General features: G+C 41.3%; 3 protein-coding genes and 2 long non-coding RNA genes across 14 annotated transcripts; 3 read left to right on the plus strand and 2 right to left on the minus strand.

Moving 5' to 3' along the window:
• Positions 1 to 36,577: 36,577 nt before the first annotated feature.
• On the minus strand, positions 36,578 to 56,898 carry LOC140710476 (uncharacterized). Its single transcript, XR_012091508.1, has 3 exons — positions 43,471 to 56,898; positions 39,777 to 42,979; positions 36,578 to 39,012 (listed from the first exon to the last, which is right to left on the minus strand). It is a non-coding gene; the product is annotated as an uncharacterized lncRNA (long non-coding RNA).
• Positions 56,899 to 57,074: 176 nt separating this feature from the next.
• USP3 (ubiquitin specific peptidase 3) lies at positions 57,075 to 144,520 on the plus strand. 8 transcript variants are annotated; one of them, XR_012091505.1, is made up of 17 exons: positions 57,075 to 57,369; positions 84,738 to 84,798; positions 89,137 to 89,268; positions 105,534 to 105,617; positions 108,646 to 108,727; positions 110,141 to 110,223; positions 111,880 to 111,993; positions 114,903 to 115,016; positions 120,413 to 120,559; positions 124,088 to 124,194; positions 124,367 to 124,447; positions 138,219 to 138,337; positions 138,610 to 138,723; positions 138,852 to 138,919; positions 140,630 to 141,342; positions 143,670 to 143,805; positions 144,316 to 144,520. XR_012091505.1 is itself a non-coding variant. In XM_038010049.2 (16 exons), the coding sequence occupies exons 2-16, from the start codon at positions 81,265 to 81,267 to the stop codon at positions 140,793 to 140,795; spliced, it is 1,497 nt and encodes a 498-aa protein (XP_037865977.1). In that variant the 5' UTR covers positions 57,260 to 57,369; positions 81,137 to 81,264; the 3' UTR covers positions 140,796 to 144,520. The 8 variants fall into 8 exon arrangements, 6 of the variants coding, with proteins under 6 accessions (XP_037865976.1, XP_037865977.1, XP_037865978.1 ...); XR_012091504.1 differs by having other exon boundaries at positions 143,670 to 144,520; XM_038010049.2 differs by adding an exon at positions 81,137 to 81,289 and having other exon boundaries at positions 57,260 to 57,369; positions 140,630 to 144,520.
• Positions 144,521 to 146,572: 2,052 nt separating this feature from the next.
• On the plus strand, positions 146,573 to 151,817 carry FBXL22 (F-box and leucine rich repeat protein 22). The gene is made up of 2 exons (XM_038010054.2): positions 146,573 to 147,770; positions 150,716 to 151,817. Exons 1-2 carry the CDS (start codon positions 147,418 to 147,420, stop codon positions 151,056 to 151,058), a joined length of 696 nt encoding a protein of 231 aa, XP_037865982.1. The 5' UTR covers positions 146,573 to 147,417; the 3' UTR covers positions 151,059 to 151,817.
• Positions 151,818 to 158,455: 6,638 nt separating this feature from the next.
• HERC1 (HECT and RLD domain containing E3 ubiquitin protein ligase family member 1) lies at positions 158,456 to 377,535 on the minus strand. 2 transcript variants are annotated; one of them, XM_073012219.1, is made up of 78 exons: positions 377,414 to 377,535; positions 322,756 to 323,711; positions 309,783 to 309,878; positions 299,193 to 299,387; positions 297,451 to 297,762; positions 296,238 to 296,334; positions 295,509 to 295,652; positions 293,990 to 294,117; positions 290,754 to 290,898; positions 290,475 to 290,646; positions 288,842 to 288,976; positions 288,052 to 288,217; positions 281,947 to 282,072; positions 280,135 to 280,356; positions 276,251 to 276,403; positions 275,991 to 276,123; positions 274,422 to 274,613; positions 272,077 to 272,298; positions 269,975 to 270,148; positions 265,519 to 265,633; positions 265,310 to 265,430; positions 262,983 to 263,154; positions 259,718 to 260,030; positions 259,147 to 259,267; positions 252,834 to 252,885; positions 245,061 to 245,329; positions 242,445 to 242,660; positions 241,101 to 241,221; positions 240,638 to 240,875; positions 240,290 to 240,483; positions 238,738 to 238,893; positions 236,880 to 236,986; positions 235,933 to 236,043; positions 232,669 to 232,845; positions 226,883 to 227,122; positions 226,424 to 226,507; positions 224,074 to 224,594; positions 220,526 to 221,301; positions 218,678 to 218,876; positions 215,448 to 215,608; positions 212,273 to 212,389; positions 211,510 to 211,741; positions 210,055 to 210,179; positions 208,560 to 208,780; positions 207,323 to 207,595; positions 206,547 to 206,595; positions 205,324 to 205,524; positions 204,116 to 204,290; positions 201,670 to 201,940; positions 201,324 to 201,537; positions 199,719 to 199,975; positions 197,992 to 198,119; positions 196,831 to 196,958; positions 195,284 to 195,484; positions 193,623 to 193,753; positions 191,005 to 191,204; positions 190,210 to 190,315; positions 188,614 to 188,760; positions 188,167 to 188,268; positions 186,681 to 186,854; positions 185,190 to 185,483; positions 183,762 to 183,827; positions 183,462 to 183,587; positions 182,534 to 182,672; positions 180,985 to 181,166; positions 179,750 to 179,905; positions 178,866 to 178,988; positions 177,406 to 177,508; positions 175,175 to 175,344; positions 173,390 to 173,528; positions 170,714 to 170,883; positions 168,943 to 169,112; positions 168,511 to 168,676; positions 167,592 to 167,668; positions 166,261 to 166,513; positions 165,602 to 165,754; positions 162,085 to 162,390; positions 158,456 to 159,104 (listed from the first exon to the last, which is right to left on the minus strand). In XM_073012219.1, exons 2-78 carry the CDS (start codon positions 323,683 to 323,685, stop codon positions 158,919 to 158,921), a joined length of 14,637 nt encoding a protein of 4,878 aa, XP_072868320.1. In that variant the 5' UTR covers positions 323,686 to 323,711; positions 377,414 to 377,535; the 3' UTR covers positions 158,456 to 158,918. The 2 variants fall into 2 exon arrangements, with proteins under 2 accessions (XP_072868320.1, XP_008014524.2); XM_008016333.3 differs by having other exon boundaries at positions 199,719 to 199,924; positions 206,547 to 206,599; positions 207,327 to 207,595; positions 377,414 to 377,534.
• A 21-nt stretch (positions 377,536 to 377,556) lies between these two features.
• LOC140710475 (uncharacterized) lies at positions 377,557 to 382,560 on the plus strand. 2 transcript variants are annotated; one of them, XR_012091506.1, is made up of 4 exons: positions 377,557 to 377,678; positions 381,472 to 381,558; positions 381,643 to 381,868; positions 382,123 to 382,560. It is a non-coding gene; the product is annotated as an uncharacterized lncRNA (long non-coding RNA). The 2 variants fall into 2 exon arrangements; XR_012091507.1 differs by lacking the exon at positions 381,472 to 381,558 and having other exon boundaries at positions 377,591 to 377,678.
• The last annotated feature ends 63,820 nt before the right edge of the window (positions 382,561 to 446,380 follow it).

Raw genomic sequence — 446,380 nt, forward strand, 5'->3', positions numbered from 1 at the left:
ACTGACCGCTGTAGTATCCTTTTTAAAAATAAACTGATCTTTAAAGGAAGATTTCTTACCCTCGAAAAGATTCAAAGGAAAGTGCCACGGACATTAAAGGCATTTCTGAAAGGAGAGTTCCCCAAAGACTTGGAGCAGTGATTTTTCAACCCTCTACACATTAAGATCATCTGCTGAGATTTGAAACATCCCCACCTCTGTCCTTACCTTTGAGTCTTTTGTATGATAATGAAGGGCCTGGCAAATTGGTGAATACAAACATCAGCTACTGTTCAGTGAGTGCCTCTCCCCATGGGCAACCACTAGGACAGGTGTTTGATCAACAGAATTTCATCTGCTCCTTTCTTAAGTGCTAAGAGGTTAGTAGTATTCCCATTTTACAGATGAAGAAACTGAAGCCCACAGACACTAGGTAACTTATCCAAGATCGCCCGCAGACTCCTGGGTTTCTCCAGCAGCAAGGATGAAGAGGCAAAGAGAGTTAGGCTTGAGACCAACCAACAGAACGACAGGAAGACCACGCTTTTGTGAACTGTTGCTTTCCTCCTTCCCAGCTCAGGGTGCGTAACAGGCTGGAGCCACCTATAAAGTTACCATCCAGAACCGCTGAACCGTGGTGCTAGGTTTGACTGCACCTGAATCCAATCAGAGCAATGAAATGAATCCGGGCGTGACCCACGGTGTGTGTGTTGGGGGGAGAGGATGGAAAACGAAAATGACAACAAGGCAGTTAAATGGGGGGTTTTGAGCAATCACATGGGAACTACGGTCTCCAAACCATGGCTGCCCTTTTCACCCTGGGAGACTCCACTGATTCCATCAGTGGGGCTAAACCTTGGCACATTGGAATCACCTGCCGAAGGACTTTAAAATACTGATATCCAGTGGTCCTACCTCCCAGAGATTTTGACTGAATTAGGCAGGTGGGGTCAGGGCTTGGGGGCTTTTCAGATCTTACCAGGTGATTCTAACACGCAGAGGGTTGAAAAATCACTGCGCCAAGGCTTTGGGGGAGCTCTTCTTGTAGAAATACTTTCAATGTCTGTGGCACTTTCCTTTGAAGCTTTTCAATGGTAAGAAATCTTCCTTTAAAGATCAGTGGGATGTTTGAAGAGCAGCTAAAAGTCATTCAGCACTGAATCTGCTGATTAAAAGTGAGCTATCCTTCTTTGTCCAAAACAAAGTGAGATGCCCGAAGACATGTGTCTGGGTTCCTTGTGAGGCTCAGAGGTAGTTTCAATGGCAGTAATTCACTAAGTGTTTGCTACACACCAGAAGCTCTCTGGAGCTCACGGCTGGTTCTCGGGATCAGTGGGGACCAGGATCCAGGCCTCCTTGAATTTCCTGCCACTGGGGCTTCCTCAGGCTGGCGTCCATTTGAGAAACTTCGCCTGTGTCTCTATCTCCATGTGGAGTCATGGCCTCAGGACGTTTGCTTCTGAGGCAAAGATGCTCTGGGGCCAGCCTCTCACCAGGCTGCATTTGATCCCAAGATGCAGCCTGGGGTTGAGGGTGAGTGACTGCCCCGTTCTGTCCTCTGTGCCCACAGGTCCTGCTCGGCTTGTTTTACCTCTCGATGGAGGAGTCCCAGAAGCAGGTTAGAAAAAGAATCAAGTGTGAGAGAGGAACAAAGCTCTGAGACAAAGAGAAAAGGAGTCCATGATCCAGCAGCCTTTTGTGGGAATACTGTGCCCTCACCACTAACCACATGATGTAGCCTTAGCAAGTGCTGAGCAGCTCTAGACCTCAGTTTCCTCAGCTGTAAATAAAGGAGATTAAAATGAGGTGGGCGCAGTGGCCTGTAATCCCAGCACTTTGGGAATCTGAGGTGGGAGGATGGCTTGAGCTCAGGAGTTCAATAACAACCTGGGCAATAGAGACAGACCCCATCTCTACTAAAAATTTTCAAATTAGCCAAGCATGGTGGCACATGCCTGTGATCCCAACTACTCAGGAGGCCGAAGTTGGAGGATTGTTTGGGCCCAGGAGGTTGAGGCTGCAGTGAGCTGCAATCACACCACTGCACTCTAGCCTGGGTAACAGAGTAAGACCCTGTCTCAAAATAAAATGGATGAGTTTCAAGTTCCTTCTCAGCTTTACAATGCTGTGATTGTGAGGCGCTATAGACCTGAATTTTAAAAATCAAGACTAGATGTTAAGATACATGTATTACAACTCTGGCTTCTGCTACCCAGGGGGAACAGCAATGGGTGGGCACAAAAAGTGGCACAAAAACATTGAGCATGAAAGAGATGAGTCTTGACAGTCTGTGTTGTGTTCTAGATGTGCCCACGTGAGACCTTTCCAGAAAAGACTGGGGACATTCCCATGATACCAGCGTGAAAGAAATGTCTTTCTTTGACGCCTTTCATGTAATTATCGTCATGTCTGTGGTAGTGGTTGTGGAGGTAAGAGGAAATCATTCTGGGTGGGGAGGACTTTTGCAGGTACCACCTCTCAGTTCGATTGTTTCAGGTGGAGACAAGACTTGCTCATTAATCCTCCTGCTTCTGAGGAGGCCTCACCGCCAGAGGAGGTGGCAGGGCTGATAACTCAGGCCTCATGAAACAGTGTAGCTTCATGCTGAGAGTGGAGTCCATCAGCTCTATGTTTCCGGTCTTGGACTTGCCATCTACTAGCTGTGTAATTTTGGGCAACTATTACCTCTCTGAGCCTTTGTTTCATCACTGGAAAATAAGTGGGGATAGATCCACCTTGCATAACGTACAGCAGTTTAGATACCACAATGTCCATCAAGCACGTGGCACATAGTAAGTGATCAATGCACAGTAGCTGAAAAAGCACCACAACCTCCAGGTGTTCGGTCACCTAGACAATTTGAATCACCTGCACTATTTATTGCAGCATCTACCCGGCAAACCTCATGCCAGGTGAAACTAGCCATTTACCTGGGAAAGGAAAGCTCTCCAAAAAGCAAAGGCAACTGCTCGTGGAAGGAGAGAGGGATCCTCAGAGCCAAGACTTCTGGGTCTACTTCCTGCTTGTCCTGCCACCCTTTTGACAAAGCAGAAGGACTCTGCTCCCCATCTTTGGGGGCAGAGGCACTCAATTATAGCCTTCCCCAAAACATGCTAGCAAGAACATAATATAGATGCAAAGCTTCATTGTAATTCCTAAACTCAAATTATTCAAATGCGGGCCAGGGAACAGCCCAGCATAGGAGGACCTGGCTGGAGGGTGCCCACATGGTCTCCTGGAAGCCTCTGGCTGACAGCACAGCTTGTTGGCAGGCCGACAATTCTAAACCCAGGCTAAATGCATAATGTGCTTATTATACATTTAAGTATATCACTGATGTTTTGAACAGGTAGCTTCAACAACATTTCAGTACATAGCTATCATTAAGGAGAGTTTTTAAAAATAAGATCCTTTGTACTTGGGGGGGTGTGGTGGTAAGGGAGAAGGGATATCAACATGATGCTGTAGTCTGATCTTTTTAGCTTTCAAATGATGTCACTTAATGACTTGGACCTAAATACACTCAGGAAGCTTAGGCAGCCCCAGCGTGCAGCTGCCTGTGTTGGAGAGGATCTGAACGTCCTGCCTACCCTGGACTGCCTTCTTCACCACTTTGCGCCAGGCCTAGGGTTGCCCCCATTAGTTACTCTTTGGGGTCATGGTCCCAAAGGGAGAGAAGAGAAGGGACAGCAGAAGTTAGCTTTGTTAGTTCACTTGACATTGGAATCACCTGGGAGCTTTAACAAATACTGATGCCTGACCTCACCCACCTGGAGAGTCTCATAATTTGTCCCAGGTGCAACCTGAGCATTGGGATTTTTTTTTTTAAGTTCCCACATAATTTCAATGTGCATCCAAGGTTGAGAATCATTGCCCCTGTGCCCTCTCACCCCAACACTCAACCCTCACCTCTCTCCCTTCTTCTACTGCAGCCCTGGTCAGTCCAGCAAGCCCTGGGGCTGAGCAAACATAAATAACTCCATTGTGAGGTAGGGATCGTGATCTCCCTTTTGTAGATGAAGAAATTAAGACCCCAGAGAGTCTGTTACACAACGTTGCCCAAGGTCACACAAGTAATTAAAGGCAGACAGATCTCTCAGGCTTCAAAGTGGTTCCCAGTTCATCGGGCTGCCTTGATAACTTGGGAGCATGAACTCATTAAGCTGTTAATACATCAGAGGATTTCATTTATGGTAATAACGGCCCCTTACATGTTTATGGAGCCATTAGGGTTCACAAAGCACTTTCATATACATTGACTTTTTTGAAGCATTATTCCTCCATTTTATTTTTAAAATGTATTTTAGGTTCTGGGATACACGTGCAGAACGTGCAGATTTGTTACATACGTAAACATGTGCCATGGTGGTTTGCTGCACCTATCAACCCATCACCTAGGTATTAAGCCCCCCATGCATTACCTGTTTGTCCTGGTGCTCTCCCTTCCCCCCACCCCCTTCCCCCACATATTTTTCCATTTTAAAAATGAGGAAACTGGAGCCCAGAAACTGTCTTCCTCATGGTCACAAGGTAGAGGAACCAGAATTTGAGCTCAAATCTTCTTACTCCTCATTTCAAAGAATGAAGTACAATGAGAAACTGGGAGGCTGGTGGGTGTCAATTTTTTGGATGGAGGGAAGATTGAAAAGTTTCAGAGCAGGGCAAGATCTCAGGTTCTCCAAAGGTGGGAACCAAAGAGACAGCAACACCCAGGAGGTGCAGAGAGAGACTGTGGTCCAATGTCAACAACTGGGGAATCTCATCGAAGAGTATACAGGCGCTTATTGTATGGTCTTTGCAACTTTTCTGTATGTTTTGAAATTTTTTAAATAAAAGTACAAGTAGTTTTAGAAATACCCAAATAGGGCCGGGCGCAGTGGCTCACGTCTGTAATCCCAGCACTTTGGGAGGCCAAGGCGGGGGATCACGAGGTCAAGAGATCAAGACCATCCTGGCTAACACAGGGAAACCCCATCTCTATTAAAAATACAAAAAATTAGCCGGGCATGGTGGCAGGCATTTGCAGTGCCAGCTACTCGGGAGGCTGAGGCAAGAGAATTGCTTCAACTGGAAAGGTGGAAGTTGCAGTGAGCCGAGATTGCGCCACTGCACTCCAGCCTGGGTAACAGAGTGAGACTCCATCTCAAAAAAAAAAAAAAAAAAAAAAAAACCCCAAGTAATATTCAAGGTGAGCTGTGAAGAACCAGAGAAAATACTTTTTTTTCTGAAACTCGGCTGTTGTTTCTAAAAGCACAAAAGTTACTGAATTATTTGCCTATGTTACTGCAGAAGTGAGAAAATATTCTGTGTCAAGTAAGCACCGGTACATGTCAGGAGTCACTGGGTGAGGTTTTTTTTTTTAAGTTAATCTTTTAATTGAAAATGCAAATAAAACTAGTAACTTGTGTTGACCTTGGCAATATTCTTCTATAAACGTAGATTTATTCAGACTTTACAATTACTTAGTACCCCTTATAATTTAATAGAAATAAAAACGTATATACAGCAGACTACTATATTAAAATAGCTCCACAAAGAATGTATCTCCTCTTAATTGTTTTATAAAATCCCCTGGAAATTTTTGTTCTGGAATGTTGCACACCCAATTTTTTTTTTTTTTTTTTTTTGAGATGGAGTCTCGCTCTGTCGCCAAGGCTGGAGTGCAGTGGCCGGATCTCAGCTCACTGCAAGCTCCGCCTCCTGGGTTTATGCCATTCTCCTGCCTCAGCCTCCCGAGTAGCTGGGACTACAGGCGCCCGCCACCTCGCCCGGCTAATTTTTTGTATTTTTTAGTAGAGACGGGGTTTCACTGGGTTAGCCAGGATGGTCTCGATCTCCTGATCCACCCGTCTCGGCCTCCCAAAGTGCTGGGATTACAGGCTTGAGCCACGGCACCTGCCACACCTTATAATTTTAAAAACAAGTGTTAGAAATGTAAAATGTTTAAACACACAGGCCATTGTAATACCCTTTATCATAAAGAGATAATATGCAAAAAAATTTGAAATAACGCACATTTTATTGTTACTCTCCTACCTAAAGACTGAGTGCCCCATTAAGTCAACAAAAGGCCGTGCCCCTTACTTGGGCAGGCATAACCGTCACAAGTGTCTGCAACCCACTTTCCAGAAGCATCTCCCTCCTCTGCCCCCAGGCACTCTACCAGCCAGGCAGGCCAGAATTCCTGACTCTTCCCTGTCCTTCCTGCCAGGTCTTTGCAAATACTCTTCTCTGGCTGGAAGGCCCCTCCCCTCTCTGAGCAGGTGCCTGGCTTCTTCAAGTCACTGTCCAACCTCAGCTGTGCCCTGCCCCACCTCACCTCACCTCATTCCACCTCACCCCTGCCAAGCAGAGGTGGCCCTGCCCCTGTCCTGTTGGTAAACGTCCTTGGTGTAGTACCTGCCTCCTTGTATTTTAAGGACATGATAGTGGGATTTTCCTCATTTCCAGAATTGCCCAAGAGCTACCAGCTGGAAACGTTTAACATTTTTAGAGCACCTCCAGCTGTGGGACCAGCTAGCCCTGTATAAACTTTCCGAAAGGCACAGTGCTATTTCCGCGGCACCGGTACCTCATTTCTCCCCCAAAACCCCACCACTCCACCTCCAATCTCTGCAAGATGCATTGGGATGGGGTTGATGATTAACTTTGTAGGGAGTACAGTTGATGTAAAGTGAGACCATTCTTTGCTATCTCCTCCCATGGGTGGGGGGAAGGCAGGGTTACTGGATTAATCCCTGCTGTGCCAAACCCCTATCGACTCCATTGGGGAATGGCACCAGGCTCAAAAGGCCAAAGAAGAGACCCAGAGCCAGCAAAGGACACATGGGGTTTTATTAAGGGCTTACATACAGGTGAAAGGGTCCAGTGGTGGCAGACTGGACGGGAGAAACAAAACTGTTTGCAAAAGGAATGTAGTTTACATAGTATTTTCACTTAGTACCCTCCCCCTAAACAATCTCCACCTGGCAACCTTCATGTACGCCAAAATGAAGGGCCTCAATTTCCTGTACGTGTTCCACAGGAAGGGCCAGGGGCTCAGATGTTCCTCCTAAATAAGGAATGACTCCGGGTTGGCCACTCCTGGATTCCTTAGCTCAGAACTGCATTCAGGTGCGTCTGCCATACAGGGTCATTCTCAGGGTAGACTCGGGGTATGCATCGCTGTCAGGTGCGTCCACCATACAGTCCCATGTTAACGCCAACAATGTGCGTACCAAGCTAATTGCCCCAAGACAGTCTTTCACAGAGCCACAGAGATTTCTGCCCTGACCAGAGCTGCGGGCATTACAGATAGAAGGGGCCAAGGCCACCACTCAAGTCCCCTTCTTGAAAGGTACTGTTGGGCCTTCAGACCTAGGGGCACCCTTCCCCGTCATCTCTGCCTTTCTCCCTCCCTCTCTCTCTCTCTCTTTTTTTTTTTTTTTTTTTTTTTTTTTTTTGAGACGGAGTTTCGCTCTGTCGTCCGGACTGGAGTGCAGTGGCGGGATCTCGGCTCACTGCAAGCTCCGCCTCCCAGGTTTACCATTCTCCTGCCTCAGCCTCCCGAGTAGCTGAGACTACAGGCGCCCGCCACCGCACCCGGCTAATTTTTTGTATTTTTAATAGAGATGGGGTTTCACCTTTTTAGCCAGCATGGTCTTGATCTCTTGACCTCGTGATCCGTCCGCCTCGGCCTCCCAAAGTATTGGGATTACAGGCATGAGCCACCGCACCCAGCCTCTCCCTTCCTCTTTTCCTTCCTTTCTACCTTCCACAAATAGTACCAGGAACTATGCTAAGTAATTTTAAAAAAGAAATATTAATTGCATACATGTCTCCTACTTGCTCCCAGTCTGCAGGGAAACAGTTATAATTTGTCTTACAATCCAAGCGCTATAATGTGGGAAAGAAAAAGCCCCAGAGGCACAGAGCCAACTCTTCCCCAGCGGTGATATCAGGGTAGGTTTGCCAGATAAAGTACATTTTGCTGAAATTGGAATTTTTATTTTAAAAGATCTCAAATTCAAATTTGAACATGTTTGTACTACAATAATTGCTCAATGCTTCCCTAAAATTCAAATTTCACTGGGCATCTTGTATCTTGTTGTGGTAGTGGTTGTTAAATCTGGCAACTCTACGAGTAGAGGGATATAGAATAATTGAACTGAATGAAATTCAGTTGCTTTGACCAGTTAGGAAAGCTGCCAGGGCTGGGCGGGATGGGGAGTGAAATGGAATGGAGGGATGGAATCGGGTTGCAGACGTGAGTTTAAATAGGAAGAAATGCAATTTAATTTGATTGGGTGGAATAATATATAGAGTTGGTCGGCAGATTTAGGAGACGGGTGCTGGACCCCACTCCTGCCACCAGTCAACATCTATTTTATTTTGTCGTTACTGTTGTTTTGAGACAGGGTCTTGCTGTGTTGCCCAGGCTGTAGTGCAGTGGTGCGATCTCGGCTCACTGCAGCCTCAACTTCCTGGACTCAAGCTATTCTCCCACCTCAGCCTCCCAAGTATCTAGGACCATGGGCGCCACCATGCCCAACTAATTTTTGTACTTTTTGTAGAGACAGAGTTTGCCATGTTGCCCAGTCTGGTCCCAAACTCCTGACCTCAAGAAATCCTCCTGTCTCAGCCTCCTAAAGTGCTGGGATTACAGGCATGAGCCAATGCGCCTGGCCTAGTCAACTCCTGCATCCTCTTAGAACAGTGACCAGAGTGGGGAAAGTGAGGTATTGAGGTTGGAAAATGTAAAGAGACACTTATGCTCAGGTCATGCAGTTGTGCTCTCTTCCCAGCCCATCATCCCTTCAACAACCCACAGCCCCATTTCCCAGATCAGGAAACTGAGGCTTAGAAAGGCTTAGCAATGTGTCTAGAGTCGTTAAATTAGTTATCAGTGGAGTCAGGATGCGGGCCCAGAAGGCCTGTGCCTGTAACTCCCTCCCTGTACAGCCTTGCTAATAGCAAGTGGTGAAGCCGAGAGATGAACCAATCTCCTTTCCAGCCCATGCTTCACACACATGACCCCATTTGTGAGGAGTGGAATTTATACATTTCAATTCAGGGTGAGCACAATTTCTGTATGTGGGACAGAGTGGATAGAAGTAACCCACCTGTAGGGCAGGGTAGTAGGTGGGATCTATGCAAATTCTTGACCATGGTTCAGCAGTTTGCCACCCTGGTTATATGTTAGAATGCCTGGGAAGCTTTTCAAAATCCCAGATTTCTGGGGGTGGGGCCCACACTTCATTTTTAAACCTCCCCAGGTTGAAACCTACGATGCTGAAAGTCACACTCTTAGACTCATGAATGTCCAATTGAGTTAGCAGAGAGAAACTCCAACTCTGAAGAGAGGTTGTTTCTGCCTCTACTCCCCCTGCAAAGGCCTGCGAGTTTTCTGGAGCCTGCATCAGCTAAGCTGTGGTGTGCCATCTGAAAGGAAGGCTGGAGACCTGCAGCCTTCCTGCTTTCCTGTAAACAGCAAGGGCGAGAAGATAGCGAGATGGGTGTTTGGATCCCAAACATGCTTGTTTTAGTGTAGGTAAGACTGTGACATTTTTAAATTCTGAATTGTGGGGTGGGGGCCAAAGAGAGGAAGGGCAGAAATATTACTAGCTCTATTATCTTGCACATCCGAGGATACCCTTTGCTGGGGGTCCTCTGTCTTGCTTTTTTCTTTTTTTACAGATGGGGTCTCACTATGTTGCCCAGGCTGGTGCCAAACTCCTAGCCTCAAGGATCCTCCTGCCTTAGCCTCTCAAAACATTGGGATTACAGGCATGAGCCACCGTGCCTGGCCTCTCTTGCCTCTTTATCCCCAGAGTTGCCTTATTTATAGACCCAGGACCAGGGGGAAGATCTGAAGTTACACAAAATCCTGTGACATGCCATTATAAGGGGGGTGGGCCCAGGACACAGGTACAGGGAGGAGTGGTCTTCCATGTGCCTCGGCTCAGCCACAATCTAAGTGGCCTTAACAGACCACTTAACCTACCTGGACCTCAGTGTTTGTCATCTACAAAATGGAGATAATCACTCATACTCTGCCTTCCTCCCAGACCTGGTCTAAGTGGAATAAAGGAGATACAAGATGCAAGTTACACTTGAAAAATGTTGACACTTCATACGAGTATATGTGTTGCTATTAATTTTTGTGGTTCAAATTAGAATTTTGTATGTTAACTCTGTACCCTCAGAGAAGGTTGCAGAGATTTCTGTGAAGATCTAAAAGGAATTTTTTTTTTTTTCCTTGAGACAGAGTCTCACTCTGTCACCCAGGCTGAAGTGCAGTGGCGCAATCTCAGCTCACTGCAACCTCCGCCTCCCGTCTCAGCCTCTGGAGTAGCTAGGATCACAGGCGTGCGCTGTGATCAAGCGATTCTCCTGTCTCAGCCTCTGGAGTAGCTAGGATCACAGGCGTGCGCCACCATACCCGGCTAGTTTTTGTAATTTTAGTAGAGACAGGGTTTCACCATGTTGGTCGGGCTGGTCTTGAACTCCTGACCTCAGGTGATCCGCCTGCTTGGCCTCCCAAAGTTCTGGGATTACAGGCGTGAGCCACCGCGCCCAGCCCCTAAAAGGAATTTTTAAAAAAATTTTTGACACTATTTTGGACCATATTTTTGTAAAGTATTTTAGTTATAAAACCCAGTTAATTTTGCTACTCAAGGAAGATTCTATAAATCATTCTAGCTTCACAGTTCCGGTGACTTAGAACCATGCTAGTCAGGTGTTTCCAAGGACCAGAAACAATAGCATTGCCTGGGAGATTTTTAGAAATGCAGGATCTCAGACTCCATCCCAGACCTGTGAATCAGATTCTGTATTTTTAACAAGATTCCCAAGTGATTCTATGCACATTTTTGTTTGAGAAGCTTTGTACTAGTCACTAAACCTATAGAGTTTGAGAAAAGCTAAGGGGAAAGAAAGAACTCCTATGCATGTTACAGTTTAAGAAGCACTCAGAAGAGTTTCCAAACACTGAGAGCGAAAGTACCCCCAACACTGCAGTCTCAGGGTGACTGCTGAGAAAGGCAACTAAATGTGAATTCAAGACACAATACATGCCATTACTTGTAAGAGAGACTTTATTATCCCATTTAATGGATGAAGAAACTGAGGTTGATGAAGGGTAGGTAACTTGACCAAGGTCATGCAACCACTTAGTAGAGGAACTGAGATCTAATTCACATCTGAGTAGCTACTTTATAAGGCAGGACACGTTCCACCATTCCACTCCATTTTTCAGAGTAGGAAACCTACTGATAAATACTCTTTTTAGACATGTATAAGTCTAGCTGAAGCATAGATCTTCATACTATAACACTTTTCTCATTGTGGATTTCCTCCAATTTCATTTTCCTTGGGTTTTAATCAGAGACCTCTTTTTTTAAATGTAATTTAGATCCGATAAAATTCATCCTTGTTTTTTTTTTTCTTTTTGTTTCTTTTCTCACTCTTGTCGCCCAGACTGGAATGCAGTGGCGCCATCTCAGCTCACCACAACATCTGCCTCCCAGGCTCAAGCGATTCTCCTGCCTCAGCCTCCCAAGTAGGTGGGATTACAGGTGTGTGCCACTACAACCCAGCTAATTTTTGTATTTTTAGTAGAAATGGCATTTCACCATAATGGCCAGGCTGGTCTTGAATTCCTGACCTTAAATGATCCACCTGCCTGGGCTTCCCAAAAGGCTGGAATTACAGGCATGAGCCACCACGCCCGGCCAAAATTCATCCTTTTAAAGTGTTTATACACACACACACACACACACACACACACACATATATATATATTTTTACAGAGTTATGTAATGATCACCACTATCTAATTTTCATCAGCCAGTAAGGAAACTCCACATCCATTAGCAGTCACTTCCCATTGCCCCACCCCCAGCCCCTGAAAACCACTAAACCACTAATCTACTTTTTGTCTCTATGGATTTGCCTATTCTGGATATTTTATGTAAATGGAATATGATCTGTGGTCTTTAGTGGCTGCCTTCTTTCACTCAGCATAATGTTTTCAAGGTTCATCTGTATTGTAGCATGGATCAATACTTCGTTCCTTTCTATTGCCACATAATATCTCGTGATATGGACATAGCACATTTTCTTTATCCACTCATCAGTTGATTGACATTTAGAGTGCCTCCACTTCTTGACTATTATGGATAATGCTGCTGAATATATGAGTGCATATTTTGTGTGAACATGTTTTTGGTTCTCTTGAGTATATGCTTAGGAGGAGAACTGCTGGGTCATATGGTACCTCTACGTTTAACTTTTTGAGGAAGTGCCAGACTGTTTGCAGATAATATTTTCACCATGTATTGATACCATATTGGATTTAACAAGAACAGAAGTTCTCAAAGTTAGTCAAAGAGACCCAGGGAGCCACAAAACTGAACAGATGAGACATAGACATGATTCCATGAACTTTAACCCAAATCACATCTGACTGTGTAGATGCGGCAGAGTAGGCAAAAAATGAATTTGATCAGAACCCAGGAAAGCCAATTGCCTAACAGCTTGCGACTAGTAGAGCACAGAACCCTGGAGACCTGGGCTCAAGTCTCACTAACTCACTGTGTGGCCATGGGCAAGTGCCTTCCTCTTTCTGGGCCTCGGGTCTCTCATCTACAAAATGAGAAGTTGTATCTGGCTGTGATCCACTGTCTATAGTTCTATGGTCAATCCTTGGCGCTCCCACATCTTATGCTCATGGTGGTTATGTGCTTTTCTGGTGTAGATATTCACTCCGAGAATTCCTGGAATTACAGGCACACCTGAAGACCTTTCAGGAATGATGACAGCAAGTGGGAGGGGTTTTCTAGTCCTCTGCTCTGTGGCAGGCAGAGTCTGAGATCCCAGAGGCAGAAGGTGCTCAGCCACTGTGGACTGCATCATGTAGGCACCCAGCTCTCAGACACTGCAAAAATGAGAATGGGATTCACCTGCAAGAAAGAATAAAACAATGGCAATGGCAGCCACCGTACCAAACTCCACATGTTTATACTTTACTTTTGAGGAATAACATTTATTATATATTTTCACTATAAAAGTAATGTTTTCATTACAGAAAAAGTCAAAACATAAAAAAAAACTTGATGAAAAGAAACATCAATGATAGTACTACCATTCAAAAATAACCACTAATTATACATATTTCAAAACAACGTGTTACTGATACACACAATTTTTATTTGTCAATTTAAAAAATAATCACTATTTCCAGTTAGATGTTTATTCTTTTAGTTTTGATATTTTTATTTCTTCTTTACTAAATTGATCTTATACTCTATAGTTTTGTGTTTTCGCTTATTCTGTCATTAAAAGTCTTCAGAAGTTGGATTTTAATGATTACAGAGTATCCTATCATAGGAATGCACTATCATTTATTTCTATGTAACCATTTGTTTATTATTGGTTATTATTGGGAGGAGGTGTCTCTAAGCTTTGTGAAAATAAATGATGTTCATCTCTGTTTTGGAAATCTCAAACATGCGGGCACTCACAGTCTATCACAATTTAGTTCCAACCTTTCTTTCCATCCTCAGCCACCGTAAGTCTTTAACACAGGGTAGATGTTCAGCCTATATGCACTGATGAAGCCATCTGGTTGTTAAAACACTGAATACTTCAGCACAGGGAAGGGAGGCAAATTGCTAGGAAGCCTCTCTGACTCTTGTCCAACCCTCCCTTACTCCACCCCAGTCCCTCCATAGGAACCTCCTCCCTGGCCAGCAATCAAGAGGATTCCTTAGTGCCTGCACTTAACCAGGATTAACTCTTTCCTGCCTTCTCCAGTGTGACCATTGGTTTATGCTTCTTCCCCCACCTGCAGAATAGTTCCTATTCTGTGGCTAAATCTTGCCAGTCCTTCAAAACCCAATTCGAGTTCCACCTTCTCCATAAACCCTCATCCAACCATTCTGATTCACTCTTGGTTATGTGAACTCTTACAGTATTTTGGGGGGGAGAGGGGGAGGGACGGAGTCTCACTCTGTCGCCCAAGCTGGAGTGCAACGGCGCAATCTCAGCTCACTGCAACCTCTGCCTCCTGGGTTCAAGCAATTCTCCTGCCTCAGCTTCCGGAGTATCTGGGATTACAGGCACCTGCTGTCATGCCCGGCTAATTTTTGTATTTTTGTAGAGATGGGATTTCACCATGTTGTCCAGACTGGCCTCGAACTTCTGGACTCAAGAAATCCTCCCACCTCAGCCTCCTAAAGTGCTGAGACTACGGGCATGAGCCACTGTGCCCAGCCTGTTTATTATTATTATTATTGCTATTTTCAGAATACTGTTGACAAAGCATTTGCAATCATGTTTTGTTATTCAACTTTTCCTTCGAGTTGCTCTTTCTCCCCAGCTAGATCCTGAGGTCCTCTGAGACAGAGGTCATACCTTAACTTCTCTCTATTCTGTGGTAGAAACAATGCTGTGTTTTCCTATGATGTTTCCTCCTCCTAGACACAAAGGAAAACTTTTCCTGGACTCCTTTGCTGTTAGATTGGGTTTGAACTTGAATTCTAACAAAGACAGTGTAGGCAGAAGTGATGTGGCCCTTAAAAGCTCTCATGATAGCCATCAATCCTCTCTGCCCCTTTCAAAGTGACTGGGATGGTATAGATGATGGTTTCAGAAGATGAAGGCAGCCGGGATTCCCGAGTCACCACATGGAGGAGAGCCACTCAGGAGAACAACTGGCCCGCACTGGACAATGATATGAGCAAAAACACCCCAACCTTCTGAAACACAGTATTTGTTTAGTGCATGAAACCATAGACTGCATGCCTGCTTCGTTCATCTCTGTACCCCTATTGGTATTTGATGATTGTGAATGTTCCTGATGTTAGATGTCCTGCGAAGAAGAGCTTGCAAGAACACAAGAAAAGTGACAGGCGTGCCAAATGCAGTCTACTCACGCCACAGGTCCACGCGGCTCACTTGCCTTTCCCAGCCTGCATCTGGGCCCCTCACCCTGCTTCTTGGCCAGAGTGGTCCTATTGGTAACTCACGCTGTTCCTAAGGTCATGGATTCCTAACAGCCACCACCATCACTGCATCTGCTAATGCCACTGGTTGCCTCGGGTTCCCCTAAGGACAAGGGTCAGGGTGTGGTGCGGCTCCCATCCCTCGCCCTGCAACAGGAGCTGCGGTAGCTCAGGCACCCAGACCTGAGGCAGGTCTGGCTTCCCGAGAAGTCCTCCAGAGGGCTCCGAGGGAAACAGCCTAGAATACAGGGGACTCAACCTCCCACAAGGCGAACTTTGACTAACGAAAGATAGGAAGTGGGCAGGTAGCGTGCTCTCCTCTCCTCCAGGTTCTCCATGCAGCCTCTCCAGGGAAACCCCGCATGGCCCCTGACCTGCTCCGGCCCCTCCACACCACCCTGAATCTGCTTCCTGCCTGACTGCCTCATTTCTCTTTTTCCTCCACTCTTGCTTCCCTGAGATATGAAGCCAACCAAAAAGGCATATGTGCCTAAGCTCGGCCTCTGGATGTCTATTTTGGGGTCTCAAACTAAGATAAAGGGAAACTAATATTTGTGGATCCCTATTATGTGCCAGGTACCGCGAGCCTTACCCAAGTTATCTTACTTCATTCTTACAAAAACGGGAAGGTAGTGATTATTAACTCAGTTTTCCAGATAAGGAAACTGAGGAAAGAGGAAACCGTGGAGCCAACTCTTAACCGGTGGAGCGGAAAAGGTCAGGCAAAATCAAACATTGAAACATGCGGTGCCCCCTTCGGTTTTGTACCTTTTGTGGCTCCCTAGTGTCTGATCCTTTGGGGAGCCTGCAGTTTCGTCAGTTATATGCTGCAACAGTTTGGGGTAGGTTGAACCCTCAGCAGCATCTGACCCATAAAATAATGTTACTGCGGGGCTTCCCTTAAAGACAAGAAGGGAGGAATCAAGAGTATTCCAAGAAAGGCGTCTGAGCAGGAGGTGAGAGAGTAGGTTTGAAAGCAGGACTGAGGGAGCAGGAATGGGAAGAGAGGCCCAGCCCCAGCGGGTCAGGGGCAGGACGAGGCTAGCGAGGCCCAAGGGCGGTGGCCCCATGCAGAGATCCTGGCTCCCCGCAGAGGAGATGCCGACCCCGCCGTCTGCAGGAAGGAAGGGTCCCCGGGGCAGGAGCCAGGTGCAAGAGGAGCCCCGGGAGGGAGCTCCAGGCCTGGAGCAAAGGCGCCTCCTAGGGGCCCGCGGCCGGCAGAGAGCGCGGGACACACGTGGCCACGGAGAGCAGCCTGCCCTGTGAATGGAGCCTTTCTCTGGACACTTGGCAGAACTCGGGGGCCCTCTGTGCAGAGAGGAGGCCCACTGGAATGGAAATAACCTCCGGCTTGCAGAAGCATGTTGTGGAAAGATTCAGGAGCTCAGTAGGCAGAGCAGTCCCAAGAAAGATAGTTGGAATGTTGAAACTTTCAGAAGAAAATCCAGACTGTCTTTAGGGCCTCTGGTAAAAAAATCACTTAAGACACCAAAAGTGCAAGGAAAACAGGAAGGGCGACTGCACTAAAATTAAGAACTTCTAGTCATAAAAAACATGATACAGAGAGGGAGAAGACAAGCCAGGAGACTGGACTGGATCACTGTAACACATATAACAGGCAAAGAACTCCTGTCCAGAATCTGTTTTTAAAACTTCGACAAATCAATAAGAATGAACAATTTAATTTTTTCAATGGGGAAAAGACATGAACAGGCATTTCAGGGATGAGGAAATACAAAAAGACCACCAACATATGAAAAAATGCTCAGCCTTCTTAGTAATAAGGGAAATGCAAACTAAAATAAAAATTAGATACAATTCCACAGCCACCAGGCTGGCAGAAATTTAAAACACAGGCAATATCAAGCAGGGGCAGGGATGTAGAATGATGAGAATTCTCATACACGGTTGGTGGGAGAGTGGATTGGTACAACCACTTGGAACAGTTTGGCCTTATCTGATAAAATGTAAGACATGCATACCTTAGGACTCAGTAATCCCACTTCTAGATAAATATTAATTCTCATGTATAGGCAATAGGAGACATAAACAAGCATGGTTTAAAATAGTCCCAAATTGGAAACAAGTCAAATGTCCATTTGCTGTAGGAGGAATAAATTCTAACACATTCCCATAGTGGAAACTATATAGCTGTGAAATGAATAAACCACAGCTGTATGCATCAACATACAGAGATCACAGATGCAAAAAGCAAGTTATAAAAGAATACTTAGAGTATGATCCCCTTGATCAAAGTTCAGAGGCAAGAAAAACTAAGGATAATATATAGGAGGGAAAGCTCTTTCTAAAAGTAAGAGAGGCTGAACGCAGTGGCTCATGCCTGTAATCCCAGCACTTTGGGAGGCTGAGGCAGGATTGCCTGACCCCAGGAGTTTGGGACCTCCCTGGGTAACATAGTGAAATTGCATCTCTAAAAACAAAAAGTAAAAAGTAAACAGGTGTGGTGGTACGTGCCTGTGGTCCCAGCCACCTGGGAGGCTGAAGTGGGAGGATCAATTGAGCCCAGGAGATTGAGGGTGCAATGAGCCATGATCACAGCACTGCACTCCAGCCTGTGTGACAGAGTGAGACCCTATCTCAAAATAAAAAGCAAGAGAAAGATGAATCCAAAATCGAGGATAGGAGAGTGAAGAGAATGCATCAGGGAAGGACAATAGGAGCTTTGCAGGCACTGGTAGTTATTTTTTCTAAAGTTTAGTGTGTGTTTTGTTTTATTATTCCTTAAACTGTACTTACACATTTTTAATATATATATATATACACATACACACACACACACATACACATATACACATATATACACACACACACATATATATATTCTTGTATGAATGAAGTTTTCACCAAAAGCTTTTTTTAAGAATGAGTGAGAGTTAGGCTTTTTTCAAGGGCAGTCAGACCACTATCAGAGATTTTTCTGTGTAGCTGAGATCCATCCTAGTTGGACTGAGGGTGTACGAACATCAGGACAAATGGGCTGGGGTGGGGAGGGCTGCTAACACGGAGGCCTCACTCTGTGCCAGGCTTTAATGAGCAGAATCTCAATGGGCATCAGATGCTGCCTTGTCAATAAAACACAGCCAAGAACAAGCCGAGTTGCTGCAATTCTGAATAATAATGAGTTAGAACTTACTGCTGTATCTAATAATCCTTCTGTGACATTTGTATAGTGTTTCACAGTTTATGAAACACTTTTATATGAGTTAACTCAGTCAGTTCCCATAATCCCACTGAGAGGCAGGCAGAGAAGATTATTTTTATGCCTATTTTTAATGAGAAAGAAAGCAAGTCACAGCTAATGCGACTTTCCTGAGGCTACACAGCCAGAACTGCATCTTAAACCTCCTGGTCAAGTGCTCCTCCTAGCACAGCTGCTGCCTGCCTGTTCCAAGTATGGTAGACAGAGATTCTGCCCAGGTGCCTCCTCCCTGTCCCGAGCCCTGCCACATCCTCCCACCCGCAGCATCCTTCCTGGGAACAGGTCAGCCTGTCCTGGGCCCTGCCGCCTTGCACCCTCCCACCCACCAAGCCTCCCCCTTCTCTGGCCTTGAGTTATGCTCCCCTTGTCCCGGTCTTTAGGATTTTTCTATTTTTTCTTCCCGAAGGAACTTTTCCAGATGCTATTTTCTTTGGCTTTGCCACAAACCCTCTATATGGATTTCTAGCTCCTGCTATACCTCATCAGTTTGTTGACATTTGTCCAGACCAGGACGTCTGGGGGGTGGTGTCCTGGCACACAAATCCTACCTTGAGCACCATAGGGTGCAGCTGTTCTCACTGGGAAACATATGTGAGCACCAGTCTGAAACTCCCCCCACCCCTAGTGATTCTGATCAGCCTTTCCAGAAGCAGTGGATTAGTAACACCATAGCTGTGGGAGCCGATCAAGTTCCCTAATCTCTCTGAACCTCCACTTCCAAATCTCTGACTTCATAGGTGTTTTTAGGAAATTAAGGGAGGTAGTGCCTACCACATGGTTAGTGTTAATCAAATGTTCTTTTCTCCATCTAATTATCCCAGAAAATAGTAGTGAAGCGTTTGCTGGGTTTTGTTTTTTTTTTTTTTTTTTTTTTTTGGACATAGTTTCGCTTTTGTTGCCCGGGCTGGAGTGCAGTGGCATGATCTCAGCTCACTGCAACCTCCACCTCCCAGGTTCAAGTGATTCTCCTGCCTCAGCCTCCCAAGTAACTGGGATTACAGGCATGCGCCACCATGCCTGGCTAATTTTGTAATTTTAGTAGAGACAGGGTTTCACCATGTTGGTCAGGCTGGTCTCGAACTCCTGACCTCAGGGGTTTACAGGCATGAGTCACCTTGCCCAGCGAGGTTTTAAACCAAAAGCCTTCCTGACAAAGTCAAGATCTCCCACCCTCACACAGGCCCAGCTTCTAACATCCACAGTCTTCTTTGAGGAGAAGATCTTGTGCTCTGGCAAAATATTTTAGCTACTGCACAGAACATTGTGTGGCACAGTACTTTGAATTCCCAGAGAGAAGGGCCCAGAGGTCTTGTTGGAGGGTATGTAGGAAAAGGAAACCTACTCCCAAGGCAGAAGGCACTCCCAGAGCGTGCTTTGATAATTATGCAGGCTGGGAGGAGGCAGGCCATGGGTGGGAGAAGAAGGAATGGAGAGGAGAGGAAGCCTGGAAGGAGAGAATCACAGGTTCATTTAAAATGACACCAGCTAGGGGTTTAGTCCTCCTCTGGCTTGCTGTGTGAGCTTCCGCAAGTCACTTCACTTCTCTGGGTTGGGCCGTATCTGAAGAGGCCTTCTTCCAACTGAGACACTCAAGGATGCCATGCATTTTTCCAAGTCACTAGGAAACAACCCTCCAATTGCATACTTTCCATTTGCATTATTGTAACCTAGGCTGGTGTCCAACTCTTTTTCATAAACACTGAGAAATAATGTCATTTCCATGACTGAATCAAGCACACCAAGGGTGTTAGAGAATCACTTTTCTCGCTTAGCAGTTATGGGCAGCAGAAGAGACTTGCACTCTAGATCCTGGAACAGCTGAGTTTTCTTGGGAAGATTCCAGACAGAGTTATTAACCCAATGAGTAACACGCTATGTGCCATTCTGACCCTCTGGGCTACAATAATGCAATCTTCTATTGCTTTTCTCTCTTAAGAAAAGCCATCAAACAAGGGACTCATTCAACTCATTCAACTGTTTATATTTTTAACCACAATATAAACAGACATTCACACAAGAGCAATTATAAATAGCACATGTGGGGACAAAAAAAAGAACCTGCCTACTGGCATCCAAAGATATGCTGCAGAAAGCAAATTTGGGACTCTATTTAAAAATATTTTCAAAAATGCCTTAAAGCAATGATATTCAATGTGCCTGATATTGCAGCAAATTTGATTTACTGATACAATATTGGTGGCATTGGAAATTAGTAATAGTTCCTTGGGGAACTAATATGGAAACAAATAGGAAGAACTATATCCATGATTATTCAGAAGCAATGGAATAAAAATCTGCATAAAGAGGCCAACACAGTGGCTCATGCCTATAATCTCAGCACTCTGGGAGGCCAAAGCGAGAAGATCACCTGAGGTCAGGAGTTCGAGACCAGCCTAGCCAACGTGATGAAACCTGATCTCTACTAAAAATACAAAAATTAGCCAGGGGTGATGGCAGGCTCCTGTTGTCCCAGCTACTCAGGAGGCTGAGGCAGGATAATAGCTTGAACCGGGAGGCGGAGGTTGCAGTGAGCCGAGATCGCACCACTGCACTCCAGCCTGGGCAATAGAGCGAGACTCCATCTCAAAAAAAAAAAAAAGGTCTAAACTTGAGGGAATTGCTATATAGATTTTGATACAGCCACACATTTGCCTCTTATACAGCGATAAGGATAATTATGAAGATTGATAGCAATGTAGAGATGTTTATTATCAGTCAAATACAAACTTCAGGATCACATATGCATTATGATCATAGCTCTGCTAAAAGTGTGCATGTATTATATACATCTGCGAGGGCTGGAAGGTATTGAAATAAAAGCGGCTGTAGTGTTTGAGAGGCAAAATATTATGGTTTAAATTACTTTTAATTTTCTGTTTATCTCCAACTAAATAAAAGAAAGCATATCAGTTAAAAAAGAATGAACCTTATCACCAAAGTTTCCCACTGGACAATGAGAGCAGGAACCCTGCCTGTCTCGTTCAACAGTGTTTGCCAGAGCATGTGTCTGCCACATGGCAGGCGCTCTGTAAATACTTGTGGACTGATCGACCACTGCTGTCAGCCTCTCTGAACCCATTTAATAAATCGCTGATATAGACCTCCTGTTTTCGCGAAGATACCTTCTGCCATCACCTCCACAGTCTCCAAAAGCACCTTCATTTACAAGCAGCCTTTCAAAACCCAGCATCTTCCTCTCTCTCAGGCAGAAGGAGGACATCACCTTAAAGTACCAGACTCTAGGACCAGCCTGTGTTGGGAGAACCTCCCTCTCCTTCTCTTGCAGCTTCCCCCGTGGGGGCAGATCTTCACGGGGACACAAGGGGGAGTAGCTTGATCCCTAAATCATCTGGACACTAACACTTTGCACCAGAAGATGGCAGTCTACACCCCTCCTTATGGTGCAGAACCCACACCTTCCTTGACACTTTGACAGTTACTTGTTCAAGTTACTCAGCCTACCCTCCACAAAGGCGGGCCAGGGTAAGGGTATGACAAGGATGGCCAGGGTCTCAGGTCAAGATCAGGAACAGATGTAGGCAACTGATGCCTGCTGTGCCTGATGCTGGGAAAGATGGCACCTCCCCCGTTTCACATTTCACAGTTGGGGAAACCAAGTTTCACAGAGGTTAAGACACTGCCAAGTTCCCAACTCCTAGTAGAGAAACACTGCCCAGACCCGAGCCCAGCTCTCCTTACTCCAACACCCACCCTCCTTCCACCATACCGTACTGCCTGCCAGCTCTCCAGCAACAGGAGTCTGTGAAAACATGGGCAAGGATGTTTCTGAACCCACGGTTAAATGCTTTTAAAATCACCATGTCAAATTATAAAATTGATCAGACCTTCTGACCTTGGAATACCACTTTGGGAAATATGTTCCAAGGAAACAATATGAAATACATATTTATAAATAAGTTTATAAAATATAAAAATGAAACAAAAGCACATATAGAGTTGTGCAGAACTGAGCTTGATATTGCAGTTAAAACTGAAGACAGCCCAGATGCCCGACCGTGGGGCAGAAGCTGGGAAAATTGTGCCGTGGTCATTATACTCACACTGGAAATGGCCATTATGCAGATTAGCACCGACGTCCAGACTGTCACGTGGGGACTGTTATACTAGTTGTTAAAACAAATACTTTCATATCAGCTGGTAAATAGTATGGCCGGAGTGTCCTCCAAGCCTCCTTTGCCCCTCCACTGGGATCCTCCTGAACTTCCCCTGATCCAGCCATTAAATAGTAAATGCCTGGCCCAGCAGCCTCCAGGATCCCACATGAAGCAGTGGTCAATGAACATCTTAGTACTAGCTATTAAATACTTTTAAACCTCCCCTGGCTAAGATTCTGTATGCTTATGGAAAAGCAACCTTATTTTGGAATGGGACAAGATATAGGAATATATAGAGAAAGACATGATGTGACTTAACGGTGAGTAAAAAAAGCAGAACTTAATACAAGGAATAGCAGCAGTGAGGCAAATTTATATTTGTATAAACAAGAGTTTCTGAGAAGCCACAGAGTCTAAATATTTGGTAAACTAGGAGAGGGGAGATTTGAAAAATTTTGTCAGTAGGCTATTTAACAATCTTTCCCCCCTTTCCTTCCTAAAAGAAAGTTGCAGGTCGGGCGCGGTGGCTCACGCCTGTAATCCCAGCACTTTGGGAGGCCGAGGCGGGCGGATCACAAGGTCAGGAGATCGAGACCATCCTGGCTAACACGGTAAAACCCTATCTCTACTAAAAATACAAAAAATTAGCCAGGCATGGTGGCACCTGCCTGTAGTCCCAGCTACTCGAGAGGCTGAGGCAGGAGAATAGCGTGAACCCAGGAGGCGGAGCTTGCAGTGAGCCGAGATTGCGCCACTGCACTCCAGCCTGGGCGACAGAGTGAGACTCTGTCTCAAAAAAAAAAAAAAAAGTTGCAATTTTGTTCACTTGCCTACTCTTCTGATGACCAAATGCTTTGGGGAAGGTTGAGCTCAGAGGGGGTCTGGAGTGGGGTGGGGGTGTGAGTGCAGAGGGCCTAAGCCAGGCATGTGGCTCAATCCTCGTGCCAGGTATGGATTTAGGCATGGGCTGATGACATAGTTCTGGCAATGGAGTGGAAGGGAAGTCAGCCAGGAGGATTCTAACAAGACTTTCTTTGCTAATATAAAGGGACGACAGGAACATCCCCTGTGTTTCCTTTGAGGATGTCTTGCTTAAAACGAAAGCAAACACCTTGTTGCCTGAGAAGACTGAAAGAGTCTCAGAGAACCCAAACCTTAGCCACGACACCTTTGAGTCACTAAATTAACCAACCTTGAAGCTACTCTAATGCTAGCCTTTTTCTTTTTGAAATGACCTTAGTTGGGTTTTCTAGTACTTAGAATGTAAGCTGTTTATTCACTATTATATCCCTATTATCTGTAACACCATCTGGTAGGTACATAGTAAGCCCACCATAAATATTTGTTGGAGGGATAAATGAATAAAAAGGAAGGAAAAAATGAATCCTTGCTGATATAGAAAGGTGTTAAGTTTCTTGGTCATCTTGGTGTTAGATTTTTCTGTTTAATATTTTAAAAACATTCATTCAAAGCATTGCATGATGTTGACTAGGTGTATCAGTTCCAGGGAATTAGTGTTATGGGAAGTGGCGGAGAGACCTGGATTTGAGTCTGGATCTGCTACTTACCAGTCAAGGGCTTTTAGGCAAATAATATACCTTCATTGAGCACACCTGTAAAATGAGGCTAAATTATAGGGTCTCTGTGAGTCTTAACTGAGAAGTGACCACAGAGCTAGGCATGTGGGAGGGGCTCTGTAGGTGTTTATTCTTCACCTCCCAACATTCCAAGTACTCAGCTACCATGATGCCAGGATGAATCAGACGGAGTCTCTCTTTGACCTTGAGAAGGGTTTCATGGGCCAGGGGAGGACTCAGACATATCAACAAATCAGCCACGTGACCCATGTTAACATCACGGGAAATGAAACAAATTGACATCACATACCTCCTGACATGACACACTGAGATGAACAGAGCGTTACCTCTGGGATAGTTCTGCCAAATTAGTACAACAAGAACTCATCACAAGGAAACATCAAACAAACCCAAAATGAGGTACTTTCTACAAAATAACTGGCCTAGACACTTCAGAAATGTTGTCATGAAAAACAAAAAGGAGGTTGGGCGCAGTGGCTCACGCCTGTAATCCCAGCACTTTGGGAGGCCAAGGCGGGAGGATCATGAGGTCAGGAGATCGAGACCATCCTGGCTAACACGGTGAAACCCCGTCTCTACTAAAAATACAAAAAAAATTAGCCGGGTATGGTGGCGGGTGCCTGTAGTCCCAGCTTCTCGGGAGGCTGAGGCAGGAGAATGGCGTGAACCTGGGAGGCGGAGCTTGCAGTGAGCCGAGATCGCACCACTGCACTCCAGCCTGAGCGACAGAGCAAGACTCTGTCTCAAAAAAAGAAAGAAAAGAGAAGAGAAGAGAAGAGAAGAGAAGAGAAGAGAAGAGAAGAGAAAAAGAAGCTGTTCTAGATTAAAGGATACTAGAGACATGACAACTAAATGTGGTGTCTAATCTTGGACTTTCTTTTGCTTTAAAGAACTTTACTGGGGCCAGGCACAGTGGCCCACACCTGTAAACCCAGCACTTTGGGAGGCTGAGGCTGGAGGATCACTTGAGGCCAGGAGCTTGAGGCTGCTGTGAGCTATGATTGTACCACTGCACTCCAGCCTGGACAACACAGCAAGATCTTGTCTCTGAAAAGAAAAAATAAAACTTTATTGGGACAATTTGTGAAATCAGAATAAGATCTATGGATTAGATTAAATAGTTGGTACCAAAGTTAATTTCCTAATTTTGATGATTATCTATACTTAGCTAAGAGAATGTCCTTGGTTTTACAAAGCATATACACTAAAGGAGCAGAGGGGAGTAATGTCTGTAAAGTAACTCACAAGCAGTTCAGAAAAAGTAAAATTATGATTCTAGATACAGTATATAGAAGGATAGGTAGGGGCGGCCAGGCATGGTGGCTCACACCTATAATCCCAGCACTTTGGTAGGCCAAGGCAGGTGGATCACAAGGTCAGGAGTTCAAGACCAGCCTGGCCAAGATGGTGAAGCCCTGTCGCTACTAAAGATACAAAAAAATTAGCTGGGCATGGTGGCAGGCACCTGTAACCCCAGCTACTCTGGAGGCTGAGGCAGAGAACTGCTTGAACCCAGGAGGCGGAGGTTGTAGTGAGCCGAGATCACGCCACTGCACTCCAGCCTGGGCAACAGAGTGAGACTCCGTCAAAGAAAAAAGAAAAAGAAAAAAAGAGAAAGAAAGAAAGAGAGAGAAGGAAAGAAAAGGAAGGAAGGAAAGGAAGGAAGGGAGGGGAGGGGAGGGGGAGGGGGAAGGGGGAGGGAGAAGGGGAAGGGGGAGGGAAGGGGAAGGGGAGGGAAAGGGAAGGGGAATGGGAGGGGAGGGGAAGGACAAGGGGAGGGGAGGGGAAGGGGAAGGGGAGGGGAGGGGAAGGGGAAGGGGAGGGGAGGGGAAGGGGAAGGGGAGGGGAGGGGACGGGAAGGGGAAGTGGGGGAAGGGAAGGGGAAGGGAAGGAAGGGAAGCAGCGTGGTGGCTCATGCTTGTAATCCCAGCACTTTGGGAGGCTGAGGTAGGCAGATCACCTGAGGTCAAGAGTTTGAGACCAGCCTGGCCAACATGGCAGAACCCCATCTCTACTAAAAATACAAAAATTAGCCAGGCGTGGTGGCACATGCCTGTAATCCCAGCTACCTGGGAGGCTGAGACAGGAGAATTGCTTGAACCCAGGATGCTGAGGTTGCATGAGCTGAGATAGTGCCACTGCACTCCAGCCTCGACAACAGAGTGAGACCCTGTCTCCAAAAAAAGAAAAGAAAAAAAAAAAGGTAGGTAGTTGAGTGGGTGGAAAGTTAAGGTTAATGTCGCAAACAATATTTAGGGTACTGGGGTGAAAGATATACAAGAATTCTTTGTGCTATTCTTGTAACTTTCTTGCAAGTCGGAAATTAAGTCAAAAATAATTTTTAAACAATTTAAAGGTGATAGTAGAGCCAAGTGCTGAAGGAGACTGGGAATTTGTGGGTGGGATAAGGGGGGGAAAGGGAATTAATTGCAGGCTGAGTAGACTTAAGAAAGCATTCAGCTGACTAGCACCTGAAGTCCCAGATACTCAGAAGGCTGAGGCAGGAGGATTACTTGCAATTAGAAATTCTAGGCTTGCAGTGAGCTATGATCACACCTGTGAATAGCCACTGTATTCCAGCCTAACCAACACACTAAGGCCCTGTCTCTAAGCCACCAGGGGATGGTGGCCCATTTCGCAGAAAGCTGCATTTGGGCAGGTTCTGGAAGGGTGCCACAATCCTCCAGGCAGACAACAGGAGGAAGGGCCTTTCAGTCAGTGGCCAGTAAGTATGAGTGAGTAGGGCGCTAACAGGCAGGAGGCAGGTGTGGCTGAGGCACTGCATATGGGCAGTAAAGATGGATATGTAGGCTGTGGCAAAATTGCAAAGGACCTTGAATGCCCTGCCAAGGCATTGGGGCTTCATCCTGTGAGCAGGGATGGGCATGATGGGCTAGATGTTGTGGAAAGTGAGGAGGATGAGTAGAGATGAGCAGGATAGGAGTCGGGGAGGCCCAGGAGACCATCGAGATATCTGGAGGTAAAAGAAGATGCTGAGGGCTTGAATTAATTAAGCCCATCGGGCCAGAACTGGAAGGGCAGTATGTACATTCACACCCCTAGAAGGCAAACTGACAGGACATTTTTGGTGCTCTGGTTCCAGTTTGCTCTGCATTGCAGAGGCCATGGGACCAAGTGACTGGTCAGCAACGGCAAACCCCCAGCTGGTGTGGAAGGTGGGGAAGTGGGCTGGGCGCAGTGGCTCACGCCTATAATCCCAGCACTTCGGGAGGCCAAGGCGGGTGGATCACCTGAGGTCAGGAGTTCGAGACCAGCCTGGCCAGCATGGCGAAACCCTGTCTCTACTAAAAATACAAAAATTAGCCAGGCGTGGTGGCACATGCCTGTAGTCCCAGCTACTCGGGAGGCTGAGGTAGGAGAATCGCTTGAACCCAGGAGGCAGAGCTTGCAGTGAGCCGAGGTCACACCACTGCACTCCAACCTGGGTGACAGAGCGAGACTCCGTCTCAAATGATAATAATAATAAAAAGAAGATGGGGAAGTGGACGTGTGTCCAATGTCCACTTCTTTTGAACTTTATTGGAGCGTGGGCCTTTATCAGGGACTAAGGGCCATAGCTATCTCATTGTAAATTCAGACCATCACCTACATGACCTGTGCTGGCCAACTTGGTCTCATACAGCCCCCTCAGTGTCTGATTCCCCGAGATTTTTATGTGTTACCCACGTGGCTGCTGTGGTCAGTCCCATCATGTGTCCAGCTTAGGAGGCTAAAGGCCTGATCATGAATTTGGTTCTTCGTATTGCACAACAGCAGGGCATTTTAAAGTCAAATTGAGCCAATCCACTCATTCGACACTCAACAAATATTTGCCCATTGCTACTGTGTACTTAAGAGATTTACCCAAAAGGAACAGGGAAAGGGGTAGGGTGAGAAAACACTGAGGTCATATTATAATGAGAGTGGTTTTTCTCACTGGGGTTTCACTTGGTAGGTCCAAATTAGATAGAGATGTGTTTCTCATCATGTTTGAAAAGGAAATATTATCTTTAAGTCTTTAGGTTCCTAGCTTCATGAAAATGGAGCCAGGTGATATATGGCATCAAATACCATTCTGAGCAACATGTTAAACACTCAGAAAGCAAGATGGGTCCCATGTGGCCTGGCAATTTTCCCTAAATGCATGCAGCTCTTACTCACCCGGGGGCTTGTCCACAGCTATCGTGGTTATGATAACGGTGGTGATGGAGAGCACCCACTTCGTGCCAGGCACTCTGAAAAGTGCTTCCCTTACATTCTCTCTAAACCTAACCACACCCTGCAAGGTAGACATCTTACACGTGAGGAAATCAGGGTGCAGGGAGGTGGATGGATTTATCCAAGATCATACTGCCAGGTAGGAGCAGAGCCAGGATCTGAATTCACATCTTGTCTCTAAAGATTATGACCATTCCATTGTCGTGCCATCTCCCACCGCTTCAAAATAGGAAGGAAGTTTCCCATTTTTGAATAAAAGCATCTGGCCAATGGATCTCAAACTTTGTGCATCAGAGTCTGTGTTAATAGAATGCAGGTTGCGGGGTCTGAGTCCCAGAGTTTCTGATTCATTAGGTCTAAGGCAGGGCCTGCTAATCTGCATTTCTGGCAACCCCAGATTTGCTGGTGTTGCAGCTAGCCCTGGGACCTTGCTCTGAGAACCACTGCTCTTAACAGAAGATGACACTACTGCCTCCTGCTCCTCCTCTTTCTGTTCATTTTGACATCTCCAAAATCGACCCATTTCACCTGCCTGAAGCAGAGGGCCGGGGCGAATGCTGCCCTCACTTCTGCCTATCTGTTTCCATGGGAGTCTGTGTGGGAGGCTGCAGGCTCCTCCCTGACCCAGCACAGAGGATTCCTGGCTAAGCCATTTGCTCCCAGTTGTTTACAGACACATCTACTCTCAGGTCACTGCTCTCTCTCTGAACCCCAGGGGGCATTCCCAGGCCTCTCTGGGCTTTCTGTTCACTCACAGCTTCTCTGCAGACTGAACCTGCTTTCATCTGCTTAGTCAAGTGTGGTTTATGAACTCTGATTGCCTACAACACCCTCTCTTCATTAGTCGGACTTTGGACAAGGAATGAGAGGTCTTTTCCAGGGTAATATGGGACACACAGGCTGCTTCTGTCACCTGGGATCCTTGCTGCTCTGGGAAAGATAAACTTTCTAGCAGCTTGTTGACCTTTCCAAGTTATAGTTTGACAAGGGAACATATGTTTCAAAGGCTCGTGGACTTTTAGACTTGGAAGAGATCTTGGTGGAAAAAAGGAAGGGAAAAGAACAAACACTTATTGAGAATCTGCCAAGTGTCGGGCACAAGGCCAGAGACTTAATATGTGCCATAGTATTTACTCTTCACAGTAACCTTACGAGATAGGGTTTGGGTTTTTTCATTTTAATCCCCATATACAGATGAGAAGACTGAGATTCGAAGTTCAGCCACTGGTAAGGGTCACACAACTAGCTAGTGGCAGAACCAGGATTTGAACCCAGATATCCCCATATTCTCTCTTCTACCGCTCGCCCAGCAGTCCATAGCATTGATGGTCTCCATAATGTGATATCCATTGATTGTCCTGGCTTGCTAAGACATCGTGTGTCAGTCATACAGCGATCAGTGCTGGGGAAGCGAGGACTAGTACAGTCAGAGAAGCCGGTAGGGGGTGGTAGGAGGAACTGAGGAAACAGGTCATGCTTGAATGCTGGGTGAACAGGTGGAAGGTGCCAGGAGTCTGTAGAGTTGGTAGCAAGAGCTGCTGGGAGCAGGTCAAAGCAAGCAGGACGACAGTCATCTACAAGGGAAGATGAGCAGCCAGCCAGGGGCCTTGACTCCAGCAAAGCTAGCCAAGGCTGCTCTAAAGAGCCAGGTGCCAGCCCTCCTGCCCAGGTGTGGGTCTGCGTGAAGAGAGTCCCCCCGCCCTCTGCGTCCGTCAGTGTGTGCTTTGTGCCCAGCATTGTGCTAGGTGTTGACACTCCTTTCATTTTTTTGAGACAGAGTTTTGCTCGTCACCCAGGCTGGAGTGCAGTGGCACGATCTTGGCTCACTGCAACCTCTGCCTCCCGGGTTTAAGTGATTCTCCTGCCTCAGCCTCCCGGGTAGCGAGTACCACCACGCCTGGCTAATTTTTGTATTTTTAGTAGAGATGAGGTTTCACCATGTTGGCCAGGATGGTCTCGATCTTCTGTCCTTGTGATCCGCCTGCCTCGGACTCCCAAAGTATTAGGATTACAGGTGTGAGCCACTGCGCCCAGCCTCCTTTTTAAAAAAAAAATAAATAAACAAATATTCTTGTTTTCAAAGAGTTCACAGCTCAGGTATAGGTACAAGCAACTGACTACACACAGCCAGATGAGTATTATTTTTAACACGGTGTTTCATAGCTTAGACTGTCAATTCACATACCCACACGATGTCCAGCGACCCTCAGGGAAACATTTCCACAGGGGAGAGACGGAGGGCCCTGTGCGAAGCATTCTGCTCTTCCACACCTGACGTCGCATGGAGCCTTGGCACAACCCCTTGAGGAGCACAAAGGAGGGAGTCCTAACATCTCCTTGTGGGGGATGGGCAAAGCTTCCCAGAAGTATGGGTAGAAGCTCTTCATGCTGAAACAAGGAAGGCAAGGTCACTGCCATTTCTTCTGCTGTGCCATTTCAGCGTGATGGGCACTTTTAGCTTTAGGAGGAAGGCAGGGGCTTGAGACTGGCCTCTTGGCCTTTTCCTTTTCCACTGCAGTCTGAAAAGCCCTAACTTTTTTACATCTGTCTTCCTGCAATAGCTCCCTCCAGAAAAGCCAGATGTCTAAAGTGCTGGCAAGCAAAGGGCTACTGGGTGTGCTTTTAGCTGACATGGTCTGGCTTGGGAACAAATGTTAAGAAGGTCTCTTTTTCCTCGTTCTCTGCCATCCATTTTTCCTCAATGACTATTTTCCTAGAGTTCATATGTGATAACCATGACAGACCAGGGATAGATGAGGGAGGAACCATCAATGACAGATGTCATCTGTCCTCACTGAGTCAGTGAAAGAAAATGTTAGCCTGGAATCAATGACATATTGAGCATGAGGTCGGGGGGAGGAGATTTGCATGCATCTCTTAACTAGTGGTGAGTGAGAAAGCAAGTTCTGGATTGGAATTCAGCAGAACGTCTTCTCCCTAAGAGCTGGAAGACCAGGAGCAGGGAGGACATGGGGAGGGGGCCTCAAAAGAAAGCATTAGCTGGGTACTGGGGATCTGGGGAGGCAAGAACCTTCAGGCAGCCTGGGTGGTCACTCGGCTGAGCCAGCACTGAAGGAGCTCTGGAAGGAGGGATTCTAGTCCTCCCGCCCACACCGACACCAGCACAGATGTGGCTTCCCCCTCTGGTGTCCTCCATGGTGGGAGCCAGGTTGAATGCTGCTCTAGGACACATTGTACAGCACCCATGGGGATACTGTCTCTTCAGTGGACTCCTGACTGAAGCAGGTGGAGACCCTCCCTCTTCTCACCAGCACTGGGATGAGGCTGTGGCCAGGAGCCAGATGGAAAGGCAGTTTCACATTTGCTCACATAAGAGTGACTATTCGGGGCCAGGCACGGTGGCTCACACCTGTAATCCCAGCACTTTGGGAGGCTGAGGTGAGTGAATCACGAGGTCAGGAGTTCGAGACCAGCCTGGCCAACATGGTGAAAACCTGTCTGTACTAAAAATACAAAAAATCAGCTGGGCGTGGTGGCAGGCACCTGTAATCCCAGCTACTCGGGAGGCGGAAGCAGGAGAATTGCTTGAACCTGAGAGGTGAAGGTTGCAGTGAGCCAAGAAGGCGCCATTGCACTGCAGCCCGGGCAACAGAGTGAGACTCTGTCAAAAAAAAAAAAAAAAAAGAGTGATTATTCAGGCTAATTGCAGTGACTCATGCCTGTAATCCCAGCACTTTGGGAGGCCAAGGTGGACTGGTCACTTGAGGTCAGGAATTAGAGGCCAACCTCGCCAACAAGGTGAAACCCCATTTCTACTAAAAATACCAAAATTGGCATGCATCTGTAATCCTAGTTATTTGGGAGGGTGAGGCAGGAGAATCACTAGAACCCAGGAGGCGGAGGTTGCTGTGAGCCTAGATCACACCACTGCACTCCAGCCTGGGCAACACAGCCAGACCCTATCTCAAAAAAAAAAAAAAAAAAAAAGGCCAGTCGCGGTGGCTCACACCTGTGATCCCAGCACTTTGGGAGGCTGCAGCTGGTGGATCACTTGAGGTTAGGAGTTCAAGACCAGCCTGGCCAACATGGTGAAACCCTGTCTCTACTAAAAATACAAAATTAGCCAGGTGTGGTGGCAGGCACCTGTAATCCCAGCTACTTGGGAGGCTGAGGCAGGAGAAGCGCTTGAACCAGGGAGGTGGAGGTTGCAGTGAGCCAAGATTACGCCACTGCACTCCAGCCTGGACAGCAAGAGTGAAACTCTGTCTCAAAAAAAAAAAAGAAAAGAAGAAGAGTGACTATTCAAACAAACCCACCAGATTCACTTAATCCTCACAACAACCCTACAGACTATTCTGTTTTTTAACTGAGGAGAAATTCACATAACATAGAATTAACCATTTTAAAGTATAAAATCCAGTGGCATTTAGTACATTCATAATATTGTACAACCACCACTTCTATCAAGTTGTGAAACATGTTCATACCTCATTGAGGTTGTTTTTATGCCCATGTTACAGGTGAGCTATTAAGGCTCAGGAAGGTGAAGTGACTGATTCAAGTTCATCAGTGGGAGAAGTGGGACTTGAGCCCAGATTCTGTAACTCCTGTGGAAGGAGGAAATGTCTCTCTTCAGACTTTGATAACAGCCTCTGAACTGATTTCCTGCTCTCCTGTCTTCATCCTTCCAGGTGTCTTACACACAGTGACATTCATTTCCTACCGCCAGGCTCTAAGAGAACTATCAACCTCCTCAGCCTCCCAATGGATGCTCATTAGTAACAAAATAAAGTGCAAGCTCCGTTCTGCTGTAGCCTTTATGTTGATCACCAAGCAACCTGTTTCTCTGGGCCTGTGGTCCTTGGGAAATGCTTGCAAATCCTGGGCTCTGGCAACCCTGGGAGTAGTGGCTGATCCCAGGACAGCTTCTGCCCTTTATCCTGTCCATCAGCTACCAGCCAGACTGCATGCCCTTGAGATTTCTTAAGCGGGATTCGACACCAGCGCGGGCTCTGCGCACCACAATGTGTGTTGCTGTCGGAACCCCGTCACTCGACTTGAGGGAAAGGACAGCAACCTCCCATCTCTCCACCTTGGTTGGCTAAGTTATTTCAAGGTCAAATAATGGAAGCAGTGCAGATATTAAATATGTCGGCGCCAGTTGTATATGTGTGTTCCTTGAAAATATACTTATGGTATATTTTTAGATGCCAAAAGGTAAAATGCCATATATAATATAATCTTGTTTCAGAAAAAATATGTTTATATAGATAGAACAAATATATATTTGAACATATGCATCTATTTGCATAAGAAAACATTTGAAAAGATATACATTTAATGGTAATATTAACATGTTAATGGTGGTTCTCTCTGGCTGATGCGATTTGGAGTGATTTTCATTTTTTCCGTTTGCTTATTTTCATCCTTGCTAAGTTTCTTTCCATAAAAACATGACCTATATAAGAAAAAGAAGGCCGGGCACGATGGTTGTCTGTAATCCCCGCACTTTGTGGGGCTGAGGCGGGCAGATCACTTGAGGTCAAGAGTTCAAGACCAGCCTGGCCAACATGGTGAAACCAAGTCTCTACTAAAAATACAAAAATCAGCCGGATGTGGTAGTGCACACCTGTAATCCCAGCTACTCAGGAGGCTGAGGCAGTAGAATCATTTGAATGTAGGAGGTGGAGGTTGTAGTGAGCCGAGATCGCGTCACTGCACTCCAGCCTGGGCGACAGAGTGAGACTCCGTCTCAATATTATAATAATAATAATAACAACAACAACAACAACAACAATGAAGAGGAAAAGAGTTTCTGTAGGACTCTGTTTGCCCTCTCAACTCGGCCTTCTATCACAACTAATTGTATACATGCACCTCTACTCTCTCTGCCCCTCAAGGACAGGGATCTCATCTTACTCATTTTACCTTCTCCATGACATGCTCAAGAATTAATTAGCTAGCCAAGAAGCGGACCCCTGTCTACTGTCCTGGTTCTACTGTCTCTGACCCCTCCTGAGTGCAGGTCTCTAAGGCCAAGCCCCTTGAGCAGGCCTCCAGGAGGTGAAGCTCCTGAGACCTCCCAGGCCTGGGTTCCTGGGGTTTCCCGCTAGGTTCCTTGTCAGTGAGTAAAGCAGTGGTGGCTGTAGGCAGATGCAACACCAACAGCAAGTCTGCGGGCAAAGACGCTCTCTTGGGCGTGTGGGTTTCTTCTCAATATGATTTCATTACTGTAAGGCAGATGTTTCATTGCCAGGGCAACCAGGGGGTGGAATATGCACAGAGCAGCCTCCACTTTGAACTTTATTTTGTTAAACTCCCACTGGGCTCTGAGCTCACTTCCCATTTGTGGTTGCAAGAATGTAAACCTTCAGATCTGCTGGGTTTTTTGTCTTGATCTTGTTTTGTCTCTTTAGAGGTCTGGCTGACATGTACAGTGTCTCCTGCAATTTACTAGTTAGTGTAACTTGTTTCATTCTCACCCACTCACTTTGATCCCTCTTCCTACTGTCTTGTGATCAGACTTGCTCCCTCAAAATAGATGGAAATTTTTTCAATGTATTAGAAATGTACCGGAGGCCGGGCAAGAGGTGACTCAAGCCTGTACTCCCAGTACTTTGGGAGGTCGAGGAGGGTGGATCACCTGATCTCAGGAGTTCGAGACCAGCCTGACCAACATGGTGAGACCTCGTCTCTACTAAAAATACAAAAATTAGCTGGGTGTGGTGGCACATGCCAGTAATCCCAGCTACTTGGGAGGCTGAGGCAGGAAAATCACTTGAACTGGGGAGGCAGTGGTTGCAGTGAGCCGAGATCGCGCCATTGCACACTCCAGCCTGGGCAACAAGAGCGAAACTCTGTCTCAAAAAAAAAAAAAAAAAAAAAAAAAAAAGAAGAAGAAGAAGAAGAAGAACTGGAATGTCAGAATTGGAATCTTCCAATAGGGAGGATACCAAACGGGACAGCTTTAACTGTCTCTTCCCTCATGATGTGCTCTTTTTCCCTTGGTTTTCCTGCTCCCGCTCCACAGCACACACAGGTTTCCAAGCTACACCGAGGGGCGACCAGCCCTCTGTGGCCTTGGCCTGTTTGATGTGAATCCCCCATCTTCCTGGTGAGGCTTGGAGGCCTCAGTGGGAGGAGCAGAGAACTCGCTTCGTCAATCATGACAAAACCTACGTAGCCTGCAGTTCCCTCTCCTTCCATTCCTTGTCCCAGTTAAAATACCTTTGCATTAGACTCCACTTCTGGAATTGTCACTGACAAAGTTGTTTTCTGGGGAGGTGAGCCTCAGAGGTTTAAACACACTGGCCTTGCCCAGCACCTGACACTTCATTGTTGAAAGGAATTAAATCTAATTGAATAGAATCAAAACCAAATTGAATGGGCAGGTTCTAAACCAGGCTTGCAGATCAGGGCCATCAGCCTCTTAAATGCAGCCCAGCTGAGCCTACCTTTGTCTGGTGTCTGAGAGGAGGAGGGCACAGTGCGAGGGCCCATTCTGTTGGTTTGGGAGTGTTTCTCTTAGCTCGTTGCTTGGAGCGTCCACCTGGTTTCTCATAGCTGCTGCCTGGGGTAAATGACTGGCTTTGAATCAAGTCCCAGAGTGTGAGTCTCTGCGGGGAGCCTGAGAGTGACCCAGCATAAATGGAGGAAGGAAGGAGAGGGAGGGAGGGGAGTTCCCCTACAGTTTCCCAGTGAGGAGATAAGATGTAAGCACTGGGAAACATGGGAGAATGAATGATGTGGAATGAGCTGTGTCGCTTGTGACATGAGTCATAGTATTGCCCTCTCTGGATAGATCTCTTCCCTGAAAGTGACTGAGAACAGTCAAACCCAGAGAGGTGGGTACAGTCATCCTAGGGGTGTAGCCTGAGCTTGCGTTTGAAGGGAAGGAGGAAAGCCAACCCCTGTGCTAAGATATGCAATTAGTGCTCATGACACATCTGTAATATGTGATTCCCTTTTTACAGAAGGGAAACGGAGGCCCAGAAGGGTGAGCCAAAGCCATCACCCTTGGAGGAGGATAGATCTGGGTTCTAATATCACAGGTGCCATCCCCTAATGCCTGCATAACTTTGGGTCTCCTCCTCCACTAGACAGATCCTGCCACCTGGGGAGAGGTCAGCAGGGGACTCCCTGGTTTGCACAGGACCAACTGGATCAGGTAGGCAAGGAGGAGAAAACCACTGGCCTCCACATTATCTAATCCAGCTTTGCAGATAATAGAGCCTGGACTTTCAGCTTATCTGATTCCTGGTCAGTTTCTCAATGAGCTGAAACTCAGAGGGAAGAGGAATGTGATTTCCACTCACAATCACCAGACAGGGAACCTCTTGTGGGCAGAAACTGTTTCTTTCTTATTTTTAGTAAATAAAAAAGTATGTAGTATTGAACACATATGAAAGAAAATGCAGCATATCTGTAAGTTATAAAACACAGTACTAAACACTGTACCTAAGAATCAGTCCAATCTGCCCCTTCTCCCTCCATCCCCCTGCCTCTCCATGAAAGGTAACCACTATCCTACATTGTGAGCTTAACCTTGCCTTCTATTTTTTTTTTTCAGTTTTAGTAAATATGCATGCATTTCTGAGCTGTATAAAGTTTAGTTGTGCTGTTTTGGGGGCTCTATATAAATGATATCAAACTGAACTTAATCATCAGTGGTTATCAGAGTTACCATTTAAAGATGAATATGCCCCTACGTCACACAACTCCTGGGTATATACCCTAGGGCACTACTTCTCATATTTTTTGGTTTTAGGACTCTTATGCCCTTAAAAATTATCAGGATGGGCACAGTGGCTCATGCCTGCAATCCTAGCACTTTGGGAGGATTGCTTGATTCCAGGAGGTGGAGACTGCAGTGAGCTGTGATCGTGCCACTGCACTAATAATAATTATCAAGGACCCCAAAAAGCTTTTGTTCATGTGGGCTATATTTATTTATATTTACAGTATTAGAAATTCAAACTGAAAAAAGTTAAAATATTATTAATCACCTTTAAAATAAAAATAAATTCAATGGATGTTAACACATTTTATGAAAAAAAAACTATGTTAAAATTTAGGGAGATGAGAGGCATTGTTTCATATTTTACAGTCTCTTTGTTGTCTGGCTTACTAGAAGATAGCTAGAATCTCTATTTGTATTCAAGTGTTGCAATATGTTGTTTTGGTTGAAGTATATGAGAAAATTCCAGCCTCACCCAGATATGTAATTAGAAGAGGTAGGAGTATTTTAATAGCTTTTTCAGATAATTGTGGATGTGTCATGCAGCCTCCAGAAAACTCCACAGCATACCCCTGACAGGATGAGAGTGAAAAGTATTATGAAAATAGTTTTGTGGCTGGGAGCGGTAGCTCGCACCTGTGATCCTAGCACTTTGGAAGGCCACGGCAGGTAGATCACCTGAGGTCAGGAGCTTGAGACCTGCTTGGCAAACATGGTGAAACACAGTCTCTACTAAAAATACAAAAATTAGCCGGGCATAGTGGCATGTGCCTGTAATCCCAGCTACTCGGGAGGCTGAGGCAGGAGAATCGCTTGAACCCAGGAGCTTGCAGTGAGTCCAGATTGTGCCACTGCACTCCAGCCTGGGCGATAGTAAGACTATGTCTCAAAAAAAAAAAAGAAAAAGAAAAAAGAAAATAGTTTTGCTCATGTGGACCCTCTGAAAGGGCCTTGGGGACCCTTGAGGGTCCCTGGATCACACTTTGAGGACTGCTGCCTTAGTGAAACTCTTGTACATGTGCACCATGTGGTTGTGCAAGATTGCTCACTGCAGCATTGTCTGCAATAGAAAAGAACTGGAAACAACCCAAAATGTTGTCTATCATCAGGAGAATGAATACATGAATTATGGTTCATTCACACATCAGAATATTTGTATAGCAGTGAAAATAATGCCTCTTTTCCCCACCTTTGTACATGAGGAGACTGTGTATTAACAGAGTCCTTGCAGTTTGACTGAGTAGCTCATTTGACTGGTGTACACTACAGTGTTAGATGAGGCTGAGCATAAAGTAGGTATTTAAGAGACGGGCAAAATGAATGAACATGCCCAAAAGCTGTGAATGGAGAGGCCACGCCAGAGTCACCTAATTTCCTGTTGTGACTTTTGTCATGTTAAATTCTCCTCTGGCTGAAGCCTTTTCATTTCTTCTGAAACACTTGATTTCAGACTAATGACTAAAAGCTAACTTCCTGTTTTAAAATGATGTTTATGCCACCACAAAATACTTTGCAAATGGTGGGAATTAATAAACACAAACCCACAGAGAATTCAGCAAATTTATAAAAGATCTTCCCTTTGGAAGTTTGGGAGCACAGAGCTAAAACAAGTACATTTTGTGTTTAAAATTGTGCCTTCTTGCTGGAATAAAAACATTTCAAGGCAAAAGCATTCCACACTTCCGATCCCTGGTTAGAAAGAACAATGGAGAGCTTTGGCCGGGCATGGTGGCCCATGCCTGTAATCCCAGCACTTCTGGAGGCCGAGGCAGATCACCTGAGGTCGGGAGTTTGAGACCAGCCTGACCAACATGGAGAAACCCCATCTCTACTAAAAATACAAATTAGCCAGGCGTGGTGGCACACGCCTGTAATCCCAGCTACTCAGGAGGCTGAGGTAGAAGAATTGCATGAACCCGGGAGGAGGAGGTTGCGATGAGCCAAGACTGCGCCATCGCACTCCAGCCCGGGCAATAAGCGCGAAACTCCGTCTCAAAAAAAAACCAAAAAACCAAAAAAACAAAAAGAAGAAAGCAAAATATATTCAAGTTTCTATTGAGATAATCACTGATAAGACTGAAAGCCCTGAGCATTAGTATCCTAGCAGCTGCTAACCTTGTGTGAGGAAGACGCTGCATACCTAGAGAGAGTCCCTCAGGGTTGCAAGTTCCCGGTCTTGATAGTTTTGTAAATACATGACCTGTGAGAAATATAAGAAAATAAACAAGTTGAACATAAAGTCATAGTTTCAAACTTTGATGTTTTCATCAGCCAAAAATCAACAGAACTAATGGTTAAAATCAGACATTTAATGTTTATTTGCCTTACAAACAAAAAATATTCAGGAAGCCTTGGTTTAAAAAATCAATTTTTTGATATTTCCTCCTGAATTAACATCTAGTTTCTCAGACATGAAGGGACTCTACCCTCCCTTTCCTGTGTTCTAACTTTCAAGAGTTACCTATGTCAAATTTAGTAGTATTTATATTGAAGACCCTATAAAATTGAATGCTGACTTCTGGTTAACAAAGCATTGTAGACTGAGAAATAGACAGATAAACCAATAGAAAAAAAAATCCAGATATAGACCCAAGTATATGTGAATCAATACTTTTAAAGTTGGCATTTCAAATCAAAGAAGAAAAAAGCGCTGTTCAGTAAATAGTATCAAGACAACGGGCTACACATCATTTTCCATTTGGGAAAACCATTTATATTATACTGCTACCTCACTCCTTATTCCAAAATCAGCCCCAGATGAATAGAAACCTAAATGTCAAACATGAAACCATAAAAGTAAAGGGGACAGCACAGTGGCTCACACCTGTAATCCCAATACTTTGGGAGGCCAAGGCGGGAGAATAGCCCAGGCCCAGGAGTTCAAGACCAACCCAGGCAACTTAGTGAGACCTCTTCTCCACTAAAAAAAAAATAAATTAATTAACTGGGTGTGGTGCTGTGTACCTGTAGTCTCAGCTACTTAGGAGGCTAAGGTGGGAGAATCTTGGCCCAGGAGAGGCTGCAGCGAGCTATGGTCACACAACTGCACTCCAGCCTATGCAACAGAAAAAGACCCTGTCTCAAAAACAAAAAAAGGTACAAGAAGAAAATATAGTTGAATATATTTATAATCTTGGAATGAAGAAGCTCTGTCTAAGTATGCCATGTAATACAGAAACCATAAAGGCAAACATTACCAAATTTGAGTATATAAAACTTTAGTCAGGCACGGTGGCTCATGCCTATAATCCCAGCACTTTGGGAGGCCGAGGCAGGTGGATTACCTGAGGTCAGGAGTTCGAGACCAGCCTGGCCAACATGGCAGAACCCCATCTCTACTAAAAATACAAAAACCTAGCCAGGACGTAGTAGAGGGTGCCTGTAATCCTAGCCTCTTGGGAGGCTGAGTCAGAATTGCTTGAACCCAGGATAGGGAGGTTGCAGTGAACTGAGATTGTGCCATTGCACTCCAGCCTGGGTGACAAGAGCAAAACTCCATCTCAAAAAACAACAACAACAAAAAACTTTAAAATTTTCTGAAGAATAAACCTATAAACAAACAAAGGCAAAAAAACAACTAATAAAAATCATTACAGTCCAGGTGCGGTGGCTCATGTCAGTAATCCCAATACTTTGGGAGGTCAAGGCAAGCGGATCTCATGAGGCCAAGAGTTCAAGACCAGCCTGGGCAACGTGGCAAAATCCCATCTCTACTAAAAAGACAAAATATTAGCTGGGCGTGATGGCAGGCACTTGTAATCCCAGCTACTTGGAAGGCTGAGGCAGGAGAATTGCTTGAACCCAGGAGGCGGAGGTTGCAGTGAGCCGAGATCGTGCCATTGCACTCCAGCCTGGGTGAGAAGAGTGAGACTTTGTCTAAAAAACAAACAAACAAACAAACCTAACCAGGTTGCAGTGAACTGAGATTGTGCCATTGCACTCCAGCCTGGGCGACAAGAGCAAAACTCCGTCTCAAACAACAACAACAACAAAAAACTTTAAAATTTTCTGAAGAATAAACATATAAACAAAGGCAAAAAACAAACTAATAAAAATTATTACAGTCCAGGTGTGGTGGCTCACGCCTATAATCCTAGCACTTTGGGAGGCCAAGGCTGATGGATCACCTGAGGTCGGGAGTTCGAGATCAGTTTGACCAACATGGAGAAACCCTGTCTCTACTAAATATACAAAATTAGCCAGGCATGGTGGCACATGCCTGTAATCCCAGCTACTGGGGAGGCTGCGGCAGGAGAATCGCTTGGACCCAGGAGGCGGAGGTTGCAGTGAGCCGAGATCACACCATTGCACTCCAGCCTGGGCAACAAGAGCGAAACTCTGTCTCAAAATAACAATCATTATCATCATCATTTCTGGAAAGATAGAGATTACTAGTTGTTTTACTGTGGTATATACACATAACATAAAATGTATTATTTTAACTATTTTAAGGTGTATGATTCAGTACATTAATAATGTCATGCAACCACCACCAGCATCCAGTTTCAGAACATTTCATCACCCAAAAGAAGACTCAGTGCTCATTAGCACTTCCTATTCCTTCCTACCTCCGGCCCCAGCAACTACTCATGTGCTTTCTGTCTCTTCGGATTTGCCTATTCAAGATATTTCATACAAATGAAATGATATGTGGCCTTTTATGTCTTTTTTCAGTTAGCAAAATGCTTTCAAGGTCCATCCATATTGTAGAACGTATCAGTACTTCTTTCCCTTTTATGGCTGAGTAATATTCCATTATATAGAGAAACCACATTTTGTTTATTTATCAGTCGATGACATGTGGGTTGTTTCTGCCTTTTGGGTATCATGCAAAGTGCTGCTGTGAACATTTGTATACAAGTTTTTGTTTGAACACCTGTTTTTCAGTTCTTTTGGGTATATCCCCAGGAGTGGAATTGCCGGGTCATATGATAATTACTGAAAACCTCTTAGCGATTTTTGGATATTGTGCCACATGCACATATTACCTAACAAAAATTCATTATTTTAATAAAAATAACCAAATAGAGACAAATATATTGTTTTATAATCACATTTTGGCATCCCTGAAAAATCTGCATTGGATCAATCAGTAGTCTCACAGAACCTAAAAGAAACTGAGGTGTAGGAAGTAAACATATAATCCCGTTTTTAAATATGACTCATAGAACCAGTAGGTCTTCAGGCTACAAATACTCCCCATCATTAAATGTTTCAGCAGCATTGCCCTGGTGAATGTGGGAAGGGCTGGATATTTTCTAGATCCATGTTTTTTTTTAAAGGTAAAGCAGCAATCGAAGCTGAATTCAAACCCGTGATTATATTGACTTGGTCTGACAATTGCAGGGACTCTCACTGGGAGCCCGTGCTCCCGCAGCACCACCTGTGTCCCCTAGGGGGCGAGCTGGGGAGAAACCTGAGTCCCCAGGGGAGCTCTGCACTGGCGGCAGAGAATTGGTCTGGCAGAGTTTTTACAGAGGCAAGAGGATCACCGAAAAGGGATCACAGTGGGGAAAAAGACAAGAGGAGGAAACACTGTGACAAAGAACCCAGCGCTGGGACACTTGGGAAACGTATTTTCTCAAGCACTTTATTATTTTATTATTATTATTTTTTTAGATGGAGTCTCGATCTGTCGCCCAGGCTGAAGTGCAGTGGTGCAATCTCCGCTCACTGCCACCTCTGCCTCCCGGGTTCAAGCGATTCTCCTGCCTTGGCCTCCCAAGTAGCTGGGATTACAGGTGCCCGCCACCACACCTGGCCAATTTTTGTATTTTTAGTAGAGAGGGGGTTTCGCCATGTTGGCCAAGCTGGTCTCGAACTCCTGACCTCAAGTGATCTGCCCGCCTTGGCCTCCCAAAGTGCTGGGACTACATGTGTGAGCCACTCAAGCACTTTATTTTTATAAACGAGGAGATCGAGACCCGGAGTAGCTGCTGATGGTCACAAAGGCTGTAAGCATGAAGTCTGGATGCCTCGCTGTGGTGCAGTGCACAGTGTGGGAACACAGGCGTTCCACCGCTGAGAGGGCTGTGTCCGAGTCCCTCCTCCCTCCTTTTCCACTCAGTCCCCTCGCCTTGCGGTGCTTTGCACCACCTGCGGACTCTTCAGATAGTCCCCGCCAGCAAAAAGGCCCTCACAAGATGTGGACTTTACAGCCTCCAGAACTGTAAGAAATAAATTTCTTTTCTTTATAAATTACCCAATCTGTGGTATATGTTACAGCAACAGAAAATGACCTAAGACAATGGTGCTACTGAGTAGGGGGAAGCCCTCAAAAAAAAAGGGGAACTCTGGATGGGCGTGGTGGCTCACATTTGTAATCCTAGCATTTTGGGAGGCCAAGGTGGGAGGATGGCTTGAGCCCAGGAGATAGTGGTCTCCTGGGCACATAGTGAGACCCCACCTATACCAAAAAAGAAAAAAAAAAATAGCCTGGCATGGTGGTGCAGGCCTGTAGTCCCAGCTACTGGGGGGGCTGAAGTGGGAGAATCGCTTGAGTCCAGGAGTTCAAGGTTACAATGAGCTATGATAGTGCCCCTGTAGATTAAAGGCAAAGTAGGGAAGCATGCCTGGTGAGGACAAGGAACAGCAGGGAGACTAGTGTGGCCAGAGAAACACAGGTGCTCAGATAGTGCTTGCTGAGTGATTGAATTACCCCAGCATGTGGTGCAAACACTTTAGTTTAGTCCTCAGAGTGCCACAGTAGCTCTCAAATTGTGTCTCCCTCTGACTCCGTTCTCCCAGGTTTTTAAAAAATATCATCTGTGCAGACGTTATCATCCCGAAATTGCTGATGGATTTTTCCAGATCTCATTCTTCCCACTGTCCTCCTTTAACTCTGATTTCCATTTAAATGGGAGTCTGCCCATGACTGAGTTTTCCTCTTCCCGGGTTACTTGCAATGGGTCTCTGCAGCCTTCTTGGTGTGATTTCTCCAGTACTGACAACTGAACCTGGTACAGAGTAAGTTTCAGTTAAAGAGCTCTTGACTGAGTGAATGAATTTCCCCTGAGAGTTTCATCAATCCTTTCTACATCCCCATTCTCTGAGCCTTTCCATTGGTCATACCCATGCCAGCTTTGCTTACTTCTGCTTTTTTTTTTTTTTTTTTTTTTTAACTCATGTGAGTTACCATCATCAGTTTTTCACTCTGTTCCTTTTCCTGGATGGGTGCTGGGCGCCACCTCTCAGTGGCATTCCCATTGCACACCAGCCTCCTCTGATCCTAAAGAGGCTACAGATCTTTTAGGGAAGGAGGAATGGAATGCCTGCTTACCTGCCCAGCACTCAAAAGAGCAGACTCATCAAGTCAAAACCCTCACACCTCACCTTGGACCTTTCCAACTCCACCCCAGGAGTCTATCAGAGAGGAAATCTAGACACTGTTTGCACCAGTCCTCCCTCTGCCCACCCCTCCCCACACCACAGGATGAGAAGCTACAAGTTAGGCGAGGAGCAAGTTGTGGCTCCAATGTGAGATTGAGCAAGCAGGACTCACACTTTCTAGTTAAATCCAGATTTGTCCTTTTCAACCTTGTGACACCTGCATCATGTCACAGCAAAATTTCTTTATGGGACTGTCATAGAGAAACAGGACAAAAACCCTGGACTGGGGTGAGATTTAGGTTTTCCTCTTGGCTTGGGCTCTTTAGGTCCCAGTTTCCTCATCTGTAAAAGGGTAGATTGTAGTCCAAAAGTCATTCATGTGCCAACAGCCTAGCCCAGGATCTTGTCTCCAAGGGAAAGGCTGCCACACAGGACTCAAATCTTCCACAGCAACTGCTCTGTCCCCAGCCTCAATCCCCCACCCCTCCTCCAATCCCACACCACCACTCCATCGCAGGAACCTAGATGGTGGACAGGCCAGTGGGGATGGTGTGGAGAAGTATGTCGACTTATTCAAGGGAGCTTGACCCTGAGAAAAGCTGGTGGTCTGCCAACATTCTCAGAGGCTGAAATACATCAAAACACCCATGTAAGAATGTACGCTGAGAACCACAGTGGCCAGAGGGAGGATACTGCTCTGCTCCCACCCACCCTTCCCTCCCCACCATACCTCACCCTCCACTGCCCCTGTCCAAGACTGCTGCTCCTGGAATCCAAGGAAAAGGCAGAAGTCCGTTTGGCCGGAGTGTGTGTCTCAATGACAGGAGGGGCTCCCTGGCTTTCTAGAGTGCTACCCTCCTGGCCTCTGTTCCCCTCAACCTCAGTGCCAGAGACACAATGGCCAGGTTCCTTTGAAAATTCCCTTTCTCCATGCTCCAGATTGCCTTTCCTGTACTCCAATTATTCAGGCTCACATTAAAGTATGAAGATGGCTTTGGGGGGGGGGGGGACTCTGGTAGGTGTTAATCTTTAGCGTAAGGAGATTAAAGGAGCTGGTTTTCTAGGTAGTGCCTGATTTCTTTAGTTGGGAAGAGAGAAGCCCTACCTTTTATAAGGGCCTGGGGCTGCCAGCTTTGTGCCCTTGATTTCTTTAGAATCCATTCAGACTTAACCATCCTTTCTGTAGCTAGGACCAGGCTGCATCGAGGTCATCTTTGTCTTTCAACATGAATATCCTAGTAACTTTCTCCCCAGTACCGACTCCAGAGGATCCAGGGCAAAAGTAAATCTCTGAAAGTGTGTGTAGGATGAAGCTGGTGACTCATGCCTAGTTTATGAGTGGTAAGTGTGCATTACATGTTCTGCACATTATCTCGTTTATCCCTCACCACTCTATGGAGTAGGCACTATTTTAAGCCCCATTTTATAGGTTTTGGACCTAAGGGGTTTGGAGCGGGTAAGTCACTTGTCCGAGGTCACACATTAGGAGGTGTGCTGTCCATTGCTAAAGCCAAGGCTCACTCTGTCCCTCGAGCCACTGTACCAAGTGCCAAACATTTATTAGGAACCTATTCCAGGTGCAAAACCCTGGATGTGGCCAGCAGATGATCAATATGCACATGAATGAAGAATGGGTAGCTCTTGAATTCCAGGAGCACAATTTCTAACCTGGGAGGTGGTGTGAACATGAAGAACTCTACTCCAAAGCAGCCTGAAGTAAGTGCTGTCTCAGAGGTAGAAGGGGAGTCCCATAGGAATGTGGCTGAGGAGGGAGATCAATACACACTCAGAGAGAGAGAGAGAGAGAAACAGAGAGAGAGAGAGCTTGACAGAAAGAAGGGAGGAAGAGAGGAGGGAAGGAAAGGAGACAGAACATGAATAAGTGCTGAAGTTTTCTAGAAATGGGCTTCGTGCTAGGCCCTGGTAGATGGGTCAACTTCCCCAGGCTGGAGAGAAACAGGCAGAGGAAACAGCTCGAGCCAGGAGCCAGGGTGACAGCATTCAGGATCTGCTAAGCAGTCAGGTCCGTGTCGGGGAGGGGAGAGAGGCAAGCCTGGCAGGTCAGTCAGAATCGAATGGAGGAGAGTCCAGATGCCTGGGGAAAAGTCTGGGCTTGCTTCTGGGGGGAGTGAGGAGCTGCTGAAAGCTGCTTATCGATAAAGCATCACAGGCAGGAAGAGATGATGCAAGCTTGCAAAGAAAACTGGTGGTGGGAGGCAGGGATGAGGTCTTCACATGGTTCATCTCTTCTTTGGCCAAGGTCCACTGCCAGGCTGGACACTTGAGGGGGCAGGAAGAGGAGGGATGGTCCAGCGTTGGGAGTGCTCTGAGCATAGGCTGAGCCTAAAGCCCCTCCAAGGCCTGCGGAGGGGCTCAGAAGGGCGAGTGGCCTAATTCTGAGGGGCAAGGAAAGACCTAAAGGAAACACTGAAGGTCCTAGAGTAGGAGGGGTAGTGAGGATGCACAAGGGAAATTGGAAGGAAATGAACCATTCTGGGACATGGGGAGGAAGAATCTTCAATTCAGCCTAAGGAAAAAAAGTGTCCTTACCCCTTGTCCATTCAGGCTCATTTCTTTGAAACTCTTTTAAAGAAATGCAGGAAAAAAAAAAACCCTTTTTTTTCCAAGTGTTGTAAAAAGTCAATGAAATTGAGAAACCAACTGCCTGGAACATTCAAGTCACTGGGAATTTTTTTTTTTTTTTTTTTTTGAGACAACATCTTGCTCTGTTGCCCAGGCTGGAGTGCCTCAAACTTCTGGGCTCCAGAGATTCTCCTGCTTCAGCCTCGCAAGTAACTGGGACTGCTACATACATGCATCACCATGCCCAGCTAATTTTTAGACATTTTTTGTAGAGACAGGAACTCACTATATTGCCTAGGCTCATCTCAAATTCTTGGGCTCAAGTAATCCTCCCGCCCTGATCTCCCAAAATGCTGGGGTTACAGGCGTGAGCCACAGCGCCTGGCCCTGTGATTGTTTTTTGATTCAATCTTAGAAGTAGAGTAGGTAAATGACCACAGACAAGTTAGTATCAGGATGTCAACTACAAAAAGACCTACTATGGGTGACCACAGAGTCAGCAATATAAGCAGAAGGTGACTCAGCCCAGGACCCATTTGACGGGGGTCAAGGAGGCAACCCTGACTAAAAGTTTGCTCCACCCTTTAATGTTTTTGGAGGCCCTAAGTCCTGAAGACCTTATGGAATCCTCCTCTAATATATAATTAAACATTTTAAAATAAAAATAGGCTGGTGCAGTGGCTCACACCTGTAATCCTAGCACTTTGGGAAGCCAAGACAGGGGGATCACTTGAGCCCAGGAGTTTGTGACCATCCTGGGCAAAATAGCAAAAAAAAAAAAAAAAAAAAAAAATTGTTTAAAAAATTAGGCGGGTGTAGTAGCATATATCTGTAGTCCCAGCTACTTGGGAGGCTGAGGCAAGAGGGCTGCTTGAGCCCAGAAGCTGAAGGTTATAGCAAGCTATGATTGTGCTATGCTACAATTAAATTACATTTTCTGATTGCAAAATTCTTACCTTCATTAGAGTTGAACTACTCTCTCTCTCTCACCTGCTTTGCTAATTCCCCAACCAGCACTGCCCTCACTAGCCTGTGACCATATCCAACAGCCCATTATGAGAAAGACATTTCTTTGGATCTTGAAAATGTCTGCATTTTTAAGAATTCCTAATTGAAAGGAAGAGGATGCTAACAGTTCAAGGCAGCAGTGTAGAGGTAGGAAGAGCTGGGCTTGGGAGGTAAACAGCCCGCCTAAAGAACTAAAGGACTAAAGCAAGTTCTTTAGTCTCCCTATGGCTCAGTTTCCTCATATGTAAAATGGGGAGGAAGAAAAGAAAAATACCCCTCTTGTAGTGTCCTAATGATGAAATGAATCCACACACAGCCAGAAAGCATTCAGAAGAGTGCCTGGCACATAGTGAATCTCGTAAGTGTTGCTGTTATCACTTTCACCTACATCACAATGCAGCGGAGGCTCATTCTCCCCATTATAGTTAAGTAGCATGAGGCTCTGAAAAGGTAAGTAACTTGTTTTCAGACACACAGCTAGGAAGTAGTAGGATTAGCTGGGAGTCAAAATCCAAGTTAGTTTGACTCTAAAAACCCACTTTCTCCCTCCCATTGTCCTGCAAATTTCCCTGATTGGGGAATAACATTAGGCTTAAAATTTTAAAAATATTGCTTACTTTTTTGATAACCAATGGTACAAAATTCATATATGGTATATAGTGAAAAAGTAATTTCCCCCTCCCTCTCTTCTCCCAGCTTCCCAACCCCCAGGCCAACAGCTGTTCCCAGTTCCTTGCAGAACCAGCTTTAGAGTAAGCTTTTCACTGCTAATGCACATTTATTTTCCAGATTAATGTAATTCCCTGAGTGCCTCATCTGTGCCAGGCACTCTATTCCTGGTGCTACCACTGCCTTCAGAGGGCTCCTGGGCATGAGTGTGGAGGTTGTTGATGGTGGGAACTACTATATTGACTGCTGCATTTGGTGTTTTTCCCTCTGCAGTCATCTTTTCCCCCAGTAAAATCAGCTTGCACCGTTTGCACACTGGAAAAAGGCCAATTCAGAGCCCCAAAACCTCTTCTGTAGCTTGCTTTGCACAGAACCTGGCAAGCAAGGAGCATTGTGGTATCAGAAGCTGACCAGAGGACTCTGTGATGCTGGATCTGGGATCAGCTTCCTCCTCTATGAAACTCCTGACCCTTCCAGTTCTCTAATTGCTCTGCCCCAGGGGCTTTTAGGAAGCATAATTTTCCATGAAGCCTTGCTGCTTTTGGGCTCCATTTCTAGCCGGAAGACCCCAGCTGTCCCACAGGTAACTGAGAAAGGCCAAAGAGCTCTAAGCCCCTTTCCTTACTTTCTCACCATTGTTCTTTGGACAGTAGTAATGTTAACTATACATGTATTTTTCCCCCTGCTATTGCTGCCAGAAAATATTTATAACGGGGTCAGCACAGAGCTTTCTTAATGACTTCATTATAAAATATGCTTATAACCTGTGGTATGATTACACAAATGCACAAAAGCAACTTCAGAAAATGGTGCTGATCATAACATAGAAATCCTTGCTGTCTCTTTCCAAACATGAAATATCTGGCTGAGGGAGATAAAGTAGGGATGGCACCATTTTGGAAGCAGCTAATTCTCATTTCAGAGATGGAGGCTCAGGAGAGGTCAGGCTCCTGGTCCAAGATCAGTAGAAGCAGGACTCCAGCCTGCTTGATATTTGACTTTTGGCCCCGCTTTTTTCCAATGCATCAAGCACCTCATGGAAAGGTCTGGGACTATGAAAATCTATGTTCTGTATGTTTGGGAAATTCATTTTCTGGTCAGCTGAATATTCTGAATAGAAGAATGGAGACTTCAGATTAGGGTTAGGAAGGAAGAGGGGAAGACAGAGGTGGAGGTTCCCTCAGCCTTGGATTCTTCTCCCCATCACAATTCACTTCTTAAAGTCTATAAGTCTCTCCTTCTCAGTGGGCTGTAAACTCCTCAGGGACGCAGTCTGGGAGAGATCTGGTAATGAATGATAAGGTATGCGTGAGACTGAGAGTCACATCTCCATTCTAACCCCTGCCTATTTGTTTCTAGCTAGGTAGGCACTGTGGTTCTTACCTGCATTTCTCAGATGACTAATACCATCAAACTTTTTTTTTTTTTTAAGACAGGGTCTCACGCTGTCACCCAGGCTGCAGTGCAAGAGTACGATCACAGCTCACTGCAGCCTTGGCTTCCTGGGCTCAAGCGATCCCCCCATCTCAGCCACCCAAGTAGCTGGGACTACAGGTGTACACCACCACACCTGATGACTTTTTGTATTCTTTGTAGAGATGGGTTTTGCCATGTTGCCCAGGCTATGAACATCTTATAGATTTTTAGTAATTGTTAGTTTGTTTCTTTACTCTGTCTCCCCTTTCTTTATCTTTGTCCCCTTATCCCCTCTCCCAGGACCTCGCAAAATGCCACCCTGAAAGATGCCAGGGTCCTGGGATCCAGAATCCTCTACTCACAGTTCTGTGACAACCCTTCAGCAGCCCTTCATCATCTTACCTTGCCAGCCTCATCTCTCAGCCTTCCATCCCCTTGTACATGACTCTTCAGCCAGACTATCAGTTTCAATCTTCTCTGAGCCTTTGAGCTTTTGTAGAAACTGTTCCGTATGCCTGGGACACTATGCACCCTTCCCCACTCCTTCCCCATACTTCATCTTCCTAATGTCTAGGTCTCCGTCAAGTCTCAGGTCATATGCTATTTCCTCCAGGAAGCCTTGCTTGATGCTTCCCCCACCCCCACTCACCAGCCTGGGTTAGTTGCCCCTTGTTTGTGGCTAAGAAACATCCTGTACTTCCCCTCCTAGCACTTATCACACTGTGTTGCAATTGCCTATTTGCTAGTCTGTTTGTCTTATACTTTGCCTCATCCCTTTGAGGCTTAATCTGTGTGTTTCACACTCTTCTATCTCAAAGCCTAGTGCAACAGTGATATTTGTTGAATGAATGATCTAGCTCAGATCTCTCTAAAAGGACAAAAATCTAACCTTCTGTGCCACCTCCCACATCAATCCTCCTCTTTGTCAAGGTCTCAAGAAAACATTTATGGAAGGTCTACTGTGTGCCAAGCACCAGGCCAGGCCCTTTACGGTGATGTCATTTTCACAATTAAAAGGCTTAAAGCTCAGAATCTAGACAGCCCTTTGACTGAAACTCAGAGGTTCTGATGTCTAATCAGGCAACTAACGAGCAAGGGGAAATAAGTGATACCACAACTTTTTCCATCCTGATAGTGGCAAAGAGATGTCGACAGAATGAAAGACTGATGTAGCACTGAGCTGCTGAATCTTAAGTGCCTGGCACGTGGTAGGAGCATAGACAAGATGTGCCAAATAAATGAATATTTGAAGAGGGAACACAAAAAGGGCAGACTACAAGCCTAGAAGGCCCATGTTTCGTTCTAGGCCTGGCCTAATGTATTTCTCCCATTTCCTTCATGTGTTATTGATAAACAAAACTGGACATGGAAGTATTTTTGTCATGGGCAGCTATTCACAGCCCCAGCCAAGCTTTATTTATTTATTTATTTATTTTGAGATGGAGTCTCACTCTGTCACCCAGGCTGGAGTGCAGTAGTGTGATCTCAGTTCACTGCCACCTCCACCTCCTGGGTTCAAGTCATTCTCCTGCCTCAGCCTACCGAGTAGCTGGGATTACAGGCACACACTACCACACTCAGATAATTTTTATATTTGTAGTAGAGACAGGGTTTCACCATGTTTTGGCAAGGATGGTCTCGATCTCCTGACTTTGTGATCCGCCTGCCTCGGCCTCCCAAAGTGCTGAGATTACAAATGTGAGCCACCGTACCCAGCCCCAGCCAAGGCTTTCTTGTGATTTCAGCTCAGACATCGTTGGCTAAAATGGCCACACCTAGCTACAAGCGAAGCTGAGAAATTACGAGTTGTGAAACCAAGGGGAAAAGAAAGCAGATTTGGTGTAAACAGCAGTCTCTCCCACAGCATACAAAGGCTGTCTTGCCTCTGCTGGTGTCACTGGACGACTGTGAACTATCACCGGATTGCTGGATTCTCTCTCTGGAAAGGTCCTCAATGGTCATTTAGTTCAATCCCCTGATTTTACAGATGGAAAGAAAGATTGGGGCCCAGAGAGAAGTGACTTATTCACTATCAAAGAGTTGTTTGGGGCCGGGCAAGGTGGCTCATGCTTGTAATCCCAGCAACTCAGGGGCCTGAGGCAGGCGCCGCTGGAGACCAGACTGGGCAACATAGTGAGACCCTATCTCTACAAAATTTTTTTTAAAAATTAGCCAGGTGTGGCGGCACATGTCTGTGGTTCCAGCTGCTTGGGAGGCTGAGGCAGGAGGATAGCTTGAGCCCAGGAGTTCAAGGCTGCAGTGAGCTGTGATTGCACTCCAGCCTGGGCAAAAGAGGTCCTGTCTCAAATAAATAAATAAACAAACAAACAAACAAATAAATAAATAAGTTGTTTGGTGCTAGAGCCACACTGTTTTGCTTAATCTGTCAGTGCTTTATCTGCAAAGTGGGTCTTTAAACAAGAAAATCTCCTCATCTCCTTCATAAAAGGAGACTTCAATGATAAAGAGGAAAGCATTAAAAGCCGTTTATAATTATGACAATGGCACCGAACACAAATCTTTCTTCAGTTACTCAGAGGCTTGTCTGTGTCCTGTGGTCACGAAGCATCTCCATTATTCGAACTTTGGCTTCTCCTGTGTAACACTGCAAAATCATATACATGACCATGTGCATGAGGGGTGAAACTTTACCTTTTTTGATAAAAGACCAGTTATTGATTGTGTAAATTTGTGCAATTATTTAACATTCTTTGAGCTTTAGTTCTCTCACCAGTAAAATGGAGATGATAATATCTACCTCCCAGGTTTTTTTGGGGGGGGTAGGGGTGGCAGAAAGATTTAAAAAGAAATAAAAATCATAGTATTTATTGGGTCCCAACTAGGTGCCACAGTATCAGGCACCTAGTTGGGACCCAATAAAATATAGGTTTCTCTTCTCAAACACTTGAGATCATTTCTCTGAATACTTAGGTGACCATATCGTACAATTATTGCTGTAATCGCTTTAAAAAGGAGCACTTCCAACGACATTCAGTGGACAAATCGTTTTTTTTTAAGATCTGCTTTTGCTGAACTAGGTGCTGAGAATTCTCAGATGGAAAAAAACACACACACACACAAACACCTATTCCCAAGACAGACTGAAATGTGAACAGAAAATAACAGCACCATGTGAGAAGTGTGCTTGGGTGAGTGATGGAGGGCTTCCCGGAAGAGGCTACGTGCTTCATGGGGAAGGACTAGGAGCAGACCAAGAAGAAAGGGACGAGACAGGGGAGGACACGGAGGTATGAGGAAGCACATTTTCTATGTGGGGACTATTTGAAGCACTTCTGTAACAGTGAAAAAGAAGAAGCTATAATAAAAGGGAGGGGCCTAGTACCTGTGAGAGCAGTGGGTTTTGGATTTTATCCAAAAGATGGGGAACCACTGAAGAATTCCAGCAGGGAGACGATGGGAAAGGGCTGAATGGGTAGTGGGGAGAATGACACCACCAGTATTCCTGAGTGGGGAAGGGAGAACTGGGTGGTTGGAGGCCACACCCACCCCTTTCCATTTATTTAGTCATTCAACAAATAGTTACTGAGGGCCTGCCAGGCTGTATTCCAGGGGCTGGAAATCAGACAACCAACAGGACTAGCAAGATCTTTGTTCTCATGGAGACTGACAATAGATAAGCAAGTAAACATGCAAGGAAATATCAGATAGGTGCCACTAGGAAAATTAAACCAGGCAACAAAAGAGTCTGAGTGGCAGCGGCCCATTCCCTGCCCCCAACACTTACCAAGACTCCTCTTGATATAACTTTGGCTTCCCAAGGAGGCGTTGCTCCTAGAAAAATCTCTACGGTAAATATTAATAATTAAGCCACCTCTCGGAGTGTTTCCAATCAGCCTTCCCTGGGTGGGGATAGTCAGAGCTAGTTTTCCCCAGGGCCTGGTCTGCCTTGTAATGGTCGGTTAAGGACCATCAATTCCACCAAAAGTCCTAAGTTTAAGGTATTAGGAAAATCGCGGCAACCTTGAGAGCTTTCCTGAAGTGGTTCCCCTGCAACATATGACCTCGCCCTCCCCTCATTACCCACGCCACTTCCATGTATATATACAATTATCCTTTAAGAGAGAAACATTTGATAGTACGGTTGCAATTTTGCATTCCTCCCCTTTGAAAAATGCAAACTTTTAAAACAGGCCCGCCGCTTCGGGCAGGTTTTGCCGCGGAAACCACCCTCCCTCCCCGCCCCCGGATGTCCAGAGGGCTGGGTGGGGAATCCCGGGAGCCGCGCACTCAAGAGCACGGGAGCTGGAGGCTGGAGGCTGGCTCTTCACCATCAGGGCTCCCTGGGATGTAAGTCAGAGCTCCTCAGTGCCAGAGGGATGCGGGCCAAGAATAAAAACGCGAATGCTGTATTAAATGCAGCTGAAGAAACTAGGGACTGAAAAGGCAGATTTCCCAGTGTGCATCATGGTCTTCCCCCATTTGACTCATTTACTCACTGCGGGTTTCTTTTTCTCCACTATTTTCTTATTACGAAAACTTTCAAAGACGCAGGAAAGTTCGCTATTTTAGGGAAATCTAGCAAAAGCCCCAGGAGGGCCTCTCTGATTCTGCCCAACTTCTCTGGACTGCCTGATAGAGCTTGCCCTCCGGGGACTATCACAATTGGGACTAAATTAGAGCCCCTGCTCCCAAGGGTTTTTAATTCTAGCTGGGGAGACCAGTCACTAATACAAACTTTTTTTCCTTAAAATAGTTTACACCTTACACAAAGCACTTTCACATTCCTGATCCCGTTAAAATTATAAAGCTAGAACTGAAAGGAAATTTAGAGATCATCTCTAGGGGTCAAATATTGGCAAATATTGGGCCACTTGCTAAGCTCCTGCCCATGGCAGACATGGCTAACACACCGCACACTCACTCGTTCATGTATTCCCTTATTTACTGGACATCCTCCATGTTCTACATAGCATGTTAGAAATAAAGCAGAAAAGCAGACAGACTTGTTTGCTACCTTATTGACCTGCAAGGGGAAGAGAGACATTAAACAAATAATTACATGCATTAAGAGTGTTTTTAGGCCGGGCACGGTGACTCATGCCTGTAATCCTAGCACTTTGGGAGGCCTAGGTGGGAGGATCACTTGAGCCCAGGATTTTGAGACCAGCCTGGGCAATAAAGGAGACACTGTCTCTGGTTTTTGTTGTTGTTGTTGTTTGTTTGTTTGTGTGTGTGTGTTTTAAAGTGTTTTTAAAAGCCGGTGTTGGGGCAGACAAGGGCATCACGAACTGGGAGGTACCCTGGGGGTGGGACAGGGTCAGGAAAGTGATGTTTAAACTGAAGTCTAGGGGATTAGGAAATGGAGTCTCTGAGAGGGTGAAGAAATATTACATACCAGTATGAAGCATGGCCTCAGTGAGGTCATGCTCCAGGGCTGAACAAGGGGCTATGGATGCTAAGTGGGGGTGGGTGTCCAGAGGAAACAGAAGGTTGGTGGAGCAAGGTCTTAAAGACAAATAGGTTGACATGGAGAGATGGGTGGAAGAACTTGAGCCAAGGGCAGATATTATTGTTTCTCCTCCTCCCACTTCCCAGGAAAGGAGTTCTCATCTAGTGTCAGTAAAAACAACTACAAAGTTATAAGTTATTGGCCACCTAGTATGGGTTGGCAATTGTCATGAATTCCCATGTTCCTTGCAAGACAAGTATTCTTCTTCCAGTTTTACAGATCTAGAAAAGGCTTGGAACGGCTAGAGACACTTGCTAAGCCTGGCCGTCAAGTAGGCAGCAGAGCTAAGATTTGAACCCGTGCCGGCCTGCCTTCCTAGGCAGACGCACTTTCCACAATGCCTCACTGCCATAAAAATCCTAGGCCGAGGCTTGCTCTAACAGCAATCAAATACCACCTGGAAAAGGGCAGATCTTTGAGGAATCAGAAATACTTCTCGGGAAAGGATGAGCAGAGGTGCCGCACCCCCGTGGGTGGATACCATTAGGCAGAGGTCTATGTGGAAAAGGCCGACTTGTGGCGTGGGAGGTAGGGAGGAGTGAGAAGTGACTGACGGGGCGTCCCTGGCTGCTCTAGGACTGCACTGCGGGGAGGTGCCCGGCTCTAACCACTGCCCTGCCCGGTTAATCATTTCCTGACCTTCCTTCCTCCTCTCGCCGTGGCCGCAGGATTGCCACATCAGTCTTCCCCCTCCCCCTGCTCGCCTTCTGGCCCCGAGGCTCCTTCGCCGGGTTTTACAAGGAGCCCCAACTTGGAAGCAATATTTGTAATAGCCCCGGACGTCCTCAAGTGCCCCAGTGAGATCGCAGGCTCCATCCAGGGTATGCCAGCCCAAGCGGCCCCTTGAGGCTTGCCCTCTTCCCTAATCCCTTACTAAAAAGAGGTCAGAGGGTCAGGGATCCAATCTCCATACAGATTAACAAGTTACAGACTCGGTTTCCCCCGCGGGAAAAAGGGAATGGTAACAGCTGGTTGGCTGTTACGAGGCTTAAATGCGGTATGTGAAGTGCCTGGCTGGGAGACCTTAGGTGTCTAACAAATGCTAGATCCCTTCCCTTCTTAGTCTGGTAATGGGGAGTTTAGCTTGCCCAGCAATCCCAGGCTACGTTAATCTCACTTGAACTTCCAGGCTTGTAAGTCCTACGACGTGCTGGAGGTAACGCAGATGGTGAGTCACAGTGACAGGGTTTGAACGCGGGTTTGTGGGCGCCCCTGTGGGCCCAGCCACGCAGCATGTAGGTGGCTGGCTAACACCACGTGTTCAGAACCTAGAAAGGGCTACGGATCGCACCTGCCGCAAGGAGCCGAACGCTAAGTCTGGACTGCCCTGGCACCCATGAAACCCGCTGCCCGCCTCCCCCGGGGCCAGGCCCTTGGCCTCCCCAGCTTGTTTCTTCGTGTACAAAATGAGGGCCGTAGCGCCTGTCTGCCCGAGAGGTTTTAATGTTCTTGGAGCGGCCGGATTTTTACCACGAAGCCACGGAGTGGTCCGCACCACGTAGGTTCAGTCTTCTCCGCCCACCGCAGGAAACGCCGCGGACGGCCCGGGGTGCCCTGCTCGGCGCCCCACCCTTCCCGGGGCCGGGGAAGCGGCGTGACTAGGGAAGTCACAGCCGGACTCTGCGCCACCAGCTGGAACGCCCCGGGACCCCACCCCGCAGGGTGGACGGGGCGGGCCCTGGGGCGGGGCTTGCCCGGGGGCGGGGCGGGGAGGGGCCGGCCTGGGAAGGCGGAAGCCTCCAGTCTAGGGGTGGCTGCAGAACCCGGATCTCGGAGTTACACGTTCTACGGAGCGGGGCGCCGGGAGACGGCAGGCGAGAAAACACGGCGCCCGGAAGCCCGTGCTTTCTTTGACGCAAGGGCTCGAGACGCAGCCGCCGTCGGCCGAACGCCCGGCTAGGAGCGACCCCAGACGGAGCCTCCGGAGTTCCTCCGCCCCCACCTCGCCGGGTCCTGGAGCCGCGGTCCTCCCAGCCGCCCTCCTCGTGGCCATGGAGTGTCCACACCTGAGCTCCAGCGTCTGCATCGCTCCGGACGCAGCCAAGTTCCCCAACGGCTCCCCGTCGTCCTGGTGCTGCAGCGGTGAGTGCGGCCACGGGCCGGCCCCGCCGCGCACCCGAGGCCCCGGCTCTGCCGGGCCTGCCGTCTAGGGGCCGCAGGCGGCCGGCGCGCAGACCTGGAGAGGGGCGAGGGCGAGCCGGGCCCGGCGGGCTGGGGAGGGTATGCGATGAGGCGGGCGCGGGCGGGAGCGGCGGCGGCTCCTTTGTTTCCCGAGGCCCGACGGCCGGGCCAGTGAAGGAGAGGGCCGCGAGGGGCGGGAGTCCGCGGAGGCCTCGAGCGCGTGGGGGCAGCGGCGGGCGGGGACCCTGGCCCGCTGCGCGCGCCCTTGCCCCGCCCTGCCGTGGCCGGGGGCTGTGCCCGTCCGTGTCGCGGGGTCGCCTGTGGGGCGGGTGTCCGGCCCCCGAGGGGCGGCCGCACGTGTGGCGGGGCCCGCACCGCGCTCCTCCGCGGACAGGACGGGAAGAGCGCCGCTCTCCGGGCGCAGCTTTGTCTGGGCTGCGGGGCGCGCGGGGCCCCTCTCTGCCGCCGACCCTAGCCCGGGTTTGCTTTCCCTTCTCCGCAGGCTCGGGCACCTCGAAACCCCGAGAGGCGCTCGGAGCTCGGGCGGCGGAGGTCGGGGTCTTTCATCTGTCAGGAAGGGTGAAGTTTGAAAACAGGCTGCGGGCTGAGAAGCTCGGAGGCTGAGCCAACAGCTGCTTTGGAGGGGACGGCTCGAGTTTGTTTTTCAGACCTTTTGGATTGTCCGAAATTGCGTTGGGATTCCCGAGTTCCTGTGTTGTGAAACAGTTATTAGGTTTATATAAGGCTTTTGAGTACTTAAGCGTTTTAACTCCTCCTGCTGGCCCCCTTGGAAGCCCCAGTGCCCTCTCATTGTCTGCTGTAAGCGACTTCTTAGGATCGCACCGGCCACACGGCTTTGATTACTTCCTGGTAGGGCCCTGGTGCCACCGCTAGTCTTTGTTTATTAGCTTTGAGATGATTACTGCTATCTGGGGTTATATTAATAGTGTACAATTCGAACTGTGCACTTCAAAAATCTTAAGTTCATTTGAAGAAATACAGAAAAACGGCAATGGTATGATTTAGCTGTGACATGTTCCATTGTGGGCCGGAGCTGGGAAGATAGTTTAGAGAATGCCTTAGCACTTTTGACAGCTTACTACTTAAATAGTGATTATGTCCTTGGAAAAAACATCGGTAGGTCCACAGAGAAGTATATACTCTGGGATAAGGAATAGAAATAACTGCGGTTTCCTGGCGTGCTCAGACGTCTGATGCTTTGCTTGCCTTATGTAAAGTCAGATTTATTTTTCTGTATGAAGCCTTTAAAAATTAACGGTTAATTGGTTTCACAGAGCAATATTACAGTTCTTTTGTGAGGATGCAGAAACTTATGCAAATTAGCTTTTACTTGTAAATCTGTCGGAATGTTGAGTATGGAACAACAAATAAGATGTATGGCACTGCTTTACAGATTGGTTGTGGTGGTACATTAGCTATAACTGTAGCTATTGCTGTGGTGCTATAATTATAACTTATTTTTTTTCCCAAAAGAAATTTGAAGAAGAAAAAAAAAAAGACCAAAGTAAACACTAGGAAAAGCCTACCTCACAGGGAAAGGTGGGATTACTCTCGCTCATCTGTAGTAAACTACAGGAAGACAAAATGGACAATTAGCACACTTCGGCATTTTCTAGGTAAAATCTCATCAAACTTAAAAATGGCTTCACTGAGCACATACATCTAAAAAAAGGAAAAGAACTGTGCAAGTGGCAGATACCCTCTTGTGAGTCAGTCTTGCCTCTCTCAGTCAGGGAGTCCACTTGACTGTGAAAAAGAGATGCAGGAAATTGAGCATCTCTTGAGGAACTTAATAAGTTAAAATGGAGCATAACGAGATGTGCTGATAACAAGAATAAACTAGTGTGGGGTGATTTCTCTCCAACGGTTAGAATGGCGTCTTTGCATCTTGCAACAAAGTGTGTCTGACATATAGCTTTGCAAGCCTGGTTCTAGTCACTTGCTTGAATTTATAGAACCAATAAAGCGAGTTTCGCAACTTTGTGTGAGTCCACATTCTGAATTGAACCCATTTTATGTAGGCCTCCCGTCTTAACCTGTTGGCATCCATTTGTTGATATAATCTAGCGTTATTGTATTAAGCTTGATCTTGTTCCTGCGTGCCTGTTGTTTCAGTGATTAAATGATTAATCTGTGAGTCCTTAACTAACTCATTATCTTGGAGTGTTATATAGTCGTATTTTTTTTCTCCCACACTCTTGATTTTATTTTATTTTTGGTTTTTTGGTAGGGGACCAAAAGGGTAGCCAATGTGTTGAATAATACTGTGACTGGGTATTGAGTCTGATTACGTTCTTATTCAGGAGGGGAAAATCCCTGTTTTGGCACTGGGACAATAAAAGTAATGCCCTTGCCTTATTTTCTTTGCGAGTTTGCAATTATACCACAGCAAGACAGCCAAGCAAATTGCAAAATGCTACAACATTAGGTTCTACAGTACCTAATTGGACAAATAGTTCTATTTTCTTTGAGTATCAGTTTCCTTATATAATCTGTAAAAAACAAAAGGGGGTAATACTTTGTATTTACTTCACAGGTTGCTATTAGGATGAACAAGGTAATTTTTGTGTGTGAAAACGCTGAGAAACTTGTATACACTGTTCAAGAGGTCAGAACATCTTTATAAACAGGACTCTGAATAATTAAATATCCAAAGTCCATTAAATGGGGACTAGAACAGACTGGCTTTATGCTGAATGATGCTTTACAGGGAGATACAGAACTCAACAAGATTACAAGAAGTAAGAAGTAATTAAAAATCAGAATTAACATGAGCTTCTTATCCATGGAAGGCACTGTGTGTTAGGTTATATAATTGTGTATTACAGCAGTTCTTACACTTTTTGTGCTAAGGACCCCTTTACACTCTTAAAAATCATTGAGCACCCAAAGAGCCTTTGTGTAGCTTATATCTGTTGATGATATTTATTAGAAATTAAAACTGAGAAAAACTTAAAATATGTATTTATTAATATGCTCACAAATAATAGTAGACCCACTACCCGTAACATAAATTGAGAGTTTATATAAATGTTTTTCAAAACAAAAATTTAGTGGGAAGAGTGGCATCATTTTACATTTTTGTAACTCTTTGTTCAGCTTTATAGAAGACAGCTGGATTCTTATATTGCTTCTGCGTTCAGTCTCTTGAGATGTCACATCAGGTAGCCTCAGGAGCACCTCCACTGCATGCTTGTGAGAGAATGACTGTAGACAAAAGTAACATCTTAAATATTATGTATGAAAATTGTTTTGACCTTCTGGACCCCTTGAATGGGTCCTGGAAACTTTCAAAGGTCCAGGACCACACTTTGAGAACCCACTTGTGTAAGCTATAGTTAACAGTTAGACACCTGCTCATATCACAATAACTTTAAAAAGTTAGCGAAATCCTTAAGGCTAGTAACATGTATGTTTCTGTAGAGACCTGAGGTTTTTGAAATGTATTAGCTGGGAAATAAACCATGGGATCTAGTAGTCCTTTGCTCTCAAAAAAGGTAACAGTCTAATGTAGCTAGGGGAGAGACAGGAAGCTAACTAGTTAGAAGATAGGTCCATGTGGTTTAAGGTAAATGTTGAAAATAGCAATCTCCTAATAACGTAAAGGCTGATTTTTGTCTAATTGTTGCTTAAAGGATTCTAGTTTTAAATGAAAAAGTTTTAAATAAAAGCTAGGGCATTCTCTCAAGCTTTTTGTTATGTGCACATACCAGATTAGTTATTTTCAGAAGCTGGAGGCTTGGGCATTCCTTATTTTTGTGGAAAGAGTTTAACCAGTGGGAAAAAACACAAATTGTTTAAAAAGATGCCCTGAATACAAGTGTTTTCATAACTAAGGAAAGCCAAAGACCAAGCATTTGAACTTGAGGGTTTGGGTTAAACAGCCAGTTAAATTAGAGATATTTAGTAGGATAGGCATGCTAATTTTTCCCTGATTAATTCTTCAACGGGTTGAGAGTCCCTCTTTAAGTTTTCAGTACACACTTGCCCTCATAGTACTCTGCCCAAGAAAAGTAAGTGTAGATCAAGTAAATGTTCTGCAGTTTTGCACCCAAAATTGCAGATAATTCCACCCAAAATACTGGAGATAAACCCTTTTTTAAGAGATCCATTCAGTAGGATGAGGTGTTGATTATTGGTTGTCAGTGGTAATAAATTTGTAATGGACGGATCAGGTTGTGATAAAGGTAAGACATCAACCTTGATGGAGTGATGGGTTATTTTGTATCGTATTTCTCCACAACCTACATTTAACACTCTTGTTTGCCCAGTGGACTAAATTTTCTAAATACAGTCATTGCTGGTCATTAGGTCAAATGCATTTACTGCTTTTTAGTAACATTCTGTGATGAATTTATTAAGTGCCTAACACTTAATAGAGCAATTAGTAAATATTTGCCTAATAAGTAAAGGAACTTTAACTTAGATGTGTCTGGCAGGGTCTTTATGTTGAAAATAAATGCAGAGTGAGCTTTCCCCCAGAATGCTTTCACTAGCCCGCACTCCCAGTATTTTAGTCAATAAATTTTGGCTGGATTGTGAGCAAGTGACCATCTGCAGTGTTGTTATCACAATGAATTTGTGTTCTTTTGGTAGTCTGTATTTATAGATGGGCAGGTGGACAATTTAGTTGTAAATGTGGATGGGGTAGTTAAAAATCAGTGGACAGGTGATAATTTTTTTTTAACATTAATTCTAAAAACTAGTATTTGAGTTTTATGTATCCTTCTGAAGAATTTAAGCTTTTTTGGTAATATTTATAAAGCTTAAGTCAAATGTCTTTCTAGTCTTTCTGCAGTATTCCTCCCCCACCCCATCCGCCAGAATCTTAAAGCAGTCTCAGCTTATTTCCAGAATCTCTAAATGATTGGTCATGGATGTGAAATGTGTGAAATTTAGAATGTGCTCCATGTATGTGTTTTGTTTAAAGAGGCTGCAGTATAGAGATTGAGCTTAACATTTCCTTGTTGTGAAAAAGTTTTGACACATTGATCAGAAGTTATTTCCCTAGTAATATGCTTAATAGTGTATAAAGAACATCCTTCATGGTCTAAGCAGAAGAAATGATGGAGTTGGGGGAAGAATTCAAACTCTTTGGTGTGGTTTCCTGTTATTTATCCTCAGAATAATTTCTTCTCCTCATTCTTTGCTTGTACACCGTTAGCCTTAGACTCGTGTAACAGCCTACTTTGTCCTCATTGAAATTTATGTAATTTCCTTCTCCACTGGAATATAAAAGATTGATTTTGGATCCTTCAAGCTAGATTTAGAAATACTTATGTTTTTATAGTGTTTGCAGCTCAGTGAATAGACCAATGAGTAATTTAGTGTGTAGCTTAGTGAGTAATTTAAATTCCTGTTTTAAAATTTGAGTCCCTCTTCCATCAGGGACTAATTAACTTGTACATTTCCCCTAACCTAACCTGCTCTTTTTTTTCCCTTTTGAGCTTTTTCTGCTTCTTGAGCTTGTTTGTTTTTAATATTTTTCCTTCTTTGAAAACAAAACGTTAGTCTCCTTTGATTAAGCTGCAGTCTCTGACCTATATACATAGAGGTTTGTGTTCAACCAAGGCATTAAAATAAATAGATTTAGTTGGTAGATTATCAGTGTTTGAAGTGGAAAAGATATGCTGTTTAACATGTTTTTATATTTTATGTTTATGCATTGCCTCTTTAGACAGGAGAGCAATTGCATTCTAGGTGTGTTAATAGAGCTTTCCTGGACAGATGGCTTGGAAGGAAGTACTTTGATGGGTTCTCAGTAGGGGCTAGTACTTTTTGGAGGGTGTATTTGTGATTAAGCTTACCTTGATTGACAGTTTAGAATGCTGAGAATAGCATTAACAACAGTAACAGCTTGTTCATCTTACCTAGAATTGTCTTGTGCCAAGACCCCTCAAGATGCTCTGAGATTCCTGTGTAGTGGTTTGTTTTGAGAATGTAGGTAAGAATAGGTATCCTTGAGACTGAAAAGAAATTCACCTAAAATTATTCATTGCAGTTGTATCTTAAAATCTTTGGGGTTGTTGAATGAACTTTGGCTTAGAAATGTGTAGAGATCATCTTTTTAACTGCTGTGAGTCTGCAGATGTGATTACCTGTAGTAATTCCAGATGTTTTCCCATCTATTGGTTTTACTGAGTAGGAGAACTGAGAACAACATAAAGTAACTTCAAAGCAGTTTGCTGGCATTTAATGCTGACTAATTTAATTAATTATGCATTCTTATAGTTTTTTTTGTTTTATTGATTATGAAACTGAGACAAAGCTTACGAGTTGCTTAAGATGCTTGGGGGTGTTAAAGATAGCCCAAAGCTTAAACTCTAATATTGTTCAGACTTTTAGCTTGCTTTTTTTTTTTTTTTTTTTTTAAAAAAAGGAGTCTTCATTTTGTCATTCAATATCTTAATGCTTGACAATTTAATGAATATAAAATGTTTGGAGCACATACTTTAATTCCTTTGAAGATTTTTGATATGAAAATATATTTTAAATTCCACATCTCAAAAATTACTTATTTTAAAATTAGGTATTTTATTACCACCCTCACCCAATTTAATATTGAAAGTACTGGCAAGTTAGAGCAAGGAATTGGTGATATAGTTGGGAAGAAACAACTATTTTAAATGTCAACCTTGTTATACTCAGATGTAATATTTTTGTAAGCCGAAATTCATATTGCATTAGTTCAGACATAAGAAATCAGCTTCCTCACTATAGCTATGGATAAAATGCAATTAGTTTTTGGTTATTTTAAAAATGGGTTTCAGTTATTGAAGTCTCTCCACCCCCCTTGTTTTTTCATTTTGTTTCTGTTAGAGAAGATTCTTCTTGGAGATGGTTTGTTGTAGGGTGGAGGAAGGAGAGAATTCTTAAGGTATAGGATTTTGCATTTGCTTCCAGTAGCTCAGAGGTTATTTGAAATCTTTGCTTTAATCAGTGTACTTTGTTGATTCCATTTAGTTATTCTAAGATTTTCCAATTGTATTTCCTGTAAAAGTTAGTTATAGTATTTAGACCATAAAAACTAATAACTGCAGATCTTTTTTTTTTTTTTTTTTTTTGAGTTGGAGTCTCGCCCTGTTGCCCAGGCTGTAGTGCAGTGGCACCATCTCAGCTCACTGTAATCTCTGCCTCTCGGGTTCAAGCAATTCTCTACCTCAGCCTCCTGAGTGGCTGGGATTACAGGCACACACCACCATGCCCGGCTAATTTTTTTGTATCTTTAGTAGAGATGGGGTTTCAGTTGAACTCCTGACTTCGTGATCCTCCTGCCTTGGCCTCCCAGAGTGCTGGGATTACAGGTGTGAGCCACTGCTCCTGGCCAATAACTGCAGATCTTAAAATAGATTTCCCTTCTTCTTCTTCTTTCTTCTTTCTTATTTTTTCTTCTTCTTTTGAGATGGCATCTCACTCTGTCACCAGGCTGGAGTACAGTGGCATAGTATCAGCTCACTGAAACCTCTACCTCCGAGGTTCTAGCGATTCTCCTGCTTCAGCTTCCTGATTAGTTGGAATTACAGGTGCCCACCATCATGCCTGGCTAATTTTTGTGTTTTTAGTAGAGATGGGGTTTTACTATGTTGGCCAGGCTGGTCTTGAACTCCTGACCTCGTGATCCACCCACCTCGGCCTCCCAAAGTACTGGGATCCCAAGTGTGAGCCACCGCACCTGGCCTCCCCCTTTCTTAAGATACAAGGAAAAGTGTATCTTTTCAATGTGCTCTTTATGCTATATACAACGCAGATGAATTTAGGAAGGCAATTTCAGATTTTGAAAAACTGTTTAAATTAAACTTGGACATTGAAAAATCAAATTTGCAGTTGTCTTAAGTGTTTGTGTTAGCTAGATGCTTAAAAATTAATAAATGCTAGCTAATATAATTTTATAAGACATTTTGAAGAGGGAATTGAGAGTTTATTTTTAAGATAAGCCAGGTTATATCAAAGATATTGTAACCAACTAGATTTTATTTGGAGACTTTGTACTCTGCTTTAGAATCCAGTAGCTCTATCGGTGTGAGCTGTTTCCATTTTTGAGTAGAAGTTTTCTCCTGTTATTTTTTCTTTGTTCTAGCTGGGTTTAAGACAGCCTTTGTAGAAATTGCTTGCCTGTTTATCCTTCACCCACCCTGAAGACTCTTAATTTTATAAACTGTTCTTGTACTGCCTCATCACCAGAAAAAGCAGGGTGGAAATTAACCGTCATATTCCTGCAGGTTTAATTTAACTGATTATAAGAAAGTACAGTTATTGTTTTAGCTTCTTTAAATCTTTGTCCTTGATGACCAAGCTCAGGTTTTTATTTTTGCTTACTTATTTATTTTTTGGAAATGGAGTCTCACTCTGTCACCCAGGCTGGAGTGCAGTGGTACAGTCATAGCTCATTACAGCCTGGAACTCCTGGGCTTCAGTGATCCTTCCACTTCAGCCTCCCAAGTAGCTGGGACTACAGGCACGTGCCATCATGCCCAGTTAATTTCTAAATTTTTTGTAGAGATGGAGTCTCGATGTTGCCCAGGTCTTGAACTTCTGACTCTGAGTGATCTTTCCACCTCAGCCTCCCAAAGTGCTGGGATTACAGATGTAAGCCACCAGGCCGGGTGGGTTTTCTTTTTTAAATAATAGATTTTAAATTGTTCATTACTTTGTTTTGAACATTTGTTGCACAATGCTGGGGTACTATTTTGATTAAAGTTTTTGAAGATGAAGTTGAAATTTCTAGAAAACAAATTTCTGACTTGGAATGTTTCCCTGAGATAATTGATAGACAACATGTTAGAAAAATGTTCTACTATGATATTAGGCATTTAAAAAATAACTGTGCAATATAGAGACTGTGAGACCAACAATTGTAAAAATTGCTGATTGAGCACATTTTAATTTTAGTTGCACACAATAAAATGTTCTTTGGTTTAATTGAGATTAACTCTTATTTCCATAGGAATTATTTTGGATATTAACAGTGAGATACTTTAGCATTGGAGAAGTTGCTTTCTAACAACTGAAGGATCAAACTTCACCTTAAGTGTATGAAGTAGCTGCTAGACCTCAACATTGGTGCTCTGAGAATTTAATTCTGAGAGCTTAAATGCATTAGTTTCATTTTATTCACTTTGAATGTTTTGTTTATATATAGTTTTTTTAGAGCCTCATTTAAAAATATATGTATTTCTAGTTTTTTCCTTTGAATATATAATACAGATTTTTGGGAAAATGTGGGTCATGTTTGAAAATTCTATCTATTGATTGTAAAAAAAATTCTGACTCTTGGTTTTGGTTAAATAATTAGAACAGCTATTTAAAAAAACTGAAATAGTGAATGGTTTTGGAGTTTGCAAGTGCCTGTTTTCTGAAATATTGATTATCTAACCCTCGGGCAGAGTATAAGTGTTTGCCAAGTTTGTATTTCTTTTTTCTATTTCTTCAAAATAAGTCCCATTGATTTTAAAAGAATAAAGAGTTTCCCAGTGAGTACAAGTGCCGTACTTTTTCCCCCTCCACTTTGCACTTTAGTGTTAACCTTTATTACATAACCACAGAGAATGAGGAAGAGAATTGTACAATGCAGGTATTAAGGCTACTGTTCTCCAAGGAAAGTATTTGATGTTAAGAGGTCCCTAAACCTCTCAATTATTTTATTTACTTGTGAGAGGGGGTGCTTCCTTAAATATATATGAGTCTTTTCTTATATTGCTTACACTTGCAACTATTATTTTGAAATAATAGTTGAGTGGTGTTTACATTTATGACCTGATTCATGTCTTTTGAAGTGCCACTACTGTTTCACCATGGACGTGCTTACTCAGGTTGTTGGCAACAGCATGGAATTGCATCAGATCTTGCTGTATTAAATAAATGAAGATATTAGATGTCAAAATTTTTAAATAGTTCATGGCTTTTGTTTTTATTTTCTTTATGATCAGCTTCATAGGGAAAGTTATTTTTGAAACAATTTGAGCTCCTAATAATTTTTTATAGATATTTGTGTCTAGTCTTCCAAAGGCAAAAATGGCCCATTTTGACTCTGATTTAGTAATCTGCTTTGACTTTAGTGGTTTTCAATCCTTCCTCCCACTGTCCTTTCCCCTCATTTAGAAGTAGGAGGAGCACAGTTCCAGTATTTAAAATGAAGATCAAGAGTAGCATAATAGCTTCATTAGGTGTTTTTCACCAAAATAGGTCTGAATAAGTCTGAATTTGTGGTAGAAGGAATCATAACAAATTTGTTTGCTGCATTACAGTTTTTGAGAATATGTTTCACACACATTGTTTCTATATGTTGTTTCCATTCATGGTGAAAGCATAAGGAATCCATTTAAAAATAGAGTAAAATGCTAGAGCCAGTTGGGGGTTGGGGGCAGCCCCTTGGACAGAATTTGCCTCTGTGTGGGAAGTCAGCAGGACCAGATGCCCCTCTCTTCTTTGGCTCTGTAGGTGTCTGAATCTCTTAACATATAGATGACAAATTTTGGCCAGCTTTGAAATTACATTTGCTAGTGGAGGACACATATCATTAACTCTGCAGTGGCAATAAGGAATTCAGTAGGTGCCTGACCCCCAATGATAAACTGCTATTCTAATTTTTATGCTGTGTAATATATTTTAGACTATTTTATAAAAAAGATAAAAATTGAGCAATTTCATGAATTGATATGAGTGTTACATCAATTTACTATTTGAAGATTAATTCATGTTTTCAGAACAGTAATACACATTTCTGAAATATAAAGAGACAGGTAATAGTATCAAAGGGCTTAAAATAGAATTGTAGTCTTCCTCGCCTCCACTCTCAGTCCTGCTGTCCACAGACAATCTCTGTAAGCTCTATTTAGCTTTCTGTCTCATATTTACCTGCATAATTCTAACCAATGCTCTGTTATTTCTTAATTTGCCATTTTTAGGTATTATTCCTTGATATCTTGCTGTGGTAAATGAAGACTTCAGTGTTTGCACCGCTTGCCCTTCTGTCTCTCCACTGCCCAATACAATTAGATTACACATTTTGGTTACTATAGTGATTAATTATTTCTTGTCCAACATTTCATTTTTTCATGAGTTAATAATTGCGTCTTTTAAAAATTGCTTAGTTTACCTTATACACATTTTCTCTTAAATGTTCCTTTAAACCTGTCAGAGGTCTATGAATATAATTTCCAACCCGTACAACGGATTAGATAATCTCCAAGCACTAACTCTTTTCTAAACATCTTTCCAGAGCCCTCTGACCTCTGCTCTCATTTGAAATAGTTGTTCTCCAGGCCTACTACTGGATGGTTTTTATCCTGTTTTTCCCTCTGTCGTTCTCTTATAATATTAGATCGCTTATTTCTTGGATCCCATGTCGTCTTTTTCTTGGTTTGTTTCATTGTTTTGCTGGAGTACATCAAGCTCCCTTCTCACAGGAGGTAAATTTTTTTTTCTCTAATTCCATGGCACATTAAGGGAGGTAAATTTTTGACCCCTTGCAAGTCTGACATTTTTATTTTACTTTTATACTTGATTGCTTGGCTGAATAGAGAATATTAGTAAGAAAATGATTTTCCTTTAGAGTTTTAAAGGCATTGTTGGTTTGTTTCTAGGCTTCCAGTGTTACTGTTGAGAAACCTGGTGCCTTCCTGATTTCCTCCTTCATATACGTCCTTTTATTCTTTTTCCTAGAATTCTTTAGGGTATTCTTTTTATCCTCAGTATTCTGAAATTTCAAAATATGTCTGGGCATGGGTAGTTTTTCTTTTATTTTCTTTTATTTTTAATGGGAACTGAAGGGACTTTTTATGTAGAGGTTCACATCCTTGAGTTAAAAGACATTTTTTTGCATTATAAATTTGATAGTGTGCTCCTCCCCACATGCATTTATATCCCCCAATTTGTTCTTTTTTTCTTTCTGGAACTCTTATTAGTTGGATGTTGGGTATCCTGGGTGGAGTCTCTGATTTTCTTATTTCTTTGCCTTTTGTTTCTAGTTTCTGGTATATTTCCTTGATACTTTTTCTTACCTCCCTTCTGTTGAATTTTGATCATTGTAATTAAAATTTTTAAGAGCTCTTTCTTGTTTCCCGGTCATTTCACATATCCTCTTGCTATTGTTTTGTATTATCTTCTCACCACTCCAGCAGTTCAGAGTGGGTTGGTTTTGAAGTTTTGATGTGCTCCCTGTGTGGTTTCTATTTCTCCTGAGTTCATCTTTTTCTTTTTAAAGTGATTGTTTCAGATTGGAGATTTTCTGTAAAGATCTGTTTTGTCTTTGTCTTTTCATATAACAGTGAACTTTTTCATATAAAAAGCTTTGTAACTGGGTGGAGCTTGTCCACAGTCGGCTTCACTGTGAGGTGGGGAGCAAGTCACTTTCTTCTTTGGAGGAAGACACTCATATCTGTGCTGAGAATTTTTTCTGGTACCATGAGTTTTTTGGTCTTCTCTCTGGGAGGTGTGCACCTGGCCACTCATGTTCTGAGATCAGATTGCAGAAGTTCCATGACTCAGTTGTCCTTAGAGCCCCTAATCTCATGTTCAGTCCTGTCCTTACCTGCTGCCTGCTGTGTCCCTGTACCTAGAGCTCCTCCCATCTGCATTCTTCCTGGCTGACACAGGCTGTAGCTTCCTCTGCACTACTAAGATTGTTACTGCTCCCCTAACTTCTTTCTCACTTCCAAAAACTTGTTGAAATCTTTTGTCTGCTTTGGTTACCTCACATGTTCTTTTTATCTTTGTGGGTTTGTATCTGTTTTTTTCCTTTATTGTCATTTAAGTGAGTCTTAGGTGGGAGAGGAGCTAAGTGAGAATTTGTCTGCCACGTTTAGTTTGGTGTCCATTTTTAAATGTATGTCATTTGTAATCCAGTTTTTAGGGCAAAATGTTTTGCCCTGTCAGAAATGGATCTTATTAGTTACTCAGAGTTAAATCATGGAACTGAAATTTTACATTATTTGAATAAAAAGTTATATTCAGATTTACCTTCTCTGATAAACAGAACAAAATATTGTTGCTATTATCAGAGTTAGCAGAGAAAATAGGCAAGCCAGGGGGTTCGACCTTGCTTGGAAAGCCAGATCACAGGCCAGACTTTGGATAGATGTATGCCTGTGAAAGAAAGTTGTAAGGTCATTGGGACTACTGTAGTTAATGCGTTGTAATACTTTTATTGGACTAGTTCATCGTTCGTTAATGAAGGGAAGTTAGTGCCAGGTTTGTAAGATTTTTGGCTCTGTACATTGGTAATTTAACCTTCTCCCTTGTGTTTTAGTTTTTAAAAACTGTTAATTGGAAGAACACAGATTTTTAATCTCAAAATTTAAAAAGACTTTTGATTTTGATATAACTTTACACTCAGAGAAGCACTGCTAAGAATAGTACGTAAAAAGAACTTCCGTATACTTAGATTTGCCAGTCGTTCACATTTTGCCTCATTTGTTTTATCATGTATATGTGTACTCTCTGTTTATATATTTCCCCTAATTAATTTACAGATATAACACTCCTTTATCCATAGTTTTGTTTTTTCTCAAGAACAGGTCTTTCTTTTCTTTTCTTTTCTTTTTTTTTTTTGAGAGGGTGTCTCACTCTGTCGCCCAGGCTGGACTGCAGTGGCGCGACTTCAGCCCACTGCAAGCTCCACCTCCCAGGTTCATGCCATTCTCCTGCCTCAGCCTCTCGAGTAGCTGACACTACAGGCGCCCACCACCACGCCCCGCTGATTTTTTGTATTTTTGGTGGAGATGGGGTTTCACCTGTTAACCAGGATGGTCTCGATCTCCTGACCTCGTGATCTGCCCACCTCAGCCTCCCAAAGTGTTGGGATTACAGGCGTGAGCCACCGAGCCTGGCCAGGTTTTTCTTTTCAATCAGCACAGAATATTGGTCAAATCCGGACATTTGATACTGATAGAGTGCTGTTACCTAATGCACATTCGATCTAATCAAGGATCATGTGTTATATTTAGTTGTCATAACTCTTTAGTTTTCTTTCATCTCCAATAGTTCCTCAGCCTTAGTTTTTCATGTCTTGGCTTTTGGCTTTTTTTTTTTTTTTTTCCTTAGTCTAAACCCACAGCCAACATCATAATGTCTTGGTATTTTTGAAGAGTTCATTTCAGTTATTTCATAAATCATGTTCTTCAGTTTGAGTTTTCAGAGGTTTCTTCATGATTAGATTCTGTTAATGCATTTTTGGTAGGAATACCACAGAAGTAATATTGTGTCTTCTCAGACATCATATCAAGAATTGGTCTGTCTTGTTTTTGGTGATACTAACTTTGATTACTTTATTAAGGTAATATTTGGTAGGTTAATTGGCTATAAAGTTACTGTTTTCTCCTTTGTTATTAAGAAGTAATTTGTGGGAAATGTTTTTAGATTATGTATATACACTGTTTCTTACCAAAGTTTTATCCAATAGTTTCACATCCATTGATGGTTCTTGCCTGAATCAATTATTAGTAGGATGATTGCAAGGTGATGATTTTCTGACTCATAATTCTTCTACAGTTAGTTAGTTTGCATTCTACTATAAGAAAGAACTTTCTCTACTCACTATTAATTTGCTTACTTAATAAGGACTCATTGTTTTTTTTTTTTTATTCTAAGGTACTCTTATTATTTATTTTGAGGCTCAAATTAGCTTATATTTGGCTGGTGGGAGCACACTTAAGCTGTAATTTGTACACACGCTATCATTCTTTGAGTCCTTTCTTACTTTCTGGCATAAGATGTTCCAGGCTCATCTTGTACTTAGCCTGTTCCAGCCTTGGAATTAGCCATTTCTCCAAGTAGCCCTTATTCTTTTTGGCTGGGAATAACATTTATAAACTAAAATCTCTCAGCACAGTAGAGCTAAGAAATATAAGTAAATAAACAAACAAACATATCTACATCTGTTTATGTCTGTGTGTATTTGTGTGTTTATCACCATGATTTTATATTGATACCAAAAATTTCATTCAACACCACAGGCCTAGTCTTGCCCCCTTCCATATTTGTAACACCTTTCTCCAACAGTAAGAACCTGGTTCCCATTATCTATGAGTATGTACTCATTTGCTCAATTCTATAATCAGAGAATATAGTTCCAGAATTGTAAGAACCATACCATTGTAAAGAAAACCCCTTATAACTAGAGTTCAAACTTGTTTACAGTTCTTTTTGTCTGTATACAGACAACATAAAAAGTACTATGTTAAAAAGTTACTTGGTTTAGTTTTAGTCTCCCTTTTAATACACTTATTTGACATAAAATTTGTTCATTTGTTTGTGTTTGATTTCTATTTTAGATTTTTTTTTTTGAGATGGAGTTTTGCTCTTGTACCCAGGCTGGAGTGCAGTGGCACAGTCGCGACTCACTACTCCGCCTCCCGGGTTCAATCGATTCTCCTGCCTCAGCCTCCTGAGTGGCTGGGATTACAAGCGTGGGCCACCATGCCTGGCTAATTTTTGTGTTTTTAGTAGAGATGGGGTTTCACCATGTTGCCAGGCTGGTCTAGAACTCCTGACCTCAAGTGATCTGCTCACTTTGGCCTCCCAAAGTGCTAGGATTACAGGTGTGAGCCACTGTGCCCGGCCCCATTTTAGATTTTTAAAATCTCATCCTTACTGATTTTATTTTGCTTTTTGAGTATATAAAACATTATCATGGTTCCAAAAGTTAAAACTATACAAAAAGCTGTACTAAACAGTGTCACTACTAATGCCTGCCACTTATTCCTATCCACCCCCTGTAGATAACCAATTTCATTAATTTCTGATTGATCTTTCCTGTGTTTCTTTTTGTAAAGAAAAGCAGATGGGTATTTTCTTTTTTTCCTCCCACAAAAGATAGCAAACTAAATACATTCTTTTGGACTTCGTTTTTTTCATTTGGCTGTATATCCTGGATGTCACTCCATGTTTGTAGGAATTTTCCTTATTCTCTTTTTTAAAACAGCTTCTAGTACTTCATTTGCGGATGTGCCACAGTGAATTCAACCCATCTCCTGTGTGTGGGCATTTAGGTTGTTTCCAATATTTGTAGTTACAAATAATGCAGCAGTTAATACCCTTGTACAAAGATATTTTTGTATTATCAGGTATCTTCAGGGAAGAACATACAAAAAAATTAACTTTTTAATTGTGTGAGCAGTAATATGTAAGATAATACTTCAAGCTATTTGTCTGCCTACTCCAAACTTCCCTTCCTCTGCGGTCTTACAAATGTATCCAAGGCTGTTGAAGTGAAATACTTATCTATCGTAATTATTTTTCTGTTGGGAAACCTTGAAATTAGAGAGCTGGAAGTAGCCTTGGGGACGTTTTTCGTCAAGTAGTAGCTGATCATAGACCCTGGGTCAGGATTCGTTTTAAGCAGTTAACTGTTCCTTGTACACACTCATCAGTGCTCTTCTGCCACCTCAGCTCAGACCAGCTGTTTCGGATACTTCTCGCTTACATTTAATTTAATTCACAATAAGTTCCTTCATGCTGAACTGTTGACTGGTCACTCCCTGGAGTTATAGAATGGCAGTAGGACAAGACAGTTCTACATGGGGTAGAAATAAGGATTTCAGCATCTGTTTTCTCTAATAGGCCTCAGAGGATTGATGGTTATGAACTGTAGATCGTCAGAGGAATGGCATCTTGGATTCCCAGATGATGCTGCTAGTCCCCTTCGGTGATTTGTTTGTTTGAGACAGGATCTTGTTTTGTTGCCCAGACTGGAGTGCATTGGCACTATCTCAGCTCACAGCAACCCTTACCTTCCATGCTCAAGTTATTTTCCCGTTGTAGAGACGAGGTCTCACTATGTTACCCAGGCCGATCTAGAACTCCTGGTCTCAAGCAATCCTCCTGCCTTGGCCTCCAAAGTGTTGGGATTACAGGCATGAGCCACTGTGCCCAGCCCTCTCAGCGATTAATGGCGTCTAGTCTTTTGTTCCAGCTAGTGAACATTGGAGTAGACGGGAGACGTCCTCCTGCATTGCTAGATAACCATGTAAAAGGTTGGCTAGCATAGCTTCCCATCAGAGGGGCCACAAATGGATTACATATGTGTTGAAATAAATGATCCCCTCAGCCTAGAGGTGGCTGTGCTCCCAGACAAATCATTTCTGGCTGTGAGAAGCCTCTTCAGTTAATGTGCATATGTCATACAGATATTATTTTCTGTGTGTGCCCTGACATGGGAAAGGTTGGGAAGGTAGGGTAGAGCACAGTCCCAAAATTAGCCTCTAAGAACCAAAGATCTTGCTCCTTAAATAGAACCAGGTAATAGAGTGAAGAGGAATTGAATTATTTAGGGTAGAGGTTAAAACCTACTTGTCCATAAAAATAAACTGATAACCATATATTTAATCTGGTGTGATATGAAATTCTTACTCACCTCTTTGCTAAAACAAAAGTTAGAAATTAAAATATATTTTTAAGTGACCTGGCTTGTAACCCCATTTTATTGGATATTGGAATATGGAACAGTTCACATTAATGAACTTAGCATCTTTGTTCATTTGAATTTTGACATTTTATTCATTGCTATGCTGATAATGTACTGGCAGTGAACTAAATGAAGTAGATACCCAGGGTATATTTTGGTTGATTAGATTAGTGAACCAGGATTTAATGTCTCTTCTGAATACTTCTGAGTTTGATGTATTCTAATAAAGTTTTGACACTTGAGTTGCTTCTGTACTTAAATGCCATTCTGTTATCTAAACCTTATCTCTTAAAATATGCTTCTCAAATGCATTTTTCCTGAAGTATTTTACACTGGATACATAAAATTCAGTGATTCTGACATTTAAGGTGGTTATAACAGTTATATCAATTTTGAAATAAGCTTATTAAAATTGAGTATTTGATGTTTTGAATACAATTTAATTTTAGGTCTGGTATAGGAGGAGTTTGAGGGAGTGGAACTGACATTTACTGAGTGCTTTGCATTGATTAGGCCCTGTGCTGTGTGCACTTTATGTAGTTTGTCTCATGAAATCCTTACCATAGCCATGTGAGGTAGAAGGTGGGATTTGACCCATTTTACAAAGAGGACGCAGGCTCTGAAACGAACTTAGCGTAAGGTCATAGACTAAAATGGTAGAGCTACAACTTTAAGACAGTTGGTTCTGAAGCCCGTGCTTGGTTCATTATGTCACATGACCTGTATCATATTTATTTTGAGTCTACGGAGGAACAAATTCCTACAAAGGCAACTCATTCTGTTTGGTACATTTTTGTGTAAAAGAGGGAAGGAATTCCTCTGGAAGGGTTCAAGGGCAGGTGATAAAGGAATTTGCCTGGTTCAACCAAAACAATGTGGAGCAGAGTTTCCTGGTCACTGTGCCCCTTCCTTTTTAGGTCAGTTGTGGAACAATTTGTTAGGAATTTTGTGAGAAAATTGTTAGTGGTTCCAGCTACAAAGGCCTGGGATCAGGCATTGCTGGGCATAATGGGGATCAAGTCATGCTGGCTGAGGAATATGTCAGAACTCTTGTAGTAAAGAGAAATATAAACAGAATTAGTAATGTTCTCAGCTCTTATAATTGTTTAGAAGCATTTTTTCAAGTTCAACCTTCAGTAAAACCTGGGGTTTCCTAGAATGCTCATTAAGTAACATAATCCAAAGAAGCAAAAGGAATGAAAGATAAGGCTTTGTGCCTTTTAATGAAGAGAAAAGGGATTTCTGACACTGTTTATGGCACTTTCTTAAGGATCTTTACCTAGAGTTTGGGATTTCTTTGGAAATAGTGCCTCTGACAATTTGAAGGTTTTAAACTTGTTACTGAGTTATTGTTAGGAATGATGTTTGTGCTCGAGAATTAGGTTGTCCTGAGGTAGAGGTGGCACACCTAGATTTGAGTTATTAAAATATTGATGTGATACAGAAAGATTTAGTCCAAAGGACAATTACAGCTTAGTTGAAGATAAATATCGAGTCTTTACTGTCACTACTTCTGTTGTAGAGAGAATAGTATAGTCGTTGGATAGCTTTGAATCCTACTGGACAAAACCTTTTGAAGTTTCTTTTCCATCCTCACTTTTCCTAAACAACAGATCAGTCATTCCAGTGAGTTGTTTGGTGGTTGTGGATGGTGCTGCGTCACTGATACTGCTCCCTCTGTAAGTGGTGGTCTGGTTATGTGTTGCTGCATAACGAATAGCCATACATCCTAGAAACCTAAAGCAACCATTTTATTTTGCTTATAATTTTGTGGGCCAAGAATTCAGGAAGAACTTGGCTGGGATTGCATCAGGTGGAGAACATGGGCTCACAGAGTTAACAGACTCTGTGCGTTAAGAAGACACTTTGGAAGAGGATGTTCCAGAGTCTTCTTAACTCACCTGTCTGGTACCTCTATGCTCTGTGGTGTCTCTCTGTCCCCCAGTGGTGTCATAATCTCCCCAGTCTCCCTGCACATGGTTTGGTCTTCTCTCAGCATGTTGGTCTCTGGGTAATTAGACTTCTTACATGGCTACTGGCTTTCCCAAGAGCAAGCATTTCAAGCGATAGCAACAGGGAGCTGTGCATTTCATAAGGCCCGGAGTTGCAGGTTGACATAGAACCACTTCTGCCATAATCAGTGTGTCGGGGCAGTCACAGAGCCTGCCCAGATTCAGAGAATGAGGACATAAACCTGTCTCTCCATGGGAAGAATGTCAAAGAATTTGTGGCCATCTTTAATCTACCATTAGCCATTAAGCAAAAAGGAGAGGATTGTTATGACAAATGCTGAACTGACTTTACCAGCAAATGTAAGTCTGCTTATCTAATGATTCAGAAGAGACTGGTTGTCAGAAATAAGACAGGGATAGAGGCAAAAGAGGAAAGTGGGAAAATTTTTTGTGGGAAAGTAGAAAGGCAACCAAGATAAGCTTTGCCTCATAATTTTATCCTTCCTGCCTTGGACCTGAAGTCTTGGTACTGTGATCTTGGCCTTGAGTCCCAGGCTGCCACTTCTGACCACTTTGGATTTGGTGGTCATGCCTTGTCTCCTCCCCAGTATTGGGACCTCTGGTTGGCTTCCTGAGCTCTGCATTGGTCACCGCTTTGGCCCTGAGTACCTCCCGTTGCCCTTTATGAGAACTCTCCTGTTGCCCTGTTCCCTGGGAACCCTAACCATCCTCTCTCAGAATGAGCAGCGTTGTCGGGGCTGGGGAGACATCAGACACTGATTTTGGCTGCACTCGGGCTGCCTGGGCACCTTGGCAGTTGCTTCATGTAGCTTGATTCCTTCTTTTCTGGATTACATTACGGCTCAGTTCTTGCTCTCTTTTTGTGACTTCACCAACTCCTCCCCCTAATAATTTCAAGGGATTCAAGTTATAGATAGAAGAGACTTCTCAACTTTTAGCATAGAATAGACTTGTGAACATGCAGTTCAGAGAGAATTTACAGTGTACAGAAGATTTTGTCTTGCTCTTAAGTATCTAAAAGTGTTTCATTTGGAAGGTAAGTTAGGTCTGTCTGGAATATATTTTTACTTACATGTACTGGAATATTTATAGAATTTTTATGATGATGCTGGCCTATCCTCCAGTTTTAAGAGGAATAACACTTTTACTATTGATACTTTCACGGTGTGTTTGTGTGTTTTAATAACTGCTGCAAAATTTCAAAATTTTTGTTGATTGTAGTTTTATAGATCCATAGAGTTATAATCTTGGATTTTGATTTAACTTTCCACTCACTCTTGAAAATTCAGAATAAGTTCATTTTATTAGGACGACTTTATAATACCAGTATATTTAAATTAAAAACACTTTAAATTTAATTATTATTATAAAAGAAATGATGCTGTTTGAAAAACTTTAAACAGTATAGTGGCTTCTATCCCCATCTCATTCCTTTTACATAACTGATAACAGCTATTTCCAGTCTTTAAAAAATTTATATGCAGGTATGTAATACATACATAGACTCAGAAACACATAGCATGTTATCTTTTTAAAACAAAAGTTTTAGTCTCCTGGACGACTGCTTTGTAACAGTCAGTTCGTTGAAACACTCTATGAGTTTAATTTCCAGCCCTATCACTTAGTAATTTAGCAAATTACATTACTTCTCTGTGCCTCAGTTTCCTCATCTGTAAAACAGGCCAAATAATGGTCTGTACCTCATTGGATTGTAGAGGATTAAATAGCACCTGTTTATAGCACACAGGATGTACTATATAAATGTTAACTAAATGAAAATGAACCTGCTTAAAAAACATACCCTAGATGTTTCCTTATGGGTTGCTAATATTTTTAGAGTGTTGCACTTTAAAAATTGTGTAGGGGGGTGGTTTCTGAGTTTCACTGTTGTAGCAGCATGCTTGTCTGTAATGATCCTGAACGGTAATTCCACGCACTTCCCACGCCCTTGTTGCAGTGAGTTGCTATTACTGATGGGCAATGTGGTAGGAATGTGTTTGTGTCTCAGGGATGATGGCAGGCAAGAAAAACTTGAAAACCATTGGTTTAGGAAATTATACTACATTAGCAGTTAATATTTTTGTTAAGCCTTTTAAGAGACTTAGGTAGAAAGTAGAGTTGGAAGAATTTTATTTATGGAGGAGGATGATATGATTGTTTCATCTAACTTTTGCCAATCCTTATGTTCTTTAAATTATTTTATTTTGAGACAGGGTCTTGCTTTGTCACCCAGGCTGGAGTGCAGTGGTGTGATCTCAGCTCACTGGAGCCTTGACTTCCTGGGCTCACGGGATTCTCCCGCCTCAGCCTCTGGAGTAGCTGAGACCACAGGTGTGCACCACCATGCCCGCCTAATCTTTTTTTTTTTTTTTTTTTAGTAGATATGGGGTTTCCCTGTGTTGCCCAGGCTGGTCTCGAACTCCTGGGCTCAAGCAGTCCTCCCACCTTGACCTCCCAAAGTGCTGTGATTACAGGTGTGAGCCACTGTGCCCAGCATGTTCTTTGAATAATTTTGTAATTTAGAGGGAACATGATCATCAACTACTCTTCATTTTACACTAAGGAAATAGACCCAGAATGGTAGTGATGTTCTCTCTTCTGTAGCTAGTAATGGTAGAGCCAGTACTAGAATCCCAGTCATCTGATCCTCCTCTTCTTTCTGAATTCTCGAGAAGATAAAGAGCCATCTCTCCCAATTGAAATAGCTGGTGAATAATGGATACACTATATATGGCTTACCTGTCCGTGCTGTGTGCTTAAACTATTCTGTGTAGAGACAGTGATGAAGTTGTGTCATAAGCAGTCACGTATGACCTTTTGTCCAAAAATTTAGAATTCCAGACTTGTTGGTAGGCCTCAAATATCAAATATCCTCTATTATGAGATTCTCTATATGCATACTAAGAGGATGTTGAAGATCAGTGGCTATGTAAAAATAACATATTCAGTGTGGATGTGCTTTTGTTCTAAGAACTTTTCTTGTGAACACAACCTGAAAAGATTCATGTGTAACTAGGCCTCTATAGGCTCAGAACTCCCCGGTTTCTGCTCCGGTCTCTCTTGATAAAGGGCCATCCTGCCCTTCCATTTGGAAGTATAGCATGGACTAAACCACTTTTGGCCTCTAGGTCACTTAGATGCCTTTGTGCACCTTCAGTTATCTGGTTTTCAGGAGAGTTAAATGTTCAGGTGGTTTTAGGAGGAAGACTTGAGTCTGAGGCATGTTTTAGAGGCTGGGGCTCTTCCCACCCTCCCCATGGCCCAGCATATGTGATAGCTCCTACCTTCTGGAGAATGGCTCTAGCTCAGGAGAGGATAGAGCTTCTTCATCTCCTCCATACAAAGGGGCCCTCCTGCCAACTTGAAGAACTTGAGGCTGAGGTGAGAACAGGGATGGAGGAAGATTCTGAAGCTGTAGCTGAAAAAAGGAGGCAGTGAAAGGAGCCTAGTTAGTGCCAGCCTCTGGGCCAAGAGGTGAGACACTGCGGTCAGGGTTGGAAGAATCCAAGCAAACCGAAGAAATTTGCTAGAGGACAGGGTATCTTGGTTTGAGGACATTTTACAATCTGAGTAAAAGATAAGTTTCATTTATGAGACTCCCAATCACGCTGCTATGGCCAAGTGTAACAGTATGAGAAATAAATTGCATGGCTTCCTTTTCCCTGACATCACCTTGAAGTGTAATTGGGTGTATTAAAGAGCCCTTATAAATTCCCAGATTTCACTTTTTGAGCCTTCACAAGTGTCTGTCCTTATCACCCTTTCTCTCAAGTACTAGCATTTAAGATTAAAAAAATAAACATTTTGGTTTAATATTTTTGTGTTTTGCTGAATAGATACTATATTCAGAGCCTAAAATATTTTTATTACTGTGTGGTTTTATTGCGTGGGGATATGTATAAGTATGTGCGTGTATATGAGTATTTCAGCTATATTATGTTTCACTTAGGGCTTTACAGACGACCCTGGAAACCTTTAATACTGTTTCCATGGGAGATGTGTTTATCCTGCAGGTAAACTTTTGAATCTCATCTATCTGTAAATTGAAACTACCTTTTATAATAAGATAGTCCCCCTAAATGTGATTAAAATAAATGGTTTTAAGATTATCTGTAGTATTGTTTGATTTGTACAATTACCTGTTCTATTCTTAACAATAATTGAGAGTTTAATTGAAAGCAATGTTTTTCATTCTATTTTATATTTGCCCTGGGTACATTAAAGGTTCTTGATTTGGATGAAGTGTGTATAAACAGAGTGAATATTCCCCAAAGCAATGCCATCTATTGGCTTCAGAATCCCTCATAATACCCTATCCTCTGTATCTTTCTAGCCTTCAAATGTTTATCTGGTGTGACTGTATTATGCCCTCAGAGAGTACTGTATGTTGCCCAGGCTGTCCTCGAACTCTAGGCTCAAGTGATTCTTCTGCCTCAGCCTCCCAAGTAGCTGGGACTACAGATGCAATCACCACCACACTTGGCAGGTAGTAAAGTGGTTTTTTTTGTTTTGTTTTGTTTTGTTTTTGAGATATATTAAAAGGCACAGTCCACAATAACTTGTTTCCAATGATTTTGGAAGTCAATACTTTATTCCCTTTTACTTTCTCTCCTTAAGTATCTGTCTGTCTAATTGACGCACAATTCACATAACATAAAATTAACCATCTTAAAGTGAACAATTCAGTGGCATTTAGTATATCCACAATTGTTTTTACAACTACCATCTCTGTCTAGTTCCGAAACATTTTCACAACCCCAGAATAAACTATATACCAATTTAACAGTTACTTCCCATTCTCTTGACCTCCTCAGTCTTAGAGTTTTTTGGTTTTTTAAAATGTGTAATTGAATTGAGAAATTAAAAAAAAAAAATAAAGCCTTGTGAGATAGTTGATATTATAAGACTAGCTTTATAACACCCTGTTATAAATGCAGTAACATGAAGAAATGTGTTCATGCACGTTAAGTGGGGAAAAGGAGATCATCAAATTGTGTGTACTGTGTGTAGGTTTACAATCCTAGAGTGAGGAAAAAAGGAACACTTGGTAGGAAACATATGCAAAACAAAGTCACGGGGATTCTGCTCTAGATTTCTTTTTCCTTGTACAAAGGAGGGACAAAATCCTCCATAATTAAAAAAATATCTCTGGGTAGTTAAAAACTTGGGCCTAGGCCAGGTACAGAGGCTCACACCTATCATCTGGGCACTTTGGGAGGCTAAGGCATGGAGGATTGCTTGAGCTAAGGGATTCAAAACCAGTCTAGGCAACATAGTGAGACCCCGTCTCTACCCAAAAAGAAAAACAGAAAATTAGCCAGGCGTGGTGGCAGATCCCTGCTACTCCGGAGGCTGAGGTGGGAGGATCAGTTGAGCCTGGGAGGCAGAGTTTGTAGTGACCTGTGATCATGCCACTGCACTCCAGCCTCTGCAACAGAGTGAGACCCTTTCTCAAAACAAAACAAAAACACAACCTTGTAATGTAATTATTTCAGGATATTAACCTATAGGAGTTTTTTTCTCCTAGATTTGAGTTACAGTCGTCCTTCCTTCCCTCCCTCCCTCCCTCCCTGCTCCCTTCTTTCCTTCCTTCCATCCATTTTTTTTTTTTTTTTTTTTTTTTTTTTTTGAGGCATGGTTTGCTCTTTCACCCAAACTAGAGTGCAGTAGTGCAGTGATGGCTCACTGCAGCCTCACCTTCCTGGGCTCAATTGATCCTCCCATGTGGCTGAGACTGCAGGCACGCGCCACCACACCGGCTAATTTTTGTATTTTTCGTAGAGATGGGGTTTCACCATTTTACCAAAGCTGGTCTCGAACTCCTGGAATCAAGCAATCTGCCTGCCCCAGCCTCCCTAAGTGTTGGGACTACAGGCATGTACCAGTGCACCTGGCCCCAAAGTTCTTAATATTTACTAAGAGAAAAAAGCTTTGCTGGAGAAACAAAATATTAATGTTCATAATATCTCAGTCCTCCAAATCATACCTTAAACCATGAATAGCTGTTCAAGTGAGCTGTTTACTAGTTTACTTTTTATTTTGTAAAATACATTTTATTGGGCTTTCTCTTCAAACTGTAAAAACATCATATTCTCATTGCTATAAGGCAAACATCATGGGGGGAGTACAAATAAAAAGCCAGCAGTCTCCCTCACAGTAGTCTTCCCAAGTACCTGCCTAACAGAGTTGTTTTAGCAGTTTGGTAGGTATTCTTCCACACCTTTCTGTCATGTGGTTTACATGCACATGTAACAAAATTAGACCCAGTTGAGTAAAAAATGCCTTCAGTGCCTTCAAGGATGGCCCTGATAGTGAATATAAATGTATGAATGCACTAAGAAAAGGGAAGGCCTTTGGCAAGTAGAAGGGGATTTCACCACTCAAAGATTTCATGTTCAAAACTAAAGTTCTGCGCTGGCCAAACTGTGGAGTCCCTCAGGCAGTAATCACTGTGCTCTTCTGTTCTCACCTCCTGTCCCGTCCTCTCATACAAATATGGGATGAACATAGTCAAAGGTTTATTTAACTCATTAATGAGGGCACCAGTAGTAAGATGGTAAAGCTGGCTCCACGAGTATTTGGGAACTGAATGTGTATAGACAGTGAAGATAAAAGCGTTGAAATAAAATTGCTAGGTTAGATACAAAATCGGTTAATATCCTACAGGGTAGTATAACTATAACCTTTGGAGTCTGCTGGACAGAAATTATTTAAAAACTACATTACCTGTAACTTTGTGGAATTTGGGTCCTAGTCAAGTAAACAGGTCAGTGGTACTATAATTAACTATCTTTGGGAGGAGCTATTAAACAGTGTTTCAGTATACATTGAAGGGGCTTACAGTTCTCCATTCACCTTATTTCCAGTTTTGGTTAATTTTTTTTTTTTTAACAGTGAGAAAGGCCTGTTGTGATATAGAATTGGGCAAGAGAAATGTAGGTAGAGACCAGATCTTGGAAGAGATGGGTATCCTAAACTAAGAAATTTAAACTTTCTCTTCCACAAATATTTATTGAGCGTCTACAACGTGCTAGTTGGTTACTGTGATCCTGTGTGGTTGTGCTGCAGTGCTCCTCCTGTGCCTCTAGGAGGCTGACTAGTGGTTCCCAAGGGGTTGTATTAGGAAGTCGCCTGGGAAGCTACTTTGCACAAAATATTCTTTGTACTTCTTTCCCCACCCCAATGTAGATATACTTGAGTAGAACATAGGTGTTTTCAAAAAGCTTTCCAGGTGATTTTGCTATCCCTCCCTTTTGAATATCATTGTTACTTACATAGGACTTATTAAAAAATGAATGAGTAAACAGCAAGCAAAATTTTAATCAATATTTCGTTTCCATACCTTCTTGCCTTCCCCACCGCTATAATACATCAACTAAAATAATTAATGCCTTGATTATACCATCAGCAAGAATTATGTGCAGTTGTCATATATTTTATGCAACTAAGAATTACTTTAGGAAAACTAGGCTTAGATTTCCTAATTGTAACCTTACATTGTGCCTCTTAGTAAATAACCGAAAGAGTTATCATTTATAGTGGTATATGACCTACATGGCAGAGACATGTGATTAAATGACTAGACTTAAAAAAATGTTTTTTAATAGGAAAATAGACTGTCGTTGACTGGTCAGAGACTGTGGCAAAAGGGAATAAGTAATAAAGGAGACAAGTGTATATGTGTTTAACGTGGTTAAGCTATTTGAGTTGTGTCAGCAATTAAAATGAGCCGCTGTTGTGGACATGCATTTAAATTCTTTTCAATATAACTTAATTAGGCAGCCATTTTGTGTAAATGCATTCAAAAAGCACGGATTTGCAACTTCAGCATTCCTATGTAGCCATGGAATTTATAACTTAATCACAGGAAAATGGGGAGAAATTGGGAAGTAACATGATACAATTGGTATATTGTGTATTTTTCTTTTTATTAGTGTGCCGGTCCAACAAAAGCCCTTGGGTCTGTTTGACTTGTTCAAGTGTCCACTGTGGAAGGTAGGTGAAATACTTATTACTTCACTGCCCTATTTGTTTTTTAAAATTTGTCTTTAAGCTTTATGTCAGAGTTTTATTGATTTGGGTTTAGTACCATTGTTAATCATAATGCATAATTCTCTGTTGGGCTTCCTTCTCCAGTTGAATCCCTTTGTTCTGTGATACAACCGGGGAAAACATCTGGGAGAGAAAATATTGATTTTCTCATTGATACTCAGAAGAATTATTGATATTGATACTCAGAAGAATTAGTTTGATGACCAAGACAATTTGTTAGTAATATTTGAGTGGAAAGCTGAGCTAAGGGAATTCTTGAAGTACAAGTTTACCTAATGATTGTTTTTTAAACCTTTTATTAGGGTAAAATTTAAGCACACACAAACAGAGATGGTATAATTGAACCCCCTGTTCCGTTCACCCAGCAATGATCAACACGGGGCAATCTTTTTTCACCTATTACCTACCCCATCCCCACCTCTACTGACTTTTGAATCAAATCCCAGGTATGATATCATTCTTCTGGGAAAGAAAAAAAAAACTTAAAATATTTACGGATAAAGGAATTCCTTTTGAAAATGATCTCATTGTGGAGTTCATTATTAATTCCTAAGATATGTCAAATGTTTCATTGTTCCATTAAAACACTACTTTCTATGGACAACATCTTCTACCTCACCCCACCCCAGTTTAAACCTGAGCATTTCTTCCCAGTTCTTGGCCTCAAAATAATAATATTTAAATAGTAACTCTTCTAGCACAAACTCAAGTAAATATTGTCTATGGTTTTTCGCCTGGTAGCAGCACATTTATTTCCACTGCTCTTCTAGCTTAGAAAATCTACTTTGAATTTACTGTAGAAGTTAATAGCTTAGCAGTAAGGAAATGAGAAATCATACTGAGTTACATAGGCTGAAATATATATTGTATTTATCTGGAATATTTCCCCCTTGTTATTTTTAAATCCTCATTGCATGAAGAGAGCATCTTTGTTTGTTCGGTGAAGTTTTGATTTTTCACATTTTGAGTCCTGGAATTATTTTTTCCATGTGCACTTAAGAGTACCTTTGGAATGTTAACTGCATTTCTTAATTGTGGCTGTTGTGGTTTTGAAATCTCTAGGATTTGGGGAACCTGAAAATACTTTGTACAGATAACTTTTTTTAAAAAAAGAAGAAAAGTAGAAGCACTTAAATTCTGCACTTGAAGAGACAGATTCCTCTCCTAGATTTTGAGAGGTGAGAATTATAATGCAATAAAATTTATGTAGTTCTGTTCTCCAGAAGTCTCATAGTGCTCTACAACCTAAATCTTGATGGTCGCGTGCCAATCAAAAGACCTGACAAACTCAAAAATTAGAGATTAATGTTCCTAAACAATAAACTAAAATAGGTTTTGGAAAAATAAATGGAAAAATTTCTAGACTCTGCAGTTGGACTGTTGCCAATTGCAAGCAAGCTTAAATTTAGAAATTTGACATAGTTTTGGAGAAATGTGATGAAGTAGATTAAACAGAAAATTCAGAGTAGCCTGAATTTGGATCTCTATTTTACATAGCTGATTGGTTAATATTCTTTTATCATGCAATCCCAGGTATTCATTGCCAAATTTATTGATTTTTTTGGTAATTTTAGACCGCTTGTCTTTAGGGAAATCATAAAGTGAATATTCTTCCCATTAGGAAACATAGTTTATCAATAGCATACATGGGTTATAAATTCTGCTGGTCTTCATGACCCCATCCCGTTTAAGTTATTTTTCAAATTTTTGTGATTGTTATTGGAAATTTGTGACGTATGTAGTGAAATTTTTCCTCTTGTGCTGTAGACCAAAATGTCTAGTTAAAATTCAAAACTAGATGAGGGAAATATTTAATTTCCTGTTAGCTAGTTTATACAAAACTGTTAACCTCTTTGACTAATGTATTTAGGTATTAGGCAAAACATTGCTAATCTTAATATCAGTAATCATACTTCTTACTTTATCTCTGATATGTACCAGAACTATTTATATATCTAGTACATTTAGAAACTACAGTGTTGTAGTTAAACGAACTATATGGACTATGTAAAGATGATGAGTTCTCAAAAATTTGCAAGTGGTAATGTGCTTATTCAGTATTATTACTGTGGCAATGAATTACTGTTGTTTTTCATGGTTGAGTACTATAAATATATGATAAGAATAGGCAATTAAGATGATTAAGTATTGAACCCATGTGATACCTTAGAGTTTATCGTTTATTTTTATTTATTTATTTATTGGACAGAGTCTCACTCTGTCACCCAGGCTGGAGTGGAGTGGGATGATCTCGGCTCACTGCAACCTCTGCCTCCTGGGTTCAAGTGAGTCTCATGCCTCAGCCTCCCGAGTAGTGGGATTACAGGCATGTGCCACCAACCGTGGCTAATTTTTGTATTTTTAGTAGAGATGGGGTTTCACCGTGTTGGCCAGGCAAGTTTCAAACTCCTGACCTCAAGTGATCTGCCTGCCTTAGCCTCTCAAAGTGCTGAGATTACAGGCGTGAGCCACTGTGCCCAGCCTTACCTTTTATTAAATAGTGTTTCTTGACCTATACAGTTACATGTTATCTTGATATATGTTGTAAATGAGCCTGCCTTCTAAGCAATTGTTGTTTGGATTCTGAATACGTAGTAGTTAAGCATAGAAAGAAGAATGCTAATAAAATAATTGCTAACATTCATTTGTTATGAACTATGGATCATCTAATCACCTAAAAACTCATGACACACAAACTACTATTACGTTGATTTTACAAATGAGAAAACAAGTACAGAGAAGTTAAATAATTCATCCAAGCTCTCATGCCCAGGATGTGATAAAGCCTACTTTTGGACCCAGGCAGTCTAGTTTTCGAGCTTATCCTCCTAATCATTATTTGACTCTGAAATTCACTTTAGTACAGTTTTATAAACAGAGGACTCAGGTATATGCAAAAGTGTAAAGTACAGGGAAAAAATGGAGAAAGAACATGATCACATTCTGAGTTGGGGTTAATAGTGCCTTGAATGTGCCCAGTTTTCCTGGGTAGAGGGGCTAGATTTGAAGTTGATCCTTCCCAGTTACCATAACTCTCCTACTTTCCTCAAGGTAAGTGTTCCTGGTGCAGTTAAGATGCCTCATGATGAAAATGTCATCTAAGTCTCTGCATCTGTTTATTTTGGTACCATTTAACCAACATTTGTTTGGACTGAGTTTTCGAGTGGGCCTTCCACACATTGGCTGCTTTCTAGGAGCTGGGAAACGTTGCCTCTTAAGGGTCTTCATGCTGGTAGTCAGTGACAGAATTGTGCAGTCTCTAGATGAAGGCATAGATGAATTTGGATGTACACCATGTGCAGAGGGAGCCTTATTTCAGTTTCATTATGCTTGCTATAATATTAAATCTGAGTTGGAATGTGTTACACAATTTTTATGAACATAATCAACTTTTGATTATGTTTGTCCATGTAGAGAAATAGCAGTTTTTGTAAGCTTAAGGTGATTTGTGTTTTGTTTGGGTTATTTCTAAACAAACATGTTTCCATATGAGAGGAGCTGATTATTCAGGCATTTAAATAAAAGACTGGAAGCTATATTGGTAAGAGTTGGAACATTGTCCTGTTTCTCTGACTCTCACACTTTATGTTAAGCAGCAACTTGAGCAGAGTCTGTGGCCCTGTGGGAAGTGGCTGAGTAATTTACTTAACAGAGCTTGTCTTTGATAATAGCGCAAGTTGGGGGTTAGTGGTCTGAGAGGAAAAAAAAGCTATAGTGAAAGCAGCAGCAAAGGAGTTTATAAATAATATCTATGGTGTTGAAACCGATTTGCATAGATTATGCCTTTCCTTGCCTGTGCCTACTCTTATATATAATTAAAAGTTGACTACAGTATTTGGTTGCAAAAAAAGGAGCATAGGCAGGTGGATCACAAGGTCAGGAGATCGAGACAATCCTGGCTAACGTGGTGAAATCCCATCTCTACTAAAAATACAAAAAAAAAAAAAAAATCAGCTGGGCGTGGTGGCGGGCGCCTGTAGTCCCAGCTACTTGGGAGGCTGAGGCAGGAGAATGGCATGAACCTGGGAGGCAGAGCTTGCAGTAAGCCAAGATTGTGCCGCTGCACTCCTCCAGCTTGGGGGACAGAGTGAGACTCCGTCTCAAAAAAAAAAAAAAAAAGAGCATATTTTAAGTATTCAATATAATAAATCACTACATAATTGACTACTGTTACAGGATTTCTTTCTTATTTTGATGTGATTAATGTTTAATTTTATCATTTCTTACTCCTTTAATTTCCAAAGCAATATTTAAAGTAAATTTTCATTTGGTCTTTGTAAGGTATGTGAATGGCCATGCAAAAAAACATTATGAAGATGCACAAGTACCCTTAACCAACCATAAGAAATCAGAAAAGCAAGATAAAGCTCAGCACACAGTATGCATGGATTGCAGTAGCTACAGTACATACTGGTAAGTTAACATTTTCTGGAAATGGTATTTCTTACTATGTGTGTGCAAGTGTGCTCCCCTCCCCTCCCTTCCCTCAGTCTTTAAGCCAGCTATTACTGCCGTTACCTCCTTTTAGAACTATTAGGATTCACAAAGGACTGGAGCCATCCAGAATGCCTGTCTTTATTCATTCAGATTTTACTTTGCACTGTTCCTTTCAACTTCTAGGCCTCCTCTTCTCTCCCACCTCCTGTTCCTCATCCATCCTAGCTTCAGGGAAATAGATCTACTTCTTTGTTGTTATTGTAATTTCTTTTTCTTGTGTTATTTTAAATTGAAGGATAATGTGATAACCCATGTTCAAAAGAACTCAACAAACCATGTTCCTCCTGTCCCGTCAACATTTTTGTCATATAATCTTACAAATTTTAACTGCTTTGTTTAAAAAAAAAGATTGTTCTGACAGTCTCCCTTTTCCCAGTGCAGTTCCACGCTCCTCTTCTACTCCCCCAAAGGTGAATGTCAAGAATTTGGTACGTAGCTTTCCAGGCTATTTTTTCTTTTTTTTTGAGACGGAGTTTTGCTCTTGCTCCCCAGGCTGGAGTGCCATGGCGCAATATCGGCTCACCGCAATCTCTGCCTCCCAGGTTCAAGCAATTCTCCTGCCTCAGCCTCCTGAGTGGCTGGGATTACAGGCATGTGCCACCACGCCCAGCTAATTTTGTATTTTTAGTAAAGACAGGGTTTCACCATGTTGGTCAGACTGGTCTCGAACTCCTGAATTCAGGTGATCTGCCTGCCTTGGCCTCCCAAAGTGCTGGGATTACAGGCATGAGCCACCACACCTGGCGCTATTTTTTTTTTTTTTTTTTTTTTAGTATCCTTTAAAAAGAGGTTGGCAACAGGTTCTGTTCTCTCTTTGTAATGTAATATTCATGTTTATTTCATATAAATTAGGAAGTAGGTATCTATTTTTGTGACTACTTAGAACTAGGTTATTTAGGTTGTGAGTGATGCTTAATGATCCATATCAATTTGGTTATGCTCAGAAAGTATATTTTGCAGTTTTAACTTTGGTGTGAAGCAAATTTCTTTCTGTGACTGGTAAATTATGATGAACAATTCTTGTTTTAATCAGTTTTCCCTGGATTCAAAAGGTTGTTGACATTAAAGGGGGGGGGGGGAAATAAGCCATTTAAAGGTTCGCTTTAGATATATTTTTTATTGCCAGACAGCCCTTGAATGTTACATGAAGGCATTATTGGGTAGAGATGGGGATTTCAGATAAGTCCAGATAACACTTTTAATTCACTTTCTACTGAAATGATGTGAGAATCCTTTCCACATTGTCCTTAGTCGATAATTGTATCATAGGAAGGTACCCATCAAAAGGAAGAAGAAAGGGTCAGTGGTTTGCCAGATCTTTTACTTTTTTTTTTCCTTTTCTTTTCTTTTCTTTTTTTTTTTTTTGAGACAGAGTCTTGCTCTGTTGCCCAGGCTGGAGTGCAGTGACATGATCTCGGCTCACTGCACGCTCCACCTCCCGGGTTCACGCCATTCTCCTGCCTCAGCCTCTTGAGTAGCTGGGACTACAGGCGCCCACCACCACACCCAGTTAATTTTTTTGTATTTTTAGTAGAGACAGGGTTTCACCATGTTAGCCGGGATGGTCTCAATCTCTTGACCTCGTGACCCGCCTGCCTCGGCCTCCCAAAGGGTCTTTTACATTTTTAGAAGTTCAACACCATTAAATTTTGGCTATTCAAATAGACATCTTAAGGGTTATTCATTCAGATCACTACTGTTTTTAGTGATCATTTGTGTGGAAGATGTCCAGATCTGGAGAGAGAGAAGCTAGAGGTAGGTGAAGATTTCAGTAAAAATGAAAATCCTCCCAAGATTTTCACACAAAAGTTAGTGCTCAGTTTATTGTTATTTGCTGTTGTGAAACACTCCTACCAAAGTTAAGCATTAGCCAGGCAGTTAAAGCAAACATTTGCATTCCCCTTTCCCTTAGGAAACTTCCGTACTAGAGTGATGTGGCTACCTAATTCGCAGAACTGTGTGTTTCTGTGTACTTGTATTTCTGCTTTAGACAACAGAAATTAATATCATTCTTGAAGTGTCTGTCTTACATTGTCATGGGCCACATCATCCTATAATACCAGATACTGAGAACATTCATTCTTGATTTTCAGTTAGCAATGTGAATGAATTGCTTCATAGGGGACTTTGGAAGTACAATTAAATTGCTGTGTGCTATAACAAGTTTGTCGTCGTTTTCTTGCTGTTGGTAAGATTCTGAGGAAACTAACTCTTTAAGAAAATTATCTTGATGGAGTGAAATTATATTCAAGGCCCTTTAAAAATGTAGATCATATATTTTAGTATCTTTATCCATTGCATTTTAGGGGCATATTTTATTAACTAGAAATGGGAATTGAATTGGTTTTATATCGCTATAGTCTGCTAAAGTATACGTTGTTTCATGGTGGAATTGGAATTAAATGGAAAATCTTGAACCTTGGGGAGCGTATACTGTGATGGAGTCTTCTTGGCCGACTGCCAGGCTTTTGTGTGAAGTTGTACAGAGCTGCAAGTGTGTGGACACCCAGAGCTGCTGAATTCAGGAAGGGAGCTGCAGCTGGTCGCATTATCGGCTCATTTGTGGGTTTTAGAACAAAATGCCAGGGAATCACCCTGTAGCATTATACTGAAGGCCTAAAAGGAATCCGTGATAGTTGTAAATTGATGAAGATGTAGTTTAACATTCCTCCCACACCTCACTGTGATGAAGAAACAAACAGATTTCCTAATTCTGTGTGGAGTGTGTACATGTGTTGTTTTCTAGTGCCCGTTAGTAATTTTACTTCAATTTATTAATTTTCCTTGTACACTAATTTCTTGTGGTTAGACTGAACAATTGATATCAGAGGTAAAATATTGGTGCATTAGGTTTAAGGTGTTTGATTATAAATATCTTAAGTCAAAGCCTTTTTTGCAGTATGCTCTGTCCCTAGAGAAGTTACAACATATTCTGAGGCTTTCAGTCCTTCTTTCCCTACTTTCCCCACTTTCCCCTTGCCAAGACTCCCTGCCCTGTCGTATGTTTGCAATCCTTTATGAAGTTATCACTGAACTCTTCTCTTCCCCTAGTTCCAGTTGTAGCTGAATGTAATCTTTCCTGAACTCACAGCTCTTGGAATCCTTATAATTTCCTGCTGCACGTTAGTTAGTTGTAAATATCCTTGGAGACTGCAGACACCGTATCTCAGATCTTTGTATTCTTCCCAAGTATGCAGTGTCTGGTGCAGAGTAGGCAACATATGTTTGAAAGACTGAATTTTGTTAACTGTCTTTCAGAAACGGGGAAGGTTATATCAGAGCTGTAATACTATGTCCCCTGATCAGCTTGAGGGACTAAAGAGCCATATAACATTTTTCCTGCAGAAGACTTAAATCATGATGTAGGTGAACTACTTCATTTCCCTCCCAAGATGGACACCCTTGTAGAGCAGTGCCCCTCCACCTTGATGTAAACAGGGGCCCAGAGAGGAAGCATGCATTAACCAGGCAGAACCATATAAATCGGGTTACTGTTTCATAAGAGAGAAAGCAGTGCCAAAAGGAACGATTCTGATTTGACACAAACCCACTTCTTAAGGAGATAAGCAGATTAACTTGAAAGGTAAATTAAGATTTCGATGAAAATAAAAATCTTCCTAAGATTTCACACAAGAGCTAGTGTTTAGTTTACTGTTTGTTAGGTAGTATTTCATTTGCTCCCATCCCGATTTCCCTCCCCTAACCAATACATATGGAATTTTATGTGGTGTACATTATTGTGACTGAGAAGAAACAAAGATTAAAATTAGGAACTTTGATTTTTTTTGTGGAGGTAGACTTTTGGAGTTAATAGATTTAAAATACTGAACCAGTAAGTTTTGACATCTGACATAGGCTTGTCAACTTTAATACCCTTATCAGTAATAGCTGAATTTTTGAGAATGAAGAATTATGAAAGGAATATTAAAAGTATATTCCTTTAGGGCAGGTAATGTTTTAAAGCATCCTTTCAAATGAAGAAATATTGTGAAATGTGAATCATTTGTCTAGAAAAGAGGCTTGAATTTCAGATTTTAAACACTTGTAATAACAATTTTAATTAAAATGAACATAAAGCTTTATTTGTGAGTTTAAATAGATAATGAATCATTTCCTACAGCAGTTGTGATTAAAAATTTTTAAAAAGGAAAATATTTTGTTGACCGTTCTGATAAACTATTTGGATGCAAATTTTCAATGTAAAAAGTTAGACAACAGGGAGAGTTTTGTTTATTTAAAAACAATATTTTGAAGTTTAAGAAGAAACTTTCTAATAGAGGTAATCTAAAAACATAAAAGGCTCTTCCTTAAGATATGCTGGTACTTGTTCGCTTTTAACAAAGGATATGGGTTTGCTCTGCAGGTATTCTTCTAATTTTCCATAACTGGCTTCTTTGGTGGCAATACATCAGAGTTTAGTAAGAGAATTTAAAAATACTCTTGCTTCCTAAACAAATTATTTTAGATTTTAACCTTTCTCAGTTTGAAATAGATGAAATCACTAGAATATCAGCTTCCTTTTTTTTTTTTTTCCCAGTATTACTGTCATTTATAATAAAACCAGAGGTCAAATTTGCCTGTAAATATCAAAATGTCATAGAAGTGAATGAAAAGGAGCCTGAAACTTAAGGATCTGTCATGTTTCAGGGGTTTTTGTTGCATAAGAGGTTTTATTTATTTATTTATTTATTGTTATTAGTATTATGCATGGCTTACTGTATAAAGATAGCTTTGTAGCCAGTAAATTAAAAGACTTGTTTCTTTACTATTGCATAAAGAAGGTTTTATTTGTATGATTATTCCTTCTTGTTTCAGATGAGTGAAGAATGGTTTGCTTTGGGAATATTTTCTTAGTTCTTCAAGGACAGGATGTGGAAATCTTGAGTCTGGCCCTGTCGCTCAGGCTGGAGTACAGTCGTGCCATCTTGGCTCACTACAAGCTCCACCTCCCGGGTTCACGCCATTCTCCTGCCTCAGCCTCCCGAGTAGCTGGGACTACAGGCGCCCGCCACCTCGCCTGGCTAATTTTTTGTATTTTTAGTAGAGACGGGGTTTCACCATGTTAGCCAGGATGGTCTTGATCTCCTGACCTCGTGATCCGCCCTCCTTGGCCTCCCAAAGTGCTGGGATTACAGGCGTGAGCCACCGCGCCTGGCCAATGTGGAAATCTTGACTTGGGTAACTTCAATAGCACTAACAACAGGAATTGAAAAAAACTTAGAATTTTAAAGCTGAGAAAGAGGTAGAGATTTTTCTCTGTCTTGGGTATGACATATATGTTATTCAGGATGGTAGCAATTGAGCAATTAAATGTGGCTAGTGTGAAGAATTAAGTGTTTTTTATTTTAATATTTAAATAGCCCCATGTAGCTACTAGCTACTATTGGACAGTGCAGCCTCAAACTGTTAAAATGTAACATTAAGTATATTAATGTTATAAACTTTGAAAAGCTTAAGATAGAAATCTAACAGAAACTCCAAAAAGAAAATAAACCAGTTTTACTAAATAAAATACTGTAGTTGCAAATAACTATGACTTAAAGCAAATCTAACCCAGTAAGCTATCAGAAAGAAAAATATATAATTACCAAGTAGAGTTAATTTCACCTGAGTTCTATGAACATATTCATTATTAAAAGAAACCTCAGATTATTGTCCCATTGGAAGCAAAATATACTTTATATCCAAGAGCCATTTCTTGTTTTAAACAACTGATAACATTGAAATAAAAGGAAACTTAAGCCCTTATAGTTTGCCAAAAACCAGAAAGCAAATATCGTATACTAAATGATGAAATGCTGAAGCCATTTCCATTATATCAGAAGCAAGACTAATACTTCCTGAAATCATTCACATGATTGTCACTATTATTGAGCATTGTTTTGGTAGTTTTAACCATTGCAGTAAGACAGTAGACTAAGTCAAATAATTTGCATAAATATTGGAAGCAAAAAATTGTTTCTACTTTCAAATGATATGATAGAATAGCTGGAAAGCCCAGGGGGACTCTAGTAGAAAACAGCAATGAGGATTAAATATAAGACACTTTGGAAAGCTGATGTATGAGAAATATAAACAAACTAATGGCTTTCTCCTTATTAGTAGTCATCAGTTGAAAATGGAAATGACCAAGCAAAAGTATTCAACAGAATGACAAAACTATCAGTTACACCTAGGAATAAATGTGTTAAAGAAAGGTACAAAGTGAAGGTAATGCCCCTTATGAAGAAAACTTGATATTATAATAAGTAGTCCTTTTCTCCCTCAGTTTTTGTCTTCCAAATGTTTACTTGGGACAGATCCTGGTTTACATGATGGTCCTTAAACATATTGTGAACATTAAAAAACAAAACAAAACACACCTTTTTACTCAATAAATAACATTTGTTGAGAAGCTGCTATGTGCTAGGGACCTAGTTTCTAGTGCAGTGGTCTCCAAAATAATGCACTGGCAGTATGGGAAGAGCATTTAGAACTACTGCACTGTTTTATTTGGAAGGAGAGAAAAACCTTTGTCAAATATTTGACACCTGCTGCCAGAGGTCTGTAGATTTGATGATTGTGTGCCATGGGTTACACACAGTCTCCTAAATCAGTTTCACCTGTGATGTCCTCTGTTTCCTTTGAGCATTTTACATTATATATCTGCTTAGTTATATGGATTTATTCCTTCCATATAACATGTTTAGCCAAATGGACACATGTTTTAAAAGGTCTTAAATTCTGCAAGGTAATGACGATGATGTAAACACAAGAAAAGGGCAAATGGACACATTTTACTACTCCGTGCTCATCAGACACATTACAGGATAAAATTGGCTATCTAATAAAAACACAGACTAATAAGACCTAATAAGTTGGACAAAATGTTTAAAAATTAACATGAAGATGATAGGAAGTATGAATCTATATTCATTCTCATTAATGTCAAACCTTTACCTTATAGTATATTACACTTTGAGAAATTATGGCCAGGCATGATGGCTCACACCTATAATCCTAGCACTTTGGGAGACTGAGACAGGAGGATCCCTTGAGCCCAGGAGTTCGAGACTAGCCCGGGCAACATAGGGAGACACTGTCTTTAAAAAAAAAAAAAAAAAAGGAAATTAGTTTAATAATAGTATGAAGATATTGTGAATAGCAAGACATTTAAAATAGTTTCATTTCTAGCTCACTTTAAAAATTACTTTTTTGTAATATATAATTTAGATTTACTTATATAATTTATTAATACAAATGCATATGTATATACATATATATAGAATATAGTGGATACTCAGTTTTGTGGTTTCTTTTTTAACTTGATTAGAAAGCTGATGAAAATAGCTTGAAGGCTTCTTTTGTAACTGAATGCAGGTCTGGATGCTCACTGCTTGTAAAGTCCAGTTAATACAAGTGAGGTCTGGTAGAAAGAAAGTACCTTTATTAACCAAAACTAGTAAAAGGGGAAGTAGCCGGATTTCTATCCAAAGTTATTGTTTTGACTTTAGTAGACTAGTGTTTTTTTCTTTTAGAATTAGAGGGGGCATATAGTGCAGGGCAAAAACAGGAAGGAAACGAGTGTTTCTAAAGTTAGAATTTTTTAAAGGAAGTAAACCTACATTAAATGTTAGGCCGAGAAAACGATTGAGCCATGCTGCGTGTTTTCATTTTTGGAGAAGGGGAGAAGAATGTGAAGATGGGAGACGACCGAATGAAGAATATTGTTTTGCCATTAAATAAGTGAATGGTGCGAAATGGAAAATATTGAGGGGTAAGAGAGTTTGTGGTATATGGGATGAAAGTTTAACTCTAAAACTAGAGCAGGTAACACTGAAGTGAAAGGGAAGATTGGGAGGGAAGGGGTGGGAGATAAGAATATCTAAGCAAGGCTGACATTATGGAGACCATCAAATACTATACTTAGTTCAGTTACAGATAGCTATGGATTTGAATGTTTCTGAGGGAAAAGGGAAAAATATGTACCAAAGGAAATAACCAAAGTAGAGAAAAGAATGTTGTTTGAAATGAAGAGAAAAAAGATGAGTTTTTGAGAGTTTATAGAAAGAAAAGTAGCAAGGTTTAGGCAAGGTTAAATACTATACATTAGAAATAAATCAAAATCTAAAAAGGCACATATAAAGTATAAGTGTGATGAGAAAATTGAACAGTGTCATTTTTGTTGTTTATTAGTGTCAACGGTATTTGAAATAACTTTCAAGCTCTGATTTTATTCATTGTTTACCTCCCTAATTATGTAATATAATAAATAGCTTGTGTTTGTTATGAAAATTTACCTGCTACTTGATGTATCTTTTTTCAGTGCACAGTAGTAAAATCAGTTGTATATATCCTGTCTAACAGCAGTATGCATATTATACTATACTGTACATTTAATTAGGAGTTTATTAGCTGTTGGCTTAAATAAGTTTAAAACTACTTTATGATCATATTTGGCTCAATGAATTTGGATTTGAGACTAATCTTTACATAGCCAAGATGATAATGTTACTTGTCTCAGTCTTAGAAGGAAAGAAAGATACCAATCTCCTTCTTACCTTCCTTTTTTATATCCTATTTCCTTATCTAACATCTGTAATATATACCCGACTACAATTTTCAAGTATTTTTTTTTTAATGTTCAGTGTACTCACTTTTTCTTAAATACTTCTTTCTTTCTATTAAATACAGTCCTTATCTGACAAAAAGTCCATCAGAAGTAGAGCTTATCTTTAGGCCAGGCACGGTAGCTCCCAGCACATTGGGAAACTAAGGCGGGTGGATGGCTTTGAGCCCAGGAGTTCGAGACCAGCCTGGACAACATGGCAAAAACCCATCTCTACTAAAAGTAAAAAAACTAGCTGGGCATGGTGGCAATTGTCTGTAGTCTCAGCTACTCGAGAGGCTGAGGTAGGAGGATGGCTTGAGCCCAGGAGGTGGAGGTTGCAGTGAGCCGAGATCACACCGATTGCATTCTAGCCTGGGTGACAGAGCCAGACCTTGTCTCAAAAAAAAAAAAGTAGAACTCATCTTTTCTTGAAGAGTAATTTAAAATCAGTAAGTCAAAACTTGCTTAGGTATAAATTTTATAGCCTAAAAGTTGGTCATATAATGTAGGCAGTTCCTGACTTCTGTTTATCACATGAAGTCCCATGTATATGAAGATGCTGAGCCCGGCCTCCTCTCCTAGAGGCCAGTCAGGTTATCTGAATCCTGCCTAGGCCTCTCCTGTCAGTTTCTCAGCACCAGTAGTATATAAAGAAGAAAGGAGAAATCGAGTTTTTTCAAATACTATGGATTTCAGCTACATTTTGGGACACATTTATTTCCACCTAGAACGTTTAACCGCATTTCATAGCATTTATTTCAAAGTGGGATATGCATTCCAGGCTTCAGAGGACCAATCTACACGTTTTTGAAACACAACCTATGAGTTACGTACTTTTTTGTACCACTTATTCTGACATAATCTTCTTGAAGGGAAAATTAAGAAGAGTGGCTAAATTTTTTTCCTGGTGTCAGAGGTATGCATAATTCTGACCAAAAAGCTTCGGTACAATTGTAGTGAATCAGGAAAAGATTTTTAGAACTTTCAAATCCGTCTGTTTGCCTTTTTAAACACCACTATTAGTGGGACAATTTCTCATCTGAAGACTAAAGCAACCCGGCAACATTTACATTTTCATTTATTTCCCACCTTTGCTACTTATTTTCTTTTGACCTCTGACCACAGAGGAAAAAGAAATCAAACCAGGGGAATGTAGGCAGCTAGAGAGGAATGTGCTGTGAGGCTAGCAGTTACACAGAGGAAGGAAACTAACATTTACTAATCCTCTACCACGTGACAGGCACTCTCACCTTACAAGTTTGGACCTGTGGAAGCAGCTGTTTTCCTTAAAGAATAGCGGTAACAACAATCATAGTAATATATACAACTTGTATAATATGAAATTCAAACAGTAGAAAAGTTATATTCTTAAAATAAATGTCCCTCTTAGTGACTTACTATAGGAACACCTAGAATTGGGTCTTAAGAAATAGAGATAGTTGTAAAAACCTAAAAAAAAAAATTTTTAACCAGTGAAAAACAAATCCAGCCAAAATAAAGTTGAGTTACGGCCGGGCATAGTGGCTTAGTCTTGTAATCCCAGCATTTTGGAAGGCTGAGGTGGGAGGATTGCTTGAGCTCAGGAATTTGAGACCAGCCAGGGCAACACAGTGAGACCCTGCCACTACAAAAGTGAAAGAATTAGCCAGGCATGGTTACTCATGCCTGTAGTCACAGCTACTCGGTGGGCTGAAGCAGGAAGATCGCTTGAGTCCAGGAGGTCAAGGCTGCTGTGAGCTGTGATAGCATTGCTGCAAAGCAAGACCCTGTCTCAATAGAGAGAGAGTGCGTGAGCGAGAGAGCCAGGCATGTAGTGGCTCATGCCTGTAGGCCCAGCACTTTGGGAAGCAGAATTAAACAATTGGCCAGGCATGGTAGGGTGCCTGCAGTCCCAACTACTTGGCAGGCTGAGGTGGAAGGATCACTTGAGCCCTGGCGATGGAGGTTGCAGTGAGCTGAGATGGGGCCATTGCAATCCAGCCTGGGTGACAGAATGAGACCCTGCCTCAAAAAAATAAAGAGTTACAAAAAACTAAAAAAAAAAAAAAAATTTAGAGAGTCACCCAGCTGGAGCGTAGTGACGTGATCATAGCTCACTGCAGCCTCCAACTCCTGAGTTCAAGTGATCTTCCCACCTCAGCCTCCCGAGTAGCTGGGAGGGACTACAGGTGCACACCATCATGCTTGGCTATTTATTTATTTATTATTTTATTTTGGCTTTGTTTTGCTTTTTTGGAACAGAGTCTCACTCTGTTGCCCAGGCTGGAGTGCAGTGGCACAATCTCGACTCACCGCAACCTCTGCCTCCTGGGTTCAAGCAATTCTCCTGCCTCAGCTTCCTGAGTAGGTGGGATTACAGGCACACACTACAACTCCTGGCTAATTTTTGTATTTTTTAGTAGAAACAGGGTTTCACCATGTTGGCCAGGCTGGTCTTGAACTCCTGACCTCAGGTGATCCACCCACCTTGGCCTCCCAAAGTGCTGGGATTACAGGTGTGAGCCACCTTGCCCAGTGAATTTTTTATTTTTTAATTTTCACAGGGATGGAGTCTTGCTTTGTTGCCCCGACTGGCCTAAAATTTAGTTCTTTTTTCTTCCTTTCCTTTTTTGAGACGAGTCTGACGTCTGACTCTGTTGTCCAGTGTGGTAGCATGATCTCTGCTCACTGCAACCTCTGTCTCCCGGGTTCAGGCAATTCTCATGCCTCAACCTCCTGAGTAGCTGGGATTACAGGCACATGCCACCATGCCCGACTATAAAATTGAGTTCTTATAGTTCAATAAAGTTAATTTCTTATCTTTATGCTAGTATTGTAGAATTTTGGGGCAGGTAGTATCTTAGATTCCCTACATTAGCAGTGCTATATAAAAGAGAACTAATGCAAGTCACATATGTAATTTTGAATTTTTTAGTAACCATATTAAAAAAGCAAAAAGAAACAGGTGAAATTATTTTTGATTGTATGTTTTTTAACCTAGTATATCAGAAATACTGTGTCAACATGTAATCAATATAAAATTATTAGAGATAGTTTGCACTTTTTTATATGAAATCCTTGAAATCCATTGTGTATTTTACATTTTAAGTACATCTCAACTCGTGAAATTTTCATTAAAAAATTTGATCTGTATTTAGATTCATAAAAATTGCAGTTAAAAAAGTAGATTCACACTGTTTCAAACATTGTTTTCCAATAAATCGAGTACCAAACAAATCATTTTTCTCCAATATTTGTATCTGTATTGACAAAAATTACTCTTCAGAATAATTGATTTGACTCAGAAGTTCAGCACTGTCAAAATACCCATGCAGGTTAAGTAAGTCCACTAACACTTGTAAAAACTTATTATTATCAACATGAAATTCAAAGGGGCATCATATAAATTGAAAATCAACTAAGTTTATCCATATCAACAAAGCATTTGTTGTATTTTTTTTTCATAGGTTTTGCAGCCACTTTACACAGTGCTGTGCTGCTGCATGTTAATTCATGTTGAAAAATGTGTACAATCATTGATTTGTATTATAAAAAGCTTCAGTTTTAACATAAATTCTTGTACTTGTCTAGCTAGGTCATAAATAAGCTTTTTCTCTCCTCGGGTCTTCAAATCTAGCTAATTGATACGCATTGTGATATAGGGGTAACAGTGTAAATCACGCTGAGATTTCTAAAAATCTATTTCTGGTTTACTCTTTGATTGTTGAATATTGGCAAGCATTTCTTTTGTTTCAAGAAAATCTGAATTAGAGTTACCAGAATTGTAAATCTTTGCAAAACTCTTCCTTGACTCAAGCAACCAACAGTAGCTAATAATGTGGTCATTAAATTCATTGTCTTCTATTTATTTTAACAGTTCTATAAACTGGTGATGATTTAGAGCATTTGTGCATATGTACTGAACAATTTTGGGGTCTTTTTGAGGCAGAGTCTAGCCCTTTCGCCAGACTGGAGTGCACTGGAGTGCAGTGGCGCGATCTCAGCTCACTGCAACCTCCGCCTCCCGGGTTCAAGCCATTCTCCTGCCTCAGACTCCTGAGTAGCTGGAACTACAGGCATGTGCCACCATGCCTAGCTAATTTTTGTATTTTTAGAAGAGATGGGGTTTCACCATATTGGCCAGAATGGTCTTGATCTCTTGACCTTGTGATCCACCCGGCTCGGCCTCCCAAAGTGTTGGGATTACAGGCATAAGCCACCATGCCCAGTCTGAACAATTTTAATAGCTGCCTCCATGATACAGTCTGCCTCAGGGCACAAATATTTGCATTGTGTTTCACACAGCAGAACAAAGTAATCAGAGAAATAAATCCAGCAAATACAGATGTTTGAACATTGTGTTGCTGGAAACTGACTTTTTAATATCTAGCTGAAAGTTACACATGTAGAGAATTCAAAAATATTTACAACATAAGATCAGTTTTTAAATTTAAGATTGCAAATAGATGAAGACATTTCTCTGTAAATTTGTAGGTCATTTGAGACAGATATACCTATAGTATTAATTGGGCATTATCTCTTCTAAAATTCATCTAAAGCTAAAAATACTTGTAACTTTTCAAATGCTGACTTAATTGATCTTTAGTATTGTTAGAAGGGCCTTTTTATTCACTGATAGTTGCTTGATGTCTCAAAGATTTTTCACTTTCTGTAAAATATCTTTTTAGTTTTTTTCCTCATAATTTAAAAATACAATTTCCTTAACTGAAATAATTTAATTTTTCATCTCACCATCTTAAAATTGTTTTCTACATTGAACAAGAATCTGAACTAGTCAGGCGCGGTGGCTCACACCTGTAATCCCAACACTGTGGGAGGCTGAGGTGGGAGGATCACTTGAGGCCAGGAGTTTGAGACCAGCCTGGGAAACAGGATACCCCAGCTGTATTTTTAAAAAATAAAGAAAAAAGAACCCAAGCTGTTTTATAGCTAGCCGCTTACAAGCTCAAGTTCTGTAAAATCTTCAGGAATTTTTTTGTTTTACATTTAATTCTGATTTCACTGATTGTGACTAATTTTGTTGATTATTTTTTAACTGAAGCCATTTTGTATCAAATTGAAATGCATTTGCTGAAAATGTCTCTTAACTGTTCTGTTATCTTAAAACTTTTTTTTACACAGCAGCTTTTTAATTTTGCTCTGCTGCAGCAAATTGCAATTGCCATTCTTTGTAAAATTTGTGACATACCTTGTTGAGTCTGTTTTCTTTTCATTTGATTCTACCTCAGTAGTATACCTTCACTTGAAAGTAAAAATTTTTCTATTTTTAAGCTAGAAAAATAATTTAATTATAAAATAATTAAAATAAGTATTTTAATTTAATTGCCAATTATGATTTACATAAGTGTCACTGTAACTTATGGTATCTGCATAAAATGTTCAAATAAACCCATTACAGTGCTACATTGTTGCATAGAAAAATCATTTGAACTGACTCATTCTATCAGTTCTGGATTGGTGATATGCTTTTGTGTAATGCTAGAAATGACACATTTACCCAATTGTGCACTGCCATGTATCTTGCACAATTTAATAATAAAAGCAGAATACAGTTCTACCAAACTATAACATTGTGCTTAATTGTAAAAGATTTTACACTGCTTCAGTTAAGACTTTATATTAATTAAAAGTTTTAAAACTTAAAATTGTATTCCTCAGTTGCCATAGCCACATTTGCACAGCTCTAGAGTATAGATCAGCTTACTTTGGTGATGAAAGGGTAGAGAGGCAAAGCAACTGGACCCAGTTGTCCTGGAGGAACAGAGCAAGTCCGTAAATGAGTCTGTACTTTAACAAATGTAATTTTATATCCAAGGCTGACTTCATGTTATACCAAAAAGGATTACTTTAATTTAAAGAAATAAATCAGTTATTTAATTTACTTTGAAATAATTTATTTGTTTAAACAACCACTTATTTGTGGCAGTTAGAGGTTCAGTTTTCAATTAGATATTAATGGCATCCTATAAATACATAAAAAGCGATCTGAGTTTGCTCTTAGACTTCACTTTCCAGATAAATGCTAGCATTTCGAGTTTTGAACACTGAGTATTGTTTTATTCAAACTACATGCATAAATTTATACAAACATAAAATGAAAATGTAAGCAGAAATTCGAGTAGAGTAACGATACAATTTCATTCTTCAGTGAATGCTTAAAGGTTTATAGAGGTACCAAATGCCTTAAGCCCAAATTTACAGACAAAGTAGATCTTATCCTCTTAATATTTGTGCTGAGAGGGAGCAAAAAATTAAAACTTTGCACTAATTTAATTTCTTTATGTGGTGGTTATAAGACCAGTGAAGAATTTTTTCTCCTGCTGGTAGTACTTTGATAATAGAAAATGGTCCAGGATATAAAAGACTGCTTTTGCTGTTTGTGGAATTGTTGGGAACTGACTTTACACACTCAGAATATGTTAGAGAAATCTTGATTGACTGCCTGGGTGGTCAGTTAATGAGAGTATGTGTTAAATAATTACATATATAACATTGTAGTGACAGTTTTCAAAGCATCCACTTAAAATTTTCATTTCTCTGAGTAAAAGACACAAGCCTGCTTTTTTGTGTAATCTTTTAAAATTACTTTTTCCCACCTCTTTCTCTCTGTTTCTTTCTGTCTCTTTTTAATAAAATGGTTTTCAGATATAAGATGTTTTTGGGATTCTGCTAGAGATGACCTAATTTTTACTAATTGCTGTGCTTTCAAAGTTTTGTTTGCTGAGAATGGCAGGGTTATTTTTATTATTCTTTGGTAGTAATAACAAGTGGTTTCATACAAAGCTGCATATTCAAAAGAATATCTTAGTGCCAGCTTGTCAGTTGTTTTTGTTAAAATTGGCCTTATCCCAGGAAAAAATTAAATGCTAATGTGTACAAGTTAAAGTTTATATTATGTGTGATTTGTTACATTATTTGCTTATTGTCTTGTAAAACACACAGAGTGTTGGTTTTTAAAAATAGCTTAAATATTTTTCTTCAAAGCACTTATCAATTGCCTGAATGATATAGCCACTGTTTTATACTTTTGTAGTGCCTCAGAATGAAAGATCATTCTTCTCAACTCATCTGAATTCAATCTCTTTTAATTAAATTCTGTTTAAAATGTGCAGCTTTAACTTTAGTTTTTCTATTCAGATATCCCTACAGGCTAATTACCTTTTCCCTGCTTTTCACTTAAATCTCTCCTCCCCCAATTCCCCATTAATTTGGGTTGGGAAGTGTTACCTTAAAGCTTTAGCCTTAATGCTACATGAAAAGACTCGGTCCTTTTTATTTCATTTTCCATGTATTAGGCACCACTAAAAAGAATGTAACACGTGTAGCAGCTTATTTCATTTTCAAAGGAGGAATTGAAGAGCTTTTGAGTAAAAAACGTGAAAAGAAGCTCATGTTCATTGCCTACGTGGCTTTTAAAAAGACTCTTGAAAAACATTCCATTGTGAATTCCAGGTCCTCTTTAAACTTACCACCAGCAGTAACTGCCTGCAGAGCCATGTGATCATCTTGGCAGCAGCCAGGCCTTTTAGTGATTTCATTACTGTGGTTTCCTCAAGCTCTTTACACACATTGATTAATATTTTCCTTGCAGTTATCGCTGTGATGATTTTGTGGTCAATGACACCAAGCTGGGACTGGTACAGAAAGTCAGAGAACACTTACAGAACTTGGAAAAGTAAGTAATAGGCCTTTGGAAAAAGAAGGGTCTAAGAATGGGGTTGAAGTATTTTTTAGAATTTTTGAGTGGGGTTTTTGTCAATGAGTTTTATAACTTCATGTTTATAATATGATTGAAATGTTGATAAAATAAACCTTGGCTTTGGATATCTAAAACTTGGCCCATAGTTAGTGGTCATAGCTCTGCATTTATTTTATTTAATATTTGTCATAAAACATCTAAGGTCCTAAGAACTGGTTTTAAAATTATTACCCAACAATTTATAAGCTACTCAATTTATTTGCAAGGGGAATTTTGAGGGTACAAGGAAAGGGCAGAAAAAGGTGTGAAATCATCATAGAGTTACTTTTGATAATAGAAAACCCTTGTCAAATATATTGTGAGGTCTACTAGGAAGCACTATGATTTATGCGTCATTTTTAAGGGAAATTAGGTTTAATGAACATATTGTCCACTTTGCATCTATGCAATAGCACAGGATCCTAGTTTCTTTTCTTTGCTTGTTAGGGGCAGTTAAATATCACTTGACATTAACAAGGAGCTATGAATACTTTGTCATCATAAAGAAATGAAACTATTTATGTGTGAACAGACTTTTCTTGGTATAGTCAAATAGCTTAGTTAGGGAAAACTCACTGGACCCAAGATTGAAGCAATAAACAGAAACCCAGCTAGCCATGCCTTTGAAGCTACAGTGCATAGAAGCATGGCTGTGGAATGACTGCTGACTCAAGTGAAATCTGTGTACATCACACCAAATCATTAAGTGCCATCTAATTTATTTTGGCAGTTGGTGTGTAGAAGTTATTGTGAAAACATGCACAAAGCAGGAATGCCTTAGCAAACTTAAGTGTAAAGCCCATAGAATGTTTCAAAATTGCATACTGAAAGGAAATAACCTAACTTCTTTGAGGGCAATACTTCGTAGTGTTTGTTAAAACCAGACATGTATGTCTCATTGACTAACTAGATTATAAAGCCGATACTGGAAGAATAATGATTTCTTTAAACCAATTAAAGTACTTCAGGTTTAAGTACTTTTTGGTTTGTCGTCTTTTGGCTCTTTTTCAGAGTGCTTCTCTTCTAATTTGATGAGCCCTATCTAGGATTAGAGACAGATACACACAGATCCAAAATATTTAATTTTCTCTGAAATTGTTCACAATAAACATGAAGTCTGAGATTCCTGAAGGAATGTATGTATAGTATCACTCTTTGGTGTGGTGATGTCATTGTAAAGGTCTTAGTAACTTGATTATTTGTTATAGAAGTGGGTGGCTACCAGAATATTTTTTACGGTTTTCTCTAGGTAAAGACTACCCTCTCAGTCTGAAATAAATTAATCAGAACTAAATCAAAGGGAAAAGAGGGCATTTGGGAACCTGCATGCATTTATATAGTTAGGAAATCTTTTATTTCCATTGACCACTTCATCAGATGAAAGGTGGCACAGACCACCTGTCTACACGTCTGCTTGGCCCCAGTGAAAAGTCTACCTTACAGTCCATTTCCTATGTTGAAAAACATTACCTAGATTCATTTTAGTGTTTTGCAAACATTGGTTTAATCTGTAGTGGAATTTAGAAACTACGATCATATTTGTGTTTTACTTAACTTTTGACTATTCCACATGCCCCATGGAGCAGCACTGTCCAGCAGAACTTTCTGCAGCCACAGAAGTGTTCTCTATCCACTCTAATATGGTAATACTAGCCATACGTGGAAAGTGGCTAGTGCAACTCAGACACTGAATTTTAAACTTCAAGTTTAATTAATTTAAATAGCCACCTGGAGTGAGTGGCTGCTATATTAGATAGCATGGATCTAGAAGATTCTGCATTTTGAGAGTCATTGAGGATAAAATATAGTAACTTACATTTTTAAAAGGTGAAATGCCTTATTGATATAGGTTACAACTGAAAATGAACTCTTAGGCATTGTCATAAAGAGCATATATACTATGCTTGTGGTTTACCTTCCCCACTTCACAGAATTTGTGAAGGAATAATTGAACACTATAGCATATGGAATTGGTCTCTTCATCTTGCAGTTATCAGTACTGTGAGAGAGAGACATACAGTTCTGAAGAATATTTTGAGGTTTGAAGCAACTGTCACTAGTTCTCATGTTTCAAAGACATAATTCATGTGGAAGTTCTGTAAGAAAAAATAATTATGTATTTACTTTGGATTAACTTGGTACTTTTAGAAGGTGGGAAAGAATTGGCGGCCTTAAAAGTCTGTTGTTTAACCATAATTTTTACTTCCTTTAGATTAATTTGCCTGAGATACAAAAATTTTAAAGTGACCTTTTGAAAATAGAAATAACTTTCTGATAAATTTTAAGCAAAATATTTCTTACATCAAGAAAAATTTTGAGTGATTTTAATTCAGAATTTCTGCACTGATAAGGATGTGTTTTGGAATGTCCTTTGGCGCGTAGCTGCATCTAATGAATGTACATGTGCCTATATTCCTGTAACTTATTTATCATTCCTCAAACTCAGATCATATCCTCATCTATTAAGACAAATGAGCAAAACATGACATCTTTATATCGAAATTAAGAAAGAAATAGCATGTGGAGACTTACTGTTAAATTTCAGAACAGTCGTGTCAGACCAGGGTTTTCCTTTTGTTGTGAGGAATGAGCCTTCTGCTCTGTGAAGCTTCGCAGTGGGTCAGACAGTGAGAGTGGTGGTGGGGAGTGTCCCACGGGCTGCATCTTCTGGCCAGCTTTGCCAGGAGCAGCGTCCAACCCACCTCTGCTGGAGGAGCGGTGTCTGGCCCACCTCTGCTGGAGGAGCGGTGTCTGGCCCACCTCTGCTGGAGGAGCAGTGGGGATTTCCAAGGAAGTAGAGTTCCTCAGTTAACTTCAAGTACGTGTGGGCCCCAGTGGGCCTGACGAAGCAGTCAAGGAGGTCTCCCTGCCCTAGGTCTTGAGGGCAGCTGGAGTTTATTCTTTGACCTGTGGTGTAGCATGCATATATTAATAACTTTTTCACTATCTGTTTGTGTTTTAATAGCTCAGCTTTCACAGCTGATAGGCATAGGAAAAGAAAACTTTTGGAAAACTCAACACTAAACAGCAAGTTATTAAAAGTAAATGTAAGTAATTAAAATTTATTTAAATATAAGAGTTAGTTGAGATTTAATCACTGTTTTGTTACAACTCTAACATGTAAAGTTACCTGTTACAGACTTTCTTATAAATGTGTGTCTTGGATTTGGAGTATTTTACACAATGTTTGCCACTTGTACTGTCGATTATTGCTGTGACCCCAGTGAGTCCATCTGTCAGCACCTTCTTCCCATCAGCATTACTGCTGTGCTCCTCTGCCCTAGAAAACAGTTCATTCTTAATATCTGCTCACACTCCTTACTCATCAGGAAACCCAGCCTTCATTTTTAAGACTAAGTCTTTAGGTTCAGGCAGCTTTTCCTTTTTTTGAGATGGAATCCTGCTCTTTAGCCCAGGCTGGAGTACAGTGGCGCATTCTGGGCTCACCGGAACCTCCGCCTCCCAGGTTCAAGTGATTCTCCTGCCACAGCCTCCGCCTCCCAAGTAGGTGGGAATACAGGTGCACACCACCGCGCCTGGCTAATTTTTGTATTTTTATTTTTATATATTCTTTTTTGAGACAGAGTCTCACTCTTGTCACCCAGGCTGGAGTGCAGTGGCATGATCTTGGCTCATTGCAACCTCAGCCTCCTGGGTTCAAGCAATTCTCCTGCCTCAACCATCCGAGTAGCTGGGATTATGGGTGCATGCCACGCCCGTCTAATTTTTTCTGTTTTAGTAGAGACAGAGTTTCACCGTGTTGCCCAGGCTGGTCTTGAACTCCTGAGCTCAGGCAGACCACCCACCTCAGCCTCCCACAGTGCTAGGATTACAGGCATGAGCCACCACACCCGGCCTTTTTGTATTTTTAGTAGAGACAGAGTTTCCCCATGTTGGCCAGGCCGGTCTTGAACTTCTGACCTCAGGTGATCCGCCCACCTCAGCCTCCCAAAGTGATGGGATCACAGGGGTGAGGTGCCTGGCCTTAGGCAGCTTTTTAAGATTAATATCCCATTGTTAGGAAAATGCATATTGGTCATTTATATATGGCTTAGAGTTAAAAGTTTGGCGACAAAAATACTTGGGGCATATGTATTTATATTTTTCCATTTTTCTTAGTTTTTATAGAATCTTAAAAAGGCACTAAGTCTTAAGTGTTATTTTAAGGATTTCCTGTTTTTTGCATTGTGTGCTCCATGGTACTCATTAATGGTGATTTCCTCATAAGCTTTCAATAAAATACTTCCATTTAGAGCAACCCCAGGATCAGAAACAGCCTTCTAAAAATATCCAGACATTTATACAGAGACTAGTTTGTTTCAAATATTCATTGGACAGAAGAGGACCAATTCCAAATTGGCTTGGTGCTAGAGTTTCAGAGGCCTTGACTTAGCTTTGATGTTTGAAACAGTTGGCCTTTCCTTGGCATTACTGATGGCCTCTTCTTGCACCACTTACAGGGAAGCACCACTGCCATTTGTGCCACAGGCCTTCGGAATTTGGGGAACACGTGTTTCATGAACGCCATCCTTCAGTCACTCAGGTAACGCTGCAGTCAGAGCTTAAGCGTCTGACATTAAAGGTTAAGAGCAACGGCTCTGGCTTCCTATCTTGTCTACCACTAACTCTAGTCATATGGTTTGGAGCAAGATACCTTAATTTCCTGTGCCTTCGTTTCCTCATCAGTAAAAGTGGGGACAGTAGTTCTTACCTCATGGAGTAGTTGGGAAGATTAAATAATGTAATTTGTCTAACGTACTTACAGCAGTGTCCGGCAGTGAATAGTTGTTTGCGGTTATTTCCGGTTGCTTCTTGAATAGGCTGGAACTGAGGTCAGCAAACTTTTTCTGTGAAAGGCCTGATAATAAACATTTTAGTATTTCAGGCTACAGTCTCTCTCACATATTCCCCCACCACCCTGCCCTTTATTAAAACAACACTTTAGGGCCGGATGCAGTGGCTCATGCCTGTAATCCCAGCACTTTTGGAGGCTGAGGCGGGCAGATCACCTGAAGTCAGGAGTTCTAGACCAGCCTGGCCTACATAGTGAAACCCCGTCTCTACTGAAAATACAAAAATTAGCTGGGCGTGGTGGCGTGTGCCTCTAGGCCCAGCTACTTGGGAGGCTGAGGCAGGAGAATCGATTGAACCCAGGAGGTGGAGGTTGCAGTGAGCCAAGATGGTGCCACTACACTCTAGCCTGGGTGACAAAGTGAGACTCTGCCTCCAAAATAAATAAATAAATTAATTAATTAAATAAAACAACACTTTAAAAATGTAAAACTCGCTTTAAGAGCTGCGTGGTGGAGGGCTAGATTTGGCCTGTGGGCCACAGTTTGCAGACCTGGATTACAGAGAACCTTGTTCAAAGAGCTTATTTCAGTCATTAGTTGAGTCTTAACCCATTTATGCCAGAGGTTGCAATTTTTTTTGTATGAAAAACCAGACCTTGGCGATGACCTTGAGCAGTAAGATATAAATAACTCCCAGAAACTTAGCATTCCAATAATGGAACACTAGGCATAAATGGGTTAATCAAGGTCATAAGATGAGATGTCTTCAAAATATGAAACAAGTAGTAAAAATAAAATAGTCAACAAGGCTGATCTAAGTTTTGTAAAATAAATTATTTTGAAAGTTGCATACTTTTAGATTTTAATGAGACATCAAAGGCCAGAATAAATGACCTTCCCAAGGTGACACTGCTGATAAGAAGCAGAAGGCATGTTTGATCTCTCCTGGAAGGCACTGCCTCTCAGCTTACCTCTTCTTGCTCAAAGAGGAAATTATAGTTACTACCGAATTCTCCTTATGATTCTGTACAGTGTATCAAAATAATATGGTCAGTTTCATGGTTTGTTTTTATTTGAGGAAATTACTGAATACCTGGAAACAAGCAACTGTAAAGAAAGAAATGGTGACTACCTATAACTGGAGGGAAAATTGGGGATTTTTTTGAAAAGGGATTTTGTTTTCAGTTCTTTTTTGTTTTTGTTTTTTACAAAGTCATCTGTCTATACTATTTTCTTAGAAGGAAGAATCATAATGAAGAAACTGAATGCAAGAGATTGCATTGAATACAATTTAAATGAGACAATTGAAAAATTGCAGTTTCAAAATGTATATGTAGGCTTCATCAACTTTCTTTACAATCCTATTCTTTTCTTTTTACAATATTTTTCCCTTCCTTTTAAAATAGTAACATTGAGCAGTTTTGCTGTTATTTCAAAGAACTGCCCGCTGTGGAGTTAAGGAATGGGAAAACAGCAGGAAGGCGGACATACCACACCAGGAGCCAAGGGGATAACAATGTGTGAGTTGCAAGAATATGTCCTTTTGGCTTTGAGTTACAAAACAAATTACTCTCACTGGTGGTTTCCATTATATTATGTGAGCTAACAGGCACATGCCTTAAAAAAAAATCTTCTGAAAATTGTGTTTAAGTAGCTGGCAATCTTAATAATTGTTGGAATTCTGGCTGGGCATGGTGGCTCACACCTGTAATCCCAGCACTTTGGGAGGCTGAGGTGGGTGGATCACTTGAGGTCAGTCAAGACCAGCCTGGTCAACATGGTGAAACCCCATCTCTACTAAATATACAAAAATTAGCTGGGCGTGGTGGCGGGTGCCTGTAGTCCCAGCTACTCAGGAGGCTGAGGCGGGAGAATTGCTTTAACCCAAGAGGCGGAGCTTGCAGTAAGCCGAGATCACGCCACTGCACTCCAGCCTGGGTGACAGAGCGAGACGCCATCTCAAAAAAAAAAAAAAAAAAAAAACACGAAACCTTGTTGGGATTCTTTTATTTACCGTAACAGGAGGGATAAATTTAGCATTCTGCTTATTGACTGCAGATTTGGGCATTGGAGAATTGGCATCTAGATGTGAAATGCAGTTCTACGTGTAGGCAACGATGAATCTTATTAGTCCCTGTGAACTGATTTGTCTCATGGTATTAGGTAATCCTGTCTTGGATACTGAAATTAATTTGTAGTCAACAAATTAGTTGTGGGGGAATAAAGTCAATTTTTGGTTGATATAGAGAGGGGGAAAAAACAGACAAGTGCTCATTAAGAACCAATCCTGTATCCTCATTTGGTGTAGACCTCCGTTATTTGTGGTTCAGAAGATCTATCATTATGACAATTGTAGGGGGTACATTTTTCGTGTCTTAATTTTACAGCTCTTTTTTCAGAAGGACTGTGGCTCATACTCCTTATGTATTTAATGTTTTCTCTGTCTGCTCCTCCACTTCCACACACTCCCATTCTCACTCATTCTGAAGGACCATCCTGTGATTTGACACTGTCCTGCCTTGGTGGCTGAGGTCAGAATGATGGGCAGCAGGGCCAGAGTCACAGTGCAGGGAAACTGGAAAGCCAGGCATGGAGCAGGGCTGGAATGACATCACTACAAGTGGTGTTTGAAGGGAGTTTCCCTCACAGCAACATGTGGGATGAGTTGAGCAGCATCTAGGATGAGTTGAAAGTGCCTACTTTCAAGGAGGCTTTGCACTCTACAGTAATCAGGTCAGAGGGGACAGCAGTGAAACAGCAGAAAAAATACATGTGTATGAGTTAAGAGAAGAATTAGTAGTACTTGATGTATTCGTGTCATGCAGGGTTGAGTTTCAGACTGCAGAAATTGCCTTTGGCTGATTTAGGCAGAAAAGGAATTTACTGCAGGGATATTGGTGAGCTAATCATAATGGGTGAGTGAAAAATCAGGTCTGGAGTCCGAGGCAGCAGCACTGCAGTCACAGTCACCCCACAGAACTGTCCTGTAAGGCTGCCACTGCCTCTGGTGCCCAGCGCAGCAGCAGAGTTCCTGTTGCCAGCACTGCTGGAGATGGGTGCTGGTGGACGCGGCCCTGCTGCTGCCCTGCACTCCGGATGGTGCTCTTTGTCCCCACTGCTACCAGAGAGGATTTGGTGCCGTCCCTTCTTCTTTGTGTTACTATGTGTCACTTCTTTGTGTCACAGGCTATGTACCTGTGTTCTGACTGCAAGGGAGCCTGAGAAGGCAAGTGTCTGGCTGTTTAGCTTTAGAAGTGGGAGGCAAACTCTTAAAGTGGGGATTCTCAAACATAGGAAGAGGGTTCAAGTATTAGGAAGTCAAAAATATGATTTGTATTCCAGGGTCCCACGTGATCATGAGGGTTGAGAAAGAAGATACTGAGATTCTCTGGGATGTCAATCAAGTATCCAAAAATATGGTGCTTATATTGACAGCTATGGAAGTTGAAGTTGAGTTGGATCAGTTTAGCCACAGGTGTAGAAAACCAGAGTTAAGTGACTTAAACATCCATGGTTTGTTTCCTCACATAAAAGTCAGAGGCTGTCTGTCCAGGGTAGTTTGACAAAGCCATCTGGCTCCTCCTGGCTTTCTGTTCCACCAGCCTCCAGAGGCCCTAACCATCCACATAGTCCACCATGGTGCCGGGGCTCCCCAACTCCGTCCCCATTCCTAGCAGGAAGAAGGAAAGGATTAATATAGGACTACTCTTCTTTTTAAGACATTTCCCAGAATTTGGACACAGTTTTTTATTTTGAGAGTTTATATGCCCAGGAAAAATTGAGAGTTCTATTCCTATGCGAGAAGAAGAGTGTGGATACTGGGTGATAGGAGGGTGTACAGAGAGCAGTAGATGCTGGAGCAGGTCAGTGCACACAGAGGTGAAAGTGACAGGATCTCCAGCAGAAAATTCCTGCTGGAAACTGGAGAAGTTTACATAAAAATAGTCATGAGAAAATCTGACTTTTGGAGTTGAGGGTCACTGGTGGAGAGCCGAGTGGTGAAGGTTTGTGACACAGGCTGGGGTCTGAGGGTGCTAGTGAGTGGCAAGAAGGACAAGGCAGGAGGGGGAGAAAGAGAGCTGAATGCTTGTTTTGCATTTTGAAAACGTACATTCTTAAGTAATTTGGCCTATAACTCACCCAGTGCTGTATTGTTTGCTTGCATGGTTTAACTCAGAGTGTAGAAATATGGCGGTGCATTGGCACACTCAGAGTTAACCATATGGTTACAAATTAGCTTTGTCAGAATTACTGCTACTCATATGGGTTTTTGAGATGCTCTTATTTATCTTTCAGACTTTCTTCAGAAAAGACCAAATCCTTTTTAAGTGTTCATTTTGTATGTATGATGCGTTTTAGACGAGTGGACGCTGTGTTGGAATTGTAGCCTCTCACTAAGCTGAGGGCACTGTCCTTTCCTCTTTTGCAGGTCTTTGGTAGAAGAGTTTAGAAAGACACTCTGTGCTTTATGGCAAGGCAGCCAGACTGCATTTAGCCCAGAGTCCTTATTTTATGTTGTTTGGAAGATTATGCCAAACTTTAGGTAAGTATTATTTAAAGAAAGGTATTTTAAAACGTTAATATTAGTGTCTGTACTGTTCCTGAAATAATTCCTAATGAAGTGGTTGTATTCTAAATACTTAACACTAGTTTGGTGTTTTTTCTTTTTAAGAAGAAGAGTAGAAATCGAATACATCTGACTAAACACATGTGTTTATTTAAATAATAGACTGTAGAAATGTCTTTAACAAGAGGTGGGGTATTTTGTTGCTATAAACATAAAGCCCTTATAAATAACTTATGTGCACTAGGAAAAGATACTGGACAAAATTTCCTTAATCCTTTCACAACGTAGAATAATTACAATCACACACTGTCTTGTTATTCCAGCTAAAAAAATTAGTATGATCAGTAGAAGTGCATGGTATTATATGAACTGTTTGGAACTGAGTTTGGAAGCTCTGGGAAGGCTGTTGTCAAGGGCCTGGGACGCACTCTCTAGAAGGCGGCTGTGCCACATCCCGGTGTGGCCAGAGAGCTGCTGTGGTGCCCATGCTTTCTGTCTCGCCTCGCTTGAGCAAAATACACCTCTGCTGTACACCTAGCTATTAGAGGAGTCTCCTGCCTCTTCTCGTAGGCCTGTCATCCCTGTAGGGATTCGGGTGATGGCAGCTTTGAGGCACTGCAGGTGTTTGACAGCAGCCTTGGCCACCTTCTGCCCGTTTTACCCTTCTGAAGCAAGTCATGGTTCTTACTAGTTACAATTTTGGCACCTAATGTACATCCCTTCTCCTTTTTAAAAAACAAAACAAAACAAAAAAACACCATGCTGTAGTAAACTTAGCGATCTTTCTTGCCCTATTGCCTAAAAAGATGTATTGTTAATATAGAGATATATTTAAAAGGTAATTAACTTCAAAGGACTTTAAATTGTTGCCTTGCTAAAGAGTCTAGCCTTAAGGGTCTGACGTGAGTAACTAGAGTTAACCATAGTCTTTGTTTTGAAAGAAACTCCTTTTATGTATCATACCATTTAGATCTCCTCTCAGGAAAGACATAAGAATTTGAGAATGTCTTGACTCTAAGTATGAAAGGTAGGAATGACAGTTAAGTTACCACTAGTCAGGTCTGGACCTAATAAAAAAAAATTCGAACATAATCACCTGGTAGACTCTTGATAGAGGTTTAGTCTTTGTGTTTTATTATTACATAATAATAGTTTCCATTTATTGAATTCCTGCTGTGTGCCACCCACTGGTATTTTATATCTGGTCTTCATTAAAAAACAAGCAAGAACACAATTCCAGTCAAGGTAGGAAATATTGCCCCCATTTTAGAGGAGACAAAACTGAGACAGAAAGGAGAAGCAACTTGTTTAAGCTTATGCGTCTAGTAGGGTAATGACCAAAATTAGAGTCCAGGTGTTTGTGGAGTTGGCAAATAATAGACGTATTGACAATGATTTGCCCACATACCTTGAACAAGGCCCATTAACAAATTTGATACTGTTTTCTTGATCCCCATGGTGACCAAGGTCCTTCATTCTTGAAAGCTTAGAAACATTATCATATTTTATACAGTAGAAATCTGCTTTTCCTGTACATCTTTCCACATCTCTGTCCTTTCTAGCTTCTGTAGCCCAACTGTGAGCATGATTTAGTTTTTAGCTGTTTAATTTTCATATTGGAATATTCCTACTGATGAAGGAATAAGGAACCAGGCTGAGGAATTTAGCATGTGGAGTGTCTGGGGAAGATATCAGATATCATGAACTCTTAAATTTCTTTAATGGCTGATGAGAATAGGGTGCTTTTGTACTCTTAGCTGGGCTTGCTCTTAGTTCTGCAATAATTGAGATTGTTCCCCATTTTTATATAATCAAAGAACAATTTTTCTCTTGGTCAGATCTGGATCTTGAGATTATAACATGGATAAAGCTTTAGTGCAGGGTCACTGCACAATGCCCAGGTGTGAGGCAGGGAGGTGGGGCTTGCTTTTTACAGCTCTTACTCTACGAGGTATGCAGGTCAGATTCTTATAGCATGCCTGTGTATAAGTGCATGATTCTTGATTTATGTTTATTTATAATCCCAAAGGAATGTTTTTTAGGTTTAAAAAGCCCATTTTCCTTGGTTAACACATGACAGTGTCTAGCGAACTTGATCCTTTGGGATGAAATATGAGGACTCTGAAATACAAACATGCATGTAGAAGTAGAAACAACTTTCATCTATTAAATACACAAATATATATACATACACACACCCCCAAAACACACACCCTCAATGTAATCAGCAGCTTTGGAAAGAGAAATCATTAAGCCTATTCTTTTTTCCCCACTGAAACTAAAAGCCAGTTACCTAGCAGGGAAAATTTTCTTAAAGTTTTGACCTTTTCCAACATACATGTGTACTTACCACACTTCTTTTGATTTCTCAGTATATTCAGCTCTTTCTATCGTTTTGCTTTTCATAAAAATACTTTAAAGTGTATTTTTTTAAATAGGCAAAAACATGTGGTTCAGAATTCAAAAGGTAACAAAAGAATATGCAGTGAATGTTTTATTCTGTTCTCTAGCCATTCATTCTGTTTTCTGGAAGCAACCATAGTTACTAGAGTTTTCTGTATCCTTTCAGATATTGTGTGTACATATCCAAGCAAGTGTGTGTGTGTGTGTGTGTGTGTGTGTGTGTGTGTTTATGGAATTTTTAACGTAATTGGTGATGTATCATGTTTTTCCCTCCTTTGAGATGATTCATACTAGTATACAAACAGCTTCCTCAGACCATTTTCTAGTTCTATCATCATTTGTGTCCAAGTCCCTCCCAGTGGCTCTATGGACTGTTTCTAGTCTTTGCTGTTCTAAACAGTGCTACAGTGAGTAGTCTTTTACATACACGTGCAGGTATCTAAGAGAGAAAGTGCTAGGCTCAAGGAAATGTGCTCCTGTAATTTTGATAGTCTTTTTTGCTTGACTTTGTCACTCCTTGCTTTTCTTAACACAGCCCTGTCTTGCTGCTTTGCTGTCTCTCTCTGTCACGTGCTTCTGCCCACAGCATTTGCTTGTGGTCCCTATCTCTTTGTCTAGGGTCCTGGTTAAAGCTAACACGCTTCAGGAAACTCTCTTGATGATTCAAATCAGGTCTTTCTGTACAGTCTGATTTAATATATTTGCCTTGACTTCCCAAGATGGAACTTTATTTTTTTAATCAGTTATTGTTATAATTACTGTTTTAAAATGATGCATAAGCATTGAAACATAATTCTTATGTTTGCTTGCTCTTCTCAGGTTTATAGACAATGTAAAGGATTTTTGTAGACAAAACATAGATCTTTGCATGTGATGCATGTTTGTTTTGAGTCCCTCTTTGTAGCCCAGACTGGAGTCAGTGGCATGATGTGGGCTCACTGCAACCTCTGCCTCCTGGGTTCAAGTGATTCTCCTGCCTCAGCCTCCCAAGTAGCTGGGATTACAGGCACGTGCCACCATGCCTAGCTAATTTTTTTGTATTTTTAATAGAGATGGGGTTTCACTATGTCAGCCAGGCTGGTCTCGAACTCCCCACCTTGTGATCCACCTACCTTGGCCTCCCAAAGTGCTGGGATTACTGTCGTGACCCACCATGCCTGGCCACGTGTGATACTTTAAAGTTTTATTTGACAATAGTCTTTTTGGGATATTTGTAAAAATATTTTAAAATACTATGCTGTTGATATTTTATATCTAAACCATTTTCATTCTTGTAGCCAAGAATTTTGCTATTGTATTAGTGTGTGTGTTTGTAAACACAAGTTCATTTGTGTTCATTTTTGTCATTTTGTTTTCTGGTGTTTTTGTTTTGAGGAAATTCAGTCATGATTGCTGCCAAATACTGAGTAGGAATACATTTAACTTATTTGCAGATATTTTGGCCAAAACAACAACTTTAGAATTCTTTTTTTAATGTCAAGGATATTTTAAATATGAGCAGAACCTAAAATTCTAATGTATCTTAGGTATTTTAGATGATACATATGTATGTCTGTTTCTACATACAATATATACAGATTATATACTGGCACTGCCAAGACACAGAGTAGTCAGTAATGTGCAGGCACGTCACAGTTAAGTATGTGGTGGGATCACATGAGTCCTTTTATGTGTCTATATTCTGAGATGTTACTTTCTTTATTTGGAACGTCTGCTTTTCATACTCAAGCAGGTGCAAAGTAACATTTTTATTGATGAGCCTTAGAAGAAGTACTTGAACATACATATTGAAATTTAGTTGCCAGATAGTTTAGAAAAAGCTATAGTGAAATGCGAGAGTAACTTCTGACTTTAAGTTCCACAGTTCCATTTATTAGGGAGATTGTTTTCATAATTTAGAATTTCCAGGAAAGGGGGAAAATATATATTGACAGAAACTCTGGTTGGGAGAAATTTTGTTTGTGGAACCACTGCCTGGAAGAGTAGTGGGAGTTTTGAATCTTAAGACCAGACCAGAAAAACTTAATGATTTAGATTAAAGAGAACCTTCCATGCTGGCAAAATGTAGACAGAAGTCTTTTTTATTTTAGTTTTATAAAAGTACTTTATGTAACAATGCTTGCTTTATTTTATCCAAGTAACTTCCAAGACCTTCCACCTGTACCAGTTTCATTTTGTCTGCCTTCATTCCTGTTCTGTCATTGATCTGTATTCGTATAAGAATTTCATATAGTTTCCTGTCTGACTATACTGTAAGAAGTAACCTAAGAATATGTTGTTATATAAATTCAAGTTTTAGGATAGAGCATAACTGTACGTGAGCCAATGCATTTTTTAAAAGTATTTATTTATTTAAAAGATGTCTTAAGTCAGAAGTTAGGATGCAGGTAGAGAAGGTTAGACATCTTTAACTCTTTCAGTGAAGTTTTTCTTCCTTTCAGCCAGTGTTTAAAAATTAGTATCTTTCAATCTAAGGAGTCATTAATAATTTTAAATTCTCCTTTCTTATAGTAGTGGTTCACACCTGATTTTCTAGTGAGGGTAAGAGGTGAAGCTGTGACATTGGAGCATCTTCTAGAGAGGTTATGTGGGCAGGGAGAAGAGTCAGAGTCCACCAGGAAACACAGGTGTAGTCCCATCTCTGTTACTCTCTTGCTGTAGGACTTCGGGGAAGTCACATACCGCCCCCCCCACCTCCATAATTTCCTCACCTCTGAAGTGAGGAGATCATTGCAAGTCCAATTAGCTCTAATATTTTTTGGTTTTCAAACCTATCTTTAAGCAGAATTCATTCTTGAAGAGAAATTCTGTTACCTGTAGAGCTTGCGGGCGTGAAGGTGAGGAAACCTCGCTGTGCTTGTGAGCATGGGGCTGCCGTCCTTTCCCACGCCTTGGCCTCTTGCTGGTGTGGCTGGGCACACAGGGCCCTTCCCCCCAGCCTTATAAGTGACCCTTTCTGTTTGCTTTAGGGGCTATCAACAGCAAGACGCCCATGAATTCATGCGCTACCTTTTGGACCACCTACACTTGGAACTCCAGGGCGGTTTCAATGGTGTTTCCCGCTCAGCAATTCTGCAGGAGAATTCTACTCTGTCTGCAAGTAACAAGTGTTGCATGTAAGATTTCGTTTCCTTCTGTTTTTTAGGAGGGCCTCAGACATTTCTGTTAGTGTTAACTGTGTGTTGGATTTATAACAGAAGGTGGAGGGGTTTCCTAGACATTTGCTGGAACTTTTCGTGCTCTTGAACTTTCTGACCCAGTGAACTAGCACCTGCCTCTTGCTTCCAGACCAGAGGCATCTTGTATTTGCATCCTGATTTAGTTCTGACTGTGATTACTTGGTATAGATTATTTTAAATCTTGAAAAAATAGAAAATATTTGTACAATATTTGTACAGTTTAGCATTTAAAAGATTTCCTCCAAATATATTGAATGATGGGCAGGAGACTTAATTTTCATATACAAAAATAATATTTGTTCACTAAAAACAAAAGCTTAAAACATTTCGAATGTGAACTTTCCTAAAGCTTCATTATGGACTTGAACTTTCCTAAAGTTTATCTGTTCTTTAATGAAGTCGAGGCATTTTAAGTTCTCAGAAGTTTTTCTTGCTTCTCAATATGAATAAAACAAAGTTTTTTGGATTGCTTTCCCATGTACTAGTAGCCCACAAATATACACTGAGATCAGAACACTTATTTTGCTTGAAGAAGGGAAGATTTACTGTTATTTTAGCCTGGATTTTGGTCAGTTGTAGCCTCCTTTGTTCAAATGTTTTGAAAAGTTTCACCACTATTGAGCTACATGGGAGAGATTTACAAGAAGACAAACTCCCCCCAAAAAGAAAGAAAAGAGTAAGTAACATGTAGGTGTCATTGTAGTATTGCCTGGCAGTCCATAAATCGGATGTAGTAGGACTACTTCTTTTTAATGGCAAAGCAGGCTTATAGCTAACCAAGCAGTGTTAGAAAAGGGCAACCAATGTGAATTGCCATACTTCTCAAAATGATGTCCCTCTAGGTCCTCGTAGCTGTGATTCCAGTTAGAATACAAGATACAAAGGGAAGGACCTGTGACCTGGGAGAATTGTTCTTCCTGCTAGCACCAAATTAAAAAGTATTAAATGAAAAATTGTTTTGTATTTTATCATGGCATATTCATCCACAAAGGATATTGAACTGGGCTGTATCATGGATAGGCTGTGTGAGGTGAGAGAGGGTATATGTCTTTATGATTTTACATGATGCCCAGGGCACCCTGTGGAATCACACTGTGTAATACTCATAGAATGTTCTTTTAGTGCCTCATGAGTTTTCAGTATTAATCTATCCCTTTTCATGACATTTTAAAGATTAGGAATTGCAAGTTTCATTACTGAGTTACGGACAGAAACCAAACATTATCAAATATTAAAAATTCAGATTTCGTTCAGTGCATTGGAGAAGCCATTTCAGGATCTAAGAATATTTGCTACAACTAGAAAAAGGTTCTCTTGTGTAATGTCTTTGTTGACTTGTGCACACACACACCTACCCCTACTGAAGGTGAAGGTGAGAATGGTGGCATGGAAGAAGTAAGTGGCAGATGTGATTTTTATGGTACATAGAAAATCATTCGTGCCAGTTAAAGGACCCTAGAATTATAAGAGCCTATCCAAGTATTCAATATTTAAACATTTGTGGTTATACTAAATGAAACTGATTTTGAATATTAAGTCATGGTATGTATGAAACTTAATGTCAAACAGGTCAGGCAGCTAAAAACTTGATTAGTATCCATTTCTCAGAGGAAGCGATTATAAGGAAGAACTACATTGAGTCTAAATGTAATTCTTAATGAAGCAGTTTCTATTTTAATTAAAGGCAACCTTGTAAGTGAACATCAGCATGAAAGGGTCGGTTAGAGTCCCTTCATTTTCAGCAGGATTTTTTTTTTTTTTTTGCTATGTACTTTTTTAGTGACACAGATATTAAACCTAAACCTGAAATGGCCACTAGATCCTACAGCTCCCAATGCTTCTTCCCCAATGCCATCTTAAAAAAAAAAAAAAAAAAAAAAAAAACTTATTAAGACAGTATGTCTTACAAACAATACTTTAAAAAGTAATAATAAAGTTACAGCCTATTTATTTTGCCAGTAAAAGAATGAAGCCTTTTCCTAGAAAAGGAATCAGACTTTTCAAATAGAATTGTTTGAGTAGGTTTTGTCATCATTGCAGTAGGTTTAACTTAAAGTGGCCTAGAAAATACAGTTCAGTGTTTTAGGAGTAATTGATTCAAGTGACAGAAACCACATTATATTGCTGTTAGCAAAAAAGAGTGTGTATTGGCTCAAGTAACTCCATAAGTGCACGAAGGCTAATAGACATGTAGTACTATTAATGATAGCAAACAATTGAAACTACCTCAATACCCACTAATACTATATTGGTTAAATTAAGAGAAAGAGCCGTGTTAGAGCAGATATTCAGGCCAGGCCAGCTGTATGACCTTGGGCCAACTTAACCTCAGCGTCCTCATCTACAACATGGGGCTAACAGTAGCTACCTTTCTGATGTGTTGTGAAGATTAATTGATTGAATAGATGGAAAGAACGTGCTTGGAATGGAGCCTGCATGTAGTAAGTGCTATAATAAGTACCTGCAACTCCAGCTCTCACTGGTACACTTCCTCGGTGGTTCTTGCTTCCGTGGTATGTCCATACCCCGACACACCATGTAGCTGTCAGGAAGAATGAGGTACCTGTTTAACATACACACTCAGGGAAAAACATAAAAGCAAGAAGCAGGTGTAATCTGACTTCATACGAATAAAATAGTGGCAAACACTTTAAGTGCTTTATTTTTGGTAAGTACTCTTCTAAAAGCACTTCACATATACAACTCTCTCGTCTCCACACTGGGCCTCTGTGGTGGGTGCTCTTCTGTATTCCTGTTTTATATTTGATGGAGCAGAGGCATGAAAAGGTTAAGTAACATTAGGGCAGATGGTTTTGAAAATTGTTCTTAAAACAGTATATTCTTCATCTTCTTGTACAAGGAAATTATTTGCAGTATTGAGCTTTTTAAAAAGTGTTTTTGACAGTAATATCCAGCACTTTCAATTGTGAAGTCCTGCTTACAGCAGTAATTACTAAATCTGTATTAAATTCCTTTACTTCCTTTTCCCCAAATCTGACAGATGGCTGTATAAAAACTCTAAAACTATCTCAGATCAAGGATGTTCAAAGTCAAGTAATTGTGAGAGTTCCCTGTTAAATATGAAAGGCCTTGCAAAGATTCCAATACAAGGCAGTTTCTTCCTTTTGAGGCCTAACCTGGGGAGGGAATGGAAGGAGTCATGTCGCCCTGTGCAGAGTCATGCGTGTGATCTGTTATGATAGCAAATGGCCAGTGTTAGTTACTCTTGGGGAAAGTAGTGGGATTGGATGAAGGCATTGGGGGAGGTCAGTGGCTTAAACCTTTTATTTAGTATGTGTCTATGGTTTTGAAATTTTTATATTATTTTTTAACTTAGAAATAAATGATTTAAATATTCCCTCAAAGGGAGTCATCTGTAGGGCTTTAACAAATATTTGTAGTTTTTTAAGTGTCAAAGAGATGGCTTCTTACTGAGAGATTTTCCTGTATGGTGATTTTGTTTAGAAATGGAGCATCTACTGTTGTCACGGCTATATTCGGAGGCATTCTCCAAAATGAGGTTAACTGCCTCATATGTGGGACAGAATCTAGAAAGTTTGATCCATTCCTAGGTAAGATATTATGTGGCATGTGGATATATAATATTTTATTAAAATAATTTTAATGTTTCCTTCAAAAAATAAGTGTAAAGAGAAATCTAGAAATACATCAGTTTGTGAAATTATTTTTGAGTAGACATATATGCCTTTAACAGCTCTCTATTTACTTATCTCTCCTTTTAAGACCTTTCATTAGATATTCCAAGTCAGTTCAGAAGTAAGCGCTCTAAGAATCAAGAAAATGGACCAGTTTGTTCATTACGAGGTACAGATACTTGAATGTTCTAAAATATTTTTTCTTTAAATAATGGAATAGATTGATAAGCTTCATCTATATGTGCTATGTGGTTAATATCCTTAATAAATCTGTGTTGTAACTTAAAAGTCAAACTTGAATGTCTTTTCCTGCCCTCCAAAATGTTACTGAATAAGAATGTCTGCCATAAGATATTGTGTGAAGCATAAAATATTTCTCATTTTTTTCTTCTTTTTAATACTGACTTTAAAATAGAAGGTCTGTAGCAGAAGTTTTTCTGACCAAATGAAACAGAAGTTATTCTGTGGTTATCCCACTAGCATCTATAGGAAGAAAATACTCAGCAGAGTCTTATAAATTATGGTATTATGTATTGTTGTCAAATAGTTTGAGAAATCTCTGGATGATATAACTGCTGCTTAAGCCTGAGGCCCTGCTTTTAAGACTGTTAAAATTCACATTTATTTAGGAAGATTTGAACATAAGTCCTTGATGAGTACTAGCTACTGTAATCAAGGCAGAAGACCTTACTTAAAATTTTATCGTAGACCATAAGTGTACACACAGGTCACAATTAAAATGGCTAATTGTTCTTGCTAGTTATATAAAGAAGAAGCTAGGATAGACAAAAGAAGGCCGAGTCTGTATTTTATCAGAAACTCTACACTGAAGCTAACAGTTTCTACTCTGACTTGTATGTTCACTAAAAGTAATTCTCTTTTCTCTATTTTAGGGAGTATTGTCATGATGGTTTTTTTATTGCAAAACTGCACTGTCCAATATGATAACCATGAGTCATGTAGCTATTAAATTAATTAAAATTTAAAATTCTGTTGCTTAATCACACTTGAACCACATGTGCTCAGAAACCACAGGGGCTAGTAGGGGGCTCCTGCGTTAGACAGCACTACTCTAGAATCAGATTATCCTAGTGGAAATAAAACTTTCTGTTGGAGAAGGGCTAGGCTTCTCTGCATTACTGGCATTCTGTGTAATGTGAGGCATTTGGCTTGTTAGAAGCAGCAGAGGTCTCAGACACTTGTAGCACTGTTGCTCAGGTAGTTTCTAGAAATCCATCAGATGATACGTGGGATGACTAGACTACACTCCAGTAAGGAACCGGAGCAACTCTGTATATGAAACATTTTGTGGATGCTCTTAGTTTGTTCCTTACCTACACGACCAGTGTTGATTGTCTCCTTAACAGGAATACAGAAGAAAAAGCCCCACTCCACTTCTCTGCAAAATATATGGCTATAGTATGTGGCTCCAAAACTGTTTTTGACCTATTTGAGATTAAGAAAATTCACAGTATGCTTGATATTGTCAAATGTCACACATTTTCTCTTTATATCTAGGGCATGTGAATACAAGCTAACTTAATCATAAATACCTGGTTATTTACAGTGGAAGTCAGTGAGAATTAAAGGAATTAGCCTCAAACTATATCATTTTATAAACTCTTCAGTAAGAACAGTACTAATCACATTAGTTTAAAAACTGTTCCTCACTATATATACATGGATATATATCTGAACAATACTTTTTGTTTGTTTGTGGGTTTTCTTTTGAGACTGAGTCTTGCTGTGTCGCCCAGGCTGGAGTGCAGTGGTGCGATCTTGGCTCACTGCAACCTCCACCTCCCACATTCAAACGATTCTCCTGGCTCAGCCTCCTGAGTAGCTGGGACTACAGGTGCGTGCCACCACGCCTGGCTAGTTTTTGTATTTTTAGTAGAGACGAGGTTTTGCCATGTTGGCTAGGCTGGTCTTCAACTCCTAACCTCAAGTGATTCGCCCACCTTGGCTTCCTAAAGTGCTGGGATTACAGGCATGAGCCACCACACCCAGCCTGAACAGTACTTTCTGATATTTAACAAAACTTAGTAAATCCAGATGATCTTTGGCTAGAAGACTCAGAGACACTAGTTTGTTTAGGCTTCTTTCCTTCCTTCCTTCTGTGTTGTTTCCCTCATTCTGAGTTGGTTCTATATGTGGTTCTTACTGACTTTCATAACATTTCAGTTATGACTTATCCCAGAATACTTGAATACCAAGCAGAGTCTCACTTCCTGAGCCCATCCAGGAGGAGAGTGCATGACACAGCTTATAGATGGCCGATTATTCTCCAAACAAGAAAAGTGGCAAGTGGCATCCGCCTTGCATCCCAGGGAGTATTGTCCTTGGCACAGAATCCTTGAACTCTGATGTGATTGGTGTTAGCTTCAGGGGGCCCAGACCATCCTAAGTAGTTTAGGGTTTGGCCGGAAAAGCGTTTCCTGTATTCTCAGCTGGCTTTTGTTTGAATCCTCAGGCTTGATTTTTATTTAAGAGCTTACTGTTGGCTTTAAAAAGTCCATGACAGGGTCTGGTACCTCCTCGTTGTGTTTTTGTTCACCACCCTTATCGATTAAGGGCACTTCTCTTGGACATCCAGAATGTCATGGACTTCACTTGACTGATAGACCTTTCTTTATTTACTGGAAATAAGGACTTGTGATTACCTAGTAAGTCTTCTACATGTTTTGAGGCCACTTGACAAGAACTACTTGTGTACTTTTTGGATTTGTAATTGTTAAGGTTAGTTTTCTTTTAAAAAGGAAAAGTGATGGTGAGAAAGACCCATCTTAAATAACTTAAATAACTTGAAGTTAACTAAAAATATGCATATTGCAAAAGGCATTAAATAACCCCAGTTCTGAAACCTGACAAAGATACCATGAAAAAGAAAATATAGCTTGATCTCACTTATATTATAGATCGAAAAATCCTAATTAAAGTATTAGCAAATACAACTCAGTAGTGTACTAAAACAATAATATACAGAGATCAAATAGGACTGATTTAATACTAGAAATATAATTAGGTGAAAACAAACGAAAATGCTCTAATAGGCCAAATGCCTGGGCATAGTAGCTTATGCCTGTAATCTCAGCACTTTGGAAGGCTAAGATGGGAGCATTGCTTGACCCCAGGAGTTTGAGACCAGCCTGGGCAACATAGTGAGACCCTGTCTGTACAAAACAAAAATAAGAAGGCCAGGCATGGTGGCTCACGCCTGTAATCCCCGCACTTTGGGAGGCCGAGGCAGGCAGATCACGAGGTCAGGAGATCGAGACCATCCTGGCCAACATGGTGAAACCCTGTCTCTACTAAAAGTACAAAAATTAGCTGGGCGTGGTGGCAAGTGCCTGTAATCCCAGCTACTCCTTCAGGAGGCTGACACAGCAGAATAGCTTGAACCAGGGAGTCAGAGCTTGCAGTGAGCCGAGATTGTGCCACCGCACTCCAGCCTGGTGACAGAGCGAGACTCCGTCTCTAAATATATAAATAAATAATATAATAATAAGAAAAATTAATTGGGCATGGTGGTATATGCCTATAATCCCAGCTTCTTGAGAGGCTTACGCAAGGAGGATCACTTGAGCCCAGGAGTTGGAGGCTGCATTGGGCCTTCACTGCTGCTGTACTTTAGGCCTGGGTGAGAGAGTGAGACCCTGTCTCCAAAAAAAAAAAACCAAAAATGTCCAAATAAGATACCGATAAAATCCCAAATCTATTACTGATTAAAAGGAGAATAAAGGGGTGGGCGCAGTGTAGTCCCAGCACTTTGGGAGGCCAAGGCGGGTGGATCACTTGAGGCTAGGAGTTCGAGACCAGCCCTGACCAATGTGGAGAAACCCCATCTCTACTAAAAATACAAAAATTAGCCACGTATGGTGGCATGTGCCTGTAGTCCCAGCACCTTGGGAGGCTGAGGCAGAATAATGGCTTGAACCCGGGAGGCAGAGGTTGCAGAGAGCCGAGATCGTGCCACCTCACTCCAGCCTCGACAACACAGTGAGACTGTCTCAAAAACAAAGAGAAGAAAAAACTTTTATTAGGAATAGAAATGTTAACTTGATGACAACTATTAACAGCTATCAGTGATCATCACAGTTAATGGTGAAGCACTGATGATTTTCCATTAAGGCCGGAAATAAGCCAAGAGACCTACTGAAATACTGCTCAGACGTCTTCTGGAAAAACAAGGCAATAAACTAGGAAAAGAAATAAATTATAGAAGAAGAATGACCAAATTATTAACATTTACAGACAGATTGATTATATACCTAGAATATTTCAGGAGAATCAGTTGGAAAATTACAAGAAATATTAACTATTGTCATGGAGAGTTGAGACTGGGCAGGAGGACACCTGCTTTTCTAGAAGCCCTCAATTTAAAAAAAAATCAAACACAAGTAATACTTTGATAAATATGTTATAAACATGGAGCTAAAAAGTTTAGGCAAAAAGGCAGCTGATTTTCTGTACATAGCAGAATAATCTATTCACAGTAGCAATAAAAACTCAAAAGTACTTAATTTAATAAGGAATATGGAATACTTCAGTAAAACATTATAAAAAGACAGATAAAGCCTGAATAAAAAGAGCCACATCGTATTCTCGGATGGGAAGATCCAATATTGTAGAAATGTCCATTTTCTCCCAAATTACTCCCTACATTTATTCTAATTTATTAAAAAATTCCTCTGTAAGTAGAAATTCTCAAGAGGAGTGAAAGAAGTTTTTAAAATGAAAGTAAGGTAGAAACATAGCAATGGGATAGGAAATGTCCTAGAACTACGAATATAGAGCAGGCGCTAATGTAAAATATTTATGGAAATTTACAATATGCCAAAGAATGTCAAATCAGTGGGACGAATAAGAAATTAGGCAATAAATGGTGTTAGTGTTAATGAAAATTAATTTGGGAAAACATTAATTTCCTCCCTGCCTCATATCCTTTCCCTAATTTGAGGTTTCAGTATTTAAATATGAAACATAAAACCACAGGACACTATAGGAAAGCATCTTTATGATCTTGTCGTAGGGGAAATCTTTCTAAGCCAGAACCTATAATGGGAAACGTTTCATAAATTTAATTGAGCAATGGTAAAAGACCATAGACAAAGTGGAAAAGAGATGATAAACTTGAGACAAATATTTGGACGTATATGAAAAAGTGACTTGGGCAGAGTACATGAGTAAGATATAAATGATCATTATAACATCTAAAAAGTGTTAATCCTCATATTCAAGAAAATGTAAGTAAAACAAGATTGATGAAAAGGATAAAGATGGATGTCAGTGGAAGAGGACACTCGTGTTGGTGTTAGAAGTATAAATTGGCATGATTGTTTTTGGAGGGTAGTGATCACCATTTTTAATAAGCATTTCCTTAGACATACTAATTTCACTTACAAGGGTGGACAATAATATGTGTAAGAGATTTTAATTGAAACACTCTTTGTTATTGAAAAAAATCAAACAATTTAAATGTTCACCAATAGGGCACTGGTTTAATAAATTGTATTATGTGACAATTAAGAAAGATAAAGTTGACCAATAACTATGCCATAGAAACATAGCTACAAAATATTGTGTAGTAAAAAACTGTCCATGGAAGTATGTGTGTGGAATAATTCCATTTGTGTAAGATAAAAAACATTTATATGGGTGCTAAAATTCTTAAACAGCATACACTGTGCTGTTCACAGTGATTATCTCAGGGAAGTGAGATTCAGGAGGGAAATGGAACTGAATTATTTTTTCATTTGTTTTAACCAGTGTGTATCACCTTTATAATACCTACTTGGGGGAGAGTAAAAAATGCATATTAACTTAATGTATAATTCCAAACTACTGCTTTGCTAAATTAAATTTATATAGTATATAAAGTTGATCTAATAACTTCAACAAACTAGCTTTATTTCCTGCTTTCCATAGAGATGCTATTTTAACAGTTTATATCATGTGGAAGACTGACAGTTGTGAAATATATGCCCTGAAATCTTTGAGAATCTTAAGAGTTTCAGAAACTGGTACGCATATATATATATATGAATATATTATAAACATATATACTTATATATTATTTTAATATTTATATAAGTATATATTTATTCTTTTAGGAAATGCAGTAAAGTACAAATGAAACATTAAGCAGCTTCCTCAGATCCTTACTGAAATGTGAACACTGGATAGCTAGTAGATTCTTTTATTTACTAGCTAGTAGATTCTTTTATTTATTTATGTTTTTGAGATGGAGTCTTGTTCTGTCATGCAGGCTAGAGTGCAGTGGCACGATCTTGGCTCACTGCAACCTCCAGGTTTAAGCGATTCTGTCTCAGCCTCCTGAGTAGCTGGGATTGCAGGCACGTGCCACCATGCCCAGCTAATTTTTGTACTTAGTGGAGATGGGGTTCATCATGTTGGCCAGGCTGGTCTTGGACTCCTGACCTCAAGTGATCTGCCTGCCTCGGCCTCCCAAAGTGCTGGGATGACAGGTGTAAGCCACCATGCCTGGTTGCTAATAGACTCTTTACCGGCCATATGATTCACTTCCACATGTGAGCTCTGAGGTGAAATTCCCACTCATGCTGCTGCAAAATATTGAACTGAAGTACATTTCAGGGTCATTCAGGCTTTTCAAATAGTTAAAATAGTTGCCAAATCTGTGAATGTTTAAGGGTATGTTATATCAGATAGTCTTCCTCTTAAAGAAATATGTGTTCATGCGTTTGTATGTTTGTGTTGGTTTTGTGTGTGTGTGTGTGGTTTTTTTTTTTAAGATGGAGTCTTGCTCTGTTGCCCAGGCTGGAGTGCAGTGGTGCAATCTCTGCTCACTGCAACCTCCACCTCTGGGTTCAAGCGATTCTTCTTCCTCAGCCTCCTGAGTAGCTGGGACTACGGGTGCACGCCACTACACCCAGCTAATTTTTTTTTTTTTTTTTTTTTTTGTATTTTTAGTAGAGACAGGGTTTCACCATATTGGTTTGGTCTCAAACCCCTGAACTCATGATCCGCCTGCCTCGGTCTCCCAAAGTGCTAGGATTACAGGTGTGAGCCACTGTGCCTGGCCCATGTTTTTTTTTTTTTAAAGACAGGGTCTCACTCTATTGCCCAGGCTAGAGTGCAGTGGTGGGATCATGGCTCACTGCAGCTTTAACCTCTGAAGTGATCCTCCCACCTCAGTCTCCTGAGTAGCTGGGACTACAGGCACATGCCACCATGCTTGCCAGTTTTTTGTATGTTTTATAGACACAGTGTTTCACCCTTTTGCCCAGGCTGGTCTTGAACTCCTAGGTTCAAATGGTCCCCCACCTCAGCCTCCCAAAATGCTGGGATTACAGGCGTGAGCCACTACGCCTGGCCTATATGTTTTAATAATGGTTTTCTTTATGCATATATTCATTTAGGAATTTGGAGAAAACTCAAAAAAGTAAAAAGAGGAGCATACACATCCCTTATAAGCTTATCATCCAGACATACTGTAGTTCAGAAATTTTCTGTTTAAAAACTGTGATTTAAAAGTTGTTTTTTAGAGCTGGGAATGGTGGCTCATGTCTGTAATCCCAGCACTGTGGGAGGCTGAGGATTACAAATAGGCATAGGTTTCCAGGGATGCTCAAGAAACTTTTTTAAACCCATGAAGAGATGACAGTGGTAGTGCAGATTGTTCTCTACTAATCCAACTAGGGTTTACTATAATAGCACTTCCTTATGGAACTCCCCAGGAGGCCCCCCTGGGCACAACAGTCTCCTTACCTTCTGCTTCAGCTGGGATCCTGAGGATGTCCCCACCTCTTGGCAGGCTGTAACAGCACGGAGAACAGAGAGGGGCTCTCAAGGCAGTTAGGTGGCGCCACCATTTTTTAAACTGAGGGTTTGAAAAACCAGGCTCAGCTTGTATTGTCTCTTTATGAATCATCTTATGGGCCTGACCTGACTGTGTCTATTCCTTTTTGGTATCTCACATGACCTTAGATGAAAAGGACTAACTCTGCATTATCTCGTGCATCAATCAGCAGGGAGACCACTACATGGTCACCTTGTAAGTTTAAGCGGCTCAAAAAGGCAGGGAGGAAGAAAATGTTGGAAAGCAAGAAGATGCTGGGAGAAGGCATAAAGAACCTCCTTTGCGTTGGAGAGAAGATGAGGACAGGAAGGGAGGCTGTGAGAGGCGCTTTGGTTTCAGAAAAGGAGCAGGGTGATGGCAGGGGCTTTGCCTGGCAGGGAGAAGGAACAAGAGAGCAGTCTAGTATTTATGTGCATTTCACATAAATGCAGATGAGTTACTGTGAAATGTTGATACATTCTTTCAGTAATCTCAGTGCTCCTGAGGGTATCAAATTCCTGAAATTAAAGGTTCTAAATAGTTACTAAAGGAGATTTAGAATACCACCCGCCAACTCAGTAGTAGCCCTCTCTCAATGACCCCATGCTTCCACACACGGGGAGACCCCTTCAGAAAGTGGGTCTGTACAGGTTAAATATAGGGGAAAAAGGCTTCTCTGCTGTTGAGGCGTTTCTACTTCTCAGTGTTGTGCGGCTAGGTAGCATGGGCAACAATGTCTTGCTGGTGAATCTTACAACCATGTGGCTAATGGGATGGAGAGGCTGGGGTGACAGTATCTTGGAGTCATCATATTCTCCCTGCCCTCTTATTTGCCTGTGAAAGTTTCAAGCAGATATTGTCAATTATTAAAAAAATAAATAAAGCCAGGCACAGTGGCTCATGCCTGTAATCTCAGCTACTGGGGAGGATTGCTTGAGCCTAGGAATTTGAGGCTGCAGTGAGCTATTTTACGCTCCAGCTGGGTGACAGAGGAAGACCTTGTCTCTTAAAACAATTTTTTAAAAAATTGTCGTAAAATATACATAGAATAAAATGTAACATTTTAACTGTTTTAAGTGTGTAATTCAGTGGCATTAAGCATACCCAGAATATTATACAACCATTACTACTTCTAAAAATTTCTGTCATCCTAAACAGAAACTCTGTACCCATTAAACAGTAACTCATTATTTTTCCTCTCTTACTCTCAGTAACTGTTATTCTACACTCTATGAATTTGTCTATTCTAGGCACCTCATATAAGCGGAATCATACTGTATTTATCCCTTTGTGTTTGACTTAGCATATTTTCAGGGTTCATCCATGTTGTAGCATATCTCAGAATTTACTTCCTTTTTGAGGCTTAATATTCTCCTGTATGTATAGACTGCATTCTGTTCATCCATTCATCTGTTGACACTTGGGTTGTTCCCACCTTTTGGCTATTATAAATAATGCTGCTATGAACACTGGTGTACATGTATCTAAGTTCCTGCTTCCAGTTCTTTTGGGTATATACCTAAGAGTGGAATTGCTGGATCATAATTCTGTTTAACTTGTTGAGTTACTGTCAAATTTTTCCACAGTGGCTATACCATTTTACATTCCCACCAGCAAGGTACAACGGTTTTTTTTTTTTGTTTTTTCGAGATGAAGTCTTGCTCTGTCGCCCAGGCTGGAGTGCAGTTGTGTGATCTCAGCTCACTGCAACCACCGCCTCCCAGGTTCATCATGCCATCCTCCTGCCTCAGCCTCCCAAGTTGCTGGGATACAGGCACCTACCACCACGCCCGGCTAATTTTTTGTATTTTTAGTAGAGACGGAGTTTCACCATGTTAGCAAGGATGGTCTCGATCTCCTGACCTCGTGATCTACCTGCCTCAGCCTCCCAAAGTGCTGCGACTACAGGCATGAGCCACCGTACCTGGCTGGTACAGTGGTTTTAATTTCTCCACTTTCTAGCTAACACGTTATTTTCTGCTTTTGTTTTTGTCTTTTAAATAACAGCCATCCTAGTAACTGTGAAGTAGTATGTCACTATGGTTTTGATTTGCATTTCCCTAGTAATTAGTGATGTCGAACATCTTTTTGTGTGTCTGTTGGTCATTTGTGCCTCTTTGTAGAAAAGTCTATTAAAGTCCTTTCCCCATTTTTGAATCAGTTTGTTGTTGTCGTTGAGTTTAGTAATTAGTGATGTTGAGCATCTTTTTATGTGTTTATTGGTCATTTGTGCTTCTTTGGAGAGATGTCTATTATTGTCCTTTGCCCATTTTTGAATCAGTTTGTTGTTTTTAGGAGTTCTTCATATATTGTGGCCATTAATCCCTTATCCAGATACATGATTTGCAAATATTTTTCTCCCACTCTGTGGTTTCTCTTTATAGTGTCCCTCAATACACAATTTTTTAATTTTGATAAAGTTCACCTTATCTATTTTTTCTTTTGTTGCCTGTGCTTTGGGCGTCATATCAAAATCATTGCCAAATCTACTGTCATGGAGCTTTTTCCCTATGTTTTCTTCTAAGAGTTTTATAGTTTTAAGACTTATGTTTCAGACCTTTGATCTATTTTAATTTTTGTATATGTTGTAACTGTCCAACTTAATTCTTTTGCATGTTGATATCCAGTTTCCCCAGCACCAGTTGTTGAAAAGATGGTCCTTTCCCCATTGAGTAGTCTTGTCATTCTTGTCAAAAATCAGTTGACTGTATATGTAAGAGTTCATTTCATTAGTCTGTATGTCTGTTCTTATGTCAGTGCCATACTGTTTGATTACTGTACCTTTGTAGTAAGTTTTAAAATCAAAAGTGTGAGTCCTATAACTTTTTTGTTCTTCTTCAAAATTGTTTTGGCTATTCAGGATTCCTTAAGAGTCCATGTGAGTTTTAGGATGGGTTTTCCATTTCTGCAAAAATTTCTATTGGAATTTTGATAAGAATTGCACTGAATCTGTGGATTGCTTTGGGTAGTAATAATCATGTTAACAACATCAAGTCTTCCAATCTATGAATGCAGGATGTCTTTAAAAATTTATTTCAGCAATGTTTTGTAGTTTTCAGGTATAAGTCTTTTGTCTCCTTAAATGTATTCCTAAGTATTTTATTCTTTTTGATGCTACTATAAATGAAATTATCTTAATTTCCTTTTTGGAAATACTTAACAATGAATACATTGTCAGTGTGTAGCAGTGCAACTAACTTTTGTATGTTGATTTTGTATCTTGTCTTTTCATTCTCTTGACAGTATCTTTTACAGAGCAAAAATTTTTAATTGTAATGAAGTCTAACTTATAAATCCTTCTTTCATGGATTATGCCTTTGGTGTTGCATCTAAAAAGCCATTGCCAAACCCAAGGTCATCTGGATTTTTTCCTGTGTTCTGAAAGTTTTATACCTTTGATCTATTTTAATAGTTTTTGTGGAGGGAATAAAAGGTCTATGTCTAGATTTTTTTTTTTTTTTTTTTTTGGCCTGTGAATGTCCAGTTCTAGTACCATTTGTTGAAAATACTATCCATTCTCCATTGTATTGTCTCTGCTCCTTTGTCAAAGGCAGTTGACTATATTTGTATGAGTCTATTTCTGGGTGCTCTATTCTCTTCCACTGATCTGTTTTCTTTCTTTCGCCAGCACATTGTCTTGGTACTATAGCTTTGTAATAAGTTAAGTTGGGTAATATCAGTCTTTCAATTTTGTTCTTCTTCAATGTTGTATTTGCTATTCTTGGTCTTTTGCCTTTCCATAATAAACTTTAATTTTGTCACCATCCACAAAATAATTTGCTGGTTTGAGATTGCACTGAATCTGTAGATGAAGTTGGGAAGAACTGACATCAGTAGTGAGTCTTCCTATCCATGAACACAGGAAGTCTTTATGTCTTTTAAAATTTCTTTCAGCAACATTTTATAGCTTTCAGGTACAGTTAATTTTTTTTTAACTGTGGGGTTTTTTACATGGGATCATGTGATCTGTCAACAGAGATAATTATACTTTTTCCTTTTCATTTTGGATGTTTTTTTTCTTACCTAGTTGCTTTAGCTAAAACTTCCAATATTATGTTGAACAGAAGTGGCAAAAGCAAGCATCCTTGTTTTCCTGATCTTAGAGGAAAAGTCTTTCACCATTGAGTGTGATGTTCACTGTGGGTTTTCATATATGGCCTTTGTCATGTTGAAGTTCTCCTTTTTCTAGTTTGAGTGTTCAAATGATGATTTTAAATGTGGAAAATTCTGTTTCCTTTCCTCATTTCTTATTCTCCCTATGACCCGCCCTGTCCCCGCCAAGGCCATAGCTTTTTACATGATGTAACAAATACTTGCTGATGAAAGCATCTATGACTTCAGCTGCAAGCTCACAAGCACCATAGTGATCAGTCTGAAGGGATTATCAGTGCCAGCCAGCCAGTCTGCTGTGTAGTCAGTGCTCTTTGTAGCCAGAGATGTGGGACTTGGGAGGCTCCTGAGAACATCACTCTATTTGCAAGTTTGAGTGTAGAGTCTGAGACTTGCTTCAGGAAATGTAATGTCAAAATATAATACATCCTTTCCCAGGAACCATCCTTGACATAAAATAGCAAGTTGAGCAGGTTGGCAATTCTAGTATTTGTGGAAAATTGAGGAAAGAATGGTAACTGTCCACTGGAGGTTGAGAAAGGTTCAAAGAAGGAAGTGAGAATTGAGTTGTAGGGAGGCAGCCGTAGGATGTGCCTTCTAGGTACTGGGATCAGGCAACAAAGCCATATTCAAGACTTTTGTCTAGTCCTCTGCCACACCTTGCCTCCACTAACTTTCCCTGAAAGGGCGCCGTCTGCTACTGTCACAGACACAAAGGCTGACTATGGCTTGGAAACTTGAGTACAGAGACAAGAGTGCTTTTCTGTACACAGCTAGGTTTCTGCTTGCTACCCAACTTTAAACTAATACATTAAAGATACATACATGCTCTGTAAAGACAAATGATTAACATAAAAGTCAGGATAATGGCTACTTCTGGGGCAGAGGAAGGGGAATTATTTTTGGTAAGAAGCACATGGCCGCACAGGTTGCCCACTGCACAACTCTAGGAGAGGCCGTGCACAGAGACCCTGGCTCCTTGAGTACTTGAGAAAATCCAAGTGTGGGGTCCATAGGCATTCATATTTTTTCTACAGAATAACGTGCGTTTTATATAGATTTATGAATATCTGATTGCATCAGGAATTGGCAAAGGGGCCAGAGAGTAAATACAGTAAGTCTTCATTTAATGTCATCAGTAATTTCTTGGAAACTGCAAGTTTAAAGCAAAATGACATACAGCAGCTCCTCCAATAACAGTTTCCTTTAACGTTTAGTTATAAAATTGATGAGAAAAAAATTGCTTCACATAGTCACATTTTTCAAGAACCTGCCATGACATGAAGTGAGGACTTGCTGTGTTTTAGGCTTTGCACCATATAAGATCTCTGCCCCAGTGACTCAGTTTGGTGTAGTGTAAAAGCAGCCAGACAGTAATGTAAACAAATGGGCATGGCTGTGTTCCAGTGAAACTTTATTTACAAAACCAGGTGGCTGGCTGGATGTTTTAGGGCTGTAGTTTACTAAACCCCAGGTTACACAATTACATCTTTAAACAAAAAAAAAAATGTAGCTGTGATTTATCTAGGAACTGAGAGTACAGAGTCTGGACAGAGAATGTTGATAGCATAGCCTTCTGTGATCTATGTTGATTTTTAAATGATCTAAATTTGACTTTTTATGAGCTTGGAGCTTTGTCCTCTATCATGTAACATATTGACAGAAAACCACAATTGAAACTTTAAATTCATCAGGAAACCATTTTATCAGAATTATCCAGATGAATTTTCATTAATAGTAAAACCAACACAATTGATCACCAGATGTCAGGCATGATGCCAGGTGCTTTACACATGTTATTTGTCTCCCTTACAATAGTTCTTCAAAGTAGGTATTATTTTTTGTCTCCAGTTTGCAACTGAGAAAGGTTAACTTTTCTAAGGTCGTATAGCTAATAAAGCTGAGATTTTAAACCTGCGTCATTCAGCTTCAAAGTTCAGTCTTTTTTCTACAGTACATTGGCTTTATAAAAGGTATCTTGTTTTAATGCTGCCAAAATCAATTTGTTTAGATTGTCTTCGCAGTTTTACTGACTTAGAAGAACTTGATGAGACAGAGTTATATATGTGCCATAAATGCAAAAAGAAACAAAAGTCCACAAAAAAGTTTTGGATTCAAAAACTACCCAAGGTGAGTGTTGAATTTTGAGTTATGAAGCAATTTCATGGGAAAAATGCTTGACTGCTAAGACCATGTCTATAACTTTACACTATATGAACTGTTCTGTATGTCTCTAGGATTTTCAGTAAAAGCTAAACTCTTTACAGAATGAATGCATAAGGTATGCATGGAAGAATGATTGATAGGGCAGCTAAAATGTTATTTACTGAACTGATAGTAGTATCAAACTTTGAAAAGTAACTTAGGTGTTCACAATCTTTGACCTCATCTCTGTCCTCCAGGTGCTATGCTTACATTTGAAAAGATTTCACTGGACAGCATATTTAAGAAATAAAGTTGATACATATGTAGAATTTCCATTGAGAGGCCTAGACATGAAATGCTACTTACTAGAGGTAAGGTGGTTACCTTTTTAGCATGGTGAAAAAATGGCTCTTCAGTAAGATTGTCATCACACGGAGAGGTTAGAGGTCATTGACATACTGATGTCATTGACCACTGCTCCTTCTTCCTTGTTCTGTAGCCTGAGAACAGTGGCCCGGAGAGCTGCCTGTATGACCTCGCCGCTGTGGTGGTGCACCATGGTTCCGGGTGAGTACAACAGCTAGCTTCTGGTGGGTGGGAATACCTGGTGGCCAGCCCAATGACCTGCAGTTTTGTACCACTCTTGATATTTCTCCCTAAGAAATGGATTCAGATAAAGTAGGTGAAATTTCCTTCAGTTTTGCTATAGAAGAGTACTCTTGAGATGATGTTGTGAAGCCTTAAGGGAAGGTAAATAAAAGTGAAATGGAGAATGGTTTATTTGAACCCAGTATTTAGAACCCAGTCTATTTTTCCACAGACTCCAAAGTTGCTTATTCCTTTACCAATTGAAATTTAAATGGGGCAAGAGGAGAAATTATTTGGAATAACTTACTCCATGTCATCTACTGTAAAGATTCATTTTAAGTCTTATTAAATAACACTAATTTCTTTCCCTAAAAGTTTGTATTAGGGGTCTAACCTGGTTTTTGGTCTGAGAGTTGCTATTCTACCTTCAAACTTAAGACTACTATATGTGTGCAAACGACTATCCATGTTGAAAATCCTTTTCCCGCACAGCTGTGAGATCAATAAAGTAACATCTACACTCACATAGTGTTATGAAGGACAAGTCTGATTCTCACTACTTTATAGGCGCCTGGCTTTTTTCCCCTTGGAAGTATGTAGGATCCTCTATCTTTGGACTTAAATATCATCAAATGTATTCCTGCTTGGTAGTTGGTAGGGACACTTTTAGTTTGGTGCCTTCAGCTCATGAAAATGTTTATACTGTAGGTCTGAACCCATTCTTTGTTCTCTGTACCCCCTATTATATGCCTAGTGAATTTCCTGGATCTCTCTTCCACATGTCTTAAATACTCTTTAATGATTTCTGTCTCTGTTTCTAAGGACTGCCATGGCCTACTTTTCCAAATCACCAATTTGGGTTTCATCTGTATCCAAATAAAAGATTAGCTCCTCCATAAAATATTTATATTACATCAATCACATTTTTCTGACAACTTTTTCATAACAGCCTATTCTTGTTTTATGATTGCACTATCTTTTTGAAACTATTAGCACTAATTAAAAGATTTAAAGTTCCCCTAGGTTTTCTGCATTCAATTCCTCAGGGTTGATCACTTTACTTGTTCTTCCTGGTATTTCTTTCCTCTCAAAAATTTGATTTTGTAGGCATGCAAAAGGCTTAAATATTTTTAAAATTTGGTTTTGGTGGTTTATTCTGAATCATAGTAAATGCATAGTAAATGATGAGATGGATCTTTATTGTTTAAATAGGGTTTTGCTGGCAGTTACGAAGGCCTGTTCTACCTGCAGGGCTTCTGTCTTTCTTGGAGGGCTGACTCTAAGGTTCCGTGTGTGAGTGGGTGGGTCATGCTGATCGGGGAGAGCCCCGATGACCACAGTGTCAGAGAAGGGTGCCCTTCTTTGTTAAGCTTAGTTTTTTCCTAAGATTCTGATGGGAAAACCTGGTACGTAGTTTTCCATGTTTCCATAGGCCTTGACCTGTGCTCGTTAGGTTGAGAGTTCCTCCTCTGTATTTTCTCCATTAGTCCAGGGCCATCTGCTTTGTATTGTAGCAAACCCTCGATTTCTGGTCAGTTTGGATGAAGGTAAAAACATGAGTTTAGTAAGCATCTTAAATCAAAAGTCTAGGATGTATTCTTAATAAAATTTAAATCTAACATTATGTAGTTTACAGGTCTTTTTGTGATTTCTGAGGTCCTTTTTTCCTTTGGTCTTTTGCCTTTACAGGGTTGGTTCTGGACATTACACAGCATACGCAACTCACGAAGGCCGCTGGTTCCACTTCAATGACAGTACTGTAACACTGACTGACGAGGAGACTGTGGTGAAGGCAAAGGCCTACATCCTTTTCTACGTGGAACGCCAGGCCAAAGCTGGATCAGATAAACTTTAATACCTCCTCCAAATCATCATTCATCAACCATACCAGAGAAACATTTCCAGTTTTCCACAAATACTTGATCCAAGATTTAATTTCATTATGCACTTTTCAATTTCCTATTTTGGGTTTAGTTTTGTCAATGGTAGTGACTTACTGAACATGGGCACCAACTAATTTTGTTGTTGTTCTACCAGAAAACCTCAGCAGACGTTTTGATTTGCTGCTTTAGTTGTAATAATTCAATTTTTATATGTAGTTTTAAGAACTTAGTCTTATTTGACTTTTTTATTTTATGTTAATGTTTTCAGTTCTCACTATGAGGCACATTTACATCAATGCTTTTGTTCCTCTCACATGCTGAAAGCAAGATACGTTCCTTATTGTGAAGAGTGACACAACTGCCTGCTGTCTTTTCACAGCTGTAATGGAGATCAGGTTGTCTCTAAATCAAGGATCATGTGTGCACACAACTTGTGGCCCACAAAATTTCACAGTGACTGCTGAGTAATCATTCTTTTTGCCTGTAAAAGATAACAAAGGGCATCATTAAGTAGACCAGGTAATTACTGCTTGTCTCTCAAGGCTGCTGTTTATCAGCACTAACTAAATAAATTTGTTGGTTCAGTTGTACTTGTCCTGCAAATACAAGAATTACTCTCTTTGTTGGTTTTTTGGTTTTGGGGCGTACTTGTTTGCGGGGAGGTAAGATGGGAGTAAAGACCAAATACATGTAATGTTTAAAAAAAAGTTGTGACTCACTGACATGGTATAGGTGTTACAGTGAGGTAAAGCCATGGCGTCTGCCTCCTTTTTGAATCAGTCTCTCATTTCCCCTTAGTTGTAGCACTGGAAGTCACGGCATGTCCATTTTAGACTTACTGCTTGTGTTTGGCACCTGAGTCTGAGGTGTGAGCCTCTGGGATTTACTTGGCTCATCACCTGCACTTCAGTTTATCACTGGGGGTGTGCTTCCACCGGAGGACATTTAGAATCTCTGCTGCTCTGGGTTTTAACACCTCTCACTGGCCTATCCTGAGAGGAGAAGTTGAAAGTATTCTCATTTTGAGTAAGGAGAGTTTTTGTTTTGTTTTTTGGGGTTTTTTTTGGAGACAAGAATCTCGCTCTGTTGCCCAGGCTAGAGTGCAGTGGCATGATCTCAGCTCACTGCACCCTCAGCCTCCCAAGTAGCTGGGATTACAGGTGCCCACCACTACACCTGGCTATTTTTTTTTTTTTTTTTTTTGGATTTTTAGTAAAGACAGGGGTTTACCATGTTGGCTAGGATGGTCTCGAACTCCTGACCTCAGGTGATCTGCCCGCCTCACCACACCACACCCAGCCAGTTTTGTTTTTAAAAAATAGATTTAACTCAAATTCAAATTTGGAAACAGAATCCCATTTAAAGAAAGCAGTTGTAGTTTCTACAAGTGTTCTAAGACAGTCCTTTGATTTTTTTTTTTTTTTTTTTGGTTGGGGGGGGCGTTGGTAGACATAGCCTACCAATTCTCCACAAGGAACAAAATGTATCTTGTATTAAGCCAACAAAACTTTCAGACATTTTTTTTTCTTTTTTTAGATGGAGTCTTACTCTGTCCCTCAGGTTGGAGCGCAGTGGCATGATCACAGCTCACTGTAGCCTCAACCTCCCAGGCTCAAGCTATCCTCCCACTTTAGACTCGAAGTAGCTGGCACCACCACACCCAGCTAATTTTTAATATTTTTACTGGAGATGGGGTTTCACCATGTTGCCCAGGCTGGTCTTGCACTCCTGGGCTCAAGTGATCCACCCGCCTTGGCTTCCCAAGGTGCTGGGATTACAGGCATGAGCCACCACACCCAGCCTGTTCTATTAAAAACATCTTGATCATTTTTTATTTTTAAGTTTATGAATGTAAGAACAGTCTGATGGCTTTCCCTCAGGTTGGTATCTGAAGTTGTGGGAGCAGATGTAGCTCCATTTCCATTTTAATATTAACTGGATAAATCCCACATCTTCCCAGAACACATCTGCTAAACACTTTAAGATGACAAGGAACAAATTGCAATTATGTGTAAACTTATATCATCCAGTACAATGGCCCCTAGCCACATGTGATTGAAATTGAAATTAGAAACTCAGTGCCTTCAGTCACACTAGCCACATTTCAAGTGCTCAGCACCCGCAGACAGCATAGGACAGTGCTGCTCTAAATTTTCACTCCAAAGAATAAAGCTTTGCCATCATGTTTAGGTCTTACAACTTGGAGTCCTAAAAGATAACAGGGAAATGTGTGCTTAAGTTAATTTACAGTGCTAAATTACATTAGGTTAAACTGTATGAAACTCTGCTGTTTGACGAGTTCTGATCTACAAAAATGACAGCTCCAACCTGATCTGATGTATCACACATTAACACCACATCTAATTGAACCTAAAATGTGAGTGTCTCCTGTGATCGTGCGAAGTATCTCCTATGAATCCGGGCTCTTTTGCTTAGAAGGTAGACAGCTGTAACCTCTAGCATTGATCCTTCCATCTTCAGTCTCTGAATGGGCAGCTGTTGAACAGTAAGGGCCTGGGCAGAGGTGATGGTGAAAAAAAGCCGTATTTTTATACCAAATGGAGCTTTAGCAACATTGGACGACTTTGTCGGGCAGAGTGGTCTTCAGACAGGTGATGCTGTTGGCTTAAGAGATGAACACGTCTTCTCTCTGAATTTGTTTTTATTGGTTGGTTTTACTTGAACAGAAACGTTTGAATGGTATGAAGATTCTTTAGAAAAGTGATTGGATCCATTTGAATTGTGCACTTGAACACCAGTGATGTAAATGTGCCTATTGTATTTTAATTTTTAACTGTGTAGGCTTACCACACCTATTTTGAAAGCTGATCTTTTGTGCTCTTCAGGGCTTTTCCCGTGTGCCATGTTGTCTCCAGCAATATATGTGGCTTCTCGCTCAGAGCTTCTGCTGAGGCAGGGCCTCGCACTGAGTCACATGGCTCCTTGGAACAAGAAAACTTTCTCAGAAGTCCTCCCACACAGGTGGGTGATAGAAACAGTTTGTGGCAACACAAATCTCTCTCCATGGTGGAGAAACCTTTGCTTATCCACTGTATTCTACTCAGTGTATAGTGATGACAAATATGCTAGAATTAAACCAGTCAAGTATACTGGCCCAGAGTGAGTGTTAAATGTGTATCTCACCTGTGGAACCTACTCAGCAGCTTGGTTTCTGGGGTTGGGGACATATTTATTTCTTAAAGCTAAACCTCTCCTTCATTGGTTTAGTGTACATAAGTCTATTTAGATATACTTATCCCACTTTAATCTCCACCAGCCCCTAAACTCTCTCCTGTACCCTCTGTTGCTGAAGTGGCCTCTTCACTTGGGCCCCGGAAAAGCCCATGGAAAAAGTCTGTTCCTGCAGCCAAGGCCTGGGTCCCAGGTGACTAGGAGTAGCCATAGGCAGGCGAGGAAGAAGTGGGCATGTGGTGTCGTCTGTAGTCCAAGGTCTCTGCGTCTCGTCAGTGGGTGCAATGCCTTCCCCCTCAGGTGTGAGCGTGATGGACTCTAGACTGCCTTCCATGAGCGTTGGTCATGCTGTGATGTCATCATTTTCCATTAAAACCCAGTGTGTATGATGCCAAGAAGATTAATTGTGCAAGTGACTGATTCATTTAAATTGTAATCACATCCCTTTTCTGCTTCACCAACCTGAACTGTTTTAAAAAGTATCATTAAAAGTCTGTTCTCTTTCCTTTTGACTTATTTCTGAACACCTTTTTTCAGTGGAGCCACATAGATGATGATGTACTTACTCAACTTGTGGGCCTCCTCAGTCAACAGGTAGGAGGCTCTTACAGAATCCCCACGATTTGGAGCTGCTGTACCTGGAACAGGATGAAGTGACCTGTACGGGCAAAGTGATGGCCGGGAGATTAGTGCCTGCAGTCAGGTGCCTGAGGTCCCACTCACCCTTGCTCAGTGAAATCACCTCAGTCTCTTGTGACTACTGATCTTACAAAAATGAGGCCCCTTCCCTCCCCTTTAGAGCTAGACTGTACCCTGAGGCATGAGTTTTGGGGTTCTGAGCAAAGGATATTGGTCATCTTTTAAGGTAAAACAGGCAAGTAACTGCTGTTAAATAAACATCCTGCTTACAGTTAAGTTCCTGTAGACTACTCTGCCCCCATGCCTCCTGCAGACGGAACCCTGTTTCGACATTCGTCCTTTGCCTGTTCTTGTCTTCTAAAATTGAAGACACAGGTTCCTGCAGTTCAAACTGTTATGCATCCTTATTCCATGGGGCACATTCTCTTTTGGCAGCTGTGCTGGTCAGAGGCTGCGTGGTTGCTGTCACTGCTGCCAAACCACCTAGCTCTGGACAAGGCCAAAGGGGCACAGCTTCGTCACCTCCTCTGGCTGTGCCTCAGACCCTCTGCAGCATGCAGGAGCACGTTCCCCCCGGCCCTGGTAGTCCAGGATGCTTCCTGCAGCCTACCTGGAGCGACAGCAGAGAGGCAAGGCTCTAAATATGCTCCCTGCCAATCTTTTGCCATTCCAGCAGGGCTGCAGTAGTGCAACGTGGAAGCCATGCTGAAGCAGTGGCTCTTACTCAGTGGAAGGCACAAGTACCGCTCTGGCCTTGCAAGAAGTTGAAAGAACCACCTATTCCTAAGGGTCAACCCTCTGAAAAGCATTGGTTTGTGGAGGATTGGGGAGGGAAAGTGAAGATAATGCAGCTTTCTAATAACACCACCTGTGGCACTGCAGCATCCATTTTAAGTGGAGAAGTACACCTAGACAGAGCCTAAACTAGGGTGTCAGCTGTAATTGAGAACTACATCGATGAGCTTGAAATAGCAGCAGTAGCTGGCTCCCCTTCCTTGGGAAATGCTTCCTTTTGACTGTTCCTTGGTTTGTTTTTAAGAGAACCCCCCCCCCCCCCCACTGCACTTCATCTTGGCACGGTGGAGTAATGGAGGCACAGGGGCACCAGCTGAGGCTGGCTTCTCAGGAAAGCCACTGACAATGGCTACTTTCTTCTTTGCTTGACTGCCTTCTGCCTTAATTTAAAGGCAAAGCTGCACCAGCCCTGACCAAACCTTAGTTCCAGAAGTGGGTTCAGCATAGGCTGCTTCATTTGTGTCTATGGGAAAACAAAAGGATTCCCATTCCCTCTTGTTCCAAATGGGAGAACAAGCAAAAGTAACCACTGAGGTGGTAGTCCCTGGGCTGGCAGAGGAAAAACCGTTCTCTTCTCACTATTGCCTAGGCAGAACGTGGCCTGTACAGCTGCACCATATTAGCATCCCCCAAGCAAACCAAAAAACGCCTGGGATTCAAAGGGAGTTAAGTTTGGGTCCTGGGTTTGGGAGTGAAGCAGCATGAGGAAACGGGTCTGCCATATCGTAAGGCCTCGGGTACTCAGGAAGGATAGTACCTCCAGGCAACCTGGCCTAGAGTTGAGTCAGAGAGGGCAGGGGTGGCCCCACTGGCTTCGCCAAGAGGGAACAGAGGGCACTCAGAGCGGATGATGTGTGGTCAACTTAAAGGCAAAGATGGACTAAAATATTAAAATTGTTTCAAGCAGTTTCACCTACCTCATCCATCCTGACATTTTGGGAAATACAGGTTATACACATATAGTAGAAGGCCTTACCAGTGAGAAAATGTAAAACCAAGTAAATTTAAATTTAAAACACACTCAGTACTGCTTGACCAAAACTATACAATCAACAACAAAACACCAGTAAAACACAGACACACCAGACACACAACTTTGGAAAGAAGCTACTTCAGTAAAATCTTTTTTTTTTTTTTTTTTTTTTTTTGTTGTATTTTTTGGTAGAGACAGGGTTTCACCATGTTGGCCAGGCTGGTCTTGAACTCCTGACCTCAAGTGATCCACCCGCCTTGGCCTCCCAAAGTGCTAGGATTGCAGGCGTGAGCTACCGCACCCGGCCCCCAGTAAAATCTTTTATGAAACAACTCAGGGTAAAAATCTAGCTGTTGGGGAGGCCAGGAAAATCCCCCTGCCTAGTGGCAGGCAGCAGGACTTGAAGGCCAACCAGCCTCGCCTGGAGACAATTAGTGTGTGGCACAAAACCACAGGAATGAGGCAGCAGCCATGTACTCTGCTCACAACTCACAGCTGTCATAGCTCTTCACACACAACAGGTTTCTTCCTAGTAAGGGTGGAGCAAAAGATTCCACACTGATGTACTAGAAAATCAACACAGTTAACATTTACAATTAGACTCCTTCCCCGTGAGTAGAGACTGCAAAGCCAGACGGAGCTGGCCTGGCCACCGCCACTGCCACCGCCAATGAAAATGCCTTGGGAAACGCCAAAAGTGCATGCCGCTAAACACCATTGTCAGCTAAAGGGAAAAAAATCCCTTTTAAGGAAAGTAACTTCAATAGGCTCCTTTTCTGCCAGGACCTCCAATCCCTCTGAACAGAAGCCGAACCACAGACTGCCGCACGTATGTCTGGGTCCTGGCTTTTCTTCCCTCACCCCTCCGCAGAGCTGCAGCACCAGTTGTTAGCCAAAAATAAACACCATTCCTCAACCATATATGTCCACCGGCCCAGAGCCGGGGAGGAGGAGAGCAGGCAGGTCAGCCGTCCCCTGGCTGCAGCTGCGCTCACATGTGGCCACTGCTCACCATGCACATAACCCAGCTCAACCGGGAGTGCCTGCTGCACCTCTTCTCCTTCCTAGACAAGGACAGCAGGAAGAGCCTCGCCAGGACCTGCTCCCAGCTCCACGACGTGTTTGAGGACCCCGCACTGTGGTCCCTGCTGCACTTCCGTTCCCTCACTGAACTCCAGAAGGACAACTTCCTCCTGGGCCCGGCCCTCCGCAGCCTCTCCATCTGTTGGCACTCCAGCCGCGTGCAGGTGTGCAGCATCGAGGACTGGCTCAAGAGTGCCTTCCAGAGAAGCATCTGCAGCCGGCACGAGAGCCTGGTCAATGATTTCCTCCTCCAGGTGTGCGACAGGTAGGCCACCTTGCCTCCTGAGCAGTGCTGGCCCCGCTAGCTCTGGCTTCCCTCTTGGGGGGCAGGGAAGAGCAAATTACGAGACCAAGATGGCTCCTCCACCTTTGGGGTGCCTCAGACTAGGCAGGCCCAAGGCAGACATCCAGACCCGCCCAAAGCATGGTCCCCAGGAGATGATAAAATCAAGAGGGAAACAATTGCTAATCCTCCTCTTAGCCTCACAGGTCCTGGAGCTGCTTAATGCAAACACCAAGAAGTGGGGCCTCCATACTGGTAGTCATTAAGTGCTGGGTGGGTCCAGCTGGGCCTGGATTTTCAAGGTCAGGCTCTGGGAAAAGGCTTCCAGATGCAGCAATCAGCTCACCCCTCCCTTAGGCCTAGCAAGCAGCCCCCGAGGCCTGGGAAACGATGCGGAGGAGAGAGGTGGGGGAGCCAGGGTGCTGGGGTCAGCTAAGCCAAACCAGACTCCAGGAGTAGATGAATTACTGAGTTACACAGTACTCCTAACGAGGGTGACTTAGCCTAATTTTTCAAATTAGCAAACTGATGCTCCGCGAGGTGGTGTGACTTGCCCACAGTCTAGGGTTGCCAGATTCTAGCAAATATATAGGCTGCCCAGTTAAATAGGAATTTCAGATAAACAGTGAATAATATTTTAGTATAAGTATGTCCCAAGTACATCTTGTGTTTATCTGCTAACCCCACCCCAGACACAGACATAGACGCTGAACCACCAGGCCAGGCTCCCTCCACGGCCCCAGCCTCATGGGTATAGTGACCCAGGCAAGAACACGGAGCTACTCAACCAGCCTCTCACTGAGCCTCTGCCAGTCCTGTGCTGCCTTTGAGGATAACACCCCCTTGATCAAACTGGGCCTGCTGTTCATGGAAAACTAGGCTCAGCCAGTTTACTGCCACCCAAGTTCATAGTTGCTATTTGCTGGCAGCACTACAGGAGTGGAAGGAAACAGCGTCGTGACCCCACCTTTCTTTTGAGCTGGGAGAAAACAGAAGATGGACTTGGGGCTGGGCCCTAACTGGACAAGGTCATTTTCATGGGCTTAACAAGGCCCAAGAATCAGACTAGAGAGTGATATGGCGAGGGGCGAGGCGGCGGGGGCGGCGGCGGAGCAGGGTGCGAATGGCAGAACATGTCCTGAAATTGTTCCATTCTTACTGTAAGAGAACCGAGCTTAATGCTCCAAACCTGCAGGTGTGAAGTGGACCTCCCAGGCCACTGTACTGATCAAGCAAGGGGCCCTGCTGTCACATAAAAAGCAAAAGGCTTTGCTGTCAGGGCTCTGCTGGGTCACCCAGTTTGTCCAACCATGTGATCCCAGCTCAAATATTTAAACTCTTGCAACCTCATTTCTCCTTCTGTAAAACGTGCTAAATTTTTCTTATCCGATAAGAGAATGACATAGTGGCACCTGGCACATAGTAGGTACTGATGAACGTCTACCGAATCTGGTTCTTCTGGCACTCGGCTCAGGTCGGGAGGAATGGCTGAGGATGGCTGGGCAGGGAGACAGTTCACTCTTTGTTTTTTCCCTGTATCAGAATTATTCCAAAGATTCTTAGAGGAAAAGATCACCCAACACCTTTGAGGCTTAAACACCTAATCCTTATAACCACCTTGAAGGTAACAATTCCTCCCACTTGACAAATGAGAAAGTGGCGCTCAGCAAGGTTCAGACATCTGTCCTGGGTTTGACAGCAAGTCAGTCACCGGCCAGTCACTTGAGCTCCCTGGGCCAGTTTCCTCACTTACAAAACTAGGGGTGCAGAGGTTGACGGGGTGACTAATGAAGGCGCATGAACCTGAAGGAGGCCTGGGCTCGGTGTGACACCTGGCTGCGCCCAGCATATTTTAGTGCCTTACTTCCCACCCCAGGCACAAAGGAGCTGAGCTGGCCCAGCCAGGGGCAGTCACGGAGCTGCAGGGGAGGCTGACGGGGAAAGGGAAACGCTTCCCCAGCCCAGACTCTAGCTCCCTCTGGCTGCGCGGAGCCAAGGCCCTGGCCCATTAGTCCGTCCTTCTGGACTGGAAGCAGGCTGGTCCCGTTTGTTTCCAGGGAAAGCGGGTTATGACTGCCTGTGGAAGGCCCCGTTGCAGGCTCCTCACAACCCCAGTGTGGTAGACATTATTCCCCCATGCAGAGGAAACGAAGGCTCTCTGAGTGACTGACACGGCGATAAGCCAAGTCTAACTTGGCTCAAGATCTTTTTTTTGTTGAGGAGCTGGTGAGGCTGCAGCAGAGTTGCCCCAAGCTTTCTGGGCAAGCCACCTGGGTGGGTGTCCCTGATTGTACCTGCTCAGGGCCTGCGTCTAGCTGCCTCCAATCCCTGCCCTCTTCCAGGCTGGTGGCCCAGGGGATGCAGAAACAGCTCTAGTCAACTAAGCTGAACCCGGACTCAATGCTGACGCGTGCCCCCACCGCCTCGAGGGTTGGGATGGGCCTGTCACTAAGCCACCTCCAAGGAAACAAATCCCTCTTCCCACTCACGTCCCGCCGGGACATTTAGGGGCCTCAGGCTTGAAGCTAGACTGGAGCAGTCAGTCGCCACGCACCGCTCCCCTGCAAGGCAGCACATCCAGAGTGAAACAAAGAAACAAGGGCTGTGGCTCCTAGAACCGGCATTCCCTCTGTCCACAGCCGCCCCAGAACTCTGTTGGGCCGGGGTCAGGGCTTCCCACTAGGGCTCCCGAGGCTACGAGCCAAGAACCCATGCAAATGAAGGTACGGTGGGGTGCAGGGGCAGAAAGAACAGGGAAAATGGGTCGGCCAGAAAGTCGACGTGGAACCCTGCCGTGTCATCGCAGCCAAGTGTCTTCACCTCGCAGGGCCCGAGTCCTCCTCGGTAAATGAGTCCACCCAGTTCCCGGGGCGGTTGGGTGGCTTTAACAAGCCAGCGAGCCCCGGGTCACCGCACTCTCCTCACAGGTGCCCCAACCTGGCGTCTGTCACGCTGTCGGGCTGCGGCCACGTCACCGACGACTGCCTGGCCCGCCTCCTGCGCTGCTGCCCACGCCTGCGCGCACTGCGCCTGGAGAACTGCGCGCGCGTCACCAACCGCACGCTGGCGGCCGTGGCGGCGGACGGGCGCGCGCTGCAGACACTGCACGTGGACTTCTGCCGCAACGTGAGCGCGGCCGGCCTGCGCCACCTGCGCGCCGCGTGCCCGCGCCTGGCCCTGCGGGCAGAGCACAGCGCCGCCATGCTGCCCGACCAGCCCCCGCGCCCGCGCGCGCCTGCCGCGGCCCTCGGCAAGCTTCTGCCGCGCTAGACACCGACCTGCCGCGGCCCCCGGGGAAGGAGCGCAGCCTCAGACCGTCCTGGCTGCGAACCCAGCTCTTCCACCTTGCAGACCACTACCACATCTTCTGAGCCTCATTTTCCCTGTCTGCACAGTGGGAATAAGAAAGCCTACCTCACGTTAAGATTTTATACATAGGATAAACCCAAGATTAAATGGATGTTTGGAAAACACTCAGCTGGTTCTCACTCAACACCACCTCCTTTCCCCTCTTGCTTACGCCCCAGGCTTTCTGCTGTGCGCTCCCCACGGCGGCGGGAGGCGCCTGCACCTTCCTCGGGGACTCCGATCGCCGTTGAATCGAAATCACCTCGGTGGGGAGGACCTGACCACTCGGAGTTCGCGGGCTTGCGCGCAGGGGTGACTGGGGCCAGGGCTGCCGCGCGCAGGGGTCTGGAGAGCCTCCGGGCAGAGCGACCCCGCGAGATTCTGTCGGCTCCCGGAGTGCCCTGGGGACCGCCGTCTCCAGGGCCCCCGGTAGTGATCTCGGTAAAGCACCAGGAGGGGAAGCAGGGGCAGAAAGAGCCACCACAGGCGCTCCTCTTTGAGGTTTTGCCCGCACGCGCGTCTGCCTGCCCACCTTTCTTGGGGCGGATGCGCTCCCGGAGTGACCGCACTCGCGATTGTAGAAAATTCGCTCCCAATTGTTGAATGCTTACATAAACTGCATAGTTACCCATATTTTCTACTGTTCTCATATCATAAGAGAAAAATAAATGATTTGGAAGAAAAAAAAAGCCTCAAACATTTAAAAACAAAACCAGCAGCCCTGGCTGAGCTTTTTTTGATAATGGAACCATTATAAGCTGATGACAAGCTAGATTTTTCACCTGTTGGATTTGCTGGACATGAACACAAGCCTGGGCTTCCAATTTCAATTTCAGGGCTGTAGTCACTGATGTGTCACATTTAGTGAAGGCTCTCGGCCCCCCCGCAGCCGCCTGGTCCTGGGTCACTGGGGAGGATTCTGGGTGTGTGGAAGAGGCGAGGAGCAGTATGGGCGCTGCTCACACTCCGGCTCCACCCAGCGCCAGCTGCGATAAAGCCCTTCACCCATCCAAGGCCAGGTGTTTCTTCTGTGTGAAAGAGGAGCTTGATCCCTACTCACAGGTTCCTGAATTCATTGCTTAAATAGGGAAACAGCAAGGAAAAAGACAACTTCTGTTCTCATGAAGCTTACCTTCTAGTGGGGGAAGAGACAACAGGTAACTGGTATATACGAAGGTAGAAAGGGCCGGACGCGGTGGCTCAACGCCTGTAATCCCAGCACTTTGGGAGGCCGAGACAGGTGGATCACGAGGTCAGGAGATTCAGACCATCCTGGCTAACACGGTGAAACCCCGTCTCTACTAAAAAAAAAAAAACAAAAAAACAAAAAAACACAAAAAATTAGCGGGGCTTGGTGGCGGGCGCCTGTAGTCCCAGCTACTCAGGAGGCTGAGGCAGGAGAATGGTGTGAACCCGGGAGGCGGAGCTTGCAGTGAGCTGAGATCCCGCCGCTGCACTCCAGCCTGGGCGACACAGCGAGACTCCCTCTCAAAAAAAAGAAAAAAAAAAAAGAAGGTAGAAAGTATTTGGAAAAAAGTGCAGGCTGTAACAAGGGCTATTTGCTGGCAAGATTGCTGGCAAGATTGCTGGCAAGATTGCTGGCAAGAGATTGGGGGGTGGAGTGAAGCCTCTGAGAAAGGGTTGACTAATGTAAGCCTCACTGAGAAGATGACATTTGAAGGTATGAAGTGAGCCAGGGGGCCAAAACACTCCTAGCAGAGGAACAGTCAGTGCAGAGGCCGCGGACTACAGGCATGGCTCATGTGTTAGGGGAACAGCAAGGAGGTCAGAGTGGCTGGTGCAGAGTGAACGAGCAGGGAAGCTGAGTAGCAGATTATCAGAGAAGCAATGTAGCCCGCAGCTTAACTTCATGCATTTTAAACCTTTTTTCCCCATTCTCTTGGGTTTCAAAATGTAACCTTGAGGCAACTCAAAAGCCTTTCTCCTTAGCCTTAAAATCGACTCCACATCCCTCCCCTTTCTCACCGGATATGCTCCCTTTTCATTTATCTAACTGTATGCTACTATTTAATTGTGTGATGTCTTAGAAGTTTCAGGGGCTAGTCTTGAGACAGACCAAGTCTGGAGACCCAGCTGCGAACCTCCAAAAATTACTTCAAAATGGCTAATTAACAACCTGGCCATTGTTAAAATAATGTCAATCCGAAGTCCAGGTGGACTGAAACCCAAGCTAGCCACCAGGACAAAACACACAGACATCATACTCAGCCCAGTTCTTGCATGCCTTCCTTATCAAGTCTTCCCTTTTAAAACCCCCCAAAATTGCTTTCCCCACTAAAAATTGAAGCAGTTACTTTAAATAGCAATCTGGCTACTTCCCCCTTTACTAGTTTTGGGTAATAAATTTGCTTTTTGTTATCAGACTTTGCTCTTGTTAATTCAAACATCTGCACCTGCTTTGTTTGGTTATGGTAAGGGATGGGGGTAGCAGTGAATGGACAGATTAATGTGAGGATGAAACAAGAGATGAACGTTCCCCCTCAGCCCAATGTACCCCCAGAAGGAACCAGGGCCCCATGTACACATGAGAGTCAGGTGAAGTCCCAGCGGCCCTGGATTTTGTTCCAGGCAGAACATGTGGACAGGCAAGCAGCACCATGTCCCACCCCAGCCCCTCGGGGGACTGCCAAAGGGCTCCTGGCTGGGGCAGTGCTTACTCCAGAAACAGGGTAGCCACAGTAAGCCCTGGCCCAGCATACTCCCTTCTAATCCCTATGTCAGGAGAGCCAGCTCTGTCACCACCAGCTGCGGTGGAGTGGCAGGACCCTGCTACTAGCCTGTGAGACCCAGGCTGCTTTTTGGTGATTTCCCGGTTTGCCCACCATTGCTTTGCACTCGGAGAGGCCTTGTTGGGAATTAATTTTTCTCCCATTACTCTGAACACTGTTGAAAGAAAGCTCAGGCTTCCAGGGGGTTCAATGTTTGTCTACAACAGAGCCACTTAAACCTCAGGCCTTTGTTTTCATCATCTCCAATAAGCCCCAATTCCCAGCATGTTCTATTTGTCCTAAATTGGTGGTTTAGCCTGGAGAACAACAGGATCCTGGCTTCAGGATCTAATGGATCTGGGTTTCCATCCCATGTCCCTCACTTTCTAGCCCTGTGACCAAGGACAGGTTGGCCCTCTGCAAACCTCAGTTTTCTGATCTGAGTACTAAGGATAACAAGGGAACCTTGCTTTTGGGGTGTTTGTAAGGATTGTGATTATGTAAAGCAGAGGTCACTGTAGGTTGAGCTAGAATGGGGCAACCTGCATTCCCCGATGACCCCCCTTTCCCATGGGAAGCTCTTTTGTAGAGGGTTAAGTTCCCAGTTAACCCTCCAATGCCTAGGAACTCCCCTGCATCCCAAGGCATAGTGATCACAGAACTCAAGCAGTGCTGCTGTGTCCAGTGCTGTTTCTAGGGACCCAAATTGGCCCCCACCTTAGCCAGAGGAGCTTTGGGTTCTGAAGCGAAGGGTCATTTTAGGTGCCCCCAGAGGGCGGGCACTGATGGAGACACATGGCTCTCCACTCTGCCTTCTAACAGACACTGTTCACCACCACCAGGCATGAGCAAAGCACTTAACGGAGCGCAATACCTCACTTAATCACAAAACCACTTTTGGAGCTTCCAGATAGCTACATGCATGGAGGTTCCTGGAGGGAGGGTGGCATGTCCAGGGAGGGCATGGAATCTCTGTGCCCCTTCCCCACTAAACTAAAAAGTACAAAACAACCCTTTCAAACTCAGGTTAGCATAGAGATAAGGGCCCCCTGCAGGCTTAATCCACCAACTAATTCATCTCACAAGCATTTACTAGGTATTGGCCATGGGCTGGGCCAGGCCCTACCTGGAGGGACTCAGCCCTAGTTGGGAGACATGCAGCTGAGGTTGAAGGGGGTTCTTGAGTGATCTCCAAGCTTTGCCATCCATAGCTTTTGACAAGATATGACATCTCTGAGCCTCAGTTTATTTGTAAAATGGGACCATTACCCTCTCTGTGACATTGTTAAGAGATTATGTCTAAATGTGCAGTGCCTGGAAGACAGGGATAGAGGGAGGTATCCTCATATCCTTGGGGGGCTAGAAAAGCTGAGTGCCTGGTACAACGCACAAATTCCAGGCACTGGGAAGCAGCAAGCCAGGTCTATCTGTGGGTAAGCCAGGCACCCTTTGTGACAGTCAGAGCTTTTGAGTTGGGCCTGTGGGCTGACCCCAGCTCCCACAGGTTCCAACCGTAAGGAGGATATTCCCATTGGCAGGCATGGCACAGCAAAGGCAAAGGTCAAGAAGCCCTAGGCATTTCCAGGGAAGGGGTGAGCCAGGGCTGATGGGAGCCTGATTGTATTCCTGAGCCACCCAGAAATGGCTTGGGATTTTCTGTGCCCTCACAGCCTCTCCCTCAACTCCTGGAATGCTCTTTCTAAGGTCTGGCCAAGGCAGCGAATGGCCACATGCAGGCTAAGGTGGTGGAGAGAACAGGAAGAACCTCACCACTGGGGCAGGATACTGCTCCCTGGCTGGAGGCTGACCTGTGACCACACTGCTGGTCTGCACAGGGGCCCCAGTGCCGGCAGAGAGACCAGGGCCACACGCTCTTAGGTCAAGGGTTCCAGATCCCTCCCAGGAGGCAGCAGGCTGCTGGCAGGAGGTGGTGCTCTGAGGCTTGTCTTGCAGGGACACACTGGCCTGTTTCTGCACAGGATGAGTGTTTGGAGGGGAAGTGACTGAGCCCCCTGGCTCTACCATAGCACGCTGACAGGACGCAAAGGCTCCCAGTTCTAGCCAGGGCACACCTATGATCCAGCTTTCCCTCTCCTGACTTTGGATTCCTGGTTTATGGAGGCAGAGATCATCTGGCCCCTTAGAGACTTTCCCTCCAGCTCTAGGATTCAATGCCCAAGATCTGCTTTTGGCTAAAAACCAAACTCACCAGATGTAGGCTTCATCCGGCCAGGAGTCCTGGGCAAAGGCCACAAAGCTAGGAGGCCCAGAACAAAGCCGTACTTTGAAGGATGTCAGGAGAAATCTTAAATTTTATTTTATTTTTTGAGACAGAGTCTCACTCTGTCACCCAGGCTGGAGTGCAGTGGCGTGATCTCAGCTCACTGCAAGCTCCGCCTCCCAGGTTCACACCATTCTCCTGCCTCAGTCTCCCGAGTAGCTGGGACTACAGGCGCCCGCCACCACGCCCGGCTAATTTTTTGTATTTTTTAGTAGAGACGGGGTTTCACCGTGTTAGCCAGGATGGTCTCGATCTCCTGACCTCGTGATCCGGCCATCTCAGCCTCCCAAAGTGCTGCGACTACAGGCGTGAGCCACTGCGCCTTGCCAGAAATCTTAAATTTTAAAAACTGATGGTCAAAGTTTTCTTGAGACTACTTAAGGGTCATAAAAACTGCCAAGTATTTGTTAAGTGAATGAGGCCAGCAAACAACTGCCTAAGCCTCTGTAAGAGCTGAAAGTGAACTAAGGGAAGCGCCGACCAGGCCCACTTCAACTCCTCAGATCAGAGACTTGTGCTTCCCCCTCTGCCAGAATTTTCAAAAAGTCAAGAGAGGCTAGGCGCAGTGGCTCACGCCTATAATCCCAGCACTTTGGGAGGTCAAGGTGGAAGGACTGCTTGAGGCCAGGAGTTCCAGACCAGCCTGGGCAACTAGCAAAAATGAAAAAAGTCAAGACAATGAGGAAATAACAGGTTTCTGGCAAAGAACAGTGTGCGTTATAAAACTTTTCAGATTCCCCTCACAGGGTCAAACTTGAGCAGCTGTCTGTTAGTCCTGAGCCCAGGACCTGCAACCATGAGTGCCGGTCTTCTGGGGGTGCTCCTGCCCCTCAGTACAGAGCAAACTGTGGCAGTGGCACAGGGTGAGGCATTATTTTGAATTTAGAGACTGCAGATATATCCTTTGCTCTGCATGTCCTTAGCCCACCTCAGCAAGAGGGACGTAGGAAGCGGCTCAGAAGACCCTAAGAGGCCTCTCCTGGCTTCGTCCAGGATCTTGGCAGCACAGAAAAAGAAAAGCCTTTCTTTTCTTAGAGAAATTCTCTCCTGGTCCAGAGGCCCAGGCAGGACCTTCCCACCCCCAGCAGGACGGCTTCAAGCCCAGAGCCCTTCGACGATGCTACTGACTACGCTCTTAGATCGGTATTAAAGGCCCATCTTCACCCAGACCTCCGGGGGTTCCCCCAAAAGCTGCAGTCCCTCCCTGAGACCCAATTCTAGTTGAAGCCTTTTTTCAATAAAACAAAGATGTCACCATTCTAAATATTTAGATATCCTCACTAGGAAAGATCCATTTACCACATTATCTTAGCTGGCAAAACCTTATTTTTCTATTTTTCTTCTATCTTCCTTGTGGAAAAAAAATAACTGCCTGCAGAGGGCTGGCTGGCTGGCACATCATTTGAGCATGTTGTTGGCAAAGACCCTGTCCACGAAGTACAGTGCAAGCAGATTGTGGCATGAACTTGCTGTAGGTGAGGGAGACACGCTGTCCACGGGCCTGCCCGTCTTCCTGCACACACTCCAAGAAGCCAGAGCCCTCCCAGCTGCTCTCAAGACGGCCCCTTCCCCCAGAAACACATGCTCACACACGCTCACCCTGATGCTGCTGAACACACACACAGCACTGAGGGCCCGCAGGGGCTGGCTGAGTTTGAGCACCAAGAATATAACCCTTTCCCCAGCCCTCTGCACAATTCCATCATTCAAGGATGTGAAAGCCACTCATCAGTTCTCACGCTAATTCACACATTTACCCACTCATTCACTCATTGATACATGCTTAAGTGCCTGTTAGTGGTAGCTGGCCTTTCTGTAACACCTTCCCCTTGGCTGCCCTCCCCACAGAGACATGTTGTAAACTGCCCTGTTCTTTAATTCCATCACGTGCTCATTTTGTCTTTGTAGGTTCTTCACAGGAAGGGCCAGACGACGTTACTGTGGTCCTCTTCCTCCTTGTCTGGTAGAGTCGCCCTCCACAGTAGGTAGCTGGGGCTGTCCAGAGAAGGACGGGTGGTGCTGAGAGGGGCGGAGCAGCTGAGGGAACAAAGTGAGAGAGACCCAGGATGACAGAAGAACAATGGAAAATAGGGGCTTCCAACCCAGAGGGGTCTCCTAGAACCACATGGTTCCCTGCTATGTTATTTCCAAGTAAAGCCCACCCTCAATGTAAAGGAATGTTTCTGAATGGGTCAAAAAGCCGTGAGAGCAAGACCAGCCTGGAAGCTCATTGTGTTCTGGGCTCATGTTCTGCCTCAATGGTAGCCCCCAGTCAGAAGCTCCGCAGGAAGCAATACCAACAGCCACGCTCCAGTTCCTGAATCTGCTTTATTTCTCTGCATAAGGAACCCTGAACAGGCAATTCAAATTAAAACAAAATAAATATATGAATATTCATGTAAAACTGTCCTTTCTAATGAACAATTATACACAATGTACAATTTCATGTTCACTGGGTGGGTTTACAAAAAGGTACCATTCCCAACTAAAAATGCACCAAAATGGTTTCATGCAAACTTATCAAAAGTGACCAAAAATATGGAGGGAAAAACCTGACTGAGAGCACTTTGTTTTTGTTGTTTTTGTACAATCACAGAAAAATAAAAACATCTAATTTCTTTGTTACATTTAGAATAACTAAATGTGGCCACTGTTTATGATGTTGGTTTATGTTCCTAAAACATCTACGTAGTTACCATAAAAGTATATCAACATCAAATCAGAAGTGAGCATTATTGAGGGACAGAAGGGAGGGTGAGAGCACCCGCGCGGTCAGTAGTCGGTGTCGGAGCCCTCGGCGTTGTCCACGTTTCTTGAGAGCATGTAGTTGTCCATGTCGATCGAGCGGCAGTTGTTGATGGCATAGCGCAGGCGCTCGGCCATGACCAGCTGGCTGGAGTACGGGGGCAGCCTCAGCTGGAAGAAGCAGGTCTGTGAGGTAGGCAGACTGTCGTAAGGCTGTGGAGAGAGACCCAGAGCTGTGACTGGGGACATGAGAGTGCCATAAGGGGGAGTGGGGCTGCCCATGACCTCTCCCTGCCTTCAAGATGGAATTAACATGGCCACATGGTTAAGTCAAGTGGACACAGAGACTAGGCCAGATAGAATGAGCCAAGGCCCTACTGCTCCGTGGCCCTCAAGGCTCTGGGTGAAAATGTTCCTTCCTCTCCTCACCTCCTCCAGTGTCTGTGTATGTAAAGCGAGGAGAAGCTCTGACTGGCAGGATTGCTTGAGAGAATACACTACACACAGCGCCTGGCACAGGATGAGAGTGTAGTAAGAAGGCACCTGTCGTTCGTACCCATCCATCAAGAGGGTACAGACTGGAAGCCAGCTGCAGGAATCCCCCAACAGAGCAGGTAGAATGGAAAGAACAACTGTGAGGTGCAGCCAGCTCTGGGAGCCTCTTTGCCCCCTTCTCCTCTCCCTGTCCTCATGTGCATTCCGCCTCCTCCGCCGCGTCCTGGCTGCCTCGCACAGCTCACATAAGGAAGGGGCAGTCAATTAAACCCCAGTCCATCCATTTAACTGATGGTGATGCATCCTTTAAAATTATAATTATGGCTGGCAGCAAAACAGGTGTTCAGGATACATTAGGAGGTTAAAAAAAGGCAGAAAAATTTCTACATACATCATGTCAAAAATTGTACAATTGAGGCAAAGACTATGAGGAATTTCACAAAGGTAAAAATAGCTACTGCTGGAGAGACAGGATTATATGTTCCTTATCCCTCCTTGCAACTACAACTATTTTCTAAACAATTCGTAATAAAAGTAATGACATTATACTGTTTTCATACATTTTTAAAAGGTTCGCTTAAAAAAAAAAAAAAAAAAGAACCTGCCTTCCCTCACTCAACATCCTCTTGACAGCAGCCCTCCTCCGCAGAGCCCACGCCTAGGTGAGCCGCCTGTCCTGCTAGGGGAGGTGGACGGCCCCAGTGGCCCAAATGCACCAGAGCCAGGGATGACATAGAGCTCAATGCAGAAAAACCGAAAGCAGCAAGGAAGGCAGGTGCCACTAGGTGGCTCTGATGACCTAAATGTGAGTACTGTAGACAAGATCTAAAAGCCACAGAGGAAATGACCACAGTAGTCAGTTGCTGAGGCTGACAACCCTGAGGCCTCCTAAAACGGCAGGGGTAGCCCAGGACAGATATAAGGCAAGGGTTGTTTCCAGAGCTGAATAGAAATGAGCCATTTCCTCCTCCCTACTTCTCTCTGAAGCAAGAAAACAGATTTACAACTTACAGTTCTTGGCAAGTCATGCAGAAAATTTATGGAAAGGCTTTTTATAACCCTTCCTGCACGTGGCTTCTCCAGCAAGCCTAGCCCAGGAGCAGAGCAGCGGCCTGCTGCCTCAGGAGGCAGCACAGGGAGGAGTAGCTTTGGCTACAGCAACTTCCAAGAGTAGCTACTGGAAAAACACCAGAAAGCCAGACACTTAAACTGGCAGGAAGGGCCTGTGTGTGAAGAGGCCCCACTTCCCTTACTGTTTTCTGAACAAACATCATGGGCCCTGCTCAGAGAATTGCCCAGCTCATACGGGAGAGGGGGCTTGTGAAGAGTGGGGATGGAGACAGAGGGAGGAGAGGCACTCCTAACTGAATGCAGTAAGTTCTGGGCTTGAGGGCTGTACCCAGTGTTCAGGAGGTGGAGAGAAGGAGTCTGGCTAGGTCTGCCTTCCGCAATGGTAGGGGCACTCCTGGAAAGCATCTAGGAGGGGTTCCTGGAGGAGTTGACTGGCATTGGGCTTATAGGATGAGTAAGTGCTTGCCAGAGATAGAAGGAAAGGGGTGCGAAGGAAGACTTACTAAAGCAGAGGAAACAGGTTACATAAAAGCACAGAGTTTTAAAAACAGCCTGGTCTACTGGGGAGAAAGGCAAGCAGCCCATTGTGACCAGAACATGAGAAGTATCAAGATGTGACATCAGAAAGTGGGGCAGAGGCCAGACTGTGGAAGTGTTTAAGGCAGCTAAGGTCATTGGCATATATTTCGGAGTCAACATAGGGGGCCTCTGAAAGGTCTAAAAGAAGGAGAATGACACGGTCAGATGGGTGCTTAAGAAAGATGACTCTGGCAGCAGTGTGCTTTTCAGACTCTAAGCCCTCTTATTCCTAAGCCATCTGTCAAAGTGGCAACTGGGCTGGGGCTCTGCAGCTGGGGCCTTTAGATGGCAGAGATGCAGCCCTGCTTGCCCACAATGCATGCCACACAAGCGGGCACAGACTGTTATCGCTGCTTCCCGCATCTTTGGGTTCCTTCTGGGGCACACGCCCACCAGTTAATGGTTAATATCTTCATGAAAACAAACAAGGCCATGGCTCAGCGCAGGAACAGGCAGTATGATGATCCCTGTGCCAAGTTCAGCTTTAACTCAGGAAGATGCTGGAAGATTTAGGGAAGGTTGCTGGTTGTAGTATGCTCTCTACATCCACTTAGGACTCTTCCCACTGAAGCTAAATGATATTTCTAAACAAATTTTACTGCTTGATTTTCTCATTAATATGGAAATTCTAAGTATTAAGCATGACTCGGCAGGCCTACTTGAAGGTCATATTTTGGTTTCCCCAACATAAAAGCAACAAGGGGCAGAGGGCCAGGCACGTTGGCTCAGGCCTGTAATCCCAGCACTTTGGGAGGCCAAGGTGGGCAGATCTCCCGAGGTCAGGAGTTCAAGACCAGCCTGGCCAACATGGTGAAACTCTGTCTCTGCCAAAATATACAAAAATATTAGCCAGGCGTGGTGGCACGCACTTGTAGTCCCAGCTATTCGGGAGGCTGAGGCAGAACTGCTTGAACCTAGGAAGTGGAGGTTGCAGTGAGCTGAAATCACGCCACTGTGCTCCAGCCTGGGCTACAGAGTGAGACCCTGTCTCAACAACAACGAAGCAATAAGGCAGACATGACAAAGAAAGAAAGAATAGCTTACTTACCCTATCAACCTTCATGATTTGAAATCTCTGAGAAATGTCAGCAGTGTTGGCTGGTAGCCGAGATCTTCCCGACACAAACCTCATGAAAAGCACCCGCTCTTCATTGGAGAACTCTTCCAGCGTATGCCAGAACCACTGCACCAGCTGATGCTGCTCATCCACCTCACGGTACCGCACCACTTTCTTCAAGACTTCCACAGAGATCTCGGGCATCCCACACACCATTTGCTCCAGCTGTTTTGCCGTGAGGAGGGACAGCAGCGGCACAGGAACAATCCAGGACATCCCTTCTCGGACTGCAGCCACCTGCTCCCAGGAGAGGTTGCTCATTCAATGAGTGTGCGTGAACCTGGCATCCGCTATGGGCCCCATGGGGCTAGGCGCCTCCTGCTGCCTGCTCATCTGCTCCCCAGACCCTCCACTTGTTTCTCAGACCGCCAGGCTCTATGAGAGTCAGTCAAAAAGGCCCACCCTCCCTCCCTCTCAACCCTTCTTAGAGCCTCTCCCTGCTGTGGGATTCTTACACTACCGGTTCCACTTCAAGTCCAATTTAGGAGCCTGCCTTCCCTCTACCACAAAATCCCAGCCCACTGGGGCCCTTCCTGATGTCAGCCCTGCTCACTCACATTCCTAATCATATGTGGCCATATGCTGTCAAACTATGCATGTGTGGACACTTCATCTCATAAAGGTAAGAAGCTCTTGGGAGACTCATCTAGTTGTCTACTGTTTTTTAAATTTATATTTGTCTTTTGAAAATAGTTATATCCTTTTTGTAAAAATTATTTATGCTCATTGTAAAAAAAAAAATCTGAAAAGTACAAAGAAGAAAGTAAAAATGGGAAGTCCTTCTTTAGGAAGGCAATAGAAAAGGCAACGAATTTAGTCAAGAGACTTGGGTTCTAACTCCCAGCTCTACCGATTATTAACTCTCTTAATTTTTCCATCTGAAAAATGCAGACATTGCTGCTCTCAAGTGGCTCTGATGAGAACTATATATGAGTAACCACATGAAATTCTGTGTGACTGGGTAATTCTACACTGCGCTGTTCTCTTAGCATCATAGTGCTGGGCACAGGCAAGTTGGGGAGTGCCAAGTGGGGTGCAACCAGGGGCTGCCTTGACAGCTTGTTTAGAAAAATGTCTCCTCCAAGATTATACAGTAGTGCATATCCTACGCACAGACTCACCACTGTTCAAGGTTTCATAAATACTTCTTTGCTCCTGGCCAACTCAAAACCATCTACCACCATGTAAAAAGTCTGAGAATCTGAAGAGGGACCATACCTTAAGGAAGTGAGTAACTACGTGAGGCGATGGATATGTTAATTTGCTTCACTATAATAACCTTTTTACTATCTATATGCATATCCTATATTATCGTATTGTACACCTTAAATATATATAATAAAATTTATTATATTAAAAAAAACTAGGCCAAGTGCAATGGCTTGCCCTGTCATCCCAGCCACTTGGGAGGCTAAGGCAGGAGATCCTTTGAGCCCAAGAGTTCAAGGCTGCAGTGAGCTATCATTGTGCCACTGCACTCCAGGCTGGGTGACAGAGCAAGACCCTCTCTTAAAAAATAAATAAAAAACTGGCACTAAGGTTGGCCCATAAGGATCAGAGATTGGCAGTAAAGGCAGGCTCTACTGTAAAGGTCAATACCCCACCAAAGTCTGCCAACCGAAAACAAAAACAAACAAACAAGCTGTTATGCTTGGTGGAACACAAAACAAAAGCTGTTTGGAAAAAAAAATAGGCTGAGGTACGGGACTGGCTGCTTGGAGATGGCAGGGGGACAACTGAGGACAGCTATGGGACAAACAGTTCTAAGAGATGAAGAAGAAGTGAAAGAGGAAGAAGGGCTTGTTACTGAGAACAGAACAAAGCCAGGGCAGAGCAGAGCACAGCTGTGGAAGGGAGTGTCCATCCAACCCTCAGAAGAAGGGTCATCAGAAGAGCCTGGACACCATCTTGGAGCCTGGTTTGGGGTCTTGGCTCTGCCGTGGGCACTCAGTGCTTTCTTCTGTGAAACAGTGCTGGCAATCCTAACCTCACAGAGTACCTATGGGAAAAACGGCAGGCAAGGGTGCCTGGCACCATGGCTGGCATGCAGGAGGTTATCAACACATTTCTAGTCAGTTATTTATTCTCTGGGGATTAAAAATATTCATGAACTGGAGATAAACACTAATCCCTGGCTGTGTAAACAGCATCACTGACAAGACCCAACTTCATTAGGCTAAAGATATCATTTTTCTGACTGGACTTGGCCCAAAGCCAAAGTCTAAGAAGGAGCTGGGAGTGAGGGGTATGGAATATGTATACTTCAAATTACTAAACTTCTATAGCTTCACAGCCTGAGTCCAGCTCTTGAGAAGACCCCAAAATATTCTGCAAATAAAGTATTGTTGAAATGCCATTAATGATTGTATTATCAAAAGAACCATTTTTGGACATGATATTTACTTCTGTGGTCACTCATTCACACTCCCATTATTTATTAAATGCTTACCTTCCCGTCAGCACAGAACAAGGTAACTCAAATGAAATAGAAAATGCATTCTTCATTCAATTTCTTGCAAGCTGAGGAAACAAGACCTAAATTCTGGGGCCTAATTCTTAGACCATAACATAGAAGTACGTAATATATCTTGAGGAACTTCAATGAACTTCAAAGTAAGGAAAAAGATCTCTACAGGTTGGTGACCTGGAGGAAAGCTTGTGTGTGCAGGAGATGCCTTCTTAGCTGAGGTTTAAAGAATAGCAGCAAGAGAGGGAAAGGGAAATGCATGTGAGGTTGTAAGACCAGCATTTGGGGGTTCATTTACGTGGACCCTGACTAACCCAACTAGAGTGGGGGGAAGCAGTAAGCAGTAAGCAGCTGAGCTGGGAAGCAGTAAGTCATGAGGACAAACAGGACTAAGGAGGAGTAAGAAGGCAAGGTCTGAATGCCAGATGAAAACGGTCTCAATCCAACAAAAGACCAATTCAGAACCGATTTAAGGCATTGGATAAGGAGAAGGCCTGAAAAGTCTCTGAATAGGGTTTGAAATATAAATACAAAGGAATCACTGAGTGTGGTGGCTTACGCCTATAATCCCAACACTTTGGGAAGCTGAAGCAGGTGGATCACTCGAGGCCAGGAGTTCGAGACCAGCCTGGCTAACATGGCAAAACCCTGTCTCTACCAAAAAATAAAAAGATTAGCTAGGAGTGATGGCACGTGCCTGTAGTCCCAGCTACTGGGGAAGCTGAGGCCAGAGAATCACTTGAATCCAGGAGGCAGAGGCTGCAGTGAGCTGTGACTGCACCACTGCACTCCAGCCTGGGCGACAGAATGAGATGCTATCTCAAAAATAAATAAGTAAATTAAAATAAATAAATAAATACATACATACATACAGAGGAATTAACACAGTAAATACATATCAGATTTTGGCATAACCAGTCAGCTCTCATTTGGAAAGAAACCCAAGCATTCATGTGTACCTCCTGTTAAGTTTCATCTTACCTGTCTGTCCATCTCATGAAGTCGATATTCAATGGCCCTCTCCACATATTCCTTCCTATTGGAAAATGTGAGTGGGATACTATTTCCGCCAGGGATTATAGGAACCATTTTGCCATCAGCACTTTGGCCAACAAAAGAATCAAGAGGAATCATCTAGGAAGAGAAGAAAAAAGAATTTTTATTACATGGTAGAAATGACAGCAAAAAGTATTTTACATACAAATATGGCACAGCAATAACAAACTCACAATTTTTAAGGATAAAAACAAGGAAAACAAGACAGGTAGGACTGATCCGGCTACTTGATCAGCAGCAACGTGATCACTCAACCAGCTGTAGTTAAAAATGGGACCAAATCTCTCTGTTTCCAAACCAGGCCTGTTGAACTCTGGTGACCCCAGGCCTCCCTTTCCACTTTGGTTCTTCACGCTAACAGGCAGAAAAAAATTAAGGGGGAAGGAGCAGCTAAGGCCTGCTCTATCTATCAGAAGCTGTTTACACTGCTGGGGTTGAGCTGCTAAGGGCAGCAATGGCATAGATATGGCATGGTTCAGCCAGACAGCAAGTGGAAGACTATATCTCAATTTTACACAGAAAAATTCTAGTCTGTGCATATAGGAAGTCAACACCAGTAGAAACATAGACTGGCCAGGATTTACCTCATGGAAACTCTCCTCGGTAATCCCACTGTCTTCAATGTGAAGAATGCTGTTGAGAGTCTGCACGTAGAGCAGATCCACCTCCTCCAGGTCCTCTAAGGTGAGTGGGACACAGCACAGCTGCTTCCACACCAGAGGGGCCAAGTGAAGGTCCAGAGGCTTCTTTGTGCGAATGGCAACCCCCATTAAAATTCCTAAAAACTTAAACTGCATTAAGTGTTCATCGAGGCAGGCAGAAGGGTTAAAAAGGAACCTGCAAAATTAAAGGGAATATTTCAAACAGTATTTTTCTCATTTCTGTTAGAAATAAGTTAGCAACGACAGCTATAGCGTTAGTCTATACCTGTACTGTTCAATATGGCATCCATTAGCCACATGAGGCTAAAGTAATTAAATAAAACTAAAAATTCAGTTCTTCAGCTTCCCTAATCACATGTTGAGTTCTCAAAAGCCACATGTGGACCACACGTAGTTACTGTTTCACACAGCACATGGACTGTATTCTGAACTATTTTTAGAAGAACTATGTAAGGATCTTAAGCTACCTGCTCCAGAATGCCGTTTTCTAAAATCATTCTGTTTTTAATTTACAAGTCCATGAAACAGGATCCAAAATTCAAAATTTTGCAAATATAAAGATAATACGTAATTGCAAATACTAATTTTTGTGACTTGCTAGCATAATAAAACTTTTAAACAAATTTTGGTGTAGAAAATTCATTATGGGGAGGCCATGTGGGCCTTCAGAAACATAAATCAGGTTTCATGATCAAGTATGAGCTTCCTCTCCCCCTCTATATTATCATTGATTTGGTCTCAATAAATACCAAGTCTTGAAGGATGCGCCTGTTTCCCTTTTTTTTTGAGACGGGGTCTCGCTCTGTTGCCCAGGCCAGAGTGCAGTGGCACGATCTCAGCTCCCTGCAGCCTCCACTTCCTGGGTTCAAATCAAGTGATTCTGCTGCTTCAGCCTCCCAAGTAGCTGGGATTACAGGCATGTGCCACCATGCCCAGCTAATTTTTATATTTTTTATAGAGACGGGGTTTCACCATGTTGGCCAGGCTGGTCTTAAACTCCTGACATCAGGTGATCCACCCACCTCGGCCTCCCAAAGTGCTCGGATTATAGGCATTAGCCACTGCGCCTGGCCTGTTTCCTCATCTTTGACAAGAGAATAACAATAATATTTACTCCTTAGGGTTATAATGAGGACTGAAGGGGATAATAGGTGTAAAGCACTTAAAACAGTGCCTGGTACATAGTAAGTACTCAATAAATGTGAGCTATTATTATTATTTTAGACATATAATGAACATTGCTGACTGCATACCTGTCCCTGTTGTAACCCACTTCTGCAGTGGCATTGGGAGAGGGTATAAGAAGGTCAACAATACCAGTTTCAAGTTCCTGTAGAAGAAAGAAAAAATTTTTTGAGAAATGACAATCAAATGCATGAAGAGAACAAACCAATTACATTAAAGATCATACTAAAAAGAGCGTATTCTGAGGAATTTATAATGCCATGTTACAACTGATGATTTCATACTTCATTTTCGTGGTTTCAATTTCAAATGAGATTAGGAAATCCCCCTTATGGAAAGCACTCATGTATGAAAAACCAAAAGGAATGAGAAAGTCAATCCAGGGCAGGAGTAGTGGTTGCTATGAAAAGAGTGTAGTGATGTTTCAAATAGATTCAATAATGATAGTCAAGCATTATTTTAGTCACAGGGTTTACTGGAAAAATCCTGATACTAGGCAATGCTGGAAAGGACAGAGCTGATCTGGAAGCAAAGCTGCCAATGCAGATCTTAAAATTAGAACTGGTCTAATTTTAAGACCAGTTCTTAACATTTATTTTTCTAACTCCCCTGGAATCTGGCAGTTCTACTTTGTTCTAAAAGCACCAGAATAAATCAGAGCACATGGGTGCTCCTGGATTTGTCTGTTACATAAATGTACATATATGCCATTGCTGTTTGTTCTGCCAATATTATAACACAACAGATGGTGAGTCACTGGTAGATGCCTAAGAACTGATATTTATGTAGTAAGGTATCTTGACAAAGCATTTCAAAAACTGTTGCTCTAATTTGCCTACGTATCACTAACAGCATGACTTTATATGAGGCTCACAAATGCATCCTTGCTACATTTATGAAAACAAGCCTGGCAGAGTGATCACTGGAAACAGCAAAATGGCCACTAGCAGACTAGGTAACTCAGCAGGGGACACTGCAGGAATATACCTGGCACATCTCTGTGATGGTGTCATCAAACACTCCTCCAGCATCATCAGCCCCTTCTCCAACCAGCTTAACCTTCCACGCTCGGGAAGGCAGACGGAGGTCTGATGCATTCAGCTTAACTACTTGTCTCGCTATTTGGACAAAAATGGGCTTACACTTCCGTCCTCTTTAAAAGAAAGAGAGAAAGCAATGAAATACAACTCTTACTAATTTCCCCAAAATCACATGACATCTTCCCATCAGTGAGTGAAAAAGCTAGTTTAACAGTCAAACACTGTGCTAGGCCCACTGTAACCACACTGGGTACTAATGTAAGTACTATTACTATCTACCCTGCCTTAGAAGTGAGTAAACTAAGACTCACAGAAATTAGTAATAACATCCATCTGAAAAAATCCCACTCGTTAGTGAAACATACATACATATGCTAACCTGGTTGATATCCTCTTTACAGTTATCTGAGGTCCATAGTTTTTGCCTTGAACCATGGTTTTTCCTATGGAGCGCACCATTGGCAGAGTGTAGACTCTTGGGGCTAACAAAGGCCGAAGTTGTCCCTGTACAATGCCCCAAGTTCCAGCATTATAATGGGATGTGCTGTTCTGTAACAGAAGGTACGGGTATCAGAAATGGTATAATCTAGGCTTAAAAGAAATAACAATTTTCACTTGTAGAGCATACATTATTTTGGCTGGGTGCAGCGGCTCATGCCTGTAGTCCCAGCGCTTTGGGAGGCTATGGTGGGTGGATCACTTGAGCCCAGGAGTTCAAGACTAGCCTGGGCAACATGGCAAAACCTATCTCTACAAAAACATAAAAATTAGCTGGGCATGGTGGCATGTGCCTGTACTCCCAGCTACTTGGGAGGCTGAGGTGGGTGGATCACCTGAGTCCAAGAAGGTTGAGGCTGCAGTGAGCTGAGATCACACTACTGCACTCCAGCCTGGGCACACAGTGAGACCCTGTCTCAATATTATTTAAAAAATTGAAAAACAGAACATACATTCTTTTAAAAATGCACTTTAAGAGCATAAACTCAGGATTAGTAACTATTAGTAACCTTTAAAATTTTTTTCTGATAAAATATATAATTACTATTTTTAAAAACCTTAGAAAATACAGAGAAGGATACACACATGTATACACAAATTAAGTGATTCCAAATCCTACCACATAGAGATGCCCCATTGATAATTTCATCTATCTCCTTCCAGTTCTTTTCTGTGTGTGTATACACAACGGTTTTCACACTGTTATCATTTTGAGCTGCCTTTCTCAATTCACTTTACATTATAAACATTTCTCCCATGAATTACAGTTTGCTAACACTCTGTTTAGTGCTGCACAGGACTCTGCTGCCTGGCTATTTGTCAAATCACACACACACACACACACACGCACACACACACACGCACACACGATAGCTAGCCACTTTGTTACTAGACTAGTCCATAAAGAGACAAATCAGCAATATTTACTTTATTTCCCTGATCTCCCTTTCCCCAGGACCCAGAATGCTAATTTTTAAGAAGAGAAAAAAGTATCTGAAACTTCTCAGATTCATTTATGTAACAACCCTGACTGTGGTTCTAATAGCTTTGTGTGCTTACATTTTAAAATCATATTCTAGATTTTGCAGAAATGGCACGCTTAGTGGCTGAGTGCGGTGGCTCACACCTGTAATCTCAGCAATTTGAGAGGTGGAGGTGGGGGGATCATTTGAAGTCAGGAGTTCGAGACCAGCCTGACTAATATGCTGAAACCTCGTCTCTACTAAAAATACAAAAATTAGCCAGGCATGATGGCGCAGGCCTGTAATTCCAGCTACTCAGGAGGCCGAGGCAGGAGAGTTGCTTGAATCTGAGAGGCAGAGGTTGCAGTGAGCCGAGGTTGTGCCACTGCACTTCAACCTGGGCGACAGAGAGAGACTCCATCTCAAAAAAAGAAATGGTATGCTTAGCCATTCATACTCGATTTTTGAACAAACCAAAACACAGAAGACCACTCTGTGTCTAGCAGCATCATGACCAAAGTCTAGACTGTCCCTAACACAGCAATAAAATGGGAATAGAATTGTTATCTTATTAGCCATGAAAGCATTTTCCAAAGGCAGAGGGAAAAGCCCTGGGGCCTGGTGAGCATGTCATGGGCACTGCTTACCACGCCAGTCTGTGCCTGGCGGCTTACCACGCCAGTCTGTTACCTGGTTGTTGGGGCTAAGGTTCAGCAGTCTCCAGGACGAGTACATGAGGTCAGAGAAGTGGTAAAGCAGCCGGAGCCTGGCCCGCACCGTGTGAATGCTGACTTCTCTCAGCGCCCCGTACTGGGGGGGCAGTGTGTCAGGCAGGCCCAGCTGCAGAGGTACTGACACACCTGTCCAGAAAGCAAATGGGCACTTGTGAAGGAAACAGCATTGCTTTCATTTTCCACATTTTGAAAAATTTCAAGCATATAGAGAAGCTCATGGACACACATTCCAACCTCTATCCATCGATTCATCTTAGTTTTCTGTGTGCATTTGTGTTGGTTTTTAAAATGTCTTTATCAGGGGGTGGAGAAAAAAATAAAATAAAATGTCTTTATCATTATGGAAATGAAACCTGGTATTTTCTCTTTTCATTTCCTATTTATTTAACAATAGAACTTAGGCAGTTCCTTCACAAAAATAAGTAAATAAAGCCAAGTTTTTCCTTTCATATTTAATAATTGCCATCTTCATAATACTGCAAATGTGGGCAAGGACGAGGTAGGCAGTTCTGGAAAATGGAAATGGGAAACTTAGCAGAGCCAACTCCATATTCGCTAGGGATCTGACACAAAGTATTAATGACAGAAACATACAGGTGCATGATTCATGAAGGCTTTTACTATAAGAATAAGAGTTCTGTAAGAAGCAAAGACTACAAGGCCTGCATCCACAGCTACCCTCCCACAAAAACACAGAGTAAAAACAAGATACAAACTCCCTTGAGTTTCCTGTAAATGAAGACTGGTACAGTGCAATTCCCAGAGGTATTATGCTTGTTCCTAGTAAAAACTAACATTTACTGAATCCCTTCTATGTGCCTGGCACTATTCTAAGAGCTTTACATGAATGGGTCCACTTACTTCTATAGCTCTTTGCAGTAGGTTAGTTATTATTATCCTCATTTTACAGACAAAACACTGAGTCTCAAAGTCACTCAGATCACATGTGGAGGAGCTGGGATTCAGCCCCAGCAAGGTGGCCCCAGAGCTTGAACCTTTACCTGTCACACTGGATAACTTCTGCCCTGAAGTGGAAGTGAAATCCCTCTGAAGCCACTGAGTACCTGAAATTGTCAGTGCGTAGGCAGCTCTGCTCATTCTAGATTCCATTAATAGAAACCATTTCCTGCTTGTTTGGAATCTACCTGGAATTCCCACTTTTCTCTCTTAGATATCTAAGAAAAAAAATCCCTATGGGGAACTTTAGGACCCCCTAAGAAATAGAGGGGTTAGCAAAACCAGAAGAGAATGCTGAGCTCTTAGGCACAACTTTGCTTCAGGGAAATTCTTGTGCCTTAGACACCAGAAGATGGTAGAAAAATAAGGTTTGAGGGCCTTGTCCAATGGCTGGACACTGTGGCTCACACCTGTAATCCCAGCACTTTGGGAGGCCGAGGTGGGTGGATCACTTGAGGTCAGGAGTTCAAGACCAGCCTGGCCAATATGGCAAAACACCATCTCTACCAAAAATATGAAAATTAGTTGGGCGTGGTGGTGCATGCCTGTAATCCCAGCTACTTGGGAGGCTGAGGCAGGAGAACTGCTTGAACCTGGGAGGCAGAGATTGCAGTGAGCCGAGATTGCGCCATTACACTCCAGCCTGGGCAACAGGGTGAGACTCTGTCTCAGGAAAAAAAAAAAAAAAAAAAAAAAGAAACGCCCAAATATGAAGAAATGTGTAATAACGACAAATGTCACAACATTAAGGTAATAGCTACATCTGAAACAAATGGAAGATAGATCAAATCAGAAAGGGCCCACAGTTGGGTGTTGAGCACACAAGTATGTATTACAGTTTTATTTAAATCTTTGTGTAGCTATACAAAAATTTCACAATAAATTAAAAATAAAACAAACAACAAAAAGCTAGAAGTAGCCCACCAGTCTTGCTAAACATAAGAATAAAATGGCAGCAAGTTGACTGCTGTGCATTCGTGTTTCTAATGGTTAACTAAGGTGAGGAATTTGACAAATGGTCTCAGGGCTTTTAATCTTTATTTCTAACAGTAGGCCTTAGAAAGCTACAATTTGTCATTTCTTTTATATATTAAAAATACTGGCCAGGTGTAGTGACTCATGCCTGTAATCCCAACACTTTGGGAGGCTGAGGCAGGCAGATCACTGGAGTTCAGGAATTTGAGACCAGACTGGCCAATACGGCAAAACCCCGTTTCTACTAAAAATACAAAAATTAGCCAGGAATGGTAGTGCACGCCTGTAGTCCCAGCTACTTGGGAGGCTGAGGCAGGAGAATCACTTGAACCTGGGAGGCGGAGGTTGCAGTGAGCTGAGATCACACCACTGTACTCCAGCCTAGGTGACAGAGCGAGACTCCACCTCAAAAAAAAAAAAAGAACTTAGTTGCTGCTAAAATTATAAATTTTTGCTTGCATAAGTAATATGTATTCTCTTTTGAGGGGTGCAGAGAGGACCTGGTTCATACTGATGTCAGCAGGACAAATGCCTGCTATGAAAACACTTCCAGTGCTGGTAGCACAAATAATGCTTTGTGTGGCAGAAGGCTTGATGGTTTCACAACGATGCTGGATACAGTTTGGAACTGGCAAGCAGACAGTGCCACGGGGTACTGCTGAAAGAGAAGCTGCATGAGCATGAAGATTTCCTTCCTCACCTGGTGCTCTTGGTGGGACAGGTGGTGCTGTCCACGCAGCACTGTGGCAGCGGCCGGCCGAGATCTGCCGAACATTTTTCCCTTGCAGACCTGTTACCAGGGTTGGTTCTCGAACGTGGTTGGTGTGGCCTAGACCGAGCTGGGCATAAATCATAAATATACAGAGATTCAATTAGAAAGAGGAAAAGAGGAAGTCAATATGAAATTTTTCTAAGAAAGTGGCAGATATAAGTAAGTTAATAACTGTACCATGCATCAGCATCAATAAAATACATTCTTTTTTTTTTTTTTTTGAGATGGAGTCTTGCTCTGTCACCTAGGCTAGAGTGCAGTGGCGCAATCTCAGCTCACTGCAACCTCTGCCTCCCCGGTTCAAGCAATTTTCTGCCTCAGCCTCCCAAGTAGCTGGGATTACAGGCTCCCACCACCACACCCGGCTAATTTTTTAATTTTTAGTAGAGACGGGCATTCACCATCTTGGCCAGGCTGGTCTTGAACTCCTAACCTTGTGACCCACCTGCCTCGGCCTCCCAAAGTACTGGGATTACAGGTGTGAGCCACCACACCCAGCCCCCAATAATAAAATACATTCTGATTTTCTCTATCATAACAGTCCTCACAGTTCAGACTGCTAAAAACTAACCTGCAATAAGGACATTCCAAATCTAGCAGATGAGTCTTAATGACTAAACACATCCTTGGATTCCACTTATGGAAAGGAAATGAATTCTTGGAAAGTTAAGTAATAACAGAATGATGTATGGAGCTTTTACTTAAAACACACTGATTTCTGTGTAACGATACATAAACATATATAAAAACATATATGGAAGCAAATTCTAATCTCCAAATCTCTATACTTAGGGTCTGACTGGGAGAGCCAGTGTTTCAGCAGCTAAGCAAATCAACATCATTAGGAAGTATCATGTCAAGCTACTGCCAGGAAACTCCCAAAGGGGCCTTCAAAGTTAACTCTCCTCTCAGTAAGACTGCAACTACAATGATGAGCGGTTTCCTTGTCTGTTAATATAGGGATGAGGAAACCACAGAAGCCAAACTGAGGCTACTATGAATAATGCCAGACCTTGAACTTAAGGGTCCCTGGCACTAGGGGAAGCCGACCCAGAGAGGATTTATGGAGGAAGGGGAGGTGGCTCTGCATGTGGAGCTCAAAGTCACCATCACAGCACCTCAGACATCTCACACCAAGGTCTCGCCCTACTTCATAAATAGAGGAGGGTGAACACATCCACCTTCTGAGTCTCTCATCAATATTTCAAAGGCTCAGTTTAATCCTATAAATAATGCGGATGACAAGACTCCTGCATAAACCTAAAGATACTTTGTATACCATCATATTATAAAATATAAAAATATTATTGTTTCATTCTTTTTTCCAGATCAACTGATATTCCCAGGACCTAACCTCACATCTTGCTGTAGTAATGATGATAATGTTGACAGTAGCAAATCTTTACATACTGCAGCTTACTACATGCCAGGCACTTACAAGGTGTGAGGACACACACATATATACTCAGTTAATCCCCTTAATCACTTTGCTGTACTGCCAGAATTGTTTTAAACCATGGTATAACACTTCTTTGGCCACAGTCAAGAGAGAAAGACATAACTAGACTTACAAAATAATCAGTCCCATGGCAAAGTGATGTGCTTGGAGTATTTTAGTAGACTATGAATTTCCTAGCCTATCTCTTTCCCCAACTGAGGAACACTGTGAGATTTCTAGAATATGAGACAGCAGCAAGCAATATAAATATTTACCTGCCCTTCTGAATTGCTCCCCCAGGCATACACATCTCCATTTGAGGCCAAAGCAAGTGTGTGTTCAGCTCCAACTGCCACATCTTCAATGATCATTCCAGCCAGGACAGGGATTTGCTGCGGTCGATTGTGATTGCGAGCACGCCCCTCTGGCAAGCCTATCAGGCGATCTGAAAAAACAAAATAAAAACATGTGGAAATGTTATGCACCACACACCACAGTGCTTTTATATTTTCTGATCAGTCATTTAGCTTCTTATGGTGGAATGGCAACGACACATAAAACTCAACTGAGGCTAAAACTGCTATTCCGGAAAGGTACACCAGGTTCTGAATAAATAAAAAGTGTGAAGCTGTTTCTCTGCAAAACATCACAGGCTCTTTATTCATAAAAATTTTTTTTAAAAGTTATATCTAAAATTGGTAACTTGTTTCAAAATAAGAGGCTTCTCCAATATCCACATCTTTGAAAAGACAGGGTTTGACTGACACAGTTCAGGCTCTCAAGTTTCTTAAGTTCTTTTTTGAGACAAGGTCTCACTCTGTTGCCCAGACTGGAGTACACTGCAGTGGTGCGATCTTGGCTCACTGTAGCCTCAACCTCACCTCAGTCTCCTGAGTAGCTCGGACCACAGGCACATGCCACCATGCCTGGGTAATTCTAAGTTTCTTATATTCTAAAATGAGAGATCATTCAACTTGTCCTCTAACTTCCAACCAACCTCTGCCCTTACCTTGCCAAACTTCTAGAGGGTGCTAGCCAGCTCCTGATGCACAAAGCCTGCTAGGTCCATTTGGCTTGCCTACCTTCTGAGGCCTAACTTCCACTCTCTCCACTGCACTGAAATTCTACTCTCAAAAGCCATGAGTCAGCTCCTAATTGCCTACTGCAGTGGCTTCTTTTCAGGCTCCAGCCCATGGGAACATCATGCAAACTTCTAATAATGTGGTCTCAGCTTTTCCTGCCTCTCAGAGACTGTACTGTGAGGTTACTGGCTCACCAGTAACCTCTTCCCACTCCTTTCAAAGCCAGCTCTCCTAATTCTTCTTTTTAATCTTTGTTGTTGTTTTTTTTTTGAGATGAAGTTTCACTCTTGTTGCCCAGGCTGGAGTGCAATGGCACAATTTCAGCTCACTGCAACCTCTGCCTTCTGGCTTCAAGCAATTCTCCCTGCCTCAGCCTCCCGAGTAGCTGGGATTATAGGCGCCTGCCATCATGCTCAGCTAATTTTTGTATTTTTAGTAGAGACAGCGTTTCGCCATGTTGGCCAGGCTGGTCTCGAACTCTTGACCTTAGGTGATCCACCCGCCTCGGCCTCCTAAAGTGCTGGGATTACAGGTGTGAACCATGGCACCCGGCCCTCGCAAGTCTTATTCCTGTGCCCACCTGCCCTTTACATCAAATGCCCCAGAGCTCTATTTTCTTCTTTTCTCATTCTATATTCTCATTCTGGGTTTTTTAGATGATACGAATAAGGATTTAACTACTACCATTATGCAGCTAATGTCCTAAACCTACATCTCCATAATCAATCCTTCTGGAGTTCAGTTCCAGATCTAAATTCTCAATAGCCTAAGTGGACATTTCCCCACATTTATTTAGGGCAAATGGGTCCATTCAACATAACTAAAACTAAGCTCCTTACCCTTCCCCACAAAACAGCTCATGTCCTCAGTCAGAGACATCGATGTTCTCCCACAACTAGAAACTTCAGTCATGGTTTAATTCCTCTTCCTCACACCTGTCTCACATATCCCTCAAAAACGACCCTTGCCAAGAATCTCAGTCCCACTATGAATGCCAGGCTTATGAACCGACTCAAGATTTGAACCCAGAGTGCCTATGAATTCCTCCAGTTCCTAAGATCTGCAGCCCCAATCCCTAGAAGGGATGAAGAATGAGGCAGGACACAGAGGAACTCTGGTGGTCAAGGCAGTATTTGTGGCAGCATGTCAAGGGCAGTAGAAAAGAAGAGGGGACGGCCCTTGGCAGGGACTCTTCTAGCAAGAGTGCAGGCTCTGGCATAAGGGGTCTTAATGGGGAGGGGAGTCTGTCTTTATAATAAAGTACATGAAAGAGGAGTGGAAAATTATCTAGTGAAAGAAGGTCATAGTGACTACTCACCACCTAGAACAAAAAAAGGACTCAATTTAGAACACATTCTGTAACACTGGAAGGCCAATGTTTATAACGATGTGTACCCAAGCAAATAAGCTGAAAAATGTCTTACCTTGACCAAAGGTATACACATGACCATCTTTGGTCAAAGCAACGGAAAACTGAGTTCCACAAGCAACCTTTTTTATTCCAATTCCACAAAGGACATCAATTTTCTGCAAAACAAAAGTGTAAGGCACACAACTTTAAGAAGAAGAAAAAAAATCACTCTTGAATTTGCCGAATGGCATGTATCAAGAACTATCTTCCAACAAAAATACTAATTGTCACTTACCTATTCGACCCAAATCCAAACCTGAAATGTTATTTTCTCCTACTGCTCTGCAAACTAACTGAATTTGGGGGAGGGAGTGTGCAGAGGCAGGGGCAGTTTGACTAAAGTCTCCAGGGCCTTATGTGAAGTAGAAGCAGCAGTCCTCTGGGTAATAGAGACCACAGGGAATTCCAGGACCTTTTAAAGAACACTAGAAGGGCCAGGCGCGGTGGCTCAAGCCTGTAATCCCAGCACTTTGGGAGGCCAAGTCAGGCGGATCACAAGGTCAGGAGATCGAGACCATCCTGGCTAACATGGTGAAACCCCGTCTCTACTAAAAAATACAAAAAACTAGCCGGGCGAGGTGGCGGGAGCCTGTAGTCCCAGCTACTCGGGAGGCTGAGGCAGGAGAAAGGTGTAAACCCGGGAGGCGGAGCTTGCAGTGAGCTGAGATCCGGTCACTGCACTCCAGCCTGGGCGACAGAGTGAGACTCCGTCTCAAAAAAAAAAAGAAAAAAAAAAAAGAACACTAGAAGACCATTTTAGTTTAACATTTTAGCTTTCATGGGTGACAATAACTGCTGTATATGGTCTCCAGAGTGGGTTTTCCTGCCTCTCTGCATACCTAACTGAATATTCACTAGACAGCTATCAGGATGTCACAGACTATAAATGGTGGTGAATCCGAATATAAGCTGAAGCTTTGTAAACCACACTGCTTGTGAAATGTGTCAGGAAAACCCACATAAAACAATCATATAGAAAGTCTTCTGTGGAGTCAAGAAATCTTCTATAGTGTGAATAACAGCTTCTAATTTCTTTCTTTATGGACTCAAATTTCCTTTGTATTGTTTTTTAAAAGGAGATGTGTACCTGTGTAATTCAGTGGTAATAATAAGCAAAAATGGCAGCTGCATGCAGAGGGTTACAAAGGATTACTCATAGTTCCTTCCATGACACCCTGGAGATATGTTTCTAATTATTTCTTCTCTACATCAGAGGTCCTACAGTGTGAAACCCGTTTAGGGAGACAGAAGCTTATCCTTGCAGAATTTTAAATCCAGTTTATCTGGATTAATAGCTTATTTAAAATCAAGACCTAGCAGGTGGGCATTCAAGAATGCACAACAGAAGCTTCTAAACTTCATTATGAATTACCAAAAGTACTAAAGGTAAATTATTTCCAAATAAAAATAACTACTGACACAGATGAAAACTATTTATGTTGTCTGAAAACCTAGATTCAAGGCAGTACTGACCTGAGGTGAAGATTTTGCAGTGGAATTTCCTAAGCCTAGTTTTCCATAGTCTCCATCTCCGAAAGCCCACACCATGGAACCATCTGCTGACACTGCCAAAGTGTGGTTTAATCCACAGGCCACCTGAGGAAATAACAGTACTCAGTAAGGCAAATCACAAGACCTGAAACACACTCCCCCGTTTCTGGGACCCTTTTTCTCTACTTCAGTGACAAACTTGGCTATGTTTCCAAATATCTACAATGGTTTCAGAGCATACTACAAATGTTAACCAAAATAAGTTAACAAGAAATAATTCTTAATGTCCATATATAACTTTTTTCTTCAAAGTGAAATCCTTCAAATGTCTGTGGCTAAACCATAATCAGTACGAACGATAGGGGGAAAGTATACCTAACTCAAAAATACTCATTCATATCAAAAAGTATCTAAGGAATGATATAGAAAAAGCCAAAAATATTTCCTTGTTAAAGGACACTCTTGATGTATACAAGACAGAGATAATTACTACTTAGGAGCGGTAGCTACCAGTGATATTGTAATTCAGCCATTCAACTCAAGGCTACCAGACAGGAGCTATTAGTACCTGTATTTTTTAAGGGATTTATAGCAAGTGGTATTAGTATGTTATGAAGGGGGGTTTAAAAATATTCACATCCTGAAACAAGGGTTACATTTGTTGGTTTGTCATACAAACAAACTTAAATTGACTTAAAACATGAATTTCACACTGGGAAACAGTTAAACTTATCAATTAGACCATAACAAAATGTACATGAGGTTAGGTACAACTGGCGATATCCTGATCTTCCTGAGGGTATCTAAGTGAACACAGAAGAACTGAGAAACAATGATCAGCTAGAATATCTTGATTTATTCCATGCCTGTCCAATCTGATATCCCTCCAGTGCAGTCACTCTCTCTGGAAGTTTTTTGTTAGAGGTATTTCCAAGACCCAGACGACCATAGTCACCATTCCCAAAGGTAAACAGTTTGCCATCTGAAGTGACCACTGCTGAGTGCTTGAAGCCACAAGACATCTAAGACAGAACCAAGGAGAAAAAAAAACTTTTAAGAAGGGAAACTAAGAAAAACGTAGATCTGCCATTTTTGGTATTAATGTAGCAATAAACTTTACATAAACTTCACTGAAAACTGAATCTTCAAAGCCCAACGCTTTTTAAAAAAATTAAAAAAAAAATTTTTTTTTAATTTTAAAGAGACAGTGTCTTACTCTGTCACCTAGGCTGGAGTGCAGTGGTGTGATCACAGCTCACTGCAGCCCTGAACTCCTGGGCTCAAGCAATCCTCCCACCTCAGCCTCCCAAGTAGCTGGGACTGCAGGCATGTGCTACCACGTCTGGCTATTTATTTCTGTTTTTATTTTTTTGTAGAGACAGGGCCTTGCTATGTTGTTTAGGTTGGTCTCAAACTCCTGGCCTCAAGCAATCCTCGTGTTGTACTCCCAAAGTGTTAGGATTACAGGCATCAGCCACTGCATCCGGTCAACTGGTACACTGATCTGCCCAAGTTGCTCTCCTGCTCTGCCAAGTCTGATCTGTCTCAACAGTCTCAGGAAGCCCAAGCTGAACAGCATACCCTGGAATAACTACTGCTGCTCTTCAGCTGTGTACAGATGACCTAGACTAAATGAGATAATAAATGGGGAAATCATTTGTAAACTATAAGGTGCTATGCCATTTTACAGTATTATTTTAGAACACTATTTTCCAGAAAATGCAAATGAACTTAGCTTTTGTAACAAAAATAATAGGTTAAAAGCAAAGTTTTCCACTTATCTGTGTATTAAGAACTGTGTGGCAGAAGTTAAACCACACAATATTCCTTCCAAGGGCCTGCAGCACCTCTGTCTGGGCCAACCAGTTGGCTCAGGAAAAAGACCATTCTAACCCATACTAACAAGACCAATGCTAACACCAAAGCCCATTCAAACTTCTGACAAGCTCAAGAATGAATCTGAACATCCAAAACCAATGGATCTCTTATAATGACAGTGTAACATATTTTTACTATATTTTCTGTTACCTAATTTTAAGAAACCTATTCAATAACTAGTATATTTACAATGAAAGGCAAACTTATCCATTTCCTGCCTGACCTGCACCACTTCTTCTCCTTGTAAGGCCTCGATCTGCCTGGGCCGCCGCTGCCTGTCGCTGTTCCCATGGCCAAGTTTACCATAGTCACCATCTCCCCAGCTAAAGACCTCACCACTTTCAGTTAGGGCCATAGAGTGCCCATCAGAACCACAGGAAGTCACCAGCTGGGTCACCACAAAGCCTGGAACAGAACAGAAACCCAATAGGAGTCACTGGATGTTAAAACGCTCCTCTTTACTTGCAGCTGCTACTGAATGCCCTCAATCAAAAAGCACTGAAATGGTACTATGAAAATAAGAATAATTTCATTCCTTTTTTTTTTTTTTTTTTTTTTAAAGACGGAGTCTCACTCTGTCACCCAGGCTGGAGTGCAGTGGTGTGATCATGGCTCACTGCAACCTCCACCTCCCGGGTTCAAGCAATTCTCTTGCCTCAGCCTCCTGAGTAGCTGGGATTACAGGCACGTGTCACCACACCTGGCTAATTTTTACATTTTTAGCAGAGACAGGGTATCACCATGTTGGCCAGGCTGGTCATGAACTCCTGACATCAAGTGATCTGCCCACCTCAGCCTCCCAAAGTGCTGGGTTTACAGGTGTGAGCCACAGTGCCTGACCCAATTTCTTTAGTTTTAAATTGAATTTGTAGCCATAACCTGGCAAAACTGGGAATAGTCACCTAAAATAATGACGATGACAAGGAAAAGGAGGGTGACAGCAATAGTTATAGTCATTAATGACTGGCTATGCTCTAGCCACTCCCATAAATGCTTTACAGGGTTTATCTCATTTTCTACTTTCACATAGAACCTATGAAACAGATACTAACACCCCATTTTTACAATTGGGAAAACTAAGTCACAAAGAGATCTCGTAGTTTGTGCAATGTCCCAGAGCCAAGGACCAGTAGAACCCACAGGAACCTAGCACACATTCTCATCTCTACTGCTGTGCTCTTCACACCCAGATCACAATAAAAAGAACTTGAGCTTCCAGGAACTTGCTTTGAACTCAGTTACTTGTATGCTTTTACGTAAAAAACTGTCTGTGCTCTCTTTGTAGGCTTCAGAGTCACTATGAGTTCAGTTAATGAGCAAGCCGGGAGCATGTACGGTGGTTTCTCCAAAGTGTTCTTTCTCCAAGTCACACAGAACTCTGATGAAGATGTCCTTTAAAGTCTTTAGCACATTTGTAGATTTCCATATAAACTGATATTTAATTTTAATGAAACACATGCATGATTGCTACTGCTATTAACATCTGCCTACTTACACTTTTGAAATTTTTAAGCATTTGTTTACAATCTTCAGTGGGTCCCAAAAAGTGTTATATTTCATTGAATTCTAGCATTGTATGATAAGTAACTTGCAATATAGCTTCAAATATGGAAATTAAGGCTTTACACATGCCTAAACAAGGATTTAAATGTAAGTGAAAACCCGATAATATGATTTTATCTAGCAAAGGTTTGAGAAGGGCAAAAGTTTGTATGACCAAACCTACATTAGGCCATAGGTTCTAACCATCTTTTAACTAAGGACAATTTTACCTTGTAAGGCTGAAATAACTGTCAGTACATGAAGGTCATCTGAATTTCCTTGTCCTAATCTGCCATAACTTCCTTCCCCACAAGCCAACACTGTGCCATTGGCCTGGATGACAAAGGTACAATTCTGACCACAAATGACCTAGTACAAAAACACAGAATTAAATATTTTATTTTTTATTATATTATATTGCTTCAACATGCAAGCACTTGAAATGATTCCACATATACATAGAATGCCTTTATAATTTTTTTATCCTTTTACTGAAAGGGAAGAGTTGATATAACCATGCAGTCCCTTAACTCCTTGATGACTACAAAACTGCTTATTTAACCAAAAGATGTATGAGATTCATCTATTTAAAAGAGTTTCGAACAACAAAATGGACGAAAGAAAAAGGAAGGGGTAATGGGGAAATATTAAAGACTGGGCTAGAAAGAAGCAGAAACTCATACATAAGAATGAGTCATGCAATCTGGGACTAGCTGAGGTAGAGAAGAGCAAAAGACAAAGCAGTGGCCTCGAGAAGGGTTTGGCGCTATGTCGTACCAGGATTATCAGAAAAGGGGAGTGGTCGATAAAATCTGGCTAAAGATCCTAGGAAGTTTATAGCCCCAAAGAGAAAATCACTAATTAGGAGTATCTGAACTGCTAGAAATACATACTGGGCAGGCCTAATGCATCATGATGTTAGTTCATTAAACTTGAAAGAAAAATTTAGAAATTTGTTAACTTCTTAAGTGTGATAAAAACCTAAAAACCTAAAAACCACAGCAAGTTTTTATTTGAAAGCTATATATCATGACTTTCTCTAATGATTCCTCACAATAGATTACGAAATGGACAAGCTTTATCCCACAATAAGACAAGCAAAAGAATTAGAATTTTCAGTTCCCATGTTTCTTTTCTATTTTTTACCCTGTTAGTTACCTGTTGGGCCTGTGAGAATGAGGGAGCTGCTGCAGGTACCATTACATTTCTTCCAGCTTCTGCCAGCTGTCCATGCCTACCGGCACCCCATAAGTAGACATCACATTTACCTCCCAGATGCCAGTCCTAGAAAACCACAATCATTTCAAAATTAGAGTCATCCATTCACTAAAACAGCCATGTACTAAGTACCAAGTGTGTGCCAGCCTGTATGGGAGACACCAAGGTACAAACACACAAGCATTTAGAATCAAAACACTAACTGAGAATCATCATACAGTTATCTTCATCTTTACCGACCTCAGGTCTGGAAGTTGCCCAAGACATAATTTGTTCATCCATGCCATTAATCCATTTACTGTTATCCTGAAAAACAGGGGATACATAATGATCAATTCTGCTTAGGCAAGATTCAGCGGCTATTAACAACAAAGTGTTCTTCTAATTATTAAGTCTTATTACCAAAAAAGAACATGGTAATATCATGAGAAATTAAGAGCAGTTTTATAATTATGTCAAACTTGATTTTATGCACTGTCAGTATTTCCCTTTATTATAAACACTTTCACTATCACTATCACTACAGTACTGGTGATTCAAAGCTAGCCATGTGTTTTCTGAACACCCACAGGTAAAAGGTCATGAGCAGGACCCCACACCCCTATAAACTCTTTGTGTAACTATGGGCAAATCACTTCACCTTTCTGGGCTTCAGCTTCCTCATCTACAAAATTACAGAGTTGGGCCAAATGGGCTTAGAAGGACATTTTCTGATTACAATATTCTATACTTTTGTGCCACATGACATTTCAGTCAACAACAAACTGCATGTGTGAAGATGGTTCATAAGATTATAAAACCTTATTTTTATTATACCCTCTATGTTTACATACACAAATAATTACCATTGTGTTACAACTGCCTAGAGCACTGAATACAGTAACATTCCGTACAGGTTTGTAGCCTAGGAGTAATCAGACTATACCATACAGTCTTGTGTAAGTAGGCTATATCACCTAGATTTGGGTAAGTACTATGCACTCTATGATATTCCCAGGGTCAAGATTGCCTAACAATGCATTTCTCAGAACATATCCCTGTCATTAAGTGATGCATGACTACAGTTACATAATTTTACTCAATTTATATTTATCTGTTCCACATTGTGTTAATAGTTATCTATCCAAATGTTTGTATACATAAATCTTAAGTATACAAAGAGGTTGTTAGATCATGTGCTGGCCTGTAGTCTACACAGGTATTTTATCTATGTCACAGTTTCTACAGTATACACTCTCAAATACAATCAGAATGAAATAACAATCAGGATGCTCTTTTATATTTTATTTGATGCTAATTAAAGACTTGCTTGAAATGCCAAATAAATTAGAATCTATATGTGGCATATAACCCAGAAGATGACCAGGAAAAGATGCTAAGATATTTACAGGTAAGGCACTAACAAAGTACCTATGGACAAAAGAAAGTGAGAAAATATGGGACTATGTCATTGAGAGCTGGCAGGTTTACAAGAGTTCAACAGTGCTTACATTACCAATTTCTGCCACTATAGAGGCCTGCCATCAGATTGAAAGTGACTATCTGAAAGAAAAATATTTTCCACTTCTCTTAACTTCTAGCCATTCATACTTACTAGGGGTCTGCTATATGCCAAATACCCATGATAAAATCTCAGCTACAAATAATAGCAGCTCACAGTACATTTACCATTAGAAATACAAGTTCATCCTCTGGAACAGGTTCTAGATCTGGAACGGTAAAAGATTCTGGAAACTGGGCTCCATTGGTCAGGGCTTCGGCAGCCTTTATAGTGGTTGAGAAACATTCTAACCAGGCCCATTCATTTGGATTCCAGGATGCAGGGTCAGGGAGACAGTTCTGGTGGTGTGGTGGCACTGGAGGGTTACACAACAGCTGATCCAGATGAAGTCCCACAGCAAGGGAAGCCAAGCATTGCATATAGGGGCTGTGAACAAGCTGGTCGCCACAAACCACATGAGGCTAAAAGAAAATACAAGGATGTTATGTCGAAGAGTTTGTGCCAAATATTCTAAATTAACCTACTGTAGTCTGAAAGTCTGGAGTCTTATTTTTGAAGTTTACTGTTTAAGCTTTTTGCTAGCAAATAAATTTAGATTAAGAGTTGTACAGACAGTACCGAGAATTGCTGTATACCCTTCACCCAACTTTATCTAATGTTAACATCTTATACAACCCCGGCACATTTATCAAAACTAACAAACTAACATTGGTACAATACTAACTAAACCACAGAACTTTATTTGATTTTCCTCAGTTTTCCCATTAATACTCGTTTCCTGCTCCAGGATCCAATCTAAGATATCACACTGCATATAGTACATTTTCATCACAGTTTTTCTTGATTGGAAAAAAAAGCAGGTAACTATTAAACCACAGAGATCTGTTCTTCTCACTTTCCTCCTTTACAAAAGAATCCTGGTAGCTATCAAAGGAAAATCCTTTCTTCTTTCATGGCATTCCCTAGTTGTGGAGCCTGAGTGATTCAGAAAAGAAAACTTGCGCAAATAGGTTAGTGAAATTAACTGGGTGTGGTAACAGCTGATTACATTAATGTAGTTTGGCGAAAAAAAAAATCAAAGAGTTCTGCTGGGGTCAGTACACTGTGACTACTGAGGGCTGGAAGACAGGCTACTTTAGGATCACCGTCTGGACAAGTTCAAATGCTATAATTCCTCATTCCAGTATTCAATGACCCTACTCAATTAATTTAACATAGCTCTTCCACTAAATTTTCCACAAAGATTTATCTGACAAGTGGAGACAATGTTCACTCTGATACCCACATCCATCCCTATCCCTCAACTTTGGAATGGCCAAGCCATATAAAAATAGATATATGTGTGGGTCAGAAAAGGGAAGATGGTATTCTGCTGCATAGGTATTTTAAGAAGCTTTGGAGTGAATAAATCTGAAAAACAGTAATACAAACTTGGTGTTTGTTTGTTTCCTGATTTTACTCTGGTGAAAATAAAGCAAGAATAGACTTAGGGTTGCTGAACAACTCTTTTAGGCATGACTTACCTTCATTTGATTCTGCCCAAATAGCCCCACTTATTTTCCTCAGACCTCATGCTCTTAAGGGATAAGTTCAAGGCTATAATCAAATTGAAAGCACTGGGTATCTGTGGATCTCCAGGAGTGAGTGTAATGAGTTACCTTTTCGTAGGCATACTGCTCCTGAAGCATCATGGGGAGCCGCTCCAGAAATGCTCTCATGCAGGGAGCCATGTTCAATCCCAGAACACCCTGCTGTTTCAGTGCTGTCCGACAGGTTGCCAAAACGTGATTGGCAGCTGTCCATTCTGCTGTACAATTCACGACCAAAACATCCTGGTTGAAAATAAATCATGCCACATGATAAATTTGTTTAAATAAAAAATAATGCTATCACCATTTCATCTGTGAAATTCCTTCTAGTAACTGGGACATCTTTGCTTTTTGGATACTGTATATCCAAAAAGGCTATACTTTTAATGCCTATGGAACTTCAAAATATCCTAAATTTTGTCTAAGTAAAAAATAATGAGATATAATAAAATTTGTGAACCACCTCAGATTAGCTGGTACTTTAAAAGGAAATAACATCAATTATTAACTATTTCTTCAGAACTTGCAGAATAAGGTATCTAGTATATTTCAAAAGTCATGTCTGACATGACTATAAGGATAGCTGCAAAAGAGGAAGCACTGCTTTAACTCTGGCTCTATGGCTTATTCTGCACAGGCCACTACTGCCTAGGGTCTGATTCTACATTTTACTTTCAGTAGAACCTTTCATGAAGGTTTACAGCTTATTTTAACATCATTTAACCATATAAAATGTAAATTAAATCGGCACATTGGCTCTAATCTTTAAGGGTATGAAAAATAATACTGTAGGGAATAATGTTATATTATAGAATTACTTCACAGCAGGGGACCAGCATTTTTCCTAGAATATTAAATTTGAAAGCCAAGATATATTTTGTATGCTTAGTTAAATGGCTTTGCAATGCTTCTTCTTTCCAGGGAAAATTTGTTTGAAATAGTTTTTTTTTCCTTTGGGATGGGCTCTCACTCTGTCGCCCAGGTTGGAGTACAATGGCGCAATCTTGGCTCACTGAAACCTCTGCCTCCTGAGTTCAAGTGATTCTCCTGCCTCAGCCTTCCAAGTAGCTGAGACTATAGGCATTTGCCACCACGCCTGGCTAATTTTTGTATTTTTAGTAGAGATGGGTTTCACTATGTTGGCCAGGCTGGTCTTGAACTCCTGACCTCAGGCAATCTGCCCACCCCGGCCTCCTCAAAGTGGTGGGATTACAGGCATGAGTCACTGTGCCCAGCCTTGAGATAGTTTAGTGCTATTGTCAAAAATCATGGCAGAAAGTCAAAATCTACTTCATCACTTCCAACGGAAACGAAATTGTTCAACATCTAAGCACTGTCGCTGAAGTATGGGGTGTAGTAGAAAAAGTACTAGACTATAAAGCAGAAGACTTAAGTTCTAAGTCTCCTTCTGCTACTAAATAGTTGGACTGTTTTGGACAAGTAGTAATCCCTCTGGATATCAGGTTTCTCCTCCATAAAGTGAGGTGGTTACACTATGATTTCTAAAGTTCCTTACAAGGTTACACCCCATCATTTGATATAACTACAATATTACCTTTGATCTATTTGAGCAAGCAGCTACTCCAACTTCTGGAATCCATACTGTGGTCTGAATAGCTCCAGAGCCTATCACAACAGTTTGCAAGACAGAGCCATCCTAAAATGAGATATATTTACCAATACAGATCATTGAACTTTAGGTATGATTTACATTTAAGTTTATACTTCACATTGACAAAAACATATTCTAAAGTCTACATTTTAGCTAAATTCAGCAATGTCCAATCACATACCTACTACCTCATTTTCTAGGACCCAGCTGATTTTAAAAATACTTATCATTAGTAAGAAAAATGTAAGGGCAGAGCATTCTGAAAGAAGTTTCCTCAGCATTCAAGAGATTACTATATAAAATGTTTCTAGGATTGGTTAATTTTTATCATATGTGTTTAAGTTAATGTCAAAATATTCCTTAACATAAAAATAAAATCTATGCTCTTACCCTTAAAGACCAAATGTTCATGAGCCCGCCTAGTCCACCAGACACCAGGGCCAACCCATCAGAACTAAAGGCAACAGTCCGAACAGGAGTGATGTGTCCCCGCAGCTGATAAACACACTTGGCTCCTGACGATTTCCTACATCCATCCTGAAATTCATTATTTTTAACATGCATTAAAATAAAGATAAATGATAAGTTCAAGATTTATCATTCACTCTTGGAAATTTCATATTTCAGAATAAAATTGGCAAGGGGGAGAGAATTTTCCTCATAAAGGATCGTTAGCTTGACTGAATCAATAATAAAATATCTGATTCTCCTTTGTTGAAGCTGACTTTCATCTTTTTTAAAAAAAAATATATTTCTAAACTAGTTTTCCAGTCTTCAAACTACAGAAATAACATCTCAAAGTTCTAATTATCCCTCAGAGACAGGAAAATTCTACTTTGTAACCAGTGTTTTATTTTTTAAATTTTCACTTCATGTAATTTTCATTTTTATACCCTAACATTTGTGAACTGCACATGCTGACTCTATATAAATAGATTTCTCTTTTTGTCAGCTGATGGTTCTGTCTGTCACACATTTGTTCTGCAGGCTTTAGAAGTGACATAGGTAAGGCCTGTCTATAGGGTTACCCTCCAGCACAAAGAGTAAACCAGACTTATCTGTAGTACTCCTATCTCCACTGCTGTGATATTCTGTGATATTCTCCTATTAGTGAGTTGGCTACTCCCTCCCTCCCTCTTCACCCTTTCTCTCCACCTTTAAGCTCCTTCTTCCTTTCAGTTATGACAACATAATACTAGATATATTCATTACCCAAAGATGATGTAAAGTGTATTTCTTCCAAGGGTATCGTGAGCAAAAGGAAGGCAACAGAAGTTACAAACTGGTAGCTCAGAGATGCAATCTGAATGGCCACTCAGTGTTTTAACCAATTTTAAGTTAGGTGCCAATGTTCAATACTGGGAGATTTTACTTAAACATTGGATTCTTAGCATCTATAGAAAAAAAATAAAACAATCTGGTAACAACAGGCTCTTAATTCTGGAAACTGACAATCAGCTGTGTGCCTTTATATAAAGCATGTATGCTTCTTCGTTTTTTTTCTGTTTTTGTTTTTTTGCCCTCTCCAAACCTTCTGACCCTAGCCTCATGAATTTATGTTACTTGCCTAGAGGGCTCTCTAAATATATAAATTTGTAACTTCTATTTAATGTAAACAAATCATTCTCCATAGCAAGGATTCTGGCATCAGCTGGAGATTCTTTGGATGGATGTGTTCCCATGGAGTTTCTGCTTTAATGTACTAACAACTTATGACTTGTCTATCTGTAGTATTAATCATATCCACTATCACAGTAACAGTCACCACTTAATATGTATGGAATATCTCATTTGACCAAGTAATTATGGTATCTCTGATTTATAAAAAATTAAGCTAATTCAGGATGACAATTACTTATATTTCCCAATGGATCTTGCCCTTTGGGATATGGTAATGATTTTTTTAGTAAACAAAGGGAGAATTACTTTGATGTAATATATTTTCCACAGTTTCAGATAAAGTCTTCAAAAACATCAGAATGTTACCTGGCAATTTGATTCCTGGTCCCACCATCCTTCTGCACTAGTCACAGTGGTCTGGGTAGTATCTTGCGGAATGCGCCAAACACATACTAAACCACTCTGACAGCCACTTAAAAAAATTGATTACATAAAACCAAAACAAGTCAATATGCATAAGTAAAAATATTTCCAAATTGCAATCAATTAAGATCTGACAGAACCACTACATTATTTTTTAAACTTATTTGTAGTACATACAATCTTTTACAAGAAATATAACCGAGGCCAATATTCTAACAACATCGCACCCAGAGATAAGGAGATTACATACCAAGTTTCACACTGGACAATTACTGCTTTTTCTTTTCTCTGAGGTAATCTTTTTTTTTTTTTTTTGAGACGGAGTCTCGCTCTGTCACCCAGGCCGGAGTGCAGTGGCGTTATCTCTGCTCACTGCAACCTCTGCCTCCCGGGTTCACGCCATTCTCCTGCCTCAGCCTCCCGAGTAGCTGTGACTACAGGCGCCCGTCACCACGCCCGGCTAATTTTTTGTATTTTTAGTAGAGACGGGGTTTCACCATGTTAGCCAGGATGGTCTCGATCTCCTGACTTCGTGATCCGCCTGCCTCCGCCTCCCAAAGTGCTGGGATTACAGGCGTGAGCCACCGCACCCAGCGAGGTAATCTTATAATGTTACACATTATAAGAATAGTAACTGCCAATAAACTCTTTAAGACTACTGAGAAGCCACACTTAATGCAAATAACGGTCTATACCAATATAAAAACTAAGACGCATAGATGCAAATTGACAACATACGTAGCCATCAGTAACTGCAACTTGGATCCTTTCCCTGGAAGGCGGCACCAAGCAATGCCATTTACAATAGAGGGATGGCAGAGTGAATGTAGACAGCGCCAGCATCCTGAAATAGAGCTCCAGAGTTTCACACTGTCTTCTTTGGCACATGTCATAAGAATATGACCTGTAGGGTCCCACTTCATGCTAATAAGAGTATCCTTAAAATGGAAGGAAGAGAAAAAAAAAATCAGAGTAATGTTTCCTTCACAAATACTTTAAATTCAGTAATATATAACCTATATTTCTTAGCATCTATATTTCTATAACTCAATTATTTTGAAATCAGTATTTTATGCAAATCAGATGCTACCATATCATTCCCAATCACTAGACCAACTTACCCTTTAATATAGTCTGTGTCATATATATTTGCTGCAGTTAAAGCTCAACAAATGTTAGTAGGATGAACAAATTATGAAATTCTGACTAAAAAGGGATTAGTCAGATAAATTCTGACTAATGCTATCTCTCATTAGCATGTGTATTTATTAAGAGTTATCCTTATTGACTGGTAATCATTACAGTATGAAAAAGAAGAGACTTAAAAAAAAAAGCACCCCTCACACCTCAACAGTAAACACTTAAAAGAATCTGGGATATGTTTTGTGTTTATATGGTTGTGATCATTGTACTCTTCTGATTTTATTTTTATTTTTCAATCCTCTTCCACACCTTCCAGCTTCCTGGTTTCATGCATTTATGCTATTCGCCTAGATGGTCCTGTAAATATCTGAATTGGTAACTTCTGTTTAAGGTAAAAAAAAAAAATTATTCTTCATGCACGGAATTTCTGACATTACTGGGAGGCATTCTGACACCCTGGGAAGTATTGGCTTTACCTTTAAAGCCATCATTCCCAGGGTGTTGGCTTTACTCTTTCATGGCTTATTTATTTTTACATAGACTTATCCATGTATATCCACTGTCCAAAGATTTTGTGCAATAATAGAACATTAAGTTATAACTGACTGACGTAAAAAAATTTTAAAAGAAACTAGTATCAAGCAATAGTAGAGTAAAAAAAAAAAAAAAAAAAAAAAACGAAGAAGGCTGGGTGCCGGGGCTCATGCCCGTAATCCCAGCACTTTGGGAGGCTGAGGTGGGCGGATCACGAAGTCAGGAATTCAAGACCAGCCTGGCCAGCATGGTGAAACCCCGTCTCTACTAAAAATACAAAAAAAAAAAAAAAAAAAATTAGCTGGGAGTAGTGGCAGGCACCTGTAATCCCAGCTACTCAGGAGGCTGAGGCAGGAAAATTGCTTGAACCCAGGAAGCAGAGGTTGCAGTGAGCCAAGGTGGTGCCTGGGTGACAGGGCAAGACTCCGTCTCAGGAGGGGGAAAAAAGAAACAAGAAAAAGCAACTATCTGGTAAAGATGCTTTTACCAGAATATATACAAATAGCCAACAGGCATATGAAAAAATGCTCAATATCACTCATCATCAGAGAAAAGCAAATTCAAACCACAATGAGCCATGAGCGTTGGCTCACGCCTGTAATCCCAGCACTTTGGGAGGCTGAGGGGGGCAGATCACTTGAGGTCAGGAGCTCAAGACCAGCCTGACCAATACGGTGAAACTCTGTCTCCACTAAAAATATAAAAATTAGCCAGGAATGGTGGTGGGCACCTGTAATCCCAGCTACTCAGGAGACTGAGGCAGGAGAATTGCTTGAACCTGGGGGGTGGAAATTGCAGTGAGCCAAGATCGCGCCACTGTACTCCAGCCTGGGCGACAAAGCTAGACTCCATCTAAAAAAATAAAAATTTAAATTAAAAAAAATAAAAAAATAAAACCACAATGAGATATCATCTCTCCCTAGTCAGGATGGTTATTATTAAAAAGACAAAAAACAACAGATGCTGGCAAGAAAGTGGCAAAAAGGGAGCTCTTAAACACTGTTGGTGGGAATATAAATTAGTACAAACTCTATCAAAAACAGTATGGGGATTTCTCAATGAACAAAAAACAGAACTACCCACTGGATCCAGCAATCCCACTACTGAGTGTCTACCCAAAGGAAAATAAATCATTTCCTCAAAGAGATACCTGCACTCATATGTTTATCACAGCAGCACTCACAATAGCAAAGATATGGAATCAACCTAAGTGTCCATCAATGGATGACCAGATAATGAAAACGTGGTATACATAAACAATGGGATACTATGCAGCCATAAAAAGAACGAAATCAGGTATTTTACAACATCATGGTTGGAACTGGACCCCATTATCTTAAGTGAAATAAGTCAGACACAGAAAGACAAATATTAGATTTTTTTCACTTTTCAGTGGTTATTATTAAAAAGACAAAAAACAACAGTTGTTGGCAAGAAAGTGGGGAAAAGGGAACTCATGTGTACACACGGGCCTAGAGTGTGGAATGGTAGACAAAGAAGACTTGGAAGGGTGAGGGCTGGGAGGAGGGTAGATTATGAGAGATTACTTAATGGGTACAATGTATGTCATTTGGGTGATGGATATCCTAAAATCTCCGACTTCGCCACTGTGTAATCTATGCATGTAACAAAATTGCGCTTGTATCCCATAAAATTATGTTTTTTAAAGATGCATTTACCTTATGTGCGTCAATTAGAACAATGCCTCCTTTCTCAAGTGGTTCCTTTGTTCCCAGTAATAATTTTCCATCAAAATATCCCACAGCAAATGGTCTGTCTTCACTGAACCATGCAATGCAGGTAACAGACACTAACATGATAAAAACAAAACAAAAAGAAAAAGAGAATTATTTATCATTGTCTGACTTAAAAGACAGAGACTGAAACAAATAATGATAATGTAACCACTGCAAGTAAGTTTCCAAATAGCTCTTTAATGCATTGACAAAATGTAGGCGTACAGTGGGGATTCCATGTAACATACTTCTTAAAAGTGTCACTTAACTGTGACAAGGACTACCTAATTTATAATCTTTCATTCTTTTTCAGGCGGTTGTTGAAAAATAAAGACAAAAATTAAATTGCTTTGCTGATTTTAAGTCACCGTAGGTTCTTTCCTTTTGGACCAGAATCTACCATGATACTAAGAAGTGAAATAATTCAAATCACAGAAAGAAAATTATATCTCTTTTTCTGCTGATTTAATATTCCCTATTCAGTATGTTTCCACATTCTATCAAAATGTTCTGTTCTAACAATCTATATTTCTATTTGCTTCTTTAAGTATATGTAACACTGAAAGGCTACAAAAGAAGTAAAAACAGTATCTGTGAGGGTAGAATGGGAGTGTGGGAACTGAGCAGATGGGAGAAAGACTTTTCACTGTATATGTTTTAAAACTTAAATTTTTCAACCCTATCAAAGTATTACCTATTTTTAAACAAACAAAATAAACCTCTTCTGTTAATGGAATACCATGTAGGCAGGCACTATGACCTCTGAATTACCCAACTTCCCCCAGACAACCAACAAAACCTAGTGAGATGCATTCATATTCAAAGGAACACCACAGTAAGAAGAAAGCAGACTTCCTACTCTCTTGTCAGACCAGGAATTCCCCTCTTCCCCCTTCCTCCATTACTTCAATTTTACTAATTTTTTTAAAGACAATTTCATCTCGGCCAGGCGCATTGGCTCACACCTGTAATCCCAGCACTGTGGGAGGTCGAGGCAGGGGGATCACAAGGTCTGGAGATCGAGACCATCCTGGCCAACATAGTGAAACTCTGTCTCTACTAAAAATACAAAAATTAGCTGGGCGTGGTGGTGAATGCCTGTAATCCCAGCTACTCGGGAGGCTGAGGCAGGAGAATAGCTTGAACCAGGGAGTCAGAGGTTGCAGTGAGCCAAGATCACACCACTGCACTCCAGCCTGGTAACAGAGTGAGACTCCTTCTCAAAAAAAAAAAAAAAAAAAAAAAAACACACACACACACACACAAAATTTCATCTCCATCAATAATGATTATGATCTTTTTTTCTCTTGGACAGTCCTAACTTTCAAAGGAGACTTGGAATCTGCTATAAATATTAAGTCACACAAAAGATGAATGACTAATATAATACCATTAAATCTCATTTTGGCAGAGATGTGTGGTGGGGGTTGGGAGATAAATATCTTTCAATTCAGTAACTAATTAGAATTAAAACATGACTGGAAAATTTTGAAAACAAAGCAAAGATAATATTCACTTGGCATTTTTAAAAGTAAGTGCCAAAAAGCTAAGTCTAGAAAGGAAGTTGGAGACTCTGTCAACTAGACATAAGTGCAGTCATTTACCATCCTTTCGATAGCAATGTTCCAATTCTCGACGGTGCATGGTGGACACATCAACAACTTCAATCAGTCCCAGAGATCCATCCATCCGTCCCACCAACAACAATTCTGGAGACTCTCCTGACCAGGCTGTAGCCGGACCCTCTTCTGGCCAAGCCAGGGCAGATACCCAATGAGGCTGAATATCTACTAATCCTTTTCCTCCTAAAGAGGGAAAAAATGTTAACTAGTTGTTACTTAATTATCAAAAAGAAAAAAAAGGAACAAAACTAAATATTACTTAATTCTAAAACACACTCAAAGCAGTTCCGAATTTCATAATAGCCTGCTAATAAATAAGACTGTGAAGGCAGGATCCTTCATTTATATACTATATATGATCATAAAATTAAACTTTTTCAGCTGGGCACGGTGGCTCATGCTTGTAATCCTAGCACTTTGGGAGGCCAAGGCAGGTCGATTACCTGAGGTCAGGAGTTCAAGACCAGCCTAGCCAACATGGTGAAATCTCGTCTCTACTAAAACTACAAAAAAAAATTGGCCAGGCATGGTGGCGCACACCTGTAGTCCCAGCTATCTGGGAGGCGGAGGTTGCAGTGAGCCGAGATCACGCCACTGCACTCCAGCCTGAGTGACAGAGTGAGACTCCATCTCAAAATAAATAAATAAATATAATTAATGTTTTTCTATAACTGGTTTTTTGTTGTTGTTTTTTGATTTTTTTTTTTTTTTTTTTTTTTGAGAGAGGGTCTTGCTCTATTGCCCAAGTTGGAGTGAGTGCAGTGGCATGATCATGGCTCACTGCAGCCTCAAACTCCCAGGCCCAATAATCCTTGGGCCTCAGCCTCCTGATTCCCTAAGGTTCCAGGCACACGTCATCACGCCTGGCTATCTGTAACTATTAATAGGACAAAATGGTACCTTTATAGAAGAGAGTGTAAAGAAAAACACTGAATGTACAGATGTCAAGCACTTAAGTCCTTTCTCAACAATTACTGATAACCAGATTAGCATAAGAAACTTACCTGCAGTTAAGGCTAGCTATTCCTCAAATATGTGACAAAACAGTTATTCCTCAAATATGTGACACAGAAAAGCTATTCCTCAAATATGTAAAAAACAAACAAAAATACTAAAAAGCTCATTATTACAATAATTATTTTTACTTTCCAGAGAGGAATAATAAAAACTGACAAGAATTTATACCTACAAAATAAACATAATAGAAATATTTCAAGCAATTCAAAAGAATACATAGCTTAAAATTCAGTGACGACTACATCTCCTCAAACCCTATTCTGAATACTTAGTAGTACATGAAAAAAAATTTAAGTTTATAACTACTAGGTTAGTTGACAGTCCCAGAAAGAAAAGTCAATAAATGAGCACTTCCTCTCTAATTTGAAGCACACAGTGCACAGATTTTCAAAGTTGTTGGAAGGCTTGTGAGTTTCAAGGTGAAGAGAAACCACTGTTTGGACTCAGAAGACTAAGAGGAAGTTTTTAAAAAACTAGTTTCAGCAGTTTACTAGTGTTTACATGACTCTTACCATTAACTTGCCAGATATTCACCATCTTTTCCAAAGCGCCTGCTAGATATTTGCCACTGATACTCCAGGAAACTGGTGAGAAACTTGGATCGCTGGGTGATCCCAGGCTGTCCTCAGCATCCCCTTCCCTAGAATATAACAGATAAGTATGCAATTCTAATCCCCATCATTCAAAAGTAAATTAAACCCCAAACCTTAAAATAAGGGTTTCACATAGACTAGAGTGTATAACTGATTCTTCTGTTTCAAAACCTTGGCTAGCAGTATTTAACAGTTACACATTCATTAATATTTGTCATCATGTGAATAATGAATTATGAAAAAGTGATATTAGACTTTTCCTTATTTAATTAGTACACAACTTGTCAATAAACACATTTGAATTTTGTATGGGTTGTATAGATGGTTATTATTCAGAAGACATTGATTCTTATTTGCCTAATCTCTTGGGAGGTCTTCAGAAAAGAAATAGCTACAGCTGGCTATAAAATTATTAAAAATGCAGCCGGGCGCACTGGCTCACATCTGTAATCCCAGCATTTTGGGAGGCTGAGGCGGGCAGATCATGAGGTCAGGAGTTTGAGACCAGCCTGGCCAACATAGTGAAATCCCATTTCTACTAAAAATACAAAACCTAGCCGGGCATGATGGCGGGTGCCTGTAGTCCCAGCTACTTGGGAAGCTGAGGCAGGAGAACTGCTTGAACCCGGGAAGCAGAGGTTATGGTGAGCCAAGATTGCACCATTGCACTCTAGCCTAGGCAACAGAGCGAGACTCCGTCTCAAAACAAAACAAAACAAAAACAAACAAACAAAACTGTTAAAAATGCTACATTCTGATACAGAAGCAATATAATTACTCTAATTCCTAAACAACTCTTAAAGACCTATGGCAAATTAGCCTACTGTTTTACATAGCTGAATGTTTATTTACCAGTAGATCTTGATTTAATTCTAAGTCCGGATACAGATGGTTTAAAATTATGTTTTCTGAATTGTTACCCTGGAAAGCTAAAAATACACACTGAAGATACAGTAATACTAATCTAAAAGAAAATTTCAAAAACTTTTACTGACAATATGATTACATTAACACAACCAAGATGAGGCATGTTTAGGATTCTCTTATTTTAAATGGTATACATGTAATGTTAGCACTCACAATCTGTTGAACACACAGGTCTGTTGCAGTGAATATTGCTTCTTGGTAACATTCCACACGCGGATGGTGCCATCATTGCCACTTGTAGCCAAAAGACCTTTTTTATTACACCAAACACATGTCATTACCTAGAAAAGTTGAAACAGGTAAGTCTAGTAATATTTGATTCAAATGATTTTATTATTTGAAAAAGTTGTATCCAATTTTAAAAAATCTATCATGAAATTAAAGGAAAAGCATCCATTCTTTTCTTTTCTTTTATTGAGATGAAGTCTTGCTCTGTTGCCCAGACTGGAGTGCAGTGGCTCAATCTCAGCTCACTGCAACCTCCACCTCCCGTGTTCAAGCAATTCTCATGCCTCAGCCTCCAAGTAGCTGGATTACAGGTATGTGCCACCACACCTGGCTAATTTTTGTATTTTTAGTAGAGACAGGTTTCACCATGTTAGCCAGGCTGGTCTTGAATGCCTGGCCTCAAGTGATCTGCCCACTTCAGCCTCTCAAAGTTCTGGGATTATAGGCATAAGCCATCACACCCAGCCTCCATTCTTTTCTAAATGGCTTGCAAATATATTTGAAGCTATACTTATTTGGCGTATAGCTTTAAGGTACTATGCACTAACGCATTTGAATTATCTGAGACCTATTATAATCTTTACTAAATATGTTTACTTAGTAAGTACTTTAACATTTTATATTCTATAAAATAAATAACACAGACTAAGAAATAATTTTAAAAATTGTTTAAGTAGGCCGGGTGCAGTGGCTCACACCTGTAATCCCAGCACTTTGGGGAGGCCAAGGCGGGCGAATCACCTGAGGTCAGGAGTGAGACCCGCCTGGCCAACATGGAAAAACCCCGTTTCCACTAAAAATACAAAAAATTAGCTAGGTGTGGTGGTGCACACCTGTAATCCCAGCTACTCGGGAGGCTGACGCAGGAGAATCACTTGAATCTGGGAGGTGGGGACTATAGTGAGCTAAGATCTCGCCACTGTACTCCAGCCTGGGTGAGACTCCATCCAAAAAAAAAAAAAAAGAATTATTTAAGTAATACAATTCAATCTTCATTTCTTGTTATAGCTGAGAGATCCCGTGGGTTAGATTAAAATAGTGAGGCCAATTTCTTTTCCTCTTGCGTGTTGTCCTTCAGTATCTGTGGGTGATTGGTTCCATGATCCCCTGCCCCAAATTTGCAGACAGATTCCTTATAAAAATGGGGTAGTATCTGCATATAACATACGTATATCCTCCCATGTAATTTAAATCATCTCAAGATTACTTTAAATACCTAATAGAATGTAAATACTACGCACAAAAGTTATATTGTACTTTTTATTTGTATTATTTTTTAGTATTGGATCATTATTTTTTACCCCAATATTTTGCATTGGTAGTTGGTTGAATCAATGGATGTGGAACCCACAGATAACAGAGGGCCAAATGCAAAAGCCTTCATCTTTTGTGAAGCTATTCCTTTGGTTTTCTTCTCATCCCCCATCCAATTCTCCCGTTTGTATACTATTATATCAAACCAGCATACAGAGAAAGCAGAGTTGGTAACTGCCAGGAACATTTTTGTAATTGTGTGCATTTGTGTGTATGTGTGCATGTGTGAAAGAGAGTGACACAAAGAGAGAGGCCTAAACTTTGAGCTCTTTGAGAAGGGCAGAGACTATTTCATCTTACATAAGGTGATTAACACACTTTATACTCAAAATACTTACTCTGTTCTGATGAGCCTCCAACTTGATAAAGGAGCATTTTCTAAGATCTCCTCCCATATCAGCGAGTGTTTGCAGAGTAGTTTGGTTGTCACGGTCGTGTGCAGCAAGAGTGCGCACAAGTTGCTGAGCCGCCCATTGCCGATGCTGTGAGGACAGCCTGGAGGAGAGGCAGCAGGCTGCCAGGGCATTAGCCAGCTCTAGGGGGCCTACAGCAGAAGGATCATAGGAAGGATGGGCATACAATTGGGCAATTAAACCTGCTTAAACAAAACATGAAATGATGCTCAGGTGAGATCTGGTGGTGGTGAACAAGCAAATGGGTTAACCCATATCTTTTAAGAATTAGCACTTTTCCCAGTAATTATTTCACTAAAATATACACATAAGAAATAAAGCATTTATCTCACATCAAATTCTGTAAGAAATCTGATTCATTAAAAATATACATTTTAGGCCAGGTGCGGTGGCTCATGCCTGTAATCTCAGCACTTTGGGAGGCCGAGGTGGGAGGATCACCTGAGGTCAGGAGTTCGAGACCAGCCTGGCCAACATGGCAAAACCCCATCTCTACTGAAAATACAAAAAAAAAAATTAGCCAGGTGTGGTGGCACGCGCCTGTAATCCCAGCTACTTGGGAGGCTGAGGCAGGAGAATTGCTTCAACCTGGGAGACAGAGGCTGCGGTGAGCCGAGATCGCACCACTGCACTCCAGCCTGGGTGACAGAGCAAGACTCCATCTCAAAAATAAATAAATAAATAAATTTTATTACACAACAATCAGTAGTCTTTGCTCCAAGGACTCAGTAGACTAAGAAAGCAGCAGGAATAATTTTAAAACCAGGACAGAGACAGCATGCCTTTAAGAAAAACAGCTTGGCTTTTGTTGCTCAAAAGTTATGGTGGTGTAGCCAGTCAAGGAACTGGGCTGACAGATGCAAAAGCCAGTGACGGCCAGGCGTGGTGGCTCATGCCTGTAATCTGAGCACTTTGGGAGGTCGAGATGGGCAGATCACATGAGGCCAGGAGTTCAAGATCAGCCTGGCCAACATGGCAAAACCCTGTCTCTACTAAAAATACAAAAATTAACCAGGCGTGGTGGCATGTGCCTGTAATCCTAGCTATTTGGGAGGCTGAGGCAGAAAAATCACTTGAACCCAGGAGATGGAGGTTGTACTGAGCCAAGATCATGCCACTGCACTCCAGTCTGGGCGACAGAGTGAGACTGTCTCGAAAATAAACAAACAAAAAACAAAAGCCATATCTCTTGGCTAAATGGTCCTGATGAAAAGAAAGGCAGATAGTAGTGATAAGTAGTCCCTTCAAAGTGTTATAATCTTAAAACAAAGAGAAAAATAACACTACCTTCATCTAAATTTTATTAAAGAAATCTACCAGGATTATTATCTATGGCAACTCAAATCATAATCTGTAACTAATATTTGTTTCCATACACAGTGGAAAAAGTATCCATGCACTTCATTTATGTTCTAAACTTAAGAAACTCACATGTCATAATTTATCATATACTAACAATGTAAAAACATTATTTAAAAATAAGAATAAAGTCAACTAGAAGACTGTATCTTTCAGAAGTATGAAACCTACCTTTCTTTTCAACTTCTGACTTATCATAGTTAGGTCTTAGTTTGGCCCCTTTGTCTGCTAGCAATGCCACAAGGGCCTGTGTTACAACAAAGTTTGGGGAGGTCACAAGCTTGTTCTCTTCAGCAATTCCTCGGAGAAAGCTGGGTAGAAACTTTCGCTGAATTGAGTCATCAACTGTGGTTAGATTTACACCTGTTGCAGCAGAAATCAAGTTCTGAAGAAGCAATTGGAAAAACAGGTTTAATTTTTACATGTAATTTTGGAACAAAAATATTTCATTTCAAAAGGCTCAAGAATCAGTCAGAAATAAGCAATGTAATGGGGAAAAGTTCTGAAACTAGCTTACCTGTGTACACAACTGTACCAGCAGTTTGGCAGCACTAGGAGCATTTGATGCCAGACATCCCACTGCTGTGCTCAGATAGGCCAGGCAAGAGATAGGCTTGTTAGCCTTGCTATGCCCACCTCGTGATCGTTCTGAGGTGCTAGTCATGGCAGAAGGGCTGGTGGAGAGGCCAGCTCTCCCTGCCGCTGCCAAGCACATTAATCGAACCAGTGTTCGGATATCTGTTAGACCCAGAGACTCAAGACCAGCAGCGAGGCTACAACTGGAACCACTGCCAGTAAAGAAAAACATTTCAGATGGATAAAGAAAATGGATTTCTTAAGGGACCATTTGCAGTCCCACATATCATTCATAGCATCAACAACCATAATAAAATGTAAGCTGCACTATCATTAGCCATACATGTCCTAAGAGTTGCCAAAGATACCAAGCTGAAAACTGGCATCTAAACTTTCTCTGCTTTTAATAAATACTGGCATATACTTGAAGTACAATTGAACTGCCAAAGTAAAACAGGAATGTTCACAAAGCATAAATTTTCGTAAACTGAACAAACCCATGTCACCACCCTCCAGATCAAGAAACAGAACATTGCCAGTACCTCAGAAACCTGCTTTGGGCTTTTCTCAGTCACGATACTCTCAAAAGCAACCACCATCCTGACTTCTAAAGCTACAAATTAGTTTTGCCTGCTTTTGAACTTTACATCAATTGAATAATAATGTATATACTCTTTTGTGTCTGGCTTCTTCAATATTATGTTTGTAAGATTCATCCAAATCTTGTAGCATTGAGCAGTTCATTTTCATTGACATATACATGAAATCTGCCACAGTTTATTTATCCATACAGATGACAATTAGGTGGTTTCCAACATGGGGCTATTATGAATAATACAACCAAGAATGATTGGAGATGTCTTTAGGGGGCACATATTTAAGTATTTCTGTTGGATATATACCCAGAAGTGGATCTCTGGATCACAAAGTATATTCATGTTCAGCTTTACTTGATACTATCAAACAGTTTTCCAAAGTGGTTATACCAATTTATTTTCTCACTAACAATGTATGAGAGTTTTAGCTGTTTCAGTCACTTTTTTCTCCCTAGTGTTTTAAATGTTTGCCATTCTTAGTATCTCATTGGTGGGGTTTTTGTCTTAGGTGTTTTTTTTGTTTTGTTTTTTGAGACAGGGTCTCACTATGTTTCCCAGGGCGGTCTCAAACTCCTGGGTTCAAGGGTTCTTCCTGTCTTGGCCTCCCAATCACATTGGGTTTTAATTTTCATTTCTCCGAAGACTCGATGAGGTTGAACATCTTTTCATGTTTATTGGCCATTTGGGGATCCTCTTCTGTGAAACACTTCTTAACGTGTTTTGCCCACTTTCTTCTGGGTTGTCTTTTTCTTGTTAACTTATAGGAATTATTTACACATTCTATTGGTTAGATGCACTACTAATATCTTCTCCCATTCTATGGCTTGCTTTTTTACTTTCTTATTTTTCAAATCACTTTTGCTAAACAGAGGTTTTCTATTTTATTGTATTCCAATTTATCAATCTTTTATGGCAGATTCCTTTTGTGACTTGCTTGATGAATTTTTGCTTGTCCCAAGATCAAGAAGAAATTCTTCTATGTTACCTTCAATAAACTTTACTGATTTATTTTTCTGTCATATTTAAATCTAAGGGCCACTTTATAATTATTTGCTTTATATAATATGAGGTTGGGACCAAGGCTTTTTTTTTTTTTCCTATGTGGATAAACCATCAGACCCTGCTTCAGTTATTGAAAAAAAAAAATCCTTTCTCTATTGCTCTACAGTGTGAACCACTGTCATAAATCAAGTGTTTATTTATATGTGTGGGTCGGTTTCTGAACTCTCTTCTGTACTATCCTATTTGCCTATCCTTGAGCCAATAGCACACAGTCTTATGGAAATTTTGTTTTCCTTTCAGGATCCTTCTGCCTTCACTGATTTGCCATTAAATACTCCTGCTTCATCACTTCTTAAATGGCTACCTTTTAGGTATTTCTGGTTCTCACCCCCTTTTTACATTACAATCCACGGTATGAAAACAGCAAGGATCCCCATGATGGTATCTGCAGGCTGACTTAGCTACACAGATGGTCGATACATTTTGACCTTTAGTTTTTAATCCAGCACCATTTGGATCAACAGCCTTAGTTTCCCATTTCAAGCAACAAAATAAAATGTATGCAGTTTACTCAGTTGTGATAATGGCATTATTTTCTACCTAAAAAGAGTCATGTATTAACTGAAAGACCAATTGAGTGAATAACAATGACTATGTCTAACATCTTTCATTCAACAGTACATATTCAAGCTTCTCAAATTCTATCTCACCCTCCCAAACACCACCAGACTCCCAGCTAACGTACATTAGAAGTTAACTTAGCATCATATGATATGAAATAACACTTACCTGACTGAGAGAAGAGACAGTGCTCTCATGACCATGGTTCTGGCCAGAAGAACCTGAGCAGCAGCAGTCACTCTCCTTAAAGCCACCACACGGTCATGAGGGTTTGCTAGGGCAGCTGCCTGCTCTCCTAACGTTATTCTCCCAGAGGAGCTCTTTTCTACAGAGCCATGGCAACCTGAAAAACATAATTTTGTTTCGTTCTCAACAAGGTAAGAAAAAAAATATATCTGAACTACTAAAAAAATTTCCTGTTCTACAGAGGTTCCATAACAAACCAATGTCTTTCGCTCATCTGGAACTTGGTTATATAGAAAATTTCTTAGGAGAAACTCACATATTTCTAAGTTTAAACTTGGATATTTCTAACTTAGATATTTCTGTGTTAACAATGTATTTACCACCGGAGAAATTTTTCCATTAAGTATTGTTTTGTTCATTTTGTCCATATATCACATCTACTGATAAGAAAGATATAAGAAAGTTTTAAAAACATGCTTTGAGAATTTATAAAGGACTGAATTACCAATACCACCCAATTCTTTATTTTGTATTCCCTACACCAAAAATTTACCACACCCTCTCAACCAAATAAAAAGAAGACTGCACAATAATTTTGAGTTGGTTACAGGATTCTCTTAACACCAAGTTGTTTTTTTTTTAAATAACAAGTCTTATAAATCTTTTTATTGCTTCGATATCATGAAAGACAAAAAAAAAATTTAAAGTTTATTTTTTCCTCTTGAGACAGGGTCTGGTTCTGTCACCCAGGCTGGAGTGCAGTGGCTCAATCATCGCTCACCATAACCTCAAACTCCTGGGCTTAAACGATTTTTCTGCCTCAGCCTCCTGAGTAGCTGGGACTAAAGGTGCACACCACCACACCCAGCTACTCTTCTTCATTTTTTTTTATAGAAATGGGTCTCACCATGTTGCCCAGGCTGGTCCTGAACTGTTGGCTTCAAGCGACCTTCTTTCTTCAGCCTTCCAAAGTGCTGGGATCACCAGCATAAGCTAACATGCCCAGCCAAAACTTAATATCACATTATACCTTCAAAATGTTAAAACAACTGGCTAAAGAGACTTGTTAGGGTGAGATAATGTTGAACCATTAGTCTTAATTACTTTTACTTTATTATTATTATTATTTACCTAAGAAACAAACTACAGTAGATGCTATAAAATCAATGCAAATCAGCATTTCTGTTTACCTATTTGCATTAGAGTCTCTTCCATACTGTTGGTGGCTGTGACCATTGCTACTGATGCTCCTAGTGGATCACTGTCAGGGAACTGAACTGGTTCTGGTACAATGCGCCGGTCATTTAAACCAAGCGGTCCAGCAAGCAATTCAAATTCTTCTTCACCAGTTAGCTTTTCATCTTCATCAACATCCAACATGTCCCAGTCTTCTGGAATTTAAATAAATAAATGTATAGTATGTGAGTATAAATATTACATAAATCTGCTGGCAATGGTTATTCTGAAAATACATCTAAAATGCAGATGAGCGGCCAGATGCGACAGCTCACGCCTACAAACCCAGCACCCTGGGAGGCCGAGGTGGGTGGATTACCTGAGGTCAGGAATTTGAGACCAGCCTGGCCCACAGGATGAAACCCCATCCCTACCAAAAAATACAAAAATTAGCCAGGCATGGTGGTGTGCGCCTGTAATCCCAGCTACTCAGGAGGCTGAGACAGGAGAATCACTTGAACCTGGAAGGCAGAGGCTGCAGTGAGCTGAGATCACGCCACAGCACTCCAGCCTGGGCAACAGAGTGAGACTCCATCTCAAAGAAATAAAAATAATAAATAAATAAATAAATAAAATGCAGATAGACTGAAAGTCCAGTGACCACATAATGAACTACGGCACCATCTCCTGCAAACTTAACCAAACTGCACTCCTGAAGCATAAGTGAGACTCTCAGGGAAAGGGAGTCAATGTAGTTAAGTAAATTGTCAGCAATAGCAAATGCTATAGCTGGTAATAGAGGTTTAAACTAATTAAAAATACTGTCATGGGTCTAACAAAGAGTTCTTAGCTGTCTGTAATCATTAGGGAATGAGTTATTTCAAGAAAATGAGTGCTCCAGGAACATCAATGCTCATCTCTATTTATTTTTTACTTTCCACAATTAGGGTGGAAATTCAAAATATACCACATCCTTTCCCTATTTTGAAAAAAAAATACACCAAATAGAAATTAATATTCTGTGGTAAAGCTGATGTTTGAAACCAGGTTCTCTTCCTTTGACTTTTAAACCAGGGCTGTTGCTATTAAACTACCTTGAGTTTTTAAGGGAAAATTTAAGTTAACATGTACACAAATACAAACACACACACACAAAGGTGAATTTTAGTAACAGATGTTAAGCAGAGAGGATATATAAAAAAACATGTAAAATAAAGAGGCTCTCAAAACAAACTACCTTCATACACACTGTCTTGCTTGCCAATTAGATCTGGAGCTTGTCCCTTGTACCTGCACCAAACATGAAGAACATTGCATTTTTATATAAAACAGTTAGTACCCCAAAATGCAAATTAAGTCATTAGAATATTTTAAGAGGTCATTAATAAAGCAGCACAAAATAAAAAAGTATGTTTCATGTTATAGGCTAACATAATAAAAACTGCTGGTATGTAGGTACACACATGCTTACAACATCAATGATTATTTAACCAAACTACTGGGGAGATTTCTGGGTTACCTAAAACAACTCTTTTAACCAAATTCTATTCCATAAAGCCTTAAAGATTTTAATAGGTGACAATAAGGGCAACAAACCTACTCTCTAGGAATTAAGGATGTAAAGAGATAATATTTTTATGGAACTCATTTAATCAAAAGTCTCTTTTTTTAATCAGGAAAAAGATCTTAATTAAAATGCCAGAAATATGGTAGAAAACACCAACGAAAAGAATTGAGTAGAAGCCTCCTGAGGGTTAAGGAAAGGGTCCTGACCATTACTTGCCAACAAGTCAAAGGTTAACGCAGTCAAACTCCAGGGAAGGATATGTTGCCATGCCACTATTCCTGAGAGCATGAATTTCTGAAACCCCATCCATCCCTTCTGCCCAAAGTGTAGGAATCATGGGATTTCAGGGAAGGTTAAATGCAACTCCTCACATGAAAAATCTATAGTTCCCAAGACTTAAGGTATGAGGTATCTTCAGGAGGTCTGGATATCTAGACAATTTCAAGGTACCTTTCAGAACTTGTTGTCTTGGATTTGGTCTTCAGGGCTAAGTACTTCTCCCTGCAGGTGCCACATAACAGGTAGTATGGATTTCCACTCCCACATTCACCACCAAACCAGCCATCCACATAGGAACCATTGCTGCGATAGCCCTGGCGGTTTGCACTGCGCCCGCAGCCTGGGTGATTTCTCTTCATGTGCTGATTGAAGCTGACAACACTGCATTCACACAGTTCACACACCACCACTTCTTCCCTGTCTTCAGACTCGCAAACATGCTGCACAAAAGGATTTCATATCAAATGATTACAGTCAATTTAACATAAAACCAAGAAGTGCCAAGTAGATTATTTATGATATTAAATTCACTACTTTATTACAGATGCTAGAATATTTCCATGTTCATTAATGCTACATAAATATTTCTTTCAAATCAGAATTCAGATAACACAATCTGAAGGTGTTCTTTGCCCTCTCTTACTCTAGTAAGTTATATCAATAATACAAGTAACTGAGTATCCTACTGAGAAAAGTTAATAAACATGACATTCTGTCCTATCTCGAAATGAGGTTTTTTTAAAAAAAAAAAAAATAGTGAAAAGAATTATTTTTCATCTGGTCACAAAATGCATACCTATTTTATAAATTTTTGAGAAAAATCATTACGATTCACTTATTTATACAGCAGATTCTCTTTCCTGTAGGACTTACACCTATGAGCTTTTTGGTCTCCCTACTACAAAAATGTAATGCTAAACAATGTATACATACAAACCCACCATGTACCCTTCCCCCAAATGGAAGTATTGACAAGATCTAGGTGAGCACTGGTTCCTAGAATTAGGCATTACATTGATTAAATGGAACCTATGAAGGAGAAGAACATGCATTCAGATAGCAATGTGAGTATAACAGCCATGTTATATAACCTGTCAACATCTACTGGAACCTGATGCTTGTTTTGTAATCTATCTTTGACATCAGAATCAAATATTACCACAGTATGGCTCTATTCATCTTGTCTGGGGAGAGAAGCAATAAAATCCCACAGAGAAAGCAAGAGAGACTTTTCCTTATTAGTTTGTAGGTATCAAAGTAACCTCAGGCTTTAAATCCCCAAACATCAGGATGAGATACAAGTTTTAGAGTGTTTCAACTCTAGGCAAGGCTGCTGTTAGTAAGCTATATGAACAGGAGGGCAGGAAAATAAGTCAGAGCAGCCCCCGCTGCAGTCACACACACCCAGGTAGGCCAATCCAGTACCTCTGGGATCCACATTCCCAGAATATCATTGTCACTGGTCAGGTCTTGTCCAAACATAGCTTCCATTGCTTCATCATCAAGATCAATTTCCAATTCCTCATCTAAATTAAAGTCATACAACGCCCCTGGGTCTTGCTGCAAAGATATTCCTTCTCTCCGACTTTGATTCCTGTGGGCCTGCACAGAGCGGTATAATCCCGCTCAGAACAAAACAAAAAGGCATTTTATTTGAATGCATAAAATAATTCTGAGTATTTCGCCAGCTCTTAATTGCCATACATGTAGTAACAGCCAATATTTATTGAAGTTTTTTTTCTATATGATTATCATTATAGCAGTGGCTTATGCCTACAATCCCAGCACTTTGGGAGGTGGAGGCAGGAGAAATCACTTGAGGCTAGGAGTTTGAGACCAGCCTGGGCAACATAGTAAGACCCTGTCTTTACAAAAAAATTTAAAAAGTTAGCTGGGTATGGTGCATGTGCCTGTAGTCCTAGCTACTCAGGAGGCTGAGACAGGAGGATGTCTTGAGCCCAGGGGTTCAGGGTTACAGTGACCTAGGATTGTGCCATTGCACTCCAGCTTGGGTGACAGATCCAGATCCTATCTCTAACAACAGCAACAAAAACATTATAAAGCATTGCATGGATTCTCTTACTTAAACCTCTCAATAACCCAGTGAGATATGAGTGCTATTACTATCCCCATTTGCAAGAGAAAAAACACGTGTGATAGGTATAATTTGATGTTTTATGGTCTGAGATCCAATAAGCCAATTGAGATAGGTTCTCACCTACACGTTATCAGTCACCTTAATTATATGAGAAATATACATCCTATATTTTCTAGGATGGTCTCAAGTTCTCTCACTGTTCCCGTAAATTACTGAATCATTACTTATGTTCTAGTATTTCAATGATCAAATTCTGTTTTGACAAATCACATATTTAAGTTTTTGATTTGGAAAATATATTCCTTATAATTTATATTTTACATGCCCAGAACATAATCCTAGACTTTACTAACGTAATGAGGGAATATGGTCCTTACCTAGCAGTGAAGCCCTAACATCCACAGAGTAGTACATCTGAAAAGCCAGTGCCTACTTTTTTTGGCACAGTGTCCTTTCCAGCTCCTTCTTACCACTGATGCTAAATATTAAACACGCATCATCACTTCTTAAATTATAATTGACTGAGAGCAGAAGGAAGAGCATTTATATAATTTCTCAAAATCTACAAGTGGCCAGTATAGACTTCTGCACCCGGGGGAACTTAAAATAAGCCTATGAATGTATGCTATGATTTAAATAAAATTATGTAAATGCATAGAAAATGATATCCAAATAGCTGTTCTGTTAATGTGGAGGGACTGAGCACTTAGTATCATTAGTTTGCATCTTCTTTAATGTGCCTTTATATTGCTTTCAAAATAAGATCTTTCACAAAGAAAAGGATATGAAACATACAATTACCTGCTCTTGCTAGCAATGTGCGAGCAGCTAAGTCAAACTTGTGCCTTCTCGTTACTGCTGAGCGACCTCTAGCTGATGGTCCACTTCCAGAAGCTGCATTCTCTGTATGATCCAAATTATCAGGGCTACAAGTGCAAGTGAGAAAGCAACATAAATTTTTAAAAACCATTATGAAAAGAAAGCATAGGTATAAGCTTACTTGCAGTGTTACTTTATTCTGAGAATAAAATATGTTTATGATAAAATGTGAAACACATCTTTATCCCTGTACAGTTCAATTATACACATATAATTTCCTGTGACCTGAGAAATAACTATCTGATTTTGAATCCTGCCAACAACAAAATGATGTTTAATGCAGCTCAAATTTAAATGAGATCAAATATGACTTTAACTAAATTCTAAATGATTAAATACTTAAAATTTGAAATGATTGAGAATCCTTGCCTAGGAAAAACAGGTATTTCGAAATATGAAAACATTCACTGAGCTTGTTGGAAAAAGCTTGCATGCCATGCAGGACACAAGCCTTGGTTATTATATGGCTCCATAGTTAAAATGAAAAATAAAAGATCTAAAGTCATAAGAAGTGATGAAGGAAAGAAGATTTTTAGGGAGAATTTGTAAGATATTCTATTACATCTCATTTTAGGATAGGCATTATCACAGAAATCTTTTTACACTTAAAGGGGCATCTTCTACCAGATATTGAAAACTATACAAGAGATGAAAATATAAATATTACACAGAGAAGAGTTAAAAGTCCAATTCTATGCCAGGCACGGTGGCTCATGCCTATAATCCCAGCACTTTGGGAGGCTGAGGCGGGTGGATCACGAGGGCTGGAGTTCGAGACCATCCTGACCAACACGGTGAAACCCTGTCTCTACTAAAAACACAAAAAATGAGCTGGGCATGGTGGCAGGTACCTACAGTCCCAGCTACTTGGGAGGCTGAGGCAGGAAATTGCTTGAACCAGGGAGGTGGAACTTGCAGTGAGCCAACATCGTGCCACAGCACTCCAGCCTGGTGACAGAGTGAGACTCCGTCTCAAAAAAAAAAAAAAAAGAAAAAAAAGTTCAGTTCTATCAAATACATTAAATCAAGGTCCAATATTAAAATGAATACTCAATTTAATATCACTTGTATGAGATAAAATTATTTTATTAGCATGTTTACTTCAAAATAAACTTGTTTTGTTTCCTTTTTCAGTACAATTTTATACAAAAATTATGAAATTCCTTCTGGCATGAAAACACCTGTTCAAATCAAAACTTGTCATATCACTTCTACCCTTCACAGAAATATAAACTTGTAACTAAAATGCCCAACTTTTCATATGACTATATTTATCAACTTTACATATAATTAGAAGCATTTATGAAGGGATATATAATAAATGGGGCTTTGAAATTTATAACACATGGAACAAAAATACAGGAACTGGAATTTCACCTTTCACTAAAACCTTCCTCCATTTCAGCAGCATCAGCTGATGGTATGTCTCCAGGTGACTGCAAATAACAGGGATCATTTGACTTCCCGCCACTGCCTAGAACGGCTGCTCCATGCCTGGAGTCTGCTGTGCTGCCAGACTGGGGCTCCTCTTCATCCTCATGCCCAGGGTGCTCTATCATCCACATGGCAAGGACAGTGATATTCTGGGCATCAGCCTCTCCCCGAGCACCTATACAGGGGAAAAACAGTCTGATGCTGACTTTGAGCAAAGAATTAGGTCTTTATGTTACCAGTTTAAGAGTGTTTGCTATGATGCTCTTGTAACAAAATATAGTGTTAAAAATCTTACCAAGTTTCATAGCCTCTTAAAAATTATGTTGTCTTGGCCGGGCGCGGTGGCTCAAGCCTGTAATCCCAGCACTTTGGGAGGCCGAGACGGGCGGATCACAAGGTCAGGAGATTGAGACCATCCTGGCTAACCCGGTGAAACCTCGTCTCTACTAAAAAATACAAAAAACTAGCCGGGCGAGGTGGCAGGCGCCTGTAGTCCCAGCTACTCGGAAGGCTGAGGCAGGAGAATGGCGTGAACCCGGGAGGCGGAGCTTGCAGTGAGCTGAGATCTGGCCACTGCACTCCAGCCTGGGCAGCAGAACCAGACTCCGTCTCAAAAAAAAAAAAAAAAAAAAAAAAAATTATGTTGTCTTTAATAAGCTAGGACTTCTCATATCTGTATACACTGATATATAAAAACTTATCGTACCTGTAGCTTCCATGGCTTTGGCAATCTGCCGAAGAGAGAACCCCATTTCCAGCAAGGGAACTGCAATTGCTGGAGGAGGAGGAGAAGTTGAAAGTCTACTGCTTGGGTCTGACAACGCTGAGACAAAAGGAAGAGAAATAAGAACCTAAATATCACTAGATACCATGAGTAAAAAGTGTCTTCATAGTCCTCAATTTCCTAGTATTGTTCAAGTTTAATGAAATTTTCCTCTACTCAGAATATGTGGCTGGGCACTGTGGCTCATGCCTGTAATCCCAGTTTTACTAACACCCATTTATGTTATACTTAGTAAAGATTTGTGTAGAGGTACTATAAGAATATGTAAATATCGCACTCCTCATCTAAGTTCCATATTTGCAAATTTGTGTACTCAGTAAAATTTATTTGTAATCTCAAAATCAATACTCATGTACTTTTGTAGTCATTTGTGACATATGCAGAGGGACTAAAAAGTTTAGTCCCTCAACACATGTGTTCACAGCTAAGGTTCAACAAGGTGATGCTCTGCCTTCATGTTTCAGCTCTTATGTGAAAAACAAGTGTCCTTTTCATAGTCTATTTAATGCTACGCTCTTTGCATTTTTGTGCTTTTGGTCTGTGATTTCCCTGATTAAAATGGCCCCAAGCATAGTGCTAAAGTGTTGTCTAGTGTTTCTAAGCACAAGGAAGCTGTAATGTGCCTTATGGAGAAAATATATATGTTAGATAACCTTCATTCATGATGAGCTATAGTGTTGGTGGCCATGAGCTCACTGTTAGTGAATAAACAGTATATGTTAATTGTGGTATCTTCAAACAGAAGGATGCATAAAACAAGATTATACAGTATAATGATCAGATGACAGAAATGTAACTAGGAGTTCACAGGAACTTAATCCTGTGCTTCTCCTAGGAGCAACGGTTCAGTATTTGCTAATTCAGTGTCCATAATGACCTTTTAGAACATAACTATTGCTAATGAGAATCAACTATTATTTCACATATTCAGTAAGTTAGAGGAAAGACTGAGCATGTGAAATAGACATGGAAGATGAGATTTAAAAACAAAACAAATCAAATGTCTACCGATGAAAACTACAGTGTCTGAACAGAAAAATACACTGGAGATTAACAGAACATTAGACACTGCAGAAGAAAAGATGAATGAATTAGAAGATATAGCTATAAAAACTATCCAAAACAAATAATAATTTATTATGGAGCTTATAACATGTGTAAAGTGAAATGTATGATAACAAAAGTATAAATGATGAGAAAAGGAAAATAAAATCATCCTGCGGTAAAATTATTATTTTAACTATGTATGAAGTGATACAATATCACTTTAAGGTAGACTCTGATAATTAAAGATGTATACTATAAACCAGAAGGTAATCTCTAAAAATATAAAACAAAGTACAGTTGACCCTTGAACAACATGGGTTTGTACTGCTTGGGTCCACTTATACATGGATTTTCTTCTGCCTCTGCCACTCCTGGGAGAGCAAGACTAGTCTCTCCTTTTCCCAGCCTATTCAATGGGAATATGACTATAATGAAGACTCTTATGAGGATCCACTTCCACTTAATGAATAGTAAATATATTTTCTCATCTTTATGGAGTCAAAAGTTATATAAAGATTTTCAACTGTTCAGGGGGTTGGTGCTCCAACCCCTGCAATGTTCAAGGGTCAACAGTATAGATAATAAGCCAACAAAGGAGATAAAATGGAATAATAAAACTCATTTAATTCAAAGAAAGCAGAAAAGAAAAAGAGAACAAAAAACAGGTGGAACAAAATAGAAAAAAGGTGGATTTAAATCCAACCATATCAATGATCACATTAAATATAAAAGGCATAAACACTCCAACTAAAAGGTAGAGAACAGCAGACTGTATTAAAAAAAGCAAGACTCCCTTGAGGCCAGGAGTTTGAGACCAGCCTGGGCAACATGGTAAGACCCTGTCTCTACAAAAAAAAATACAGAAATTAGCTGGGTGTGGTGGCATGCACCTGTAGTCCCAGTTACTTGGGAAGCTGAGGTGGGAGAACTGCTTGAGCCCAAGAGGTTGAGGCTACAGTGACCCAAGATCACTCCAGCCTGGGGGACAGAGCAAGAAGTTGCCTCCTAAAAAAAAAGAAAGCAAGACCTAACAACTACATGCTGACTTTATCCATTTTAAATATAAAGACACAAATGGATTAAAAGTAAAATGATGAGTAAAGATAAACCATCCTAACAATTTTTAAAAAGCATGAGTGGCTATAATAACATCAAACAAAGCAGATTTCAGGACAAAAAAATATCACCAAGGATAAAGGCATTTCATAATAACAAAAGGTCTATTCATTAAAAGTATATAAGAATCCTAAATGTTTATGAACCTACACACAGAGCTTTGAAATATATGAAACAAGAACTGAAAAGAGGAAATAGAAAAATCCAATGCTATCATCACAGATTTCAACAACACTCTGTCAATAATTGACAGAACAAGTAGACAAAAAAATTAGTAACAATAAAGAAGACTTGGACAACACTATCAGCCAATTTGAGCCTGCTAAACAATTTATAGAACACTCAACAACAGCACAATACACATATTTTCCAAATGCACTTGGAATATTTACCAAAACAGATGATATTCTAGGCTATAAGACAAGTCTCAATAAATTTAAAGTGATTCAAATTATACAAGATATGTTCTCTGACGATAATAAAATTAGAAAGCAATAATAAAAAGATATCTAGAAAATCGCCCAAATATTTGAAAACTAAATAACATACTTTGAAATAGTCCAGAGGGCAAAGAAGACATCAAAGGCAAATTAGAAAGTACTTTAAATGAAAATGAAAACACAGCATTTCAAAATGTGTGGGTTGCAGTTAAAGCAGTACTTAGAGGAAAATTTACAACACTAAAAATGGCTAGATTGGGAAAAATGAGGAGCTGATATGACTAACGTACAGCACATTATTTCTCTCCCAAATGGCTGTAATTCAATCCACAGCTTCAAAATGAAGATGATAGCTCAGTTTAAAGGGGCAGTTCCCCTTCATTAAAATCACTATTTTACTTTCTGTGAAGACAAAACAAAATGCCCACATAATGAAGTCCCACACATCTGGAATGTCAACTCTTGGATATCATAATGCATATCAGCACACGCACCTGTGCGGTTAGCTGGCCTTGCTGACTGGGAATCAGGAGAAGTTAAACTTTGCCTCCTTCCTACTTCATCAGAAGGAGAGGTGGGTAACGATGATATTGGAGGAGTCTGTGCCCGACGTGTGGGAAGTACAGTGGTAGTTGGGTAACTGGAGAACATTTGCCTTTAAGAAAATAACAGTGGTTAGCATAAAAATCCAATTTACAAAATAATACATATCACAATCTTCTTGTAGAAGAATATGCAACCTGGAAGACTAAACAGGTTAGCTAGAATTTAATGGAGGGTGGGGAGAAAAACTCCTCAGTTTTAAAAATGATTATCTCATATGGTACTTTCAGTATAAATGTAATAAAACCTTATGATTCTTTCAGCAAAATGCCAGCAACACAGCAGATGGGGGAAATATAGCCATTAGCAAAATAGATGAAAAATGCCTGCCTTCACGGAGCTTTCCTTCGATTATAATACCAAGATGAGAGGGGTATTTTGGTATACATAGAGTGCAAAGAAGGCTTTTAAATATAGGTAACCTGCAGTTACTTTTAAATATTAATATAAACTCACAAGCTAGTCATGAAATTATTCACGTGGATTGAAAGTAATGGTTTACAGGCAAGTTATGGAAAGAAAAGGTAGCTGTCTAGTTACCTAGCACAACTGCAAAACAGTACATGAAAGATATGCCAGCTGCAGAGTCAGGGAAAAGTACGGGCAGGCAGCCCATCTTCAGTTGAGAATGCGGAGCACAGTCGGGGAAAGGTATGGGGGGAGAACCCCTCTTCAGTTGAGAAATGTGGACAGTGGTTAGAGAATAAAGTCCAGGAAGATCCACACTGACTACTCCTCAGATTTGTCCAAAAGAACTAAGAACTTTCTAAGTATCAAAAATGTACTGTCTACCAAGTCAGTAATACAATGGTATACACACAGGAAGCAGCAGTTCCCTGGTTTTTCCTCTACTAAATGATGTCTGCCCAGTAAGAGCCAAGTACAACTCTAATGAAGTCCCAGCCAATAGCAGGGAAATGAAGACAGAAGAAATGAGAAGTCAAAAGTCCTGGTGAATGCCTATGGGAGCAAGGGGGCATGATTTTACCACTGAATCCCATGTCCACACTAGTAAGAGCTGAAAAGGTTACAAGGAGTCACTGATGCTACTGATTTTGTGTGGACGCCTTGAATTCCGTAATTGCCAAAGGAATTAAAAAACATATTAGAATGTCCTATCAGGCAAGCATAGTGTCTCACACCTGTAATACCAGCATACTTTAGGTGGTTGAGGCCAGAGGATCACTTGAGGCCAGGAGTTCAAGACAAGCCTGGGCAACAAAGCAAGATCCCATCTCTACAAAAAAAATTTTTAAAAATTAGCCAGGGGCCAGGCATGAAATCACACCTGTAATTTCAGCACTTTGGGAAGCCAAGGTGGGTGGATTCCCTGAGGTTGGGAGTTCGAGACCAACCTGACCAACATGGAGAAATCCCATCTCTACTAAAAATACAAAAAGTTAGCCAGGCGTGGTGGCACAGGCCTGTAATCCTAACTACTCAGGGGGTTGAGGCAAGAGAATCGCTTGAACCCGGTGGCTGAGGTTGCGGTGAGCCGAGATCATGCCATTGCACTCCAGCCTGGGCAACAAGAGCGAAACTTTGTCTCAAAAAAAAAAAAAAAAAAAATTAGCCAGGTATGGTGGTATACTTGTAGTCCCAGCTACTCAGGGGGCTGAGGCAGGAGGATGGCTTGAACCTAGAAGACTTTGAGGCTGCAGTGAACTATGACTGTGCCACTGTAGTCCAGTCTCAGTGACAGAGTGAGATGCTGTCTCTAAAAAAAAAAAAAAAAAAAAAAAGAGAGAGAGAGAGAGAGAGAGAGAGAGAAAAGAATGACCTATTATTCCTCTATCTTCCTTATTCCTTGAACAGATGCACCTCCTGAAACTGTTATTCCAGTGAGAGAGCTAAGAAGTAGGAGGTATGTGGGGACTGAAAATGCTACTAGGATTGTACTCCTGCACAAGACCACAGCAGTAATTCTCAAAGTGTACACTGAAGCCACTACACCAGAATCACTAGGGAAACTTAATTAAAATGTAAACTATGAGCCCCACCAGACCTACTGAATCAGACTTGCTAAAGGATACAGCCCTAGAGCTTTAAAAAGTTTCCCAGGTGGCTCTTGGGCACACCAAAAATTGAGAATCACTACAATAGACATTACCCTGTTCCACTGTTTAAGGTGTCAGTCTACACAGTGGGAATCAAAATGTCTTCTCAACTAAGGAAAGAGGGGAAAGAAAAAAAAGGGAGGCTAACCATTCTGCTTCCCTTATTTCACTTAAGTCATAGTTAAGAGAGCTCACAAAACAGTCTCTCCCTGAAGGTTCTTCTCTCAAAAGTTTTCATTTGTGTATACATCTGGCAAATTAAAGCAAAAATAAATTTAAGTAAGTAAGCATCACTTGAAACTTACAAACTTATTAAAATAGAGTTGGCTGAAGAAGCATCGTAAGACATGCTCTTTTGTTTGAAAAGCAGAGTTGCTTGAAATTTTTTTGAGAATAAAAATACAGGCCGGTTATGGTGGCTCATGCCCATAATCCCAGCATTTTGGGAGGCCGAGGCAGGTGGATCATGAGGTCAGGAGACCGAGACCAACCTGGCTAACACAGTGAAATCCCATCTCTACTAAAAATACAAAAAAATTAGCCGGGCATGGTGGATGGCGCCTGTAGTCCCAGCTACTCGGGAGGCTGAAGTGGGAGAATGGCGTGAACTTGGGAGGCAGAGCTTGCAGTGAGCCAAGATCACGCCACTGCACTCCAGCCTGGACAACAGAGCAAGGCTCTGTCAAAAAAAATAAATAAATAAAAATTTTTAAAAAAAGAACAAAATACAAGTATTTACTTTTTGAGGAAAAAAAAATACTCAAAAACTTAGGGGAAAAAAAAAGATCATGGTAAGAGAGAGAATGTTAGAGTACTTGCTGGTCAGCACCACAGCTGATTAGACCTGGGATCACCACTAATTGGCTGTGACATTTTGGGTAAGTTATTAAACTTCTGAGGGACATTTCCAACTTCAGTAAAATGAGCTTGACTATATGATCTCTTAGGTTCTTTCTAGCTCTAGAACACCAAGATTCAGCTGGGCATACTATTCATAAGAGGACAACTGTGCCTTCAGAAACACAGGCATCAGTATGGCAGACATTAAAGATCCACTTCTCTACCTGAGAAGACTAAGAGGCATCACTCCAGGGGACTCGGATGCAGGCACTGTTTCTGTGTCAGTGACTGGAGTGGTGGCAGTTGTGGTGTCCTCCAGAGAGCTGCTCATAAAAGAGGTCGTGCTTGAGGCTGATGGGCTAGTAGTAACCGGTGTCTGTGCCTGCTGGGCAGGGTCACTTTCTTCGGCTTGTTGATCAATCTCTAGAAACCAAAATAAAGGTTAAGAAAGTAGTAAGGATTTGTTTTTTCAAAAATAACAGTGGGAATAAAAAACTTCTACCTTTTTAATTTAAAAGTTTCTAAATATATTTCACAAGCATCAATTTCTATGAAAGATTGACAGAAAAAAATATTCTTACATATATACATCTTTGTATTCACTACTGTACTCATTAGTTCCAGACTCTACAGGTAGTATTGTAATAAGCCCTTGTAATTATACATTTTTGTTTTTAGAGAAGAGGGTTCTCTTAAAAACAAAAAAAGTCTCACTTTTGGTTGTAAGATCTGACAAGAGGTTCTCTAAGGTATCCAATCATTAAAACTGTGTTTCCTTCACACTTTCACTTTGATGCCTATCTTTAATCTACAAATAGGCAAAGATAAAGGCATATAAATACAAGAAGAGCAAAAACCTAGATAGAAACTTCACGTTTTAAAAAGGACAATTTCATTAACAAACCCACTTAGTTAACATGTCTAAAAGTTTACAAAGTATTTATACATATATACGTATATTTTAATCTGTTAAGGAAGCCTACAAATAAACATAACTAAAATATGAGTTGCTACAAAGACAAGTAATTCTATTAAGTTTGACAAAAAGCCACACTACTTCACAATCATCATGATCTTCACATTCCTACTTATGTACACCATGTATCTCTCTCTCTCTCTACTTACTGTCTAAGCTAAGTCAAGAAGAAAAGGAATAAGCAAAAAGGGAAAGAAGAAGGGAGAGAAGGAAGAACAATATAAACTCCATGAAGGCAAGGGACTTTGTTTTAACTGCTGCCTCTCCAGAACCTAAGAAAGTACCCAACACATAGTAGGCACTCAATAAACATTTACTGAACGAATCTCATTTTTATTTCTCAATTCACATTCTCCCCAAATGTGAGGATACAAGATAAAACAGGGGCTGTTTTTTTTTTTAACATGCAATAAGCAGTCTATGAAAGTAGAGACTTTAAAATTTCCTTTAAAATGTCTCTGAGAAGATATCAGAATACCATGTATTTTATTTCGCTTTTGTTTGTTTTTTGAGATAGGGTCTCGCTCAGCCGCCCAGGCTTGAGTGCAGTGGCACAATCTTGGCTCACTGTAACTCTGCCTCCCGGGTTCAAGAGATTCTACTGCCTCAGCTTCCTGAGTAGCTGGGATTAAAGGCATGCACCACTATGCCCGGTTAATTTTTGTATTTTTAGTAGAGACAGGGTTTCGCCATGTTGGCCAGGCACTTCTGGCCTCAAGTGATCTGCCCGCCTCAGCCTCCCAAAGTGCTGGGATTATAGGCGTGAGCCACTGCGCTTGCCAGAATACTATGTATTTTGAGTCAGATCAATAAATACATTTTTTGGTATGAATTAAATTTTGTTTTACAAAATGTAGTAATAATTGCTGTGTCCTAACAGTGGTGCAGGTTTAAAATAGCAAAATTATAGACAGAAGATTACTAATATAAAAATAACAAAAAAGAACTGTTTTCCTTAAAGAAAAAGTGATGTGAAAATTGCTTTGACCAAAATTTTTTTTTACAAATCACTTACAGAATGTATCACTTCTGACAATTATGAACATAATCTAAACAGCACAAAAGCAAAAAAAAAAAAAAAAATCAGATAACATACCTTGCTTAATTTTGCCCCCAAACTGGTCTTCCAAAAGCCCATGAACCACTAATTTATAGATCATGGCTTGAGCTCGTTCGAGATCAGCTAATCCCAATGCTCTCTTTATGGGTGACCGCATGACTGCTCGCTTCACCATGTGTCGCATCAAGAACTGCAGGGCTGCTCGCATCTCCACGTCTTCATGAACAACTGGAGAACTTGCACAGTCTGAGTTGTGGCCGTTTTCAGCCAGAACTTTTGGTATCAGCAACAGCTCAGCATATTTACTACAGCCAAGAAGGGCACTAAGTGATTTCATGGCACCGAGGTAAAGATATGACAGCTGGACTGCTCTGATTTCTGACTGGGCTACGTCATGGTTTTTGGACATATGTTCATGATTTTTTCTTTTCCCTTCTGTTATTTGATGTTGGGATTCCACACTTGGCAGTGTTGGATCTAAAGAAAATGAAGCGATTTCATTTTCTGATTTGGAGCTTGTGGTACCCTGACTTTTGACATCATCAGATGTTAGGCCTGTTCGCATATCTAAAGTGGATTCACTCTCAGGTTTCTGCTCAGCATCCCCTTTCTCCTCAGATTCATGTCGGTGTTTCTTCTCATGGCGCTTGGTGCTCTGTTTCCCCATGTCTTCATGAATGCCAGTCAGATATGTTAGGTCCAGCAGCACAGAAGCCGTCAGGCCTCGGAATCGCGCCACATCAAACGGCAATGGTTCACAGGGTTCCAGATTATACAATGGAGTATCACTAGGCGACCAAAAAGTTGGGAAGCTTTAATAAAGATCAGAATGACACAGGAAGAAGCAAGTGAGGGAAAGACAGGAGGAAGGTACGGAAAATAATGTAGACAAAATAAGGTGCATCATGTACACACTACAGAGAATAATTTACACAAACTAGAGAAATCATTACAAACACAGAGAAAAATGAGTCTACTATGAGAAAATGGGGAGATGTGATGCTAAATGCAGAAGCAATGAGATGTGCATGTGCTTTCAAATACGAATATTCATTAATATATAACATATGTCAAGAGTTAGCAAACTTTCCGTAAGGGGCCAGAGAGGAAATATTTTCGACTCTGCAGGGCACACGGTCTCAGCTACAACCACTCAACCCTGCCATCATAGTGCAAAAGCAGCCACTAATATAACTAAACAAATGGGTGTGGCTGTACACCTTTACTTACAAAAACAGGAGGTTTGTCAGATAGAATTTGATATAAGCTATTCAGAAAATTTGTATAATAAATCTAGTTTATAAATGGTTACTTGTAACTTATTTCAGAGAGGACTTCATTTCATAAAAAAGTTTACTTTGTAGTCTCAATTAATGTCTCTATAGTTTAAGCCAAAATATAATTACATATTTCCTGATATTGGCAAGAAATTTCCTGAAGTTTAAGAATGATATAATTATACAAAATGTAATAAAAAGCTTTTGCTAGTATAAAGTTTTGTTGTTCTAACCTAAAATCTTGGTTCTATATTACCTTCCTAATCATATTTTCCTCTAGGCTCATTTTTCTTGTTTTAATTTATTAATTTACTTATTTTGCTATATTGTATGCATCTTTTTTTTTTTTTTTTTTTTTTTTTTTTTTGGAGATGGAGTCTCGTTCTGTCACCCAGGCTGGAGTGTAGTGGCATGATCTCGGCTCACTGCAACCTCTGTCTACTGAGTTCAAGAGATTCTCCTGCCTCAGCTTCCTGAGTAGCTGGTATTACAAGCGTGTGCCACCAGGCCTGGCTAATTTTCTGTATTTTTAGTATAAAGAAGGTTTCGTCACATTGGCCAGGCTGATCTCAAACTCCTGACCTCAGGTGATCCACCTGCCTCTGCCTCCCAAAGTGCTGGGATTACAGGTGTGAGCCACCAAGCCCTGCCTACTGTATGCATCTTGACAAGGCATCATAAATCCTCTCTGAAACAAGGCAAAGAATGAGAGGAAAGGTAGACACTTCCATGTCACTCTGTAAAGTTGTCATTGGTTTCTTAGCTTGGTAGAATGGAGAGGAAGGTAGAGTCCATTAACCCCTGAAATTGTGTGTAAAGTTTATGTATATGTATTTTTTGGCTAAGATGATCCACAGCGTTCACTAAATTCTGAAACAGTACCACTCCCAAACCACAAAGAACCACTGTTTTAGATATTGTTCTGGCCAGGCTCAGTGGCTCATGCCTGTAATCTCAGCACTTTGGGAGGCCAGGGCAGGCCAGGGCAGATGGATCATTTGAGATCAGGAGTTCAAGACCAACCTGGGCAACATGGTGAAACTCCATCTCTACAAAAATACAAAAATTAGCTGGGCATGATGGCAGGTGCCTGTAATCCCAGCTACTCGGAAGACTGAGGTGGGAGAATTGCTTGAACCCGGGAGGCGGAAGTTGCACTGAGCCAACATCGTGCCATTGCCCTCCAGCCTGGGCAACAGAGCAAGACTCCATCTCAAAAAAATAAATAATAAAATAAAATAAAATTTAAAAAGATATTGTTCTATGTCATATCAACATGTAACTTTACAGGAATCACATTGGGCAGTGTAATGAACAGTTATATAATATCACCAATAAATCCATATTTTCAAATGATACAATTATGTAGAGTCATTAGATAAATGAGTCTCCTTATCAAAGAAGATACTTGACAAGATGAGTATCCCTTATCCAAAATGCATGGGATCAGAAGTGTTCTGGATTTCAGAATTTTTTTCCCCAAATTTTGGAATATTTACATTGTACTTACCAGCTGAGCATCCCAAATCCAAAAATCCAAAATCTGAAATGCCCCAGTGAGCATCTCCTTCGAGTGAAAACCCGAAACTTTCTGAGCACCAACATGATGCTCAATGGAAATACCCACTGGAACATTTTGGATTTCGAATTTTTGGATTTGGGATGCTCACCCTGCATTTCCTTGTAAACATATGAAATTTGTACTTTGCACAAATCCTCTCTGAATGCAAACACACCTAAATGCTTTTAAATACCCTGTTTGAGTCAAGTAAATGTAATTTTCACATCTATTCAAAATGTTTACATTAAGGGGACAGAAATAAGGGGTTTTACAAAAAGTAAGAATACTTAAAATTACTGATAATGCAAAGCCTAATTTCAGTCCATCAAACGTTCATATCCAATATTCAGAGCCTTGCAACCACAAAATGCAATGAACAGATTAGCTGGCTGGCTTTTTACTATGCCAGTGTGTAACGGAAATGATCAAAATGCAAAAAACCAAATGAAAAATTGGAAGAAGAATCCCACTTAAATATATAAACTAATGAGCTTACCATTTTTTCCCCAAAACAAAACAAAACAAAACGACTATGTATTTTTAAAACCCACTAGTATTTCAAAGAACATGGGTTTAGGAAATTCTCCTTTAAGAAATTACAGTACAAACACCTAGTTGCATGAGAAATATTTTTAAAAGTTAACTGGCAGCTCACCTAAAATACGTGATTACTCACTGTCGACAGGCAATGGTCTATTTCACCATTATATACTCGTTTGCTAAAAGTGTAACTCAACAGATCATACCTGATAGTAATTTCTGCTTCATCCCATTGGACCTTGGCAGACGTGCTGCCCTCTTTGACCACTCCCAGCAGCGTGGCATGGCGCCCAGTTTGCTTGTGAACACACCGACCTCCAACTCTAAGACCAGCATCAACTCCTCCTATCACAGCCAGCACAGGCCACACCTCTATGCAAAGAGTCCTCAGCTGCAGCTCTGAGAGGTCAGCGAGGCCATGCCTAGTATGTTTACCTTTCTCTTCCTCTTTGCTCTCCTTCTCCTCTCTCATTTCATTTTCCTCTCGGCTCTGAACCGAGCGGCTTTTCTTTAGCTTCTGACCTGACTCTTTAATACATATCTTAATTTTGTGCAGCCTTTCCATCATTTTTTTGTTAATGCAGTAAGTCCAACGGTCTGTTCGGTGAAGGATACGGATGAGTTGAATAGTGGCCTCAGCCAGCACTGCTGCTACTGGACTACAAATAGGGTCTCCTGGAAGTAAGTCTCGGGGTGTGCCACGCATCTGCATATCACAAATTTTCACCTATATAAAAGTAAAGAGGGTGGAAAACATATGCTATTAATAGTTCTTCTTAGACACTATAAATTCTAACATGTAGAATCCCATGTTGAACTAGTATTTGGTCTCTTCATACTTGTGAATTATACACCAACTCGCCCCCAAAGAGTAAGGAAATGTTACAGATACACTGAAGTTAGTAGTAGTATGGTCCACTGGAATAAGCTGCCCTGTTTAAATTTCCTGTAACTCATGAATTCCAGAGATGCTAGGACAATTTGAAAGATGAATATAGAGACCAAGCCTTATGTGACTGACTCAATTTAGTCTAAAATAAGCCTTAAGGATATACTCTTTCTCATCCTCAAGACTCTAGAATAATGAGTCCTGGACATTTTACATTGTTCAAGGGGTGCAAAAGTAAAAATCATACATCTGAACATTTGGAATAGTCACAATCTGGATACACATTGCAAATAAGACACAGAAGTTAAAAGAGCAGCAAAACTTGGCTTCAAGTAATAACTTTGTATAATCTTAGGAAATTATTTAATCATTCTAAGCCTTAGCTTTTCATTTAAAAACTGACACTAATAATAGCATCTGTCTCCTACAGTTAAAGATTAAATGAGATTATGCACATAAAGTGCTTATTAGTACAGTGCCAGTCACACTGTAAATGTTAAAAAAAACTTAACGACTATTAGTATTGTGTTTCTCAAAGGTTCTAAAATTTATCAAAAATGTCTTCTAGACAGAATAAATTGATTGATACATAGTCTAAGGCTGAATGAATCTTTTCAAGGTTCACAGATGGCACAAAGCACCAGGCCATCATTGGTTAACTGCATTAACCAATACTGAGAATATGTTTATAAATAATACTAATGCATTTAAGGAAACATGTTCTTTTCAGCGTAAGTGAAAATAACATGAAAATTTGAACCAGAACATGACATAAACTACTTTGGGCTGCAAACCTACATAGGGCAAGGGATGATATCAGGCACTGGGCTGCATCTTTACTTCATCTCCAGTTCAGTTTTAGTTGCCTGGCTGTCCAAGAAACAGTTCCCAGCCAGCCTTAAATTATAATTCCTTGACATTAAAAATATGTATTTTTAAAAACACAGAAAAGGTAATTTTTTTTGTTAGAATTTACCAGGTCCAGCAATTTCATTATGGAAATATTACACATGATATAACTTGAAAGCTTTCTACTACATAATGGTTAGAAATTCTTGAGACTTGACTTAAGCTGTACTATGCATCCGCAAGTGAAAGGATGGAGTAGGGAAAAAAAAAATCCACCCACCAGCACAGGGAGATCACAGTTTTTCTCTGCCTGGGTTTTAGATGAGGTGAAAAAGAAAGTTTACAATGGAGGGTATCCTATTAATACTGTTGTCATGAAGTTCAAATTCACACCATCTACAACACCTGAAAATTCCCCCAGCTGCATGAAAGGTAGTTTCCTCATCATGACTAGAACTTCTATTATTCAGCTGATAGCATCTTATTACATTTAAGATTATGTCTAGATTTCTCTCTCATATCCATAATTGCCAATGAATTAGATTATCCCTAAACTAGTTCCTATAGTTCTTGTGACTGCACATATGTTTGAAAGTTGGCTCACTGTATTCAAATTGCCAGAACATGAAATAGTGTCTTAATATTAATACATCATAAAGTCAATTTCTGAAAGTAACCTTCTTCTAGAAGAATGGATTACCTAAGTCAGGTACTTTTAATGGCAGAAGAAATAGCTTATTATATTTATAAACTCCATCTGATGCTGCTAAACAATAAAGTAACAAATATTCTTAAATAAAGGTTTGAGACTTCATTACCTTTTCCCCTGGATTGCTACTATAGAACATCACACATGGGTACAACTCTGCTGCATCCACATCTTCAAAAGCTAATTTGGGTTCCTACAGTGTGGCAGTGGTGAGGAAAAGAAAAAGGAAATAGGAATTTTTTAAATTGATAATATCTAACCACATTAGAACTGAAAGCTTTTACGAGACAGAACAAAAGTTACTAGATCAAATTCTCAATTAACCTTGCTAACCAAGAAAATTCTACATATAATAAGTTATCATAATGTGTTCATCTGTTTGAAAAATCTTATTGGCATTTAACTATCTTCTGTTTATTGTTAATAAATATTTTAAGAACCAGAAAGTATTAGAGAGAAAGGAGAGATGAGTAGATAATCTATAAATTGAATAAATGGCACTTAAATAACCAAGTTGACTATAAATAGAAACAAGAAAAATGTAATGCTTGCAAATGGGTGTCGGTACCTCTCCATTTTTCCCAAAAGAAATGGTCCTGGCTTCCATATCTAACACACAGGTAATGAAATCTCCTTGAGTAAAGCTGGACAATGTGAGAGTCTGTTCTCCATTGTGATAGAGGTTACCACTGTAGGCCCTATAGAGCCACATATCCGAGGTAGTGCGGTGGTTAAAGTCATGTACTGGCCAGCGAGAAACTCCAACACACGTGCCTTCATTCCCTCTGTTTTCCTTCACAATATAAAACTAAAATAAAAGTGGGATATTCATTAATACTCAAAAAATATATTTATATACTATTAACTGCATTAACCAATACTGAGAATATGTTTATAAATAATACTAATGCATTTATGGAAACATGTTCTTTTCAGCATAAGTGAAAATAACATGAAAATAATCGCATCAATTTAGAAAGATTTTAAAACAAACTTATTCTTTATCTTGCAGAATACTTAGAATAACCTTTGAATATCTACAGTATTTAAAATAAGCAATTCTAACTTACAACTTAATAATGAAGCTGAGGAAGTATGTTTTGTCCAGAAATTAACGAAAAATTTTAACTCTTTATATATAGATTTTAACTACTCTCTTGCATATACTTTGGTTTAGAAAAAGAGTTAATATGGCAAGCCTGAGACTAGGTGTTTTGTTTTGTTTTTAATTTTCTAAAGAGATGAGATCTCACTCTGTTTCCCAGGCTGGAGTATAGTAGCGTGATCATGGCTCACTGAAGTTTCAAATTCCTGGACTCAAGCAATTCTCCTACCTCAGTCTCCTGAGTAACTAGGACTACAGGTGTACACCATCATGCCTGGCTAGTTATTTTTTGTAGAGATGAGGTCTTGTTACACAGTCTGGTCTTGAATACCCGGCCTCAAGCAATCCTCCCACCTCGGCCTCCCAAAGTGTTGGGTTTACAGGCATCAGCCACTACACCTAGTGTGACGACTACTACTATTTTCAAAAAGGCATGCTTGTAACACTGGTCTTTGGCTAGTATCCGGGAATTTGACTAGTAAAGTTTCTTACACTGATTTAAAAAAAAAAACACAAAATAAAAAAACTTCCCCTAAGTGACAAACATGACTCACTAACCTAGAACATTTAAACAAACAATGTGGTCTATGCTGAATACTTGCTCTTCTTTTGGGAGTATGAAATTTTGGTATATGTCAGGTTGAAGGTGTCTACGTGACCAGCCCCCATTAAAAACCTTGGGTTCTCAATCTCTAATGGGGTTCTCTAGAAACATCACACACGTTATTTTTCTTGCTGGGAAAGCTTGTGCACTTGTGCTCATGGGAGGGAGAGAACAGAAGGAAGCCTATACAAGGATTCTTCCATACCTCACCTGTGTCCTTCCCTTATTATCTGGGTATATCCTTACTGCAGCATTATAGCAAGTCTCCGTCATGAGTGTATCAACATGTGGAGTCTGACGAGTCCTTCTAGTGAATCTCTGAATGTGAGGGTGGTCTTGGGGACTCATGACTTAGCAGTGGCAGCAATGAGATTCACTAGAACAACCCTGATGCACTAGAATATAGTTAAATACTGCTGGGGAGAAAGAAAGAGACGAAAGGAAAAGATAAAACTCTGGTACCTAGGTGGCTATGTAGTTACACATAGTGTGAAACAGAAGGTGAGCTGCTATCTGTTGTGAAGGGGAAAAGTTACCTATCAATTTTTAAGATAAATCCAACCACAAGAGAGTTGGTTTGCTACCCCGGATGCTCTTGGCCTTGCTAGCTAAAGTTAGGAAAAAAGAGCAGCTCAGGTAAAAACTGTGCTGTTCTTTCTTCCAGGAACAACTTCTTTCCTGAAGAGAAAGGGCCCCAATATTCCCACAAGTGGGCTTCAGATGAACCAGAGTAGAAAAATTAGCTTGTAGTTGCTCTCTCCTCCAGTGGGAGGGGAAAGGGTTCAAAAATCCCTGACAGCTTTGAGTGTGGGTGCAGTGGCTCACACCTGCAATCTCAGCACTTTGGGAGGCTAATGAGGGAGGACTACTTGAGGCCAGGAGTTTGAGACTACCTTGGGCAAGACAGCAAGAACCCCATCTCTACAAAATATACAAAAACAAACAAACAAACAAACAAGAATAAAAAGGAACTACTCCAGCTATTTTCTTAAGCTGGGCTGCTGCTACTGCTACAGCAGGTTCTCCCCCTGCCACAATGGACCTTGTAAATGCTAAATTGATTGCTAGAGGTTTGAGTAAACTTAAGATGTGAGAAGAGAGGAAGAAAACTTTTAAAAACAGCTTTGTTTTGTGGCAATTACATCTGGAAGTATGATTTTAAAAAAAAAGATGCAAAGGCTGGGCACAGTGGCTCACACCTGTTATCTCAGCACTTTGGGAGGCTGAGGGGGCGGATCACTTGAGGTCAGGAGTTCGAGTCCAGCCTGGCCAACACGGTGGAACCTCACCTCTACTAAAAACACAAAAATTAGCGAGGCATGGTGATACGGGCCTCCAGTCTCACCTATTCAGGAGGCTGAGGCAGGAGAATCCCTTGAAACTGGGAGGTGGAGGTTGCAGGGAGCCGAGCTTGTGCCACTACACTCCAGCCTGGGTGACAGAGCTAGACTCTGTCTCAAAAAAAAAAAAAAAAATTAAGATGCAAAATGTTACAAACTTGTAACTTCATAAGTGCTAAAGTATCATCCTGATCAGAGAAAGTTCCAAAAGAAAAACATATTAGTGGGACATAACTTACTTGCTTTTTTGTCACCGGTGGGTGGATTGGAATTTAAACTCTATTTTAGAAACAAAACAAGTGTCTATAACTGGTGGGTTTTTGCTATGATTTTTTCCTATTGGAGCCTCTGGGAAAATGGAGATAAAATAAAAGAGAGGCAAGCTCTAGATGGAGATATAGAGATGTGCTTTTAGTTTTAAAAAACATTCAGTGGCCAATGAGTTCTTATAAAATCATATGTCTAACACTTACAGGCTGATGACTTTCTAGCCTAGGTACATATTTTTGAGTGGGTCAATTTGGACTCCAAGATTGACAAGCAAACAGAGCTTAGAAAAGCCTTATTTACAAGGCTGGACTTAAAACACTATTGTCAGGTCCTACACCATCTAGGGTTTGTTTTTGTTTTTAAGAGATGGGGTCTTCTTCTGCTACCCAGGCTGGCATGCAGTGGTGTAAACAAGAGCTCACAGTGGCTTCAAAATCTGGGCTCAAGCAATCCTCCAGCCTCTGCCTTCCAAGTACCGGTACTATAGGCACATGCCCCCATAACTGGCTCTGTCTAGATTTAACTGCTGCCCCAAAAAGCTGATGGCTTGGAATCCTGAACTCACACATTCTAATTGCCTGGACCTGACTCTAAGCTAAAACCTGACACTGTGTGCTCTAGGTTATTTCAACCCAAAGTGAGTTGTGCTCAGCTAAAAGCAGGCACGAGCTGAATGAACAAAACTCAAAATCTGGGACTGTTGTGGATTTGGAACACTCCCCCTCTGTGGGGGCCACAAAGTCTGAAAAACATCTTGGATGCTGGCTGGACTGTCCAGGTCTCTTGCAGGTATCCATGAAAAGAGCTTGTTTTCTGGGAGCAATATACTTCCATCCACTCTTTAAGAGATTGTACTCTCAACACCCCCTAGGTGACATCCCAACATGTTAAGCTTTCTAGAATAGTTGCAGTTTGCAACAAGGGACTGATCATTTGACTCTGCATCCCTGACCTTTCTCCTGATAACACATACCAATAAGGCAGTTTATTAAATAAAACTGTTTCCAGAAAGAAACTCATCTTTTCCAGACTGCTCACTGGATAAATGATTAGGATGAAAGACGCAGAAAGTTTTATAAACCTATTTTGAAAAAAATAAACTGTAACTGAAATTTTGTCCTGGCCAATTCCTAACCTTTCTGGTTAAGTTGTATATGTAAATGTTTTTGTATGAAAACTCTTCTTCTTGCATCCAATCCTTCTGGACAAAAGGTCTAAATAAAAATAAAAAATGATTTTTAAAAATTAAAAAATTTAAAGTTGTAATTACTAAATGGGACACTCAATTTCATACAGAGAAAAAACAAAAACTCAAGACTTGGGAAAATATGGAGTAGGGAGGGCATTAATGATCTGTTTTTCAGAACTGTTCCTAAAAGTTCTCTATCTTCTAGGGGGGAAAAAATCTATTGGGCCAGGTGTGGTGGCTCACACCTATAATCTCAGAACTTTCGGAAGCCAAGGTCAGGAGTTTGAGATCAGCCTGGCCAACATGGCAAAACCCTGTCTGTACTAAAAATACAAAATATTAGCCAGGCGTGGTGGCAGGTGCCTGCAGTCCCAGCTACTTGGGAGGCTGAGGCAGGAGAATCCCTTGAACCCGGGAGGCGGAGGTTGCAGTGAGCCAAGATCAGACCACCACTGCACTCCAGCCTGGATGACAGAGTGAGACTCCATCTCAACAAAAACAAACAAAAGAAAACAAAACTATTTTGTCTTAAAAGCTGCTGTGAGCACTTTAAATTCAAACTGACTGCTGAGCTTCTCATCAAATTTGTCAAGTCTGTCAAAAGACAACAGTGGGTGGCTCCAGTTCCCGCAATTTCCACAGAACACCTCGAGATGTCATCCACACTCTTGAGATAGGAATGATGTCACAGAAAACGAAATCCTTTAAAACTGACTGCTTTCAGACGGTCCCTCTGAAACCAAGACTCAACTTAATTATTCAGACTGAACTGGGAGCACAGAGTGGAAGGCCCTATGGGGGCAGGTGACATTGGTGTCATGTTAACCTGTGCTGCCTATTATATGTTCTGATTAGAGATGCCCTAATAATTATAAACTCTTTGTTTCCAAGGACAACACATATGCCCTAAGGGATTATATTTCTTGTGTGTGCACCTTATCATGATAATACCTCAGTCCTGGACTGGCCAGAGTTGTCCTGTGCTAAAATGATGCCTAATCTACACTTTAAAAGTTAAGACAAAAGCTTAAGAATGAAGCCACATGGCTTTTTAAGATAGACTTGTTGGTTAATGAGATCTGTTGTAACTGGCTAAGTCTAGGACCCTTAAAAGGCATAAGCGAAGTCAGTATTACTGGTCTGTCTTATCCTGCTGCATGGGGTCCTATTGATAGTTTTACTGTATATACACCATGCCCAAGAGATAAAGGAGTAGACTGTGCAAAACGAGGAGTTAACACAACAGAGACTACTATCCTTAGAAATGCCTGCTTGCAATGTTGGCCCTTGGCTGGCATGGGGGAACTTGACTGGTCAACAGTCCCCTATACTGATAAAAATTTTACCCAACTGATACAGGCTGGCTTATTGTATCTAGATTGTACGAACAATATGGTTTATGCTAAATACTAGCTTTCCTTCTGGGAATCTAAAATTTTAGTACATGTCAGGCAGAGGGTAACAATATGAACAGTTCCCTATAAAAACTGTGGGCACTGAATCTCTAACGGGCTTTCCTAGACAAAAACATCACACACGTTGCTTCATTTTCATTGCTAGAGGAAAATGTGTTCTGTGTGACTCCTTATGGGAGGGCTACAGCATGATTTTAAACATCCATTAAAAAAATTTTTGAGATAACTTTAGAATTATAAGGGTTATGAAAATAGCACAGAGTTCCTGTATATCCTTCACTTGGTTTCCATTTATATTATCTTACATAATAATAGAACATTTACATATCATGATTTTTTTTTTCAGTCTTTCTACACATTTATTATAAGAACCTGGGGGAAAAAAGGACTAAAAGACAAAATGCTAAAAACTACTTAGATTTTCTACATACCTTCCACTGATAGCACCCAGAAGTTACTCCTGTAGATGCCAATCCATATCCTTTCCCTCCACTGCCATGAGTTAAAATCTGTCCGTTCTCCACTAGGCAACACTGAGCTTTCTCTGGGTCAAAGGATACTTCTTGGATAGGAAGATTCTCATCTTCTTCTTCCAACTCGCCCTGCTTCTACCAGAAAAGAAGCTGGGTCAGTATTTTGGAGTAACCCACATCTCAGGTAAGATATATTCTGAGGCTCCTTGGTTTTATTCCACAAATATTTATTATGTATCTACTATGAATCAGTTACTGTGCAGGTCTACGGGAACACAATGATAAATAGAGCATGGTCCCTTCCCATAAAGAGCTTAAGGTCACTAGTGGACAGAAGACAAATACATAATGCTAGTATTACAGTGGGAGAATAACAAAAATTACAAAATAGGTATAGTAGAAACATAAAAGTGTGTCTAACCATGCTTGAGAAGGACAAGGTAATGTTCAAAAGGAGGTGACTTCTAAGTTGAGTCCTGAATGATGAGAAGGCAGTAAGCAGCTGGTCAAAGGAGAGAGGCATTTTAAGAGGCAGTGTGTACAGCATGTTCCAAGGCAGAGAGGTACAACAGAGTTCAGTGATTTAAAGACAAGCAGTATGTAATGACTGGAAGACGAAACTGGCAGAAAACAAGTACAGGGAGAGAAGAAGAAATCAAATCATGGAAAACCTTGTGTGTCCTTGTTTGAATTTTACTCTACTGACATTAGGGAAGCCCATACAGAATGATGTATATAGGAGATCTCTGATCACATCTGTGCTTTATAAACATCATTTTACCAAGGGTATATAGGATGAAGGCAGAGAGACTGACTAATCAGCTGCAAGTTCAGGTAAGAAATAGTAAGGCGGCCCGGTGTGGTGGCTCAACGCCTGTAATCCCAGCACTTCGAGAGGCCAAAGCGGGAAGAGCACAAGGTCAGGAGTTTGAGATCAGCCTGGTCAATAAGGTGAAACCCTGTCTCTACTAAAAATACAAAAATTAGTCAAGTGTGGTAGCGGGTACCTGTAATCCTAGCTACTCAGGAGGCTGAGACAGAAGAATCACTTGAACCCAGAAGGCAGAGGTTGCAGTGAGCCGAGATCGTGCCACTGCACTCCAGCCTGGGTGACAGAGCAAGACTCTGCCTCAAAAAAAAAAAAAAAAAAAAAAAATTGTGAGGGCCTGAATTCATTCATTCAATGTGCATTTATTAAGCATCTATTCTCTGCCAGGTATCCTATCAGGTCCTCCATATTCGGCAGGGTATTAGGTCTCTGCTCTCATACAACTTATTTTGGAAGAGAGAGACCAAAAAAAGTAAATAAGATCATACAAAGATTAAGTGATATGTTGAAATTAAAGCAGGTGACATGACAAAGAGTGTGTGGCAACTCTCTAGATTGATTAGGGAAGGACTCTCTGAAGATGCAATAATTGAGACCTGAATGACAAGAAATTTCTAAGAAACATCTAGAGGTAATAGCCAGTTTAAAGCCCTAAGGAATGAGCAGGATTACTGTATTCAAGAAATACAAGAATAAGAAGGCAAGTTGCTTAGACTATAGTGAGCAAAGGGGAGAGGACAAGGAACCCTAGATTTTATCCCAAGAATGATGAGAAACCATTGGAGTATTTTAAGCAGGGGACCACCATGCTCTGATTTACAATTTTAAAAGATCATTCTGGACCCTGTGTAGAGAATGGACTTTAGGACATAACAATGGAAGCAGAGAGAACAGTTAGGAGGTTACTGCATAGTTCAGGCCAGAGACGATAATGGCTAGGAATAGGGTGATGACAGAAGAGATGAGGAGGTAGGCAAATTCAAGTTACATTTTAAAGACAAGCCAACAGAATCTAGAGATTGTATGGATGGAGACATGGGGGTGAGGAATCAAGATGACTCCTAGGTTTTTCACTTGAGTAACTCACTAGGAGGCTAGGAAAGCCTGGGGGAAGAAACAGAATGTGATTAAACTAAGGGCGCCATTTTTGATATACTGAGTATGAGATGCCTATTAGACATTTAAGTGATAAGACTAGTAGAAGATGGGGATACAAGTGTAGAATTCAGGAGAAATGCCAGAACTTGAATTTAAAACTTGGGAATCAAGTCTTAAATGAGTCTGAATAACATTTCTTTGAGGAGAAATGGGGATTAATGAGTCTGAATAAGAAATGGGCATATGAGTCTGAATAAGGTTTCCTTGAGAAGGAATGGGGATTAATCCAACACTTAGATTGAATAGAAGAAGAAGAACTTATAAAGGAAAATGAGGACAGCTCATTCCATCAAAGTAGAAGTAGAACTAGGAAAAGTGTGGAATCATGAAAACCAAGATAGGAATTAAGTTAAATGGAGAGATGAATGCACAAGCTATAAATCAATAGAGGCTAGTGACTACAGGCATGGGGACATTAGGATAATCTAAAATTCCCAGGAATTTGGGTTTGGGAAACTAGGTGAATGGTGGTGCTTTCAATCAGAAATGGGACCAAAAAAGGGGCGGGGGGAAGGGTTTGAGGGGGAGACACCCAGGCTAGCACTTAAGTTTGGAAGACACTGCAGAGTGATTTTTTAAAACCATAAATCAAAGCATCAACATGCTTTGACTGGTCCCCTGCTTTGGATATGGATGAGACTGCTGGAAAAGCTAAGGATCAGACTCTGTGGAACACCAACATTTTGGGATGAAGGCAAGGTAAAAGTGGCACCAAAAAAGAGTTGCTTTCAAAAGGAATCAGGATTGGCAGAGAATATAAGGAGATCTAGGAGAAAGCACTTTGAAAATAACAGAAGGCTAGAGTTTCCAGAAGTAAAGTAAGAAGTAGAAAAAAAAAGGATGCACTATATTTAGCAACAAACACTTATCTTTGTTGTTTAATTTTGCATTTTGATAGAAGATAAATGGTCGGGTAGAAGAGATAAGAAGAAGAAAGTGACTGAAACAAAGTGACTGAAATATGCAGATTACTCTTCTAAGAAGCTTAGTAGTGCAGGACAAGGGAGAAGACAGAGAAGGCTTCACAGATAAAAATGTGATTCAGGAGAGGAGAAATGAGTTAAGCATGGTTATAAGCTGAGGGGAGGGAATCAGTGGAGAGGGAGACAGAATGCTGAGAGAAGAGATGGAATAAATGATAGAACAAGGTGCCTTAGAGGAACAGGCATTCAGAGACAAGTGACAGAGTATTCACTTATGCTGTTAAGAAACACCTTTTAGGAAAAACCAATTACCTGTAGTTTTATTTCTTGTTCTTTTTCCTTTATCTGAATAGCATGTTTGGCCTGAGCAATGGGTGTCTCCCACATACAATCGGATAGAAGGGAAAATAAGCGCTCAACAATCTATTTTATTGAAGAAAAAAGGATAAAATTTGTAAGAAGTACTTTAAGTATTTTTAGAAAAGCTGTATCATGTTAACTGTAATATTAAGTCACATGCGAAGTTTGATTATACCAGTGTTCAACAGCTACTTTTAGTGGTTATAAGTTAAATATCACTTTTTAGAAGTAGTAACCCATTAGAAGCCAGGCACAATGGCTCACGCCTGTAATCCCAAGCACTTTGGGAGGCTGAGGCGGGTGGATCGCCTGAGGTTGGGAGTTTGAGACCAGCCAGGCCAACATGGTGAAATCCCATCTCTACTAAAACTACAAAAATTAGCCAGGCATGGTAGCATGTGCCTGTAGTCCCAGCTACTTGGAGGCTGAGGCAGGAGAATCACTTGAACCCAGGAGGCGGAGGCTGAAGTGAGCTGAGATCACGCCACTGCACCCACTCCAGGCTGGGCGATAGAGCGAGACTCCATCTCAAAAAAAAAAAAAGAAATATTAACTCATAAGAAAGTGGGTCCCATTTTGCCTTACTATTTAGACCTCTAGTTAGGACAAACACTCTCACATATTTCTTCCTATAGAGGTCCAAACCTAGTAAGAAATTCCAGATTTTTCTTTCCTTCTGAGCTTGCAGAGTATTCTCTATCCCTCTACTTCTCACACCCCATAACTTATTTTTTGCTCTCTCCTTGGGGGTGAAATAACAAAGAAAGCAGTCCTAAAAGTAAACGTTATGCTATTGAATAAAAGACACATTTACAACTGAAGAGACTGTTAAGTACAGATTTGGGTGAATCATTTTGCAAATATGGAAAATATCTTCTAACAACTTTAAAAATAAAAACCTGGGCCATTTGATCATCTTCTACACCAGATTCACAAGCTGGCAGCACAGCTTCAAGGACATGAAGTGCAAGGAGCCTTGTTCTTAAGTTACCAACCAGAGGAATACCTGGAAGGGAAAAGACATTTTCTTATTATCAATGTGACTTAAATTCAAAGTTAAAATGAACTTCTGGGAAAAAAATTCCTGAGGCTGCTCAACATTTATGGGTGGAACAAACTTGATTTCAAACTATTATCACAAGAATTCTGGATCCATCCTGTACCCATGAATGTGTATGAATACATTCATGTTTATGTCAGTTTTTCTGTATACGTAATGGAAAAAGCATTGTAAAAAAGTATCTGTGCCAGATATTATGCTATGCTACCCTTTTCACACACATATATTCTATTAATCCTCACAAACTGAACTACAGCCCCATTTTACTGTTGAGAAAAATGAGGCTCAGAAAAGTTATGTAACTTGACCAAAGCCACACAAGTTCATAGAGGTAGAGTTTTAAACAGGTCTGTTAATCTCCAAAGCTCATGCTTATTATTCCTTCTCATTGCCTATCGCCGTCCATGCACTGACTGTCTCACAGGGATTGTTAGGGTTAACGGGCAGTAAAGAGGCTGTACTTTTCTAAAGTAAGCCCAGGGCCGGGCATGGTGACCTATGCCTGTAATCCCAGCACTTTGGGAGGCTGAAGCGGGCAGATCACTTAAGGCCAGGAGTTCAAGACCAGCCTGGCCAACATGGCGAAACCCTGCCTTTACTAAAAATACAAAAATTAGCTGGGAGTGGTGGTGCATGCCTGCGATTCCTTGGGAGGCTGAGGTGGGAGGATCACTTGAGCCCAGAAGTGAGAGGTTGCAGTGAGGTGAGATCACATCACTGCACTCCAGCCTGGGCGACACAGAGAGCCTCTGTCTCAAAATAAGAAAAAATAAATAAATAAATGAAGTAATCCAAGGTAGATAATAGGATATTGATACATAAATATGTAATTAAAAATACATATAACTGTAATAAGATCAGTTGAAAATAAATGAATATCTGTTTTTTCTTTATCTTCTTAAAACTTAATATTAGCCTTACCTTATTCAAGGAAAAAAAAAGGAGCAGTTGTAAGTTATACTAATTAAGAAAAAAAGTATATTGAGTATGTAAACATACAAAATACCATGTGCCATAGAAGATTCACATTATGTTTTGGCATACTTAAAACAGACTAGAGATTATGAAAAGTTCTGGAAATGGATGCCAGTGATTGTTGTATAATATTGTGAGTAAGCTTAATGTCACTAAATTTAAATGATTAAAATGGTAAATTTTATGTTATGTACATTTTACCACAATTTTAGCAAAAGAGAACAGGAAAGGACTGACTGTAATCTATGTAAGCAGACCTTTTAGGGTAAGGACCAGGGATTAAGCTTATTCTATAGAACTGTGATAAATATCAAACAATCAAAAGTCACAATCAAGGCAACAGAAACCACAACATGTTAAGAGAGACTGTACAAATTCAGATCTGCATCCTGATAATCCAAGAAGCAAGGTCAGAATCTGTGCTAAAATATCATATTAAACAGGATGTTCTCTCCTGACTCTTAGTTTTGTAATCTGAACAAAGAGGATGAAGTTCTCTAGATAAATTCCATGATCTTCTCCAGAGCTACATTATTTATTTTCCACCAATTTTTACTTCTGAAATTAAGAGTTTTCTTTTGATCAAACAGGTACACAGAAAATAAGAAAGAAAAGTCTTCAAAGCAAGGTTACTCATAGAGTGTTGCTAAAGTCTGGCATTATCTTAATAAAATACAAGTAATATCTATAAATACTGTAAGACAAAGGCAAAGGACATATACCTGAAGAACATTTCTGAGATGCTATATTTAGAAGCACTTCTGTCCACTTTGGGGAAGCCATTTTTGACTGAATCGCTTTTGAAGATACAACTCTGCGAAGAAAAACTAAAAAATCCCCTAGATGGAGTTCGGCTGCGTGTTGTTTCCTAAGAGCAGCTACAGTGAAGAGACAAGTTTAAGTTACAACCAAGAGCCAACAAGAAATAGTCTCATATCACATAATTTACATGGAAACCACAGTAAGCACAAATCTAACTCAAAATCTTAGATTGCCAGCTACTGAATTCTGAAAACTTAAAGAATAGAATGGAGAAAGGTCAGAAAATAAAGCCTAAATGTGAAACATCTTTTACATCTCTGTAGAATAAAAATGAATATGCTATGATTATGATGACTAAGTAAAATAAAGAATTATTGGTGACTAGAGAACAGAACAGCCTAGGAAGAAGTCGAGCTCCTCCTAATTATAATCCAGTTCCCAAGTATCAGGCCAGGCACAATGGCTCACAACTGTAATCCCAGCACTTTGGGAGGTTGAGGCCGGCAGATCACTTGAGATCAGGAGTTCAAGACCAGCCTGGCCAATATAGCAAAACCCTGTCTCTAATAAAAATACAAAAATTAGCTGGGTGTGGTGGCACATGCTTGCAGCCCCAGCTACTCAGGGGGCTGAGGCAGGACAATCGCTTGAATCTGGCAGGCAGAGGCTGCAGTGAGCCCAGATCATGGCACTGCACTCCAGCCTGGGTGACAGGGTGAGACTGTCTCAAAAAAAACCAAAAAAACAAAAAAACAAAAAACAGAAAACAAACAGATATCAAAACCCTTGGTGCTGGGGGAAATTTTTTTTTTTTGGAGACAGGGTCCCGCTCTGTCATCCAGGCTAAAGTGCAGTGGTGGTGATACTGGCTCACTGCAACCTCCACCTTCTGGGTTCAAGCGATTCTCATGCTTTGGCCTCCCGAGTAGCTGGCACTACAGGCATGGGTCACCATGCCAGGCTAATTTTTTTTTTTAGTAGAGATGGGGTTCCACCATGTTGCCCAGGCTGACCTTGAACTCCTGGGCTCAAGCAATCCACCCGCCTCGGCCTCCCAAAATGTTGGGATTACAGGTATGAGCCAGTGCGCCTGGCCTGGAGGAAAATTTAGGTCAGGACTTAGGTTAGAGATGGCTTGTCAGGATCAAGGTTAGAGATGGCTTGTCAGGAACAAATGATAAGAAAATATCTGAGTTTCCCCCTAGGCAAAACACAACCTGGGGAAAATCAGTCATCTAAAATCTAGGTCTCAGAGCCCAGACAGCCAAGGAAAGGTTGAACCTAGAGAATGGGCAGTATGGTCACAACATCAGGGGTAAAAGACTCTAAGGAGAGGATGTTTGGTCAGAGCTCATCTAAACCATATATATGTGAAGAGAAAAGGGATTTGTAAATAAATAAAAATCCCGTCATAGTTCATAAGGAAGAGTAACTCTACATTCTAATCATATGCACACAATGGGGATTTAATAAATGCTTGTAAGTAAAGACAGAGAAAGAGGCTTACATTACCTCTGAAATCTTTCTTCTCAATTTCTCCACTGGAGTCAACTTTTTTTTCTTCTTCTTCACCCTCTTCTTGCTCCCCTTCTCCAAAAGAGGCCATATGAAGTACACCAGTTTGGGACAATAAATTCTTCAACTGACTACAGAGTAGATCCAACAAGGATTGAACTACTTTGGGACTCAGTTTATCGGCATAGGTCCTATGTGAAATAAAAGAAAAAAATAAGCGGCAAAAACACAGAAGGGCAAACATAGTGCTTAAATTCATAAAGCAGAATAGAGGGAAAGGGGGGATTTTAAAATGGAGGAAGACCAGGCCTCATACAGTTCTACAAAGACATCTACCATACTTACCCAGTAGTGATGGCTAGAATCTGGAGCAACCTTGTACTGGCCACTTTCAAAGCTGTGCTAAGCTGGGAAACACCCGTCTTTGGCAACAATTGCAGGGGCTGTCCTAGCATGGTGTCTGTGCCACACAACTGTGACAATACGTTTAGCAGACCAGTGGAAATTGCCAAAGAAACATCTACTGGTTGATAATGAACACTTAGGGCAAAAACCGTAACTAGAAGGAGACGTTGCTGGGCTTCTAAAAGACAAAGAGACAGTTAAGAATCTTCCTTTCAGTAAACAAAATATTAAAATGAATCATTTTCTAAAATATTAATAACATGAAACACTATTTTTAATTATTTATTCTTTACTTATAGGTTTATCTACTAACGTTAAACACAAAACATAGAACGTAACTAGTACCATAACCTCAGGGTAAAATGTAACCTACACTGCGTATTTGCGGGGACAGTTTACTTACCAATGTGATGCTTGTTTGCTTGCAGGGCTCTTTCCAGGGTAGCAGACAACTGTTGATAAATTTTATGCACAGCTACCTGGATTTCAATCTGAATATTTCTTTTAGCTGCTCTGATCCCATCCTGAATTACACATAAAGATTTACTTTTTCTATTAGCAACAATAATACCTGCTTGCAAAAAGAAGTAATAACATTTTATTTCTAGTCTATGCTAGAGCCTTATGATGGTTTTTAATTATTTACTATATTTCACTATATAAAAGTATATAATAATTTTTTTTCTTTTTTGAGGCAGGGTCTCACTGTATCACCCATGCTGGGGTGCAGTGGTGCAATCCTGGCTCACTGCAACTTCCACCTCCCAGGTTCAAGCAATCCTCCCATCTCAGCCTCCCAAGTAGCTGGGACTACAGGCACATACCACCACACTCGGCTAATTTTCTGTATTTTCTGTAGAGACAGGGGTTAGCCATATTGTCCAGGCTGGTCTTAAACTCCTGAGCTCAAGCAATCCAACAGCCTCGGCCTCCCAAAGGGTTGGGATTACAGGTGTGAGCCACCATGCCCAGCCTCCAAATTTAATTTTAAATGCTTGATAATTCTTGAGTCTGCATAATATTTTTTTTTTTTTTTGAGATGGAGTCTTGCTCTGTTGCCCAGGCTGGAGTATAGTGACGCGATCTCGGCTCACTGCAACCTCCACCTCGCGGGTTCAAGCAATTCTCCCTGCCTCAGCCTCCTGAGTAGCTCAGATTACAGGCACCTGCCACCACGCCCAGCTAATTTTTTGCATTTTTAGTAGAGACGAGGTTTCGCCATGTCGGCCAAGCTGGTCCTGAACTCCTGACCTCAGGTGATCTGACCACCTCAGCCTCCCAAAGTGCTAGGATTACAGGTGTGAGCCACTGCACCCAGCCGAGTCTGTATAATCTTTCTATTTCCTCACAAAGCAGTTTTTCCTGCCTAAATATGAAAGACATATTAACACTTTTTTTCCCCTAAGTTATCAAAGGAATCACACAAACTAGGTTAATGATCAAATCTAAAATGTAAGCTCTTGAAACCCATCCTCCCAAACTCCAATCCCTATCCTAATTTGGATCCATTCCCATCCAAACTGGATAATAAAACTGAGCCAGCAAATAATCTACAATAGTACAATAGTACCATGGCTCACCTAATCTCAACCACAATATTTAGGAAATGAAACCAATGAGCTATCTTAAAAAATTTAAAGTCTTTGTATTTTTAAACTGAATTATAAATACCAAAAAGCTTCACATTATTAAAGTGGCTTTGTAAAATGACAGTTAAAATCTGTATATACTGCAAGGTGTCACCTACCTGATAGTGATGCAATCGGCCACTCTCTCCCTTGGATCCTGTGTGTCCAACAGTGCCTAAACCAAAACACCCTGCTAGGAACTGCAGCCTCACAGATGTGAGTAGTGTGGATGACTGGAAGCCTGAACTCAACCTGCTTCCTGCCAGTGAGATGCTACCTTTTTCTTCCATCCCAGACAATAGAACGAGGATCTGATGAAGTGCCTCTAAACGAAGCTTGAGGAAAAAAACATATTTTAGAGTTCTTCACTGAACTCAGACACAAAGAAACTCTGGATGCCAAAGACAGTATTTTAAACACTTAGAAAATTCTGACATTTCATATGAATCTATTCTACGATAAACATTTATTTTATTATTACTTTTTATGAAGATATTTCTAAAAATTCTATAAACATACTTCAGAATAAAAAAGGTTAGAGTACAATAGGAAAAGTAGTAGCTTTGGATGTAGGAGACACGGTTTCAAGGACAGACTCTTTTATCTTACTGTGTGGCCTTGGGAAAGTCTCTTAACTTACTGAATTTGTTTCCTCATATATAAAATAAGACTAATAATACCTTATCTAATCTATTCACACAGCTACTGTGAAGCTCATAAGGAGATGTACGTGAAGGTTTCAAAACTATAAGGTAGCACTGCTATTGCTTTCTTAATTAAGTTTACATAGAATGAATACTCTTCAGCCTAGGAATGAGAAATACTTCTGAACTATTTATCTGTGGTTTTCTTGAACTTCTGCCCCTATTTTCCCTAGGAAGACACTCCCCATCACTGTAGCTGATCAGCTTATCCTTCTTCTTCTAAAACATTATTTTGAAATAATTTTAAACATACAGAAAAGTTGTAAAGATGGTACAGAGAGTTCTTGTATACTCTTCCTTTAGCTTCCCCTAATGTTAACATCTTGCATAACCATTGTACATTTATGAAAACTAAGACATTAACATTGGTATAATACTATTAACAAAACCTAAAGTAAAACAGTATTAGTTAAAATACTTCGTTTGGATTTTAGTTTTTCCATAATGTTCATTTCCTGTTCCAGGATCTAACCCTATATACTGCATTGCATTTAGTTGCCATGACTTTTCAGTCTCTCCTACCCTGTGACAGATTCTGTCTTTTCTTATTTTTCACGATCTTGACACTCTGGAAGAGCTGTTCAGGTATTTTGTAGATGTCCCTAAATTTTGGGTTGTCTGATTTTTTTTCTCATGATTACACAGGAATTATGGATTTGGGGGAAGAACACCACATGAAGTGTTCTCATCACACTATATCAAGGGTACATGATTTCAACATGCACACATCACCAATACTGGTGATGCTAATCTTGATTTTTTTTATTTTTTTGAGATGGAGTTTCACTCTTGTTGTCCAGGCTGGAGTGCAGTGGCACGATCTCGGCTCACAGCAACCTCTGCCTCCTGGGTTCAAGTGATTCTCCCACCTCAGCCTCCCAAGTAGCTGGGATTACAGGTGTCTGCCACCACACCCAGCTAATTTTTGTATTTTTAGCAGAGACAGGGTTTCACTATGTTGACCAGGCTGGTCTCAAACTCCTGACCTCAGGTGATCCACGCACCTCAGCCTCCCAAAGTGCTGGGATTATAGGCGTGAGCCATCGTGCCCAGCCAATCTTAATCATTTAGTTAAGGCGATACCTGCCAGGTTTCTGCAATGTAAAGTTACAATTTTATCTCCTTCCCATAGCCTATTTGTTAGAAGCAAGCCACTAAGTCCAGCCCACCCTCAAGGAGCGAAGAATTAATCTCCACTTCCCGCAGGGAGAACTATGAAAAAATTGTGGACATGTTAAAACCACAATAATTAATAAATATTTGGGGGGAGAAACTTTAAGGCTATGCAAACATCTTATGTCTCTTTCAAGTTTTGCTTACTCATTTTAGCATTCATTAGTGGGTCTTGATTGCAGCAATTATTTCTGTGAGGTTCTAATCTAAAGCAGGTGTCTAATTTAAACTGAGACAAATGGGTCAAAAATGAAGTTCTCAGGGCCAGGAGCGGTGGCTCAGGAGGCCTGTAATCTCAGTACTTTGGGAGGCTGAGGCAAGTGGATCACCTGAGGTCAGGAGATCGAGACCAGCCTGGTCATCGTGGTGAAACTTCATCTCTACTAATAATACAAAAAATTTAGCCAAGCATGGTAGCGCACACCTATAATCTCTGCTACTCGGGAGGCTGAGGTAAGAGAATCGCTTGAACCCGGGAGGCAGAGGTTCCAGTTAGCCAAGATCTCGCCATTGCACTACAGCCTGGGCAACAAGAGCTAAACTCCATCTCCAAAAAAAAGAAAAAAAACGGCTCTGATGACCTATTGTCATCAACCAGTCTCACCCTAGTTTCTAGGAGACATGTGAAGACTTCTGAGTACACTGTTCTGAGAGATGACAATTTTAAAATGCACTTTTGTCTAGTTCAAACAAAATAATGTGTTGTTCTAGTTAAGAAAGTTATGTTTAAAAGCTCAGGTAGAGGAAAGGTGAAGGCAAGAAATAGAAGAAAAGGAAAGGTTTTCCCTACAACTATACATTCAATGGTTCAGTTTAAGCTTCCAGAGCTCTCATAAGGAGTAAATATCAAAGACTTACTTCTGCCCTTAACTGCTGCTGTTCCATTGCAATGATGGAGGCCTGGGGACTTGTAGACATACTTTCCTCTGGCTCTTTAAAACCTGGGGCATTCCCCACATCTCCACTCACAAAGCTTACAACATTTTCAATCAAAGTGTGAACTCCCAAAGACTTGGTAAGATCAAAATCAGACTCAAAGGAATAGGAGGAGTTGCATAACCAGTCTCTGCTATGTTTCAGGCGAGCCCAAGAGTCACTCAGGGATTCCAACTGACTGTGCATAGGACCTATATACAAACAGAATAAACATATATCAACAGCAATCAAGTGGAGCATACATTCTGAAACTAGATAAGGCTGAGTGCTGCTACCATAACCAACTGGTGAAAAATGGATACTCATGTTTGAATACACGCATGCATTAAGTGATTCTGAGCAAAATGCTTTGGTAAAAACAACAAACAAACAAAAATTACAGCAATGTAAGAAAATAAAGAGAAAGCCCTGTCTGATGTACCAGTGTCTCTGTAAGCGCTTTAGCAACACGCTGCCACAAGAAAAAGAAAGGCAGAAGCTGTTCTCAAAATGCTTAGCTTAAAATGCTCTGCAGTATTAAACCAGATCATCATTTATGAACAAAAAGGAACTAGGCACTTAAGACACTGCTGGTAAGACCTACTCAAAACAGAAAGATTTCATCCAATTCAACACTATTATTACAAAGAGCAAGTTAAGACTGAACAAAGTCTCTACATATCTGCAATGAAACATTACCAAAAAATGAATATAGAAGGGCAAGTAAACTTACACAAAAAGGAGACACAAACATCACCCTTTGGGTTTCATTAATATAAGGAACATTCTCACTGACTGTGTCATGTGCATATTTACTGCAGGTTGTGAAACTCCTATATAGAGGAAGCAAAGTTTCACAGACAAGAATATATGAGATTTACTGTAAAATGATACCTATATAAAATTATCAAGTGGCATCAAAATAGTTGCTAAATATAATACCACTAGACTTGCCAGTGGGTATTTTTTAAGCTAAAATATTTACATTAGACAGCAAAATGTTAACATGTTTGAATACAAGGGCAACTGTCCAAGTCATATGTCAATATTAGCTTTAAATAAATATATAAATGTCCAATTCTTACAAATCTTTATAATTTAACTGATCTCAGGTACACGAATTTGATTAACTACAATCCTTTTGTTCATGACATCCTCTCATCATTGGTCCATGCATGGCCCAATTTTGAAATCACATATTTATAATAAATATCTGTGAACACAAGAACTAGAAAACTAACAGTAGCTTCTATCTATTTACTCCTCCTCCAGCCCATCTCTTGCTACCTAAAGTTTTATTATCCTAAAGCCTGGGTTTGTTATTTCCTTGTTTTTATTGTTTTAATGTATTCCTGAGATGAATAATGGTTTTAGTTGTCACTGACTTTTAAAAGAGTATCATTTTATATCAACTTTTTGGACATACTCTTTTCATTCAATATAATATTGTTAACATTCATCCATATTACTATGTGTAACCATGGTTCATTTATTTGATTGCTGTATAATATCCTATTATGTGAATATACTAAATTTCTCAATTAGGAAAGCATCTTAAGGCACCCAATTAAATATGCATGATACAAATTATATCAGTTATATAACTAGATAGAAAAGTTTGAGAAGGTAACTACTTAAACACTAATGCCCACAGAGAAAACAAACTAACACAATATTCAATGTATAATCTTATTTTTGAATTACTATACTGGTGTCAAACCCTAGGACTTCAAAATTCATAACAGGGAGCTAATATTATAAAGTAACCATCAAATAATTTATATTTATCCTAGTAAAATAATGTAGAATGGCAAAGAATATATGGTTTATCTGCCTTCTGTGTTTTAGTAAGAATTATTAAGATTAAAAAAGGCTTAATTTTCACCACTGCACTCCCGTCTGGGTGCCAGGGTGAGACCCTGCCTCCAAAGAAAAAAAACCTTAATTTTCAGTCTTGCTGAACATGAAAAATAACAACCTAGCAAACAATTTCCCCAAATTGTAGAGCTGAATATTCTTTTATGTAACACAGAAAAGACTGAAAATCCAAAGAATAATATCACAGATGCATAATGCATTACGTTGAAAATATTTAAAGAATAAAGCAGAGGCTAATGCACAAAATACATACATTCTTTTTTCATTTCCTTAAAGCACCTCAAATTCAGAATCTGTATTTAGCCTTAACTTACAAATGACAGCTTCTGACTCCTCACATTGAACTTGTTTTCTGGGGGGTGTTTTTTATTTTTAATAATAAAATTTCAGAATAAAAGGTTTTTCTAGTTACTAATACTTATAAATTACTTTTCAAAATGAATACAAAATGTGCAAGGAACTAGTATTAGAACTGCAGAAGAAAAAGAGACCTTAAAGATTATTTAGTCCAATTTTCACAATTGAGGAAACAGAGGCACAAAAAAATTGGTTTGTCAAATAATGACATTTAATTCCTTAATTTTATGGGAGGTAGTCTTACATATTCATTATTAACCAATTCACAAATCACTGAAGGAAATTTCAATTGCCTTCCTATATAAAGGTTCACTCATGAATCTACCAATACTGAACTGTCTTCATATAAACCAAAATATTCTATGGAATGGCTGACGAAGTCCAAAATTAAATCCTCTGCAATTTAAAGCAGGGGTCCGCAAACTTTTTCTGTAAAGGGCCAGATAGTAAGTATTTTAGGCTTTGCAGACCATAAGGTCTCTGTCACAACTACACAACTCTTCTGTTGTACTATGAAAGCAAACACTTAAACAAACGAGTGTGGCTGTGTTCCAATAAAACCTGATAAACAAAAATAGGTGCCAGGCCAGTCTTGGCCTCCCAGCTGTAGTATGCTGAGCCCTAACAGATGAAATTAACCCAAATGTAACTTAATATAAATAAAATATTAAGAACAGGAAACACACTATACACAAGCATCAGGATAAATAATTTCCAACAAAATATTTAGTTTGACATGAAAAATACTTGAAACACAAAAACTTATAATTTGGAAATGGGAGATGAAAGAACTTAATTTTTTTTTTAAAGTATAATAATCTGATAACTTTGGTTTGCTCTGTACTATCTGAATATAGAAAATATTATATCTGAAAGGGGTATTAAAAGCTTCTACATAACAATTAAGACAAAGCCCAAATCTTGGTATTATTTCAGAATCACCTATTATATAAAGAAAATGCAAAATCCAACAAAAAATTTTTGAGATTGTTTACTTGTCCTTACAAGTTTGGTTTTTAAATGGAATTTTCAAAATGAACATGGCAGAGCTGCAATACATACTTTATAAACCATAAAATATGTAGGCAAGCTAAAAGGGGAAAAAAATTAAACATGCCATCATGTACTTGCTTGAAGCTCTTCTTTTTTCTGGGGCTCAACTGGCCAAAAAGGAGTAAATACACTACCACACAAGAATCAGAAAACAAAAGGAGAAATTTGATACAGGAGAGAAACATTTACATTTAATTTTCTTTATATCATCTAATTTGAAATGCACAGACAAAACAGCATTTCGCGCATACATGTTATACCATGAAACACACATGTTGATAAATGTTTCCAGTATTATTTTAGCAATAAAACCCTAACAAAATATTTAAAGACCTAGGGGTGAAAATCAAACACACAGTATTTTAACTAATAAGATTTCTGATGTTGCTTCTTAAGTTGCTGCTTTGATACCCCACAACTTTTCACTGTATCATCTTCAGCTTAAATATGAAAACTAAAATCAAGTATCTGCAAAAAGGTACTGTCTTTCTGTGAACAATCAGCTTAGTTTTGCACAACCACAGCAAATCTTTTAAGATTTATCAAAGTACCAAATTACTAACATATTTTTACAGGTTTCGTCAAGAATTTTATCAGGCTGTTATGAAAATTAAATGAGTTATTATAATATTTGTGAAGGGCTTAGAATAATGCCCATATAGTAAGTAGTTTATAAATGTTTACTAAATACGAATTTCATATTGTCTGAGGTGCTAAGCAGAAGAAATGTTTCATCTACCTCTTTTAGAAGTAAATTTAGCTGGCTGGGCACGGTGGCTCACGCCTGTAATCCTAGCACTTCAGGAGACCAAGGCGGGGGGATCAAGACCAGTTGAACCAGGAGTTCAAGACCAGCCTGGCCAACACAGTGAAACCTCACCTCTACTAAAAATACAAAACTTAGCTGGGCATAGTGGCGTGTGCCTGTAATCCCAGCTACTCGGAAGGCTGAGGCAGGAGAATTGCTTGAATGGGAACCCGGGAGGAGACTGCAGTAAGCCGAGATGACGCCACTGCACTCCAGCCTGGGCTACAGAGTGAGACTGTTTCAAAAAAAAAAAAAAAAAGTACATTTAGCTTTGATGCCTCTAAATAGCTGAGCATGGTGGCTGAACTAAATGCATCTGCCCACATTTCTCTGCCCCTTCCTACATATTCACTTTCTTAGACCAAGGGCTTAGACCAATTGTGAAACATTAACTCAAGTGAGGGAAGAAAAAGGCGCAATCGTGGTTCAACAGTGTGAATCTTAGTATCCCCATTGTCAAATACTGAGATTACAGGTAATGGGCCCTCTCAAGGAGGAGCCTTTGCAGGCATGGAAAGAGCAGTTGAAAATGTGTACAACCCCATTGTCATTTACACATCCATTTAACTTCAGTAAACAGGATATAATCAACATCATTATCTCTCTCCTCTTCCTCTCATCAGACTTTTAGTAATTCAAGACCACTGAGACTAGAAACTGCAAAAGCTGTTACGAGGGAAAAAATTTTACATTTTCTCCTCAAAATATTGGAAGGGGTAAACAAGCACACAGAATTCTTGGCCAGGCACGGTGGCTCATTTCTGTACTTCCAGCACTTTGGGAGGCCAAGGTGGGCGGATTGCTTGAGCCCAGTTCAAGACCAGCCTGAGCAACATGACGAAACCCCGTTTCTACAAAATAAAAAAATAAAATAAATAAATAAATAAATAAATAAATAAAATTAGCCAGGCATAGTGGCATGTGCCTGTAGTCCCTCCCAGCTACTTGAAAGGCTGAGATGGGAGGGTCACTTGAGCCCGGGGAGGTTGAGCCTGCAGTGACGTGTGATCGCACCACTGTACTCCAGCCTGGGTGACAGAGCAAGACACTGTCTCAAAAAAAAAAAAAGGAAAGGGAAAAAAACAGAATTCTCACTTGGCTGGACATTTTTTTGTCCTTCATGGCTCAAGTCAGAATCAGAACACTCAACAGTTTGAATGGCTCCCAAAAAGTTCTCAGACTTGGCAGGTTCAACTGCCTAACTGAAGATATTATGGCTTAAGGCATCTGGTCCATATTGATAGAAAAGAAAAAAAAAAAAAACAGAGTCATTTATTTTACTATCATTTAAAAGCAAAACAAACAAAAAAAAAACCCCACTGTGTCAAAGGGCAGTCACTAAATACACAATATTTTTGTAAAATCTCTTTGAAAATATAATCTCCTAAATATGTTATATCCATGCCTAAGTAATTCACATCCAAATTAGTTTTTTCTTAGTTCAAAGATGAAGATTCTACTTTTATTCCAAAGACATTATTTTGCCACACGCTGACCTGGTTAAGAAGAGACTGAATCTCAAATTACAGTTCCATAAACATGATAGAGATTTGAGAGAAAAAAACAATTTTAACCAATGAACTATTACTTATAAATATAAACAAGTAATACAGTATAAACTATAAATTGGATCTCTTATGCTACTCTAAGTCTGGAGCCATTTTCTCTCTAGCACCAAATGATATACATTTATTAATATAACATACAACTTTTAGCAACTATATTCACCTGAGCTAAACAAAATTAGGAAAGTAAATCTGTTCCAAAAATTTAATTCTTAAGTCAACAGAACTACCAATTTTCAAAGAATTACCAAATAATAAAATGCATATTGCACATTATACTAAACATCACTTCATTTTTTTGGTATCACAAATACTCTGTAATTTTTTTTTTTAAAAGAAACTCAGCAGCTTTGGTATGTTATGGCCTCAAAAGATTTTTCAAAAAGCAAGCTCTGGCTTTATTATTCCTAATATTTCAGAGAAATCGTTCTCTGTATTCTTTTTTTTGAGACAGGGTGTCACTGTTGTCACATAGGCTGGAGTGCAGTGGCATGATCACAGTACCCTGCAACTCAAATTCCTGGGCTCCTGTGATTTTCCCACCTCAGCCTCCTGAGTAGCTAGAAATACAGGTGCATGCATCAATGCCTAGCTTTTTTTTTTTCTTTTTGGTAGAGACAAGGGTCTCACTATGTTGCCCAGACTAGCCTTCCAAAGTGCTGGGATTACAAGTGTGAGCCACCACACCTGGCCCATTCTTTCTATTCTAACTGTAATTAAATGATTAAATATTGCCAAATTTTAAGTAACAACATTTATTCTTTTGGGCTATATACATGAAAATGAAAAAATTATGTATGCATTTCTTTTCATCTCTCAGTTTTTCTTCTATGGACGAGAAACCTAACATTCTGCCAAGTAAGCTATTAAAAGAAGGGTTTCATTCTGAAATACGAAAGATTTAATATTATGAAAAAAAATTTTTCACAGGCTTTCAGAAAACTGTCACTAGTGGCAATTTTTAACACTTTACATTTTCACAACCACTTAATAAATGGTTTTAAACAAAAGTACCAGTTAGGGCAGGCATGGTGGCTCAAGCATACAATAATCCCAGCACCTTGGGAGGCCAAGGTGGGAGGACTGCTTGAGCCCAGGAGTTCGAGATCAGCCTGGGCAAACAGGGAGACCTTATCTCTACAAAAATAATAAACTAGCTGAGCACGGTGGTGCACAACTGTAGTCCCAGCTACTCTGGAGGCTGGGGAAGGATGATCCCTTGAGCCCAGGAGGCCAAGGCTGCAGTGAGCTATGATGGTGTCACTACACTTCAGCCTGGACAACAGAGCAAGATCCTATCTCCAAAAACATAAAACAAAAAAGCAGTACCAGTTAATAGAGAAAAATACTTAAGAGAATTTTTAGTTATCTTTGGATTTATATTATCTAAAACTGCTTGCTTTTCCTCAATTTGTACACATAACCATGAGTTAATTATATTATTATTAACAAAAGACCTTAACTCTCAATGACACTCTAAGTTGTTCCTCATGAAATTTTTTTTTCAGTTTTTTATGTAAGAGATATAGTATCTCTTCATGTACGAGATAAAGCATCTCTTACATGCTTTATCTTAATAGGCCAAGAGGGGAAAAAAATAGAAACTTTCCATTTCAAAGTGTGTATACATGCATATGGGGTAAGAAGTTCTCCCTGTAACACCATTTAAACTATAGCAACTCTGTGAGCTAAAACATGGAAAATTATGTAAACAACCCCTTTCCACCATAATGGAATGTACTGTTTTTAGAATTCTATAGGACTTTTAAAAAGTCAAAATACATGACAAATGAGAAAATAACAGATCACTAACTCCTAAACATTCCCAGATTTTTAAAGGGTGTGTATTTTAATGAAAATAGTCTTCTTTTTAACTCTTCTGATAAAATGATTCTGAATTTTTTTGCAATTACATTTCAAAGACAATCAGATCCAAATACATCAGATATAAAAACAGCTACTTGATTTAAGATATTTACTATGTTCTTTTTTTTTTTTTTTTTTGAGACAGGGTCTCATTAAGATGTTTACTATGTTCTTAATACTTATACTTACCTCTCTTTCTTTGAGATGCTGCCAAATCCAAATCAACATTTCGTCTGCCACTCTATTCAAAGTAAAAAGTAAATAAGTAAAATTTAGTCGTGAAAAGTATTTTAAGATTAAGATTTAATAGAGTATTCGAATAGAAATTTACATAATTACAGCAATGTCTTACTTATTCATCATTCAAGTCGAACTAGTAACAAAATGTCCCTAAAAACTCACTGAACATAGCTATAAGGAGGCTCAAGCACATATAACTGAAACACTAACTCAAAAAAGTCACATTAATTAACATTGCAGAAGAGCAGTAGTTTTCGTTACCTTTTTTCCATTGGAATCTTTGTCTTTTATCTTCCAGACACAGGATGATCTTATTAACACCTTCTGGATGCCTCAAGCCTTGAAGTAGTGCCCTATTTTCCAAAATTACTATTCCTTCCTCTAGCTTCACTTTCCTTTCTTTTCAAAACCTCCACTAGCTTCGCTAGGTGTTTAGAGGAAGAAAATCTGATAGTCTCCGTATTGACAGAAAAATAACAGTCCTAAACCTTCTGGTAGTATTTGAAAAGATTTTTAAATGTCTTTTTATAAAACCTATTAAAATAGACAAATCTCAAATTCATTAAACTACAGAGTTTAATAAATCAGTGAAGGTTTACAAGAACAATGGAAGTATATTTCTGTGTGCTATCTGTGTATCTGGTTGGGGGTGGGGTGTAGACAACTGCCTACTTGGCCCATAAAACAAATCATATATGACTTAAGCTTACGCATAGACTTGACATTATGGTATTAGCAGTTTCAACTGTACTCTATCATACAATCCAAAAAGTTTGCGTCAAAGAAGTAAGGCTCGAAGTGACAAAACAAGGCCGGGAGTGGTGGCTCACACCTGTAATCCCAGCACTTTGGAAAGCCGAGGCGGGTGGATCGCTTGAGGTCAGGAGTTCGAGACCAGCCTGGCCAACAATGTGAAACCCCGTCTCCACCAAAAATACAAAAGTTAGCTGGGTGTGGTAGCACACACCTGTAATCCTAGCTGCTTGGGAGGCTGAGGCAGAGAATCACTTGAACCCGGGATGCAGAGGTTGCAGTGAGCCAAGACTGTGCCACTGCACTCCAGCCTGGGTGACAGAGCAAGACTCCATTTCAAAAAAAAGAAAAAAAAAAAAGTGTCAAAACAGATTCATTTGAAAAATGTTGTAGAAAATCTTTACCTAGTCACATATATAGATACATGTACCCATGTTGCAGATAAACACACTTTTTCTTATACTCACCCACCTATATATCAACAGAAATAAGTATTATATATTCTTGGACCATTTGGTGCTGGATAAAACACCAAATAGTCTTCACAAAGCTCCTCAAGGCATCACTGTGTCAGGTAATAAAACATTTTCATTACATAGTACTTTTGCCATGAGGGCTCATGGAAGGAAACAATCTCAGGCCTCAGAACCAGAAATATCTGGTTCTCTTGAACAATTGTTTTTTATCTTTTAGACACTGTGAATTATGTAACTCATTATGCTTTTCCTGTGTGGCGACCAACCTCTAGCAGAACACCACACGATATGAGCCAAGATAAGAATATCCTACCCAGGGCTTTATTTTCCTCTCTCAGCCTTTTTCAGTCCTAATTCATTCATCTAAATTATCCTTTTGTAAAGTATCTGTTTTCACATGCTAAATCAAATCCTGCGAGAAACAAGGGAGCTAGGGAATAGACTAGAAGGGTGTAGCAAGAAATGTTGGTAAAAATGACACCTGTCAAACAGTTAAACTTACGGTTGGTATATTCTCTGCTAAAACAGAGAAGTAGATAACACATCATATAACACATTTTATGAAAGAAGGTTAAAACAAAGATTTGACATTAAAGTGGTTAACTTCAAACATTTTAAAAAAGCATTTCATTCACGAAAAATTCAGAGTAAATGAGGTATCAAAGATATCTTAAATAACCTCATATAGTATAGAAGGGTAACATATTTCAGCTGGAAAACCCAAACTGTCCCAAGTGCTTGCTCCTCTTCATCCACCCCAGGCTCTCTGAAGTTGAAGGCTTAGCCCAGATCTCCCTTCATCTGAAATGGAATCTGCTTTCTCTCTAGTTCTTGCCTTTCCATCTTTTATGACACTGTCTTTCTAATATTCCATAAGAAAAGATAATCAAAAGTCAATCTGGTGTTTTTTGTCTGAGACAGTGTCTCATTCTGTCACCCAGGCTGGAGCGCAGTGGCGCGACCTCGGCTCACTATTACCTCTGCCTCCCGAGTAGCTGGGACAGGTGCTCACCACAACACCCAGCTAATTTTTTTTTTTTTTTTTGTATTTTTTTGTAAAGACAAGGTTTCATCTTGTTCCCAGGCTGGTCTTGAACTGCTGGGCTCGAACTCCTGGACTCAAGCAATCCTCCCACCTCAGCCTCCCAAACTATTGGGGTTACAGGCGTGAGCCACTGTGCCTGGCCCAGTCTTTTTTAAAAATGGACTTTTTTAGTCTTTTTAAAATTTTTCTAAAAACTAAATGAACAACCAGAAAACCTAAATGAACAATCTTGCCAATTAAATCTAAGCTCAATTCTCCTCCATTGATCTGTTGTTCCCATTTGTAATTTTCCAAATGTTTTAAATTGTATTACCAAATTTATTCTTCACAACACAGTGGAGGCAAGTACAACGGCATTATTCTCCATCTCAAAGATAAAGAAACTGGAGCTCAGGAAGGTTAAATGTCTTGTACAGGTCAAAGTCCATAGTGAGTTTTTAACCCTATTCTAAGTCACATTTCATTGCTCATTTCCCAAAAGTATGCCACTTTAATTTTACCCATCTTCCTTTTTATATTTTCATTTCAACTGAAATGAGTTATCAATCATTTACAATATGTAAAGCACTGTGTAGGAGGTATCAGGGGCATTTAGGAAAAATAAAAACCAAAAAATCCTAGTTTTTCAGTGGGTTTACTGGGAAGACATACTAATAATACATAAATGAATCCACCATAAGACAAACAGTTAATTATTAGAGATCCTAACAAGTTGTTATGGGACAACTGGGAGAGTAAGGCAGCTGGGAAAGCTTTCTGGAAGAGGTAACATTTTAGACAGTCCTTCAGGGAAAGACAGGACATCAGCAAGGAAGGCTAGGAGAATTTTTAAGGCAAATAGTGCTTTAGCAAAGCCTCAAGAGGTATTTTTGGGGTCTGGAAGATGCACTACTATGGCAAAAATGGAGAAGAACACTGGTTCCAAAAGCAGACAGGTGACACTTCCCAGAATCTTTGATTTCCGAGTAGGCAGTGCAGTCACTCCTACATTTGATCCGTCTGTAATTTGGACTTGCGTGGACTAGCCAGTTCTCTGCAGTAAGACAAGATGTTTGAGTAGGAAAGTAGCACAACCAGCAGGTAGGTGTTTTGTTGTTGTGTGTGTTTTCAAGAGTTCTAATTTGGAGAGAAGTATCTAAGGAGCAAAACTGGAAAAAGGGGGACCAATCTGAAAATACCTGCTCCATAAAAAGGTAATAGGGTGCTTTAATTAAAGAATGGAAAAAACCAAACACATGTGGAAATTTTACCAAAATAGATTAGACAGTTATTTATAAATTTAAAAAAAAAAAAATTCCTGACTACCTACCATGGGCTAGGCACTATTATAGGTGCTTGGGATACAGAAGTAAATAAAACAGCAAAAAATTCCTGTCCTTAAAGAACTTTTATTCTAATGTAGACTAAGACAAACTGATCAATGAATAACTACATTATACATTAAGTGATCGGTGCCCCAGAAAAAAAAAAAAAAAAAAAAAAAAAAAAACAGAGCAAGACAAGGGGAACAGGGAGTGACTATTTGGAAAAGAAGGAAAACTGCCATTTTAAATAGGGTGGTCAGCATAGGCTTCACAAAAAAAGTAACATCAGAAGGAAGACTTGAAGAAAGAGAGGGAGTTAGCCATGCAGGCAATACCATTCCAGTCCTAAGAAACAGCCAGTTAAGGCCCTAAAGGGAACTTGTGTTGTAGATTCATGGAACAGCTAAGAGTCCAGTGTGGCAGAAGGAGAATCATTGAGGAGAATAACAGAAGAGATCAGAGAGGTAGTGGGATCAGACCATGTAGAGCCTTACAGACCCCTGAAAGGACTTAGGCATCTAGCCTGAGAAAAGGGAAGTCATTGCAGGACTTTGAGCAGAGAAATGACATGATCTATGTTTTAAAATTATCACAGGGTTGGGAGCTGGGTGCAGTGGCTCACACCTGTAATCCCAACACTTTGGGAGGCTGAAGCAGGAGGATCACTTGAGGTCAGGAGTTTAAGACCAGCCTGGGCAACAGAGCAAGACATAGAAATTCAAAAAATTAGCCAGACATGGTGGCACATGCCTGTAATCTCAGCTACTCAGGAGGCTGAGGCAGGAGGATTGCTTAAGCTCAGGAGTTCGAGGCTGCAGTGAGCCATGATCGCACCACTGTACTCCAGCCTGAGTGACAGGGTAAGATCCTGTCTCAAAAAAAAGGTAAATTATCACAGAGTTAGGAGACTAGATAATGAGTCAGACTGATCAGATTTTAAAAATTAATTGACAGAAAAATAAATGAACACAGAGGAATCTCACTAGACTATAAGACTGGGAGTGTGAAGTGGAAGCACAGGGATATTAATGCAGATGAAGGAGAAAAGGAGGAAGTATAAACAAAATGTCATGATACAATGAAACATAAAGACACTGTTCAACTTTCCTTAGATCAGGAATCCTTCATGGAAGCTTTTTTTAAACAGTAACTTATTCTTTATGTAGCACTTTATACTTTTTCAAAAATATTTTCATATCCCTTATCTCAGTTCACAAAATAGAGGAATTTCAGAATTAAACATGGAGCTCATAGATAAGTCCATCTCAAATGCTAGCATTTCTCTATGAGCTGTCACATGATATGACCAAGATCCCACAGCTCTTTAACAGTAGAATCGGGACCAGAAGCCAAGTCTGACACATCACCATACACACAACAGACACTACCATCTTTGCATTACACAATAGGACACTAAAGCCCAGGGAGGTCATAGCACATATAGAATCACACATAAGGCAGAGGAACAGCCAAATTGAAAACCTAGCTATCAATTAATTCCAAGTCCAAAGTTGCTCAAGTAGAAGCAATCTTCTAAATAGTTTTTGCTTTATATTTTACCAGTGACACTGTAGCATGCCTTTACCTTACTTCCTTTTTATATAAATTAGCATCTTATTTATCTTTACCCTAAATGCCTGCAGTCCAAGTTCTGAGGCATTTTTGATAGTTAACAGAGCTGTTAAAAGATTATAAGTAGAAGAGGTATAAACAGATTTGTACTTTAGATATACTAGTTTAGTGAAATGTGGAAGGTGGGCACAAGGCAAGAGGTGAGGCAACCAGTTTGAAGGCTTCTGCACACGTCCACTCAAATGAGAAAGTTTAAAACAGAGCAGTGGAAGGAGGAAAGGGAGAGGAGAGGACATTGGAGACACACTAATGGTAAAATTTTTAAGACTTAACTGGATTGGGAAGGGGTGAAAGATAAAGGGATCAGGAGATAAGAAAAAGAAGAGTCAAGGATGATCTCAAGTTTCTTGCTTGGATAGTTAATGTATCATCGACTAAAATAGGGAATAGAAGAGAAACAGGTTTGGAGAGAGTTCACTTGTAGATAGGTTACCGTTAAGATTGGGGTAACCTGACTCATTTGGGTGGAATGTCCATCAAAGAGTCAGATATATGAATTTAGAGTTTAGAAAGAAGTCAGAGCAGCCGGGCGCGGTGGCTCACGCCTGTAATCCCAGCACTTTGGGAGGCCGAGATGGGCGGATCACGAGGTCAGGAGATCGAGACCATCCTGGCTAACACAGTGAAACCCCGTCTCTACTAAAATACAAAAAAATTAGCCGGGCGTGGTGGCGGGCGCCTGTAGTCCCAGCTACTCGGGAGGCTGAGGCAGGAGAATGGCGTGAACCCAGGAGGCGGAGTTTGCAGTGAGCCGATATCGTGCCACTGAACTCCAGCCTGGGCAACAGAGTGAGACTCCGTCTCAAAACAAACAAACAAACAAAAAACACACAAAAAAAAACAAAAAAAAAGGAAAGAAGTCAGAGCAAGAGATTAAAACCATTAACACCTATGTGGTAAACATCTATGCAATATAGTTATTTCTCTTAAAGTTCTTTTTGAAAAAAGTTTTTATATGTCTAAAACAAACATATTACTTACTCGAACCAAAGTCTTACATATCTATACCTTGAAAACAAAAATCTTTCTTTACTGAATCTGGGTATACCTACCAGTGTGTAACCCTCTTCATCTGATTCAGGCTGAGACAAATCAGATTCACTCCTCGATTTCATCAGTCTATAATTTGGACTTGCGTGGACTAGCCGGCTCTCTGCAGTAAGACTTTCACTCCTGTCTCACATGTACAAAAAAAAAGTTTTTTGATATAGGACTGTTAGTGAACATAAAATTGAATGGAATTGGAGTATAGAGATATATACACACAGTGAGGAGTAACGTCAGTTGATAGGAGATTCTGACTCTTGTCTAAGCACAAAGCCCTTCTCAAAATAATTTGCGTGTCACTAAACTACAGAGAGATGCAAGTAACTTCACATGCTTTTTCACTGCTGTTGTTTATATGTATGAAAAACTGTGCCTCATTTAATCAGAAATTTACAGCCCATGCTGAATCAGTATCAGTATTTACATTACTTTAAATTCATCCTACTCAATTTGCATTTCTTCTTTCATGTCTATGTTAACATCAGAACACTGTAACTTTGGAAACAAACAATTTCAGTGCATTAAGTAACACAGGGAAGTGAGTAGGTCATGTTTTCAGTATCTAGTCAGTCGCACCTGGTCATAAGTCCACCCCCTTCAGAGGCACTTGTTGAAGGTTGCTGCAACTGTCCTTCTTCTCTTCGCTTCTGAAGCTCATCTATCACAGGACTTACTCCTAATATTAACAGGGCACACCGATGGATCACGGAGTTGCATGCAGCAGTGTACACATCCTGACCCTCAGGAAGGTCTGTGCTGACCCTTCGCTCTTGCTGAGACTGAGGAGGTGGATCATCAGCTCGAGCCCCAGACCCTGCCCCACTGTTCATTCTATCTCGGTCTCGGCTACGAGCTACTTCACGGGCTGAGAGGAAACACTGAAAGATTTCTGTAACATGCAACACAAAAACAAGGTCTTAACACATGGGGAGAGAAGAGCAAAGAAAATAACAATAAAAATAGTCAAAAAGTTTGGACCAAAAACTTACTGAAAGAGGGAAAAATTATTTTTTAGACATTATATACAACATAGTTAACTTAGTTAAAATTACATTTAAAATATATTAAAATACTATATTTTCATTAAAAATTACATTAGGAAATACAATCTGCCTTTATAGAATTTAAATGTGGTATTTCAAATGTTATTAATGAATTAGATCAGTTATTTTCAACGTATGGTCCCAGACTAGCAGCACCCACATCATCTGGGCACTTGTTAGAAATGCAAATTATCAGGCCCACCCCAGACCTTCTGAATCAGAACCTCTAGAAGCGGGGCTCAGCAATCTGTGTTTTAAAGGCCCTTCAGCTGATTTTGAAGCCCACAAAAGTCTGTGAGGCACAAGGTTAGATAAAAATAACTGCTTATTTCTAAAACGTTCACAAGCTTGGTATGAAAAATTTGACGTTTTTAAAAAAAAAAAAAAGACAAAATTTAAGTTATATTAGTTACAACAAAAAGTTCCCTTTCCCTTTCCAAAGTCCATATAATCCCTAACATCTACACTTTGCTACATCTTAAACACATTAAATAAGCACTGTCACTAAAGGTCTTTGCTGAAACAGAATTTAGTTTTAACATATGGGGCAAGATTGCCTCCAGAGTGAGATGGCATCACCAGGAATACCCATCTGACTCCAGCCTTTCCCCATTTCAAAGTGCAAAACATCAGTGGAGTTAACAAGGTTCTGATGCAGTGGTAGATATTTCACATTAGGAATTTTTTGCACAAATTTGGAGTGAAGACAGTATTCTTCTTCTTCCTTTTTTTTTTTTTTTTGGAGATGGAGTCTCACTCTGTTGCACAGGCTGGAGTGCAGTGGCATGATCTTGGCTCACTGGAACCTCTGCCCCCAGGTTCAGTTCAAGCGATTCTCCTGCCTCAGCCTCCTGAGTAGCTGGTATTACAGACGCGCGCCACCAGGTCAGGCTAATTTTTTGTATCTTTAGTAGAGACAGGGTTTCACCATGTTGGCCAGCTTGGTCTCGAACTCCTGACCTCGTGATCCGTCTGCCTCGGCCTCCCAAAGTGCTGGGATTACAGGCGTGAGCCACTGCACCCGGCCCAAAGACAGTATTCTTAATGGGAAACCCAGGCCAAAAAAGTTGGTAAAATACTAAATTCATCAGTTAATATGGAAGTACAAACTTTAAAAATTGATCTGTATATTTTATAAAATTGTGACAATATTTTTGTTATGCTATTAAAAGTCCCTTATTTCCACAAAAATCAAAGCAATAAGCCCTCTCAAGAGTCCAGAACTAGAAATCAATTAAAGGGTTAAGAGAATGGTCATTGGTGTTTGGGGCAGACCTGGTTCTAATTCTAGCTGCTACTAACTGTGGCCCAAGTCATAAAATTTCGCATCCTTAAACCTTAGTTCATCCATCTTTAGAATGAGGTAATACTAGAACTTTAGACAGCTGCAATAATGAGCTACTCTATGTAAAGAACTTGACCAGTGCCCAGCATATACAGATGCTCTAAAAGCATCGCTAGTTTAAAAAGTATTAGTTCCCAGATGACTATCATTCTTTACTGTAATTGAGGGTTATACTTTACTACATTTTCACCTTCAGTCTGCTTCCAGGAATTTCTAAACTAAGTTTATATTCAACTGCAAAAGTTCCCTCAGCCTAGGTTTGTAAAATACAATTATTTTCCTTCCCCATCTCCAACTCCCTTTACTCCATTTGGACCTTTTTCCTTTTTTTTTTTTTTTTTTTTTTTTTTTTTTGAGACGGAGTCTCGCTCTGTTGCCCAGGCTGGAGTGCAGTGGCGCAATCTCGGCTCACTGCAAGCTCCGCCTCCCGGGTTCACGCCATTCTCCTACCTCAGCCTCCCGAGTAGCTGGGACTACAGGCGCCCGCCACTGCGCCCGGCTAATTTTTTTCTATTTTTTAGTAGAGACGGGGTTTCACCATGGTCTCGATCTCCTGACCTTGTGATCCGCCCGCCTCGGCCTCCCAAAGTGCTGGGATTACAGGCGTGAGCCACCGCGCCCGGCCCACCTTTTTCCTTTTGTTTAAATCATGTTTAGTCTTGTTTCAAGCCCCCTCAAAAATCATTTTTGGAAGTATGCAGAACACAAATAAGTTGATAATAAAGTAAGTGCCAAGTTAATTCACAGATACAGACAATCTCAAAACCAAATGCATTGCTGACCATAATGTTTTAGGGTACAGATTGAATGCACACTTTAACTTGAAATAGCCAAATCACTCAAAAGATACTAATAAATGTTTTAAAAGCTTTGACACTTCTCTTTAAACATATAAATAATTACCTTTAAAAACTATCTGTAGCCATAAACGTATGAAAAGTTTTATTCACCCAGTCAATAGCAGTCTCATGTATATTCCTGCTCCCTATCGAAAGAGCAGTGTAGTCAGTGGGTGAAATTTTTAATTTTAAAAGTTCCACACATGGAAAACAATATGGCTCTCCCAATAGGCATAGAAAGGGGCTCTCTTCCTCACCGCTCAGAGGTCTTCGAGGCTGATGGACAACTTGTTGCCTCAGAGGACATATTTTGAATGGCCCTGTCCGATGACTCATGGGTTTCATTTTACGCATGAGGCTCAGTGAAGCAGGTACTGACATTCCTGCTTCCAGAGCTTCTCAGCCCTAAATACGTAATCCAAAAGCATCAGAATAGTACTAGCACAGTTGTAGGAGCCCCTGAAATACCAGCTAATACAAATTGAGATCACCAGCAGAATATAAAGTCCTTTTAGAAAAACTATGGAGAAAGTTTGCCTTTTTCTTTCAAGTTAGTTCCCCTATCAAAAAGCATGCCACAGTTTGTATCTAGAAAGTAAGAAGGGTATACTCACTGCCAGCTGTCATCACTTCATGTTCCCGTTCCTCCTCTTCATCCTCTGGCTCCGGATGCCCCTCTTCCCGGTCTCTCTCAGCCTGTTCTTCCATTTCAGCTTCTTCATCAATAGTTCGAGTAAATGAATGCTCCTGAGGATCAACATCTGCAGAGTCCTGGTTTTCTGATATCTTAAAGAAATTATCAGAAACTACACTAAATACATTTTTTCCAAAATCTTTTTAAAACTTTAAAAAACCTTATATTTTTTATCATGGAAAATATTGATATCAGTAATAACAACGAACTTTACTACAAAAACCCAAAAGACACGCTCTTAAAGATTAGAAATAATGTATGTACACAAAGTATATACAGACACATATACGCTCCTCCTTCCTCATTATTTTGATTAAAATGTCATGCTGTAAATTTATTCATATCTATACTGCTATTCAGCTATAAATTCCTACAGACCTGCAACTTAGTAAGTTGTGATGAACACAATACCAAACATAAAAGCTAATTAAAGCACAGAATTTCCATTCCATTCCATTCTCTTCAAGTTGTTTATGTTACTATTACTCTGCATACATGTTTAATAACTCTAAATTTAAAACAGTATTGGTTTTCTTTTTTTTTTTTCTTTAACTTTGCCCCTGAACAAACCAAAAATTAGAAATCTGCTAAGGACACTGTCGATTTTATTTCCCACAGTGGTTACTACCTAGCAGTCATCTAGATAAAGGAAAGAATCCTTAAAACAGATACTGTTTTTGGTATTTAAAATAAATGGTATTTAATAATAAATAAACATTTAATAAATAAACATTTATTTATTAAAATAAATACCATTCAATATAAAGCACAAATAACTTTAATTATATCCTCAGATCCATCACAAAAGTTACCTGTGACTCATGACCATTAAATAACTTAAGAATTTTACAGAGATGGGGATACTGAGTAGTCAGACTCACACAGTACGTCATTTATCCCCATATATGAGTTTCAAATCTGAGCCTCAACAAAATGGCAAATTAATACATTTCATGGACTTTCAAGGTCACCAACAAACAGATCCACAAATATTAAGTCAGTACATGCCAAAAGTCTACAAATGGAGAGACAGAGCTTGGTTTTTTAAATCTAAGGACTAAATAATGGAGTGCAAAGCATTTGATTAGTTAAGTTTCAAAGTAAGCACTACAAAGATGTTTTATTATCCAGGCTTGCATTTATAATTTTACGATCATGTTATCAAGATTACCAAGCACTTCAGAAATTATCTCCTTTTTGCTGCAAGAATTACTTCTGGACTGTTCTTAATAAGTAGTTTCGGCCGGGTGAGGTGGCTCACGCCTATAATTCTAGCACTTTAGGAGGCCGAGGCAGGAGGATCACTTGAGGTGTTCAAACTCCTCACTTAAGGAGTTCAAAACCAGACTGGTGAACACGGTGAAACCCCGTGTCTACTAAAAATACAAAAAATTAGCAGGGCGTGGTGGTGTATGCCTGTAATCCCAGCTACTCGGGAGGCTGAGGCAGGAGAATCACTTGACCCTGGGTGGTGGAGGTTGCAGTGAGCCAAGATCGTGCCACTGCACTCCAGTCTCGGCGACAGAGCGAGACTCTGTCTCAAAAATAAAATAAAAAAATAAGTAGTTTCAATCTTCATTTCCAATGGTAGACAACTCTAATCATCAGAAGGCCTACTTTCCTTATATCCAGCTAACAGTGATTACCCATTTGATTGTTACCCTTTGGTCCTAGTTGTGTCCTCCGGAACAAGAAACACATTTATTTCCTCTCTTACAGAGAAGCTCTTTAAGTATTTTTAAGGCAGCTATTATGTCTCTCACACACACACACACACACACACACACACACACACACACCCCTCCTTGGTTTTCACTTCTCTAAGCTAAACATTTTTGATACTTTCTAGTCCTTATATGACATAATTTTTGGACTTTATCAATCCAAGGTATTTATTAATGTCCCTCATAAATTATGGCACCCCAAATTAAACAGGATAATTCAAATGTGGCCTGATCAGCACAAAGAGAGGAATAATAATTCCTATGATTTTAATCATTCAATTTGTTATTAATATTTATGCAGCCAACTAAACTTTCTTAGAATCCATATCACACTTGGTAAATGTGAGGTTAAGTAAATCTCAAATCCTCTCCTTTTTTTTTTTTTCTACTAGAAAAAGAACTACTTGACATGTATTGAACATATGCAACGACCAAGGCACATTTTTTTCTCACATAAACCAATTTAGAGCTAGCTCTCACAGCTTGCAGAAAAACATAGAAATTAATTGATTTCAAACTTTACCCATCTGTCCCGTGATGATGACCTGGTTTGAATAAGTTCAAGGTTCTTGCAAGCAAGTAAACGACTTCGAACTTTGTATACACAACGGTACACTTCTGATAAGTGTTTACCAGGTTGATATCTAAATGAAGAACCAAAATAGAAAAGTTACCTAATTTCTAGCATCATGAGAGCAAATATTTGTCTGAGGATAGTTTTAAGTTACTTGCCGGCTTTCTCCACATGCTTGACTAAGTAAGTTTGTGTGTTTCAGAAGAGCTGCAAGAACAAATCTAGACACAGTGTCCAAGAGTGACTCATTACTTAAAGTTGCACTGTCCCAATCTGAAAATAAAAATGATGCATTGACATTTAAAAGGGCTCAGAAAACAGTTCAGAGGTAATTTTTATAGCTTTAGTCATCCAACACCTGAATTTTATCATCTTTCTAAACAGTTACTTAACAAATGCACCTCATTAGATCCCACTTACTGTTCCAAGTGCTGCGGATATAGCAGTGAACAAAACTAAATCCCTGATCTAACAGAGCTTATATTCTTAGGAGGAGGGGGCGGGAGAGAATATTAAAAAGAAAACATTAATATGACAGTAAGTGCTATGAGGAAAAATAAAGCAGGGTAAGGAGAACAGGCACTACTGTATATGTGGGATTACTATTTTATATAGGGTGGTTTGGGAAAGTTTCTGATAAGGTTACATTTGAGCAGAGATCTAAATGCAGTGGGGGAAGAAGCCATGTGAAACTGGGTCCCCTCAGAAAAACCTAGTGCAGAGGATCTGGGATGGGTTCAAGGAGGCCAGTGTGGCTGGGGCAAACCGTGCATGCACGGAATGGGTAGAAGACATCAGAGAACTGGCTGGGGACCAGATCCCAATGGCCTTGCAGGCCAGTACAAGTCCTCCAGGTTTTACTCTGAGAAAAATGAGAAGCAGCATTAGAAGGCTTTGAACAGAGATACGACAAGATCTGACTTGTATTTCTGAAAGCTCGCTCTGCTGAGTGGAGAATTGACTTATAGGAACAGCAACAGCAGAAGTAATTATTGCAGCAATACAAGGGAGAAATGATAATGGCTCAGAAAAAGGTAAGAGCAGCGAAGGTAATGACAAGTGGCTGGAGAGTCCACATGTATTTTGAAGGTAGAATCAACAGGATTTGTTGATAGATCAGATGTGTGATGTGAGAATATGAGAGAAGTCAAAGGTGATTCTAAATATATTTAAAATGTAGTTGGCATTTACTGAGAAAGGAAGACCACAGGAGCAGTTTTGAGGGTAAGAAGCTTGAATCAGGAGTCTAGTTTTGAATACTTTCCATTAGACATTCTAGAGGAGATAGCGAGTAAACTAATCCCATATACACATATCTGGTATTTGAAGCCATAAAAGTATATAGTGTGAATACAAGTACATTTAAGTGGGTGAGAAATGAAACAACATTTCTTCAAATAGAAACAAAGACATGTAGTTGAAAACCCAAACAACATTAGATGATGAGGACTAGTCAGGCGCTTTTTCTTCCCTTTTTTTTTTTTTTTAAAGAGACAGTCTCACTCTGTGGTCCAGGCTGGAGTGCAGTGGTGACTGTATGGCTCACTACAGTCTCAAAACCCTGGGCTCAAGCGATCCTCCCGCCTTAGCCTCCTAAGTAGCTGGAGCTACAGGTGTGAGCTACCACACTTGGCCTCTTCCCATTCTTTAATTCTATGTTGGCACACTAGTATTGTACTTTAACAACGTACATTTAACAACGTAGTACATTTCAAATGGGAGTGGGAGAGTTATTGTCCCCTCTGCTCCCAGAGGGACTGTTAGTCTCTGTTCATTTGACAGATTTGCTAAATGTCTGGGCTACTTTTAAACAAAACAAAACCAACAAAAAACACACTTGAAAAATTTTTAGCCTCAAATTAATTTTGGTTCTTAATTCCTTCTTAAAACTCTCATCTCCAGAGATAAAAATGTTATATGTTGGTTTTCATTTCAGTATGCCTAAGTTAGAAATTTAAGTTCAGACTTATCCTGCTTTACTGGTAAAAAAAAAAAAAAAAAAAATTGACAAGGACAAATATGCCAGATTTTAAGAAAATCTTACAGCCCACAGAGAATCTTAGAATGACAGTCTGTATTATGTACTAATTTTTTCCTCATCAGGCTCTTAAGAAATCATCTGTTCCATGGAATTGCTTGCTATTCTGAGAACTGCTATGACTAAAAAATCCAACAAGACTCCATTTCAAGGAACCTAATATTCAATTTTAAAAGCACACTAAAATAACACCTTTTGTTGTGTTTTAAATTTAGCAGGTATTATTCTCCTACGCCATTTTAAAAATAATGCGTTCCTTTAAAACACCTTCATTAAAGTTATGCTCATTTCATACCAAAAAGCAAAGAACGTTTCCACTATTTAGGAATAAAGTCTATGCTTGCAATGTACAAGTAATACAACAAACGGACCCATACAACAAGTTTTTATTCACCTTATATCTAGATTTTTTTTTAAGTTCTCACTTCAAGGTAATAAGTGATAATGTGGTATAGAAAACCTAACTGCATATCCCAAGAAAATGTTACAAATAAGAAATATCAGAAAATACACCTTAGAAAGTAAACTTTTTTCCTCCTCATTACTTTACTATTTCACCTCTGGTAGGAGTCACCATAACAGAATGAATGAATAAATGATTAAGAAACAAAATGGGGCCAGGTGCTGTGGCTCACACCTGTAATCCCAGCACTTTGGGAGGCCGAGGCGGGTGGATCACCTGAGGTCAGGAGTTCAAGACCAGCCAAGGCCAACATGGCATAAACCCCATCTCTACTAAAAATACAAAAATTAGCTGGGTGTGGTGGTGCACGCCTGTAATCCCAGCTACTTGGGAGGCTGAGGCAGGAGAATCGCTTGAACTGGGAAGGCAGAGGCTGCAGTAAGCTGGGATCACGCCACTGCACTCCAGCATGGGTGACAAAAGCGAGACTCTGTCTCAAAAAAAAAAAAAAAAGAAACAAAATGGATGAGATTAAACATTCAAAGGTGTCATCTTACTGGTAGATCTGAATAATACATATCTCATTTCATTTTCTTTATAAAAAATAAAGGCAAATAAAAAGTAAAAATGTATTTATTTTTGCCATTTTTATCACACAAGAAAGAAAATCAAAAAAAAAGGGACAAAACTAATGACAGGATAAGAGAATGACACAGAGAAAGAAAACTAGAGACAGGCGATTCTGAACAATTCTGATCATTGTTAAAAAAAAAAAAAAGGAGCTAAAAACAAATCAGGTACATTATTTGAAAATATGTACATAAAATTAATTTTCTTTGTTGTTGTTGTTTTTTGATACAGAGTCTCACTCTGTCACTCAGGTTGGAATGCAGTGGTACAATCTCGACTCACTGCAACCTCCGCCTCCTGGGTTCAAGTGACTGGTGTGCTTTAGCCTCCCGAATAGCTGGGATTACAGGCACATGCCACTACGACTGGCTAATTTTTTTCTTTAGTAGAGACAGGGTTTCGCCATGTTGGCCAGGCTGATCTCGAATTCCCGGCCTCCAGTGATACCTCCCACCTCAGCCTCCCAAAGTGCTGAGATTACAGGCGTGAGCCACTGTGCCCAGCCTATAAAATTAATTTTCGTAATCAAATAATATTAGAAACTGAAATACCACCACAAACTTGCATAGTACTTTACCATGGTACTTAATAGTATATCTTATCTCAAACTGGTATCTTCACCAGCACTCTAGAGTAGGCAAAATGTTTTATAGATGAAGAAATACTGACCACACCTAGAGCTGAGACTTCTAAGTACACATCCTTTCAGTTATTAAACCAGGGCTTGCAAAGGGAAGATAATCATTAAACAGACTCTTAATCGTTAACAGATCCATTTACATAGCATGGAATACAACAGTCCTCCCTTATCCATGGTCTTGCTTTTCATGGTTTCAGTTACTTGCGGTCAACTGCGGTCCAAAAATATCAAATGGAAAATTCCAGAAATAAACAATTCTTAACTTTTAAATTGCATGCCCTTTTAAGTAGTATGATGAAATCTCACCAAGTCACTTAGTAACCCTCTTGGTTATACAATCTACTGCTGCAGTATCACAGTGCTTGTGTTCAAGTAACCCTTATTTTACTTAATACTGGCCCCAAAATGCAAGAGTAGTAATTCAGTTAGCATATTATTGTAATTGTTCTATTTTATTATTGTTGTTGTTAATGTCTTACTATGCTTAATTTATAAATTAAACTTTATCATGGGCAAGTATGTACACACAGAGAAAAAAGTAATGTATATAGAGTACGGTACTACCTGTGGTTTCAGGCAACCTACTGGGAGTCTTGGAACATGTCACCCGCAGATATACGAAGACTACTATACTTTAGTAAAATGATTACCTACAAATGTATTATATAAATCTCAATTTTCACACAGTAGGTTTAAGTGGAATACATGTATATAAAAAAGCAGTTACACTATTTTCCACAAAGGGAAAAACAAATTGTTTAAAAGTGTTATTCATAAAATACCTTTTCCTATTTAAAAAAAAAAAGGGCGATCCCTATGAGTTTCACTTACATATCTTGCAAATATATTTGTGAGCACTATGAGCTAACTACAAATTTACTCCCTTTAGCTTCTTTATCTTACCTTTACTAACAGCATAGTCCTGCATGCTGATCCAAAGGCTTCGGGCAGGCTCTTTAGAACAACCCAATGCCAAGTCTACATAGACAGCAATTTCAGGCCGCAATTTATAATCAAAAGGCTTCTGTTCTTCATTTCCAGAAAGTGCTACTTCTAACAGGCAACTCATACATTTATCTAAAAAAAATACTCACGTTACCAATTTTAACATCATAAATTTTGGTGCTACAAATAAAATCTTACCACATTTATTTAATAATTATGAAATGATAAACTTCAAACCATTTTAAGTAAACATTACCAAGGTAAAGTCCTTTAATGTTTTACAGTTGGAGGTGGTAACAACCCTCTTACATTCTCCAGAAGGATGTGACACTCTACCAACTGTGACACTCCAAAAAAAACTCTGGCATTTTGCAGTCAAATGTTTTACCTCTGAGCTATACCCCCAAGCTCTGGCGTTTTGGCAGGCAGAGGCCAAAGAAACTAAATGTCCTACACATGCAACAGTCTTGTATAACAAAAAACCACCTTGTTCAAAACGGAATGATACCCTCTTTGAGAAACGAGGAAACACTGAAAAAGAGACTAGACTATTTTTTTATAGACTTAAGTAAAAATAATCAGTTAAAAATGATCCATGTAAAAGATACCATGAACAATTTCTCAACTGATATTTATATTTGTACAGGTGGTTCCTAACTTTCCAGTGGGACATTTGACATTCAGAATTCATTTCACATTTAAAAAACAAAGAAAACCATGTTCTAAGTGATGATGAGGTTCTTGGGCTAGTATCAAAAATCAATTTAACCCATAATATAACTAAATTATTGTATTGTTATAATTTTACAAAGGATAATACCTTTTTCTAATACATACAAATAAAATCTTAATAGTTTCACGATTTTATAATTTAAAAAGTGAAAATAACATTAAACAGAAATTGATTTTATTCATATTAAAGGCCAGTTTAATTGAGTAAATACAGAAGGAATATGAGGAGGGTAGAGATAGAGATACTTTCGTTCTCAGGAGGTCCTTTAGGACTGTCACAGGGTTAAACACTGACAGCAGTGGAACTATCTTTATCATGTTAAACACCCCTTGAAAAACCATGATTTTACTTTCTTTAACAAAATGTTTCATAAACACCAGTCCAGCATCATCAGCCATGGCCAAAATCACTTTCTGGTTCATAAATGAAATGATGAATGTACACTCATATTTGGAAATGGAGGAAAATCCTCAACTGCTTCCCTCACTCCCACTCTCCAACCCTCCAAATCCCAAAGCATACTCTTTCTTTTTGTTTTTTCTTTTCTTTTCAGCTCTCCTCCTTTTCTCCTTTCCTCTCAATCTCTCTTAGACTTTCCTTCATGGACATATTGAGTCTCTTTCTCTTGTCAAAGAAATAATAAATTTTAGAACTAATAATATCATGTAGCCTGTCTAATCCAAATCATTATTTTACAGAACCAAAATGAGAAGCCTAGAGAGATTAAAGGACCAATTCTAGATAAAACAACTGGATTATCTGGGGTACCAGATAAGTCTTCATGTTCAGTCTAAGAACTAGTCTGCCAGCAATATATACAAATGGAAGATGATGCAGAAGGGAAATCTTAAAGGCACTTTAAGTGGTGAAGAAAAAATTAGGACATAATATAATGTCAGCATGAAAGCAAGACAGGCTGGGAGGAAAAGAGGCTGCCACTCACATCTGAGGGGTGCTGCACTGATAAGTCATGGTTAAGTACTCTTACAGGGCTTTACATTCTGTGAAGCAGTTTCATAACCTCCAAGTCTTGGAAGATAAGTGATGAAGCATTGAGTTAGATGACTTGCTCAAAATGAGTAATAACTATGACAGAGTAGGACCAGACCTACAATTTCTATTTCCCTTTGGCGGCTCTTTTCACCATACTGTGCTGCAGGATTTAACCATTTTTCTTAGGGCTCCAAGTCATAGCCCCAGATTCCCTACACTGCTCATGTTGCAATTGGTGCCTGTCAGTTCTCTATTCAGCAAACTCAGAATAGAGAAATCTTCAACTGAGGTACAAACAGGCATGTATTTTAAATGCTGCAGAGAAGCACATTACCCAATTGAGGAGTGTCCATTTCTACACCATCACTGAACAGTGGCGTTTTCATCCAATATGCAGTGTCCTGTTCCTCAGGAGACACAGGTGAGCCCTGAAGCATGCCACCAAGACATCGCCCAATAAGGAGAGCAATTGTTCTTTCTAGATCCACAAGCCATACCCAGGACTGAGCTGGCTGAGGTAATGGCAGACCAGCAGGATCAATTAGTTCTGGCCCTCCTAAAGACAAAATCATTAGTTATTGTGTCTTTATCTGGTACTTTTAAGATTCAGAATATTTCTCATGGTCACCTACTGTATTGCAGTAAGATACTGATGTAAAATACTTTATGATGAAAACACAAATTATAATACTTTCTGTACTTTTTCTCTTTACCAGACTGATTTAAAATAATATCCAGAGAAGTTATGCTATCAAACAAAATTTTCCTTGGTAAAGTTACTAATCTTAACATAAACATTAAAACAACATATGAAAACATTATTCCAATCAATTATATTCCTATTTTTCATTATCCAGACCAAAATTCACTATCTTTAGGGAATACTCTGAGTTTTTTCCTCCAAAATCAACACACAAAGTTATCCATTAAAATGACATTCAAGATTGTTTAATGGTTTTTAAGGCTTGAATTCAGAATTGTCTCAAGCTCCACACCCATGCTTTCCTTTTTTGGGGGGGTGGGGACACCGTCTCGTTCTGTCCCCCAGGCTGGTGTGCAGTGGCGTGAACTTGGCTCACTGAAACCCCTGCCTCCCAGGTTCAAGCGATTCTCCTGTCTCAGCCCCCCAAGTAGCTAAGAGTATAGGCGTGCACCACCATATATGGCTAATTTCTTTATTTTTAGTAGAGGGGGGTTTCACCATGTTGGCCAGGCTGGTCTTGAATTCCTGACCTCAGGTGATCTGGCAGCCTCAGCCTCCCAAAGTGCTGGGATTACAGGTGTCAGCCATCACACCTGGCCCAGACCCATACTTTCTTATTGTACATTTGTTCTTAGAAGTTCTTGACTTCACGAAATGACAGCACTAAGGAACCCATACCAATGAAATAAAAAGAGATTAACAAATCCAAAAAGTAGTTATTTGAAATGATAATGGATAAGTTATCTAAAAGGAAAATGGATAAACGATTAATAAAATTACTCAAGAAAAAAAGATGGCACAAATTCAAAAAATAGGAATAAAGCAGATATAACCACAGATATACTAGAGATTTTTTAAAACCATGAATATTATAAACAACTTTATGCCAATAAATTTGAAACCAACAAAATAACATTCCTAGAAAAATATACATTTCCAAAATGGAGTGGAGAAGAAACATAAGATGGAAGGGAACATTAACCACTAAAGAATGAAAATTGTCAGAGTCTTGTCTACAAACAAAACACCAGGGCCAGATAGTTTCATAGATAAATTCTTCTAGAACTGCAGGAAGAGATAACCCCTACCTTACACAAATTATTTCAGTGAACACGAATAAAAGGAAGTTCCACGTTCATGGTATGAGATTAGTGTAATTTTGATAGTAAACACTAGGAAAGGATAGCATGAAAAAATGAAATTATAGAAAAAATATCAGTTATAAACACAGATGAAAAAAATAAAATAAAATGACACCTTACTCACCTGATAGAAATAGACCGAATCTTAGCAAGTTCTGAGACACTTTAAAAAAGAAGAAACTGGCCGGGCGCAGTGGCTCACGCCTGTAATCCCAGCACTTTGGGAGGCTGAGGTGGGCAGCTCACGAGGTCAGGAGTTCAAGAACAGCCTAGCCAACATGATGAAACCCTGTCTCTACTAAAAATACAAAAATTAGCCGGGCGTAGTCGTGCACGCCTGTAATCCCAGCTACTCGGGAGGCTGAGGCAGGAGAATTGCTTGAACCCTGGAGGCAGAGGTGGCAGTGAGGCAAGATCGTGCCACTGCACTCCAGCCTAGGTGACAGAGCGAAACTCCACCTCAAAAAAAAAAAAAAAGAAAAGAATAAACCTGGAAAAACTCCATATAAAGCCTAATCAACATCCTGATATGGCTGTAAACTTGACACTTGGACTAATTGACACTTGATCACTGAACTGTATAATGTTAAAATAAGATAGGCCCTCAAGGTCATCTTTCCAACCCCAACGCTTTTCCTTTTATGCTCCAGTCCAGGATTCCTTCCAATAAAATAAGAGGCCTTACTTAAACTTGAAAAGTTTTTAAGATTTCAGTGACGAAACTCCTTTGATAGCCTTGGGATAGATAGACTCCACTGGAAAAACACAGTGATGTGTGCAACAGGAACAACTTTTGTCAAGGGCATTATTTGTTCTTTTATTGTCTTTACTTACCATGAAGAGGCCACTGTAACTCCTGGTCTTCTAAAAGATCAGCAGCTGGCAGGAGTCTATTAAGGCAATCAAGTGGTGGCAACAAGTCGAGGAGGTAACTCAATAAAGGCCGAGCCACTGACACAGGGAGTAACAGCAGGGAGTTAACAATCTGGCAGAGCATACTGCCAGCAGCTGAGACGTATATCACATCTATGAAGGGAAAGAAATTAAACATGGGACAATCGTTTCAAATGAACTTTAAAAAAAAGGAACCTAAGAAATATTATTTTAGCCTGGAACTAGAGTAGACTCATTCAATAATTCTCTGTTGAACACCCAACTGGTAGCTGATGTAGTATCAGTGTTTATTCACTTTCAGAAAGTACACCAACAAACACTTTATAGCAAAGCATATGCATCCTCCATACCAACAAATTGAAAGGATTATAAATGTTTTCCTTAAAATGCATTATCAATTTCTCATTCATTAATTTATCTTCATTTTATAATTTACTCAAGAAATATTTACTGACATACCAGGCACAGTTCTAGGTGAAAGGGATACAGCTATGAGCAAAGCAGTCAAAACTTCCTGTCCTCTTGGTGCTTACCTGCTAGTGAGGGAAAGTTTTCATATTTTTTAAACTAAATTTACTTTTTTAAAAATCGAGATCACCTTAAAACATGTGTTTTTATAATCCATATTGGTTTTAAATCAATTTTGTTTCAATATTTCATTGTATATCAGGGCAGAGAGGGCCATTCAGAAATGAGCTCAGTTTGAACATATTTTAGTTGCTGTGGAACAGCCAGATGGAGGTATCTAATGGGGAACGGTTTCAGTTTCACAGCTTGTTCCTTTCATTCTTTTTTTAGTGGGGGAACTTCAGAGGTGGCTGGTTTTAGATAAATATTAAATTTTGGTTGTCTTTTGGATAACAAAGAAAAGACACCCAGTATGCAATTAAACAATGGCTCTAGGACTCACGAAAGGTGTTCTCAGCTAGATGGAAATACAGGAGTCATTCATATATACATGGTTGTTAAAGACACTGAGACTAGATAAGACCATTGGGGGAGGAAAGAGGATTGAAGGCAAAATTCGGAGGATGCTCAACATTAGAGGGCATGTCCAAGGAAGAGGAGCCTATAGAAACCCACTGAAAAAGAGGAGTCAGAGGAAAGAGAAAAAAGGACTGTGACTACACAGAAGCCCAAAGAATTTCAAGAAGAAAAGTGAAAAAATGGTAAATGCTGAAGAGAAAGGTAAAGAAACAACAGGTTTAAAAAAAAAAAAAAAGAGCAGATTAAAAACATCTTACTTTATGCCATTTAAAATTAATCTTTTTGAGTTTATATCATCCAGCGCCTTTAAATTAGGACTCTGTCATGCCAAGTAGACTCTTTTCAAGATCAGTCACTGCTAACACTACCCCCAAACCAAGACTAAAGGAATCTTCAATAGAAAGGAGATTCAAGACCGTTCCTATTCCAGTCAGAGGCTTCTGGTCCCCTTAAGACTTTGGAAAGGCAAGTATTCTTGCTTCTTAATGACTGATTAAATTTGAAATGAAATACCAAACTCACCTCTTAATTTTTCTCCAACACTGCCATTCCAAGGACTTTCTTTGAGCAAATTTGCAGAACGTGAATAAATATCTGTGGCATGAGGCAACAAAAGCTGAAGATGTTTATGAAGCAATGCCACACTGCTTGAGTTCTAAGGAGAAAAAAAGTTCCTAAATTACTACTTTGAAAGATTCAACATACAAAAATATCATGGCCTATCCAAATATCTGAGTTTTAAGGTCCTGATAGATCACCATAAAAGACAAATAATCACATACCTCACTAATGTTATTGATATGGCAAAATGCCAGCAGCTGTTTCTGTAGTGAACACAGCAGTTCATGAAGATGAGCAGGCTGACTGTTTTCTGATGATGATGTTCCAAGTAGAAATTTATCACTATTCTTTTCTAGCTCGCCAAATGCTTGATCCTAAAATGACACACACAACCTACCATAAATCTGATTTCAGCAGCATTATATGGGCCAGGTACAGTGGCTCATGCCTGTAATCCAGCACTTTGGGAGTATGAGGCAGGCAGATCACCTGTAGTAAGGAGGTTGAGACCAGCCTGGCCAACATGGTGAAACCCCGGTCTCTACTAAAAATACAAAAATTAACTGGGCATGGTGGCGGGCGCAGGAGGCAGAGGTTGCAGTGAACCAAGATTGCGCCATCGCACTCCAGGGCCAGGTGCAGGAGCTCACACCTGTAATCCCAGCACTTTGGGAGGCCAAGGTGGGCAGATCACGAGGTCAGGAGATCGAGACCACGGTGAAACCCCGTCTCTACTAAAAATACAAAAAATTAGCCTGGCGTGGGTGGTGGCGGGCATCTGTAGTACCAGCTACTTGGGAGGTTGAGGCAGGAAGATGGCATGAACCCGGGAGGCAGAGCTTGCAGTGAGCGGAGATCGTGCCACTGCATTCCAGCCTAGGTGACAGAATGAGACTCTGTCTCAAACAAAACAAAACCAAACAAAAGCATTATATCCTTTCTCCCATTACCAATTTTTAAATATTTGCTATAATCCTTATGATACTAGCTATTAGATGGTAAAATTCATCAAGCTACTTCTATTTTTTTCCATTAAAAAAAATAAAAGCAGCTGGGTGCAGTAGCTCACACCTATAGTCCCAACACTTTGGGAGGCCGAGGTGGAAAGACTGCCTGAGGCCAGGAGTTCAAGACCAGCATGGGCAACACAGCAAGACTTCATCTCTACAAATCTTTTTTTGTTTGTTTGTTTTTAATTAGCTTAGCATGGTGGTGCACACCTCTAGTCCCAGCTACTTGAGAGGCTGAGGTGGGAGGACCACTTGAGCCCAGGAGTTCGAAGCTGTAGTGAGCTATGATGGTGCCACTGTACTCCAGCCTGGGCAACAGAAAGCCTGTCTCTAATAAAATTAAAATTAAAAAATAAATATGACAACTAAATATAATGTGTGATTCTGTACCAGATCATGAAGAGGAAGGGCTGGGGTCAGAAACTGCTATAAAGGACATTATTGGGGCAACTGTAGAAATGTAAATGTAGACTATATATTAAATAACAGTTCTGTATCAATGTTAAATTTTCCGAATTCAATAATTATTCTGTTGTTACGTAAGAAAATGTCCTGGTTTTTTAAAAATACATACTTAATATATGCTTAAATACTTAGGGGCAGCCAGTCATCTGCAATTTACTCTCAAATGATTTAAAGAGAGAAAACAAATTTGGCTGAAGAGCACAGGGGAATTCTTTGAATGATTCCTGTAATTCCTCGTGAGTTTTAAATTACTTCAAGTTAAAAATATTTTGTAAAGAGAGATGCTTAGTATATTTAGAAAATATCAAAACTCTATTTTAAAAAGTTAAAAGAGGCCGGGTGCAGTGACTCACGCCTGTAATCCCAGCACTTTGGGAGGCCAAGGCGAGTGGATCATGAGGTCAGGAGATCAACACCATCCTGGCTAATGCAGTTTCAGTCTCTACTAAAAACACAAAAAATTAGCCGGGCGTAGTGGTGGGCGCCTGTAGTCCCAGCTACTCTGGAGGCTGAGGTAGAATGGCGTGAACCCAGGAGACGGAGCTTGCAGTGAGCCAAGATGGCGCCACTGCACACTCCAGTCTGGGGGACAGAGCGAGACTCTATCTCAAAAAAAAAAAAAAAGAAGTTAAAAGCACCATTTAAACAACCACTCAAAGAAAATGGCTGCTACTATAATATTTTTTGGTGTATTTCTTTCCTGATTTTGTCCTTTTAAAGTATTTTTCACAATATTGTACTGCATATTCTGTTTTTAATCTGCTCTTTTCCAATGGAAACATAACCCATTTTCATAAATCATGTATATATAAAATATAATATTCCACTGAACACATATACCATAAATTACTTAACCACTCCTCTATTTTTAGATATTTCTGCTATTTCCAACTTTATTTCCTGTAAATAATCATGTGCTGAATACCTTTAGGAGAAAATTTGGTCTATGTATACACTATACAAGATAGAATATGGGAAAACTGTAGGGCCCTTGCTATAAGTTGTTAATTAGTACTGTTATTTTAAAATCTTACAACAAATTTGGTTTAAATCACATCAGAAAGAGACATTAATTTATTATTTCAACCCAAAAGCAGTTAGTATTTTATTTCCATTTCCATATAATATATAAATCTGCCTCAGCCCTAATATTCCTTACAACTTTGTTGTAACATTCCCTGTAACTTTGGGAAAAAGTTTTGGTCATTAACAAATGGCTATATACACCACATTGTTCTTATCCATTTGCAGCCATTACTCCTTAATATCAGATTAAATTTACATTCTTAAACCTGAAAGAAAAGAATTTTGTAGGAAGAATTTTCACTCTGACTTAGTGATTAGCCTTTTAATGTGGGTGGGACAGAGCGCTAAGACTTGTATTGGAAGAAAAAGAGTACATAGACCAAGCCCTGAAGAGCCATAGGAAACAATATGAATTGATACACAACCAATTCAAAGTTAAGTTGCACAGTATACTCTGATCCTGTAAGTGCTGATGAGTACAGAGATGTGTAGTTATACACATCTCTGGCTAGATGGGGTTATTTGGGCAAGGTTTCCTAGAATAGTCAAGTCTTACATCACAGATTGGTAGAGAAAAACAACAGGAAATAGGTGTACAATGTACAATTCTGGAAAAGGATGAGCTCAGATAAGAATGGTGTGTGAGCCAATGATAAAGGGTCTGCAGGGTGTTGCTGTTGTTGTTGTTGTTGTTTTGAGACAGGGTCTCGCTCTGTCACCCAGGCTGGAGTGCAATGGCACGATCTCAGCTCACTGCAGCCTCTGCCTCCCGGGTTCAAGCAACTCTCCCACCTCAGCCTCCTGAGTGGCTGGGATTATAGGTGCCAGCTGCCACGCCTGGCTAATTTTTGCATTTTTGGTAGAGATGGGGTTTCACCATATTGGCCAGGCTGATCTCAAACTCCTGACCTCAGGTGATCCACCCAACTCAGCCTCCCAAAGTGCTGAGATTACAGGCATAAGCCACCGCGCCTGGCCTGAAGGAGTTTTAATTTAATACAAAGAAGTTGTATTCTTTAATATAAAGAAGTTATTTAATACAAAGTTATTCCAGCGGTGAGATGCTGAGAAGAGACCAGCAATAGTGACAACAGCTGTAACACCATTAGCACTGAATCATAATGATCTGGCTTAGAACTCAAAGAAATGGCAGGAAAAAAAATGAATTTAAGAAACACTAGAGAGTTAGAATTAATGGCATCCTAATACAGGGAAAGCTATAAGCTCCACTGTCCTCTATCCTACTGACCAACCTATTCTCATTCAGTACTAAGTACATTGTTTCATTATAAGATTATGTCTAGCAAGGTTAATGCCTTGCGCATTATTCTTCTCTCTAAAAATGTTCTTGACTATTTTATTCTGTTTATTATTCTACAATATCAGAAAAATCTGGTAAAATTCTAAAATAAATCCCTTTGAACTTCTCAAGTACATGTTATTTGGTCCCCACAATATTTCAGAAAACCTGACATGTTTTTCCTCTTGGGGGAGAGGGGTCTAGAGTTTAAGTTCTATCAAAGGTGTTTAAATGTCAAATTACCTTGACTAAAGAGATCCCTACCCCTTTATTCTTCTTTTACTACAATGAAAGAACAACTTACTGTATAAAATCCTAAATTTCTTAAGAGGGTCTTCATCAAAATTTCAGCCAGGTGGGTATCTGGATGGCAGCTCTGAGTGCCATAAGGTTGATCTGACAGATTTCCGTAGCCAGTACACACAGAAGATAGGTCAGTTGCATCAGAGGGTGAACTATAGCCAAGTAGGGAGGCTACGTGGGTATGATCTTGCAAACTTGTCAGAATGATATCCAGTTGCATTCTCTAAAGAACAATAAAATATGAACAAGTAACTAACATAATATGCACTAGAAAATAAAACAAAAGGATCCCAGAAAAAAACTACACTAATCCACTTAATATCTTACTAAACAATCATCTTCAAGAAGTATGTAATTATAAAAACTACCCAATTAATCCCATTTAGGAAATGGGATTTAGGAAAATACAACTTACAGGTTTTTATTTTAGTCTTCATTATAATAGCTAAATCTCTAAGCTAACATAGCATACTATGCATAATATTTTAGTACTATAAGTAGAGAGGAGTCCGAAACGCCGATAAATAGTATGACACACGGTTCTACAGCGTGACATTACCAATGACAACTACTTATTCTAACATTTAAAATAAATCACTTGAAATCTAAACTAATGCAAAATACTCATTAAAAATCATCTGTAGGCTGGGTGCAGTGGCTCATGCCTGTAATCACAGCACTTTAGGAGGCCAAGGCAGGCGGATCCACTTGAGTCCAGGAATTCAAGATCAGCATGGGCAACATAGTGAAACCCCCTCTACAAAAAATACAAAAATCAGCTGAGCGTGGTGGTGCACACCTGTAGTTTCAGCTACTCAGAAGACTGAGGTGGGAGAATCGCTTGAGCCCAGGAGGTTGAGCCTACAGTAAGCCGTGATCATGCCACTGCACTCCAGCCTGGATGACAGAGCAAAAACCCTGTCTCAAAAAAAAAAAAAAAAAAAAATCATCTGTGGGCCAGGCACAGTGGTCTCATGCCTATAATCCCAGCACTTTGGGAGGCCAAAGCAGGAGGATCATTTGAGGCCAGGAGTTCAAGAACAGCCTGGGAAATACAGCAAGACCCCACAGCTATAAAAATAAGAATAAAAAAATTAGCCAGGTGTGGTGGCACATGCCAGCAGTCTTAGCTACTCCAGAGGAAAAGGCAGTAGGATCCCTTGAGCTCCAGGAGTTCAAGGTTAGAGTGAGCCATGATTGCACCACCCTACTCCAGTGTGGGCGACAGAGCAAGACTGTCTCTAAAAAAGATTTTAAAAGAAGGAAAAGTATCAATAAATATTTTACTGCAAATAAGTACCAATTTTTTTTCCTAAAATCTGTATCTCTGAATCTGATAACTTCTACTTGGTTGAGCAAAAGGTACTATTTTAAGGTACATAAGATAAAAATGGAAAAAATAAGTATACTCATATCATCAAATACTTTTTCCTAATGGTCATCTATACTCTTTATACAACAATTTCAGACAAAGTTCTCAGCATGGAACCAACAGCAGCACATGCACTTGATTTCAACTCAGCATACTACAAATAAACCACAGTGTCGGCTTAGTACTATACGAAACACTGGAAAAATTAGTCCTTATTCTAATAATTAGCCCCAAGTAACTTAATAAATTATCACTTGCTTCACCTAAGGTTGTTAGACACCTGGGAATTCTTCCAGCATAAAACATTAAATAACCAGGATTTACTAGGCCCATCAAGTACTTATGCTCCATGAACACATGGCAATTGATTAGTTTTATTTCCTTCTCAGTCCAAATTTTTATGATACTGCTGGTTTACTTACATAGTAAGCAAAGGCCTACCTGTCCTTTAGATAAGCTTTCCCATCTATCGGGCCCTTGAGGTAAAAGAGAATGAAGTAATTCCATCCGTTCTCGTAATGGAGGTAACAGCATGGTTGCTCCCACTGACAAAGTTTCAATTACCACCTAAAATCAAGAGAGAAAAGTGTACTGATTGGCCTGGTTCTTAGTTTTTAATAAAAACACACTTAAAGTGAATTCACTAATAGGATCATGTTAAGTCTAAAAAAGATGGCATGATAAAAAAGAAAGCACATAAGTCCTCCTTCAGATGCCTTTAAGAAAGCTATGAAGAAATATTTTGGATTTGCCACTAAATAACTAATCATCAACCAACAAATATTTAGTGTTGATTCTATAGCTTTCAGCCTGGTAAGGCTCCGTTGTAAAATGATTCGGGTGCAGAAATGAGTAAGACAGACAAAATCTCTGCTTTCATGAGCCTACAGTCTAATGGGAAAGAAAGACCCTGAGCAAGAAAGAATAAATGTGAAAGGAGTCACAAAGGGAAAGTAAAAGGGTGCAGGAACTTGCCTGAACACACAAACATGGCAATTAACATGGCCTATGGGCTCATGGAAGATCTCCCTGAGAATTAGGCATTTAAGAATTACAGAATTAGTAGGACCTGGCTAGACAAAGGTCCAGGTAGTGGGAACAGCATAAGGAATAGTAGCTGCATTATCTTAGGCCTCATAACTTCTCTGGGTCATGGCTTCTTTATCAGTAAAAACAGTGTTGGACTAGATAAAATCCATAGTGCCTGTCAGTTCTAATACTCGATTTTTCTATAAGTCAATGTTCTATTAATAATTCTTTGAATTACTACAATGATTGAAAAATTCAAGTACACAAGAAGAATAACCCTTCCATCAAAAAGCATGTGTCCTCTAACATGGACACAACAACACAACAGTTAAGAACAGAACAAATCTTTAATGACTTTCTCAGGTTACTCTACTCAAACTAAAATAAAGCTAAAATCAAAGTAAAATCAAATTTTAGCTGTGGAAATTCAACAAAGGTGACTAAGGATTAAGAACTGAGTGCACATATTCTGTTTCCAAAAGGCCATCTAAAACAATGGGCAGGGGTTGGGCAGATAATTCAAAAAGACTCCCCTGCCCAAAATGGTAAAGGAAAATCAGCATCAAAATTTTGGAAACAGAAAGGAACAAATTAAGGGTAACTGACTTAAAAAACCTCAAATGGCTACACCCTAAGTCAAAAATGAGAAAAACCAAACAACACTTTGATTTATACTGTAGAATTCCTAGAGGCTCATACACTTCTGCAAGAGGGAACAAAGGAAGAGCTCAAAACAGGATTGGTTGAAAACTGGTTAAGATAACAGGCACAGTTGAAGGCAGGAATACCAAACTAAAATTGGGTGATTTTACGACAAAGTGTTCATTCTGAATATTGAGACTCCTAAACTTTTTCCCCACCAGATGATTGTCACTCAGGTTTATACCTTCTGGTAGTAGCTTAGAAGAGCCTTCCTTTGAAGAATCTCACTAGCCTAGTAGAAAAGACTTTAAGTGACAGGCATGAAATGTTACCTTCCCCTAAAATACAGCCCAGCCACATCAATCTACAATAAATTTGATAAACCTCATCCCTGTGTAGAGAACTTTTAGCATCAATCAGCCTTTCAGCATCACACTTCTTTTTTTTGAGATGGAGTCTTGCTTTTGTCTCCCAGGCTGGAATGCAGTGGCACGATCTCGGCTCACGGCAACCTCCACCTCTGTTCAAGCAACTTTCCTACCTCAACCTCCCAAGTAGTTGGGATTACAGACATGCACCACCATGCCCAGGTAATTTTTGTAGTTTTAGTAGAGACGGGGTTTTACCATGTTGGCCAGGCTGGTCTCGAACTCCTGACCCCAGGTGATCTGCCCACCTCAGCCTGCCAAACTGCTGGGATTAGAGGCATGAGCCACCACGCCCAGCGATGGCATCACACTCTTACCCATTATTGGGAAGCCAAAGGTTATTAGAAATTTGAGGAAAGCCTTTATTATGAAAGAGACTAAAACTAACAGAAATGGTCTAATTAAACAAAGAAAGTACACAGGGAGAAACAAGAACAAAAATTAGTATCTTCAAAAAGTGTCAGAATGGAAGGCTATTAAAAAAGGAACACTTCGAGAATGAAGAGCTTTTATAAATTAAAAAGATAAAAGAAAGAAAAATCTCAACAGAAGGGCTAGAACATAGAATTAAATTTCTTATAAAGTAGAGGGGGGAAAAAGATGGAAAACAGGAAGGAAAACACAAGAAAATTAAGAGGACTGGCTCAGGAGGTCAAGTATCCCAATAATAAGGAGTTCCAGAGAGAAAGAAAGAACACAGAAAACAATGAAGAGGCAATTGACAAAACATTTCCAGTTTTTGTTTTTTGTTTTTTGTTTTTTTGTATTTTTTAATAGAGAAGGGGTTTTGCATATTGGCCAGCTGATCTTCAATTCCTGGTCTCAAGTGATCTGCCCACCTTGGCCGCCAAAAGTGCTGGGATTACAGGCATGAGCCACCGTTCCTGGCCAAGATAATTTTTTAATATTGAAGGCTATGACTTTCCCCACATCAGTTCATATCATCATATCCAGCTAATTTTTTTTGTATTTTTAGTAGAGATGGGGTTTCACCATGTTGGCTAGGAAGGTATCTATCTCTTGACCTTGTGATCCGCCCACCTTGGCCTCCCAAAGTGCTGGGATTACAGGCGTAAGCCACCGCGCCCAGCCTGATTGTGTATTTTCAAATAGCCTGTCTTCAAGCTCGCTAATTATTTCTTCTGCCATCAATTCCGGTATTAAAGGACTCTGAGGCATTCTTTGAAATGCCAACTGCATTTATCAGCTCCAGAATTTCCACTTGATTCTTTCAAATTATTTTAATCTCTGTTAAATTTATCTGATAGGATTCTGTATTCCTTCTCAGTGCTATCTTGAATTTCTTTGACTCTCCTCAACACAGATATTTTGAATTTTCTGTCTGAAAGGTCACAAATCTGTTTCTCCAGGATTGGTCCCTGGTGCCATATTTAGTTCATTTGGTTAGGTCATGGATGGTGTGGATGCTAGTAGATATTGAAGAGTTAGGTATTTATTGTAGTCTTCACTGTCTGGGCTTATCTGTACCCATCCTTCTTGGGCTTTCCAGATATATCTTGGGCTTTCCAGATATTTTAAAGGACTTGGGTGTTGTGATCTAAACTGTATCTGCTTTAGTAACATTGTGGTTCTTGCAGCCTCGTAGTGGTACCACCTTGATGGTCTTGGACAAGATCTGGGAGAATTCTCTGGATTATCAGGCAAAGACTCTTGTTCTCTTCCCTTACTTTCTCCCAAACAGTCTCAGTGTCTCTCTCTCTCTCTCCTCAGCCACCTAAAGCTGGGAGTGGAGTGACACAAGCACCCCTGCGGCCACCACCACTATGACTACACTGGGTCGGACCTGAATCCAGCAAAGCACCAGCACAGCACTGGGTCTCATCCAAGGCTTGCTGTAAGCACTCCCTGGCTATTGCCTATGTTCGCTCAAGGCTCTGTGGTTCCACAATCAGCCAGCAGCAAAGCCAGCGAGGTCATGTCCTTTCCTTCAGGGGAGCAAGGTCCCCTAAGCCTCAGGTGGGTCTAGAGGTGCCATCTGGGAGTCAGGGACTAGAGTCAAAAACCTTAGAGGTCTATCCAGTATTCTATTGTACTATGGCTGAGCTGACACTCAAACCACAAAACACAGTCTTTTTCATTCGTGCCTCCCCTTTCCAAAGCTAGACGAGCCTCACCCCATAGCTACCACCACCCCAGGCCACAAGGAGTATTGCCAGACAAGCATCAATGTTCCCTTAAGCTTAAGGCCCAGGGATTCTTAAGTTAGCTTATGGTGAATACTGCCTGGCCTGGGACTCACCCTTCAGGGCAGTGGGTTCTTCTGTAGTCCAGAGCAGGTCTAGAAATGCCATCTAAGAATCAAGTCCTGGAATCAGGGATCCCAAGAGTGTATCTGGTACTCTATCCCTCCGTGGCTGTGCTGGTACCTGAAGCCAGAAAGTCTCAGAGTCTCACCCAAAGTCCTTGACGTAGTAGCTGGGTATCAATGCTGGTTATTCACAGCCCATGGGATCTTAAGTTAGCAGATGATGCATGTTGCCAGTACTGAGTCCTTCTCTTCAAGGCAGTGGGTTCCCTTCTGGCCCAGGGTATGTCTAGAAATGTCATCTGAGAGCTGGCACCTGGAACGGGGAGCTTTGTGACTCTGACTGGTCCCCTATCCTGCTGTGATCAAGGGGTATCTAAGATGCAAGACAAAGTCCTGCCCAGTCTTCCCTCTCAAGTGGAAGAAAGGGGTCTCTTTCGGAGCCATGAGCTGTGTAGCCTGGCGTTGGGGTCGGGGTGGTGAGGGGTGAGCCAGTACTCCCTTGGTTACCCCAGCTGGTGTCTCAGTATGTCACGTGCCCCTCTGTCCACTGTCTCTGGGATCAGTTCAGCACTAGGACTCGCCTAAGAGTTGCAGTCCTTTTGGCCTAGGCTGCCTTTCAAGTTTACTTGGAGACACACAGCATTATAGCCCTCAGTGGTGAGCCTTGCAGGAATTCAAATTTAGACCACTGAGATCAGCAATTCCCCTCTGGCTAGGGTTGGTTTAAATGCTCCCTCTGTGGGCTGGTGTCAGCTGAGTTTGGTCCCGTTTTCCTTTCTTCTCTAACAGGATAGCACTGAGTTCAATGCCTCACAATTGCTGTGTTCTCCCTCCCCCAGCACCCAGAGACACTCTCTGCACCACACTGCCACTGCTGCAGGGGGAGGAGTGGCGCTGCCAATTCAGGACTGTTTTTTCTATCTCTTCAGTGCCTCTTTCAGCGATATGAAGTTAAAACTAGGTAGTGTAAGTGCTCACCTGATTTTTGGTTCTCATGAAGGTGCTTTTTTCTGTGTAGAGTTGTTAAACTGGTGCCCTTGGCAGGGGGAATGATCAGTGGAGCCTTCTATTCCACCATCTTACTCTGCCTCTCAATTTCCCTTTTGATTTCTGTATGGTCAGTAGTAATATCTCATCTTTCATTCCTGATTTGAGTAATTTAAATCCTCTCTGTTTTTTCTTGGTTAGTCCAGCCAGAGGTTTGTTGATTTTTGTCTTTTCAAAAAACGAACATTTAGTCTCCTTGATCTCCTCAACTGTTTTTCTATTCTTTATTTTTTAAATTTCACTCTAATCTACATTAGTTCCTTCTTTCTACTTGCTTTGGGTTGAGTTGGCTCTTCTTTTTCTAATTTCTTAAGGTAGAAGGTTAAACTACTGATTCGATATATTTCTTTTTAAAAAAATATAGATGTTTATAAGCTATAAATTTTCCTCCAAGCACAGCTTTAGCTGCATTTCATGAGTTTTGGTATGTTCAGATTTTGTTTTCATTAATCTTAAGTATTTTAAAATTTATCTTGTAATTTCTTTATTTGATCCATTGATAATTTAGGAGTGCACTGGTTTAAAACTTACTATACTTTCTATTATTACCTGCCAAAAGAGTTTATTTATTTTCTGTATTTTGTATTACAAATATCTATTTTTAAGTTTCCCCCAAATTTAATATTGTATTATAATACTATATATTCTTTTTCAAACTATACTCTCCTTATTTATAATCAGTATTCTATTCTAGGCCACTTCTTCCTCCTTAACCTGACCTTTCTCTCCTTAGCTCTGGTTAACAGTTCTAGTAGATGACCCAGTCCACTTATTCAGTTACTACTACTGACCAAGCCCATGCACTAGCTCCTTGCCCTCAGGAACTCATCTTCTCGTGAAAAAAGAGTGACATGTTTATAAATAAGCAACTAGAATACAATGTGATGTAATGAGAACATACACAAGAAAAACCAAATCTGGTGGGAGGGCAGGAATAAAAAGTTTCTTAGAGATGGCATCTGACCTTTGTCTCAAAGGATGAGTTAACCAAAAATACTCTCACCAAGAAAATAGGAGTAAGAGAAACAACATCCAATTGAAACTGTTCAACGTACAGTTGAATATATTGTATAGCTAAAATCTCAGAGAAAGATGTGATTTGAGAAAGATTCACAAGTCCTATTCTCTTACCTCTTGGATTTCATCTGGGACAGTTGAGTCCATCAGTCTGAAGAGCAAATTTCGAAGTGGACCTGCCTGCCTCCCGAGAATGCTGGTAGCTACCCCTCCCGCAAGTGCAAGAGCAAGGTGATTTGAAAGTAGCTTCAGGCACAGCTTGAGAAAACTGTGGTGTTCTCTGAAACCAAATAAACTTCTATGAATTTTTGGAACATAAAAGTGCATGTGCTATCCAGTTTGGGTAACATTTTTTTCTCTTCAAAAATTTTGCTGGCCAGGTGCAGTGGCTCATGCCTGTAATCCCCACACTTTGGGAGGCTGAGGTGGGTCAATCACCTGAGGTCAGGAGTTTGAGACCAGCCTGGCCAACATGGTGAAACCCCGTCTCTACTAAAAATACAAAAATTAGCTCGGTGTGATGGCAGGTGCCTGTAATCCCAGCTACTCAGCAGGCTGAGGAAAGAGAATCACTTGAACCTGGGAGGCAAAGGTTGCAGTGGACTGAGATCATGCCACTGCACTCCACCCTGGGTGACAGGGCAAGACTCTGTCTCAAAAAAAAAAAAAAAAAAAATTTGTCAAGTCACGAACAACAGTAATTTTTAAAACATGATTTGTGAAATTATGAGTAACTTTTTCCTAGAAGTTATTATCAATAAGTAACTAAGTTTAGCTCTTTTCTAGATTATAAAAAAGTTCCACATAATTTGGGAAAACAAACAAGAAAGAACAGTAAGTCAAAACTCAAAAGGAATAATTTATACACATGCACACACACATACAAAACATACATATAACATACCTTGATGAAGGGAAAGGGAGTGGGGGAATCTCACTGTTTATTTTATCACAGTATCTCTCAAGAAAAGAACGCAGGTGTGAGAAGGTACTCTCTTCAAGATCTACACAATAAGGTCGGTGCCATGCAACAACTTGTCTAGAAGGACACATAAGAAAATAAAAAAACAGTCTTACAATGACATTTTTATCCATAATCAAAAACGAAAATTAAAACATATATTGGCCGGGCATGGTGGCTCATGCCTGTAATCTCAGCACTTTGGGAGGCCAAGGAATGCAGATCACCTGAGGTGAGGACTTCAGGACCAGCCTAGCCAACATGGTGAAATCCCATCTCTACTAAAAATATAAAAATTAGTCGGGCATGGTGGTGTATGCCTGTAGTCCCAGCTACCTGGGAGGCTAAGGCAGGGGAATTGCTTGAACTTGGGAGGCAGACAATGCAGTGAGCAGAGATTGTACCACTGCACTCCAGCCTGAGCGACAGAGTCAGAATCCATCTCAAAAAGTACATATATACATATATACATTAAAGCTGAATGATTTCAACAAGATACAAAGACATTATTGATTATGAAAGTGTAAAAGCTTTAATTTTAGTGACTAAGGAAAACCAACAATTTGCCATCTTTAAGGAGAAAACATACAACCACCACCTGTTTTGGAAGGTTTGGATGTCCACTCACCTGAAAGCAGAGGGCTGAGTCACATGATCTACTAAAGGCCCTCTGGCTCTAAGAGTCCAGAAGATGTATACTTCATATTAAGAAAAATATCCTGACTCTATAGAGTGATATACTGAAATCTATTAAAAGACAAAATCCTGAAATTTCTTGTGAATACTTTTAAGATCTTGGGACCCAACTCTCTACATATGAAGTGGGAAGTTGGATATTTAATGCTAACAGCAAATTATTTATATTCAACTTATTTATTTTGACTTTTGCGTTAGAGGAATAACTATCAATAAATACTTTTAATTGGTTAGAATATCATTTAAAAACCCTCTGAGTCAAAAGCATAGAATGCAAATAAAATACATTCTAAGCTATAGATTAGCCCACGTGTATCTGAAAATATCTGAAATAACCCAAACATTCTTTAAAATTCAATCTCCTAACAGTAACTAAAACTTACCTACCTGATTGACTTAACACACACAGCACTTTAGGAAAAAGCTAAGTTTCTGCAAAAAGTAACCTCCTTGATTTAAAAGTATGACAATTAAAAAAAAAAAAAATTTCAAAAAGCAACCAGATAAAGACCACTGCGGTTAAACATTAAATCAATAAAGTCTAGTTCTGATTTTGATTATTTTAAGTTCCTCTTGATATGCAGCCATTCAATTTTTTTAAATCAGCATGTAGAGATGAGAGAGAATTCAAAATGTTTAAAAGACAATATCTTCAATACTGGGTATGACTTCTTGTTTCTGAAACATGTCTAACCTCAACATTCAAATCAAAAGAAATCTAATGTCATTTCTATGATAGAGAAAAAGCAATACTATATATGTCCATAAGAGTATTTTATGAACAAAGCACAATTATTTCTGTTTTTATTAGTGTTTCTACTTTCTATTGGTGTCTCTTGTGTTAAAACGCACAAGAATTTTTAAACATAGGCACTCTTACCTGTCCCTAGGAAGAGCAGTCCATGCCAGACTATGTGATGTTCCAGCTGAAATCTGCTGAATAGCTATGCCATCTAAGCCACTCACTTTCTTTGGTTTAGTAATAGGACCTGTGGAATTTCCCTGACCACATTGCCCCATTGAATTATTGCCCCAGGCATAAACTTCATTATCTAAAAACAAAATATAAAGTATTATATAAAAGGAAAGCCAAATTCAAATGTAATATATTTCACAAGACAACAGTTAATACTATTTCCTTAAAAACAAATGACTTTACCATGAGAAAGAGCCAAACAATGACTGTCTCCAATAGAAACATCAACTATTCTTGTGGCAGCCAGTTCTTCAATAAGCTTGGGTCTCAAAGCAGTAGCTTCTGAAGAACCACAACCTAGACAAGCTCCACAGCCCCAAGCATAGACCTGAAAAAAACAGAAATACACTAAACATAACTTCCTGAGATGATTAGATTGTTGGCTTGTTTAGGGATAAATAAAATCTATGAAACTAAAGTATGGTTTGATAGAACCTTCTGATGTTAAAATCATTTTGATCATTTTAAAGATTGTTATAGCAATTTATCATGCTGCCTTTAGGCATTCACTGTATAGGCAAACAGCTGATCTGAAAATAAAAATAATTGGTCATAGAAAAAACAGAAAGGTTTTCAGAGAGGGTCTGCTAAACTACTAATTGGCTTGCAATTTGTTATATTTGCCCCATCTTACCAGCTTTGAAAATACTGTCTAAAAACTTCTCCTTTATGTGTTTCTCACTATTCTGGTGAGATTTAAGATCAGAACAAGGTATGACCATATAAAATGGATTATACAAATCACAAAACTGATGTTTATTATTTAGTTTTAGAAATACCTCACCTCATTGTTACAATAATTATCACTTACAAATAGGGTCATGTGAAGCAGTAGCAAGATAGTTCCCCTTTATCATCTTCATTTTTGACTAATCAATACTTGGGGAAAGGGTTAGGTGGGGGGGAAAAAAATTTTGTCTTTGGCAAGACAAATAGGCGAGTGACTGCCAATCTGGCAACCCGAAATCAACAAAATCAAAACAATCAGCAATCTGAATGATTTTTTTTTTATCTTTAATAGATTTTGGTAAGATTATATAGACTGTTATCTTTATGCCATCAAATCTGAGAATTTGTCTTTGTCTTGCAATTATTTTAGGAAAGACTGCTGCTGAGAGATTAAACCACTTCAATTAAAAATAAAGAGCACTGTACAGGTGTAGTGGCTCAAGCCTGTAATCCCAGCACTTTGACAGGCTAAGGCAAGAGGATCACCTGAGCTCAGGAGTTCAGCACCAGCCTGGACAAGGTGGCAAGACCCGATCTCCACAAAAAGTTTAAAAATTGCCCAAGCATTGTGGCACAGACCTGTGGTCCCAGCTACTCGGGAGCCTGGGTGGGGACAATCTCTTGAGCCCAGGAGGTCAAGGCTGCAGTGAGCCATGTGTGCCACTGTACTCCAGCCTGAGCAACAGTGAGACCCTGACTTCAAAATAAAACAAAATGAGAACATATATTTGTATTTGTTTCCAGAAAACTTAAGTATAGAATACAACAAAATTCCAGTACATAAGGCATATTTTAGGAGATGTTAGGAACTAAAGATAAGGACAATGAAATAACATATAGTCAAAATCATCACAGAAAATTTTCCTAAATTACTCATGAAGTATAATATGCAGTCATGTACCATTCGGTCAATAACAGACCACATTATACAACAGTGGTCCCGTAAGATCTAATGGAGCTTTGATGCCAGTATTTTTACTGTACCTTTTCTATGTTTAGATATGTTTAGATACATACTTACCATTATATTACAATTTCTGAAGGTATTCAGTACAGTAACATGCAGTACAGGTTTATAGCCTAGGAGCAATACCATATAGTCTAGGAGCATAGTAGGCTACACCACCTAGGTTTGTGTGGTACTCTCTACAATGTTCTCACAACAACAAAATGGCCTAACAACACATTTCTCAGAATATATCCCATTGAGTGACACATCACTGTAATACTGTCACTCAGTAAGGCCTACAAAGAGTTTTCTCTTGCAGTGTTCCTTCGGTTCGGCACCAGATGAGAAATACTTGGCTTGCCTTTAGAGACTGGACCATACTGTATAGCATGGTAGGAAGTAAGTACAGAAGAGGCCTGAAAGGGCTGAGACAGACTGAGGGAAAAGCAAATGTTGATCGTCATTTCATGCTCAAGTTTAATGGTAAAGAGAACTACTCTTACCCTTTAAAAGTATTTCTGACTTTACTTTTTTCCATGCATATATATTTGATTTCATATAACTTAAGGTACTCATAATACAACTATTCTATACAGTAAACAATGTACAAGTTCTCTTGGAACTTGGAATTCAATGTAATGGATTTATTACTATTATTATTATTACTACTACCACCAATAGTTGAATAGTACTTGATACTCTACAAAACTCTCAATTCTAATGATTATCTTATAAGATCATGTGTATGCAAAGCAGAAATTATTACTCCCTCATAAAAAAAGAAGCACATGATGCTCAAGGGATGTGTTATTTGCCTGTGTGTATACATCAAATACATAAGCTAACTTCAATTCATGGATTCTTACTACAAAACCAATAGTGAGAAATACATAGAAGAGATATTTTTAAGGCAGCAACTAGCTAATGTAATGATGAATAGCTTGAAGGACGCAAGGCATTCTAGTTTCTCAAAGAATAATCAAGTTATATGCTAATTTCAGCTTTTCTGCTCATCTGCCTTGTGAATTAGTCATAAAACACTTTTATACCACTGCCTGACACAAGGTGGCCTCCTATACATGACAGAGTAAGTGGTCAGCTCACTTTTTTACTGCCATCACTGATGGATACACAGGGACAAATATTGTCAGTCTATAACTATACCTGGCTCCCCCCTATCCTCAACAAACAAATAGGGTAAGAGTGAAAACACACATGTAAAAGTTCAAAGCTTATAAGCTATTAAACTGCAAAGCTTATGAGCCTTTATAAAGGCTCATAAAATTCTGACGATCCTAAGTCTGACTTTATGCTGTTTCTCAGAAACAACTAACTCTCTCAGATTATTTTCCATACCTAAGTATTCTCTTTACCCACCTTTTTGATCACCCTCTTGCCTTCTTAATTCATATCACTGGTTCCATCAAGATCTAGTTCAGCTTTCCCCCACTATCCATGATGTTTTGGAAAAGGTTTAAGGGAAGCTAAATGCTAAAACATTTTAGAAAATCAGTTTAATACAAAGAACAGAGGCTCCACTAAGGTTTACCTGGGTCACACAGGCCAGGTTAGAAAACCTGGTTCCTTCTCAGATACTCCAAACAGAAGAAAATATTTCATTTCAGCATGTTGCCTAAAAATGTATTTATTTGAACTTTAAAATTTAAATACAATTATTACTTTTTAGTCACCGCATCCTTTGAAATACTCTAAGTCTTTTATACTCATCCCTTAGTCCTACCTGCCCTGTTGACGTCAAAGCAAGTGAAGACTGGCTCCCAGCACAAACTTTGCGAATGAACATTCCTTGTAAAGCTTCAATAACTTTAGGTTTATACACTCTGTTGGTATCACCATGACCAAGTTTACCTATAAAAACAAACACATTAAATAATTTACTTGTTTTAAAGAATCTCTACTCTTTTTAACACTACCAAAGTTGATAAAGAGCTCTAAAGTTTCCGTCACTAACCTGACAGATATGAAAAGCTATGTTTCTGATAGCTGAGGATGCTAACAAATGAGCATTTTTATTACATGAAAGTTAACAAACATCCACTGATAGCCTTTTATATCTTAATTTCAAGCAACTAAAATCAAGCAATTTAAAATCACTTTAAAAGAAAGAGAAAACTATTTTTCTGTCTTTCTCCCCCTTTAATGGCTATATTTCTAACTTCGAATTTGCTGACATAATATACAGGTATGATACAAGAATGTACAAGCATATAATTTTTCATAAACTTTTAAAAAGAATCAATAGCTCATGAAATTGAAAACTTGACAAATCATTAAAGAAGAAAAACAAACGTCCAACAATCTACAAATCCAACCACACCAGGAATAAAAAAAGTACAAATTAAATATCATTTTCACTATTGAAATTATTTAATTAAATTAGATACATGCTGTTGTTGAAGACTTTGGGGAAGTAAGCATTCACACTGCTAGTAGGAGAGACTAAAGTAGACAAAGATTTAGTCATTCATTGTGTTGTTGTTAATACTGAAAAAAATTAAAACCATCTAGATACTCAACAATAAGAAACTGGTTTTATAAATTGTGCCACCATCAAATAAAAGAACACTTTCAGCCACTTAAAAGAATGATGCAGAGTCATGCTTGTTGATATAAAAAAGATACTCATGCCGGACACGAAGGTTCACGCCTGTAATACAAGCACTTTGGGAGACCAAATCTGGCAGATCACTTGAGCCCCGAAGTTCGAGGCCAGCCTGGGCAATAAAGCAAAATCCTGTCTCTAAAAAAAATATAAAAATTAGTCAGGCGTGGTGGTGCGTGCCTGTAGTCTCAGCTACTTGGGGGGGCGGAGGCAGGAGGATCTCTTGAGCCCAGGAGGTTGAGGCTGCAGTGAGCCAGGTTTGCATTACTGCACTCTAGCCTGAGTAACAAAGCAAGACCCTGTCTCAAAAAAAAAAAAACTATTAGAGTAAAACATATATATGTCAAAACGTATGTAATCTTATATAAAACATACACATATAGCTATACTTTGGTTTTTTAAAAGATATCTAAGTAGAAATATATGTAAATACTTGCATAAATGTATATTTATTTAGAAGTCTATTTCCAAAATGTTAACAATGGTTAAAGTAACATTTGTGAAAGCTCAGTTCATTTTTTAATTTCTGTTCATCTGTATTTGAGTCTTTCTACACTAGGCATATATAACTGAAAAATAAATTTTTTTAAAACTCAAGAAAAAAGCCAAAGCTACTGATAAATAATTTTTTACATACCATTGTCTCCTCCTCCAAAAGACCATACAGTTCTCCCATCTTTAGACAGAGCAATAGTATGTGAACTGCCACAAGAAACCTCTCCTACATTGCTAATGTCTTTTACTAATGTTGGAATGTTTCGACTATTGCTGTCACCATGACCTTGGATAAAACACACACAACAACAAAGAAACAATGTTAACTCTTTCTCTAGGCCTTGACTTCACAAGTAGAATAAATGTTATAACTTTAAAATAGAATTGAGATTTTTTAAAAATGCAATGCAATACGAAAAAGAGAATCATTTCTAACATCTTCTCAATCTTCCAAGCTGCTCCTAAACTGGGTCATAGTCACTTCAGTGAACCATTAGAATATTCTTTTCATGCTCTCCTCACAGCCACTTACCTTATGTTGTCCTGTTTCATGCTCATGTTGACTTGTTTTCATTACCTACTAGATTATAAACTTCAGGATCATGATGGTAATGTTTTATCCCAGAAACCCTACAGTGTCTGGTCGTAATAGGGCACACTCAGTAAATGCTTGCTAGATTTAATTACATCTTAAATATCAGCACTAAAATCTAGGTCTTAGTCTTACCTATATAAAATTATCTTCCTCTGGGCTTAAACTAACAAAATAAATGACAGTCTTTGGCCTAGTAAATCTACTCTCATGGTTTCTCAGTAACTTAATCATTTCTATTTTTCTGGGAGAATAACTTCCATTTTTAAAAAATCTTACCTAATCTTCCAAAGTCTCCTTCACCCCATGTGTATAATTCCCCATCCTCTGTGACGGCAGCACTATGTCTGTATCCAGCTGACACACAAACAACTACCTGCATTGCACACAAGTAAATACGATGAGCATGCACTTTAAAACATATAGTCCGTATATGATCCTGTACACAGGGACTTCACAGATACTAATATTCAAACCCATCTAGGAATTTCCACGTACAGTTGTGGAGGCTATGCTCAGGACAAGGATGACTGGCTAAGGGTTCAAGTAAGTGCTGAAATACATGCCTGTAATCCCAGCACTTTGGGAGGCCAAGGCAGGCAGACTGCTTGAGCTCAGGAGTTCGAGTTCAGCCTGGGCAACATGGCAAAACCCCATTTCTTTTAAAAAATATGAAAATTAGTCAGGCATGGTGGCACATGTCTATAGTCCCAGCGACTCAGGAAGCTGAGTTGGGAGGACCACCTGAGCCCCAGGAAATCAAGGATGCAGTGGGCTGAGATAGCGCCACTGCACTCCAGCCTGGGTGACAAAGTGAGATCCTGTCCAAAAAAAAAAGGAAAGAAAAGAAAGAGAGGAGGGGAGGAGAGAGGAGATTAATAAAAAGAGAAGATACGGGCTCAGTTTCTAATGGTTCCAATTATTTGTGTGGGTCCTTGGCAATTACTTAGCTACTCTAAATGCCTCACCATTCAGGTCTCTATTAAGATGCCACCTCTTTTAAGAGCACTCTCTGACCTACCTCATTACCTAATACCACATCCTGCCCAAGGTAATCTTCATTGCTCATTTTTTTCTTTAATATTATCTGAAATTATTTCATATGCTTGTTAACTTATTATCTCTATCCTGAAGACTAAAGGATTAAAGTAGAGACCTTACCTGTCTTGTTCACTGCTACACATCTAATGCCTAAAATACTGCCTGACACTTGAAAAGTGCTAAATGTTTGTTAAATGAATGACTCTCAGTTTGCTTATCTGTGAAATAGGGATAATAACTACCTTACAAGACTAATTATAAGAATATAAGAATTAAAATTCAATAATGTATATAAAAAGGTGTTCTGTAAACTATAAAGCAGATATACAAAAGATTAAGCCAAAGGGTTGAAGGGGCAACAGCAGAAAGACCACATCAAAATCTGAAAGATATTGTCAATTACAACACCAATGTATCTAATTATTTTTATAACCAAAAAGAAAGCACATACCTTTCCTTGTAGAGGTCCCTGAATAAGCTTCGGATATTTCTGTGTTGAACTATTTCCATGTCCCAGTTTCCCATAATCACCATCTCCCCAGCTGAAGACTTCTCCTTCTGTTGTAAAAGCTAAAGTGTGACCATCAGATCCTTTAGAAGATGAAACCTTTTTAATGGATCTGTGAGGCTCGAATGTTAACTTTTTTAAAGTTGACTGATTATTGGAGTCTCCAAGGCCCAGTCTCCCATAGCTGCCTTTCCCGCAAGCTCTAACAGAGCCATCCGTAGAAATGACAAAAGTGCAGTACTGTCCAGCTTCAATCTATAAACAAAGAATCATAAATATAAAATACTTCTGTGAATATCAAAGTATATTTAAGGCTGGTTTTATCAAAGAGCCTCAAAGGAAGTCTTATAGCAGAATATGGCATGATTCTCCAGAGAGATTAAGGAATATACAGAAATGTAAGAGAACACGAATGGCCTTTTCATGCTCATGACTTTGTTGCTGAGTTCAAATTCTTCATATATATGTTATCTTTTCAGGTTATTGTCCAGATTATGATTGAATGAAACAACAAAGTAAAATGCTTAATATCCTCTTATAACCGAGAATGGCAAGACATAAAATTTTCCTTCCTATAAATTCCTTAGGGTACATTATGGCAAGAACCATATAAAATGTATTGTAAACCTATTTGAAAAAAATATATTTTAATGAAAGTAACAAATGGAAAGTTCTAGCTGGGCTATAAATGTTAAAAAAAAAGTGATCATAAGAAAACGAAAGGCTAATCTAGCAAAAAGAAATTCCAGTTTTTATTTATTTATTTATTTTTTTTTTTGAGACAGAGTCTTGCTCTGTCACCTGGGGTGGAGTGCAGTGGTGCAATTTTGTTTCACTATAACCTCCATTTACCAGGTTCAAGCAATTCCTGCCTCAGTCCCGCCGAGTAGCTGGGATTACAGGCACACGCCATCATGCCTGGCTAATTTTTGTTAAGTATTTTTAGTAGACAGGGTTTCACTATGTTGGTCAAGCTAGTCTCAAACTCATGACCTCAAATGATCCACCCACCTCAGCCTCCCAAAGTGCTGGGATTACAGGTGTGAGCCACCATACCTGGCCTTTATTTACTCTTATTTGCCATTTGTGGTGAACATAAGGGTAAAGTCTGTTGCTATTCTTAACACTTTTTTAAAAATCGAGATCCCAATTTAGTTATTCAAAAGTTGGAAATGCTGTCCGGGATACTGGGGACTAAAAATGTATTTTTATTTGTATTTATTTATTTATTTATTTTTGAGACAGAGGCTCACTCTGTCACCCAGGCTGGAGTGCAGTAGCGCGATCTCGGTTCACTGCAACCTCCGCCTCCCAGGTTTAAGCTATTCTTCTGCCTCAGCCTCCCGATTAGCTGGGACTACAGGCATGCGCCACCATGCCTGGCTAATTTTTGTATTTTCAGTAGAGATGGGGTTTCATCATATTGGCCAGGCTGGTCTCGAACTTCTGACCTCATGATCCACCTGCCTCAGCCTCCCAAAGGGCTGGGATTACAGGCGTGAGCCACTGTGCCCAGCCAAAATGTACTGTTCTATTAAAATGAAAAAAACTAATGCAGTATATAGATCAGAAATAATCATCGATAATTTTCACTCATTTAAAAAATACTCAATATTATTTAATGCAAATAAACATGAATATACACTAGATTATCTACCAGTTTGTAAGCTATTTAGAAAACTTACGGTCTGTGCATCAGAGAAACTAGGAGCCAGTTTGGGTTGCAGTATTTTCTCCTGTGTACCTTCTACCAACTGATGGCTGCTATTGCTCCCCCAAACATAAACCTCACAGGTTTCGGAGACAATGGGAGCATCACCAGTCTGAATGCTATCTGGGCTAGCACATGTTCTCGAATAATCAGAAGCCATTCTGCAAACCTATTAAAAATTTAAAATACGCAACAAATAGTTACGACAGTTTTAGTCTGGGCATTTTTAAAAATATATCCTCTGGAATTACTGTTGCCTTTCCTTCTAACACTCTCAAATGCTCAAAGAACCTATTAAATAAAGATAACTAGACTATTTACTCACATGGAATAAACCACTAAAAGACACTAATAAAGTGGCAAAAGTGGGAAAGGGGAGACACACAATCTTTTAGCTAAACATTTTATTACTGCATACAAAACATTGTAGAAAAACAAAGCTTAAGAAATAAAGTAGAAAAAATCACCATTGATAATCTTAACACCTTAATACAATAAATTTTACGTTTTAAATATATGTCCTTCCAGAGTGTTTCATATACAAATTCTTTAACACAGTCACCACATTGGATACATAAAAATGACAAATTGCACAAAACAGTCATGCAAATCCATGTCTACCTAGTCTTCATGATTGAATAGATAATATTCCATCTAGTAAAAAACATCACAATGTACTCAACCACTTCCCCACCCCCAACTTTTTTTTTAAATAAGTGGGGTCTCACTATCTTACACAGACTAAACTCAAACTCCTGGGTTCAAGCAATCCTCCCACCTCAGCCCCCCAAGTAGCTGAGATTACAGGCCCGCATATAATCATACCTGGCTCCACTTTCCTTTAATAGGGCATTTACAGTCTATTTATTTGTTATATAGGCCACTTTTAAGGATATAGTTGTTACTATACTTTTTAATTGCTTCCTTAGTAGAGAACCCCAGAAATGGGACTCGATATTCAAAAAAAGACAAGAATCCTATGATTCTTGAAACATACTATATCAAATTGTATTCCAAAATGGTGCTATAATACGTCACTAGTAATGTACAAAAGAAGGCTGTTCTAAAAACAGCGAAGGCACAAAGCAATTAACATTCACACGTATATCTGAATATATAAAATAAAAATCATGGCTTATTTACCATTTCTGTAGAATATAATGGTAAAGTCTGTTACCATTCATAAGCCTTTTTAAAAATCCAGGCTGGCTGCCAAAAGCACAGGACCCATGGTGGCCATCCCAGTAGCAATTTCACTGAATCCATACTCATAAATTATGAGTATTATGCTTTTAAACTTTTTTGCAAATGTAAGTGAGGAAAAAGGAAAAGGCCCTTATCTTAATTTCACATTTCTTTATTGTGAGCAAAACTAAAGTTTTTCCATCTATTTGTTTTTGTGACGTGAACTTCTGCTCATTTATTTATTAGAATTTAATAGATTTTTTAATTGACTGGTATGAACTCAATACAATAAAGATATTAACTCTGACTACAGTGACTATCAATTTGTTTTCTGCCTTTTAGTTTTTTTGATTTTGCTGAATCAAGCAAAACAATGAAAGAAACTTAAGAAGTTAACACATTAGTTTGCCAGCACATGAAATGGGGGAGGATAGGGTCCTCTTGGTCAGATACTTTAAATAGTATCCAAAACAACAGAATAATATGTGTGTTAGACAAATATTTTCCAGTGAACATGAGGACAGTATCCGAGGACAGCTGCCAGTCCCTAATAAAAGGTCTGGAATTTTGCTGGAGACAAAGAAGGATAGTAGGGCCAAGAGGGTCAGAATTGTTCATCTAAAGGTCTATCATGGCCAGTGTGGTGGCTCACACCTCTTGATACTGGCCAACCAGGATTCCTTTCCAGGACAAAGCCCCTACACTGAGAAAAACTACTGAGAGTAGAATAAAAATTGAACAGGATAGGGACAATAGAAAGGAAAGATGGAAAGGAAAGAGAATACCAAGACAAAAGTTGGGAAGGGGAACAAACTGGAAAACCATTTTTTTTTTTTAACATTACACACACACACACACACACACACAAAAGAGGGAGGGAGTCAATGGAGTTTAATAAGCCATCTTAAATCCCACCTCATTCTAAGAGTTCAGGAAAACTAATCCTACATAGAAATAAGCAACAAAAAAGTATTGAGGTCAAATCCCATATGAAGTTATTATAAAGTTGCAGTGAGCCAAGATCATGCCACTGTACTCCAGCCTGGGTGGCAGAGACACCAACTCAAAAAAAAAAAAAAAAGACACAAAGGAAAAACAGAAATCTGAATTACAAACCCTCAAAAATGAGGTAACATAACTCAAGAATTAGAAATAAAAGAAAAAAAAAAACATTTTGGAACTGAAGACTAAACTAGAAGAAACCCAAAAGTAAATAAATACAGTAGATAATGCCCTAAGAGTAATGAAAGACAAAAGGCATTTTTAGAAATTAAAAAATTTAAAAAGACAAAGTATTCAAGAAAAACTGACAAGTATTAAAATCAGGCAAAGATCAACAGGCACATAATAGAAATCCCTGAAGAACAGAACTCAATCAAAGGAATAAAAATAATAGAACAAACTGCAATTTTGGAACAGTTTCCTGAAATAAAAAAGATCTGAAAGTACATATTGAATTATCACATCTCTTAAGAATATCAACCCAGAATGAATAATATCAAGACATATTCTATAGTAAAATTACTGATCTTTAAAGGGGAAAAAAAATTCTTTGGGTTTCTCAGCAAATATGCGTGGCTCACATAGGAAAGAAAATCAGATTACCTTTGGACTTTGACAGTAACAGTTCATGCCAGAAGAGAATGTAGTAACACATTTAAGATATACAAGAAAAGAAAATGTGAACTAAAGAAAAGATGAACTAAAGAATATTATCAACACTGACATTCAAGAATAAAGAGCACAGCAATTATCAACATGCAAAAACTCAGAAATCTTGTTCTGATGACTCTTTATTGAGAAATCTACTAGAGAATGACCCTCAAACTATCAAAAAGAATAGACATTGACACAGAGACTAGTATTCAGCATTAAATATGTAATCATTTGTAGAACTAATACCAAATGAAGGTTAAAACAGAGACAGGCTGGGTGCCATGGTTCATGTCTGTAATACCAGTATTTTGGGAGCCTAAGGTAGAAGGATCGCTTGAGCTCAGGAGTTTAAGACCAGCCTGGGCAACCATAGCAAGACCTCATCTCTACTAAAAATTTAAGTAAAAAAAAAATTAGCCAGGTGTGATGGCACATGCCTGTAGTCCCAGCTACTTGGGAGACTGAGGCCGGAAGATCACTTGAGCCCAGGAGATAGAAGCTGCAGGGTGCTATGATCATACCACTGCACACTCCAGCCTGAGCAACAGAGCAAGACCGTCTCAAAAAAAAACAAAAAAAAAAAAAAATGCAGAGAGTATGTAATAACTATATGCCCTATATAGATGTAATGCAATTACTAAAAAACAGGGAAAGCATACTTTAGAAATTAATTTTTTCAGTAACCATACAGCAGTAGTTATTTGTCTTATTTTAGGACTGTTTATGTGTATATGTGTGTAACATGTAATTAAAACAAATGAGTAATAATGGCATTTTCTAATTCTCATCCTTGTATCTATGGGAATCAGCAATCTTAGTTTAAAAGGAAGAAGATATAAATGTAAAGGTTAAGTAAAAATTCTATAGCTGTGAATTTGAAAGTATCAGTATGAACTCATTAGGTATCTTAGCTTTAAATACACACGTATACACATCCTAGCTCTGTCCACTATGAATATAAAAGCCTAGAAATAAGATCAACTCAGTAGCAGTAAGCATTTCTAGCACCCTGATTGTGGTCTTGAAGCATCATTTTCCAATAAAAGAAACCAGGACTTTTTTTCAGAAAACTAACTAGATGATTTCAGATTGGGGGCAAGAAATGTGTAAGATCAGCCAGAAACAATGAAACATATCAGAAAGCAAGGAGACTATAAAAGATTATTAGGCTTATGATAAAATAACTTAGGAACTACCCTGAAGAGACTAATAGCCAAAATTGAAACAATATAACCTTCACTGCAGATAATAATTCAATGTGCTGAAACTCAAACAGGCTTAAATCTGTGGGTTCATAATGATTTTTTTTTTTTTTTTTTTTTTGAGACACAGTTTCGCTCTTGTTGCCCAGGCTGGAGCACAGTGGCATGATCTCGACTCCCTGCAACCTCTGCCTCCCGGGTTCAAGCAATTCTCCTGCCTCAGTCTCCTGAGTAGCTGGGATTACAGACGTCCGCCACCCCACCCGGCTAATTTTTTGTATTTTTAATAGAGACGAGGTTTCTTCATATCGGCCAGGCTGGTCTCAAACTCCTGACCTCAGGTAATCCACCCGCCTCGGCCTCCCGAAGTGCTGGGATTACAGGTGTGAGCCACTGCGCCCAGCCCATGGTATTTTTTAAATGAAGTTAATTGGCCAAGTTTGGAGGATGGTAGGAGGACAATTCATTAAATTGAAAACCGGTAAATAAAGAACAGATGAAAAGAATCAAGCATTTAGTCTGCTTTTCCTATATAAACCGTAGCAGAGTAAACAGTCAATAAGGGAATCTCTTCATAAAAATATTGCAACTAATTGTTGGGAAAAAGCTGAGTGTTGGGAGGGAAACTGAGGCAGGGCTTGCATAATGTCTTCTCGAATGTGTCTAGACTTGCTGGCTCCTTGCTTCTAGCCCTCCTAGGCGCCTAAGCTCCTACTCCCATTATCTCAAGTAGCAGAACACGTTCCATATAAATGCTAAACCATCACAGTAGTAGACCATGTGCCTGCCCTTTTGACCTCCACATTCTCACCACCTGTTTCTTTCTTTGATTACCAATAAATACCGTGGGCTCCCAGAGCTCAGGGCCTTCACAGCCTCCACAATAGCAATAGCCCCTTGGTGTCCCACCTTTCTCTCTCAAACTGTCTTTTTTTCCTCAATCCTTTGACTCCGCCAGATTTTGTCACCCCCACATTCCTGGCTGCCCAATGTGGGGTGACAAAGACCCCGGTGAAGGAACACCAAAGCGTGTGAAAGCAGAGGATACAACATCAAAAGACACCCGAGGAAGTCTAAAAGCAGCTCAGGGGGAAAGCTGAGCACTTGGAAGAACCAGGGTAACAATGGAACAAAGTGAAAGCAGTCATTCTGTTTAAATTTCTTAAGGCATTTATTACGAAGTGGGGGAGTGAAAGTTCGTACTCAGAATTTGTTATCACTCACTCTAGTGCAGTAGAGTAGTTTTGTCCATGGTTCCCGGAACAGGGGACTATGGAGTTGGATGAATGGGAGAGAATTGGCAGAGATTTAAAAAAAAAAAAGGATAAAGATGGAGCAAAAATTCCAATCTTGGTTTGGTCAATGTGGGCGCTAATAAAAGCAGCTCTTGAGCCATTTCAAACAGATGATGAGGCAGATTCAGACGAGGAAGAGGAGGACAAGTGTAAAGAACTAAATTCAGATTCTGAGTGTGAGGAACAGGAAACCAGAGGAAATAAAAGAAAGGGAAACTGAAAAAAAGTATGTTTTAGCCCATCAGCTCCATCTGCTGAATTAAGTGAAAGGCCACCTCCTCTTTCTCCTCTTAATGGGCGAGAAGATGAATTAGCTACAAAACTTTACTGCTCCTGTAGTTGCAACATTAAAACCTGGAGCAATTGGTGCCATACAAATTTCTATTCAAAAGGCTAGAGCCGAGGGAGACCTTGAAGCATGGCAATTTCCCGTAACTATCATCCAGCAGGGAGGACAACAAACGTCCTTCCACTGTGTTTCCAAAATGCGTCTACAAAGGAGAAAGATATACAAGTAAAGAAAAGTGTACTATTCCTTTAAAAGCCAGGGTAAACTTAAAACCTATAATTGATAATTGAAGGTCTTCTCCGGGACCCTATAACACTCCAATACTACCTTGTCAGTGTAAACAAGAGAGTAGCCAGAAAGCACTGAGACCACTAACAAACAGTAGCCTTCCTACCAAAAATCTTTAACCCAGTAACCCCTGATAGCCCATAATGCATTCGATCTGTAGCAGCAATTGCTTTGCTAACAAGTAGAAAAATAACTTTTAGAAGAAACCTCATTGTGAGCACACCTCACCAGTTCAGAGCTATCAAAAAGCAAAAAGGTAGCTTACTAACTCAAAAATCTCAAAGTATGGGGCTATTCTGTTAGAAAAAGATTTAACATTAACCACTGAAAATTCCCTTAACCCAGCAGGTTTCCTAACGAGGTATTTAAATCTTAATTACCATACAAAGGTCCGACTAGACCTAGGAGAAACTCCCTTCAGGACTGGAGGATAGATGGTTCCTCCCGGGAGATTGAAGAGTGGGAGACAGAGGGGAAAACACACACACACACCCCCCAACACAATGGGTATTCAGTAAGTGATAGGGAGACTCTTATAGAAGCAGAGTTAGGAAAACTGCTTAATAATTGGTCTGCTCAAACGTAGGAGCTGTTTGCACTCAGCCAAGTCTTACAGTACTCACAGAATCAAACTATCTCAATCCCGACTCAAAAGATTACCTACATCCTCTCTGAAACGAATTTGCGTAATAACTGTTTATGGGAATGCATCTTGATGGGGCAGCTGGGTTGTTATGAAATATTCAGGAACCCAGCCCAGCTCTAGAACTCACCTATGAGCACAAAGACAATGTTGGGCATGCTGGTAGAGGACCACTAGAATCCAGCAGCCCGGACCCCTTTGTGGTCAAGAAAAGCGGGAAAACAGGTGCAGGACTGCTACATCGGTGAGCGTAACTAATCCGATAAGCAGAGGTCCATGGGTAGTTATGCACCCTGGAAAGGAATAAGCATTAGGACCAAAGAGGATGCTCCAGGACTAATGCTCATTGGAAAATGACTAGGGGTGCTGGCATCCCTATGTTTTTTTCAGATGGGAAACGTTCCCTCCAAGGCAAAAACACCCCTAAGATGTATTCTAGAGAATTTGGCCCAAGAGTGTACGTACCTTTTTTCCTCTCAGACTTGAAACAAATTAAAATAGACCTAGGTAAATTCTCAGATGGTTATATTGATGTTTTACAAGGGTTAGGACAATCCTTTGATCTGACATGGAGAGATGTTACTGCTAGATCAGACACTAACCCCAAATGCCACCATAACTATAGCCCAAGAGTTTGGCGATCTCTGGTATCTCAGTCAGGTCAATGATAGGATGACAACAGAGGAAAGAGAACGATTCCCCACAGGTCAGCAGGCAGTTCCCTGTGTAGACCCTCACTGGGACGCAGAATCAGAACATGGAGACTGATACCGCAGACATTTGCTAACTTGCGTGCTATAAGGACTAATGAAAACTAGGAAGAAGCCTACGAATTATTCAATGATGTCCACCACAACACAGGGAAAGAAAATCCTACTACCTTTCTGGAGAGACTAAGGGAGGCACTGAGGAAGCATATCTCTCTGTCACCTGACTCTATTGAAGGCCAGCCAATCTTAAAGGATAAGTCTATCACTCAGTCAGTTGCAGACATTAGAAAAAACTTAAGTTCACCTTAGGTCCAGAAAAAAACTTAGAAACCCTGTTGAACTTGCAACCTCAGTTTTTTATAATAGAGATCAGGAGGAGCAGATCAAATGGGATTAAAAAAAAAAAAAGGCCACCACTTTAGCCATGACCCTCAGGCAAGCGGACTTTGGAAGCTCTGGAAAAGGGAAAGGCTGGGAAAATCAAATGCCTAATAGGGCTTGCTTCCAGTGTGGTCCGCAAGGACACTTTAAAAAAGGTTACCTGAATAGAAATAATCCGCCCCCTCATCCATGCCCCTTATGTCAAGGGAATCACTGGAAGGCCCACTGCCCCAGGGGACGAAGGTCCTCTGAGTCAGAAGCCACTAACCAGATGATCCAGCAGCAGGACTGAGGGTGCCCGGGGCAAGCGCCAGCCCATGCCATCACCCTCCCCAGGTATGCTTGACCATTGACAGCCAGGAGGTTAACTGTCTCCTGGACACTGGTGCAGCCTTCTCACTCTCCTGTCCTGGACAACTGTCCTCCAGATCTGTCACTATCCGAAGGGTCCTAGGACAGTCAGTCACTAGATACTTCTCCCCGTCACTAAATTGTGACTGGGGAACTTTACTCTTTCACATCCCTTTCTAATTATGCCTGAAAACCCCACTCCTTTGTTAGGGAGAGACATCCTAGCAAAAGCAGGGGCCATTATACACTAGAATTAGAAGGAAAAAGGGTAAGTATATATACAGACTCTAAGTATGCTTACCTAGTCCTTCATGCCCACACAGCAATATGGAGAGAAAGGGAATTCCTAACTTCCGAGGGAACACCTATCAAACATCAGGAAGTCATTAAGCCCCAAAATTCTCCTTACCTCTGAGTCTACTTCCTCCGATCCCTGCCTAAAGATAATTTTATGGGGAAGAAGATTTGCTTGTGTCTCTCCAGGTGACAATCAGGTGCCTATGTGGGTGCCCACCAAACATCTGAAGATCTATCATGAGCCACAGCACCTAGTGGACCCACCCTTACAGTGCAAATTGAAGGTTTAAGGATTGCTTTTAAGCCTTGATTTGCTTTCTCTATGCCTTCTGTTAATCAGAAAAGGCCTATTTCTCACTCTCACTGGCCTCCTGGCTACAGCCACAAAAGTTTTTGCTTCTGTTTCAGTAGATTTACTAATGTGGGGGTGAGGGTATGCTTGCGTTTTTGCAGGAGATTAGCGAACCGTGTAGATGCCCTCAAGATGCGTACAACCATGGAACCGGAGACTGGAGGGACCTATGAATCCCAACCATGGCCCGGGTTCCCCCAGTACGAGCCATGAGCCAGCTGAATCTGAATGCAAAGATGGAACGAGGACCGACCAGAGTCACGATGCTTAATGGACCAGTGCTTTCTGACTCAGCTCCTCTCTACCCTGAATACAAGAACCCCTAATAGTTAGGCAGGAGTATGATCACCCCTATTCAGCATGAAGAAGTTACAGAAGAAGGACCTTCATCCTTCTGCAACACCTAGGATTAAGGGAAAGGGGAGGTATGTAGGAAACATTCAAACCAGAGTGACTCCAGTTTGAATAAGGGCTAAGAAAAATGAAGCTGGATCACCAACCCGGCAATTAAAGGCTGCACAGCCTGCAACTGCCTTGCTCAATTAAAAGAGGCCACCTCTTGTAATAATGATAGCTAGTAATAATGATAGTAATAATGATACCTTCTCTTTTACAAAAAGAGGGCATGTTGGGAAAAAGCTGAGTGTTGGGAGGGAAACTAAGGCAGGGCATGCATAATGTCCTCTCGAATGTGTCTAGACTTGCTGGCTCCTTGCTTCTAGCCCTCCTAGGCTCCTATTCCCATTATCTCAAGTAGTAGAACACGTTCCATATAAATACTAAACCATCACAGCTGTAGACCATGCGCCTGCCCTTTTGATCTCCACATTCTCACCACCTATTTCTTTGTTAGATTACCAATAAATACCGTGGGCTCCCAGGGCTCAAGGCCTTCGTGAGCTCCACGATAGGGATGGTCCCCTGGTGTCCCACCTTTCTTAAACTGTCTTTTTCTCAATCCTTTGACTCCACCGGACTTTGCCACCCCCATGACCTGGTGTTGGGTCTGATCACCCCAACACTAATAAAAAGAAATGACAGAATTAGAATATCATATTTTGCAACCAAGCACAAATGAATTAATGTAGTCATTAAGCATCAACGGCTGCTAATACCACAAAGACAACCAGATGGAACCTAATGGAAGAACACAACATATATACAGTCTTGCTAAAGACCTAACACCTGCGACTAATCAAGCCTCTGGATCCAGTTGCCAATTTATAGGAAATACAGAAGATAAAGAAACATACAGAACTGCATTATGAGTAATCTATTAGCAAAACCCAGACTGTGGGAAATGCTACAGCCCAAAAAGCCTAGGTTCCTGAACAAACATATTGAAGGAAAAGAAAAATGGAGGAGGGAACCTAAAGATTAAAAGATTTAAAAGACTTTCCTTTTTTTTTTTTTTAATGGGCACGACTATAGTGTTTAAGGATGCACATCTGGTTGACAGAAGTATAAAGAAATACAAGGAAATGATCAAAGTCACAATAGTGGTTACTTTGGGGAGGACAAACAGGTTATGACAAGGCTGTGAAAGGGCTTCTGCAATGACTAAGAAAATTCTCTCTTTACCTAGGTACATATTAGAAGGGTATTTTATAATAATTAAGCTATATATGTGTACATTTTTCTATGTGTTTTACTTAATACAAAATTTTTTCAATTGAAGTTACCAGCACATAATTCAAAAGTCAAAACAAATGAAAGGGTATACACATTGAAAAGTATGTCTCCTACTCACCCCACCCCCACCCTAGATACCCCAGTTCCACTCTCTAAAGGTAACAACTGGTGCCACCTCCTTTTGTAGCTTTTCCAGAGAAAACGGATTATTTTTAAGGGATAAATACATGCCATAGCATTTTAACACAAAGTTTTCAATACAAAAGCCATGATTATTACATACCTCTTCAAAGAGACATAACGCTGCCTCGTAAAGGGAGCACAAGCCATCCGATGTTCTGGTTGGTTCTCTCCACTGACTCCGATCAGCAGATGAACCCTATAATTAAAACATTGTGGGACACAGTGTAGGAAGGGGAGAGACATATGCATTAAAATTACTTAAACAGTCTACAAAAACACCTATTTGAAGACCTGTTTATATAATTATGTGCACTGAAACCAAATCCTAACATTAGGTCATGAAACTAACTTTTACAAGGAAGTTTTATTAAATGAGCTGGCTACTGCATCACATGATAAATTACATGCCAATCCCTCACTGATTACCTTATTAAAAAGTGATTTATTCCAAGGAACACAGGGCTCTAGAAACAATCAAGGAAGCAGAATTTTGCCAGTTACCCACTCTTTGGGTGACCAATATCCAGAAAACGTGGTCTCAGAAAATACTCCCCATGGGTATATTGCCCACCTGCCTCCCACCTGACAGCTTTAGTAATGACTTGACCAAAGCAGCAGAAAGTTTGTCCCTCCCTTCTTAGTTTCACCACAACCAAGGTCCCAGTATTACAGTAGGTAGCTAGTCAGACATGAGCAGGGCAGAAGAGGGCCACCCTCCAACCCCTACCAGCAGGTATGTCAGGTGACCATCAAGTGATGGTCAGGCAGTGGTTAACTGTCTCTCTAAAACAATAATTGATTGCAGCCAGTACCAGGGAAAGGCAGTCTCCCAACAGATAGAAAAAAACCTGAAACTTGTGATCAGCAACTTGTTGATAAGATCTCAGGAGCTGGGTGAGTGGGATCAAGCATGCACATTAAGAGGTAAAATGGAGGAGTTCAATTGGTATATGACCTTCTAGGGACATTCAATGGGTAAGGGAAGAATGCCTCAAGTGAGCATGCGAACAACTCTGGTAAACACACTGCGCATGCTCCCCTCTCAAGGGCTGGCAAACCACTGTGCATGTGAACAGCCTACCCCAAGGGAAGAAACACAGGACCCGGGAAGTATGCTAACATATAAAAGCCTAAGTCAAAAGTCAACCTGGGCACTTGATCTCTCAAGTCACCTGCTTGACCCTCTTCCAAGTGTACTTCACTGCTTTTCTTTCCTGCTCTAAAGCTTTTTAAATAAACTTACACTCCAGCTCTAAAATTTGCCTCCGTCTCTTTATGCCCCTCAGTCGAATTCTTTTTCTGAGGAGGGAAGAATTGAGGTTACTGCAGACTCATAAGGATTTGCCACTGCTAACACCAGGAAATCAGTTCATCTTTTTCCTAGCACAGCTGAGGAATCACAGCACCTCTCTGAGACTTACTGCCTACTCTCCACAACAGGACCCAATGGGAGAAATCATTATCTCATCAAAAAATGATAGGACAGGCACGGTGGTTCACGTCTGTAATCCTAGCACTTGGGGAGGAGGAGACAGGCAGATCATTTGAGCTCAGGAGTTCAAGAGCAGCCTGGCCGACATGGCAAAACCCCATCGTTGCTACTAAAAATACAAAAAAAAAATTAGCCAGGTGTGGGGGCACATGCCTGTAATTCCAGCTACTCGAGAGGCTGAGGCAGGAGGATCACTCGAACCCAGGAGGCGGAGGTTGCAGTGAGCCAAAATCACAACACTGCATTCCAGCCTGGGCAACAGAGCAAGACTCTGTCTCAAAAAAAAAAAAAAGATAAATCAGAAAGTGAACTAAATATCCATTGTCCCTCAAATTTCCATATCCTTAAGTCTTTAGAGCACAAATGTCAAGTTCTTTCTATAATTTATCCATCATATAATTGTGAAATTTTCATCAGTGGCTTTATTTCAAAGGATACTATATTGTAAAAATAATTGTATTCTAAATTATCTCTTAACAGATATACCACAGAAAAGTATATCCGCTACAGGGGAAGAAAGACTGACTTAGATAACCCACAAGATCTCATCCAACTCTAAGATTCTCTGATTTTCAAATCAGGCTATTTTAAGTAACATGATTCCGAAATAATAATTTAAAAATGCATATTTTGGACCAAGTACAAAATTCTAATTAATGTCTTCAAATGCGCACAGTATTTACACCTAACTCTTAAGGGTTGTTTTGTTTTTTTTTTTTTTTTTTGAGACGGATTCTCACTTTGTCGCCTAGGCTGGAGTGCACTGGCACAACCTCAGCTCACTACAACCTCCACCTCCCGGATTCAAGTGATTCTTGTGCCTCAGTCTCCCAAGTAGCTGGGATTACAAGCCTGCACAACCATGCCCAGCTAATTTTTGTATTTTTAGTAGAGACGGGTTTCACCATGTTGGCCAGGCTGGTCTCGAACCCCTGACCTCAGGTGATCTGCCCGCCTCAGCCTCCCGAAGTGCTGGGATTACAGGCATGAGCCACTGTGCCCAGCCTAACCCTGTTTTTTAAAATATTTATTTATGGATTGATTTATTTATTTTTGAGACAGGGTCTTGCTCTGTTGCCAAGCCTGGAATTCAGTGGCAAAGATTATTGCTGTGAAAAGGAAATAAAAACTTGAGAGTCCAATGCACCCTGACAAAAGAAAAAAATTAAGCTGAAGGCTGACTTATGCAAGAAGCTGCCTTTCCTTTTGTTCCTAAGTAGAGAGCTACAGATGAAAGGGTGAATATCCTCACAGGTAACTCTATGTTCACCTTATCTTATATAAAATGCCTATCTACTGAGCACCAGAGAAATACATAATTCCACTATTCTGCTCCTTTTCTCTTGCAATTTGTGGATTCAGTAATGTGACCATACCCTCCTTTTTTCCCTTCCAGCCTGCTTCTCCCCTTTAAATAGTGAAGACCTCAATATCACCTTTGTAGAAAGGCACAGATCTCTGTAAACCAAAACTAAAATACAAAGGCCCCCAGCAACCATCTGAATGGACTCCTTCCTATGGGAGGGCACTCTAAAATATTACCTGAAGAACTGATTCAGGCCAGGACGAGAAGTGGGAGATTGGACATGCCTCATTATACCCACCCAGCATTATGCCCATCAATACAGACCTTAAGTCTGAAAAAAACATTTACAGTCTATTCTCTCTAAGTCTGCTACTTGGAGGCTTTGATCTGCATGATAAAACCTACCTCTCCCCAACGCCTTATTGTAACCCACACATTCCTTTCTACTAACTCTTTCAACCAACTGCCAATCAGAATATGTTTAAATCTACCAATGACCTGAAAGCCCCCTGACCTCAAGTTATCCCATCCTTTCAGATCAAACCAATAAGATCTTACATATATTGATTGATATATTATGTCTCCCTAAAATGTATAAAGGCAAGCTGTACCCCAACCGCCTCGGGCACCTGCCACAAGGACCTCCTGAGGCTCTGTCACAGGCACGTCCTTAACCTTGGCAAAATAAACTTTATTTATTTATTTATGAGACAGAGTTTGCTCTTGTCGCCCAGGCTGGAGTGCAATGGCTTTCTAAACTGATTCAGAAAGATCAATTTCTTGTCTCAAACTTCTTGGTTTACAATCATCTCCCAGGCATTGTCCTTAACCTTGACAAACCTAAATTGATTTGAGACCTGTCTCAGATACGTTTTGGTTTACATAACTCACTATAGCCTCGACCTTCTGGGCTCAAGTGATCCTCCCACCTCAAGATCTATTAATAAAGTTTATTATTAAGGCTTATTAACTATTAATAAATATTAAATTGTATTTATACTATTAATATAATTATATAGGTCAAACATTAACTTCATCAATATTAATCCGATTAATCTGATTAGTGCTGATTTATGTTAGTTATATTATATATTAGTAATTAGTTAAAATTAATATCATTAAAAGCATATTGGCCAGGCGCAGTGGCTCACACCTGTAATCCCAGCATTTTGGGAGGCTGAGGTGGGCAGTTCACTTGAGGTCAGGAGTTTGAGACCAGCCTGGCCAATATGATAAAACCCTGTCTTTACTAAAAATACAAAAATTCTCAGGGCATGGTGGCATGTGCCTGTAATCCCAGCTACTTGAGAGGCTGAGGCAGGAGAATCACTTGAACCCAGGAGGCGGAGGTTGCAGATCGCACCACTGCACTCCAGCCTAGGTGACAGAGTAAGACTCCGTCTCAAAATAAAAAACAAGCACATTAATAAAGCTTGTTAACTATTAATGACACTTACTTAGAATTTCTTAAGTTTCAAAATACACTAAAGGTTGGTTTTTTTGTGTGTGTTTTTTTGTTTTGTTTTGTTTTTGAGATGGAGCTTCGCTCTTGTTGTCCAGGCTGGAGTGCAACTGCACGATCTCGGCTCACTATAACCTCCACCTCCCAGATGCAAGTGATTCTCCTGCCTCAGTCTCCTGAGCAGCTGGGATTACAGGCATGCATGCGCCACCACGCACGGCTAATTTTGTATTTTTAGCAGAGACAGAGTTTCTCCATGTTGGTTCAGGCTGGTCTCGAACTCCCGACCACAGGTGATCCACCCACCTGGGCCTCCCAAAGTGCTGGAATTACAGGCGTGAGCCACCGCACCTGGCCTACACTGAAGTTTTATAGGTTTTTCATTTGTGTGTGTGTGTGTGTGTGTGTGGTTTTTTTTTTTCTGAGACAGAGTGTTGCTCTGTTGCCCAGGCTGGAGTGCAGTGGCTCAGTCTCAGCTCACTGCAACCTCCACCTCCCGGGTTTAAGCAATTCCCCTGCCTCAGCCTCCCGAGTAGCTGGATTACAGGCACACGCCACCATGCTCAGCTAATTTTTTTGTATTTTTAGTAGAGATGCGGTTTCACCATGTTGGCCACACTGGTTTCAAACTCCTGACCTCAGGCAATCCACCCACCTCGGCCTCCCAAAGTGCTGGGATTACAGGCGTGAGCCACTGTGCCCAGCCTATAGGTTTTAAGTTGCTCTATATATTCATCTATCCTTTTTCTATTTCATCAGGTAAATAAAACAATGGTAAAATTTACATCAATCTGTATCTACTGGGCAAATAAACTATACATAATTGCAAATTATTAAAACAGCAAATATCCCCAGCACTTTGGGAGGCCGAGGCAGGTGAATTATCTGAGGTCAGGAGTTTGAGACCAGCCTGACCATAGTGAAACCCGTCTCCCTACAAAAAATTAGCTGGGCGTGGTGGTGGGCACCTGTAGTCCCAGCTACTGGGAAGGCTGGGGCAGGAGAATCACCTGAACCCAGGAGACGGAGGTTGCAGACAGCCAAGATCACGCCATTGCACTCCAGTCTGGGAGACAAGAGCGAGGCTCCATCTCAAAAAACAAAACAGCAAATATCCTGCTACCCTCAAATCACTGAAATGTCAGTCACTTTGGAGAGTCCTCCAAATAGCCGACTATTACGTGGCAGAACTTTTTTGTCATCTAACAAGTTCCCCCTCGGCCTTCAAAAGCTGCTATGATGAAGTTCATGCAAATGACTGACTTTCACACCACTCTCCTCACCCCAGCAAAGCTGCAGAGAAGTTTCATCTTCAGGCTCTTCATATAGCTTCCTTTTCTCTAAGATCTTTATTTTTTTTATTTTATTTTATTTATTTATTTATTTTTTGAGATGGAGTCTCGCTCTGTCACCCAGGCTGGAGTGCAGTGGTGCGTTCTTGGCTCACTGCAAGCTCCGCCTCCTGGGTTCACGCTATTCTCCTGCCTCAGCCTCCGGAGTAGCTGGGACTACAGGTGCCCGCCACCACACCCGGCTAATTTTTTTTTTTTTTTGTATTTTTTTTTTTTTTGTATTTTTTTTTTTTTTAGTAGAGACAGGGTTTCACCGTGTTAGCCAGGATGGTCTCGATCTCCTGACCTCATGATCCGCCCGTCTTGGTCTCCCAAAGTGCTGGGATTACAGGCGTGAGCCACTGCGCCCGGCCTCTCTAAGATCTTTATAAATTTACTATGTAAAGCTTCCTGTTGTCATAGTCTCTGTAATCACCCCACCCCATTAATAATCATTATTCTTAATTATTCTCTTCAGCTGTCCCAAGTCCCTCACGTCTCAGATAGCTTCCAATAACTATGCTAGCTAATCAGAGCCTTCCAATCATAGCATATTGCTCACTGTCTTCAGATCTGTGATTCTATTTGACTGTTTCTCTTATTGCTGGGTCATCTGCTATTAACCTGCTGCTGCCAAGTCAGTTTTTCTTTTTAATTATTTAGGATGGTGCTTCTCAAATTTCAGTGTTGACATGAATTACCTGGTGATCTTGTTAAAATACAGATCCTAATCAGTAAGTATAGAAGAAGCCTAAGATTCTGCATTTCTAACAAATGCAGGTGATGCCAATGCTATTGTCTATGGCTCACACTTTGAGTAGTAAGGCTTCACAGTCCAGACTTAGGTATGGAATCATACCAGAAGCTAAGTGTTTAAAAGTAACTAGTCCCTAGACATACAACGTGTTGCTACACCAACAAATACTTGGTTGCAACCTCTCCAAATTCCCTAATTAGCTGTGAAGCATTTCTGAGAAAAAACGCAATTGTGATCTGTGGCTTCATTATCTAAAAGCCACCTCTAGTGATCACCAAAATGAAAATGGATAAGTAGACTGATGTACCTTTCTAGGAGCTGGCACCAGGGCCATCATGATCCCTCTTTTATGCCTTTCTACAGTATGGAGAAAAATGTTGAAAACAGCATAAAGGTTTTAGTGATAAACTTGGGCTTAAATCTAGGCTCCATCACTTACTGGCACTGACTGAAAGGGTCTCATCTTGAGACCGGAATGATGCCTACATTTAGAGCTGTTACATAATTAACTGAAATTATGTGCAAAACATGCTTAGCACAGTTCCCACTACATAGTAAGATCTCCAAATGGACAGCAATAATTATTATTTTGCATTATGTATATATACTGAGAAAGAAGAGAAAATACTGGGAGCCTTTAATAAATGACTGCCAAATGTAGCAATACCAAACCAACAAAATATCCTACCAACACTGTAATGACTGTTGTTAATTTCTTCCCAAAAGAGTCAGTATTTAAGGATAAGTCTACTCCAGCTTCAGTCAATTACGATTAAAGACACAACTAAAACTCATTCTACACAGCCCGGGCATCATGGCTCACACCTGTAATCCCAGCACTTTGGGAGGTCTATGTGGTTGGATTACCTGAGGTCAGGAGTTCAAAACCAGCCTGGACAACATGGCAAAACCCCGTCTCTACTAAAAAATATAAAAATCAGCTGGGTGTGGTGCCGGGCGCCTGTATCCCAGCTACTCGTAAGGCTGAGGTGGGGAGAACTGCTTGAACCCGGGAGGCGGGAGGTGAGCCGAGATTTTGCCACTGCACTCCAGACTGGATGACAGAGTGAGACTCTGTTTCAAAAAAAAAAAAAAAAAAAAAAAAAAACACACATTCCACACAGAATTCTTAGTGTATTTTGTAAATATACTGGGGAAATAAAAAACAAAACAGGGCTAAAGCTGGGCATTTTTAGAGAAAATAAATTTTGAAAAATATAGCCCATTAAATGTATAACTTCATTTGTTCACACTGTCAACAAGATAGAAAGTTAAATGGTCCAAAAATAAACTGGAAATTAAACTAAATCTGGGGGCCAGGTTGTGGTGGCTCATGCCTATAATCCCAGCACTTTGGGGGGCCGAGGCGAGCAGATCACCTGAGGTCAGGAGTTCAAGACCAGCCTGGCCAACATGGTGAAACCCCATCTCTACTAAAAATACAAAAATTAGCTGGGCGTGGTGGTGCATGTCTGTAGTCCCAGCTACTCAGGAGTCTGAGGTAGGAGGACTGCTTGAACCTGGGAGGCAGAGGTTGCAATGAGCCGAGATCACATCATTACACTCCAGCCTGGGCAACAAGAACTAAACTCCATCTCAAAAAAATAAGCCGGGCATGGTGGCTCATGCCTGTAATCTCAGCACTTTGGGAGGCTGAGGCAGGCAGATCACCTGAGGTCAGCAGGAGTTCGAGCCCAGCCTAGCCAATATGGTGAAGCCCCATCTCTACTAAAATTACAAAAAAATTAGCCAGGCATGGTGGCAGGCACCTGTAATCCCAGCTACTTGGGAAGCTGAGGCAGGAGAATTGCTTGAACCTGGGAGGTGGAAGTTGCAGTGAGCTGAGATCATGCCACTGCAATCCAGCCTGCGCATCAGAGCAAGACTCTGTCTCAAAAAATAATAATAATAATAATAATAATAATAATAATAATAATATAAAATTTTTGGTTTCACAGGTTTTTAATTACCTTCTTCTTATCTACTACACAAAATAACAATTTTTTCTCCCACATTTGTCTGCTTAAGATATTCAAAAACATAAGACTAGATGGAGTACATTTCCTTCCATTCTGGTTGTTTTTACTCAGAATTGCTTCAGTAAATCCACATTGCATATGGATGGGATCAAGTCCCCAAAGCCTATAGCATGGGATACAGAGCTCTGCCTGGCTTGCAGCCTCAATCTCATCTCATTCCATTCCATACCTCCTGGGGCTTGCTCTCCCACACCTCAATTGCTCTGTAAGCCTCTCATCTGAAAACTTGTCCAGCTCCCCTGACACACATGCCTCAAAATTGCTGGCAAATTCCTCCCACTTTTCAACTAACTTCAGGTGTACTCCCTCCATAAGACATTTTCTGCCTCTTTGCCTCCCACCCTCTTCTTTCATCCGATCATCTCCTCCCAGTACAGACTTCTACTATAGCCCATTATCATTAATTTAAAATGTCTGTTCATCCCTCTTTCATTACACTGTGGGCTGCCTAAAGAGATGGATGCTACAAAGTTTATTTATCTTTTTAACCCAGTACCTAGCAGTATCTGGCACACCACGTGCAGTAAACACCTAGCGGCATCAAAGGCAAATGGCATACATATGGTTATTTTTTATAATTTGAAGATGTACACTGAAATTACTTCCCTATTCTCATGTAAGTTAATGAATATATTGTGTGTTCCCACCAAACTCACTATACATGTGTAGGCAGCAGAGATTAAGAATCACACAAGTAAATATAATTTACAGATTGAACTTGTTTTTGTTAGGTCTTGTACCAGATACTCAATAGATGGTTATGTGTCTCTCCCTCTAACTTATAGCTTGGAGATAAGTTCTGGCCCAGTTACTCAAGGATAGAGAAATTCAAGACAGGGAGGATCAGGTCAGGTTGGGGTCTAGTGTAATCAGAAGAGGCTCTACAAATTTCCTAGTCCTCAGACAACAGTAGAGTGTAAGAAACGTGGGTTCTAGACTGGGCACTGTGGCTCATGCCTATAATCCCAGCACTGTGGGAGGCTGAGGCAGGTAGATCACCTGAGGTTCGGAGTTCGAGACCAGCCTGGCCAACATGGTAAAACCCCGTCTCTACTAAAAATACAAAAATTAGCCAGGCATGGTAGCAAGTGCCTGTAAACCCAGCTACTAGGGAGGCTGAGGCACAAGAATAGCTTGAACCCGGGAGGCGGAGGTTGCAGTGAGCCAAAGTTTATACCACTACACTCTAGCTTGGGCGACAGAGCAAGACTCTACCTCAAAAAAAAAAAAAAAAAAAAAAAAAAAAGAAACACAGGTCCTGGAGACCAAAAGCATCAAATACTATCACTGACTGTGCAAGAAGAAATAACGAATATATAATTCGGTTTAACCACCATTCCTTTCCCCTAAAACCAATCTGAGATTTAATTAAAATTCAATCTAATGTAGGCCTAAGGTGCCTTTGAGAGAGCTAAATTAAGTCAAACACATATTCCTCCCCAGAGTAGATCTGGAATTCTGAGAAAAGCAATCTAGTTTTTTGTTTTGTTTTGTTTTGTTTTTGTTTTTTTATTGAGACAGTCTTGGTCTGTCACCCAGGCCGGAATGCAATGGCGCAATCTCGGCTTCACTGCAACCTCCGTCTCCCAGGTTCAAGCAATTCTCCCTGCCTCAGCCTCCCAAGTAGCTGGGATTACAGGCACCTGCAATCATGCCCGGCTAATTTTTTTATTTTTAATAGAGACAGGGTTTCACCACGTTGGCCAGGTTTGTCTCAAAACTCCTGACCTCAGGTGATCTGCCCGCCTTGGCCTCCCAAAGTGCTAGGATTACAGGCATGAGCCACCGCGCCCGGCCAGCAATCTAGTTTTTTAGAGGTATGTCTGCCCCAATAAGGAGCTATATTATCGGGTATGGCCATAGAGGGGAAGGAGGGAGGCACCTCCCTGACTAGTGAATTTGCTATTTTGTCTGGGAATGAGAGGCTAGGTAGAAAGAAAACTGGAAATCCAGTAATTTAAAAAAAAAAAAAAAAATTTACTTTAGATCTACTTTAAGGTAGGCCTTCATGGAAACTTCACCTCTACTAAAAATACAAAAACAAAATTAGCTGGCATGGTGGCAGGGGCCTGTAGTCCCAGTTACTCGGGAGGCTGATGCAAGAGAATCGCTTGAACCCAGGAGGCGGAGGTTGCAGTGAGCCAAGATCACACCACTGCACTCCAGCCTGGGCAACAAGAGCAAAACTCCATCTCAAAAAAAAAAAGGGGGGGGGGGGGGAAGTATTTAAACTATCCAGTCAATTTATCAAATATGCAAACAAGCCTAGACAATGAGGCTAAATGGACACTGAGAAAAGAAATCTAGTTTCCTGGGGTACCCTCTTCCCATTAAGGAGGAATATTGTAGAATAAGGCCTTAGAAGGTAAGGTCCTCCAGGAAGAGGCTTCTGCCTCAAGGTAACTAGCATTTTGTTCAAACACACCATTGGCAACCATTTAATCATATAACTATATTGTGCAATGATTAGTATCTTTTTTGTAACAAAGGTACTGCAAAATAGCCCATAAAATGAGGAATTAAGTGACTTCTTACAGAAATATTAACATGTGACCATGAATAGATACATTATTTTAGGTCATTAAATGGCTTTACAGACTTGAAAGGAGTATAAGAGGATGTTACCAGAAAGTATTAAGAATCAGAAAACAAAGTTAGAAAAACATGCGCAAGTGAGAGGATTTGACTATTGAATAAGAAAACCCAAAAAGGCCTACGTGCCTCCCACAGCTGGTCCCTAAAGCCTTTTTAATTACATCATTGCATCCCTGGGCACCTCAAGTGAAGAGCACAGAACCTATGTCAACATTCCATATCCCAAACAAAGCATGGCATGCTTTTCTTTATTTTTATGTAACAGTAAGAAATTCAAATTTTCATAGATCTTATGATCTAAAATCCCCAAGTACTTACCTATGATAAAATGGTAAAAAATGACCCAATATTTACCATTCAGTTCATAAATGCAAAAAGCAAAGTAGGTGAAAACTTAAATGTCCCTGGTTTGAAAATAAATTCAACATAATTGGTTTTTATGGACACTCCTATCCAAAAGCTTTCTACTTGTTGGGGGTAGGGGGAGACTTGAAATACATATATATCATTTATAAGTGACATTTTTAGTTATTTTAACTAAATAGATTTGTTGGTTGATATCTGGTAACAAAGGATACCTTAAAGACTAATCAATGTAAGCCGGGCGTGGTGGCTCACACCTGTAATTCTAGCAGTTTGGGAGGCCAAGGTGGGCAGATCACCTGATGTCAGGAGTTCGAGACGAGCCAAGGCCAACATGGTAAAACGCCGTCTCTACTAAAAGTACAAAAATTAGCTGGGCGTGGTGGTGCACGCCTGTAATCTGAGCTACTTGGGAGGCTGAGGCAGGAGAATCGCTTCAACCTGGGAGGCAGTGGTTGCAGTGAGCCAAGATCATGCCATTGCACTCCAGCCTGGGCAACAAGAGTGAAACTGCATCTCGAAAAAAAAAAAAAAAGACTGATCAATGTAACCTAATTAAAAATAAGTCAGCTTTTAAGTGTTTGAGTCTTAATATTTTAAATTTGTATTTTATTTTTTATTTTGTTTTTGAGATAGATTCTCGCTGTGTTGCCCAGGAATGCTGTGGCATGATCTCTGATCACTGCGACCTCCGTCTCCTGGGTTCAAGCGATTCTCCTGCCTCAGCCTCCCAAGTAGCTAGGATTATAGGCACGCAACACCACACCTGGCTAATCTTTGTATTTTTAGTAGAGATGGGGTTTCACCATGCTGGCCAGGCTGGGTTTGAACTCCTGGCCTCAAGTGATCCACCCTCCTCAGCTTCCCAAAGTGCTGAGATTACAGGCATGAGCCACCGCACCCAGTCTAAATTTGTATTTTAACATTTGAATTTTTGTTCTTGGTTTTTCAGTCTTACAAATTCTTGACACTGATTACACTCCATTATTTTATTATTTATTCTTTAATGTAGTATCCAAGGTTATGATAGTCAAATAATTTCCTCTGACAACACGCTCTTCACAGAGCTTTGCTTAGCTCATCACTTCCCTTCATTCAGGTCTCTACTCTCATGTCACAACTCAGTCATTCCCTGACCACATTAACTAAACAGCAACTTTTCACCTCCCAACCTCTGTCCTAAGTCTACCAGTCTCTATTCCCTTTCCCTCTTTTATTTCTCTTCTTAGAAATTTTCACTATCTGAAATTATATATTTATTATCTGACTCCTCTACTAGGCTGTTAGCTCCATGGAGGCAGAAACTGTATCCCCAATGCTGTAGCCCCAGGGCCTAGAATAGTACTTGGCATATAGGAAATGTTTAATATAAATTGGGAAAGATGAAAATAAGAGGTTTTTTTTTCTAAAGACCTCCTGATCACTAGCCAAAATATTTCATTTTTCATAAGTCTGCTAAAACATAAAGTTAGATGAATTTCCTAGTTCATATGAGAATTCAGAAAGCTAAAACTACAAACCTGACTCCTGATGCAGTAGTCTCAACACTGTACCAACCACATATATTAACATGCATAAAAGTTTCTTCACTCCAAGTATATGAAATATTTAACTCAACAACCACCAAAGTCTCACATCATTCACTGTTACCACCAATTCATTAAAAACTTCATTGACTTTTCCTAAAACTGTTATGAGCTTTAAAGTTGAGATTTTTATAGTACGTACCAAAGAACGCCTCATCTGCATTAATATGGTCATAAAGCAGTCAAAGCTGATCATTCCTTCCTGGCTTGAGAGTAGTTTGCTTTTCTCCATGGTATGTACAACTGCCGAAGCTCCCAAAGCCATTTCTATCCATTCAAGAAGATACCGCAATGAGCCTCGTTGAGCTGCCAAACCAAGCAGCAACTCAGAAGCTAATCTACGACCTAAAGTGTCTGCCCCAGAATTAGGAATAGTTACTCCTTTAAGAAATGTTGTTACTTGCGATAAGCAGTCCAAGCCCATAGGAGGAATCTTGCTTTCATTTGCTAATGATAATGGTGGTAAAGAGCTCACAACTTCAATTGCAGTATGAATAACATCGTTGCAAAGACTGAGACCAGGTCCTGACACAGGCATCATCCAACTTTGTCTTAGAAGTGCAAATAATAAACTTAGACCAGTTCGAACACCCATTTCTATAAGTGCATCAGTGCTTGACCGGGGGCGTTCACTAACAGAATGGACATCTGCTGACCCAGAACTGCTCTCTGGAGAATGCTGCTGCTGCTTCACCTTGCCTTTGTCATGGTATTTATTAGAAAGTGCATAAAAGACACGCTGGAGTACAAGCAGTCGTTTTCTAAGTGCCCCAGCAAACGGAGAATCCGAACACACCATCTTTGCCAATGCTAGCTGGCTGCTAAGAAGGGCATCCAAATAGTGGTCCTGCTCATCACTTGAAAGAGACTCACGTTCAAAGTCTGGCAACTGTGGTCCTTTGAGGCATAAAACTTGTTGGGGCAAAGGTACTACTTCCTTATTGCTAACCAGTTTAGAATACAGAACAGCAACTCCCTCTCTTGTAGCAATAGATTCACTGTCCTCTGTAATCCAGGAGCTGTTCAAGTGTTCAAGCCATTTCAGCTTCACTGGTGGAATCATAGTTGCCATGTTGATTTATCCTTCAGCCATTAGTCCTGCAAAGGAAGAAGAGAAAACAGTCAAAAACATACAGAGGATTCATAAAATGTTCTAAAATTTCATCTTACATTACAATTAATTATTTCAAACTGGTGAAATGCGACCGGATGCGGTGGCTCACGCCTTTAATCCCAACACTTTGGGAGGCCGAAGCGGGCTGATCACTTGAGGCCAAGAGTTCAAGATGTTCCTGGCCAACATGATGAAACCCCATCTCTAAAAATATGAAAATTAGCCAGGCATGGTGGCACATACCTCTAGTCCCAGCTACTTGGGAGGCTGAGGCAGGAGAATCACTTGAACCTGGGACGCGGAGGTTGCAGTGAGCCGAGATTGCACCACTGCACTCTAGCCTGGGCAACAGAGCAAGGCTCTCTCTCTCTCAAAAAAAAAAAAAAAAAAAAAAAAAGTCTGGAAGTTCATGGCACTGTACGAATGTCACCATTTTAGCTTTGATAAATGTACTATGGTTATCTACTAAGATATTAACATTAGGGATAAATGGGTGAAGGGTATATGGAAACCGTACCATCTTTGCAACTTTTCTGTAAATCTAAAATTCCAAAACACAAAGTTTATTTTAAAAAACAGTAATTTCTTTAGATGTACCTTTTCCATTCAGTTCTGATTCCACTGTCAGTGTAACAGTGGGTTCTACACGCCAATGACTCCCAAATTTTTTTATCTCCAACCCAGGCCTTCTCCCTAACTCCAAATTCATATACACAATTGCCTACTTGGCCCCTCCACATGGCTATCTGTTTCGGTTATGGCTGGATATCTCAAAATTAACATATCCAAAACTGAGCTCCTAATCTACCGCTACCACCACCCCACCCAAACCTGTCCCTCCTATAGACTTCTTCCTCTCAATAAATGGTAACTCCATCCTTCTACTTCCCTAGGCCAAACTTTGGGACTCATAATTATAGAATGGAACACCCACTTTGGAAAGGTGTCTGGCAGTTTCTCATAAAACGAAACATATATCTAACCCTATGACCCAAAAATTCCTCTCCTAAAGATTTATCCAAAACAAAACACAAGTCCATAAAAATACTTCAATCAAAATAGTGGCTGCCTCTAGAGGGTGACGGCATGAAGTGCCTGTGAGGAGCTTGAGGAAACTTCTTGAGGTTATATTCTATGTCTCAATACTGGTGTGGAATACACAGGTTGTACGTTTGTTAAAACCTAGTGGGCTGGGCATGGGCTCACATCTTTAATCCTAACACTGAGGGAGGCCGAGGTAGGAGGACTGCTTGAGCTCAAGAGTTTGAGACCAGCCTGGACAACACAGTGAGATCTCGTCTCTACATAAGAAAACAAAAATAAAAAAATCAGTGAAAGTGCACTTGAGATTTTTACATTGCATTGCATGTAAACTTTACCTCAACAAATACTGAATAGTTAATGACATGCAAGCTGAAGTATACTCGAGGGAAGTAAATAGACATCTGTAATTTATTTTGAAATGCATCAGAAATAAGATGCATTGATATATGTATTTTATATATACACAAAATTTTTAATTACAAAATATTGCAGGGAAGGTGTCTCTCAAGCAAGTCCCCAGAATGTCACTTATGATAGCTGGTAACAGAGAAAGATCCTCAATCACCGAAGGGAATTTAATTTTCATGATATAGGCAGATCATCAAGAAAGCACTCCAGTGATAAAGATTCCAGACTACAGTAATTAAAAGGAGTTTCTTATTTCTCAATATGCCCTGTTAAATTCTAAATATAAAATCTGATGACACTTGCCTTCACAAGTTTATGATTACTATGCTTAATTCATGTTTCTAAGATACTCGGAAAGTATGCACTGAGGAGGGGGGAAATCATGATCCTCCACCCCACCCTGACTTCATTTGGTATTAAACACCAGCATTGTGCAGAGGACATAAAAGTGCCTTATTTACCTCCATCCCTTCCCACATAAGCCATATGTAATTGTGCTCTTTTAAATTTGGAAGCTTTAATAGCTGTACAGGGATATGTTGTTATTCTAATTTGTATTTCCCTAATTACTAATAAATCTGAACATCTTAAGTTTGTTGGTCATCTGGATATGCTCTTCTGGGAAATACTTATTCATGCATTTTCCTATTTTGTTATCTTGTCAACTTGTAAAAGTTTTTTGTATTTTATCACAGTCTGTCCTCAACATTGTAAATATTTCTTCTAAATCTATCTTTTACAAACACACATATCTTTTATTTTATAGCTTCTGTTTTCCATTCTTGGTCAAAAGAGTATCCCTGCCCCACTCTCACACCCAGATTCCACATGAATTCTAGATTATCATCACCTACATAAAAACCACCTTGATATTCTTGAGAGTTTTTTTTTAAGAAAACACCTGAGTCTTTAGTCCATCTGGAATTAAAATAAATTCTACATTCATCTGGAAGTTTAATACACTCTATATGGCACAGGCTGAGTCCAATTTTATTGTTTCCAGGTAGAAGGCTAGTTATGCCACCACCATTTATTAAGTAATCCAGGACTTCTACATAGTTGAAGGCAATGGCAGCTGCACAGCTATCTGCCCAAAATTTCATCCCCAAACAGTAAAAAAAACAAGAAGGAAAAATTAAATTCTATACCAAACCACACCTGTAGCATAACTTGAAGACACAGAATGCCAAATTGCAAATAATTGCAAATAAAAAGAGAAAAAGTCAACCAATTCAGGGTACATGCTCTCACCTCCATCCACCCACAAGGCTTTGTGGCAAGCAAAGGCAGACTAAGAAAAACTGCAGAAAAGACAGAGGAGCAAGGCTAGTGAAGGCACCTAAAAATGATTTGTAGTGACTCCCAGAAAGATTAAATCCACACCGTATCTGAAAACACTGGAAAAGTATCTGGGCAGATCAGAGCACAGACTACAGGGAAGAGATTTCAAGTACCTTTAATTTAAAGCAGAAGGCATGGTTTAAAAGAGCAGGTGCAATTAAAAAAGACGAGTGTTAAATAAGCATTTGTTGAAATGCAGAGGAAAGAAAAAGCAAAAAGGAAGAGAGAAGCATGCTTTAACAACTGAGCGGTGAAGGGTAAAAGAAGAAAAAGGGGAAATACTTAGTGTCCTGCAAGACAAAATAGACCCATAAAATTGAAGACAGAACAACCCTTTCCTCAAATAAAACAAACAACATTTCTGCTATTGTATTTGGACTTTGCTACATTGACTGAAGATAATGCAATTAAGAATATTATAAAATACTCAATACCATAAAAATGAACATAAGAAAACTCAAGTGCATACAGAGCTATTGCAGAAAACAAAAAAAAAATTAAATTTCACATTTATCAATTGAGGGAAATTCCCTGATAACAACAAAGCAAAAGAAAGTTTAAGTTAACAATCCAAACAAAATTAAATAAACTGAAACATATGATGATATGAAAAACCCTGAATCAAAAATTCAAAAACTGAAAGCAGAAATAGACAAAAAGGAAGAAAAAGAAGAAAAGGAAAGGAAAGAAGAAAGGGAAAGAGGTAACTGAACTCAGAAAAGAAATATGAAGAAAAAGTCAAAATTATCTCAGCAATGAAGAATGAATTATAAAAGCGTTCAAGGAAGAGTAGACTCAATGACATAAAGAAAAATAAAAAGGATCAGAGAGAAATAAGTGGAAACAGAAGATAAGAAAAAAAGAGTAATATTCACATTATTGGATTACGTGAGGAAGAAAGACACAAACCAAACCAAACAAAAACAGAGCTGGTTTTATAGCTATAATGCAAGAAAACTTTCTAAAATAGAAAAAAATATCTGAATCAATATACAAGGTACTTGGGAAAATTAACCCAGACAATCAACTCCAAGAAATAGCCTAGTAAAACTATTAGATTTCAAAGATAAAGATAAAATCCTAAAGACCTCCAAGCAAAGAGATGAAATGACTTTAAAAAGCAAAAGAATTAGCCAGGCATTATTCTAAAACAAAATAGCACAGCAACAGCTTTTATAAAGCAAAAACTACAGGAGATGCAAGGAAACATAAATAGAAATGCTAATAACATGAGACATGAATATACCACTCTCAGTACAACATGGATCAAGTGAACAAAAATAAGAAAACAGAAGATCTAAACAACAAAATAATTCACTTCACCACTAATAGGATCTATTTCTAGATTCTCTATTCCAGTCCACTTGTCTATTCTTACAATAACAGCGACTTGATTAAAATAGCTTTATAAATGTATAAATGTTCTGATGACTGGTAAGGAAAGTCTCAAAAGTTTAAGATTATTTTATTCAGGCCAGGCATGGTAGCTCACGCCTGTAATCCCAGCACTTTGGGAGGTCGAGGCGGGCGGATCATGAGGTCAAGAGATGGAGACCATCCTTGCCAACATGGTGAAACCCCGCCTCTACTAAAAATACAAAAATTAGCTGGTCGTGATGGTGCGCGCCTGTGGTCCCAGCTACTTGGGAGGCAGAGGCAGGAGAATCGCCTGAACCCAGGCGGTAGAGGTTGCAGTGAGCCAAGATCACACCACTGCACTCCATCCTGGTGACAGAGGGAGACTCCGTTTCAAACAAACAAACAAACAAACATAAGATTATTTTATTCCATTATATGCCATCCCTTCCAACACACTACTGAGGTTCTAATCTGAATTGCATTAGATTTATGTATTTTCAGAAAATAGACATTTTTATGAAATTTGTTCATCCAAGGACAAAGTGTGCCTTTCTATTTGTTCCTATCCTATTTTAGATTTTCTTCATGTAAGTCCTGTGCTTTTCTGTTGATTCTTAAGTATTTCTGATTTTGTGATTACTATGAATGGAATTTCCTCATTTCCATTTCTGGTTAATTACTGCTATCTAGTCATCTGGGTAAATCCATATATTTTCCAAAATTATACAAAAATAGAACAGGAAATGAATCAAAGAAACAGAGGCCATCTAACAACAGGAAACAAAGGAGGAAAACAAGCAAGTATTAAAATGGTAAAACAGATACTAAAGGTCAGCTATAAGACCAAGCACAGCTACTACATCAACATCTGTAAAATTCACCTATTAAAACCAAAAGACAAAGATTGATACGAAATAATAACAATAATCTATATGCTAACTGAACAAAACATACATGAAAGTAGTTATGGCCCAAAATTTATCATCTCTGCTATAAATTAAATGTATATAACTATAAATCTAATAAGTAAATCATTTTTAAAATGTATACCCTATCTATAAGCAATGGATCTAAAACAAGTGATTTCAAAATGTTGAAGATAAAATGTAGGGTAATGATATAACAAACAAATGCAACCAAAAAGAGTATCATCTATTAGGTAATAAATAGGACAAAAAGGGTTACTTAGTAACGACGAACAGTATAATTACTAATAAAATAAAACTATCACAAACCTTTATGTACAAGCAGAGTAATAAAACAATAAAGCAGAAACCACAGAAAACATAGGAAAAATGGCAACCACAGTAATAGAGACTTAAATACAGCCATACCTCAATTATGGCGCTTGACTTTACTGTGCTATACAGACACTGCATTTTTTTTTACAAATTGAAGGTTTATGACAACCCTGATTTGAGCAAGTGTATTGGTGTCATTTTTCAAAAAATATATGTTCACTTCATGTAACTGTGTCACATTTTGGTAATTCTTACAATATTTCAAACTTTTCATTATTATTATAACTGTTATGGTAACCTGTAATCAGTAAGCTTTGATTGTTACTATTGTAATTGTGTGGGGGTGCCACAAAGCACACCCATATAAGACGGCAAACTTAATCGATAAATTGTATGTGTTCTGACTGCCCCACCAACCAACCATTCCCCAGTCTCCCTACCCTTGGGAGTCCCTATTGCCTAAGACACAACAATATTGAAATTAGGCCAACTAATAACCCTACAATCGCCTCTAAGTGTTCAAGACAAAGGAAGACACCATGTCCCTTTAAATCAAAGGCCAGAAATGATTAAGTTTAGTGAGGAAGGCAGGCCAAAAGCTAAGCCTCTTGCGCCAGTTACCCAAGTTGCAATGCAAAGGGAAAGTTCTTAAAGAAACCAGAAGAGCCACTCCAATGAATATATAAATGATAAAGAAGTGAAATTGCCTTTTTCCTGATGTGGGGAAAGTTTAAGTGGTCTGGATAGAATATCAAACCAGCCACAACATGCCCTTAAACCAAAGCTTAAGCCAGAGCAAGGCCCTCTCTTCAACTGTATGAAGGCTGAGAGAGGTAAGGAAGATGCAGAATTGTTTGAAGTTAGCAGAGGTTCACTCATGAGGCTTAAGGAAAGAACCTGTCTCCACAACATAAAAGTGCAAGGTGAAGCAGCAAGTGCTGATGTAGAAGCTGCAGAAAGTTATCCAGAATATCTACCTAAGGTAATTGATGAAAGTAGTTACATTAAACAACAGATTTTCAATGTGGACAAAATAGCCTTCTATTGGAAGATGCCATCTAGGACTTTCACAGCTAGAAATAATTCAATACCTGCCTTCAAAGGACAGGTTGAGTCTCTTGCTAAGGGCTAATGAAGCTGGTGGACTTAAAGTTGAAGCCAATGCTCTTTTACATTCTGAAAAACCTACGGCACCTAAGAAGTATTATAAATCTACTCTCCCTGTGCTCTATAAATGCAACAACGAAGCCTGGATGACAGCACATCTGTTTACTATACAGTTTACTAAACATTTTAAGCCCACTGTTAAGACCTACAGCTCAGAAAAAAGTTTCCTTTCAAAACATTACTGTTCACTGACAATGCACCCAGTCACTCAAGAGCTCTACTGGAGATGTACAAGGAGATTCATGTTGTGGTCATGCCTACTAAACACAACATCCATTCTGCAGCACATGGATAAAGAAGTCATTTTGATTTTCAAGTCTTATTATTTAAGAAATACATCTTGTAAGGCTACAGCTGCCATAGATAGTGATTCCTCTGAGATCTGGGTAAAGTCAATAGAAAATGTTCCGGGAAGGATTCACCATTGTAGATGCCATTAAGAGCATCCATGGTTCATGGGGAAAAGGCCAAAGTATCAATATTAACAAGAGTTTGGAAGAAGTTGATTCTAACCCCCACGGATGACTTTGAGACGTTCAATACTTCAGTGGAGGAAGTAACTGCAGACATCATGGAAACAGCAAGAGAAGTAGAATTAGAAGTGGAGCCCGAAGATGTGATTGAATGCAGCAATCTCATGATAAAACTTTAACGGATGAGGTGCTTCTTATGGATGAGCAAAGAAAGTAGTTTATTGAAATGAAATATATTGCTGGTGAAGATGCTGTGAATATTACTGAAATGACAACAAAGGAATAGAATATTACATAAATTTAACTGATAATGCAGTAGCAGAGTTAGAGAGGACTGACTCCTTTTGAATTTTGAAAGAAGTTCTACTGTGGGTAAAATGCTATCAAACAACATTGCATGCTACAAAGAAATCATTCATGAAAGGAGGAGCCAATCAATGCAGCAAACTTCACTGTTGTCTTAAGAAATTGCCAAAGTAATCCCAACCTTTCAGCAACCACCATCCTGATCAGTCAGCAGCCATCAACATCAAGGCAAGACCCTCCATGAGCAAAAACATTACAACTCTTTGAAGGCTCAGAGGACTCTCAGCACTTTTCAGCCAAAAAAAGAAAAGGACTTTTTAATTTAGGTACGTACATTTTTTAGACATAATGCTATTTTACACTTAACAGACTACAGTGTACGCTACACATAACCTTTATATACACTGAGAAACCAAAAAAACTGTGTGACTTGCTTTACTATGACATTGGCTTTACTGTGATTTATTTGCTAAGCTGTACTTTTTGTTTTATTGCAGTGGTCTGGAACTAAACCACAGTATCTCTAAGGTATATGCCAGTACTTGACAAATAAGGCAAAGTACAACAGTATATAAACTACCAGTCCTTAAATCTATTGGTAGACCATGAATTCCTTTGAGAATCTGATAAAAGTTGTGGACCCCGACTCCCCAAAGAATAAAACTCATGCTTATACTCATAAAAATATGAGCAAATTTCCAAAGGTTTCCTGGATGTCCGTCCTGAAGTCATCTACTAATCCAAAATCATAAATCTAATCTAAAATATTATGCATATCCCAAAATATGTTCTTTTTATGTACCAGTGGAAAATATTTTCAAATTGACCATTATACAACAAATAATTCAAAAATATACACATAATTTAGACCACAGTTCTAGCCAGAAAGTAGGGAAACCAAAAAGTATTTACAAAACAAGTAAAAGGAAGCAATCTTCAAGACACACTGTTAGAAAAGAAAAATATGCAGTTTCTGTATACTGTAATAGTTCATATACAGTAATACAACTATATGAAAAAGGTTTATATATTCATATATCATGTTCATAAATGCATGGAATAAATGCTGAAAACATTTTTTTAAAACCTAGGAACACTAGTTGCCTCTGGGGGAAGGAGAACTGGGTTACTGGGAGCTGGGGTAGGAAAGATATCTGTTCTTCACTGCAAAAACTTGAATTTCTTATATGTGCATGTATTATCAGTGCAAATATTTTTTTTTCTTTTTGAGATGGAGTCTCACTCTTGTCATCCAGGCTGGAGTGCAGTGGCGCAATCTCAGCTCACTACAACCTCCGCCTCCCGGGTTCAAGCGACTCTTGTGCCTCAGCCTCCCAAGTAACTAGGACTACAAGCGCCTGCTACCAAGCCCAGCTAATTTTTTTTGTACTTTTAGGAGAGTTGGGGTTTCACTGTGTAGGCCAGGATGGTCTCCCTCTCCTGACCTCAGGTGATCTGCCCACCTTGGCTTCCCAAAGTGCTGGGATTACAGGTGTGAGCCACTGCGCCTAGCCTAACAGTGCAAATTTTTAAAAAACATTTTTAAAGAAATCCAAAACAAGGCAAAAGCTAAATTTTTGGAAACTAAGTTTCTTAGACAAAGAGAGGAAGGGGAAAGGAGTTACAAATTATCTAGAAAGTTACATAAAGGAAACATTTATCAAAATAAAGGGAATGTAGTCAAAGTTGACTCAAATAAATATATAAAGACTTAAATGCTCCATTTATAAGTAAGAATTAAATGAAAGTCAGGTGTGGTGGCTCACTCCTATAATCCAAACATTTTAAGAGGCCAAGGTGGGAGGAAGCTTTAGGCCAGGAGTTCAAGACCAGACTGAGCAACATAGCAAGACACTGTCTCGACAAAATGTTTAAAAATTATCTGGGCGTATGGTGGTACACGACTGTGGTCCCAGCAACTTAGGCTTGGGAGGATCACTTGAGCTCAGAAGTTCAAAGCTGTGAGCTATGATTGCACCACTGCACTCCACTCTGGGCGACAGGATGAGGCCAAGTCTCTTTAAAAAAATTTAAATATATTAATAATTCAATTCAAAAATAGAAAAACAAAATAAGAACATTAAGCTGGGCATGCTGGCTAACACCTGTAATCCCAACGCTTTGGGAGGCCAGGATCACTTGAGCTCAGGAGTTCAAGACCAGCCTGCACAATATGGAGAAACCCCATCTCTACAAAAAATACAAAAAATTAGTCAGGCATGGCAAGGCATGATGTGGTCCCAACTACTCGGGAGGATGAGGTGGGATGATCCCTTGAGCTCAGGAGGTCAAGGCTGCAGTGAGTCAAGATCATGCCACTACACTCCAGCCTGGGCAACAGAGTGATACCTTGTCTCTAAATAAATAAATAGGGAAGCAGAAGGGGAAGAAAAGGGAATTAGTAAATTAGAAAAATTCAAAAACAACAGGATGGATATCTCAGAGAGATGATTTTTCTTTTTCTTTTTTAGAGACTGGGGTCTCACCGTGTTGTCCAGGCTGGTCTTGAACTCCTAGACTTAGACAATCCCCACTCTGGCCTCCCAAAGTGCTGGGATTACAGGTGTGAGCCACCATGCCCGGCCCAAGAGATAATTCTTTAGTGGAAAAAATGAAAACAATTAGCTAACAAAATTAAGGGGGAAAAAAAGACAAAACATAAGGTACTCAATATTATAAATAAGAATGGAAAGATAAGCTGGATGCACTGCAGAGTGCCTGTAGTCCCAGCTACTTAGCAGATTAAAGTGAGAGGACTGCTGAAGGCCAGGAGTTCGAGGCTGCAGTATGCTATGATTGTGCCTAAGAATAGCCACTACACTCCAGGCTAGGCAACACAGCAAGACCCTGTTTCTATTTTTTTTTTTTTTTTTTTTTAAAGGAAGAATGGAAAGACAGCTATGAAGAGCAGTTTGGTGGTGTTATCTCAAAAAATTCAAAACAGAGTTTCCATATGGCCCAACAATTCGACTCCCAGATCTATACCCAAGTAAACTGAAAACTTGTACACGGTCATTGGAGCATTACTCGTAATAGCCAAAAAGTGGAAACAACACAAATGACCATCAAGATATGAATGAATAAACAAAATGTCGTATAATCTATACAGTGGAATATTAATCAGCCATAAACAGGAATGAAATACTGATACATGCTATACTTTGAGCCTTGTAAACATTCTGCCAATTGAAAGATGTCAGACATAAAAGGCTACATACTGTATGATTCTATTTATAAGAAATGTACAGGATGGCCAAATGCATACAGATAGAAAGTAGAATAGTAGTTGCCAGAGGCTAGATAGGAAGGGAAAATGGAGAAACTGGTTAGTGAGTATTTTACTTTGGAATTATGAAAATGTTTTGGAACTAGATAGAGATGGTAGTTGCACAATACTGTGAAAGTACTAAATGCCACTAAATCGCTCATTTTAAGATGGTTAATGGTACGCGATGTGAATTTCAACTCGATTATTGACTGACTGATTGACTGATTGAGACAGAGTTTCACTCTTGTTGCCCAGTCTGGAGTGTAATGGCACGGTCTCAGCTCACTGCAAACCTCTGCCTCCCAGATTCAAGCAATTCTCCTGCCTCAGCCTCCCAAGTAGCTGGGATTACAGGCGCCTACCAACATGCCCGGCTAATTTTTGCATTTTTAGTAGAGACAGAGTTTCACCATGTTGGCCAGGCTGGTCTTGAAGTCCTGACCTCAAGTGATCCGTCCACCTCGGCCTCCCAAAGTGCTGGGATTACAGGTGTGAGCCACCATCCCCAGCCTCAATAAGTTATTATTATAATATTATTATTTTTGAGATGGAGTCTCACTCTGTCACAAAGGATGGAGTGCAGTGGCACGATCTTGGCTCACTGCAGCCTCCACCTCCAGGATTCAAGAGATTCTCCTGCCTCAGCCTCCTGAGGAGCTGGGACTACAGGTGTGCACCACCACACCCGGCTAATTTTTGTATTTTTAGTAGAGAAGGGGGTTTCGCCATGTTGGCTAGGCTGGTCTCAAATGCCTGACCTCAGGTAATCCACCCACCTCAGCCCCCCGAAGTGCTAGGATTACAGACATAAGCCACAATGGCCGACCAATAAATCATTTAAATTAAAAATATATATATATATAGCAGATTAATGCTTCACCAAAATGAACTGAGGGTTATGTTACTAAAAGAAGAGAGAATCAATGGTGGGTAAACAAATACTCAAAAAAAGTTGGTTACATCAAGAATGACTCTGATGAGTCAAAATATTACAGAGCCAGACTTGGTGGCACACGTCTACAGTCCCAGCTACTTGGGAGGCTGAGGCAGGAGGATCACTTGAGGCCAGGAGTTCAAGGCTGTAGTGCACTATTATCACTCCTGGATAATACAGCAAGACTCCATCTCTTAAAAAAAAAAAAAAAACAAAAAAAAAAACTTACTAACCTAATGACAATATGGCAAATTCCTGACTCTACAAATAATACAAAAAATTAACCAGGTGTGGTGGTGCATGCCTGTGGTCCCAGCTACTGGGGAGGCCACTTGAGCCCAGAAGGTCAAGGCTGCATGAGCCAATATTGTGCCACTGCACTCTAGTCTTGGCGACAGAGTGAGATCCTATCTCAAACAAATAAACAAAAAAAAACTTACAAGCCAGTTTCATCAAATTGAATTCAAAGGAAAGAAAGTTCAAGCGCATTTAAAGAATAGGAAGTAGATCAGAATAGCTAGAATACGTGAAGACATTAATATAAAATTGTAGGAAAATGAAAGCAGTTCAGAATGTGAAAAAGTTAAACAAATGAATTTTGATTTTTATTTTATAATCTATTACAAGTCAGACTGATTTGGGGAACAAAAGTGTTATCTGCACCTAACACAGCATCTGATACCTATACGCCCTCAATGAAGGATGCATTTCAAAAAACCCCAATTTGACAGTTGTTTACTGTAAATTGGAGAATGGGGATAATATAGTTGGGATACTACTGAAATAAATCAGTAATGAGATTTAAAGAAACTATACTTGCAACAAAACAAAGCTCTGACTGTTTTAAGGAAGAATTCTATCTATTATGACTTCAACAGATAATTCCTAAGCTACTTTAAATGTTTTAGGGCATAGAGCAAAGAGTCTCAGTTCTTTTTAAGCAGTCAATAAAGTAACAATACCAAAACTCAACGAAGCACAAAAAGTACAACTGTAATACTACCACAATTGTGGATTTCATAATCTACAATTAATAAAAATCTGCAATTAAAAATATTAGCAGCCGGGCGCAGTGGTTCACGCCTGTAATCCCAGCACTTTGGGAGGCTGAGGCAGGTGGATCACCTGAGGTCAGGAGTTCGAGACCAGCCTGACCAACATGGTAAAACCCCATCTCTACTAAAAATACAAAAATTAGCTGGGTGTGGTGGCAAGTGCCTGTAATCCCAGCTACTTGGGAGGCTGAGGCAGGAGATCGTGCCACTGCACTCCAGCCTGGGCAACACAGCAAGACTTCGTCTCAAAAAAAAAAAAAAATTAGCAAGGAAAACGAGAAAGTACATTAATAGGGGTTCACTCCAGGAATATAATGATGGCTCAACATAGAAAAATCTACTAACATTAACCAATTTCATATTATGTTGAGATGTTAAAAATACACTTGATAAAATGCAACATCCCTTCTTAATAAAAAATCTACTAATAAAGCAGGAATAAAAGGTTTTTAAAAATGACTTACAACTACATATCACAAAACAAAACCATCAGTAGCATTGACTCTAGAGTCAAGTAGAAGGTAAGAGTGCCCACTTGTCACCACTATTATCAATAATGAAATTGAGGTCCAGCATGGTGGCTTACGCCTATAATCCCAGCACTTTGGGAGGCAGAGGCGGGCAGATCACCCAAGGTCAGGAGTTCAAGACCAGCCTGGTCAACATGGTGAAACACATCTCTACTAAAAATACAAAAATTAGCCAGGCGTGGTGGCACATGCCTGTAATCCCAGCTACTTGGAAGGCTGAGGCAGGAGAATCGCTTGAACCCAGGAGGTGGAGGTTGCAGTAAGCCACGATGATACCACCCAGGTCGCTCCAGCCTGGGTGACCAAGCGAGCCCTGTTTCAAAAAAAAAAAAAGAAAGAAGAAAAGGAAGGCAGGGAGGGAGGGAGGGAGGAAACAAACAAATGAATGAACGAATGAAAGGGGGAGGGAGGGGAGGAGAGGGGAGGGAGGGGAGGAGAGGGGAGGGAGGGGAGGAGAGGGGAGGGAGGGGAGGAGAGGGGAGGGAGGGGAGGAGAGGGGAGGGAGGGGAGGAGAGGGGAAGGAGGGGAGGAGAGGGGAGGGAGGGGAGGAGAGGGGAGGGAGGGGAGGAGAGGGGAGGGAGGGGAGGAGAGGGGAGGGAGGGGAGAGGAGAGGAGAAGAGAGGAGAGGAAAGAAAGAAATTGAACAACAAAGTGTTATGTATTCTAGACATTTTTATTATTTACACATGATACTGAACACCTCGAAAACCCATCAGAAGAATCCAGCTAAATACTAGAAAGAAGCACAGTAAGGTAGCTGATTACAAAAAAAAAAAAAAAAGCAAGTTTCTATACACAACTATAATAACCAGGAATTATATACAAAGCCCCCAAAATTTCCATTTAGAGTTGCAACAAAGAACATAAAATACCTTAGAATAAACTGAACAAGAAATGTGCAGAAATTTTATTGGAAATAAAATCCTGCTAGAGAACAAAAGAAAATTTGTAATAAATGGAGAGCTAAACAATGCTCTTGTTGAAAAGAATCCACATTTTCGGGAGTTAGTTCTCCTTCAGTTAATGTATAAAATTAATATCAACCTGGATTTGATAAATTGTTTAAGATTATCTATAAATACATAGAAATTGTGAGGGAAAAAAAATTTACAAACTGAGCACACGCCTGTAATCCCAGCACTTTGAGAGGCCAAGGCAGGCGGATCACTTGAGGCCAGGAGTTCAAGACCAGCCTAACCAACATGGTGAAACCCCATCTCTACCAAACATACAAAAAAATTAGCTGGGCGTGGTGGTGCGCACCTGTAATCCCAACCATTCAGAAAGCTAAGGCAGGAGAATCGCTTGAACCCGGGAGGCGGAGGATGCTGTGAGCCGAGATTGTGCCACTGCACTCCAGCCCGGGCAACAGAGAGAGACCCTTTCTCAAAAAAAAAAAAAAAAAAAAAAAAAAAAAAAATTACAAACTGAGAAAAGTCCTAGCTTGACAGATACTAAAAATTATAATGCCAGAATAAAACAATGTGATTCAGGCACAAGAAGAGGCAGCTTACATTACACAATATCAATAGAAAAAAACTAAGATTCCAGATGGAAATCTAAGACATATAGGAAGTTAGTATATGATGAATGTCACATATCATAAAGGTACTATTCCAAATGAATGCGTGTGTTCTACGCCTAACACAGAAACCCAAAATGTACAAGAAGACTTGTTTAAGGATGTTCACTGCATTTTCTCTATAATAGAAAAACGACCTATATATTCACCAATAGGTAAGAAATAACTAATGTGATATATTCACATGATACCAAAGTATACACTTTACACTATAAAGAAAACACACGCAAATCAACAAAAACAAAGTGAATTTTTTTTTTTTTAAATAATTCCACAGCTCCATTTTTTTTCTTTTATTTTAGGTTCGGGGGACTTGTGCAGGTTTGTTATATAGGTAAATTACATGTCACAGGGGTTCAGTGTACAGATTGTTTTGTCACCCAGGTAATAAGCATAGTACCCGATAGATAGTTTTTTGTGTTTCGGTTTTGTTTTGTTTTTTTGAGACAGTCTCACTCTGTCACCCAGGCTGGAGTGTAGTGGTGTGATCTCAGCTCACTGCAACCGGTTCAAGCAATTCTCCTGTCTCAGCCTCCAAAGTTGCTGGGATTACAGGCGCGCACCACCACTTCTAGATAATTTATGTATTTTTAGTAGAGACGGGTTTCACCATGTTGGTCAGGCTCATTGGTCAGGCTGGTCTCGAACTCCTGACCTCAGGTGATTCGTCCACCTTGGCCTCCCAAAGTGCTGGGACTACAGGTGATTCGTCCACCTTGGCCTCCCAAAGTGCTGGGACTACAGGCATGAGCCACCGCTCCCAGCCCGGATAGGCAGTTTTTTGATCCTCACCCTCCTCTCATTCTCAAACCTCAAGTAGGCCCTCGTGCCTGTTGTTTCCTTCTTTGTCTCCGTTAAGTACTCAATGTTTAGTTTCCACTTGTAAGTGAGAACATGCAGTATTTGGTTTTCTGCTCCTGTGTTAGTTTGCTTAGGATAATGGCCTCCAGCTCCACCTATGTTGCAGCAAATGACGTGATCCCATTAATGTTTATGGCTGCATTGTATTCCAAGGTGTATATGTACCACATTTTCTTTATCTCGTCTACCATTGATGGGCATTAAAGTTGATTCCATGTCTTTGCTAGTGTGCACAGTGCTGTGATAAACATACACATGCATTTATCTTTATGGTAGAATGATTTATATTCCTTTGGGTATATACCCAATAATGGGATTACTGGGTCAAATAATTCTGTTTCAAGTTCTTTGAGAAATCGTCAAAATGCTTTCCATAATGGCTGAACTAATTTACATTCCCACCAGCAGTGCATAAGCATTTCCTTTTCTCCACAACCTCACCTGGCATCTGTTATTCTTTGACTTTTAAATAATAGTCACTGATTGTTGTCAGATGGCTTCTCAATGTGATTTTGATTTGCATTTCTCTAATGATTAATGATGCTGAGCATTTTTTCATATCCTTCTTGGCTGCATGTATCTTTTTGTGAAAACTGTCTGTTCATGTCCTTTGCCCACTTTTTGATGGGGTGTTTTTTGCTTATAAATTTAAGTTCCTTATAGAATCTGGATATTAGACTTTTGTCAGTTGCATAGTTTCCAACTATTTTCTCCCATTCTATGGGAGTTATCCCCAAACTGCAAATTTCTATATGTCCGAGGAAAGGACAAACCCATTAAACCTACTTTATTTTTTTTCAACTTTCTGTGTTCTAGTTAGAAGCGTGATAGATTCTATCAACCCTTTGAAAAACTTTTTTAGGATTTTTGGTTGTTAAAATGATGTTTGTAAAAACAAGCCTTCTATAAAGATATCTTTCAGTTTTCATATACCCAAATTAAAACAATAATAGGATTATCTGTTTACTATTAGATTGTCTGTTTACTATTGAGAGTTTCTTTTGCTGTGCAGAAGCTCTTTAGTTTAATTAGGTCCCATTTATCAATTTTTGTTTTTGTTACAATGCTTTTGGTGTTTGTGTAATTTTTAAATGTTCAAAACAACATTTAGTGTTTAAGAAACACACACACACAAACAATATTAGAGGAACCAAACTACATAAGTTAAAAGGAAAACCCCAAAAGTCTGTCAAAACAGCTAGGTTTGAATCTAGGCTACACCATTTACTAGATGACTGGGGCAAGTTACTTAATTTCCCCAGGGCTCAATTTCCTTATCTGTAAAATTTCCTTATCTGTAACATAATGGATAATAAAAGAACCTCTATCATTGCCATGAGGGCTAAATGATATAACACATATAAAGTTCTTGGAATCAACGCCTGGAACTCAGTACATACTCAACAAACATAAGCTGCTATTACGATCATTATTATTTTATTATTGCTATCTCTACCACTAATACTGCTTGTAGATATAAATGGAGATTTATATAAAAGTACTTTTTAGACTGGGTGCAGTGGCTCAAACCTGTAATCCCAGCACTTTGGGAGGCCGAGGCAGGCGGATCACGAGGTCAGGAGATCAACACCATCCTGGCTAACACAGTGAAACCCCGTCTCTACTAAAAATACAAAAAATTAGCTTGGGGGTGGTGGCGGGTGCCTGTAGTCCCAGCTACTCAGGGGACTGAGGCAGGAGAATGGTGTGAACCCAGGAGGCGGAGCTTGCAATGCTCTGAGATCACGCCACTGCACTCCAGCCTGGGCGCCAGAGCGAGACTCTCAAAAAAAAAAAAAAAAAAAGTACTTTTTAAATACTAGAATGATAGACACCCAAACTCAGGATAGTGATTGCCCAAGGGGTTGGCGGGTATCAACTTTCTGTGTTATGTTTCCCTTTTTCTAATTTTAAAAATGACTGCACAAACACTTGCTAAATGCTGGCAGAAGAAACACAGGGGGGTTTTCTTTTTTTTAATTATCTGTACTTCTCTTCAGTCTTAAATTTTTCTCAAGAAAAGGAAAAACAAAAAAAGTTTGTATGACCATATTGTTTTCAATTGCAATATAATCAAAAGTTATAATCTCTATCCTATTACTTTTTTAATTTGGGTATATAAAAACTGAAAGACATCTTTATAGAAGTCTTGTTTTTACAAACATCATTTTTCTCAAAAATTTTCAGATTTATATGTATATATGTACTGTACATACATATTACAAATACAAGCGTTATGTATATTCTGAAGACGCCTTGTACAAACAGAAAGATGAATCATCAATGCAGCAAGATTTGCCAAAGATAAAGGGATGATCCTTTTCAAAACAATATCAGCAGAGGGAAGTTTAAAGAACAAAATAGAACATCAAACTAGTAACATTTCCAATAAAACTTTTAGTTACTGGATAAATTCTGCTTAGTTCTTTCTTTAACACATTATGCTCTAGGCAAGTGAAAGTAAAAAACAATTCATCGAGGGAGTTCAAACTGCAAATCCAGGTTCCTTCAGTTCTAAAACACTTAAACTAAAATCAATTCGATGTCTAAATGTTTTAAGCTGTAAGCTCATTCACATGAACTATAATCAGCAGTCCCTCTCTAAATATGAAAATTTAGAATGAATTTTTTCCTTACTAAGAATAAAGAAGTTGATATTTCTTCAAATATTTTTCAAAAGCAAGTTTTCAAACTATTTATTTCAAAGCTAATTAATGATCTGTTGGCAGCAGCATCTCCTATGTTGATGCCCCACACAATTGTTCAAAAACAAAATCATTGATTTAATCAACTACTTTCCAGTGTAATTCTTGTTCTCAGCAACTGCCTGAGTTGGGGCAAAGTGTAATAACTGGTAACTGACTTAATTTTTCATTTTCCCTAAAACTCTAATAAAGTATATAGTAGGTTCACTGACTGATAGCTTTATATTCAATTGACCAATATTCTCAAACCTTAATGTCTTAAACCAGTTTATAATCTCTTACCTTAGCTACAAAGAGACCAGTGCGATTCAATAACATTAGATGGAATCAGGAAATTAAGGTTCTAATACCCAAGAAATGATCTTGGGCAAGAACACTTACCCTCTTCTCCAGGCCCCATCTAAAAAATAAGGGATTTGAATAAAATAATCTCCAAAGTTCATTCCACTTCTAAAATATGAAAATGAAACCCAAAAGTTTAACACACAAAATTGGTTCTTACTACATTCTATCCACCTCTGGAAGGAATACAAAAAGAATATAAATAACTTCAAGTGCAGAAGATATTACTGACTTTTCAAAACCCTTTCCAGATATAACCCTATCAGCAAAGCAGAATGAATGCATGCTTCCAGGAGTTTGGAGTATCCCCAACTAATTGTTCCCTTTTAAGCAAGAAATTAAACTCCTACAATTTTGGCATTTTTCTTCATAATACATGGTGTGGTTTTAATGTAAAATAATATTTCATATTACCTTCTCTGATGATATAGAACAAAAGAACTCAGTTTCTTCCTATTACACTCTCACAACACAGAACACTTCTGTGACCAAATGTGTGGGAGATTTTCTCCACACACCAAGCAAGCAGTCTTGCAGCAGACACCAGCTGGGTGTCTTCTAATTCAATTCAGTTATGACACTACCTACCAGGAGATAGCAACAGATCTCACAGGTTGAGGGCTCAGTCCTAGAAAACTGTCTCCCACTTCTGATTCCAATTGCAAGCCCCAGGTTGTTTTATGTGTGCTTCTGACCAATTAGCTATAAAGCAGGGTTCCCACACTGCACTCCTTGGATTTGATTAATTTCTAGAGCAGTTGATTAATTTCTAGAGCAGTTCACAGAACTCAGGAAAACACTCATACATACATTTATGGGTTTATAATAAAGGCTATTACGAAGGGTATCAATGAACACCAGATGAAGAGAAGGATAGGGCAAGATATGGGGCAAGGGGCCCAGGGCTTTCATGCCCTCTCTGGGGATGCTACCCTCCAGGAACTGCCAGAGGTGTCTGAACCAGAGCAACTCCATCTTGAATAGGGGCTGTGTAAAATAAGGCTGGGACCTACCAGGCTGAATTCCCAGAAGGTTAGGCATTCTAAATCACAGGATGAGACAGGAGGTCGGCACAAGACACAGGTCATAAAGACCACACTGATAAAACTGGTTGCAGTAAAGAAGCTGGCCCAAACCCATCAAAACCAAGATGGCCACGAAAGTGGCCTCTTGTAGTCCATACTGCTCATTACACAGTAATTATAATGCATTAGCATGCTAAAAGACACTCCCACCAGTGCCAGGACAGTTTACAAATGCCCTGGCAATGTCAGGAAGTTACCCTATATGGTCTAAAAGGGGAAGGAACCCTCAGTTTCAGGATTGCCCACCCCTCTCCCAGAAAACTCATGAATAATTCACCGCTTGTTTAGTATATAATCAAGAAATAACTATAACTATCCTTAGTGGAGCAGCCCTTGCTGTTGCTCTGCCTATGGAGCAGACATTCTTTATTCCTTTAGTTTCTTAATAAACTCGCTTTCACTTTACTCTGTGGACTCACCCCGAATTCTTTCTTGCGTGAGATCCAAGAACCCTCTCTTGGTGTTTGGATAGGGACCCCTTTCCAGTATAGAACCTCTATGGGTTCAGCTATCTGAAAGTTTCCTATGTTAGAAGTGTGTGAACCAAAGCAACTCCACCTTGAGTAGGAGCTGGGTAAAATGAGGCTGAGAACTACTGGGCTGCCTTCCCAGATGGTTAAGGCATTCTAAGTCACAGGATGAGACAGGAGGTCGGCACAAAATACAGGTCATAAAGACCTTTGGATAAAATAGGTTACAGTAAAGGAGCTGGCTAAAACTCATCAAAACCGCGATGGCCACGAGAGTGTCTGGTTGTCCTCACTGCCATACTCCCATCAGCGCCATGACAGTTTACAAATGCCATGGCAATGTCAAGAAGTCACCATATATGGTCTAAAAAGGGGAGGCATGAAAAATCCACCCTTTGTTTAGCATATCACCAAGAAATAACCATAAAAATGAGCAACCAGCAGCCCTTGGGGCTGCTCTGTCTATGGAGTAGCCATTCTTCTATTCTTTTACTTTCCTAATAAACTTGCTTTCACTTTGCTCTACAAACTCGCCCTGAATTCTTTCTTGCGTGAGATCCAAGAATCCTCTCTTGGGCTCTGGATCAGAACCCCATTCCTGTAACACCTGAACCTGGGCTTTTTGTGGTTTTATGGAAGCTTCATTACTAGGTATTACTGGTCGAATCACTGAGTGATCAACTCAATCTTTGGCCCTTCTTTCCTCCCCTCCCCAGAGGTTGGGGATGGCGCTGAAAGTACTACCCTCTAATCATGTGTCAGTCTTTCCAGTGACCAGCCCCAATCCTGAAGCTAACCAGAGGTGACCAGCCATCAGTCAATTCATTAGCATACATAAAGACACAGATCACTTTGGAGATTCCAAGGATTTTTGGAGTTACACTCCAGGAGACATGAGGAAGACCAAATATATATTTTACAATATCTCACCTACCATCCATTAAAACTGGGACTCTAGCAGGAGATGCTACTCTTTCATATTAGAACAGCTAAGATCCCTACTTTCCCACTCCCCGTACCGGAGCAGTTTAAGAAAAACACATAAAGGGTGCGATGGCTCACACCTGTAATCCCAGCACTTTGGGAGGCCAAGGAGGGCAGATCACCTGAGGTCAGGAGTTCAAGTCCATCCTAGCCAAAATGGCAAAATCTTATCTCTACTAAAAATACAAAAATTAACTAGGCATGGTGGTGTATACTTGTAGTCCCAGCTATTCGGGCTGCTGAGGCAGGAGAACTGCTTGAACCCGGGGGGCGGGGGTTGCAGTGAGCCAAGATCACGCCACTGCATTCCAGCATGGGTGACAGAGCAAGACTCCATCTCAAAAAAAAAAAAAAAAAAAAAAAGGAAAAATCATCCTTTTCCCTAATTGAACATTTAAATGACATACAAATTATATCATTTTAAAATATAGCAATACAGTTTTAAAGCACAAGTTTCTGCTTTAAAGATCTTAAAATTTTGAGGAAGGAAAAAGTGGGTCAATTGTCTTAGTCACTAAAGCTTGCCTTTTACAATGGTTTTATTAAAATGTTCTGCTTGCATCTATCAATTGGAAATAAGAGTTCAAAGTCGATAAACAGTAATGATACTTTTAAAATAAAATAACCAATAAAAACATATTTCAGAAATGTGAATGAGAGATGTTGATAGCACCTAAGATTACAGAAGTAGAGATAAAATTGAGAGAAAAAATATCAGTTTAATATAGGAAAATTAACATTTAATTGGAATTTAAAGTGGGTTGATTTTATTTTCAATCAAATAGAAAAGCTCTGATACAAAAGGTTCCTATTTTGAATTAATCTGAAGATATTTCATGTTTGCCCATGCAAACCAGCAGTATGTTTGAAATGCTTGTTTCCTGGTGCCATAAAGAAACAGCACTTGAACATAAATTTAATTGACTCAGCAAAGCCATTTTTATACTTTCTGCAGAAAGGGTACACTCGCCAGCAGTTCTGACACGAGAGTACACCGAACAAAGGAGACAGGGTCATTTATAACCTGACGTGTCCACCCTACTGCTGTATCCGGTTTCTGTTGACTGGAACAGGACCTCACATTCTCTATTTGTCCCGATTGGCTAGCAACTCAAAACTTTTTAAAAGAGGCAAAGGTAGAGGAGAATAAAGGAAGGAGGAAGTTAACTTGCGAAATGCTGAGAAAGGTAAAAATACCTTTAAATAAGGAAGAGGAACAGGCTATGACCTAATGCTTGCTTGGACCAGTATAAGCATGCCAGGGCAAATAGGCTAAATTGTGGGAGCTAAGAACATAAAGTATATTAATTTCTTTATCACAGCTAGAAGATTTTTAAGAATGTTAGCACAGGTCTTTAAATAAATTTTGCTTCTAAGAGAAGTTACTATTTATTCCTAGTTAAATGGGGAGGAAAATCTTCAAAGAGGAACCTTTATTTTTCACAAGTATAATAAATTAATTATATTTTTTAAACTAAATTTAGTCCACTACTAAGGGGCGTCACGAAGTACATATGCCAACAAACATATTTTCCAACAGTTACATCTTCTGCAACTTTTAATAAGTTTCTATTTCATTTAATATGTGGATAAGGGTACTGAAATGTGACTAAATTCGGTAGTTTCTAATGTAAATTCTAAATTAAAACTTAAACTCACAAAACTGAAACCACCTTTGCAAAATTATGACAGTAAGAGAAATCTGACACAGTTAAGTCCACTTTGCTTCTAACTGCAAAGGTATCCTTGATCATTCCTGGGTGTAGACTGTAAACCAAAAGTAGCTGAGACAGGTCTCAATCAATTTAGAAAGTTTATTTTGCCAAGGTTAAGGACATGCCTGTGATCAGCCTCAGGAGGTCCTGATGACATGTACCCAAGGTGGTCGAGGACAGCTTGGTTTTATATATTTTAGGGGAGACACGGGATATCAATCAATACTTGTAAAATGTCCATTAGTTCAGTCCAGAAAGGCGGGACAACTTGAAGCAGAGGCTTTCAGGTCATAGACACACTGAAAGATTTTCAGATTGGCAATTGGTTGAAAGAATTATTATCTAAAGAAAGAAATGTCTGTGTTACAATAAAGGGTTATGGAGACCAAGGTTTTATCATGCAGATGAGGCCTCCAGGTAGCAGGCTTCAGAGAATAGATTTTAAATGTTTCTTATCAGACTTAAAGAGTCTTGTTCTATCAGTAATTCCAAAAGAGAGGAGAGTATTATGAAGCATATCTGAATCCCCCTTTCCATCATGACTGGAACTAGTTTATCAGGAATGCCCTTGCTGAGAGGAGGGGGGCATTCAGATGGTTAGAGAGCTTAAAATTTTATTTTTGGTTTACAAGACCAAGCTGATTTTCAGATAAATCTATAGTTTAACCTTAAAGCAAGGATGATAATAACCTTTCCCAAAACTAAACCACCTTCAGAAAACTAATGAAAGGCCACAAGGTTAGGATTATGAGAGAGGCCTGAATTCTGCTAAGATGTAGGCATAGTTTCTATCATCCCTTACTGCTCAGGAGTCATACGGCTAGAGGTCACGAGACAGGTATAGCTTCTACCATTCCTTACTGTTCAGGAGTCATGTGGCCAGGGGTCACAATATTAGTGACTTCCTCAATTACTCTTATAGAGAAAATCATTATTATAGAACTTAAGATTGGTTCTTTTGTGTTATCTTTCAGAATGACTCCACCTGGACTCCTGCCTCAAGACTTAACATCCTGTGGCCCCATCCAGAGGCAGACTCATCACACCAGGCCTGTTTTTCACACTCCAGTCATTTTTTTTCTCTGGCCAATCAACATTCCCCATTCCCTAGTCCCCCACCCACCAAATTATCCTTGAAAACCCTAAACTCCAAGCCTTTGGGGAAATACATCAATTTGAATAATAACTCTGTCTCATGCATGGCATGGCCAGCCTCCTGTCAATTAAACTCTTCCTTTACTGCAACTTACTGCAACGTAGTGGTCTCTGTTAATTGATTTTGTCTGTGCAGCAGACAGGAAAACCTGTCAGATTACAAAACTTTTACTGTATACCTACGACATTTCAGAATTTCAACTGAATTATCACAAAAATCCCTAAGATAGTTATTAATAACATGAAACAATTTTCAAAAAATTAAATAGTATGACAAGATTACACACAAGGTGAATGGCAGAGTCAGGATTTGAATATAAGTTCCCAGATTCTGAAGTCCAGTGCTATTTTCACTGCCCCATAGTATCACCCCCTGGAAAAATTAACTCTAAAGGTTGAGTTGATGTGAATGAGAATCAAGTGTTAGAACTTGTCAAAACACACATGTCCAAGTCCCCAGCCCCACCCAACCTCACTAAAGCACTTAGAGAAGTGTGACACTACAACCTGTTACTTCTCCCTTCAACCCCAGAATCAGTGCTTTAGGATAAAATTTAATTGAAAATTCTCTCCTTGCTGTAGCTTCCTTATTCAGCTCCTTGACATAACAGCCACTTAAGAAAATCTTACAGGTTCTTAAAACCACCAAGTCATTCCAGGTCTTCAAACCACTGCTTCTATCCTCTTCTCCTTCACTTACTAAAGTCCTTCCTCTTCAATCTTCAAACTTTACCAAAACAAAACAAAACAAAACAAAAAAACACAAAAAAAAAAACAAACAAACTTTACAGGGCTTTTCAGAACTTGAAAACTAGTGCTTTCTGATTCTCTCTAATAGGATACCTCTGACATTGAAATACAATTATTTAGGATTGTTACTCCCCTAATAGATAACGCACTCCTCACTGTTAGGGATGGATTCCACCTTATTTTAATTCTCTGCCATACAAGCTAGACCATCATAGTGTTTGTTAAATTAACTAATTAATTACTACTACTTTCTACATTTAAATATTTTTGGCTACCAAAATGGTAACTCATAGATATATTAACGTCAGTTTTTTATAAGCCCTAAGCATTTAGTGGTTGCATACTATTTCTTACTTCAGTGGATTTATAAATAAAACATTTTACCATCAGGTTTGGGGGGTACCAATTCCAAACTCAAAGCAAAAAGGGCACAAATAATTTCTTTTTTAAAAAAGAAGACTTTTTTAAAGCATCATCTCTGAGCTTACTTTTTAAGATACGTTTCAGAAATAGGTCATAATTGCACATTTAATTTTCAGACAAGTTAACTTCAAATCAGTCAATGACATGGAGTTGTTCAACAAAATTATAAACTCTGTAGCTTAGCAGAGACACCTTCTTCTGCCTATCTCTTTCCTCAGCTCAGTTCTGATGCTTAAGGCTTTAACAAAAAGTAGCTACTGGCCAGGCACAGTGGCTCACATCTGTAATCACAGCATTTTGGGAGGCTGAGGTAGAAGTATCAGTTGAGCCCAGGACTTTGAGACCAGCTTGGGAAATATGGTAAAATCCTGTCTCTCCAAAAATTAAAAAATTAGCCAGGCATGGTGGCTTGCACCTGTAGTCCCAGCTACTCAGGAGGCTGAGGTGGGAGGATCACTTGAGCCCAGGAGGTCAAGGCTGCAGTAAGCTATGATCATGCCACTGCACTCTAGCCTGGGTGACGGAGCAAGACTCTGTCTCTAAAAAAAAAAAAAAAAAATGAAAAACAAAAATACAAATATTGATCCTTTCTGCCAGTATCCAAAGGAGGCAATGATCTACAAAACTCTGGGAAGAAAATTATGATCTCCATGAGTAGTAGTGGAGATCAGTTATTAAGGAACTAGGCTTTGAAAGCAAAGAAAAATATGGAATTTGAGGAAAAGACAGAAGATGGAAGATGATGGGACAATAAAATGCCAAAAACTAATGGTAAACACTTAACAAGGATAGCTGCAAGCAAAACTAAAATTGCAGAGAACCCAGAAAGGGGGTCAGAGAAATTCTGTGAGCAGGTTTCAGGAGCCATTCCTAAATCAGACTCAAGATACTCTAAAACATGGCCAGGTGCAGTGGCTACCATCCATAATCCCAGCATTTTGGGAGGATCATTTGAGGCTAGGAGTTTGAGACCAGCCTGAGGCTGCACAACAGTGTGAAACTCCATCCCTACAGAAAAAAAAATATTTTTAATTAGCCAGATGTGGTGGTATGGGCCTGCAGTCCTAGCTACTGGGGAGCTGAGGCAGGAGGATCCCTTAAGCCCCAGGAGGTCAAGGCTACAGTGAGCTATGATCGTGCCACTGCATTTCAGCCTGGATGACAGTGAGACCTTGTCTCTTAAGAGAAAAAAAAAAAAGAAGAAGAAGAAGAAAGAAACTGGGGTATGGGGAAATATTCTCTCCACTGATGCATTTGTTAACATTTTTCTGTAATAAAAAGTTATAAAGTCTATTTCAAAGGGGAAAAGAATTCAAAATTTTTCTGAATAGGTTTACTCTAAAGAACAAAATCTCTCCTCTGACAAGAAGGCCAAGAACTGACCTCTCCCCTTGTTCTCTCTTCTATAGACGCCTGAGATCCTTAACTCCTGGAAGGCACTATGCTCCTTTGTATTTCAGGAACTTTGCACAGGTAGTTCTCTCTATTTAGAGCCTGCCTTCTCCATTCCACCCTCTTTCACCCAGTTAATGTTTAGTCACAAGATATCAGTTTAAATAGTACCATACCAGAGATATTAATTAGGTACTCAGTAACAGTATCACTAGTTGAATTAAATGTCACTTCCTCTGGGAAAGTATCCCTGGCTGTATCCATGTGAGATTAGGTCTCTCCCAAAATGTTCACACAGCATCCAGTACTTTACCTTCATAGCACCTTGCATGGTTTGCAATTACATATAATTTGTGCGATTTGTTTAATGTTCATTTGTGGCATAAGAAATATGTATTGGTGTTTGTAATTTCCTTTGTGATAGAAAAGGAGCATCTTTTGTTATTCATAACAAGCCCCTTTCAACCATACCTGAGTTTATGCTAATGAGGTGACTCTTAGTGGGCCCCTAGATAGCTTCAGGATGAAGGCTGGTCACCAGAGAAACCAACCAAGTGATAAAAGGGATGGAACTTTCAGTTCCACCACCAGACCTCAAGGGAGAGGAAAAGGGGTGGAGATCAAGTTAATTATCAATGGCCAATGATTTAATCAATCAAGCCTATGTAATGGAGCTTCCGAAAACACCCCTAGACAGGGTTCGGAAAGCTTTCAGGTTGATGAACACATCAAGATGCTGGGAGGGTGACATGTCAGGAAAAGGCATAGAAACTCCAAGCCTTTACCCTTGTATCTTGCCCTATGCATCTCTCCCATTTGGTTTTTCCTGAGTTGTATCATTTATAATAAACCAGTCATTGTAAATAGGATGTTTCCCTGCATTCTGTGAGCCATTCTAGCAAATTACTCAAAGGTGAGGGGGTAGGTGTAGCAACTCCCCTGTTTGTAGGCAAGTCAGAAGTGTGGGATTCAATACATGCAACTGGCATCTGAAGTATTGGTAGTCTTGTGGGACTGAGCCCTTAAACCTGTGGAGTCTGATGCTAACTCTAGATAGTTAGTGTCAGAATGGAAATGAACTGCAGGTTGTCATTCGTGTTGTCAGAAGTGCCGTGAGTAAAAACAGCAAAGACTATCTCTCACACTAGTCTATAAAGACTATGAGGGCAGAGGCAGTGTCAATTTTGCTTATATCCCTAGTGTTTATTAGCATAGGTAAAGCATAGAGGGAGCTCAATAAATATTTCCTGAATTAAGCTGAGCAATCTGAATCCAGGTAGTCCATTACACGTATTGAATATAAGTTAATCTCACATATTATCTTACTCTGAACTAACTTAATGTGAGCAAGTCCAAGAGTGGTGGTACCACAGTGGATATATCCTAGGGATTCTATCTGTAGTCCACTTCAGTCTCTTCCTCTTAATGTACATACATTTTTGGATCCCAGCAACTCCCAAGGCTTTTACCTATCTCATATGCTAATGACTCCAGTCGAAACCTCTCCTGAGCTCCAGACCTGGACATCCACTGCCAGCATGATACATCCATTCAGATGTACCAAAGGAATCTCAAACAAATCATGTTTAAAACTGAACTCTCGACATCTACCATCCCATGCCTCCCCCCATACACAGTGCTTAGAGAATCATAAGATAAAGTGTCAATAAAGACTTCTCAAGGGCATTTCTGAAAGTGCAGGAGGAAGAGCCCATTTGCAAAGTTCTATAACTGAAACTTAAATGTATACTGTGGTCCAGGTCTCCCCACTCCTGCCACACGTACTTCTAGAAGGCTTCATTAGGCTAAATGATTGATGTTGGCACTCTTATTCATTAACCACACAAATTATCAATGGTTAGCTGTGCAAAATTAAACTCCTGATAAAAAAGAAAAAAACTTTTTCATTGTTATTATTGCTATTTAAGAAAGTACACTTAGAAAAGGAAAAGATTTAATGAGCTCGCTGGCAAATTGTTTTTGCTACATCAATAATGAGAACCAGTCAAATAAACCTAGAAACAGATGTGCCTATTCAGTGAGTAAAGAACTACAGACAAAATCAAATCAAACTAACGGGTTTTCACTTGTATTCTAGAACCACCAGTTCACAATCCTGATGAACCAGCTAAATACTGACAAAGGAAAACTGCAGTTTTGTTTTGTTTATTAATTTACAGTAAAAATTTGTACCACTAAAAGCCAATTGTTCTTTTTTCCACTCCTGGTGCAATGCACAAATCCAAACTGATATACATACATAAATTACCAAAATTCATCAATGAAAAGGTTAGAAAACTACTAAGGAACTGGGGAAAAAACCAATCAGCACTACAACTATCTTTCTAAAACTGAAATAAACAAGTTACTGAAAGTAAGTTTAAGTTCCTATAAGTGAGTTTACCGAATTCTGAAGTTTTTAGCATTCTCTAGGTGAACAAAGCAATAACAGAAGTTAACATTCACTGAAGCACTTCCTATGTGGCAGAAAATACATGTATTATTTACTCTTCAGAGCAACTCAATAAAATAGGGGCTGGGTGCAGTGGCTCATGCCTGTAATCCCAACACTTTGGGAGGCCAAGATGGGGGGCTCACTTGAGCCCAGGAGTTTGAGACTGGTCTGGGCGACATAATGAAACCCCATCTCTACAAAACATAATTAGCCAGGCATGGTGGTGCACCCCTATAGTCTCAGCTACTTGGGAGGCTGAGGTGGGAGGATTGCTTAAGCATAGGAGGTAGAGGCTGCAGTGAGCCATAATTGTGCCCCTCTTGTCCACCCAATGCTGGTATTCCCAAAAGTTCTAGAATCTCCTTTTTCTTCTCAGTATATTTGTTTTCTTAACATCAACCACTTCCTGTTCATTGCTAAAGCTTAACTCATCATCACTACAGATACCTCCCAAATCACCTCTGACGAGCATTTCTGCAGAACACAAGCGGTTTTTTTTTTTTTGTTTTTTTGGGTTTTTTTTTGCTTTGAGCTAGAGTCTTACTCTGTTGCCCAGGCTGGAGTGCAGCTGCTATTCACAGGTACAGTCATAGCTCAGTGCACCCTCAAGCTCCTAGGCTCAAGCAATCTTTCCACCTCACCTACGTAATCTTTACCTGTCAAAATCCACATTTCTCCTTCAAAGGCCTATCTCAAAGGTGACTTCTTCCATGAAGCTTTTCACGTTGAAATCAACCTACGCTCACCAACACAGATTTAATCACTTTCTCCTCTAACTCTCTTTTGCTTACACATATGTACATTTATCATATTCTGCCTGGTTTGTTATTATTCATGTACCTGTCTTCATCATTACTGCTCCATCCACCCCACAACCAGACTCATGCTATGAAAGGCTGGTACTCTGCCCTACTCTTTTATCCCTTTCAGCCACTGGCACCCCAGCTTTCTCACTGCAAGGGCTCAGAACACTGTGGAAGAGGAATTAATTCTGATCTAACAAGTCTACAGAGAAATAACAAAATAAGCTACGGTGGGGGCTATAAGGATAAATCAGATAATAGATTGTATTCTGCCTTTGTTGTTGTAAGTTGGAACTCTGCCCAGAGAGAGATTCCCCCCACCCCCTCCGAGATGGAGTCTTGCTCTGTCACCCAGGCTGGAGTGCAGTGGTGTGATCTCAGCTCACTCTTGGGTTTAAGTAATTCTCCTGCCTCAGCCTCCCTAACAGCTGGGATTACAGGCATACGCCACCGTGCCCAGCTAATTTTTATATTTTTAGTAGAGACAGGGTTTCACCATGTTGGCCAGACTGGTCTCAAACTCCTGACCAACTGATCCACCCACCTCGGCCTCCCAAAGTGCTGGGATTACAGGCGTGAGCCACTGCACCTGGCCTGAGTGATTTTTTTAAGGCTCAAAATCCACTAAACCAAATCTTCCTCCAAGAGCATTTTCATTATAACACTCCCCTACTTTATAAATTTGCAATAATTTAAAATGGGTGCTGGACTAGGCATTCTCTATTTGCCCCCAACCTCCTCAAATCAAGCCTATTCTCTACCCTTCCAAGCTTTGCTTTGCACCCTTTGAGGCTGACCTCTGGGATTACACTGCCCAAGTTTTCTTCTTACTTCCAGTTGCACTGGGCCATTGAGAGGCACACATAGAGGAAATGGGAGGATGAGAAGTAAAAGAAGTTGGGGGTTTTATTTCTCTAGCCCCCTTCCCACCTCACAAAGCCATTTCCTCTAGGGCTATACAGGTCCTGACCACAAGCTTGGCTTCCATTGCTCCAGCTCTCATCAGACTTAAAAGTATATTAACGGCTTCCCAATAGTGTTAGGCCTTGGGAACATGACAATACTCTGTTGCTCTCCTTAACCCTACCCAAATCTCTACAACTAGTACATTTATTGCCTGCCAGGACCCTCACTGATATAGATAGCTCCCCAGGCTTAAAATCACTTAGTCTGCTTAAGACTCACAATCAACTGTCCCCACCAACCTAATAAATTTTACCACCCCATGCTCCCCAGTTGTCCCTGCTCTAGTCAGGTAGGAATTCCTACCAATCCCTACATCACTCAGTTGAGATATGTTCACTCCTATCTTTGTGACTTTACTCATGCTGTTGTCCTCTGTAATGCCCACACCTTCCTTTCCACTTATATTTTCTACAGTTACTAATTCAAATCCTACCTCCCCCGCCCCCTGCCCAAATTAATCCTGCTTGAACAACCTTAACCCTCAATTATCTTTCTCATCTTGGAATTTCTGTATCTGTCACAAGGAACTACTTTGAAAACTATGAAAATAAATATTAGCTATTGCCCTATATGGTCTCTAATTGTTCATCATATATCCCCTAAAGGTAAGTAACATCAGTTATTTTAAGTTTCTTCTTTTGTATTCCTTTATAGAAGTTAACATAGCATTATAGTAACTCTAGTTGACAAAAAAAAAATACATCACTACAATGTTCTAGTACAAAAAGTTTGTGACAAGCAGCTATAAGCAAATTTATTATGTTTTTAATGATTTTGTTTTCAATGTAATGATTCTGAATAATGGCTGCTATCAAACTTGGGTGTTTCTTTTTTAGAACATCAATGTACTTTTTTTTCCCTCAGAAACAGGGTCTTGCTCTGTTGCCTAGATTAGACTGCAGTGGCACAATCATAGCTCACTGGAGCCTTGAACTCCTGGGTCCAAGTGATCCTCCTGCCTCAGCATCCTGAGTAGCTAGGACTACAAGCACATGCTACCACTCAGCTAATTTTTTTCTTTTTTTCCAGAGACAAGGTCTCACTATGTTGCCAAGGCTGGTCTCAAATTCCTGGCCTCAAGCAATCCTCCTGTCCCAGCTTCCCAAAGTGCTGGAATTACAGGCATGAGCCACTGTACACTGCTCACCAATGCACTTCTTAATGAAAGAATCTTTGGGAAAAAAAAAAGAGTAAAGTAAGTTATCCATCTGTCAAGTTCAACAGTCTATTATAGTAATAGATACAATTAATCCAGAAATGCAAACAGAAATATCAGCACATGCAAATACCTTAATTTGCAGCTGACCAGTGGCCATGGAGCAGACACTACATGTCAACAGAAGTATACTTTCTAGAGCAGTGAAGATCTTGGGGGTCCTTATCATATTGTCTATAGAAAAAAAATCACCTCCCACTTCTTTAGAACCATAAATCTGTTAGCAACTATAAAGGAAAGCCTACATCATGACAATCAACATTTTTAGTAAATTTATCCTCACAGAACTCCCAATGTTATATCCAATTGATACTTCAAGAACTCATTCTTACGCCCTCCCTAAATAAAAAATGAAGAAACAGCAAAAATATCAGAAGTAGGTACTCTGGCTAGCTCCTCAAATAGTCACAGAATACTTATATATGAGTATGATTTTAAGGAGAAAAAATAAAATTCAAAAGATTATCTGAAAGAGTTAATGGTATCAAAAGAAATATGGAAGGAGGAGGAAGACACAATAGTATCAACCACTGACTGGCTTCAAAGTTACCTTTAACCTCTTTATCAAAAAATAAACAAAAATAAAAGCATGAACCCCCAGTATATTCTAACGAACCAAGGGTCAGTCCTATTTGTGCATTTTTCTAAATCTGCAATTACGTGTTAATTTTAATAGTGGTATTCTGACTTACCACTACAAAGATCTTAACAAGAATGTGCAAAATTTATCCATAATAAATTCCACTGTATACAAAGCAGTGCTCCTAAAAGACTCAGAACCTCAAAGCATATAAAGATATATAAGCAATTACAATACAACATGGTAATGTTCCCATAACAAGGCTACACATCAGGAGCTGTCGATAACACTAAGACAATGAAGGGAAAGAATGGCCACCACACAACAGACCAATCCTGGGCCACTGCAAAAGTTGAGTTGAGAAATATAGGCCTAAAATAAAAGAGCAACAATATATTGAGCTTGTAAGGAGATGAATTTTAAGGACATTTAGAAGGTATACTCAGCGGGACTAGGCTCAGTCAACATTTTCATAGTGTAGTTTTAATCAAGAAACAAAGTACTGTTTAAACTAAGAAATACCCTATTCATTGCAGCCTTGTTCAGAATAGCAAAAAAAAAAAAGTAATAAAAGCAATGAAAAGGGGAAATGATGTTTTTTGTTTTTTGTTTTTTGCTTTTTAAAAAAAGAGATAAGTCTCATCACTATGTTGCCCAGACTGGTCTCGAAACCCTGGGTTCAAGCAGTCCTCCTGTCTTAGACTCCCAAAGCGCTGTGATTACAGGTGTGAGCTACTGCACCCAGCCAGGAAACGATCTAAAGTCCACAAACAATAAACTGATTAAATAAATTATACACATAAACTAGAATTCAAGGCAATAATTAAAATGAATGAGGAAGATCTACAATTATTTGGAATGTATTAAGTTGTAAAATGATAACTACGATATACTAAGTTAAAAATACATTAAGATGCAGACCAAGCGCCCACATCAAGGCATATATGCAAAAGAATTAAAAGTAGAGACTCAAACAGATATTTGTACACCAATGTTAACAGCAGCATTATTCACAATAATCAAAAGGCAGAAATAGACCAACTGTCCATCAACGGATGAATGGATAAACAAAATATGGTGTATATACATACACTGAAACAGTACTCAGCCATAAAAAGAAATGAAATTTTGATATATACTATGAGTAGATCTTTAAACTATTATGTTTCATGAAATAAGCCATTTGTGTAAAAATAAAAAAAAGAAGGCCTATATAGATGAATGCATTACTAGAGCGGTCGAAAATCTCTGGAAGACACATAAGAAACCAATGACAGTTAACTCTGGGAAAAACTAGGAAAATGAAGATACAGTATGAATGAATGAAAGGGAGATATATCTTTTGCTACAAACATTTTTATACTACGTAAGTTTCTTATCATTTGTATATATTGTTTAATTTTTTTATTAATTTAAAAAAAAGGGCAAGGATAGTTTTCCACGGATGCTAAAACCAGTGGAAAAGGGTTGTAGGAGAGACAACTTTCACATGATCTCAAAATACCACTGCCTAATTGCTTATTAATTACAAAGGGGAAAAAAGTGTACATTTGCAAAGAAATAATCTGGCAATAGTTACCACCTTAAACAAGCAATCAAACTTAGTGTCACCTATAAAGGAAAATGGCATTAAGTGCCTCCTGAGGTGATTTAAGGAGTACGTAACATCACCTACATAGTGTTAATGAAGTAAATGTTTAACTTGAATATATAATATTAAAGAACCAAGAGGCAAATTCACATGGTAGGACATTGTATAAGACAACTGGCCTAGATTCTTCAATAAAGTTAATGTCATTTGGGAAAAAAAAGGCTGAGGATTATTCTAGATTTAAAGAAACATAAACACCAAAAGCAGTATGTGAATGTGATTGGATCCTGGAACCAAAGAAAACAAAAAGCAATTATAAAATATAAGTGGGAAATGAGAAAGATTTAAACACATATGTTGCATATTAAGTGATAATGAATTAATGTTATTTTCCTTTGGTGTGGTAAAAGTATTGTGGTTATGCTGGAGAATGTCCTTTTTAAGGGATATATGCCAATGTACTGGGAGAGAATGGGGAGTATAATGATGACCACAACTTATTCTCACTTAAAGCAAAATGTATGTATGTTTAGAGGAGAGGAAAAAAGCAGTTGTAGCAAAATGTCGCAATTTGTGAATCTAGGTGAAAAGCGCTATTCTTCATTTTTTCTATAAATTTGAGAAATTTTCAAAATCAGAATTTGGGGAGAAGTATAGAAACAGCTAAATCAGGCACAGCTGAGCCCCCATAACATAAAAGAGGAAAGGAAAAACCAAAAGTTATCTTTTACAATAAAAGCATATTTAGGAATTAAATGATAAACATGGTTTTTCCATTACTAACCATGTTTTTCCTGATGGAGCATATGTAATAAACTCATTCATTCCCAGGAGTATCTGTATTAAACAAATTTCACTTTTAATTTCCTTACAACATAATCATTTTTCTTTAAGTAATTACATTGAATCCATCTCTATAAATTTAGAGCTAGATTTGTAACTCCCGCTCAAAAATGAGCTGGCAGAAAAACATTGTTCCCATAAACACAGACACTAAGCTGCCTACCCTTCCTACAAGTAAGAGAAAATCCAGACGGCAAGATGACAAGTTTACTTAGGCTTGTCCTTTGTACAAATTACACAGAAGGAAGCTAAAGGCCAGCGAATAGCCTGGTTCACCAAAAATTATAGGAAGACAGAACCTTCCATCTCTTAAATCTTCAACCCACATTTTCATTGTTTCAAAACAGTATTAATTCCTATGTTAGAAAACATCTAGGCAAATCTACATTGTAACATGACTGCAGGTAAGTTTTAGTAGGGAAAATCTAAAAGGCCAAACTGTTTTGGAAATGTGTATGTGCTTACTTTTCTTTGAATACATCTATTGCCTTGAGAATTCACTTTCATACAACACACTGAAGTCACACTATAAAGATCTGATTCAAAAGAAAATGGGAAGTTTTTCTTGTTTCCTCATCTTGAACTGTATCTAACTCCCTCCTGAGAATCTCTCAGGTTAACAAAAAATAAGCAGAATATGAAAATAAATCCAATGTGAGCTATGATTATAACCTTGTTAGAGGCATTTGTGATCTTCCAAAGCCCCTGTGGAACTTATGAAGCTGCACACTTACTACACATACACTTCTATGAATGTATGTTACATCACACTTACTTAGCCTATAAGGGTAATGCTTACAGGCTAAGATGGAGCAATGAACTAACATTTGCCTCTGGCTTTTTCTCACTGAAAAATGTCCTATTATTTACCTATCAAAAGTTTCTCGACATCACTGTAATGAAGGAAAACACACTCTTTATGGTTGGGTATTTTTTTTTACTCTGTTCAAATCCTCTAACCTAACATGTTAGTCCTGTCTCATGCTGCTATGAAGAAATACCCAAGACTGCGTAATTTATAAAGGAAAGAAGTTAAATTGCCTCACAGTTCCACAGGGGTGGGGAGACCTCAGAAAACTTATAATCACGGCGGAAGACGTTAGCAAACACATCCTTCTTCACATGGGGGCAAGAAGAAGAGTGCCTAGCAAAAGGAGGGAAAGCCCCTCTTAAAACCATCAGATCTCATGAGAAATCACTATCAGAACAGCATGAGGGTAACCATCCCCATGATTAATTTACCTCCCACTGGGTCCCTCCCCTCACACGTAGGGATTATGGGAACTACAATTGAAGAAGAGATTTGGGTGGGGACACAGCCAAACTATATCACCTAACATTTCCCAAAATTTGTTCCTCAAATCACTAGTTCCTCAAGATGTTATAAGGAGGAAAAAAGGTTCAGAGATCAAATAAATTTGGAAAATATTGAGTTTAATGTTAAACAGGCTTCTTTACTGTAAGTCTTTTACATGTTAATATGTACTTGACATTCCAAGAGAGAATAAAGTACACATTGTTTCCCAAGTTTATTTGACTCCAGAGCCCTTTTGTCAAGGAGTCACATTGGGAAATGTTGCTGTTCCAGTTCTTTGACAACCTTTAATAAAAATATGCTGTCTTATGTAAAGTCAATATTTTATTAATCTGATTCACACAACAGGTCTGTTCTCAAGTTCATGCTGAGAAATCTGACTCAAGAAACGAATAACTACTGCCCTGCATAAATTACTTTTGAAATTTCTGAATATCAACATTGTCCTCTTAAAAAGAACAAACATCAGTGACCAGTTCCACACTTTAAGTCATATTTATTTCATGATGAGATTTTAACCTATTTACCAACAACCTTTAAATAAAGTCTATTTATTCAACATTCCCAAATTTTCAATAATGAGGACTTGCACTCTTCCTTGAAAGGAATTCCACCACAGAACCTTGCCAATCAACCCAGTACCAGTGCTGGCATATAGTGGCCTAAACATACAACTTACAGTGTTAAAGAAATACTAAAAAAAAAAAACCGCGCCATCTAACACATGAATGAAGAAGGAACAATGGAATTTCACTATTTTGCAATCCCTGATGAATTACGAAGTCTAAGCAATTATCATCAATAGCTGCTAACATCACAAAGAGACATAAGACCTTACATATCTCCTGATGGAAACACAAATCACTCCTATGAAGTATTCTTACTGAGAGAAAAAAAAATACAAACCAACCTATCAATGTACAGAAATTCAGGAGACAGGAGGAACACGTTAAGTGACATTACAGAGATGCAATCAGCAAAATGAGACTAAGGGAAACTTATCAGGGCAAACAACCTGGTTTCTTTAATTTAAAAATTAAGAAAAAAAAGAGATGAAGAGAGTCTAAAGATTTTAAATGATGTAATAAACATGCCAAATTGTTGTAAAGTATGAACCCTATTTGATGTCACTTCAAGCAAATAAACTATAGATCTATATTTATCTATAAAGCAGAGAAATATGAAGCCTGATTCATATTTGATATTAAGAACTTGCTATACATTTTTTGGTATGATAATGTTATTACGGTTATGGTATAAAAAGAGAGAAAGACTCTATCTTTTAAAACTCAACATATCTAAATATCTGAAAGGTAAACATTATGTATGTCAAGGATTTTATTTAAAACAATCCAGGGGCCAGGTGTGGTGGCTCACACCTATAATCCAAACACTTTGGGTGGCCGAGGCAGATGGATCACCTGAGGCAAGGAGTTCAAGACCAACCTGGCCAACATGGCAAAACCCCATCTCTACTAAAAATACAAAAATTAGCCAGGTGTGGCAGCACATGCCTGTAATCCCAGCTACCTGGGAGGCTGAGGCACGAGAATCGCTTGAACCCAGGAGGCGGAGGTTGCAGTCAGCCAAGGTCGCACCACTGCACTCCAGTGTGGGTGACGGAGTGAGACTATAATAATAATAATAACAATAATAATAATAACAAATAATAATCAAATAATAATAACAACAATCCAAGGATTGGGGATGAGGGGTGCTAGACAGAAATATAGATGAAACAAGACTGCCTATGAGTTGACAATTCTTGAACTTCAATACTGGGTACATGGGAGCTCTTTATACTATTCCCTCTACTTTTATGTTAATATATATTTAAAATATACTATAATAAAAAGATAAGAAAAAATGCTGTATGGGAATTGAATTATCATAGTTTCCACCTATTCCCATAATATATTAATCCAGAGTCAGGTACAAGGCAGTATTAATTTACTAAGATCAAATTATATTTCTAGAGTACCATAAGCAATCATTTGATATGAACTTCACAAGCAATCAACATGCTAAGCTCTCCTATGTAATTACTCTTATTTGCAAGTCTGTTAACAGTATCTAACCAATTTATAGCTCTCTGTGAAAAAAAAAAAGTGTTTAAGTGTTATTTATTTTAAAAAATTTTTTTATTAAATAAAGCAACAGTCACAGAAAAAAAACTGCAGACAATATTGCAGAGTCATTGCTGTCTTTCTAGCCCTGTGGGCCTTTAGTACTTCTGGAATTTATTGTCAGTAGAGTTACTGCATAAGCACTCCAGCTCACTGAGCTCCCAAACAGGACTAGTTTTATCTTGTGTACAGAAACCCTTTCCTGCCTGCCTACTCTGAAATAAGGAGCCAAACCGACAGATGGCAGACGAAAAGGAAGAGGGAGGTGATAAGGAGGCAGTACAAGACAGCACCAGGAAAAAATAACAGAAAGAACTGAAAGACATCTTAAATACGAATATAATAATATAAAATATTCACCAATTTCTTAGATTTTTGCAAAACAAAGTCACATTTTGTCACTAATCAATTACTTTAAAGCTAAGTGACTCTGTGAATTCGTATTGGATTTTATTCCTTTATATGGCATAGTTTTGAGAGTTTTGAAAAATCCTTCTTAATATCTTAGACCAATTTAAATTAGCCAAAGTATTTCAAACTATTCTCAAAAGAACAAGAGAAATGGGACATACCAAACTTTTATCAACATTTCACCACTGCCACACTTCTGCCTTTTTAGAAGCTACCAGACTTTCTTTTTCAACTTCTAAAGAGTAAAGTGCCCCACCTCTATGCTAATCCATAGACACAATCAAAACCACTTCAGTATTACTGCAGCTAGTAGGTTTTAATTAAAATATTGGTTTAAAAGATACTATAGTGTTGCCATTAGAATTATAGTTTTAATCTAAATGACATTTATGTAAAACGCCTAGGCTTTTGGTATAACAAACATTATTTAAGAACATGTCAATTACCATAAGCCATCTTGATCCATTCCTTATGCCAAGTACCTCTTCTGCTTCCAGATTAAGTAGCTCTCCAATCACTTATTTTAGAGAACAAACCTGCAGCACCATACAATACAGAAGCCCACTACTCATACTCTGGCAATTTTACAAAGAAATAGCAACTTCTAGGCTTTGGTCGCAGAACCAGAACCAGTTCATTTCTGGTTGCATCATAAAAAAGAACAACTAGAGGTTGAGATTATTCAGGGGCTCATTCCTAAGGCAGTTCCCTCCTCTCCTCCATGGAAGTTTGTCAAATGGGAGAATAACATCTGCCTGCCTGTCTCACAGAGGTGTTATTTATATCAATTGAGAAAATGTTTACAAAAGTATTTTATAAACTAAAAAGCTATAAATAAATGTAAGTTGTTATTCTCTATTTGTTTGTACTCTAGACAGTTTGCTTAACCTTGCTCCTTAATATCATTGGGTTTCAAGAACTACCAAGAAAAACTTCAAATTTCAAGGAATAAAGATTCACTAAGATTCACTTTTTAATAGCAAAGTCCAATCCTTACACCAATTACTGTTCTCTTCTAACACCTATTCTTCTCCTTGGCAAAACAGAACTAGAAACATGCTTTAAGAAATCAAAGCAATAGGTTCTCTAAAGTTCTGTCTCATTGTCACCATGAATTCCTGAACACCCATATACCACGGTCTTGCCCACATGACACTACTTGGATGGGGTTTTACCTCAGCCAAAACTATGTCATTGAGGCTGGCCATTTCTATGGTCTGTCCCCCACAGTCTCCACCAACACGTTTTCATTTCTGAATTCCCATCCAGTCTGCATCACTTCCTAGCTGAGTATGAGCTTAGGCAAGTTACTTAACCTCTCTGTGCTTTAAATTCCTTATCTGTAAATAAGGTTTTAGCTCATAAGTTTAAACGTGGGTTAAATAATACATGGAAAAACGCTAAGAGTGGATGTTAAGTGTTCTCACCACAAAAATGATGACTAAATGAAGTAATGTATATGTAAGTTAGCTAGATTTAGTCATTCTGCAATGTATATATACTTCAAAACTTCATGTAGCACACAAGAAATACATACAATTTTTTCTGCCAATTTAAAAATTAAAAATACATGAAACTGCTTAGAACAGTGACTGCATAGTAAATGTTCAGTATGTGCTAGTGTTATTCCTTTATATGTGCGTCTGTCTACTCTTCCACCATAACACCATCATTAAATTACACAAATCTTTCCATCATTCTCCATCCCTCATTCTTTCCAAAAGAATGAGCAAATTTTGAGAAAGCAGATACTATGATCATATTACTGACTAAATTTCATTATACATGACTGAATACTTGGTTATATATGAAAGTTCAATGATATCTCATAAATAAGATAATGGCCCACGATGCTTCTAAATTATATTAACACTGAAATATAATCTTCCTAGTTCTAAATTAGGTTAACTACTTATTTCCAATGCTATCAGTTATCAAGGCTGCTTACTTTGAATTATATCACATAAAAGTGGCCATGACTGAAGAGTTTTATGGTATAGTGACTAAGGTCTTAAAATACCGCAAAACTTTAAAAAGCTTTCCATAAATACTACCGTATTTTTAAAAAAACAACAATGTATCTCAAAAAACAATCAAAACCAACAGAGACGTTATCCTTTTTTTTTTGCTTTTGAGAGGTCTTGCTATGTTGCCTAGGCTAGTGTTGAATTCCTGTGCTCAAGCAATCCTCTGACCTTGGCCTCCCAAGAAGCTAAGACTATAGGCATGCCACCACGCCCAGCTTAACAGAGACTTTAAATCAGGAGTTTAGAGTGAGGAAAAATAACTTACCAGAAACAAGAGAAAATATAACTATTACATTAACATTACTACCATTATCATTAGGGGACAACCAAGTAGCTTAAACACTTGCAACCAGAACAAGAGCTAAAAATTCAAGTTTTTGGTTTTTTGGTTTTTTGGGGGGTTTTTTACATATTATTTAGCACACTCTATGAACAATTATATGCTCTTGATAATGTTATAAATCCTAAATCCTAACATTTCACAAAGTAAAGGGGAATCACTTGAACCAAGGAGACAGAGGTTGCAATAAGCCAAGATCGTACCACTGCACTCCAGCCTGGCAACAGAGTGAGACTCCATCTAAAAAAAAAAAAAAAAAATCAGCAGGGTGTGGTTGTGCACGCCTGCAGTCACAGCTACCTGGGAGGCTGAGGTGGGAGGATCACCTGAGTCTTGGGAGGTCAGGGCTGCAATAAGCCATGATCCCACCACTGCACTCCAGCCTGGGAGACAGAGTGATACCCTGTCTCACAAAAAAAAAAAAAAAAAAAAAAAAAATCAGTTAATCTAATTTAGAGACAGTTTTACTCCACAGACAACTTCCTGTAGTCGTACTCCTAGTTTACTACATGCTAGGGACTTTTCTAGGCAGTGGAATAAACAACATATCTAATATTCCTGCTTTCATGGAGTTTACATTCTAGTGAGGGAGACAAATAATAACCAGGTAGGCAAGTAATTCAATATCAGGAAGCGTAAGTGCCATAAAAAAAATAAAGCAAGAAAGATAGGGGATGTAGGGAGGGACCACTGTTTTATATTGCATTCACCGAAGATCTCTCTATAGGAGTGAAGTCTGACGCACTCTCTTTAAACAGAGGCCTGAATTATGTGAGCGAACCAGCAGTGCAAAAACTTGAGGAAAGGGATAAACAAGTTTTAAACCCTGGGAGTGTGCGTGGCTCGGTCAAGGAATACAGATAGCTCAATGTAGGAGAAGTAGAATAAACAAGGAGAGGGAGGCAGGGACTACATCATGTAGGACCTTGCAGGCCATGGCTAGGAATTTGGCTGTTCTTTTAATTTAAAATAACTGTATTTTAAGTTATTTTAAAATTGCCAGGCGCAGTGGCTCACGCCTGTAATCTCAACACTTTGGGAGGCCGAGGCAGGCAGATCACTCAAGGCCAGGAGTTCGAGACCAGCCTGACCAACATGGTGAAACTCCGTCTCTACTAAAAAGACAAAAATCAGCCAAGCGTGGTAGCATGTGCCTGTAATCCCAGCTACTTGGGAGGCTGAGGCAGGATAATCGCTTGAATCTGGGAGGCAGAGTTGCAGTGAGCCGAGATCGTGCCACTGCACTCCAGCCTGGGCAACAGAGCAAGACTCTGTCCCCCAAAAAAAATTATTTTAAAATAATAATAATAATTTAATTTAGAAGTCATCTAAAGTATTAAGTAAAGGAGTGATTAACATTTGAAAAGGTCATTCTAGTTATGAAGTAGAAAATAGCCTGTAAGAGGTCAAGTGAGAAAACAAGGAAATCAGATAAGAGACTATTATAATTACCCACACAGGAGATGGTGGTGGTTTAAACCAGCATAATAAGGCAGAGATGACAAAATGTGATCAGATTAGAAATGTATTCAGAAAATAGAGCCAAGATGATTTGCTAATAGACTGGTTAAAGGGTACAAAGAAAAAAGAAGAATCATAGATCACTTAGGATTCCGGCCTGAGCAACTAGTTGAATGGTCCTGCCATTTACTAATACCAAGAGCAGATTCAGAGGAAATAATGAGAATAGGAATCATACCTTCTGTGTTGTATAAATTTAGTTTGAGATGTCTATTAGGTAGTTTGTTATATAAGTAAACTCATGTCATGGGTTTGTTGTACAGATTATTTCATCACCCAGATATTAAGCCTAGTACCCATTAGTTATTTTTCCTGATCCCCTTCCTCCTCCCATTCTCCACTCTCCAACAGGCCCCAGTGACTGTTGCTCCCCTCTATGTGTCCACATTTTCTCATCATTAGCTCCCACTTATAAGTGAGAACAATCTGATGAACTATGACACTCAATCTTGGGGAGGGGGTTCAGGCTGAAGATATAAATGTGAGTCAATAGGCATACAGATAGTATTTAAAGCCATAGAACTAAATAAATATAGATGTAGAAGATTTTGTTTATTTCATCCTCACATCAGCCCTATGATGTAGCAACTATAATTATTACCATTTTATAGATCAGAAAACTGAGGCTAAGAGATTAAGACTTGCCTAACATCATTCTGCTAACTGGCAGAAGAAAGGAGGAGGTAGGGGAAAGAACAGATCTAACTGACGACAATGCCCATGACCCTTCTCAACTGGGGTTTGTTATCTGAACCTCAGAACATTGACAATGGTCGGAGTGGATACTTTCTCAATTCTCACAAGGATGGTACATAACTAGTGCCATCCTACATTGGAGAGAAGATAATTCTTTACATATAACAAATGTCCAAATGTCTTTGGATATTTGGGTTTAATTCTCTTATAAAACACAGTTGAAAGAACTATACTATACTACCATTAATCCATTATTATTATTCCATTGCTACTATTAGGAATCATTTAAAATGAGAGAGATTTCTGCACAGCAAAAGAACAATTAACAAAATGAAAACGTAGCCTATGGATTTGGAGAAAGTATTTGCAAACTATGTATCTGATACAGGGTTAATATTCAAAATATGTAAGGAACTCACACAACTCAATAGCAAAAAACAAAAATGAATAACCTGCTTTTAAAATGGGCAAATGACTTGAATAGATATTTCTCCAAATAGGACATAAAAATGGCTCAACATCACTAATCATCAGGTAAACACAAATCAAAACCACAATAAGGTATCACCTCACACCTGTGAGGATGGCGATTATCAAAGAGACAAAAGATAAGTGTTGATCAGGGAGTGGAGAAAAGGAAATACTTGAACGCTGTTGGTGGAAATGTAAATTGGAACAGCCATTATGGAAAACAGTATGTAGGTTTCTCAAAAAATTTAAAAGGGCCAGGTGCAGTGGCTCACGCCTATAATCCCAGCACTTTAGGAGGCTGAGGCGGGCTGATCACAAGGTCAGCAGATGGAGACCATCCTGGCTAACACGGTAACCCCATCTCTACTAAAAATACAAAAAAATTAGCTAGGCGTGGTAGCAGGCGCCTTGTAGTCCCAGCTACTCAGGAGGCCGAGGCAGGAGAATCACTTGAACACGGGAGGCGGAGGTTGCAGTGAGCTGAGATCACGCCACTGCACTCCAGTCTGGGCAACACAGCGAGACTCCGTCTCAAAAAACAAAAAAAAAAAAAGAAAACAACCATATGATCTAGCAATCTCTCTTCTGGGTTTCAACCCAAAAGAAATAAAAGCAGCACCTCAGAGAGAGATATGCACTCCCATGTTCACTGCAGCATTATTCACACTAGCTGAGCTATGGAACCAACCTACACGTCTGTCAGTGGATGGCTCGATAAAGAAACTGTGATACAAACACACTCTGGAATATTATTCAGCTTTCAAAAAGGAGATCCTGCCATTTACAACAAAACAAATGAACCTGGAGGACACTGTGTTAAGTGACATAAGCCAGACATAGGGCGGAAAAAAAAAACTAAAAAACTAAATCATCTTTTCTATATGTGGAATGTTTTAAAAAAAAAAAAAAAAAAGTCAATACATAGAGACTAGAACTGTGGCTGGGAGAGTGGGGGAGATGTAGGTCAAGGGAACAAAGTTGGAGTAATATAGGATGAATAAATCTAGAGATCTAAAGTATAGCATGAGGGCTAGGTGCGGTAGCTAAAGCCTGTAATCAATCCCAGCACTGTGGGAGGCCGAGGCAGGGAGATCACCTGAGGCCGGGAGTTCCAGAGCAGCCTGGCCAACTTGGCAAAACCCCGGCTCATTAAAAATACAAAAAATTAGCTAGGTGTGGCAGTGCACACCCAGCTACTCCGATGGCTGAGGCATGAGAATCACCTGAACCCAAGGTGGAGGTTACCATCAACAGAGATCATACCACTGCATCCCAGCCTGGGTGACAGAGCAAGACTTTGTCTCAAAAAAATAAATAAAGTATACTATGAGCACTATAACTAATGTTAGCATATTATATACTAGAAATTTTCTAAAAGTAGATTTTAAATGTTCCTAGCACACAAAAAAAGTAACTATGTGAGATGATGGGTATGTTAAATTGCTTACCTATAGCAATCATTTCACTATATCAAAACATCATGTGTACACATTAAATTTATACAATAAATAAGTAAGTAAGCCTGAAATAAACAAATAAAATGAGAGAGAAGAGACTGGTGAACAATATGTTACCATCCTGTGACTTTTTGTGGGCTTATTTTGTAATCAGTAAAATGAAGCATTATTTGAAGTTTTTATAGCAGCAAAGGTGATTGTACTTTAAGACTATCCCAGGCCATTACTGGCTCCATTCACAATCAGCACTCAGCATCTATTTTCCTGGAAACATCAGTTCATTAGAAAACCACTTAAAAAAAAAAAAAGAAAAATAATATATATATATTTTTTTGAAACAGAGTCTCGCTCTTGTCGCCCAGGCTGAGTATAATGGAGTGTCTCAGCTCACTGCAACCTCTACCTCCTGGGTTCAAGTGATTCTCCTGCTTCAGCCTCCCGAATAGCTGGGATTACAGGCACCTTTCACCATGCTCGGTTAATTTTTGTTTTTTTTAGTAGAGATGGGGTTTCACCATGTTGGCCAGGCTGGTCTTGAACTTCTGACCTCAGGTGATCCACCCACCTCAGCCTCCCAAAGTGCTGGGATTACAGGTGTGAGCCACCACGCCCAGCCAAATAATAATTTTTTTTTAAAGAAAATGAACGGAATATAAACTCGTCAAGTTGGAATTAATGTGTTCCAACCACCTGGAGCAGTGCTCTTTCTGGGAATGAACCTAAATCTCCAGTCTTGCTGGGCAGCACTTGTTACCCTAAAAGATGGCGATTTCTTCATGTTGTCTTAGTTTTTTGGCACCACTAAAATCTAATAGGATTGCCCTAACCCAGAACTTTAAACTCGCGGTTTAATTTTCATTACAACTACCCTCCTTCCTTCTGGAACTATGACAGGTTCCAAGATACTGCCATTACTGGTCCAAATAACTACCATACCATGGGTATCAATATATACTGTATACACTGTTCAAAATAACTATGTACAATGTGAACCAATAACTACCGTATCACATATTCTAGAGGAAGAAATATTATTAGAATTTCAGTTATCCTTTGTCAAACTCCACAAGTATTTTAGAGCACAGGTACTATGAATCAATGTAGCACTTCCATTAAATGCAAAATGTTAAAATGAGCAATCCTGACTAGGCCAGAACTAACGGACTTCACCTGCACATAATAAGCTACATGTATGAATGCAATATTAGTGGACAATGTATTTCATTTTCAAGCTGTAAGAACCAATCATCTACAAGCATTAAGTGCCCATCCACAAGGGGTCACCAGAATGACTACTATTTTTTTAATCACTTATCTCTGGTTAAAAAAAAAAAAATATATATATATATATATATATATATATAAAGTATGACAATATATTCTGTTGGTGCTTTCACACATTACTGGTGAGAATGCAAATTGGTACACTTGTGAAGGAAAATTTGGGGATTTGGGAATATCTAACAAAACCACATGTGCACTTAACTTTTGAACTAGCAATCACACTTACAGAAATCTGCCTTGAAGAAACAGTTCTAACAATACCAAAATACTATGTACAAGACTATTTACATAAGAAACGACCGAAATGCCCATACATAGATGAATGGTTGAAGAGGTTAAGAAACATCTACACAGTCAAGTCACAGCTGTAAAAAAGAATAGGCTGGGTGCAGTGAGACCAGCCTGGGCAACACGACAAAACCCCATCTCAAAAAAATCAACAAATTAGCCAGGTGTAGTGGTGCACACTTGTAGTCCCAGCTACTTGGGTGGCTAAGGCAGGAGGATCGCTTAAGCCCGGGGGATTAAGGCCACAGTTTGAGCCATTATTGTACCACTGCACTTCAGCCTGGGCAACAGAGTGAGACTGTGTCAAAAAAAAAAAAAAAAACGCAAAGAAAATGAAAGGAATATCTCTTCAAAAGAATGAACTGATTTGGAGTCATTTCCAGGATATACTATTGAGTGAAAAAAGAAAAGTGCAAAAGAGTGTAATATACTCTTCGCATAAAAAAGAAGGGACTAGGAAAACAATCTGGCAGTTGCTCAAAAAGTTAAACATAGAGTAATCATGTGACCCAGCAATTCCACTCCTAGGTATATATACCCGTGAGAATTAAAAATATATGTCCACATAAAAAATTGTACATGAATGTACAAAACAGCATTATTCATAACAGCTAATAAGTAGAAAACCAAATGTCCCATAACAGCTAATAAGTAGAAAACATAATGTAGTATACTCATACGATGGAATAACATTCAGTTATCAAAAGGAATGAAGTACTGATACATGCTACAACATTGACAAACCTTGACAAAATTATGCTAAGTGAAAGACGCCAGGCACAAAATGCCACATATTATATGATTCCATTAACACAAAACATCCAGAATAGGCAAACACACACAGACAGAAAGTAGATTGGGAAGGGGACCTGGAAAGTGATTGCTAATGGATACAGAGTTTCTTTTGGGGGTGATGAAAGTGTTCCAGAATTAGATAGTTGTGATGGTTGCACTATCTTGTGAATACACTAGAAACCACTGAATTGTACACTTTAAAAGGGTGAGTTGTATGGTATGTCAATCGTATGGCAATAAGAAATTATATGAGAAGAAAATGAATATAAGAGAATACCCACATATATTTTCATTTGTGTAACAGAAAAAAAGGAAGGGACAAACCAGAAACTAAATAGACTGTGTAACCACAGGGCATGGGCAAGAGGTAGAAACAAAGATGGGGGGATGAAAATGAGATAGTAAAAACAAGGAGAGAGTGACATTTTTCAGTACAACTTTTTTCTTTTCTTTTCTTTTCTTTTCTTTTTTTTTTTTTTTTTTTTTTTTTTGAGACAAAGTTTCGCCCTTGTTGCCCAGACTGGAGTGCAATGGCGAGATTTTGGCTCACCGCAACCTCTGCCTCCCAGGTTCAAGCGATTCTCCTGCCTCAGCCTCTCGGGTAGCTGGGATTACAGGCAAGCACCACTATGCCCGGCTAATTTTGTATTTTTAGTAGAGATGGGGTTTCTCCATGTTGGCCAAGCTGGTCTCGAACTACCAACCTCAGGTGATCTGCCCGCCTCGGCCTCCCAAAGTGCTGGGATTACAGGCATGAGCCACTGCACCCAGCCCAGCACACCTTTTTATATAGTAGTGTTTAGTAGTAGCAGTGTTTAGTAACTGTAATGTTTCATATGCCAAAAAGTAATAATAATTAAAATCATCTAGGGTTGGAGGGAACCCAAAATGGAATAGTAACAATAACAAATGAACCTAATGCATTAGGGATGAATAAGATTAACTAAACTAAAGGGAGTGGGAAAGAAAATAACTAATCTAAGTAACTTTGGAAAACTATTTTGACTAGATACTATAAGGCTAAAGACAAAAATAACTACATACAAATACTCTAATTAGTAAACACGTTTTTCACTAGGGTACAGGTTAGCAATCTGTAACCACTTCATGTGTATTCTAGAAGTCAACAAATTAGTGAGTCTACTCTAGATCATGAAAGCCAGTTTTCTGACAGAGACAGAAGTTACAAATAAGGAACGGGAGAAGGTTAGGATGAACTTTGTGGTATTGGATTAGAATAGGTGTCAATATGAACCCACGGTTTTAAACATATATAGAAATAAAGGCAGGGTACTGTGGCTCACGCATGGAATCCTGACACTCTGAGAGGCCAAGGCGGAAGGATCACTTGAGGTCAGGAGCTCAAGGCCAGCATAGGCAAAATAGCAGGACCTCGTCTCCACTAAAAAAAATTTTTTTTTTTAAATCAGCGGGGCATGGTGGGTGCATGTCTGTAGTCCCAGCTACTTGGGAGACTGAGGTGGAAGGATGGCTTAAGCCCAGGAGTTCAAGGCTGCAGTAAGCTATGATCACGCCACGGCACTCCAGCCTGGGTGACAGAGCGAGGCCCTGTCTCAAAAAGAAAGAAATATCAGTATGTGTGTGTGTGCGCGCACATATATGTTTATACATATATACATAAAATATGTGTATGCACATATTATATATATACAAAAAATATATAATATACTGATATATTTCCTAGTTCTGTCAATTGAAGTCCTAAGAGCAGTAAAACTCCACTAAACATAATGAGTATATAGATTTTGATTTTAAATACTATTCTCCAATAAAAGGAACCAGAACTCCTTGGAGAAGTAGACTCCAGGACTGGTGCAAGGAAAAATAAAAAGAACAGCCTGTGGCCCCAGAATATAAGGAAGTGCTTGAAAAAGGGTAGAGGCCAACCTGAAAGAGTTTCCAATGGCCAAAGCTGGAACAATTCGAACAACAAAATAAATAATGATAGTATTGGATTATAACCCATAGAAAATAAAGATCCGTAAGAAGACACTAATATAAACAAATAGTTGAATAAATAAGTGAGGGAAAGGTGACATCTCTCCCTTACAGAAGAATTCCAATTAATAAATGCAGAAGGAATGAGGGAAATACAAAATCATAATTAGCCAAACACCACAGTAATAACTGTTGCTGACAAGATCTACCAATGGATGTTAAAAATCAATGGGAGAAAGTTTGAGGAGAAACTGTATATCCACAGTTTCAAAGTATCTCCCCCAAGATATGTATGAACAATAAAGGGTAGAATAGTAACTTTACCATGAAGAATACCGCTAAGGGTTCAAAGTTAAAATATCACTAGCAAAAATACATGTCAACACCACGTACCCCCAATACGATGCATTGAGAAGGATACAACATCACTTCTGTAGTTTTCTTGCAAAACATGCTTAACCTCAATCAAATCATGAGAAAAAACATCAGACAAACCCAAAATGAAAGAAGTTCTACAAAATAACAGTACTCATCAAAAATGTGAAGGTCATGAAAAACAAAAACTGAGGAACTGTCAGAGATTGGAGAAGATGAAGAAGACATAACAACTGAATGCAACGTGGGAACCTAGATTAGATCCTAGAACAACAACAACAAAAAAGGCATTAATGGGAAAAACCAGTGAAATTAAGTAAAATCTACAGTCTAGTTAATAGAATTACACCAATGCCAACTTCCTGGTTTTGATCATTGTACTATGGTTACACGTAAGTTGTTAACATTAGGGGGTGCTTGGTGAAGAGTATGTAAGAACTCTGTACTATTTCTGCAACTTTTCTGTAAGTCTAACATTATTTCAAAATAAACCATTAAAAATAAATAAAATCCATTAACCAGTCATCTGATACAACTGTCACATCTTCTTGCTCAAGGATCTCATCTGAAATTTAAGTCCCATTAATTTAGAGAGCCCAGTAGGAGATATCAGAACAAACTAAAATCATAAAAATCGGATCTGGCATCTAGTAAGTAAATAACTACTTTATGCTCTTTTTCACTTTTTGTAGTTAAAGAAAATGCTAACAGATGTGACTTTACTGGCTTTGCAAATTTCTTTGTAAATGATTTGACCAACTTTTTATGTTTTCAACATAATGATAATCTGCAATATGTGCTCATAACAATGTATTTTATGCGTATGTTAAGCCGAAGTTGTGTAGAGCTTTGTTGTTGATTTTTTTGTTTTTTTGTTTGGTTGGTCGGTTTTTTTTTTTTTTTTTTTTTTTTTGAGATAGAGTCTCACTCTGTCTCCCAGGCTGGAGTACCGTGGTGCAATCACAGCTCACAGCAGCCTCAACCTCCCAGCCTCAATTGATCTTCCCGTCTCAGCCTCCCTAATAGCGGGAACTGCAGGTATGCACCACCATGCCCAGCAAATCTTTGTATTTACCATAGAGACAGGGTTTCACCGTGTTGTCCAGACTGATCTTGATCTCCTGGGCTCAAGCCATCCTCCCACCTCGGCCTCCCAAAGTGCGGGGATTACAGGCGTGAGCTACTCTGCCTGGCCAAAAGTTCTATTTACAGTTTTAAAAATACCTTCAACAGATTATAGTATATTGTTATTATACAGTTATCCAACTATAACATTCAAGTTTTGTTTCACAAGTTTCTTTTCATCCTAACACAAACATTTCACTCTCCAAGCCACAATGTCATCATTACCATCATTTTAAAATCTGAAAATCTGAATTTTAAAAGATCAGCTCCTTCAATACATCCAGCCCTTTTTTCTTTTTCTATTTCAAATATTAGGGAGTATTTAGCATGACTTTTTTGGGGGAAAAATGCTTGGGACATTGGAATTGTATTACTATTTATTATTTGCACCCTCTACTAACCAATCCAGTCCAATCAACAACATATCCTCCAAAATTCCTTTAAATTGAGATTTTCAAGAGATGTTTATATTAATAAGCAGATTAAGTGACGCATTTACATTTGCTTTCTCTTCCATGCACCATCAGGGTGCCTGCATTGGAAATGGAATACATGACCAGCAAATGAATGGATGTGTCACATGTAAACAGCATGACTGGAAATTTAAGAAGCAAAATGATAAGAACCTTCGGGAAAGCAAAATTCATAAAAGTTTAGAATTACAAGAGGCCTTAATAGGCCATTTAATCCATTCCAATAACAACAACCCGAGATGACAATCTATCCTATTTTTAAAAGGCTCCAGATTTCCAACCTCCCTAGATATCTCATTCTGCCATACAATCTTGTCATGTGATTTGGGGGAAATATTATGACTGTTCTTTGCCCTACCTAATGCTACCTTTTCTCAAATAATATAGCAATACATCTTAACTCACTTCCAAGATATATAAATGTGTATAGGTGCATAATACATATGTATATGTGTCCGTGTATGTGTATATATATGTATATGTACATTAATGCATAAGACAGGCACCTAGGACACTCAATTTTGCTTGTATAAACACAGGCTTTGGAAACACATATATTAAAGGGACATACTCATCCCACATTAATCACAACAGGCACTATGAAACAAACAATGTCACAGAACAATTTTGGTCTAAAAATATCCAGTAGAAATCAATTTCATAAAACCTTGAGGTAAATAGGTTTCTTCCTACTATGAATAATCATAGTTTCTTCGCCTTCTACAAATACTGCCCCATTTTGAGCAACCACCACTAGCAGCATTGTAAAAATATAATAGATACATATGTACTAGATCCAAATAAACAATGTTTTAACGTTTGGTTTTTCAAACCACTTAGCTAACAATCATTTTGGAAAAGGGCCCAGTGAAAAAGATAGTGATGGCAGAGTTCAGCCAGTGATAATGAACAACTAGCCAGTTTTAATCAAGCAGGCCAGAGAACTGATTCAAATAAAACAAATCATTTTTGAAACATATATAGAATGAGGAAGTCCCAAGCAAGGATTTAAAAAAAAAAAAAAAATGTGTCTGTTAGGAAATACACCAAAATGTTAACCATGAAATGCCACCTCTGGAGATGTAATCACAAACATGGGTTAGTTTGTTAAGATTTGTTATTCCTATCATTTGATTATCTCCATATTCTAAGTATTATAGATATTTCTTAAACTACAAAAAATCTGTCCCTGTGTTTCACAGCTCTCTAAGACAACATGTCTTTTACATAACCTCCTGGGAAAGGTGGTACAAGCTCCTGTTTTCCTCGTGTCTCCCAGTAACCTGCCTCCCATCACAGAACAGACTTCACCATGTTCCCCGGGGTAGCTCCTGTCATCACCATCATCATCCTCCTCTCACGCTGAAGACTAAACAATGCGCCCCGCCTCGCCTCGCCTCCCGGTTGCAAAGGCTTTATAATTTGTTGTTTTATCGGGGCGGGAGATTTGGAGAAAGGTTTAGCAGATGATGAGCTGCCCCCACCCAAAGGCAGAGGAGAGGAGGAAGACACGTCGTCCCAGCCTCCACCCCACTAAAGGCGGCCGGCGCCTGGGGACACCGGGGTCGCGGCTCTCCCCGGACCCTGGGAGGGAGTCGGCCGCCGCCCTTGGACCGAGCCCCAGCCGAAGCAGGGGAGTTGGTCAGCGGATAAAGGAATGAGGCAGAAAGACAGGCGACCACCGTGGGGCCAAGGCACAGACACTGTAAGCTTCTGGAGGGGCGGGTCCCTCGGCCCTCTCCTCGGGCGCCTCGGCTTCTACGCTGCTCTGAGGCGCCCGGGCGGCAGGAGGCCTCTAGAGCCGGGGACCCGGGAGGGCCGCGCCGCACCGAGAGGGCTCCCCCAGCTCGCCTGCCGTCCACCCGGGACCCCAGCAGCACCGCTCGGCGGCAGTCCCGAAACGGCCCCGGCCGGCCCTGCGCGGCCGGCAAAGTACACACACATACACAGGACCAGGAGGACAGAAGATGATGCGTTACCGTATGCGGCTCTGGAGCTGGCGGTGTGGGGCGCGGCTCCGGCGACCCGAGCCCGGCTCGGCAGAAGCTGCGGCGGTCGCGTCCTTTATTTTTGCTGCAGCAGCAGCGACTTGTCAAAGGGAAAGACGTAAGAGGCGGCAGCAGCAGCGGCGGCAGGCGACTCTCGCGAGATTTGAGCGGAACTCTCGCGCAGCCGGGAGCCCTCGCCCCGCCCAGCAGGCCCAGAGCGGGAGGTGAAAGGGGAGCGAAGAGGAACGGTGCTCAGGTGGAGCTGGGCGTTGAGCGAAAAGGGGGAAGGGGATTTGGGCGCGAGGGGAGCCAAGCTAGGTGCTGGGGGCACTTTGCCACCGCGCGGCCCTCACCTTTCAGCCCTCGCGGAATCCGGGCAGCCCCGACTGCCTGCGGGGACCTGACCCCGCAGATGAAGCACAATTGGGGGCGTTTCACAAAGGGTGGTGAGGAGTGGGGGGCCATGCGGTGCGCCCGGTTTTCCTGGTGGTGGGCAGGGAAGACTCCGTCGCCCGGCGCGGCTCGGGGACACGTGGTACGGCCGGCGGCAGGGCCAGGGCCACACCCCTTTATCTCCGCCGCGCACCCGGCGCCCCACGCTCTTTATCTCCCATCGCAGCGGAGGGCCGGCCAAGTTCAATCACATAAAAGCGTTTCACTTGACCTACTCTTCCACTTTGTTCGTGTCTTTGCGCCTTACGGGACTGCCAGAACCCTGCAGATGCCAGGGCCTGGCTCCTAGGTTTTCTTTTCTGCTTGGGAACACTGAGTAAAGTGTCCTTTGGGTGACTTACATCCTTGATCATGACCTCGACCTCCACGGTGAAACCCCATGAGGGGAAGGACACGGACTGGCTGAGTGCTCACCGTATCCCCAGTGCCTAAGATAGGTCCAACTGGACATTAAATTGTTGAATGAATACCCCATCTCCAACTTCCTCTTTCTACCTGGTTTTGCTCCTGGACTTCCGCCTTTCCAGCCACCTTCATGGTGTCTTTCCTTCCAAATATTCTAACGAGCACCAATTATGTGTAACTGACCGATGACGTGGGGACAAAAAATAGAGTTGGCCTCTGCGTTCCAGAAGTTTGCCATCTAATTGGAGGCGTAGAAGCAGCACACAAACATACGAGCCATGAATGTGTCACTAATGTAAGAAATTACGGTATAGACAGACGAGGGAGTGCTTGCCCATGGTTAAATTAGATATATGTTTGTGTGTCACATGAGGCAGTTTAGTCCAAGAGTTAGGAGCCGTGTGCTTCACTGTCAGACACTGGTGGGAATTATTCTGGAATCCCACTTATCCCAGGTGTGTGACCTTGGGCAAGTTGCTTGAGCTCTCTGAACCTCAGTTCCTTATGCGTCAATTTATTATACCAGTTCTTATTATCACAAGGTTCCTCTGAGGAGTGAAATATATGTAAAGCTCACATACGGCACATATTAAGTACTCATTAAATGGTGGGTCTTACGTGTGTAGCTTTTAAGTTTCTATGTATAAAATGTGTATTTCTGGTAAACGATGTAAGGGAGTAGCTACATGAGGAGTGATGTCATTGTTGCTAGTGCTTTATGATCTGGGTATTGTGTGTGAAGCTCACTCAAAAGCAACAAGCTGGCCGGACGCGGTGGCTCACGCCTGTAATCTCAGCACTTTGGGAGGCTGAGGCGGGCGGATCACGAGGTCAGGAGATCGAGACCATCCTGTCTAACACGGTGAAACCCCGTCTCTGCTTTAAGCAATTCTCCTGCCTCAGCCTCCCAAGTAGCTGGGATTACAGGCGTGTGTCACCATGCCCGGCTAATTTTTGTATTTTTAGTAGAGGTGGGGTTTCACCATGTTGGCCAGGCTGGTCTTGAACTCCTGACCTCGTGACCCTCCTGCCTCGGCCTCCCAAAGTGCTGGGATTACAGGCGTGAGCCACTGTGCCAGGCCTGGTTTTGCCCATTCTATTTCAAGAAAAGGACTGCTTGCTTTATAAGACCAATCAAGAGACTCCCTGTTTTACCCTCTCCTTACCTTCCACCCTCAGAGCTGTGTGTAAAAGAGAATTGAATACAATTGTGTTCAGTTGCATACAATTAGCAAATACTATTAGTGTCAGCAAGTGAGCCCTAACTACTAGCCACCATCACCTTGACCACACCACTTTTTCCCAAAAAACTGTTTCTTTCTTTTTTCTTTTTGAGGCGGAGTCTCACTCTGCTGCTCAGGCTGGAGTGCAGTGGCATGATCTTGGCTCACTGCAACCTCTGTCTCCTGGGTTCAAGCGATCCTCCTGCCTCAGTCTTCCAAGTAGCTGGGATTACAGGTGTGCTCCACCACGCCCGGCTAATTTTTTTGTATTTTTAGTAGAGACAGTGTTTCACCATGTTGCCCAGGCTGCTCTTGAACTCCTGACCTCAAATGATCTACCTGCCTCAGCCTCCCAAAGTGCTGGGATTACAGGCATGAGCCACCACACTGTGCCAAAACACTGTTTCATACTTAAATCAGCATATCCTAGAACCTTGTTGTCAGCATTATTCTCCCAACTCCACCAGTTCGTTTTATTCAGATTTCCCTAAAGAAAAATGTTGGAGATGGGAGGAGTGGATAGAGGGATTCAGAGCCACAGCCAAGTCCTCAGCATCACAAGCCCTTGGTCTGATAGCCCTCTGAGCAGCACACCTTGGCCATACCAGTCAGCCACATCTTCCTCCCCTCACACATGTCACCCCCACTTCATGCCTCATATTTCACAGTACCACACCACAGCTGGGAGGTCCCAGGCAAAGGAACTGGAGAATCAACAGTAGAATACATGGTTTTCATGTTTCATCTGCATATGGGAAATGTGCAGCTGCTAGAGGACTTAGTTGGAAGTGAAGAAATCCAGCAGAGCAGTAAAGTGTGGAGGCAGAGCAGCAGGGGTAAATGTACACTGGAAGTAAGTTTGTGTTGCCCTTGGCACTTGGCTCAGGAAACAAATCACTCTGAAAACAGAAAAGAACTCCAGAGCAGGAATCCATGGACATGAGTTCTGGTAGCTCCAGAAATTGCAGCCTAGTTGCCCTCTCATTACACAGTCTTTCTGAGCCTAGTCTCACATCTGTAAACAGGGGTGATAATAAAACCCACTGCCTGCCAGAGAGTATCATGGGAGTCAAATAACATAGGAAAGTACCTTGTAACCATATTTGTAGCACTATTTAACTGTGAGGTATGATTATTCATTGATTCATTCATTTAACAGATCTTTGTGGAATGCATATCATAAGTCAGGCATTGTGCAAGGCACTAAATATACTATTGAACAAGCTTAAATACCTGCCCTCAAGGAGCTTATGGTCTAATGGGAGGAGAGAGGGAAGAAAATAGATCATTATAATATCACATGAGGAGAGTGCAAGTGATAAAGGTACAGTGGGAGGGAGCAAGCAAACCAGAAGAAGTACAAAAAGAGCTGAAAGCTTTTTTGGAGGAGGTTTAGAAAACATACGTAATGGGCCAGGCATGCTGGCTCAGGCCTGTAATCCCAGCACTTTGGGAGGCCGAGGCAAGCAGATTACCTGAGATCAGGAGTTCAAGACCAGTCTGGCCAACAGGGCAAAACCCCGTCTCTATTTTAAAAAATACAAAATTTAGCTGGGTGTGGTGGCTGGCACCTGTAATCCCAGGTACTCAGGAGGCTGAGGCAGGGAGAATCGCTTGAACCTGGGAGGCCGAGGTTGCAGTGAGTGGAAATCACACCACTGAACTCCAGCTTGGGTGACAGAGTGAGATTCTGTCTCAAAAAAAAAAAAAAAAAAAGTATCCATAATGAAGATTCAGCACATTTCATGAAGAGCGATTCCTAAATCAACTCCAAAATAACTTCAACAAATTGCTTTGTTGTGGGCTGTAAATTCTCCTTGGTTCTAATAAAAACTCGTATCTCCTAAACCATTAGAAAAGAGTCTTTGATGTGGAGTAATTATATACACCCATTAGCTTTGAAGAAAGATGAAATTAATGGAGAGAAAAATCAGTGGTATCTTAATTAGAAATATTTTATTGTTACAGCTTGTGTTTAAACACCAGAAGAAGAATTTATTCCACCTCACATACTTGGTACCCAATAGTTCCCTTCAGCCAGTCTTTCTGACCCAGGTAATATTGCAGATCAGAGCCTAAGAGGCATTTCCAAAATATGATAACACATACCTTATTTTCATTTACGGTTTATTTTTACAGATGGTCCCTGACTTCTGATTTTTCAGCCTTACAATGGTGTGAAAGCAATATGCATTCAGTAGAAACTGTACTTCAAATTTTGAATTTTTATCTTTTCCTGGGCAATATGGATATTCTCCTACAGTCTTGGGCAGTGGCAGCAAGCTGCAGCTCCCAGTCAGCCACGCAGTCACCAACACTACAGTGTCCTGTTTTGCCAGATGATTTTGTCCAGCTATAGGCTAATGTAAGTGTCGTCAGCACTTTAAATTAGGGTGGGCTAAGCTATGATGTTCAATAGGTTAATTCTATTAAATGCGTTTTTGACTTTTTTGTTGTTGTTGAGACAGACTTTTGTTGTTGTTATTGTTGTTGTTGCAGTCACAGCTCACTGAAGCCTCTACCTCCCAGGATCAAGCAATCCTCCTACCCAGCCTCCCAAGTAGCTGGGACTACAGGCACATGCCATCACACTCAGCTAACTTTTTTTTTTTTTTTCAGTAGAGATGAGGTCTGCTGTTGTCCAGGATGGTCTTGAATTCTTGGACTCAAGCAATCCTCCCGCCTCAGCCTCCCAAAATGCCGGAATCACAAGCATGATCCACCACGCCTGGCCTGATTTGACTTACGATGGATTTATTGGAACATAACCCCATGGTATGTGGAGGAGCATCTGTACTCTGCTTCTTTACAAAAGGCTTTGAGATAGCTATTAACACTTTATTCATAATCATATTCCCTACAAAGAAACTCCAAGAGAGTGCATCAGTCCATCATTTCTCACAATTATTGAGTGCCTACCATGTGTAAGACATTATGCTAGAACTATAAGCTGTATGAAGTATGTCCATACCCTTTAGGGGTCTGAAAACTATAGATGGAGATATATATCCATGAAAAGATAGCTAAATAATAAACAATTCTATCCTTTTATCCTTATAGTTGATTCTGTCTCTCTATATTTCCTGTTGGTTATATGAGCAAAATTATGAAGTTAGGTGCCCAGCTTCTGAAACTTGTTCACTCTACGCTGCTGCTTTTCCAGAGAAGCAGGATATCAAAGAAGGGCAAGATTTTAACTTGATAGTTATAGATCTATAATAGGTATTTTAGTAGGTCTTCTTGAATAACTCATCCTTTAAACAGAGCACAACCATGACAATTTTCTCTTGATACAGGTAAAATTTGAAATTGGTGAAACCTAAAGACTAATTTAAATTAATTCTGGAAGACAAAGACTTGCAGGAAAAATAGCCTTTGATAAAAAGCAATATGATATAAAGTAAAAGAAAGTACAGAAAAAAAATAAATATTCCCAGAACTCAGAAGAGACTCCTGGAGAGAATTTCATCCAGGTGGTAGAATTTGAGAGGGTAGCTGACAGCTAAATACAAAAAGTTACATATTCTGATAATAAGGTATTCTCAAAACACCAACCTCCAAGCCACAAAAGTTGCCTAGAATTTTTGTTAAAGTGTATCTACATATGAAAACACATTTATTGCCTCCTATCTTGCTAACAGATAATTGATCTGCCAAAGAGGTTTGAAGGGAGGTAGGATACTAAAAATAGGATCATAAGATTGGCAGTTGGTTCTTTTGGAAACAGAGTTCTTTCTTGCTAAATGCAAACCTTCTAAGGTTTCTATTTGAAATCCATATCCTAAAATCAAATATTACATACACTAGGACAACCCACCACCTAAACAGTATTAAAGACTTCCCTTTCTAGCTGTTTCTTAGACCTACAATGCAATAACCATTTTTAGATAAATTATTTTTACAACAGTTAGTGTTGTTTCATCAAAACACAATACCCTGGGGCGGACACAGATGAACATTTTCTCACTCAGCAGCAGGGAATGGAATATTGATGCTGGGGAAAGAAAATGAAGCTACAGGGGGAAAAGCCTACTATGTAGGGAGTAGGGAAAGAAGAAGGGCACTAACAGTTATAGAGTGCTATCCATGCCAGACACTGTGGTAGCACATTGAGAAGAAGATGAACTAGGCACATCTTTGTTCTGGAAAGAAAATAATAAGAAGCATATATAAATAGTTTTACCTTTTTTCCACACTCTGTCAAGCCTCAGGATATATAAATAATCATAACACAAGTTAGAAAGTTGTGAGCACAATAAGAGGTATGTATCCCTTTTTCTCCTTTCAAAAAAGGACTGGGGGGCTTAGACGAGGTATAGTTAAATTACAGTAGGTTGGATCAGGGACAGTTAATGAGAAATGGGGTTTTTTGTTTGTTTTTGGCTTTTTTTAAGACAGAGTCTCGCCCTGTTACCCAGCCTGGAGTGCAGTGGTGCAGTCTTGGCTCACTACAACCTCCACCTCCCAAGTTCAAGCGATTCTCCTGCCTCCGCCTCCCGAGGCAGGAGAATGCACCACCAGGCCCAGCTAATTTTTTTTGTATTTTCATTAGAGACGGGGTTTCACCACGCTGGCCAACCTGGTCTTGAGCTCCTGATCTCAAATGATCCACTTGTCTCGGCCTCCCAGAGTGCTGGGATTACAGGTGTGAGCCACTGCACCCAGCTAGAAATGGGTTCTTAAAGGTTGAGTGGTTAAATTTGGACAGTGGGAACAGGGCACATTCTAGGCACAAGAAACAGGATAAGCAAAAGTGTTCTCAGGATCAGCAGGCAGTCCAGTTTAGTTGTAGCTCTATGATGCTTATGTTTTCCAAAACTCTTGGTTGCAAGTGACAGAAACCGAACCTGAACTTGCTTAGGCAAAAGTAAAGAAGAATTAGCTCAAGAAATCCAAAAAAGGGTTCAAATGTCAAGCTAGGATAGGGCAACGAGCCAAGGCTTCAGGAACTTCTGGAGCCAGGAACTCTCTTGCTGCTTTGCTCACCTTGCTGCCTTGGCTTCAATTTATCTGAACACAGACTGGCTTCCTTCATATAGCTGGATATATGGCACCCCTTAGCTTTATGTCTTACCATTTCCACCCCTAGAATGGGAATAACATTCTTAAGTTTGAAAAAAAGTCCTGTGGGAAGAATGCTGATTGGCCAGGCTTGGATCAGTGCTCATCCTTAGACCAATCGCAGAGGGCCCAAGGGAGGGGCAGGGCATAGTAAAAGAGAAAATGGATGATGGGGTCTGGAAAGCAGAGTCTTGTGAGGCTATGTTCGGAGAATTGATACGGACTGAAAGATTGCAACTTTACAAGAAGCATATCAACAGGTGAGGAAACATGTTGGCCCAAAATTATGGTAACATTTGCTGCACTACCAGGTTAAAATGAGGTTGAATATTTTATGGCATTGTTCAAATTATTAATGTTTTGTCATTTCAGTCAAGATGTGAAACTAGATGGATCTCTCACACTGGCTTAATGACAGTAGGACCTGGAATCCTTCATCACTTATCTAGCCAGATGACTTTAGGTGAACATCTTAACCAACCTGAGCCTTGATTTCCTCACTGAAAAATAGTAGTAATAATTATAGCTAACATCTGTTGAGTCTTGGTGTTCTAAGCACTTTTCAAATATTTAATATTCAAAACAAACTATAAGGCTCTATAAATCTGATACAATAATCCCCATTCACAAGGTTATTGTAAAGATTAAAACCCACGCAAGGCCAGGCGCGGTGACTCACGCCTGTAATCCCAACACTCTGGGAGGCCGAGGCAGGTGGATCACGAGGTCAGGAGATGGAGACCATCCTGGCTAACACGGTGAAACCCCATCTCTACTAAAAATATAAAAAATCAGCCAGGCGTGGTGGCGGTCGCCTGTAGTCCCAGCTACTTGGGAGGCTGAGGCAGGAGAATGCCGTGAACCCAGGAGGCGGAGCTTGTAGTGAGCCGAGATCATGCACTGCACTCCAGCCTAGGCGACAGAGTGAGACTCCATCTCAAAAAACAAAAAAACCATGTAAGATGCATGGCCTGGGCTGGGTGTGGTGGTTCACACCTGTAATCCCAGGACTTTGGGAAGCCAAGGCAGGCGGATCACTTGAGGTCAGGAGTTCGAGACCATCCTGGCCAACATGTTGAAACCCCATCTCTACTAAAAATACAAAAAGCCGGGCATGGTGGCAGGCGCCTGTAATCCCAGCTCCTCAGGAGGCTGAGGCAGAAGAATCACTTGAACCCAGGAGGTGGAGGTTGCAGTTAGCTGAGATCGTGCCATTGCACTCCAGGCTAGGCAGCAATAGTGAAACTCCATCTCAAAACAACAACAACAACAACAAAAAAAAAACAGATGCATAGACCGATGCCTGGTGCACAGCCAACCCTGAATACATCATAATTTTTAATGATCTTTTGTCCAAAAAAGGACACTCTCTGCATTTCCTGATTGCTTCAGGAACCAAAAGCTTTGAAAAAACAAAAACAACAAATGGAAGGAAAGGACTCTAGACTCTGTGACTCCTTATCTCTAACATAGAAGGGGGTAGATAGACTAGGACTTATTAGGGACTAAAATAAGTCAGGAGGAGAGCTACTAAAAGATAAACAGAAAGTAGGAAATTGAGAAGTGTGGTAGGAGAATGTCAAGCAAATGAGAGTGGCCTGGGTTTTTGGTTCTTTTTTCTTGCAGGATAGAACTTTCCAAAAAATGCCCATCTGTAAAGCTGAGCCATTTAAAGTTCTCATGTCTTTGACCTGAATGCTGTCAAACAACTCAGATTATTCAACCAAGGACAGGAACTAACACTCATTGGCAAAATCCATTGTGTTTGGGCGCTGTGCTGAGCCCTTTATACACAGTTGACCCTTAAACAATACAAGGTCTGGGGGACTAACCACACCCCACCCCTGCAGTCAAAAATTAATGTATAACTTTTGATTCCCCCAGAACTTAACTACTGATAGCCTACTGTTGACCAGAAGCTCCACTAATAACATTAAAGTCTATTAATATGTATTTTGTATGTTATGTGTATTATATACTGTATTCTTAAAATGAAGCAAGCTAGAGAAAAGAAATCATAATAAAGATAATCATAAGGAGGCTGGGCACAGTGGCTCATGCCTTTAATCCCAGCACTTTGTGGGGCTGGGACTGGGGATCACTTGAGGCCAAGAATTCAAGACCAGTCTAGGCAGCATAGCAAGACAATGACTTTACAAAAAATTTTAAAAATTAGCTGAGTGTGGTGGCACACACCTATAGTCCCAGCTACTCGGGAGGCTGAGGCGGGAGGATTGCTTGAGCCCAGGAGTTCGAGGCTCTAGTGAGCTACGATTGCACCACTGAACTCTAGCCTAGGTGACAGAGTGACACTCTGTCTCTAAAAAAAAAAAACAAAAGAAAATATAAATGACTTTCTGCAGGTCACCAGCTAGTAAGTAGCAAGACTGGGATTCAAAGATTCCCAGTCTTTGAATCAAGACTGGGATTCAAAAAAAAAAAAGTTAAAAAATTAATTAAACACCACCCAAAACAGGACCGTGGTGGCCCACGGATTACAGTGCCTGTAATCCCAGCACTTTGGGAGGCCGAGGTGTGTGGATTGCCTGAGGTCAGGAAGGAGTTCGAGACCAGCCTGGCCAACATGATGAAACCTTGACTCTACTAAATTACCACTTTACTGTATTAGTCTGTTTTCACACTGCTGACAAATACAAAAATTAGCCAGATGTGGTGGTGAGTGCCTGTAATCCCAGCTACTCGGGAGGCTGAGGCAGGAGAATCACTTGAACCCAGGAGGCAGAGGTTGCAATGAGCTGAGTTCACAGCAGTGCACTCCAGCCTGCACGATAGAGTGAGACTCCATCTCAAGAATAAATAAACAAACAAACCCACCCAAAAAAAATGCATAGCTCAATCTAAAGTGAAGATCCTTGTCAGCACCAAGTCAAGAAATATAATATCTTGCCACCTACCCCAGAAGTTCCATCCATGAGCTCCTTCCCAATTGTAACCTTCTTCATATCCTGAGTTTTATATTAATCACCCAAAGTGCATTATTAAACTAGGGTTCAGACTTTCCCATTCTTCTCCAAGCTAATATGTCCCTAAGCTTCTTTCAACCCGTATCTTCCCCTCTGATATGATTTGGCTCTGTGTCCCCACCCAAATCTCACCTCGAATTGTACTCCCATATTTCCCACTTGTTGTGGAAGGGACCTGGTGGGAGATAATTTGAATTGTGGGGGGTTTCCCCTATACTGTTCTCATAGTAGTGAATAAGTGTCACAAGATCTGATGGTTCTATAAGGAGTTTTTGCTTTTGCATCTTCCTCATTTTCTCTTGCCACTGCCATGTAAGAAGTGCCTTTAACCTCTCACCATGATTCTGAGGCCTCCACAGCCATGTGGAACTGAAAGTCCAATTAAACCTCTTTTTCTTCCCAGACTTGGGTATGTCTTTATCAGCAGTGTGAAAACAGGCTAATACAGCAAATTTGTATGAGTATAGGGGGGTGTTGCTGAAAAGATACCCAAAAATGTGGAAGTGACTTTGAAACTGGGTATCAGGCAGAGGTTGGAACAGTTTAGAGGGCTCAGAAGAAGACAGGAAAATGTGGGAAAGTTTGAAATCTCCTAGAGACTTGTTGAATGGCTTTGAAAAAAATGCTGATAGTGATATGAACAATAAGGTCCAGGCTGAGGTGGTCTCAGATGGAGATGAGAAACTTGTTGGGAACTGAGGCAAAGATAACTCTTGTTACATTTTTAGCAAAGACACTGGCAGCATTTTGCTGCTGCCCTAGAGATTTGTGGAAATTTGAACTTGAGAGAGATGATTTAGGGTATCTGGCAGAAGAAATTTCTAAGCAGCAAAGCATTCAAGAGGTGACTTGGATGCTGTTAAAGGCATTCAGTTTTATAAGGGAAACAGAATATAAGTTCATAAGATGTGCAGCCTGACAATGCAGTAGAAAAGGAAAACCCATTTTTTTAGGAGAAATTCAAGCTGGCTACAGAAATTTGAATAAAACAAGGAGCTGAATGTTAATCCCCAAGACAATGGATAAATGTCTCCATGGCATCTTCACGGCAGCCCCTCCCATCACAGACTCAGAAGCCTAAGAGGAAAAAATGGTTTTGTGGGCCAGCCCCAAGGTCCCCATGCTGTATGCAGCCGAGGGACTTGGTGCCCTGTGTCCCAGCCATTCTAGCTGTTGCTAAAAGGAGGCAGGATACAGCTTGGTCCATGGTTTCAGAGAGTGCAAGCCCCAAACCTTGGCAGCTTCAACATGATGCTGAGCCCACGAGTGCACAGAAGTCAAGAATTGAGGTTTGGGAACCTCCACCTAGATTTCAGAAGATGTATGGAAATGCGCAGATGCCCAGGCAGAGGTTTGCTGCAGGGGTGGGGCTCTCGTGGAGAGCCTCTGCTAGGGCAGTGCACAAGGGAAATGTGGGGTTGGAGCTCCCACACAGAGTCCCTACTGGGACACTGCCTTGTGGAGCTGTGAGAAGAGGGCCAACATCCTCCAGACCCCAGAATGGTAGATCCACTGACAGCTTGCACTGTGTACCTGGGAAAACTGCAGACACTCAACATCAGCCTGTGAAAGCAGCCAGGAGGGGAGATATACCCTGCAAAGTCACAGGCGTAGAGCTGCCCAAGACTATAGGAATCTACCTCTTGCATCAGTGTGACCTGGATGTGAGACATGGAGTGAAAGGAGATCATTTTGGAGCTTTAGAATTTGACTGCCCTGATGGATTTTGGACTTGCATGGGCCCTGTAACCCCTTTGTTTTGGCCAATTTCTCCATTTGGAATGACTGTGTTTACCCAATACCTGTACCCTTATTGTATCTAGGAAGTAACTAGCTTGCTTTTGATTTTACAGGCTCATAGGCAGAAGGGACTTACCTTGTCTCAAATGGACTTGGGAATGTGGACTTTTTGGTTAATGCTGAAATGAGTTAAGAATTTAGGGGACTATTGGGAAGGTATGATTGGTTTTGAAATATGAAGACATGAAATTTGGAGGGGCCAGGGGTGGAATGATATGGTTTGGTTCTGTGTCCCCACCCAAATCTCATCTTGAATTTTACCCTCATAATTCCCAGATGTTGTGGGAGGGACCCTGTGGGAGATAATTTGAATCATGGGGGCAGTTTCCCCCATACTGTTCTCATGGTAGTGAATAAGTCTCAAGAGATCTGATGCTTTTATCAGGGGTTTCCGCTTTTGCATCTTTCTCATTCTCTCTTGCCACCATGTAAGAAGTGCCTTTTGGCTGGGCGCGGTGGCTCATACCTGCAATCCCAGCACTTTGGGAGGCCGAGGCAGGCAGATCACCTGAGGTCAGGAGTTCAAAACCAGCCTGGCCAACATGGTGAAACCCTGTCTCTACTAAAAATACAAAAATTAGTTGGGTGTGATGGCGTATGCCTGTAGTCCCAGCTACTCAGGAGGCTGAGGCAGGAGAATTGCTTGAACCTAGGAGGTGGAGGTCGCAGTGAGCCAAGTTTGTGCCACTGCACTCCAGCCTGGTGACAGAGCGAGACTCCATCTAAAAAAAAAAAAAAAAGTGCCTTTTGCCTCCCGCCATGATTCTGAGGCCTCCCCAGCCATGTGGAACTGTAAGTCCAATTAAACTTCTTTTTCTTTCCAGTCTCGAGTATGTCTTTATCAGCAGCGTGAAAATAGACTAACAAACCCTCTGTCCCTTTTCTTTACCCAATCTGTTAAAGAATCGTTTTGACCTGCACAGCTTCCCATGGTCTAGATTTTGCTGATTGCATATTCTTGGTGCAGTTCAACCGGTTTTTCTGTCCCCTGTGTTTCCTGCCATCTGCAACTATATCCAAGGACTGGATTAAACTCAGGTTTGGTCCTTTGACAACAGAATAAGAGGTGTTAGGTAAGACCATAGCAAACACACATGCCTGGTTATCTCCCTTTTTATGATGTTAACAGCCATGTTAACATGTTATAGTGCCTAATGCCCATATCTGTTAATTCACTGAGGGTTGCTAAATGATGATATTCTCATTCAAGGGTTGGCAAACTATGGCCTTCAGGCCAAATCTGTCAAAATTCCCCTGTTTCTATAAGTAAAATGTTGTGGTCAGGAAGCAACAGTCAGGCATGGAAAGTCAAGATCTAAGGCATAGTCTCTGGAAACACCAGGCTGCTGGTCCCCTCTGAGGTCATGCCATCTCCCTGGGACTAGTCAGGTTAGAGTACAGGACCCCAAAGTCACAGAATCTACAGACTTCTATCCCCTCTTGTCTCAAGGACTCCCCCTTCACTTTCATGGCTTGTGCCTACCCTATCTTAGAACATCTAACCTCTCCCCATTCCCCCAGAATAATCCCCTCAAAGAGCTCAAACTTTTGGAAACCTAACCCAGGAGAGCAAACCGCCTCAGGTGACCCCTTCTGTCAGCCCTACAGTTCAAACTTCCTCTGAGGCAGGAAACTTAAAAACTTGCATACCTTTTCGGAAAACAAGGGGGAAACCCCAAGAATAACTAACTAAATAAATGGCTGTTATCCTTTCTAATTCTTTTTTTTTTTTTTCTTTTGAGACTGAGTCTTGCTCTATCGCCCAGGCTGGAATGCAGTGGCATGATCTTAATTCACTGTAACCTCCGCCTCCTGGGTTCAAATGATTCCCATGCCTCAGCCTCCCCAGTAGCTGGGATTACAGGTGCACGCCACCACGCCCGGCTAATTTTTGTATTTTTAGTAAAGATGGGCCAGGCTGGTCTCAAACTCCTGACCTCAAGTGATCCGCCTGCCTCAGCCTCCCAAAGTGCTGGGATTACACGCGTGAACCACTGTGCCCAGCCTTTTCTAATTCTTCCACAACAGCAAAGCAAACCACAACATCTCAGTTTCCTGCCACGTTTTATTGGCTATCAAATACAGGGAAAAAAAAAGGTTATTCTTGAGGGCTTTCTCTTTATAAAGGCCACTTTACTTGCACATGAAAGAAATATCATTTAAATTAGCTGAAGGAAAAATAGGACATCTATTAAAAGGACCAAAAAGGCAGGGCACAGTAGTTCTCGCCTGTAATCCCAGGACTTTGGCAGGCTGACATGGGAGAACTGCTTGCATCCAGGAGTTCAAGACTAGGCTGGGCAACACGGTGAGATTCTGTGTTTACCAAAAATTTAAAAATTAGCTGGGTGTGGTGGTACACGCCCAGGAGGCTGGAATGGGAAGATTGCTTGAGCCCAGGAGGTCGAGGCTACAGTGAGCTATGATTGTGCCACTGCATTCCAGCCTGAGCAACAGAAACTCTGTCTCAAAAACAATAAAATAAAATAAGGACACAAGGACAGGACTGGAATAGCTGCTCTGAGCACCCTGGGACCTTATGGGATCCCAGCCTCAATTCTTCTGTTTTGCATGTGCTCCATTCTCCTTTCTCTGCAAAACATTTCTTCTCACTTCTCTTTTCCCCTAGCAGAAAATAGCCATCCTGTAGCTCTCAATTCTGTCTTTCACTTCAAGAGACAGCGGATATTCACTAGTATTTCTCAAGGCCAAAATTTCCAGATGGATAAATCTGATTGTTTCACCCCCAGAGGTTGCACATATCCCTTGCACTCAAGTCCTGTTGGCCAGAACTTATTCATGTGGCTATGTCTAGCTGTAAGGGAGGCTGGGTTTCATGGCCTCTAACTGGATGATCACAGGTTCTGTGGCTCTTCCTAAAAGGAAGAAAGGTAAAATGGCTACTGGAGACAGCTGCCTGTGCCACAGTCCGTATCAAATGCTTAGTTGTTTAAGACAAAGAATATGGCACCTCCTAGAGATAAGGCCAAAGACAGATGATAGCCTCAACTCAGGCTGGGAGCTGTAAGCTATAAAGAGAGAGAAAATGACACCAACAAGAAACAGACCTGATACCTTCTTTTATAGGTTAAATTCACAAAAATGGGATTCCCAGGTCAAAGATTATGTGTATTTTAAATTTTAATTCATGTGCCCAGATTATTTTCCCACAAGGTTGTAGTAATTTCCATTTCTATCACCTAAGTACAAGGGCATCTGTTTTACTTGGTGCAGTTCAACGGGTTTTTCTGTCTCCCATATTTCCTACAATCTGTAGCTGTATCCAAGGACTGTATTAAACTCAGGTTTGGTCCTTTGACAACAGAATGAGACAGAGCCCTCCAAAATAACCTTTTTTTCTGTATTTGTTAGCCAGTAAGATGTGGCATGTTTTCTCCGTCTTACAAGCATTGTATGTTATCTATTAGTCTTTCAAGTTTTAGCAATCTGAAAGATGAAAAAGGTATGCATTACCTAACTACAAGTCAGTTTGCAGGATAAACATGTTTCCTGTTTGTTGCTTTAGTCATGGCCTCGGGACACACCAATCTGTAATATGCTTTCAACCCACCTCAGTTTGCAAAGCCTGACAGCACAATTCCACCTCTGCCTCAGCAGCTGCACCACTCTCTGTGCACTGATAAAGCCCTTCTGGAAAACAGTTTGCCAAAATAAATCATTGTTCTCACCTTCAGTTCAGTGACCCCTCTTCTGGAAATCCATCTTACAGAAGTAATCTAACTTACAGAGAAAACGATATGCACAAAGATGTTCATTACAGCATTATTTATAACAGAAGAATTTTAAAAGCAATCTAAGTAGCCAACAATATTACACAAGGGATAGTCAAGCTATGGTATGATGCAATCCTAAATCCTTTAAAATGGTAATTATGAAGACTATGGAGTGATATGCAAATTAATCATGATATAAAATGTGGATAAAGTATGCATATGTTAATTCGCTTGATTTACCTATATCACAATATATACATATTTCAAAACATCATGTTGTACCTCAAAATATTTATGACAAACCCACAGCCAACATCATGAACAGACAAAAGCTGGAAGCACACCTTTTAAAAACAGAAACAAGGCCGGTGCTGTGGCTTATGCCTGTAATCCTAGCACTTTGGGAGGCTGAGGCAGGCAGATCACTTGAGGCCAGGAGTTTGAGACCAGCCTGGCCAACATGGCAAAACCCTGTCCCTACTACTAACAATTGGTCAGGTATGTTCGCACTTGCCTGTAATCCTGGCTACTCGGGAGGCTGACACATGAGAATCTCTTGCACTCTGGAGGCAGAGGTTGCAGTGAGCCTACCATACCCCAGCCCGGGCAAAAAAAACAAGACTCTGTCTCAAAAAAAAAAAAAATTGGCCGGGCGTGGTGGCTTATGCCTGTAATCCCAGCACTTTGGGAGGCCGAGGCAGGCGGATCATCTGAGGTCAGGAGTTTGAGACCAACCTGGCCAACATGGTGAAACCACGTCTCTACTAAAAATACAAAATTCCCCGGGTGTGGTGGTGCATGCCTGTAATCCCAGCTACTCAGGAGGCTGAGGCAAGATAATTGCTTGAACCCAGGAGGCGGAGGTTGCAGTGAGCCGAGATCACGCCATTGCACTCCAGCCTGGGTGACAAGAGCAAAACTCCATCTCAAAAAATAAAAAAAAATAAATTAAAAAAAAATAAAAACAAGAACAAGACAAGGATGCCCAATTTCATAATTCCTATTCAAAATAATACTAGAAGTCCTAGTCGGAACAATCAGGCAAAAGAGAAATAAATGGCATCCAAATAAAAAAGAAGACAAATTACCTTTCTTTGCTGACAATGTCATTCTATACCTAGAAAACCTTAAAGACTCTGCCAAAAGGCTCCTAGATCTGATTAACAACTTCAGTAAAGTTACAGGATACAAAATTGACATACAAAAATCATATCATTTTTATACATCAATAGCATTCATGCTGAGAGCCAAATCAAGAATGCAATGCCATTTACAAGAGCCACAAAAACAAAAAGTACCCAGGAATACATCTAACCAAGGAGATGAACGATCTCTACAAGGAGAACTACAAAACAGTTCTGAAAGAAATCAGACATGACACAGACAAATGGAAAAACATTCAATATTCATGGACCAGAAGAGTTAATATCATTAAAATGGCCATACTGCCTAAAGCAATCTACAAATTCAACGCTATTCCTATCAAACTACCAATGTCATTTTTCACAGAATTAGGAAAAACTCTTTTAAAATTCATATGGAACCAAAAAAAGAGCCTGAATAGCCAAAGCAATCCTAAGCAAAAAGAACAAAGCCAAAGGCATCACATTACCCAACTTCAAACTATAAAGCTACAATAATCAAAACAGCATGATACTGGTAGAAAAACAAACACATAGACCAAACAGAATAGAGAACCCAGAAATAAAACCATACACTGACAGCTTCTGATCTTTGATAAAGTTGACAAAAACAAGCAATGGGAAAGAGATTCCCTATTTAATAAATGGTGCTGTGATAGCTGGCTAGCCATATGCAGAAAAATGAAGCTGGACCCCTGCCTTTCACTGTATACAAAAATTAAATGAAGATGGATTAAATATTTAAATGTAAGATCTCAAACTATAAAAATCCTAGAAGAAAACCTAGGAAATACCATTCTGGACTTCAGCCTTGGCAAATAATTTATGGCTAAGTCCCCAAAAGCAATTGCAACAAAAACAAAAATTGACAAAATATTTGCAAAAATTGACAAAATATTTGCAAACTATGCATCCAACAAAGGACTAATATCCAGATTGTTCTACAAAAAAATATACATGCACTCATATATTCATCACAGCACAATTGACAATAGTAGAGATATGGAATCAACCTAGGTGCCCATCGACAGTGGACTGGACAAAGAAAATGTGCAGGCAGGTGCAGTGGTTCATGCCTGTACTCTCGGCTTTTGGGAGGTTGAGGTGGGAGGATTGCTTGAGCTCAGGAGTCCAAGACCAGCCTAGGCAAGGTGATGAGACCCTGTCTCTACCAAAAAAAAAAAAAAAAAATTTTAATTAATTAGCCAGGTGTGGTGGCACACACCTGTAGTCCCAGCTACTTGAGAGGCCGAGGCCGAAGAATCTCTTGAGCCCAGGAGTTTGAGACTGCAGTGAGCTGCAATCAGGCCATTAACACTCCAACCTGGGTAACACAGCAAGACTCTGTCTCCAAAAAGGAAAGAAAATGTGGTACATATACACCATCGAATACTACACAGACATGAAAGAATAAAATCATGTCCTTTGCAGCAACATGGATGGGACTGGAGGTCATTATCCTAAAGTAATTAATGCAGGAATGGAAAACCAAATATCACATGTTCTCACTTATAAGTGGGAGCTAAACACTGGGTACATATGGACATAAAAATGGGAACAATAGACACTGGAGCTACTAGAGGGGGGAAAAGGGGGAGGAACGAGGACTGAAAAACTACCTGTTGGGTACTATGCTGGCTACCTGGGTGATGAGATCATTCATACGCCTAATCTCAGCACCATGCAATATACCCAGGTAACAAATCTGCACATGTACCCTGTGAATCTAAAATAAAAGTTGTGGGCATGGTGGCTTACGCCTGTAATCCCAGCACTTTAGGAGGCCAAGGTGGGCAGATCACTTGAGGTTAGGAGTTCGAGACCAGTCTGGTCAACATGGTGAAATCCCATCTCTGCTAAAAATACAAAAATTAGCTGGGTGCGGTGGCGTGCACTTGTAATCCCAGCTACTTGGGAGGCGGAGGTTGCAGTGAGCCAAGATTGTGCCACTGCACTGCAGCCTGGGTGACAGAGCAAGACTCTGTCTCAAAAAATAAAATAAAATAAAATAGTTGAAATTATTTTTACAAAATTATGTTTGTAAATACATATGACTTTTATTCAATTAAAACGTAATAAATGTTAAAGAAAATAAAAATGGAATGAGGATAGCTGCTGCTTTTGCATGCCTTTAAGGAATTGCCCTCTTTCTGGCTGTGTGCACTATTCCTCCCAGTCCCTGGCTGCAGGGGTGGGTGACACAGGCCTGGACAATCACGATACCCTGTCATAACAAACTTAATGGCTTAAAACAACAAACATTTTTTATCTTACATTTCTGGGAAGTTAGAAGCTTGAAATAGGTCTAAATGGACTAAAGTCAAGGTGTTGGTTGAGCTGTGTTCCTTCTGGAGGATCTAGGGGACACTATTTTTTTCAGTTTCTGAAAGTTGCCTCCATTTCTTGACTCATAGCCCCTTCCTCCATCTTCAAAGCCAGGAGCACAGCATTTTCAAACTGCTCTCTCACCCTGACTCTCCCAAACTGCCTTTTATAAGGACCTTTGTGATCCTACTCAACCCACCTGGATAATCCAGAATGCTCTCCCCATCTGAAAATCCTTAACTTAATCACATCTGCAAAGTCCTCTTTGCCATGCAAGGTAACATATTCACAGGGGCCAGGGATTAAGACAAGGTGATCTTTGAAAGGTCATCATTCTGTCTCCCACACAAGTTATATAACTACAAAATTTAAGACTTGGAACATGTGCAAAAAAGTTATCCACAATTTCTCCATCACCCTAAACACAATCATTAATAATATCTTTCTTGAGTCTTTCCAGTCTTTTTTTCTATTTACAGTTCACACAGTTACAATTTCACCATTTTGTATTTAACTTTTTCACTTGATATATGCCACACGCCATTTCCTATGCCTTTATGATACTCATTAGCAATGGCTGCATAATATGCCACTGAGTGGATATGTGCTCACTTATTTAACCAACTCCCTGTTGTTAGACCTTTAGGTTGACGTGTAAGTTTCCATCTTTTCACTCTTATATATAACGAGCCAATGAACAAATATATGCATGTAGCTCTTTCTAAATTTGTGGACTATTTCTTTAGAATAGATTCTCAGAGGTGGGATTACCAAGCCTAAAGAAATAAACAGTTTGATGTGAACAGCCAAATTACATCCCCAAAGATTGCTGTGATTTCACTGCCATCTGTGATAAAGGAGAATGCCTAATTCACTACCCCCCATCGGTTGTTGTCACTCCAGGGAGTGAATTCGAAGCCCTTGCCAAATGTCATTTGACTCATTCTCTATATCCTGTTTGTACTCAGGCATCTTGTCCCGAGTTATGACATTTACAGTAAACCTGAAGTGTCAAGACTTCTCAGGTATGTTTTCATCACTCAGAACTGAATTAGCCAGTCAACTAAGTCAACATTTCATCCAAAGACATGTAAAGTTAGAAATCAACTTCCCAGCAATCATTTTGATTTCTTTTTTTTCTTTTTTTTTTTTTTTTTAGTTTTGAGACGGAGTCTCACTCTGTCGCCCAGGCTGGAGTGTAGTGGAGCAATCTCGGCCCACTGCAACATCCACCTCCTGGGTTCAAGCGATTCTCCTGCCTCAGCCTCTCCGAGCAGCTGGGATTACAGACACACACCACCATGCCTAGCTAATTTTTGTATTTTTAGTAGAGATGGATTTCACTATGTTGGCCAGCCTGGTCTCAAACTCCTGACCTCGTGATCTGCCCACCTTGGCCTCCCAAAGTGCTAGAATTACAAGCATGAGCCACCACACCTGGCCTCTTTTATTTCTTTTACTTTTTAAAAATTTTTATTTATTTATTTTTTCAGACAGAGTTTTACTCTTGTTGCTCAGGCTGGAGTGAAATGGTATAATCTCAGCTCCCTGCAACCTCTGCCTCCTGGGTTCAAGTGATTCTCCTGTCTCAGCCTCCCAGGTAGCTGAAATTACAGGTGCCTGCCACCACGTCTGGCTAATTTTTGTATTTTTAATAGAGATGGGGTTTCACCATGTTGGCCACGTTGGTTTTGAACTCCTGACCTCAGGTGATCTGCCTGCCTTGGCCTCCCAAAATGCTGGGTTTACAGGCGTGAGCCACTGTGTCCAGCCTCTTTTATGGTTTAGTATAATAAACAACACCAATCCCTGCCACAACAGCTGTGGAGCATCCCTGGAACATGTCAACGTGTCTTCCTTGTTTGTAGAGCTGTGCCTGGCTGAACCCACCTGGTGGATCCTTAAGCTGCTCATCTTCCTGAATGCTGAAAGGGAAAGCGTCCTAACTTCCCAGACCTTGCCAAGCATGCAGCCTCAGGCCACTATGACAACAGAGAGAGGTAAAGCCATATTAGCATCTAGAGTTGTGGCTGCCTCTGGTCCTGAGTTATGGCTATGCTCCGAAAATGGTAACATCACAATAGCACTAATAGCAATGACCCACATCTGTTGAGTAATGGCTAAAGTACAGGCATTGTGCTCAGTATGATTATATGAATCATCTCATTTCTCCTTACAAGAACTCTAGAAGGTATCTACAATAAAACCATTATAAAATGAGGAAATTGAGCCTCAGAGAACTTAAGGAATTTGCCCAAGGCCACACAGTTAACAAGCAGCAAAGCCAGGATGTGAGGCCAGATGGTATCTGACTCCAGAGGAGAATTCTTAACAACATATTAGGTGGTATTGCTGCTAAAAATATCTGCAGCATACTGTCTTAGTGTGTTACTCATCAAAACCCAGAGTCTTAGGGAAAAGCAACCTGGTGCCTTTCTGTACATTCAAAGAAAAGCAGCAGGGTAGGCCCCTAAACAACAGTGAGGCCTTGGAAAAGAATCACAGAAATAATGAAGAGGCGTTTGTACCTTGCCCACACATTCTTTTGCTGTCTGATTTGTCTTCTCAACTGGGAAATACAATGGGGAAATGGGTGTGTAACTGGGTTCAGGATCCTGGTTTGTCTCTTAAGATCAAAAGACCAGCACCTTGAATTCTGGCTATGTCACCTCTCTGCATTTCCACAGCATCCCGTAATTCCAGGCCTGGCCTAAGGGCACTGGGCCAGACAGAAGCACAGATGGAAGGCCTTGGTTGGTGATCCCGAGCCAGGGTCTCTTAGCCAGGAGGCTGCATCCCAGACACAGACACTCCAGCAGAGATGAGTGGGTGGATACAGATGTTAACCTCCTCAGCCTCAAGAGCCCTTAGACCAAGCTTCAGACGCAAAATTCAATCCCAAACAGCAGTGTGAGGTTGTGACTTCCAGACTCTGACCCCTTCTAAGCACATCCTCCCTTATTGTTGCCGCTGTCTCTATTCATCCTTTTTGTGACTTCACCCCTGCTCTTCAGGCGTAGATTTGTTTTGTTTAGAGACAGTGTCTCGCTCTGTCACCCAGGCTGGAGTGCAGTGGCATGATCATAGCTCACAGCAACCTCAAACTCCTGGGCTCAAGCAGTCCTCCCACCTCAGCTTCTCAAGTAGCTAGGACTACAGATATGCGCTACTACGCCTGACTACTTTTTTCATTTTTATTTTTTGTAGAGATGGGGTCTTGCTGTGTCGCCTAGGTGGATCTCAAATTCTTGTGCTCAAGCAATCTTCCTGCCTCAGCCTCCCAAAGTTCTGAGATTACAGGAGTGCTTCACTGTGTCTGGCCCCAGGCATAGATATTGTTGTTGTAAATAGCAATAGTAATATTAGCAATAGCAGCAGCAGTAATAGTAGTAGTAGCAGTAGCAACTGCAGTAGTATTGGTAGTAGCAATGTAACAGTAGTAGCAATGGTGGAGATGGTGGTAGGAGTAATAATAGCTGCCGCTACTATTTAACTGAGCCTTTCCTGTGTTCCAGGTCCTATGCTGAGTGCTTTAACTGCATTATTTTATTTCATCTTCACAACCACCTTGGGCAAGGTGGCTGTAACACTCCCATTTTACAGATGAGGAAATGAAGCTCTGAGCTATCATGCAACCTAGCAGAGCTTGGATTTGAATCAGGTCTGTCTGCCTCCAAGGCCCACACTTTTAACTACCATGTTTGCTTCCTTCTTATGGAAAATGTTTTTTGTTTATTTTTTTGAGACAGGGTCTTGCTCTGTTGCCCAGGCTGGAGTGCAGTGGTGCAATCTCGACTCATCACAGCCTCTGCCTCCTGGGTTCAAGTGATTCTCGTGCCTCAACTTCCTGAGTAGCTGGGACTACAGGTGCCTGCCACCATGCCTGGTTAATTTTGTGTTTTTAGTAGAGATGGGGTTTCATCATATTGGCTAGGCTTGTCTTGAACTCCTGACCTCAAGTGACCCACCCTCCTTGGCCTCCCAAAGTGCTAGGATTACAGGTGTGAGCCACCATGCCTGGCCTTTTTTTTTTTTTTTTTTTTTTTTGTCAACTACCAGACTATTGTGTTGATTGTCATGGGAATTGATCATAAGTCCTCTATATTAATTTCCTGTTTTGAAAATAAATTATGACCAATGTAGTAGCTTAAAACAATACAAGTTTATTATCTTGCAGTTCTGGAGTTCAGAAGCCTGAAAAAAAATGAGTCTTATGGGGCTAAAAGCAAGGTGTTAGCAGGGCTGCATTCTTTCTGGAGGCTCTAGGGGAGATCCATTCCCTTGCCTTTTCCAGCTTCTGATGTCACCTGCGTTATTTGGCTCATGCTGCTTCCTCCATTTTTACAAAGAACATCACTCCAACCCCTGCTTCTGTATTTTTTCCCTAGCCTGCCTTTCTTTTATAAGGACTCTAGTGATTGCATTGGGCTTACCTGGCTAATCCGGGATCATCTCCCCATCCCATGATTTCTAATTTAATCACATCTGCAAGACCTCTTTTTGCTATGTAAAATAACGTAGGTTCAGGAATTAAGATGTGGACATCTTTGGGGGGCTGTTATTTGCTCCACTACACCAACAAGTGCCAGTTTCCTCAACCCAAAAGTTAGGCTATGAGTTGGTCATGAGAGTGAGAAGTGAGGCAGGAGGGAAGCCCCATTGAGTGGCACATGCCTACCCTGCCCTCAGATGCTCTCTCACTGGGGTTATGAAACTTGCAGACATGGGGTTGGTCTGCAGAAGGATGTGTCAAGAATAGAGGGCCAGGCTGGGCATGGTGGCTCATGCCTGTAATCTCAACACTTTGAGAGGCTGAGGCGGGCAGATCACTTGAGGTCAGGAGTTCGAGACCAGCCTAGCCAACATGGCGAAACCCCATCTCTACTAAAAATACCAAAAGAATTAGCCAGGTGTCATGGTACATGCCTGTAATCCCAGCTACTCGGGAGGCTGAGGCAGGAGAATCACTTGAACCCAGGAAGTGGAGGTTGCAGTGAGCTGAGATGGCACCACTGCACTCCAGCCTGGGCAACACCCGTGATATGTCTCAAAAAAAAAAAAAAAAGAATTCAGAGTTGGGCAAAGTTAGAAGCAATGGAGAAGGCATTCGGCAGGCTTTTGTAGGCCGCTGTAGGATTTCCTCACTGCAAGATTTTTGACAGACTGCTAGAATACCTTCTGGAGCAGAAAGCTCACTCCTTCACAAGACAGCCAAGGCCATTACTGGCAGCTGTGTTAAAAACGTCTTTCCTAGTTGAAGCCTACTTCCTCAGAAATGCACCCATTGGTCCTATCTCTACTGCGGCTGAACAGCTACTCCCCCACCCACTGCCTTCCGGAGGTGAGGCTTTCAAGTGTAATGAAATCTTTGAAAGGTGCTTGTACTAAATTAAAGACACCAGCTGCACCCAGGGTGTGTCCTGTCATCCTCCACTGCCACAGGAACAGTGGATCCTCTGGGTGCTATCAGAGTCCACGCACCAGTGGACAATACTAGTCTGGTACCTGTCATACACGAACAGGCTCTTTAAAGCAGTGCCCTGGATCAAAGAGCAGAACCAGATCATCCTTGGAAGAAAAGGGCAGAGCGGATTTGGAAACCCGGCCAGATGCCCCAGACTCCTCTCCTTACAGCAGCTGTCAGAATTATGAGAAAGTATCTGTTGGTGTCCCTGGTCCCTGTGCCCTGAATACCTTCCTTCTCACCCTCTGGCCTAGGAGTAGAAATGGTTTCCTGTTGCTGCTGATCTGAGTTGCATCATACTCTCCAGTGTTTTCTTGATTCTTCCATTGCTTGTGTGATGTCTATTAACATCTCTCTGTTTTAAATACTCAAGGCAGTATTCGTTTTCAGACTAGATATTACTCATGTAGGCTATGTTACCTGTATTATGGGTGCAGTGGCTCAAGCCTGTAAACCCAGCACTCTGGGAGGCCAAGGTGGGTGGAACACCTGAGATCAAGAGTTTGAGACCAGCCTGGCCAACATGTGAAACCCCGTTTCTACTAAAAATACAAAAATTAGCCAGGAGCAGTGGCTTATACCTGTAGTCCTAGATACTTGGGAGGCTGAGGCAGGAAAATCGCTTGAACCTGGGAGGCAGAGGTTGCAGTGAGCCAAGATTGAACCACTGCACTCCAGCCTGGGCACAGAGCGAGACTCTGTCTCAAAGAAAAAAAAAAAAGAGTGGGGTCCAGTTCCCCTCAATTCAACAAATACTCACTTGGCTCCCAGCATTTATTCATTCATTCATTCATTCATTCAACAAATATCTATTGAGCACTGCTATTTTCCAAGCACTGTTGTAATTGGAGGGATACAGCAGTGAGCAAGACAAAGTCTTTGCCTTAATGGAGTTTATATTTAAGTGGGAAGAGATGGACAATGAACAAATAAGCAAATACATCTACAGTATATCAGACTGTGATAAGAGCTACAGAGAAAATACAAAGCTTGGTAAAGGAGTGAAGAGTGCCCGGATAGACATTGCTGGGATTGTTTGAGGTCAGGAGTTCAAGACCAGCCTGGGCAACATGGTTAAACCCAGTCTCTACTAAAAATACAAAAATTAACTGGGCATGGTAGCATGTGCCTGTAGTCCCAGCTACTTGGGAGGCTGAGGCATGAGAATCGCTTGAACCCGGGAGGCAGAGGTTGCAGGGACCCGAGATCGGGCCGCTGCGCTCTAGCCTGGGTGACAGAGTGAGACCCTGTCTCAAAAAAAAGTGAGTATAAACAAGTGGGGAGGTTTGAGGACTGAACCCTGAACATTCCTGTGTTCAGAGGTTAGGAAAATATGGAAGAACCAGGAGAGGGGACCGAAAAGACCGGGTGTGTGTGTGGAGAGAGGAGAGACTGTGAATGATCCCTGGGTGACTGCTGTCCATGGCCGTGTCTGTCTGTAGGTCTTGTACCTCTGAGTTTGTGTAGCAGAGGGCAGCCACGTGGACTTTGAGTCTGCAAGCAAAGTTCCAGGCATGCAGTGAGAGTTCAGTGACCTCCCCAAAAAGTGTCCATAAACTCAGTTCATGGGTCTCTCCAAGAAACCCCTACAACTAGAGTTCAATGCAGTCCTCAAGAATGTCCTGTTGGACATGAGTTTATCAGCCTCCCCAGACAGCCTCACAGTTAGAGTCAGCACATTTCCTAAGAACCCGCTGCCTGAATTCAGTGAGTCCCTGCAGCCTAAATTTAGTGCATTTCCCAAAAAGGTCCCACAGCCTCAGTTCAGTCACTTCGCTAGGGTGTCCTTAGAATCTGAGTTCTGAGCACTTCTCAAAGATTCCTATAGCCTGAGTTCAAAGCATTTTGACCTCCCTGCAGGCTGAATCCTTCTCTGTCCTACCCCCAGGAAACTCCTGTGCCTCCAGTCCCCATCACTCCAGGCTCAACCTCAGGCTCTAAGTTTCTAAGACCCAAGGCCAGGAAGGCACATGAAGCCAGGAGTCTTTTCCTTCAGGGAAGAGAGGACACTAGGTGTATCTCTCTCTCTCTTTCTCCTTCTCTCTCTCTCTCTCTCTCTTTATCCCTCTCTCTCTCTCTCTCTCTCTCCTGCTTACTCTGACATACTCTGACAAAGGCCTCTGCCCCTTGCTGGCAGCCTAGTGTCCCCATCTGCCAGGCCCCTAGGAGACAATCAGTGGTGGCCACAGGTAGATCAGGGTGCAGACTCAGGATGGTGAGAAAGAAGGATCCCAGGAGAGAAGGGGCTGAGTCTCCCTGGCAGCTCTCTTTCTCCCGTTCTTCTCTTTCTCTCACCTCTGCTAGTAGCAACACCCAGGTCATGCGCCCTGAATGGACTCTATAGTGAGTGGGAGGAACAAAGGGAAAGGGAGGGCACAGAAGGCCAAGGGAGCCCTAAGCTAGGCCAGCATCTTGGCAAGGAGCTGGCAGAGCTCCCCGATGTTAGAGAGCTCGACACCACTCCCCTTGGGAGAGTCTCTGATTTTAGAGGGCTCTTCGACACCCGCCAACCATCAGGAAAAAAGTTTTGGGCTGGGTGTGCCAAGGGCTCTGGTCCTCAGTCTGCTGCAGAGAGTAGAAAAACATGTATTTGAAACTATTCTCTAACCCCCTCAATGCCAAAACAGTTTGTCCTCATATCAACAGGGACTCTTTGCAGGGTTTAAGCAGGTGAGGGCAAGGTCATGCTGGGGCTGTAGAAAGCATCCACCAGGTGGTGCCCCAGGGAATGGGAGAGCAAAAGCAGAAAGACCAGGGAGGAGTTTGTTGCACTTGTCCTAGCAAGAGATGAGGGGGACTTAGGCTAGGGGAGCAGCAACGTTATTGGAGGTTGCAGAGAGAATGTTTGCATTTTATTCTTTTTTTAAGATGGGTCTCGCTATATTCTGTAGGCCGGCCTTGAACTCCTGGGATTAAGTAATCCTCTTACCTCAGCCTCTGGAGTAGCTGGGACTACAAGTGTGCATCACCACACCAGGGAAGAGAATGTTTAAGGGGCAAAATGGACAGGTCTTGGAGATGGTTGTGGTACGTGGGAGAAAGCAATTCATTCATTCAATACCAGGTGTGGTTGCCCAGGCCTGTAATCCCAGCACGCTGGGAGGCTGAGGTGGGAGGATCAATTGAGGCCAGGAGCTCAAGACCAGCCTGGGCAACATAGTGAGACCTGATCTCTTTTTAAAAAATAAAAAGGAATTCATTCAACAAATACTTATTAGGCACCTGCTAAGCCAGTTCCGGGTGCTTGGAATATAGGCTTTAAACAAGTAAGAAAAAAATCCCTGCCCTATGATTTCACATTCCAGAGACAGACTCCCAGGTTTCTGCTTCTGGTGACTGGGTAGATGATGGGGCGTGTCACTGCGATAGGGACGTGGAAAGAGAAGCTGCTTTGGAAGGGGGAGAAGTGCTGAGGTCCATTAGACATGGTTCGCTTGAGGTGCCTGTGGGATGACCAGGAAGGGTGGCCAGGCAGGACTTGAGGCTGGAGCTCAGATGAGAGGTCTGGCCTGGCAGGAGGTAGAGATTTGGTAGTGGCCACACATGGATGGTTCTGAATCTAAGGAAGATGGGAGAATGACAAGGCAAGTAAGTGCAGTCCAAAGAGAGACTGGACTCTGAGGAAACACAGCATCTTAGGGAAGGACAGAGTGAGGGAAGCAGAGGAGTGGTGAGAGTTGGGAGAACCAGGAGAGTGGGGTGCCACTGAGCCACTGGAAAAGCCAGTACAGTGGGGTGCCACTGAGCCACTGGAAAAGCCAGTAATGGATCCCGAGAGAGGGATCCATTAGATTTGGTCACCAGGCCACTCAGTGACACCGATGGGGGCAGGTAGTATCAGAGGAATGATGGGATTGGATCTCAGTGGACTGAGGAGTAACAAGGAATAAGGAATCAGAGAGAGCTGTGGGTCCTTCTTTCAAAAAGTTTGGAGGAGGAGGTAGCCCATCTGTGCCCTCTAGGGAGAACAGGTGACAGGGCACAAAAGAGAGTACGTGTCACTGTGGTTCAAAGTCAAGTTAGGAGGGTCAGTGAGGAGCCATGAGGGGCCAAAGCATGCTGTGAGGTTTCCCCTGGCTGCTTTAGGCAATGACAAGCCCGCCTTCCGGCTACTCTGGACGATTGATCTGCCAGGAGCCTCTCTACCTCATAGAAGGCAACCTGGCCTGCTGGGAAGCACCCAGCCTTCAGCTTGACATTGAGTTTGCAACTCTACTTGGCCGCTTCCTAGTTGAGTAGCTATAGGTAAATTCATTAACTTAGCCTCAGTTTTCTCATCTGTAAAATGGCATCTTCACAGGGATTAAATAAAAGAACATTGTGAATATAATCAACTATGGACTTAAAAATGGTTACAATGGCAAATTTTAGGTTATATTTTCTCACAATGTTAAGATTAATAAATTAATGTGCCAAAAGCCATTGAATTGTATAGTTTTTTTTTTTTGTTTTTTTTTTTGAGGTGGAGTCTCACTCTGTCACCCAGGCTGGAGTACCGTGGTGTGATCTCGGCTCACTGCAGCCTCCATCTCCCAGGTTCCAGAGATTCTCCTGCCTCAGCCTCTAAGGTAGCTGGGATTACAGGCCCTCCCCATCACGCCTGGCTAATTTTTTAAAAATATTTTTAGTAGAGACAGGTTTCACCGTGTTGGACAGGCTGGTCTCAAACTCCTGACCTCAAATGATCCACCCACTTTGGCCTCCCAAAGTGCTGGGATTACAGGCGTGAGCCACTGTGCCTGGCTGAATTGTACACTTTCAATCAGTATATTTTATGGTATGTGAATTATATCTCCCTAAAGCTGTTAAAAAACATGAATGGGCATATTAATTTGCTTATTTATTTCCTTTAAAGTGTTGTTTATAGGAATTGTGCCAATTTACTGCCCAAGTTAAGTTTTGTTTGTTGGTATGTATTAACCCATATACACACAGTTTATAGTTTAATTTTCACCCTAAGTGGTGTACAGTCATTAAAGGGGCCGAGACCTCCAGGCTGCTCCAGGATAAGCACCTTGTCCATGTATCCTAGACCCTGAGTCTGGTCTTCGTCTCAGAGGTTGTCAAACTCCACCTGCAAGGCCCACTCTGGGGTAACTAAGCTCTGGAGAACCCAGGCCTCTGATATAGACGCTTGAGAGACTGATAAACAGGAAGGCCAATGGATCCTTTTACCAATAAGACACACCGAGCAGTCCTGGGGCAGGGCCCTCCCGTCGCTGCCTGCCCAGCAGAAAGGAGGAACATGGGATGCTCAGTGTTCTTCAGCACCCTCTTCCTGGCAATAACAACCATGGTTTTCTTTGGCTGGTTCAAGTTGATTGTGGGATAAAAGTCAATGATCAGAACAGATAGTAAATGAAGAGCATTAGAAAATAATGAATCAGGAACATTTGATATTTTTTAAGAGTCCAGTTGTTCTACAAACCTGTTAGGAAAAACATCAGTCCCTACCACTCCCATTTCCCACTTTCCAGGGAAATCACGTTCAGCTCTTTCAGTATCTTAAAAAAAAAAAAAATCTCCGCCTTCCTGCTATTTTTCAGATTGGAAAACAGTTTGTAGAAGTCCTGGATGAGGGTCTTAATTTTGACAATTTCTCTAAGAGAACCTATAGAGCAATATGAAATCTTGTAGAGCAGTAATAATTAGCCGTGGTAGAGGGTAGTTACAATAATGGAACTATTGCATCCTAACCCCTCTACCACAGCTAATTATTTCACATTGCTGTGCAGATTGCAAAGGACTCTTCTACAGTATATCTTTTTTTCTTTTTTTTTTTTTTTGAGATGGATTCTCCCTCTGTCTCCCATGCTGGAGTGCAGTGTCACGATCTCAGCTCATTGCAACCTCTGCCTCCCGGATTCACGCCATTCTCCTGCCTCAGCCTCCTGAGTACAGGCGCCCGCCACCATGCCTGGCCAATTGTATTTTTAGTAGAGACAGGGTTTCGCCGTGTTAGCCAGGATGGTCTCGATCTCCTGACCTTGTGATCTGCCTGCCTCGCCCTCCCACAGTGCTGGGATTACAGGCGTGAGCCACTGCGCCCGGCCTATATCTTTCTTTTTTAGAAAAGGTCATTTTTATTGTGTTAAAATATACAAAATATAAAATTTATCTTTTTAACTTTTTTTTTTTTTTCCTTTGAGACAAGATCTCACTCTGTCACCCAGGCTGGAGTGCAGTGGCACAATCATAGCTTACTTCAGCCTTGAACTCCTGGACTCGAGCGGTCTTCCTGCCTTAGCCTCCAGAGTAGCTGGGCATTTTAACAATTTTTGACTGTAAAATTCTTTGGCATTAAGTATACTTATGTTGTGTAGCCATCACCACCATCCATCTTAAGACTTTTTCACCATCTTAAACTGAAACTCTGTATCCATTAAACAGTAACTCCTCATTGCTTCCTCCTCCAGTTCCTGAAATGACTATTCTACTTTCTTTCTCTATGAGTTTGACTATTTTAGGTACCTCATCTACCTGGAATCATACATTTGTCCTCCTTTTGTGTCTGGCTTCTTTCACTTAACATAGTGTTTTCCAGGATCATCGTGTTGAAGCATGTATCAGAATTACATTCCTTCTTCAGGCTACATGGTATTCCATTGTGTATGTATCATATTTTGCGTATCCATTCATCCATTAATGGACACGCGGGTTGTTTCCACTGTTAGGCTCTTGTGAATAACGCTGTTATGAACATGAGGGTACAAATATCTGCTCAAGTTCCTGCTTTCAATTATTTTATTTATTTATTGAGACAGGATCTCACTTTATCAGTCAGGCTGGAATGCAGTGTGGTGGGATCACAGCTCACTGCAGCCTCAACCTTCCAGGCTCAAGCCATCCTCCCACCTCAGCCCCCTGAGTAGCCAGGATCAGAGATGCATGCTACCTTGCCCGCTAATTTAAAAAAAAATTTTTTTTTTGTAGAGACGGGGGTCTCACTATGTTGCCCAGGCTGGTCTTGAACTCCTGCCTCAAGCAGTCCTCCCCCTTCAGCCTCCCAAAGTTCTAGGATTACAAGTGTGAGCCACTGAGCCCAGCCTCAATTCTTTTATATACCTAGAAGCGGAATTGCTGAATCATCTAGTAATTTTATGTTTAATTTTTTGAGGGACCTGCTGTTTTTCTGACAATTTTACGACCAAGGTAAGGCAGACACTAAGACAACTGTTCTCATAAACAAGACAGGACACTTGGTGGCTTGCCCAGGGTCTCAAAGCCTGTTGGAAAGTAGAGCTGGGACTTGAACCTGGCTCTTCTGGCTTTAAGTTCAGTTCTGTCTCCCCTATTGCATTGGCCTTCTTAAGCCTATAGTCCCCAACCAGGGGTCTCAGAGAGATGTTCCCATTCCTCCAGAGCATGTCGAGGACCCTTCATTTACACAGCCATCCCCCTTTGTTTGCAATCATCATTAGCATCTGTCAATGGCATACGGTTGGTCTATTACAGTTCTTGAACTAGAGCCCACCTCTCTTCCATTTAGACTAACTCCTTGATAGGATGTAGAAGTCTCATTGGCACGTTGGGAAGAAGGGTGTGCCTTTGCAACAATTCATGCCTATCTTATATGAACACTTAATCCCAAAGGGAGGGGACTGTACTTTGATCCAAATTTTGGTCCCCCTCTATTCTGGACCAACTGCTCCACACATAACTCATGGCATTGAAATAACAATTTTAAAGTAGCTGCCATATTTCAGGAATGGAGGGCTTTGCACATATTAGCTCATTTACTCATCTCGTCCCGAGAGACAGAAAGCATCTTTCTGTTTTACAGATAAAGAAGCATAGGCCAGAGAGACCAAGCCACTTACTAGAGAGACGGCCCCAGATTTCCTGGGTGCCAACGTCGGTGCCTCTATTTCCCCACCTCACAACACCTCTTCCCAGGGATCTCTTGCCACTATGTAAGACATTGTAATCTAAAGCTTATGCTCTTAATGGGAACAGAGGGTTTTTTGAGTTGATGGGTTTTTTTTTTTTTTTCTTTTTTCCTGCCTGGAGTTCAGACTTGACTTCTAATTGGTAGGGTTTTGTCCTCACTTCTTTGGACCCTCTCCTACAAGACCAGTCACCCCCTGTCTGGGTCCTAATTATTTGCAACTCTTTTTTCAGGGTGGGAGCAGGGTGGTTATGGAGTGCCCGTGGGTCCTGGTATGTAATAGGTGGCCATGACCTGTAGGTCTCTGGGCTAACACCAAGTGTCCCTGTTTAGCCAGCTCTCATTGAAGTGTATTGAATGAATAAATAAACTCATGAAAAAAATCAACCTAGATGATATTCTTCTCATCAAGAATAAAAAAAAAAATCAACCTGGACAATATTCTTCTCATCAAACAAAAACAAACAAACAAAAAACTCATAATTCTCCCCAGTGTTCTCTGCTTCAAAATAGTGGGGAGGTACTCAGGAGGCTGAGGTGGGAGGATCCCCTAAGGCCAGGAGTTTGAGACCAACCCGGGCAATAGAGCAAGACCCCATCTCTAAAAAAATTTTTTTTTTTAATTAGCCAGGTGTGGTGGTATGTGCCTGTAGTCCCAGCTACTTGAGAGGCTGGGGTAGGAGGGTCATTTGAGCCCAGGAGTTTGAGGCTGCAGTGAGCTATAATCTCACCACTGCACTCCAGCCTGAGTGACAGAGCAAGACCTTGTGTCTAAAACACACACACACACACACACACACACACACACACACACACACACACACACAATGGTGAGGACAACTTGAATGCTCTGAGAAGTGGAGAGCTTAGGAGGTGAGAGGAGGCCAATTTGCTATGATGAAAAGTTCAGTGTCCTACATTGAAATTCTAATTTCAGTCGCTTACTGTGTGGCCCTGGGCACATCACTTAACTTTCTGAGTCATATTTTTCTCATTTTTGAAAAGGGGATAATAATTCTTGCCTCGCTAAGACGGTTGTGAGGATTAAATAAAATGAAGGGTGTGAAGGTGAGAGCACAGCCTCTAGCACACAGGAGAAATGAGGAAGCAGAGAGGATACTGGATGGATGAGTGACCTAGCAAACAGTGCAATATAGAATCTGTTTAAAGAAGGACAGTTTAAAACATCTTCATATGATGTATGTTATCTTTTGGGGCTATAAATGGCATTAGGCAATGAGGTATGTCAACGAACAATGATGACTCACCATGGAAATACCAAGTCTTTAAAACCTAAGAACCAATTACCAAATCCAGCATCAAAGACACACTGAAGCACTTAAAAAAAAATTCCTATAGTCTAGGATGTGACAAAATTGCTATGTGTGGGATAGAGCCCTTGATTGCTAAGAAGATTCTGAACATTCACAGTGGAAAATTTTTCTCTTCCGTAGGATCTAGTGAGAATCCTATATTCTATATGTGGATCAGAACCAATTAGGATGTCAGGGTCTAAATGATTTTGGTGATCTTGGCCCTAAAGATTGCAGGCAAAACCAAAAGCTGCAGTCTCTGAGCTCCTCCACTAAGGATGTACCCAACCCCCTCCTGCTTCCCCTCTGAAGCCCTGGAGCTCCTCGCTGCCGGTGCCAACCTCGTCTTCCAGAAGGGAGCTCCCCACTCTCCCACACCCCACTCTGGAGCTCTGGGTCCGATGTGTGCCTGGGCCTCCATGCTCCTGGCCTGAGGTGCTGTCCAGATGCTGAGAGTTGAGAGCCTTTGCTGGCTCCAGGAATATTAATAGCACGGGAGCTGTCCAGCTTAGGGAGCCAGCACTGAGAACAGGAGCCGGGCAGGGAGGGCCTCAGCTCAGGCGATGCCTGCAGAGCCCAGGACCCAGAGCTTCTGAGCCAAGCTAGGATAGCCAGGAGGGCCCCTGGAGGCCATGCCCAAATGTACAAAGGAGGAAACTGAGGCCCAGGGAGGACAAGGCTTGGCTCAGGGACACACAGCCCATCTGCAGCAGGGAGACTCAGGCCTTCTGACCCTGAGTCCAGTGCTTCTCTCATGTCCTCACATCGTGGGCTTGCCCCAGCAACATACAGTATTATATGCTCACCAATGAGGTATGCATCTGTTGACACATACCTACCACTGACCATGACACTCACTGATACAGCCCCCTTACAAGGTGCTTTTATCATCTCATCTAATTTTTACCACTACCCTGTGATTAGCTATAGTAGTACTATCATCATCACCCTGTTTTTCTGCTATAGAAACTGAGGCACAGAGAGGTGGGGTGCCAGGCCTAGGGACTGGAGTCAGTTGTGAGAACAGTGCCAGGGAAGGCTGCCCAGAAGAAGGGACATCTGAGCTGGATAGAGAAGCAGGTGTTCACTAGGAGGGGAAACACATTGTAGGGAGAGGGACCAGCAGGAACAAAGCCTAGATTTATGAGGTTGGGGAGAGAGAGAAAGAGAGAAGAGCACTGCAGGAGCATAAAGCATGCGGAGGATGATAGAGGGTACGGTGGAGACAGCGGCCAGAGTGGGACTGGGGACTGCCTTACACAGCCATCCCTAAAGGCTCTCTCTGAGGGAACATGTGCATTAGTCCCAGGGCAGCAGATCCTCTGGACCCCAGCCTGAAAATATTTGGAGCAGAGCTTCCCTAAGTGTTTTCCCTGAGGGTATTCCCAAGGGGTGTGGCTCCTCCTTCCAACTACATAGTAACCTCTCCCGAGTAAGTATAGTATCTGGCCAGATGCAATGAGTCATGTCTGTAATCCCAGCATTTTGGGAGGCTGAGGCAGGCAGATCACTTGAGGCCAGGAGTTCAAGACCAGCCTGGCCAACATGGCGAAACCCCATCTCTACTAAAAATATAAAAATTAGCTGGGTGTGGTGGTGCACTTCTGTAAACCCAGCTACTCAGGAGGCCAAGGCATAAGAATTGCTTGAACCCAGGAGGTAGAGGTTACAGTGAGCTGATATCAAGCCATTGTACTCCAGCCTGGGTGACAGAAAGAGACTATCGCTCTCTCAAAAAAAAAAAAAAAAAATGGTATCTCTCCTCTGGGGTCTCCCTCCTCCACCCCAGCCTAGCTAAAGCCCCATGTCATCTAGGATAAAGGCTCAAGGCCTGGCTACCAAAACACAAAAACACAAGCACTCAGGCCCTGGCCTTTAGGGCCACATACTTGCCTCCTGTGTGTCTGGCTGGGGAGAGGGAGGAAGGATGACTGAAGGAAGGGCTGGGGAGAGGAGTCATATTGCTGTGCCCAACTTGCCTCAAGATGGGTACAAGAAGACATGGAAGGGAATTTATGTTCATTGAACATTTACTAGGCAGTTGATTCCATTCTAAACACTTTTTTTTTTTTTTTGAGACAAAGTCTCTGTCACCCAGGCTGGAGTGCAGTGGGGCAATCTCGGCTCACTGCAAGCTCTGCCTCCCGGGCTCACACCATTCTCCTGCCTCAGCCTCCCGAGTAGCTGGGACTACAGGCACCTGCCATCATGCCTGGCTAATTTTTTTGTATTTTTAGTAGAGACGGGGTTTCACTGTGTTAGCCAGGATGGTCTCGATCTCCTGACCTCGTGATCTGCCTGCCTCGGCCTCCCAAAGTGCTGGGATTACAGGCATGAGCCACAGCACCCCGGCCATAAACACTTTAATTTAAATATGCTATTTTATATAATCCTCTCAAAAACTTTCACTTTGTAATTGAGGAAACCAAAATTCAGATAAGTTGCCTGAGGTGTTTGCCCCGAGGCCATACTTCCCACTAGTATCCACCTATGGGGATACTAAGGCAGACCTGGAAGTCGAGATTGAGGGCACTGCTCTGAAGGAAATCTTTAGCTCAAGGACCCCCCTTATCCACTGGCCTTGTTTTGACCTTTCTTAGAACTGCACCGCAGTGTAAGATACTTTGATGTAAACTTCCTTCCTCTCCCCTCTCCATCACATGGGTCAGACCTGCATTGAAGTCTGATGGCTCTCTCAGCCTTGCCAGCTCCCTCTCCAGTTTTGCACACTTACCGAATAATCTCCTGCAGTCTAACCCTATCTTGGTGTCTGCTACTTGGAAGACCTGGGCTAACACAGCCACATAGCTAGTGGTAGCTGGCTGAGCTTCTTCTGCACCATGTGCCACCTGCCGTGACATGCAAACGTCAGGGACTAATGTGAGCTGCTGTCTGGTTTTCTTTAAACAGCACAGGACAGAACTCCTTAGCCCTCCCTCCTCCCACACCTCCCTTGCTTCCTTCCAGAGGGAGTAACCAGCTGCCTCTGGAATCTCAGGGATCTCTTTGTGCCTGCCTGGCTGCTTCTCACTTTTCCCTGGGACTCCAGTGGGGAAGAAAGTCTACGTAGGTTTATTTATATCTTGAAATGAATCCTCAAGCCTGTTTTACACCTGCTTCTCAGTTTTAGGTTTTTTTTGTTTAGACAGAGTCTCACTCTGTTGCCCAGGCTGGAATGCAGTGGCGTGATCTCCGCTCACTGCAACCTCCGCCTCCTGGGTTCAAGCGATCCTCCTGCCTCACCCTCCTGAGTAGTTGGGATTACAGGCACACACCACTATGCCTGGTTAATTGTTGTATTTTTAGTAGAGGCGGGGTTTCATCATATAGGCCAGGCTGGTCTTGAACTGACCTCAAGTGATCCACCCACCTTGGCCTCCCAAAGTGCTGGGATTACAGGCGTGAGCCACCACACCTGGCCTTCAGTTTCAGTTTTTATTTTGCCTCAGGTCTGAACAATTCCCTCCACAATGACAACGTTCCAAGCTTCCTGAGTGCTGCACAGACTTTGTGACCTGAAAATAAATGAAATAGAAAGTAACCCTACAGATGGTACAGACACCCCCAACTAGGAGCAAGAGCAAGCTTCCTGAAAAGCTGTATAAACAGCTCCTTCCTCAAATCGAATTAAGCTTTATAGTCAAGGGATAGAGGGACTCCCTATCTCAAAAAATCCTGAACCTATGGCTTATTCCCTTTTTTTCCCCAGACCCAGACTATACAGAGTGGTACTGGATAAATATTTTTAGTGTGAAAAAATGATTATCTTTAATGGAGTCATTTTACAAGTTCAGATTTTCTCATGACCGGTTTCTGGAAAGCAGAAAATCTGAACTTATAACATGGTTAATAATATGAATATTATTAATCATCAAAGTAATAAAATAATGATATAAAATTATTCCTGCTTTCAGAAATATATAAAGAGGCCACTGAGTCCATATCTTGAATCTATGAATTCTAAATAGCCCAGGCTGCAGTCTCAAGGATCCAGGCTGAAGAAATGAACATGAGTGTTTTGTTTTTTTTGTTTTGTTTTGTTTTGAGATGGAGGCTCACTCTATCACCCAGGCTGGAGTGCAGTGGAGCAATTTTGGCTCACTGCAACCTCTGACTCCTGGGTTCAAGCGATTCTCCAGCCTCAGCCTCCCAAGTAGCTGGGACTGCAGGTTTGTGCCACCATGCCTGGCTACTTTTTTATATTTTTAGTAGAGATGGGGTTTCTCCATGTTGCTCAGGCTGGTCTCGAACTCCTGACCTCAGGTGATCCGCCCACCTCGGCCTCCCAAAGTGCTGGGATTACAGGCGTGAGCCACTGCGTCTGGCCAAACGTGAGTGTTTTTAAGGACTCCTGGGAGGAGAGGCGAGAACACCTGGACTAAAAGCGCACTGCACTTGGATATCCTGAGGCCAACCTTTGTGGTTTTTGTGCCCTTATCCACTTAGAGCATCACAGACACCTTTCTGCAGGGCAGCCTATTCGGACATTAGCCAGATTATGTCAGCCCTGGATTGTTCAGGCAAATTGTGACTGCCAAGGAATCCAGCCATGGCCTAGAAGAAAGGGGTCATAGCGTAACTGGCTGTTACAGGAATGCTGACAAACCAGAAAGGAGAGGACACCAGGCCCAAATGATGACTGCTCAGAGTTCTATCCGAGGGTTCCAAAACACAACTGCCCCCAGGTCTGGGCCATGCTACCCTAGTCCCTATTTTTCTTTTCTTTTCTTTTTTTTTTTTTTTAAGACAGGGTCTTACTCTGTTGCTCAGGCTGGAGTGCAGTGGTGCAAACATGGCTCACTCTAACCTCAGCCTCCTGAGCTCAGGTGATCCTCCCAACTGAACCTCCTGAGTAGTTGGGATTACAGGCACATGTCACCACACCTGGCTAATTTGTGTAGTTTTTGTAGAAACGGGGTCTCACCATGTTGCCCAGGCTTGTCTCAAACTCCTGGGCTCAAGTGATCTCCCTGCCTCAGCCTCGCAAAGTGCTGGGATTACAGGAGTGAGCCACTGTGGCCCACCCCTATTTTTCTTTTCTATCTAAATCCTATCCATCCCTTAAAGCCCAGTTCAATTTTCACCTCCTCCATGAAGCCGTCTGTGGCTACCCCATTCCACAATGGCCTCTAGGCTGTCTCTAGCTTCCCGGGATGCTGTTCTGTACAACATGGCACTTATAGTGACAAGTCCTGCCTTTTATAGCTAGAGGTCTGCATTTGTGTAACATTTGCCTTCACAACTTGATTGCAAGTTTCTAGAGAGCAATAGATTTGTGTTCTCAGTTCCAGGAACACAGTAAATCAACACTTGTTGGTTTAGATATGCAGTAAGCACTCAAATGACTGTTGATCTGGCATCCAATAGATGCTCAATAAATGCCTATTGGTTTGGTTTACAGAAAGTGCTCAATAAATGCCTACTAGCTTGGTACACAATAGGAGTGCAGTAAGTGATTGGCTTGATCTAATAGGGTTTTTTGAGTCTCCTCTTTGTTGAGGACTGGCTAAGCCAACTGGGCACCAGGCAGCCAGCGGGAAGCTGGTTGGAAGATAGCTAGGACAGGAGAGCTCTCCACGGCAGGCCAAAGTGGAGAGCGAACAGTAGGGAAAACCCAAGCCAAATTCTTGAGAGGGACTAAGAGTCAAGCTCTGGAAAGCCCAGACATAAACATCAGTTCCTAAGAAGCATCTTCCAATAACTTCCAGCAGCACCTCTTCTGTGAAGCCTTTCCTGACCTCACTATCCACAGTAGCCATCCCTCGCCCTGTCACTCTGTTGTGCTCTCCCATCTTACTTGCTTCTTAGCATTCACACTACTTGATATTAGCATTTCTCCCCTACCGGGCACCCACCTCATTTCCCCACTAGAATGTAATCCCTGTGAGGAAAGACTTCCTTGTTCATCAACACTTGCCTTGTTCACCAACATAACCCCAGGGCTACAAGAGTGCCAGCACATAGTAGATGCTCAATAAATAGAACTTGAACGAATGACTGGATGAACTGAGAGAAGTCAAGAGAAAGGAAGTCAGCAGGAAGTGAATTCAGATGGATCTGGATGGGAACTAGCAAGGTCCTAGGCCTCTGGCGAGAATGGCCCATGAGCTTGTGTGGGTGTTTTCCAACTTCCTTTATGAGCCTGCAGGTGCCATAAATGGTCATGTCTGGTTATCTTAAAGGGACAGAGAAGAAGGAAGAGAGGGTCAGCCTACCCCTTTCACATTATTTCTGTCCTCAGGGATGGGTGCCGTGGCTCTTGCCTATAATCCCAGCACTTTGGGAGGCCGAGGTGGGTGGAGCTCTGAGCTCAGGAGTTCCAGACCAGCCTGGGCATCCTGGCAAAACCCAATCTCTACCAACAACACAAAAACTTAGCCGGGTGTGGGGGTGCACACCTGTAGTCCCAGTTACTTGGGAGGCTAAGATGGGAGGATCATTTGAGCCTGGGAAGTAGAGGTTGTGGTGAGCCAGGATTGTGCCACTGCACTCCAGCCTGGGTGACAGAGTGAGATCCTGTTTCAAACAAACAAACAAACAAACAAACAAAACACATTAATTCTATCCTCTATAAAATTCTACAATGGCCCCACTTTCTTAACCTTGGGGAGCCCCATAAGATACTCTTTAGTGGGTAACATAAAAACATAAAGCACATCATGTTTGCTTTATTATACAAGTAATAAGCAACAAACTGGGTTAGTACTCAGCATATACTCACTCCCCTCCCACTCCCACTGTGGTGGCATATACTTCCCTTCCCCATTGGTGTTGGGCTTGGCCATAGGACTTGCTTTAGCCAATGAAATGTTAGGAAATGAGGTAAACAGAGGCTTTATATGTGCTTGTGCATTTTGGCTTGTCTCATGGGCTCTGACAAGCTGGAAGGCGAAGCGAAGCAAGCTTTTATAGCTGTTGCCCCTTCAGCCAGAGCCCCAGAATGAAGGCACGTGGGGCATACAGCCTGACCTGCACTGAGAAGCCAGGCCCAGTCCAACTGCAATTTGACTGATTTAGGTTGGGCAGGGCAGGTCTGAGACAGAGCAGCCCTTCCATGCCCAACCTAAGTCAGTCAAATTGCAGTTGATCTGCAGACCTGTGAGCTTGAGAATAAATCCTTGTGTTGTAATCTACTGAGACTTGGGGCTGGTCTGTTATGCATTATTACTGTGGCAATAGCTAATAATTATATATATTTACTGTAGAAAAAATTAAAAATATAGATAAGTGAAGAGGGAAAAACAATACACTCATGATCCTATCACCCAGAATAAGTGCTATTAGCATAGTGGTATACGGCTCTTGGCTATTTTTCTATATTTCACAGCAACGGGGGCCTTTTTTTGTAATATGCTTTTTCATACCAACATATCGTGAGCATCTTTCTAAGGCCAAAAGCATTGCAGCATTGCCTCATCACCCCTCCCAGCAGTTACAAGACAGGCGCAGTGGCAACCGTATTTGCCCAAGTTCACTCCTCTAGAAATGAGCAGAGCGCATTGTGACTCCAAGCTCAGTACCCTTTCTACCAGGCAGGTGTTCTCTTGGGGCCTCATTAGCATTTTTGTCACCTGGCAAGGTCAGCTCTTTCCCCAATGAGAAGAAAGTGAAACCTTTATCTTATCTGGAAGTGGAACAGAAGTGTTTGATTCCCTTGATTCACCTGGTCCCAGGGGCTGCAACAGGCCCCAGTTCCAGGGACCTACTGCCAACCTCTCACCACAAGCATCCCGGGAAACACTTGTTTCTGCCTTAGGGGATAGTGGGACATGAGCAAGTGGTTGGTAAGTAATTTCTGACACCCACAGGTTTCTAGTTTCAGCTGAGGCTTTTTTTTTTTTTTTTTTTTTTGAGATGGAGTCTTGCTCTGTTGCCCAGGCTGGAGTGCAGTGGCACAATCCCGGCTTACTGCAACCTCCACCTCCTGGGTTCAAGCGATTCTCCTGCCTCAGCCTCCCGAGTAGGTGGGATTACAAGTGCATATGCCACCACGCCCAGCTAAGTTTTGTATTTTTAGTAGAGACGGGGTTTCGCCATGTTCGCCAGGCTGGTCTCAAACTCCTGACCTCAAGTGATCCACCCTCCTCTGCCTCCCAAAGTGCTGGGATTATAGGTATGAGCCACTGTGCCCAGCCTATCTGAGGCATTCTTGTTAGCAGAAATGGAGCAGAGGGTAGCTCCCATTCCTGCAGTAAAGCTAGCCTGGGTGCTTCTGGCAGGAACCTAGGAAGCCTGTGGAGCCAGGCTGCATTCCCAATTCAGACAGCTTCAGCAAGAGAACCTCAGGGAGGTTGGAGAGAGGGCACAGAATGACCAGATCAATGGCTGAAGTTACTCACCTAAGTAAAGTGCCAGGACTCAGAGATGGAAGGCTTGTCTCTTAGTAGCTGTGTGACCTCAGTTTTCTCATCGGTCAAATGGTCATGGAACCGTGTGCCATTGAACCCTCTCTGCCGACACAGGGTTGTTGTGAGGATGGTGAAGTAATAAACGGGAAAGAGCGATGGCCCTGCAGGGAGCCAGAATCGCACCCTCAGAATCCCAAGAGGCTGTGTCCTCCTGATCAAGCGGAGGAGGCAGGACTTGCAGGTCCCCACTCTCCAAGCCAAAGGGCAGCGGCAGGGAGAAGGAACCTGGCTTTGGGGAGCTCCCGGCTGGGAGAGGCCAATCTTACAGAATCCCTGACAGCTGGCAGAAAACAGGCTGCAGGCACAGAGTCTCCTGTGATCAGGGTTTTCCCTGAGGAAGGCCCTTTATTTGTATTTTTCTCCTTAAGTTGATTTTCTAGCCCCAGCTGGTGAAAGGGAAAGAGAGAGAAAGACAGGAAAAAAGAGAGAGGAAGGGAGGGGAGAAGATGAGAGGAGAGGAGAGAAGGAAAGAATTAAAACAGCCCACAGTGTGTGGACCAGGGCCATTGAAGGTGGGTGGGAGGGGCATCTGAGAGCATCCAATGGGGCCACTCTGCAGCCAGAACCTCCCAGGAACCAGAAGCCTCGATGCAAACCCAACCACAAAGAGTGGGGAACCCCTAGGCCTGGTGGCTCTGCTGGCAATGATTGTATGCCCCTAGGGTGGCGGTGGGGTATGGGGTGGGCTTGTTCAGCCAAAGGGCTTCCTTCCTGCCTCCTCCTTTCACCAAGTCCAGCCTCTTTGCAGGATGAAGAGATGGGAGGTCCAGAGACAGAGGTGATAAGAGAGAAAATGCTTTTTAAAAAAAGTGTGTAAAGTATCTTTTTTTTTTTTTTTTTTTTTTTTGAGATGGAGTCTCCCTCTGTTGTCCAGGCTGGAGTACAGTGGCGTGATCTCAGCTCACTGCAACCTCCACATCCTGAGTTCAAGCAATTCTCCTGCCTCAGTCTCCTGAGTAGCTGGGTTTATAGGCACGTGCCACCATGCCCAGCTAATTTTTGTATTTTTAGTACAAACAGGGTTTCACTATGTTGGTCAGGCTGATCTTGAACTCCTGACTTCAGGTGATCCACTTGCTTCAGCCTCCCAAAGTGCTGGGGTTACAGGTGTGTGCCACCATGCCCAGCCTTAAGTGTGTAAAGTATCTTCCACAGTGTCTGGCACATATGAGGTAACCAATATGACCAAGTTTGCCGCGAGAATTAGTGGCAGGGCTAGGACTGGAGCCCAGGTCTCCGGACTCTATGTCCTAGACATGATTCTTTGGTCTCTTGTTGGTAGCAGGGAGCAGCTAGTGTCCAAACTAACCCTTGGTGATGAGGACAGCAACTGGTTGAGTCCACAGGGGACCTGCCAGGCACACCCTCCCTCAGGATTCTGGTTGCCACGGCTGCCTCTTACTGAGGCCTGAGCACCATACGTTCGCTCTCCCCTGGGCCAGGAGCAGCTCTGCACAGGCAGGGGCGGGCTCCTTAGGGCCAGCCCCCAGCCAGACTCCAGGAATGCTGAGGGAGTACACCAAGAGATGGGTAGCCTAGAGGCAGCTCCCAAAATGCCCACCCCAGATCTCAACAGCTGTGCCCTCAGAGTCAGTAGGGACAAGTGGACCTCTTCAGAGAGCTGCCCTTATGGGGCCTGAGTCCCCCACAGAACACCTGGGAACCCCAATCCTAGGCAAAACTTGAGAGGACACTGGGGGACCCACGTTACAGTCTGTGAGGGTCCTTTGCCCAGCTGGGAAGCCTCGCTCTACATTTTTCCTTCCTGTGTAGAATTCCTTCATCTCTAAATACCATCCACTAAAAGGCTTTTATTTCCTTACTTCGTTTGTCCAATCACTCAAGGATGGCGATTATGACTTCTTCAGCACAATCCAAGTGCCTTAGCCCAGAGCCGAGATGCACAGTATTTAGAAAATGGGTTAATTTGAAAGGAAAGAAACCGAGTCGGATTCTTTGGGGGTTCTCAAAGGTACTTGGAAGTTCACAGAACCAAAATGAGCAAGGAGAGGTTCTACATCTTGATGCACCTGCCAATACAGATTTCAGTACTTTATTTATTTATTTATTAATCCATTTATTGAGATAGGATCTTGTTCTGTCACCCAAGCTGGAGTGCTGTGGTGCAAATATCACTCACTGCAGCCTTGACCTCCTGGGCTCAAGTGATCCTCCCATCTCAGCCTCCTGTGTAGCTGGGACTACAGGCACGCGACACCACGCCTGGCTAATTTTTGTGTTTTTAGTAGAGATGGGGTTTCACCATGTTGGCCAGGCTGGTCTTGAACTCCTGACCTCAAGTGATCTGCCTGCCTCTGACTCCCAAAGTGCTGGGATTACAAATGTGAGCCACTGCACCCGGCTATTTTCTTTTTTATATAAATATAATACATGTTCATTGAAAAATACATTAATGTACATAAAGACAATAAAGTCCTGCATATGTATGTATATACAGTATATATTTTTATGGACCCACAGCATACATACAATGCCACTATTACTATTTCAGCATCTAGACTTGCAGTTATTTGCTAATTATGGTTTTCAATTTATTTATTTACTTTTTTGAGACAGGGTCTCACTTCCATCACACAGGCTGGAGTGCAATGGCGTGATCTCAGCTCACTGCAGCCTCAACTTCCAGGGCTCAAGTGATTCTCCTACCTCAGCCTCCTGAGTAGTTGGTACTACAGATGTGTGCCACCAGGCCTGGCTAACTTTTTGTGTTTTTTGTAGAGACGAGGTTTTGCCAGTTTGCCCAGGCTAGTCCCAAACTCCTGAGCTCAAGCAACCCTCCCGCCTCAACCTCTCAGAGTACTAGGATTACAGGTGTGAGCCACTGTGCCTGGCGTAAGTATGTTTTTGTTTTTGTTTTTGCTTTATTTTTGTTTTTTTGAGACGGAGTCTCACTCTGTCACCCTGTCTGGAGTACAGTGGCGTGATCTCGGCTCACGGCAACCTCCACCTCCACCTCCTGGGTTCAAGTGATTCTCCTGCCTCACCCTCCCAAGTAGCTGGGATTATAGGTGCCCGCCACTATGCCCAGCTAATTTTTTGTATTTTTAGTAGAGATGGGTTTTACCATGTTAGCCAGTCTGGTCTCGAACTTCTGACCTCAGGCAATCCGCTCACCTCGGCCTCCCAAGTGCTGGGATTACAGGCGTGAGCCACCCCGCCCACCAAGTATGGTTTTTTAAATGTACATTTAGACATATTCCTTGATCGGAAGTGAGTTATCTCTCGGCCATCCTGAGACTTTTAGTGGCATGCCTCCTGAGGCAAACACAGAAGGAAGGGTTGCTGCAATTAGGAATCCAGGCTCCCTTGGGGTGCAAACCTCAGACCCTTAGCGGCCAGATGAGTTTGTGGCTGGAGGCAGAGAAGAACAGGGGACACATGGGAAAGGGAGTGACAAATGGAGAAGGTGACCTCACAGAAGCAGGGGGAAAAGGGAATTCCTAGTTATTGAACATCTACTATGTGCCAGGTCTAACTGGTCACACCTAAGGGTCCACTCACCACTCTCACCCAGTAGAGAGAGCTGGTTGACACCACTCTGGGCAGACAGCACCAGTTCCTGAAGTTGCCACAGAGTTGCTGGAATCTCTCAGTTTCTTGCCCATTTGGGGTTGTGTTCTCCTTTTATGATGAGGAAGCTGAGGCTCAGAGAGATTAGGTCACCTCCCCTAAAGCACTCAGTGGCAAGTGGCAGTGCCAGGATTCAAATCCAGTCTGCCAGAATCCAAAGCCTGAAATCCCCCTCCCTGCTCAAGCCTGGAGACCTGGAATGAATTCCATGGCAGCGGCCCTGGGGAGATCCACAGTGCTTTTGGAAGGATCTCTTGTTTCCATCGCCATTCCTACCACTAGAATCAACAGCAGGGCCTGGCTGGGGGATAAGGTACCTTTAACTCCTGCTCCTTAGAACAAGGCTGGCAAAGAGTCATCCCATCCGCACCTCACACCAACCATTTCCCCCATCTCCTGCCCTCAAGCATCACAGATGCCACAGAGACAAGTTGGAGATGGGAGGGGCAGAATACTAAGGCAGACTACTGCTGCATCCCTGCCTTGACCTCTGGTCTGACCTGGAGCCAGCCAGGTAGAAGGGATAGGGAAGGAGGCTCTTGGGAACTTTCCAGTAAGACTTACAGGGAAATGCCTCAGCTTTAGGGGAAATTCCCCAAAGAAGCAGTTCAGTTAAACTACTTTCTACGGTCCGAGGCCATCGCCTGGTCAGACTGGCTGTGAGGGAGATAGAGAAAGGTGAGACTTGGGTCCACATCTTGGAGCCCCCTGGGAAAGAGGACATTATTAACCTATATTTGAATTCCAATGTGAATGAGCTCCCCCACTCATTTTTCCCAGAAACTAAGGAGAGAGCTTAAGAAGTTACCTTTTTTTTTTTTTTTTTTTTTTTTGAGAGGGTCTCACTCTGCTGTCCAGACAGGAGTGCAGTGGAGTGGCCTCAGCTCACCGCAACCTCCACCTCCCAGGCTCAAGCGATTCTCCTGCCTCAGCCTCCCAAGTAGCTGGGATTACAGGCTACCACGCCTGGCTAATTTTTGTGTTTTTAGCAGAGACAGGGTTTCACCATGTTGACCAGGCTGGTCTCAAACTCTTGACCTCAAATGATCCACCTGCCTCAGCCTTCCAAAGTGCTGGGATTACAGACATGAGCCACCGTGCCCGGCCCAGAGGTTACAATTTGAATTGTAGACATGTGTGAAAAATTGGGCCTTAGTGATGACCTTGAGCCGCAGGCTATAAATAACTTCCACCTGCTTAGCATTCCATTAATGGAACACTAGGCAGAAGACCTTCTGGTGGGCAGGTACCCATCTGGGAGGCTGCAACAGATTGTGGTTTCAAACACTATTTCTTCCATTTGCCAGCTGAGCGATTTAAGGTGAATAACCTGCCCCTTTGAGCCTCAGCTTCCTCATCCCTGAAGTGGGGAAGTAAAAAGTGCGAGGTTGTGTAGACCACGCATGGAGCTGCCTGAGTGAAGACGCTCGGCATGCAATAGGCGCTGGGCCATCCTACTTGCCAGCCTGCTTTTGCAGGGCAAAGAGGTGTAGTACCTTTTCCTCACCCATTCCAAGGTCCACGGCCTATACCGCCGTGACAAAAAAACAGATTAACAAGAGAAAAGCATAACACATTTATCTAACCTAAGTTTTACGTGATGCGAGAGCGTTCAGAAATGAAGACCCAGAGACAAAGGGACGATGTGTATTTTTAAGCTTAGGTCCCATAAAGACCAGCCAGTCATGTAGAATTGCGATTGGAAAGAGGGTGTGCTCTAATGGTGATAGACTGAAGGTGGAACCCAGCAAGGCCTCTTGTTCAGATTCTCCATGGCCTCTCTGCGTAGCGTTCTTTCCTTCCTAAGGGGCAGGACTCCCGTCGTATGAGGGTCTTCCAGGGAGATGGGAAAAGGTTAGAGTGGCCTCTCTAAGTTCCATGGCTTGCACTGGGGAGAGGAGTTCTAGTTTCTATGACCTCTTTCAGAGGCAATATGGGGTAAGGAGAAAGGAGGGAAAGAAAAGGGAAGGCGGGAGAGGGTCAGGAAGACTTGGTTTCTGGGGCCCTTCCCGTCCCTTCCAGTTCCAATAATTCAGAGTGCTAGAGCGCCATATTTTGGAATATTGTGTTCTGAGCCCCAATATTTGCTTGGGTTTTTTTGTCCCTCCTTTCCTTCCTTTCCTCCTTCCTCACTTCCTTCCTCCCTTCCCCAGGACCTCAGGCCTGGCAGGCTGAGGGGGGCTGCCCCTGTCATAGCTGCTCCACAGCAAGGCCTAGAGAGTAGCCACTGTGCCGACAGCCTTGGGCCGAGCTCTGAGCACCCTGGCTAATACCAAAGCTGGAGTCCAGAGCGGGGTTCCCAGCAGGTTATCTGGGGCGGGCCTTGACCACGTTGGCTACAGCATGGCCTGTGGGTAGACATGCTTTGAACAGCTGAGGCTGACCTGAATGTTGGCATCAGCAGCAGAATCATCTTCACCAAGCAGGGTTTGAACTTGAGGTCAGTGACTCCAGGCTGTGTGGGGAGCGGGTTCTTCACCTGGCTGTGCCCCATGGATGGACAGCTAGGGCTATACTCTGGGCCCTGCCCTACAGCTCAAGAAATATCCTTTACCCAGAGGAGGCAGAGACATCCCAGTTGGTTTTGGGAAACAAATATGAGAGGTTCAGGTCATATAAATGAAAGATTGTCAGGCACCAAGGGAAAGTGGGCAGAACGGCCCCTCCACCTTACAGATCAATAAATCTGACCACGCAGGAGTTCGATTTACACAGCCTGGCCAACGTGGTGAAACCCTGTCTCTACTAATAATACAAAAATTAGCCGGGCGTGGTGGCATGCACGTCTGTAGTCCCAGCTACTCGGGAGGCTGAGGTGGGAGAATCACTTGAACCTGGGAGGCGGAGGTTACAGTGAGCCAAGATCACGCCATTGCACTCTAGCCTATGTGACAGAACGAGACTCTGTCTCCAAAAAAAATTAAAATAAAATAAAATTAAAAAATAAAAATGTTCTGCAATGTTATGATAGTATGAGCTCATGTTGCTAGGAAGTGTGTGTGTGTGTGTGTGTGTGTGTCTGTGTGTCTGGGTTGAAAAAATAAAGAATATGTTCTAAAATATTACTAGTGGTTAGGTCTGAGTAGTGTTAATTGTGGAAATTTGGGGGATTTTGTGTGTTTTTCTGTTCTCCAAATTTTCTTTATCTTGTCTTTTATAACGAGAAAAAATTCTCCACAAAAAAATAACTTAAATAAACATATTTTAAGAACAAACCTTCTCCTCGGTCTCTGGCACCCATAACCTTCAGGCTGAATTAGCGTGTGCTGAGTGGTCAGAGTCCAGGGCTGGAAAGCAGGGTTTGGGTTTTGTTTGTGGCCAGTCCGAGACTAGTGAAGGCTCTCCTTATCCCTGACAGTCCTCAGAGCCCAGGCTCCTGGGAGTGACAAGACCTTGGAGAGTTGACGAGGACAAGCTTTCCCTGAGAGCAAGCATCTGCCCCCGGGTGCACCTTGTAAAGGACCCAGGCCCATGCCAGAGCCCACCAGCAGGTGAGGAGCTGGTCTCCAAATCACCAGCCTGTCCTCCCTGTGATCTCCTAGTTACTGTCCTTCTCAAGGCTGGTTTGTTCATTTCTTTTGCTTTGGTGAATTACCTGGTAAATTCCTAACATTTGTTTTTTTTCTTCTTTAAGTTAGGCCCGGTCAGTTTCTGCTGTTTTCAACCAAAGAACCATCTGATTCACCATTCAGACAAATTGGAGAACAGGAGAGATGAAGGAAGAAAGGAAGCCAGCTTTTAGTGCAGGCCTGCTATGTACAGGCATTGGGCTAGGTACCTCCCATTCATGCTCTCAATTTATTCTGATAACAGCATTTCAAGGTAGGTTTCGTTAGGCCCAGTCTAACAGAGGAGGAAACTGAGGCTTAACAGCGTGAAGTCACTTGTCTATCGCATATGGAGTTGGTGACAGAACCAGGTCCTAAGAGAATCAAGACTGTCTCATCACAAAGTTCATGCTCTCCCCGATGTCTGAGACACCTTCCTTTGGCACTTTGCTGAATTTTTAGTTGACAAAACAGAAGCATTGAAGGGCATTCTATTTTTTCACTCTGGAAGTCGGAAGAGCAGACTCAGATCTGGCCCTGGGCACAACTGTGAGGCAGACGGGTCTCAGGAACCCTTTCTGTGACTTGTATTTCTTCCCGCCCACCTCCGGGCACTTCCTGGCTACGTGTCCTTCTTTGCTTGCCCCACAGAAGCTTGCTCTTGGGAAGGAGCCTTCCTGAATCATTCCCATCCTACTCCCTGTGACGGAGAAGGCTTAAAATGCTTTTATGTTCAGGGAAGCATCAAAGAGAAACATTTCTAGTTTTGGGATTGCAGGAGTCAGGAAGCAGGGCAGGGCTGTGAAGAGGACAGTTGTACCCTGAAGTCATAGTCACAGACCTCCTCATGTTGATCAGGCCTGAGGGGTCAGGGCAAGATGCCCTGAGCAGAGGAGTGAATCAGGAGGTGTGAGACCTGAGCCTGTGAGGAGTGGCCTGCGCTCTGCCTGAGGCCAGGAAAGGCCAGGGCAGGGTGGCTGGCAGGGCTGGCCTCACACCATATCCATGGACAGCCAGGGATCCGGTATCCTGGGTTTTTTTGCCCTGGGTTGGCCCCCTCTGATAGTTACTCTCCCCTGGGGCTACCACATGTCCTTCTGGGGAAATCCCTGGGAGTGAGGAAAGGGCAGAGGGGGCCAGAGCTCCTAGGCCTCCAGAAGGCAGCCTGGCATGCAGAGAATTCCCACCAGGACCAGGGGCTTGGCAGGGCCATCACAACAACTGCTACCCACTACTGAGCGTGGGTTGCACGCCAGGTTCGCTCAGCACTTTCCCAGCATTTGCTGTGAGTCCTCAGAAGCAGACGTGCCTCCAGTTTCCAAGTCATCAGGACCAGGATTGTGGGAGGCAGCTTCACCATCTTCCCACTGCCCAGGACTGCCCCAGAGCCAGTGGAGATGGCAGTGTGGGGAGAATATGACTGTTGTCTGAGAGGGATGGGGTTTGATTTTGCTTCCCTTCACTTTTTACTCAAGAAAACAAGACAGAATAATTTGGCTCTGAACAAACAATTCCCCATGCCAGGTATAGGCCAAAATGCCTAAGTTTGAAACCTAGAAGAAGCCTTGAGCTTATCATTCTAGAGCTGGAGAAACCGAGGCCCACAGGGGAAAGGACCGCCTTGACTTGCTGAACCAGGACTTAAACACAGGTGTCTCCGCTCCCAACAGGTTGCAATTTCCACTCCAGGAGTTGGGGGTCTGTCATCTCAAAGTGGTCAGGTTGTAGGCGACAAGGGCCCTGCGTGGCTCCTGTTGTGCCCTCCTCTTCCTGACCACATTCCCACTCAGAACAGGTTGCCCCAGGACCACAGGAAATATATCGATTGTCTCTGGACTGCCACTTTTCTTTATTTTCAAAAAGACTTTTTTTTTTTTTGGAGACAAGCTCTTGCTCCATTTACCCAGGCCACAGTGCAGTGCTGTGATCATGGCTCACTGCAGCCTTGGCCTCCTGGACTCAAGTGATCCTCCTGCCTCAGCCTCCACTTGGCTAATTTTTCTATTTTTTATAGAGATGGGGGTCTTGCTTTGTTGCTCAGGCTGGTCTTGAACTCCTGGCCTTAAGCAATTCTCCTGCTTTGGTCTACCCAAAGTGTTGGGATTACAGGAGTGAGCCACCGCACCAGCCAAAGACTCTTTGCTTTTAGAAAGAAATAAGAAATAACCTCATTGCATCTCATTGAGAGATGCAGAATAGACCACCTCCTCCAAGCTGCTCCATTTTAACTTTTTGTCAAGGCAGATAAATCCTTTAGTTGTTTCAGATATACTGAATTGAGTCTTCCCTTGCTTGCTGACTAAAGCAAGGGCTGAAGGATACAGGCACCTAAATTTGCTGAGCCTCAGCTTAATGATTCGTAGAGTGGCAATGATAAGGAAGTCCACTTTGTAGTCTTGTTGGGGGATTAACTGAGATGACGTAAGGCAAAAGGCTTAGAACACAGTATGGATTTAATAAACATTTACTATTCTTCTTCTAATCCCAGCCAGGCCACAAGCAAGGATATATCATCCTAATCTCCTTGAAGTCTGAGTTCATTAATTTTTTTATTGTGGTAAAATATAGATAACATAAAATTTACCATTTTAACCATTTTTATGGCAGTGGGAAGCGCTGCCTGTCTCTCACCAGCGTCAGGTCTTAGACCTCTTCAGCCCCTGAGTTGGGTTTCTGGATTTTTCTCTGTGGTCTGAATTTACAGAAGGAGGTCTCCATGTCTTCTTGGAAAGGCAACAGAAACACTGCCCAACCTCAGGGACCAGTGGAAGTTGTTCTTTTCTTCGGTCTTCCCTGCCCCACTGGACTTTCTGTACCCTCCTGCCCACTCCCCAATAGTGTTCCAGCTGTTCCAACTGCTCCCCATGTCCCTCACTTTCCATGGGAATTGCTCCCTCTTTTTAACAGTGTTATTGAAATATGGTTCACACACCATCAATTCACCCACTTAAAGTGAATGATTCAATAGGTTTTAGTATGTTCAATGAATTCAGAATATACTAAAATAAAAATAGTTAAAATGGTACATATTTTAATGGTTAAAATGGTAAATTTTTTTTTTTTTTTTTTTTTTTTTTTTTGAGACAGAGTCTTGCGCTGTCGCCCAGGCTGGAGTACAGTGGCCGGATCTCAGCTCACTGCAAGCTCCGCCTCCCGGGTTTACGTCATTCTCCTGCCTCAGCCTCCCGAGTCGCAGGGACTACAGGCGCCCGCCACTTCGCCCGGCTATTTTTTGTATTTTTTAGTAGAGACGGGGTTTCACCATGTTAGCCAGGATGGTCTCGATGTCCTGACCTCGTGATCCGCCCGTCTCGGCCTCCCAAAGTGCAGGGATTACAGGCTTGAGCCACCGCGCCCGGCCTAAAATGGTAAATTTTATGTTATTTATATTTTACCACAAAAACAAACGCATTCAGAAGCATTAAGTACACTCACACTATTACGCAAACATCACCACCACCCATTTTCAAAACTTTTTCATTATCCCAAACTGAAATTCTGTAGCCACCAAACAATAACTCCCATTTCCCCTCCCCTGAGCCCCTCATTACTATGATTCTACTTTCAGGCGCTATGAACTTTAGGTGCCTCAGATAAGTGGCATCATACATTTGTCCTTTTGTGACTGGCTTCTTTCACTTAATATATGTTTTCAAGCTTCATCTATATTGTAGCAGAATTTCATTTCTTTTTTTTTTTTTTTTTTTGAGGTCTCCCTCTGTCACCCAGGCTGCAGGCTGGAGTGCAGTGGCACGATTTTGGCTTGCTGCAGCTTCAATCTCCTGGGCTCAAGCGATCCTCCCACCTCAGCCTCCCGAGTAGCTGACACTACAGGCATGAGCCACCACGCCCAGCCTGATTTCTTTTTATGGCTGAATAATATTCTGTTGTATGCATATACCACATTTTGTTTATCCATTCATTCACTGAGGAACATTTGGGTTGGTTCCACCTTTGGCTATTATGAAATAATGCTGCATGGTTCATTAATTGTGTAACCAATGTGTGCATAGCATTTACCAACTAGCATTACTTACTTATTTGCCTTAGATGACTTGATGAAGGCAGAGTAGATTCCTTATCCCATTTTGTTGAGGTTCAGACAGATCTGCAAGGCCCAACGCCACATACCTGGTAGAGCTCGAACTTAATTCTCCCGTAAAATAAAGGCTGTTCTCAAAATCTAAGATTCCATGATTCAATCAGCAGGCTTCACAACACCCCTCCCTTCTACCAAAAAAAGGTGTTTTATGGTAAATTCAGACCTTGTGCCAGGCCTGGCTTGGGAGTTCCTTGCGGCCATGGCCTGTATCTTCCTGTGCCTTATGTTTGAAAGCAGAGGATGGGGGATGTTTAGTGAACATTTGATGAGAATCTGTTGGCAACCACTGGGACACTCAGGGATCTATGAGGCCACCGGCTGGTGAGCTGCCAACCACAGGTCTCCTCTCTGTGGCGATGGGAAGTGCTGCGTCTCCATTCTCACCAGTGTCAGGTCTTAGGACCTCTGCAGCCCCTGAGTTGGGTTTCTGGATTTTTCTCTATGGTCTGAATTTACAGTTCTCCTAACATGATGCGCATGAGTTAAGAAGGAGCAAGGGGGAGAAGGAGGTCTCCATTTCTTCTTGGAAAGGCAACAGAAACACTGCCCATCCTCAGGGACCAATGGAAGTTGTTCTTTTCTTCGGTCTTCCCTGCCCCACTAGACTTTCTGTACCCTTCTGCCCACTCCCCAATAGGACCTGTTCCAACTGCTCCCAATGGGAGCACTCTCCATGGGAATTGCTCCTTTTTTTTTTCCTTTCTTTTTTGAGGCAGAGTCTCGCTCTGTTGCCCAGGCTGGAGTGCAGTGGCCGGATCTCAGCTCACTGCAAGCTCCGCCTCCTGGGTTCACACCATTCTCCTGCCTCAGCCTCCCGAGTAGCTGGGACTACAGGCGCCTGCCACCTCGCCTGGCTGTTTTTATATTTTTAGTAGAGACAGGGTTTCACCGTGTTAGCCAGGATGGTCTTGATCTCCTGACCTCATGATCCGCCCACTTTGGCCTCCCAAAGTTCTGGGATTACAGGAGTGAACCACCACGCCCAGCCCCTGCTCCCTCTTTTTAACAGTGTCATTGAAATGTAATTCACACACCATACAATTCACCCATTTAAAGTGAATGATTGAATAGGTTTTAGTATATTCAACGATATGTGTAACCATCATCGTAGTCAATTTTAGAACATTTTTGTAGCCATAAAGAGAAACCCCACACCCTTTAGCTATCACTCCCCCATCCCCAGGTCCCCTAGTCCCAAAGTCAACACTGATCTACTTTCTGTCTCTATAGATTTCCCCATCCTGGACATTTCATATAAATGGAATCATATACGTGGTCTTTTGTGTCTGGCCTTTTTCACGAAGCATTCTATTTTTAAGGTCCATCTGTGCTGTGGGAATCTATGCTTGTGAATGTCTCTTCCTTTTCTGCCTGGGCCATTGAAACAAGGCCGTGTAAGCCACAGCAGTTTTCCAAAGGACGTGTCCCCCTTTCTTCTCTCTTTTTGACTCCTGCTCTCCACTTCCGTCCTTGGGAGGACTTCCTCCTCTTCCGGCCAGGCGTCTGTTGACCCTTCTGCCAACACTTCCTCTGATGGCCAGGCCCTGGGCTGGAGGCCTGGGAAAGCTGCCACCAGCTCCTCTTCCAGTGCTGGGGCTAGGCCTGGGGAATTCTGCTTTGGAGTTGGTTTCAACATGGGGAAGTGGGTGGATAGGGCCTCTAGTCCTGCTCTGAGCTCAGCCCTTGTCATTCAGAAAGCCACAAGGCCTGGGGCAGGTCCCTGAAGTCCTTCCTCATGACCCTACCCCTGACCACATGATGCCTCAATGGATGCAGATGCTCTGGGGAGCCCTAACCAACATGTACACGCATACATGCACAGAACCCAGGACTAATGCCAACAGTGGAGACCCTTCTCAATCTGCTTAAAACTGTGGAATCTTATACTGTATTTATAGAATATTATCTTTATTTGATTATGTTTTGTTTTAGATTTTAACTTCCAACATTTGTTTATCCAGGGCTTTTTTTCTGTCTCTCTTTCTCAAAGATGGCCAATGTTAGTTGGCCATCAGTCAAGTACTGCGCCCACGCTGGGCAAACTAGACTCCTTTATCATGCTGTGTGGGGAGATTGAGTGTGGAGCTGGCATTTTCCCTATTCCTGCCCGGCCTCAGCCTGGCCCTGGGGACATCTGCCCAGCAGGCCTATGTGGCTGGAACACATGGGTCCCACTACAGTTCACTGCCCTCCAGTCCACGATGAGGTCAGTTGCTCAGATTGTCCCCAGAACTGACTGAGTGGAAAGGTGACTCCTGAGAGGGCGGGCCTCTGGGGTTAGTCTCCATGGGATATGAGTCCCCACTTGCCCCAGAATATCAGCCTCATTGAGAGCTGCTGCAAATGGCCACCCTCCTTTAGGGCTAAGCATTGTCCTCTCCCCACAGGGCCTCAGAGCCATGAAGGCGCCACAAGAGGGCTCTTGGAGGGAAGTGACTTGTTGGGAGAGCCCATGAGCTCCCCAGCCTACAGAAATGTTCTTTCTGTACACACGTGACACATGCACTTATACTCACCACCTCTACTGTGGACACACCTCCACAGTGTGCCCCTTTCAATCCCACCCCACGCTTTAATCCGCCCTCTGCCACCATCTCCACAGCAGCGGTCTAGAGCTGGCAACAATGGAGAAAAACACACCCACTGTACAGATAAGATGCCTGAAGTGGAGGGACAAGAGACCTGCCCGAGGTTGCACAGATGTAGGCAGAGCCAGAGTGGGAGCTCAGGCAGCTGTGGTGTGGTGGAAGCACAACACCTAATCTCTTCTCCCCAGCTGTGTGACCTAGGGCAGGTCACTTACCCTCTCTGAGCCTAGAGTCTGCATCTGTGAGATGATAACACCCACTTCAGAGGGCTTCCGTGAGGATCCAGGGAGTCATGTGGTACAAGCACCTCCTCACAAGCTATAAAGATGGTGAGAGCCAATGGACAGTCAGAATTCCGGCCTTTTCCCTTCTTTTGGAAGTTCAGCTGCAAGTTGTATTGGGATACAGGTTGCACAGATTTTTTTTTCCTGTTATATCTTTTAACATTTCATGGTATTGTTTATCATATAGAAGTTTGTGATTTGAATGTTGTTACATTTATTCATCTTTTCCTTTAAGGTTGTTTTTTTTTTTTTTTTTTGAGACGGAGTCTCGCTCTGTCACCCAGGCTGGAGTGCAACGGTGCCATCTCGGCTCACTGCAAGTTCTGCCTCCCGGGTTCACGCCATTCTCCTACCTGAGCCTCCCGAGTAGCTGGGACTACAGGTGCCCACCACCACACCCGGCTAATTTTTTGTGTTTTTAGTAGAGACGGGGTTTCACCGTGTTAGCCAGGATGGTCTCGATCTCCTGACCTCATGATTTGCCCGCCTTGGCCTCCCAAAGTGCTGGGATTACAGGCGTGAGCCACCGCACCCGGCCGGTTTTTTGTTTTTGTGTCTTGCCAAAGGTTATAAGTGAGGGAAAAAAGGACAAATTCCCCAGATAAATCACAGAAAAGAAAATAGAAAAAGATCTTGAAAATATTTTTAAAAACTCACATAATAAGAGAAATGCTAAGATGCCATTTCACATGATCAGATCAACAGAAGTTTTAAAGTTTGCTAACACACTGTGTTGGTGAAACTGATGAGGAACAGGCACTCTCATACTTTGCTGGTAGATGTATACATTTGTAGAACTCTGATCAAGAGCAATTTGGCTATATTTGTAAAAATTAAAAACACACATACCACTTAATCTAGCAAGTCCACGTCTAGGAATGGATCCTCAGATATTACAGATGTATGAAATGACATATGTGCAAGGTTATTCATTATAGCATTTATAACAGCAAAGGAAACAACCATCATTAGGGAACTGGTAAAAATATGTTTCATCCATACAATGAACCACTGTACATTTGTATCAAAGAATAAGGAAGCTTTTCTGAACTGATATGGAAAAAATATCTCTATATCCTTAAGTGAAAAAAGGAAAGTGCAGAACAGTATGTAAAATAGGCAATTGTGTCACCCTGTGGGGCGCACTGTGGCAACCAGACCTCTGGGTTGTGGAATCAGGTCCTGCAGGTCACTGTGGCTGGGGGACAGTGGCAGCTGCTGCCCCCATCTCAAGGAGACTTGAGCAGCCAGCAGGTTGGCATCATTCTACAGCAGGAGGTTAAGGGCCCCCCCTCCCAGCAGGAGGTTAAGGGCCCCCCCTCCCAGAGAGGCGATCATTAGAGCCAAGGCTCCCAAAGGTCAAGGTGCAGAGCAACACCTGGAGAGTCTGCCACAGCCTTCAGAAGCATCATGCTATTTTGACTTCTATATAGTCAGATAAGCAGGATTACTTGAAAGCCGAATGGGATCAGCCTAATGACCAAAGGTATTGAGACAATCTTGTGCAAGCAAGAATTAAGAATGCCATACAAGCATTTATCAGTAACACCGAAGGACGAAACACACGGGGCACACAAACTTGGCGCCTTAGACTATGAAACATTCCTAAAACCACAACTGGAGATTACCTAATCAAACATCAAGTGAATTTGTCAAGTAAGGGTTACGGCTAGGATATTCATATTCCTACCAAATCAATAGCTATTGCTTGTTAATATTTTTTGTTTTATCCATGTTTTGATGGAAAGCAAATGAATATATTGTTCATATTTTGTTATTTTGGTTAAAATCTATTTGCTACTTTTGTTGAATATACAATTGACCCTTGAACAACAAGGTTTTTATTTTCGTTTTTTTTTTTTTTTTTTAAAGACAGGGTCTTGCTTTTATGCCCAGGCTGGAGTGAAATGGCATGATCTCAGCTCACTGCAACCTCCCACTCCCCCTCCCAGCCTCCTGGGTTCAAGCAATTCTCATGCTTCAGCCTCCCAAGTAACTGGGACTACAGGTGTGCACCACCACGCTAGCTAATTTTTGCATTTTTAGTAGGACAGAGTTTCACTGTGTAGGCCAGGCTGGTCTCGAACTCCTGACCTCATGTGATCTGCCTGCCTCAGCCTCCCAAACTGCTGGGATTACAGGTATGAGCCACGGCACCTGGCCTTATATACCTTTTTATACTTTAGATGTTTTGAGCCATGTGAATGATATTTTACCAATGCAGAAAATTAACACCATTTTAAAATAATAACAAGGTCCCAGAATCCAATCCAAAATACCAAACCAGACACTATGGGCCCATATATATTTTTTAAAAGTTTCCTAGGCATCTCTTAGGGGAATCCTGGCCTGTCATGAAAGATCCCTAAGAACCTACTGAGCCTTAGATCCAGCAGTCAAGGTCCCAGCCTTTGCAGCGCCACCTGGTGGCCTTAGTTACCAAGCATCCCTCAGAAGAAGCATCCCTCTGGCCAGTGAATGCAGACCAGGGCAGAAGGTAACATTGCACGGTGTCCGGCTGGGTGGGGCTGGCCCCAGCGGACACAAGGTCGACATCCAGGACTACCTGTGTGGGTCCTGAGGGAAATGAGGCACAGGTCCTCAAGTTCTACAGCCTCTGTCCCCAGGAGCCACGCAGAGGCAGCCTGCAAGAGCACACACCTGTGGACTTTAAAGTTAGACCTGAGTTCAAACCCCGGCTCCACCAGCTACTAGCCTCGTTATCTCATGCAGCACAACTTCTCAGGTCCTCTGTTTTCTCATCTGCAAAACGGAGACAAGTATAAGTCTGTAGACACATCTAGAATAATGCCTGTGCTTAACAGGAACTTGATTAATGCTCATTGTCTTCCCTTTTGTTACTTCCAGATAGCCTTACCCTCTGGCCCTAAAGAGCCTGGCTGGGCTCCTGGGAGCTTCCTGTGGCCTGGGAGGGTTCAAGCATTGGAGAGACTGAGGAAGAAGAAATCCATATGCTTCTTGTCTTTCTAAACCCTCGCCCTCCTCCTTGCCCTTTCTTTAGCTAGCAAGGGATACATTTCAGGCCTGTCTCAGGTGGGGAGGGAGTTCAGAAGTGGCTACAGTTCCCACAAGCAGAGTCAGATGGGGTTCCAGTCCTGTGCTATAGGCCTGGGTGCTCCACCAATCGAGTGTTTTGGCCTGGGAGCAAGGCCCAGTCCCTGCCCTCCCTCAGGGAGCACATTATACTCAGGGAGAGCCGAATAGAGCACAAATCAGTGAATATGCAGGGGACTAAGTGGACTCAGAGGCACTGATGAAGTTACTAAATTGACCATCTTCTCCTTTAGGTTGTGACACTATTTCTAGAAGCTCCTGAAAAAATGCAACTAGGAGCCCATGACTCCCTCACCCTTTAGTTCAGATTAGCATCTCTGCTTTCTTCCTAGGTCTTCTGGAAGATGGCAGAACCCAAGAGAGATGAGACATGATGAAAACGTAGACAAGACATTGGAACATTTTTGTTCGAAGCTGTAGAAAGGAATGTTCGGAAGTCAGAGCAGAGCACTCCTAGAAGGGGTGACTGCAGGGTTCCAGACCCCCTGGCAGTGGGAAGACACCAGCCTGGCCAGAGGAGAGCCTCCCAAAGGGAAACTGGGAGATACTGAGATCGCCTGGGCGACAATTCTGCCCTTTGTGCCCATGACAGCAGAGGACTTCCAAGAAGTCAGATGCTGAGAGAACAGAGTCTTAACCTTAGGCATTACCCGATTCCTAGGTGAGGAAACTGAGGACCAGCAAGGGGAGGTGCTTGCCTCAGTCCCATGTGAGTTAATGGATGACCCTGACCTGGACTTCAAGTCTCCCGAGCCTCACTGTACGGTGCAAAGCACTCAGTCTTTGCAGCCAGGTAGAACTGAATTTGAGCCCAATCTCCCCTGCTACTTTGCTAGCTGTTTGGTTTTAGAAAAGTCATCTACCTCTCTGAGCCTTGGTTTCCTGCCTTTGTAAAACAGACCAGAGCTCTTGCTCAGGAGTGTCATCAGGACTAAAGATAATATATGCAAGCCACCCGGCACATGGTAAGTGGGGATGCTACGATGATTGCTTCTCCTACACAAACCACACCAGCCACAGACAGGCAGGAAGAGGGCTGGCTGCTGCAGCTCTCAGGCACAGCAGCTTTGCACTTGGTGGCGGTCATGGTAGGGGCATGGGGTTCTGGTTGAGGGAGTCAGATGTGTGGAAAGCAGAATGTGCCTTGTGGCTGGATAGTGAGGCTCCTTCACTAACCCCAGAGTTGCAGAGTATGCAGGCCGTGGGAGCCACACACCCAGCCCACGGCAAGCAGAAGCGAGACGCATGACCCCTTATTCGTGTGAAGGGCCCTACCAATCACATGCTTTGCAGTCGCCAGAGTGGTTGCCAGGGCCAGAACCACTACAGGGGATCTTCCTTCCCCTTTTGCTCCAGGCTCCTCACTTACATGTCTATTTTTATGCTGTACTGTATGCTGTCAATAAGAAGCATGGCTGTTACAGCAGCAACCACATTCCGAGTGCAATGGAACGGGAACTTCACCTGCATCAGCTCATTGCATTTCACCCTCGTAGAAGCCCTGCAGGAGCTTACTGTCGTTTCCACTTTACAAGAGGGAGAACCGAGGCTCAGTTCCTTGCTAACAGTTACCCAGCCAAGAAGGTGCCAGAACTGGGATTCAGATGCTGAGGTCCAGGCTAACTCCAAAGCCAGGGTTTCCATGCCAGCACCTCCTGCCCACGTATGATGCTTCTTTCCAGGGAACGGAGGTTGATAGAGGCAGGGCCTACAGGTTATTATTATTATTATTATTATTATTATTATTATTATTTTAAAGGTGGGGGTCTTGCTGTGTTGCCCAGGCTGACGTGCAGTGGCATGATCATAGCTCACTACAGCCTCAAACTCCTGCCCTCAAGCAATCCTCCTGCCTGTAGGTTTTGAAGGCTGTAGCAGGACCAACTCCTGGGCAGGTGTGTTGGGAGTAGGGGGCCTCATTTGAACCCCAGAAAGTTTGCTCACGAGGCAGTCCTGAACAAGTAGAAGGCACCAGCAGAGGCAGCAGCAGAGGAAGAGAACTGAAGGAGACGTGAGAACTGAAGGAGACATGAGGTTCATCTCCCAGCAGCTGTTCCCCTTCTCTTAGCAATGAGCAGTTTTCCTCCTTCCAGTTTTGGGGAAGTTAACTCTACCTCAGGCTCTAAGGTCCCAGGTCTCACCCTCCTCCATTGCTTGGCCTCTGTGACTGGTCCATGGATAGGGCGTGTGCATCCACAAGATATGGGGAGGGGCTCGCTAAGGCCTTCGGAAAGCAGCTGCCCCACTTCTCTGAACAAGCTTCCACGGGCAGGCTCGCTGTCTGGTGTTTAACAGCTCAGTGACATGGTAAAGTCATTCTTCCCACCATCCCCTGTATGGGTTGAAGGCAGCTGGGGTGATACATAAAAAGGCTCCTGTTTTAAAAACCTCCACCTGTAGGAAAGGTGGGAGGCTGCAGTGTCCTGAAATCACCCCACAGAGGCCAGAGCCTGGCTGAGCCACCACAGCCTCTCCTCCGATTCCTGGCACAGAGGAGCCACCCGGGCGCCCAGGCCAGGACCCTGGGTATTTTCAGCTTCCAGCAGCATCAGCAGGATCGGAGAGGCATCAGCCATATTGTATTTCATGTGACCGGGGCGCCCGGCCAGCAACGGGGCCGTGGAGAGCCAGCCTTGTATTCTTGTCACTGGCCTGGGCTCCACCTCCCTTTCTGCTGTGGTCTCCAGAGCCTGGCCCCAGCAGAGGCATGTGGGAAGGGCTCCTGCCAGGCACAGCGGGCACCAGAAACGGGTGACAAGAGGGACAGGCAACTTTAGCTACTACAAAGTCCTCGAGGATGGGCTTCAGGGATGCTGGGAACGCCACCCTTCACCCGTTCCCTTCATAAGCATCCTGGGCAGCACTTCTTCCTCGGCGGTGTTGAGGCAGGGTGGCTGACCACCCCAGTGTGCCCTGGACCCTCCTGGTTTTAGCACTGCAAGTCCCATGTCCCATGAAACCTCTCAGGTCCCAGGCAAGCTGGGACAGTTGGTTACTGTAGTTGGGAGCATCGTTAGTGATATCTCCTCCCATGCTCGGGTCCATCCTCCAGCTCCGATTCTTTTTGAGGATGCAGCAGCACCAGGGGCCTCTTCCAGGCTCCCCCACCTCCCCTCTCTCTCCCTCAGCTCTCAGGGTTGTTTTTCTCAAGCAGCAAATCAGAATCACCTGGAGGGCCTGTTAAAGCGGCCTCAGAGTTTCTAATCCAGGAGGTCTGGGAGGCAGCTGGAGAATTTGCATTTCTAAGTTCCCAGGTGACCCTGATGCTGCTGGCCAGGGACCACACTTTGAGAACCACTGATCCTAGCCACAGCTCTGATAAAGTTTCACAAAACCTCTAAACCCTTCCCATAACTTGTTGAATAAAGGCCTAAGCCTGGATTGAAGCTCCTCTTTAACCCCCATCTCCACCGCAGCAGGCCCCACCCCAACAGGGTGCCCCGCGTTCCCAGGGGATACCTTGCTCTCTCCCACCTCTGTGACTTTGCTCAAGCTGTTCCTGGCCCAGACTCTGCAGCCCCCTCTGCCCACGTGAATCCTCTTCTCTGAAGCCCACTCAAATGCTACTTCCTCTGGATGCCTGCCTGGGCCCCCATCCCTTGGAACAAGGGACTCCTTCCTCAGCTCCCAGCTTAGCGCCTGTTTCATCCTTATCACTGCACTGTGGATTCCTTGAGGACGTGAACTATCTTTTCCCATCTTTGTCTACATATTTGCTAAATAGATATGACCCCAAAAGACAGAACCAGGACAATGGATGGATCTGCGGGGAGGCAGACTTGAGCTCAACCCAAGAAAGAACTTGTAATAACATCAACAGTTTGACACCAGCCCTTAAGGGTCCTGCCAAGAGATCCTGAGCTCCATTGTCACCCCTGGGCATCTTCAGTGGTGTTGGACGAGCATCTACAAAGTCTCTGAAATCCCTGCTTAGGCCAAGTACTGACTACCTCAGTGTCCCTCTTGGGCCCCTTTCTCCGCGGGAGAACCCGACCCTCCACCAAACCCACTGCCCCGCATGCCAGACCCACAAGGCCCCACAGGCTGGCTGGACCTTACTGGAGACCAGGGATCACAGCAAGCGTGACATTTTGTCAGTGGCCTTCACTGAATACAAGGAGTGACCTGTGGTGAAGCCCTCCGACTCCAGGCCAGCCTCCCTCTGATCACCGCCTCCTCAGAAGGACCTAGCTCGATGCACTCACACCGCCTTTCCTTACCTCACCCATACCTCGCGTGGCCAGGGGCAGCCGCTCATCTACGGGCAAGCTGAGTATCTACAGGTGTGCTCCCAGCTCGGGCTCCTTAGGAACAGGAATATCCCCTGTAGAATATTCTCCAGTGCCTGGTACCATGCGTGTAAATACTCCGAAGATGCGTGCTTCCCTTCCAGGTCCGGCTGGAACCCTCCGCTCACACATGGTGCTCTCCCAGGTGTGCTCCAGCAGGCAAATGCCCTCCTCGCCCCTCCCCATCTGATCTTAGGAAAGAACCTGTGAAACCCATTCCAACCAAAAAGCCTGGGACTGAGGATTTCTGCCTCTGTCATCCCCGGGGAAACGTTACTGTTTCAATCCCATAGGCGTGAAAGCCTCGCTTGATTGCATGGCAGCTAAGCATACTGTGTGTCGTGGTGGGTGGTGTTTATTTGTTGGTTGGTTGGTTTGGAGCGGGAGGAGAAGGATTTTCCAGAGTCTAGACTCTTACGGCTTTGTGGGGCTTTCCAGAGTCAGCACTGACTGTGAGAGTTTGGTGAGCTTGGCAATTTGTATCACTTAGGAAAACCTGCCCATGCTTCCTCCCCCACCAGGAAGGGTCCCATCAGTTCCAAAGCCCACAGCTTAGTTACTGGAAAGGCCTGAGAAAGCCACGACCCAGCAGAGCCAGCTGGGGAACACCTGGGTTCAGTTCACCTTCTGCCAACCTCCAGGTCTCCCGAGCACTCCTGTTTCCGCTCCTTCCCTGGGCTGCCTGAGGTCATGACCTTCTGAAAGAATGCAGGGCCAGCCAGCCCGGCTGACATTTCCCCTCCGTGGGTGTGAAAGGCGATACGTCCAACTGCGAACACACAGGGCCCACATCCTTATGACTCAGCAGATGCGGCTGTCCTCAACCACATCGCCCGGAATGTCACATTGACCTGCCTCAGAGGTCTGACAGCAGAATAGATTCTGCAAAGCCTGGGCCCAGAGGACACTTTCTCCATGAGTCCTTTTGGACAACACACATTCACCCAGACACATACACACAGACACACGCACACAGACACACAGACACCCACAGACACAAAGACACATGCACACACAGACACACACACAGACACAGACATGCACACACACACAGACACACACACAGACACAGACACGCACACACACAGACACAGAGACGCACACACAGACACAGAGACACACGCACACAGACACAGAGATACACACACACAGACACACAGACACAGAGACACATGCACACACACAGATACACACAGAGACACACGCACACACACAGACACACACAGACAGACACACGCACACACAGACACACACAGACAGAGACACACGCACACATACAGACACAGAGACACACACACAGACACACACAGACACAGAGACACACGCGCACACACAGACACACACACAGACACACGCACAAACACACACAGACATGCACACACAGACACACACAGACCACACACAGACATGCACACACAGACACACACGCAGACACACATACACACAGACACGCACACATAGACACACACACACACAGACACACACACGCACAGACACACACAGACACATGCACACACACACACACAGACACCTACATCCACTACAGAGACAGATGTGCACACACTGATACCCAGACATACCCCAAATGCAAACACACAGACATGCACACACACCCACATACACAGAGACGCCCAGACACCCAACACACATGCACACACAGACATCCAGACATAGTCAGATACACACAGACATCCAGACACAGTGAGATACACACATAAAGACATCCACACACACAAACACCCAGACACATCCACACACATGTCCACGCATCCCACAGAGACATGCCCACAACAGGTGCCTAGGTATGCCCAGAAACACACAGATACCCAACTACAGCTACACACACACACACACACACACACACAAACTCCTCCAAAGGACTCAGAAAGAATCAGATCTGTCCTGTATGCCTGACCTTGAGTGCCTCTGCCAACCCCAACAGATGGCCACTGGCTCTCTGACAGGGCCCTCTGGTCTCTGACCAAGAACCAGGGTCACAATGGACAGAGAAGAGGAAAATGGTAGAACTACTAATTCACCACCGTGCAGTTAACCCCCAGAAAAGTAAACCCCCATTCTTTCATTTAATTGGTAGCTTTCCAAAGTTCAGCCACGAGAAGGACAAGCCATCAGAATATTAACCCATAACTTCCTGTTCCTTCTCTTAGCAGAAGCTTACCCAAAATTTAAGGCCAAATTAAAGTTCACCTTGTTCATATAGTCCTCCAGATTCCCAGAGCTAGAAACCGCAGCTTCTTCCATGCGCCCCTCAGATCATGCTTCTTGATTTCTCTCTCTTTTTTTTCTGAGACGGAATTTCACTATTGTTGCCCAGGCTGGAGTGCAATGGTGCCATTTGGCTCACTGCAACCTCTGCCTCCTGGGTTCAAGTGATTCACCTGCCTCAGCTTCCCAAGTAGCTGGGATTACAGGCATCCCACCATGCCCAGCTAATTTTTGTATTTTTAGTAGGGGTGGGGTTTCACCACATTGGCCAGGCCAGTCTCAAACTCCTGACCTCAGGTGATCTGCCCACCTCAGCTTCCCAAAGTGATGGGATTACAGGTGTGAGCCACCACGCCCAGCCCACCATTGATTTTTTTTTTTTTAAGACTAATTGAGTACCAACTGCTCTGTTCACAGCTTCCCTTTCCTTTCCTTTCTTTTTTTTCTTTCTTTAAGAGATAGGTCTCACTGCGGTGACTATTCACAGATGCAATCATAGTGCAATGTAGCCTCCAACTCCTGGACCCAAGCAATCCTCTTGCCTCAGACTCCCAAGTGGCTGGGACTACAGGTGCACCACTGTCCCCAGCTGACAGCTTTAAGGTGAGTGCAGTGGCTGTGTCAGTCCATGCCTGCCAAAGGAATCAATGGAGACAAAAAGAAGGAGCAAATTCAAACTTTCCTCCTTTTGCCCTCTCTGCTGTGTGGGTTCAGGTCCTTTAGGAAGCAGATGCTGAGATGGAATGAGAAATGCTGGAGACCTGGGGTGGGGGATGAGGAATGCCTAGGAAGGATAAAGGGGAAAGGAAGCAGGAGTAGGCAAGGGAGAGCTTTCAGGCCATGATGTAGGTGTGACACCTAAGGAAGGAGGGTGGGAAGGAAGGAGGGCTGGCTAGGAAGTGCCTCTGATGGCAGAGCAACCCAGAGAAGGGCTTGGCCAGGTGATGAGCAGTCCAAGAGCAAAGATTAGAAGGGTCCCACACTGGGCAGGAATGGCTGGTTCGAGTACCCGCCGCCTGTCTCCCATCCCACCGTGCTCAATCACTGGCCAAAAGCAGCCTACGGAGAGCGAAGGCGCTGTAACTACTCTGAGAATGCTCTAAGAACACCTGGGCTGGGATTTTTATATACCCCTTTTAAGGAGAAGGGGTAGAACATACCCCTGCCACCCCCAGCCCTGCCTCCTCAAACATCACCTCCCCTTGGAGTTTTCGTAAGGACGTGGGTCTGAGGACAACTTTCAAGGTCAACGAGGCTGAGTTTGTCAGCTCATGCTCCAGGTACCTTCCTGTCTCTTTGGACTTAAACCCAGAGGCCAGAACAGCATTCGAAAAGTCAGCTGGCACTTAGCAAACGAATACAATACCCTGAAGGGGTGGCAGCTGGGGGCCAGCCGTGAACAGCACTCCTTGCTGCGGGTTCTCTCTTGAAGGCACTTCTGGGACTGCCACACTTCTTATCTCCTTCCCTCCTTCCCCTCATTCCTTCCTTCATTCCCTCCCACCCCGCCTTTCCTCCTCAGATCTTCATACCATCTGCCAGGCACCAGCACACTGTGGGGCCCATAAATGAACTGACACAGTCCTTCCCTTCCAAGAGCTCCCATCCGGAGTTTCCCCTCGCATCCACAGACGGGAAGCTTGCACGTCCTTCCATCAGGCTGCCTAGCCCTTCCAGACAGATCTTCCAAGCACCTCCACTACCCTCTCTCTTGCCAGCCAGCCCAGAGACAAACACCCAGTTCCTGCTCACAGGGGCAAAGTGTGTGTGTAAATAAGTGAAGCAGCCAAAACAATGAAACTCTCTGGCTATTTGAATTATATTTCTAAGTTTCAATGGCAACATAATTCTTCCCAGCTTCTTCTTCTTTTTTTTTTTTCTCTTTGATACAGAGTTTTGCTCTTCTTGCCCCAGCTGGAGTGCAGTGGTGCAATCTTGGCTCCCTGCAACCTCCACCTCCCGAGTTCAAGCAATTCTTCTGCTTCAGCCTCCTGAGTAGCTGGGATTACAGGTGCCTGCCACCGTGCCCGGCTAATTTTTGTATTTTTAGTAGAGACAGGGTTTCACCATGTTGGCCAGGCTGGTCTCGAACTTCTGACCTCAGATGATCTGCTCATCTCAGCCTCCCAAAGTGCTGGGATTACAGGCGTGAGCCACTGTGCCTGGCCTTCCCAGCTTTTTTCTTACCTTAACCCCCTATGCACCTCACTTTCATCCACTACTGTCTTGAAATCAATGAATATTTGTTGGGATGCATCATAAAATAGTATTTCATCTATAAAAACTGGAGTGAAAAAGGCAGAAATACACCAACCACAGCAGAGTTACAGTGTGACAAATTTTTTTTTTTTTTTTTTTTTGATGGAGTCTCGCTCTGTCACCCAGGCTGGAGTGCAGTGGTGCAATCTCGGCTCACTACAAACCCTGTCTCCTGGGTTCAAGCAATTCTCCTGCCTCAGCCTCCTGAGTAGCTGGGATTACAGGCACACACCACTGCGCCCAGCTAATTTTTGTATTTTTTTTTTTTTTTTTAGTAGAGACAGGGTTTCACCATGTTGTTGAGGCTGGTCTTGAACCCCTGACCTTGTGATCCACCCACTGTGGACTCCCAAAGTGCTGGGATTACAGGGTGTGAGCCACCGCGCCCGGCCGGCAAATGTTCTTTATTAAGCATCAGCACCAACTCCTGAGTAAGAAAAGAGGCAGGATGTCCAATGCCCAAGGGTGCCTGGAATACAAAGCCTACAAAGATGCTTGTCTCTGCCCTGCTGGTGGTTTGGCACACCTGACCTCATACACCAAGGATGGTCTGTGCCAGGCTGGGCCCATAGCTCCATCTCCCAGAGGTATTCAGAAGCTGGATGTAAAACAGGAAGGCAAAGTACTTACTTACTTTTAATGAAGAATTCGATAGATTCACATCAGCGTATGGGCTGAATTAGGTCCCCACCAAATTCACATGTGGAAGCCCTAACCCTCAGTACCTCTGAATGTGACTGTATTTACAGAGAGAGCCTTCAAAGAGGTGATTAAGTTAAAATGAGGCTGTAAGGGC

The sequence above is a fragment of the Chlorocebus sabaeus genome, chromosome 26, assembly GCF_047675955.1.
Source record: "Chlorocebus sabaeus isolate Y175 chromosome 26, mChlSab1.0.hap1, whole genome shotgun sequence".
NCBI classification, from domain to species: Eukaryota; Metazoa; Chordata; class Mammalia; order Primates; family Cercopithecidae; genus Chlorocebus; species Chlorocebus sabaeus.

Excerpts from the sequence above, each read along its gene's own strand:
- USP3 (XM_038010048.2), top strand. The coding sequence starts at position 57,279 with ATGGAGTGTCCACACCTGAGCTCCAGCGTCTGCATCGCTCCGGACGCA. Across the intron at positions 89,269-105,533 it reads AGTAGCTACAGTACATACTG|TTATCGCTGTGATGATTTTG; the intron begins GTAAGTTAACAT and ends TTTTCCTTGCAG. Across the intron at positions 115,017-120,412 it reads AAGATTATGCCAAACTTTAG|GGGCTATCAACAGCAAGACG; the intron begins GTAAGTATTATT and ends TGTTTGCTTTAG.
- FBXL22 (XM_038010054.2), top strand. The coding sequence starts at position 147,418 with ATGTGGCCACTGCTCACCATGCACATAACCCAGCTCAACCGGGAGTGC. Across the intron at positions 147,771-150,715 it reads CTCCTCCAGGTGTGCGACAG|GTGCCCCAACCTGGCGTCTG; the intron begins GTAGGCCACCTT and ends CTCTCCTCACAG.
- HERC1 (XM_073012219.1), bottom strand. The coding sequence starts at position 323,685 with ATGGCAACTATGATTCCACCAGTGAAGCTGAAATGGCTTGAACACTTG. Across the intron at positions 276,404-280,134 it reads GAAATTTAGGATTTTATACA|GATCAAGCATTTGGCGAGCT; the intron begins GTAAGTTGTTCT and ends GTGTCATTTTAG. Across the intron at positions 162,391-165,601 it reads TTCATGAGATGGACAGACAG|GTGGCTGCAGTCCGAGAAGG; the intron begins GTAAGATGAAAC and ends TCCTGGGAGCAG.